The sequence below is a fragment of the Pristiophorus japonicus genome, chromosome 1 (assembly GCF_044704955.1).
Source record: "Pristiophorus japonicus isolate sPriJap1 chromosome 1, sPriJap1.hap1, whole genome shotgun sequence".
Lineage (NCBI taxonomy): Eukaryota > Metazoa > Chordata > Chondrichthyes > Pristiophoridae > Pristiophorus > Pristiophorus japonicus.
Window position 1 is genome coordinate 97,873,506 of NC_091977.1, and position 576,716 is coordinate 98,450,221.

At 45.8% G+C, this 576,716-nt stretch overlaps 2 protein-coding genes, 1 long non-coding RNA gene and 1 pseudogene across 3 annotated transcripts; 1 reads left to right on the forward strand and 3 right to left on the reverse strand.

The window, feature by feature from the left end:
• Positions 1-64,233: 64,233 nt before the first annotated feature.
• shc3 (SHC (Src homology 2 domain containing) transforming protein 3) lies at positions 64,234-432,190 on the forward strand. The gene is made up of 12 exons (XM_070860095.1): positions 64,234-64,776; positions 239,567-239,637; positions 252,696-252,759; positions 253,904-254,023; positions 287,678-287,731; positions 299,851-299,902; positions 311,609-311,735; positions 372,858-373,041; positions 384,484-384,580; positions 392,746-392,946; positions 418,728-419,023; positions 431,966-432,190. The coding sequence occupies exons 1-12, from the start codon at positions 64,234-64,236 to the stop codon at positions 432,092-432,094; spliced, it is 1,938 nt and encodes a 645-aa protein (XP_070716196.1). The 3' UTR covers positions 432,095-432,190.
• Positions 179,542-179,779, reverse strand: LOC139279353 (U2 spliceosomal RNA; annotated as a pseudogene).
• On the reverse strand, positions 404,782-412,316 carry LOC139228801 (uncharacterized). Its single transcript, XR_011587628.1, has 4 exons — positions 412,253-412,316; positions 410,096-410,348; positions 406,260-406,299; positions 404,782-405,984 (listed from the first exon to the last, which is right to left on the reverse strand). It is a non-coding gene; the product is annotated as an uncharacterized lncRNA (long non-coding RNA).
• A 32,979-nt stretch (positions 432,191-465,169) lies between the features above and the next one.
• Positions 465,170-472,233, reverse strand: LOC139264784 (sphingosine 1-phosphate receptor 3). The gene is made up of 2 exons (XM_070881920.1): positions 471,612-472,233; positions 465,170-470,425 (listed from the first exon to the last, which is right to left on the reverse strand). Exon 2 carries the CDS (start codon positions 470,271-470,273, stop codon positions 469,128-469,130), a length of 1,146 nt encoding a protein of 381 aa, XP_070738021.1. The 5' UTR covers positions 470,274-470,425; positions 471,612-472,233; the 3' UTR covers positions 465,170-469,127.
• Between the last annotated feature and the right edge of the window lie 104,483 nt (positions 472,234-576,716).

A 576,716-nucleotide genomic window follows, 5' to 3' on the forward strand; every position in this document is an offset into this window, starting at 1 on the left:
GACAGTATTAATTGTCATTTAGAAAGGCACAGATTAATCAAGGACAGTCAGCATGAATTTGTTAAGGGACAGTCATGTCTGACTAACTTGATTGAATTTTTTGAGGAGGTAACAAGAAGGGTAGATGAGGGTAGTGTGTTTGATGTAGTCTACATTGCTTTTAGCAAGGCTTTTGACAAAGTCCCACATGACAGTCTGGTCAGAAAAGTAAAAGCCCATGAGTTCCAAGGGAAATCGGAAAGCTGGATCTGAAAATTGGCTCTGTCGACAGGTGTTTGTGTGACTGGAAGGCTATTTCCAGTGGGCTCAATACTATGTCCCTCGCTTTTTGTGGTAATTATCAATGATTTAGACTTCAATGTAGCATGATTAAGAAGTGTGCAGATGATGTAGAAATTGGCCATATGGTTGACAGTGAGGAAAAAAGCTGTAGACTTCAGGAAGATATCAATGGACTGGTCAGGTGGGTAGAAAAGTGGCAAATAGAATTTAATCCAGAGAAGTGTGAGATAACGCTTTTGATGAGGGTTAACACAGCAAAGGAATACATAATAAATGGTAGGATACTGAGTAATGTAGAGGAACTGAGGGACCTTGGAGTGCAAGTCCACAGATCCCTGAAATTGCAGGACAGGTAGATAAGATCATAGATAAGGTAGTTAAGAAGGCATAGGGGGTACTTTCTTTTATTAGCTGAGGCTTAGAATACAAGAGCAGGCAGGTTATGCTTCAACTGTATAAAACACTAGTTAGGCCACAACTAGAGTACTGTGGTCACCACATTACAGGGAAGATGTGATTGCACTAGAGAGGGTACAGAGGAGATTTATGAGGACCTTGCCAGGACTGGGTAATTTTAGCTATGAGGAAAGACTGGATACGCTGAGGTTGTTTTCTTTGGAACTGGAGACTGAGAGGAGACTTGATTGAGGGGCCTAGGTAGACTGGATCGGAAGGACCCATTTTCCTTAGCAGAGAAGTCAATAACTAGTGGGCATAGATTTAAAGTAATTGGTAGAAGGATTACAGGGAAGTTGAGGTGAATGTTTTTCACTCAGAGGGTGGTGGGGTGTGGAACTCACTGCTTGGAAGGGTGGTAGAGGCAGAAACCCTCATCACATTTAAAATATACTTGGATATGCACTTGAAATGCTGTAACCTACAAGGCTATGGACCATGAGCTGAAAAGTGTGATTATCTGGATAGCTCTTTTTTGGCCAGCATAGACGCAATGGGCCGAAAAGCCTCATTCTGTGCCATAAAATGTCTATAAACAACATTTTTAAAAAACCTGGCTTGCTTTCAAAAGAGCCGGTGCAGACTCGATGGGCCAAATGGCCTCCTTCTTTACTGTACGATTCTAGGATTCTAGGCCATTATTATTATTAAAGTTTAAAGTATTATTATTAATATTATTAAAGTATTATTATAATAATAATAACTTTTATTTATATAACGCCTTTAATGTAGTAAGACATCCCAACACAACAGTGTTACAGACAAACAGTTAAATTTGACACCGAGCCACAGAAGAAATTAAGGCAGATGATCAAAAGCTTGTTTAAAGAGGTAGGTTTTAACGAGCATCTTAAAGGAAGAAAGAGAGGTAGAGAGGCATAGAGGTTCAGGGAGGGAGTTCCAGAGCTTAGGGTCCAGGCAGCTGAAGGCACGTCCACCGATGGTTGAGCAGTTATAATGAGGGATGTTAATTATTCATCATTCAGCCCAACCAGTCCATGCTGGCATTTATGATCCATTCAAGCCTCCTTGCATCCTTCCTCATCTAACTCTATCAGCATAATCCTCTATTCCCTTCTCTCTTATATGCTTATCTAGCTTCCCCTTAAATGCTTTCGCGTCAACTACTCCCTGTGGTAGCAAATTCCATATTATCACCACTCTCTGGGTAAAGAAGTTCCTTCTGAATTCCCTACTTGAATTCATGGTGACTATCTTATATTGATGGCCTCTAGTTTTGCTCTTTCCCACAAGTGGAAACACTCTCTCTCTGTCTACTCTATCAAACCTTTCATTATTTTAAAAGGCCTCTATTAGGTCATCCCTCAGCGGTCTCTTTCCAAAAGAAAAAAAGGACCCGACCTGTTCATCCTTTCCGAATAGCAGAATTGTGAGGTTGAAGCTATAATCCTTGTGAATCTTTATTGCACCTTCCCTCTATATCAGCTCTGATTCTTCTAAACTCCAGAGAGTATAGTCTCAATCTACTCAATCTTTCCTCATAGGATAACCCTCTCATCCCAGGGATCAATCTAGTGAACCTTCATTGCACCACCTTCAAGCAAATACATGTATATCTTTTCTTAAAAAAGAAGAGCAAACCTGTGCACACTATTCCATGTGCGGTCTCATCAGAGCCTTGTACAATTGTAGCAAGACTTTCTTACTCTTGTACTCCAACCCTCTAGCAATAAAGGCCAATATGCTATTTGCCTTCCTAATTGCTTGCATTACCTGCATGCTAATCCTCGGAGCGGAGCAGGTCGGGAGCAGCAAGACCCATAAAAGGGGCCCAGCAGGTGAGAGAAGCGGCGGAGTTCGGAGCGGAGCAGGTCGGGAGCAGCGAGGCCCATAAAAGGGGCCCAGCTGGCGGGAAAAACTAGCTGGTGCAGGGGCAGAAGGTAAACAAAGAAGTAAAAATAAATCAAAGTGTGACGTCACAGCCAAACGGGTAAGTGATTGGTTGGTGGATTGGTGAGTATTTAATCTTTTTCTTTTTATTTCCTTATCAGTAGGTAAGCTTTGGCATTATTGCCAAATTAAGTTAATTTAAGGGTTAATTCATGGCAGGAGAGCCCAGCTGCAGCTCCTGACAGACCGCATTGCGGCACTGGAGCTGCGCATGGATTCACCCTGGAGCATCCGCGATGCTGAGGATGTCGTGAATAGCACGTTTAGTGAGTTGGTCACACCGCAGGTAAAGGTTACCCAGGCAGATAGGGAATGGGTGGCCACCAGGCAGAGCAGTGGAAGGAAGGTAGTGCAGGGGTCCCCTGCAGTCATCTCCCTCCAAAACAGATATACCGTTTTGGGTATTGTTGGAGGAGTTGACTCATCAGGGGAAGGCAGCAGCAGCCAAGTTCATGGCACCATGAGTGGTTCTGCTGCACAGGAGGGCAGGAAAAAGAGTGGGAGAGCTATAGTGGTAGGGGATTCTATTGTAAGGGGAATAGATAGGTGTTACTACGGCCGCAATCGAGACTCCAGGATGGTATGTTGCCTCCCTAGTGCAAGTGTCAATGATGTCTCGGAACGGCTGCAGGGCATTCTGGAGGGGAAGGGTGAATAGCCAGTTGTTGTGGTGCACATAGGTACCAACGATATGTAAAACACGGGATGAAGTCCTATAAGCTAAATTTAGGGAGCTAGGAGTTAAATTAAAAAGTAAGACCTCAAAGGTAGTAATCTCAGGAGTGCTACCAATGCCACATGCGAGTCAGAGTAGAACTAGCATGATAGCTAAGATGAATACGTGGCTTAAGGAATGGTGCAAGAGGGAGTGATTCAAATTCCTGGGACATTGGAACCGGTTCTGGGGGAGGTGGGACCAGTACAAACTGAACCGTCTGCACCTAGGCAGGTCCTGAACCATGTTCTAGGGGGAGTGTTTGCTAGTGCTGTTGGAGAGGGTTTAAACTAATATGGCAGAGGGATGGGAATCTATGCAGGGAGACTGAGGGAAGTAAAATGGGGGCAGAAGCAAAATGTAGAAAGGAGATAAGGAAAAGTAGAGGGCAGAGAAATCAAAAGCAAAAATCAAAAAGGGCCACATTACAACATAATTCTAAAAGGACAAAGAGTGTTAAAAAAACAAGCTTGAAGGCTCTGTGTCTCAATGCGAGGCGCATTCATAATAAGGTGGATGAATTAACTGCGCAGATAGCTCTTAACGGATATGATATAATTGGGATTACGGAGACATGGCTCCAGGGTGACCAAGGCTGCGAACTCAACTTCCAGGGGTATTCAATATTCAGGAAGGATAGACAGAAAGGAAAAGGAAGTGGGGTAGCGTTGCTGGTTAAAGAGGAGATTAATGCAATAGTAAGGAAGGACATTAGCTTGGATGATGTGGAATCTATGGGTAGAGCTGCGGAACACCAACGGTCAGAAAACACTAGTGGGAGTTATGTGTACACCACCAAACAGTAGTATTGAGGTTGGGGACGGCATCAAACAGGAAATTAGGGATGCGTGCAATAAAAGTACCGCAGTTATCATGGGTGACTTTAATCTACAAATAGATTGGGCTAACCAAACTTGTAGCAATACGGTGGAGGAGGATTTCCTGGAGTGTATAAGGGATGGTTTTTTAGACCAATATGTCGAGGAACCAACTAGAGAGCTGGCCATCCTAGACTGGGTGTTGTGTAACGAGAGAGGATTAATTAGCAATCTTGTTGTGCGAGGCCCCTTGGGGAAGAGTGACCATAATGTGGTAGAATTCTTTATTAAGATGGAGAGTGGCACAGTTAATTCAGAGACTAGTGTCCTGAACTTAAAGAAAGGTAATTTAGTTGGTATGATACGTGAATTGGCTAGGATAGACTGGCGAATGATACTTAAAGGGTTGATCGTGGATAGGCAATGGCAGACATTTAAATATCACATGGATGAACTTCAACAATTGTACATCCCTGTTTGGTGTAAAAATAAAATGGGGAATGCGGCTCAACCGTGGCTAACAAGGGAAATGAGGGATAGTGTTAAATCCAAGGAAGAGGCATATAAATTGGCCAGAAAAAGCAGCAAACCTGAGGACTGGGAGAAATTTAGAATTCAGCAGAGGAGGACGAAAGGTTTAATTAAGAGGGGGAAAATAGAGTATGAGAGTAAGCTTGCAGGGAACATAAAAACTGACTGCAAAAGCTTCTAGAGATATGTGAAGAGAAAAAGATTAGTGAAGACAAATGTAGGACCCTTGCAGTCAGAATTAGGTGAATTTATAATGGGGAACAAAGAACTGGCAGACCAATTGAACAAATACTTTGGTTCTGTCTTCACTAAGGAAGACACAAATAACCTTCCAGAAATACTAGGGGACCCAAGGGTCTAGCGAGAAGGAGGAACTGAAACAAATCCTTATTAGTCAGGAAATTGTGTTAGAGAAATTGATGGGACTGAAGGCCGATAAATCCCCAGAGCCTGATAGTCTGCATCCCAGAGTACTTAAGGAAGTGGCCCTAGAAATAGTGGATGCATTGGTGGTCATTTTCCAACATTCTATGGACTCTGGTTCAGTTCCTATGGATTGGAGGGTAGTTAATGTAACCCCACTTTTTGAAAAAGGAGGGAGAGAGAAAACAGGGAATTATAGACCGGATAGCCTGACATCGGTGATGGGGAAAATGTTGGAATCAATTTTTAAAGATGTAATAGCAGCGCATTTGGAAAGCAGTGACAGGATCAGTCCAAGTCAGCATAGATTTATGAAAGGGAAATCATGCTTAACAAATCTTCTAGAATTTTTTGAGGATGTAACTAGTAGTAGACAAGGGAGAAGCAGTGGATCTGGTGTATTTGGACTTTCAAAAGGCTTTTGACAAGGTCCCACACAAGAGATTGGTGTGCAAAATTAAAGCACATGGTATTGGGGGTAATGTATTGACGTGGATAGAGAACTGATCGGCAGACTTGAAGTAAAGAGTTGGAATAAACGGGTCCTTTTCAGAATGGCAGGCAGTGACAAGTACCGCAAGGTTCAATGCTGGGAACCCAGCTATTTACAATACACATTAATGATTTAGACGAAGGAATTGAATGTAATAGCTCCAAGTTTGCAGATGACACTAAGCTGGGTGGCAGTGTGAGCTGTGAGGAGGATGATAAGAGGCTGCAGGGTGACTTGGACAAGTTAGGTGAGTGGGTAAATGTATGGCAGATGCAGCATAATGTAGGTAAATGTGAGTTTATCCACTTTGGTGGCAAAAGCAGGAAGGCAGAATATTACCTGAATGGTGACAGATTAGGAAAAGGGGAGGTGCAACGAGACCTGGGTGTCATGGTACATCAGTCATTGAAAGTTGGCATACAGGTACAGCAGGCGGTGAAGAAGGCAAATGGCATGTTGGCCTTCATAGCAAGAGGATTTGAGTATAGGAGCAGGAAGGTCTTACTGCAGTTGTGCAGGGCATTGGTGAGGCCACACCTTGATTATTCTGTGCAGTTTTGGTCTTCTAATCTGAGGAAGGACATCCTTGCTATTGAGCGAGTGCAGCGAAGGTTCACCAGACTGATTCCCGGGATGGCAGGACTGACATGTGAAAAAAGACTGAATCGCTAGGCTTATATTCACTGGAATTTAGAAGAATGAGAGGGGATCGCATAGAAGCATATAAAATTCTGATGGGATTGGACAGGTTAGATGCAGGAAGAATGTTCCCGATGTTGGGGATGTCCAGAACCAAGGGTCACAGTCTAAGGATAAGGGGTAAGCCATTTAGGACCGAGATGAGGAGAAACGTTTTCACTCAGAGAATTGTGAACCTGTGGAATTCTCTACCACAGAAAATTGTTGAGGCCAGTTTGTTAGATATATTCAAAAGGGAGTTGGATCTGGCCCTTACGGCTAAAAGAATCAAGGGGTATGGAGAGAAAGCAGGAATGGGGTACTGAAGTTGCAAAAATGATCAGCAATGATCATATTGAATGGTGGTGCAGGCTCGAAGGGCTAAATTGCTTACTTCTGCATCTATTTTCTATGTTTTATGTAATGGGATGAAATCAACACCCATTATATTGCTCAGCATTAATTTCTGCACGTAATTAACGCCGAGATTCAATAATACCGACTGCCCACTTTTTCTTGTCGTAAAGATCACATTTGCCGAAACTAATGCCCAGCATATTGCCCAGCGTCACTTTCACCACCTCGCACACATCTTGCCCACAATATCGCTCGCCCAAAACACCGCTCTGAAAAAGTAGAACTGTTTTGAACGAATCACATCGGTGTGGGTGCCATTTTTAAAATCGCAGGTTGCTTCATTCAAAAGGCTGCTTCAACTTCGGGGGAATTTGATTGACTCTGGAGTTCTTCTCAGGTGAAGTGACCATCTCAACAGACATATTTTCAGACGCTGGACTGTTGGGGTTTACTGTAGGTGTATTTTAGTGAGGAAATTATTGCTTCTGATCAATCGCTATTATACTTTCATTGCAATGGGGCCAGCCATTTCTCAGCCTGCATCGAATAATAAGCAGATGCTGCAGAGTGCAAATGGCTCAATCTTTGATGCCCAATTTAAGACATGCCAGAACGAGGAGGAGGTCCAGACTATATACACATTGCACTTACAGGGAGAAGAGGTCTTACCTCGATGAGTCCGAGCACACCTGCCTTTGGAGACTGTGCTTCCACAAGGTGGTGATCAATCAAATATGCGAGCTCATCAGGCCACATATGCAGCCTGCCATCAGGGCATCAGTGTCGCTCGAGGCCAAGGTCACCGCGGCATTGTCTTTCTATGCATCCGGTTCCTTTCGGGCCGCCACAGCTGCATTAGACAGGTCACGGAGGCCCTCTACGCGCGAAGGATGGATTTTATCAGCTACCCCATGACCACGGAGGCTCAGACTGACAGGACTGGAGCATTCTACCACATTGCTAAGTTCCCCAGGTTGCAGGGAGCAATACAGTGCACTCACATCGCCATGCGGGCACCTTCTCAGGACCCAGAGCTTTTTCATAACAGAAAAAGATTTCACTCCCTGAAGGTCCAACTAGACCACAACCAGATCATAATGGCAGTGAATGCCAAATGTCCAGCCAACTTCGATGAGGCTCAAATCCTGCGCGAGAGCGCTGTCTCTGACATGTTTAAGAGTCAGCCACAAAGACAATGCTGGATGCTTGGTGACAACCGATATGGCCTAGCCACCTGGCTGATGATTCCCCTGCATGACACCCACACCGAAGCCGAGAAGCGATACAACCAGAGCCACAGAGATACATGCAATGTGGTCCACAAAACAATAACTGTGCTTAAGCAGCACTTCAGATGTCTGGACCAATCAGGAGAGGAGCTACAATACAACCCTGAGCAAGTAACTAAATTTGTGGTCGTGTGCTCCATGCTGCACAATCTGACTATCAGGAGGGGCCAAGAATTGCCAGAAGGGACTGATGCTCCATCTCAGGAGAGAGAGGAAGAGGAGGATAAGGGACTGGACGCTGACCTAGAGCCAGACAATCAAGCTGGCTGTGCAACCATGTCCACGCCCCCCTCCAGACCGCAGGAAAGGGCCCATGGTGGCTACATAGCTGCAAGACTCTTACGTGAGGAGCTGATATCTGAACGATTTGCCTGAAAGAATGTTGCTGTGAGTGACAACACTGACACACTGCTGTATGTGTGTAGCTCAGACATCAATGGTGGCCATCACCTTGGTGCCAGTTAAAGTTTACGTTTTATTTAACCCTTTCATGTTAAGGAATTACCAGTCTGTAATGGTGCAGCTATCTGAGACAATGCGCAACAAGGTTATGTTCAATAAAAAATGTTTTATACCAACATTGGTCTGAAATCATAATTATCACGGGCAAAAACACCCCACCCTCGCGCACACCCCACTTTTTAGACCATTGGCATCAATCAAATGGCCAACATATCCAGCAACACAGAATACAAAGGTAAAGCAGGAGGATGTCCCCCTCTCCCCATACGTTACAACAAATTGTATACACCCAGATGGAGATATGACACAGCCATCACCTGCGGACATGCACCTCACTTTTCTTCCCCCCTCCCCTTCTTCTCCCCACCTCTACCCCTTCCCATCCTCGCTCCACGCCGCCTGGCCGAAGAGTTCCTCAGGCGGTGCCTCATTGGGGGGGATGAAGGCAGAGGCGGTGGTTGGACGGGTACGGGAGCGGGGGGGGCAGAGGGGTGCCGAGGTGGGAATATTCTCTGATCCAGAAGCAGGATCTTGGTCCTGCCTCTCATCTGTCACTGGTGGTGTGGAACCTAGGGGTGGAGTGCCGCGCTATGGGACCACTGAGAGGCCTGTGCCAGCAGCGTTCCTGGCAATCGCCTCCAGGGCCTCCGCTATCCATGGAACGTACTCAGTCATGGTGGCCAGCTGTTGGGATCTGCCCCTCAATGCATCAAGGATCTGGTCACCAATGTTGACAGTCCTCCTGGACAACTGTACCATCTCTCCGCTCTCATGTCGCGCTCGTCGACCAGACCTGCCGCATCCACGAAACCTCCACGGGGCACGGCGCTGTCCTGGGGACAAATGGGGTGTCCTGCGGTGAGATGCTTGGGGCCGGTACCTCCAGAGTAGAGGCGGGAATGACTGGAGGAGCACCAGATGGCCTTGGAGTGGAATGGCTTCTAGAGCGTGGCGATGAAGGTTCCTTGAAGTCTGCGCTCTCATCCGTAGAGAACAGACCCAGCGGATTGACGGGCGAGAAGCGGAGCTCCTCAGCCCCAGATGTAGGATCGTCCGGTGAGACCGGCCCTGTGCCCCCATCTTCTGGCCTCTATGGTCTTGCCTGTGGCCGTGCTGCTGGCTGAGCTGAAAACACAAATGTGGTTATTCGAGGAGAAGGGGATGCTAAGGTCACAAGGTGATTCCAGCGCTACCCACAGCATATGCACGACAAAAGCATCACCGCCATCAAGATCATTACAGACATCATATTTCATGACCATCAACACATTGTGCATTGCAATGATTTTCATTAGACCAGCATTATTTATAGGACAATTTTAGAAATTATCTATCATATATGATTTTCGGATATGAATAGATCTGGCATCTATTGACTTTACGTCACGCAATGATGTAAACTTTACTCACGTCGCATCACTTCAGGTCTGCAGATGCTTGCATGGCCGTCCGGGGGTGCTTCCCCACGAGTGTGAGCACCCGCTCCTCCATGTCAGTGATGTCGCTGGGGACTGGTGGCACCCCACCCATTCGCCTCTGAATGGACCTCATCGTCGATAGTTTCTTCTGTAAAAGGTGACAGGAAGACATGGCATGAGATCATTGCGTAATATCATTGCTAGGTGCTGTCACAGAGACTGATACAACACATAACCGACAGATGTAATCATGATTATTATGATAATTATCATGCTTTACCTAAAGACGTGTACCGTGACCACAGGCTTTGACTACAACAGTCCCGGTAAAAGTGCAAGACCTCATATCTGCTGATAGTCACTCATGACTCTTACAAATCAAATTATATAAATACATAAGTACATGTAAATAAATGTAATACTTACTCTTGCGGATCCCACAAGGTTGTTCCATCGTTTGCAGCATTGGTTGCCCTCACACACCTCGTTGGTCGCCGACGAGACCACCTCTGTTATCTCAGCCCATATCTTCTGTTAGGCCTTTGGGGTGGGCTTCCCATGCCCTCCCAGGGTCAAATCACCCCAGAATAACTCGACCTGCTGCAGGAGGGAGGCATTTTCCTCCTCTGAGAACCTCCTCGCTCTTTTGCGCCCTCCAGTGTGCTCCTCTCCCACCTCACTGCTCTCACCAGCGTCAGTCTTCACAGCATGCTGTGATGCCTCCTCCTCTCTCTCCATTATAGGCCAAATTTGGGCAAATATCTGGCTGGTAATTTTTTTTCTCTATTTGCTCTAAAGCTCTAAACTCTCCCTCCTTCCTCCCAAAGCAGTCACACCGCACCCACACACGCCTTCAATCCCTCTCAGCTCCCTCTCTATCTGTCTCCTCTTCTGCGCATGCAATGATGACCCTTGACCTCCTGAATCACGGGAATCGAGCATTGCCATGCCGTTGCTAAGGACGACGACACTTTATGCAGGTACAGCAAGTGATCAGGAAGGCCAATGGAAGCTTGGCCTTTATTGCAAAGGGGATAGAGTATAAAAGCAAGGAGGTCTTGCTGCAGTTATACAGGGTATTGGTGAGGCCACACCTGGAATACTGCATACAGTTTTGGTTTCCATATTTAAGAAAGGATATACTTGCTTTGGAGGTTGATTCCGGAGATGATCTTATTGAATGGCGGAGAAGGCTTGAGGGGCCGTATAGCCTACTCCTGTTCCTATTTCTTATGTTCTTATGAGGGGGTTGACTTATGAGGAAAGGTTGAGTAGGTTGGGCCTCTACTCATTGGAATTCAAAGAATGAGAGGTGATCTTATCAAAATGTATAAGATTATGAGGGGGCTTGACAAGATGGATGCAGAGAGGATGTTTCCACTGATAGGGGAGACTAGAACTAGGGGGCATAATCTTAGAATAAGGGGCCGCCCATTTAAAACTGAAATGAGGAGAAATTTCTCCTCTCAAAGGGTTGTAAATCTGTAGAATTCTCTGCCTCAGAGAGCTGTGGAGGCTGGGTCATTGAATAAATTTAAGACAGAGATAGACAGTTTCTTAACCGATAAGGGAATAAGGGGCTATGGGGAGTGGGCAGGGAAATGGACCTGATCGGATCAGCCATGATCATATTAAATGGCGGAGCAGGCTCGAGGGGCCATATGGCCTACTCCTGCTCCTATTTCTTATGTTCTTATGTTAAGGTCAGAGAGATTTAACGCTACCGCCCATTTCATATTGCTCGCGGTTACGCCCAATTTCAAAAATGGAGACTAGGGCTTTGAGAATGGGCGACAAGCCAGCGATCTGAAAACCCATTTTTACCACCCACGCCAGAAATACCATCCATTTTGGGTAAATCTGAACAAAAGTGTAAAATCTAGCCCAAGAAACTACCAACTGTAAAAACCCAACTGGTTCACTCATGTCCTTTGGTGAAGGACATCTGCTGTAATAATCTCCAGATTATTACCTGAGCCATGCGCAAAATGGCATAGGGACAAGCAGATCAGAGAGATAAATGTGTGGCACAAAGAGTAATGTAGGAGCAAGGGATTTCAATTCATGAGCCACTAGAACCAGTACTGGAGGGAGTTGTTCTGTTGGAATAGTCCCCACTTAAACCGGGCTGGGGCCAATGTCCTGGCAAATCGAATAACAAGAGTTTAATCTAAAAGGGGAGGAGGGTGAGTTGAAATTGAGAAATCTGAAGAGAAAAGTCACGGCAATGGAGCTGTGTAGGACAGTTTGAGGCGGTGATACCGCCTGGTCACTAACTTTAGTGCCAGGCGATGTTTACCGCCTCCAACCTGGTTATTGATATTTAGCACCCCAAGAGGGGAGGGGAGTGGAGTGCTAAGGGAAGCACTCCACGCTCCTCTTAGGGCACTAGCCCTGATTCTTCAGGTGCTATTGTGGGAGCGCTGCTGAAGTTCTGGCGCTAGGAAACCGGCATCCTCGCGCCTAGCGAAAGAAAATGCAAGGAAGATTAGTAAGAGTGTTGAACACCTAAGAGAAATACATTAGTCATCTAAATTCCATTTTAACCACTCACCCGTAGAAATATCTCCCTTACCGACTGGCGTCGACCTCTTTCCGCCCCATGTGGGAAATAGCCCCGCGGGAGCGGATCGGCTGCTGCTCGGTGCCCCTGACAGCTTTCCCCGGCAGGAAGCTCCTTGTGGCTGGGCAGAACATCTGACCTTAAAGGGGAGGGCACACTGCCATGGTCGCCATTTTATTTTAATTGCCGGCCGACTCCAAAGTCGAACCAACAATGGCAGCCACAGAGTCAGCCGGGCACCCTCCCTGGTTGCCCAGTGGGTGCCACTAAAGTGGCTGCAGACCTCGCAGTGACCCTTCCCTTTAACTGAAGGGGAGGGATGCGGACGTCACTAGCGCGGCGCTGATGACTCAGAGCGGCAGCCGAGCCGAGCCGACAGAGCAGCACTTCCGCCCGCATCCCGCTTCCGGAAAAAAACAAAGTCCTGAATTGTACTGGATTCTCCACCCCATGCATTAGGGCGGACAGAACATTTGGAGCAGAGAACAATTTCGGCCCTGTAGAGTATTTGGATTTCCAGAAGGCATTCGATAAGGTGCCACATAAAAGGCTACTGCACAGGATAAGAGCTCACAGGGTTGTGGGTAATATATTAGCATGGATACAGGATTGGCTAACTAAAAGAAAAGAAAATAGACAGTCGGGATAAATGGGTCATTTTCAGGTTGGCAAATTAACTAGTGGGGAGCCACAGGGATCAGTGCTGGGGCCTCAACTATTTATAATCTATATTAATGACTTGGATGAAGGGCCAAATTTGCTGATGATACAAAGATAGGAGGGAAAGCAAGTTGTGAAGAGGACACAAAGAATCTGCAAAGGGATATAGATAGGCTAAGTGAGTGGACAAAAATTTATCAGATGGAGTATAATGTGGGAAAGTGTGAGATTATCAACTTTGGTAGGAAAAATAAAAAAGCCAATTATTATTTAAATGGAGAGAGATTACAAAATGCTGCGGCACAGAGGGATCTGGGGGTCCTTGTACATGAATGCTAGCATGCAGGTATAGCAAGTAATTAGGAAGGCAAATGGAATGTTGGCCTTTATTGCAAGGAGGATGGAGTATAAAAGTAGGGAAGACCACACCTGGAGTACTGCGTACAGTTTTGGTCTCCTTATTTAAGGCATGATATATTTGCATTGGAGGCAGTTCAGAGAAGGTTCACGAAGTTGGTTCCTGAGACGAAGGGGTTGTCTTATGAAGAAAGGTTGAGCAAGTTGGGCTTATACTCATTGGAGTTTAGAAGAATGAGAGGTGATCTTATTGAAACATATAAGGTTATGAGGGGGCTTGACAGGGTAGATGCAGTGAGGATATTTCCCTTCGTGGGGGAATCTAGAACTAGGCGGCATAGTTTCAGAATAAGGGGTTGCCCATATAAAACGGAGATGAGGAGCTATTTCCTCTCTCAGACGGTCGTGAATAAGTGGAGCTGTGGAGGCTGGGTCATTGAATAAATTTAAGCTGGAGATAGACAGATTTTTGAATGATATGGGAGTCAAGAGTTCTGGGGAGCGGGCAGGGAATTGGAGTTAAGGCCAAGATCAGATCAGCCATGATCTTATTGAATGGTGGAGCAGGCTCGAGGGGCCAAATGGCCCAATCCTGCTCCTATTTCTTATGTTCTTATGTACCCTATGCTGCCCAGTTGTAAGGTGGTGCGGCCATGTGACCCGACCCCCCCGTCCCTAAATCTTCTGATAACGAATTCGTTAGGCAACGCTTTTTAGCAACCTTCCTGCATCATCCCCAATATAAGGCAAACCTTTCAGAGGAGTGAGCAACTGCCCATTGTCCCTTAAAATTATATTGGCATAAAGACCAGACAGCCGAGCATTTGGGGATCATTGAAAGAAAGACTTACATTTATATCGTGCTTTTCACAGCCGCAGGACATCCTAAAGCATTTACAACGAATTAAGTACTTTTTGAAGTGTGGTCACTGTTACTAGGGAATTATGACAGCCAATGTGCGCACAACATGCTCCCACAAACAGCAAGGTGAGAATCTGTTTTAATGATGTTGGTTGGCTGTTAAATATTAACCAGGATATCGCTCTGCTTCAAAATAGTGCCGGGGATCTTTGACGTCCACCTGAGAAAGCAAATGTGGCCTTGGTTTAACGTATCACCTGAAATATTGTACCTCTGACAGGGAAGCACTCCCTCAGTACTGCATGGGAATGTCAGCCTAGATTTTGTGCTCGTGTCTTCAGTGGGATTTGAGCACACAACCTTCTGACTCAGCGGCAAGAGTGAGATGTTGAGCCAGCGGTGACACCTAGACGTTGTGTACTGTTCGGAAGCTGCTACAGTTATAGTAAGTTATTGTATAAAATTTAAGGCAAGCACCCAAACTCACTAATACCAACTCTTGCAAATTAATCGCGAGACATGCGACATTTCATAAAAATTTACCCCAACTAGCGAAGGGTGGTAATAATGGGTAGGATTTTAATAAGGTGTTTTGTGAAGCATTTTCCAATGCAGTAATATAGATTTTGAAAAGAGCTGTGACTTGTCGGAGATTAAATAAAGCCACTAATGAGGTTTATGAACAAAAAAATACCAACTCATGATTTCTTAACGAATCCCATGATTATTAAGAATTTGTCTCATGATTTAGATGATGGTGGGTTTGGCATTGCAGTGGTTCACACATATCCCTGTAGTGCTACACAATGCTGATTTGATCCATTGCAGCTGGACATAGCACAAATTGAGTTCTACCATGTTTTAAATGAAAACTAAAATGTTATATTATATCTGAATATGCCATTTGAATAGTAGCTAGGTCTGAGATGTTTAAAATTGAAGCTGTTGTGTATCTGTAAAGCATGCACTCCTATATTCCACCACCAGGGAGCTCATCCCCTGAAGTCCCAAGGGATCCCAGGATCCCTTGGGAGCACTGTATATAAGCCGGCCCCTAAGGCCTGTTCCTCACTCTGGAGTGTCTTAATAAAGATTGAGGTCACTGTTACTTTAACCTCCCTGTGTGCAGTCTCATTTGTGTTAGGAACACAATAACTGGCGACGAGTATACGAATCCAACGCAAAGATGCAGCAAACTATGGGCATCCTGGAGAGGTTCTCGGAGGGTGCGGACTGGGAAGCCTATGTCAAACGGCTAGACCAGTACTTAGTAGCCAACAAGCTGGACGGAGAAAGAAGCGCTGCAAAAAGGAGAACAGTCCTCCTCACGGTCTGCGGGGCACCGACCTACAGCCTCATGAAGAATCTTCTGGCTCCGGTGAAATCCACAGATAAGTCGTATGAGGAGCTGTGTACACTGGTTCGGGAGCATCTTAACCCGAGGGAGAGTGTGTTGATGGCGAGATATCGGTTCTACATGTGCCAGCAATCTGAAGGTCAGGAAGTGGTGAGCTACGTTGCCGAGCTAAGGCGACTTGCAGGACAATATGAGTTTGATGGCTACCTGGAGCAGATGCTCAGAGACTTTTTTGTACTGGACATTGGCCACGAGACTATCCTACGAAAGCTTTTGACTGTAGAGACACCGACCCTCAGTAAGGCCATTGCGATAGCACAAGCGTTTATGTCCACCAATGATAACACCAAACAAATCTCTCAGCATACAAGTGCTAGCAATGTTCATAAAATAACTGGAACAGTGCTTGCGGGCAGAAATGTATAGGGCAGAAACCATGAGTCTGCAACTGCCAGCAGACCTTAGGTGACCCAGATGACTCAGAGTCCGCAACAAAGGATGAATGCAAGGCAATTCACACTTTGTTGGCGTTGTGGAGGCTTCCATTCAGCCTATTCATGCCGCTTCAAAGGGTATGTTTGCAAGAGTTGTGGAACAATGGGACACCTCCAATGAGCTTGCAGACGAGCTGCAAGCTCTGTAAAACCTGCTAACCACCATGTGGCAGAGGAAGATCGGTCCATGGTGGATCAAAGCAATTTCGAGTCTCAGAGAGAGGAGGCAGATGCTGAACTACACGGGGTGCACACATTTTCAATGAAATGTCTACCTATAATGCTAAATGTAAAATTGAATGACTTACCCGTAGCCATGGAACTGGACACTGGCGCTAGCCAATCCATCATGAGTAAAAAGATGTTTGAGAGACTGTGGGGCAACAAGGCACTCAGACCAGCCCTGAGCCCCATCCACACGAAAGTGAGAACGTACACGAAAGAGCTCATCACTGTCCTGGGAGCGCCATGGTCAAGGTCACCTATGAGGGCACGGTGCACGAACTGCCACTCCAGATTGGCCTGGGCGATGGCCCCACACTGCTTGGAAGGAGCTGGCTGGGCAAAATCCGCTGGAACTGGGATGACATCCGAGCGCTATCACATGTCGATGAGGCCTCATGTACCAAGGTTCTTAACAAATATCCTTCCCTTTTTGAGCCAGGCATTGGAAACTTTTCCGGGGCAAAGGTGCGGATCCACTTGGTCCCAGAGGCATAATCCATTCACCACAAGGCGCGAGCGGTACCTCACATGATGAGGGAGGGAGTGGAAATTGAGCTGGACAGGCTGCAACGCGTGGGCTTCTTCTCCCCAGCGAGTGGGCCAGCCCAATTGTTCCATTACTCAAAAGTGATGGCACGGTCAGGATTTGCGGCGATTATAAAGTAATCGTTTCTCGCTACAGGACCATTACCCGCTACTTAAGGCAGACGACCTATTTGCGACTCTGGCAGGAGGCAAGACATTCGCCAAGCTCGACCTGACTTCGGCCTACATGAAGCAAGAGCTGGAGGAGTCTTCGAAAGGCCTCACCTGCATCAACACGCACAAGGGACTGTTCATCTACAACAGATGCCCGTTTGGAATTCGGTCGGCTGCAGCGATCTTCCAGAGAAACATGGAGAGCCTACTCAAGTCGGTACCACTTGGTTTTTCAGGACGACATATTGGTCACGGGTTGGGACACCGTCGAGCACCTACAAAACCTGGAGGAGGTCCTCCAGCACTGGATCGTGTCGGGCTGCGGCTGAAGGGGTCGAAATGCATCTTCATGGTAACAGAAGTGGAGTTTTGGGGGGAGAAAGATCACGGCGGACGGCATGCGGCCCACAGAGGCCAAGACAGAGGCTATCAGGAATGCGCCCAGGCCACAGAACGTCACAGAGCTGCGGTCGCTCCTGGGACTCCTCAACTATTTTGGTAACTTCCTACCGGGCTTAAGCACCCTCTTAGAGTCCCTACATGTGTTATTGCGTAAAGGTGAGAATTGGGTATGGGGAAAAAACCAAGTAATTGCTTTTGAGAAAGCCAGAAACATTTTATGCTCCAACAAGCTGTTTGTATTGTATAACCTGTGTAAAAGACTTGTGCTAGCATGTGACATATCGTCGTATGGATTCGGGTGTGTATTACAACAAGCTAATGTTGCGAGGAAGTTGCAACCTGTTGCCTGTGCTTCCAGGAGCTTGTCTAAGACCGAGAGGGCTTACAGCATGATTGAGAAAGATGCATTAGCGTGTGTGTTTGGGATAAAGAAAATGCATCAGTACCTGTTTGGCCTCAAATTTGAGCTGGAAACCGATCACAAGCCCCTCATATCCCTGTTCGCTGAAAACAAGCAGATAAATACTAATGCCTCAGCCCGCATACAAAGGTGGACACTCGCGCTATCAGCATACAACTATACCATCCGCCACAGACCAGGCACCGAGAACTGTGCAGATGCTCTCAGTCAGCTACCATTGCCCACCATGGGGGTGGAAATGGCGCAGCCTGCAAACTTGTTGATGGTGGCGCAGCCCGCAGACTTGTTGATGGTCATGGAAGTGTTTGAAAATGATAAATCACCTGTCACGGCCCGCCAGATTAGGACTTAGACCAGCCAAGATCCTCTGCTGTCCCTAGTAAAAAACTGTGTACTGCATGGGAGCTGGGCCAGCATCCCCGTTGAAATGCAAGATCGAATCAAACCGTTCCAGTGGTGAAAGGACAAGCTGTCCATTCAGGCAGACTGCCTGTTGTGGGGTAACCACGTAGTGCTACCCAAAAAGGGCAGGGAGACATTCATCTCGGATCTCCACAACACACAGCCGGGTATAGTAATGATGAAAGCGAAAGCCAGATCCCACATGTGGTGGCCCGGTATCGACTCTGACTTAGAGTCCTGTGTATGGCAATGCCGTGTGTGCTTAGTTGAGCAACGTGCCCAGAAAGGCACCACTAAGTTTGTGGTCCTGGCTCTCCAGACCATGGTCAAGGATCCATGTCGACTATGCCGGCCTGTTTCTCGGTAAAATGTTCCTGGTGGTGGTGGATGCTTTTTCAAAATGGATTGAATGTGAAATAATGTTGGGAAGCACCGCCACCGCCACCATTGAAAGCCTGAGGGCCATGTTTGCGACCCATGGCCTGCCTGACATACTGGTCAGTGACAACGGGCCATTTTTCACCAGTGCCGAATTTAAAGAATTCATGACCCGCAATGGGATCAAACATGTCACCTCAGCCCCGTTTAAACCAGCCTCCAATGGGCAGGCAAAGCGGGCAGTACAAACAATCAAACAGAGCCTTAAACGAGTCACAGAAGGCTCACTCCAAACCCGCCTGTTCCAAGTACTGCTCAGCTACCACACGAGACTCCATTCACTCACAGGGGTGCCCCCGGCTGAGCTACTCATGAAAAGGACACAAAACTAGACTCTCGCTTGTCCACCCCAACCTGCATGATCAGGTAGAGAGCCGGCGGCAGCAATAAAATGTAAACGATGGTCGCGCCACTGTGTCACGGGAAATTGATCTGAATGACCCTGTGTATGTGCTAAATTATGGACGTGGTCCCAAGTGGATCGCGGACACAGTGATAGCTAAAGAAGGGAGTAGGGTGTTTGTAGTCAAATCAGACAATGGACAAGAAAGCACCTGGACCAAATGAGGCTGCGGTTCACAGACTGCCCTGAACAACCCACAGCAGGCACCACCTTTTTCGAGCCCACAACACGCATCCAAAGGATCAACGACAGCACCCCGGACCAGGAAATTGAACCCATCACGCCCAACAGCCCAGCAAGGCCAGGCTCACCCAGCAGCCCTGCAGGGCCAACAACACGCCAGCCAGCGAGGGCACAGCCAACACACCAGAACAGACATTTGTACCAAGGCGGTCCACCAGGGAAAGAAAGGCTCCCGACCGCCTCACCTTGTAAATAGTTTTCACTTTGACTTTGCGGGGGAGTGATGTTGTGAATCTGTAAAGCATATTCTGCCACCAGGGAGCACATCCCCTGAAGTCCCAAGGGATCCCAGCATCCCTTGGGAGCACTGTATATAAGCCGGCCCCTAAGGCCTGTTCCTCACTCTGGAGTGTCTTAATAAAGACTGAGGTCACTGTTACTTTAACCTCCCTGCATACAGTCTCATCTGTGTTAGGAACACAATAGAAGCCATGGCTCCTGTTTCTGTCCTTTGTCTTTACATTATGCCCTGGGGGTGAGTGAATACAAACCGTCTATCTGGTGTGTTCAACTTTGTTTATGTTTTTGTCTGTAGCTGTCCCTCATCTGTCTGCTACTTTAGACTTATGAAATGTTAATATGTATAAGTTGCCAGTGAGAACATACACATACTGGATGCTTTGGATCAATTGTTTTTAATGGCAAAAAACAAAACCTTGCAGAACTTGAAAGAAAGACTGGCATTATAAAGTGCCTTTCACGTCCCAAAAGGCTTTAATGAAGCCAATGAATTACTTTTTGAAGTGTAATCACTTTTTGAAGTGTAATCTCTGTTGTAATGTAGGAAATCACAGCAGACAATTGCAAACAGCAAGCTCCAACAAACAGCATTGAGATAAATGACCAGATGATGCATTTTTTTTGGTGATGTTGGTTAAGGCTTAAATATCAGCCAGAACACTGGGGAGAACTTCCCTGCTCTTCTTAAATATTGCCATGAGATCTTTTATGTTCAGCTGAGGGGGCAATCAGGGCCTCAGTTTAATGTCTGATCTGAAAGATGGCGTCTCCGACAGTGCAGCACTCCCTCAGAACTGCACTGGAGTGTCAGCCTAGATATTTGTGCTCAAGTCTCTAGAGCGGGACTTGAATCCATAAGAAATAGGAGCAGGAATAGACCATTTGGCCCCTTGAGCCTGATCCACCATTCAATAAGATCATGGCTGATCTAATCATAGACTCAGCTCCACTTTCCTGCCTGCTCCCCATAACCCTTTACTCCCTTATCGCTCAAAAACCTGTCTATCTCCGCCTTAAATATATTCAATGATCCAGCCTCCACTGCTCTCTGGGGCAGAGAATTCAATAGATTTACAACCCTCTGAGAGAAGAAATTTCTCTTCATCTCAGGTTTAAATGGGCGGCCCCTTATTCTAAGGCTATGTCCCCTAGTTTTAGTTTCCCCTATGAGTGGAAATATCCTCTCTGCATCCACCTTGTCGAGCCCCCTCATTATCTTATATATTTTAATCAGATCACCTCTCATTCTTCTGAACTCCAATGTGTATAGGCCCAACCGACTCAACCTATCTTCATAAGTCAACCCCCTTATCTCCGGAATCAACCTAGTGAACCTTCTCTGAACAGCCTCCAATGCAAGTATATTCTTCCTTAAATACGGAGACTCAAACTGTACGCAGTACTCCAGGTGTGGCGTTCCCAATACCCTGTACAGTTCTAGCCAGATTTCTCTGCTTTTATACTTTATCCCCCTTGCAATAAAGGCCAACATTCCATTTGCCTTCCTGATTAATTGCTGTACCTGCATACTAACTTTTTGTGTTTCATGCACAAGGACTGCCAGATCTCTCGGTACTGCAGCACTTTGCAATTTTTCTCCATTTAAATTATAATTTTCTTTTCTATTATTTCTGCCAAAATGGATAACCTCACATTTTCCCACATTATACTCGATCTGCCAATTTTTTTGGCCACTTATTTAGCCTGTCTATATCCCTTTGCAGATTTTTTGTGTCCTCCTCACAATTTGCTTTCCCACCCATCTTTGTGTCATCAACAAACTTGACTACATTACACTTGGTCCCTTAATTTAAATTATTAATATAGGTTGTAAATAGTTGAGGATCCAGCACCGATCCCTGTGGCACCCCACTAGTTGCTGTTTTGCCAACCAGAAAATTACCCATTTATCCTGACTCTCTGTTTTCTGTTAGTTAGCTAATCCTCTATCCATGCTAATATATTACCCCCAACCCAGTGAACTTTTATCTTGTGCAGTAACCTCTTATGTGGCACATTATTGAATACCTTCTGGAAATCCAAATACACCTCTTCCACTGGTTCCCCCTTATCCACCCTGCTCGTTACATCCTCAAAGAACTCCAGCAAATTTGTCAAACATGATTTCCCTTTTATAAAACCATGTTGACTCTGCTTGATTGAATCATGCTTTTCCAAATGTCCTGCTACTCCTTCCTTAATAATGGACTCTAGCATTTTCCCAACGACAGATGTTAGGCTAACTGGTCTATTGTTGTCTGCTTTTTGTCTGCCTCCTTTTTTAAATAGGGGCGTTACATTTGCAGTTTTCCAATCCGCTGGGACCGCCCCAGAATCAAGGGAATTTTAGTCGATTACAACTAATGCATCCATTATCTCTGCTGCCACTTCTCTTAAGACCCTTGGATGTAAACCATCAGGTCGAAGGGACTTGTCCGCGTTTAGTGCCATTATTTTACCTCGTACTACTTCATAAGTGATAGTGATAGTATTAAGTTCCTCCCTCCCTATAGCCCCTGGATTATCCACTATTGGGATGTTTTTAGTGTCTTCTACCATGAAAACTGATACAAAATATTTGTTCAACATCTCTGCCATTTCCCTGTTCTCCATGTGAGAACTGATCACACTTGATCAGCTCCGCTGGGCAGGCCACATAATTCGCATACCAGAGACGAAACTCCCAAAGCAAGCGCTCTATTCGGAACTCCTTCACGGCAAACGAGTCAAAGGTGGGCAGCGGAAACATTGCAAGGACACCCTAAAAGCCTCTCTGATAAAGTGCAACGTCCCCACTGACACCTGGGAGACCCTGGCCAAAGACTGCCTAAGTGGAGGAAGCGCATCCGGGAGGGTGCTGAGCACCTCGAGTCTTGTTGCTGAGAGCGTGCAGAAGTCAAGCGCAGGCAGTGGAAAGGGTGTGCAGCAAACCAGACTCCTCATCCAACCCTTCCATCAACGACTATCTGCCCCACCTTCGTATTGGACTGTACAGCCACCTAAGAACTCATGTTAAGAGTGGGAGCAAGTCTTCCTTGATTCCGAGAGACTGCCTATGATGATGATGATTATTATTAATTCCCCAGTCTCATCCTCCAGGGCACCAACATTTACCATTGCCATTTTTTTCCTTTTTATGTGTCTGTAGAAACTCTTACTATGTTTTTATATTTTGTGCTAGTTTACTTTCATAATCTATCTTCCCTCTTTTAATCATATTTTTAGTCGTTCTCTGCTGGCTTTTAAAAATTTCCCAATCCTCTGACCTCCCACTAGTCTTGGTCACATTGTATGCCTTTGCTTTCAATTTCCTTTGTTAGCCATGGTTGGTTATCTCTTCTCTTACAGTCTTTCCTTCTCATTGGGATATATTTATGTTGCGAGTTATGAAATATCTCCTTAAATGTCTGCCACTGTTCATCAACCGTCCCAATCTTTAATCTATTTTCCTAGTTTACTTTAGCCAACTCTGCCCTCATACCTTTGTACTCTCCTTTATTTAAGCTTAGGACACTGGTTTCAGAACCAACTTTCTCACCCTCCAACTAAATTTGAAATTCAACCATATTATGGTCACTCATTCCAAGAGGATCTTTTACTGCGAGATCATTTATTAATCCTGCCTCATTACACAGTACTACATCCAAGATAACCTGCTCCTTGGTTGATTCTGCAATGTACTGTTCAAGGAAACTATCCTGGATACACTCTATGAATTCCTCCTCAAGGCTACACTGGCCAATTTGCTTTATCCAATCATCATGAAGGTTAAAATCAGCCATGATTATTGCTTTTCCTTTTTTACAAGCCTCCATTATTTCTTGATTTATACTGTGTCCACCCATGTAGCTACTGTTAGGGGGTCTATAGACTATGCCCACCAGCGACTTTTTCCCTTTATTATTCATTATCTCCACCCAAACTAATTCAACCTCTTGATCCTCTGAGCCAATATCGTTTCTCACTTACGCACTTATCCCATCCTTTATTAACAGTGCTACCCCACCTCCTTTTCCTTTCTGTCCGCCCTTCCGAATTGTCAAATACCCCATAATATTTAGTTCCCAATCCTGGTAACCTTGCAACCATGTCTCTGTGATGGCTATCAGATCATACCTATTTATCTATTTGTGTCGTCAACTCATCTATTTTGTTACGAATGCTACGTGCATTTAGACAAAGAGCTTTTAAATTTGTTTTTTTTACCCTTTTTTCCTCCTTGTTTCCTCTGTCCTTCAAACTCACTTTCTACACTTTTGCTTTCTAATTCCAGCTTTACTCCCTTCCCTATTGAATCTATTCTCAGGTTCCCATCCTCCTGCTAAGCAAGTTTAAACCCTCCCCAATAGCACTAGCAACTGCACCCCCGCGAGGATATTGGTCCCGGCTCTGTTGAGGCGCAACCCGTCCGGCTTGTACAGGGCCTATCTCCCCCAGAAGCAGTTCCAATGCCTCAGGAAACTAAAGCCCTCCCTCCTGCACCATCTCTCCAGCCACGCATTCATCTGCTCTATCCTCCTATTTCTGTACTCACTAGCTCGTGGCACTGGAAATAATCTGGAGATTGCTACCTTTGACGTCCTGCTTTCTAATCTCTCTCCTAGCTCCCTAAACTCTGCCTGCAAACCTCATCCCTCTTTCTACCTATGTGATTGGTCCCTATATGGACCACGACCTCTGGCTGTTCACCCTCTCCCCCCAGAATACCATGCAGCCGCTCGGTGACATCCTTGACTCTGGCACCAGGGAGGCAACATACCATCCCGGAGTCAACGCTTGTCTGTTCCCCTGACTATTGAGTCCCCTACCTCTATGGGATAGATTTTCTATTATTTTTGCATGCATACCACCCACTTAATGTCCATTTTAATGCTGAAATGAGGCGTAATGCCCATATATCGCCCATTTAGCCACAAAATGGAAAGTAATGGCCATTTCTCGGTCATTTATCGCAAGCATTACTTTTGGCGTGTATGTAACGCCGATAAAAAATAATACCGCCTGCCCACTTTTTTTGGGCAGAAAGATCAGAATGGGCGACACCAACCCCCATAATATCACCCAGTGACACTTTCGGCACGTAATTAATGCCGAGATTTAATAATACAGCCCAGCCCCTGTTTTTTGTCTTAAAGATCACATTTGCTGAAACAACGCCCAGAAAATCGCCCATCCTTACTTTCGGCACCTCGCACACATCTCGCCGACAATATTGCTTGCCGAAAAAACCGTTGTGAAAAAGTTGAACTGACCAGAACTACTCACAACGGTATGGATGCCATTTTCTCCAGTCGCATCATTTAAAAGGCTGCTCTGCTTCAAGTTCGGGGGAGTTTGGATGTACTCTGGAGGTGTTTTGAGGTGATGTGAACATCTGAACAAACGTCTTATCATACTTTGGACGATTGGAATTTACTTTAGGTGTCTTAGTGGGGACATTCATTGTTTGTGATCAGTCGGTGTAATACTGATAGCTATTGGAATGGGGCCTGTCATTTCTCAGCCTCTCTTGATGACCACGCACATACTGCAGACTCAAGATGGCAGAAAGTACATTCGACAGCATCATGTGTCCAATGTAAGACTTGCCAGACAGATGAGGAGGACCAGACGTTACACCCCCCGCACTTAACTCAACTTGTCCAACACCACCTGGGTTCGGAGACTGCGCTTCCACAAAGAGGTTATCAGTGAGATATGCCAGCTCATCAGGGGAGATCTGCAGCCTACCAGCATGATCAGGACCGCACTGTCCGTCGGGTTCAAGGTCACCGTGGTACTTTCCTTCTACACATCGGGTTCCTTTCAGGCCTCAGCTTGCAACATTTGCGCTGTATCTCAGCATGCCACACATTGCTGTATTAGACAGGTCACTGAAGCCCTTTACGCATGCAGGATGGACATTATCAGCTTCGCTATGATCAGGGAGGCTCAGACTGAGAGGGCTATAGGATTCTATCGAACTGCTAACTTCCCCAAGGTGCTGGGAGCAATAGACTGTATGCACATTGTGATGCAGGCATCTTTTCAGGATGCAGAGGTTTTTAGGAACCGCAAGGGATTCCACTCCCTGAATGTGCAACTCATTGTCGACCACCAGCAAATTATTATGGCAAGGAATGCTAAATTTCCGGGCAGCATCCATGATGTTCACATCCTGCGTGAGAGCACTGTATCTGACTTGTTTAACAATCAGCCACAAGGTCAATGCTGGATGCAAGGTGACAAAAGATATGGCCTCGCCACCTGGCTGATGACCCCCCTGTGTGACATCCACACGACGTCGAGAAGCGATACGAGAGCCACGGAGCCACTCGCAATATCATGGAGAAAACCATTGGAGTGCTTAAGCAGCACTTTAGATGCCTGGATCACTCAGGAGGCGAGCTCCAATACCACCCTGAGCAGGTAGCTCAATTCGTGGTGTGTGCTCCATGCTGCTCAACTTGGCTATCAGGAGGGGACAAGAATTGCCAGAAGGGACTAACAGTCCACCTCAGGAGAGAGAGGAGGAGGAGGATGAGGAGGTGGACGCTGATCTCGGGCCACACAATGAGGCTGACACTGAAGCCATGCCCCCGCCCCCCTGTAGACCACAGGAAAGGGCCCGTAGTGGCATCATAGCTGCAAGATTCTTAGGTCAGGAGCTCATAAATAAGTGCTTTGCCTGAAAGAACCTTGGTGGTATTTACAAAGTTCACACACTGCTGGGTGTGCAGGTCATACATCAATAGTGTGCATCACCTTGGTGACAGTTAAAGTTTAAGTTGATTGAAGTTAAGTGTAATTACACCCTTTGATGTTAAGGAATCACCAGCGTGTAATGGTGCAGCTATCTGAGCCAATGTGCTACAAGGTTGTGTTAAATAAAAAATATTTAAACCGACCATTTGTCTGAGATCATATCTGTAAAAACCAACCCTAACCCTCTCCCCCGCGCCCCCCCCCCCCCCACCCCGCTTCTCATCCCCACCTCTAACCCTTCCCCTTCTGACTCCAAGCCGCCTGGCCGAGGAGTTCCTCAGGCGATGTTTCATTGCGCGGAGGGTGGGGTGGATGACGACTGAACCGCTGCTTGGACGGATACGGTAGAGGACAGTCCCGAGGTGGGAACGTGCCCTGAGCCAGAAGCAAGATCTTCCTCCTGGCTCTCATGTGTCATTGGCAGCACCTTGGGGTGCAGTGCTGTGCTCCGGGACCACCAGTGTTCCTGGCTAACAGCTGCAGGGCCTCCTCCATCCCTTCCATGTTATATATTATTTGTTGGACAAAATGTTGGTGCCAACTATGTTCTTGTTGCTTAATAGGCTTTTTGCTACTGGTGAATCTCCCTCGTGCCTCCCACAAAAGCCAAACAAGCACACATCACAACCGCACACGCTTTCAGTCCCTCTCTGCTCCAACTCTCTCTGTCTTCTCTTCTGCGCATGTAATGATGACCACCCTGACCTCCTGAATCGTGGGAAACGAGCGTTGCCATGCCGTTGCTCAGGACGCGACACTTTATGGCAGAAGGTCAGAAAGATTTAACGCTAACGCCCATTTCAGATCACTCGTGGTAATATCCAATTTTAAAAATGGAGACTAGGGGCTTTGAAAATGGGCGACAAGCCGGCGATCTGAAAACCCATTTTTACCGCCCACGCTGGAAATATCGCCCATTTTTGGGCGATCTGTACAAAATTGTAAATCTAGTCCATTGCCTCGCCACCTGGCTGATGACCCTCCTGCGTGACACCCACACTGAGGTCGAGAAACGATACAACGAGAGCCACAGATCCACTCGCAATATCATCGAGAAAACCATCGTAGTGCTTAAGCAGCGCTTTAGATGCCTGGACCATTCAGGAGGCGAACTCTAATACCACCCTGAGCAGATAACTCAATTCGTGGTGGTGTGCTGCATGCTGCACAACTTGGCGATCAGGAGGGGACAAGAATTGCAGAAGGGTCTGACAGTCCACCTCAGGAGAGAGAGGAAGAGGAGGACGAGGAGGTGGACGCTGACATCAGGCCAGACAATCAGCCTGAAGCCATGCCCCCGACCCCCTCTAGACTGCAGGAAAGGGCCCGCGGTGGTTACATAGCTGCAAAACTCTTACGTCAGGAGCTCATACATGAGCGCTTCGCCTGAAAGAATGTTGGTTGTATTTACAAATCTGCAATACTGCTGGGTGTGCAGGTCATACATCAATGGTGTGCATCACCTTTGTGGTAGTTAAAGTTTAAGTTGATTCAAGTTAAGTGTAATTATACCCTTTCATGTTAAGGATTCACCAGTGTGTAACGGTGCAGCTATCTGAGCCATTGCGCAACAGGGTTATGTTAAATAGAAAACATTTTATCTGACCATTTGTCCGGTCAAACAAGCAGACACCACACAAGCTTTCAGTCCCTCTCTGATCCCTCCATTACAGACCCAATCCACGTTCGAACCAGGGTCAAACAGAGCTGTGTCATCGCCCTAACCCTCTTCTCAATCTTTCTTGCTGCCATGCTCCACCTCACAGTCGACAAGCTCCCCGCTGGAGTGGAACTAAACTACAGAACCAGTGGGAAGCTGTTCAACCTTCGTTGTCTCCAGGCCAGGTCGAAGACCACCTCAACCTCTGTCATCGAGCTACAGTAAGTGGATGACGCCTGCGTCTGCGCACATACAGTGGCTGAACTCCAGGACATAGTCGACATATTTACTGAGGCATACGAAAGCAAGGGCCTTACGCTAAACATCCATAAGACAAAGGTCCTACACCAGCCTGCCCTCACCACACAGCACTGTCCTCCAGTCATCAAGATCCACGGCGCGGCCCTGGACAACGTGGACCACTTCCCTTATCTCGGGAGCCTCCTATCAACAAGAGCAGGCATTGACGACGAGATCCAACTCTGCCTCCAGTCGGCCGCCTGTGGAAAAGAGTGTTTGAAGATCAGGCCCTGAAAACTTCCACCAAGCTCATGGTCTACAGGGGTGTGATAATACCCGCCTTCCTGTACGGCTCAAAAACATGGACCATGAACAGTAGACATGTCAAGTCGCTGGAGAAATACCACCAACGATGTCGCCACAAGATCCGACAAATCCCCTGGGAGGATAGACACACCAACATTAACATCCTCAACCAGGCCAACATCCCCAGCATTGAAGCACTGACCACACTTGATCAGCTCCGCTGGACAGGTCACTTAGTTTGCATGCCGGACACGAGATTCCCAAAGAAAGCGCTCCACTCGGAACTCCTTCACAGCAAACGAGCCAAAGGTGGGCAGCGGAAACGTTACAAGGACACCCTAAAGCCTCCCTGATAAAGTGCAACATCCCCACTGATACCTGGGAGACCCTGGCCAAAGACCGCCCTAAGTGGAGGAAGCGCATCCGGGAGGGCGCTGAGCACCTCGAGTCTTGTCGCCGAGAGCATGCAGAATTCAAGCGCAGGCAGCGGAAAGAGCGTGTGGCAAACCAGTCCCACCCACCCCTTCCCTCAACGACTACCTGCCTCATCTGTGACAGAGACTGTGCTTCTCGTATTGGACTGTACAGCCACCTAAGAACTCATGTTAAGAGTGGAAGCAAGTCCGAGGGTCTGCCTATGTTGATGATGGACTCCCTCTCTCTCTGTCTCCTCTTCTGCGCATGTAATGATGACCCCTGACCTCCTGAAACGCGGGAAATGAGCGTTGCCATGCTGTTGCTAAGGACGGTGACACTTTACAGCAGAAGGTCAGAGAGATTTAACACTAACGCCCATTTCAGATTGCTCGCGGTAACGCCAATTTTTAAAATGGAGACTAGGTGCTTTGAAAATGGGCAACAAGCCGGCGAGCCCCATTTTTACCACTCACGCCGGAAATAATGCCCATTTTCGGGCGATATGCACAAAAGTGCAAAATCTAGCCCCATATCTTTTGTTGTATATAATCATGCACATTATGTATGATGATTATTTTGTTATAATTACTTCTTCATTCAGGATGGAGAAAAGTAATATAGATCTACCTAATGGACTAAACATAGAAACATAGAAAATAGGTGCAGGAGTAGGCCATTCAGCCCTTTGAGCCGCACCACCATTCAATAAGATCATGGCTGATCATTCACCTCAGTGCCCCTTTCCTGCTTTCTCTCCATACCCCTTGATCCCTTTAGCTGTAAGGGCCACATCTAACTCCCTCTTGAATATATCCAACGAACTGGCATCAACAACTCTCTGCGGTAGGGAATTCCACAGGTTAACAACTCTCTGAGTGAAGAAGTTTCTCCTCATCTCAGTCCTAAATGGCTTACCCCTTATCCTTAGACTTTGTCTCCTGGTTCTGGACTTCCCCAACATCGGGAACATTCGTCCTGCATCTAACCTGTCCAGTCCCGAGAGAATTTTATATGTTTCTATGAGATCCCCTCTCATCCTTCTAAACTCCAGTGAATAAAAGCCCAGTCGATCCAATCTCTCCTCATATGTCAGTCCAGCCATCCCGGGAATCAGTCTGGTGAACCTTCGCTGCACTCCCTCAATAGCAAGAACGTCCTTCCTCCGATTAGGAGACCAAAACTGAACACAATATTCCAGGTGAGGCCTCACCAAGGCCCTGTATAACTGCAGTAAAACCTCCCTGCTCCTATACTCAAAACCCCTAGCTATGAAGGCCAGCATATCATTTGCCTTCACCGCCTGCTGTACCTGCATGCCAACTTTCAATGACACCCAGGTCTCGTTGCACCTCCCCTTTTCCTAATCTGCCGTCATTCAGATAATATTCTGCCTTCTACTCTACTCTACCTACTACTCTACCTAGTGGACTACTGTGGTAATGCAACTGCTGCTGTAAATACAATAAAAGTCACATGATGAATTGAAGCCATCTTGTATAGTCTGTGTATTTGTGAAGTTGTAGAGAAGATAGTACTGTTATCACACAGAGTAAAGGATGTGTTGTCTGCTGGACTGCTTTCTTGCTCGTTTTCATTTTGTTGCTTTAAACGTCAGATTACACCCACGCTCAGTTGTCGTAATGGCAGGATCAGGTCTTTATTTAAAACTTGATACTGCACAAAAACCAGTATGAAAGTTACTGAAACATACACTTCACAAAACCAGTGTATGCTCTCTGAGAAACACACTCCAAATCTAGTGTTTCTGTTCAAACAGTCTTTTCTCACATCTCTTGTACAAAATCAGGTCTTTGACCTCTATATTTCATGCACACTATCAATGGTATATCAAAACTACATGCAAATAATTAACAAACAGACAATGTAGACAAACGACCAGCCAGCCATTGTTCTGAAATCAAGTCTTATTGCCGCAGTCTACTTTTGCCATGGATTACTGTAAACACACAGGTGATCAGATTGACACATTTGAATGGTTGAATGGCTCCACATCATCTATCATCTTGTTTTTGTGAGACATCCACTGCTTCAATACACTCCATGTTCTTCAGAAAGCTGCTTCAACTTTTAACCCAGCGTATGTCATCTCAGACAGTGCCGAAAGCGAGGCATTTCGGAAACACGGGCTTTCGCTCCCACACAGTCTCCACACAGAGTAAAGGATATGCTATCCCCACACAGAGCACAGGATGTGCTGTTTCCATGCTGAGCACTGCCAATCATGATTGGGAGCAGGAACCCTATTTTATTTTTTATTTTCTAACCAAGGAAAGCTGATGGAAATTGCAAGTCCTGTACCAATGGTCCAGCTGAGATCAGTGCTGATTTAAACGTGGTTCCAGTACGGATCAGGTTTTCACTGGATAAATTCAATAAGCCATTGGGGTGCATCCTTAGGGGTTCAAAATGGCCCTTTTTACGTCGCCCGTTACCACCACCCCTTGTTGAATATTGCCCTGCGCTCCGCAAGGCTACTGCGAGCGGTGTCAGCGGGATCCTCGTGGGTCACGAACCAGGCCGACATCGGCTTGTGGGGTGGAGGTTATAGGTGAGATTGGGAACGCCCCGCCATCTTACCTTTTTGGCTGACTCACTGGTCGGCCCGACGACTTCTTCTGTTGCGTGGACCGAACCGCCATCGTTGAGCCCGGCATTCCATCCATGCCGCCCTGGTGGCCCAGTGGAGGCTATCAGAGGCCTACCATTAAGCAAAGGGGAGGGGTGTTGATCCGCATAGCATCCACATAGTGCTGCCAATCGTGCCCCTGCATCGCCCTGGAATCAGCCACGTCAGGAAGTGGAGCGCGCGAGATTGTACTCCTCTTGCTGTGAAGGGCGGTAATCGTAATTTCGCGGCCGGGGCGGGACATCCGCCAAGCGCAGTAATTCCCGCCCCGAGCTGGTTACCGTCCCCAATCGGGGTGCTGGGGAATTTGTCCCCCTTAATCCTCCAGGAATTCAGAGTGATATATTTGTGCACTATAATTATAACCCTGTCAAAACAATTCAGACGTAAGTTATGAGACAGTAACTAGCCATAAAAAACAGTTAAAAATGGAAACAAGAAATAATTTGTTTTTACATAGAATCATATGAGGCCTCTTACCGCCGGAAAGCAGTGGCCAGGCCGTAGAGTCGACCGGTCGCCGACTTCCGGTCCAATGGCCACCACCAGCTAAATTTAACTCAGGAATTTTTCTGGCGGTCCCCACTTTGCCCCACTACTGCTGACTGGTCCTAAGTGCGTCATTAAAGGGTGCACTGCTGATCTCCCACACCTCCATCGCCCCTCCAGCCAAATTCACCTGCAAAAATCTACAATCCACCGAGCGGTGCCCCTGACAGCTTTTTCTGTCGGTGCATCTTGTTTTCTGTGTGTCGGATTTGGCTGCGCGGCGGCCATTGAAGGCGAGGGCCCACTCCTGCGGCCATTTTATTTATGCCCCCGGGTTCAGCCGGGCCGCCTCTTGGGACCCAGACCGCTGGCCCAGCCGAAACTCTCCCTGATGGCCCAGTGAACCAAACCTAAAGAATCGCTGTTTCTCTCCCCTTTAACTGAAGGGAGACAGTGGCGGAGACTCCATCCTACCTCCACTTCCGTCCCTCTAGAGTACTTACCACTCCACCTCTGCCCCATTATGACCGACTTCCGGTCCACTTAAAATAAAAATGACAAAGAGCTGAATTTACTGAAAGAGGTAACCTCATCCGACGCGGCGGTAAAAACACTTCAGGAGCAGAAGGTGCGACCCATTTTGGGCGGGGGTGAATTTCGGCCCCCACATCTTTCAGTAAGCAGTTCATCCAAAACTCTGCTGTCCATATCTTAACTCATCACCCCATGCATGCTGACCTACATTGATTCCCAGTCTCACAATGCCTTGTATTTAAAACTCTCATCCTCTTGTTTAAATCCCTTCATGGTCTTGCCTATTCCTAGCTCTGTAATTTCATTGGATGTCAGATTTCCGAAAGGCATTCGCTAAGGTGCCACAAAAAGGCTCTCCTCAACCGTCTTCTCCCCGTGGCCGAGGAGCTCCTCCCAGAATCACAATGCGGATTTTATCCCCTACGGGGCACAATGGACATGATCTTTGCAGCATGACAGCTGCAGGAAAAATGCAGGGAGCAGCGCCAGCCTTTATACATGGCCTTTTTCGATGTTACAAAGGCCTTTGACACTGTCAACCGTGAGGGTTTATGGAGTGTCCTCCTCCCTTTTGGATGCCCTCAAAAGTTTGTCAACATCCTTCGCCTGCTCCATGACGACATGCAGGCCGTAATCCTTACCAATGGATCCATTACAGACCCAATCCATGTCCAGACCAGGGTTAAACAGGGCTGGGTCATCACTCCAACCCTCTTCTCAATCTTCCTCGCTGCCATGCTCCACCTCACAGTCAACAAAATCACTGCTGGAGTGGAACTAAACTACAGAACGAGTGGGAAGCTGTTTAACCTATGCCGCCTCCAGGCCAGGTCCAAGATCACCCCAACCTCTGTCGTTGAGCTACCGTACGGGAACGACGCCTGCGTCTGCACACATTCTGAGGCTGAACTCCAGGATATAGTCGATGTATTTACTGAGGCATATGAAAGCATGGGCCTTACGCTTAACATCCGTAAGACAAAGGTCCTCCACCAGCCTGTCCTCGCCGAACAGCACTGCCCGCAGTCATCAAGATTCACGGCATGGCCCTCGACAACGTGGACCATTTCCCCTACCTCGGGAGCCTCTTGTCAACAAAGGCAGACATTGATGCGGAGATTCAACACCGCCTCCAGTGCGCCAGTGCAGCCTTCAGCCGCCTGAGGAAAAGAGTGTTTAAAGACCAGGCCCTCAAATCTACCACCAAGCTCATGGTCTACAGGGCTGTAGTAATACCCGCCCTCCTGTATGGATCAGAGGCATGGACAATGAACAGAAGACACCTCAAGTCGCTGGAGCTATATCACCAACAATGTCTCCGCAAGATCCTGCAAATCCCCTGGGAGGACAGGTGCACCAGCATTAGTGTCCTCGTCAAGGCTAACATCCCCAGCATTGAAGCACTGACCACACTCGATCAGCTTCGCTGGGCAGGCCACATGCCAGACACGAGACTCCCCAAGCAAGTGCTTTATGCGGAGCTCCTTCACGGCAAATGAACCAAAGGTGGGCAGCGGAAACGTTACAAGGACAACCTCAAAGCCTCCCTAGTAAAGTGCGACATCGCCACTGACACCTAGGAGTCCCTGGCCAAAGACCGCCCTAGGTGAAGAAAGTGCATCCGGGAGGGCGTTGAGCTCTTCGAATCTCAACGCTGAGAGCGTGAAAAGGTCAAGAGCAGGCAGCGGAAGAAGCGTGTGGCAAACCTGTCCCACCCAACCCTTCCCTCGGCGAATGTCTTCCTTGATTCCGAGGGACTGTCAGCAATGTCCACATCCTGGAGAAAGAGTAAAAAAAGAAATAGGATTGTGTGATTGGTCTTTCTGATTTGTAGTTCATTTTACAGATGATGCTGAGTGAAAATTGGGGATACGTCTCAAGAGGAATTAAAACCATTAGTAATGACAAGTTGGCTATGAAGTTATAATTACTCATGGGACAAATCTAATAGTTTCCTTTCTCCAAAATATATATTTATTTATATTATAGATCATATAGACAATAAATTAGATTTCATCTAAAAAAAAATAAAGAGAAGGAAGATAGAAGGCAAAGCTTCAGGGCTGGAATCTGCTGGCAGCTCCTCACCCTCAGGTGCTGTCGACCTGACTACAATGGCACGGGGGGATTCCGCGCCATGTCCCGATCCTGTCGATTGCCGCATGACATCGATGGAGTCGGTGGTCTGCTCCATCGTGGTAATCATACGTGACATACCCTCCGACTGCCGTTCTGATAGAGCCGCGATGTTTGCAGCTATCGTAGCCAGGCCTTGAGCAGCTCTCGACCTATGTCGACGCTGGTCTGTGACAGATGCACCATGTCCTGGTACACACCTATCTGCCGTGGAGCAACTGACCTTTTCTGCACCAACCTCCGTCGCTGCGGCAAAGGCGTTGCAACACTGGGGGTGCGTTGCTGCGCACCACTTGGTCCCGCAGAATCAGAGGAGCCATGGGGGAATCTCCTGAATACAGACTCGGTGGTGGAGGATATTCCAGCTGGCCCACATGGAACTGGTGTATCCTCCTCCGTCTCCACCCCCACCTCCACCTCCACTGGCTCCAGGATCAGTGGCTCTCCCTCTCCCTCTTTCTCTTCATCTTCATCATCTCTGCCAGTGGTGAAGTCGGAAGAGGGCTGGGTGACGCCAGAAGTGGAGGCAGTGGGTCTCTCTGTGGAGGTGTGGTCTGAATCGTCCAAGTCTGGAAGTACAAAACAACATTTAAAATTGCTTGGCAACAGGAGAAGGGTCAGGGTTACATGAGTACATAGTACAGTGACTTAGTGCAGTCTTACTTAAATGTCCACCACTGCTGCATTACTGCATTACATAGTGCAGACAGACAATACATATATTCTCCATTGTCTAGTTTGACTACAAACATCCTACTCCCTTCTTTAGCTATCACCATGCCCGCGATCCACTTGGGACCATATCCATAGTTTAGCACAGGGTCATTCAGATCAACTTCCCGTGACACAGTGGCACGACCATCGTTTACATTTTGTTGCTGCTGCCTGCTCTCTACCTGATCATGCAGGTTGGGGTGAACCAGCGAGAGTCTGGTTTTTAAGTGTCCTTTTCATGAGTAGCTCAGCCGGGGGCACCCCTGTGAGTGAGTGGGGTCTCGTGCGGTAGCTGAGCAGTACTCGCGACAGGCAGGTTTGGAGTGAGCCTTCTGTGACTCGTTTAAGGCTCAGTTTGATGGTTTGTACTGCCCGCTCTGCCTGCCCATTGGAGGCAGGTTTAAACGGGGCTGAGGTGACACGTTTGATTCCATTGCGGGTCATGAATTCTTTAAATTCGGCACAGGTGAAACATGGCCATTTGTCACTGACCAGTATGTCAGGCAGGCCATGGGTGGCAAACATGGCCCTCAGGCTTTCAATGGTGGCGGTGGCAGTGCTTCCCGACATTATTTCACATTCAATCTGTCATGTATGTAACCACAATGTAACACCACTGTATTACTGTATATACTCAACCTAGATGCACGCCTTGACCACAAGGGGTGAACTTGTGGGAGACACTCCTTACCTGATCACACAGGTATAAAAAGGGAGGTCCCACGCAGGGTCATCGTCTTTGGAGTTCTGTGAATAAAGAGTTAAGGTCACAGAGTGACCTTGTTCCCAGAATGTGCCTCGTGTGGTTTCATACTGTAGAGTAAGGACTTTACATTGGCGACGAGAAACGGCAATTCACGACCCACGAGAATGGCCATCAGTAGCAGAGAGGAACGGAGACATTAGGATAGGTGGCTAAAAGCTTGGTCAAAGTGGTGAGTTGAAGGACAGTCCTAAAGGAGAAGATCGAGTTCAACATAGTGTTTGAAAGGGAGAAATGCGAAACAGCTACTAAGATTCTAGATTTAGGTAAGGTCGACTTCATCGTGATGAGACAGAGACTATCCACAGTAAACTGGACAAATCTGTTAATGGGTAAAACAACAGAAGATCAGTGGGAGGTGTTCTAAAAATAATTAATTGTGATACAGAACCAGTTTGTGCCCACGAAGGGCAAGAGCTCTACTTGCCATAAAAAAACAGCTATGGACGACTAAAATGGTAAGAGACAACACAAAGCTAAAAGAAAAAGCATACAAAAATGCAAAAAGAGCACAGAGCCTGACGAATGGGAAAGATATAAAGAACAGCAAACGGTGTCAAACCAAATAGTAAGAGCTACAGAAAGGGAGTATGAAAAGAAACTAACAAGGGATATCAAAATCAACACAAATATTTTAAATAATTATATTTGGAAAAAGAGATCAGGAGAAATTTTGGCTCCTTGAAAACCGATATTGGTGATATTGTCAATAATAATAAGGAAATGGCAAGTGTGTTGAATAATTACTTTGTGTCATTATTTACAGTCGAAGAAGTGGACCTGAGTCCATGATCAGATCAGCCATGATCTTATTGAATGGCGGAGCAGACTCGAGGAGCCGTATGGCCTACTCCTGTTCCTATTTCTTATGTTTTTATGTCCTTAAGAAGCGGATAGCATGCCAGAAATCCCAAGGAAATGAATACAGATAGAACATCCAAAATCCTGAGTTCTAAAAACTGGAATTGTCCGAAAACCGGACATTGTGTACATTGCAAGAGTCGTCCAGAATCCAGAAATATTTCCCGAAAACCGGACTTTTAAGCTGCACATACCTTTTTCAGACATGGATCCCAAAAAATACGCAAAACAGCGCAGTCTGGCTCGGCCTCGAGGTTGCCGGGTTTGGACCATCAGATCTAATGCTCTGAAATCCTAAAATACGTGAAAGTCAGCCCAAGGGTTTCCGGATTTGGGATGTTGGATTGTCTCTTAAATCCGAAAATATGCAAAAGTCGGCCATGAGGTTTGAGTTTGAGGGATTCCTAGAACAAATGCTCAGAGACTTTTTTGTACTGGACATCGGACATGAGACGATCCTTTGCAAACTGTTGACTGTAGAAAATCCGAACCTGAGTAAAGCCATAATGATAGCCCAAGCATTTACGTCCACCAGCGACAACACCAGGCAGATTTTGCAGAACAATGAAGTTTCGGCCAGTATTGTGCATAAAGTAACGTCAGTTTTGAGCAGAAATATACATGGCAGAACGTACACGCCGACTGCTGTGGTCCGACCTCAATTGAGCCAGAGTCCGCCATCATCTGTTAATGCGAGGCAGTTAACACCCTGTTGGCGCTGCGGAGGTGATCATCGGCCCCATCAATGCCACTTTAAGCACTATGCATGCAATGGTTGCAGAACAATGGGACACCTCCAACGAATGTGCAGGCGAGCTGCAAACCCTGCAAACCCTGCAAACCACCATGTTGCAGAGGAAGATCAATCCACAGTGGATCAGACTGAGTTGGACACTCATACGGAGGAGGCATAAGTGTACGGGGTACACACGTTCATGACGAAATGCCCATCAATAATGTTGAAAGTTGAACTAAACGGCATTCCCGTATCTATGGAGCTGGACACAGGGGCAAATCAGTCCATAATGAGTAAAAAGGCCTTCAACAGGCTGTGGGGAAAGAAAGCACACAGGCCCAAGCTCAGCCTCATTCACACTAAACTAAGGACTTACACCAAGGAACTAATCCCTGTAATTGGCAGTGCAGAAATCAAAGTCTCCAATGATGGAGCAGTACATGAACTCCCGCTGTGGATTGTGCCAAGGGATGGCCCCACGTTGTTTGGCAGAAGCTGGCTGGGGAAAATCCACTGGAACTGGGATGACATCCGAGTGCTTTCATCCGTCGATGACGCCTTATGTACCCAGGTTCTAAGCAAGGTCCCATCGTTATTCAAGCCAGGCATTGGAAGCTCCTCGGGGGCGAAAGTGCAGATCCATTTGGTTCCCGGTACGTGAACCATCCACCACAAGGCTCGGGCGGTACCGTACATGATGCATGTGTAATGTATGTAAACATAATGTAACACCACTGTATTACTGTATACACTCAACCTAGATGCACACCTTGACCACAAGGGGTGAACTTGTGGGAGACACTCCTTACCTGATCACACAGGTATAACAAGGGAGGTCCCACGCAGGATCAGCGTCTTTGGAATCCTGTGAATAAAGAGTTGACCTTGTCCCCAGAATATGCCTCGTGTGGTTTCATAGAGTAAGGACTTTACATTGGCGATGAGAAACAGGAATTCACGACCGACGAGAATGGCCACCAGTAGCACAGAGGAACGGTACTGTGTTGGGGAAGACTGGGACGATTTTGTCGAGAGGCTTCAGCAAAGCTTCGTTACAAAAGAATGGCTGGGGGATGCAGCGGCCGACAAGTGAAGGGCTCATCTTTTGACCAGCTGCGGACCAAAGACTTACGCGCTCATGAAGGACTTACTAGCACCCGAAAAGCCGGCGGACAAAACCTTTGAAGAACTTAGCAAATTGATCGGGGAGCACCTCAAACCGGCGAGTAGCATACACATGGCCCGATACAGATTCTACACCCACCGACGTCGTGAAGGACAGAGCATACCGGACTTCGTAGCGGACCTCCGGCATTGGCCAGCCTCTGTAAGTTCACGGACGCCTGCAGGGGGGAGATGCTAAGGGACTTCTTTATCGAGGGCATCGGTCATGCGGGAATTTTCCGCAAATTAATTGAGACCAAGGATTTGACCTTGGAAGCGGCGGCGTTGATGGCTCAAACTTTCATGGCGGGGGAGGAAGAAATGAAAATAATATACGCGCGCAATTCTGCCTCTAACATGGCGATGGATCAGGGAGTCAACATCATCAATGCGACTCAGAACCCCGCAGGCAGGCAGGGGCAGTCCGACACTCCCCAGGCAGCAATAGACCCCAGAGTAGGACTTCAACAGAGACAATGGCAGGCTGAATGGACATTCACGCCATCACAGTGGACAGTGTGGCCCGGGATGGGGCCATTGACACCCACCAATAGGGTACTTAAGAGCAGTAAAAGGGACAGTCAGCGCGGAATGCCTGGCCATAGTCCCTTTGTTCCCAACAATGGAAACTTTAACTTATGCTGGAGGTGTGGGGGAAAACACTCAGCCAGATCTTGCAGATTTCAACAGTTTGTCTGCAGGAACTGCAATCTCAGTGGCCACTTAGCTCGAATGTGCAGGAAGTCTGCAACCGGACTAATATATGAGGTGGATGGACCAGAAGAGGGTTCTTTGAGGCAGGATAACTTTTGGGGCAAATCAATGGACGCCGAGGTTCAGCAGGTCCATGTGGCGAATATTCACAGTTCATACACCAAAACGCCACCAATGATGATGAGAGTTTTATTAAACGGTATCCCAGTACGCATGGAGCTGGACGCTGGGGCCAGCCAGTCACTCATGGGCATTCAACAATTTGAGAAGCTATGGCCACTTAAAGCCAGTAGACCCAAATTAGCATGTATTGAGACACAATTACGGACTTACACTAAAGAAATCATTCCGGTGCTCAGCACTGCAATGTTCGCTGTCACACACAATGGGGTAGTGAATCGGCTGCCGCTCTGAATTGTCCCGGGCAATGGTCCCGCACTGTTGGGAGGAGCCGAGATGAACTGGAAATGGGGGGATGTTCACGCAATGTCATCTGTGGAGCGAAGTTCGTGCTCACAAGTCCTACAACAATTCGATTCACTATTCCAACCTGGTGTCGGGGCTTTCAAAGGCACTAACGTAGTGATACACATCATCCCGGACGCCAGGCCAGTGCACCACAAAGCTAGAGCGGTGCCGTATGTGATGCGGGAAAAGATTGAGAGCGAATTGGACCGGCTGTTGAGAGAGGGCATCATCTCGCCTGTTGAATTCAGCGACTGGGCGAGCCCCATCGTTCCCGTCCTAAAAGAGGATGGCTCTGTCAGGATCTGTGGCGACTACAAGGCCACCATCAATCACCATCAATCGGGTGTCCCTACAAGATCAATACCCGCTCCCGAGAGCGGAGGACCTCTTCGCCATGCTGGCAGGCGGCAAGCTGGTCACCAAGTTGGACCTTACTTCAGCCGATATGACCCAGGAACTGGCCGACGAATCTAACCTACTGACTACCATCACCACGCACAAGGGACTGTTCGTTTATAACAGGTACCCGTTTGGCATTCGATCAATGGCCGCGGTTTTTCAAAGAAACATGGAAAGCCTGCTTAAATCCATTCCTAGAACGATCGTATTCCAGGACGACATCCTCATCACGGGTCGAGACACCGAGGAACACCTCCACAACCTGGAGGAGGTGCTACGCCGACTGGACCGGGTAGGCCTGCGACTCAAGAAGTCTAAATGTGTATTCTTTGCTCCTGAGGTTGAGTTTCTGGGCAGGAGGGTTGCTGCAGATGGGATTCGGCCCACCGAATCCAAAACAGGTGATTCGACGAGCACCCAGGCCCTGCAACACATCGGAGTTGCGTTCATTCCTGGGACTGTTGAACTATTTTGGGAACTTTCTGCCGAACTTGAGCACGTTGTTGGAGCCGCTACACGTGATCCTGTGTAAGGGTTGCGATTGGTTTTGGGGGAACTGTCAGGAACGGACTTTTGATCGGGCGCGAAACCTACTTTGTTCAAACAAGTTGTTGACCCTGTACGATACCTGTAAATAATTGATTCTGGCATGTGATGCATCGTCCTATGGGGTTGGGTGCATGTTGCAGCAGGGCAATGCTGAGGGTCAACTACAACCTGTGGCTTATGCCTCCAGGTCGCTCTCTCAAGCAGAACGGGGATATGGGATGGTCGAGAAGGAAGCGCTTGCATGTGTCTATGGTGTAAAAAAAATGCATCAGTACCTCTTTGGTAGGAAGTTTGAATTAGAGACGGACCACAAGCCATTAGCATCCCTGTTGTCAGACAGCAAAGCTATCAATGCCAACGCATCAGCTCGCATACAGCAATGGGCTCTCACGCTGGCTGCTTATGACTACTCCATCCGGCACCGGCCCAGCACTGAAAATTGCGCTGACGCGCTCAGCAGGCTTCCACTGACCACCACTGAGGGGGCAGCGGAGCAAAGCACCGAGATGGTCATGGTGGTCGATGCCTTTGACAGCGCAGGCTCCCCCATCACAGCCCGCCAGATCAAAATTTGGACAGAGATTCCCTTCTATCCCTGATTAAGAAATGTGTCCTGACTGGGGATTGGGCGCCCGCACATGGAGCATGCCCTGAGGAGGTCAGACTGTTCCACAGACAGATGGATGCTCTCCATCCAAGCCGACTGCCTACTATGGGGCAGCCGGGTAGTTATGCCCCAGAAGGGAAGGGAGGCATTCATCAGGGAACTCCACAGTGAGCACCCAGGCATTGTGCTGATGAAGGCCATTTCCCAGTCACACGTTTGGTGGCCTGGAATTGATCCAGACCTGGAACACTGTGTTTGCAGGTGCACGACGTGTGCCCAGCTGGGTAATGCCCCCAGGGAGGCCCCGCTCAGCCCGTGGCCCTGGCCCACCAGGCCATGGTCACGCATTCATGTTGACTACGCAAGCCCGCTCATGGGTAAGATGTTCCTTATTGTGGTAGACGCGTACTCAAAATGGATCGAGTGCATCATTCTGAATTCATGCACGTCATCCACCACCATGGAAAGCCTACGTGCGATCTTTGCAACCCATGGCTTGCCGGACATCCTGGTTAGTGATAATGGCCCATGTTTCACAAACTACGAATTCCGAGAGTTTATGTCGGGCAATGGCATCAACCATGTCAGGACTGCACCGTTCAAGCCGGCTTCCAATGGCCAGGCGGAATGTGCGGTCCAAATCATTAAGCAAGGTATGCTCAGGATTCAAGGACCCTCCCTACAATGCCGCCTATCGCGTCTCTTGTTGGCCTATAGATCCCGACCGCACTTGCTCACGGGGGTCCCGCCCGCAGAGCTACTAATGAAACGGACACTCAAAACTCGGTTGTCCCTCATTCACTCAGTCCTGACCGACAAAGTTGAGGGCAAGCGCAAGTGACAAAACGAGTACCATGACCGTAATTCGAGGGAGAGATGTATAGAAATAAATGATCCTGTATTCGTCCTCAATCACGCCATGGGGCCCAAATGGCTTGAGGGCACTGTAATTGACAAAGAGGGGAATAGGGTCATCGTGGTAAAACTCAACAATTGTCAGATATGCCGTAAGCATCTGGACCAGGTAAAAAAAAGGTTCAGCATTGACACGGAGGAACCTGAAGAAGACCATGAGATGGATTTCACAACACCGCCAGTGAATGAGCAATAAGAGCAATCAGAAGAATACACAATCCCTGCGGTCAGCCCGGACAGACCGGAATCACCACAGGTGACAGACACTCACGTCAGTGTCCAACAACCAGAGCCCCAACTGCGGCGCTCCACGAGGGAGCGTAGACCACCTGAAAGACTAAATCTATGATCCCAATAAGACTTTGGGGGGGGGGTGCGGGGGGAAGTGGTGTCATGTATGTAACCACAATGTAACCTCACTGTATTACTGTATACACTCAACCTAGATGCACACCTTGACCACAAGGGGTGAACTTGTGGGAGACACTCCTTACATGGTCACACAGGTATAAAAAGGGAGGTCCCACACAGGGTCAGCGTCTTTGGAGTCCTGTGAATAAAGAGTTGAGGTCACAGAGTGACCTTGTCCCCAGAATGTGCCTCGTGTGGTTTCATGCTGTAAAGTAAGGACTTTACAGCGTGAAAAAGTGGAAATTGAGCTGGACACGCTGCAACGTGAAGGCATCATCACGCCGGTGGAATTCAATGACTGGGCTAGTCTGATTGTCCCGGTACTCAAGGAGGATGGTACGGTTAGAATTTGCGGGGATTACAAAGTGACGATTAACCGTTTTTCGTTGCAGGACCAGTACCCGTTACCCAAGGCAGATGACCTATTTGTGACCCTGGCTTGAGGGAAGGTATTCACTAAGCTGGACCTGACCTCGGCCTACATGACGCAGGAGCTGGAGGAGTCTTTGAAAGGCCTCACCTGCATCAACATGCACAAAGGTCTGTTTATCTACATCTCCTGATAATTTAAATATAGAAGTGTCACCCTCGAGACCCAACTGCTGCAGGCTAAATTCACAGCAATATTTATTTACACCTGAGCCAAATCTTCTGGCATACAATCAAAATTGAGTTAAATAGTGAGACAACTGGTTCCCATTCGGGATTTGGTCGACCGCGGCGATCTGCGAGTGGAACATGGAGAGCTTGCTAAAGTCGGTTCCGTGCACAGTGGTCTTCCAGGACAACATATTGGTTACTGGTCGGGACACCACAGAGCACTTGAAGAATCTGGAGGAGGTTCTTAGTCGGTTGGATCGCGTGGGGCTCAGGTTGAAACGCTCGAAGTTTGTTTTCCTGGCACAGGACGTCGAATTCTGAGGAAGGAGAATCGCAGCAGACGGCATCAGACCCACCGAAGCCAAGACGGAGGCCATCAAGAATGTGTCGCGACCACAGAACGGAGCTGCGGTCGTTCCTGGGACTCCTTAACTATTTCAGTAATTTCCTACCTGGGTTAAGCACCCTGCTAGAACCCTTACATGCGTAAGGGAGACGACTAGGTATGGGGGAATTCACAAGAGGCTGCCTTTAAGAGAGCCAGAAATTTATTGTGTTCTAACAAACTGCTTGTACTGTATAATCCAGGTAAACCATTAGTGTTAGTTTGCGATGCGTTGTCATACGGGGTCGGGTATGTGTTACAACAGGCTAATGATTCGGGAATTTTGCAACCGGTTGCGTATGCATCCAGGAGTTTGTCCAAGGCTGAAAGGGCCTACAGCATGGTTGAAAAAGAGGCTCTGTCATGCATTTACGAGGTAAAAAAATGTACCAGTACTTATTTGGCCTCAAGTTCGAGCTTGAAACTGACCACAAGCCGCTCATATCACTATTCTTGGAGAGCAAAGGGATTAATACCATTGTCTCTGCCCGCATCCAAAGATGGGCGCTCATGCTGTCGGCATACAACTATGTAATCCGCCTCAGACCGGGCACAGAGAACTGCGCAGATGCTCTCAGTTGGCTACCATTGCCCACCACTGGGGTGTAAATGGCACAACCTGCAGTCTTGCTCATGGTTCCCCGTTACGGCCCGCCAGATCAGGACCTGGACCAGCCAGGATTCTTTACAGTCCTTGGTTAAAAAAAACTGTGTCCTCCATGGGAGCTGGTCCAGTGTCCCAGTGGAGATGCAGGAAGCGATTAAGCCGTTCCACAGATGCAAAGACGAGTTGTCCCTGCAGGTGGATTGACTTTTGTGGGGCAATCACGTGGTCTTGCCCAAGAAAGGTAGAGACACATTTATTTGCGAACTGCACAACACCCACCTAGGCATCGTAATGATGAAAGCCATAGCCAGATCCCACGTGTGGTGGCCTGGCATCGACTCAGATTTAGAGTCATGCATGCGCCAGTGCAACACTTGCTCTCAGTTGAGCAATGCACCCAGAGAGGTACCGCTAAGTTTGTGGTCGTGGCCATCCAAACCGTGGTCGAGTATCCATGTAGACTATGCAGGCCCATTCCTAGACAAAATGTTTTTGGTTGTCCTGGACGCTTACTCAAAATGGATTGAATGTGCAATAATATCTGTAAGCACATCCACGGCCACCATTGAAAGCCTACGAGCCATGTTTGCCATGCACGGCTTGCCTGATGTCCTAGTCAGTGACAATGGGCTGTGCTTCACCAGTGCTGAATTCAAGGAATTCATGACCCGCAACGGGATCAAACATGCTACATCTGCCCCGTTCAAGCCCGCATCCAACGGCCAGGAAGAACGGGCAGTTCAGACCATCAAGCAAAGCTTGAAACGTGTGTCGAAAGGCTCCCTGCATACCTGGTTGTCCTGAGTGCTGCTCAGCTACTGCACCAGACCCCACTCACTCATCGGGTTTCCCCCAGCTGAGCTGCTCATGAAAAGGGCACTTAAAACAAGGCTCTCTCTTGTCCACCCTGATCTCCATGATCACGTGGAGGGCAAGCGGCATCAACAAAGTGTGTACCATGACCGCGCAAATTTGTCACGTGACATTGAAATCAATGATCCTGTGTTTGTGCTCAATTATGGACATGGTCCCAAATGGCTCGCTGATACGGTCACAGCCAAAGAGGGGAGTAGGGTGTTTCAGGTCAAACTGACCAATGGACAAATGCACAGAAAAAATTTGGACCAAATCAAATTGCGGTCATAGTTGACCACAAAACTGAACTCATCATCCCCAGCAGCCCAGCAAGGCTGGCTACCCAACAGCCCAGTGAAGAACTGACCAACCCATCCACATCAGCATTTGTACCGAGACGATCGACAAGGGAGCGCAAAGCCCCAGTTCGTCTCACCTTGTAAATAAGTGTACTGTTGACTTCATGGGGGAGTGATGTTATGTATTTAACCCTTTGTAACTTGCTTTACACCTGACCACCAGAGGGCCCACCTGTTGGAGTCCCAAGGGATCCCAGCATTAAGCAGGCCACCCACGAGATAACTGCACTCTGGAACCTTAATAAAGGAGCGAAGGTCACACTTGCTCATTACACACACTACTCAGTCTCACCATTTATTATGAGTATAACGGCTAGTTTTGGTAAATATGCTCTTTACAACAAAGAAAAGTGGGCGGGCAGTATTATTGCATCTCGGCATTAAATCAGTGCGGAAATTAATGCTGGCCGATATTATGGGCCCATTCTGATAATTTCGGCCATTCTGATAATTCCGCCCCAAAAAAGTGGGCGGGTGGTATTATTTTTACCCGGCGTTAAGCACATGGGGAAAGTAATGCTCGGCGATAGGTTTCCGAAAAATGCCCATCAGTTTCCATTTTGTGGTTAAATGGGCGCGATCTGGCCATCATACATCATTTCAGTGGTAAAATGAGCATTAAGTGGGCATTAAGCATGCAAAAAAAGTGGAGGTTCTAGCCCATGGAGTTAGGTCCCAGATCAGCCATGATCTCACTGAATGGCGGAACAGGCTCAAGGGGCTAAATGGCTTATTCCTGTTCCTATGTACCTAAGAGAGAGCTGGAGAGGCACAGGAGTTTAGGCAGATAATTCCAGTGCTTGAGGCATAGATGGTTGAAGACACAGGGGGCGAAATTGCCCCATGCCCCGATTGGGTCGATAACCTTCTGGGGCCGGGACTTTTAGTGCTCGGCATGGAAGTCCCACACTTGACGCTGAATTGGGTCTACTGCCCCTCAAAGGAAGCGGAACGCAATCTCCGATGCTTCCCTTTCTGTAGGGGCAGATCCCGGGGCAGTAATGCGGCGCTTAGTCAAGTGCTACGCGAATGCTCCACATAGTGCTGACACACTACAATGCCCCTCCCCTTCAATTAAGAGGAGGGCCACTGTGCACTTTGCAGACCATTTGGTGGCTGCCACTGGACCACCAGGGCAGTGAGAGACCGTCCCAGGAGCCCGACACCCAAGATGGCATGCCGGGTTAGCCGACAAAGAAAGATAGTGGCCCTGGGCGCTGGTGCCCTCCCCTTTAAGGGGCGCCCTGAAAGCGGATCTCCTTCAGCTTCATGACCCACGAAGCTGACATTGACATCTGCTTGCGCTAGCCTCGGGACCCGCTGGGCAATTTTCCCCATGGGGCGGTTGCGCGGTAGCCCGTGATGCTACCCACGGGGCACGGCCTCCGAAATCTCCTGGGCAATTTCCCGGAAGGTGGTGGCTCCCCTCTTCCCCGGGCGAAAACTGCCTTGCCCTCCGAAGATGCAAACGGAGTTTTACAAAAGGGCAATTTCAGCCCCAAAGCCTCCGATGATGGTGCAAAGGGAGGTGCATAGAACAGGATACCATAGGAATGGAAAATTCTGAGGATGTTGTAGTGCTGAGGAAGTTACAGAGGTAGAATGGGGAAAGAACAAGAAGGAATTTGAACACACGGATGAGAATTGGAGGTGTTGTGGGACTGGGAGCCAATGTAAGTCAGCAAAGACAGGAATTATTGGTGAAGGGACTTGCTGTAGGCAGGTTACGAATTTTGGATGAGTTGGAGCTTACAGAAGATGGAGGATGGGAGGGTGGCCAGGAGAGAATTGGAATAATCGAGTCTGGAGGTGATAAAGGCATAGAAACATAGAAACATAGAAATTTTCAGCGCAGAAGGAAGCCATCTCGGCCCATCATGTCCACGCCAGCCAACAAAGAGCCCAAGGGACCAAAGGCCCTTGGTCAGCAGCCCTGAAGGTTACATATAAACCTATGAACAATGACGGAAAGGCAAAGAGCACCCAGCCCAACAAGTCCGCCTCACACAACTGTGACACCCCTTATACTGAAATATTCCACACTCCGGAGCCATGTGATGTCCTGGGAGAGGCAAAAACCAGATAAAAACCCAGACCAATTTAGGGAGAAAAAATCTGGGAAAATTCCTCTCTGACCCAGCCAGGCAATCGAAACTAGTCCAGGTGATCACCCTGGTTGTATTCAATTCTCTGCAGTACTTACTATTATATCTGCACCAGCCAACAAAAGGTCATCCAACCCTTACGGCTAAAGGGATCAAGGGGTATGGACAGAAAGCAGGAAAAGGATACTGAGGGAATGATCAGCCATGATCTTATTGAATGGTGGTGCAGGCTCGAAGGGCCGAATGGCCTACTCCTGTACCTATTTTCTATGTTTCTATGTTTCTATGTTGAATCCCAATTACCAGCTCTAGGTTCGCAACCTTGCAGGTTACGGCACTTTAAGTGTATTGTGTTCCTAACAGATGAGGCTGCACACAGGGAGGCTAAAGTAACAGTGACCTCAGTCTTTAATAAGACACTCCAGAGTGAGGAACAGGCCTTAGGGGCCGGCTTATATACAGTGCTCCCAAGGGATGCTGGGATCCCTTGGGACTTCAGGGGATGAGCTCCCTGGTGGCGGAACATGGGAGTGCATGCTTTACAGATACACAACATCACTCCCCCCGCAAAGTCAAAGTGAAAACTATTTACAAGGTGAGGCGGTCTGGAGCCTTTCTTTCCCTGGTGGACCGCCTCGGTACAAATATCCATTCTGGTGTGTTGGCTGTGCCCTCGCTGGGCTGGTATGTTGTTGGCCCCGCAGGGTTGCTAGGTGAGCCTGGCCTTGCTGGGCTGTTGGGCGTGATGGGTTCGATTTCCTGACCTGGCATGGTGTCGTTGATCCTTTGGGTGTGTGTTGTGGGCTCGAAAAAGGTGGTGTCTGCTGTGGGTTGTTCAGGGCAGTCTGTGAACCGCAGCCTTGTTTGGTCCAGGTGCTTTCTGCAAATTTGTCCATTGTTTAGTTTGACTACAAACACCCTATTCCCTTCTTTAGCTATCACCGTTCCTGTGATCCACTTGAGACCATGTCCATAGTTTAGCACATACACAGGGTCATTCAGATCAATTTCCCGTGACACAGTGGCGCGACCAGCGTTTACATTTTGTTGCTGCCGCCTGCTCTCTACCTGATCATGCAGGTTGGGGTGAACCAGCGAGGGTCTGGTTTTAAGTGTCCTTTTCATGAGTAGCTCAGCCGGAGCAGCCCTGTGAGCGAGTGGGGTCTCGTGTGGTAGCTGAGCAGTATGAGTTTGGAGTGAGCCTTCTGTGACTCGTTTAAGGCTCTGTTTGATTGTTTGTACTGCCCGCTCTGACTGCCCATAGGAGGCTGGTTTAAACAGGGCCGAGGTGACATGTTTGATCCCATTGCGGGTCATGAATTCTTTAAGTTCGGCACTGGTGAAACATGGCCCGTTGTCACTGACCAGTATGTCAGGCAGGCCATGGCTGACAAACATGTCCCTCAGGCTTTCAATGGTGGCGGTGGCGGTGCTTCCCGACATTATTTCACATTCAATCCATTTTGAAAAAGCATCCACCACCACCAGGAACATTTTACCGAGAAACGGGCCCGCATAGTCGACATGGATCCTCAACCATGGTCTGGAGGGCCAGGACCACAAACTGAGTGGTGCCTCTCTGGGCGCGTTGCTCAACTGAGCACATACACTGCATTGCCGTACGCAGGACTCGAAATCAGAGTCGATATCGGGCCACCACACGTGAGATCTGGCTATCACTTTCATCATTACTATACCCAGGTGTGCGCTGTGGAGATCCGAGATGAACGTCTCCCTGCCCTTTTTTGGTAGCACTACGCGGTTACCCCACAACGGGCAGTCTGCCTGAACGGACAGCTTGTCCTTTTGCCGCTGGAACGGCTTGATTGGCTCTTGCATTTCAACGGGGATGCTGGCCCAGCTCCCATGCAGTACACAGTTTTTTACTAGGGATAGCAGAGGATCTTGGCTGGTCCAAGTCCGAATCTGACGGGCCGCGACAGGTGATTTATAATTTTCAAATGCTTCCATGACCATCAACAAGTCTGTGGGCTGTGCCACCATCAACAAGTTTGCAGGCTGCGCCATTTCCACCCTCGTGGTGGGCAATGGTTGCCGACTGAGAGCATCCGCACAGTTCTCGGTGCCTGGCCTGTTGATAATGGAGAAAAGTAGCTAGCAATTATCTTTGCTCTCCAGGATGATTCTGAAGTAGTAGGCAGTTTTAACAGAGAACAGTGAGGCCTGATAGCACTTGATGTAATTCATCCAGATCTAGTGATGGATGGCTAAACCAGTTTTATTCAGTTAGTCTCAAGTCTGTAGCCCTTGGACTTGAGGACAGCACAGTGTGACATGCCTGATCTGCATTTTGGGCCTGCCCCACTAAGAATTATTCAATGGCCCGGCCCCTGCAGACGCCAAAGAAAAGTAAGTAATCATTTTTTTTTTAAACTTCCTGTGGAGTCAGGAGGAGCAGGTGTGTGATCCTGACTCCACAGGCATCACGATCTCCCCCCGCCAACCCCCACCCCGGAACTCGCTTCCAATCTTTTTGGAACTTTCTGAAGGCCACTTCCAGTGAAGCAGGCGGTTCTAAATTGACTTCGCTCATTGGATGAGTTACCTGTAAAGGCATGACCAGTGCCAACAACTCACCCCGAGTGTGTAGATGAGGCTCGAGGATTAATTTGTACTAATCCTTGGCCCTTCATTTTTGGGGGCGCGCTGCTCATTCTCTGCCACACCTTGGCTTAAAAACAGGCCCAGACTAATTTCTACTGAATGTAATATCTCCAAGTTTGCAGATGACACTAAGCTGGGTGGCAGTGTGAGTTGGGAGGAGGATGCCAAGAGGCTGCAGGGTGACTTGGACAGATTAGATGAATGGGCAAATGCATGGCAGATGCAGTATAATGTGGACAAATGTAAGGTTATCCACTTTGGTGGCAAAAACGCGAAGGCGGAATATTATCTGAATGGCGACAGATTAATAAAAGGGGAGGTGCAACGAGACCTGGGTGTCATGGTGCATCAGTCACTGGAGGTAGGCATGCAGGTACAACAGGCAGTAAAGAAAACAAATGGCATGCTGGCCTTCATAGCGAGAGGATTTGAGTATAGGAGCAGGGAGGTTTTCTGCAGTTGTACAGGGCCTTGGTGAGACCATACCTTGAGTATTGTGTGCAGTTTTGGTCTCTTAATCTGAGGATGGACATGCTTGCTATTGAGGGAGTGCAGCGAAGGTTCACCAGACTAATACCCGGGATGGCAGGACTGACATATGAAAAAAGATTGGATCGTCTAGGCTTATACTCACTGGAATTTAGAAGAATGAGAGGGGATCTCATAGAAACATATAAAATTCTGATGGAACTGGACAGGTTAGATGCAGGTAGAATGTTCCTGATGTTGGGGAAGTCCAGAACCAGGGGTCACAGTCTAAGGATAAGGGGTAAAACATATAGGACCGAGATGAGAAGAAACTTTTTCAGCCGGAGAGTTGTGAACCTGTGGAATTCTTTACCACAGAAAGTTGTTGAGTCCAGTTCATTGGGTATATTCAAGAGGGAGTTAGATGTGGCCCGTACGGCTAAGGGGATCAAGGGGTATGGAGAGAAGGCGGGAGTGGGGTACTGAAGTTGCATGATCAGCCATGATCATATTGAATGGTGGTGCAGGCTCGAAGGGCCGAATGGCCTACTCCTGCACCTATTTTCTATGTTTCTATGTTTCTACCCAGGATGTTGTTTGATTGGTGCACTGTGCATCCATCAGAACTGTTATGTTCAGAATAACTCTACAAGACTGTATGCTGTAAACTCAAACTGTTGTGACCTTGGTCTCTTTAATGTAACTCCAGAGTAAGGAAGCAGCATGGTAGACTGCCTTTTATACCTGCTTGCCCGGGGTGTGTAGATGACCCTTGGGTCTCCCACAGGTGCGCCCCCTAGTGGCAAGTCTTACACATTAGTAAAGTTTAATACATAACATAATTTCCCCCCAAAGTCTTAGATACAAATTATTTACAAGTTGAGGCGATTCGGGGCTCTAAGTTCCCGGGTTGATCGCCTGAGTTGAAGTCCTGGCATGGGTGAGTTGGCCGGATCATTGCTGCACTGCAGCGCGGCTGGTCTGATCAGAGTGTCGGGCATGGTGGGTTCATCCTCGCGGTTAACTGCGAGGTCGGTTGCTGGTTGGGTGTGTGTTGGTGGATCAATGATGGTAATGTCCTGTTCAAACTGTTCTTGGTTGTCAGTGAATCGCAATTTGGTCCGATCCAAGTGCTTTTTGCATGTTTGTCCATTCAAAAGTTTGACAACAAACACTCTATTCCCCTCCTTGGCTAAAACAGTGCCAGCAACCCAGACTGTAATTAACAACAAACACAGGGTCGTTCACCTCAATGTCACGTGATACAGCCACGCGATTGTGGTACACATTATGCCAGTGACGCCTGGTTTCTATATGATCATTGAGATCTGGGTGGACTAAGGAGAGCCTGGTTTTGAGTGCTCTCTTCATTAGCAATTCTGCAGGGGGAACACCAGTAAGCGAGCGGAGTCGCGTTCGGTAGCTGAGCAGAACCCGGGATAACCGGGTCTGCAGGGAACCATCCGTCACATGTTTCAAGCTCTGCTTGATAGTTTGGACTGCCCGTCCCGCTTCACCATTGGATGTGGGCTTAAATGGAGCAGACCTGACATGCTTGATGCCATTGCGGGTCATGAACTCGTTGAATTCTGAGCTGGTGAAACATGATCCATTGTCACGAACAAGGAAGTCGGGCAAACCATGGGTGGCAAACATGGCCCAGAGGCTTTCAATGGTGGCAGTGGACGTACATGATGACATTATTATACATTCAATCCATTTAGAGTAAGCGTCCACTGCTACTAGGAACATCTTTCCTAGAAAAGGGCCAGCGAAATCTACGTGGACCCTTGACCACAGTTTGGAGGGCCATGACCACAAACTCAGTGGGGGCTCCCTTGGTGCATTGCTCAACTCTGAGCAAGTGTTATATTGGTGTATGCATGACTCCAATTCCGAGTCAATGCCGGGCCACCAAACGTGCGACCTGGCGATAGCCGTCATCATGATTATGCCTGGGTGGGTACTGTGGAGATCGCGTATAAACGATTCCTTGCCTTTTTTTGGCAAAACTAAGCGATTCCCCCATAGGAGACAATCTGAATGGATGGACATTTCAATCTTGCATCAGTGGAACGGCTTAATTTCATCTTGCATTTCCCGGGAACAGCCGACCAGCTCCCATTAAGGACACAGCTTTTTACTAGTGATAGCACACAGTCCAGGCTAGTCCGTGACAGGTGACCCCTCCCTCTCAAAAACATCCATTACAAGAAGCCAGTCTGTGGGTTGTGCCATTTCCACCCTGGTGGTGGGCAATGGTAGCCGACTGAGGGCATCAGCACAATTCTCAGTGCCTGGTCTGTGGCAGATTACATAGTCATACGCAGATACCGTTAGTGCCCATCTTTGGATGCGGGACGAAGCATTGGTCTTTCTGAGAACAGCGAAATGAACAGTTTGTGGACGGTTTCGAGCTCGAACCGGAGTCCAAATAGGTATTGGTGCATTTTCCTAACCCCGTATACGCATGCTAATTCTTCTTTCTCAACCATATTGTAAGCTCTTTCAGCCTTAGATAAGCTTCTGGACGCATATGCAACCGGTTGCAGTTTGCCTGGCTTGCTGTAACACACAACCGACCCTGTACGAAGATGCATCACAAGCTAGTACTAAACGTTTACATGGGTCATACAATACAAGTAACTTGTTGGAACAAAGCAGGTTTCTGGCTTTATTAAAGGCTGTTTCTTGAGATTTACCCCAAACCCAGTCGTCACCCTTGTGTAGCAATAAATGCAATGGTTCCAGCAAAGTGCTCAAGCCCGGTAGAAAGTTACCAAAATAGTTGAGAAGTCCCAGGAACAAACGCAGCTCCATCACATTCTGTGGTCTGGGTGCATTCTTGATGGCCTCGGTCTTGGAGTCCGTGGGTCTGATGCTGTACGCCGCAATCTTTCTCCCCAGAAATTCAACCTCTGGCACCAGGAAAACACACTTGGAGCGTTTCAGCCTGAGTTCCACTCTGTCTAGTCGATTTAGAACCTCTTCCAGGTTGTGCAAGTGTTCGGTGGTGTTGCAACCCGTGATCAGGATGTCATCTTGAAACACCACGGTGTGCAGAACCAATTTCAACAGATTCTCTATGTTCCTCTGGAAGATGGCCGCAACCGAGCGAATTCCAAAAGGGCATCTGTGGTATTATGAACAGTCCTTTGTGCGTGTTGATGCACGTCAATTTTTTCGAAGGTTCACCCAGCTCCTGTGTCATGTTAGCAGATGTTAGATCCAGCTTGCTGAATGCCTTCCCCCCTGCTAGCATTGCGAACAGGTCATCCGCTTTGGGTAGTGGGTACTGGTCCTGTAACGAGACTCGATTGATCGTTACTTTGTAGTCCCTGCAGCTTCTGACCGTCCCATCGCTTTTCAACACTGGAACAATTGGACTGGCCCACTCGTTGAACTCGAGTCACGATATGATCCCCTTTCGTTGAAGTCTGTCCAGCTCGATCTCGACTTTCTCTCGCATCATGTATGGAATCACTCGGGCCTTGTGATGAACGGGTCGTGCATCAGGGACTAGATGGATCTGCACTCTGGTGCCTGAGAAGTTGCCGATGCCTGGCTCGAATAATGACAGGAATTTGTTTAGCACTTGGGCGTCATCCACCGAAGACAGTGCTTTGATGTTGTCCCAGTTCCATTGGATCTTTCCTAGCCAGCTTCTGCCGAATAGTGTTGGGCCATCACCTGGTACAATCCATAGTGGTAAATCATGCACAGTTCCATCGTACGATACCTTAACTGCCAATGACTGTTATGAGCGCTTTGGTGTAAATGCGCAGCTTGGTGTGAATTGGGCTTAGTTTTGACTTTTGTGCCTTGATGCCCCACAGTTTCTCAAAAGCCTTCTGGCTCATAATGGAATGCCGTTTAATTTAATTTTTAACATTATCGGAGGGCTTTTGGTGGTGAAGGTATGTACCCCATAAACTTCCTCTTCAGCCTCGGATTGAGTTGCCTCTCTTACTCGTTCACCGTGATCCACACCGGATTGGTCATCTTCTGCCGACTCTGCCACTTGATGAGTCGCAACACGCCTGCACATTCGCTGGAGGTGCCCCATTGTTCCACAGCCCTTGCACACATAGTGCTTGAATCGACATTGATGGGCTCGATGATTACCCCCGCAGCGCCAACATGGTGTTAATAGATTCGCATTCACGCCCCACAGCGGACTCGGAGTCATCCTAGGTCAGGCCTCGGCAGGCATGTAGGCCCTGCCATGTACAGTTCTGCCTGCTGAAGGCGTTATTTTATGCACAGTACTTGCTGGTGAGCTTCGATGCTGCAAAGATACCTGTTTAGTGTTATCGTTTGTGGACATGAAAGCCTGGGCTATCGTGATGGCCTTGCTCAGATCTAGGGATTCGGCAGACAGCAGTTTGCGAAGAATGACCTCGTGGTTGATTCCAAGCATGAAAAAGTTCCGCAACATTTCCCCCAAAAATCCAGCAAATATGCACGGTCTCACAAAGCGTCTTAGGTTGGCGACATAGCTCGCCACGTCCTGGCCCTCCGAGCGATGGTGCGTATAAAAGCCATACCTAGCCATTAAGATGCTCTCCTTTGGCTTGGAGGTGTTCCCGAACCAGCGTGCACAGCTCTGCATATGTCTTCTCCATTGGTTTCATCGGTGCTAGCAGATTTTTGATGAGGCCATATATTGTGGACCTGCAAATGGTGAGGGAATCGCCCTGCGCTTGACCGCGGTCTCTTCCGTATCCAGCTCGTTGGTCATGAAGTACTGGTCAAGACGCTCAACAAAAGTTTCCCAATCATCACCCTCAACAAATCTCTCAAGAATACCAATGGCAGCCATAACCGCGTGAAAGTTCGTGATCTGTTACTCGTCGCCAATTGTTTTGTTCAGAATAACTCCACAAGACTGTGTGCTGTAAGCTCAAGTTATTGTGACCTTGGTCTCTTTAATGTAGCTCCAGAGTGAGGAAGCAGCATGGTAGACTGCCTTTTATACCTGCTTGCCCGGGGTATGCAGGTGACCCTTGGGTCTCCCATATGTATGCCCCCTGGTGGCAAGTCTTACACATTAGTAAAGTTTACATACATAACAAGAGCATTCCTCTGGTTCTTCCACAACTCACCTCCCAGTGCTCTCAGACTCAAACACAACTCTCCCAATGCTCCGACTCTTTAGTACTGCTATATGCTTCCTACCTACCTGCAACCTGGAATATCTTCCTTACCATCTTCCTGTGTATCCTGGACTTTAACAACAGGTAAGAGGTAAAACTGAGAACATAGCAAGACAAAATATATGAAGGCCCGGATTTTGCGGTCAGCGGCTAACGAACGGTGCCAGCCGCACATTGCACTTACACTTGCCCTCAGTCTTTCTATAGGCTTTTGCACTGGAACTTGCGGTGATTAGAAATCCATTTTGGCACAACACCTCGACAGGGGATCTGGGACTTGTGAACAGAACAAGCAACTGTAAATCTCCTTAACCAATTAGATTGAAGAATCCTTACGGAGGCACGCAGTCTGAACCAGCAAGTGTAAGTTAGAATAGTTAACTCAATACCAAATTATGTACAGAAAGCAAAATAAAGAGAGGGAAAGAAAGGTAGGCTTAAGATAGACAGGTAAAAATGACAAATAAACAGTTAAAAAAATGTCATTTTTTAATTTTATTAAATCTCCAACAATAATTCAAATCTGAAGGAATGAAACTCCACATTTCTAAAAGTTCATTTTTAGTGCCAGAGGGGTTGTTTGGCAGTAATTAAGACTTATCATGGCATGAAGAATTGACTTATACTAGAATGGACAAGCCTTAACATTATCTGGCATGTTTAGTGGGTATCAATCACACAAGTACTGCAACTTTACGCCGTTGCACGCATTTCAATACTGAGTCTCTTGGTGAGATACTGTTCCAGCAAAGCTTCTGGAGGAGCAGGCCAATTCGAACAGCAACTTCCTGATTTTTGCATTTAACTGCGCATTTGTGGCCATCGGAGGTTGCTGTCCGATTTATTCTTTAATAATGGTAAGCGCTGATAGCCTCACCATTATTTTTACCGCAAAATCCGTGCCAAAAATCAAAATCACTGATATATCATTTCCACAAAAATATAGACATAACTTTGCAACTTAAATCGAAAAATGGTTCCAACAAGTTCAAAATAATAACATGAAATAAAAATACAATTTGACTTATTCAATCACTGTAAATCAATGGCCCCAATAATATTACATAGAATTACAGAGAATATACATCATCATCATAGGCAGTCCCTCGGAATCGAGGAAGACTTGCTTCCACTCCTGAAGTGAGTTCTTTGGTGGCTGAACAGTCCAATATGTGAGCCACAGACTCTGTCACAGGTGGGACAGATAGTCGTTGAGGGAAGGGGTGGGTGGGACTGGTTTGCCGCATACTCTTTCCGCTGCCTGCACTTGATTTCCGTATGCTCTCAGTGTTGAGACTCGAGGTGCTCAGCGTCCTCTCAGATGCACTTCCTCTATTTAGGCGGTCTTGGACCAGGGACTCCCAGGTGTCAGTGGGGATGTCACACTTTATCAGGGAGGCTTTGAGGGTGTCCTTGTAGCATTTCCGCTGCCCACCTTTGGCTTGTTTGCCTTGAAGGAGCTCCAAGTAGAGCACTTGCTTGGGAGTCTCGTGTCTGACATGCAAACTATGTGACCTGCCCAGCGGAGCTGATTGAGTGTGGCCAGTGTTTCAATGCTGGGGATGTTAGCCTGGACGAGGACACTGATATTGGTGCGCCTGTCCTCCCAGGGGATTTGCAAGATCTTGCGGAGACAACGTTGGCGATATTTCTCCAGCAACTTGAGGTGTCTGCTGTACATGGTCCATGTCTCTGAGTCATACAGGAGGGCAGGTATTACTACAGCTCTGTAGACCATGAGCTTGGTGGCAGTTTTGAGGGCCTGGTCTTCAAGCACTCTTTTCCTCAGACCAGAAACATTTACATGGTATAAAAGAGCATATCCTTTGACTCACCATGATCAATGCCATAGATGACAGAGGGAAACAAAAAGGAGGCAAAAGCAAAAGACAGAAAGGAGATGAGGAAAAGTGGAGGGCAGAGAAACCCAAGGCAAAGAACAAAAAGGGCCACTGTACAGCAAAATTCTAAAAGGACAAAGGGTGTTAAAAAAACAAGCCTGAAGGCTTTGTGTCTTAATGCAAGGAGTATCCGTAATAAGGTGGATGAATTAACTGTGCAAATAGATGTTAACAAATATGATGTGATTGGGATTACGGAGACGTGGCTCCAGGATGATCAGGGCTGGGAACTCAACATCCAGGGGTATTCAACATTCAGGAAAGATAGAATAAAAGGAAAAGGAGGTGGGGTAGCATTGCTGGTTAAGGAGCAAATTAAGGCAATAGTTCGGAAGGACATTAGCTTGGATGATGTGGAATCTATATGGGTAGAGCTGCAGAATACCAAAGGGCAAAAAACGTTAGTGGGAGTTGTGTACAGACCTCCAAACAGTAGTAGTGATGTTGGGGAGGGCATCAAACATGAAATTAGGGGTGCGTGCAATAAAGGTGCAGCAGTTATAATGGGTGACTTTAATATGCACATAGATTGGGTTAACCAAACTGGAAGCAATACGGTGGAGGAGGATTTCCTGGAGTGCATAAGGGATGGTTTTTTAGACCAATATGTCGAGGAACCAACTAGAGGGGAGGCCATCTTAGACTGGGTGTTGTGTAATGAGAGAGGATTAATTAGCAATCTCGTTGTGCGAGGCCCCTTGGGGAAGAGTGACCATAATATGGTGGAATTCTGCATTAGGATGGAGAATGAAACAGTTAATTCAGAGACCATGGTCCAGAACTTAAAGAAGGGTAACTTTGAAGGTATGAGGCGTGAATTAGCTAGGATAGATTGGCAAATGATACTGAAGGGGTTGACTGTGGATGGGCAATGGCAGACATTTAGAGACCGCATGGATGAACTACAACAATTGTACATTCCTGTCTGGCGTAAAAATAAAAAAGGGAAGGTGGCTCAACCGTGGCTATCAAGGGAAATCAGGGATAGCATTAAAGCCAAGGAAGTGGCATACAAATTGGCCAGAAATAGCAGCGAACCCGGAGACTGGGAGAAATTTAGAACTCAGCAGAGGAGGACAAAGGGTTTGATTAGGGCAGGGAAAATGGAGTACGAGAAGAAGCTTGCAGGGTTAGTAAAGACAAACGTAGGTCCCCTGCAGTCAGAATCAGGGGAAGTCATAACGGGGAACAAAGAAATGGCGGACCAATTGAACAAGTACTTTGGTTCGGTATTCACTGAGGAGGACACAAACAACCTTCCGGATATAAAAGGGGTCGGAGGGTCTAGTAAGGAGGAGGAACTGAGGGAAATCCTTATTAGTCGGGAAATTGTGTTGGGGAAATTGATGGGATTGAAGGCCGATAAATCCCCAGGGCCTGATGGACTGCATCCCAGAGTACTTAAGGAGGTGGCCTTGGAAATAGTGGATGCATTGACAGTCATTTTACAACATTCCATTGACTCTGGATCAGTTCCTATGGAGTGGAGGGTAACCAATGTAACCCCACTTTTTAAAAAAGGAGGGAGAGAGAAAACAGGGAATTATAGACTGGTCAGCCTGACATCGGTAGTGGGTAAAATGATGGAATCAATTATTAAGGATGTCATAGCAGTGCATTTGGAAAGAGGTAATATGATAGGTCCAAGTCAGCATGGATTTGTGAAAGGAAAATCATGCTTGACAAATCTTCTGGAATTTTTTGAGGATGTTTCCAGTAGAGTGGACAAGGGAGAACCAGTTGATGTGGTATATTTGGACTTTCAGAAGGCTTTCGACAAGATCCCACACAAGAGATTAATGTGCAAAGTTAAAGCAGATGGGATTGGGGGTAGTGTGCTGACATGGATTGAGAACTGGTTGTCAGACAGGAAGCAAAGAGTAGGAGTAAATGGGGACTTTTCAGAATGGCAGGCAGTGACTAGTGGGGTACCGCAAGGTTCTGTGCTGGGGCCCCAGCTGTTTACACTGTACATTAATGATTTAGACGAGGGGATTAAATGTAGTATCTCCAAATTTGCGGATGACACTAAGTTGGGTGGCAGTGTGAGCTGTGAGGAGGATGCTATGAGGCTGCAGAGCGACTTGGATAGGTTCGGTGAGTGGGCAAATGCATGGCAGATGAAGTATAATGTGAATAAATGTGAGGTTATCCACTTTGGTGGTAAAAACAGAGAGACAGACTATTATCTGAATGGTGACAGATTAGGAAAAGGGGAGGTGCAAAGAGACCTGGGTGTCATGGTACATCAGTCATTGAATGTTGGCATGCAGGTACAGCAGGCGGTTAAGAAAGAAAATGGCATGTTGGCCTTCATAGCGAGGGGATTTGAGTACAGGGGCAGGGAGGTGTTGCTACAATTGTACAGGGCCTTGGTGAGGCCACACCTGGAATATTGTGTACAGTTTTGGTCTCCTAACCTGAGGAAGGACATTCTTGCTATTGAGGGAGTGCAGCGAAGGTTCACCAGACTGATTCCCGGGATGGCGGGACTGACCTATCAAGAAAGACTGGATCAACTGGGCTTGTATTCACTGGAGTTCAGAAGAATGAGAGGGAACCTCATAGAAACGTTTAAAATTCTGACGGGGTTAGACAGGTTAGATGCAGGAAGAATGTTCCCAATGTTGGGGAAGTCCAGAACCAGGGGACACAGTCTAAGGATAAGGGGGAAGCCATTTAGGACCGAGATGAGGAGGAATTTCTTCACCCAGAGAGTGGTGAACCTGTGGAATTCTCTACCACAGAAAGTTGTTGAGGCCAATTCACTAAATATATTAAAAAAGGAGTTCGATGAAGTCCTTACTACTAGGGGAATCAAGGGGTATGGTGAGAAAGCAGGAATGGAGTACTGAAGTTGCATGTTCAGCCATGAACTCATTGAATGGCGGTGCAGGCTAGAAGGGCCGAATGGCCTACTCCTGCACCTATTTTCTATGTTTCTAAGTTTCTATGATCTGCTTGCATTTGTAAATATTTGAAATACAGTTTAGTCACAGATATAAATTATAAAACTAAATAATATTTGGAGCTTTAACATGTCAAGTTGTTTCATTTAGATTTCTTGCTCATAATTTTCAATGTGATGGACGACGAGCTTTTTAGAAGAGAGCAGAAAGGAAAACTCGTCCTCTGATTCTGTAGCTAGTCATAGATTAAAAGAAAAATCGATAAACCATTTGGCCACGCAAGCTATATTAAAAGTTAATGTTACAGCAATTGTCTACAGAATTTGGATCAAAGTGATAAAGCTTGGACTGGATTAAAAGAAAAGTGTTTTATCTAAGTTTTATGAATGAAGTCTTGTATTTTACTTTACGAAAATTATTGCTTTAATGGTGATGAGGGCAATTTTCTGTGCTGCATTCATGCCTGTATGCTGCAGTCCACATTGTGGTGTAAGTCACGCAGCAGTGAATGAGTGAGATTGCAGGATTCTCTTTGTTTGCTGGTTGGATGAAAATGAATGCCCTTAACACCTACATGCAACCAATCTGTGCTGCTTCCTGTGCACTTACTTTCCCCGCAGCTTTAATTATTTATCTTTGGAGATCATTTATGCAGCAACAGGAATTTGTGATAGTCCTGATTAACCCTTGGAGCACTAAATTATCTTGGTACTTTGCAGCATGTAGGCCAATTTTTTATGAATTAGTATGACTAACTGTACATGGAATTTCTAAAGGTGAGTATTATTGAAGAGCATCCAAAAATGGAGCACATACAAATATTTTCTCCTTGATAATATTAGCTGAATAAATTGGAACTCAGAATTTCGATATGCTTCTGAGCGCAATGCATTAGTTTTACCATAAACAATAAAGGATTAATTTGATAACAAAACAAAGAGGTAATGTACCGTAGCTCATTTAACCAGCAGATGCTGCATTCGGAAACATGCTTTCAGTCAGACTGTAGAAATATGTGGTTGATTGTTTCAATAACATACATACTTTTGGGTATCAAATTTTTACATTTTCTTCCATTAGCAATTGCCTTTATTAACAATTTATTTAATTAATTTAAAGCTTTTAAAATAGTCAATGTTTAAATGGTTCTGCATGTTGTAAAATTTTAAAAAGTAATTTTCCATATTTGTCACTTTATATTCTAGGTATCTCATACACTGGTATTTTTAGACGTTTTTTTAATACAAATGTAAATATTTTATTTGTCATTTTTAAATAGTGGCTAAAAAAGTCCTACATAGGGCTTTCTTTTGTATAAATAACGTATTCTAAATAAATGAATATGCTGTTCTTTTTACATCTAACCACACAATTTATAAATGATATAAATGTTACAGAGTTGAAACCCTTTTGTGGGTTTGACATTGCATCTCACACACATATACTGAGAAATACAAACACTTCCCCTTTCCCCATAATAATCTGTCATACAATCTGATATTTTGAATAAAATAATTAACATTCAAATCACAGAAAAATCGAACAGAATGGTACGTATCCACTTTGCTGATGTGAATGGACCAGTTGGATGCATCTTCAAGGGGTGTCAGATAAACATATATGTGAAGGAAACTACTCAAATTGAATTAGCATCAGAATTCAACTACAACTATTAATTTCTTATAATATATGTTTTTGCTAGAAATCTAAGCCTTTGCTATTGAACTGTAGTAATTAGCTTATCTGATACATATGAAAGAAACATACCTGTAAGGAAAATGGAAGAATCCACTATTCAGAAATTCTATCCTGAATGAGTCATCCAGGTTCTTTCTTATTGGATAAAGCCATTAGCACCCAAGGGATCGTTTGGCAGATGCAGCAAGGCCCTATTTCATTCACAGAATTATTGGTATGCGCCCTTACCATTTCATTCAAATAAATATAAATGATTTGAAACACCATTTTCCTATAGGATAAAAATTGCTTATTTTTTTATATGTACTGGCGTGAGTCTATTTTATATTAAAACCTAATTCTTTTCTGAATGGAATGTTTGGGAGCTGAGTTAAAATGCTGAGAAATTAATGCAGTGCAGATTATGAATGAGATTTACATTGTGTCTCTTATTATTGGTGTTTTTCTGCAGGAGAGGAGGAACTTGTCCCTAAAATGGTGGGTAAAGAAAGAAAAGCTTTATTCAGTGCAGCTTTATGAATATGACACCAGAGGTGTCATTTTAATAAAGTAAACCATATTACCTGAAAATACTGAAGCTGCTGCCACTGTGTCTCGGTAGTGCAGTATTTCAAGAATTTTAATTTCTAAAAGCAAAATTAAATGAAGAAAGAGTGAAAATGCACAAAAGATGTATTTTATGTTAGCTTACTATGCTCAGTTTGAAATTTGAAATAGATGAAGTGGGATCTTTCTAATTTGAAACAGATGCTTTTGAATTTATGCTTTTTATAACACACATTTACATCATTACAGAAAGTTAAGCTGTTTCTCTCAGTTACAGTATTATTCGAATCCAGGATTATTAGTTTGTCCATTGCGGCTAAGATTAGATGCTTTTCTTTGGTTTAATGTGTTGTTTAATCCACATAGGCATATGCAGGGATTTTCAAAAGAGTATATTACAGCACTGAAAGACTGTACGGCTTGCTGAGTTCGAATGATAAGATGGTCTAATACAGTAAACAGATATAAGTAGAAATAATTTTGCTGAAGATGAAATTCCTGGTGATTAGAGCTGTTTACTTTCTGGAAAAGAAAAATTCCACGGCTATGAGTGAAAATGCCCTTCTATCAAAATGGGAAGGGGAAATTTGAAAATTGATTGGTTCTAGTGTGCTGTAAGTGGGTGGGTGGTTTTGCAACAGGAAGTGATTTGCAGTGTTCAGTGAGCCTTTTGTTGAAAAGGGTCTTCTCATTTGTGTGAGTCATACTTTTGCTGCGAGCAGCTTGGCAGCTCTAAGCAGGACGGTGATCTCTGTCTTAGCAAAGTACTACTACGCCAGGCCCTTACCTCTGCTCTTAGAAGACGCATTTATTTATGTGGGTATTCATTTGCCTGGGTTTATCAGGTTGCTTTTGGTACTATGAGAGATCTGCTATGGTAGAACAAACGCATTCTAAGTTTGCGTCAGATCTGGATGTACATATGTAGACAAGCAGATAGAAGGGCATGCTTCACCGTACGAAGTATAACCGTTTCAGGAATGATTCAGTGACATCATTCGATGAGCTTATACACAACTTATCAATGAACGGCAAGGGCTCGACTGTTACAACGACGACAACATCGGCTGCACCTTCGTATCCAGCCTCATCGGAGGTGCAACGCAAGGACCAGGAAGATGGGCCCACGACACTCTGCACCTTCATCCAAAAGATGTCCCATTTGAAATTTGCTAGCACAGGCAGCCTGTTGGGCATCAAAAATCTGTCCTCTGCAGTGAAAGACCTTGCAGCTTCTAAACTGCAAGGCAGTTCGAGCACTCCTAGCTCAGTTACAGCAGCAGTAGACACATGTAACCCTGTCTCTACCAATCTGTGTTCCCAGCAAGACGTGAACAAGATGAACACAGACAAGAGGGCCAAGGTAGAAGACATTCACCTGGGTGGAGAGGACTGGAATCACAGTGGCAGCTTTGTCAATAAACCCTCACGAGGGTGGCTACACTCTAATGAGAAAATGCTGGGACCTGGTGTGACGTACGTTGTAAAGGTTGGTTGCTTTTATTCTTAAAAAGTCTTATCTAAAAACACATACATCATCCATAAATATTACAAAGCAGTCCATTAACTCAGCCCTTCAACATGTCTGCTCTAATCTACTCCTCATAAGAAATACATCTTAAATTATACATCATATTCAATTGAACCAACCTCAATAAACATACATGCCTAATTGTGTTAAAAATTCTCTTTACACACTTCCTAGTTTGCCGTACATATGACATAGATTCATGCAGGTTATAATTCATTTCCTTGAAAAAGGTGGTTATATATAATATTTAATTTTTCCATGTAATGTTCTTTCGATATAACTTGTAATGATGACTGATGTAAAATATCTTTGGAGTTTTTTTCAAATTCTTACAAAATGCTACAGCACTTAAGAATTTTTTTTGTCCGTTCTGAGTATTAGCTCAGAAGCCATTATTTCCTACAGACTTGTGCTTAGCTTAGTACTAGCAAAAAAACTGTAAACTGCATTTAATTCAGTTTGTATTAATGTAATATTTTGTGTAATTGAACAATTTTGCTTTCTGCACATCATTACATGAATTAGCTGTCCACATTATAGGAAGAATTGAAATATTAACAGCAAACTAATCTAAGAAAGGTTAAACTATGAATCTGATTCAATGCTCTACTACTACTACGACGAAAGGGTTACTGACAGTGTAATTGGGTGTAAAAGGGATTATTGCATTTGCAAAATGTTTTATATACAGTGGAATCCTATAATATGTGACAAACAAAATATTGCTTATAACTAGAATTGGATATAACAGGAATTGCTGTACCAGTGCTGACTGTGTGTCAGAAACATACCGGGACATGGGGTAAATTAGTTTATATTAGAAACTCGTAGGAACCTGCTCATATAAGGTGGTAGATTTTCATGTATGGCAACACTTTGAAGGAACATGAAAATTGGTATATATAAAGGGCTTTCAAAATGAATTAGAGTGATATAAATCAATACCTATTTAAAAGGAATTATGTGTACTATTGCTAAGCAGTTTGTTTGCACCTGGTCCAGAAAATGCTCGTGACAGTTAAAAACAGTGTATATTTTTAGGACTAACCCTACAAACTTATGTTCTAGATCCTCGGGAGTATTCAATTAAAATATAAACTAAATTAGAAGGAAAATTATTTTTAACAGAACTTAACGTGATGGTGCTGACGTATCATTATGCAACCAACTTGTTTAAGAAAAGATTATCTGGATAAAAGATACTCATCTCCAAATGGACAAGAGCATTACAAACTATCAATGTGCTTACAATTTTCCTCTTTTATGAACAATAACATTTGAAAATACCCCATTATTCTCATCTATAAACTTGGAGAAAGGCCCTTCCATTAACTGATGGAGATCTGGATCATTCTTTTCTCGTGCTGTATTCAAAATGGTGGTTACAAAATTAGATAACGCTGAAAGATGCATTTGTACGCAATTAAATGTGTTGTTTGTGTTGCTGAGCAGAATGTGAAAGTCTTTTTAAAAAAACTATAATTCTGGTTAAAGCATGGCCAATTCCAGGACTATCTTTGCACTTTAAAATTTAGAAAATAGGTTCAATGTGTGAAATATCTGAAACTCCAGTACCTCTGAAAGAATGTTATACTGAGGATCATACTGTGGCTTTAACTACATTTTAGTGAGATCACAGTAAAGGATTTAAGAACGTAAAATACTCTGACAATTATATTATTGTGAATTAAATATTTATGCAGTTGTCTTTGTTGTAAAACCTTTTAACTATTGAAATGCTCTTGCTAGGAATAATTCCCCCTAAATTTTTCCATTTAAATTTGAACCATGAAAAAGTGAAGGAGTTAGTGACACAAGTGTCATCATTAAAAATTATCGGCTCTCAGGCTGCTGTTCATGTGAAAGATACAATGAATGTACATACAATGCACGCACAGAGATGAAACATTACTGCTATTCTTAATGGCTGTGTATCGAACAAATCTGTTTCTTGCTTGCAGCATTTTTTAATTAGTGCCTCATGTTCACTCTTCACTTCACACACCAATGAAATATTCAATCTTTATTGACACATATGAGTAAAAGCCTTTCCACCATTTTCTTGTAATGTTTGATCTTATCATATCAAGCTTTGTATTCTTAGATTACAATGGATTTGCTATGTAGATAGGTAATAAATTTGAAAAATAGAGACCCATGTGCCTTTTTTGGAAAAGTGTTTAAAAAATATGCTTTTCCATACCATTCTGTTTTCAGAATTCTGCCCTCTGGTTTTATATGAATCACACACCAGGTTGTTACTGAGGAATATTTCAGGTGCAGAAGCCTGATTTCATATTTGTTTTAACTGCGTACCAATCCCACAAGATTTCTCATGCCATTTTACTTAAGCCAGTGGCATGGACAAACTTGCACAAGATATTTTTAATGAAGAAATGTGGGTCAGCAGGCAGACCTGGGTCATTAAGATTCCTCTCCACATTCCTGTCGACCCCTCCCCAAAGGTTGGCACGTTGCAGTATACACAGCTCAGGTTATGCTTCTAAAATCCTCACAGTAAAAAGGACACACTCATTTGCCATTCATCATATTTTTCCATAATTAACATAAAAAGCAGACAGACACTTACATATTATTAAAAATCACCTCAAAGGAAATACCAGTTTGGAGAAATTTCACAAAGAAAGAGGAATGAAAGTGCAATTCTGTTGTTGCAAGGCCAGCATGTTTAGTTTAAAATTTATAAACCTTATAGAGTTGCTGCAGAAACAAGTGAGATTTATAAATGATTACAAAATTAGCTATGATATTTATTTAATAAATTCTCATGTTTTAAAGATAAATTATTGACATCCCAGAGTTTCGGTTTGTCTCCTGAAAGATGGACAATGAATAAAACAATTAGAGGTAGCTTTATTAGAATGAACAGGGGGAGTTCATGGCAGCTACTGTTGAAGTGTGAACTGTAAGTTTAAAGCTTCAAATAAATCAATAATAACATTGTTTATAGCAATACTCAATTTATTAATGGTTATGGGATAGAGTTTTAGTCAAGAGAGATGGACAAAGCCAACTGGGCTGATCTGTATTGTACAATCTCTTCGATGTGTCAACACTGCATCTTCATTGGTGACAAATACTAGCAGCTTTAATCTTATATCTGATCTAATGGTTTTATGTTTGCAATAGTTTACAATGATTCTCTCGCTCATTTTACAAATTGTGTTGTCCTAAACAATAGTTTGTGCAAATGGTAAAAAAAAAATCATGCAGCAATTATATTTTAACTCTAAGTCAATAAAATGTGAGTCTTTAATTACTTTTTCAGTCACAGAACTCTGATGATCATATTTTATAATTATGGCACTTTAAACTTCTCTGTTATACATTCCTTAAACCAATAGTACCATGCTCCTCACTAGTATTATCTACCACATATTAATAAGTAGTTTTACTGCTACAAAGGTCAGATTCTATAGTTCCAACTGTCTTATCAACTTACTCTGAAGAGCTCCAGGTAAGTCAGCTAGTTTATTTAATTAACCAAATTCTAAATATATAAGTAAATGAAAATTCATCTGATTTATAACCAATATGCTAAAAAAATAACTTACCATTTATAATTATGCAAAATAAACCAGTCAAACTGATTAAAGCTTGAAAAAAATTTCAATAAAATGTTCCCCTCTTCTCACAGCACCAGTTTAGTACTTTGGATGTTTTCCCAACTAAATGAAGTATGTATTTGCCCGGAGTCAGATTTGGGTTTACTGTTACTTTACTAATCATGTCCTAGTGTGGATGTACTGTACTACTTTGTAGTTGCTTTGCTTTGTCTGATCTGCTCAAGTATGTCAACATATTGTTCCAATCTGATCATGTGTTAATAGCTAATTAATGATGTATGATTCTTATAATAATGGCTGTTGGAAGTAATAGGCAGTTTTAAACAAAAAGATTCTGTTGTTCTGTGCACCTGAGCGCCCTGACAGTTCATTGCATTGGGGTGCACATCTCCTTCTCATGAGTTATATGCATCTTGATTTCCTGGTAACCTAGTTTATGTGTGTTCATTACCAGCCTTGCTCTGGTAGGATGAATATGTTCCAGCTCTGTGGTGGCCTAATGTGCACTGTCTTCTAATTTCCCTGGTGGTCTACTGGATACGTCTCACTCTCCTTGCTGTTCTAATGGGATGTGCAGTTTTGATTTCCCTGTTGATCTGAAGGGCATGTGTGTGTTCAGTGTTTTGCAGATGTCACATCTATGTTGGCCGAGTAGGTTAGGTGCAATCAATCTCTCTGGTAGTCTATCATGTGTGTGCTTGATTTTCTTTGCTGATACCTGGGTACTTTTGGAACTTTTACGAATGTAGGAATTACTAGACTAAAAAAGATCAAGGTCCATCTTGTTTGCCTTTTATATCATTCTGTTAGTTGCATGATACAATGATAATGGAGTTGTTGACTAATAGTAGCAATCAATCTCTATCAATTAGTCTACAACACATCCAGACATGAAGGGCAAAATCGGAAGGCCTCCTCGTCGGACATGGTGGCCATTAACCGGTCCAGGCAGCGGGCGGTTGAGGAGGTCGTTCAACCCGACTGCCTGCCTCTCTTCCATGGTTACATTTGAGCCAGGGTGTCCTTGGAGATGAAGCACGTGGTGTGCACCAGTACGCTCGTGGCCTTCCACGAGAGGTGGGCACCAGAGAGACTGGAGTGCATCATCACCCCCGGCAACCAAATTTTAATTTGATCCTTTAATATCTAAAATTTTTTTTTTAATTTGTCGGTTTTAGTGCCCCTTTAATAAGGAGGCACTGGATTATTGTTTCAACTTAAAATAGTTGAGGGCCAGAATTTTAATTTGAAGGAGGGTAGGAAGCAGGTGGGGCTGGATGCGGATGGGAAACCCAGGTGAACAGGTTTCCACAGACCCTGTCGAATTTAACGGCAGAGCCTGATTAGCATTTGGAATCACTGTTCCCTGCCTGCTTGCAGCCAGTCAGATGGAGAGATCGCAGAGAGGAGATAGGGAAGAATGGTGGTGATGAGTGGGGGGGGGGGGGGGTTGGGAATCCAGTGGCCAGAGGGGAATCGGGGCCAGAGGGAAGAGGCCAGAAGGGTTCGGGGTCGGAGAACGGAGGCCGGGGGTGATCGAGGCCAAAGGGCAAGGGGGAAGACTGGAAGGGGATCGAGGGCTGGGGTGGAGAATCGGGTGCCGGGGCCGAAGAGTGAAGGCCAGAGGGGGGGGGGATCAGAGATCAGAGGCCTCATGGGGAGGGGGTTTCAAGTGGAGGTCAGGAGGAGATCGGAAGTTTGGGGTGTCTGATCGTGGGGGCTTCCCAAGCCAGGAACGCTGGATCCAGCAGGTAAGTGGAAAGGCACATACCTCCTGGATCCAGCAGTCCGCAACTTCCAAGGCCTGGGAAACCTGCCCGCCCACAGTTAAATTTTAAATGGTGGATCACCATGAGTCACAGAGCCTCATAATAATATTTAAATGGACAACCCGCCACCTAGCAGCGTCTTGGCTGCCCGACCTCTGTCCTGCTTTGGATATAGCCGGAAGTGGGCGGATTCAGTTTTTTAACTCTAACTCCCCACTCGACCCCAACCCACCAGTTTTTTGGTGTTAAATTTCATAAGAACATAAGAACATAAGAAATAGGAACAGGAGTAGGCTATTTGGCCCCTCGAGCCTGCTCCGCCATTTAATATGATCATGGCTGATCCGATCATGAACTCAGGTCCACTTCCCTGCCTGCTCCCCATAACCCCTTATTCCCTTATCCTTTAAGAAACTGTCTATCTCTGTCTTCAATGTATTCAATGACTCATTTCCCACAGTTCTCTGAGGCAGCGAATTCCACAGATTCACAACCCTCTGAGAGAAGAAATTCCTCCTCATCTCAGTTTTAAATGGGCAGCCTCTTATTCTAAGATTATACCCACTAGTTCTAGCCTCCCCTATCAGTGAAAACATCCTCTCTGCATCCACCATGTCAAGCCCCCTCATAATCTTATATGTTTCGATAAGATCACCTCTCCTTCTTCTGAATTCCAATGAGTAGAGGCCCAACCTACTCAACCTTTCCTCATAAGTCAACTCCCTTATCTCCAGAATCAACCTAGTGAACTTTCGCTGAACTGCCTCCAAAGCATGTATATCCTTTCTTAAATATGGAAACCAAAACTGTACACAGTATTCCAGGTGTAGCCTCACCAATATGCTGTATAACTGTAGCAAGACTTCCCTTTGCAATAAAGGCCAATATTTCATTGGCCTTCCTGATCACTTGCTGTACCTGCATACTAATCTTTTGTGTTTCATGCACCAGGATCCCCAGGCCCTGCTGTACTGCAGCACTTTGCAATTTTTCTCCATTCAAATAATAACTTGCTCTTCAATTTTTTCTGCCAAAGATGCTTAACCTCACACTTTCCAACATCATACTCCATCTGCCAAATTTCTGTCCACTCACTTAGCCTGTCTATGTCCTTTTGTAGGTTTTTTGTGTCCTCCTCACATATTGCTTTCCCTCCCATCTTTGTATCATCAGCAAACTTGGCTACGCTACATTCGGTCCCTTCATCCAAGTAGTTAATATAGATTGTAAATAGTTGGGGTCCCTGTGGCACCCCACAAGTTACTGATTGCCAACCCAAGAATGAACCATTTATCCCAACTCTCTGTTTTCTGTTAGTTAGCCAGTCCTCTATCCATGCTAATATATTACCTCCAATCTTGTGAACTTTTATCTTGTGCAGTAACCTTTTATGTGGCACCTTGTCAAATGCCTTCTGGAAGTCCAAATACACCACATCCACTGGTTCCCCTTTATCCACTCTGTTCGTTACATCCTCAAAGAATTCCAGCAAATTTGTCAAACATGACTTCCCCTTCATAAATCCATGCTGACTCTGCCTGACTGAATTATGCTTTTCCAAATGTCCTGCTACTGCTTCTTTAATAATGGACTCCAACATTTTCCCAACCACAGTTGTTAGGCTAACTGGTCGATAGTTTCCTGCTTTTTGCCTGCCTCCTTTTTAAAATAGGGGCGTTGCATTTGCAGTTTTCCAATCTGCGGGGACCTCCCCAGAATCTAGGGAATTTTGGTAAATTGCAACCAATGCACCTACTATCCCTGCCACTAATTCTCTTAAGACACTAGGATGCAAGCCTCTACCGTAAAGACTGATATAAAATATAAAATACTCTTACAAAAATTCCCCCCGAGGTGAGGAAAACCCCGGTGGTGGAAAGCTTACTGACCCCTAGGTTCAAACCTACCTGTTCCTCCCAGATATGCTGCACTTACCACATGTCAGGGTTCAAACTACTCATCTACTATATCCCAAAGTATTCTTTTTTGAAAGAAATCTAACTTATTTGCATTTGAATGAATCTATTAACCGTAGTAGTTTGCTCGAATGTGCAGATTACATCTACTTACCTCATGTTTCAATTCAAAATTTCACTGGCATTGGGGGTTGGAGTTTGAATCTTAAGTTTTCCTACAAAAAAAATTAATAATCCCAACTTCCATCTTAAGTGTGGTTGTGGTGTAGGTGATTAAGATTGATTAATCTTTTGAGAACTAAATATGCTTTGAAGCCACATAATGGCATTTAGCTAAGAGAGACGCACATAGACTTCTCTCTCACTTTGATGAATAAGGGTTAATAAGGGACAGCCAGCACAAATTTGTTAAAGATAAATCATATTCGTCTAACCTGATTAAGTTCCTTGAATGTGTAACAGAGAGTTGATGAAGGTAATACAATAGATGTATATATGCACTTTCAAAAAGTACCACGTAACAGACTTATTCAGAAAATAGAAGCACATGGTATTAAAGAGACAATGGTAACTTGGGTATGAAATTGGCTAAAGGATAGGATGCAGAGAGTAGTGATGAATGGATGTTTTTCTGATTGGTGTTCCCCAGGGGTTGGTATTAGGACCACTGCTCTTTTTGATATATATTAATGACCTAGACTTGGGTATACAGGGCATAATTTAAAAGTTTGTAGATGATATGAAACTTTGAAATATTATAAACAATAAGGAGGATAGTAACAGAGTTCAGGAGGACATAGACAGACTGGTAAAATTGGTAGACACGTGGCAGATAAAATTTAACAAAGAGAAGTCTGAAAAAATACATTTTGCTTGGAAGAATGAGGAGAAGCAATATGAACTAAATAGTACAATTTTAAAGGGGGTGCAGAGACTTGGGGGGTGTATGTACACAAATCATTGAAGGTGGCAGGATAAGAAGAGGAGACTGTTAAAAAGCATATGGGATCCTTAGATTTATTAATAGAAGCATAGGAGGTGAGATTGGATAAAACTCAAAAATGGGCATGGCTAGCATGCTTAAAGTGGTGCCTGCTCATTATAATGATTGGAGTGCTGTGTTCAATGCTAAATTCACTGCTGCTTGACTTAGCAATTATCGAGTTCAGTCTATTGTCTAATAAAAATTTGCCAAGGCTCTCTGTACTTCTTAAAGGGGAAGTGCTTTGTTGCAGAAGCACCTCATTGTCACTCTGAAGCCATGGCTCAACAGGGAAGAGAGAGGGCAAAAAGGTTCTCAGATGCAGCACTGGAGGCCTTGGTCCTGGGGGTGCATAGAAGCTGTCAGGTTCTCTATCTGCAGGCGGGCAGGAGGCCCTCCAGGCAGCATGACAGAAGGCAGTGGGAGGAAATAGCACAATCCGTCAGTGCCACATGTGTTGCCCTGAGGACCTGGATCCAGTGCCACAAGAAGTTTCATGTCCTAACATGAGTCTTCAAGGTGAGTGAATGCATCTTCAAATGCTATATCCAACCAACTGCACCATTAGCATCAAACACTTCTTAATGCACCATGCCCCCATCACTCACCTACCAACAATTCCAAGCAAATACGACTCATACCTCACAATCATAGCTTTGCTTCACCATTGCTGCAAGACTCACACTCAAATCTCACATCTTGCACACATGGCCTGCTATTTAACCATGGCAGGCACATCACCCAAACACATTGCTCCACGCTCACTTCCCTTTCTCTTGCAGGCAAAGGCGGCACACAACCATCGTGAGCAACAGCAGACGGGCTGAGGGGAATCCCGACTTCAAAACTTTACTGAGCTGGAGAAGACAGGGTGGGAGGTCATTGGAGGGACCATCACTGAGGTTGTGGCGAGGGGTGAGATTGAAAGTATTGCTGATGACGGTATGCTCATACCTAATCCTTCTTCTCACATCCCATTTCCCCTTCATCCCACAATTGCTTCTCACCTACAAGATGCTGATGGTGTAGGCATGCACATCTTGTTTTAGCCCCCTCTCCTCACCACAACTCAATCCTTATGCCTTTTTCCTTTCAGATATTCAAGAACTGCCACCAGCCCAGTCTGTCTGTGACTTTGTGGAGGACGAGAGTGAAGGAGAAGAAGAGGCACCATCACTCGATCTGACACACACAGGCACCAGCTCAGAAAATAACACCTTACATACTTGAGAGGATAGTATAGAGGTAGGATCTGCAAGTGGTTAGTCACCGGGCATGAATGGGCTGAAACCATGCCAGCGGGAAATGGTAGCTCGGGTGCGAGTTTCCTGGAGGGTGAGCTTGCGTACAAGTTCTGCTGCACAGGACTCAGTTGATGACTTTGATGGGATGGCCTTCAGAAGACGGATGATGGGCAAACACACAGAAATGCTTGGTGCAATGGCAAGCCTGCCAGAGAGTCTCTTGTCAGTGGCAAGGAGCATGGGGGAGTCCAGCACCAACATTGCATGGGCCTTTGAGCAGAACACACAATCCATTCTCAGTCTGCTGCCACCCATGCTCAGGTGATGCAGTCTACAGCCGAGCCTTCTAGGCCCAGAGCTGTTCGAGGTCGTCATGCAAGACAATAAGCAGTCTCTCCCACTGAAAGTCAGTAGCCCTTCGCCAGCCATGCTGAAAACACTGTGATAGCACTACGTAGGAGCACTAGAATAGGCAAAGAAACACGAAAGACAGGCACTAAGAGAATGCACAAAGATGATTAATTGTATTTTTGCTTTGATTAATCTCTAAATTATATTTGGTATGTTGGGTTTGTGGTGGTTCTCATTCAGCTTTGTGTCCAAGGGGACGCTGTGATCTTCCATGATAAAGGGATGGTAAGGTGAAGAAGTGGTAAGCAATGGGGATTTGGGATTTCATTCAGAGGAATTGGATTCTAATGAGGTGCTCATGAAGCCCTTTGGAACTGGGATCTGCTGCCTGCCTCATCCCTTTCTCCTCTACATCCTCTTCCTCCTCCTCCTCCTGAGGTGATCACAGAACCCATGGTGGCAAAGGCTGCGCCCTCGTGATGGCCAAATTGTGGAGGATGCAGCAGACCAGCGTGTACTGAAGGGCTCCTCCCGAGCGGCCAAGGCAGTGGAACTGTTTCAAAACCCTGATGGTCTGATTGATGATGTTCCTCATGGCAGCATGGCTCTCATTATATGAGTGCCAACCACGAGTGGTGAGGTTGCAGAGAGGGGGTCACCAGCCAGGTGTAATGTAGATGGCCCTTGTCTCCAGGCAGCCACCCTTGCGGTTGATGAAGTGGCTGGATGATTGCTGGCACACAGGACTGCCAAAGGATGAAGGCATCAAGACTGCTGCCAGGCTATCGGGCATTCACCATCATGATGTGCTGGGCGGCTCGCACACGAACTGCACATTATGTGAGTGGTAGCCTTTGCGGTACATGTCAGGATTGATATGCGGTGCCCGCAAAGCCATGTGTGTGCAGTTGATAACAGCCTGCACCATGGGGGGGGAGACCGATATCCTGGCAAAGTAACAGGCGTGCTGCTCCTGCTTCTCTCTGCTCAGAGGAAAGACAATGAAGTCCCTTCTCCTAGAGTACAGAGCCTCTGTGACCTCCCAGTTGTAGCGATGGATGCCGATCTGCGAGATGTTTGCTGTGACTCCTGCTCCAGACTGGAAGGATCTGGTGGCAAAAATATTGAGGTCCATAATGACCTTGAGGGCCACAGGGGGAGCTGACATTGCCCTGGTCTGAGGCTGCAGTTCTGGTTGCAGGAGATGGCAGAGTTCTGTGACCATCATGACACAAAGCTTGGAAGTATAGTGAACAGTGAGGAGGATAGTGATAGACTTCAAGAAGACAGACAGGCTGGTTAAATGGGCAGACACGTGACAGATGAAATTTAACGCAGAAAGATGCATTGTGATAAAAAAGCTCATGGGGTCCTGGGTTTCATGAATAGAGGTAAGGAGTACAAAGGCATGGAAATTATGATGAACCTGTATAAAACATTGGTTCGGCTTCAACTGGAGTATTGTTTCCAATTCTGGGCACCATACTTTACGAAGGATGTGAAGACCTTAGAGAAGGTGCAGAAAAGATTTACGAGAATAATTCCAGGGATGAGGGACATCAGTTATGTGGATAGACTAGAGAAGCTGGGGTTGGTCTCCTTAGAGCAGAGGTTGAAAGGACATTTGATAGAGGTGTTCAAAATCATGAGGGGCCGTGTTAGAGCAGATGGAGAGAAACTGTTACCATTGGTGGAAGGGTCGAGAACCAGAGGACACAGATTTTAGATGATTGGCAAAAGAACCAAAGGCGACATGAGGGAAAACTTTTTTATGCAGCAAATGGTTAGGATGTGGAATGCACTGCCTGAGATGGTGGTGGAGACGGCTCAATCGTGGTTTTCAAAAGGGAATTGGATAAGTACCTGAAAGAAAAAAATTTGCAGGGCTGTGAGGAAAGGGTGGGGGAGTGGGACTAGCTGAAGTGCTCTTACAGAGAGCTGGCACGGGCTCAATGGGCTGAATGGCTTTCTGTGCTGTACCCATTCTATGATTCTATGATCTGCTTGGTGAAGCAGAGTCTCCTAATACACTGCTCCTGGTTTAAGTGTAAGTGGTGAAGTGCTCTCGGAAGACTCTAAGGTAAGGCCTCCTGCTGAGAGTCCTTCTATCTCTCCTCTTCCTCTCTCTGCGAGCAGCTTGATCTCTTCTTCACTGCCTCTGCTCCATCTCCCTGTCATACTTGAGCATGTGAGTGACTGCAAGTAGAGCCCCCCATGACTGGGAGTAAGTGGTCTGAGCAGAAGCTTTTAAATGAGAAGCAAAGTGTTCTCCACTTGTAGCAGAACTCCCTGTCACCTCAGCAACTTTAATTAAGTATAGAAAGCTCCAAACAGTTGCACAAAATTACACAGAGCCAGTAGAAATCAAAAAGGAAGTCAGCTGCAAGTTGTTGATGATCCCTTTAAATATCGCTGATGTGGTGTCCTTCCTGATGCTGAATGCATGTTCAGCTGTTCGTGATTTGGAGAGGGTGTTGAATGGAGCGGTGACATTGAAAATAGCAGGTCGTGCGCAATGTTCCCCGCGTACCTCTCTGTCAGTTCCACACAGCCCGGGACTGGCTTTCTTAATGTAAAGTTTTGCACATGCGTGAAACTGTGAGTGGGCCTCATAGCCCCTTAAAGGGGTTGCGCATTCAAAAAAAAGAGGGATTATTGGTCATACATCAAATCAGCATTGCACACTGATTGACATCATGATCGGCCTAATTACCATTTCCCGAACAAGCGTAGGCAATGGCCACGTGCCGTCTGCCCAAAATGGCGGCCACGGCAGAGCCTGCCAGAAGTTGGCGGAAGCAAGGCGGCTGCCATTTTATCTCCGAAATCGGCCTAATCAGCCAGTACTTATGTGCTGAATTTCATGGTATAGACTACAAAAGCAAGGAAGTTATGCTAGGCCTTAAGAAAACACTGGTTAGGCCTCAGCTGGAGTATTGCGTTCCATTCTGTGCACTGCTCTTTAGGAAGAATGTCAAGGCCTTGGAAAGGGTGCAAAAGCGATTTACTAGAATAGTACCAAGGATGAGGGACTTTAGTTATGTGGAGTGACTGGAAAAACTGGGGTTGTTCTCCTTAGAGTAGAGAAGGCTAAGAAGAGATTTGATAGAGGCGTTAAAAATCATGAACGGTTTTGATAAAGTAAATAATGAGAAACTTTCCAGTGGCAGAAGGGTCAGTAACCAGAGGACACAGGTTTAAAGTGAGTGGCAAAAGAACCAGAGATGACATGAGGAAATATTTTTATACGCAGCAAGTTGTTATGATCTGGAATGTACTGCCTCAAAGGGTGGTGGAAGCAGATTCAATAGTAACATTCAAAAGAGAAGTGGATAAAAACCATTGGCTATAGGGCAAGAGCAGGGGACCGGGATTAACATGAAGCTCTACCAAAAAGCTGGTATTGTTATGTATGTAAACCTGTATATACTTTGTGTAGCCATCAGAGGGCTCATCCTCTGGAGTCCCAGGAATCCCACAATCCCTTGGGAGCACAGGTACTTTAGGAGGCCTCACAGGCTCGAGAGGCACTCTAGAGACGTGCAATAAAAGACTAAGGTCACACTTTATTTTGAGCTCACAGTATCCAGTCAGATTCTTTATTCATACATAACAACGAGATACAGATGACAAACCCAATGATGCAGAGAACAGTGGGCAACCTGGAGAAATTCTTGGAGGGAGATGATTGGGAAACCTTCATGGAGCGACTTGCCCAATACTTCGTGGCCAACAAGCTGGAAGGAGAAGCGAACGCTGCCAAACGAAGGGCGATTCTCCTCACCGTCTGTGGGCACCAATGTATGGACTCATGAAAAATCTGTTTGCTCCAGCGAAACCCACAGAGAAATCATACAATGATTTGTGCATACTGGTCCGGGAGCATCTGAACCTGAAAGAAAGCGTTCTGATGTCGAGGTAGCGGTTCTATACCTACAAAAGGTCTGAAGGCCAGGAAGTGGCGAGTTATGTCGCCGAGCTAAGACGCCTTGCAGGACATTGCGAATTTGAAGGACATTTGGCGCATATTGGGGCACAGCGTCGGCGGCAGTCGGGAGCAGCGTCGAGGAGGTTCGATGGTGAGGCCTATAAAAGGCACAGCAGGGAGGCCGGGGCCCAGCGTCAGCGGCAGTCGGGAGCAGCGTCGAGGAGGTCCGTTGGTGAGGCCTATAAAAGGCGTACTTGTGCAGCTACAGGGAGAAGGCAAAAAAGAAGTAGAAAGAAACAGAAAGGTGACGTCACAGCCAAGGGGGTAAGTGATTGGCTAGTGATTGGTGAGTAGTTTTTCTTTTTTCTCTTCGATAACAATGAGTAAACTTTAGCATTGTTGTTGCCAATTTAAGTTATCTAAAGGTTAAGTCATGGCAGGAGCGCTCGGTCACGTGATATGCTCCTCCTGTACCATGTAGGAACTCAGGGACACTTCCGGTGTCCCTGACAACTACGTGTGCGGAAAGTATGTCCACCTCCAGCTCCTGACAGTCCGCGTTGCGGAATTGGAGCTGAGGGTAGATTCACTCTGGAGCATCCACGATGCTGAGAATGACATGAGTAGCACGTGTAGCGAGCTGGTCTTACCACAAGTGAAGGGTCCACAGCCAGCTAGGGAATGGAAGACCAGCAGGAAGAGCAAGGAAGGTAGTGCAGGGGTCCCCTGCGGTCATCCCCCTGCAAAACAGATACACCGTTTTGAGTACTGTTGAGGTGGATGACTCATCAGGGGAGGGCAGCAGCAGCCAAGTTCATGGCACCGTGGCTGGCTCTGCTGCACAGGAGGGCAGGAAAAAGAGTGGGAGAGCGATAGTGATAGGGGATTCAATTGTAAGGGGAATAGATAGGTGTTTCTGCGGGCACAACCGAGACTCCAGGATGGTATGTTGCCTCCCTGGTGCAAGGGTCAAGGATGACTCGGAGCAGGTGCAGGACATTCTAAAAAGGGAGGGAGAACAGCCAATTGTCGTGGTGCACATTGGTACCAACGATATAGGTAAAAAAAAGGATGAGGTCATACGAGACGAATTTAAGGAGCTAGGAGCTAAATTAAAAAGTAGGACCTCAAAAGTAATAATCTTGAGATTTCTACCAGTGCCACGTGCTAGTCATAGTAGGAATCGCAGGATAGCGCAGATGAATACGTGGCTTGAGCAGTGGTGCAGCAGGGAGGGATTCAAATTTCTGGGACATTGGAACAGGTTCTGGGGGAGGTGGGACCAGTACAAACCGGACGGTCTGCACCTGGGCAGGACCAGAACCAATGTCCTAGGGGAATGTTTGCTAGTGCTGTTGGGGAGGAGTTAAACTAATATGGCAGGGGGATGGGAACCAATGCAGGGAGACAGAGGGAAACAAAAAGGAGACAAAAGCAAAAGATAGAAAGGAATTGAGTAAAAGTGGAGGGCAGAGAAACCCAAGGCAAAAAACAAAAAGGGCCACTGAATATAAAGGGGCTGCAGGAGGGGTCAAAACTAGAAATCATGGTTTAAAAACTAGGATTAAAACACTCTACCTCAACGCACGCAGCATTCGAAATAAAGTAAATGAGTTGACGGCACAAATCATTACAAATGGGTATGATTTGGTGGCCATTATAGAAACATGGTTGCAGGGTGGCTAAGACTGGGAATTAAACATACAGGGGTATCTGACGATTTGGAAAGATAGACAAGAAGGGAAAGGAGGTGGGGTAGCTCTGTTAATAAAGGATGATATCAGGGCAGTTGTGAGAGACGATATTGGCTCTAATGAACAAAATGTTGAATCATTGTGGGTGGAGATTAGAGATAGTAAGGGGAAAAAGTCACTGGTGGGTGTGGTTTATAGGCCCCCAAATAATAACTTCACGGTGGGGCGGGCAATAATCAAGGGAATAATGGAGGCATGTGAAAAAGGAACGGCAGTAGTCATGGGGGATTTTAACCTACATATCGATTGGTCAACTCAAATCGCACGGGGTAGCCTGGAGGAGGAATTCATAAAATACATACGGGATTGTTTCTTAGAACAGTATGTAACAGAACCTACAAGGGAGCAAGCTATCTTAGATCTGGTCCTATGTAATGAGACAGGAAAAATAAACGATCTCCGAGTAAAAGATCCTCTCGGAATGAGTGATCACAGTATGGTTGAATTTGTAATACAGATTGAGGGTGAGGAAGTTGTGTCAGAAACGAGCGTACTATGCTTAAACAAAGGGGACTACAGTGGGATGAGGGCAGAGTTGGCTAAAGTAGACTGGAAACACAGACTAAACAGTGGCACAATTGAGGAACAGTGGAGGACTTTTAAGGAGCTCTTTCATAGTGCGCAACAAAAATATATTCCAGTGAAAAAGAAGGATGGTAAGAGAAGGGATAACCAGCCGTGGATAACCAAGGAAATAAAGGAGAGTATCAAATCAAAGACCAATGCCTATAAGGTGGCCAAGGTTAGTGGGAAACTCGCAGATTGGGAAAATTTTAAACAACAGCAAAGAATGACTAAAAAAGCAATAAAGAAAGGAAAGATCAGTTACGAAGGTAAACTTGCGCAAAACATAAAAACAGATAATAAAAGCTTTTACAGATATATAAAACGGAAAAGAATGACTAAAGTAAATGTTGGTCCCTTAGAAGATGAGAAGGGGGATTTAATAATGGGAAATGTGGAAATGGCTGAGACCTTAAACAATTATTGTGCTTCGGTCTTCACAGTGGAAGACACAAAATACATGCCAAAAATTGCTGGTCACAGGAATGTGGGAAGGGAGGACCTTGAGACAATCACTATCACAAGAGGGGTAGTGCTGGACAGGCTAATGGGACTCAAGGTAGACAATCCTCTGGTCCTGATGAATGCATCCCAGAGTATTAAAAGAGATGGCAGAAGTTACAGCAGATGCATTCGTTATAATCTACCAACATTCTCTGGACTCTGGGAAGGTACCAGCGGATTGGAAAGCAGCTAATGTAACGCCTCTGTTTAAAAAAGGGGACAGACAAAAGGCAGGTAACTATAGGCCGGTTAGTTTAACATCTGTAGTGGGGAAAATGCTTGAAGCGATCATTAAGGAAGAAATAGCGGGACATCTAGATAGGAAGAGTGCAATCAAGCAGACGCAGCATGGATTCATGAAGGGGAAATCATGTTTAACTAATTTACTGGAATTCTTTGAGGATATAATGAGCATGGTGGATAGAGGTGTACGGATGGATGTGGTGTATTTAGATTTCCAAAGGGCATTCGATAAGGTGCCATACAAAAGGTTACTGCAGAAGATAGAGGTACGCGGAGTCAGAGGAAATGTATTAGCATGGATAGAGAATTGGCTGGCAAACAGAAAGCAGAGAGTCGGGATAAATGGGTCCTTTTCGGGTTGGAAATCGGTGGTTAGTGGTGTGCCACAGGGATCGGTGCTGGGGCCACAACTGTTTACAATATACATAGATGACCTGGAAGAGGGGACAGAGTGTAGTGTAACAGAATTTGCAGATGACACAAAGATTAGTGGGAAAGCAGGTTGTGTCGAGGACACAGAAAGGCTGCAAAGAGATTTGGATAGGTTAAGCGAAGGGGCTAAGGTTTGGCAGATGGAATACAATGTCGGAAAGTGTGAGGTCATCCACCTTGGGAAAAAAAACAGTAAAAGGGAATATTATTTGAATGGGGAGAAATTACAACATGCTGCGGTGCAGAGGGACCTGGGGGTCCTTGCGCATGAATCCCAAAAAGTTAGTTTGCAGGTGCAGCAGGTAATCAGGAAGGCGAATGCAATGTTGGCCTTCATTGCGAGAGGGATGGAGTACAAAAGCAGGGAGGTCCTGATGCAACTGTATAGGGTATTGGTAAGGCCGCACCTGGAGTACTGCATGCAGTTTTGGTCACCTTACTTAAGGAAGGATATACTGGCTTTGGAGGGGGTACAGAGACGATTCACTAGGCTGATTCCGGAGATGAGGGGGTTACCTTATGATGATAGATTGAGTAGACTGGGTCTTTACTCGTTGGCGTTCAGAAGGATGAGGGGTGATCTTATAGAAACATTTAAAATAATGAAAGGGATAGACAAGATAGAGGCAGAGAGGTTGTTTCCACTGGTCAGGGAGACTAGAACTAGGGGGCACAGCCTCAAAATACGGGGGAGCCAATTTAAAACCGAGTTGAGAAGGAATTTCTTCTCCCAGAGGGTTGTGAATCTGTGGAATTCTCTGCCCAAGGAAGCAGTTGAAGCTAGCTCATTGAATGTATTCAAGTCACAGAGAGATAGATTTTTAACCAATAAGGGAATTAGGGGTTACGGGGAGCGGGCGGGTAAGTGGAGCTGAGTCCACGGCCAGATCAGCCATGATCTTATTGATTGGCGGAGCAGGCTCGAGGGGCTAGATGGCCTACTCCTGTTCCTAATTCTTATGTTCTTATGTTCTTATGCATATGCTCAGAGACTTTTTCGTACTTGGCATTGGCCAATAAGTGATACTTCGCAAACTTTTGACTGTAGAGACCCCAACCTTGAGTAAAGCCATAGCGATAGCCCAGGCGTTCATTGCAACCAGTGACAATACTAAGCAAATCTCTCAGCACACGAGTGCTGCTACAAGTACTGTGAACAAAGTGATGTTGTTTTCAAATCGTAACGTACAGGGCAGGCCCCACATGCCTGCAGCTGCACGTCCGCAGATGTCTCAGAGTCCACCATTAAGGGTGATGAATGCAAGGTCATTAACACCTTGTTGGCACTGCGGGGGTGATAATCATTTCCACTCATGCCGCTTCAAAGGGAACGCTTGCAAGGGCTGTGGTACAATGGGACACCTCCAACGTATGTGCAGGCGAGCTGCTAAGCCTGTTAATCCTGCAAACCACCATGTTGCAGAGGAAGACAGATCCATGGCGGATCATGACGAACCAGAGCCTCAGACCGAGGAGGCAGAGGTATATGCGGTGCACACATTTACCACAAAGTGTCCCCCGATAATGCTGAAGGTTGAATTAAATGGACTCCTGGTTTCAATGGAGCTGGACACGGGTGTGAGCCAGTCCATTATGAGCAAAAAGACTTTCAATAAATTGTGGTGCAACAAGGCCTAAAGGCCAGTCTTGACTCCCATTCGCACGAAATTGAGAACTTACACAAATGAACTGATTCCCATAATCGGCAGTGCTACTGTAAAGGTCCCCTATGATGGAGCGGTGCACAAGCTACCACTCTGGGTGGTACCGGGCCCCACACTGCTCGGCAGGAGCTGTCTGGGGAAGATACGCTGGAACTGGGACGATGTCCGAGCGCTCTCGTCTGATGATGACACTTCGTGTACCCAGGTCTTAAACAAGTTCCCTTCGCTGTTCAAATCAGGCACCGGGAAGTTCCAAGGAGCAAAAGTGCAGATCCACCTAATTCTGGGGCACGACCCATCCATCACAAGGCGAGAGCAGTACCATACATGATGAGAGAAAGGGTAGAGATCGAGTTAGACCGGCTGCAACGAGAGAGCATAATTTTGACGATCGAATTCAACGAGTGGGCCAGTCTGATTGTTGCAGTCCTCAAGGGAAACGTTACCGTCAGAATCTGTGGTGATTACAAAGTAACTATCAATCATTTCTACCTGCAGGATCAATACCCACTCACAAATGCTGATGACCTTTTTGCTACCCTGGCAGGAGGAAAGACGTTCACGAAGCTGGACTTGACCTCGGCCTACATGACGCAGGAGCTGGAGGAATTATCGAAGGGCCTCACCTGCATCAACACGCACAAAGGTCTCTTCATTTTCAACAGATGCCCATTTGGAATTCGATCAGCCGCGGCGTTATTCCAGAGAAACATGGAAGGCTTACTGAAGTCGGTCCCGCACACGGTGGTCTTCCAGGACGACATCTTGGTTACAGGTCGAGACACAGTCGAACATCTGCAGAACCTGGAGAAGGTTCTTAGTCGACTCAACCGTGTGGGGCTCAGGTTAAAACGCTTGAAGTGCGTTTTCCTGGCGCCTGAAGTGGAGTTCCTGGGGAGAAGAATCGCGGCGGATGGCATCAGGCCCACCAATTCGAAGATGGAGGCAATCGAGAACGCACCAAGGCCACAGAATGTGACGGAGCTGCGATCATTTCTCGGACTCCTGAACTACTTTGGTAACTTCCTACCGGGTCTCAGCACACTGTTAGAACCACTGCACTGTAGAACCACTTACTGTGTAAAGGAGATGAATGGGTTTGGGGCAAAAGCCAAGAAAATGCCTTTTTAAAAGCTAGAAAATTGTTATGCTTGTGTTGTATGATCCATGTAAGCGTTTGGTACTAGCATGTGATGTGTCGTCATATAGCGTCAGGTGTGTATTGCAACAAGCTAATGAATCTGGGAAATTGCAACCAGTTGCTTATGCATCCAGAAGTCTGTCTAAGGCTGAGAGAGCCTACAGCGTGATTGAAAAAGAAGTGTTAGCGTGTGTGTATGGGGTAAAGAAAATGCATCAATATCTGTTTGGGCTCAAATTTGAATTGGAAACTAACCATAAGCCACTGATATCCCTTTTTTCCGAAAGTTAAGGGTATAAATACGAAAGCATTGGTCCACATCCAGAGATGGGCGCTCACGTTGTCTGCATACAACTACGCCATCCGCCACAGACCAGGCACAGAAAACTGTGCCGATGCTCTCAGTAGGCTGCCACTGCTAACCACGGGGGTGGAAGTGGCACAGCCCGCAGATTTAGTCATGATTATGGAAGCATTCGAGAGTGAGCAATCACCCGTCACAGCCCGACAGATTAGAACCTGGACGAGGCAGGACCCCTTACTGTCCCAAGTAAAAGATTGTGTGCTTCACGGGAACTGGTCCAGTGACCCAGTTGAAATGCAGGAAGAGATAAAACTGTACCAGCGGCGCAAAGATGAAATGTCTGTACAGGCAGACTGCCTTCTATGGGGTAATCGGGTAGTGGCCCCCAAGAAGGGCAGGGACACTTTCATCAGTGACCTCCACAGTACTCAGCCAGGCATCGTAATGATAAAAGCGATAGCCAGATCCCACGTGTGGTGGCCCAGTTTCGATGCGGACTTAGAGTCCTGCGTGCACAAATGTAACACATGCTCGCAGTTAAGCAATGCACCCAGGGAGGCGCCACTAAGTTTATGGTCTTGGCCCTCCAAACAGTGGTCCAGGGGTCCATGTCGACTATGCAGGCCCATTTTTGGGTAAACATAGAAACATAGAAACATAGAAAATAGGTGTAGGAGTAGGCCATTCGGGCCTTCGAGCCTGTACCGCCATTCAATGAATTCATGGCTGAACATGTAACTTCAGTACCCCATTCCTGCTTTCTCGCCATACCCCTTGATCCCCCTAGTAGTAAGGACTGCATCGAACTCCTTTTTGAATATATTTAGTGAATTGGCCTCAACAACTTACTGTGGTAGAGAATTCCACAGGTTCACCACTCTCTGGGTGAAGAAGTTTCTCCTCATCTCGGTCCTAAATGGCTTACTCCTTATTCTTAGACTGTGACCCCTGGTTCTGGACTTCCCCAACATTGGGAACATTCTTCCTGCATCTAACTTGTCTAAACCTGTCAGAATTTTAAACGTTTCTATGAGATCCCCTCTCATTCTTCTGAACTCCAGTGAATACAAGCCCAGTTGATCCAGTCTTTCTTGATATGTCAGTCCCGCCATCCCGGGAATCAGTCTGGTGAACCTTCGCTGCACTCCCTCAATAGCAAGAATGTCCTTCCTTAAGTTAGGAGACCAAAACTGTACACAATACTCCAGGTGTGGCCTCACCAAGGCCCTGTACAACCGTAGTAACACCTCCCTGCCCCTGTACTCAAATCCCCTTGCTATGAAGGCCAACATGCAATTTGCTTTCTTAACTGCCTGCTGTACCTGCATGCCAACCTTCAATGACTGATGTACCATGACACCCAGGTCTCTTTGCACCTCCCCTTTTCCTAATCTGTCACCATTCAGATAATAGTCTGTCTCTCTGTTTTTACCACCAAAGTGGATAACCTCACATTTAACCACATTATACTTCATCTGCCATGCATTTGCCCACTCACCTAACCTATCCAAGTCACTCTGCAGCCTCATAGCATCCTCCTCGCAGCTCACACTGCCACCCAATTAGTGTCATCCGCAAATTTGGAGATACTACATTTAATCCCCTCGTCTAAATCATTAATGTACAATGTAAACAACTGGGGCCCCAGCACAGAACGTTGCGGTACCCTCACTGCCTCCCATTTACTCCTACTCTTTGCTTCCTGTCTGTCAACCAGTTCTCAATCCACATCAGCACACTACCCCCAATCCCATGCGCTTTAACTTTGCACATTAATCTCTTGTGTGGGACCTTGTCGAAAGCATTCTGAAAGTCCAAATACACCACATCAACTGGTTCTCCCTTGTCCACTCTACTGGAAACATGCTCAAAAAATTCCAGAAGATTTGTCAAGCATGATTTCCCTTTCACAAATCCATGCTGACTTGGACCTATCATGTCACCTCTTTCCAAATGCGCTGCTATGACATCCTTAATAATTGATTCTATAATTTTACCCACTACCGATGTCAGGCTGACCGGTCTATAATTCCCTGTTTTCTCTCCCTCCTTTTTTAAAAAGTGGGGTCACATTGGCTACCTTCCACTCCATAGGAACTGATCCAGAGTCTATGGAATGTTGGAAAATAACTGTCAATGCATCCGCTATTTCCAAGGCCACCTCCTTAAGTACTCTGGGATGCAGTCCATCAGGCCCTGGGGATTTATCGGCCTTCAATCCCATCAATTTCCCCAACACAATTTCCCGACTAATAAGGATTTCCCTCAGTTCCTCCTCCTTACTAGACCCTCTGACCCCTTTTATATCCGGAAGGTTGTTTGTGTCCTCCTTCGTGAATACCGAACCAAAGTACTTGTTCAATTGGTCTGTCATTTCTTTGTTCCCCGTTATGACTTCCCCTGATTCTGACTGCAGGGGACCTACGTTTGTCTTTACTAACCTTTTTCTCTTTACATATCTATAGAAGCTTTTGCAGTCCATCTTAATGTTCCCTGCAAGCTTCCTCTCGTACTCTATTTTCCCTGCCCTAATCAAACCTTTTGTCCTCCTCTGCTGAGTTCTAAATTTCTCCCAGTCCCCGGGTTCGCTGCTATATCTGGCCAATTTGTATGCCACTTCCTTGGCTTTAATACTATCCCTGATTTCCCTTGATAGCCGTGGTTGAGCCACCTTCCCTTTTTTATTTTTATGCCAGACAGGGATGTACAGTTGTTGTAGTTCATCCATGCAGTCTCTAAATATCTGCCATTGCCCATCCACTGTCAACCCCTTAAGTATCATTCGCCAATCTATCCTAGCCAATTCACGCCTCATACCTTCAAAGTTAGCCTTTAAGTTCTGGACCATGGTCTCTGAATTAACTGTTTCATTCTCCATCCTAATGTAGAATTCCACCATATTATGGTCACTCTTCCCCAAGGGGCTTTGCACAACGAGATTGCTAATTAATCCTTTCTCATTACACAACACCCAGTCTAAGATGGACTCCCCCCTAATTGGTTCCTCGACATATTGGTCTAGAAAACCATCCCTTATGCACTCCAGGAAATCCTCCTCCACAGTATTGCTTCCAGTTTGGTTAGCCCAATCGATATGCATATTAAAGTCACCCATGATAACTGCTGCACCTTTATTGCATGCACCCCTAATTTCCTGTTTGCTGCCCTCCCCAACATCATTACTACTGTTAGGAGGTCTGTACACAACTCCCACTAACGTTTTTTGCCCATTGGTGTTCTGCAGCTCTACCCATATAGATTCCACATCATCCAAGCTAATGTCCTTCCTAACTATTGCATTAATCTCCTCTTTAACCAGCAATGCTACCCCACCTCCTTTTCCTTTTATTATATCATTCCTGAATGTTGAATACCCTTGGATGTTGAGTTCCCAGCCCTGACCATCCCGGAGCCACGTCTCTGTAATCCCAAACACATCATATCTGTTAACATCTATTTGCACAGTTAATTCATCCACCTTATTACGGATACTCCTTGCATTAAGACACAAAGCCTTCAGGCTTGTTTTTTTAATACTCTTTGTCCTTTTAGAATTATGATGTAGTGTGGCCCTTTTTGTTTCTTGCCTTTGTTTACTCGGCCTTCCACCATTGCTTTTTACCTTTCTACCATCTGTTCCTTGTGGTTGTAGATGCGTACTCCAAATGAATTGAATCTGAAATAATGTCGGCAAGCATGTCTGCTGCCACCACTGAAAGCCTGCGGGCAATGTTTGACAAGCACGGACTGCCTGATGTCCTTGTGAGTGACAACGGGCCATGTTTCACCAGTGCCGAGTTCAAAGAGTTCATGAACTGCAATGGGATTGCGCATGTTACATCTGCCCTGTTCAAACCAGCATCCAATGATCAGGCAGAGAGATCAGTGCAAACTATCAAGCAGGGCTTGAAGAGGGTAACTGAAGGCTCACTGCAGACTTGCCTATCCTGAGTGCTGCTTAGCTACCGCACGAGACCCCACTCGCTCACTGGGATCCCACCTGCTGAACTGCTCATGAAAAGGGCACTTAAGACAAGGTTCTCGTTTGTTCACCCTGATCGACATGAACAGGTAGAGAGCAGGCGGCTTCAACAAAGTACATATCATAATAGCGCAAACGTGTCACGCAAAATTGAAATCTGTGATCCTGTATTTATATTGAACTATGGACAAGGTCCCAAGTGGCTTCCCGGCACGATTGTGGCCAAAGAGGGGAGCAGGGTGTTTCGGGGTCAAACTTTCAAATGGACTCATTCACTGGAAACACTTGGACCAAATCAAGCTCAGATTCACGGACTATCCTGAGCAACCCACCTTGGACCCTAACTTCTTTGATTCCCCCAACATACACACTAGTGTCAACCGACACCATGGTTGGCCACATACGAGAACCCATCACCCACAGCAGCCCCGCAGGACTCACCACACCAGGCAGCCCAGCAAGGCCAGCTGCACAGCAGCCCAGCGAGGGCCCAACAAATGATTCACCAAAACCAGCATTTGCACCGAGACGATCAACCAGGGAAAGAAAGGCCCCAGAACGACTCACATTGTAAATAGTTACAGTGTTGACTTTGCGGGGGGGAGTGTTGTTATATAAGTAAACCTGTATATACTTCGTTAGCCACGAGAATGCTCATCCACTGGAGTCCCGAGGGATCGCACAATCTCTTGGGAGCACAGGTACTTAAGGAGGCCTCACAGGCTGTAGAGGCACTCTGGAGACCTGCAATAAAAGTCTAAGGTCACACTTTACTTTGAGCTCACAGAATCCAGTCAGACTCTTTATTCATACATAACAGGCATGATGGGCCAAATGGCCTCCTTCTGTGCTGTATCATTCTATGATTCTATTCTATGGAGTGAGGTATGTAGTGGGATCCCCAGGGACAGTATTAGGACCATTGCTTTTCTTGTTATATAAAAGGGGCCAAAATCGCCCCTCTCAGAAAGGCCAGCTAATGGGGCGCCAAAGGGTTATCGCCCGGGCACGGTGGCCAGAGAGCCCCTCCCCCGCACCTGGAATTCCGGGGATCTGTCGGCGAAAAGTGGTTTGCGCCATGCCCCGCGATTATCGCCCTGGTGCGGCACAAGCACGGTGATGATATCATCGCTATGGGTTCTGACCCCTTATCGCCCCGTGCCGACCCCTTTGCGCCCTTCAGGGGAAATTGCCCCATGGGATGTGAGGTCGGCGCAGGGCGATGCCACTGAGAGCTTGTCGAGGCGAGAAACTGTCGTGGCTGGGGTGCCTCGGCCGCCCTTAAAGGAGAGGTGGTGCCAGGGTGGCTGCCATTTTTTTTGTGTTGGCAGACTTTTCAGTCAGCCTGACAATGACGGCTGCTGATTAAGCGGGCTGCTAACATGCAGCCCCACACCCCCTCTCCCGGCTGAAACCCTCCCTGGTGACCCAGTGCGCAACTCTGAAGTGGCTGCCGCCGTCCCAGCGGCCTTCCCCTTTAAGAGAAAGTGAGGGATGCTGCGATGTAGCGCTGTTGACGTCAGTGATGTGCTGACATCATCAGTGATGCGCAGATGTCATCAGCGCGGCGCTGATCTGAGCATCGCGGCGTGAACACCACACGACCGCCCGGGTAACTGCCCCACTGTTTTTTTTAACTCTAAGTGCCAAATTGCCGGCAATTTAGCACTAAATTTCTGGCTAATTTGAAGTGCCCTCCTCAGTACCTCACTGACGGCAATTTCTCCTCCAAATAAACTAGACCTGGGTTTAGGGAATACAATTTTGAAGTGTGTGGGTGACACAAAACTTGACAATGTAGTAAATAGTGAGCAGGATAGTAGCAGGCTTCAGGAGGACATAGACAGACTGGTGAAATGGGCAGACACATGGCTAATGCAAGTTAATGCGAATGTGATAAATGTGAAGTGATGCACTTTGGGAGGAACAACATGGAGAGGCTAATTTGAGAAGGTGCAAGAGCAGAGGGACCTTGGGGTGCGAATTCAAGAATCTTTGAAGGTTGATAAAGCAGTTAAGTAAGCGCATGGGATACTTGGCTTTGTAACTAGGGACATTGAATACAAAAACAATAAAGCCATACTAAACCTTAACAAATCACTGGTTAAGTCTCAGCTGGAGTAATGTGTACAATGCTGGACACCACACTTTAGGAAGGATACCAAGGCCTTGGAAAGGGTACAGAGGAGCTTTACCAGGATGATACCAGGGATGGGGGACTTCAGTTATGTGGAGAGATTGGAGAAGCTGGTATTGTTCTCCTTAGAGTAGGGAAGGTTAAGGGGAGAACTAATAGAGGTATTCAAAATTATGAAGGGACTTAATAGGGCAAGTAGGGAGAAACTGTTTCCGCTTGCAAGTGGGTCAGTAACCAGAGATCACAGATTTAAAATAATTGACAAAAGAACTGGAGGGAAAATGAGGTGAAATGTTTTCACACAGTGGGTTGTTAAAATCTGGAACACACTATCTGAAAGGGTAGTGAAAGCAGATTTCATCGGAACTTTCAAAAGGAAATTGGACAAGTACTTGAAGTGGACTAATTTGCAGAGTTATGAGGAAAAAGGTGATGTGTGGGACTAAATTGGACAGCTCTTTCAAAGAGCCGGCACAAGCACGATGGGCCAAATGTCCCCTTTCCGTGTTGTAAGATTCTATGGGCTGGATTTTGTGGGGTGTCAGCGGGCGTGATCGGTGGCGGGTCAGGTGGTAAAGTGTTTTTTTTCTCCAGCAGGTCGGGACCCCACTGTCAACCTGCCACCACGCAACTTTCCTCGATATTGAGTCTGTCAGCACTAAGCAGACCCGACACTCAGCAGCGGGTTCACAGCGGGGGACCCAATTCAGGTAATTAATGGGTTGTTCAGAGCCACTTAAGAATGAATTTGAGCTCACTTCTGCATTTGACAGCTCACCCATGGGATCCATGCTGGTCTGTCAAGCTGAAGCGTGAGTTCAGTGGCCATTGAATCAGCTGTTGAATTGAAATGCACAGTTAAAGCTCCCACCTTACAGAGATATCTTCCCTCAGCCACAAACTCTTCCTCATTGTATTTCCGCAACAGATTCACCATGCTGCAAGTCTTTACACAAGTCTCCATTCAGTCTGACCTCATTATCTCTCTCACCATTGACAGATCGCTTCTGTCATCTCTACTTCACTTGTCATCTACTCTATCAGCATGGCTGCCCTTTATACTCTCTCACCTTGGTCCTCAGAATCCCATCACGATCAGCCCCAACTCCAGCAGCACTAGGCACACCAGCAGCACCAACAAGAACACCACCGACTTCTCCACAATACCCTGATGCTGTATAGGACAGAGGGGATCAGCACCCAAGCACAGGAATGGTCTCACCATGGCCAGATTTACTTCACTTGATGCTTTCCACCCTGGCTGCCACATGATGCGCCAGATTGGCATCACCCCACCCCAACACCATAAAGCATCCCTACAATGCTCAAGCCATTCCTTTCATACTCATGACCATTGCCATGTTTCCAGTAGAGTGGACAAGGGAGAACCAGTTGATGTGGTGTATTTGGACTTTCAGAAGGCTTTCGACAAGGTCCCACACAAGAGATTAATGTGCAAAGTTAAAGCACATGGGATTGGGGGTAGTGTGCTGACGTGGATTGAGAACTGGTTGACAGACAGGAAGCAAAGAGTAGGAGTAAATGGGTACTTTTCAGAATGGCAGGCAGTGACTAGTGGGGGACTGCAAGGTTCTGTGCTGGGGCCCCAGTTGTTTACATTGTACATTAATGATTTAGATGAGGGGATTAAATGTAATATCTCCAAATTTGCGGATGACACTAAGTTGGGTGGCAGTGTGAGCTGCGAGGAGGATGCTATGAGGCTGCAGAGTGACTTGGATAGGTTAGGTGAGTGGGCAAATGCATGGCAGATGAGGTATAATGTGGATAAATGTGAGGTTATCCACTTTGGTGGTAAAAACAGAGAGACAGACTATTATCTGAATGGTGACAGATTAGGAAAAGGGGAGGTGCAACGAGACCTGGGTGTCATGGTACATCAGTCATTGAAGGTTGGCATGCAGGTACAGCAGGCGGTTAAGAAAGCAAATCAAGTTAGGAGACCAAAACTGTACACAATACTTCAGGTGTGGCCTCACCAAGGCCCTGTACAACTGTAGTAACATCTCCCTGCCTCTGAACTCAAATCCCCTCGCTATGAAGGCCAAATGCCATTTGCTTTATTAACCGCCTGCTGTACCTGCATGCCAACATTCAATGACTGATGTACCATGACACTCAGGTCTCGTTGCACCTCCCCTTTTCCTAATCTGTCATCATTCAGATAATAGTCTGTCTCTCTGTTTTTACCACCAAAGTGGATAACTTCACATTTATCCACATTATACTTCATCTGCCATGCATTTGCCCACACACCTAACCTATCCAAGTCACTCTGCAGCTTCATAGCATCCTCCTCGCAGCTCACATTGCCACCCAACTTAGTGTCATCCGCAAATTTGGAGACACTACATTTAATCCCCTCGTCTAAATCATTAATGTACAATGTAAACAGCTGGGGCCCCAGCACAGAACCTTGCGGTACCCCACTAGTCACTGCCTGCCATTCTGAAAAGTACCCATTTACTCCTACTCTTTGCTTCCTGTCTGACAACCAGTTCTCAATCCACGTCAGCACACTACCCCCAATCCCATGTGCTTTAACTTTGCACATTAATCTCTTGTGTGGGACCTTGTTGAAAGTCTTCTGAAAGTCCAAATACACCACATCAACTGGTTCTCCCTTGTCCACTCTACTGGAAACATCCTCAAAAAATTCCAGAAGATTTGTCAAGCATGATTTCCCTTTCACAAGTCCATGCTGACTTGGACCTATCATATCACCTCTTTCCAAATGCGCTGCTATGACATCCTTAATAATTGATTCCATAATTTTACCCATACTGATGTTAGGCTGACCGGTCTATAATTCCGTTTTCTCTCTCCTCCTTTTTTAAAAAGTGGGATTGCATTGGCTACCCTCCACTCGATAGGAACTGATCCAGAGTCAATGGAATGTTGGAAAATGACTGTCAATGCATCCGCTATTTCCAAGGCCACCTCCTTAAGTACTCTGTGATGCAGACCATCAGGCCCTGGGGATTTATCAGCCTTCAATCCCATCAATTTCCCTAAGACAATTTCCCGACTAATAAAGATTTCCCTCAGTTCCTCTTTCTTACTAGTCCTTCTGACCCCTTTTATGTCCGGAAGGTTGTTTGTGTCCTCCTTATTGAATACCGAACCAAGGTAGTTGTTCAATTGGTCTGCCATTTCTTTGTTCCCCGTTATGACTTCCCCTGATTCTGACTGCAGGGGAGCCAAGTTTGTCTTTACTAACCTTTTTCTCTTTACATATCTATAGAAGCTTTTGCAGTCCATCTTAATGTTCCCTGCAAGCTTCCTCTCGTACTCTATTTTCCCTGCCCTAATCAAACCCTTTGTCCTCCTCTGCTGAGTTCTAAATTTCTCCCAGTCCCCGGGTTCGCTGCTATTTCTGGCCAATTTGTATGCCACTTCATTGGCTTTAATACTATCCCTGATTTCCCTTGATAGCCACGGTTGAGCCACCTTCCCTTTTTTATTTTTACACCAGACAGTGATGTACAATTGTTGTAGTTCATCCATGCAGTCTCTAAATGTCTGCCATTGCCCATCCAGTGTCAACCCCTTAAGTATCATTCGCCAATCTATCCTAGCCAATTCACGCCTCATACCTTCAAAGTTACCCTTCTTTATGTTCTGGACCATGGTCTCTGAATTAACTGTTTCATTCTCCATCCTAATGTAGAATTCCACCATATTATGGTCACTCTTCCCCAAGGGACCTCGCACAACGAGATTGCTAATTAATCCTCTCTCATTATACAACACCCAGTCTAAGATGGACTCCCCCCTAGTTGGTTCCTCGACATATAGGTCTAGAAAACCATCCTTTATGCACTCCAGGAAATCCTCCTCCACCGTATTGCTTCCAGTTTGGTTAGCCCAATCTATATGCATATTATAGTCACCAATGATAACTGTTGCACCTTTATTGCATGCACCCCTAATTTTCTGTTTGATGCCCTCCCCAACATCACTACTACTGTTTGGAGGTCTGTACACAACTCCCACTAACGTTTTTTGCCCTTTGGTATTCTGCAGCTCTACCCATATAGATTCCATATCATCCAAGCTAATGTCCTTAATAACTATTGCATAAATCTCCTCTTTAACCAGCAATGCTACCCCACCTCCTTTTCCTTTTATTCTATCCTTCCTGAATGTTGAATACCCTTGGATGTTGAATTCCCAGCCCTGATCATCCTGGAGCCACGTCTCTGTAATCCCAATCACATCATATCTGTTAACATCTATTTGGACAGTTAATTCATCCACCTTATTATGGATACTCCTTGCATTAAGACACAAAGCCTTCAGGCTTGTTTTTTTAATACTCTTTGTCTTTTTAGAATTATGAAGTAGTGTGGTCCTTTTTGTTTCTTGCCTTTGTTTACTCGGCCTTCCAATATTGCTTTCTACCTTTCTACCATCTGTTTCTGACTCCATATTACTTCACCCTGTCTCGCTGCATAGGTTCTCCTCCCCCTGCCATATTAGTTTAAACACTCCAGAACTGCATTAACAAATGTTACCCCTAGGACATCAGTTCCAGTCCTGCCCAAGTGAAGACCGTTCCTTTTGTACAGGTCCCACTTCCCCCAGAACTGGTTCCAATGTCCCAGGAATTTGAATCCCTCCCTCTTGCACCACTGCTCAAGCCACATATTTATTCTAACTATCCTGCTCCCTCTACTCTGATTAGCACGTGGCATTGGTAGCAATCCAGAGATTACTACCTTTGAGGTCCTACTTTTTAATTTAACTTCTAGCTCCCTAAATTCAGCTTGTAGAACCTCTTCCCGCTTCTTACCTATATCGTTGGTACCTACATGTACCATGACAACTGGCTGTTCACCCTCCCTCTCCAGTATGCTCTGCAGCCTAAAGTGGAACCAGTGGATGTTGTGTATTTGGATTTCCAGAAGGCATTTGACAAGGTGTCACATAAAAGGTTACTGCACAAGATAAAAGTTCACAGGATTGGGGGTGATATATTAGCATGGATAGAGGATTGGCCAACTAACAGAAAACAGAGTCGGGATAAATGGTTCATTCTCGGGTTGGCAATCAGTAACTAGTGGGGTGCCGCAGGGATTAGTGCTGGGACCCCAACTATTTACAATCTATATTAACAACTCGGATGAACGGACCGAGTGTAGCGTAGCCACGTTTGCTGATGATACAAAGATGGGAGGAAAAGCAAGTGTGAGGAGGACATTAAAAAATCTGCAAAAGGACATAGACAGGCTAAGTGAGTGGGCAAAAATTTGGCAGATGGAGTATAATGTTGGAAACTGCGAGGTCATGCACTTCGGCAGAAAAAAAATCAAAGAGCAAGTTATTTAAATGGAGAAAAATTGAAAAGTGCTGCAGGACATCAGGACCTGGGGGTCCTGGTGCATGAAACAGAAAAGGTTAGTATGCAGGTACAGCAAGTGATCAGGAAGGCCAATGGAATCTTGGCCTTTATTGCAAAGGGGATGGAGTATAAAAGCAGGGAAGTGTTGCTACGGTTATACAGGGTATTGGTGAGCCCACACCTGGAATACTGCATGCAATTTTGGTTTCCATATTTAAGAAAGGATATACTTCTTTTGGAGGCAGTTCAGAGAAAGTTCACTAGGCTGATTCCGGAGATGAGGAGGTTGACTTATGAGGAAAGATTTAGTAGGTTGGGCCTCTACTCATTGGAATTCAGAAGAATGAGAAGTGATCTTATCAAAACATATAAGATTATGAGGGGCTTGACAAGGTGGATGCAGAGAGGATATTTCCACTGATAGGGGAGACTAGAACTAGGAGGCATAATCTTAGAATAAGGGACTGCCCATTTAAAAGAGAGATGAGGAGAAATTTCTTCTCTCAGAGGGTTGTAAATCTGTGGAATTTGCTGCCTCAGAGAGCTGTGGAAGCTGGGTCATTGAATAAATTGAAGACAGAAATAGACAGTTTCTTAAAGGATAAGCAGATAAGGGGTTATGGGGAGCGGGCAGGGAAGTGGAGCTGAGTCCATGATCAGAGCAGTCATGATCTTATTGAATGGCGGAGCAGGCTCGAGGGGCCGTATAGCCTACTCTTGTTCCTATTTCTTGTGTTCTTATGTTCTTATGCACTGAGCCATGCAGCGTAGGAGAGGCTCTTCCCTTAATTAAAGGGAAGGGCCCAAGCTGCAAACTTTGCAGTAATGAAAGGGTCCTACCAGGACTACCGGGGAGCGAGGCTTCTGTGCCAACAGCATGGACCCCTTGTTCAAAGCTCCAACAGGGGTACGCAGGACAAAATCGGCATAATTTATTTTTTAAAGGCCCAAACCTCCCCTTTAACTTGCACCCTGCAAGCGGCCGCCCGCCCGGTTTATATCCCCTGGAGCTGTCGCTGTCATCGCCCGGTGCTGCTTCAGGGGCCGATACCCAATTTAGGGTCTGGGGCGCTGCGCACAGTGATGATGTCATCATCACCGGTGCAGCGGAGCGGAGTGCTATGGGTCACCGCTACCGCTAAACTCCCACGGAATTTAGCTGGAGATGTTAGCGGCACCGCACCTGTGTGAAAAGTCCCAGGCGCAAACGACCTGAATTTCTAGGCCCTCGTCTAAGTCTCTCCTCATAGGACAATCCCCTCATCCCAGGAATCACTTTACGTAACCTTTGTTAAACTTCCTCTAAGGCAACTATATCCTTCCTTAGGTAAGGAGGCCAATGCTACTAACAGTACTCTAGCTGTGATCTCACCAAGGCCCTAGTAAGGCTTCTCTACTCTTACTAAACATTGATGATGAGATCCAACACCACCTCCAGTTCGCCAGTGCAGCCTTCGGCCGCCTGAGGAAAAGAGTGTTTGAAGATCAGTCCCTCAAAACTGTCACCAAGCTCATGGTCTACAGGGCCGTAGTAATACCCGCCCTCCTGTATGGCTCAGAGATGTGGACCATGTACAGTAGACACCTCAAGTCACTGGAGAAATACCACCAGCAATGTCTCCGCAAGATCCTGCAAATCCCCTGGGAGGACAGACGCACAAACATTAGCATCCTCGTCCAAACCAACATCCCCAGCATTGAAGCACTGACCACACTTGATCAGCTCCGCTGGGCAGACCACATAGTTCGTATGCCAGACACGAGACTCCTAAAGCAAGCGCTCTACTCGGAACTCGTCCATGGCAAACGAGCCAAAGGCGGGTAGAGGAAACGTTACAAGGACACCCACAAAGTCTCCCTGATAAAGTGCGACATCCCTACTGACACCTGGGAGTCCTTGACCATAGACTGCCCTAAGTAGAGGAAGTGCATTCAAGAGGACGCTGAGCTCCTTGAGTATCGTCGCTGAGAGCATGCAGAAATCAAGTGCAGGCAGCGGAAGGAGCATGTGGCAAACCAGGCTCCCTGCCCACTCTTTCCCTCAACGACTATCTGTCCCACCTGTGACAGAAACTGTGGTTCTCGTATTGGACTGTACAGCCACCTAAGAACTCATGCTAAGAGTGGAAGCAAGTCTTCCTCGATCCCGAGGGACTGCCTATGATGATGATGATAAGTAAGGCTTCTCTACTCTTATACTCCAATCCCTTTGTAATAAATGCTAACATAGCATTTGCTTTTCTAATTGCTTGCTGCACCTGTATGTTAACTTTCTGTGATTTGTGTACAAGGACACCCAGGTCCCGCTGAATAACAATATTTCCCAGTCTCTCACCATTTAAAAAATATTCTGCTTTTCTATTTTTCCTACCAAAGTGAATAACTTCACACTTAGAAACATAAGGGGTGAAATTGCCCTGCGTCCCGATTGGGGGTGGTAACCTGCTCAGGGCGGAACTTCCTGTACCCCGGCTGCTGAATTGGGCTTACTGCCCCTCAAAGGAAGTGGAGCGCAATCTCATGTGCTCCACTTCCTGGAGGGGTAGTTCCAGCGGCGCTAATAGGGCGCAATTGGGAGCGCTATATGGATGCTCCATGCGCTTCAATGCCCTTCCCCTTCCCCTAAAGGGAGGCTGCTGCATACTCTACAAGACCTCTGATAGCCTCTACTGGACCACCAGGGCAGCGTGCTACCAGGGCTGCAGCCCAGCACCCAAAATGGAGTGCTGGGCTGCACGATGGCATGCTGGACCACACAAAAAAAATGGTATGGGAGCCGACTGGAGATTCGGCGAAACATCAAAGATGGCGGTGCAGGTGCTGGCGACCTCCCCTTTAACTTCCGCCCCATGAGCGGATGTCGGCCAGCTTCGAAGCCATGAAGCTGGCGCTGACACCCGCTTGCGCCAATCTCGCGGGCCGTAGGGCAATTTCCCCGGAAAGGGGTCGGTGCGCTGCGCTGAGACGTCGCCACACACCGTAGTGACATCATCGCCAGTTACGCGGTGGCCTGGGGCACTCTGTGTGGGCCGCGGCACTGTCATGACAGCACCTTCGCAAACTCCCAGGCAATTTCCTGGGAGCCGGAAGCGCCCCCACTCCGGGCAAAAAGTGTCTTGCCTCCCAGAGGCACTAACAGGCCTCTCAAAAAGGGGCAATTTCACCCTCTTAGGAACAGAAGTAGACCATTGAGCCCCTCGAGCCTGTTCCACCATTCAATGAGATCAAGGCTGATCTGTGACCTAATTCCATATACCTGCCTTTGCTCCATATCGCTTAATACCTTTGGCGAACAAATTATGTTCTATGTTCTATGTTCACACACGACTGTGTTTCATGTTCAACACAAAATGATGGGCCAAGTGACCTCCTTCTGTACTGTAAATGTTCATGGTTCCATGGAAAGCATTTCACAAAGGTCTTAATGAATTCTGAAATTGGGTTGTGAGCCTTATTGTTGGGTGTGTTTATATGTGTTATGGGAAGGGGCATTGGGATAAATATGGTAGCAGGGTTTCCTGACTTTTAAAGCACCTGAATAGCAACAGCAATAAAACAAGTGAAGATATCTGTTCACTAATAGTCTTGATTAGCTGATTGTTGCTGAACAATAAATAAAAATCAAATTTGACTGCGGTCAAACTTTATGGGCTATAAATTCATGTACTTACCACCACTCCATAGTACCATGAAATGGCGAAAAAATTAGCGGCTGCTGCTCTTTCACCAGCTGGTGGCGGGTCCCATGGTGGTTGCCATTTTCCTCCTTCTCTTTTTGCTGCCGGTAACTGGCAGCTCCCAGGAAATAAATGGAGGTGTGGTGAAGTCAATCGGCATGCAACGTCGACTTAACGTCACCGCTCCGAACTTCGACCCAAGCGCTGAATTGTATCCTGGCACACCCTGGTTGCACGCCACAAACCTGGTGTGTAAGCAAGCTGACAGTGGTGATGTCAGCACTTTTTAAAGGGACACACACATCTTTCAGGTAAGTTTGGATTTAAGCTTTTGGACTAGGTTCTTTTTGATTTTATTGAAGTAATGGCTTGCTGCAATCGACGTAAAAAAAAATTAAGTGTGTAGAGAATGCTTCTGTATGCTTGAAAACCTTGGATGGTAAAGGAAGGCCTCTGAGAAGACAGAAAATGCTGCAACTACTCAGCAGGTCAGGCAATGTCTGTGGAGAGAGAATCAGAGTTAACGTCTAAGGTCGAGAAGCTGCCTGACCAGCTGAGTATTTCCAGCATTTTATACTGTCATTTCAGCTTTACAGAATCCGCTTGCAGAGGGAAGAGGAAGACGCAGAAGAGGAAAAAGCCTAAGAGGAGGAAGCAGAAGGAAGTATGCAACCCAGACGGCCCCTCACTGGCATATCTTGCACACTTGCCACTTTAGCAACATCCGTCTTCCATATAATGGCACGACTTCCTTCATATTGCACCCAGTCCATTAAAGTTTCTGCATTCGGCTTATATTTTAGGCACAATCTCAGGATTTCTCATGCAACGTCATAAGAACATCTATGCCGGGCTTTCACTTAGAAGTGTATTGTTAATAAGATGACTGCCAAGAACGCTACACAGATCCTTTGGACGTGACCTTCGGTTTCTATCATGTATGTAGACCATGTATACTAACTGTATAGTCATAAAAGGTGTGCCACCAGAGGGCACTGCGGTGGGAGACCTGAGGGTCACATGCATAGATGTGCATGGCCAGTATAAAAGGCTGCCCACCATGCTTGTGCCTCACTCTGGAGTTACAATAAATGGGACTTAGGTCACAACAGCTCAAGTGCAATACTAGACCTCGTGGAGTCATTCATAAGAGTATTAAAGACATAACAGTTTCCTTCCGATGTTACCGCCAGAAGGAACGCGTTGCATGGGAGCTTCTGTGCTGCACTTATTTATATCAGCAGGCAGAACCAAAATACCGGTGCTGCCTGTGCTCGTTTTGCGGGTGGCCTATGCTGCACCGCCCGTTTTTAGGCTTAATCGAATTTCTAGGCCCTGATTTTTCTCTCCCACCCTTCTTAAATAATGGAGGATATTGGCAATTTATGCAAATTATGCCCATGAACGCCCACCCCATCATAAAATGGCTGGAGCTACAAAATGTGGTGGAATCCTGGCACACATGGTTCCACCCCATTTTCCAGTCTCCTTACTGGTTTTCCGCCCTAGCTACATATTGGCCCAGACTCGAAGTGTGCGCCTTTAGATCTTATTTATTGCTTGGGTTTAGCTTTTATGGCATGGATTTTGAGAACTTTTTCCAAGTGCACAAAGGTCAGCAAAAGTGAGTGAGAGCCGTATCGCCAGGTCTCTATCCCTCTTTCCCTCGTATTTTCCTGGGGTGTGTAGAGAGGTGGATGGCAGATCTTTGCTTGTGTCTGCAACAGGCACAGACCATTTAGAGCCATACTAAAGAGGTGGGACTGGCATTCTTGGCATTTTGCCACAATGCCAGAATTTTCCCAGTCCCGAGCACGGGTTTGGGAGCGGGTCAGCAGTAAAAATCGCCAAAATTGCCGGCGCTTCAGGAACCCGCCGTCCTTCTGCCGACTTCCGCATTTAACTCGGGTGCTTTTCCCAGAGCGCTACAGACCCGCTCGGCAGAGGCGTACGACCTTATTGAAGTACTTAATGTTTGCTGAGAGACCTTTAAGAGGCTTTTTAACAGCAGGTTTTGGGTTGAACTTCTTGGGCACAGGATTCACACACCTCGGGAACTTCGCCTGAGAAGGGGAGCTGGAAGCTCAGTGGCCATTGTGCAAATCCATTAATTGATAGCTGGGAAAAACACATAAATACTCCCTGTTTACTTGGCTAATGGAAAGCCTCTTACTGACTCCATTTTGTGCAGAGATTTAGCTATCAGGAGTTTGCAGCTAATTTCTGCCACCTCTGAAGCCACTCACACCATGTTTCTAGTCACTGTCACTACATTGAAGTGACCTCTGATCTCCACTTTACCTGCCATCTATTGTGTTATGTATGTAAACCTGTAAATACCATGTCTAAGCACCAGAGAGTTTATCCCACAATCCCTTGGGAGCACCTGTATATAAGGAGGCCTCACAGGCTGGAGAGGCACTCTGAGATCTGTAATAAAGGACTACGGTCACACCTTACTTTGAGCTCGCAGTATCTAGTCTGACTCTTTATTCAAGACATAACAACTGGCGACGAGATACAGATGACGAACCCCACCGCAACAATGCAGAGAACCGTGGACATCCTGGAGAAATGTTTGGAGGGAGATGATTGCGAAATCTTCGTGGAGCGACTCGACCAATACTTCGTAGCCAACGAGCTGGAAGGAGGAGCGAATGCTATTAAATGAAGGGCGATCCTCCTCACCGTTTGCGGGGCACCAACGTATGGCCTCATGAAAAACCAGCTCGCTCCAGCGAAACCCACAGAAAAGTCATATGATGAGTTGTGCACACTGGTCCAGGAGCATCTAAACCCGAAGGAAAGCATTCTGATGGCGAGGTATCGGTTCTACACGTACACGAGATCTGAAGACCAGGAAGTAAGTCCAAGCTAAGGTGCCTTGCAGGACATTGCGAATTTGAAGGACACTTAGAGCACATGCTCAGGGACTTCTTTGTACTTCGCATTGGCCATGAAGTAATAATTCGCAAACTTTTGACTGTAGAGACCCCAACCTTGAGTAGTGGGGAAAATGTTGGAATCAATTATTAAAGATGAAATCGCAGCACATTTGGAAAGCAATGACGGGATCAGTCCAAGTCAGCATGGATTTATGCAAGGGAAATCCTGCTTGACAAATCTAGAATTTTTTGAGGATGTAACTGGTAGAGTGGACAAGGGAGAACCAGTGGATGTGGTGTATTTTGACTTTCAAAAGGCTTTTGACAAGGTCCCACACAAGAGATTGGTGTGCAAAATTAAAGCACATGGTACTGGGGGTAGTGTACAGATGTGGATAGAGAACTGGTTGGCAGACAGGAAGCAGAGAGTCGGGATAAACGGGTCCTTTTCAGAATGGCAGGCAGTGACCAGTGGGGTGCCGCAGGGCTCAGTGCTGGGACCCCAGCTATTTGTAATATACATTAATGATTTGGATGAGGGAATTGAGTGTAATTTCTCCAAGTTTGCAGATGACACTAAGCTGGGTGGCGGTGTGAGCTGTGAGGAGGACGCTAAAATACTGCAGGGTGACTTGGACAGGTTAGGTGAGTGGGCAAACGCAGTATAATGTGGATAAATGTGAGGTTATCCACTTTGGTGGCAAAAACATGAAGGCAGAATATTATCTGAATGGCGGCAGAATAGGAAAAGGAGAGGTGCAACGAAACCTGGGTGTCATGGTACATCAGTCATTGAAAGTTGGCATGCAGGTACAGCAGGTGGTGAAGAAGGCAAATAAATGGTATGTGGGCCTTCATAGCTAGGGGATTTCAGTATAGGAGCAGCGAGGTCTTACTGCAGTTGTACAAGTCCTTGGTGAGGCCTCACCTGGAATATTGTGTTCAGTTTTGGTCTCCTAATCTGAGGAGGTACGTTCTTGCTATTGAGGGAGTGCAACGAAGGTTCACCAGACTGATTCCCGGGATGCCAGGACTAATATATGAGAAGAGATTGGATCGACTGGGCCTGTATTCACTGGAGTTTAGAAGGATGTGAGGGGATCTCATAGAAACATAACATTCTGATGGGACTGGACAGGTTAGATGCAGGAAGAATGTTCCCGATGTTGGGGAAGTCCAGAACAGGGGACATAATCTAAGGATAAGGAGTAAGCCATTTAGGACTGAGATGAGGAGGAACTTCTTCACTCAGAGAGTTGTTAACCTGTGGAATTCCCTACCTCAGAAAGTTGTTGATGCCAGTTCATTGGATATATTCAAGAGGGAGTTAGATATGGCCCTTATGGCTAAAGCGATCAAGGGGTATGGAGAGAAAGCAGGAAAGGGGTACTGAGGTGAATGATCAGCCATGATCTTATTGAATGGTTGTGCAGGCTCGAAGGGCCGAATGGCCTACTCCTGCACCTATTTTCTATGTTTCTATGTTTCTATGTAAAGCCATAGCGATAGCCCAGACATTTATCTCCACCAGTGACAATACCAAACAAATTTCTCAGCACACTAGTGCTGCTGCAAGTATTGTGAACAAAGTAATGTTGTTTTCGAATCGAAATGTACAGGGCAGGATTTACACGCCTGCAGCTGCACGTCCGCAGATGACTCAGAGTCCACCATCAAGGGTGGTGAATACAAGGCCATTAACACCTGTTGGCGCTGCGGAGGTGATCATCGTTTCCATTCATGCCGCTTCAAAGGATATGTTTGCAAGGGCTGTGGAACAATGGGACACCTCTAACGTATGTGCAGGCGAGCTGCAAACCCTGCTAATCCTGAAAACCACCATGTTGCAGAGGAGGACAGATCCACGGTGGACCATGACGAACCAAAGCCGCAGACCGAGGAGGCAGAGGTATATGGGGTGCACACATTTACCACAAAGTGTCCCCCAATAATGCTGAAGGTTGAAGTAAATGGACTCCCGGTATCCATGAAGCTGGACACAGGCGCAAGCCAAACCATAATGAGCAAAAAGACTTTCGATAAATTGTGGTGCAGCAACGCCTCAAAGCCAGTCCTGACTCCCATTCGTACTAAACTGAGAACGTACACAAAGGAACTGATTCCCATAATCGGCAGTGCTATCATAAAGGTCTCCTACGATGGAGCGGTGCATGAGTTACCACTCTGGGTGGTACCGGGCGGTGGCCCCACGCTGTTCGGCAGGAGCTGGCTGGGAAATATACGCTGGAACTGGGACAACGTCCGAGCGCTTTCGTCTGTCGACAACACCTCATGTGTCCAGGTCCTAAACAAGTTCCCCTCGCTGTTCGAACCAGGCATCGGGAAGTTCCAAGGAGCAAAAGTGCAGATCCTTTTGATTCCGGGGGCGCGACCCATCCATCACAAGGCGAGAGCAGTACCTTAAATGATGAGAGAAAGGGTAGAGATCGAGCTGGACAGGCTGCAACGAGAGGGTATCATTTCTCCAATCGAATTCAATGAGTGGGCCAATCCGATTGTCCCAGTCCTCAAGGGAGACAGCACTGTAAGTATCTGTGGTAATTACAAAGTAACTATCAATCGTTTCTCACTGCAGGATCAATACTTGCTACCAAAGGCAGACGACCTATTTGCGATGCTGGCAGGAGGGAAAACGTTCATGAGGCTGGACTTGACCTCGGCTTACATGATATAGGAGCTGGAGGAATCATCGAAAGGCCTCACCTGCATTAACACACACAAAGGTCTCTTCATTTACAACAGATGCCCGTTTGGGATTCGATCGGCCACGGCGATATTCCAGAGGAACATGGAAAGCTTGCTGAAGTCGGTCCCACGCACCGTGGTCTTCCAGGATGACATCTTGGTTACAGGTTGGGACACCGTCGAGCACCTGCAGAACCTGGAAGAGGTTCTTAGTTGGCTCAATCGTGTGGGGCTCAGGCTAAAACATGCGAAGTGCCTTTTCCTGGCGCCTGAAGTGGAGTTCCTGGGAGAAGAATCGCGGCGGACGGCATCAGGCCCACCAACTCGAAGACGGAGGCAATCAAGAATGCACCGAGATCACAGAACGTGACGGAGCTGCGGTTGTTTCTAGGACTCCTGAACTATTTTGGTAACTTCTTACTGAGCACATTGTTAGAACCCCTGCACTCTTTACTACATAAGGGAGATGAATGGGTGTGGGGTAAAAGCCAAGAAAATGCCTTTGAGAAAGCTAGAAAGCTGTTATGTTCAAACAAATTGCTTGTGTTGTACGATCTATGTAAATGTTTGGTACTAGCATGTAATGCGTCATCGTATGGGGTCGGGTGTGTATTGCAACAAGCTAATGAATTTGGGAATTTGCAACTGGTTGCTCATACATCCAGAAGTCTGTCTAAGGCTGAGAGGGCCTACAGTATGATCGAAAAAGAAGCGTTAGCGTGTGTTTACGGGGTAAAGAAATGCATCAATATCTGTTCGGGCTCAAATTTGAATTGAAAACCAACCATAAGCCACTTATATCCCTCTTTTCTGAAAGCAAGGGGATAAATACGAATGCATCGGCTCGCATCCAGAGATAGGTGCTCACGTTGTCTGCATACAACTATGCCATCTGCCACAGGCCAGGCACAGAAAACTGTGCCGATGCTCTCAGTAGGCTACCATTGCCCACCACAGGGGTGGAGATGGCATAGCCCGCAGATTTAGTTATGGTAATGGAAGCATTCGAGAGTGAGCAATCACCTGTTACTGCCTGACAGATTAGAACCTGGATGAGCCAGGACTCCTTACTGTCCTTAGTAAAAAACTGTGTGCTTCACCGGAGTTGGTCCAGTGTCCCGTTAGAGATGCAGGAAGAAATAAAGCCATACCAGTGGCGCAGAGCTGAAATGTCTATACAGGCAGACTGCCTCCTCTGGGGTAATCGGGTAGTAGTGCCAAAAAAGGGCATGGACACTTTCATTAGTGACCTCCACAGCACCCACCCAGGCATCGTAATGATGAAAGCGATAGCCAGATCCCACGAGTGGTGGCCCGGTATCGATGCAGACTTAGAGTCCTGCGTGCACAAATGTAACACATGTTCACAGTTAAGCAATGCACCCAAGGACGCGCCACTAAGTTTATGATCCTGGCCCTCCAAACCGTGGTCCAGGGTCCATGTCGACTATGCAGGCCCATTCTTGGGAAAAATGTTCTTAGTGGTTGTAGATGCGTACTTCAAACGGATCGAATGTGTGATACTGTCGGCAAGCACGTCCACTGTCACCATTGAAAGCCTATGGGCCATGTTTGCCACGCACGGTCTGCCTGATGTCCTTGTGAGTGACAATGGGCCGTGCTTTACCAGTGCCGAGTTCAAGGAGTTCATGACCTGCAATGGGATCAAACATGCCACATCTGCCCCGTTTAAATCAGCGTCCAATGGTCAGAACGAGCAGTTCAAACAATCAAGCAGAGCTTGAAAAGGGTAACTGAAGGCTCATTGCAAACTCGCCTATCCCGAGTCCTGCTTAGTTATTGCATAAGACCCCACTCGCTCACTGGGGTCCCTCCCGCTGAATTGCTCATGAAAAGGGCACTTAAGTCAAGGCTCTCGTTAGTCCACCCTGATCTACACGAACAGGTAAAGAGCAGGCGGCTTCAACAGAATACATATCATGATCACGCAAATGTGTCACGCGAAATCAAGTCAGAAACATAAACATAGAAACATAGAAAATAGGTGCAGGAGTAGGCCATTCTGCCCTTTGAGCCTGCACCACCATTCAATATGATCATGGCTGATCATGAAACTTCAGTACCCCATTCCTGCTTTCTCCCCATACCCCTTGACCCCTTTAGCCATCAGGGGCACATCTAACTCCCTTTTGAATATATCTAATGAACTGACCTCAACAACTTTCTGTGGTAGAGAATTTCAGATGTTAACAACTCTCTGAGTGAAGAAGTTTCTCCTCATCTCGGTCCTAAACAGCTTATCCCTTATCCTTAGACTGCGATCCCTGGTTCTGGACTTCCCCAACATCGGGAACATTCTTCCTGCATCTAACCTGTCCAGTCCCTTCAGAATTTTATATGTTTCTCTGAGATCCCCTCTCATTCTTCTAAACTCCAGTGAATACAGGCCCAGTCGATCCAATCTCTCCTCAGACGTCAGTCCCGCCATCCTGGGAATCAGTCTGGTGAACCTTCGCTGCACTCCCTCAGTAGCAAGAACGTCCTTCCTCAGATTAGGTGACCAAAACTGAACACAATATTCCAGGTGAGGCCTCACCAAGACCCTGTACAACTGCATTAAGATCTCCCTGCTCCTATACTCAAATCCCCTAGCTATGAAGGCCAACATGCCATTTGCCTTCTTCACCGCCTGCTGTACCTGCATGCCAACTTTCAATGACTGATGTACCATGACACCCAGGTCTCGTTGCATCTCCCCTTTTCCTAATCTGTCACCATTCAGATAATATTCTGCCTTCATGTTTTTGGCACCAAAGTGGATAACCTCACATTTATCTACATTATACTGCATCTGCCATGCATTTGCCCACTCACCTAACCTGTCCAAGTCAACCTGCAGCCTCTGAGCATCCTCCTCACAGCTCGCACTGCCACCCAGCTTAGTGTCATCTGCAAACTTGGAGATATTACACTCAATTCCTTCATCTAAATCATTGATGTGTGTTGTAAATAGCTGGAGTCCCAGCACTGAGCCCTGTGACACCACACTAGTCACTGCCTGCCATTCTGAGAAGGACCCATTCATCCCTACTCTCTGCTTCCTGTCTGCCAACCAGTTCTCTATCCACGCCGATACATTACCCCCAATATCACGTGCTTTAATTTTGCACACCAATCTCTTGTGTGGGACCTTGTCAAAAACCTTTTGAAAGTCCAAATACACCACATCCACTGGTTCTCCCTTGCCCACACTACTTGTTATATCCTCAAAAAATTCTAGAAGATTTGTCAAGCATGATTTCCCTTTCATAAATCCATGCTGACTTGGACCGATCCTGTCCAGACGCGCTGCTATTTCATCTTTAATAATTGATTCCAACATTTTCCCCACTACTGATGTCAGGCTAACCGGTCTATAATTCCCCGTTTTCTCTCTCCCTCCTTTTTTAAAAAGTGGTGTTACATTAGCTACCGTCCAGTCCATAGGAACTGATCCAGAGTCGATAGACTGTTGGAAAATGATCACCAATGCATCCACTATTTCTAGGGCCACTTCTTTAAGTACTCTGGGATGCAGACTCTCAGCCCCTGGGGATTTATTGGCCTTCAATCCCATCAGTTTCCTTAACACAATTTCCTGACTAATAAGGATTTCCCTCAGTTGCTCCTTCTCGCTAGACCCTCGGTCCCCTAGTATTTCCGGAAAGTTATATGTGTCTTCCTTCGTGAAGACAGAACTAAAGTATTTGTTCAATTGGTCTGCCATTTCTTTGTTCCCCATTATAACTTCACCTGATTCTGACTGCAAGGGACCTACGGTTGTCTTCATTAATCTTTATCTATTCACATATCTATAGAAGCTTTTGCAGTCAATTTTTATGTTCCTAGCAAGTTTCCTCTCATACTCTATTTTCCCCCTCCTAATTAAACCCTTAGTCCTCCTCTGCTGAATTCTAAATTTCTCCCAGTCCTCAGGTTTTCTGCTTTTTCTGTGCAATTTATAGGCCTCTTCCTTGGATTTAACACTATCCCTAATTTCCCTTGAGCCACCTTCCCCGTTTTGTTTTTACTCCAGACAGGGATGTACAATTGTTGAAGTTCATGCATGTGATCTTTAAATGTTTGCCATTGCCTATCCACCGTCAACCCTTTAAGTATCATTCGCCAGTCTATTCTAGCCAATTCACGTCTCATACCATCGAAGTTATCTTTCCTTAAGTTCAGGACCCTAGACTCTGAATTAACTGTGTCACTCTCCACCTTAATAAAGAATTCTACCATATTATGGTCACTGTTCCCCAAGGGGCCTCACACAATGAGATTGCTAATTAGTCCTTTCTCATTATACATCACCTAGTCTAGGATGGCCAGCCCTCTAGTTGGTTCCGCGACATATTAGTCGAGAAAACCATCCCTAATACACTCCAGGAAATCCTCCTCCACTGTATTGCTACCAGTTTGGTTAGCGCAATCTATATGTAGATTAAAGCCATGATAACTGCTGTACCTTTATTGCACGCATCCCTAATTTCTTGTTTGATGCTGTCCCCAACCTCACTACTATTGTTTAGTGGTCTGTACACAACTCCCACTAGCATTTTCTGCCCTTTGGTATTCCGCAGCTCTATCCATACAGAATCCACATCAGCCAAGCTAATGCCCTTCCTTACTATTGCATTAATTTCCTCTTTAACCAGCAATGCTACCCCACTTCCTTTTCCTTTCTGTCCATCCTTCCTGAATGTTGAATCCCCTGAATGTTGAGTTCCCAGCCTTGGTCACCCTGGAGCCATGTCTCTGTAATCCCAATTACATCATATTCATTAATAGCTGCCTGCGCACTTAATTTGTCCACATTATTACGAATACTCCTCGTATTGAGGCACAGAGCCTTCAAGCTTGTCTTTTTAGCACACTTTGTCCATTTAGAATTTTGCTGTAATGTGGCCCTTTTTGATTTTTGCTTTGGGTTTCTCTGCCATCCACTTTTACTTTTCTCCTTTCTATCTTTTGCTTCTGCCCCATTTTACATCCCTCTGTCTCCCGGCATAGGTTCCCATCCCCCTGCCATATTAGTTTGACCCCTCCCCAACAGCACTAGCAAATACTCCCCCTAGGACATTGGTTCTGGTCCTGCCCAGGTGGAGACCATCCGGTTTGTACTGGTCCCACCTCCCCCAGAACCAGTTCCAATGTCCCAGGTGTTTGAATCCCTCCCTCCTGCACCACTCCTCAAGCCACATATTCATCTTAGCTATCCTGCCATTCCTACTCTGACTAGCATATGGCACTGGTAGCAATCCTGAGATTACTACCTTTGAGGTCCTACTTTTTAATTTAACTCCTCGCTCCCTAAACTCAGCTTGTAGGACCTCATCCCGTTCTTTACCGATATCGTTGGTACCTATATGTACCATGGCAGCTGGCTGTTCACCCTCCCCTTCCAGAATGCGCTGCAGCCTCTCAGAGACATCTTTGACCCTTGTACCAGGGAGGCAACATACCATCTTGGAGTCTTGTTTGCAGCCGCAAAAATGCCTATCTATTCCCCTTACAATAGAATCCCCTATCACTATAACTCTCCCGCTCTTTTTCCTGCCCTCCTGTGCAGCAGAGCCACCCCAGATGCCATGGACTTGGCTGCTGCTGCCTTCCCCTGATGAGTCATCTCCTCCAACAATACCCAAGGTGGTGGATCTGTTTTGGAGGGAGATGCCCGCAGCGGGCCCCTGCACTACCTTCCTTCCACTGCTCTTCCTGATGGTCACCTATCTGCCTGAGTAACCTTTACCTGCGGTGTGACCAACTCACTAAATGTGCTATTCACGACATCCTCAGCATCGCGGATGCTCCAGAGTGAATCCATGCACAGCTCCATTGCCGCAATGCCGTCTGTTAGAAGCTGCAACTGGATGAACTTCCCACACATGTAGTCATCAGGGACACTGTGAGTGTCCCTGGCTTCCCACCTAGCACAGGAGGAGCATGACAGGTGTCTGGGCTCTCCTACCATGACTTAACCCTTAAATTATTTAATTTGGCAACAATGGCAATGTTTCTTACTGCTAAGAAAAAGAAAAAAGATAATGAAAAACAAAACTACTCATCACTCAACCAGCTAATCACTTACCCTCTTGGCTGTGACGTCACCCTTCGATTGCTTTTTACTTCTTTCTTACTTCTGTCCCTGTTGCAGCTAGCTGCTCACTCCACCACCGACTGCCGCCGAACCCGGACTCCCGCTGGGCCTTTATAGGCCTCTCCTCGCTCCTCCTCCAGCTGCTCACTCCACCACTGACTGCCCCTGTATTTGTGTTGAACTATGGACAAGGTCCCAAGTGGCTTCCTGGCACTGTTTTGGCCAAAGAGGGGAGTAGGGTGTTTGTGGTCAAACTCTCAAATGGATTCACCTGCTGGAAACACTTGGACCAAACCAAACTCAGATTTATGGACTATCCAGAACAACCCACAACAGACTCTACCTTTTTCGACCCTCCAACACACACACATGGCAACCGAAGCAGAACCCTTCACCCACAGCAGCCCAGCAGGGCTCACCACGGCCAGCAACCCAGCAAGGCCAGCTGCGCAGCAGCCCAGCGAGGGCCCAACAAACAACTCACCAAAACCAGCATTTGCACCGAGACGATCAACCAGGGAAAGGATGGCCCCAGATCGACTCACATTGTAAATAGTTACACTATTGACTTTGGGGGGGAGGGGGTGGGGGGAGTGTTGTGAGATCCCTTGGGAGCACCTGTATATAAGGAGGCCTCACAGGCTGGAGAGGCACTCTGAGATCTGTAATAAAGGACTACGGTCACACCTTACTTTGAGCTTGCAGTATCTAGTCTGACTCTTTATTCAAGACACAACATATTGCATCAGCATGGGTGCCGCTTATACTGTCTCACCTTGGACCTCAGAATCAGACCAAGATGAGCCCCAGTACCAACAACACCAGCCACACCAGCAGCAGCAGCCATAACACCAACAGCAGGAGCAGCAGCCACAACTGGAGCCTTCTCCTCAACGACATGATATCCCCAACACAGGGTATACAAGCAGAGGATGAGCTTCCTGGACATGACTGAGCAACAGTGCTTCAAGAGGCTCATGCTATCATGCCAGGTCATCGCAGATATTTCTAGCTTGCTGGAACAAGACCTACTGTCCAGAGGACCTGATGGATATGCCTTACCAGTGGGATCTGCAAAGACATTTGCAGGATCTTGCAGTCAGCTGCACACAGGTGACCGATGCCATGTTTCACAAGTCAGCCAATTATGTCAACTTTGCCACTGAAGAAGCCAGTGTTACTGATTGGGCGCTTGGCTTTGCAGCTCTAGCTGGCTTCCCACAGATGCAGGGCATCATCGACTGCACACATGTGGCCATCAAGGCACCCCCACATTACCCACAAGTGTTTGTGAGCCACAAAGGTTTGCACTCCCTCAATCCATAAAATGATCATCATGCATGCGTGCACCCAATTCCCTGGCAGCTGTCATGACTTTTTCATGCTGCGCCAGTCCACCGTCCTCAGCTCTTCGCACCTCGAAACACACTTACCGGCTAGCTGCTTGGAGACAAGACCTATCTACTGAAAACTTGGCTCATGATACCCTTGAGTAGGCCAAGTACTGAGGCTGAGGAACATTATAATGATAGCCACATGGCCTCCAGATGTGTCATTGAGCAAGCAATAGGCATGCTGAAGATATGCTTCAGATGCCTTGATTGATCTGGGGGAACCCTTCAGTATGCACGATAGACCCTCCCACCAGTGCTACTTAAAGGGACACTTGCAACTTTGAGGTAAGTTGCTTTTTACTTCTGTACATAAGAAGATAAGAACATAACAAATAGGAGCAGGGGTAGGCCATAACGCCCCTTGAGCCTGCTCTACCATTCAATAAGATCATGGCTGATCTGATCTTGGCCTCAACTCCACTTTCCTGCCTGTTCCCCATAACCCTTGACTCCCCTATAGTTCAAGAATCTGTCTATCTCAACCTTAAATATATTCAATGACTCAGCTTCCACAGCTCTCTGGGGCAAAGAATTCTGAAGATTTACGACCCCCTGAGAGAAGAAATTCCACCTCATCTCTGTCTTATATCGGCATCCACTTATTCTGAAACTATGCCCTTAGTTCTAGATTTCCCCATGCAGGGAAACAGCCTCTCAGCGTCTACCTTGTTAAGCCCCCTCAGAGTCTTATATGAACCTAAGAAATAGGAGCAGAAGTAGGCCATTTGGCCCCTCGAGCCTGCTCCACTATTCAATAAGATCATGGATGATCTGATCATGGTCTCAGCTCCATTTCCCTGCCTGCTCCCCATAACCCTTTACTCCCTTATCGCTCAAAATTCTGTCTATCTCCGCCTTAAATATATTTAATAACCCAGCTTCCACAGCTCTCCAGGGCAGAGAATTCCAGATTTACAACCCTCTGAGAGAAGAAATTTCTCCTCATCTCAGTTTTAAATGGGCGGCCCTTTATTCTAAGACAATGACCCCTAGTTTAGTTCCCCCTATGGTTGGAAATATCCTCTCTGCATCCACCTTGTCGAGCCCCCTCATTATCTTCTTATATGTTTCAATAAGATCACCTCTTATTTTTCTGAACTCCAATGTGTATAGGCCCAACCTACTCAACCTATCCTCATAAGTCAATCCCCTCATCTCCAGAATCAAGCTCGTGAACCTTCTCTGAATAGCCTCCAATGCAAGTATATCCTTCTTTAAATACGGAGACCAAAACTGTACTCAGCACTCCAGGTGTGGCCTCACCAATATCCTGTACAATTGTAGCGGGAATTCTCTGCTTTTATACTCTATTCCCCTTGCAATAAAGGCCAACATTCCATTTGCCTTCCTGATTACTTGCTGTACCTGCATGCTAATTTTTTGTGTTTCATGCACTAGGACTCCCAGGTCTCTCTGTACTGCAGCACTTTGCAAGTTTTCTCCATTCAAATTATAATTTGCTTTTCTATTATTTCTGCCAAAGTGGATAACCTCATATTTTCCCACATTATACTCCATCTGCCAAATTTTTGCCTACTCACTTAGCCTGTCTATATCCCTTTGCAGATTTTTTGTGTCCTCCTCACAATTTGTTTTCCCATCTTTGTATCATCAACAAGCTTGGCTACATTACATTCGATCCCTTCATCCAAGTCATTAATATAGATTGTAAATAGTTGAGGACCCAGCACCGATCTCTGCCGCACCTCACTAGTCACTGTTTGCCAACCAGAAAATGACCCATTTATCCTGATTCTCTGTTTTCTGTTAGTTAGCCAATCCTCTATCTATGCTAATATATTACCTCCAACTCCATCAGCTTTTATCTTGTACAGTAACCTCTTACGTGGCACCTTATCGAATGCCTTCTGAAAATCCAGATACATTACATCCACTGGTTCCCCCTTATCAACCCTGCTCATTACATCCTCAAAGAACTCCAGCAAATTTGTCAAATATGATTTCCCTTTCATAAAACCATGCTGACTCTGCTTGATTGAATCATGCTTTTCCAAATGTCCCGCTACTGCTTCCTTAATAATGGACTCCAGTATTTTCCCAACGACAGATGTTAAAATAACTGGTCTATAGTTTCCCGCTTTTTGTCTGCCTTCTTTTTTAAATAGGGGCGTTACATTTACGGTTTTCCAATCAGCTGGGACCAGCCCAGAATCCAGGGAATTTTGGTAGATTACAAGCAATGCATCCACTATCTCTGCAGCCACTTCTCTTAAGATCCTATGATGTAAGCCATCAGGTCCAAGGGACTTGTCTGCCTTCAGTCCCATTATTTTACCGAGTACTACTTCATTAGTGATAGTGATAGTATTAATTTCCTCCCTCCCTATAACCCCTGGATTATCCACTATTGGGATGTTTTTAGTGTCTTCTACCGTGAAGACCAATACAAAATATTTGTTCAACATCTTTGCCATTTCCCTGTTCTCCATGTGATCAGGGCACCGCCGGGAAACCTCGGAAGGGCAATTGGGCTATCAGCGGCCATTCCACGAAAAGTCGACAGCCACTCCACTCCGCAGCATGGCCGCCGATTTGCGGTGATAACAGGCCTTAAGGAGAGGGGCAACTTCAGCCCCTTGCTTTCCCACCTATTTTTGTATTGTCAGAAAATTTAACTACACTACACTCGGTCCCTTCATCCAAGTCGTTAATATGGATGGCAAATAGTTGAGGCCCCAGCACTGATCCTTGTGGCACTCTACTAGTTTCAGTTTGCCAACCTGAAAATGACCCATTTATCCTGACTCTCTGTTTTCCGTTAATTAGCCAATCCTCTATCCATGCTAATATAATACCCCCAACACCATAGATGAGTTCTTATCTTGTGCAGTCACCTTTTATGTGGCACCTTATTGAATGCCTTTTGGAAATCTAATTACACTACATCTACTGGTTCCCCTTTATCCACCCTGCTCAATACATCTTCAAATAACTCGAATAAATTTGTCAAACACGATTTCCTTTCATAAAACCATTTTGGCTCTGCTTGGTTATATTATGATTTTATAAATGCCCTGCTATTACTTCCTTAATAATCGATTCCAGCATTTTCCCAATGACAGATGTTAGGCTAACTGGCCTATAGTTTCCTGCTTTCTATCCCGCTCCTTTCTTGAATACGGGCATTACATTTGTGGTTTTCCAATCTGCTGGGACCTTTCCAGAATCTAGGGAATTTTGGAAGATTGATGCATCTACTATCTCTGCAGCCACTTCTTTTAAGGTCCTAAGATGCAGGCCATCAGGTTCAGGGGACTTGTCAGCCTTTAGCCCATTAGTTTGCCTGGTACTTTTTCTCTAGTAATAATGATTGTTTTAATTTCCTCCCTCCCTTTTGCCCCCTGATTTTCTACTATTATTGGGATGCTTTTAATGTCTTCTACCGTGAAGGCAGATACAAAATATTTGATCAAAATCTCTGCCATTTCTTTGTTTCCCATTATTAATTTCCCAGTTTCATCCTCTAGGGAACCTACATTTATTTTAGCTACTCTCTTCCTTTTTAGAAACTCTTACTGTCTGTTTTTATATTTCTTGCTAGTTTACTCTCATAATCTATTTTTTCCCCCTGTATTATTTTTTTAGTCATCCTTTGTTGGTTCTAAAATTTTCCCAATCTTGTAGCCTACCACTAATCGTCACAACATTGTATGCCTTTTCTTTCAATTTGATACCATCCTTAATTTCCTCAGTTAGCCATGGATGGTTCATCCTTCTTGTAGAGTCTTTCTTTTTCACTGGAATATATCTTTGCTGAGAATTATGAAATATCTCCTTAAATGTCTGCCACTGCTTATCTACCATCTGACCTTTTAATCCATTTTCCCAGTCCACTTCATGCCTTTGTAATTGCCTTTATTTAGGTTTAAGACACTCGTTTCAGATCCAAGTTTCTCACCCTCAAACTGAATGTGAAGTTCTATCGTGTTATGATCACTCTTCCCTGGAGGATGCTTTACTATGAGATCATTAATTAATCCTGTCTCATTACACATTACCAGATCTAATATAGCCTATTCCCTGGTTGGTTCCACAATGTATTGTTCTGAGAAACTGTCCCAGATACACTCTATGAATATCCTCAAGGCTATCTTTGCCAATTTGATTTGTCCAATCTATATGAAGATTAAAGTCACACACGATTATTGTAGTACCTCTCTTACGAGCCCTCATCTCAGTGTAGCTACTGTTAGGGGGCTTATAGACTACTCCACCAGTGACTTATTTCCCTTGCTCTTTCTTATCTCCGCCCAAACTGATTCGACATCTTGACCTTCTGAGCCAAGATCATTTCTCACTACTGTTCTGATCTCATTCTTTATTAACAGAGCTACGCCAGGTCCCTGTACAGTTTACTTAAGTAGTGACTTCATATAAGACATTTAAAAAAATGTTAAAGTGTGCAGGGAGTGCTGCTAGATGTTTGCAAGAATGTGGCACTTAAAGGAATGTCTCTGAGAGCACCACTTGCTCCCCATCCTGGGGGCTCTAGTTGCAGTCCCCCTTGGGTTGCAGCATGACTTTGAGATGAAGCAGAGGCAGCAAAGGGGACCAGCTGCTGAGGGAGGAGGAGGAGGATGCGAAGGAAGAAACAGAAGCAGAAGAAGCAGAAGAGGAAGAAGTATAAGAGGAGGAAGGGGAAGAGGAGGAGGAGGAAATGAAGAGAGGAGGCAACGCTGACAGGCCCTTTCTGGCCGGGATATCCGGGATCAAATGATCCGCCTGCGGTATAGAAACATAGAAACATAGAAAATAGGTGCAGGAGTAGGCCATTCGGCCCTTTGAGCCTGCACCACCAATCAATATGATCATGGCTGATCATGCAACCTCAGTACCCCACCCCTGCCTTCTCTCCATACCCCCTGATCTTTTTTGCCGTAAGGGCCACATCTAACTTCCTTTTGAATATATCCTACGAACTAGACTCAACAACTTTCTGTTGTAGATAATTCTATAGGTTCACAATTCTCTGGGTGAAACAATTTCTCCTCATCTTGGTTCTATATGGCTTACCCCTTATCCTGAGTCTGTGATCTCTGGTTCTGGACTTCCCCCAACATCGGGAACATTCTTCCTGCATCCAACCTGTCCCGTCCAGTCAGAATTTTATATACTTCTATGAGATCCCCTCAATTCCAGTGAATATAAGCCGAGTCGATCCAGTCTTTCTTCATATGTAAGTCCTGCCATCCCGGGAATCAGTCTGGTGAACCTTTGCTGCTCTCCCTCAATAGCAAGAATGTCCTTCCTCAGATTAGGAGACCAAAACTGCACACAATTCTCAAGGTGTGGTCTCACCAAGGCCCTGTACAACTGCAGCAAGTCTTCCCTGCTCCTGTACTCAAATCCTCTCGCTATGAAGGCCAACATGCCAGTTGCTTTCTTAACTGCCTGCTGTGGTGTGGACGATGTATAGAAGGCACCTCAAGTCGCTGGAGATGTATCACCAACGATGTCTCCGCAAGATCCTGCAAATCCCCTGGGAGGGCAGGCGCACCAACATCAGTGTCCTCGTCCAGGCTAACATCCCCAGCATTGAAGCACTGATCATACTCGATCAGCTTCGCTGAGCAGGCCACATAGTTCGCATTCCAGACACGAGACTCCCTAAGCAAATGCTCTATGCGGAGCTCTTTCATGGCAAACGAGTCAAAGGTGGGCAGCGGAAACGTTACAAGACACCTTCAAAGCCTCCCTGGTAAAGTGCGACATCACCACTGACACCTGGGAGACCCTGGCTGAAGACTGCCCTAGGTGGTGAAAGTGCATCCAGGAGGGCGTTGAGCTCTTCGAGTCTCAACGCACAGAGCATGAAGAGGTCAAGCGCAGGCAATGGAAGGAGCACATGGCAAACCAGTCCCACCCACAAATTCCCTCGACGAATGTCTGTCCCACCTGCAACAGGGTCTGTGGCTCTCGTATTGGACTGTTCAGCCAACAAAGAATTCACTTTAGGAGTGGAAGCAAGTCTTTCTCAATTCCGAGGAACTGCCTATGATGATGATGTACCTGCATGCCAACTTTCAATGACTGATGTACCATGACACCCAGGTCTCGTTGCACCTCCCCTTTTACTAATCTGTCACCATTCAGATAATATTCTGCCTTCCTGTTTTTGCCAACAAAGTGGATAACCTCACATTTATCCACATTGTACTGCATCTGCCATGCATTTGTCCACTCACCTAACCTGACCAAGTCAACCTGCAGCCTCTTAGCATCTTCCTCAGAACTCACACTGCCACTCAGCTTAGTGTCATCTGCAAACTTGATATAACATTCAATTCATTCATCTAAATCATTAATATATATTGTAAATAGCTGGGGTCCCAGCACTGAACTTTGCGGTACCCCACTAGTCACAGCCTGCCATTCAGAAAAGGACCCATTTATTCCCACACTTTGCTTCCTGTCTGCCAACCAGTTCTCTATCCACATCAATACATTACCCCCAATCCCATGTGCCTTAATTTTGCACACTAATCTCTTGTGTGGGACCTTGTCAAAAGCCTTTTGAAAGTCCAAATACACCACATCCACTGGTTCTCCCTTATCCACTCTTCTAGTTACACCCTCAACAAATTCCAGAAGATTTGTCAAGCATGATTTCCCTTTCATAAATCCATGCTGACTTGGACCGATCCTGTCACCGCTTTCCAAATGCGCTGCTATTACATCTTTATTGATTCCAGCATTTTCCCCACTACCGATGTCAGGCTAACTGGTCTACAATTCCCTGTTTTCTCTCTCCCTCCTTTTTTAAAAAGAGAGGTTACATTAGCTACCCTCCAATCCATAGGAACTGATCCAGAGTCCATGGAATGTTGGAAAATGACCACCAATGCATCTACTATTTCTAGGGTCACTTCCTTAAGTACTCTGGGATGCAGACTATCAGGCTCTGGGGATTTATCGGCCTTCAATCCCATCAATTTCCCTAACACCATTTCCTGACTAATAAGGATTTCCCTCAGTTCCCTCAGTTCCTCCTTCTCGCTAGACCTCGGTCCCCTCGTATTTTTGGGAGGTTATTTCTGTCTTTCTTAGTGAAGACAGAACCAAAGTATTTGTTCAATTGGTCTGCCATTTCCTTGTTCCCCATTATGAATTCACCTGACTCTGACTGCAAGGGACCGTCACTAATCTTTTCCTCTTCACATATCTATAGACGCTTTTGCAGTCAGTTTTTATGTTCCCTGCAAGCTTACTCTCATATTCTATTTTCCCCCTCCTAATTAAACCCTTAGTCCTCCTCTGCTGAATCCTAACTTTCTCCCAGTCCTCAGGTTTGCTGCTTTTTCTGGCCAATTTATATGCCTCTTCCTTGGATTTAACACTATCCCTAATTTCCCTTGATAGCCTCGGTTGAGCCACCTTCCCCATTTTATTTTTACGCCAGACAGTGAACACAACCTCAATTCCCCTTTCAACCTTTGTCCCACACCTTAACTTCCCTCTGTTAATGACCATCACTTGGCCATAATGCTGAAATAAAAGCCACCACAAAGCAATTTTTCCAATCCAACTTTATCTAATATTACATCAAAATATCACCCTTGTGCATTCCCTTAGTGACGGTATTGCATGTTCCTTTGCCTATCTTAGTGTTGCTACACAGTGCTAACCCAGTGGCTGCAGCATAGCTGGTGGAAGGCTGCTGACTTTCAGTGGGGGTACTGCAGATGGCCTTGCAGGACGACCTCAAGGAGCTGATGGCTGGGACTGTGAAATTGACAGACAATGTTTCTACTTATTTGCTCTCCTCTCCCTCTCCTTGTTGACCCACTGGCTGGTCAGGATGCATTTCCTGGGTGTCTGAAATGAGAAAGGTACAAGGGTAGGGTTGTGGTGAGGGGAGGAGGGGGTAAGCAAGAGGTGCATGCTTACACCAATGTGCATATTGTAAATCAGAAGATATTGTGTGATGATGGGGAAATGGGATGTGAGAAGGAGGATAACGTATGAGGAGACTGACATTTTGTATTCTTTCAGTCCTTCCACTGGCCAAGGGCTCAGATATGCTCCTGCCATGAATGGCCAGCATTGTTTCCTCCAAAGAGATGAGTCCTCTGCCATTTAAGGTCTGCTGGTGCCAGTTATACACCACCATTTCCTGCAAGAGAAAGGGAAGTGTGTCAGTGAGTGTGGTGAAATGTGTATAGGTGAGGTAGCTGTCATGGTTGATTAACTGATAGTGTGGTTAAACTGTGAGATGTGGGTGTGATTCCCCTAGTAGTAAGGACTTCATCTAACTCCTTTTTGAATATATTTAGTGAATTGGCCTCAACAACTTTCTGTGGTAGAGAATTCCACAGGTTCACCACTCTCTGGGTGAAGAAGTTTCTCCTCATCTCAGTCCTAAATGGCTTCCCCCTTATCCTTAGACTGTGTCCCCTGGTTCTGGACTTCCCCAACATTGGGAACATTCTTCCTGCATCTAACCTGTTTAACCCCGTCAGAATTTTAAACGTTTCTATGAGGTCCCCTCTCATTCTTCTGAACTCCAGTGAATACAAGCCCAGTTGATCCAGTCTTTCTTGATAGGTCAGTCCCGCCATCCCGGGAATCAGTCTGGTGAACCTTCGCTGCACTCCCTCAATAGCAAGAATGTCCTTCCTCAGGTTAGGAGACCAAAACTGTACACAATACTCCAGGTGTGGCCTCACCAAGGCCCTGTACAATTGTAGCAACACCTCCCTGCCCCTGTACTCAAATCCCCTCGCTATGAAGGCCAACATGCCATTTGCTTTCTTAACCGCCTGCTGTACCTGCATGCCAACCTTCAATGACTGATGTACCATGACACCCAGGTCTCTTTGCATCTCCCCTTTTCCTAATCTGTCACCATTCAGACACATTTCTTAATCAGAGATAGGAGGGGATCTCTGTTTGTCCAGGTTTTGATCTGGTGTGCTGTGATGGGGGAGCCTGCGCTGTCAAAGGCATCGACAGCCATGACCATCTCGGCGCTTTGCTCCGCTGTCCCCTCAGTGGTGGCCAGTGGAAGCCTGCAGAGCGCATCAGTGCAATTTTCAGTGCCTGGCCGGTGCCGTATGGTGTAGTCATTCGCAGCCAGTGTGGGAGTCCATCGCTGTATGCGAGTTGACGCATTGGCATTGACAGCTTTGCTGTCTGACAATAGGGATGTTAACGGCTTGTGGTCCGTTTCTAACTCGAACCTTCTGCCAAAAAGGTACTGGTGCATCTTTTTCACCCCATAGACACATGCGAGTACTATCTTTTCAACCATCCCATACCCACTTTCTGCTTGGGAGAGTGACCTGGAGGCATAAGCCACAGGTTGGAGTTGGCCCTCATCATTACTCTGCTGCAACACACACCCAACCCCATAGGATGATGCATCGCATGTCAAAACCAATTTCTTACAGGGATCGTACAGGGTCAATAACTTATTAGAACAAAGCAGGTTCTGCGCCCGATTGCAAGTCCATTCCTGACAGTCCCCCCAAAACCAATCGCAACCCTTACGCAGGAACACGTGTAGCGGCTCCAGCAATGTACTTAAGTTCGGTAGAAAGTTCCCGAAATAGTTCAATAGTCCCAGAAATGAACGCAACTCTGAAGTGTTGCCGGGCCTGGGCGCGTGACGGATCGCCTCCATTTTGGATTCGGTGGGCCGGATCCCGTCTGCGGCAACCCTCCTGCCCAAAAACTCAACCTCTGGGGCTAAAAACACACACTTGGACTTCTTTAGTTGCAGGCCTACCCGGTCCAGTCAGTGTAGCACCTCCTCCATGTTGTGGAGGTGTTCCTCGGTGTCTCGACCCGTGATAAGGATGTCGTCCTGAAATACGATTGTTCCGGGGATGGATTTGAGCAGGCTTTCTATGTTCCTCTGAAAGATAGCGGCTGCTGAACGAATGCCAAACGGACACCTGTTGTAGACAAACAGCCCCTTGTGCGTGGTGATGGTGGTTAGTAGCTTGGATTCTTCGGCCAGTTCCTGGGTCAGGTAGACCGAATTGAGGTCCAACTTGGTGAACAGCTTGCCACCTGCCAACGTGGCAAAAAGATCCTCCGCTCTCGGAAGCGGGTATTGGTCCTGAAGGGACACTCGGTTGATGATAGCTTGTCGTCGCCACAGATCCTGACCAAGCCATCCGCTTTTAGAACAGAGACAATGGGGTTTGCCCAGTCGCTGAATTCAATGGGTGAAATTATGCCCTCTCTCAGCAACCTGTCCAACTCACTCTCAATTTTCTCCCGCATCACATACGGCACAGCTCTGGCTTTGTGGTGCACTGGTGTGGCGTCCGGGGTGATGCGTATCCTTACTTTAGAAACATAGAAACATAGAAAATAGGTGCAGGAGTAGGTTATTTGACCCTTCGAGCCTGCACCACCATTCAATGAGTTCATGGCTGAACATGCAACTTCAGTACCCCATTCCTGCTTTCTCGCCATACCCCTTGATCCCCCTAGTAGTAAGGATTATATCTAACTCCTTTTTGAATATATTTAGTGAATTGGCCTCAACAAAATTCTGTGGTAGAGAATTCCACAGGTTCACCACTCTCTGGGTGAAGAAGTTTCTCCTCATCTCGGTCCTAAATGGCTTACCCCTTATCCTTAGACTGCGACCCCTGGTTCTGGACTTCCCCAACATTGGGAACATTCTTCCTGCATCTAACCTGTCTAAACCCGTCAGAATTTTAAACGTTTCTATGCGATCCCCTCTCATTCTTCTGCACTCCAGTGAATACAAGCCCAGTTGATCCAATCTTTCTTGATATGTCAGTCCCGCCATCCCGGGAATCAGTCTGGTGAACCTTCGCTGCACTCCCTCAATAACAAGAATGTCCTTCCTCAAGTTAGGAGACCAAAACTGTACACAATACTCCAGGTGTGGCCTCACCAAGGCCCTGTACAACTGTAGCAACACCTCCCTGCCCCTGTACTCAAATCCCCTCGCTATGAAGGCCAACATGCCATTTGCTTTCTTAACCGCCTGCTGTACCTGCATGCCAACCTTCAATGACTGAAGTACCATGACACCCAGGTCTCGTTGCACCTCCCCTTTTCCTAATCTGTCACCATTCAGATAATAGTCTGTCTCTCTGTTTTTAAGCACAAAGTGGATAACCTCACATTTATCCACATTATACTTCATCTGCCATGCATTTGCCCACTCACTGAACCTATCCAAGTCACTCTGCATCCTCCTCGCAGCTCACACTGCCACCCAACTTAGTGTCATCTGCAAATTTGGAGATACTACATTTAATCCTCTCATCTAAATCATTAATGTACAATGTAAACAGCTGGGGCCCCAGCACAGAACCTTGCGGTACCCCACTAGTCACTGCCTGCCATTCTGAAAAGTACCCATTTACTCCTACTCTTTGCTTCCTGTCTGCCAACCAGTTCTCAATCCACGTCAGCACACTACCCCCAATCCCATGTGCTTTAACTTTGCACATTAATCTCTTGTGTGGGACCTTGTCGAAAGCCTTCTGAAAGTCCAAATACACCACATCAACTGGTTCTCCCTTGTCCACTCGACTGGAAACATCCTAAAAAAATTCCAGAAGATTTGTCAAGCATGATTTCCCTTTCACAAATCCATGCTGACTTGGACCTATCATGTCACCTCTTTCCAAATGCGCTGCTATGACATCCTTAATAATTGATTCCATCATTTTACCCACTACCGATGTCAGTCTGACCGGTCTATAATTCCGTTTTCTCTCTCCCTCCTTTTTTAAAACGTGGGGTTACATTGGCTACCCTCCACTCGATCGGAACTGATCCAGAGTCTATGGAATGTTGGAAAATGACTGTCAATGCATCCGCTATTTCCAAGGCCACCTCCTTAAGTACTCTGGGATGCAGACGATCAGGCCCTGGGGGTTTATCGGCCTTCAATTCCATCAATTTCCCCAACACAATTTCCCAACTAATAAGGATTTCCCTCAGTTCCTCCTTCTTACTCGACCCTCTGACCCCTTTTATAATGCGAAAGGTTGTTTGTGTCCTCCTTCGTGAATACCGAACCAAAGTACTTGTTCAATTGCTCTGCCATTTCTTTGTACCCCGTTATGACATCCCCTGATTCTGACTGCAGGGGACCTATGTTTGTCTTTACTAACCTTTTTCTCTTTACATATCTATAGAATCTTTTGCAGTCCGTCTTAATGTTCCCTGCAAGCTTCCTCTCGTACTCTATTTTCCCTGCCCTAATTAAACCCTTTGTCCTCCTCTGCTGAGTTCTAAATTTCTCCCAGTCCCTGGGTTCACTGCTATTTCTGGCCAATTTGTATGCCACTTCCTTGGCTTTAATACTATCCCTGATTTCCCTTGATAGCCGTGGTTACGCCAGACAGGGATGTACAATTGTTGTAGTTCATCCATGCAGTCGCTAAATGTCTGCCATTGCCCATCTTTAAGTTCTGGACCATGGTCTCTGAATTAACTGTTTCATTCTCCATCCAAATGTAGAATTCCACCATATTATGGTCACTCTTCCCCAAGGGGCCTCGCACAATGAGATTGCGAATTAATCCTCTTTCATTACACAACACCCAGTCTAAGATGGACTCCCCCCTAGTTGGTTCCTCGACATATTGGTCTAGAAAACCATCCCTTATGCACTCCAGGAAATCCTCCTCCACCGTATTGCTTCCAGTTTGGTTAGCCCAATCTACATGCATATTAAAGTCACCCATGATAACTGCTGCACCTTTATTGCATGCACCCCTAATTTCCTGTTTGATGCCCTCCCAACATCACTACTACTGTTTGGAGGTCTGTACACAACTCCCACTAACGTTTTTTGCTCTTTGATGTTCTGCAGCTCTATCCATATCTATTCCACATCATCTAAGCTAATGTCCTTCCTAACTATTGCATTAATCTCCTCTTTAACCAGCAATGCTACCCCACCTCCTTTTCCTTTTATTCTATCCTTCCTGAATGTTGAGTACCCTTGGATGTTGAGTTCCCAGCCCTGATCATCCTGGAGCCACGTTTCTGTAATTTGGTGCCTTTGAAAGTCCCGACACCAGGTTGAAGCAATGACTCAAACTTTAGTAGGACTTGTGAGCATTAACTTCGCTCCACAGATAAAATGGCGTGCACATTCCCCCATTTCCAGTTCATCTCGGCTAGCCAGCTCCTCCCCAAAAGCGCGGGACCATTTCCCGGGACAATCCAGAGTGGCAGCCGGTTCTGAGATCCATTATGTGTGACCACCAACATTGCACTGCCTAGCACTGGGATGATCTCTTTGGTGTACATCCGTAATTGCGTGTCAATGCGTTCTAGTTTGGGTCTGCTAGCTCTGAGTGGCCACAGTTTCTCGAATTGTTGGACACTCATAAGTGACTGACTGGCTCCTGTTTCTAGCTCCATGCATACTGGGATGCCGTTTAACAGTACTCTCATCATCATAGGTGGCGTTTTTGTGTATGAGCTGTGGATGTTTGCCACCTGGACCAGCTGAACTTCAGCGTCCATTGCTGTGTCCCAGGCATACCCCTGCCTTGCAGACCCCGCTTGTGGTTCATCCACTTTGTAAACCAGCCTCGCTGCGGGCTTCCTGCACATCCTGGCTAAATGTCCACTCAAGTTATAATTTCTGCAGATGAATTGTTGAAACCGGCAGGTCTTCGCAGCATGTTTCCCCCACACCTCCAGCATGAGCTGAGATTGTTGTGAACAAAAGAGATGTTACCAGGCATTCCTCTCTGATTGTCTCTTTGATTACTCTTGAGCACTCTGGTTGTGGGTGTCAATGGTCCCAACCCGGGGCGTATTGTCCCTTGTGATGGTGTAAATGTCCGTTCAACCTGCCATTTTCTCTGTTGCGGACACACCCTAGAGTCTGTTACTGCCTGGTTAGTGTCGAATTGCCCTTGCCTGCCTGCGGGGTTCTGAGTCACGTTTACCATGTTAACTCGCTACTCCATCGCCACGTTGGGAGCAGAGTTGCGCGCGTATATGATCCTGGTTTCCTCCTCCCCCGTCATGAAGGTTTGAGCCATCAATGCTGCTGCTTCCAAGGTCAAGTCCTTGGTCTCAATTAGCTTCCTAAAAGTCCGCATGACCAATGTCCTCAATGAAAAAATCCCGTAACATCTCCCCCCTGCAGGTGTCTGTGAACTTACAAAGGCTAGCCAAGCGCTGAAGTTCCGCAACGAATTCCGGTATGCTCTGCCCTACCCGGCGTCGGTGCATATAGAACCTGTGTCGGGCCATGTGTATACTACTCGCTGGTTTGAGGTGCTCACCGATCAGTTTGCTGAGCTCCTCGAAGGTCTTGTCCACCGGCTTCTCGGGTGCGAGCAGGTCTTTTATCAGCGTGTACGTCTTAGGTTCATCCCCTGTGGTCAAGGTGTGCATTTCTCAGGTGTATACAGTGTACAGTGTTGTTACATAAAGGTTACAGTTATGTGAGGTTACAAACATGACAATAAGGACTAGGGATCTTCAGCAATGGAGGAGAAGAGGGGACGTGAGTTCAAATCCCACCATGGCAGCTGGTGAATTTAAATTCAATTAAATAAAACTCTGAAATAAAAAGCTAGTATCAGTAATGGTGACCATGAAACTGCCAAATTGTCGTAAAAACACATCTGGTACACTAATGTCCTTTAGGGAAGGACATCTGTTGTCCTTACCCAGTCTATCCTATATGTGACTCCCGGCCCACAGCAATGTCATTGGCTCTTAGCTGCCCTCTGAAACGGCCTAGCAAGCCACTTAGTTGCATTCAAGAAGCCAGCTCCCCACCACCTTCTCGAGGGCAGACTGGCCTTGCCTGTGACAACCACATCCTGTGAATAAATTTTAAAAGATCACAAGAACATAAGAACATAAGAATTAGGAACAGGAGTAGGCCATCTAGCCCCTCGAGTCTGCTCCGCCATTCAACAAGACCATGGCTGATCTGGCCGTGGACTCAGCTCCACTTACCCGCCCGCTCCCCATAACCCTTAATTCCCTTATTGGTTAAAAATCTATCTATCTGTGACTTGAATACATTCAATGAGCTAGCCTCAACTGCTTCCTTGGGCAGAGAATTCTACAGATTCACAACCCTCTGGGAGAAGAAATTCCTTCTCAACTCGGTTTTAAATTTGCTCCCCCGTATTTTGAGGCTGTGCCCCCTAGTTCTAGTCTCCCCTACCAGTGGAAACAACCTCTCTGCCTCTATCTTGTCTATCCCTTTCATTATTTTAAATGTTTCTATAAGATCACCCATCATCCTTCTGAACTCCAACGAGTAAAGACCCAGTCTACTCAATAAAACAGTGGCAGGAAAGGCCACCTTCATCTCAGGGCAACTCAATAATTTCGTGGGGAGTTTGTGAGCCAACCCAGGGCTACCCAGCTCGAGGAAAGGTACCAGTCGTGTTCTCTTGTGGCCTACTTATCTGATAGAGAGTTTTGCAGAACTGGCAAGGGGGAGAGGGTCTCTTGATTGGCTTCCCAGCTGGGAAATGTGAAAGAATTTTGCATTTTAATTGGCAGAAATTTGTCCTGTTTAAATATTGAACTTCTGGGTTGTAGTACATGTTTTTAACTTTACATAAGTAATATATCCAAGGTCATCTTCATCGGCAGTCCCTCGGAATCGAGGAAGACTTGCTTCCACTCTTAGCATGAGTTCTTAGGTGGCTTACATTCCAATACGAGAACCACAGTCTCTGTCACAGGTGGGACAGATAGTCGTTGAGGGAAAGGATGGGCAGGGAGCCTGGTTTGCCGCATGCTCTTTCCGCTGCCTGCGCTTGATTTCTGCATGCTTTTGGCGACGATACTCGAGGAGCTCAGCGCCCTCCCGAATGCTCTTCCTCCACTTAGGGCGGTCTATGGCCAGGAACCTCCAGGTGTCAGTGGGGATGTCGCACTTTATCAGAGAGGCTTTGAGGGAGTCCTCGTAATGTTTCCTCTGCCCGCCTTTGGCTCATTTGCCGTGGACAAGTTCCGAGTTGAGCGCTTGCTTTGGAAGTCTCGTTTCTGGCATGCGAACTATGTGGCCTGCCCAGCGGAACTGATCAAGTGTGGTCAATGCTTCAATGCTGGGGATGTTGGCCTGGACGAGGACACAAACGTTTGTAAATCTGTCCTCCCAGGGGATTTGCAGGATCTTGCGGAGACATCACTGGTGGTATTTCTCCAGCGACTTGAGGTGTCTGCTGTACATGGCCCACGTCTCTGAGCCACACAGGGGGCGGGTATTACTACGGCCCTGTCGACCATGAGCTTGGTGACAATTTTGAGGGACTGATCTTCAAACACTCTTTTCCTCAGGCGGCCAAAGGCTGCACTGGCGCACTGGAGGCGGATTTGGATCTCGTCGCCAATGCCTGCTCTTGTTGATAGAAGGCTCCCGAGATAGGGAAAGTGTTGCACGTTGTCCAGGGCCACGCCGTAGATCTTGATGTCTGGGGAGCAGTGCTATGTGGCGAGAACAGGCTGGTGGAGGACCTTTGTCTTACTAATATTTAACGTAAGGCCCATGCTTTCATACACCTCGGTAAATACGTCGACTATGTCCTGGAGTTCAGCCTCTGTGTGTGCACAGACGCAGGCGTCGTCCGTGTACTGTAGCTCGATGACAGAGGTTAGAGTGGTCTTGGACCTGGCCTGGAGATGGCGAAGGTTGAACAGCTTCCTACTGGTTCTGTAGTTTAGCTCCACTCCAGCAGGGAGCTTATCAACTGTGAGGTGGAGCATGGCAGCGAGGAAGATTGAGAAAAGGGTCCGGACGTGAATTGAGTCTGTGATGGATCCGTTGGTAAGGATCACGGTCTGTATGTCGTTGTGGAGCAGGCGGAGGATGATGACGTACTTTTGGGGGCATCCGAAATGGAGGAGGACCCTTCATACACCCTCACGGTGGACAGTGTCAAAGGCCTTTGTAAGGTCGAAGAAGGCCATGTATAAGGGCTGGCGCTGTTCCCTGAATTTTTCCTGCAGCTGTCGCGCTGCAAAAATCATGTCCGTTATGCCTCGGAGGGGACGAAATCCGCACTGCGACTCCGGGAGGAGCTCCTCGGCCACAGAGAGAAGACGGTTGAGGAGGACTCTAGCGATGACTTTCACAGTGGTTGATAGCAGGGAGATTCCTCTGTAGTTGCCACAGTCGGACTTGTCCCCTTTTTTTACAAGGTGGTCATGATCACTGCATCTCTATGATCTCCTGGCATGCTCTCTTCCCTCCAGATGAGAGAGATGAGGTCTTGTATTCGCGCCAATAGTGCCTCTCCGCCATACTTCAGTGCCTCAGCAGGGATTCCATCCGCTCCCGTAGCCTTGTTGTTTTTTAGCTGTCTTATGGCCTTTTCTACCTCGTGCAGCGTTGGGGTCTCACTGAGGTGGTGGCGGGTAGCATGCTGCGGAATGGAGTCAAGAACACTTGAGTCAAAGGCAGAGTCTCGATTGAGGAGATCTTCGAAGTGTTCCTTCCAGCGGGCCCTGACTGCCTCGGTGTCCTTGATGAGTGTTTCCCCGTTCTTGGCCAGGAGTGGGGTGGGGCCTTGGGAGTTTGCTCCGTATGTGGCCTTGACTGCGGTGAAGAATCCTCGCACATCATGGCTGTCGGCCAGCTGCTGTATCTCCTGTGCTTTCTCCATCCACCACCTGTTGTTTAGGTCCCAGGTTTTTTGTTAGACCTTAGCCTTTAGCCGTCTGTAATGCTGCTTTGCTGCTCCCGAGTTGGGTTGCTGTTTAAGGCTCAGAAATGCCCTGCGATTGCAATCTATTCGTTCTTGAATCTCCTGATCATTCTCATTAAACCAGTCCTGGTGTTTCCTGGTTGAGTGACCGAGCGTCTCTTTGCAGACACTGGTTATGGAGGTCTGGAGAGCAGACCAAGCGCTGTGGGCATTCTGCATCTCTGGGTCATCAAGGCACGCCAGGTTAGCTGTGAGGTGTCGACTGTAAAGAGCTCTCTCAGATGGGTCCTTAAGTGCCCAGGCATTGACTTTTTTGCGACACTGCTTCTGCTGCTCCCTTCGCGTTGGGGCTATGTTGATGTCAATGATGGATCGGATTAAGCGGTGGTCCGTCCAGCAGTCGTCAGCTCCTGTCATGGCACGGGTGATACGCACATCCTTGCGATCCCTGGCTCAGATGATGACATAGTCGAGCAGGTGCCAGTGTTTGGAGCGAGGGTGTTGCCACGATGCCTTGTATTTGTCCCTCTGGCGGAACAAGGTGTTGGTGATGACAAGTTCATGCTCTAGACATTTTGTCAGGAGTAGAGTATCGCTGGAGTTGGCTTTCCCTATCCCCTCTCTGTCAATCACGCCTCCCCAGAGGTCTGTGTCCCTGCCGACCCTGGCGTTGAAGTCGCCGAGGAGGATCAGTTTGTCGCCCGCGGGAACGCAGGTCAGGGATTTTTCGAGGTTGGAGTAAAAACCCTCTTTGGCCTCATCTGTTGCATCAAGTGTTGAGGCGTAAGCACTGATGACTGTGGCGCACTGGTTCCGGGATAGGGTGAGTCGAAGCAACATGAGGCGATCGTTAATCCCGCAGGGGGAGTCTTTGAGGTGGTTCACCAGCTTGTTTTTGATGGTGAAGCTGACTCCGTGGAGGTGGCATTCTGCCTCTGGTTTCCCTTTCCAGAAGAAGGTGTAACCTCCACCTTGTTCCCCTGCCCGCCTGGTCTCGCTTAGGGCTGCGATATCGATATCAAAGCGTCTAAGTTCCCGGGCAACTATGGTGGTGCGGCGTTCCGGTCTTTTGCTGTTGGGGTTGTACATGAGGGTCCTGACGTTCCAGGTCCCGAACTTCATGTTAGAGGAGTGGAAGATGCCTGTGCGTGATTTGTTTTAATGTAGGGTGATCGTTGCACACCGGCTATCAAACGGGCTTAGCTGAGTGAGGTCTTGGTCCAGTGGCAAGGGGTATAGGCAGTAGCAATAACATTAAAAATTTTAGTTTTTACTAGGCATTTGGATTCACATCGTTTCGAACAAGAAATGTTTGGTTATTGTTGTGTATGGAGAAAGAGTCAGACTGAACACTGTGAGCTCAAAGTAACGTGTGACCTTAGTCTTTTATTTCAGGTCTCCAGAGTGCCTCTCCAACCTGTGAAGCCTCCTTAAATACCTGTGCTCCAGAGGGATTATGGGATCCCTTGGGACTCTAGGGGATGAGCTCTCTGGTGGCTGTACAGAGTAAATGCAAGTATACATATATAACAACACCCCACCCGCCCCAAAGTCAATAGTGTAACTATTTACAACGTGAGTCGATCTGGGGCCCTTCTTGCCCTGGTTGATCGTCTCGGTGTGAAAGCTGGTGTTGTTGAATCATTTGTTGGGCCCTGCTGGGCTGCTGTGGATGATGGGTTCTGCTTGTGGTCAACCGTGGTGGCGGTTGCTACTGGTGTGTATATTGTTGGATCAAAAATGGTAGGGTCCAAGGGTGGGTTGCTCAGGATAGTCCGTGAATCTGAGTTTGATTTGGTCCAAGTGTTTCTGGTGAATGAGTCCATTTCAAAGTTTGACCCGAAACACCCTGCTCCCCTCTTTGGCCACGATAGTGCCAGGAAGCCACTTGGGACCTTGTCCATAATTCAAAACAAATACAGGATCATTGATTTCAATCTCGTGTGACACATTTGCGCTATCATGGTATGCACTTTGTTGAAGCCGCCTGCTCTCTGCCTGTTCATGTAGATCAGGGTGAACTAACGAGAGCCTTGACTTGAGTGCTTTTTTCATGACCAGTTCAGCAGGTGGGATCCCAGTGAGTGAGTGGAGTCTCATGCGGTAGCTAAGCAGGACTCGGGATAGGCGAGTCTGCAGTGAGCCTTCAGTTACCCTCTTCAAGCCTTGCTTGATGGTTTGCACTGCTCTCTCTGCCTGATCGTTGGATGCTGGTTTAAACGGGGCAGATGTGACATGTTTGATCCCGTTACGGGTCATGAATTCTTTGAACTCAGCACTGGTAAAACATGGCCCATTGTCGCTCACCAGGTCATTGGGTAAGCCGTGAGTGGCAAACATTGTCCGCAGGCTTTCAGACGTGGCAGCGAACGTGCTAGCCAACATTATCTCACATTCAATCCACTTGGAGTACGCGTCTACAACCACAAGGAACATTTTAACCAGGAACGGGCCTGCATAGTCGCCGTGTATGCTAGACCACGGTTTGGAGGGCAAACACCATAAACGTAGCGGCACCTCCCTGGGTACATTGCTTAACTGTGAGCATGTATTACATCTGTGAATGCAGGACTCTAAGTCCGCATCGATACCGGGCCACCACACATGGGATCTGGCTATCGCTTTCATCATTACGATGCCTAGGTGGGTACTGTGGAGGTCATTGATGAAGGTGTCTCTGCCCTTCTTGGGGACCACTACTCGATTGCCCCATAGAAGGCAGTCTACCTGTATAGACATTTCATTTTGGCGCCGCTGGAACGGCTTTATCTCTTCCTGCATTTCCACTGGGACACTGGACCAGCTCCCGTGAAGCACACAGCTTTTGACTAGAGATAATAAGGAGTCGTGGCTTGTCCAGGTTTTGATCTGTCGGGTAGTGACGGGTGATTTCTCACTCTCAAATGCTTCCATAACCATGGCTAGATCTGCGGGCTGCGCCATTTCCACCCCCGTGGTGGGCAATGGCAGCCTAATGAGAGCATCGGCGCAGTTTTCTGTGCCTGGCCTGTGGCGGATGGCATAGTTGTATGCGGACAACGTGAGAGCCCATCTCTGGATGCGGGCCGATGCATTGGTATTTACCCTTTACTTTCGGAAAACAGGGATATAAGTGGCTTATGGTCAGTTTTCAATTCAAATTTTAGCCCAAACAGGTATTGATGCATTTTCTTTACCCCATAGACACACGCTAATTCAATCATGCTGTAGGCTCTCTCAGCCTTAGACAGACTCCTAGATGCATAAGCAACTGGTTGCAGTTTCCCGAAATCATTAGCTTATTGCAATACACACCCGACGCCATATGACGACGCATCACATGCTAGTAACAAACGCTTACATGGATCATACAACACAAGCAATTTGTTTGAGCATAACAATTTTTTCGCTTTTACAAAGGCATTTTCTTGGCTTTTGCCGAAACCCATTCGCCCCCTTTTCATAGTAAGACATGTAGTGGTTCTAGCAGTGTGCTGAGACCCGGTGAGAAGTTACCAAAGTAGTTCAAGAGTCCCAGAAACGACCGCAGCTCCGTTACGTTCTGTGGCCTCAGTGCTTTCTCGATTGCCTCCGTCTTCACGTTGGTGGGCCTGATGCCGTCCGCCGCAATCCTCCTTCCCAAGAACTCCACTTCAGGCACCAGGAAAATGCACTTCGAGCTTTTTAACCTGAGCCCCACGCGGTTGAGTCGACTAAGAACCTCCTCCAGGTTCTGCAGGTGCTCGACTGTGTTCCAACCTGTGAGCAAGATGTTGTCCTGGAAGACCACAGTGTGCGGGATCGACTTCAGTAAACTTTCCATGTTTCTCTGGAATATCACCGCCACTCATCGGATTCCAAATGGGTACCTGTTATAAACAAAAAGACCTTTGTGTGTGTTGATGCAGTTGAGAGCCTTTGATGATTCCTCCAGTTCCTGCGTCATATAGGCGGAAGTCAGATCCAGCGTCGTGAACGTCTTTCCTCCCGCCAGCGTTGCAAAGAGGTTGTTGGCTTTTGGTAGTGGGTATTGGTCCTGCAGGGAGAAACAATTGATAGTTACGTTGTAATCGCCACAGATTCTGACGGTGCTGTCTCCCTTGAGGACTGGGACAGTAGGACTGGCCCACTCGCTGAACTCGATCGGTGAAATGATGCCCCCTCATTCCAGCCGGTCTAGCTTGATCTCTACCCTTTCTCTCATCATGTACAGTACTGCTCTTGCCTTGTGATGGATGGGTCACGCCCCCAGAATTAGGTGGATCTGCACTTTTGCTCCTTGAAATTTCCCGATGCCTGGTTCGAACAGCGAAGGAAATTTGTTTAAGACCTGGGCACACAAAGTGTTGTCAGCCGACGATAGCACTCGGACATTGTCCCAGTTCCAGCGTATCTTTCCCAGCCAGCTCCTGCCGAGCAGCGTGGGACCATCGCCTGGTACCACCCAGAGTGGTAGCTTGTGCACCGCTCCATCATAGGAGACCTTTACAGTAGCATTGTTGATTACAGGAATCAGTTCTTTCGTGTAAGTTCTTAGTTTAGTACGAATTGGAGTCAAGACTGGCCTTGAGGCCTTGTTGCACCACAATCTTTCGAAAGTCTTTTTGTCCATGATGGACTGGCTCGCGCCCGTGTCCAGCTCCACTGACACAGGAGTCCATTTACTTCAACATTCATCATTATCGGGGGACAATTTGCGGTGAATGTGTGCACCCCATGTATCTCTGCCTCCTCGGTCTGAGGCTCTGGTTCATCGTGATTCTCCATGGATCTGTCCTCCTCTACAACATGGTCGTTTGCGGGTTCAACAGGATTAGTAGATCGCCTGCACATGCGTTGTAAGTGTCCCATTGTTCCACAGCCCTTGCAAACGTACTCTTTGAAGCGGCATGAATGGAAACGATGATCACTCCCGCAGCGCCAACAAGGTGTTAATGGCCTTGCATTCATCACCCTTGATGGTGGACTCTGAGACATCTGCGGACGTGCAGCTGCAGGTATGTGTGACCTGCCCTGTACGTTGCGATTCGAAAACAACATCACTTTGTTCACAGTACTTGTAGCAGCACTTGTGTGCAGAGAGATTTGCTTCGTATTGTCACTGGTGGCAATGAATGCCTCGGCTATTGCTATGGCCTTACTCAAGGTTGGGGTCTCTACAGTGAAAAGTTTGCGAAGTATGGTTTCGTGGCCAATACCAAGTACGAAAAAGTCTCTGAGCATGTGCTCCAAATGTCCTTCAAATTCGCAATGTCCTGCAAGACGTCTTAGCTGGGCGACATAACTCGCCACTTCCTGGCCTTCAGACCTTTTGTAGGTGTAGAACCGGTACCTCGCCATCAGAACGCTTTCCTTCGGGTTCAAATGTTCTCGGACCAGTGAACACAAATCATCGTACGATTTCTCTGTGGGTTTCACTTTTGTGAGCAGATTCTTCATGAGGCCATACGTTGGTGCCCCACAGACGGTGAGGAGGCTCACCCTTCATTTGGCAGCGTTCTCTTCCCCACCTAGCTCGTTGGCCATGAAGTATTGGTCGAGTCGGTCCACGAAAGTTTCCCTATCATTTCCCTCCAAGAATTTCTCCAGGATGTCCACTGTTCTCTTCATCTTTGGCTTTGCTATCTGTATCTCGTCGCCAGTTGTTATATATGGAGAAAGAGTCAGACTGAACACTGTGAGCTCAAAGTAAAGTGTGACCTTAGTCTTTTATTGCAGGTCTCCAGAGTGCCTCTCCAACCTGTGAGGCCTCCTTAAATACCTGTGCTCCCAAGGGATTATGGGATATGGTGGCTGTACAGAGTAAATACAAATTTACATATATAACACTAACCACTGTCCAGTGTCATTCAACAGCATTCCGAATCCCCCACTATCAACATCCTGGGAGTCGCAATTGACCAGAAACTTAACTGGACCAGCTACATAAATACTGTGGCTACAAGGGCAGGTCAGAGGCTGGGTATTCTGCAGCGAGTGTTTCACCTCCTGACTCCCCAAAGCCTTTCCACCATCTACAAGGCACAAGTCAGGAGTGTGATGGAATACTCTCCAGTTGCCTGGATGAGTGCAGCTCTAACAACACTCAAGAAGCTCAACACTATGCAGGACAAAGCAGCCCAGTCAATTGGCACCCCATCCACCACCCCATTCACTCCCCCCTTCATCGACATACCGTGGCTGAAGTGTGTACCTTCTACAAGATGCATTGCAGTAACTCACCAAGACTTCTCGGCAGCACTTCCCAAATGCGCGACCTCTACCACCTAGAAGGATAAGGGCAGCAGACGCATGGGAATACCACCTCCACGTTCCCCTCCAAATCAGACACCATCCTGACTTGGAAGTATATTGCCGTTCCTTCAATGTCGTTAGGTCAAAATCCTGAAACTCCTTCCCTAACAGCACTGTGGGAGTACCTTTACCACATGGACTGCAGCAGTTGAAGAAGATGGCTCACCATTATTTTCTCCAGGGCATTTAGGGATGGGCAATAAATGCTGGCCTCGCCAGCGATCCCCACATCCCATGAACGAATAAAGAAAATCATTGGTCCCACCCTAGTTTAAGTGAAGCCCATCCCAATGGAATGGCTCCCTCTTTCCCCAGTACTGGTGCCAGTGCCCCATGAGTTGAAACCCCTTCCTCCCACACCACTCTTTGAGCCACGTATTTAACTCTCTGATCTGCTTGTCCCTATGCCAATTTGCACGTGGCTCAGGTAACAATATTATCAGGGGGAATATTACATTTGTGGTTCTGCATTTTAATTTGGACCCTAGCTTCTCAAACTCTCTCAGCTGAACATCATTCCTAGTTCTACCTATGTCGTTTGTTCCTATTGGACCCCTCTCACTCCAAATCCTTCTCCAGCCGCGAAGAGATATCTTTAACCCTGGCAACAGGCAGGCAACACAGCCTTCGGAACTCCCGGTTGTGGTTGCAGAGAACAGTATCTATCTCCCTGACTATACTATCCCCTAACACTACAATATTTCTTTCCATTCACTCAACTTAAATGGCCTTGTGTACCACGGTGCCATGGTCAGTTTACTTATCCATCCTGCAGACTTTGTCCTTATCCACACAGGCAGCAAGAACCTCATACTTGTCGGATAAGGACAAAGGCCAAGGCTCCTCCAGCACTGCATCTGGGATCACCTTACCTGTAGCTGCACCATCCTGTCCCTGACAACTAACCAGACCTGTACCACTAACTAATCTAAGGAATGTGACTGCTTCCGAGATTAAAGTGTCCAGGTAACTCTCCCCCTCCCTGATGCGTTGCAATGTCTGCACCTCGGACTCCAGCTCAACAACTCTGAGCTGAACTTCCTTGAGAGGCAGACACTTACTTCAGACGTGTTCATTCAGGATCGTGATGCTCTCCACAAATTCCCACCTGCTGCAGTTGTGGCACACCACAAGCGTATATAACTTCCCTATATAACTTTATTATATTTATTTAATTAATTGAAATTTATGAATTTAATTAACTTAGCTTATAGTTTAGGGCTAGAAATCTGTATCGCCTCAGTTGGAGCGTTAACTTTTGAAAAGTTGTACGTTTAGTGCTTGGCGCTAATCAATCTCCGCGCCTGCGAAATTGAATCTCTGCGCTGAAAGGATGCAGGGGAGTGCTAAATCAGGCGCTAATGGCATAGATGAGTGGCTTTGGCTCCTAACGATCACAAAAATGAGGTCTGTAATCAGGAATGAACATTGGTGATTGCACCTTCCAGACATTAAAGAGGAGGGTCACTGGATTCTGCACAACAGCCCCCAATGATTCGGGGAGTGTACAACAGTGATATGTTGTGGGATTAACTGAGGAAGTAAAGGATGGGATCAAATTGAAAACAAAGGCATACAATGTTGTGAAGAACAGTGGATGGCCAGAGGATTGGGAAATGTTTAGAAACCAGCAAAGGATGACTAAAAAAATGATAAAGAGAGAAAAGATAGCTTATGAGAGTAAACTAACAAGAAATATAAAAACAGACAGGAAGAGTTTCTACAGGTATATAAAAAGGAAGCGAGTAGCTAAAGTAAACGTTGGTCCCTTAGAGGATGAGACTCGGGAATTAATAATGGGAAACAGGAAAATGGCGGAGACTTTGAACAAATATTTTGTATTCATAGTAGAAGACGCTAAAAGCATCCCAATAATTGATAATCAAGGGGCTATTGGTGGGCGGGGGAGAACGTAAAACAATCGCTGTCACTCGAGAAAAAGTACTAGGCAAATTAATGTGACTAAAGGTGGACAAGTCCCCTGGACCTAATGGCCTGCATCCTAGGGTCTTAAAAGAAGTGACTGCAGAGATAGTGGATGCATTGAATGTAATCTACCAAAATTCCCTGGATCCTGGAGAGGTCCCAGCGGACTGGAAAACCACAAATATAACACCCCTATTTAAGAAAGGAGGGAGACAGAAAGCAGAAAACTATAGATTAGTTAGCCCAACATCTGTCATTGGGAAAATGCTGGAGTCCATTATTAAGGACGTGGTGGTAGGACATTTCGAAAATCAGAATGCAGTCAAGCAGAGTTAGCATGGTTTTATTGGCCCAACATTGCCCAAGATGTTTTTTTGGCATACTGACCTGAAGCGCGGCGACTTTGCGCGCTGGAAAGGGTGCCAGAAAAAAGGGGTCCCATCCTGGTCGCTCTTCGGAGTCCCCGGAGTCGTGGTGTGGTGTGCAGACTGAAGGGGGGGGAGGCCGGAGCAACAGGCCAGCGCAGAAAGCACTGCTGGCACCTGTGCGCATGCTCCTGTCCTCCCAGTGCACCCTGTGGTCTGTGAGCAGGACCCGATGCTCGCAGCCCCTATCCCTTGCTGAAGGGACGTCCGATCTCGCCGCATCCTATCCCCGGCCGAGTGGCCTCCCACACCGGCCGGCCGGTTCGCTGAGTTCCTGGGAGAGGTAGGACTTCGGTTCTATTTTTTATTTAGTGGCTGTGCTTGAGACTTTTGATTGGGGGAGGGGGAGAAGGAGAGTTTTGGGGGGAGGAAAGAAAGAGTGTATGGGGTGGGGGGGGGGGAGAGAGAGTGTATTGCGGGGAGGAAGAGGAGAGTTCTGGGGGGGGGAGGAGGAGAGTTTTGGGGGGGGAGAGAAAGAGTGTATTGGGGGGGAGAGAGAACGAGTGTATTGGGGGGGAGAGAGAACGAGTGTATTGGGGGGAGAGAAAGAGTGTATGGGGGGGGAGAGAGAACGAGTGTATTGGGGGGGGAGAGAAAGAGTGTATGGGGGGAGAGAAAGAGTGTATGGGGGGGGGAAGGAGGATAGTTTTGGGGGGAGAGGAGGAGAGTTTCTGGGGGAGGAGTAAGAGTGGTTTAGGAGGGGGGGAGAGAAAGAGTGTTTTGTATGCCAACATCTTTCTCTCTCTCTCTCTGACTACCACTCCCCCCCGCCCTGTGACATTGCAGCCAGCAGCTCGTATTTCTCCGGTAGGATTTACTTCATTTTTATTAGTATTTTAATTGTTTGAGCTTTTCCTTGCAACGTTTGGTGCTTAGTTGTTGAGATCCTCTCCAGTTCCCTTCCCTCCCCTATCCCTGCCCTAATGTCTGCCGAATGTGCGCTGCTTTTTCTTCACTGCTCGCAAGGTTTTTCAGAGCTGGCCACATCCACTGACCTAAGTCGATTTGGAGTAAGTTTTTGCTGGCCAAAGTGGCATAAATGGCCAAAACTGGCGTAAGTGACTGGGAACGCCCCCTTTTGAAAAAAAAATTAGCCTAAGAAAAATCATACCTAATTGACTTACTCTGGAGCAAATTTGGGGGGAGGGGGGGAAATGGCATTTTTTAACTTACACCAGAAAAAACAACTTACTCCAAAAAATATTGATGCAAGTCATGGCCAAAATTGGGTCCATATGAAAGGGAAATCATGCTTGAGGATGTAATGAGCAGGGTGGATAAAAGGGAACCAGAAGATGTTGTGTTTTTGGATTTCCAGAAAACATTTGAGAAGGTACAACATAAAAGGTTACTGCACAAGATAAGGAGCCCATGGGGTTGGGGGTAATATATTAGCGTGGATAGAGGATTGACGAACTAACAGAAAACAGAGACTCGGGATAAATGGTTCATTTTCAGGTTGGCAAACAGTAACTAGTGGGGTGCCACAGGGATCAGTGCTGGGGCCTCAACTATTTACAATTTATATTAATGACTTGGATGAAGGGACTGAGTGTAATGTAGCCAAGTTTGCTGATGATACAAATATGAGTGGGAAAGCAAATTGTGAGGAGGACACAAAGAATCTGCAAAGGGATATAGACAAGCTAAGTGAGTGGGCAAACATTTGGCAGATGGAGTAAATGTGGGAAAATGTGAGGTTATCCACTTTGGTAGGAAAATAAAAAAGCAAATTATTATTTAAATGGGGAGAGATTACAAAATATTGTGTTACAGAGGGATCTGGGGATCCTTGTGCATGAAACACAAAAAGTTAGCATGCAGGTACAGCAAGTAATCAGGAAGGCAAATCAAATATTGGCCTTGATTGCAAGGGGGATGGAGTATAAAAGTAGGGAAATCCTGCTACAACTGTATGGTAAGACCACACCTGGAGTACTGCGTACAGTTTTGATCTCCTTATTTAAGGAGGGATATACTTGCGTTGGAGGCAGTTCAGAGAAGGTTCACGAGGTTGATTCCTGAAATGAAGGGGTTGTCATATGAAAAAAGGTTGAGCAGTTTGGGCCTATACTCATTGGAATTTAGAAGACTGAGAGGTGATCTTATTGAAACGTATAAAATTCTGAGGTGGCTTGACAGGGTAGATGCAGAGAGGATGTTTCCCCTAGAGGGGGAATCTAGAACTAGAGGGCATAGTTTCAGAATAAGGGGTCGCCTATTTAAAATAGAAATGAGGAGGAATTTCTTCTCTCAGAGGGTTGTGAATATTTGGAATTCTCTGCTCCAGAGAGCTGTGAAGGCTGGGTCATTGAATATATTTAAGGTAGAGGTAGATAGATTTTTGAATGATAAAGGAGTCAAGGGAAATGGGAAGCTGGCGGGTGTTGTGTATCTGAAAAGCATGCACTCCCATGTTTCGCCACCAGGGAGCTCATCCCCTGAAGTCCCAAGGGATCCCAACATCCCTTGGGAGCACTGTATATAAGCCAGCCCCTAAGACCTGTTCCTCACTCTGGAGTGTCTTATTAAAGACTGAGGTCACTGTTACTTTAACCTCCCTGTGTGCAGCCTCATCTGTGTTAGGAACACAATAACTGGCGACGAGAATACGAATCCAACACAAAGATGCAGCAAACTGTGGGCATCCTGGAGAAGTTCTCAGAGGATGAGGACTGGGAAGCCTATGTCGAACGGCTCGACCAGTACTTTGTAGCCAACGAGCTGGACGGAGAAGGAAGCACTGCAAAAAGGAGAGCGGTTCTCCTCACGGTCTGCGGGGCACTGACCTACAGCCTCATGAAGAATCTTCTGGTTCCGGTGAAACCCACAGATAAGTCATATGAGGAGCTGTGTACACTGGTTCGGGAGCATCTTAACCCGAGGGAGAGCGTGCTGATGGCGAGGTATCGTTTCTACACGTGCCAGCGATCTGAAGGTCAGGAAGTGGCGAGCTACGTCGCCGAGCTAAGGTGACTTGCAGGACAATGTGAGTTTGATGGCTACCTGGAGCAAATGCTCAGAGACTTTTTTGTACTGGGCATTGGCCATGAGACCATCCTACGAAAACTTTTGATTGTAGAGACACCGACCCTCAGTAAGGCCATTGCGATAGCACAGGCGTTTATGTCCACCAGTGATAACACCAAACAAATCTCTCAGCACACAAGTGCGAGCAATGTTCATAAATTAACTGGAATTGTGTTTGCGAGCAGAAATGTACAGGGCAAAACCCACGAGTCAGCAACTGCCAGCAGGCCTCAGGTGACCCAGATGACTCAGAGTCCCCAACAAAGGATAATTGCAAGGCAATTCATACCTTGTTGCATTGTGGAGGCTTCCATTCAGCCTATTCATGCTGCTTCAAAGGGTATGTTTGCAAGAGCTGTGGAACAATGGGGCACCTCCAACGAGCTTACAAATGAGCTGCAAGCTCTGCAAAACTTGCTAACCACCACGTGGCAGAGAAAGATCGGTCCATGGTGGATCAAAGCAATTTCAAGCCTCAGAGAGAGGAGGCAGATGCTGAAGTACACGGGGTGCACACATTTTCGATGAAATATCCACCTATAATGCTAAACGTAAAATTGAATGGCTTACCCGTAGCCATGGAACTGGACACTGGCGCTAGCCAATCCATCATGAGTAAAAAGATGTTTGAGAGACTGTGGTGCAACAACGCATTCAGACCAGCCCTGAGCCCCATCCACACGAAACTGAGAACGTACACCAAAGAGCTCATCACTGTCCTGGGCAGCGCCACAGTCAAGGTCACCTACGAGGGCATGGTGCACGAACTGCCACTCTGGATTGTCCCGGGCGATGGCCTCACACTGCTTGGAATGAGCTGGCTGGGCAAAATCCGCTGGAACTGGAATGACATCCGAGCGCTATCACATGTCGATGAGGCCTCATGTACCCAGGTTCTTAACAAATATCCTTCCCATTTTGAGCCAGGCATTGGAACTTTTCTGGGGCGAAGGTGTGGATCCACATAGTCCCAGAGGCACGACCCATTCACTACAAGGCGTGAGCGGTACCTCACATGATGAGGGAGAGAGTGGAAATTGAGCTGGACAGGCTGTAATGCGAGGGCATCATCTCCCCAGTGGAATTCAGCGAGTGGGCCAGCCCGATTGTTCCAGTACTCAAAAGTGATGGCACGGTCAGGATTTGCGGCGATTATAAAGTAACTATTAATCGTTTCTCGCTACAGGACCAATATCCACTACCTAAGGCAGACAACCTATTTGCGATGCTGGCAGGAGGCAAGACATTTACCAAGCTCGACCTGACTTCGGCCTACATGTCGCAAGAGCTGGAGGAGTCTTTGAAGGGCCTCACCTGCATCAACATGCACAAGGGACTGTTCACCTACAACAGATGCCCGTTTGGAATTTGGTCGGCTGCAGCGATCTTCCAGAGAAACACGGAGAGACGACTCAAGTCGGTACCACACACGGTGATTGGTCATGGGTCGGACCACCGTCGAGCACCTACAAAACCTGGAGGAGGTCCTCCAGCGACTGGATCGCATAGGGCTGCGGCTGTAGAGGTTGAAATGTGTCTTCATGGCAACAGAAGTGGAGTTTTTGGGGAGAAAGATCGCGACGGACAGCATTCGGCCCACAGACACCAAGACAGAGGCTATCAGGAACGCGCCCAGACCACAGAATGTCACGGAGCTGCGGTCGTTCCTGAGACTCCTCAACTATTTTGGTATCTTCCTACCGGGGTTAAGCACCCTTTTAGAGCCCCTACATGTGTTATTGCGCAAAGGTAAGAACTGGATATGGGGAAAGAAACCATGTAATTGCTTTTGAGAAAGCCAGAAACATTTTATGCTCCAACAAGCTGCTTGTCTTGTATAACCCATGTAAAAAACTTGTGCTAGCATATGAAGCGTCATCGTACGGAGTCGGGTGTGTATTACAACAAGCTAATGTTACGGGGAAGTTGCAACCTGTCGCCGATGCTTCCAGGAGCTTGTCTAAGGCCGAGAGAGCCTACAGCATGATTGAGAAAGAGGCATTAGCGTGAGTGTTACACAGAAACATAGAAAATAGGTGCAGGAGTAGGCCATTCAGCCCTTAGAGTCATTCAATAAGATCATGGCTTATCTCGGGGTAAAGAAAATGCATCAGTACCTGTTTGGCCTCAAATTTGAGCTGGAAACCGATCACAAGCCCCTCACATCCCTGTTCGCTGAAAACAAAGGGATAAATACTAATGCCTCAGCCCGCATACAAAGGTGGGCACTCGCGCTATCAGCGTATAACTATGCCATCTGCCACAGACCAGGCGCCAAGAACTGTGCGGATACTCTCAGTCGGCTACCATTGCCCACCACGGGGGTGGAAATGGTGCAGCCCGCAAACTTGTTGATGATCATGGAAGCGTTTGAAAATGATAAATCACCTGTCACGGCCTGCCAGATTATGACTTGGACCAGCCAAGATCCTCTGCTGTCCCTAGTAAAAAACTGTTTACTGCATGGGAGCTGGGCCAGCATCCCCGTTGAAATGCAAGAGCCAATCAAGCCATTCCAGCAGCGAAAGGACGAGTTGTCCATTCAGGCAGACTGCCTGTTGTGGGGTAACTGCGTAGTGCTACCCAAAAAGGGCAGGGAGACGATCATCTTGGATCTCCACAGCACACACTCGGGTATAGTAATGATAAAAGCGATAGCCAGATCCCACGTGTGGTGGCCCGGTATCGACTCTGACTTAGAATCCTGTGTACGGCAAAGCAGCGTATGAGCATAGTTGAGCAGAGAGGCACCACTAAGTTTGTGGTCCTGGCCCTCCAGACATGGTCGAGGATCCATGTCGATTATGCGGGCCCGTTTCTCGGTAAAATTTTCCTGGTGGTGGTGGATGCTTTTTCAAAATGGATTGAATGTGAAATAATGTCGGGAAGCCCCACCACTGCCACCATTGAAAGCCTGAGGGCCATGTCTGCCACCCACGGCCTGCCTGACATACTGGTCAGTGACAACGGGCCATTTTTCACCAGTGCCGAATTTAAAGAATTCATGACCCACAATGGGATCAAACATGTCACCTCGACCCCGTTAAAACCAGTCTCCAATGGGCAGGCAGAGTGGGCAGTACAAACCATCAAACAGAGCCTTAAACGAGTCACAGAAGGCTCACTGCAAACCCGCCTGTCCCGAGTACTGCTCAACTACCGCACGAGACCCCACTCGCTCACAGGGTGCCCGCGGCTGAGCTACTCATGAAAAGGACACTTAAAACTAGACTCTCACTGTTTCACCCCAACCTGCATGATCAGGTAGAGAGCAGGTGGCAGCAACAAAATGTAAACGATGGTCATGGGAAATTGATCTGAATGACCCTGTGTATGTGCTAAACTATGGGCATGGTCCCAAGTGGATCGCGGGCATGGTGATAGCTAAAGAAGAGAGTAGGGTGTATGTAGTCAAACTAGACAATGAACAAATTTGCAGAAAGCACCTGGACCAAACGAGGCTGCGGTTCACAGACTGCCCTGAACAACCCACAACAGACACCACCTTTTTCGAGTCCACAACACACACCCAAAGGATCAACGACACCACGCCAGACCAGGAAATCGAACCCATCACGCCCAACAGCCCAGCAAGGCCAGGCTCACCTAGCAGCCCTGCAGGGCCAACAACACGCCAGCCCAGCGAGGGCACAGCCAACACACCAGAATAGACATTTGTACCGAGGCGGTCCACCAGGGAAAGAAAGGCTCCCGACCGCCTCACCTTGTAAATAGTTTTCACTTTGACTTTTCGGGGGGGAGTGATGTTGTGTATCTGTAAAGCATGCACTCCCATCTTCCGCCACCAGGGAGCTCATGCCCTGAAATCCCAAGGGATCCCAGCATCCCTTGGGAGCACTGCATATAAGCCGGCCCCTAAGGCCTGTTCCTCACTCTAGAGTGTCTTATTAAAGACTGAGGTCACTGTTACCTTAACCTCCCTGTGGGCAGCCTCATCTGTGTTAGGAACACAATAGCGGGGAAGTGGAGTTGAGGCCAAGTCTGATAGCCATGATCTTATTGAATGGCGGAGCAGGTTTGATGGGCCAAATGGCCTACTCCCGCTTCTATTTCTTATGTTCTTATGTTCTTATTAAATGCAAAGGCCTTTGACAGCCTGCAAAACTCCAGGGACTAAGCAGCATTTATCTGACTGAAGACACATCATGCGCTCTCTGACACACATAAATGACCTTTTGAACGGAAATAGTGGGGAGCATCCCTTTAACTAGTGCCCCGCCAGCCAGCTTATTCATGCCTCTGCTCCCTATCAGCACGAGGTGGTAAGGCAGGTGGCACAACTGAAGTTTGCAGATCAGGCACCCAGTGAGCGTTGCACACTCGCTGACATCACCATCTGCATGGCGAAAGGTGCCGAGGCACTAACTATTATCGTCGGCGCTACTTAAGAACATAAGAAATAGGAGCAGGATTAGGCCATTTGGCCCCTCGAGCCTGCTCCACCATTCAATAAGATCATGGCTGATCTGATCATGGGCTCAGCTCCACATCCCTACCTGCTCCCCTTAAACCTTCACTCCCTTATCGCTCAAAAATCTGTTCTATCTCCGCCTTAAATATATTCAATGACCCAGCCTCCACAGCTCTCTGGGGCAGAGAATTCCATAGATTCACACTATGACGAAAGGGTGAGGAAATAGGATTAGAATAGATTTTTTGGGCTAGACTTTCCATTATTATCGCTGTCGCCCTAAAATGGGCGATATTTCCGATATTGGTGGTTGTTTTATTTTTCAGGATCGGCGGAATATCGCCCATTTTAAAAACCGCTAGTTTTGCCTCTTTAATTTGGGCAATAGCCTTAGCGATGTGAAATGGGCGATAGTGATATATTCAGTGCAAGGCCGGTATCCATAGCAACGGCTGTTCTGCGCATGCATGTTTTTTTTTATCAGTCAATTAACTTTTTTTGCGATTCGGGAGGACAGGGGTCATCAGGGAGGGAGAGACAGAAGGAAGGTTGTGTCGAGGCAATGGAGATGGAACATGAGGAGTCGGTAGAGAGTGTTGCGGAGGTTGCAGGGAGAAGGAGGGTGAAAACCTTTTCTGATGAAACCAACGAAGCTCTGGTGCACGAGGTAGAGACTCGGTGGAGCCAATTAACCCAGCTTGGGCATGGGTAACCTCCCCACCGGATATACCAGCGAATATGGGTGGACATCACCGAAGTTGTAACTTCGGCATCCCATGATGTGAGGGAGCCAAACTAGTGCCGCAAGCACTGGAACAGTCTGGTGACATCTGCAAGAGTAAGTATTAAATTATTAAATTTATAGTTGTAATAATGCACTGACTCATTAATTGGAATGTAAATCTGCCAGATTGTAATTAAGCTGGGTAATCTTGAGTAGCATCCCTGTTAAGATTTGGATTGGGATCGGAACCTGTGCCCCCAGGACTCTAACCCTGGGAGGGCAGGGCCCAGGACTCTAACCCTGGGAGAGCAGGTGTCCCAGGAACCATTCCATGCAAATGTGCATTCGTAATCTTGCTGAGATGCCTTAAACTGAATCGACAGTATTATTATTTAAATGCTTTGATCGAAAATTGGGGCCAAAGGAATGGCTTGAAACAGACAGACCACAAACACTCGGCATGTCGACCACTTTAGCTTCGAAGGAGAATTATTAAATTATATCACTGCTTGTGTGCTGTGAGCAACTCTTTAACTTGGGCACCATCTCCTTTTTGGTTAGGTTGGTGGATGGGGCATGACTGAGTGCTGAGGGGGCTGCTCAGCTTTGTCCAGACTGTGTGCATCTCTCCGGCTGTTGTTAGTCACACAGTGACCTAGCCTGGACTGGGGGAGAGCTGTCCTGGCTCACTGTCTGACCTGGGACACTTTGGGACATTAGCTGCGGTGACACGGAAGTCTCCGAGCACAGCCCAGGGACACGGTGCCCCCTCCCATTACGGTCCTGACATTGCCGAGCTCACCAGTGGTCCTGATTCCCCCCTAGGGGACCTCCATCTATTCCAATAACCCGGCTCCCTCCCCTCAGGCAGCGAATGGCACGGCCCGTGGATGGGGCCTTTCCTGGGGATTGTACGCGAGAGGGTTGGTGTCACACATTAGTTCCTAACCACGATCTTATTAAATTTCTTCTCTGAACGTAGATGTTATAATTGCATACGAACCATATTAGCATATATCATCATCATAGGCAGTCCCTTGGAATCGAGGAAGACTTGCTTCCACTCTTAAAATGAGTCCTTTGGTGGCTGAACAGTCCAATATGAGAGCCATAGTCCCTGTCACAGGTGGGACAGATAGTCATTGAGGGAAAGGGTGGGTGGGACAGGTTTACCGCATGCTCTTTCCGCTGCCTGCGCTTGATTTCTGCATGCTCTCAACGATGAGACTCGAGGTGCTCAGCGTCCTCCTGGATGCACTTCCTCCACTTAGGGCGATCTTTGGCCTAAGGTGTCAGTGGGGATGTTTCACTTTATCAGGAAGGCTTTGAGGATTTTCCTGTAACATTTAACATTTCCTCTGCCCACCTTTGGCTCGTTTGCCATGAAGGAGTTCCGAGTAGAGCGCTTGCTTTGATAGTCTCGTGTCTGGCATGCGAATGATGTGGCCTGCCCAGCAGAGCTGATCAAGTTAACGATGAATAGCATGTGCGATGACTAATTGTGGATTAAAATATCAATGTTTCCCTAATAGTACCTAGGCAATTAGCTTATGCCATGCTCTTGTCACGTTTGCAGAAGAAGATATCTAATAATTGGGCGGAGCAAAGGCGGACCGGAGGAGGGCCTGCAGATCTTTTTCACTTAACCGACCTGGAGGAGTGTGCCTCAGCCCTTGTAGGTCGCATAATCGTTCTGCCATCCATGGTGGTGCAGATCCTGTTGTTGCACAACGTGAGTAATGTGTAAACCAGTGGTAATTTATTGTAATTTAATGCCATTTGATTATAATATATAAATTATGTCATGTTATGCATGCAGCTTCTGTACTCTTCTGTTAATTATATGTAACATCTCTCGTTCACATTTATTGCAGGAGTGTTGCTCCTCGTACATATGCCTGCGCAGCACAAGCATTCTCATGTCTCCCCTTCTCTTCTACTAACCTCAGTTATGTTTTCCAGCTCCCCAGGCTCCCCAGGCACAATGGGAGGCCCCTGGAGCATCACCCCAATTGCTGCAGGTTGTGCTGACCATGGGGGAAGAAGAAGATACAACCGAGGAGGATGATGAGTCTCAAGGGTCGTTTGCAGTACCTGCAGCCATGTCATCCTCAACGGATGAAGTAGCAGGGTCAAGCGTCTTGCAGCAGGGCACTCCGAGTCGTCCAGTGCCCACGTCGACCGCGCGGAGGTTGGGTTGGCGAGGTAAGCACGTGCAGCGACGGGCAGATGTGAACAAGGACATGGTGTCACTGTCGAGGGTGATTGTTGACATTGGTCAAGAGCTCCTCCAAGCACTTGGTGGGTTGACCGGCAACATTGCCACACTATCTACTAGAATCTCGGAGGACATGGGGCAGATGGTTGCGGCAATGCGGCGAACGACCGACTCTGTCGATGCCTTGCGGCAGGCGATGGTTTCGGGATACAACACTGCACCCCAAGGTCTCATCATCATCATCATCATCATCATAGGCAGTCGCTCGGAATCGAGGAAGACTTGCTTCCACTCCTGAAGTGAGTTCTTTGGTGGCTGAACAGTCCAATACGAGAGCCACAGACTCTGTCACAGGTAGGACAGATAGTCGTTGAGGGAAGGGGTGGGTGGGACTGGTTTGTCGCACGCTCTTTCCGCTGCCTGCGCTTGACTTCTGCATGCTCTCGCCGTTGAGACTCGAGGTGCTCAGCGCCCTCCCAGATGCACTTTCTCCACTTAGGGCGGTCTTTGGCCAGGGACTCCCAGGTGTCAGTGGGGATGTCACACTTTATCAGGGAGGCTTTGAGGATATCCTTGTAACGTTTCCGTTTCCCAACCTTTGGCTCATTTGCCATGAAGGAGCTCCACGTAGTGCACTTGTTTTGGGAGTCTCGTGTCTGGCATGCGAACTATGTGGCCTGCCCAGCGAAGCTGATCGAGTGTGGTCAGTGCTTCAATGCTGGGGATGTTAGCCTGGACGAGGACACTGATGTTGGTGTGCCTGTCCTCCCAGTAGGATCTTGCGGAGATATCGTTGGTGATATTTCTCCAGCGACTTGAGGTGTCTACCGTACATGGTTCATGTCTCTGAGCCATACAGGAGGGCGGGTATTACTACAGCAAAGGTGCCATACCACCAACAACGTCGACAGAGGCGAGTCAGGAGAAATGTCTTCTCCTCGGACCCCTGAATTAAATCTGCTAAAATCACCCCCACCCCCGCACCCCCCCTTCACCCCCCTACAGCAGCAACCTTTGAGGTGCTCTACTGCAAGACGACTTGGCCCCGTTACTAGGGGGCGTAAGTGGGAGAGGGGGGCTATGATGAGGGAGGGGTAAAGGTAGAGGAGGGAAGCATGGCCGCAGGTAGGGAGGGGGGGGGCCTAATCTATTTTAATTAAAATTGTTGCCTGTTCTTGTTATTAAAAATTTGTTGAATGTTGGGGGTGGTGGGAGGGTGTTTTTGTAGTGGTATCGTTATTTAAAATTTATTGTCGGGTGAAAAATTTTGTTGACTGTTGGGAGTGGGTGGGGGGGGACGGGGGGGTGGAGGTGGGTGTTATAGTTTGTTTATAAATTTTTTTACATCAATTGTTAAATTATTAACATTTTTAATTGAACTTTACAATTCTTGTGCAGTATCTTCTAATAACGTATGATTAAACATCAATATAAGGGTTGCAAACCAGGCCAGGCCAGGCCAGACAAGGAAGAAACGTAACGCAACTTCAACTGTCACCAAAGCATTCATTTATGAGCTGCTGACGCAACAGTCTTGCAGCTGCGTAACTACCACGGGGCTTTTCCAGTGATGTGGGGTGGAGGGGGGGTGCGGTGGGGGCATGGATTCATCGCCACATTGATTGTCGTCCCTGAGGTCCTCATCCTCCTCCTCCTCCTCTTCCGCTTCCGCCTCCCCTCTCTCCTGAGGTGGACTGGCAGTCCCATCTGGCAATTGTTGTCCTCTCCTGATAGCTAGGTTATGCAACATGCACCACAATGAACTCAGTGACCTGCTCAGGGTGGTATTGTAGGTTGCCTCCTGAGTGGTCCAGGCATCTGAAGCGCTGCTTCAGAACTCCAATTGTCTTTTCAACGATATTGCATGTGGCTATATGGCTTTCTTTGAAGCGCTTCTCAGCTTCTGTCTGGGGCTTATGCAGGGGGAACATGAGCCAGTTGGCAAGGCCATATATTTTATCCCCAAGCATCCAACCGTGGCCTTGTGGCTGACTCTTAAACAGGTCAGAGACATTGCTCTCACACAAGATGTGCGCATCATGGATGCTCCCTGGAAAATTTGAATTTACTGCCATGATTATTTGCTTGTGGTCGACAACGAGCTGCACATTCAGGGAGAGGAATCTCTTTCAGTTCCGAAACACCTCTGCTTCCTGTAAAGGTACTCGCAGAGCAATGTGCATATAGTCTATTGCTCTTTGCACCTTGGGGAAGTTTAGTATTCTTGAGAACTCCAAAGCCCTCTCACTCTGTGCCTCCCTGGTCATAGGGAATTTTATGAAATCCATCCTGTGTGTGTAAAGGGCTTCAGTTACTTATCAAATGCAGCAATGTGTGGCGTGCTGAGAGATGCAGCAAATATCGCCAGCTAAAGCCTGAAAGAAGCCCGATGCATAGAAGGAAAGTGTCGCAGTAACCTTAACGGGCAGTGCAGTTCTGATGGTGCTGGTGGATTGCAGATCTCCCTTAATGAGCTGGCATATCTCACTGACGACCTCCTTTTGGAAACGCAGCCTTCTAACGCACGTGTTCTCAGAAAAGTCCGATTATGATCGCTTATCCCTGTAAATGTGTTGGGTGTAAGATCTCCTTCTCCTCAGCAGTATGCCACCTTTTTGATTGGGAATGCTCTTCAATGAACCTTCTCCCATCTCTGTTCTGCAGCATGTGAGCACTCATCACTACTGGTTGAGAAATTACAGGCCTCATCGCTATAAATGCCTTAATCTGTCTTCAAATGTTCTTAAATTGTCCTCAACAAATACAATATAAACTCGAAATTGACCACAATGTGATTAGATGATTGACAAGATTCTAATATGCCCTTAAAATCACTCAAGAATTACTTCAATGCTCCCATCCACTTCAAGCAGCCTTTTATTAAACTTTCTCCGATTTACAAAATGACGTCCATACTGCCGGATTAAGGTCAGGTGAATGCAGCTTTTCTTCAGCGTCTTTTTGGGCATGCAGTCATTTGGGCGCAATATGGGCGAAACGCCGAAAGTAGTGCTCGGCGATAATTTGGGCGCTATTTCAGCGCTAGTTTCCATTATAAACAGTATTCTGGGCCTTGCATGAGTGATGACATCAGATTTTATTTTTTAAAATAGGCAGGGCGATTCAGCTCATTCCTGTATGCCGAGAGTTGTGCCGGCGATAAATGGGCGATAATCGGGCGCTAGTTTCCATTTATCATCAAATATGGGTGATAACCAGCATCTCAGCACTTATATGGGTGCTAAATGGGTGCTAAGTGGGCGAATATGTGCCGAAAGTCTAGCCCATGCAGTTGGAGTGCTGAAACTGACACAGGCACAATAGCGAATGGCCTCTTCCATTGATTCCACAAGGGGGTTATATACCCTTTATAGAACATATTCGCTACAGATATGAATTTTGGTTGAACTGAGTCAGGTTTGTTCCTTGGTCGGTCTTCCAGATGTAATGATATACACGGTTGGTGGAAACTCAGTTCATTCAGTGTTTGGACTTCTTGCTAGAACTAAAACCTATGGAGACTTTCCCTATTTAATCAGTCCAAAAACAGTTCGAAGACAGACCTATCAATCATCCATGATCAATGACACAATGGTACGAATTATTACATAGAATGCTATTGAGCAGGTGCTCTTGCAAAATTTGCTTTCAGAGGATTTGTTAATACCTAAATCATGTACAATTTAATTAGCACCCAAAAGATAGCTTCCATATCCTGACTGATTTCAAGCTAGCTTGGTCCTGTAGATAATTCATCTCCAGGTATCTATTTCAAAATTGGGTAAAAAAAGATAGCTTCCATTTTAACTCCAGCTATTTCAGAATGATATGAAATAAAATATTGAAATCTTGCTATTTTGTCACAATAGCAAAAGGCTATTAAAAGAAGCAAGGGAGGAAATTGCGGTGGCTCTGACCATCATTTTCCAATCCTCCCTGGCTACAGGAGTTGTGTCAGAGGATTGGAGAACTGCTAACGTTGTACCATTGTTTAAAAAGGGAGGAAGGGATAAACTGAGCAATTACATGCCAGTTAGTTTAACCTTGGTGGTGGGCAAATTACTGGAATCAATTCTGAGGGACAGTATAAATCTTCATTTAGAAAGACAGATTTATCAAGGACAGTCAGCATGGATTTGATAAGGGAAGGTCGTGTCTGACTAACTTGATTGAGTTCTTTGAGGGGGTAACAAGGAGGGTCATTGAGGGCGATGCCTTTCAATTAGTTTACATGGATTTTAGAAAGGCTTTTGTCAAGGTCCCACATGCTATCTGATCAAAAGAGTAAAAGCCCATCAGAGTGGCAAATTGGATCCAAAATTGGCTCAGTGGCAGGAAGCAAAGGGTAATGGTTGAGGGGAGTTTTTGCAACTGGAAGGCTGTTTTCAGTGGAGTTCCACAGGGCTCAGTACTTGTTCCCTTACTTATTAATGATTTAGACATAAATGTAGGGGGCATGATAAAGAAATTTGTAGATGATACGAAAATTGGCCATGTGTTTGACAGTGGGGAGGAACTGCAGGAAGATAACAAAGAACTGGTCAGTTGGGCAGAAAAGTGGCAAATGGAATTCAATCTGGAAAAGTGTGAGGTAATGCATTTGGGGACGGGCAACAGAGCAAGGGAATACACAATAAATGAGAGGATACTGAGGGGTGTGGAGGAACAGAGGGGCCTTGGAATGTATGTGCACAGATCCTTAAAGATACAGGACAGGTCGATAAGGTAATTAAAAAGGCATACGGAATGCTTTCCTTTATTAGCCAAGGCATGGAATACAAGATCAGCGAAGTTATACTAGAACTGCATACAACATTGGTTAAGCCACAGCTTGAGTACTGTGTGCAGTTCTGGTCACCACATTACAGTAAGGATGTGATTGCTCTAGAACTTTAGCTATGAGGAAAGATTCGATAGGCTGGGGTTATTTTCCTTGGAAGAGAGGAGGCTGAGGGGAGATTTAATTGAGGTGTATAAAATTATGGAATCTATTTCCCTTAGCAGAGGGGTCAGTAACCAGGGGGCATAGATTTAAAGTAGTTGGTAGAAGGATTAGAGGGGAGATGAGGAAAAACGTCTTCACCCAGGCGGTGATGGGGGTCTGGAACTCACAAGAACACAAGAGCGCAAGAAATAGGAGCAGGGGTAGGCCACTTGACCCCTCGAGCCTGCTCACCATTCAATAAGATCCTGGCTGATCTGATCATGGACTCAGCTCCACTTCCCTGCCCGCTCCCCCATAACCCTTTACTCCCTTATCGCTCAAAAATCTGTCTATCTCCGGCTTAAATATATTCAATGACCCAGCCTCCACAGCCCTCTGGGGCAGAGAATTCCATAGATTTACAAACCTCTGAGAGAAGAAATTCCTCCTCATCTCAGTTTTAAATGGGTGGCCCCTTATTCTCAAACTATGCCCCCAGTTTTAGTTTCCCCTATGCGTGAAAATATGCTCTCTGCATCCAACTTGTCGAGCCCTCTCATTACCTTATATGTTTCGATAAGATCACCTCTTATTCTTCTGAACACCAATGAGTATAGTCCCAATCTACTCAATCTAAGTCAACCCCCTCATCTCCGGAATCAACCTAGTGAACTTTCTCCGAACAGCCTTCAATGCAAGTATATCCTTCCTTAAACACGGAGAACAAAACTGTATGCAGTACTCCAGGTGTGGCCTCATCAATACCCTGTACAGTTGTAGCAAGACTTCTCTGCTTTTATACTCCATCCCCCTTGCAATAAAGGCCAACATTTCATTTGCCTTCCTGATTACTTGCTGTACCTGCATACTAGCTTCGTGCAAAAGGTCTCTGGGTCCCTCTGTGCTGCAGCACTTTGCAATTTTTCTCCATTTAAATTATAATTTGCTTTTTTAATTTTTCTGCCAAATTGGATAACTTCACATTTTCCTACATTATACTCCATCTGCCAAATTTTTGCCCATTCACTTAGCCTGTCTATATCCCTTTGTAGATTTTTTTTGTGTCTTCCTCACAATTTGCTTTCCCTCCCATCTTTTTGTCATCAGCAAAATTGGTTATATTACACTCGGTCCCTTCATCTAAGTCATTAATATAGATTGTAAATAGTTGAGGCCCCAGCACTGATCCCTGTGTTACTGTTTGCCAACCAGAAAATGACCCATTTATCCTGATTCTCTGTTTTCTGTTAGTTCGCCAATCCTCTATACATGCTAATATATTACTCCCAACCTCATGAACATTTATCTTGTGCAGTAACCTTTTATGTGGCACCTTATTGAATGCCTTCTGGAAATCAAAATACACCACATCCACTGGTTCCCCCTTATCCATCCTGCTCATACATCCTCAAAGAACTCCAGCAAATTTGTGAAACATGATTTCCCTTTCATGAAACCATGCTGACTCTGCTTGATTGAATTATGCTTTTCCAAATGTCCTGCTACTGCTTCCTTAATAATGGACACCAGCATTTTCCCAGTGACAGATGTTAGGCTAACTGGTCTATAAGTTTCCTGCTTTTTGTCTGCCTCCTTTTTTAAATAGGGGCGTTACATTTGCGGTTTTCCAATCCGCTGGGACCTCCCCAGAATCCAGGGAATTTTGATAGATTACAACCAATGCATCCACTATCTCTGTAGCAACTTCTTTTAGGACCCTCGGATACAAGCCATCAGGTCCAAGGGGCTTGTCCGCCTTTAGTCCCATTATTTTACTGAGTACTACTTGTTTAGTGATAGCGATTGTATTAGAAACATAGAAACATAGAAAATACTTGCAGGAGTAGGCCATTCGGCCCTTCGAGCCTGCACCGCCATTCAATGAGTTCAAGGCTGAACATGCAACTTCAGTACCTCATTCCTGCTTTCTCGCCATACCCCTTGATTACCCTAGTAGTAAGGACGACATCTAACTCCTTTTTGAATATATTTAGTGAATTGGCCTCAACAACTTTCTGTGGTAGAGAATTCTACAGGTTCACCACTCTCTGGGTGAAGAAGTTTCTCCTCATCTCGGTCCTAAATGGCTTACTCCTTATCCTTAGACTCTGACCCCTGGTTCTGGATTTCTATGAGATCCCCTCTCATTCTTCTGAACTCCAGTGAATACAAGCCCAGTTGATCCAATCTTTCTTGATATGTCAGTCCCACCATCCCGGGAATCAGTCTGGTGAATCTTCGCTGCACTCCCTCAATAAGAAGAATGTCCTTCCTCAAATTAGGAGACCAAAACTGTACACAATACTCCAGGTGTGGCCTCACCTAGGCCCTGTACAACTGTAGTAACACCTCCCTGCCCCTGTACTCAAATCCCCTCGCTATGAAGGCCAACATGCCATTTGCTTTCTTAACTGCCTGCTGTACCTGCATGCCAACCTTCAATGACTGATGTACCATGACACCCAGGTCTCGTTGCACCTCCCCTTTTCCTAATCTGTCACCATTCAGATAATAGTCTGTCTCTCTGTTTTTACCACCAAAGTGGATAACCTCACATTTATCCACATTATACTTCATCTGCCATGTATTTGCCCATTCATCTAACCTATCCAAGTCACTCTGCAGCCTCATAGCATCCTCCTTGCAGCTCACATTGCCACCCAACTTAGTGTCATCCACAAATTTGGAGATACTACATTTAATCCCCTCGTCTAAATCATTAATGTACAATGTAAACAGCTGGGGCCCCAGCACAGAATCTTGCGGTACCCCACTAGTCACTGCCTGCCATTCTGAAAAGTACCCATTTACTTCTACTCTTTGCTTCCTGTCTGCCAACCAGTTCTCAATCCACGTCAGCACACTACCCCCAATCCCATGTGCTTTAACTTTGCACATTAATCTCTTGTGTGGACCTTGTCGAAAGCCTTCTGAAAGTCCAAATACACCACATCAACTGGTTCTCCCTTGTCCACTCTACTGGAAACATCCTCAAAAAATTCTAGAAGATTTGTCAAGCATGATTTCCCTTTCACAAATCCATGCTGACTTAGACTTCCCTCCCTATAGCCCCTTGATTATCCACCATTGGGATGTTTTTCGGTCCGCGAAGACCGATACAAAATATTTGTTCAAAGTCTCTGCCATTTCCCTGTTCCCCATTATTAATTCCCCAGTCTCATCCTCTAGGGGACCAACATTTATTTGATCCACTCTTTTTCTGTTTATGTACCTAAAGAAACTTTTACTATCTGTTTTTATATTTCTTGCTAGTTTACTTTCATAATCTATCTTCCATCTCTTTATTAATTTTTTTTGTCATTCTTTGCTGGCTTTTAAAAGTTTCCCAATCCTCTGGCATTCCACTAGTCTTGGCCACATTGTATGCTCTTATTTTCAATTTGAGACCATCCCTTATTTCCTCAGTTAGCCACGGATGGTTATACCTTCTCTTACAGCCTTTCCTGCTCATTGGAATATATATTTGTTGAGAGTTATGAAATATCTCCTGAAATATCTGCCAATGCTCAACAACCGTCCCACTCTTTAATCTATTATACCAGTCCACTTTAGCCAACTCTGCCTTCATACCTTTGTAGTCTCCTTTATTTAAGCTTATGACATTGGTTAGAGATCCAACTTTCTCACCCTCCAACTGAATTTGAGATTCAACCATGTTATGTTCACTCATTCCTAGAGGATCCTTTACTAGGAGATTGTTTAGTAATCTTGTCTCATTATACAGTACCAGATCTAAGATAGCCTGCTCCCTGGTTGGTTCCGCAATGTACTGTTCAAGGAAACTATCCCGGATACACTCTATGAACTCTTCCTCAAGGCTACCCTGGCCAATTTGCTTTGTTCAATCAATATGAAGGTTACAATCACCCATGATTATTGCTGTTTCTTTTTTGCAAGTCTCCATTATTTCTTGATTTATACTCTGCCCAACAGTGTAGCTACTGTTAGGGGACCTATATACTATGCCCATCAGTGACTTTTTCCCCTTATTATTCCTTACCTCCATCCAAACTGATTCAACATCTTGATCTTCTGAGCCAATATCGTTTCTCACGAACTAACAGAACTACCCCACCTACTTTTCCTTTCTGTCTGTCCTTCTGAATTGTCAAATACCCCATAATATTTAGTTCCCAGCCTTGATCACCTTGCAACCACGTCTCTGTGATGGCTATCAGATCATACCCATTTGTATCTATTTTTGCCGTCAACTCATCTATTTTGTTACGAATGCTGCGTGCAGATAAACTCACTGCCTGAAAGGGTGGTAGAGGCAGAAGCCCTCATCACATTTAAAAAGTACTTGGATGTGCACTTAAAAAGCCATAATCTACTGGGCTACGGACCTAGTGCTGGAATGTAGGATTAGTCTGGGTAGCTCTTTTTCGACTGGCATGAACATGATGGGCCGAATAGCTTCTTTCTGTGTCCTAATTTTTCTATGATTCTATGGCCTAGATTTTTGCCGACTTTGCGACCGGGTTTTTGCCGCGATTTGATCCTCCTCGGCGAAAACCCGGTCGGTGGGATTGTCGGTGACCTCTTTGCGGCGGCGCGTGAAACACCGTGCCGCGGATTGCGTTACCATCGTACTTTCAGCTCTCTTGGGACCTGTACGCCACGTCCAAAATTCCCACAGGGTCAAACTTGTTGGTGCAGCCCTGCCCAGCAGCGATAAGTATGAAAACCTGCAAAAAGGTAAGTTAAAGTTTTTATTTTTTAATTATTTCTCAGCGATTTAGTAGGTAAGGGCTTTTTTTTTGTTTTATGAATATTTCTTTCCCCCCTCCCAAGGCCTCTCTTGCAGCACTTCCGGCCCTGGACTAAAGTTGCCAAAATGCACGGTTTGCACCGCGAATCCTTGTGTAACGCCGACTTTACCGATGCGTAAAGGCCGAAAATTAGGCCTAAAAATGGTAGCACAGCAAAAATGGTCATTTTGGCGTAAAACTACTGTTTTAAAACTGAAAATCTAGCCCTATGATTCTATGAATAGACATTTGGGAAGTTATTTAAACAGAATGTATTCTCCCTAGACTTCTTTTTCAGTTTTAAATTTAAGATAGAAATAACTATATAGCATCTTTCACATTCTTGTGACGTCCCAAGTGCCAGTGAATTACTTTTGAAGTTACAGTTGTCATGTAGGCAAATGCAGCAACTAATTTGTGCATAGCAAGGTTCCAGAGACAACTATAAGATAAATCTATCCTACTGGAGGTTTTGATTGGGAGACAAATGTTGACCAGGACACCAGGATATACAAGATTATGTATTCTTCACATAGTATCATAGGGTGTTTTAGATTCACTTAAACAGGCAGATAGGGTCTTGATTTAACATCATATTCAAAAGACAGCACCTCATACAATACACATTCCTACAGTACAGTACTGAGTGACGGCATGGATTTTGTGCTCAAATACAGTGGGACTAATTGGATTACTCTTCAAAAGAGTTGTTACATATTCAATCGGCCGAACGGACTCTTTCTGTGCTGTTCCATGATTCTATGAAATACATAGGGTGGGGTTTGAACCTACAACCTTCTGAGGCAGGCATGCTACCACTGAGTCAAGCTGACATTTAGGCAATAAGCTCAAGGCACATCTTGCTATTGTACAGTTATTCAGCATGATACACAGTGACAGACATGACAGTGTATCTATTGCACCTGTATGTTTATCACATGTTGCTGGGGAAATGGAGTTAAGCAGTGGGGAGCAACAGCTTATTATCATATCGGTATGATTCTAAAATGACGAAGTTGCAGAGTTAATATCATGTATTAAGGATGTTGTTATGATTGGGTATTCTCAGCAAGGAACAGCAATCCGTGATATTTAGTGTGAGATAGAAAAATTATGGGCTGTGGACCAGCAATTTTCTGACCATAGATTCATAGAATGATTCAGCATAGAAGGAGGCCATTTGGCCCATCGTGCCTGTGCCGAACACCATTTCTCACTGGGACTTCCCGATTGTGGAATCAGCCTTATTGTGTATTGTAAAGTGTACTTTTACATGTTAAGAAGTATGAAAAAGTCTGTAATAATAAAAGGCAGTTCATCCTATGAAGGACACTCCTTCCACTGAAAATTTAAATTTGCCCCATTAATGATACTACCCAAACCAATCAATTTTGTATGCTAGGTAACAAGTAACAGGTAAACCTCCAGGAAAATAATGCTCTGTGAAATTTCTCCTGAGCCCTGAAGATAATTAACCAAAGCTCTGGGATGAACGTTGCTAGTGGGTGAAATGATTCGACATTGGTAAAATACCTTTTTAAAGCACGGCTTGGCAAGCCAGGAATCAAAGGAATAACATCTCATTAATTTGCTCTTCTTCAAATGCAACAGATAGAAATTTCTAGCAACGATTACTAAGTTTGAGATTCTATCTGCAAGCCTGTGTTCTGCAGCTTCCAGTCGATTAAATTTAGTCTGGTGCAGAAAGTTGCAGTAATTTCACGCCTGTTACTTCACAGCATGACTACTTCTGCGTGGGTGTATGGTGTTGCCAGACATTACATCAATGCTGATGCTTCTTTAAAATGGCTTATGGAAGAGCCTTTTCGAGCCATACAAGACATTATGGGAATAATTTTTGTTCATTTCTAAAATAAGTGATACTGTAAATTCATAAACCCACTGACTAAACCCAACTGGGTGCTTTAGGATAGCTAGCACTGCAATTAACTACAACAGCATCAACTGTAGGTGCATCAAATTGTATAAAATAAATTTCCTGACAAAGATTGCCATTCTTGTTGAACAATATTGTAAGTGGACAAAAAACTTAGATATCGGAGAGTAGTTAAAACTGTTTGCTACACCTATGTGCACTCTATAACCTGTATTACAAAGCTGATATTTGCCATATTATTATTTCACTGACTTCCAAATACAAGGTTCAGATATTTTATGTTTTTCAGTGGAACTCAGTAGCACCGGACCAAAAGGGCCTTCAGAACACATGTTAAGATTGAATAATTTTAACTTTTAACACTACTGCTTCCTGAGTTCTACATTAGTAAACTTAGTGGGGTTTCTCCTGATCGTCCAGCATAACATCAGCAGAAAATCAGGAAAAACAGTGTAAACAACCATTTATGTAATTTCTTCAAGCATTCTGACAACCTTCTGCCAAAGTTATAGCGGGAAATTGGGGAACCGCCAGGGATATTCTACCCCATAGTATCTGTAGCAGTCTCTCCCCATACAACTGTAGCTCAATGAATGGGGGAACAAAAGACTGTTATTTTCCTTTAGGAGCCTAGGTTTCAATCCAGCCCAGACTGATGGAATAAAGTCTTCTTAATCTGTCGGCTGTATGAGTCCGAAATGAAATGAGGTCATGTATCCGCGCCAACAGTGCTTCTCCGCCATACTTTAGTGCCTCAGCAAGGATTCCATCTGCTCCCGTAGCTTTGTTGTTCTTGAGCTGTCTTCTGGCGTTTCCTACCTCGTGCAGTGTTGGGGTTTCACTGAGGTAGTGGCGGGTCGCATGCTGTGGGATGGAGTAGAGAACACTCGAGTCAAAGGCAGTCTCGATTGAGGAGAACTTCGAAGTGCTCCTTCCAGCGGGCCCTGACTGCCTCAGTGTCCTTGATGAGTGTTTCCCCGTTCTTGGCCAGCAGTGGGGTGGGGCCTTGGGAGTTTGGACAGTAGGTGGCCTTGACTCCGATGAAGAATCCTCACACATCATGGCTGTTGTATCTCCTGTGCTTTCTCCATCCACCACCTGTTCTTTAGGTCCCAGATTTTTTTATTGGACCTCAGCCTTGAGCCGCTTGTAATGTTGCTTTGCTGCTCCCAAGTTGGGTTGTTGCTTAAGGCTCAGAAATGCTCTGCGCTTGCGATCTATTAGTTCTTGGATCTCCTGATCATTCTCATCAAACCAGTCCTGGTGTTTTCTGGTTGAGTGACCAAGTGTCTCTTCACAGGCACTGGTTATGGAGGCCTGGAGGGAAGACCAAGAGCTGTGGGCATTCTGCATCTCAGAGACACGAGACTCCAAAAGCAAGCGCTCTACTCAGAACTCCTTCATGGCAAACGAGCCAAGAGTGGACAAAGGAAAGGTTACAAAGACATCCTCAAATCCTCCCTGATAAAGTGTGGCATCCCCACCAACACTTGGGAGTCCCTGGCCAAAGACCGCCCTGAGTGGAGGAAGTGCATCCGGGAGGGTGCTGAGCGCCTCGAGTCTCATCGCCGAGTACATGCAGAAAACAAACGCAGGCAGCGGAAGGAACATGCAGCAAACCAGTTCCACCTTCCCTTACCCTCAATGACTGTCTGTCCCACCTGTGGCAGGGTCTGTGGCTCTCGTATTGGACTGTTCAGCCACCTAAGGACTCATTCTAAGAGTGGAAGTAAGTCTTCCTCGATTCTGAGGGACTGCCTATGATGATGATGAAATGAAATGAGTTTCCATAGTTTCAATTAATTCCATTGGACATATTATGTCTGTAATGTACTTATGAATAACTACACGAGGCAATGTGTTGTACTCAAACTGTAGTGATCTTGATTCTTTATTCCAAACTCCAGAGTGAGGCAGCCACATGGTGGCTCCCCTTTTATACAGTCCCTGCCACCAGGGCAGGAAAGCCCGGTCTCCACCAGATGCACCCTCTAGTGGTGCCAGCATGTATATACACAGTGTAAGCCTTATTGATAGTACATCAAGGTAAACAAGTCTCCATCTTATGCTACTATACAGTGACTACACAAAGAATATATCTATAGTCTGCATATATAACATCACTCTCCCCCAAGTCCTTTGTGCCAATTACCTTTGCACCATGTGCTCTGGCTTAGCTCTCCCCAGACTTGTGCCAATAGCCCTTGCACCTTGGCTGTGCTTTGGCTTGGCTCTCTCCCTGTTAACTCACAAGTCCTTTTGCCACAACATCGGATAGTGGTTACCAGTTTGGATGGTTCGATGATGCAGTGGAAGTTTTGTGGGTTCTGGATGTGATCCATGTGTGTGTCCATGGCTCCATATATCAATTTCTCACCCCCCACCCCCCTGCCCCCCATAGCGAGATTATGCAGCCGGCCCGTTACATTAACATACAGAATCCGACACAGTGCAAGTACAAAGAAAGGAAGAAAAAAAAATTTTTTTTTACAGTTTGTATCGTGACACTTTGGTTCAGTGACTTACATTCATTACGTTTTACGGTTGTGCGCCAGGATTGGGTAGATTGCATAATTAGTTCTATCATGGTCAGTACTGAGGTAGCAGTACAGGTATGCGAGGACGCTAGTTCCAGAGCAACCGGATGGGGTCCTTGTCGTCTAATGGCAGCGCTGCACCCCCTGCTAGTGGTGTGGGCTTGGTTCACTCACCTTGCCAGAATTCAAGGCCTTTGCCGTTGCCTAGTGGAGGGCAGAGCCACAGATGTGTGCAGCCTCCCTGTCCTTCTCTGAGGGCTGCAGAATCTTCTGCCTGCTCTCTAATGGTGTTGGGAACCTGGCTGTTCCAGGTCCCATTTGGGGAACTTGTTGGTTCTGACCTTTTGCTCCCGGACATGGCCGAGGTAGCGACTGGGTCTGGGGGCTGCACCGTCTCCACCCGGGTAGTGAGCAACAGCGGCCGACTGCGCGTATTGGTGCCGTTTTCGTTTCCAGGTCCGTGGCGAATAGTGCCATTGGGTGCCTGCAGCGTGGGATAGACCTGGGGCAGGGTATCAGGATCAGTGCCTTCATCCTCCCGAGGTCATTGGCTTGCTACTTTTGGGGACACCCTATTCCCGACATCTCGCAACATTTTGCTCTTTACATTCTTAAGCGGTTCTTTACATTGATTGCCATATATACGATGTCTCTTTAAGTTCAGTTGGTTGCAGGTCTCTTTTAAGAGAACCCTGCCACGCCACGCTGCCTCTCGCTGTAGCAGGGATGCCATCTTGCCTCTGTCCTCGAGGTCGACTGCCTTGATCCTTTTCTCCCGCGATTCTGCCTCAAAAGCTGGAAGAGTGCCTGTGAATTCGATCTTTCTCCCCAGGAGTCCTGCTACTGGAGCCAGGACGGTACTTTTAGGTTGTTCCGGTCAGATCATTGCTACGCAGTCATGATGGACGATCTGTGCTTCAGGTGCTGCGCTGGTCTGTTCTTTGGTGCCTGGCCCAAGTGAAGGTGAGGTTTTGCTCTGCCTCTGAGCACGGGGGGTCATCGATTGCTGGAGTGAAGAGGTCTTCCTATTTCCACTGGATCTTTCCTATCCACCTTCTTCTGAATAGCGTTGGAACATCACCTGCAACAATCCACAGAGGTAACGTGCACCACATCGTTATGGATTACACTTACATCCGCACTACCAATGACTGGGATCAGCTCCTTGGTGTAGGTGCACAACTTTTCCTGTACTGGAACCAACTCGGGTCGTTTTTCATTCCATAGCCTCTCAAAGGCATCCTGGTTCATCACTAACAGGCTCGCTCCCGTATCCACTTCCATGAAGACTGGAACGCCATTTATCTCTGTGTCGTATGGAGAAACAGTCAGACTGAACATTGTGAGCTCAAAATAAAGTGTGACCTTAGCCTTTTATTGCTGGTCTCCAGAGTACCTCTCCAACTTGTAAAGCCTCCTTAAATGCTCCCAAGAGATTATGGGATCCCTTGGGATTCCAGGGGATGAGCCCTCTGGTGGCTGTACAGAATAAATACAAGTTTACATATATAACAACACTTCCCCCCCAAAGTCAATAGTGTAACTATTTACAATGTGAGTCGATCTGGGGCCCTTCTTGCCCTGGTTGATCGTCTTGGTGTGAAAGCTGGTGTTGTTGAATCATTTGTTGGGCCCTCGCTGGGCAGCTGTGCAGCTGGCCTTGCTGGGCTGCCTGGTGTGTTGGGTCCTGCTGGGCTGCTGTGGATGATGGGTTCTGCTTCGTGGTCAACCGTGGTGCCGGTTGCCACTGGTGCGTATTTTGGGGATCAAAAAAGGTAGGGTCCAAGGTGGGTTCCTTAGGATGGTCCGTGAATCTGAATTTGATTTGGTCCAAGTGTTTCCGGTAAATGAAAGTGTGACCCGAAACACCCTGCTCCCCTCTTTGGCCACAACAGTACCGGGAAACCATTTGGGACCTTTTCCACAATTTAATACAAATATAGGATCATTGATTTCAATCTCGCGTGACACATTTGCGTTATCATGGTATGCACTTTGTTGAAGCCGCCTGCTCTCTACCTGTTCATGTAGATCAGGATGAACTAACGCGAGCCTTGTCTTCAGTGCTCTTTTCATGAGCAGTTCAGCAGGTGGGATCCCAGTGAGTGAGTGGGGTCTCGTGCGGTAGCCAAGCAGGACTCAGGATAGGCGAGTCTGCAGTGAGCCTTCAGTTACCCTCTTCAAGCCTTGCTTGATAGTTTGCACTGCTCTCTCTGCCTGACCATTGGACACTGGTTTAAACGGGGCAGATGTGACATGTTTGATCCCGTTACGGGTCATGAATTCTTTGAACTCCGCACTGGTAAAATATGGCCCGTTGTCGCTCACCAGGACATTGGGTAGGCCGTGTGTGGCAAACATGGCCCGCAGGCTTTCAGTAGTGGCAGTGGACGTGCTAGCCGACATTATCTCACATTCAATCCACTTTGGAGTACGCGTCTACAACCACAAGGAACATTTTACCCAAGAATGGGCCTGCATAGTCGACGTGTACCCTAGACCACAGTTTGGAGGGCCAAGACCATAAACTTAGCGGCGCCTCCCTGGGTGCATTGCTAAACTGCGAACATGTATTACATCTGTGAACGCAGGACTCTAAGTCCGCATCGATACCGGGCCACCACACATGGGATCTGGCTATCGCTTTCATCATTACGATGCCTAGGTGGGTACTGTGGAGGTCATTGATGAAGGTGTCTCTGCCCTTCTTGGGGACCACTACTCGATTGCCCCACAGAAGGCAGTCTGTCTGTATAGACATTTCATCTTTGCGCCACTGTAACGGCTTTATCTCTTCCTGCATTTCCACTGGGATACTGGACCAGCTCCCGTGAAGCATACAGCTTTTGACTAGAGATAAAAAGGGGTCCTGGCTTGTCCAGGTTTTGATCTGCTAGGCAGTGACGGGTGATTGTACTCACTTTCAAATGCTTCCATAACCATGGCTAGATCTACGGGCTGCGCCATTTCCACCCCCATGGTGGGCAATGACAGCCTACTGAGAGCATCGGCGCAGTTTGCTGTGCCTGGCCTGTGGCGGATGGCGTAGTTGTATGCGGACAACGTGAGCGCCCATCTCTGGATGCGGGCCGATGCATTGGTATTTATCCCTTTACTCTCAGAGAACAGGGATATAAGTGGCTTATGGTCAGTTTCCAATTCGAAATTTTAGCCCAAATAGGTATTGATGCATTTTCTTTACCCCATAGACACACGCTAACGCTTCTTTCTCAATCATGATGTAGGTTCTCTCAGCCTTAGACAGACTCCTAGATGCATAAGCAAACGGTTGCAGTTTCCCAAAATCATTGCAATACACACCCGCTGCCATATGACGACGCATCATATGCTAGTACCAAACGTTTTCATGGATCATAGAACACAAGCAATTTGTTTGAGCATAACAATTTTCTCGCTATTACAAAGGCATTTTCTTGGCTTTTGCCCCAAAACCATTCGTCCCCTTTTTGTAGTAAGACATGTAGTGGTTCTAGCAGTATGCTGAGATCCGATAAGAAGTTACCAAAGTAGTTCAGGAGTCCCAGAAACGACCGCAGCTCCGTCACGTTCTGTGGCCTTGGTGCGTTCTCGATTGCCTCCGTCTTCACATTGATGGGCCTGATGCCAACTGCCGCAACCCTCCTTCCCAGGAACTCCACTTCAGGCACCAAGAAAACGCACTTCAAGCATTTTAACCTGAGCCCCATGCGGTTGAGTCGACTAAGAACCTCCTCCAGGTTCTGCAGATGCTCGACTGTGTTCCGACATGTGACCAAGATGTCGCCCTAGAAGACCACGGTGTGCGGGACCAACTTCAATAAACTTTCCATGTTTCTCTGGAATATCGCTCCTGCCGATCGGATTCCAAACGGGCATCTGTTATAAACAAAAAGTCCTTTGTACATGATGGTGCAGGTGAGGGCCTTCGATAATTCCTCCACTTCCTGCATCATGTAGGCTGAAGACAGATCCAGCTTCGTGAATGTCTTTCCTCCTGCCAGCGTTGCAAAGAGGTCGTCGGCCTTTGGTAGTGGGTATTGGTCCTGCAAGGAGAAACGATTGATCGTTATTTTGTAATCACCACAGATTCTGATGGTGCCGTTTCCCTTGAGGATTGTCCCACTTGTTGAACTCGATCGGGGAAATTATGCCCTCTCTTTGCAGCTGGTCTAGCTCGATCTCTACCCTTTCTCTCATCATGTACGGTACTGCTCTCACCTTGTGATGGATAGGTTGCGTTCCCAGAATTAGGTGGATCTGCACTTTTGCTCCTTGGAATTTCTCGATGCCTGGTTCGAACAGTAAAGGAAATTTGTTTAAGACCTGGACACACGAAGTGTTATCAGCGGGCGATAGCACTCGGATGTCGTCCCAATTCCAGCGTATCTTTCCCAGCCAGCTCCTGCCGAGCAGCGTGGGAACATCGCCTAGTACCACCCAGAGTGGTAGCTTGTGCACCACTCCATCGTAGGAGACCTTTACGGTAGCACTGCCGATTACAGGAATTAGTTCTTTCGTGTAAGTTCTTAGTTTCGTGCGAACTGGAGTTAAGACTGGCCTTGAGGCCTTGTTGCACCATAATCTTTCGAAAGTCTTTTTGCCCATGATGGACTAGCTCACGCCCGTGCCCAACTCCATTGACATCGGGAGGCCATTTAGTTCAACATTCAGCACTATCGGCAGACAATTCGTGGTAAATGTGTGCACCCCATTTACCTCTGCCTCCTCGATCTGAGGCTCTGGTTCATCGTGATCCTCTGTGGATCTGTCCTCCTCTGCAACATGGTGGTTTGTATGTTTAACAGGCTTTGCAGCTCGCCTGCACACTCATTGGAGGTGTCCCATTGTTCCACAGCCCTTGCAAACATACTCTTTGAATCGGCATGAATGGAAACAATGATCACCCCCGCAGCGCCAACAAGGTGTTAATGGCCTTACATTCATTACCCTTGATGGTGGACTCTGAGACATCTGAGGACGTGTAGCTGCAGGCATGTGTGACCTGCCCTGTATGTTATGATTCGAAAACAACATCACTTTGTTCACAGTGCTTGTAGCAGCACTTGTGTGCTGAGAGATTTGCTTCGTATTGTTACTGGTGGCAATGAACGCCTGGCTATCGCTATGGCCTTACTCAAGGTTGGGGTCCCTACAGTCAAAAGTTTGCAAAGTATGGTTTCATGGCCAATGCCAAGTACGAAAAAGTCTGAGCATGTGCTCCAAATGCCCTTCAAATTCGCAATGTCCTGCAAGGCGTCTTAGCTCGGCGACATAATTCGCCACTTCCTGGCCTTCAGACCTTTTGTAAGTGTAGAACTGGTACCTCGCCATCAGAACGCTTTCCTTCGTGGTTAAATGCTTTCGGACCAGTGTGCACAAATCATCGTATGATTTCTCCGTGGGTTTCACTGGAGTGAACAGATTCTTCATGAGGCCATACGTTGGTGCCCCACAGACGGTGATGAGGATCGCCCTTCTTTTGGTTGCGCTCTCTTTCCCATCTAACTCGTTGGCCACGAAATATTGGTCAAGTTGCTCCTCAAAGCTTTCCCAATCATCTCCCTCTGAGAATTTCTCCAGGATGCCCACTGTTCTCTGCATCTTTGGGTTCACTATCTGTATCTCGTCGCCTGTTGCGGTGTATGGAGAAAAAGTCAGACTGAACACTGTGAGCTCAAAGTAAAGTGTGACCTTAGTCTTTTATTGAAGGTCTCCAGAGTGCCTCTCCAACCTGTGAAGTCTCCTTAAATACCTGTGCTCCCAAGGGATTATGGGATCCCTTGGGACTCCAGTGGATGAGCCCTCTGTTGGCTGTACAGAGTAAATCCAAGTTTACATATATAACAATCTCAACTTCCATCTTCACTGGAAGACAATTGATGGTGCAGGTATACACTCCATACGCTTCTTCTTGGGGCTGAGCTGCCTCTCTGGCCAAATCGTCATACTCCCTGCTGGATTCAAAATCATCTACCAACTCCTCTGCTGGACTGTGAGTCGTATTTCTTTTACACATACGCTGGAGGTGGCCTTTCATGTTACAGGCTTTGCATACGTACTCAGCAAACCGACATTGGTGAGCCCTATGGTTTCCTCCGCAACGCCAGCATGTTGCTACTCAATCAGCATCCCTCGATGGACTCTGAGTTCTGGAACCCTGAGGTCTGTGCTCTCTGCCCTGGGCAGAGCCACGTTCTACAGTCTTGCCTGTGAAAGGCATCATTCTGTGTACAGTACTTGCCGGGTTTGAGTCCACAGCATGAATAATTTGCTTGGTGCTGCAGGTTGAGGTTATGAACGTCTGATTGATGCTGATGGCCTTCTGCAGGTTCACTGTGGTGTTGGCAGATAATAGCTTGTGAAGGAGGCCCTTGTGGCCAATCCCTATAATGAAGATGTCCCGCAATGCTTCGTTGAGGTGCATGCCAAAATCACATAGTGCCGCAAGTCTCCTGAGGTCGGCAGCATATTTTGCAATCTCCTGGCCCTCAGGTCTGCGGTCAGCCAATCTGTGCCTGGCTGTGAGGATGCTCTCTTTTGGTTTAAGTTGGTTGCGAATTAAATCAGTCAGCTCACCGTATGTCTTATCCTTGGCCTTCGTGGGTGCCAGCCTGTCCCTGACAAGGCGGTAGACCTCGGGCCCACAACTGGTCAGCAGTATAGCCTTAATCTGGCCAAATCCGATCATGATAATAGCTTTTTCTATAGAATCAACAAACTATTAGCATCAGAATTAATTGAAAGAGTTCATCCCAAGCAGGGGTGACAGGTGGGTGGAATTCTCTACTCCTATTGGGAGTGTATTTATCTTGTGGAAGTTCCTTGCAAATGTTCGGTTTGGGGCCCCTACATGGAGAAATTCGAGCCTGTCAACATTATCACTGGATCCACCTGAGGCCCCTGATTGGCTTGGAGTCCCATGCAATTGCATGGATTTCACAGTCCGAATGCTACCCCTAAGCCCTTGTACTTTGTAGTGCTGAAAAAAACAGGGTACTTCATCCAATATTGAATGTTAGGGCACTGAATCAATCCTTAAACTAATAAGATTCAAGGTGGTACCTAAAATTATTAATGCGGTATGTCCAGGGGACTGATGGGTGCTGTAGACCTAAGGATGCATCATTCCATATTGCTATTTAGCCTGTCACTGCAAGTTCTTCTGATTTAATTTCAAAGGACTAAGCTACCAGTATAAAATACTTTGGTCTCTACTTGCCTCCAGTGGGTTTTCGCATCATAGGATGAGACACCGCCATGTCTTTCTGTTAATTGATGACTGGCTCTTCAGGATTCCCTGGCAGGCAACAGCACATTTCTCAGTTTCACATCCAATTATGAAATTCAGGTACACACCACCCATGATTTTTTGACCAGCAAATGGTAAAAGGAAGGGAATGGGGGATAAGCATTAATCCAGAATCAGAGGAACAGAGAGTGTGGGCTGGGACTATGGCGAGTGGCTATTTTCTAAAATGAGCTGGAGGGAAACATAGAGGAATTTGAAAATGAGGATGAAAATCTTGAAATTATTTCTATAGGTCACATGGAGCAAGTGGAGTTGGGGGTGATAAATGTGTGGAACTTTGTGTAGGAAAGGCTTAACATTTCTGGATTAGCTGGAGCTTGTGATGGATGCAAACAGGGAAGCTAGCAAGGTGTATCCAGCTGTAGCTACCAGTTGTGGAAGGCTTCAAGCATATAGGGCTAGATTTTACACTTTTGTGCATATCGCCCAAAAATGGGCATTATATCCGGTGTGGGCGGTAAAAATGAGTTTTCAGATCGCCGCCTTCTCGCCCATTCTCAAAGCACCTAGTCTCCATTTTGAAATTGGGAGTTACCACGAGCGATATGAAATGGGCGGTAGCGTTAAATCTCGCTGACCTTCTGCCGTAAAGTGTCGCCGTCCTTAGCAATGGCATGGCAATGCTCGATTCCCGCGATTCAGGAGGTCAAGGGTCATCATGACATGCGCAGAAGAGGAGACAGAGAGAGAGGGAGCTGAGAGGGACTGAAAGCATGTGCGGGTGTGGTGTTGCTTTTTTGGCTGTTGTGGGAGGCATGACTGAGATTCACCAGCAGCAAAAAGCCTACTAATCACCAAGAACATAGTTGGCATGGAGTTTTTGTCCAACAAATAAGATATAACATGGAAGGGATGGTGGAGGCCCTGGAGCTGGTAGCCAGGAACACTGGTGGCAGTGGGCTCCCAGTGGGCGCCCGGAGAGCGGCACTGCACCCCAAGGTGCTGCACCCCCATTGCCAGCCACATATGAGAGCCAGGAGCAACATTTGCTTCTGGCTTGTAGCATGTTCCCACCTCGGGACTGTCTTCTCCTGTATCCGTCCAAGTAATGGTTCGGCCGTCACCCCCCGCAACCCCCCCCGCCCCCCCCAATGAAGCATCGCCTGAGGAGCTCCTCGGCCAAGTGGCTTGGAGTCAGAAGGGGACGGGGTAGAGGGGTGAGTAGAAGTGGGGGCAGGGTGGTGGGGGGGTGGGGACGAAGGATTGTTTTTTACAGAAATACTGATGGTTTCAGACAACTTTGGTTTAAATGTTTTTTATTTAACAAAACCTTGTTGTGCATTGGCTCAAATAGCTGCACCGTTACACACTGATGATTCCTTAACATCAAATTACACTTAACTTCAATCAACATAAACTTTAACTGTCACCAAGGTGATGCCCACCATTGATGTATGACCTGCACACCCAGCAGTGTATCAGCCTTGTAAATAACACCAATGTTCTTTCAGGCAAAGCGCTCATTGATGAGCTCTTGACGTAAGGCTCCTGCAGCTATCATGCCACCACGGGCCCTTTCATGCGGTCTAGAGGGGGGTGGGGGAATGGCTTCAGCGTCAGCCTGATTGTGTGGGCCGATGTCAGTGTCCGCCTCCTCGTCCTCTTCCTCTCTCTGGTGAGGTGGACTGTCGGACTCATCAGGCAATTCTTGTCCCCTCCTGATAGCCAAGTTGTACAGCATGGAGCACACCACCACGAATTGAACTACCTGCTCAGGGTGGTATTGGAGCTTGCCTCCTGAGTGGTCCAGGCATCTAAAGCGCTGCTTAAGCACTCCAATGCTTTTCTCCCTGATATTGCGAGTAGCTCTGTGGCTCTCATTGTATCGTCTCTCGGCTTCGGTGTGGGTGTCATGCAGTGGGGTGTCATCAGCCAGGTGGCGAGGCCATATCCTTTGTCACCAAGCATCCAGCATTGACCTTGTGGCTGATTGTTAAACAAGTCAGACACAGTGCTCTCACGCAAGATGTGAGCATCATGGATGCTGCCGGAAATTGAACTGCCATTATAATTTGCTGGTGGTCGACAACGAGTTGGACATTCAGGGAGTGGAATCCCTTGCAGTTCCTGAAAACCTCTGCATCCTGAAAAGGTGCCCGCATCGCGATGTGCATACAGTCTATTGCTCCCTACACCTTGGGGAAGTTTGCAATTCTGGAGAATCCTAGAGCCCTCTCACTCTGTGCCCCCCTGGTCATAGGGAAGCTGATCAAGTGTCTTCTGTATGTGTACAGGACTTCACTGACCTGTCTAATGCAGCAATGTGTGGCATGCTGAGACAGACCGCAAAAGTCGCCAGCTGAGGCCTGAAAAGAACCCAATGCGTAGAATGACAGTGCCGCGATGACTTTGATCTTGACAGACAATGCAGTACTGATGGTGCTGGTAGGCTGCAGATCTCCCCTTATGAGCTGGCATACCTCAGTGATAACCTCTTTGTGGAAGTGCAGCCTCCGAAGGCAAGTGGTGTCGGGCAAGTCGAGGTAAGACCGCTTGTCCCTGTACTTGCGGGGAGTGTAACGTCTGGTCCTCCTCATCAGTCTTACATTGTGCACATAATTCTGTGGAGTGTACATTCACCCATCTTGAACTGCAGGTTGTAATTGGTCATCAAAAGAGGGTGAGAAAGGAAAGGCCCCATTGCAATAGCTCTCTGTTTTTCACCGATTGGTCACAAACAATGAATGTCCCAATGAAGACAGCTATTAAATTCCAATCAGTCACAGTATGGTCAAGATGTTTGTACAGATATTCACATCAACTCCAATGATGTCCAGAGTACATCCGATCTCCCCCAAGGTTGAAGCACAGCAGCCTTTTAAAAAATGCGACATGTGATGTAGAACATGCCGTCCATAACGCTGTGATTAGTTCTGGTTAGTTCCACTTTTTCTGGGCGTTTTTTTGGGCGAGCAATATTGTGGGCGATATGTGTGCGAGGTGATGAAAGTGATGCTGGGCGATCTCATGGCCGCTAGTTTTGGCAAATATGATCTTTACAACAAAAAAAAGGTGGGCGGTCGGTATTATTGAATCTCGGCGTTAATTCCGTGTGGAAAGTAACGCTGGGCGATTTTATGGGCATTGATTTCGTCCATTCCGATGATTCCGCTCTAAAAAAGTGGGCAGGCGGTATTATTTTTTCTCTGCATTACTCACATTTGGAAAGTAACGCTCTGCAATAGGTTTCTGAAAAATGCCCGTCAGTTTCCATTTTATGGCTAAATGGGCGATATATGGGCATTATATGTCAATTCAGCGGTAACATGGACATTAAGTAGGCGTTAAGCATGCAAAAAAAGTGGAAAATCTAGCCCATAGTGTGGTTTCTTTCCAAGGCCTCGAAAGAGGAGAAAGCAGTTGAAATGATCCTCCTGGTAGGTCCCACACATCTGGACCTATAGATGGCAATTTTAGCTAGCCCTAAGAGCAGACCCACCAGGAGGCTGAATTGGGAACGGTCTGTGTAATTGGGGTTTTCAATTTCCCAAGTAGTCTCTCTCCGGTCCAATGGTAATCCATCTGGTATTGCGGGCAGGACAGCTGAAAGATTTGTAGATAATATTAAAGATTGTTTCCTTGCAGAACATGTTAGCGAGGAAACTAGGGATAATTGGATACTGGACCTAGTTTTTAATAATGCCTCTGATGTGGTATTAGATCTCTCTTGGGATTATTAGATTTAACTTGATCACCCAATCCAAAGTTGCTGAAAATTTGTTATTAGTGTTATGTATATATGTAAACCTTACCAAAATGTAAGACTTGCCACTAGGGGGCACACCTATGGGAGATCTAAGGGTCACCTGTGCACCCTGGGGCAAGGAGGTATAAAAAATTATTCACCATGCTGCTTCCCCACTTGGGAGTCTGAATAAAGAGACCAAGGTCACAACAGTTTGAGCTTGCAATACAGTCTTGTGGATTTATTCTGAACATAACAAATTGGCGATGAGTAACGGATCACAAATTTTCACGTGGATATGGCTGCCATTGGTATTCTTGAGAGATTTGTTGAGGGTGATGATTGGGAAGCCTTCATTGAGCGCCTCGACCAGTACTTTGTGGCCAACGAATTGGACAAGGCTGAGACGGCGACCAAACGCAGGGCGATTCTCCTCACCGTATGTGGGTCTTCGATATATGGCCTCCTCAAAAATTTGCTGGCACCGATCAAACTAACGGACAAGTCTTACACAGAGCTGTGTATGCTGGTTAGGGAACACCTCAAGCCAAAGAAGAGCATCCTGATGGCCAGGTATCGCTCTTACACGCACCATCGCTCCAAGGGCCAGAACGTGGCAAGCTTTGTCGCCGACCTAAGACACCTTGCGGGACAGTGTGAATTTGCAGGATCCTTGGGGGAAATGTTGTGGAACTTTTAAGTGCTTGGAATTGGCCACGAGGCCATTCTTCGCAAACTGCTGTCTGCCGAATCCCGAGATCTGAGCAAGGCCATCACATGATAGCTCACGAGCGATAACACGAAACAGATATCTTCACAGAATCGAAGCTCACCGGCAAGTACTGTGCATAAAATAATGTTTTCAGCAGGCAGAATGGCACAGGGCAGGGCCCACATGACTGCAGAGGCCAGACCTAGGCCTAGAGTGACTCAGAGTCTGCCGTGGGCGTGAATGTGTATCCATTAGCACCATGTTGGCGCTGCGGGGCAGCCATAGAGCTCATCAATGTCGAATCAAGCCCAATGTGTGCAAGGGCTGTGGAACAATGGGGCACCTCCAGCGAATGTGCAAACGATCTCTGACTCACTACGTGGCAGAGTCAGGAGAGGGCGACCGATCCAGTGAGAATCATGATGAACGAGCAGGAGAGGCAACTGAACCTGAGGATGAAGAGGAAGTATATGGGATACACACCTTCACCACCAAAAGCCCTCTGATAATGATAAAAGTTGAACTTACCGGCACTCCAGTCTCCATGGAACTAGACACGGGGGCGAGCCAATCAGTTATGAGCCGGAAGACATTCGAGAGGCTGTGGGGCGATGAAGTATAGCGACCCAAGCTGATCCTGATTCAGGCAAAGCTGCGCACCTACACCAAGGAACTGATACCAGTTATTGGCATTGCGGACATAAGAGTATCCCATGAGGGAGCAGTGCATGATTTACCACTGTGGATTGTTTCAGGTGATGGGCCAATGCTGCTTGGTAGGAGGTGGATGGGGAAGATTCGATGGAACTGGGAAAACCTCTGCATACCTTCTCCAGCGAATGACGTCTCCCCTTCTCAAAGGCTGAGCAAAGCTCACCTTCAGCTGAACCAGACATCGAAGTGCAGATCTATTTACAGAACCCTGAGGCACAGGCCGCTCATCACGACCACGAGGAGGTGAAGGTCAACCGAGCAGCGGAGAGGCACGTTACCCACCACCCGAAGCCGACGACCTATTCACGACGATGGAAGAGGCTCCAGGTCGACCATGCGGAGTGGGACTCTGGCCGAAACGATTTGAATGCGTCTTCCCGATGCCCAAAGCAAAATCCCTGAGGAGGAAGATCGCGGCAGTCAGCATCACGGACACAGACGAGAGGGTGTCCAGACCACGGGGCAAGAGTGCGTCCAGACCACGGGACGAGAGTGCATCCAGACCACGGGACGAGAGTGCATCCAGACCACGGGACGAAGGTGCGCCCAGATCACGGGATGAAGGTCCAGAACACGGGAGATCGCCGCAACGGAATGGAGGAATGTGTTGCCCAGCAAGGAAGGTGACTTGGTTTGGGGCAAAGATTAAGGGGCGGCCACTGAGAAGGCCAGGAACCCACCACGTTCCAATAAGCTGTTTGCACTATGTAACCCATGTGAGCAGTCTTTCGCGGCCAATGATGTACCATGATATGGGGTCGGGAGAACCTTGCAACAAGCCAATGTAGTGGGCGAACATCAACCGGTCGTATATGTATCTGACAAAGTTCTTGTAACAAGTGATGTGTTATCACACGGGGTCGGGTGTGTTGTACAGCAAGCCGAAGTAGCGGGTGAACCCTAACCAGTTGTAAATGTATCTAACAAAGTATTCGTAGCAAGTGATGTGTTACCGCACAGGGTCGGGAGTGTTGTGCAGCAAGCAAAAGTAGCGGGCGAGCCCCAAACGATTGAACATGTATCCAATAAGTTAACCAAGGCAGCAGCCTGTATTCATGGGACTAAAGAGACATACCAAAGAGTGCTCAGTCAGACAAGCTGCCCATCCCACAAGTTTGGGAGAGCAGAGGCACCACTATCGATGCATTGTTTCGAGAATGTCTAACACTGTCTATGCACTGTAACATGATCCGTCATGGGCCAGGCACTGAGAACTAATGCCCTCAGTTGGCTACTGTTGCCCACCACCGGGGTGGAATCGGCACAGCCTGCAGACCCACTCGCAGTCGTGGAAGTGCTAGAAAGCGAGGGGTCAACCGTAACGGCCCCCCAGTTTAGGACCTGGACCAGCCAGGATCCCATGTCACCGCCTGCCAAAGGTAAACTGCTAGACGGGATATTGCAACCTATACGTCGCAAAGACGATAGGCCCATCCCAACGTTGCAAAGTAAGGCAGGGTGGCTACATACAGTCGGTGGTCCGGGGCCCCCATACTACGGCCCAGGATCCACGGGGACCACCAGGCCTCCCGCCACAACCGAAAGTCTCAAGGCCATTGCGGCCATCCTGGGCTTGCTAGACCTCAAGGTCAGCGACAATAGCTCGGAACAGGCAGCCCAAATTACTAAACCAAGCACCATGTGTGCCACGGTAGACTCCCTACAGACTCGGCTATCCTGGGTGCTACGCAGTCACCAGACAGAATCACTCAGAACCGAGCCTTCCGTAGGCCATCAGCAGAGAACGCACCATGATCGCACGGCCTCCCCCCCCCCCAACGTGACATCAGAATAAGTGATGTAGACCGTGTTCAGGGCCCCAGTTGGGCCGCTAGCACCGCATTAGCCAAGGGAGGGAATGGAGTGTATGTGATGAAAATGGAGCGATTGATTGTAAAGCCGTGTACTGGGCTAACACGTAAAGCATTTGGACAAGACCAAACTGCGAACTACAAATAATCAGGAACCACTGTGAAAGGACCTGGCCCCCAGCGATTGATTTTGCCATCAATCACGAGGATGAATCCACCACGCCAGGACTACAACCCAGGCAATCGATCCGGGGACACAGGGTGCCAGATCGCCTCAATTTACAAATAACTTGCACATAAGACTTTGGTGGGAAGTGATGTTATGTATATATGTAAACCTTACCAAAATGTAAGACTTGCCACTAGGGGGCAGACCTGTGGGAGATGTAAGAGTCACCTGTGCACCCTGGGGCAAGCAGGTATAAAAGGTGATCCACCATGCTGCTTCTCCACTCTGGAGTCTGAATAAAGAGACCAAGGTCACAACGGTTTGAGCTTGCAATACAGTCCTGTGGATTTATTCTGAACATAACAAATAGTACCTGATTTTAAGAGGGCTAAATTTGCAAAGATGACAGATGACTTGAGCAAGATTGATTGGGAGGTCCTACTAGGTAAGGATAATAGCAACACTGATGAAAAATGGAACGCCTTCAAAACCACCCTTATGCAAAATGAAGCCCTGTTTGTCCCTCGAGCCCTCTTGAGCATCCCTGATTATAATTGCTATTGTAATGGCCATGCCTTCTGTTACCTGGGCCCTAAGCCCTGAAATTCCCCCCCTAAACTCCTCCACCTCTCTACCTCTCTTTCCTCCTTCAAGAAGCTCATTAAAACCTACCTCTTTGACCAGCTTTTGGTCCCCTGCCCTACTTTCTGCTTATGTGGCTCAGTCAAATGTTTCATTTCATATTTTTTTTTCTTCTTTTTTTTTTTATTCGTAGCCAATCTTTCCAATTCTTTGTCAAATCACAAACGCCAGAGGTCACCTTGCACACATCAAGGATCACTCTGCGCCAATGCTCTTAGCCAAAAGGCCGAGAGCCACTGCACCGTTCCTGGAAGTACTGCAATACCAGGTTCGTGCCATGGAAGTGGATGGGTCAGGCCCCCCACACACCTCCGTGGAGGTGGATGGGTCAATCCACCCCACCCACCTCCTATTTCCAAAAAGCATAAGAGAACCACCTTCCTGATCCAGGGAGAACCACTTTGGGGTCATGGTTACTCCCCTGTCAGGTCAGTTACGCATGATCTTAGCCAAAAGGCCGAGAAGCGATCATAATACTCCTGTTAAGTGCCTTGGGACGTTTCACTATGTTAAAGTTGCTGTATAAATACAAGTTTTTGTTGTCGTAGTAGTGGATTTAAAAGAGGGGCACATATTAAAAGAAAGCATATTTGACTGACAGATCATGTCCAAAGACAAATTCAACTTAAACAAAGATACTTTTATGAACTTAAATAACATCTCAACTTTAGTAATCTGACTGATACTTTGGTAGTCTGTGTCAGTTTCAGTCCTTGCGTTCTACAGTATGAATGATTCTAGAATTTTATTTGACATTCAGACACAATGGCCGGAATATTGCCTACCTTGATGGGTCCGATGTGGGTGATGCACGTGGCAGGTTGCGATTCCGCTGCTGGCTCCATCTCGCTGTTGAAGATGAACTTACCTTAATGGGGCATATTAAGCCCGCCCAGCATGTTACTCAGCCCAATTAGATGGAGGAGGTCTGATGATGTTATTCATGACACGTTTTCAGCTGGGGTCCTTAAAGAAACCCTGGCCACAAAAGATTTTAAGTTTAATCTATAATAGTGGGTGTTGAATCTTTACTCTGCAATAATATAATAACATTTAAATATGAGTGACAAAGAAATATTTAAAGAATATTATCATCAAGTAATATGACATCATATACAGGTTCTTGACCCACTGTCAAAAATAATAACTTTCCCACCTGACATAGAAACATCGAAACATAGAAAATAGATGCAGGAGTAGGCCATTCGGCCCTTCAAGCCTGCACCACCATTCAATAAGATCATGGCTGATCATTCACCTCAGTACCCCTTTCCCGCTTTCTCTCCATACCGCTTGATCCCTTTAGCCATAAGGGCCATATCTAACTCCCTCTTGAATATATCCAATGAACTGGCATCAACAACTCTCTGCAGTAGGGAATTCCACAGGTTAACAGCTCTGAGTGAAGAAGTTTCTCCTCATCTCAGTCCTAAATGGCTTACCCCTTATCCTGAGATTATGGTCCCCGTTTCTGGACTTCCCCAACATCGGAAACATACTTCCTGCATCTAACCTGTCCAGTCCCGTCAGAATTTTATATGTTTCTATGAGATCCCCTCTCATCCTTCTAGACTCCAGTGAATACAGGCCCAGTCGATCCAATCTCTCCTCATATGTCAGTTCTGCCGTCCCGGGAATCAGTCTAGTGAACCTTCACTGCACTCCCTCAATAGCAAGAACGTCCTTCCTCAGATTAGGAGACCAAAACTGAACACAATATTCCAGGTGAGGCCTCACCAAGGCCCTGTATAACTGCAGTAAGACCTCCCTGCCCCTATACTCAAATCCCCTAGCTATGAAGGCCAACATACCATTTGCCTTCTTCACTGCCTGCTGTACCTACATGGCAACTTTCAATGACTGATGTACCATGGTACCCAGGTCTCGTTGCACCTCCCCTTTTTCTAATCTGCTGCCATTCAGATAATATTCTGCCTTCGTGTTTTTGCCACCAAAGTGCATAACCTCACATTTATCCACATTATACTGCATCTGCCATGCGTTTGTCCACTCGCCTAACCTGTCCAAGTCACCCTGCAGTCTTTTAGCGTCCTTCTCACAGCTCACACCGCCACCCAGTTTAGTGTCATCTGCAAACTTGGAGATATTACACTCAATTCCCTCATCCAAATCATTAATGTATGTTGTAAAGAGCTGGGGTCCCAGCACTGAGCCCTGCAGCTCCCCACTAGTCACTGCCTGTCATTTTGAAAAGGACCCGTGTATCCCGACTTTCTGCTTCCTGTCTGCCAACCAGTTCTCTATCCGAGTCAGTACATTACCCCCAATACCATGTGCTTTAATTTTGCACACCAATCTCTTGTGTGGGACCTTGTCAAAAGCCTTTTGAAAGTCCAAATACTCCACATCCACTGGTTCTCCCTTGTCCACTCTACCAGTTACATCCTCAAAAAATTCTAGAAGATTTGTCAAGAAGGATTTCCCTTTCATAAATCCATGCTGACTTGGACCGATCCTGACAGTGCTTTCCAGATGTGCTGCTATTTCATCTTTAATAATTGATTTGAACATTTTTCCCATTACCGATGTCAGGCTAACCAGTCTATAATTACCCGTTTTCTTTCTCCCTCCTTTCTTGAAAAGTGGTGTTACATTAGCTACCCTCCAGTCCATAGGAACTGATCCAGAGTCGATAGACTGTTGGAAAATGACCACCAATGCATCCACTATTTCTAGGGCTACTTCCTTAAGTACTCTGGGATGCAGACCATCAAGCCCTGGGGATTTATCGGCCTTCAATCCCATAAATCTCCCTAACACAATTTCCTGGCTAATAAGTATTTCCTTCATAAGTATTCAAATAAGTATCCTCCTTCTCGCTAGACCCTCAGTCCGCTAGTATTTCCAGAAGGTTATTTGTGTCTTCCTTCGTGAAGACACAACCAAAGTACTTGTTTAACTGGTCTGCCATTTCTTTGTTCCCCATTATAAATTCACCTGAATCTGACTGCAAGGGACCTACGTTTGTTTTCATTAATCCTTTTCTCTTCAGATATCTATAGAAGCTTTTGCAGTCAGTTTTTATGTTCCCGACAAGCTTCTTCTCGTACTCTATTTTCCCCCTCCTAATTAAACCCTTTGTCCTCCTCTGCTGTATTGTAAAATTCTCCCAGTCCTCAGGTTTGCTGCTTTTTCTGGCCAATTTATATGCCTCTTCCTTGGATTTAACACTCTGCTTAATTTCCCTTGTTAGCCATGGTTGAGCCACCTTCCCCATTTTATTTTTACTCCAGACAGGGAATGTATAATTGTTGAAGTTCATCCATGTGATCTTTAAATGTTTGCCATTGACTATCCACCGTCAACCCTTTAAGTATATTTCACCAGTCTATTCTAGCCAATTCACGTCTCATACCATCGAAGTTACCTTTCCTTAAGTTCAGGACCCTAGTCTCTGAATTAACTGTGTCACTCTCCATCTTAATAAAAAATTCTGCCTATTATGGTCACTCTTCCCCAAGGGGCGTCGCACAACAAGATTGCTAATTAGCCATTTCTCATTACACATCACCCAGTCTAGGATGGCCAGCCCTCCAGTTGGTTCCTCGACATATTGGTCCAGAAAACCATCCCTAATACACTCCAGGAAATCCTCCTCCACTGCATTGCTACCAGTTTGGTTAGCCCAATCAATATATAGATTAAAGTCGCCCATGATAACTGCTGTAACTTTATTGCACACATCCCTAATTTCTTGTTTGATGCTGTCCCCAACCTCACTACTACTGTTTGGTGGTCTGTACACAACTCCCACTAGCGTTTTCTGCCCTTTGGTATTCCGTAGCTCCCACCCATACTGATTTCACATCATCCAAGCTAGTCCTTCCTTACTATTGCATTAATTTCCTCTTTAGCCAGCAATGCCACCCCACCTCCTTTTCCTTTCTATCTATCCTTCCTAAATGTTGAATACCCCTGGATATTGAGTTCCCAGCCTTGGTCACCCTGGAGCCATGTCTCTGTGATGCCAATTACATCATATCTATTGACTGCTATCTGCGCAGTTAATTCGTCCACCATTCGACCCACTGTCAATCGCGTCTACTTCCATCCCGGAAAATTCAGCCCAATCCTTTTACCAGAAAGTAAGTAGTAGCTTCTCATACAACTTTATTCTAGTGAGTACAACTCGGGAACAAAGAAATGATCAAATCAATTTTCCTGGGAGAAAAGAAGGCTCCTCTCCTCTGCTGTCTTGTTCAAACACCAAATGTGATTTTGAAAAATCATTATGAACTTCGGTTTTATATGTTTTCTTTGGAAAGTTTGCTGCTGCATGTTTCATAAGAACATAAGAATTAAGAACAGGAGTAGGCCATCTAGTCCCTCGAGCCTGCTCCGCCATTCAAAAAGATCATGGCTGATCTGGCCGTGGACTCAGCTCCACTTACCCGCCCGCTCCCTGTAACCCTTAATTCCCTTATTGGTTAAAAATCTATCTATCTGTGATTTGAATACATTCAATGAGCTAGCCTCAACTGCTTCCTTGGGCAGAGAATTCCACAGATTCACAACCCTCTGGGAGAAGAAATTCCTTCTTAACTCGGTTTTAAATTGGCTCCCCCATATTTTGAGGCTGTGCCCCCTAGTTCTAGTCTCCCCGACCAGTGGAAACAACCTCTCTGCCTCTATCTTGTCTATCCCTTTCATTATTTTAAATGTTTCTATAAGATCACCCCTCATCCTTCTGAACTCCAATGAGTAAAGACCCAGTCTACTCAAGGTAACCCCCTCATCTCCAGAATCAGCCAAGTGAATCATCTCTGTACCCCCTCCAAGGCTAGTATATCCTTCCTTAAGTAAGGTGACCAAAACTGCATGCAGTACTCCAGTGCGGCCTCACCAATACCCTATACAGTTGCAGCAGGACATTCCATGCTTTTGTACTCCATCCCTCTCGCAATGAAGGCCAACATTGCATTCGCCTTCCTGATTACCTGCTGCACCTGCAAACTAACTTTTTGGGATTCATGCACAAGGACCCCCAGGTCCCTCTGCACCACAGCATGTTGTAATTTCTCCCCATTCAAATAATATTCCCTTTTACTGTTTTTTTTTCCAAGGTGGATGAACTCACATTTTCCAACATTGTATTCCATCTGCCAAACCTTAGCCAATTCGCTTAACCTATCTAAATCTCTTTGCAGCCTCTCTGTGTTCCCTACACAACCCACTTTCCCACTAATCTTTGTGTCATCTGCAAATTTTGTTACACTACACTCTGTCCCCTCTTCCAGGTTATCTATGTATATTGTAAACAGTTGTGGTCCCAGCACCGATCCCTGTGGCACACCACTAACCACCGATTTCCAACCCGAAAAGGACCCATTTATCCCGACTCTCTGCTTTCTGTTAGCCAGCCAATTCTCGATCCATGCTAAGACATTTCCTCTGACTCCGCGTACCTTTACCTTCTGCAGTAACCTTTTGTGTGGCACCTTATCGAATGCCTTTTGGAAATCTAAATACACCACATCCATCGGTACACCTCTATCCACCATGCTCGTTATATCCTCAAAGAATTCCAGTAAATTAGTTAAACATGATTTCCCCTTCATGAATCCATGCTGCGTCTGCTTGATTGCACTATTCCTATCTAGATGTCCCGCTATTTCTTCCTTAATGATAGCTTCAAGCATTTTCCCCACTACAGATGTTAAACTAGCCGGCCTGTAGTTACCTGCCTTTTGTCTGCCCCCTTTTTTAAACAGAGGCGTTACATTAGCTGCTTTCCAATCTGCTGGTACCTCCCCAGAGTCCAGAGAATTTTGGTAGATTATAACGAATGCATCTGCTATAACTTCCGCCATCTCTTTTAATACCCTGGGATGCATTTCATCTGGACATGGGGACTTGTCTACCTTGAGTCCCATTAGTCTGTCCAGCACTACCCCCGTAGTGATAGTGATTGTTTCAAGGTCCTCCCTTCCCACATTCCCGTGACCAGCAATTTTTGTCATGGTTTTTGTGTCTTCCACTGTGAAGACCGAAGCAAAATAATTGTTTCAGGCTCAGCCATTTTCACATTTCCCCCTTCTCATCTTCTAAGGGACCAACATTTACTTTAGCCACTCTCTTCCATTTTATATATCGGTAAAAGCTTTTACTATCTGTTGTTATGTTTTGCACAAGTTTACTTTCGTAATCTATCTTTCCTTTCTTTATTGCTTTCTTAGTCATTCTTTGCTGTCATTTAAAATTTTCCCAATTTTCTAGTTTCCCACTAACCTTGGCCACCTTATACACATTGGTTTTTAATTTGATACTCTCCTTTATTTCCTTGATTATCCACGGCTGGTTCTCCCTTCTCTTACCGCCCTTCTTTTTCACTGGAATATATTTTTGTTGAGCACTATGAAAGAGCTCCTTAAAAGTCCTCCATTGTTCCTCAATTGTGCCACCGTTTAGTCTGTGTTCCCAGTCTACTTTAGCTAACTCTGCCCTCATCCCACTGTAGTCCTCTTTGTTTAAGCATAGTACGCTCGTTTGAGACACTACTTCCTCACCCTCAATCTGTATTACAAATTCAACCATACTGTGATCACTCATTCCGAGATCGTTTATTATTCCTGTCTCATTACACAGGACCAGATCTAAGATAGCTTGCTCCCTTGTAGGTTCTGTAACATACTGTTCTAAGAAACAATCCTGTATGCATTCTATGAATTCCTCCTCAAGGCTACCCCGTGCGATTTGATTTGACCAATCGATATGTAGGTTAAAATCCTCCATGATTACTGTCGTTCCTTTTTCACATGCCTCCATTATTCCCTTGATTATTGCCCGCCCCACCGTGAAGTTATTATTTGGGGGCCTATAAACTACGCCCACCAGTGACATTTTCCCTTTACTATCTCTAATCTCCACCCACAATGATTCAACATTTTGTTCATTAGAGCCAATATCGTCTCTCACAACTGCCCTGAAATCATCCTTTATTAACAGAGCTACCCCACCTCATTTCCCTTCTTGTCTATCTTTCTGAATTGTCAGATGCCACTGTATGTTTAATTCCCAGTCTTGACCTCCCTGCAACCACGTTTCTGTAATGGCCACCAAATCATACCCATTTGTAATGATTTGTGCCGTCAACTCATTTACTTTATTTCGAATGCTGCTTGCGTTTAGGTAGAGTGTTTTAATACTAGTTTTTAAACCATGATTTTTAATTTTGACCCCTCCTGCAGCCCCTTTATATTCATACATATTGTCCCTTCCTATCACCTTGTGATTTACACTTACCCCAGTGCTACTCTGCTCTGTTGCATCCTGCCTTTTGCATTCTTTCTTGGGGTCCTATTCATCTGCGCTTTCACCCACTCTAACTAGCTCAGAGCCCTCTCCTGGGTTTCGAATATTCCTTGCATTGAGGCACCGAGCTTTCAGGCTTGCCTTTTTATTACACTTTGACCCTTTAGAATTTTGTTGTACATTGGTCCTTTTTGTTTTTTGCCTTGGGTTTCTCTGCCCTCCACTTTTACTCATCTCCTTTCTGTCTTTTGCTTCTGTCTCCATTTTGTTTCCCTCTGTCTCTCTGCATTGGTTCCCATCCCCCTGCCATATTAGTTTAACTCCTCCCCAACAGCACGAGCAAACACTCCCCCTAGGACATCGGTTCCGGTCCTGCCCAGGTGCAGACCGTCTGGTTTGTACTGGTCCCACCTCCCCCAGAACCGGTTCCAATGCCCCAGAAATTTGAATCCCTCCGTGCTGCACCACTGCTCAAGCCACGTATTCATCTGCGCTATCCTGCGCTTCCTACTCTGACTAGCACATGGCACTGGTAACAATCCCGAGATTACTACTTTTAAGGTCCTACTTTTTAATTTAGCTCCTAGCTCCTTAAATTCGTCTCGTAGGACCTCATCCCCTTTTTTAACCTATGTCGTTGGTACCAATGTGCACCACGACAACTGGCTGTTCGCCCTCCCTTTTCTGAATGTCCTGCACCTGCTCCAAACATCCTTGACCCTTGCACCAGGGAGGCAACATATCTTCCTGGAGTCTCGGTTGCGGCCGCAGAAACGCCTATCTATTCCCCTTACAATTGAATCCCTTATCACTATCGCTCTCCCACTCTTTTTCCTGCCCTCCTCTCACTTTCTCACCTTTCAGCACACAGCTGTCTTATCTTTGACCTCGTTTATCTCTTATTGTTAGCAGGCAGTGTCCTTCAAAAGTACCTGGTCTTTCTCAAGGCAGTTTAGAGCAATAACATGATCCCGTAGTCCTTTGCTCCATTGGTGTTTCGATACAGTGCATCTATTTCTCAGTAGGGTATTAATCCCAAATTAATCTGCCTGTACTTTTGTTTTGAAAGAATTGGCTGCATCTGAGTTATCCTTCATTTTCACCATTCATGCACGTTTACCAAGTATTCACCATGCTAATCCAGGCCGCACCTTGACAGTTCCTATTCCATAGGCCTTATTTGGTCCTTTTTAAGAGGAGGCATCAAAATAACTTATTAAAAAGTTCAAAATCCTTCAGCAGATTCCCCAATAATATACCAGGGAATAGTTTGTGCAACATTGCTAATTATTTCAGGAAATCTGTAGTAATACAGTAGCCATATTTGCTCCTTTAGAAACAAGAATGATACAGTAGAGTTCAATGTTTACATTTTATGTTAAGTAGCCACTCACCATACAAACACTGCTAAAGCTAAAGACCTTTCCCTCCAATAACTGACCCTAGACATAGACTACTGACTGCAGCAATGGCAATCGATTCAGAGTTAGCTTCTGGGAAAGGCTGCATTCATCAATGAAGATAACATGGCTTGGACTGTCATGTCCTGTGTTTTTAATCCATTTCACTGTAGCAGCTGTGAAATAACATCCAGATCTATTTGGATTTGGAGGTTAATATGCTGTTCTTGACAAGCTTTCATCACAGGATAGAAGCACAAATGATAACTTTGAGGTTTTCATCCAATATTTCTTCTCCTCTTATTTTCTATGCTTGTTATTCCTTTCTAGATTTGTACCCAGATCCCAGAGATAAAATACCAGTTGTAACCCACTGTACCACGAGGTTCCCCACTGTTGTTATAGGATGACCTTCCCACTGTTCCTAAAGGCATTTTTCTTCCTTTCTCATTGGCTGAATTGTATATATTCATAACTTATTAACAATCTTATATCTGCTAGCACTTTCTGTCTGCACAACTTGATTTGATGTTGCCATGTTTTTGTTACACTTTTTGTGTCAACTTTTTCCCATTCTAAATTCTTATATCCACATTTATAATGCCTATGCAATATCATCGCTCTGATTGTGTAATCTACCCACCAGCGTTCCCAAAAATTGCTCAAAATGCTTTCTGATTTAAAAACAAATCTGCCACGTTTTCAGTAACTGAAATGTATAATGTCCAAAATAAGAGTTTAAAGAAAATTTAATTATCAAAAATTACATAATTCACCATATAATTAAATTTATCCAATTATTTGTCTTTAGTGTCTTTTAATTAATACATCAGCCTCTCCCAAAAGACTGGGCTTGGAATAATATTTTTGCCTCGAGTTATACCTCTGTGAGCTGAATTAAGATTGTGCAGTCTGGGCATGTGCAGTATACCTAATTTGCCAGGATGTATTCACACAGTTTAGACAGTAATAGTGATAGAATAATTTTCTTTAGTTTCAAGCTTTCTGCTTGGTAGCTTTATTTTTCAATAACTTTAAAAAACAAGAGTCTAACTTACAGCTGAATAATGAGAAGAATTATTTCATAATAATTACGTAGTTGTTGTAGCTTTTGTTTTGTGACTTCAGGAAGTGCATTAAGTGGAGAGGAAGAGAGAGAAAGATGGAAACTCTTTTGTCCTTTAATGTTAGTTCAATTTTCAAATAAAAACACCAGTTGAATTTTGAAGCCAACTAATTATTTCACCTGTATTTTGTTGGCTGTTAGAAAAACATCACTGCTAATCACTTACACCTGCTCAAAATGTAGTCCAAATATATTTTTGATCTAACAATTTTTACTGAGTAACTAAAATTTCTAATGTGCAAAATAAGCACTTAGGCAAAATTAAAAAATAAATCAAATAACATGAAGGCCTCAGCCTCTCGCAAAAGCCTGGATTTTCACTTAATGACTGGGCAAGCCAGCATTACAGGCTCTTCTCGTTTGCATGCCTGCCCCAAGTTGCCAGGAAATGTGATCTTTGCTGGGTGCTGGCCATTTGCAAACATACTTATTTAAGGGGTATGAGAGAGACTGGTGTAAAAGACAAAGGTGGGGAGAGAAAAATAGTTATATATATGGAGAGAGAATCTTTTTTCATCTATTCTTACTACAATTTCACCCCAAAAAACAAGCTTTCAATTTTGATCTCACATGTTGTGTTGATAGTTAGAAAAGGTCAATGTTAATTGCTGACTCCAGTGAGTCAGAGTTCTAATTCTAACATCTATGAGACAGAGAAAGAGAAAGAAAAAAGTAAAGCACAATAGAGAGAAAGGCAGACAGGCAGTTTATTTCTTCATTCTAATTTGATTTTTTCATTTTAAAATACAAGTTGAATTTCAAAAGTAAACAAAGCCTCTTTCAGAGAAACAGATAGGAATGAGGAGTAGGAAGGGAAGGGGAGTAGGGAACCTAGTTGAGGGTAAGAGGATCTCTTGTTGCTCTTGGGGGAGAGTCAGTGGGAGTGGGTATTAGGTTAAGGGTGTAATAAATAACAATAGAGGAAAGGGGAGGGTAGGATACAGGAGTTGAGGGTGTAAATCAAAGGAAAATAAATAGTGGTAATGATGGGAGTGTTTGATGGTAAGAAGTGGAACAGGTAGTGGGAAGGTTAGCGGACACAATGGGAGCAAAGAGGAGGGGGCACTAATAAGTGATTGGGAGAAATAATGGGGAAGGAATTATTGAAGACTGCATTTTCCTCACAATCGTTGCTCCAAAATGGAGACTGGAAAATAACAGAGAGAGAAGCAGAAGAGGGCAGAAAGAAAGACTTGCATTTATATAGTGCCTTTCACAACCACTGAATGCCCCAAAGCAGTTTACAGCCAATTAAGTACTTTTTGAAGTGTACTCACTGTTGTAATGTAGGAAACGTGGCAGTCAATTTACGCACAGCAAGCTCCCACAAACAACAATGTGATAACGACCAGAAAATCTGACTTTGTGATTTTGGTTGAGGGATAAATATTGGCCAGGACTCCAGGGATAACTCCCCAGTTCCTCTTCGAAATAGTGTAATGGAATCTTTTATATCCACCTGAGTATAATGTCTCATTTGAAAGACGACACTCTCCGATAATGCAGCACTCCCTCAGTACTGCCTAGATTTTTGTGCTCAAGTGACTGGAGTGGGACTTGAAGCCACAAACCTTCTAACTCAGATGTGAGTGTGCTGCCAACTGAGCCACAGCTGACACCTAAAGAAAGAAATAAAAAGAGTTAAGGGGGGAGAAGCAGAAGAGACAGTAAGAAATAGCAACACAAATTCATCAAAGACAGGTATTCTCCGATTGACCAATATTATAAAAAATATTTTAAATTCTTATTATGTTTGACCACATCAAAACAGTGATTGCACTTCCAAAAGAACTTTCGGACATCCTAAGAACATGGTGAGGATTTATACAAATTTAAGTTATTTTGTTCTTCTTTCTTACGTTGTTATTGTCAATTATATGTTGTTGGCCTGCTCTGTTTGATGAACCCCCAGGGCAAGGCTGGCATGATAACTAATTTTGGCACTAGTTCTACTTTTGGCAAGTGGGTTGTTGACCTAAAAACAACATCGATAGATTAGACTGTCATTTCAATAATAGGAATATGTCAATGTTTAAAGTCCTGAACCTTGCTTGGTTCTAAACACCTGCCTTTGGAGATCATTTCCAGGCAACCAGAAGACAAATTTATTCATGTAATCCCAGTTTAGGAATCACAATTAGTCCATGGAATAAAGAAAAGTTACATTTCAAAAATCAGGAAAGTAACAACTAAAATAATAGTTAAAATAGAAAAGTGAGACTATGGAAGGATAAAGGCAACTAAGGAGAAAAGAGATGAGATGAAGAACAGTTTTACAAATGTTATGTATGTTTTTTAAAATGGATTATTTAGTCATGGAACATTAATAATTCAACAATAGTTATTTCTGATATCTGAGTATATCTGAGTATAATTTGAGAATTATTTTGAGCATCACAGTGTGTGAGTGAAGTCTTTTCAAAAACTCGCCTACCCATTAAGTAGAAAGTTCCCTGGAATGTTCAGCAGACTAAGAGTTAAATCCAAATCATGCTTCTCACAGTACTTATTTAAAACTCAAGATAGTTTCCTGGAGCAATATGTTCTAGAACCAATAAGGGGATAGGCCATACTAGATTTAGTAATAAGTAATGAGCCAGACTTAGTAAACAATCCAATAGTAAGAGAACATTTATCTAACAGTGATCATAATATGTTCAAATTCAATGTTAGGTTTGAAAAGGAGGAACTCAACGCAGATTCTATTTTGGTACGGCTAACTTTAATAACAGGATGAGACAAAGACTGACAACAACAAACCGGTCAAAGCTGTTAACGGGTAAATCTACAGATGAACAGTGGGAGGTGTTCAAAATATAATTTAGCTTAATACAGCACCAGTATATACCTCTAAGGGGCAAGAGCATTACTTGCCAAATAAGGGAGAACCAGTAGATGTGTTGCATTTGGATTTCCAGAAAGCATTCGATAATGTGTCACATAAAAGGTTACTACACAAGATAAAAGTTCACGGAGTTGGGGGTAATATATTAGCATGGATAACAGATTGGCTAACTAACAGAAAACAGAGAGTCGGGATAAATGGGTCATTTTCCGGTTGGGCAAACGGTAACTAGTGAGGTGCCACAGTGATTGGTGCTGGGTCCTCAACTATTTACAATCTATATTAATGACTTAGATGAAGGGACCGAGTGTAATGTAGCCAAGTTTGCTAATGATACAAAGATGGGTGGGAAAACAAGTTGTGAGGAGGACACAAAACATCTGCAAAGGGATATGGACAAACTAATGAGTGGGCAAACATTTGGCAGATGAGGTATAATGTGGGAAAATGTGAGGTTATTCACTTTGGCAGGAAAAATAAAAAAGCTAATTATCATTTAAATGGAGAGAAAATACAAAATGCTGCAGTACAGAGGGACCTGGGGGTCCTTGTGCATGAAACACAAAAAGTTAGTATGCAGGTACAGCAAGTAATCAGGAAGGCAAATGGAATTGTGACCTTTATTGCACGGGGCTTGGAGTATAAAAGCAGTGAAGTCCTGGGTAGTGGTGAGGCAACACTTAGAATACTGCGTACAGTTTTGATCTCATTATTTAAGGAGGAATATACTTGCATTGGAGGCTGTTCAGAGAAGGTCCACGAGGTTGATTCCTGCGATGAAGGGGTTGACTTATGAAGAAAGGTTGAGTAGGTCGGGCTTATACTCATTGGAATTTAGAAGAATGAGAGGTGATTTTATTGAAACATATAAGATAATGAGCGGGCTCGACAAAGTAGATGCAGAGAGGATATTTCCCCTCGTGGGGAAATCTAGAACAAGGAGGCATAGTTTCAGAATAAGGGATCACCCATTTAGAACTGAGATGAGGAAGAATTTATTTTCTCAGAGGGTCGTAAATCTGTGGAATTCTCTGCCCCAGAGATCTGTGGAGGCTAGGTCATTGAATATATTTAAGGTGGAGTTAGACAGATTTTTGAGCAATAAGGGAGTGAAGGGTTATGGGGAGCGAGCAGGGAAGTGGAGCTGAGTCCATGATCATATCAGCCATGATCTTATTAAATGGCGGAGCAGGTTCGAGGGGCCAAAAGGCCTACTCCTATTTCTTATGTTCTTTTGTAAAACAGCCATGATTGATAAAAATGGTGAGAGATAATGTAAAACTAAAGGAAAGAGCATACAAGATTCAGGGGACAAAGAGAGATATAAAGAACAGCAAAGGAAAATAAAAATGATAGTAAGAGCTGCAATATGGAAATACGAAAATAAACTTGTGAGGGATATCAAGATTAACACAAAGTTTTTACAATTATAATAAAAGAAAAAGGCTGGTCAAGGGTAATATCCCAAATGAAAATAAGAAAATGGCAGAATTGTTGAATAATTACTTTGGGCTGGATTTTGTCAGTGCTCAGAGGGCGGGTTTGGAGACGGATCCGCAGTCAAAATCTAAAAGATTGACAGCGGATGGTTTCCCACTCTTTACCCGCCTCCGTGTAAGTTTCCCAAGTGCCGGGTCTGCCTGCGCTTTGCAGACCCAGCATTAAGCGGCGGGTGAGCCAATTGAGAAATTTAAGGGGGTCTTTAAAGGTAGTTGAACATTGTACCACCTAATAACCATTTTTCCAACTTTTTCATGAGGTTCCCGTCGCTCGAGGTAAGTATGTTGGGTTTTCAGTGACTCTCCATTGCTTTGAATTGGTGACAGCTGTAAAAGTGGTATAAAAGCTACCATTTCACAGCTGTTCACTTTCCAATGTTAGAAGCTGGAGTCTTCAGGATTTGGAATACACCTTTGAGCTTTATGCAGTTTGGAAGTGTTTGGAGTATACTCTCTATCCACTGTCATCTCCTTGGAACAACCTATCTCACCATTGACTGATCGGTTCTGTCATCTCAACTTCTGCTCCCATCTATTCCATTAGCACGGTGCCCTTGAAAAAATCTCATCTTGGTCCTCAAAATCCCAAGCTGTGTTGATCTCCTGCAGAGGGAAGAGGACCTCCCTGAGTGTTGTGACTTCCTCCATAAGCATATAGAGGGAGTCATGGGAGAGCCTGGGTGCAGCCCTGCATCTCTGTGCAGTGCTTGTCGGTATTTGTAGCATGTCAAGTTGTAGAACACTGACAGCACAAATGTCAAAAGAAAGTTGACCATGGTCCCTTTAAGGAAACTGGCTGATGACATGTCATCAAATGATGTCACCAGATGCGCTTACTCCAATTGGCCAGCAAACGCGCCGGTCAGGCTTAATAAGCTCAATCTTGGGAAATTCATTTCAGAGGCTGGAATGGAGACAGCAGCAGGGTCCTGCCATGAACCCGCCAAGGTTAGTAAAATCGCGGCCAGTGGCATTAAAGGCTGACAAATCCCCAGGACATGATGGTTTCTTCCAGGGTTTTAAAGGAAGTAGGTGAAGAAATTTCAGATGCTGTAGCCATAATCTTCCAAAGCTGTCTCAATGCAGGAATTGTCCCTTTATATTGGAAAATTGCAAATGTAACTCCATTATTTAAGAAAGGTGAGAGAGAGAGAAACCAGGAAATTATAGACCTGTCAGTCTAGCATGTGCTGTGGAAAAGTTATTGGAATCTACAATTAAGGACAGGATGACTGGCACTTAAGAAATTTGAGCTAATTACAACATAGAATTATGTAATCATGACCATTTTCAAGAAAGTTGACAATTCTGACCGCAGTAACTACAGAGGAACTTCCCTACTGTCGACCACTGAGAAAGTCATTGCAAAAATCCTCCTGAATCGCCTTCTTCCTGTGGCTGAAGAATTCCTCCCAGAGTCGCAATGCGGATTCCTCCCATTAAGGGGCACAATGGACATGATCTTCACCGTGCAGCAGATACAAGAGAAATGCAGCGAACAGCACCAACCTATGTACATAGCCTTCTTTGACCTCACAAAAGCCTTTGACACTGTCAACTATGATGGATTATGGAGCGTCCTCCTCAGATTCGGCTGCCCTCAAAAATTTGTCACAATTCTCTGCCTGTTCCACGATGACATGCAAGCTGTGATTCTGACCAACGGACCCACCACAGACCAATTCCACATTTGGACTGGGGTCAAGCAAGGCTGTGTCATCGCACCAATGCTCTTCTCAATCTTCCTTGCTGCAATGCTCAAGCTCCCCGCTGGACTGGAGCTAAATTACAGGACAAACTGGAATCTGTTCAACCTCTGCAACCTCCAGGCCAGATCCAAGGTCGTCCCATCCTCCATCATTGACCTACATTATGCAGATGACACCTGCGTCTGCGCACACTTGGAGGCCGAACTCCAAGCCATCGTCAACACCTTCACCGAGGCATACGAGAGCATAGGCTTTACACTAAACATCCGTAAGACAAAGGTCCTCTACCAACCTGACCTGCCACATAGCACTGCCCATCGGTTATCAAAATCCATGACAAGGCCTTGGACAACGTGGACCATTTTCCATACCTCGGGAGCCTACTGTCAACAAGGGCAGACATTGACGACGAGCTTCAACACCGCCTTCAGTGTGACAGTAGAGCCTTTGGTCGCCTGAAGAAGAGAGTCTTTGAAGACCAGGACCTCAAACCCGGCACCATGCTCATGGTCTACAGACAGTGGTGATACCTGCCCTCCTATATGGCTCAGAGACATGGACCATGTACAGCAGGCACCTCAAAGCACTAGAGAAGTAACACCAACACTACCTCTGCAAGATCCTGCAAATCCATTGGCAGGATAGGTGCAACAAAGTCAGTGTCCTCGCTCAGGGCAATATCCCCAGCATCGAAGCACTGACCACGCTCAATCAGCTCTGCTGGATGGGCCATGTCGCCTGCATGCCTGACACAAGACTCTCAAAACAAGAGTTCTACTCTGAGCTCTGACACGGCAAGCGAACCCCAGGTGGGCAGAGGAAATGCTTCAAGGACACCCTCAAAGCCTCCTTGAAGAACTGTAACATCCCTACTGACACCTGGGAATCCCTGCCCCAAGACCGCCCAAAGTGGAGGGAAAGCATCCGGGAAGGCGCTAAACACCTGGAGTCTCTTCGCTGAGCGCAAGCTGAAGGCAAGCGTCGACAGCAAAAGGAGCGCACGGCAACCCAGACCCCCCCACCCACTCTTTCCTTCAACCACCATTTGCCCCACCTGTGACAGACTGTAGGTTCTGCATTGGACTGAACACCTGAGAACTCATTTTTAGTGTGGAAGCAAGCCATCCTCGACTCTGAGGGGCTACCTATGATGATGATGATGATGATAAAAGGTAGGTCATGTCTAACAAACCTAATTGACATTTTTGAGGAAGTAACTAAAGTAATAGATAGGAATGTCTATGGATATAGTTTATATGGACTTCTAGAGGGCATTCAATAAGCTTCCACATAAGCGACTGTTAGCTAAAATTAAAGCTCATGGAATTTAAGGCAAATTATTGATCTGGATATTGGTTAGGTGTAAGAAGACAGATAGTGGGCAGAATGGGTATGTACTCGAATTGGAAGGAAATTACAAGTGGTATTCCACAAGAGTCTGTGCTTGGGCCTCAACTATTCTCTTTATTTATTACTGAGTTAGATAACACAATAGAGAGCTATAGTTCCAAGTTTGCTGATGACACAAAGATTGATGGCATAGTAAGTAGTGTAGATGGCAGCATAAAATTAGAGACATTGCTAGATTAAGTAAGTGGGTAAAACTGGCAGATGGATTTCAATGCAGGTAAGTGTGAGGTCATCCATTTTGGACCAACAAGGATAGATCCGAGTATTTTTAATAGTGAAAAGCTAGGAGGTCCAAAGAGATTTAGGGGTCCATGTCCACAGATCACTAAAATGCAGTAGTCAGGTACAAAAAATGCAAATGGAATGTTAGCTTTTATAATAAGGGGGCTAGAATATAAAAGAGAGGAACTTTGCTACAGCTATACGAAGGCCTGGTTAGATCACATGGGAGTACTGTGTACAGTTTTGGACACCCCATCTTAGAAAGGACATATTGACCTTGGAAGGAGTGTAGCGCAGATTCACCAAGAACATTACCAAAGCACCAAGGGTTAGATTACGAGGAGAGATTATATAAACTAGGCTTGTATTCCCTAGAATATAGGAGGTTAAGGGCGATTTGATTTAGGCTTTTAGGATTTTGAAATGAATTGATAGGGTAGATAGAGAGAAACACTTTTCCCTGATGGGGCGTCTAGAACAAAGGGTTATAACCTTAAAATCAGAATCAGACCATTCAAGAGAGAAGTTAGGAAATATTTCTTCACGCAAAGGGTGGTAGAAGTTTTGAACTCTCTCTCAAAAAGCAGTAAATGCTAGTTCAATTAATTATTTTAATCTGAGATCGATAGATTTTTGCTAGCCAAGGATATTAAAGGATATGAAGCCAAGATGAATGGATAGAATTAGGATACAGATCAGCCACAATCTGATTGAATGGCAGAACAAGCTAGAGGAGCTGAATGGCCTACTGCTGTTCCTATGTTCAACTTACAACATCATCCAGTTGAACAGATGATATATAAACAAGTTAAGCCACATCATTTTTAACAAAAGATTCAAAATGTACATTAAAGTTTTGTAACATTTCAGCAGTAGCTTTTGTAAAGGAATCCTTCCCTTTCAGAAATTCAAAATGTATGTTTTATATTTGTATACACAGCTTTATATTTGACATTTATGGGTTATGCTTGAACTGTATAAAACACTGGTTAGGCCACTGCTGGAGTACTGCATGCAGTTCTGGTCACCGCATTACAGAAAGGATGTGATTGCACTGGAGAGGGTACAGAGGAGATTTATGAGGATGTTGCCGGGAGTGGAGAATCTTGGCTATGAGAACAGATTGGATAGGCTGGGTTTGTTTTCTTTGGAATGGAGGAGGCTGAGGGGAGACCTCATTGAGGTGTATAAAATTATGAGGGGCCCAGATATAGTGGATAGAAAGGGCCTATTTCCCTTAAGAGGAGTCAACAACCAGGGGGCATAAATTTAAAGTGATTGGTAGAAGGTTGAGGAGATTTGAGGGGAAATTTCTTCACGCAGTGGGTTGTGGGAGTCTGGAACTCATTGCCTGAAAAGGTGGTAGAAGCAGAAACCCTCACCACATTTAAAAAGTACTTGGATGTGCACTTGAAGTGCCATAACCTGCAGAGTTACGGACCTAGAGCTGGAAAGTGGGATTAGGCTGATTAGTCTCTTGTTGGCCGGTGCGGACACGATGGGCTGAAATGGTCTCCTTCCGTGCTGTAAACTTCTGTGATTCTATGATTCAATGTCTCTCGCTAATCAGGTTTCTGCTCCAGCCACAGCACTGAAAAGGCCCTAATCAACAAACAACATCATCTGTGACTGACACCATGGTGCATTATCCCGCCTTGTCCTTCTCTACAGCCTTTTACATGGTCGACTACACCATCCTCCTCTAATACCACTCTTCAGCTGTACAACTCAGTGAAACTATCCTCACTTGGTTCCAATCATAGTTAGAGGATCTCCAGCAATGGAATATCTTTGCACCATTACCTCTGAGGTCCCGCAAGGATCTATCCATGGGATGATGGCATGAGATTAGCTTCCATAAATACACTGATAACACCCAGATCTACCTCTCCACCACTCCTCTCAACCTATCCATTGCCTCTGTATTGTCATACTGCTTGCTCAACATCCAGTCTTGGATGAGCCATAGATTCCTCGAGTTCAGCTTTCGGATGACCAAAAACAATGGCTAGAATTTTCTGAGGTAAGAGCGGGTGGGTTGGAGGTGTGAGGGGATGTGAAAGTTGAGAAAACTCCAACCTGCCCACTTTCACCTTTTACTCAGGCGGGGGGTGGGGGCGGCAGCCAACCTGCTGCCAAGAGGCGGGTTGGCAATTTAAATATTATACTGAGGCCTGAAGCCTCTGCTTTAATCTGCTTTGCAACTTTTACTGCAGGTGGCCGGGAATCCCGCCTCAGCCTCGGGGAGCAAAGCTTATGGGCCGGGCCCGCAAGGTCCCCCACCATCAGCCTGGCCCTCCCCGGGGTCGGGGATTGGGCCCCCGTCCCTCCCCCCCCCCCCCCCCCCCTCCCCGGGACTGGAACACCACACCCTGGGATCGCGACTCGATCCCGGGGTCAGGATCGGACCCCCCGGTATCGCGACTCCGATTGGAACCCCTCCGGGGGATCGGACCCCACCCCAGCTTGGACACCCACCCCTCCCCGCAATATCTTGTGCCCAGCACTTACCTGGTCCGATGGCATCCTTCTCCAACTTCCCTGCAGGACTGGAAGTCAGACTGTCAATCACGCTGAGTTCAGGGCGGGGAACCCGTCCCTGACGTCTCACAGTAGAGTTAGCATGCCGGGGAAAGCAACCTTCCAGGATTCCCGTCGTCTCCCACGTCCCCCTGCACCGTGCGGGTGAGACCCAGTAAAATCCAACCTATGTCTTTGGCCTCTGCCATAAACTCTGTATCCTTGTCACCAATTGCCTGTCCATGGAAACTGTCCCAGAATGAAGCAGACTTCGCGCAACCTTGATCATATCGGACCCTGAGCTGAGCTTCTGACCCCATGATCTTCATCACAAAGACCGTCTACTTGCATATCCATAACGTTGCCGATCTCTGTCCCTGTCTTCACCCATCGGCTGCTTAAACCCTCATCCATGACTTTGCCACCTCCAGATTCAACTATTCCAATAGTCCCTTTGATAGCTTCCTGGCTCCATAAACTTCAGCTCGCCCAAAACTCTGCGGCGCGTATCTTATCCCACACTAAGTCCCACTCAGCTATCACCTCCCAGGTCCCACCCATATGGTGCAGGGGAACCCAGAAGGCTGGGTTTCCCTGCACACTGTAGTTCTAACTCCACAGTGTGCGTGCGACATCAGAAGTGGATACCCCACCCGGAAGTCAGCTTGATTGAAAAGGCTGGTTTACATTCGTGCGGGGAACTCTGAGAAGGAGGCTGCAGCAACAGGCAAATGTTGGGCCCAGGATAAGGGGGTGGGGGAGGGGTTTGATCCCCTGAAGGGGGGGGGGGTCCTGTTCCCCGGGGGGTCCAATTCCCTAGAGGGAAGGGGTCCAATCGGAGTTGTGATCCCAAGGGGTCCAATCCCCGACCCCGGGGCTGAGTTGCGAGGGTGGGGGGGAAGTTCCAAGCCTGGCCGTGAGGGAGTCCGATGTCTGGGAGGAGGGGTGGGGAGGATCTCCAACCATGGGGAAGGCCAGACTGATGGGGCAGCTTGGGGGGCCAGGAGGAAACACTTCTGCTCCTCTCGGACCACAAACATTGCTCCCCCAGGCTGAGGCCACCTTATTGCAGCTACCGGCAATCCTGAGCCCCGAGATCCCTGGCCGCCTCCAGTAAAACACTTCAGGCCTCATTATAATATTTAAATTGCCAACCCGTCTCTTTGTCAGCGGGTTGCCGGCCCACCCTCCAGTCCCGCCTGAGTAAAAGGTGAAAGTGGGCTGGTTGGGGTCGGTGTTCACGTTTTTTCAATGTTCGCTTATATCCACGCCTCCAACCAACCTGCTCTTACATCAGAAAATTCCAGCCTCTATCTTTGCTGACCTACATTCCTTCATAGCATTGCCTCTCTCTGTCTCTAACATCCTCCAGCCCTACATCCCTTCTGAAACCTTCTGTTCCACTGATTCTGGCCTCTCGTGCATTTCCCAATGCCTTGCTCTGACCATTGGCAGCAGTACCTTCAGCCATCTAGGCTTTCAGTTCTGCAATTCCCTCCTCTAACCTCTCTATCTCTCGCTCTCCTCCTTTTAAGACACTCCTTAAAACCCACCTCTTTTAGTCACCCCTCCCAAATTTCCTTCTTTGGCACAGCATCCATTTTTGTCTGATTACACCTGTGTGTAGCATCTTGGGATGGTTTTCTACATTAAAGGTGCCATATAAATGCAAGTTGTTGTTGTTAATACACTTTAGCAATGCAGAAAGCATAATAAACAAGTCTAAAGTTAAATTCCCACTATTCTCTGGTGAATCATTCATGAGTCACTCAATAATTCTACAATTTAGTAATCTCTTGTTTCTGCATTTCAAAAAAACATATTGTAGATTTCACAGTAGACAGCTCTTTATATAACTTCTGTAGTTCCAGACGATACCTACACATGAGTTATATAACCCTCCTCTGCTCTTGGAATATATCCAGAACTGCAGACTGTGAAGTTGCAAATGGAATATTAAATAAAAACAGAAAAAATTGGGAGTGCCCAGCAGGTCAGTCAGCATCTGAAAGAGAAAGAGAAATTAACATTTCAGGTGCAAACTTTCATCTGTTTCCAATGCAGATTGACCTGCTGTGCATTTCCAACATTTTAGGTGTTTATGTCAGATTTCCAGTATTTACAGTTTCTTTATTTTATTTCCATAATTGCAGTAGTGTTGGGTAAATCACTGGCTAATTCCGGGAATGCCTTTTGTTTACCTACTGTGAAGAACATTTTTACAGAGAAGGTGTTCTGTAGATTCCCTGTTGATTGAGTCATAATCAATGTGGCCCTAAACTTTCATAGATCGTGATCTCGGTGCCTGTACTAGGATCGTGACAGTGGATGCCCACCAGTGCTGATTCATCTGGAGTTTGCAGAGTCAGTGGGAAGTTTCTGCTCCCCACTCTCCTATGTCAAGGGGTTGTGTCTGTCAGTCCCCACACTACCTTCTGCCATTCTGTCTTTCTATATCCTAAGCAGAACTCTTGCCAGTTGATAGCTGCCATGGGTCTCATTGAGGCCTTTTGAAAATCTCAAATCATCTCCAAACTAAGGTAATTGATCCAAGTCTTGAGACAAAATGGCTCCTTTTGGCTGAAGAATGCTACAGCATATTTTTATCATCGGCCTGAAAGGATCTCAGTGTGTCTCAGGTGGAGCGGCTGTGGGCCTCTGTATTTTACAAGGGCTGATTGGAGCAAGTACCATTGAAGCACCCTTGTAGGCAATGGCAGCCTACCCCAAGCGTGCAAATGTGCCCTTCACTGGAATTTGGGATGGGGTCTATGGCCAAACATATGAGCAAAGGATAGTTCTCTCTGCTACTCTTCCACTGGCAGAGCACACCAGCAGAATTTCTGGGCTTGTATTTAAAAAAAATCTTTGCATTGATGGATGAATTTTGATTAATCTCATTTGTTGAAAGTAGACTACTATTCCAGGTTGTTAGTGAATAGAGTTAGGTGTCAAGATTGCCATTCAGTTAAAATGTTATCTTGTGCTATTCACCAATATCTTGGAGTATACTGTGGGTAAGTGTGAAATTATCTACTTCGGTAGGATGAATGGAAAAGTAGAATATTTTTTTAAAGGTGAGAGACTAGTAAATGTTGCTATTCAGAGGAATTTGGGTGTCCCTGTGCATGAATCACAGAAATTTAACATTCAGGTACAGCAAGCAATTAGGAAGGCAAATGGTATTGTAGCCTTTATTGCAAGGGGTTGCACTATAAAGTAAGGAATTCTTTCTGCATTTATATAGAGCTTTGGTGAGACCACACCTGAAGTACTGTGTACAGTTTTGGTCTCCTTACCTAGGGAAGGATATACTTACCTTAGAGGGGGTGCAACAAAAGTTCACTAGATTGACTCATGGGATGAGAGGGCTCTCCTATGAGGAGAGATTGAGTAGATTGGGCCTATATTCTCTGGAGTTTAGAAAAATGAGAGATGATCTCAATGAAACATATACAATTCTTAAAGGGCTTGACAAGGTAGATGCCGAAAGGTTGTTTTCCCTGGCTGTAGAGTCTAGAACGCTGGGTCAGAGGGGGAGAAGTTGGGCTCCTTTGCGCCTCGTATTAGCGCCTCCGGGGGGGTGATAACGGGTATGGGTATGCGACCGGACAGAACGAGATCAGCAACTCCCGCTAAGTTCGGCGGGAGTTTTGCAGCGGTGTTAAGACGTTGCTCCCCGATCTCCTGCGTCCGGAGATCATGATGTAATTGCCATGCATAGCACCCAGGTAGCAGCTTGGATGCTAAATTGCCTCTAGCCCCCTTCTTGTGCACCTGCTATTAACAACGACAGGTAGAGGAGGCAGCTTTCAGTCAGATATCCGCTGGAGGAGTGCTATTTAAAGGCGCCAACATTGGGTTTTGTTTTAGTTGGCCAATAATGCTGTCTTGTTACTTTCACATAGGCAAACCGGCCTTTTGAACGATTTGAATGTTTTTGAGGTTTAACGAGTGTTCTGGCTCAAAGATTTTTCAGTTTCATTGAGGGGAGATTTGAAACTGCAATATTTGGATCCTACCATGGGGGCTATACTGACAATGGACCTTGCCTCCAGCATCAATGGTGGAGGCAACTGAGGCACAGAAAAAGAGTGCAAAATGTGGCCAGAGGTAGGAGTTCTAATGGGGCTCTCAACAGGAAACCTTACCCACCCAGGGTATTCCGGCAGCAGTTCTCCTACACCAATTTCACAGAGGAACAGTGTGTTTGAAGGCTCCGCTTCAGCAAGGACCTAGGCACAGAGCTCTGCCACCTCATGCAGCCACACCTCAAGCCTCACCAGGGTGACCACGGCTCTCAGTGGCAGTCAAGCTCAGCATTATGCTCAATTTCTGCACCAGCGGATCCTTCCAGTGTGCAACAGGAGACATCTCCAACATCTCCTAGTTTGTCGTCCATTGCTCTATCTGCCAGGTCACAGATGCTCTGTACAGAAGAAGGGACTACATTTCATTCCCCATGACCAGAGAGAAGCAGCAGTAGTGTGCATGTGGCTTTGCTAGGATAGCGGGCATCCCCATGGTGCAGGGCGCCATTGACTGCACCCACGTTGCTTTGCAGGCACTGCACTACAATCCTGAGGTATTATGTAATTGCAAAGGCTACCTCTCTCTGTGCAGTTGGTGTGCGACCAAACATGGCAAATCCTCCTGCTCCCTTGACCCTATTCCCATTAAACTGCTGATCACCCAACTTCCTTTTTTGGCTACCATATTAGCCGACATTGTTGACGGTTCTCCCTCCTCAGCTACTGTCCCCCTTTCCTTCAAATCTGCTGTCATCATCCCTCTCCTCAAAAAAACAATCCTTGTCCCACTTTGCTTGCTAGCTAACGTCCCATCTCCAACCTCTCTTTCCTGTCCAAAGTCCTTGAACGTGTTGTTGACTCCCAAATCTGTGCCCATCTTTCCCGGAACACCATGTTTGAATCCCTTCAATCTGGTTTCTGCTCCTGTCACAGTATCGTCGTCTGCTGCATGCTGCACAACTTGGCCATCATGCAGGCACAGCCATTGCCACCAGCCATACCACCACCACTGCAGGAGGAGGAGGAGGAGGAACAGGAGCATGAACAACAGCAACGGAGAAGGCAGCCACTCAATCGGACTTGTGGAAGGGCTGTCCGTGACCACCTCATCAGTTCCATTCTTCTTTATCTAATCATAGCCAGAAAATCTCAGTTTCAATTAATTCCAGGCTACTTCCCAGTTGCTCAGCAAGTCCCCATCATTGCATCAATTTGGCATTGCATACCACACCCCAAATCTGCAACATTCCAGTAATAAATTTCTCAAAAAACTTTAACCATATATATACAACAACAATATTGACTAATTACCCTTGTGCAAACCCTTACCACCCCTCTTTACAGTGCCTTTTACTGATCATCTGCTCTTACTTAGTGTCTCCCCAGTGGCTGCAGCAGGGCTGATGAAAGGCTTCTGAGAGTTGGTACCAGAGACTACAGATGGCCTTGCAGGACGCCCTCGACCAGCTCAGGGGTTGGAAGGCCCGGCTGTAGACTGCACCAGTTCAGGCTGGCTGGCGGCAAACTGGGCCAGCTGGATGACACGCAGCAACAAGTGCATCATCACAGGCAGTCCCACGGAATCGCGGAAGACTTGCGTCCACTCTTAGAATGAGTCCTTAGGTGGCTGAACAGTCCAATACGAGAGCCACAGTCCCTGCCACAGGTGGGACAGACAGTCGTTGAAGGTAAGGGAGGGTGGGACAGGTTTGCCGCACATTCCTTCCGCTGCCTGCGCTTGTTTTCTGCATGCACTCGGCGATGAGACTCGAGGCGTTCTGCGCCCTCCTGGATGCACTTCCTCCACTCGGGGCGGTCTTTGGCCAGGGACACCCAAGTGTCGGTGAGGATGCCGCACTTTATCAGGGAAGCTTTGCGGGTGTCGTAACGTTTCCTCTGTCCACTCTTGGCTCGTTTGCCATGAAAGAGTTCCGAGTAGAGCGCTTGCTTTGGGAGTCTCGCGTCTGGCATGCGGACAATGTGGCCTGCCCAGCGGAGCTGATCAAGTGTGGTCAGTGCCTCAATGCTGGGGATATTGGCCTGGTTGAGGATGCTAATGTTGGTGCGTCTGTCCTCCCAGGGGATTTGTAGGATCTTGCGAAGGCATCGTTGATGGTATTTCTCCAGCGACTTGAGGTGTCTACTGGTCCATGCCTCTGAGCCATACAGGAAGGCGGATATTACTACAGCCCTGTATACCATGAACTTGGTGGTAGATTTGAGGGCCTGGTCTTTGAACACTCTTTTCCTCAGGCGGTGAAAGACTGCGCTGGCGCACTGGAGGTGGTGTTGAATCTCCATCAATGTCTGCTTTTGTTAAGAAGTTTCTGAGGTATGGGAAATGGTCCACATTGTCCAGGGCCACGCCATGGATCTTGATGACTGGGGTGCTGTGCGGTGAGGACAGGCTGGTGGAGGACCTTTGTCTTACGGATGTTTAGCATAAGGCCCATGCTTTCGTATGCCTCAGTAAATACGTCGACTATATTCTGGAGTTCAGCCTCAGAATGTGCGCAGACGCTGGCATCGTCCACTTACTGCAGCTCAATGACAGAGGTTGGGGTGGTCTTGGACCTGGCCTGGAGGTGGTGAAGGTTAAACAGCTTCCCACTGTAGTTTAGTTCCACTCCAGCGAGGAGCTTGTTGACTGTGAGGTGGAGCATGGCAGCGAGGAAGATTGAGAAGAAGGTTGGAGCGATGATGCAGCCCTGTTTGACCCCGGTCCGGACGTGGATTGAGTCTGTAATGGATCCATTGGTAAGGATCACAGCCTGCATGTCATCGTGGAGCAGGCGAAGGATGTTGACGAAGTTTTTGGGACATCTGAAACGGAGGAGGACGCTCCATAGACCCTCGCGGTTGACAGTGGCAAAGACCTTTGTAAGGTCGAAGAAGGTCATGTCATGTATAAGGGTTGGCGCTGCTCCCTGCATTTTTCCTGCAGCTGTCGCACTGCAAAGCTCATGTCCGTTGTGCCCTGTAGGGGACAAAATCCGCACTGACTCCGGGAGGAGCTCCTCGGCCGCAGGGAGAAGAGAGTTGAGGAGGATTCTAGCGACAACTTTCCCAGTGGCTGATAGCAGAGAGATTCCTCTGTAGTTGCCGCAGTCGGACTTGCCCCCTTTTTTAAATGACAGAATGGCAGTGGTGGGATCAGGAATGCTGAGAGGACAGCATGTTCCTGCTCCACTGACCCACTGCCACTCTCCCAGGACAGTATCTCTGAATCCCTACCAATTTGTTGGAGCACGGATTGGTGGCCTGCTGCGACAGTGAGATCCCCGGTGGTCTGAGGTGGTCCCAGCGACGATGGCAGCAGCCAGAGCTTGCGTGGCATCAGCTGAGACTGCATGAGATCAGTCTGAAATTCGATTCCAGCAACCATTGTCTGCATTACAGCACTAAGACATTGCATTACTTCCACCTGTGCTGCAATGGAAGCTGTCACATCGCCACACATGTCATGAGGTCTGGATTCACACGATCTCTCTGGGAGTCCACCATCCTTCGCAGAGTGGAAATGATGGGCGCCATGGTGTGCACAGAGGTCTGAGCAATGCTTTGCTCCTCCTCCTCTTCTCCTTCCTCACTCTCAAACAGGCTGATCATATGGTTGCTGATTATCTGAAAGCATAAAGGCGCAAGACTCGCGTGAAGATGAGGGCACGGGTAAAGGCTTGTGGTGTGAGGGGGAAGTGAGATTGAAGATACTGTTGTTGTCCCAATGGGGTCGACGTTGCTGAAGGCCATGGTGCCCACCACCTGCTGCTCAATGAGTCACAGCACTCGTTCCTCACGGTCTGAAAGCTGCTGGAGACACGCAGCCCCCTGCCTATTCTCTGCTGTTCCATCCTATTGTGGGCCGCCTTGGCCTGCAAAAGAAACGAATGTGTGTGAGTCAAAGTCCAGCTATGTATCTGGGAGATATGCCTGCTATCGTTCAATAGCTGTGATTGTAGGCAAGGCATGAGATGTGGATGTTAGTTTGAGTAGGTGCAGATGTTTGGTTGGGGAGTGGTGCTTTGTGCAGTGTGCACAGACTGAAGTTCAAATGCTGGTATGTGGCACCTGTTGAAGCATGTACTCACCTTGACCACCTGACTAAAGTCGTTGAATTTCTTCTGGCACTGTGTCAGGCTGCGTTCCACTATATTACTGGCCGAGTCGCCTGGGCCACTTCCCTCCGCATTTCCCTGAAGACCTGGGGCAATGACCTTCCAGTGGCTGAAGAAAACACTGCCCTCCTTCGCACCACTCCAGCCACCATTGCCTCCAATGCCACGTCTGTGAAAGGACGAGCTCTCTCCCTGGGAGCTAGATCAGCCATTGCCATCAGTTGCTTGCAGGTTGCCTTCAGAGCCAGCAATGCTGAAAATGAGGATCTGCACAATGATATAACCTCTCAGAGCTGGAAGAAGCCAGTGTGAAGGATCATTGCTGAATGCATTGCAACTGAAATTGATTATCACTCTGCTGGTAGCTCCCCTGTAGCACTGTACTGATCTAGCACTCACCCAGGGCAGCACCTCAGCATCCCTACCAATTTTCTGGAGCATAGATTGGTGGCCTGCTGCAACACAGTGAGATCCCCGGTGAACTGGACATGAGCGCTAGTCCTTCCTGGGGTGCTAACACCCAATTTAATAGAAGGTCCGAATCATTAGCGCCTGCCGCTAAAATTCAAAAATTTAGAAAGTTAATGCCCCAAATGGGATGCAACCGATTTTCTTCCCCAAAGTTTCAGGAAAAGTAGTCAGCCATTTAGGACTGAGATGAAGAGAAATTTCTTCACTTAAAGGGTTGTGAATCTTGGGAATTCTCTACCCCAGAGGGTTGTGGATCCTCAGTAATTGAGTAAATTCACGACTGAGATTGATAGATTTTTGGGCATTAAGGGAATCAAGGGATATGGGGATAGTGCGGGAAAGTGGAGTTGATGATAAAGTTCAACCATGATTTTATTAAATGGCGGAGCAGACTCGAGGGGCAATATAGCCTACTACAACTCCTATTTCTTATGTCCTTCTGTCCTTTTGAAGTGTATAAAAAGTAGCCAAGAAGCTGAGTTTGATATCCAGTCCAGTAAAAAGAGGGCATTCTTCCTTGTCTTTTTAAAATCTGATTAATTGAAGTCACTCTAGTTATCTATCAGCAGTGGAGATAGTCATCATTCATACAAGAATTTCAAGCCTGCGTCAGCCCCCTCCAGATCATCATCCTGAATAGACCTCAGTTATTAACTGCAAACCAGCGTGACTGCATACCACGTGGGCAAAGCCAGAGACACTTTCAGTCTGTGGGGGGGAAATTAAAATGAATGTACATTAACTGTGTGAGTACCATAGGCCCTTTGCAGTGCTAATCTCAGCATAAATACCAACTGATAAATTTTTTAATGTTTGTATTATATCTTGTAAGTGTGTATAATAAACCAATTGCACCCCTGCCATTCACTAAAGTAAAAAGCATGTATCATGACCTCCTGAATGAAAAGGTTATCTTCCTGTTTTGTTTTGAAAATCGAACCAATTTTTCATGTAAAATTGTTATTGGCACTGCATGGTATCCAGATCTGAGTGGAGAGAATTCCATCACACTCCTAACTTGTGCCTTGTAGATGGTAGAAAGGCTTGGGGGAGTCAGGAGGTGAGACACTCACCACAGAATACCCAGCCTCTGATCTGCGCTTGTTACCACAGTATTTATATGGTTGGTCCAGTTAAGTTTCTGGTCAATAGTGACTGAGGATGTTGATGGTAGGGGATTCGACGATGGTAATGCTGTTGAATGTCAAGAGGCAGCGGTTAGACTCTCGTTTGTTGGAGATAGTCATTGCGTGGCACTTGTGTGACTTGAATGTTACTTGCCACTTATCAGCCCAAGCCTGAATGTCATCTAGGTCATGCTGCATGTGGGCATGGACTGCTTCATTATCTGAGGAGTTGCGAATGGCACTGAACACTGTGCAGTCATCAGCGAACATCCCCACTTCTGACCTTATGATGGAAGGAAGGTCATTGATGAAGCAGCTGAAGATGGTTGGGCCTAGGACACTGCCCTGAGGAAATACTGCACGAACTCCTGGAGTTGGGATGATTGACTTCCAACCATCACAACCATCTTCTTTTGTGTTAGGTATGACTCCAGTCAGTGGAGAGTTTTTCCCCTGATTCCCATTGACTTCACTTACTAGGGCTCCTTGATGCCACACTCGGTCAAATGCTGCCTTGATGTCAAGGGCAGTCACTCTCACTGCACCTTTGGAATTTAGCTCTATTGTCCATGTTTGGACCAAGGCCCTAATGAGGTCTGGAGCAGAGTGGTCCTGGTGAAACCCAGACTGGGCATCGGTAAGCAGGTTATTGGTGATAAGTGCCACTTGATAGCACTGTCGATGACGCCTTCCATCACTTTTCTGATGACTGATCGGGTGGTAAATTTGCCGGATTGGATTTATCCTGCTTTTTGTGGACAGGACATACCTGGGCAGTTCCCACCTTGTTGGATAGATGCCAGTGTTGTAACTGTGCTGGAACAGCTTGGTTAGATGGTTGGTTAGTTCTGGAGCACAAGTTTTCAGCACGACAGCCTTTGCTGTATCCAGTGCGATCCTCAAAGTACCTCCTTTGGGTAAGGTGACTACAATACTCCAGGGCTGCAAAATTAGGTCCAGTAATGGCCGTTCTGTGGGCATTACAGGTGCCAATTCGGTTCTACAATGGCGTTCGTGGCACATGTACAACTCTGATGCAGGCAGTGCCAGACACCATCTTGGGTAGAGCGTTAGAATGGGCGCAGGGAGCATGCGCCAGAAGTACGCAGCATTGGCAGATTGTGACATCACTCAGCATGTAACACTCCAGCTAAAGCCCTCACTTAAACACGCACAGCTGAACATGTGATCAGCAGCAGGAAGGACCCCCCAGCAGCGCTACTTAAAGGGATCATTAACTCCTTATAGGTTAGTTGCTTATTAATTTCTGCTGGCTGCTGCGTTCGGTGGTTGTTCAATCATTTCACATTGCTAAAGTCTGCAGCAAGTGAGTGGTGTGGCAGGTGCTGAACGCCGTTTTCCTGACTTCAAGGATTCTGTAAGGACCACTTGCTCCAAAACATGGGTGCAGTAGTCAGCATTGCACTTGGCCTACAGCATGACAGGGAGAATGAGCAGAGGCGACACAGAGCAGGACAATTTGCAGGGAGAGGGAGGAATGGGAGACCGCTCAGAGTGATTAAGGAGCAATTCTACCTGAACCTCAGCGAGAAACAGTGTGTCAGATGTTTGCACTTCACCAAGGACATTCTCATTGAAATCTGCCACCTGCCTGCAGCCTAAGAGCAGGCCGAGGACCGTATTGCCAATGGCTGTGAAGGTCACGGTGGCCATGAACTTTTATGTGTTGGGCTCCTTCCAGGCTGCAGCAGGAGATATTTGCAACATCTCCCAGTTGCATAAGGGAGGTAACTGAGGCTCCGTATTTTAGGAGAGCTGACTACATTTCCTTCTCTCTGGCCAGAGAGCAGCAGACGGAGTGAGCATGTGCCTTCACGAGGATTGTGGGCTTCCCCATGGTGCAGGGTGCTGTTGGTAAACTCTGAGATCTACTGCAACCGAAAGGGATTCCATATTTAGGGGCCGAAATTTCCCACCGCCAGAAACAAAGCGCACCTACCATTTTCGATGTCCTCTGGCTGCCCCAATGCATGGGGTGGCTCAACCGTTGAAATTTGGCGATTTTATTCGAAGTAGCCTCATCATGGGAGTGGAAGGGGGGGTGGGGCAGAGTAGCCGAGGCTGTCAGTCATCAGCGCCGCGCTGATGGCGTTATCGCGCTGGCATGTCACAACGTCTCTCTCCTTCAGTTAAATGGGAGAGCCTTTGTGAACTCTGCAGCCACTTTAGTGGCAAACACTGGGCCACCAGGGAGGGTTTTGGCTAGATCAGCAGCTTGGTACCCAAGAGGGGGTGCCAGGCTGCCTTTTGGCAACCCAGCTGATCCTGCGGTCATAATTGTCGGCCCAACCTGGCAGTCGGCCGACAAAATTAATTAACATGGCGGCCGGGGCAGTGGCACGCTCCCCTTTAAGGGTGGCCGAGCCGCCATGGTAGAGTGTACCAACAGCAAAAACTGTCAGGGGCACTGACCTGTGGCAGGGGCACTCCCAGAAGGCAATTTTCAAAAGGGGCAATTTTACATGAGGCAATTTCGTGAGGGGGTCCCCCCCCAATCGGTAAGGGGTCGGCGCTTGCACGCCATGGCGAGAACACATGCGGAGCAGTCCCGGGCACCGCTCCAAAACTCGAAGGGCAATTTCTAAAATGGCGGCCCTTCGCGGAAATTCGGCGGCCATTCCAGCGGTCAGAGGTTTTATCGGAAGATGAAATTTCAGCCCCTCAATGTCTAGCTGATGTGTGACCATACTCAGTGAATTATGCAAGTGAATGCCTGATAGCCTGGCAGCAGTCATGATGCCTTCATTCTGCAGCAGTTCTCTGTGCCATCTGCATTTAGAATCATAGAAACATAAAATCATAGAAATTTACAACACGGAAGGAAGCCATTTCAGCCTATTGTGACCGCGTCGGCTGACCAAGAGCTATCCAACCTAATCCCACTTTCCAGCTCTTGGTCCAGGTAGATAAGGTGGTTAAGAGGTATATGGAATACGTGCTTTTATTAGTCGAGGCGTGGAATACAAAAGCAAGGAGGTTAAGCTTTGATACGTCCTTACTACACAGTATAAATGCACACGAGGCCCATGCTTGAGAGAAAGTCAGTCTGTGACCTGTCCTTTATTCCTTAGCACTCAAGTGATGAAGGTGGGTGGAGCTTCCCCTTTTATACCTGAAGGTCCAGGTTAGGAGTGTCTCCCACCTAGTGGTCAGTGTTGTCACGGTGTACAACTTAGGTCAGTTTATACATGGGTTACAATGCTGGTTGAATACATGACATCACCTCCCCCCCCAAAGTCTTATTGGGATCACAGGTTGAGTCTCTCTGGTGGTTTACGCTCCCTTGTAGAGCGCCTGAGTTGGGGCTCCGGTTGTTGGGCGCTGGCCTGAGTGTCTGCTGTTTGCAGTGCCTCAGGCCTGTCCGCACTGCCTACAGTGACTGGGCTCTCCTCCCTTTGGTTCCGGTGTTCGGTCACCTGTGGTAGAGTGAACTCTATATCGTGTTCTTCCTCTGCTTCTTCTATGGGGTTGCTGAATCTCCTTTCTGTTTTGATCCACATGTTTGCGGCAGATTTGTCCATTGGTAAGTTTAACTACCAGAATCCTATTTCCCTCTTTGGCAACCACAGTGCCTGCGAGCCATTTGGGCCCTGCAGCGTAGTTGAGGACAAAAACAGGATCATTTACATCAATACATCGTGCCCTCGCATTCCTGTCATGGTAGTGATATTGTGACTGGCGCCTGCTCTCGACAATTTCTTTCATGGTGGGGTGCATAAGGGATAATCGGGTTTTGAGCGTCCTTTTCATTAGTAGCTCTGTGGGTGGAACCCCTGTGAGCGCGTGTGGTCGGGATCTATAGGCCAACAGGAGGCGTGATAAGCGGGTTTGTAGGGAACCCCCTTGGAATCTGAGCATCCCCTGTTTGATTATCTGCACTGCTCGTTCTGCCTGGCCATTTGAGGCCGGCTTGAACGGTGCCGTTCTAACATGGTTAATTCCATTGCCTGCCATGAAGTCCTGGAATTCAGTGCTTGTGAAGCACGGGCCATTGTCGCTGACCAAGATGTCCGGTAGACCGTGGGTGGCGAACATTGCCCGTAGACTTTCTACCGTGGCAGAGGATGTGCTTGAATTTAAAATGTCACACTCGATCCATTTGGAGTAGGCGTCCACTACAACCAAAAACATTTTCCCCATGAAAGGACCTGCGTAGTCCACATGGATGCGTGACCAAGGCTTGGCGGGCCATGGCCAGGGGCTAAGGGGGGCTTCCTTGGGCGCATGGCCCAGCTGGGTACACGTGTTGCACCTGCGAACACAAAGTTCCAGATCTGCGTCTATCCCTGGCCACCAAACGTGTGACCTGGCATTTGCCTTCATCATGACAATGCCCGGGTGCCCATTGTGGAGTTCTCTGATGAACACCTCTCTGCCCATCTGGGGCATGACTACGCGGTTTCCCCACAGTAGGCAATCGGCCTGAAACGAGAGTTCATCCTTGCGCCTGTGAAATGGTTTAAATTTCTCAGGGAATGCCCTGTACGTGGCTGCCCAGTCCCCATTCAGGACACATTTCTTGACTAGAGACAATAGCAGGTCTCTATTTGTCCAGACTTTAATCTGATGGGCTGTCACGGGTGAGCCTTCGCTTCCGAAAGCTTCAACAGCTATGACCATCTCAGCACCATGCTCGGTAGCCCCCTCAGTGGTGGCTAGTGGGAGCCTGCTGAGTGCATCGGCGCAGCTTTCGGTGCCCGGTCTGTGCCGAATTGTGTAGTCATAGGCGGCTAACGTGAGTGCCCACCTCTGTATGCGGACCGATGCGTTTGCATTTATGGCCTTGTTGTCGGCCAAAAGGGACGTTAGGGGTTTGTGATCTGTCTCCAGCTCAAATTTTCTGCCAAACGGGTACTGTGGTGCATTTTCTTTACCGCATATACACATGCAAGCGCCTCCTTTTCTACCATCCCGTAAACCCTTTCTGCCTGGGACAGACTTCTGGAGACATAAGCTACCGGCTGTAACTGACCCTTGGCATTGACATGCTGCAACACACCCGACACCATAGGACGACGCATCACACGTTAACACAAGTTTCTTACATGGGTCATATAGCGTTAACAGATTGTTGGAACATAACAAATTGTGTGCTCTATTAAAAGCCCTTTCCTGGCTGTCCCCCCAGACCCATTCGCGACCTTTGCGTAGGAGCAGGTGTAGCGGCTCTAGCAGCGTGCTCAATTTGGGAAGAAAGTTACCAAAATAGTTCAGGAGCCCCAGGAACGAACGCAGCTCTGTCGTGTTACGGGGTCTGGGTGCTCTCTGGATCGCTTCCATCTTGGATGCAGTAGGGTTGATCCCGTCTGCTGCTACCCTCATCCCCAGGAATTCTACGTCTGGAGCTAGGAAGACGCACTTCACCTTTTTCAGTCGCAGACCTACCCGGTCCAGTTTGCGTAGCACCCCCTCCAGGTTGTGGAGGTGTTCTTCAGTATCGTAACCCGTAATGAGGATGTCGTCCTGAAAAAGCACCGTCCCTGGAATCGACTTGAGGAGGCTTTCCATATTTCGTTGGAAGATCGCGGCGGCCGAGCGAATCCCGAACGGACATCTGTTGTACTCAAACAACCCCTTGTGTGTCGTGATGGTGGTCAGCTTCTTCGACTCACTCGCCAGCTCCTGGGTCATGTAAGCTGAGGTCAGGTCCAATTTTGAAAAAAGTTTGCCACCGGATAGCGTCGAAAAGAGGTCCTCCGCTCTCGGTAGCAGGTACTGGTCTTGGAGTGACGCCCGATTGATGGTGGCCTTGTAATCGCCACATATCCTGACCGACCCATCCGCCTTGAGCACCGGCACAATCGGGCTCGCCCAGTCACTGAATTCGACTGGCAAGATGATGCCTTCCCTCAACAGCCGGTCCAATTTGCCTTCTATCTTTTCCCGCATCACGTACGGCACCGCTCTGGCCTTGTGGTGTACTGGTCTGGCGTCCGGGTTTATGTGAATCACTACCTTGGCCCCCATGAAAGTGCCAATGCCGGGTTGAAATAATGAGTCAAATTTGTCCAGGACCTGTGAGCATGATACTCGCTCCACAGGAAATTGCATTGACATCGCCCCATTTCCAGTTCATGACAGCAAGCCAACTCCTCCCCAGTAGTGCGGGACTGTCCCCTGGGACAATCCAGAGTGGCAACCTGTTCTCCGAATCTTTGTGGGTCACGACTACCGTGGCGCTGCCTAACACCGGAATGATCTGCTTTGTGTAAGTCCGTAGCTGTGCGTCAATTGGCGATAATTTTGGCCTCCTGGCCTTGGATGCCCACAACTTTTCGAACTGTTTGATACCCATCAGGGACTGGCTGGCACCCGCGTCTAACTCCATTGATACTGGGATGCCCTTGAGGAGCACTTTCATCATTATCGGTGGCGTCCTGGTGTATGAACTGTATACATGCTCCATATGAACTCGCTGAACTTCAGCTTCCAGCGATTTCCCCCAGTGTCCATTTCTGCAATTTCTGCAGGTATTTTGCTCATCTCTGCAAACTCCAGCTGAATGTATGCCTCCACGCCTCCAGCATGAGTTGCGGTTTGAAACAAAAGGTCCCTTGCCAGTCGATCGTCCCTGACTGCCCCTGTTATTGTCCTTGAGTGCACCATTAACAGGTGTTGATGGCCCCATTACTGGCCGCATTGTCCCGTGCAATGGCGTGAATCGCTGTTCAGCTTGCCATTGTCTCTGTCGAACTCCCCCTCTGGGTTCGACTACATGTTGGGGCATGCCTGACTGCCCTTGTCTGCCTGGAGAACTGTGTTGCTTTAACAATGTTGAATCTCTGTCCCAACCATTCCTTAACACAGTACCTCTCGTCTGTTCTGCTGGTGGCCATGCTCACGTGGTTTAAATCCCAGTTTCTTGTCGCCATTGATACGTCCTTACTACACAGTATAAATGCACACGTGGCCCATGCTTGAGAGAAGGTCAGTCTGTGACCTGTCCTTTATTTCTTAGCACTCAAGTGATGAAGGTGGGTGGAGCTTCCCCTTTTATACCTGAAGGTCCAGGTTAGGAGTGTCTCCCACCTAGTGGTCAGTGTTCTCATGGTGTATAACTTAGGTCAGTTTATACATGGGTTACAATGCTGGTTGAATACATGACAAGCTTGAGTTGAATAAAACACTGATTAGGCCGCAGCTGGAATACTGTGTAGTTCTGGTCACCACATTACAGGAAAGATGTGATTGCACTGGAAAGGGTGCAGAGGACCCTTTAAGTGCACATCCAAGTATATTTTAAATGTGGTGACGGTTTCTGCCTCTACCATCCTTTCAGGCAGAGAGTTCCAGACCCCATTGCCCTCTGGGTGAAGAGATTTCCACTCATATCTCCTCTAACCCTCCCCCCATTACTTTAAATCTATGCCCCCTGGTTGATGAACCCTCTGCCAAGGGAAACAAGTCCTTCCTATCCACTCTGTTCAGGCCCCTCATAATTTTATACACCTCAATCAGGTCTCCCCTTTGCCTCCTCTGTTGCAAAGAAAACAGACCCAGCCTATCCAATCTTTCCTCATAGCCAAAATTCTCCAGTCTAGGCAACATTCTTGTAAATCTCCTCTGCACCCTTTCCAGACTTGAACAGGGCCATCACGATCGCTCACTCATGCATGACGACGGATAGAAGTCTAAAGCAGATATCAGTGAAAAATCAAAACTTGGCAAGTACTGTAAATATGATTGATTCGGCGTTTGGCAGAGCAGCACATGGCAGGGCCTACCCGACTGCATATGCGAAACCTGTGGCTGCCCAAAGTCCGCCAGCGGGAATGCTTTCGATTTCTCTGTTGGTATTGTGGGGAAAATCACCGGCACCAGCAGTGCCGATTTAAGCAATATAGTTGCAAAGGCTGTCTGAGTGGGGCATCTCCAGCGCAAGTGTCTGCAGATGAGCAAGCGTGCTGCGACACACCACGTGGAGGATGGTGGTCAGGCTAGCGCGGATCTAGATACTCAATCCGAGATACCAGAGGAGGAAGTGTATGGACTGTACTCGTTCCTAACTAAGAGCAAACCGATAATGATCAACGTGAAATTTAATGGGGTGCCGGTATCGATGGAACTGGACACTGGGGCGAGTCAATCGATAATGAGCCAGAGGGCATTCGACAAGCTGTGGGATACTAAGGCTGTGAGGCCCAGGCTGAGTCCAGTCAATGCCAAGTTGCGCACGCACACCAAAGAACTCATAACGGTGATTGGCAGTGCCACAATTAAAGTGTTGTATGACGGTGCGGTTCACGAGTTACCACTATGGATTGTCCCAGGCAATGAATGGCCCAACGCTGTTTGGCAGGAACTGGCTTGAAAAAATCAGATGCGATTGGAATGACATCAAGGCATTGTTGTTGGAGAAAGATACATGTGCCCAAGTACTGAGCAAGTTCGCCTCGCTGTTCGAATCAGGCATCGGCAACTTCATGGGAGCCAAGGTGCAGATCCACGTGGACTCGCATGCAAGACCCGTTCATCATAAAGCTCGGGCAGTTCCGTATCTGATGGAGAAGGTCGAAATCAAACTGGACAGACTCCAGCGTGAAGGGATCATATCACCGGTTGAATTTGTTCCTGTGCTGAAAAGTGATGGCACAGTCAAAATCTGTGGCGATTACAAGGCTACGATTAACAGGGTTTCGAAACAAGATCAGTACCCGTTATCGAAGGCTGATGACTTGTTTGCGATGCTAGCCGGGGGAAAGTCGTTCACCAAACTGGACTTGACATCGGCCTACATGACACAGGAGCTGGTCGAGACGTCGAAGAGACTTACGTGCATTAACACGCATAAAGGACTGTTTATTTATCACAGGTGTCCTTTTGGAATTCGCTCAGCTGCAGCAATATTTCAGAGGAACACGGAGAATCTACTGAATTCCGTTCCCAGAACCGTCATGTTCCAAGATGACATCCTGATCAGATGTCCCTCGGAGTTATGAACTGTGAACAACCTGGAAGAGGTTCTACATCGTTTGGACAAAGTGGGACCCAGACTGAAATGCTCAAAGTGCATCTTCATGGCACCAGAGGCCGAATTCCTGGGGAGGAAAATTGCTGCTGATGGCATCAGGCCCACGGACGCGACACCAAGGCTATCAAGAATGCACTCAAGCCATAGTATGTGACGGAGTTGCATTTGTTCCTGGGTCTACTCAACTACTTCGGTAACTTTCTACCTGAATTGAGCACCTTATTGGAACCACTGCACATACTGCAAAGAAAAGACAACAACTGGGTGTGGGGTGCGTCTCAAGACAGAGCTTTTGAGAAAGTCACTAATCTGCTTTGCTCTAACAAGCTGCTGGTACATTATGACCCATGTAAACATTTAGTATTGGCCTGTTGTTTCGTCATACGGAATTGGTTGCGTACTCCAACAACTAATGAGTCGGGTAAACGTCAACCAGTCGCGTATGCTTCAAAAAGTTTGTCGAAAGCGGAAAGAACCTACAGCATGGTAGAGAAAGAAGCACTAGCCTGTATTTATGGGGTTAAAAAGATGCATCAGTACTGTTATACATGTGAACTTGTATTTACTCTGTACAGCCACCAGAGGGCTCAACCCCTGGAGTCCCAAGGGATCCCATAATCCCTTGGGAGCACAGGTATTTAAGGAGGCTTCACAGGTTGGAGAGGCACTCTGGAAACCTGCAATAAAAGACTAAAGTCACACTTTACTTTGAGCTCAGTGTTCAGTCTGACTCTTTCTCCATACACAAGTACCTGTTTGGTCTTCGGTTTGAACTGGAGACAGATCACAAGCCGCTCATTTCACTGTTCTCCAAAAACAAAGGAATCAATACCAATACTTCATCCCGCATCCAGAGGTGGACGCTGACATTATCCGCTTATGATTGTCATTCACCATAGGCCTGGCACCGAGAATTGTGCCGATGATTTGAGCCATCTGCCGTTGTGTACACCGGAGGTGGAAACGCCACAACCGGCTTTTGAGAGTGAAGGAACCCCTGTCACGGCTCAACAAGTTAAGACCTGGACCAGCCAGGATCCGATTTTATCGGTGAAGAGTTGCATAAAAATAAAACAGGGAAGGCAGCTCAACCGTGGCTAACAAGGGAAATTAAGGATAGTGTTAAATCCAAGGAAGAGGCATATAAATTGGCCAGAAAAAGCAGCAAACCTGAGGACTGGGAGAAATTTAGAATCCAGCAGAGGAGGACAATGGGTTTAATTAAGAGGGGGAAAATAGAGTACAAGAAGAAGCTTGCCGGGAACATAAAAAGTGACTGAAAAAGCTTCTATATATATATGTGAAGAGAAAAAGATTAGTGAAGACAAACATAGGTCCCTTGCAGTCAGATTCAGGTGAATTTGTAATGGGGAACAAAGAAATGGCAGACCAAATGAACAAATACTTTGGTTCTGTCTTCACGAAGGAAGACACAAATAACCTTCCGAAAGTACTAGGGGACCGAGGGTCTAGTGAGAAGGAGGAACTGAAGGATATCCTTATTAGGCGGGAAATTGTGTTTGGGAAATTGATGGGATTGAAGGCCGATAAATCCCCGGGGCCTGATAGTCTGCATCCCAGAGTACTTAAGGAAGTGACCCTAGAAATAGTGGATACATTGGTGATCATTTTCCAACAGTCTATCGACTTGGGATCAGTTCCTATGGATTGGAGGGTAGCTAATGTAACACCACTTTTAAAAAGGGAGGGAGAGAGAAAGTGGGTAATTATAGACCGGTGAGTCTGATATCAGTGGTGGGGAAAATGTTGGAATCAATTATTAAAGATGAAATGTTGGAATCAATTATTAAAGATAAAGCAGCGCATTTGGAAAACAGTGACCGGATCGGTCCAAGTCAGCATGGATTTATGAAGGGGAAATCATGCTTGACAAATCTTCTGGAATTTTTTGAGAATGTAACTAGTAGAGTAGACAAGGGAGAACCAGTGGATGTGGTGTATTTGGACTTTCAAAAGGCTTTTGACAAGGTCCCACACGAGATTGGTGCGCAAAATCAAAGCACATGGTATTGGGAGTAATATACTGACGTGGATAGAGAACTGGTTGGCAGACAGGAAGGAGAGAGTTGGGATAAATGGGTCCTTTTCAGAATGGCAGGCAGTGACTAGTGGAGTGCCGCAGGGCTCAGTGCTGGGACCCCAGGTCTTTACAATATACATCAATGATTTGGATGAAGGAATTGAGTGTAATATCTCCAAGTTTGCAGATGACACTAAACTGGGTGGCAGTGTGAGCTGTGAGGGGGATGCTAAGAGGCTGCAGGGTGACTTAGACAGGTTAGGTGACTGGGCAAATGCATGGCAGATGCCATATAATGTGGATAAATGTGAGGTTATCCACTTTGTGGGCAAAAACGCGAAAGCAGAATATTATCTGAACGGTGGCAGATTTGGAAAAGGGGCGATGCAACGAGACCTGGGTGTCACGGTTCATCAGTCATTGAAAGTTGGCATACAGGTGCAGCAGGCAGTAAATAAGGCAAATGGTATGTTGGCCTTCATAGCTAGGGAATTGAGTATAGGAGCAAGGAGGACTTACTGCAGTTGTACAGGGCCTTGGTGAGGCCTCACCTGGAATATTGTATTCAATTTTGGTCTCCTAATCTGAGGAAGGACGTTCTTGCCATTGAGGGAATGCAGCGAAGGTTCACCTGTCTGATTCCCCGGATGGCCGGACTGACGTATGAGGAGAGACTGGATCAACTGGTCCTTTATACACTGGAGTTCAGAAGGATGAGAGGGGATCTCAGAGAAACATACAAGATTCTGATGGGATGGGACAGGTTAGATGCGGGTAGATTATTCCAGATGTTGGGGAAGTCCAGAACCAGGGGACACAGTCTTAGGATAAGGGGTAGGCCATTTAGGACTGAGATGAGGAGAAACTTCTTCACTCAGAGTTGTTAACCTGTGGAATTCCCTGCCGCAGAGAGTTGTTGATGCCAGTTCTTTGGATATATTCAAGAGGGAGTTAGATATGGCCCTTACGGCTAAAGGGATCAAGGGGTATGGAGAGAAAGCAGGAAAGGGGTCCTGAGGGAAAGATCAACCATGAAGCAGGCTCGAAGGGCCGAATGGCCTACTCCTACACCTATTTTCTATGTTTCTATGTTTCTATGTTTCAAAGGTGATTGGTCTGCCATACCCAAGCAAATGTGCGAGGAGACCAAACCTTACATTCGTCGCAAAGACGAACTATCTATTCAGTCGGATTATGTACTGTGGGGCAATCGTGTTGTTATACCCAAGAAAGGCAGAGAGAAATTTGTACGTGAGCTACATAGCACACATCCCAGCATTTTAATGATGAAAGCCATCGCCAAGTCTCATGTATGGTGGCCGGGAATTGACTCTGAGCTGGAATCATGTGTGCATCAGTGCAACACTTGCATGCAGCTCAGCAAAGCACAAGCAGAATCGCCGCTGAGTCTGTGGTCGTCGCCGCCCAAACCATGGTCTAGGATCCACATAGACTTTGTGGGTCCCTTCCTACGGAAGATGTTTTTAGTTGTGGTGAATGCATATTCGAAGTGGATAGAGTATATAATGTTATCCAGCACATCCACAGCTACCATTAAGAATCTCAGTGTGATGTTCACGCCAAATGGTCTGCCTGACATCGTTGTTAGTGACAACGGATCGCGCTTCACCAGTCAGGAATTTCAAGATTTAATGAAACTCAATGGTATCAAACATGTAAGGTCAGCACCGTTCAAACCTGCATCCAATGGGCAAGCAGAACATGCTGTCCAAATCGTAAAGCAGAGTATGAAACGAGTAACCCAAGGGTCACTGCAGACCCGCCTGTCATGCATACTGCTTAGTTAGAGGACAAGACCGCACACGCTTACCAGGGGTCTCGTCTGCTGAACTAATGATAAAGACAGATCTTAAGACCAAGCTATCTCTTGTACACCCTGACTTGAATAATCACGTTGAATATCGAAGACAAAGTCAGCAAGGGTATCACGATCGCGCAGCTGTGTCACGTGATATTTCTGTAAATGATCCTGTATATGTTCTGAATTGTGGTCAGGGTCCCAAGTGGATCACTGGTACTGTCATGGCCAAGGAGGGCAACAGAGTATTTATTGTCAAGCTCCAAAATGGGCAAACATACAGGAAACATATGGATCAGACAAAGCTGCGGCACACAGATGAACCGCAACAGTCGGAGGAAGAGACAATTGATGACCAACCAACCTACCCCCAGTCAGTGGTCATCAGTGAATTGGGACTTTCAATCACTGACATGTTCAATGAAAATGGACTTTCAATCTTGACATGGCATTGCCATTCCCACCAGGTCAGCCACCCAGCCACCAGTCACAACAGACCCTGAATACTCAACCAAGGCTGCAGTTGAACTGAGACGGTCAACCCGGGAACGTAAAACTCCAGACCGTCTCAATTTGTAAAAGACTATGTTAATATCTCAGAGGGGGGTATTGTCATGTGTGTACTTTTGGGATCACTAGCCACTAGATGGTGTCGCTGTTGGAGGCCATTGGGCTGCACACACGTGTGTGCAGCCAAGTATAAAAGGCCAGCCATTTTGTATATTAGTCACTTTAGGCCCAGTAAAGCAGAACCAAGGTCATACCTCTTGGAGTTAAACAGTACTCAGTCTAACAGTTATTGCATATACAACAGTTTCTTTAATCAATACTGCAACTCCCCCTCCTTTTTTACTCCCCCCCTCTCTATCCTATCTGAAAACCCTGTAACCAGGAATGTTGAGCTGCCATACCTGCTCTTCTTTCAGCCATGTCTCAGTAATAGCTATAATATCGTACTCCCAATTTCAATCTGTGCTCTCAGCTCATCAGCCTTATTTCCTATACTCCTTACATTGAAGTATATACCATTTAGTATTGCCAAACTCCCCTGTTGTCTATTTTCCAGCCCTTGTTTCCCCTGTCTTCCAAATTCACTTTCTACTTCTACTTCTCTGCTGCCCAATTTCAGCTTTGCTTCTCTCCCCACTGAATCTATTCTTCAGTTTCCATCCCCCTGCCAAGCTCGTTTAAATCCTTCCCAACACCCATTAGCAAAACCTCCCGCAAGGATACTGGTCCCAGCTCTGTTGAGGTGCATCCCGTCTGGGTTGTACATGTTCCACCTCCCCCAGAAACCCAATGCCTCAGGAATCTAAAGCCCTCCCGCCTGCACCATCTCTCCAGCCATGCATTTGAGCCACTACGACAAACCAGAAGGTCGCTACTGGACGACAAGCGCTTTCCGTTAACAACATGGCTCATGACTCCCATGCATAAACCAAGCACAATTAAGCAGCATTCATACAACGAAAGCCATACTGCCAATCAAGATGTCAGGTATAGCTCAGTAGGTAGCACTCTCGCCTGAATCAAAAGGTTCTGGATTCAATTCTACTCCAGAAACTTGAACACAAAACCTAGGCTGACACTCCAGTGTAATACTGAGGGAATGCTGCACTGTGGGAGGTGCCACCTTTAGGTATACATAAAAAATAGGAAAAGGAGTAGGCCATACGGCCCCTCAAGCCTGCTCCGCCATTCAATAAGATCATGGCTGATCTGATCATGGACTCAGCTCCACTTTCCCCCCCGCTCCCCATAACCCCTTAACCCCTTATCGTTTAAGAAACTGTCTATTTCTGTCTCAAATTTATTCAATGTCCCAGCTTTCACAGCTCTCTGAGGTAGCGAATTTCACAGATTTACAACCCTCAGAGAAGAAATTTCTCCATCTCTTTTAAATGGCAGCCTCTTATTCTAAGATCTTGCCCGCTAGTTCTAGTCTCCCCCATCAGTGGAAACATCCTCTCTGCATCCAACTTGTCAAGCCCCCTCATAATCTTATACGTTTCGATAAGATCACCTCTCATTCTTCTGAATTCCAATGAGTAGAGGCCCAACCTACTCAACCTTTCCTCATAAGTCAACCCCCTCATCCCTGAAATCAACCTAGTGAACCTTCTCTGAACTGCCTCCAACGCAAGTATATCCTTTCGTAAATATGGAAACCAAAACTGCACGCAGTATTCCAGGTGTGACCTCACCAATACTTTATATAGCTGTAGTAAGACTTCCCTGCTTTTATACTCCACCCCCTTTGCAATAAAGGCCAAGATATCATTGGCCTTCCTGATCACTTGCTGTACCTGCATACTATTCTTTTTGTTTCATGCACAAGTACCCCCAGGTCCCGCTGTACTGCGGCACTTTGCAATCTTTCTCCATTTAAGTAATAACTTGCTCTTTGATTTTTTTTCTGCCAAAGTGCATGACCTTACACTTTCCAACATTGCTCCATCTGCCAAATTTTTGCCCACTCACCTTAGCCTGTCTATGTCCTTTTGCAGATTTTTTGTGTCTTCCTCACATATTGCTTTTCCTCCCATCTTTGTATCGTCAGCAAACTTGGCTACGTTACACTCAGTCCCTTCTTTCATGTTGTTAATATAGATTGTAAATAGTTGGGGTCCCAGCACTGATCCTTGCGGCACCCCACTAGCTACTGGTTGCCAACCAGAGAATGAACCATTTATCCCGACTCTCTGTTTTCTGTTAGTTAGCCAATCCTCTATCCATGCTAATATATTACCCCAAACTCCGTGAACTTTTATCTTGAGCAGTAACCTTTTATGTGGCACCTTGTCAAATGCTTTCTGGAAGTCCAAATACACCACATCCACTGGTTCCCCTTTATCCACCCTGTTCGTTAAATCCTCAAAGAACTCCAGAAAATTTGTCAAACATGACTTCCCCTTCATAAATCCATGCGATACGGTAGCATTGTGGTTATGTTACTGGACTAGTAATGCAGAGGGCTGGATTAATGATCTGGAGCTCCACCACAGCAACTAGGGAATTTAAATTCAGCTAATTAAATAAATCTGGAATATAAAGCTGGTGTCAGTAATGGTGACCATGAAACTACCGGATTGTCATTAAAAACCCATCTGGTTCACTAATGTCTTTTAGGGAAGTAAATCTAACGTCCTTACATGGTTTGGCCTATAGTGACTCCAGACCCACAGCAATGTGGTTGACTCTTAACTGCCCTCTGAAATAGCCTAGCCACTTAGTTGTACCAAACTGCTGCAAAGAAGTGTACATCTGTCCCTAACAGCACTGTGGGAGTACCTTCAGCACATGGACTGCAGTGGTTCAAGAAGGTGGCTTGCCACCACCTTCTCAAGGACAATTAGGGCCTTGCCATCATCGTCCACATCCCGAGAATGCTTCCGCTGCCCTGCAGTACTCCGCATACTGGGTGTCGAGATTCATGGTGGTCTCCTACATGCTGTACAACCTCGCCATCATGAGGGCACAGCCCTTTCCACCAGTTATGTGACGACCAGCTCAGGAGGAAGAGGAAGGGAGGAGACAACCCAGACAGCCCCTTTCTTGCTGGGCTGTCTGTAACTGATGCATCTGGCTGCGATACCAGTAAATGCAACCCCAATTCCACATTCACCAACAGTCCCTTACCTGCCCTCTGGTACTGACCATCACAGCTGTGATATATTCTTTACGACCTCACAAACACACAGACTTCACAAGATCGCTTCAACACAGGAACTTGTCAGGTGCCCTGTCACCTGATGCTTTTATTCTTGTAAACAGCATTGGCTGCATTACCATAGTAGTCCACTAGGTGGAGCAGTAGTTCGCTAGGTGGAACTATATTACACTTCTCCCTCCTTAATGAAGAAGTATTTATAACAAACAATCATACATAACTTGCACGGTTATACATAACAAAATATATAGACTTATTTTGTCATATTTACAAATCAAACTTAACCATAGGTTTTATGTTTCGAAGAGGATACCTTCGCTTTCGAACAAAACTTTCCGAACATGGTGTCAAATTTAGACTGATCCTGAGGAGAATTTGTCTCCAAGGGATGCCCTTGATCTACATGTGAAATCTCTTCAACTTCAGACTGTTTGTCTGCCTGACTCTGACTCAGATTTAAATTCTGACTTTCTGTTTTGAGTACATCTGATGTAGGATATGCTATTGATACTGTACTCATAATAAGACTATCTGATTTATCAGAAATAATCGAATCTTTCCAAATTTCAACTCCTTCCACATCTGTATGATCAATGTGAACAAACCTAACCTGTCCATGATCAAACATCTTGACCACATATATTCACTACTCTTCCTGATAATCACTTTAACCATTTATGGTAATGATCGCCGAGAACATGCAGAAATCAAGCGCAGGCAGCGGAAAGAGCATGCAGCAAACCAGTCCCACCCACCCTTTCCCTCAACGACTATCTGTCCCATCTGTGACAGGGACTGTGGTTCTCGTATTGGACTGTTCAGCGACCAAAGGACTCATTTTTAAAGTGGAAGCAAGTCTTCCTCGATTCGAAGGGACTGCCTATGATGATGATGATGATTATGGTGATGGTTCTTCACTCTCCCCTTCTGATTTAATTTCACGCTACTCTCTCTTACTCTACCTCTATCATGATTCTCTTTCTGTCTTAATTGTTTCTTTTCTACTGTCTGTGCTAAGTTTGGCTTTAACAACGAGAACCTGGTTCATGGCTGTCGTTTAAGAAACAACTCTGTTGGTATTCGACCAGTAGTTGTAAGAGGAGTTGTAAGAGGTGTACAGAAAATTAGCCAATTTGTGGTCTAACGACAACTGTCATTTCTTTGGATTTGGATGTAAACCATCTTTGTCTATTCTGTGCCCTAAGTACTCTACTGAGCTTTGCAATAACTCACACTTGTGAGCAGTCATACTCTGTGCTTCTCTAGCCATTTGAGCACTTCATTCAATAAGTTATTATGGATGTGCCTGTTTGGTGCTGAAATTAGTATGTCATCTAAATAACATACTATCCTTTCAATACCTTGCAAAATCTGGTTCATCACCCCTTGGAATATGGCGGGGGCGGAAGACACTCCAAACAGTAGCCTATTAAATTGATATAGGCCTCGATGAGTAATTATAGTCGAGCATGCCTTGGACTCCTCATCTAGCTCCAGTTGTAAGTAGGCATTTGTAAGATCCAACTTTAAGAAGATCTGACCACCTGTCAGCGTTGTGACCAAATCTTCTACATTTGGCAATGTATTGGGGACATTACCCACTAGAACCTTGTTTGTGCTTACTTTATATTCACCACGCAACCTTACCTTAGATACAACAACAATGGGTGTAGCCCAATTACATAGATCTATCTTCGAGATAATGTTTTCAGTCTCTAGTCATTTGAATTCTTGCTCAACTTTTTCCTTGAGTGCGTATGGTACGGGATGTGGCTTGCAGTAAACTAGTCTAACGTCCTTCTGTACTCTGACACTCTCCTTGAAGCCTTGGTTCGGACTGCCTGTTTCACAGAACACCTTCAGATACTTCTTGATGACATCATCCTTTGATGCAAATCTCGTTTCAACACACAAAATCTCACTCCAATCCAGCTTCAGTGATCCCAACCAATTTCTACCTAGTAAGGCAGGCTTGGCTCCTGCCACTGCTAAGAGAGGCAAGCTCTGAAATTGATCCTTGTATTTCACTGGTACGGTGATACGATCTACCACTGGAATGTTCTCTCCCGAGTAGCCTCGCAGCTCTATCTTGGCTTTCTCCAATGGGAAATCCCACAATTTGTCAAGGTATAGCGATTCTGGTACTATGCTCACGGATGCACCAATGTCGTAGTTCCTGCAACATCTACTTGGATGATGATCCTTTTTAACACGCTGTTAGATACCTTTGTGCTCCTGTGTATCTCTTTGTCCTGTTGCTTTTCTTCCATGCTATGTAGTCTCTGGGAATGTCTCCTTATAGCCTTGAAGGTCGGTTTACTCTTCAGTCGGCATGCCTTTGCAAGATGTCCAGTTCTCCTGTAGAAGAAACATAGAAACATAGAAACATAGAAAATAGGTGCAGGAGTAGGCCATTCGGCCCTTCTAGCCTGCACCGCCTTTCAATGAGTTCATGGCTGAACATTCAACTTCAGTACCCCATTCCTGCTTTCTCGCCATACCCCTTGATCCCCCTAGCAGTAAGGACCTCATCTAACTCCTTTTTGAATATATTTAGTGAATTGGCCTCAACAACTTTCTGTGGTAGAGAATTCCACAGGTTCACCACTCTCTGGGTGAAGAAGTTCCTCCGCATCTCGGTCCTAAATGGCTTACCCCTTATCCTTAGACTGTGACCCCTGGTTCTGGACTTCCCCAACATTGGGAACATTCTTCCTGCATCTAACCTGTCTAACCCCGTCAGAATTTTATATGTTTCTATGAGGTCCCCTCTCATTCTTCTGAACTCCAGTGAATACAAGCCCAGTTGATCCAGTCTTTCTTGATAGGTCAGTCCCGCCATCCCGGGAATCAGTCTGGTGAACCTTCGCTGCACTCCCTCAATAGCAAGAATGTCCTTCCTCAGGTTAGGAGACCAAAACTGTACACAATACTCCAGGTGTGGCCTCACCAATGCCCTGTACAACTGTAGCAACACTTCCCTGCCCCTGTACTCAAATCCCCTTGCTATGAAGGCCAACATGCCATTTGCTTTCTTAACCGCCTGCTGCACCTGCATGCCAACCTTCAATGACTGATGTACCATGACACCCAGGTCTCTTTGCACCTCCCCTTTTCCTAATCTGTCACCATTCAGATAATAGTCTGTCTCTCTGTTTTTACCACCAAAGTGGATAACCTCACATTTATCCACATTATACTTCATCTGCCATGCATTTGCCCACTCACCTAACCTATCCAAGTCGCTCTGCAGCCTCACAGCATCCTCCTCGCAGCTCACACTGCCACCCAACTTAGTGTCATCCGCAAATTTGGAGATACTACATTTAATCCCCTCATCTAAATCATTAATGTACAGTGTAAACAGCTGGGGCCCCAGCACAGAACCTTGCGGTACCCCACTAGTCACTGCCTGCCATTCTGAAAAGTACCCATTTACTCCTACTCTTTGCTTCCTGTCTGACAACCAGTTCTCAATCCATGTCAGTACACTACCCCCAATCCCATGTGCTCTAACTTTGCACATCAATCTCTTGTGTGGGACCTCGTCGAACGCCTTCTGAAAGTCCAAATATACCACATCAACTGGTTCTCCCTTATCCACTCTACTGGAAACATCCTCAAAAAATTCCAGAAGATTTGTCAAGCATGATTTCCCTTTCACAAATCCATGCTGACTTGGACCTATCATGTCACCTCTTTCCAAATGCACTGCTATGACATCCTTAATAATTGATTCCATCATTTTACCCACTACCGATGTCAGGCTGACCGGTCTATAATTCCCTGTTTTCTCTCTCCCTCCTTTTTTAAAAAGTGGGGTTACATTGGCTACCCTCCACTCCATAGGAACTGATCCAGAGTCAATGGAATGTTGGAAAATGACTGTCAACGCATCCACTATTTCCAAGGCCACCTCCTTAAGTACTCTGGGATGCAGTCCATCAGGCCCTGGGGATTTATCGGCCTTCAATCCCATCAATTTCCCCAACACAATTTCCCGGCTAATAAGGATTTCCCTCAGTTCCTCCTCCTTACTAGACCCCCCGACCCCTTTTATAACCGGAAGGTTGTTCGTGTCCTCCTTCGTGAATACCGAACCAAAGTACTTGTTCAATTGGTCCGCCATTTCTTTGTTCCCCGTTATGACTTCCCCTGATTCTGACTGCAGGGGACCTACATTTGTCTTTACTAACCTTTTTCTCTTTACATATCTATAGAAACTTTTGCAATCCGTCTTAATGTTCCCTGCAAGCTTCTTCTCATACTCCATTTTCCCTGCCCTAATCAAACCCTTTGTCCTCCTCTGCTGAGTTCTAAATTTCTCCCAGTCCCCAGGTTCGCTGCTATTTCTGGCCAATTTGTATGCCACTTCCTTGGCTTTAATACTATCCCTGATTTCCCTTGATAGCCACGGTTGAGCCACCTTCCCTTTTTTATTTCTATGCCAGACAGGAATGTACAATTGTTGTAGTTCATCCATGCGGTCTCTAAATGTCTGCCATTGCCCATCCACAGTCAACCCCTTAAGTATCATTCGCCAATCCAATTCAAGCCTCATACCTTCAAAGTTAGCCTTCTTTAAGTTCTGGACCATGGTCTCTGAATTAACTGTTTCATTCTCCATCCTAATGCAGAATTCCACCATATTATGGTCACTCTTCCCCAAGGGGCCTCGCACAACGAGATTGCTAATTAATCCTTTCTCATTACATAACACCCAGTCTAAGATGGCCTCCCCCCTAGTTGGTTCCTCGACATATTGGTCTAAAAAACCATCCCTTATGCACTCCAGAAAATCCTCCTCCACCGTATTGCTTCCAGTTTGGTTAGCCCAATCTATGTGCATATTAAAGTCACCCATTATAACTGCTGCACCTTTATTGCACGCACCCCTAATTTCCTGTTTGATGCCCTCCCCAACATCACTACTACTGTTTGGAGGTCTGTACACAACTCCCACTAACGTTTTTTGCCCTTTGGTGTTCTGCAGCTCTACCCATATAGATTCCACATCATCCAAGCTAATGTCCTTCCTAACTATTGCCTTAATCTCCTCCTTAACCAGCAATGCTACCCCACCTCCTTTTCCTTTTATTCTATCCTTCCTGAATGTTGAATACCCCTGGATGTTGAGTTCCCAGCCCTGCTCATCCTGGAGCCACGTCTCCGTAATCCCAATCACATCATATTTGTTAACATCTATTTGCACAGTTAATTCATCCACCTTATTGCGGATACTCCTTGCATTAAGACACAAAGCCTTTAGGCTTGTTTTTTTAACACCCTCTGTCCTTTTAGAATTTTGCTGTACAATGGCCCTTTTTGTTCTTTGCCTTGGGTTTCTCTGCCCTCCACTTTTCCTCATCTCCTTTCTGTCTTTTGTTTTTGCCTCCTTTTTGTTTCCCTCTATCTCCCTGCATTGGTTCCCATCCCCCTGCCATATTAGTTTAACTCCTCCCCAACAGCACTAGCAAACACTCCCCCGAGGACATTGGTTCCGATTCTGCCCAGGTGCAGACCGTCCGGATTGTACTGGTCCCACCTCCCCCAGAACCGGTTCCAATGCCCCAGGAATTTGAATCCCTCCCTGCTGCACCATTGCTCAAGCTCAAGCGGCCTATAAAAGGCTCAGCAGTCCGGGGAGCGTCGAGAGAGGCGGGAGTCCAGAGAGGCAGCGGCCTATAAAAGGCTCAGCAGTCCGGGGAGCGTCGAGAGAGGCGGGAGTCCAGAGAGGCAGCGGCCTATAAAAGGCTCAGCAGTCCGGGGAGCGTCGAGAGAGGCGGGAGTCCAGAGAGGCAGCGGCCGATAAAAGGCTCAGCAGTCCGGGGAGCGTCGAGAGAGGCGGGAGTCCAGAGAGGCAGCGGCCTATAAAAGGCTCAGCAGTCCGGGGAGCGTCGAGAGAGGTGGGAGTCCAGAGAGGCAGCGGCCTATAAAAGGCTCAGCAGTCCGGGGAGCGTCGAGAGAGGCGGGAGTCCAGAGAGGCGTACCGGTGCAGCTCCAGCTGGGAGAGAAGGCAAAAAAGAAGTAGAAGGAAATCAAAAGGTGACGTCACAGCCAACGTGGTAAGTGATTGGCTGCTGATTGGTGAGTAGTTTTTCTTTTTCTTTATTAGTCAGTAACTTTTAACATTGTTGTCGTCAATTTAAGTGTATCTAAGGGTTAAGTCATGGCAGGACAGCTCGGTCACGTGATATGCTCCTCCTGTACCATGTGGGAACACAGGGACAACACCAGTGTCCCTGACGACTACATGTGCGGGAAGTGTGTCCACCTCCGGCTACTGACGGTCCGCGTTGCGGAGTTGGAGCTGAAGGTGGATTCACTCTGGAGCATCCACGATGCTGAGAATGACGTGAGTATCACGTGTAGCGAGTTGGTCTTACTGCAGGAGAAGGGTCCACAGCCAGCGAGGGAATGGAAGACCAGCAGGAAGAGTAGTGCAAGGAAGGTAGTGCAGGGGTCCCCTGTGGTCATCCCCCTGCAAAACAGATAAACCGCTTTGAGTACTGTTGAGGGGGATGACTCAGTCTGCTTTCACATATGGACAACTTTGAGCAATGTGTTGTCCCAGGCACCGATAGCATGACTTCAATGCTCTGTTACCTTGGTTAGTTGCTGAGGCCTTGGGGCCCAACTGCCTTTTTCTTTTAGCCTGCAGGCGATCCACCTTGGTTTTCTGATGACTGGAAATGGTACGAAATTGTCGGGAATATTGGTCGGCCATATCCATTGACATAGCTGTCTGACAAGCTAAATCAAAAGTCAAGTTAGGAGTTGCCAACAACTTTCTTCCGATCGCTTCATTATTCATCCCACAAAGAAAGCGGTCATGCAATGCTCAGTCTTGAAAGTATCTGAAATGACAGTGAATTGATAGCTTTTTTAAAGCTACAATGTACTCACTGATATTTTCATCAGGTCATTGATTTTGTTTTCCAAAATGATAACTTTCAGCAATTTCCAGGGGCTCAGGACTGTAATGCTGTTCTAACTTGCTTGGAATCTCTGTGTGATGTGCCTTTGGCTTGACAGAAACAAGCACATTTTTCAGGGTTTCATATAACTCGGGGCCTGCATCAGTGAGCAAAATAGCCCGTTTTCTTTCTAACACCACTCTGTTATAGTCTTCATCATTGGGGACTTCGATGATACTATTCATGGTGAAAAACATTTCGAACCACTCCACATACGCTCCAAAAATTTCACGGTCGTGATGGTATTCACCCAAGTGCCCTATTATTCCCATGGGCACGGCCATCTGGACTCTGACAGTTCAGCCAAGTGTGCTTGTAACTTACCTTGAATTTTTAGCTGTTCTGCAAACAAAGGACTTCTCTAGTCTCTCTGTTGTTTGGCTGGAATCATCCACCAACACAAATTTCAGCAAGGGTATCCAGGAATCCTATCCTCATCGCCAATGTGGTATATCCTTTACGACCTCACAAACACACACAGACTTCACAAGATGGCTTCAACACAGGAACTTTTATTCTTGTAAACAGCAATGGCTGCATTACCACAGTAGTCCACCAGGTAGAGCAGTAGTCCACTAGGTGGAACTATATTACAACAGTGTCCACTTGCCACAATGCTAAACTAAAAGCCAACACAAAATAGACATTCCAAATCAAATTTATAAATCAAACCATGCCATATTACATACAAACACCAACTAATCACCTTTGTGCATTCCCTTAGTGCCTGTCTTCTATGTGCCTTTGCCTGTCCTAGTGCTGCTACGCAGTTCTAGCTGCAGCATGGCTGGTGCAAGGCTGCTGACTTTCAGTGGGTGAGACTGCAGATGGCCTTGGAGGATGACCTTGAGCAGCTCTGAGCCTAGAAGACCCGGCTTCAGAATGCGCCATCTTGGCATGGGCGGCAGCAGTCTATGTTGGCTGGCTGACAGACAACAACAAGGGCACTAGCGGAGTGGCAGTGGTGGGAGGATAAACACTATATCTTGAGAGAGAACAGCAGGTTCATGCTCCATGGAGCCACTGCCCCTCCACTGGGGCGGAGCCACAGCTATCCTAGTAATCTGTTGGCAGACAGATTGCTGAACTGCTGTAATACTCTGCAAGCCACTTTGAACACTGGGAAGCACAGCCACAATGGCAAAAGTCTGAGCTTGTGTGGCAACAGTCTGAGCTTACATGACAACAAGCTGAGCTTGCATAACCAAAGTCTGAGCTTTCACTACAGCACAAGCAGAAGCCACCTAATGCCTGGGTGCTGCAGTTGGATGGCTTCTGCTTGTGCTGCAATGGAAGCTGAGACATCGACCATCAGACTCTACATACTGGTTCGGTCCACAAGTGTGCTAATAGAGCTGGCCATCACTTCCATGCTGGAAAGGATGGGCCCCAAGTTCTGTGCAAAGCACTGTGCCAAGTTGGTACCAGACTCCTCCATGCTCCTTTAAATTGCACACAGGCTTTCTGGCAACAAGCATTTTATTGTGCATAAACGTCAGCCTTCTTCTGTAGGCCGCCTCATCAAAGTCCTTATCTGAGTCCTCTGCAGCAGAACTCATGTGTGATCTTGTCCTCCGGGGAGCTGGCGCCTGTGCTACCCTTGCTCCCTGCCCCAGCTGCAGGCCACTCATGCCCGGTGTCTCATGTATAGATCATGAACCTAAGCTATTCTCTAACATAAGTAGAGTGTCAGCAGCTGAGCTGATGGCTTTGAGTGTGGAATCGAGTGATGGTGTTGTGTCTTCAGCATCACTGCCTTCTTCCTCTTCCAGTTCTTGCTCCTCCACCACTGCCTGGCCAGGTTGTAGTTCTGGGGTATCTGAAAGGAGAAAGACACAAGGGTACAGTTGTGGTGAGGGGATGGGGGAAAGCAAGAGGTGCATGCCTACATCATCTTCAGCTTGTAAATCAGGAGAGATTGTGTGATGAGGAGGAAGTGGTTTGTGAGAAAGAGGATTAGTATGAGGTCATCATCATTTTCGATTCTTTCAGCACCATCGTTGGCCATGGGCTCAGAGTTGGCTGCTCCAATTATGTCTAGCACCGTTTTCTCCATGGGGTTTAGGTCTTGCAGGTGTGCCTGTCCCCCTTTGGGTAGTCCCTGCTGCCTCCATTTATGCACCACCTTGTCCGGCAATAGAGAATGAAGTGTATTAGTGAGTGTGGTGCTTGGGTGATTTGCCTGTCATGGTTCAATAATGTGTGCAAGGTGTGAGCTGTGGATTTGAGGCTTCTAGCAGCTCTAAGTGTGTGAGGGTGAGGTGAAGCTATGAATGTTAGATATGAGTCCTGTTTGATTGATAGAGATTGTTAGTAGGTGAGTGATTGTAGGTATATGTGGTGCATTGAGCAGTGTGTGAGGCTAGTGGTGCAGATGGTGGGATATGGCATTTGAAGATACATTCACTGACCTTGACTAATCATGTTCGATCATTGACTTTTTGCAACACTGCATCCAGGTCCCCGGGGCTTTACTTCTGGCATTGATCGCCATGGCAACCTTCTCCCAATGCCTTCACAATGTTTGTCTGGAGGGCCTCCTGGCCCCCTGTGGATAGAGGACCTCTCTCCTCCTGTCCTCCTCCTCCTCCATCAAGGCCTTCAATGCAGCATCTGAGAACCTCTTAGTATGCTCTCTCCCCTGTTTCAGTATAATTCAGTGTTGTTCCAGGATGGACTCTCTTCCCCAGCCACTTCCAGTACCTGCTCCAGCCAGAATGCGCCTTCCTTTTAAGAGGTGCAGGCTGGCCTTGAGTAGTGCAGGCTAGTTTTAACTGGTGCTAGCTGTCACAAAATTGGCCCCCTGCTCAAGCATGTAGCCACTCAACAGTGTGTTTAACACTGAGCTGTACGCTAAAATTATTTAAATTAGCAGGCAGCACAAAGTTTACATGCTTGCATCAGACTCAACAGGTGCAGGCTAATCGCGATACCCACGCCCATTTTTGGATTCTATCAAATTTAGCCCCCCCAGGTCTTTGGTATAAATCCAGAGCTGTGTCATTGATCTTTATGTAGAAATGCCCTTTCACAGTTTCAATCTTATTTACGAGCAATTACTGGACCCTATGAAGGATAGCAAAGTGAAGATAATGGACTTAAACTACTGCAATTACCTACACTGGGTCTGTAAAGACATTGGTACATCTCTGAATTAAGCCTAGCAATGCACCTATAATTTTAGATTTATCTAAAATGAATGAATGATAATCCTGTGCTGAATCCTGCGAAGACTAAAGGCTAGAAATTTGGGTCATTTGCGCCTCCTGTTCGCGGTACCAGGGAAGGGGGAGAGGGGCAACGGGGCGCAAACGACTTTTCACCCAGCAGGGCGCCGCTAACAACTCCCGCTAAATTTTGCGTGAGTTTAGCGGCGGTGGTAACCCATAGCACCCTGCTCCGCTACGCCGCCGATGACAACTTCATCACCATGCGCAGCGCCCATTATCGCCCGGAACAATGCCAGTGACAGCTTCAGGGGACGTGAACCGGGCTGCAGGCCCCTCGCGTGGCGATACTCAAAGGGGAGGTGGTAGTCAATTTTTTAAAAATTGGGTCAATTTTTTCGAGCGCCCCGTTGGCGCTTTCAATACGGTGTCTGTGCCATGATCGGTCAGCCCGGCACTCTGCTTGAGTGCCAAGCAGTTGGCAAGGCACCCCCACTCCCCAGTAGTCCCAGGAGGATCATTTTTCCAGTGCAGAGTTTGCAGCTTGGACCCTTCCCTTTAATGAAGGGAAGAGCCCTCCTACCTGGCAGTGCGACACGGCCCAGTGCCTTGCGCTGAGCCCCGCTCTCTACGCATCCACCCCGCTAGCGCCTCCAAAAGGAAGTGGAGCGTGTTATTTTGAGCTCCAGTTCCTTCTGGGGGCGGTAACCCGAAGTTTGTGAATGGGGTGGGTCTTCCGTGCCCGATGCAAAAGGCCCCGTCTCCCGGATATTATCGCCCCCAAACGGGGAGCAAAGGAATTTCGCCCCCTAAGATGACTGTCCTTCCAGCCAATGCTTGTTTTTCCTTACATTGAAATGGTATAAGGATAAATCTAATAAATTTGCACTCCCAGTCCAGCGTGTTGCCTGCTCAGCTGTATATCAGGAATTTGGTTGCAGAGGTCAGCAGGTCTTGTATGATTTTCATTCCATCAATTTTAATTTGTCAAAGCATCCCATTTAGCTCAACCTTTCATGTCAGATCTGCTGGCACATGCTACCAAGACAAACCATTAACAATATCCTAAATAGCGTCTGATTTGGATTTCTCTGAATACAAGCTGAGCATTAGTGATTCAACTACCGACTTGTACTTTTGACACTTCTGTCTCCAATAAATGTTGATGCTAGTGGTCACGTTCTCTCTCTTTCAAGATATTTTTCTCTCAATAATGGATAACAGTTCCTCTGGCTGTTATGTGCAGTAATATTGTAAATGTATTGGTGAAAGTTTCCTCTATTCACTATCTGTCGCGAAATAGTACACATGTTTGAAACATGTTTAGTAGTTCAGTATCAATATTTACCTTTTTAATCAAGTTTCAATCATTTTGTCCACCATTTTAAATATTTTACTGCTGACAAAATCTAGTTTATAGACATGTAGCACATGTGATTATTGTATTATCGAAAGCTCACTAAAACGCTTAGCCTAGAAAAATCACAGGGGTGTGATCTTGACTGTTATGATGGCATCACGACCACCACGGAACTCTGCCAATGGCCCGGCTGAAGTTCACGGGATCGAGGAGAGGGGCCTCGATGAGTTTGCCTTCAGTGTTTGGGGGCACATTAGTGCTTCCCCCCGCCCCCAGCTGAAAACCCTGGAAACATCAGTGGTAGCCTGCTAGTTTGCGGGGGAGGGAGGTGGGGACTGTTCCAAGCCAGGTCCCCCCTTAGAAAAGGAATCTGGGTACCCCCATGGCCCCTTTACAGAGATGGACGGCTTCAAACCACCATAAAATAGTTTTTAGCCCGTTAATTTTGGGGGGGTTCAGGTCCTCACCCAGGCTTGGTCCTCCTGGTGGGCCCCATTTCCTCTGAGATTGGGAAAGTACACCTGCTGAGACCTTCCTGGAAATGTTAGTGTAAAGCTGGGACGTAGCATATCTGGATCCCGGTTCAGGACTAATGATATTCATGAGGATCAAACACTTATTTCTAGCACGTACCTAGAATGTCTATATGCCAAAGTTAGGAGAGCTAGCCCAGTGATTAGTTAAGCAAAGGTCTGACATAGTTATACTGACAGAATCATATCCATCAGCTAATGTTCTAGACTCGTCCACCACCATCTACCGATTGGCAGGAGAAACCCACCAAAGGTAGGGGAACATTGGTATACAATCGGGGGGGGGGGCGGCGGGAGGGAGTGCCCTGGAAGTCCTCAACATTGACTCTGGATCCCATGATCCCATGAAACCTCATGGCTTCAGCTGAAGCATGGGTAAGGAAACCTCCTGCTGATTACCACCTATCACTCTCCCTCAGCTGATGAATCAGTGCTTGTCCATATTGAACACCATTTGGAGGAAGCAGTTAGCAGAGCTGGGGGACTTCAATGTCTATCACCAAAAATGGCTTGGGAGTACCACCACTGACCGAGCTGGCCGAGTCCTGAAAAACATAGCTGCCAGACTGTGCTTGCGGCAGGTGGTGAGAAAACCAACACGTGAATAATCTACTTGACCTCATTCTCATGAATCTACCTGTCACAGACTCCATTTCCCACCACACGAGAATACATTTTACTCTTGGGCCTTTTATTATGTGACATTCATTAAAGCTGTCAATAGATCTTCATCTTAGGCGGTCCCTCGTATCGAGGATGACTTGCTTCCACACCAAAAAGTTCACAGGTGTTACAATGAGGGACCTGATATTCCAGGTCCCGAACTATATATTGAAGGGTGGAAGATGCCTGTGCATGGATTTTTTTAATGTGTGGTGGCCATTGCACACCAGCCATCACACGGGCTTGACAGAGCTAGGTCCTGGTCTAGTGGCAAGGATTAACCAAGACGACTGGAAACCAGCTCTGCTGCACGGACTGAGTACGCACACATATCGCAGTGTGGGCTGGCCCGTGCTGCCCCAGGGCTCTCGCCTCTCCTGGGTCCCGAACTCACGCCTCTCCTGAGCCTCGATCACGTCGCTCTACAATTTCTCGCCATTCCTTCGCCCCGACCTCGCCGCTTCTCTGCTTCTTACCGCCTCACCTGCTGTACCTGCCCATGCTCCAATCAGCGACCTGGATTATGGTGACGTCCAATCCAGTTGCCCTCCTCCAAGTCGTCGCCCTCCTGAATCGGCTCGCGCTGTATCTTGCAGTGGCATGCCTCCGCCCTGCTCCTGGGCCCCCGCACCTCCGCTCCTTTTATGGCTCCGACCTGCAGAATAAGGGGTTAGAAGGAAATGAAGCCACCAGCCGCAGGTGTGAATAGATGATTGTTAGTTAACTACTGAATATTTTTTTGAGTCACACCTAACACAGGGCGCTATCTACAATAACAAGTTGCATTTATATAGCGCCTTTAACGTAGTAAAATATCTAGGTATTGCAATGGCACAGATGGTGCAGTATCCATTCTGTAATACAGGACTATTAGTTCACCTTGTCTTTAAACATTTTGAATGCTGATGATGTGAAAGTGTGTGTCGTGGTTTACAGTGTTTGGAACAATACATTTAATAAATCCTTAAAACTTACCACTTTGACCAACCTTTTGGCCACCTGTTCTAATATCATCTTATGTGGCTCGGTGTCAAATTTTGCCTGATAACACTCCTGTGAAACGCCTTGGGAATTTTACTACATTAAAGGTGCTATATAAATACAAGTTATTATTAATGTGGTTTCAACTATTGGAAGAAATTAATTATTTAAGACAAAACAAGTTAACATTTGAATGACTTATGGAAATAAGTTATTAATATTCCAGACTAAGCTGGAGGTTATGGAAAATAGACAAATATTTATTGAAAACCATGATATTCAGACATTATTATAATTTTTTTACAGTATCTGGGCTGTATAGAAGTGTTACGATCAATGCGTTCCCTTGATTTTAACACAAGGACACAGATTACAAGGTAAGATGCCATTTTCAAATTTATTACACTCCGTTATTTCAAGTGTAATTTTAAAAATCTTGACTCTGGTCATATTAATAACTTTATGTGATTATTGTACAACTAAGCAAAGTCATGTCGGTACCTAGATGGACTGTGTAAATACTAAGTGAAAGCTTCCTCGAGGTGTCAAGCTGTAGGTCAATCTTTTAGACATCTCAATGACCTTGCACATTACTTCCACAGAGAACCTCCGATGCATTTACAATACGCTGCTAAAAATGAAACATGATCAAGTGCTTTAAAAAGAGGTTGCTCACTCGCAGTAATTTACTATTTAGACTGTGGTCTTGTCACTGACAAAATTACATTTATGGGAGAGGGTGGCTTCTTGTCAGTCGAAGAGAGGAAAGCGAAACTGCATTACAGGAAACTCGAGATTCATTTCTTTTGGTTGCCCGCTGAAAATTTAAAAGAATATTTGTCTGAAATACTTGACGGTATTTGGATAATATAAATATTTGTCACAACATTAAAACAATAAGGAAATGAAGGAATACTGGATTACACCGCTACATTTCTGCACTGGACTACTGTGGAGTAGGGAAAAATGGTAAAAAGACAAAATTAAAAGCTCTTTATCTGAATGCACGCAGCATTCATAACAAAATAGATGAGTTGACGGCACAAATAGAAATAAATGGGTATGATCTGATACCCATTACAGAGACGTGATTGCAAGGTAATCGAGACTGGTAACTGAATATTCAGAGGTATTTGCCATTTCGGAAGGATAGTCAGAAAGGAAAAGGAAGTAGGGTAGCTTTGTTAATAAAGGATGAGATCAGTGGAATAGTGAGAAATGATATTGGCTCAGAAAATCAAGATGTAGAATCAGTTTGGGTGGAGATAAGAAATAATAAGGGAAAGAAGTCACTGGTGGGAGTACTCTACAGGCCCCCTAACAGTAGCCACATTGTTGGACAGAGTATAAATCAAGAAATAATAGAGGCTTGTAAGAAAGGTACGGCAATAATCATGGGTGATTTTAATCTTCATATTGATTGGATAAATCAAATTGGCAAAGGTAGCCTTGAGGAAGAATTCATTGAGTGTATGTGGGATGGTTTGTTAGAACAATACATTGTGGAACCAACCAGGGAGCAGGCTTTTTAAAATCTGGTAATGAGATGGTATTAATTAATGATCTCATAGTAAAGAATTCTCTTAGGAAGAGTGATCATAGCATGGTAGAATTTCAAATTCCGTTTGAGGGTGAGAAAGCAAGTTCTCAAACTAATGCCCTGAACTTAAATAAAGGCAATTACAAAGGTATGAAGGCAAAGTTGGCTAAAGTGGACCGGGAAAATTATTTAAAGGGTAAGACGGTAGATAACCAGTGGCAAATATTTAAGTAGATATTTTTGTATAACTCTCAGCAAAGATATATTCCAGTGAGAAAGAAAAACTCTAAGAGAAGGATGACCCATCCATGGATAACTAAGGAAGTAAAGGATGTTATCAAATTGAAAACAAAGGCATACAATGTTGTGAAGAATAGTGGAAGGCCAGACAATTGGGTAATATTTAGAAACCAGCAAAGGACAACTAAAAAAAATGATAGAGAGAGAAGATAGTTTATGAGAGTAAACTAGCAAGAAATATAAAAACAGACAGTCAGAGCTTCTACAGGTATATAAAAAGGAAGAGAGGATGAAACTGGGGAATTAATAATGTGAAACAAGGAAATGGCAGTGATTTTGAATAAATATTTTGTATTGGTCTTCAAGGTAGAAGACACTACAAGCATCCCAAAAATTGATAATCAATTTAAAACAATCACTGTCATTAGAGAAAAAGTAATAGGTAAACTAATGGAACTAAAGATGGACAAGTCCCTTGGACCTGATGACCTGCATCTTAGGATCCTAAAAGAAGTGGCTGCAGAGATAGTGGATGCATTGATTGTAATCTACGAAAATTCCCTGGATTCTGGAGAGGTCCCAGTGGATTGGAATACTGCAAATGTAATGCCCGATTTAAGAAAGGAGGGAGACAGAAAGCAGGAAGCTATAGACCAGTTATCTTAACATTTGTCATTGGGAAAATGCTGGAGTCCATTATTAAGGAAGTAGTAGCAAGATATTTAGAAAAGCATTATGCAATCAAGCAGAATTAGCATGGTTTTATGAAAGGGAAATCATGTTTGACAAATTTGCTGGAGTTCTTTGAGGATGTAACGAGCAGGATAAAGGGGAACCAGTTGATGTCATGCATTTGGATTCCCAGAAGGCATTTGATAAGGTGCCACATAAAAGGTTACTGCACAAGATAAGAGCTCATGGGGTTGGTGGTAATATATTAGCATGGATAGAGGATTGGCTAACTAACAGAAAACACAGAGTCGGGATAAATGGGTCATTTTCAGGTTAGCAAACTGTAACTAGTGGGGTGCTTCAGGGATCATTGCTGGGGCCTCAACTATTTATAATCTAAGGGACCAAGTGTAATGTACACTCAGTGATTTCAACCTCTATCTCAATTCACCATGCTCACTCTCCTCTGAGTTCATTAGCTTCCTATCCTCCCTTAATCTCTCCCTCCATGTAAACGCCCCAACCCATATTTACGGCCAGCCCCTCGACCTTGTCAACTCTCGTGGCCTCGCCACTCCCATCGTGACAATCACAGATAAGGCCATCTCTGATCACTTCCTCATATCACTCTCCACCCACATCCCCTTTCCACCCTCCGCGCACCCCCCCCCCACCCCCAACCCTACCTCCTTCTGAGTCCGCCCCTGGAAAAAACTTTCTCCCGATTCTCCTACAATTGCACTTTTCAACTCCCAACTGTCCAGCCTTTGGTCCTCCTTTCACCATGACATCTCTGCAGCTACCAATCTGCTCAATCATACCCTCACCACCACCTTTTATGCCCTAGTCCCTGTTAAAACAATTACTCTCTCTTACCCTGGACGTTCCCCCTGGTACAGCCTGATCTTCGCTCCATTAAGTCCAAGGGATGTAAACTTGAATGGATCTGGTGGACAACTGGTTTAGCCATTCTCTACCAGATCTGGCTGAACCACTATCAGGTCCTGCTCTCATCTGCCAAAGTTGGTTACTAGTCCAGAATCATCTAGAATGTAAAGATAAATCCCAGCTTCTATTCTCCACTGCTAACCGTCTTTTCAAATCCCTCTCCCCAGTCTCCAACCTCGCCTCCAACAACAAGTGTGAGGCGCTCATAGACTTCTTTGTCTCTAAGATTGAGACCATCCGTTCGGTTGTCATTGCCTCTTCTCTTGCGTCCCCTAGCCCACCGGGCCAAACTTCCTCTTAGGAAGCTCCCTGCCCTAGCCCTGGCCTCACATCTTTCACCAGTTTCTCTCCAATCTCTAATCGGGACCTTTCTGAGCTCATCCTGTCCATGAGTCCCACTTCCTGCTCCCTTGACCCTATTCCCACAAAACTGCTGACCACCCAGCTTCCTTTTCTATCTTCCATGTTAGCTGACATTGTTAACGGTTTGCTCTCCTCAGGTACTGTCCCCCTCTCCCTCAAATCTGCCGTCATCACCCCTCTCCTCAAAAAAACAACCCTCGATCCATCCGCCCTTGCAAACTACCGCTCCATCTCCAACCTCCCTTTCCTCTCCAAAGTCCTTTAACATGTTGTCGCCTCCCAAACCCGTGCCCATCTTTCCCGGAACTCCATGTTTGAATCCCTCCAATCCGGTTTCCGCACCTGCCACAGTACCAAAACGGCTCTCGTCAAAGGCACAAATGACATCCTTTGTGACTGTAACAAAGGCAAACTATCCCTCCTCGTCCTTCTTGACTTGTCAGCAGCCTTTGACATCGTTTATCACTCTATCCTTTTCCAATGCCTCTCCACTGTCATCCAGCTGGGTGGCACTGCACTTGCCAAGTTCCATTCTTATCTATCTAATCATAACCAGAGAATCACCTGCAACAGCTTCGCTTCCCAGCCCCTCATCGTTACCTCTGGTGTCCCCCAAGGATCTATCCTTGGCCCCCTCCTATTTCTCATCTACATATTGCCCCTTGGCGACATCATCTGGAAACACAGCATAAGTTTCGACAGATATGCTGATGACACCCAGCTCTACCTCACTACGACTTCTCTCGACCCTCCACGGCCTCTAAATTGACAGACTGCTTGCCCGACATCCAGTTCTGCATGAGCAGAATATTCTCGAATTGAATATTGGGAAGACCAAAGCCATTGTTTTCGGTCCCCGCCACAAACTTTGTTGCCTAGACACTGACTCCATCCCTCTCCCCAACTTCTGTCCGAGGCTAAACCAGACTGTTCGCAAACTTGATGTCATATTTGACCCTGAAATGAGCTTTCAACCACATATCCGCAGTATAACTAAGACCGTCTATTTCTACCTCCATAACATCGCCTGTCTCTGCCCTTGCTTCAGCTCATCTGCTGCTGAAGCCCTCATCCATGCCTTTGTTACTTCTAGACTTGACTATTCCAACGCACTCCTGGCTGACATCCCACATTCTACCCTACATAAACTAGAGGTGATCCAAAACATAAGAACATAAGTACATAAGAATTAGGAACAGGATTAGGCCATCTAGCCCCTTGAGCCTGCTCCGCCATTCAACAAGATCATGGCTGATCTGGCCGTGGACTCAGCTCCACTTACCCGCCCGCTCCCCGTAACCCTTAATTCCCTTATTGGTTAAAAATCTATCTATCTGTGATTTGAATACATTCAATGAGCTAGCCTCAACTGCTTCCTTGGGCAGAGAATTCTACAGATTCACAACCCTCTGGGAGAAGAAATTCCTTCTCAACTCGGTTTTAAATTGGCTCCCCCGTATTTTGAGGCTGTGCTCCCTAGTTCTCGTCTCCCCAACCAGTGGAAACAACCTCTCTGCCTCTATCTTGTCTATCCCTTTCATTATTTTAAATGTTTCTATAAGATCACCCCTCATCCTTCTGAACTCCAACGAGTAAAGACCCAGTCTACTCAATCTATCATCATAAGGTAACCCCCTCATCTCCGGAATCAGCCTAGTGAATCATCTCTGTACCCCCTCCAAAGCTAGTATATCCTTCCTTAAGTAAGGTGATCAAAACTGCACGCAGTACTCCAGGTGCGGCCTCACCAATACCCTATACAGTTGCAACAGGACCTCCCTGCTTTTGTACTCCATCCCTCTCGCAATGAAGGCCAACATTCCATTTGCCTTCCTGATTACCTGCTGCACCTGCAAACTAACTTTTTGGGATTCATGCACAAGGACCCCCAGGTCCCTCTGCACCGCAGCATGTTGTCATTTCTCCCCATTCAAATAATATTCCCTTTTACTGTTTTTTTTTTTCCCAAGGTGGATGACCTCACATTTTCCAACATTATATTCCATCTGCCAAACCTTAGCCCATTTGCTTAACCTATCTAAATCTCTTTGCAGCCTCTCTGTGTTCTCTACACAACCCGCTTTCCCACTAATCTTTGTCATCTGCAAATTTTGTTGCACTACACTCTGTCCCCTCTTCCAGGTCATCTATGTATATTGTAAACAGTTGTGGTCCCAGCACTGATCCCTGTGGCACACCACTAACCACCGATTTCCAACCCGAAAAGGACCCATTTATCCCGACTCTCTGCTTTCTGTTAACTAGTCAATTCTCTATCCATGCTAATACATTTCCTCTGACTCCGCGTACCTTTATCTTCTGCAGTAACCTTTTGTGTGGCACCTTATTGAATGCCTTTTGGAAATCTAAATACACCACATCCATCGGTACACCTCTATCCACCATGCTCGTTATATCCTCAAAGAATTCCAGTAAATTAGTTAAACATGATTTCCCCTTCATGAATCCATGTTGCGTCTGCTTGATTGCACTATGTCCTAACTCGCACCAAGTCCCGCTCAACCATTCATCATCATCATCATCATTATCATCATTACCCCTGTGCTCACTGACTACATTGGCTTCCGGTTAAGCAACGCCTCGTTTTCAAAATTATCATCCTTATTTTCAATTCCCTCCATGGCCTCGCCCATCCCTATCTCCGTAATCTCCTCCAGCCCCAGAATCCACCAAGATGTCTGCGCTCCTCTAATTCTGCCCGCCTGAGCATCCCTGATTATAATCGCTCAATCATTGGTGGCCGTGCCTTCTTTTGCCTGGGCCCTAAGCTCTGGAACTCCCTGCCTAAACCTCTCCGCCTCTCTGCATCTCAACATTGGGTTGGGTTCCTGTTTCAGAATTTTAGTTTTTTAACCTCCTATCCAAACCAAACCCCCCTATTTTGGGGGAATAAATTACCCCCTAAATTTCTCTAGGCATGCTTATTATCAGTTTTTGCAAACATAAATACAGGTTTATCAAACCCAAAATAGTCTAAACAGGCCAATACCTGTGCATTTTGTAAATTAATACAAAATGGCATATTGATAGAATTAGAGAGCATAGTATTTGGCTCATCAAGTTTGAACAGGTGTTTTTCTCCACATAAGCCATCTAACTTAATCCCCCTTTCCTGCTCTCTTCACATAATCTTTTTCAGCTTCACAATCCCACAAGCTGTCTGTGCTCCTCAAATTCTGGCCTCTTGAACATCTCTCATTATAACTGCTTAACCATCGGTGGACGTGCCTTCAGCTGCCTTGGCCCTAAGCTCTGGAACTCCCTCCATTAACCTCTACGCCTCTCTACCTCTCTTTCCTCCTTTAAGATGCTCGTTAAAACCTACCTCTTTAAACAAGCTTTTGATCATTTGCCTTCATTTCTTCTGTGGCTCGGTGTCAAATTTATCTGTTTGTCTGTAACACTGTTGTGAAGCGCCTTCGGATGTTTTACTACGTTAAAGATGCTATATAAATAAAAGTTATTATTTTTATTATTTATCTTTTTCAAGCAACTAATTTCCTTTTAAAAGAACTTATGAATCCTGTTTCAGTAGCAGTTTGTGGTAGTTAATTCCCAATTCTAAACATCCTCTGACCTTCCTCTGTGGAAAGATTTTTATAATGTGCCCTTTAGTTCTTTTTAAGATTATATTAAACGTGCTCTCTCATTATCATCTCACAGACAGTAATTGAAATAATCTATCACTATTTACTTTATCATAATCCTTCATAATCTTCAATGTGTCTACTAGGTCATCCTTCAATATTCTCAGCTCCAATGAAAAAAGTCCTAATTTGTCAAATCTTTGTTCATAAGTGTAATCATTCATTATTGGTAATATTCAAGCATATCCAAGCTGAACCATTCCTATTGATATTATATCCTTTCTATAATGGGATGCCCAAAGCAGTATGCAACATATCAACTGCAGCCTAACTTAAGTCTTGTACAAGTGAAACATTACCAACTTACGTTTATATTTTTTGTCTCTAGATATAAAAACACGAATTCAGTTTGCCTATTTTTAGGCCTTATTTGTATAACCACCTTTTCTGCTCCATTTCAGATCTTACTATTTAAGGTATTTTTAAAACATACTACTTTACATTTTCTACCTTGAACTATATTTGCCACCTATCTATCCATCCTACTAGCTTATTCCTGTCCTTCTGAAGTCTTTCACAACCCTCGTGCCATATTTCCCCCAATTTGGTGTCATCAACAAATTTCAATTTTGTTCCTTCAATTTTTAATTCCAGATTATTTATGCATATAGTAAATAAAAGCACCTATCCCTGTAGACTCATCACATCTTACCAATCATCCACGTGGTTCAAGTCACTTTAGGTTCAGAATTCAGCTTGTCAATATTGATACAATGTTTCAAGGACCACATTACAGCAAAAGTCTAAAGGGACAAAGTGTGTTAAAAAGACAAGCCTGAAGGCTCTGTACCTCAATGCGAGGAGTAGTCGTAATAAGGTGGATGAATTAACTGCTCAGGCAGTTATTAATGAATATGATATAATTGGGATTACAGAGACATGGCTCCAGGGTGACCAAGGCTGGGAACTCAACATCCAGGGATATTCAACATTCAGGAAGGATAGACAGAACAGAAAGGGAGGTGGGGTAGTGTTGCTGGTTAAAGAAGAAATTAACGCAATAGTAAGGAAGGACATTAGCTTGGATGATGTGGAATCTGTATGGGTGTAGCTGCGGAATACCAAAGGGCAGAAATCACTAGTGGGAGTTGTATACAGACCACCAAATAGTAGTAGTGAGGTTGGGTGACAGCATCAAACAAGAAATTAGGGATGCGTGCAATAAAAGTACAGCAGTTATCATGGGCGACTTTAATCTACATATAGATTGGGCTAAACAAACTGGTAGCAGTACAGTGGATGGATGGTGTTCTAGACCAATATTTCGAGGAACCAACTAGAGGACTGGCCATCCAAGTCTGGGTGATGTGTAACGAGAAAGAACTAATTAGCAATCTTGTTGTGCGAGCCCCTTGTGGAAGAGTGACCATAATATGGTAGAATTCTTTATTAAGGTAGAGAGTGACACAGTTAATTCAGAGACTAGGGTCCTGAACTTAAGGAAAGGTAACTTCGATGATATGAGACGTGAATTGGCTAGAATAGACTGGTGAAAGATACTTAAAGGGTTGACTGTGGATAGGCAATGGCAAACATTTAAAGATCACATGGATGAACTTCAACAATTGTATATCCCTGGCTGGAGTAAAACTAAAATGGGGAAGGTGGCTCAACTGTTGGTAACAAGGGAAATTAGGGATAGTGTTAAATCCAAGGAAGAGGCATATAAATTGGCCAGAAAAAGCAGCAAACCTGAGGACTGGGAGAAATTTAGAATTCAGCAGAGGAGGACAAAGGGTTTAATTAGGAGGGAGAAAATAAAGTATGATAGGAAGCTTGCAGGGAACATAAAAACTGACTGCAAAAGCTTCTATAGATATGTGAAGAGGAAAAGATTAGTGAAGACAAACATGGGTCTCTTGCAGTCAGTATCAGGTGAATTTATAATGGGGAACAAAGAAATGGCAGAACAATTGAACAAATACTTTGGTTCTGTCTTCACTAAGGAAGGCATAAGTAATGTTCCGGAAATACTAGGGGACCGAGGGTCTAGCGAGAAGGAGGAACTGAAGGAAATCCTTATTAGGCGGGAAATTGTGTTCGGGAAATTGATTGAATTGAAGGCCGATAAATCCCCAGGGCCTGATAGCCTGCATCCCAGAGTATTTAAGGAAGTGACCCTAGAAATAGTGGATGCATTGGTGATCATTTTCCAACAGTCTATCAACTCTGGATCAGTTCCTATGGATTGGAGGGTAGGTAATGTAACACCACTTTTTAAAAAGGAGGGAGAGAGAAAACGGGAAATTATAGACTGGTTAGACTGACATCAGTAGTGGGGAAAATGTTGGAATCATGTATGAAAGATGAAATAGCAGCGCATTTGGAAAGCAGTGACAGGATCGGTCCAAGTCAGCATGGATTTATGAAAGGGAAATCATGCTTGACAAATCTGCGAGTTTTTTTGAGGATGTAACCAGTAGAGTGGACAAGGGAAAAGCAGTGGATGTGGTGTATTTGGACTTTCAAAAGGCTTTTGACAAAGTCCCACACAAGAGATTGGTGTGCAAAATTAAAGCACATGGTATTGGGGGTAATACATTGATGTGGATAGAGAACTGGTTGGCAGACAGGAAGCAGAGAGTCGGGATAAACGGGTCCTTTTCAAAATGGCAGGCAGTGACTAGTGGGGTGCCACAGGGCTCAGTACTGGGACCCCAGCTATTTACAATATACATCAAAGATTTAGATGAAGGAATTGAAAGTAATATCTCCAAGTTTGCAGATGACACTAAGCTGGGTGTGGTGTGAGCTGTGAGGAGGATGTTAAGAGGCTGCAGGGTGACTTGGACAGGTTAAGCGAGTGGGCAAATGCATGGTAGGTGCAGTATAATGTGGATAAATGTGAGGTTATCCACTTTAGTGGCAAAAACATGAAGGCAGAATATTATCTGAATGGCAGCAGATTAGGAAAAGGGGAGGTGCAACAAGATCTGGGTGTCATGGTACATCAGTCATTGAAGGTTGGCATGCAGGTGCAGCAGGCGGTGAAGAAGGCAAATGCCATGTTGGTCTTCATAGCTAGGGGATTTGAGTATCGGAGATCTTGTTGCAGCTGTACAGGGCCTTGGTGAGGCCTCACCTGGAATATTGTGTTCAGTTTTGGTCTCCTAATCTGAGGAAGTACGTTCTTGCTATTGAGGGAGTGCAGCGAAGGTTCACCAGACTGATGCCTGGGATGGCAGGATTGACATATGAGGAGAGACTGGATCAACTGGACCTGTATTCACTGGAGTTTAGAAGAATGAGAGGGGATCTCATAGAAACATATAAAATTCTGACGGGACTGGACAGGTTAGGTGCAGGAAGACTGTTCCCGACGTTGGGGGAGTCCAGTACCTGGGGTCACAGTCTAAGGATAAGGGGTAAGCCATTTAGGACTGAGATGAGGAGAAACTTCTTCACTCAGAGTTGTTGATGCCAGTTCATTAGATATATTCAAGAGGGAGTTGGATATGGCCCTTACGGCTAAAGGGTTCAAGGGGTATGGAGAGAAGGCAGGAAAGGGGTACTGGGGTGAATGATCAGCCATGATCTTATTGCATGGTGGTGCAGGCTTGAAGGGCTGAATGGCCTACTCCTGCACCTATTTTCTATGTTTCTATGTTTCATAACATATAAGTGTAACATCAGAAGTTAGGAGCTGAGTTTCAGAATACTATCTGAAAATGTTGTATTGGCTTATGTAATGTACTTCCCAAATAATATGATATTTGGAGATATGCATGTTATTTTGCAGCATAAAGAAATCAATGCTCATCTTTCATTGCTGTGCCTTTCCCTTCTTCTTTGTGATTATATATTTGCTAAGACTTGCTTTTACGACCACATATTTTTTCTCAGCATCTATCTGCATCTGCACTTCCATATGATTCTGGATCAAATTTCACCCATTCTGTTTTGGATCCACCCCGATCACTGATAGCTCTGTGATATTCAATGCTCCACTAACCTCAGTTTCCGTTGCTTCATAAAATCCACTATCTCCATCATTCACTGCCGCATACATGTTCCCAATTTCTCTCTTCAGCAAAGCGACTCACTTTATTCCTGAGCTATCCTGGTCCTCAGTTCCACATCATCCGTTGAGTCATCCGACGCTTTATCAAAACATGTTTTTTTCCTTTCATGTACCAAGGACCATAAACTTCAACAGTCTTGGATCCCTCTTCTTCTTCACTTTCTTCGGACTTCATCTCTTTTTCCAATTTCTCCACTTACTGTATTTTCCCTAAACCCTCTGATCTTCTCCTCTTTGACCCGCAACGATTTGTCCTCAGGAAGTATCTTAACTTCATCCCCTGACACGTCCACTTCAACAAATTACAAGCTTGACATCATGATCAGCTCTTGTTCTGCTACCTTCACCTCCGTGCCTACCTTTTTGATCAGGAAGCTTCCCCTGGCACCCCCCACCCTACATCTTTCCCTTTCTCCTGCCTTCAGCCTGTGATCCCTTCGACTTCCTACCCTCCCTTAAGAGTTTAACAAAGGGGCCACATCCAAAATGTTAACTCATCTGTTCTCTCCACAGATGCTGCCTAACATGCGGAGTGTTTCTAGCATTTTCTGTTTTTGTCTTAACTACTTTATAAAAAAAAACTTTTACAAAATATGCACGAATACAAAATCTGTGTCTAACAGAAAATACAAAAACAAATCACACGAACAAGGCATTAATCTGAGGAATGTACTCATTGCAGTCGTCTCCTCAAAGAACCAGGTATACTTAGGAGACCAAGTATACAAATGGATATTTGAAACTTCTACTCGTAGGGCCAGAAAGTTCCTTGGAGCTGCTCCCTCTGCGCCATTGTAACTTCCCGAGTGCGACAGAAAGCCCATTTATATGCATAATTAGGGTTTCTGCCGCTCTTTGGGAAAAGTTACAATGGCAAACCAGGAGCAACTCCGAGGAAATACCTGCCTGTTTGGTAAAGTGTTTCTTGATCATTTTGGTCAGTTCCATCATTGTCTAGCATGGACTTTGCCCCACTTTGGCTTGATTCAATCATCATCATAGGCAGTCCCTCGAAATCGAGGAAGACTTGCTTCCACTCTAAAAGTGCATTCTCAGGTGACTGTACAGTCCAATATGGGAATTACAGTGTCTGTCACAGTTGAAGAAAAGGGTAGACGTGAGTCTGGTTTGCTGCACGCTCCTTCCGCTGTTTGGCTTGGTTTCTGCATGCTCTCGGCGATGAGACTCGAGGTGCTCAGTGCCCTCCCGGATGCTCTTCCTCCCTGAGATAAAAGAGAGGCATAGAAAAAAGGGAGCAGTGGAGAGAAAGAGAAAGGCGGCCACTAGTTTCCATCCAAGCATCAAAAGAGACAATTATATTACTACCACCCCATTTAGTGCTGTTCGAAGAGAGTTTATTATAGTCCTGAACTACTTGGTGTACAGGGTGTGTGGCTTAAAATGCAACCTACATTCACCTCACCAAATATGAAATTCTCCCTATATTGTTGTGAATTGTTCCATGCTGTTTATTGATCTCATAAACCCAAGTTATATCAATTGTTATACAGGAATGCAATTAGTAATAGGGTCAGAAATCCATTCAATGTTTTTTCATGTGCAGATTTTTGACAAGTTGGCAGCAGGCTTGTGAAATCTATGTATGTAATCAGATTTGGAATCTTATTTTTGCCACTCCCAAAGACAGAACTTCTAAACAAAAGGCCTTTGGGCTGCCAAGGAAGCTGTATTGTAATGATGTCCATTTTCTAGAGATGTGGAGATCCTGCGAAAAAACCCCACAAAAGGCAAGATAACAACAGGAAGCCTGTGTAATCCCATTGTCCTAATTATATTCATAAGCACAATATCTTCCTTGTTGCATAGTCTTTTGGCATAGTTCTGTGGTATAATGAAATGTAAATGTAATATTCTCATAAAGTAGCTTGGTTAATATATTTATGTCATCTGCGGCATAGTGTTAGCATGTGGGTTTATTTTGTCCAGAGAAGCTTTCCTTACGATAATACCTTTCTTTTTCAGAGAAGCTATCAGTAGAGTGTGTGAAGCTGTACCAGGCACGAACGGGGTTTTTCGGAAGAGAAAGGTATCCTAACAATTTTTTCTTTTTATATGTGCGCTGCTCACAACATAAACTGATTTTGCCGTCTTCTGGACATGTGTTAATGTCCAAAAATCAGTCTCAGCAGGGTTAATTCCATGATCCTGCACTCCCACCAGGCAAGTTGCGCTCATAGATAACGTAGGTCAAAGATTGTAGTCCTCATTTTCTGACTCACGATTCCTGCTAGGAGCATGGGATCATGGAATTAGCTCTATAATAATTGTTGATTATTGCACAAATTGTTGAAGTTGGAAATCTGTCTTTACCCTTTTAACAAAACGCTTTGAAATGATGCATTAAGAATGTTTTTACTTTGTTTCAGTTAATGGTGCACTGCTTGTTCCTAATGAGTCTTCCCTACCTCCCTCCTCCTCCCACATGCATCACGGCAGCTATTGCATAACAAAGCAGAAATGATTTACAATTCCCTTCACTCTTTTGCTGGAATGATTTTGGTGCTCTGTAAGAAGGAGCTTCATTAAATAAAGAATCAATCAGTCTGAAGCAACACTTGTCAGATTTTGATACATCCCCTCCACCGTACTGTTGCTGCAGTGTGTACTATCTACGGGATGCATCGCAGCAACTCAGCAAGGCTTCTTAAGCAGCACTTCCAAACCCATGGCCTCCAACTATAAGGACAAGAGCAGCAAACACATGGGAACATCATCACCTCTAAATTCACTCTCCAAGTCACGCATTATCCAGACTTAGAGATATATATCGCCGTTCCTTCGTCATAATAAATCCTGGTACTCCCAACCGAACAGCATTGTGAGAGTGCTTTTATCACATGAACTGCAGCGGTTCAAGAAGAAAGCTCACCACCACCTTCTCAAGTGCAACTAGAAATTTGCAAAAATTGCCAGCGATGCCCACATCCCGAGAATGAACTAAAAAAAATACTGTTCATTTTGTTCGTTTTATTTAGTAATTATCAAAACAAAAGTGAAAATTTAGTTGATCAACATATCTGGAAAGCAGAATTACAATTTAATGCTTAAATCTAAAGAACTCGCTGCAATTTGGGATACTTTATGATGTACATAGGTCACAGTTATCTTTGTTAGTGTCTTTCTGTATCTCATGGTTTGGGTAATGGTTTTAATGTGATTTGCCTCAACAGCCACCAAGTAAAGTGTTGTCTAGTGTACTTGGTAAGAGCAACCTGCAGTTTGCCGGAATGAACATCACTCTGAATATTTCAACTAGCAGCCTCAATCTAATGACGCCTGACACTAAGCAGGTAGGCAGCTTGTTACAGATATGAGGTAGTTTGTGAATAAGGTGAAGCACCACGATGATATCTAGCTACATGTGATATCTTCACAGAGCACAGCACACACAGCTTCCTAACATGGCAGGCAGCTCTTTCGGAAGTCTCCGGAAATCTGCCTAGTTCTGTTTATTATTAACCCTGCACTTGCAGTATACAATACGTCCACATCCACAGTGTGGAGCTACAAACATTACAAGCTTACAGTCATTACACTTCTCCCTCCTTAATGAAGAAGCCATCATAACAAACATCATACATAACTTTCATGTTTATACATAACACAGGATATAATCTTTTTTTTTTTCCCATATTTACAAATTTAATTTTACCACTTATTTTCTGTTTTGAAGCGGATACCTTTGCTCTTGAACAGAACCTTCCAAACATGGTGTCGATTTCACACACATTCGAGGCTCATCCTGAGGAATGTTTTCCTCCATGGAATTTCTTTGATTTTCATTTGAACTCACTCTAACTTCAGGCTCTTTGTTTTCCTGACTCGAACTCAGACTTTCATTGTGATTCTCTCCTGGATTTGTTTCCAGTACATTGGATTTAGGATTTGCTACTGGTATATCAAAACTATCTGATGAGTCAGAAATGATTGAATCATTCCCACCTTCAAGTCCTTCCATGTCTGTAGGTAAAATATGATATATATGAACAAACCTAACCTGTCCATTATCAAACATCATTACCAAATATATGCAAAGACCACATATCTTCACCACTCTTCCTGGTAGCCACTTTACCCATTTATGGTATTGGTTCTTCACTCTCACCTTTTGGTTTAATTTCACACTTCTCTCTTTTACTCTACTTTTATCATGATTCTCTTTCTGTCTTAATTGTGTCTCTTCTACAGACTGTGCCAAATTTGGCTTTAACGAGAATCTGGTTCGTGGCTGTCGTTTGAGAAACAACTCTGCTGGTGTTCTACCAGTAGTTGTATGAGGAGTATTTCGATATGTAATCAAAAAATTAGCCAATTTGTGATCCAATGACAACTGTCGTTTCCTTGGATTTGGATCTAACATTTGTTTTATGAGGGCACGTTTTACAATTTGTACAGTGCGCTCTGCTGCACCATTCGAAGCAGGATGGTATGGTGGAACCTTGGTATGTTTCACACCATTTTTGTTCGTGAATTGTGCAAATTCTTCTGAACGAAATTGTGGTCCATTATCCAAAACAATTTCTTCAGGGAGGCCAAATGAAGAAAATAATTTTTGTAAAATGTCCAATGTTTTACTACTTGTTATTTTCCACATTGGAAACACCTCAACCCACTTCGAATGGCTATCAATCACAATGAACAATTGTTGTCCTGCTAACTCAGCAAAATCAATATGTAGCCTTTGCCACACCCTGGGATGGCTGTAATGGTACTGGTGGTGGTTGCTTGCTTACCGACTGACATGTCGTACACTGACTCACGATGTACTCTATATCTTTATCAAGACCTGGCCACCATAAATAACTGCATGCAAAACTCTTGATCAAGCACATTCCCAGGTGCTGGTCATGGAAGTCTCCTAATAATTTGGACCTGAATTTATTTGGTATAACCACTCTTGCACCCCATATAATACAATCTTTATCGACTGATAATTCATTCCTACGAATGAAGAATGGATGTGTATCTTTGTCAGTTACCTGGTTTGGCCATCTATTTGCAATATACTCATACACCTTTGACATCACTGGGTCACGTTTGGTTGCTCTACCAATCTCTTCAGCTGTGACTGGCAGTTCATCAATGTATGAAAAATAAAACACTTCTTCCCTATTGGGTGTAACTTGTGATGGGGAAGGCAATCTAGACATTGCATCAGCATTACTGTGATCAGCTGATCGTCTGTATTCAATATCATATGTATATGCTGACAAAATCAAAGCCCATCTCTGCATTCGGGCTGCAGCTAATGTTGGAACTGGGGACTTTGGATGGAGGATTGCTGTTAGGGGCTTATGGTCCATAACGATGGTAAACTTATGACCATACAAGTATTTGTGAAACTTCTTGACCCCAAAAATTAATGGCAAAGCTTCCTTTCAATTGCGCATAATTACTCTCACTAGAACGGAGAGTGTGTGAAGCAAAAGCAATTGGTCTCTCCTCCCCACTACTTAATACATGAGAGATTACTGCCCCAACTCCATACGGAGAAGCATCACATGCTAGCTTAATCTCCTTAGAAATGTCATAGTGAACTAACATGGTGCTCTCGACAAATTTGCTTTTACACTCCTTGAATGCTGTATCGCATTCTTTTGACCACTTCCAATGGACCTGTTTTTTCAAAAGTTCATTTAGTGGATGTAATACTGTCACCAAATTTGGTAGCAACTTCCCATAATAGTTCAAAAGACCCAAGAATGAACGAAGTTCAGTGACATTCCTGGGAGTGGGTGAATTTCTGATCGCATCCAATTTTTCCATGGTTGGATGTAAACCATCATTGTCTACTCTGTACCCTAAGTACTCCACTGAGTTTTTAAATAACTCACACTTACGAGCAGACACTCGTACTCTGTGCTTCTCTAGCCATTTGAGGACTTCATTCAATATTTTATTATGAATTTGCCTATTTGGTGCTGAAATTAGTATGTCACCAAATAACATACTACCCCTTCAATACCTTGCAAAATCTGGTTCATCACCCCTTGGAATATGGCAGGGGTGGAAGACACTCCAAACGGTAGCCTATTAAATTGATATAGGCCTAGATGAGTATTTATAGTCAAACATGACTTGGACTCCTCATCTAGTTCAAGCTGTAAGTAGGCATTCATAAGATCCAGTTTTAAGATGATCTGACCACCTGTCAGTGTTGTGAACAAATCTTCTGTATTCAGCAATGTATTGGGGACATTACACTCTAGAACCTGGTTTACGGTTACTTTATAATCACCACACAATCTTACCTTACCATCGGACTTAGGTACAACAACAATGGTGTAGCCCAATTACATCGATCTATCTTACAAATAATGTTCTCAGTCTCTAGTCTTTTGAGTTCTTGCTCAACTTTCTCCTTGAGTGCATATGGTATGGAACATGACTTGTAGTAAACCGATCTAGCATCCTTCTGTACCCTGACACTCGTCTTGAAGCCTTAGATCGGAATGCCCGTTTCACAGAACACCTTCGGATACTTCTTGATAACCTCATCCGTTGATGAAAATCTCGCTTCCACACAGAAAATCTTACTCCAATCCAGATTCAGTGAGCTCAACTAATTTCTTCCTAGTAAAGCAGGCTTGTCTCCTTTCACTACTATTGGAGGCAAGTTCTGAAATTGATCTTTATATTTCACCGGTACGGTGATACGGCCTACTACAGGAATTTTCTCTCCCGAGTAGCCTCGCAGCTCTATCTTGGATTTCTCCAGTTGAAAATCACGCAATTTGTCGCGATATAGTGCCTCCGGTTCTACATTCACGGATGCACCCGTGTCAATTTCCATTGGTATCTTGAATCCCGCAACATCTATGTGGATTTTGATGCTTTCCGAATCGCTGTCCGTTAACCTCGTGCTCCTGATGACGTACAACTCTAACATCTCCTCGTCTTGTTGTTGTTCTTCCATGCTATGTAGTCTCTTGGGATTTCTAATCATAGCTTTGAACGCTGGACTCATAGCTTTGAAAGCTGATTTACCCTTCAGTTGGCATGCCTTCACAAGATGCCCAGTCTTTCTGCAGAAGAAACACTCTGCCTTTATGTATGGACAACTTTGAGCAATGTGTTGTCCCAGGCACCTATAGCACGACTTCGACGCTCTGGTATAATTTCCAGTTTCTGAGACTTTGGGCCCCCACCGTCTTTTACTTTGAACCTACAGGTGATTTACCTCGGTTGACTGATGACCGTAATCATTATTTAATTCTCGGGAATATTATTCGGCCATGCCCATCGACCTCACTGTTTGACAAGCAATTTCAAAAGTCAGGTCATCCGTCGCCAATAACTTCCTGCTGATCGCATCATTTTTCACCCCACAAACAAAATGATCCTGTAATGCTCGGTTTTGAAAGTTTCCAAAATTACAGTGCATCGATAGCATTTCTAATGCTATGATGTAATCACTGATACTTCCATCAGCCTTTTGATTCCGAATCCCGAAATGATAGCTTTCAGCAATTTCTAAGTTTTGGGTTATAGTGCTGCTCCAGCTTCGTTAAAATCTCTTTAAGCGTTGTGTCCCTTGGCTCGTCAGGCACAAGCAGATTTACAAGAGTGTCATATAATGCCGGACCTGCCTCTGATAAGAAGATCGCTTTCTTACGTTCCAACACAGCCCGGTTCTGGACTGCATTGTCTGGAACTTTGATTATGTTATTTGCAATGAAATACAATTCTAGCCAATCCACATATGCTTTAAAATGTTCCCGGTCATGTCTATATTCTCCCAAATATCCCAATACACCCGCCATTTTAATCTCTAGCTGTTCACCCCATGTGCTGTATTTTACCTCTGATTTTGTAGCTTTTTTCCAAAGACAGAAATTTCCAAAGTCTCTCTGTCGGCTGGCTGAATCCTTCTCCAATAAAATTTAAGCTTTAAATCATCCAAATAATCCCATCCTCGTCGGCAAATGTGATATCTTCACAGAGCACAGCACACACGGCTTCCTAACATGGCAGGCAGCTCTCTCGGAAGTCTCCGGAAATCTGCCTAGTTCTGTTTATTATTAACCCTGCACTTGCAGTACACAATATGTCCACATCCACAGTGTGGAGCTACAAACATTACAAGCGTACAGACATTACACTACATAATAGCCCAAACCACATCTCAAATATAATATGTATGCAGTGTCAGTTACATTAAAAGCTGCGAAATAATTTAAGATGTGTGGGAAAATGCATGGCTGGGATGAGTACTAGATTTGAAATGGAGTAAATTTGGATTTGTCTCTGGACATTGTGGAAAATTCACATTTTGGCTCAATTTGTATTTGGGAATTCGGCTCTCATTTTTCAGGATATAATACTGTGCAATCAGTGTCAGAAAGTAATTTTATTTGTCAAATCCCTGGTGGTGTAGCTGGTAAGCAGGTAAGCAGTCTTGAGATAGGGATGTGTCTGTCTGACCTCATAATCTACTGAGGAATTGTTTTAGGATGGATATCTGTCTGGTCTGTAGTAGTCAGTTGGAAGGAGGGTTTGCAGCCCTGGGATGTGAATATTTCTGTCTAATTAGTTTAGTGGTAGGAGGAACAAATCAGAAAATGCTGGAAACACTCAGCAGCTCAAGCAGTAAACTGACAATTTGGTGTTTCCCATGTGGACTCTTCATCAAAACTCAGTTTGTATTGAATATGTATCATCTGATTTTTAATCATCTAATGCGGGGGATCTGTTGCTTATTACTCTGTTCTATAATATAATTGAATCTGCTCTTTTCATGGGATTTACGTGACTTGTGTCATGGTACTATCTGTCTGCCCATATGAAGTTCACCATGCTCAGCACTATTTGCGAGTCTGTAAGAAACAATAATGCAAAAGTGCTTCACTAGACTTTACCTAATATTCTTTAGGGTTTTCTGTCGCTAGATACTGAATTCCTTATGCAAATGAGCATGCTGGGAACTGTTCTGCATTTATATCTGTAAGAATTTATGTAACGCCTGAATAAATGAAAAATGTTTTGGTATAAAATAATCAAATTTCTTGAGTGTCTTTTCATCTGATAATGGATTCCTTCCGAAAATGAATACTTGAAAACACCCATGGCCCTGTTAGCTTGCTTAGAAGCATGGATATATTACTGCAATAACAACACATTTCTGATTTTTATAGAACTTGAGTGACAATTTCATTTCATCATCTTCTGAGTTCCTTTTAAAAAGGACATCCAAAGGACCGGCTGTAGATTGTATTACACACTTGTAAACTTGCTGAGATTTATTTACTATGTTGTGGAATGATACATTTTGTGGACATTTAGCTGCCTCTGAGGAGAAATTCAACCTGGATTTTCCACTGAATCAGTCACTACAACACAATCATTTTTGATGGCAGTAAAGCTGTCCTGGCATTGCAAAAATAAGATATTCAAGTAGAATTGAACTGTAACCATTGACAATTACCACCACAAAATCATAGAATGATACAGCACAGAAGGAGGCATTCATCCTATCGTGCCTGTGCCGGCTCTTTGAAAGAGCTATCTAATTAGTCCCACTTGACTGCCCTTTCCCCATAGCCCTGAAAATGTTTCCCTTAGAATCATAGAATCATAGAATGGTAACATTGGAAGAAGACCATTCCGCCCATCGACCCCATGCCGGCTCTCTGCAAGAGCACCTCTGCTAGTTCCACTCCCTCACCTTTTACCCGTAGCCCTGCAAATTTTTTTCTTTCAGGCACTTATCCAACAGTCTTTTGAAAGCAGTGAATGAGTCTGCCTCCACCACCATTTCAGGCAGTGCGTTCCAGATCCTAACCACTCGCTGCGTAAATGTATTTTTTCTTATGTCACCTTTGGTTCTTTTGCCAATCACCTTAAATCTGTGTCCTCTGGTTCTCGACCCTCCTGCCAGTGGGAACAGTTTCTCTCTATCTACTCTGTCCAGACCCCTCATGATTTTGAACACCTCTATCAAATCTCCTCTCAATCTTCTCTGCTCTAACCCCAGCTTCTCCAGACTATCCGCGCAACTGAAGTCCCTCATCCTTGGAAACATTCTCGTAAATCTTTTCTGCACCCTCTCTAAGGCCTTCACATCCTTCATAGAGTGGGACACAATACTCCAGTTGAAACTGAATCAGTGTTTTATACAGGTTCATCATAATCTCCATGCTTTAGTACTCTATACCTCTTCATGAAGCCCAGGATCTCGTGAACTTTTTTTATCGCACTTTTCTGCATTAAATTTTATCTGCCATTTCACCAGCCTGTATATAGAAAGATAGAAACATAGAAAATAGGTGCAGGAGTAGGTCATTCGGCCTTTCAAGCCTGCACCACCATTCAATAGGATCGTGGCTGATCATCACCTCAGTACTCTTTTCCTGCTTTCTCTCCATAACCCTTGATCCCTTTAGTCGTAAGGGCCATATCTAACTCCCTTTTGAATATATCCAATGAACTTGCATCAACAACTCTTCGCGGTAGAGAATTCCACAGGTTAACAACTCTCTGAGTGAAGAAGTTTCTCCTCATCTCGGTCCTAAATGGCTTACCCCTTATCCTTAGACTGTGTCCCCTGATTCTGGACTTCCCCAACATCGGGAACATTCTTCCTGCATCTAACCTGTCTAGTCCCGTCAGTATTTTATATGTTTCTATGAGATCCCCTCTCATTCTTCTAAACTCCAGTGAATACAGGCCTAGTCAATCCAGTCTCTCCTCATATCAGTCCTGCCATCCCGAGAATCAGTCTGGTGAACCTTCGCTGCATTCCCTCAATAGCAAGAACATCCTTCCTCAGATTAGGAGACCAAAACTGAACACAATATTCCAGGTGAGGTCTCACCAAGGCCCTGTACAACTGCAGTAAGAACCCCTGCTCCTATACTCAAATCCCCTAGCTATGAAGGCCAACATGCCATTTGCCTTCTTCACCGCCTGCTGTACCTGCATGCCAATTTTCAATGACTGATGTACCATGACACCCAGGTCTCGTTGCACCTCCACTTTTCCTAATCTTCTGCTATTCAGATAATATTCTGCCTTCATGTTTTTGCCATCAAAGTGAATAACCTCACATTTATCCACATTATACTGCATCTGCCATGTATTTGCCCACTCACCTAACCTGTCCAAGTCACTCAGCAGCCTCTTAGCATCCTTCTCGCAGCTCACACCGCCACCCAGCTTAGTGTCATCTGCAAACTTGGAGATATTACACTCAATTCCTTCATCTAAATCATTGATGTATATTGTAAAGAGCTGCGGTCCCAGCATTGAGCCCTGTGGCACCCTACTAGTCACTGCCTGCCATTCTGAAAAATGTTCTTGAAGTCTATCACTCTTCTCCTCACTTTACTATACTTCCAAGTTTTATGTCATTTTGAAATTATGCCCTGTACACCCACATCGAAGTCACTAAAATATATCAAGAAAAGCAGTGGTCCTAGAACTGACCCCTGGGGAACACCACTGTATGGGCCCGAACTTGGTCAAAACTAAGACCCGCCCAAGTGCCACCCAAAGGACCGCCGCGGTCCGCTGAGAGACCGGGCGGTACTTTGTCAGGAAGATCCCTCAAAAAGAGATTGCAGTACCAACCGGTGTCAAAACGACGGCTTATGTCGTCAATCTGGGCAGCAGCGGGCGGGAGCTCTCAATCTCGACGGAAAATGCAATCCTCGCCAAAGTGCTGCCAAGGATTGAGTCAGGCCCAAAGAGGGGGGAACACTGAAAAATAAAAATCTTCACAAAAAAAAACCCCGGAACACATTTAGGGACCCCATACATGTAAAACGCTGAAAGAAAAAAATTAAAAGCTATTCACTAACCCTTTTTTTGCAGGTCTTCATACTTACCATCGGGGTTAGACCTGCCACTACGCAGCGGTACTTCCCCCTTCTGCTGCCGACTCCCGCCCGCAACAACATGGCAGCTCGGCGGGTGGGAGGTCACTTACGTGATTTGGCTGCCAGCGGCCGTTAGCAGGCGGTTCCCAGTTGTACTCCCCTCCTGCCGGCATCAGACCAAGAGGAATCTGTCACCGAGGGGAGAGTGTCGAAAAAGCTCGGCGGCAGATTGTGGCAATGAGTGGTAAGGCCACCAATTTCAGGGCCTATATCTTCCTCCAGTCTGAAAGACAAACGTTCACCACTACTTTCTGTTTACTATCACTTAGCCAATTCCGTATCCATGCTGCCACCGTCCCTTTTATTCCATGGGCTTCAACTTTTCTGGCAAACCTATTAAGCGGCACTTTGTCGAATGCCTTTTGTCCATCACAGACCCAATCCACGTCTGGACCGGGGTCAAGCAGGGCTGTGTCATCGTGCCAACCCTCTTCTCAATCTTCTTCGCTGAAATGCTCCACCTCACACTCAACAAGCTCCCCACTGGAGTGGAAATAAACTACAGAACCAGTGGGAACTTGTTCAACCTTCGTCGTCTCCAGGCCAGATCCAAGACCGTCCCATCCTCTGTCGTCGAGCTACAGTACGCGGACGAGACTTGCGTCTGCGCATATTCAGAGACTAAACTCCAAGTCATAGTCAACATCTTCACTGAGGCGTACGAAAGCATGGGCCTTACACTAAACATCCGTAAGACAAAGGTCCTCCACCAACCTGACCCCGCCACACAGCACTGCCCCCCAATCATCAAGATCCACAGTGCGGCCCTGGACAACGTGGACCACTTTCCATACCTCGGGAGCCTATTATCAGCAAGGGCAGACATTGATGACGAGGTTTAACACCACCTCCAGTGCACCAGCGCAGCCTTTGGCCGCCTGAGGAAGAGAGTGTTCGAAGATCAGGCCCTTAAATCTGGCACCAAATCTGGCCCAAGACTTCCTTGTGAGGCCCAAAGAAGCTTTCCTGCCCAGGGCTGTAATGATACCCGCCCTCCTGTATGACTCAGAGACGTGGACCATATACAGTCGACACCTCAAATCGTTGGAGAAATACCACCAACGATGTCTCTGCAAGATCCTGCAAATCTCCTGGGAGGATAGATGCACCAACGTTTGCATCCTCGATCAGGCCAACATCCCCAGCATCGAAGCAGTGGCCACACTCAACCAGCTCTGTTGGGCGTGCCACATTGTTCGCATGCCTGACACAAGACTCCCAAAGCAACTGTTCTACTCAGAACTCCTACATGGCAAGCGAGCCCCAGGTGGGCAGAGGAATCGTTTCAAGGACACCCTCAAAGCCTCCTTGATAAAATGCAACACCCCACCGACACCTGGGAGTCCCTGGCCAAAGACCACCCTAAGTGGAGGAAGAGCATTCAGGAGGGCGCTGAGCTCCTCGAGTCTCGACGCCGAGAGCATGCAGAAAGCAAGCGCAGGCAGCGGAAGGAGCGTGCGACAATCCAGACTCCCCACCCAACCTTTGCTTCAACGACTGTCTGTCCCACCTGTGACAGAGACTGTAATTCCCGTATTGGACTGTTCAGTCACCTAAGAACTCACTTTGAGTGGAAGCAAGTCTTCCTCGATTTTGAGGGACTGCCTATGATGATGATGATTTGGAAATCCATGTATACCATGTCAATCACATTGCCGTCATCAACCCTCTCTGTTACCTCATCAAAAAACTCGATCAAGTTGGTTAAACATGATTTCCCTTTAACAAAAGGCTTTCCATAATTAATCAACACCTGTCCAAGTGACTGTTAATTTTGTCCCTGATTATTGTTTCTAAAAGCTTCCCTACTACCGAGCCTGAAGTTGCTGGGTTTATCTTTACACCTATTTTCGAACAAGGTTGTAATATTTGCAGTTCTCCAGTTCTCTGGCACCAACCCCATTTTTAAGGCGTATATATCCAATTACCCATTGAAAGTTATTATTGAATCTTCTTCCACCACTCGTTCAGGCAGTACATTCCAGATAATAACTCGATGCAACAAAAAAAAATTATCCTCATCTTATCTTTTGTATTTTTGCCAATTATCAAATTATTAAAGTACTTGGAAGGGAGCATTAGCTTCAAGCTCATGAACAGGAGGTTGGTGGGGGGGTTGTTGGGGGGACTCGTGATTTGAATGGGGGGAGGCTGGAGATCTACGTTGGGGAGGGGGGTGTGGAGCAGAAGGCATAAATCGGGCCTGGTATGGGGTGGGGAGAGGCTCCAGGCAGTGTTGGTGAAGGAATGTCTTGCTGTGATTGGGGCGAGTGGGTAGCCTGGTTCCAGGGAGGCCCAAGACTTCCTTGTGAGGCCCAAAGAAGCTTTCCTGCCCATCCTGGCCTACAAGAAAACCTGAAAAATAATTTTAAACTTACCTGTTGGGACTGTTCAGCCCCCTGGCTGACACAACCCCCCACACCCTCACTCTGCTCAGGCCTCGGGTTGATATATATATGCATATCCCAATCTGCATGGTTGATGTAATGTAAATACTTGTAAGGATCCATCTCCTACCCACTGCATGGGGATGTCATTTCCACCCTCAACAGAGGCAACTGAAGGCCGCCTTGAGAGTTACATCAGGGCCTCAATGGGTAACACTGTGGTTGGATGTGCCATTCCATTCCTGAGAACAACCTTGTGGTCCACAAACAGTGATATCTAAAGTCCCTAATTTACATAGATTTATTGCAATCTGACTACCTTAAGTTATTTGCATATGTACATTTAATATTGAGGTTATGCTGATTTATTTAGTAAACTAACATTGTTACTGTATTCAGCTATTTTTGTTCATATTCATGTGCTTTAAGTTTAAAAACTTCATTTTATTTTCAGTACGTTTACTTAGTAATTCTATGTTGCTGTTTGAAATAAATAATTTCTTACTCCTGTGTCTTTTTTTCAGCCATAATGATTTTTCATTCACATTCAATATAAAGGTTGTATGTAGGCTCACCTTGGCACTGAATACTGTGGCAGCTATTGAAGAGCGTCAGAGAATGATTTGTCGCTGTAGCCCTCTTTTTATAAGTTATATTAAGGAATCACAAATTTTCAGAAACACATTTTGCAAAGTGCTTTTTCAATGTAATGTTGGGGGCATAGCTCTATGGATATTGGCAATCTTCTGGTACCTCAGGTGTGAACCTAGGCAGTAAGGTTTGGCAAGCTATTTGACCATAGCGGCATTATTTATGTAAACTAAAACAAAAAGAGTGAAGAATCTAACCCCTGATGGCTGCCAACTACCGATGGGGCCTGGAAGTTGAAGTTTGTTCACTGTTGTTATGTAGACAAATGCAGCAGCCAATTTACACACAGCAAGGTCCCACAAACAGCAAATGAGAAAAATAACCAGTTAATCTGTTTTGATGGTACTGGTTGAAAAAGAATATTGGCCAGGACTCCAGGAGAACTCCCTGTTCTTCTTCAAAATATGCTATGGGAGTGTATTAGGGATGGTTTTCTAGCCCAATATGTCGAGGAACCAACTAGAGGGCTGGCCATCCTAGACTGGGTGATGTGTAACGAGAAAGGACGAATTAGCAATCTTGTTGTGCGAGGCCCCTTGGGGAAGAGTGACCATAATAGGATAGAGTTCTTTATTAAGATGGATGAGTGACAGTTAATTCAAAGACTACGGTCCTGAACTTAAGGAAAGGTAACTTTGATGGTATGAAATGTGAATTGGCTAGAATAGACTGGCGAATGATACTTAAAGGGTTGATGGTGGATAGGCAATGGCAAACATTTAAAGATCACATGGATGAACTTCAACAATTGTACATCGCTGGCTGGAGTAAAAATAAAACGGGGAAGGTGGCTCAACCGTGGCTAACAAGGGAAATTAAGGATAGTGTTAGATCCAAGGAAGAGGCATATAAATTGGCCAGAAAATGCAGCAAACTTGAGGACTGAGAGAAATTTAGAATTCAGCAGAGGAGGACAAAGGATCTAATTAGGAGGGGGAAAATAGAGTACGGGAGGAAGCTTGCTGGGAACATAAAAACTGACTGCAAAAGCTCCTATAGATATGTGAAGAGAAAAAGATTAGTGAAGACAAACGTAGGTCCCTTGCAGTCAGTTTCAGGTGAATTTATAATGGGGAACAAAGAAATGGCAGACCAGTTGAACAAATACTTTGGTTCTGTCTTCACGAAGGAAGACACAAATAACCTTCCGGAAATACTAGGGGACCGAGGGTCTAGTGAGAAGGAGGAACTGAAGGAAATCCTTATTAGGTGTGAAATTGTGTTAGGGAAATTGATGGGATTGAAGGCCGATAAATCCCTGGGGCCTGATGGTCTGCATCCCAAAGTACTTAAGGAAGTAGCCCTAGAAATAGTGGATGCATTGGTGATCATTTTCCAACAGTCTACCGACTCTGGATCAGTTGCTATGGACTGGAGGGTAGATAATGTAACACCACTTTTTAAAAAAGGAGGGAGAGAGAAAACGGGTTATTATAGACCGGTTAGACTGACATCAGTAGTGGGGAAAATGTTGGAATCAATTATTAATGATGAAATAGCAGCGCATTTGGAAAGCAGTCACAGAATCGGTCCAAGTCAGCATGGATTTATGAAGGGGAAGTTATGATTGACGAATCTTCTGGAATTTTTTGAGGATGTAACTCGTAGAGTGGACACGGGAGGACCAATGGATATAGTATATTTGGACTTTCAAAAGACTTTTGACAAGGTCCCACACAAGAGATTGGTGTGCAAAATCAAAGCACATGGTATTGGGGGTAATGTACTGACATGGATAGAGAACTGGTTGGCAGGCAGGAAGCAGAGATTCGGGATAAACGGGTCCTTTTCAGAATGGCAGGCAGTGACTAGTGGGGTGCCGCATGGCTCAGTGCTGGGACCCCAGCTTTTACAATATACATTAATGATTTAGATGAAGGAATTGAGTGTAATATCTCCAAGTTTGTGGATGACACTAAGCTGGGTGGTAGTGTGAGCTGTGAGGAGGATGCTAAGAGGTTGCAGGGTAACCTAGACAGGTTAGGTGAGTGGGCAAATGCATGGTAGATGCAGAATAATGTGGATAAATGTGAGGTTATCCACTTTGGTGGCAAAAGCACGAAGGCAGAATATTATCTGAATGGCGGCAGATTAGGAAAAGGGGAGGTGCAACGAGACCTGGGTGTCATGGTACATCCGTCATTGAAAGTTGGCATGCAGGTTAAGCAGGTAGTTAAGAAGGCAAATGGTATGTTGGCCTTCATAGCTCGGTGATTTCAGTCCAGGAGCAGGGAGGTCTTACTGCAGTTGTACAGGGCCTTGGTGAGGCCTCACCTGGAATATTGTGTTCAGTTTTGGTCTCCTAATCTGAGGAAGGATGTTCTTGCTATTGAGGGAGTGCAGCGAATGTTCACCAGACTGATTCTCAGGATGGCAGGACTGACATATGAGGAGAGACTGGATCAACTGGGCCTGTATTCACTGGAGTTTAGAAGGATGTGAGGGGATCTCATAGAAACATATAAAATTCTGACGGGACTGGATAGGTTAGATGCAGGAAAAATGTTCCCGATGTTGGGGAAGTCCAGAACCAGGGGACACAGTTTAAAGATAAGGGCTAAGCCATTTAGGACTGACATGAGGAGAAACTTCTTCACTCAGAGAGTTGTTAACCTGTGGATTTCTCTACCGCAGAGAGTTGTTGATGCCAGTTCATTTGGGTATATTCAAGAGGGAATTAGATATGGGCATTACGTCGAAAGAGATCAAGGGGTATGGAGAGAAAACAGGAAAGGGGCACTGAGGTAAATGATCAACCATGATCTTATTGAATTGTGGTGCAGGCTCGAAGGGCCGAATGGCCCACTCCTGCACCTATTTTCTATGTTTCTATGTTTCTATTTATATCTACCTGAACAGGCAGACAATGCCTTGAATTAACATAGAAACATAGAAAATAGGTGCAGGAGTAGGCCATTCGGCCCTTCTAGCCTGCACCGCCATTCAATGAGTTCATGGCTGAACATTCAACTTCAGTACCCCATTCCTGCTTTCTCGCCATACTCCTTGATCCCCCTAGTAGTAAGGACCTCATCTAACTCCTTTTTGAATATATTTAGTGAATTGGCCTCAACAACTTTCTGTGGTAGAGAATTCCACAGGTTCACCACTCTCTGGGTGAAGAAGTTCCTCCGCATCTCGGTCCTAAATGGCTTACCCCTTATCCTTAGACTGTGACCTCTAGTTCTGGACTTCCCCAACATTGGGAACATTCTTCCTGCATCTAACCTGTCTAACCCCGTCAGAATTTTAAATGTTTCTATGAGGTCCCCTCACATTCTTCTGAACTCCGGATCTGAAAGATAGCACTTCTGATAATGAAGTACTGCCTTAGCATTGCACTAACCTGTCGCAATTACGTGCTCATGTCCCTAACTGAGCTTTGGAATTGGAATCCCAAGCACTGCTTTTGCCGACTCAAGAGAAATGGTCCTTGTATGTGCGATTCCTTTTGCCTCTGTATTGCTGGTCAGCCCCTATTCAGAACACAACTCTCTCTTACTGGTTGTGAGCAAGGCGGCATTGGACCAACAAAAATCGTCTGGAAACTCTGTGAGTCCTGAGAGTAACAGGAACTTGGGAGGGAGGGAAAGAGAGTAACACAACTGAGGGAGGGAGAGAGAGTAACACAACTGGCGAAGGGAGGGAGAGAGAGCAACACAACTGGTGAAGGGAGGAAGAGAGACAGTAACACAAACTGGGAGATGGAAAGAGGATGGAAAGAGAAACAAACTGGGGGAGGGAGAAACACAAACAGGACGGAGGGAATGTCGATGTTGGCCTGTGATGTGCGCTGTTGTATAATGTGTTTTATTGTACAAGTCAGGCAACTTTGGTGCTGCTCCCTGAGAACAGGGTCTGAGCTCCCTGAAGCTGACTGAATTAGGTTTGGTTTTGGTTTTATTTATTATTTTTATAACTTACTGGGCCGACTTTGGTGGACATACCGCCCACTACCGCCCGTGGAATGGCTGCATACCGCCGAGAATTGGAAGTTTTGTGGAAAAACAAGCTGCATACCACTGACATACCGCCCGGCGCAACTTTGATAGGTGACATACCGCAGGGCAATATGCATACCATCCGCCCACACAGAGCACCTTACAGATCGCCCAAAAGTCCAACATTGGTAACATACCGCTGACATACTACCAGAGTTGCACATCGTCTGAAAAAAGGTGGTTTTATGCTGATTGTATGTCGGCGGTATGTAAACTACAATGTTCCTCCACCCCCCCAGCAATCTATTCCTCCCTCCAGCAATCTATTTCTCTCCCCCGCCTCCCCCCCCCAGAGATATAGTCCTACCTCCAGCGATCGAATCCTCCCCTCCAAATTTGAATCCCACCCAGAGAGATCTAATCCCACCTCCCCCAGCGATCTAATCCCCCCCCCCCAGAGATCTAAACCCACCCAGAGAGATCAAATCCCCCCTCAGAGATCTAATCCCTCCGCTCAGAGATCTAATCCCCCCAGAGATCTAATTCCACCCCCAGGGATCAAGTCCTCCCCACTGCAGATATCTAATCCACCACCTCGAGAAATCTATTCCGCCTTCCCCCCTCCCCCCCACCAAGGAAAACGCGATAATAAATAAATAAATAACAATAATACATTTTATTCACACAACAGCCTAAATATTATAACTAAATCAAAAACACTGCACAAAACAATTAAAAATCTAAATTTACCTGGAGACACTTACCTGCGATCCAACATTGAAAGTCTCTGGCCTTTGGACTGCTCTTCTCCGGGGAGGGGGAGGGGGGGAGGTCGATGGAAGAGCGCGCGTGCGCAGAACTCTGGACCCGAAGAGTCATAAGAACATAAGAACATAAGAATTAGGAACAGGAGTAGGCCATCTAGCCCCTCGAGCCTGCTCCGCCATTCAATAAGATCATGGCTGATCTGGTCGTGGACTCAGTTCCACTTACCCGCCCTCTCCCCGTAACCCTTAATTCCCTTATTAGTTAAAAATCTATTTATCTTTGACTTGAAAACATTCAATGAGCTAGCCTCAACTGCTTCCTTGGGCAGAGAATTCCACAGATTCACAACCCTCTGGGAGAAGAAATTCCTTCTCAACTCGGTTTTAAATTGGCTCCCCCGTATTTTGAGGCTGTGCCCCCTAGTTCTAGTCTCCCCGACCAGTGGAAACAACCTCTCTGCCTCTATCTTGTCTATCCCTTTCATGATTTTAAATGTTTCTATAAGATCACCCCTCATCCTTCTGAACTCCAACGTGTAAAGACCCAGTCTACTCAATCTATCATCATAAGGTAACCCCCTCATTTCTGGAATCAGCCTAGTGAATCGTTTCTGTATCCCGTCCAAAGCCAGTATATCCTTCCTTAAGTAAGGTGACCAAAACTGCACGCAGTACTCCAGGTGCGGCCTTACCAATACCTTATACAGTTGCAGCAAGACCTCCCTGCTTTTGTACTCCATCCCTCTCGCAATGAAGGCCAACATTCCATTCACCTTCCTGATTACCTGCTGCACCTGCAAACTAACTTTTTGGGATTCATGCACAATGAGTCCCGAGTCTCAGACAACTTACCCTGCACTGCTGGAGCAGACCGTCCGTCGCACTCCGCTGACGCACCGCTCAGGACTGCCCGGACCAATGTTGCCCGCACTCCACCCCAGCGGTACCGGGCAGTGAAGATTGACCGATCACCGCAAGACCGTCGAGAATTGGGCGGTCTACCAAAGTTGGGCCCAATGTGTATTGTAAAAAGTCCTAAAATTGTATGAAACAATTAGTTTTAAGTTAGGTACATCAATGATGTTTTTTGTTGAATCAGTGGAATTTATTTGCTGTTTCTCATGGAGGTCGATATTGCAGAAACATCCCAGAAGTAGTTTTTATTTAAAAGATTTAATCTTTCTATTCTTTTGTGTTCTTTCTTTGATTTATAAATTATGTTATTCATCTCACTACAAAACAAAAAGTCAAATATTTGATTTGGCGCTTGGGATACTAAGGCGGTCAACTAAGGTAAATGCAATAACATTTGCAAACTATGGGTAAATGTCATGTGATTAAGCATCACGAGCGGTATCATGCAATCGAATGCAGCAATATTTAAAACCAGAGTTGGCAACCCTAAACTGCCGAAGCTGGAAACTTGAACAAATGCATTTTAGAAATTTAAGTACACCACGTCATCTGGTACAAAAGTAAAATACTACGGATGCTGGAATCAGAAATAAAAACAGAAAATGCTGGAAATCTCAGTGGGTCAGGCAAAATCTGTGGAGAGAAATAGAGTTAACGTTTTGGGTCAATGACCCTTCGTCAGAACTAGAGAATGTTCAAAATGAACAAATTCTTAAGGAGCACTGAAAGGGGAGGGGAGGAAAGAACAAAAGGGAAGGTTTGTGATAGGGTGGAAGACAGGAGAGATTTGAGAGACAGAAGGGATGATGGGCCAACTGGAGATGGTAATGGCAGAAGTTAGAAAAAGATTAGTTTAGATCGGGTGTGAATGGCGGAATAATTATCAGCTGCTATGGGAAACAGAGAGAGAAAAACTACATAAGAGAAAAATGTGGGCAGAGGTTAAGGTCTGAAATTGTTGAACTCGATGTTGAGTCCAGAAGGCTGTAAAGTGAGTCCCCCCCATCTTTCAGTGCCTCGCCTCCCCCGTCCCCCACTCCCCTGGTCCCTCAAGGAAACCTTCGGCCTACCCGGGTCCCAATCTCCAGCCTCCACATACCTCAGGCCTTTTGAAAGTGAGTCTCCCCCACAACCCTCCCCATTGCCAATCTCCCCCCTCCCCATTACCGATCTCCCCCTCTGACCTCCCCCCTCCCCATTGCTGACCTCCCCCTCTGACCTCCTCCCTCCCCATTGCTGACCTCCCCCTCTGACCTCCCCCCCTCCCCATTGCTGACCTCCCCCTCCCCATTGCTGACCTCCCCCTCCCCATTGCTGACCTCCCTCTCTCCCCATTGCTGACCTCCCCCCTCCCCATTGCTGACCGCCTCCTCTCCCCATTGCCGATCTCCCCCCCTCCCCATTGCCGATCTCCCCCCCTCCCCATTGCTGATCTCCCCCTCCCCATTGCCGATCTCCCCCTCCCCATTGCCGACCTCCCCCTCCCCATTGCCGACCTCCCCCTCCCCATTGCCAATCTCCCCCCTCCCCATTGCCGATCTCCCTCTCCCCATTGCTGACCTCCCCCCTCCCCATTGCCAATCTCCCCCCTCCCCATTGCCGATCTCCCCCTCCCCATTGCCGATCTCCCCCCTCCCCATTGCTGACCTCCCCCTCCCCACTCCCCCTCCCCATTGCCGATCTCCCCCCTCCCCATTGCTGACCTCCCCCTCCCCATTGCCAATCTCCCCCCTCCCCATTGTCGATCGCCCCCTCCCCATTGCCGATCTCCCCCCTCCCCATTGCTGACCTCCCCCTCCCCATTGCTGACTCCTCTCTCCCCATTGCTGACCTCCCCCTCCCATTGGCGATCTCACCCCAGTGCTCTGGATTTTTCGATCTACCTCTCACCCTCCCAATTGGCGACCTCCACCAGCCCCTCCTGATTGCCGATCATCCCCAAAGGTCCCCTGCTGCCTTTTGGGTTGGCTGCCAGGCAGGGGATGGAGCTACAAGATGCAAATGAGGCCCTACCATTCAGATGGACAGGACTCTGCACACCCTGTCTGGCTGGATTCTTTGGCCATTCTCGGCCCTCACCCTCCCCAGTTCCCAGTAAATATTGGGGCCATTTTCTGCACAGTAGCAGAAGAGAGTAAATAAAGACCACATGAAAGATATTCTTGTGAATGTTGCTGTGAGGTTACATTGTCTAGGAAATGCTGAATCACAAACCAATGTTATTGTATCTATCCATGGAAAGTTCGATCTTCTTGTAGATGAGTCTCATGATCAACAAATTGTTAATTCGTCAGCACCGCCAGCCTAATGACATGTGGAAGTAAGCAACATTAGTATAGTGAAGTCTCTGTTCTCTGGGAAAAAAATGCCGAATTCTTGGCAGTCAAAAAAAGAAAAGTAAGACTTACATTTATACGAGACCCATTTCCTGCTCCCTTGACCCTAATCCCACTAAACTGCTGACCACCCAACTTACTTTTCTATCTCCCATGTTAGCTGACATTGTTAACAGTTCTCTCTCCACATGTACTGTCCCCCTCTCCTTCAAATTTGCCGTCAGCATCTCATTCCTCAAAAAAACAACCTTGATCCCACTGTGCTTGCAAGCTACCGCCCCATCTCCAAGCTTCCTTTCCTCCCCAAAGTAATTGAACGTGTTGTCGCCTCCCAAATCTGTGCCCACCTTTCCCGAAACTTCATATTTGAATCTGTTCAATCTGGTTTCCGCGCCTGCCACAGTACTGAAACGGCTCTCATCAAAGTCACAAATGACATCCTTTGTGACTGTGACAAAGGTAAACTCTTCCTCCTCATCCTTCTCAATCTATTTGCAGCCTTTGACACGGTTGGCCACTCCATCCTCCTCCAACGCCTCTCCACAACAGTCCAACTGGCTGGGACTGCACTTGCCTGGTTCCATTCTTATCTATCTAATCGTAGTCAGAAAATCACCTGCAATGGCTTCTCTTCCCACTCCTGCATCATTACCTCTGGTGTCCCCAAGGATTTGTCCTTGGACTCCTGCTATTTCTCATCTATATGCTGCTCCTTGGCGACACCATCCGAAAACATGGCATCAGTTTCCACGTGTACGCTAATGATACCCAGTTCTACATCACCACCACTTCTCTCGACCCCCCTATGGGGGCCAAAATTACCCCTCTCCTTAAGGCTTGTTACCACCACAAATCGGCGACCACGCTACGGAGTGGAGTGGCTGCTGACTTTTTATGGAATGGCCGCTGATAATCCAGTTGCCCTCCCGAGGTTTCCCGGCGGTGGCCCCCCACCGCTCCGATGCTGCTTATCCAGTGCGTCATCACAGTGTGCACCACCGCTCTAACCCCCAACGGTGACATTCCCCTTTGAAAATCTTCTGCCCGCCCGGCGGTGCCAAAACCTGTTTTTTCCCCGGTGGTCCAGTGAGGCTGTGGCCTTCTGCAACGGCAGTGTGGCTTTCCTTAAAGGGGAGGATGCATTGCCACTGCCGCCATGTTTTTCTTTGTACAAAAATGTCCCCAGGTTCAGCCGGGCCGCCAACAGGCAACCTGGCACCCCCTCTTGGGTGCCAGGTGGCTGGCCCGGCTGAAACCCTCCCTGGTGGCCAGAGGGCCGAAGTTTTAAAATCGCGATTAAGTGAAGGGAAGAGCTGTGGTGATGCAATGCCATGATTCTGCCCCTCAGGTGTTGTCACCGTTCCCATTAGGAGCGATTTCTGGATCCAAGGGAAAAAAACAACAAAGCGTGGAATGTCGCTCAAGAAGCGACCTGAACCACAGCTGCGGTAAAAAACATTCAAATGCCATGCGTGTGCCCCGTTTCGGGCAGGGGGGGCAATTTTTACCCCATGGTCTCTAAATTGTCAGACTGCTTGTCCAATATCCAGTGCTGGATGAGCAGAAATTTTCTCCAATTAAATATTGGGCAAACCGAAGCCATTGTCTTTGGTCCCCGCCACAAACTGCGTTCCCTAGCCACCGACTCCATCCCTCTCCCTACCATCTGTCTGAGGCTGAACCAGACTGTTCACAACCCAGGTGTCATATTTGACCCTGAAATGAGTTTCCGGCCACATATCTGTGGCACAAAACCACCTATTTCCACCTCTATAACATTGCCTGCCTCCGCCCCTGCCTCAGCTGATCTGCTGCTGAAACCCTCATTCATGCCTTTGTCATCTCTAGACTTGACTACTCCAATGCACTCCTGGCTGGCTTCCCACATTCTAACCTACGTAAACTTGAGGTCATCCAAAACTCAGCAGCCCATGTCCTAACTTGCACCAAGTCCCGCTCACCCATCACCCCTGTGCTCGCCAACCTTCATTGACTCCCGATTAATCAATGCCTCGATTTCAAAATTCTCATCCTTGTTTACAAATCTCTCCATGGCCTTGCCCCTCCCTATCTCTGTAATCTCCTTCAGCCTCACAATCCTCCGAGATGTTTGCGCTCCTCAAATTCTGCCCTCTTTGATTAAAACTGCTCAAACATTGGTGGGTGTGCCTTCAGCTGCCTAGGCCACAAGCTCTGGAACTCCCTCCCTAAACCTCTCCGTCTCTCTACATCTCTTTCCTCCTTTAAGACGCTCTTTAAAACCTACCTCTTTAACCAAGCTTTTGGTCATCTGCTGTAATTTCTTCTTATGCTGTTCGGTGTCAAATTTATTTGTTTTGTCTTAAAACATTTCTGTGACTCGCCTTGGGACGTTTTACTATGTTAAAGGCGCTATATAAATACAAGTTATTTCACGACCACTGGACGTCTCAAAGCACTTTACAGTCAATGAAGAACTTTTGGAGTGTAGTCATTGTTGTAATGTGGGAAATGCAGCCGCAAATTTGCACACAGCCAGTCCCACAAACAGCAATGTGATAATGACCAGATAAATTGTTTTTTGTTACATTGATTGAGGGATAAATATTGGCCAGGACACCGAGGATAACTCCCCTGCTCTTCAAAATAGTGTCATGGGATCTTTTACATCCACCTAAGAGGGCAGATGGGGCCTCGGTTTATCATCTCATCCGGCACCTCCGACACTGCACTGGATTTATGTGGTCATGTCCCTGGAGTGGGATTTGAACCCACAACCTTCTGACTCAGTGGCCAGTGTGCGACCTACTGAGGCACAGCTGACACAAAGGCTGTGCATGTTCTCGTGAATTAAATGTGATGAAATAAATCATGTTAAACCATTCTTTTTCACTTTCATTCAACTTACATTGCTCTAAAACCCATGACACTAATTGCAGCAGACTAATTGACTTCAATTTTTCTGCCCTGTAATTGCCTATGGGTCCAAGAATCAATGCTTGATTTCCTGCTAGGAAGGATCTTTCTCAAGATTAATATTTCCCTTTATTTCTAGGCTATTGCATTGGATTAAAATTATTTGATTTGAATGAGTTCAAAAAGAAAATGGTATTTTACAATATTTCAGATCCACTGGTACTGATTTTCAGGTTCTTATAAATATTGGGTGGGAGGCAGGGTTAGCCGGTTTTGCACCTGTCTGACTAGAGAGGACAGCTCCCATCAAAACTTCTGCAGTTAGCCTAATTTCTGTAATGTCAGTAAGCTCTCAGTGTGAAGAATGCTGGGGTGGAGTAGAAAAGATTTGGTGCTGTTGCAGGATTTAAAGGCTTGCAGTCGCAGCTTAAAAGCAAGGGCCTAGAAATTCGAATGCAACCAGAAATGAGCATGCAGGAAATAGTTCCCCACTCATGCTCCTCTCAGCTGGATATTCAGGTAAGTATATTTTAAACAATTACCTTGTTGGTTGAGGCCTGCAATGGTTCCTTTAAGGACCTTATGTTAGGCTGCAAGTAGACCTGGTTTTCCTGAACATGGTTGGCCTGGCACTGGCTGTGTTTCGGGCAACCCAACAAAGTGGGCCTCAAACAGGCATTAGACTATTTACTTGAATACGCAAAGGTCCAAATGCCTGTTTCAGACATAAGTCCTGGATGCCTATTTTTTTGTTGTTGCCTATACCAATATAGTGGGTAGTGCACTTCCAGCTTGCAATGGGCATGTGCTTCCTGCTCACCATATTGTAGGCTTAGGAAACCATTTAGCACCTGATAAATGGATGCTGCATTGCCAAATTTTGAGGTCAAGGTGTGTTTTTGGTGCCAACATTTAAAGTGGCCGATTTCCTGTGGAGTTATACCAGATTTCCAATTTTATTTCCTAGGATGTGCACATCAGAAGCACATGACTATTTTTGGTGGTAATGACTTAATGATGCCATCCACCCCAACTTCTGGCATTTTGGCCTCACTTGCACTCAGTAGTAATGATAAAAAGGGTGTCCAGGTTTGCTAGATATTGGGGGGAGGGATGGTGGCAGTGGGGGAAGGCAGGGTATTTGTGTGTTCCTGTGTCTGGGTATTTTGGATCACCTGGGCCCATAAAGCAAATTTGGGCAGGGCGGATACATGCCTGTAAGGAGGCAAGCCTAATTTTGAGGACATTTAAATGAATAGACAGAAAGAATAGGAGGGCCCCTTTACAGATGTGTGATCTTTCTTGCCTGGTTTTAATCTTTGAACTGCACTCAATAAATCAACTACACCCAGGTGCAGGAAAATCTGTCCAATGGTATCATAGAATATTACAATACAGGAACAAGCCATTTAGCAGATCAAGTCTATGCCAGTGTTTTACTCCACTTAAGTCACCTAGTCGCACTCTCCTGCACTCTCCTTATCCTTTAATATCCAAGCAACTGTCTAATTCCCTTTTCTAATTCTAATTCACCGCTTTTGCCACCGGAAGATTTCTGGGGGCCACAGGTGACATTACTAGCATCAGCCTGTTGGCAGTTCAGAGATGCATCCTCTGGGTCACTGACGATCTGTTTGCCAGGGAAAATTACTACATTGTTTTCCAGAGAGCAGCAAGCTCATTTGCTCAGTTTTTACCATCTCACTGGTTTGCCCAGGTTGCATGGTGTAATTGATGATACCCATGTGTTCTACCAGCTCTAACAGATCGAGGTGCCTTTACATGAATTGTAAAGAGCACTGTTAGATGTGCAGACAGAGTGTGATCACTGGCACAAAGTAATGCAGTGAATGGCAGATTCCCAGACAGCTGACATAATGCTTTTATCCTTCGCTAATCCATTTCACCATTGCGTGAAAAAGCAGAAAGATCCATAGGTAGATCTGCATGGACAGCCTGGCACTGCCTACTTTTATGCCCCTGTGTAATTAAGCTGGAAAGAATTATAGCAGTAGAAGTGAAGCCATCTGGAGCCATCCACATTCTGTTCCAACCTTCCCTTCGTCTGGCCTCACCGAATGTAAACCTGAGGTTGTGAGACCCATTACAGGATTGGCAGGGTGCATGGTGGTCACTATTTTTCATTTGCTTGAGCTACCTCTTTTATGGCCATGTTCATAGAACCTGCCAAAATGTAGCCAAGGCCAGTATTACAGTAGCCTGAGCTTTCATGAGAGAACTCAAGGATGGCAACAAGGCCTTATCTATGAGGGGTTGTGCTGCAAATGGCGCTGGAGCTGCCATTCACTCCAAGGAAGCTTTGAAAACCTGCATCCCCATCTCACACAGCTGGAATGTTGAGTCCTTCACACTGTCGCCATAATGCAGATGCTTATAGGCACATCACCCAATGACTGCAACAATCTAACATGTTGTGCAAATACTCTTCTGATAAATGCAGGACCACAGAGATATGGTTCCAGTGTCTGTCCAGCAACTGGAGGTGACACTCCTCTTTTGCCAAAGGGCCTCCTCTTCTTCCTTCTGCTCTTTTACTGTTCTCCAGTGCTTAATGAAACCAACTCAGTTCCACCGTCATACTCTATGTATATTCCTCCGAGTGAATTCAACTGAGCTGCTGTATGCCAAGTCCTAGGTACGTGATGAGCTGCTGCTTGCAGGTTCTGTGGAGGGTCTGGCCTTTGATTGTCCTGTGAAGACACAAAGAGGGACAAATATGAAGGACATTAATACATTAATGTATTTATGGGCTTCATCATCACTTGCATCAGCACAAAGAAGTCCTGAAAGTTAGCATCTTCTAGGTCCAGATTTTGCATTAATAATAACAGTGAGGCTGTTAGTGCTCACCGTTATTATGGAATAAATTGGACAGCAACTTCTGGAGACCACACATGTGCAGATAAACGCGGCAATCTGGAAGATGTGGCCCAAGTTATACTGCTCCTCCAAAGGTTGCACTGTAACAGGGCCTTGCAGATAGACTCGGCATTGAAGTTGGGGGTACTTACTGCATGTCTTAGTGAGGATTCTCCAATCTGATTAGTTGAAGAGCCTCGCTGTTTCTTGCCCTACTCATACACACCACAGAGCCCCTGTTGAGGGCACCGCACTGGATCAGATGGCCGATGAGAGTAAGTCTCCGTTCAAAAGTCCATGAAAACTTTGTGGGCAGCTGTCAGCGTACTGAACGACGAACACCGTTCCTTCGCCACTGATCGTAAAAGCCGGGCCATAGAGGGAAGGAAAGAAAGAGAACAACAAACCTTCGCTGAAGACATGCCCACCTGTTTCATTGTCTCCTACCATCATTTCCAAGTTACATTGCTGGAACTCTATTGCCCTTTCCTCAACTGCTGAGACTTCTTAAATTGGCCTACCTACTTGCCACCTTCTCCTGGAGAGACATAGGGGCCCAATTTTGGCCATGACTTGCATCAATTTTTTTGGAGTAAGTTTTTTTTTCTGGCATAAGTTAAAAAATGCCATTTTCCCCCAAAATTTGCTCCAAAGTAAATCAGTTAGTTACGATTTTTTTTAAGTTCAATTTTTTTTTCAAAAGAGGGCGTTCCCAGACACTTATGCTAGTTTTGGCCATTTATGCCACTTTGGCCAGCTAAAACTTACTCCAAATCAACTTCGGTCAGCGTATGTGGCCAGCTCTGAAAAACATTGCGGGCAGTTAAGAATTCAGCGCAGGTTTGTACATTTAAATCACCAAGACTTACAAAGCACTAAACAAAACACAAAAATAAGCATTCAATAACAAATAAAAAATACAAGGACGCTGAGAGGACCTGCACCAAGACTTACAAAGCACTAAACAAACCACAAAAAGTAATAAGCAATCAATCAATAACAAATAAAAAATAGAAGTCCTACCCTTATGCCAGAATCAAAGTTTTTTTTTAAGTTCCACCCCCCCCCCCACATCAAAACACTCTTTTCCCCCCCCTCCCAAACCTCTCCTCCTCCCCACCACCACCCCCCGCCCCGCCCCGCAAACAAAATTCTCCTTACTAAACAAAGCACAACCATCAATAAATAAAAAATAAAACTGAAGTCCTACCTCAGCCCGGGAAGTCAGCGGGCCAGCCAGCCGGTGCGGGAGGCCACTCGGCTGGGGATAGGTTGCGGTGAACATCGGTGCATCCCTTCGGCCGGGGATAGGGGCTGCGAGCATCGGGTCCTGCTCACAGCCCGCAGGACATGCTGGGAGGGCGAGGAGCATGCGTGCAGACCTCACTGCACATGTGCGCAGCTGCCGACAGTGCTTTCTGCGCTGGGCTGTTGCTCCGCCCCCCACATCACTATCTACACCACGCTGGGACACCGGAGACTCGGCAGAGTGGACAGGATGGGGCCACATTTTTTCGCCGCCATTTCCAGCGCGCGAAGTTGATGCATTTAAGGTAAGTACGCCAAAAAAAGGGATTGGGGAAAATTGGGCCCATAACACTGCTACAATGTACTGCACCATTAGGACCTACAAAATTAAGTTTTATCATAGAATTGATACAGCACAGAAGGCGGTTATTCAGCCGATCGTGTATATGCTGGCTCCTTGAAAGAGCTATCCAGTTAGTCCCACTCCCCTACTCTTTCCCCATAGTCCTGTAAATTTTCCCATTTCCATTATATATCCAATTCCCTTTTGAAAGTTACGATTGAATCTGCTCCTTATGAGATGCTATCTTATCTAGTTCATTAACATAGAAACATAGAAACATAGAAAATAGGTGCAGGAGTAGGCCATTCAGCCCTTCTAGCCTGCACCGCCATTCAATGAGTTCATGGCTGAACATGCAACTTCAGTACCCCCTTCCTGCTTTCTCGCCATACCCCTTGATCCCCCGAGTAGTAAGGACTTCATCTAACTCCCTTTTGAATATATTTAGTGAATTGGCCTCAACTACTTTCTGTGGTAGAGAATTCCACAGATTCACCACTCTCTGGGTGAAGAAGTTTCTCCTCATCTCGGTCCTAAATAGCTTACCCCTTATCCTTAGACTGTGACCCCTGGTTCTGGACTTCCCCAACATTGGGAACATTCTTCCTGCATCGAACCTGTCTAAACCCATCAGAATTTTAAACGTTTCTAGGAGGTCCCCTCTCATTCTTCTGAACTCCAGTGAATACAAGCCCAGTTGATCCAGTCTTTCTTGATAGGTCAGTCCCACCATCCCGGGAATCAGTCTGGTGAATCTTCGCTGCACTCCCTCAATAGCAAGAATGTCCTTCCTCAAGTTAGGAGACCAAAACTGTACACAATACTCCAGGTGTGGCCTCACCAAGGCCCTGTACAACTGTAGCAACACCTCCCTGCCCCTGTACTCAAATCCCCTCGCTATGAAGGCCAACATGCCATTTGCTTTCTTAACCACCTGCTGTACCTGCATGCCAACCTTCAATGACTGATGTACCATGACACCCAGGTCTCGTTGCACCTCCCCTTTTCCTAATCTGTCACCATTCAGATAATAGTCTGTCTCTCTGTTTTTACCACCAAAGTGGATAACCTCACATTTATCCACATTATACTTCATCTGCCATGCATTTGCCCACTCACCTAACCTATCCAAGTCACTCTGCAGCCTCATAGCATCCTCCTCGCAGCTCACACTGCCACCCAACTTAGTGTCATCCGCAAATTTGGAGATACATTTAATCCCCTCGTCGAAATCATTAATGTACAATGTAAACAGCTGGGGCCCCAGCACAGAACCTTGCGGTACCCCACTAGTCACTGCCTGCCATTCTGAAAAGTACCCATTTACTCCTACTCTTTGCTTCCTGTCTGCCAACCAGTTCTCAATCCACGTCAGCACACTACCCCCAATCCCATGTGCTTCAACTTTGCACATTAATCTCTTGTGTGGGACCTTGTCGAAAGCCTTCTGAAAGTCCAAATATACCACATCAACTGGTTCTCCCTTGTCCACTTTACTGGAAACATTCTCAAAAAATTCCAGAAGATTTGTCAAGCATGATTTCTCTTTCACAAATCCATGCTGACTTGGACCTATCATGTCACCATTTTCCAAATGCACTGCTATGACATCCTTAATAATTGATTCCATCATTTTACCCACTATTGAGGTCAGGCTGACCGATCTATAATTCCCTGTTTTCTCTCCCCCTCCTTTTTTAAAAAGTGGGGTTACATTGGCTACCCTCCACTCGATAGGAACTGATCCAGAGTCAATGGAATGTTGGAAAATGACTGTCAATGCATCCGCTATTTCCAAGGCCACCTCCTTAAGTACTCTGGGATGCAGTCCATCAGGCCCTGGGGATTTATCGGCCTTCAATCCCATCAATTTGCCCAACACAATTTCCCGACTAATAAAGATTTCCCTCAGTTCCTCCTCCTTACTAGACGCTCTGACCCCTTTTATATCCGGAAGGTTGTTGGTGTCCTCCTTAGTGAATACCGAACGAAAGTACTTGTTCAATTGGTCTGCCATTTCTTTGTTCCCCGTTATCACTGCCCCTGATTCTGACTGCAGGGGACCTACGTTTGTCTTTACTAACCTTTTTCTCTTTACATACCTATAGAAACTTTTGCAATCCGCTTTAATGTTCCCTGCAAGCTTCTTCTCGTACTCCATTTTCCCTGCCCTAATCAAACCCTTTGTCCTCCTCTGCTGAGTTCTAAATTTCTCCCAGTCCCCGGGTTCGCTGCTATTTCTGGCCAATTTGTATGCCACTTCCTTGGCTTTAATACTATCCCTGATTTCCCTTGATAGCCACGGTTGAGCCACCTTCCCTTTTTTATTTTTACGCCAGACAGGAATGTACAATTGTTGTAGTTCATCCATGCGGTCTCTAAATGTCTGCCATTGCCCATCCACAGTCAACCCCTTAAGTATCATTCGCCAATCTATCCTAGCCAATTCACGCCTCATACCTTCAAAGTTACCCTTCTTTAAGTTCTGGACCATGGTCTCTGAATTAACTGTTTCATTCTCCATCCTAATGCAGAATTCCACCATATTATGGTCACTCTTCCCCAAGGGGCCTCGCACAATGAGATTGCTAATTAATCCTCTCTCATTACACAACACCCAGTCTAAGATGACCTCCCCCCTAGTTGGTTCCTCGACATATTGGTCTAGAAAACCATCCCTTATGCACTCCAGGAAATCCTCCTCCACCGTATTGCTTCCAGTTTGGCTCGCCCAATCTATGTGCATATTAAAGTCACCCATTATAACTGCTGCACCTTTATTGCATGCACCCCTAATTTCCTGTTTGATACCCTCCCCAACATCACTACTACTGTTTGGAGGTCTGTACACAACTCCCACTAACGTTTTTTGCCCTTTGGTGTTCTGCAGCTCTACCCATATAGATTCCACATCATCCAAGCTAATGTCCTTCCTAACTATTGCATTAATCTCCTCTTTAACCAGAAATGCTACCCCATCTCCTTTTCCTTTTATTCTATCCTTCCTGAATGTTGAATACCCCTGGATGTTGAGTTCCCAGCCCTGATCATCCTGGAGCCACGTCTCCGTAATCCCAATCACATCATATTTGTTAACATCTATTTGCACAGTTAATTCATCCACCTTATTGCGGATACTCCTTGCATTAAGACACAAAGCCTTCAGGCTTGTTTTTTTAACACCCTTTGTCCTTTTAGAATTTTGCTGTACAGTGGCGCTTTTTGTTCTTTGCCTTGGGTTTCTCTGCTCTCCACTTTTCCTCATCTCCTTTCTGTCTTTTGTTTTTGCCTCCATTTTGTCTCCCTCTGTCTCCCTGCATTGGTTCCCATTCCCCTGCCATATTAGTTTAACTCCTCCCCAACAGCACTAGGACATTGGTTCCGGTCCTGCCCAGGTGCAGACCGTCCGGTTTGTACTGGTCCCACCTCCCCCAGAACCGGTTCCAATGCCCCAGGAATTTGAATCCCTCCCTGCTGCACCACTGCTCAAGCCACGTATTCATCTGTGCTATCCTGCGATTCCTACTCTGACCTGCACGTGGCACTGGTAGCAATCCCGAGATTACTACTTTTGAGGTCCTACTTTTTAATTTAGCTCCTAGCTCCTTAAATTCGTTTCGTAGGACCTCATCCCTTTTTTTACCTATGTCGTTGGTACCAATGTGCACCACGACAACTGGCTGTTCTCCCTCCCTTTTCAGAATGTCCTGCACCCGCTCCGAGACATCCTTGACCCTTGCACCAGGGAGGCAACATACCATCCTGGAGTCTCGGTTGCGGCCGCAGAAACGCCTATCTATTCCCCTCACCATTGAATCCCCTATCACTATCGCTCTCCCACTCTTTTTCCTGCCCTTCTGTGCAACAGAGCCAGCCACAGTGCCATGAACTTGGCTGCTACTGCCCTCCCCTGATGAGTCATCCCCCCCAACAGCACTCAAAGCGGTGTATCTGTTTTGCAGGGGGATGACCACAGGGGACCCCTGCACTACCTTCCTTGCACTACTCTTCCTGCTGGTCTTCCATTTCCTATCTGGCTGTGGACCCTTCTCCTGCGGTAAATGCCTTGGGACTTTTCTTCTACATTAAAGCTGCTATATAAATGCAAGTTGTTGTTGTACTTCATTGCATAGAGTGATAGAAAACTCTAAGTAGCTGCCTCAGGGATCACAAACAGTGTGAAGTTTACATAAATGTTCACACTTGCTCCCATGTCTTTGGCATACTGCTGTTGTTGATGGCCTCAGTCATTTCTTGCCATGCCCTATGTGCCTCTGCCTTCATGGCCTTCCTTCCATGGCAGGGAAGCAGGGCATCCCTCCTCTGTTCTACTTAACATTTCTCTTGTCATCAAAGCGGGGTGCTCGTATGCAACCATATTGATGGATTGCAGAGTATTTTTTTAATGCTGTCACAAAATCTTGTTCCTTTGCAGTGCCACTTAAAAAATTATGTTCAGACAACAATCAATTCTCAAAGACATTCCAGGATATTTGCAAGATGAGGGTTGCTATGATGCTCACCCAGGCTGAGGCTTCCCTTTTGCCTTTACTGACTCTCCCAAGCCCACAACATGCATCAGCCCTTTTAAGCAACTACAGACCTTTAAGACTGCAGCAGCACTTCAGTTTCCTGTGCCTTCATTGCTGCATCCAATAGAACATAAGAACATAAGAAATAGGAGCAGGAGTAGGCCACCTAGCCCCTCGAGCTTGCTCCGCCATTTAATAAGATCATGGCTGATCTAATCATGGACTCAGCTCCACTTCCCTGCTCGTTCCCCATAACCCTTTATTCCCTTATCGCTCAAAAATCTGTCTAACTCTGCCTTAAATGTATTCAATGACCCAGCCTCCACAGCTCTCTGGCGCAGAGAATTCCATAGATTTACAACCCTCTGAGAGAAGAAATTTCTCATCATCTCCGTTTTAAATGGGCGGCCCCTTATTCTGAGACTATGTCCCTTAGTTATGTTTCCCCTATGAGTGGAAATATCCTCTCTGCAACCACCTTGTTGAGCCCCTTCATTATCTTATATATTTCGATAAGATCACCTCGCATTCTTCTAAACTCCAACTCCAATGTGTATAGGCCCAACCTACTCAACCTATCTTCATAGTCAACCCCCTCATCTCCGGAATCAACCTAGTGAACTCTCTCTGAACAGCCTCCAATGCAAGTATATCCTTCCTTAAATACGGAGACCAAAACTGCATGCAGTACTCTAGGTGTGGCCTCATCAATACCCTGTACAGTTGTAGCAGGACTTCTCTGCTTTTATACTCTATCCCCCTTTGCAATAAAGGCCAACATTCCATTTGCCTTCCTGATTATTTGCTGTACCTGCATGCTAACTTTTTGTGTTTCATGCACAAGGACTCCCAGGTCCCGCTGTACTGCAGCACTTTGCAATTTTTCTCCATTTAAATTATAATTTGCTTTTCTATTTTTTTTGCCAAAGTGGATAACCTCACATTTTCCCACATTATACCCCATCTGCCAATTTTTTGCCCACTCACTTAGCCTGTCTATATCTCTTTGCTGATTTTTTGTGTCCTCCTCACAATTTGCTTTCCCACCCATCTTTGTATCATCAACAAACTTAGCTACATGACACTCGGTCCCTTCATCTAAGTCATTAATATAGATTGTAAATAGTTGAGGATCCAGCACTGATCCCTGCGGCACCCCACTGGTTACCGATTGCCAACGCGAGAATGAACCATTTATCCCGACTCTCTGTTTTCTGTTAGTTAGCCGATCCTCTATCCATGCTAATATATTACTCCCAACCCTGTGAACTTTTATCTTGTGCAGTAACCTTTTATGTGGCACCTTATCAAATGCCTTCTGGAAATCCAAATACACCACATCTACTGGTTCCCCCTTATCCACCTTGCTTGTTACATTCTCAAAATACTCCAACAAATTTGTTAACACCTACCTCAGTAACACCAATGACATGTAAATTAGTCCTGAGAGGAAATCGGGGCAAAGCGAAGTGATGTCAGGTGTTACACTATTCAAGAGCACAGCTCATGTGTAGAGCTTATTTCCGTGGGCCCCAGAAAAATTGACCCTAATATGTTATACAAGGAAGTTTGTTGCAAAGAGGATATGCAGCAGCAAAGGACGTTATAGAAAATGCACCGGTTTCTTTATTAGTGTACAATGAGGGAATCATGTACAATGTTTGCTATATCGGGGACGAATGCTTAAGTGTATTTCTATTTTTTTTGCCAATTAATACTTTGTCGCCGGATTAGTGTAGAACATAGCTGGCACGGTGCTTTGCTGTAAATGCATAAGAAAGGAAAAGAGAGAAAACAGCAACATTCCAATCACCTGCAGAGAACTTAGAGTAATGAAGAGTTTTGTTGAGATGGTACTAATGCAACAATAACAATACTAATAATCAACACTGCACACAATTGCTTTTTGCCAGCTCCTTGAGAGCAGCTTCCTATTCAAGATTACTATTTCTTCTAATAACAACAGCAATGCTAGGAAGTGATGGGAGAGATACGTTCAGTATGATTGATGATATTACTTGGTCGTATTACTATCTCTTTGTGTGTGCGTCCATCTGCTCCTGATTCACAAACTTTACCATTTTGACGTTATTTATCTTATCCTAGTTTATAAGGTCTCTCGAGGGAGAAGCCCTCTGATTAATGGTTTATGTTTTTGGTTCTGATCCAACAGATTATAGCAAATCATCATATGCAGTCCATTTCCTTCGCATCTGGTGGCGATCCGGTAAGGCATTACTTGATTTCAGTGACAGCCTAAACCAGGATTTATATCTTATCATGTTAAGAAGAAGTGATAAGCATGACAGCCCTTATTTCTTATTCAATAAGCTTTCAATGTTTTTTTTGGCATAGGACTCCTTCTTCGTAAGCACCTGACTGGCAGAAGTAAATCTTTCCCATTTGAAATGATTGAAACACACTATGTCACGCAGCTATCGTAGCTTTATGCCAAATTAATTTAGATAAATGCTTCAATAAGAATGTTTATTCTTTTAAAAGAGCAGGCAAAAAATAATAATAATCACCTCTTACCATATCAACTAGATTATGATAGCTGAAGTTAGTGGTTTTTGCTTTAGTATTGTTTCCACAGTTGATTAAAAGTGTCTGACTGGCTCAGGTTTAGTTTAGGATTAACAAGAAAAACAGATATAACTGGTACTGATTGCTAAATGTCAGTGGTACATTTTAAAAGTACTATGGCAGAATATTAATAAAATCAAACAGAGACAACTATTGGCAGTAATTGAGTACTGTGCTAACTTTGTTTTAAATTCAATAATGTGCTGATCAGAGTTTGATTTTTAAATGCTTTGCATGGCACAAGCTTCCTTTACGGGTGAGTATTCCATATTTTGGGGGGTAGGAGTGGGGGGGGGGGAGGGGGAGGTTGGCAATTGTTTTTTAAGGCTGTACAATATAGGTGTTTGCAAAGCTGTAGTCAAAAATCTGATGTAAATGCAATACAGTGACATACAAGTCCCCCCACCACCATCCTCAGACCTGCAGGGGACTCACACATACAATATTGCTATAGAATATATATGCAAGTTAATCTGCACAGTAACTGTCGGTTTCAGAGATGCCATCAAATAAAACAGCCCATCAACACTGACAAGAAAAATTAATGCATCTCCCCCGCTCCATTAAATTGCCAGTAAAAATAACACATACTTTGCCATTAAATTGACAGTTAGGCAATCTCCCTACAATCAGGAATTGAATGCCATCCCCAACTAGATAATCGGGAATTGGCTCTTTTGCCCACACGAGGGGCCCACGTTTCCCCAGGAGTTGCTCCGTTTTTTTTGGAGCAACTTGATTTTTCTGAAGTATCTTTTTAGTTGCAATTCTGGCCATTTAATTTGTGCCAGTGTAAGTGAGTTAGTTAGGTTTTTTTTTAGTTCAGTTTTTTTTCAAAAGCAGGCGTTCCCAGCCACTTATGCCTGTTTTAAGTGTTTGGCCAGCAAATAGTTGCTCCAGACTAACTTAGGCCAGCGTATGTTGCCACTTCTGTCGGCACAGAAAAACCTTACCTAGAGTTAAGGAATCGACGCAAGTAACTACATTTAAAGCACCACCAAGCACCAAACAAAGCACAAAAAGTTATAAGCATTCAATAAAAAATAAAGAACTGAAGTAAATAACTAAATTAACAAATAAAGAACTGAAGTAAATCCTACCTTCAACTAAACTCGGCAGCGGCTGACCATGCAGGAGTCCCTTTGGCCTGGGATAGGGGAGGGAGAACGCGACTGCCGCCCCACCGACTTTCAACCCTTTGCGGGTGAGAATTTTTTCCCTTTTTGCCCATTTTTCGGGTTTTTGGTTGGGCTTTAAAAACGGCAGCCTGAAACCTGGCAGAGGCATGGGGCTTCGGCTCCCTCGCGTGAGGGACCGCAGATAACTCCATTTAGCCCCGAAAGGAATTGGGAGATCGGCCGAGATCCTGGGGTCGTAGGTCGTAGGCAGAAAGGTATTTTGTCGGCGCCGGCAGGCATCTCCAGCACAACAACACATACACCACTGTCCTCAAGACCAACTCGGGTGGGCTAATACAGGCGGACGGACGGTGGGTGGGTGCATGAATTCGCTGGAGCCTGGGCTCGGCTCATACCATTCTGGAGTCCTGATTCAGAGAGAGAGAGAGAGAGCGCCAGAGGGACAGGCGACATCGGAGCGAGAGAGAGCGAGACGTACGGGGATTGACTTGGGCACACGCTCAGCGGTCGGCAAGTGTGCTAGAGCCACGTGTGGAAGGACACCGAGGTCCAACGCAACACACGGTACTGCAGAGAATCTTTGGCAAATCGCCACCCAACTAAACGAATGCAAAGCCAGCCCAGCATGGCAAGCGATGTCACTATACGACAAGCTATCCTCAGTCCAGACCACTAGACTGCAGCCAAAGATGACCAACCTCTCCCCCTCTCTCTTGCCCCAATCAAAACTCATCCGCATCAACCTGTTTCTTGTAGCCCTGAGCAGCCGGCCTGTGTGGCAGGCCATTCGGCCTGGGATAGGGGAGGGACGCGTTCTGCAGGCATCATCATTGCAGTCATGGGAATGAGCTACTGCGCATGCACGACCGCTCTACTGCGCATGCGCGCAGCTGCCGGCACTGTTTTCAGCGCAGGGCTGTAGCTCCACCCCCCACTCCATGAAGAGCGCAGCGCCAGGACCTGGGACACACAGCAGGGCGGCCAGAATCGTGAGTAAGTTTCTCGGTGCCGTTTCCAGCGCACAAAGTCGCTGCATCTCGGGAGAGTGCTCCGAAAAAAGGAGTTGGGGAAATTTGGGCCCCGAACCAGGAATTTAATCTTCCCCCACAACATTAACAGTAGGAATTGGATGTTTTCCCCATTAGGTTGTGAGGAATTGGCTGTCTCTCATCTAGATTGCGAGGAATTAGATCCTCCCACCTTGGCTAGACCAACAGGACTGATTTTTTTAAGACAAAAAACTCCCAGCTACTTGTCAGTTACTCACCATGTCACCATTAAGTTGGATTAGTGAGACACAGAGAAATGTATGGTGAGCAGTGGGAGAAAATGTTCCTGAGCATACATTTGATGGTGATGGGACATGGAAAACAGCATTGTCTAGATGCAGACAGATGTTTTGCCCTTATGTGCATGAGCTCTGCAACTTTTTTTGCTATCAGAACTTAATTCAAATTTGAAATTCTCTGAAGTGGGTAACTTGGGTCTCTGAAAAATACAACTCAGATGCAGCTTCAATGACTTCTGACAGATGTTCTGCAGTAGGCTCATGAAAGTTTGATAAACTCATAAATAAGTCATGAAGCTTTACTTAGACCATGCAAAGATCAAATAAATCTCAGTGCATTACCAAATTTGCCACCTGCCATTGTAATTGAATGATATACTACCTTCCATAGCTATTCCATTCAGCAGGGCATAGCTCTGGTATACCACCAAAATCGGCTTAGATGCAAGGACAGTACCATTTGAAATGTGATCATACTATGTACAGAACTGGATAACATTTGTTTATCTAATGACAATATGAATTTCCTAAAATACCAGCAGTTTAAATACTCACACCCATATAAACATAAAGAAGTATCTTGTCATTGGGAACAGTAAGTGAATATATATATATGAGACATCTTGTTAGCACTGAAGGGAATAGAAACGCAATGACGAGATTTACATGCAATGAGATATTTTTTCAATGATTGGGGAGAATTGTGAAAAACAAATCTATGTAGAACTGGACGCAGTATAAATTAAAGAGATAAATTGGACATTACATTTAATTACAAAGATTATTCTGATGGTAAAAATAAATTGATATATGTCAAAAAAGCTTGCTTTTTTACTCATAGCAATTTTTACATTACTTTATCTTGGGTTGGAGAGGACAGACAACAGTTAAGTTGTTTACATCATTAGAGTTATCAATCCCATGATTTTGTTTTTCATGGCTCAATTATGTGCCCACAAATTTGACATGCCACTTACTAATGTAACACTGACACAATCTTCAAACTGTTAGAATGTAGAAAACAAAATGCATGGGAGTGAAATTGCCCCTCGCCCCGATTGGAGGTGGTAACCTTCCGGGGCCAGGACTGTTATCCTCCGGCCCAGAAATACTGCCCTTGCAGTGGAGTTGGGCACATGCACCCCTCAAAGGAAGCAGAATGCTGTCACCGGTGCTTGGTTCCCTTGGAGGAGCGGGAGCGCAGCGTTACATGGAGCATCTGTGTAGTGCTGATGAGCTGCAATGCAACCTCACCTTCATTTAAAGGGGAGGGCCACTGCGCACTCTGCAGGCCCTTTAATGGCCAGCCACTGGGCCACCAGGGATGCAATCATAAGAACATAAGAACATAAGAATTAGGAACAGGAGTAGGCCATCAAGCCCCTTGAGCCTGCTCCGCCATTCAACAAGATCATGGCTGATCTGGCCGTGGACTCAGCTCCACTTATCCGCCCGCTCCCCATAACCCCTAATTCCCTTATTGGTTAAAAATCTATCTATCTGTGACTTGAATACATTCAATGAGCTAGCATCAACTGCTTCCTTGGGCAGAGAATTCCACAGATACACAACCCTCTGGGAGAAGAAATTCCTTCTCAACTCGGTTTTAAATTGGCTCCCCCGTATTTTGAGGCTGTGCCCCCTAGTTCTAGTCTCCCCGACCAGTGGAAACAACCTCTCTGCCTCTATCTTGTCTATCCTTTTCATTATTTTAAATGTTTCTATAAGATCACCCCTCATCCTTCTGAACTCCAACGAGTAAAGACCCAGTCTACTCAATCTATCATCATAAGGTAACCCCCTCATCTCCGGAATCAGCCTAGTGAATTGTCTCTGTACCCCCGCCAAAGCTAGTATATCGTTCCTTAAGTAAGGTGACCAAAACTGCACGCAGCACTCCAGGTGCGACCTCACCAATACCCTATACAGTTGCAGAAGAATCTCCCTGCTTTTGTACTCCATCCCTCTCGCAATGAAGGCCAACATTCCATTCGCCTTCCTGATTACCTGCTGCACCTGCAAACTAACTTTTTGGGATTCATGCTCAAGGACCCCCAGGTCCCTCTGCACCTCAGCATGTTGTAATTTCTCCCCATTCAAATAATATTCACATTTACTGTTTTTTTCCCCAAGGTGGATGAACTCACACTTTCCGACATTGTATTCCATCTGCCAAACCTTAGCCCATTCGCTTAACCTATCTAAAGCTCTTTGCAGCCTCTCTGCGTCCTCTACACAACCCGCTTTTCCACTAATCTTTGTGTCATCTGCAAATTTTGTTACACTACACTCTGTCCCCTCTTCCAGGTCATCTATGTATATTGTAAACAGTTGTGGTCCCAGCACCAATCCCTGTGGCACACCACTAACCACCGATTTCCAACCCGAAAAGGACCCATTTATCCCGACTCTCTGCTTTCTGTTCGCCAGCTAATTCTCTATCCATGCTAATACATTTCCTCTGACTCCACGTACCTTTATCTTCTGTAGTAACCTTTTGTGTGGCACCTTATCGAATGCCTTTTGAAAATCTAAATACACCACATCCATCGGTACACCTCGATCTACCATGCTCGTTATATCCTCAAAGAATTCCAGTAAATTAGTTGAACATGATTTCCCCTTCATGAATCCATGCTGCGTCTGCTTGATTGCACTATTCCTATCTAGATGTCCCGCTATTTCTTCCTTGATGATAGCTTCAAGCATTTTCCCCACGACAGATGTTAAACTAACTGGCCTATAGTTACCTGCCTTTTGTCTGCCCCCTTTTTTAAACAGAAACGTTACATTAGCTGCTTTCCAATCCGTTGGTACCTCCCCAGAGTCCAGAGAATTTTGGTAGATTATAACGAATGCATCTGCTATAACTTCCGCCATCTCTTTTAATACCCTGGGATGCATTTCATCAGGACCAGGGGACTTGTCTACCTTGAGTCCCATTAGCCTATCCAGCACTACCCCCTAGTGATAGTGATTGTCTCAAGGTCCTCCCTTCCCACATTCCCGTGACCAGCAATTTTTGTCATGGTTTTTGTGTCTTCCACTGTGAAGACCGAAGCAAAATAATTGTTTAAGGTCTCAGCCATTTCCACATTTCCCATTATTAAATCCCCCTTCTCATCTTCTAAGGGACCAACATTTACTTTAGTCGCTCTTTTCCGTTTTATATATCTGTAAAAGCTTTTACTATCCGTTTTTATGTTTTGCGCAAGTTTACCTTCGTAATCTATCTTTCCTTTCTTTATTGCTTTCTTAGTCATTCTTTGCTGTCGTTTAAAATTTTCCCAATCTTCTATTTTCCCACTAACCTTGGCCACCTTATACGCATTGGTTTTTAATTTGATACTCTCCTTTATTTCCTTGGTTATCCACGGCTGGTTATCCCTTCTCTTACCGCCCTTCTTTTTCACTGGAATATATTTTTGTTCAGCACTATGAGAGAGCTCCTTAAAAGTCCTCCACTGTTCCTCAATTGTGCCACTGTTTAGTCTGTGTTTCCAGTCTACTTTAGCCAACTCTGCCCTCATCCCACTGTAGTCCCCTTTGTTTAAGCATAGTACGCACGTTTGAGACATTACTTCCTCACCTTCAATCAGTATTACAAATTCAACCATACTGTGATCACTCATTCCAAGAGGATCTTTTACTAGGAGATCGTTTATTATTCCTGTCTCATTACATAGGACCAGATCTAAGATAGCTTGCTCCCTTGTAGGTTCTGTAACATACTGTTCTAAGAAACAATCCCGTATGCATTCTATAAATTCCTCCTCCAGGCTACCCCGTGCGATTTGATTTGACCAATCGATATGTCGGTTAAAAACCCCCATGTTTACTGCCGTTCCTTTTTCATATGCCTCCATTATTCCCTTGATTATTGCCCGCCCCACCGTGGTTATTATTTGGGGGCCTATAAACTACGCCCACCAGTGACTTTTTCCCCTTACTATCTCTAATCTCCACCCACAATGATTCAACATTTTGTTCATTAGAGCCAATATTGTCTCTCACAACTGCCCTGATATCATCCTTTATTAACAGAGCTAACCCACCTCCTTTCCCTTCTTGTCTATCTTTACGAATCGTCAGATACCCCTGTATGTTTAATTCCCAGGCCAGTGGTCCGGCACCCAAAACGGCCTGCCGGGCTGCATGATGGCGGCCCGGTCAATGCGAGGGACGCCATTGTTGGGCTGTGCAAGAGTCGGCCATTAAAATAAATAAGAACATAGAAATAGGAGCAAGAGTAGGTCATATGGCCCCTCGAGCCTGCTCCGCCATTTAATACAATTATGGCTGATCTGATCATGGAATCAGTTCTACTTCCCTGCCCGCTCCCCATAACCCCTTAATCCCTTATCGGTTAAGAAACTGTCTATCTCTGACTTAAATTTATTCAATGTCCCAGCTTCCATAGCTCTCTGAAACAGCGAATTCCACAGATTTACAACCTCTGAGAGAAGAAATTCCTCCTCATATCAGTTTTAAATGGGTGGCCCCTTATTCTAAGATTATGCCCCCTAGTTCTAGTCTCCCCTTCAGTGGAAACATCCTCTCTGCATCCACCTTGTCAAGCCCCCTCATAATCTTATATGTTTCGATAAGGTCACCTCTCATTCTTCTGAATTCCAATGAGTAGAGACCCAACCTCCTCAACATTTCCTCATAAGTCAACCCCCTCATAAGTCAACCCCCTCATCTCCGGAATCAACCTAGTAAATCTTCTCTGAACTGCCTCCAAAGCAAGTGTATCCTTTCATAAATATGGAAACTAAAACTGGATGCAGTATTCCAGGTGTGGCCTCACCAATACCCTGTATATCTGTAGCAAGACTTCGCTGCTTTTATACTCCATCCCCTTTGCAATAAAGGCCAAGATTCCATTGGTCTTCCTGATCACTTGCAGTACCTGCATACTATCCTTTTGTGTTTCATGCACAAGTACCCCCAGGTCCCACTGTACTGCAGCACTTTGCAATCTTTCTCCATTTAAATAATAACTTGTTCTTTGATTTTTTTTCTGCCAAAGTGCATGACCTCACACTTTCCAATATTATACTCCATCTGCCAAATGTTTGCCCACTCACTTAACCTGTCTATGTCCTTTTGCAGATTTTTTGTGTCCTCCTCACACATTGCTTTTCCTCCCATCTTTGTATCATCAGCAAACTTGGCTGCATTACACTCGGTCCTTTCTTCCAAGTCGTTAATGTAGATTGCAAATAGTTGGGGTCCCAGCACTGATCCTTGCGGCACCCCACTAGTTACTGATTGCCAACCAAAGAATGAACCATTTATCCGACTCTCTGCTTTCTGTTAGTTAGCCAATCCTCTATATATACTAATATATTACCCCCAACCCTGTAAACTTTTATCTTGTGCAGTAATCTTTTATGTGGCACCTTGTCAAATGCCTTCTGGAAGTCCAAATACACCATATCAACTGGTTCCCCTTAATCCACTCTGTTCATTACATCCTCAAAGAATTCCAGCAAATTTGTCAAACATGACTTCCCCTTCATAAATCCATGCTGACTCTGCCTGACTGAATTATGCTTTTCCAAATGTCCTGCTACTGCTTCTTTAATAATGGACTCCAACATTTTCCCAACCACAGATGTTAGGCTAACTGGTCTATAGTTTCCTGCTTTTTGTTTGCCTCCTTTTCTAAATAGGGGTGTTGCATTTGCAGTTTTCCAATCTGCTGGGGCCTCCCCAGAATCCAGTAAATTTTGGTAAATTACAACTAATGCATTACTATCCCTGCCGCTACTTCTCTTAAGACCCTCGGATGCAAACCATCAGGTCCAGAGGATTTATCTGCCTTTAATCCCATTATCTTACTGAGTACCACCTCCTTAGTGATTGTGATTGTGTTAAGTTCCTCCCTCCCTCTCGCCCCTTGACGATCCACTGTTGGGATATTGTTTGTGTCCTCTACAGTAAAGACTGATACAAAATATTTGTTCAGAGTTTCTGCCACCTCCATGTTCCCCATTACTAATTCCCCGGTCTCATCCTCTAAGGGACCAACATTTACTTTAGACACTCTTTACCTTTTTATATACCAATAGAAACTCTTGCTATCTGTTTTTATATTTTGTGCTAGTTTACTTTCATTGTCTATCTTTCCTTTCTTAATCATTTTTTTACTCATTCTTTGTTGGCTTTTAAAAGCTTCCCAATCTTCTGTCCTCCCACTAGTTTTGGCCACTTTGTATGCCCTTGTTTTTAATTGGATACCATATTTTATTTCTTTAGTTAGCCATGGATGGCTATCTTTTCTTTTACATCTTTTCTCCTCACTGGAATATATTTTTCTTGAGAGTTGTGAAATATCTCCTTTAATGTATGCCATTGTTCATCAATCGTCCTACACTCGGAAATAAAAACAGAAAATGCTGGAAATACTCAGCAGGTTAGACAGCATCTGTAGAGAGCAACACCTTCCCTTTTACCTCCTGCCTTCCCACTGTATGGGGCCCCAAATACTCCTTCCAGGTGAAACAGCGATTTACTTCTACTTCTGTCAATTTAGTATACTGTATTCACTGCTCACAATGCGGTGTCCTCTACAATGGGGAGATCAAACGCAGATTGGGTGATCGCTTTGTGGAACACCTCCATTCAGTCTACCAGCGTGACCCTGAGCTTCCGGTCACCTGTCATTTTACTCCCACTCTGACCTCTCTGTCCTCGGCCTCCTACACTGTTCTAATAAAGCTCAATGGAAAGTCGATGAACAGCACCTCATCTTTCTATTAGGCACTTCTCAGCAATTAGGCAATTTCAGATCATAATCACTGCTGCCATATTTTCAGCTAGCAGCTGTTGGTAATGATTCTGCTATTGTCATTTATACCTCCTCTAGACCCATCTTTTGTTTCTTTACTTGTCTCTCCTGCCATCCACCCGTCACAGACCTTCCCTTTTGCTCTTTCTTCCCCTCCCCCCTTCCCCTGCTTCTGTACTTGCTTAAAACCTGTTACATCTCCAACTGTTTCCAGTTCTTATGAAAGGTCATCAATCTGAAATGTTAACTTTGTTTCTTTCTCTACAGATGCTGTCTGACCTGTTGAATATTTCCAGCATTCTCTGTTTTATACTGTACAACATTACTTGATGTATATAATTAAGCATTTTTTCTTCTGTATTCATCCAATAATGTGTTCAGTCTTCACAGGAATGTATCCTTGTATCCTATTAATTGATGGATATAAAGTGATTCACAAATTTAGAAAGGTTTGATCACAGTGATACTCGTCCTGGTTTTTTTGCAGTTATTGGAATGCTGGTTTTGCTGAATGTGCACCAGTTCCAAGAATACTATTTTATCTCTGCTTCAGGTAGTCTTGGTAAGAAGCTACTACTATGAAAGAAGAAAGACTTGGATTTATATAGCGCCTTTCACAACCACCGGACGTCTCAAAGCGCTTTACAGCCAATTAAATACTTTTGAAGTATAGTCACTGTTGTAATGTGGGTAACGCAGCAGCCAATTTGCGCAAAGCAAGCTCCAACAAACAGCAATGTGATTATGACCAGATAATCTGTTTTTGTTATGTTGATTGAGGGATAAATATTGGCCAGGACACCGGGGATAACTCCCCTGCTCTTCTTTGAAATAGTGCCATGGGATCTTTTACGTTCACTTGAGAGAGCAGACTGGGCCTCGTTTTAATGTCCGACAGTGCAGCACTCCCTCAGCACTGCACTGGAGTGTCAGCCTAGATTTTTGTGCTCAAGTCCCTGGAGTGGGACTTGAATCCACAACCTTCTGATTATGGTTCAGAAGGGAAGGGGTGTGCTCCCCCAAGGACTCAGCTGGTTAAGGCAGTGAGTAGCAGAAGCATACAGACAAGGAAGGAGGAAAATACAAAAGAAAAGTGGGTGCCAATGTACACTGGGGCAGGCTGACTGTGTGAGTGATCTGCAGGTTATTTAGCTCTCACATTAGCTTAATTCTCTCAGCAGAGATAAGGCTAGCTGGAAACTGTCGCTTTCTGCTCTGAAACTGCCTTCTATTTAAAAAAAATGATGGCCCTGAAATCCCAGTTTCTTCTTCCCGGAGGCGTTTGACTAAAAATCGAAAGCTCACCAGAGATTCCGGACTCGAGGTCTCCTCTTTTTGTGCAACAGAGCACGTTCACGTTGGGACATTCGTAGGAGTCATGTGTGCCTGGACACCCAATCACAGTAAAGTATCTTCTCATTCATAGTCATAGGAGTTTCGTAAGTCCGAAACTCCTATTACTTTGAATGAGAAACTGCCCCAAGCACCGAAACACTTCATAAAAAATGTCAAAAAAACACCTTACATAAATACATTATAGAAATTACATTTGATAGAAATGTTTTTGAAACAAAAAAATATTTGCCGATTTAAAAAAAGTTTTAATTGTGGTTTAAAATAAAATTACCCGAGTGGGCAGGATTTTTAACATAAATATGTATTTTTAAATTGTATTTTTATATGTTTTTGATATGTTTTAAAACTCATGCTGCTAAAAGTAGGCCATGTGCCTGCTTTTACCAGGCGCAATAGTTTTAATGACATTCGCAGGGCAAGAGATGGGCAAATCTCTGCAATGGGAATGTTATTCTCCCCGAGATGCGTGCGATCTGTCAAGCGATCTTGACAGATTGGAAAAGCTAGTTTTCGGTGCATGCGCATAGTGTGCTGAAAACCGGCTTTTACGATGCCTTCCCAGGTCCTTACACACTGTGTGCGGACCACGGGGAGACCAGAATTTCAGGGACGATGTTTTAATATTTTTCCGCAGTTCATTTACAATTTACTCCTCTTCATTAGATCCACTTGCATCATCTATTATTACCTGGATCACAGAACAGGCAGACTTTCTATGTCAATGTCTTTACATACCCAGCTCCTGAAGATACATGATGGTGGCTTAGGTGACACATACTCCAATTTGCCTTCCTTCCTTATGACAAGATTTTCAATCGGGCGGTTTTTAAAACGAGTGACTGATCTACAATGCCAGTTTTACGCTCAGATGGCAAGATGAAAATCTGTCTGATGTCGCAGCTCCTCCTGTTATGGTCCAGCATGACATCATTCATATTGAAACTAAACATATATAAGAAAAGTTTCACCAATATTTTATTCTGATCATTAACCTTTGTGACAGGAATTGACTTTGTTAACATTGAGTATATGTAGAAAATAGTGAGGAAAAAATAAAAGTTTAATATTTTGCAAATTTTGTTCTCTTATATAAATAGTTCTCTGCAGAGAATGAAATGAAGTACATTGTTTTAAATTTTCAGTAATTCTATTGAGCTATTTTTCTTCTTTATACATAACAGGACACCACAGACTATGTTGCATATGTGGCAAAGGACCCAGTGAATCGTCGAGGTAATGAATGATTTTATGTGTTTTTAGATTATCTGTCACTCCTTAAAATTATATTTTTATAGAATTACACTAAAATAAACATGATAAAAGATTTCCTCAGTATACAATTCACAACAAATTTGTAAAACCATTTATGAAGAATAGATTTAAAGGTTTAGCTATACAAGGCATACTTTCATACTTCTACAAAGAGGAAATCTTTGCCCCATGAATATGGACACAATTGAGTGCATTAATATCTCATGAGTAGAGTATGTAATATGGTATCTGCACCAAATTGCACTTAAAAATAACACAGGGAAGTATGCTGATTGTGGGCTGATTTTCAGGAAAGTTGCAACTTTATGAGTGGATTTGCAACGTTGCTTTTTTACCTATGTGTACCTCTTGCTGAAGAATTGTGACTGGAATCTATTTTCTGTTAGTAACATTAAGAAAACTCTAGCTCGGGCTAAATTTTCGCTGACTTTGCGACCAGGTTTTCGCCACGATTTGACCTTCCACGGCGAAAACCCAGTCGGCGGGATCTTCGGGCCCCTTTTTGCGGCGGCACTTCCACGTACCGCCAGGGACAGGTGCGCCGACATGAAATGACTTACAACACTACGGATTGCGTTACCGTCATACTCGGCACTCTCCGCCATGCCCAGAATACCGACAGGTCAAATCTGTCGGTGCAGCCCTGCCAGCAGCGGTAAGTATGAAGACCTGCAAAAAAGGTAAATTAATGTTTTTATTGTTTAATTCTTTTTCAGCGATTTAGTAGGTAAGGGTTTTGTGAATGTTTTTTGCAATCCCCCCCCCCCCCCCCCCACCCAAGGCCTCTCTCGAAGCGCTACCGGGCCCGGACTAAAGTTGCCGAAACTCGTGGTTTACGCCACAAATCCTCACGCAACGCTGACTTTACCGATGGCGCAGACGTAAAGGCCGAAATTTAGGCCTAAAAACGGAAGCACAGCGAAAACGGTAATATTGGCATAAAACTGACAACCGAAAATCTAGCCCAACAAGTAAAAATATATCACCATTCTTTTTCCTGCAAACACGGATGTATTTTATTACAGATCAGCCATGTCTGATCCTGACTTTCTCCTAAGCACTGAGACAGATTTAACTGTTTTGACATCTTTTGAAACTTCTGATATCTAGGGTGGTAACTAAGAAACAGTATGAGGGCCCATATATCTGCAAGTACACATACACATCATAACAAAATGCTTATCTCACACTAGGAAACTACAGCCTAGAAATAACTGTTTGAGATAATAGAGAATGAACGCTTAATCCATCCATATGTCATTCCTTTGTACAGTATTTTAGTAGAGGTGTTAACCCTTTAAAATAAACAGGTTAATGCCTGCATAAAAATAGTGGGCAGTGGAATAATATACGTGTATATTAAGGGTTTGTGCTAATATTGTTAGCAGTAATTTCTAGGCTTATATCCATTACAATATATAACAAAATGGATAAGCTCTACACTGACAATGTGCATGCACTATATACTGAGATTGGACATTCTTATACAACTATTACTTACTTAAATTAATCCTCTCCAGCTCACAGATGTTCCATAGGATAGTAATGAAGTCATAACATCCATTTCTATCCTGAGCTTTTCCTAGCATTTTACTTGTATTGACATTATGCCCATGAAATTTGGCCATGCGGGCGCTAACCAGCCTACTCAGGTCCCCAGTGTGGCAGGCAGAAAGCGTGCGCACATTTCTGGCCAGAAGTGCACTGCCCACCATGTTGGTGAAAGTGAGGTGCGCTGGTGTCATAACGCATGTTGGGATTATTTAAACGTAAGAATGATTTATTTAAATTAGGTCCTGCTCTTGCAGTATCTGTTTTCAATTTTCAAATGCCCCAGCACATTAGTAGATGCCTGGAGGGCCTCCTGCTCCCTGGGGAAAGAGGTTCTCCCGCCTGTTGTCGACTGCTTGCACCAGGGTCTCCAAGGCAGCAATAGAGAACCTCAGTGCTCTCTCAGCACTTGCTTCAGCCATATCTCTCCTCCCAAAAATCTTTCCCTGATGTTTTCACCCAGAGTGCACCACCCCTTTAAGAAGTGCTGGCTCCTTTCAAGTGGCATCATAGATGCCCGATATGGATCCCTCCTACAGGTGTGCGGCCAATGAGTAGCTCAAGTAGTGTTATTAATATCATCAGGTGCCTGAGTCAGTTGTAACAAGCACATGCAGTGCTTGATTCCAGGCACGATCAGCTTTCTAGGCCAAAGATTGTTTATGTCTCAGAATTATTCTGTATCATGTATCTCTCAAATACAATATATATTAGTAAAGAGATGTTCTTCTGATTTCTATAATGCCTTATTGGGTAAATACTCCATGTGGGAAAGCACTAATCCATAAAACTTAAAAACAGGAGTAGGCCATTCAGACCCTTGAGTCTGTTACACCATTCAATTAGATCATAGCTGATCTGTACTTAAACTCCATTTATCCACTTTTAATCCATAATCACCTAACAAAAATCTGTCTATTGCAGTCTGGAAGTTAGAAGGCATTGCAAAATTTCAATTGACATAGCATCCACAGCCTTTTGAAATTGCACTACCCTTTATGTGAAAAAGTGCTTTCTGATTTCATTCCTGAATGGCCATCTCAATTGCTAAGATTGTGCCCCCTTGTTCTGGATTCTCCTACCGGTGGATGCAGAGAGGATGTTTCCACTGATAGGGGAGACTAGAACTAGAGGGCATAATCTTAGAATAAGGGACCTTCCATTTAAAACTGAGATGAGGAGAAATTTCTTCTCTCAGAGGGTTGTAAATCTATGGAATTCACTGTCTCAGAGAGCTGTGGAAGCTGGGACATTGAATAAATTTAAGACAGAAATAGACAGTTTCTTAAATAAAAAGGGAATAAGGGGTTATGGGGAGCGGGCGGGGAAGTAGAGCTGAGTCCATGATCGGATCAGCCATGATCATATTAAATATGATCGAGGGGCCATATGGCGTACTCCTGCTCCTATTTCTTATGTTCTTATGTTAATAGCTTCACTGTATATACGCGATCAAATCTTTTTATCATTTCAAACACCTCAATTAGATCACCCCTCAATCTTCTAAACTCAAGGGAATACAACCCAAGTTTATGCAACCTGTCCTGATAATTTTACCCTTTTATCCTGGTATCTAACATTCTGCACTTCATCTCCTCCAAGGTCAATATATCATTCCTGAGGTCCAGTGCCCAGAACTGAACACAATACTTCAAATAGAATCTGAGCAAATCTCTGTAAAAATGAAACATCACTTCCTTCCTTTTGTATTCTAACCCTCCTGAGATAAAGGCTAACATTCCATTAGCCCAAACACAAAAGCAAAATACCGTGGATGTTGGAATCTGAAATAAAAACAGAAAATGCTGGAAATCTCAGCGGGTCAGGCAGCATCTATTGAGAGAAGCAGAGTTAACGTTGCAGGTCTGCCTCTCCCGCCTGCCCACTCCAGGCCTGAGTTTACCCTGTTGGAAAGCAATGCAAAGGGGCAGAAACAAGATCTTGGCTCCTTTTTCTCTCTGCAACACCTGGAAAATGAATGTTTCCCTTGTGCTACAGAGAGGAATTTCAGGGCCATAACGGGAACAGTAACCTGTTCTTTTCCCATTATGCTTGAACTCTAGACATTATTTAGAGTTAATAACATAAGAATGTGGAAGCATAGTTAAACATAGAATCATAGAATGGTTACAGCACAGAAGGAGGCCATTTGACCTGCCGAGCCTGTGCCGGCTCTCTGCAAGAGCACTTCAGCTAATCCCACACCCCTGCCCTTTCCCCACGCCCTGAAAATGTTTTCCTTCAGGTACTTATCCAATTCGCTTTTGAAAGCCACAATTGTATCTGCCTCCACCACCCTTTCAGGCAGTGAATTCCAGATCATTACCACTCGCTGCATAAAAAACGTTTTCCTCCTTGGGTTCTTCTGTCAATCACCTTAAATCTGCATCCTCTGGTTCTCCACCCTTTTGCCAATGGGAACAGTTTCCCTCTATTTACTCTGTCTAGGCTCTTCATGATTTTGAGCAACCTCTATCAAATCTCCACTCAACCTTCTCTGCTCTAAGGAGAGCAACCTTAGCTTCTCCAGTCTATTCACGTAACTGAAGCCCCTTATCCCTGGAACCATTCTTGTAAATCTTTTCTGCACCCTATCTAAGGTCTTCACATCCTTCCTAAAGTGCGGTGCCTGGAATTGAACACAATACTCCAATTGAGGCCAAACCAGTGTTTTATACAGGTTCACCACAACTTCCTTGATTTTGTATACTATGTCTCTTGCAGGGAACATTAAGGTGGATTGCAAAAGTTTCTATAGGTATGTAAAGAGAAAAAGGTTAGTAAAGACAAACGTAGGTCCCCTGCAGTCAGAATCAGGGGAAGTCATAACGGGGAACAAAGAAATGGCAGACCAATTGAACAAGTACTTTGGTTCGGTATTCACCAAGGAGGACACAAACAACCTTCCGGATATAAAAGGGGTCAGAGGGTCTAGTAAGGAGGGGGAACTGAGGGAAATCTTTATTAGTCGGGAAATTGTGTTGGGGAAATTGATGGGATTGAAGGCCGATAAATCCCCAGGGCCTGATGGACTGCATCCCAGAGTACTTAAGGAGGTGGCCTTGGAAATAGCGGATGCATTGACAGTCATTTTCCAACATTCCATTGACTCTGGATCAGTTCCTATCGAGTGGAGGGTAGCCAATGTAACCCCACTTTTTAAAAAAGGAGGGAGAGAGAAAACAGGGAATTATAGACCGGTCAGCCTGACCTCAGTAGTGGGTAAAATGATGGAATCAATTATTAAGGATGTCATAGCAGCGCATTTGGAAAATGGTGACATGATAGGTCCAAGTCAGCATGGATTTGTGAAAGGGAAATCAAGCTTGATAAATCTTCTGGAATTTTTTGAGGATGTTTCCAGTAAAGTGGACAGAGGAGAACCAGTTGATGTGGTATATTTGGACTTTCAGAAGGCTTTCGACAAGGTTCCACACAAGAGATTAATGTGCAAAGTTAAAGCACATGGGATTGGGGATAGTGTGCTGACGTGGATTGAGAACTGGTTGTCAGACAGGAATCAAAGAGTAGGAGTAAACGGGTACTTTTCAGAATGGCAGGCAGTGACTAGTGGGGTGCCGCAAGGTTCTGTGCTGGGGCCCCAGCTGTTTACATTGTACATTAATGATTTAGACGAGGGGATTAAATGCAGTATCTCCAAATTTGCGGATGACACTAAGTTGGGTGGCAGTGTGAGCTGCGAGGAGGATGCTATTAGGCTGCAGAGTGACTTGGATAGGTTAGGTGAGTGGGCAAACGCATGGCAGATGAAGTATAATGTGGATAAATGTGAGGTTATCCACTTTGGTGGTAAAAACAGAGAGACAGACTATTATCTGAATGGTGACAGATTAGGAAAAGGGGAGGTGCAACGAGACCTGGGTGTCATGGTACATCAGTCATTGAAGGTTGGCATGCAGGTACAGCAGGCGGTTAAGAAAGCAAATGGCATGTTGGTCTTCATAGCGAGGGGATTTGAGTACAGGGGCAGGGAGGTGTTGCTACAGTTGTACAGGGCCTTGGTGAGGCCACACCTGGAGTATTGTGTACAGTTTTTGTCTCCTAACTTGAGGAAGGACATTCTTGCTATTGAGGGAGTGCAGCGAAGATTCACCAGACTGATTCCCGGGATGGTGGGACTGACCTATCAAGAAAGACTGGATCAACTGGGCTTGTATTCACTGGAGTTCAGAAGAATGAGAGGGGACCTCATGGAAACGTTTAAAATTCTGACCGGTTTAGACAGGTTAGATGCAGGAAGAATGTTCCCAATGTTGGGGAAGTCCAGAACCAGGGGTCACAGTCTGAGGATAAGGGGTAAGCCATTTAGGACCGAGATGAGGAGAAACTTCTTCACCCAGAGAGTGGTGAACCTGTGGAATTCTCTACCACAGAAAGTAGTTGAGGCCAATTCACTAAATATATTCAAAAGGGAGTTAGATGAAGTCCTTACTACTCGGGGGATCAAGGGTTATGGCGAGAAAGCAGGAAGGAGGTACTGAAGTTTCATGTTCAGCCATGAACTCATTGAATGGCGGTGCAGGCTAGAAGGGCTGAATGGCCTGCTCCTGCACCTATTTTCTATGTTTCTATGTTTCTATGTTATAAAGCCCAGGATCCCACCTGCTTTTTTAACTGCTTTCTCAACCTGCCCTGCCACCATCCACGATTTGTGCACCTATAGCCTCAGGTCTCTCTGTTCCTGCACCCCCTTTAGAGTTGTACCCTTTAGTTTATATTGTCTCTTCTTGTTGTTCCTACCATATTTATCACTTTGCACTTTTATTTGTTAAATTTCATCTGCTTCATGTCCGCCCATTCCACCAGCCTGTCTATGTCCTCTTGAAGTCTATCACCATCCTCCTCACTGTTCACTATACTTCCAAGTTTTGTGTCACCTGGAAATTTTGAAATTGTGCCCTGTACAGCCAAGTCTAATACATTAATATATATCAAGAAAAGCAGTGGTCTGAGTACCGATCCCTGGGAAACACCACTGTATACCTTCCTCCAGTCCAAAAAAACAATCGTTCACCACTACTACTCAATGTTTCCTATCACGTAGGCAATTTTGTATCCATGCTGCCACTGTCCCTTTTATTCCACGGGCTTCAACTTTGTTGGCAAGCCAATTATGTGGCATTTATTAAATGCCTTTTGAAAGTCCAAACACCACATCAACTGCATTGCCCTCATCAACTCTCTCTGTTACCTCATCAAAAAACTCGGTCAAGTTGGTTAAACACGATTTGCCTTTAACAAATCTGTGCTGGCTTTCCTTAATTAATTCACACTTGTCCAAGTGACTGTTAATTTTGTCCCTGATTATTGTTTCTAAAAGCTTCCCCACTACCGAGGTTAAACTGGCCAGCCTACAGTTGCTGGGTTTATTTTTACACCCATTTTTGAACAATAGTGTAACATTTGCAATTCTCCAGTCCTCTGGCACCAACCCTGTTTTTAAGGAGGATTGGAAGATTATGGCCAGTACCTCCGCGATTTCTTCCTTCACTTCCCTCAGCATCCGAGGATGCATCCCATTCTGTCCTGGTGACTTATCTACTCTAAGTATAGCCAGCCTTTCTAGTACCTCATCTTTAGCAATTCTTATCCCATCCAGTATCTCCTCTACCTCCTCCTTTACTATGTCTATGGCAGCATCTTCTTCCTTGGTGAAGACAGATGCAAAGTACTCATTTAGTACCTCAGCCTCCATGTGTAGCTCTCCTTTTTGGTCCCTTATCAGCCCCAGCCCTCCTCTTATGGCCCATTTACTATTTATATGCCTATAGAAGACTTTTGGATTCCCTTTTATGTGAGCTGCCATTCTATTCTCATACCCTCTCTATGCCCCTCTTATTACTACCCCTCTGAACTTTCTATATTCAGTCTGGTTCTCATCTGTATTCACAACCTGACATCTGTCATACATGCTCTTTTTCTGCTTCATTGTACTCTCTAACTCTTTTGTCATCCAGGGAGCTCTGGCTTTGGTTGCCCTACCTTTTCCTCTTGTGGGAATGTACCTCAACTGTATCCAAACCATCTCCTATTTAAAGGCAGACCATTGTTCTATTACAGTTTTGCCTGTCAATCTTCAATTCCAATATACCTGGGCCAGATCCGTTCTCAACCCACTGAAATTGTTCCTCCTCCAATTAATTATTTTTACTCTAGATTGCTCCTTGTCTTTTTCCATAACTAATTTATACATTATGATACTATGATCACCTAAAAGTTCCCCCACTGACATTTGCTCCACTTGACTCCCCTCATTCCCCAGAACCAGATCCAGCAATGCCTTCTTCTTCATTGGGCCAGAAATGTACTGAACAAAGTTCCCCTGAACACAGTTCAAAAATTCATCACCCTCTCTGCACTGTACACTATTACTATCCCAGTCTATATTAGGATAGTTGAAATCCCCCATTATCACTACTCTTTGGTTCTTGCACCTTTCAGTAATCTCCCTGCAAATTTGCGCCTCTATATCCTTCCCACTAGTTGGTGGTCTTTAGAATACACTTATTAGTTTAATAGCACCTCTATTAATTCTTAACTTTAACCAAATAGATTCTGTTCTTGACCCCACCAGTACATCCTCTCTCTCCAACACTATAATATTCTCCTTAATCAATGCTGCCACCGCACTTCCTTTCTTTCCTTCCCTATCTATCCTGAACATCTTGCAGGATTGGGTGGGGGGGGACCCAGGAAATGGAGGGAAGCCCAGAGGCTCAGATTTCCAGGCACACTGTGGAGTTTTAACATGAGTAGGAGACTGCAGGACCAGATAGGATTGGGCCCAGGATGGTGGGGGGGTTTCAAGCCATGGGTGGGTTCACGCCCACAGGGGGGGCTGGCCCCTCCCATCCCCAGGGGATGGAGTCCAATCCCCCGGGGGTAGGGTTTGATCCATGAGGGAGTGCGTCCGATCCCCCAGGGATGGTGGGGGGTGGTCCTATTCCAACCCTGATCTAAGTCATGATCCCCAGGGAGTGGGGGGGGGTTCAATCCCTGGAGTGTCTGAATCTTGAACCTGGGGGGTGCAGGATGCGGGTGGGGAAATTTAGGGGGCCGGATGGAAGCACTCCTCCCAGCCCACAAGGCTGTGGCCGCCTCGTGGCAACTGACGGGAAGCTCAAGGCTCAGGATCTCCGACCGCCTACAGTAAAAGCTGCAAAAGTAGAGGCTTCAGGCCTCATTATAATATTTAAAATACCAAGCGCGTTGGCTGCCCACCCCCCGTCCCGCCTGAGTAAAAGGTGAAAGTGGGCGGGTAGGGGTCAGATTTTAGATTTTTACAACTTTCACTTTCCACCTGCCGTCTCCAACCCACCCATTGTTTCCTGTGAAAATTCCAGTCCTTATGTCCAAGATTATTTAGTACCCAAAAGTGCCCTTTTTTTAAAAATCACTTTTATTATTCTATAATTGCTTTATTAATGCAGCAAGTATATTTGTATGTTAACCAGAGCATCTCTACAATTGGGCATCTCCTCCCACTCCCACAGCATCACCTCAGGAGTTTCCAAAGATTCATCCTAGACTCTCTCCTCTTCCTGATCTACATGCTGCCCTTTGGCAATAGTATCTACAGACATGGGGTCAGCTTACACATGGATCCTGATGTCACCCAGTTCTACCACTCCATTACTTCTCTCAACTCCTCCACTACCTCTATACTGTCAAACTGCTTGACTGACATCCAGGGGGCGATTTTAACCCTACGGAACCTGGTTGTGGGCAGTTAAAATTGTCCAGGTTACTTACCCTGGAGGTGGCTGGAATTGACTGTTCCAGATTTTCAACTGCCCTACTGATGATGTCATTCTGATGTTGTCATTGGGAACTGACTGCAATTTTAACTCGGCAGCCATAGTGGGAAACTGCACTGAGATGAAATTTTTCTTCTTTTTTTGTGTGGCCAGGAGGAGCAGGAAAGCTTAGGCATCACTTTTCCCACTCTTTCCCAATTGTAAGACCCCCGCAAGATGGTCCTGAGAAATGATCCTGCTTCCTACCTATTGTTGACAGGTGGCCATCAGGCCACACGAAATTCCACCGCTTCCCACCAACTTCCTGCCCGGATTGGGTAGCCGGCGGTATTTAAATGAGGCACGGGAGTTAAAATAGCTCATTTCTGGAACAGTGGGTGAGTTTCTAACTCACACTACTACCCACATGCCCAAAAGCCACTTGGTTGGGGCCCCAGTCTTGGATGAGCTGTAACTTTCTCCACCTAAACATTGGGAATACAGTAGCCATCGTCTTCAGCCCCTGCTGCAAACTGCGTACTCTTGCCACTGACTATATCTCCTCTCCAGCCACTGTTTCAGGCTGAACCAAACTATTCACAACCTATTTGACCCTGAGCTGTACTTCCAACCTCACATTCTCAAAAGACCGCTTACTTCCTCTCTCACATCATCCACCTTCTACCTGCCCATCTGCCGCCAAAACTCTCGTTCACATTTTTATCACCTCCCGTCTCGACTATTCCGGTGTTCTCCTGGTTGGCCTCTTGTCTTCTGCCCTCTGTGTGTTCCCAGCACAGATTAATGCTGTCAGTGGTCAGGAGCTCACCATGTTAACTGTTAAGGGAATAAGGGGTTATGAGGAGCTGGCAGGGAAGTGGACCTGGGTCCATGATCAGATCAGCTATGGTCGTATTAAATGGCGGAGTAGGCTTGAGGGGCCGTATGGCCTACTCCTGCTCCTATTTCTTATGTTCTTATGTTGCCCATAGGAGGTGCATAGCCAAAGGGCATGGGATTCATGTCACCAAAAAACTACACCAACATGAACACTCGTCGATAGTCAACCAAAAGTTCTACGAAAGTGGCCATTCTAAAAATGTGAAGGGCATTACATTCATAAAAACATTTTGGTAAACCCTTTTTTAAATTTGTTGACAAATGCACAAAGTGATGGCATAAATCATATTGAAATACATCAACCCGCAGATTGACTTTTCTGGTTCTTTCCCACTTTACAACCCTGAACTAAAAAAAGTTTTTTGTGAAGACAGTGCTTCTTTAAGATCTTATACTTCCGTTAGCCAAAAACAGACTTCCAGTCCATTTTGGGGAGGAATTCAAGCGAGGGGCAGCGGAGGGACCGAAAGCTGGCCGGAAAAAGACTTCATCAGCTTTCTGTCCCATTGATCCAGCTGTGGCAAGTTGCAATAAAGAGGATGCAGGCACTTCAACTATCTGCTTCCATGTGTCCCAACTGTGGTTTTTGTCGCATGACTGAAAACATTCTGGGCTCCCCCAGAAATGTTGTCAGACACGCAGCCATAAGGAAAAAGCAGGCATAGGAATCATTCTGGCCATAAGCGGGCTCCACCATGAACAAATGCTTCAATTTGGGGGTCTACCAGCGTAGGAGCTTCGCCAAAGAGTTTGGCAAAACTTTATTAATAACAGCATTCTCTGTTATTCTGCTACTAGTACATGCATCTGATTCTATTACAGCAATGATGCCAACCCACCATGTTTGGTACAGGACCATGGTGGCCACCGAAGCGACAGGTGGAATTTCTATCCTAGTTCTTTGTGTCATGGGATCATTGGAAGTATGGGTGTTCAGAAATAATCAATTTAGTGCAAAAGTAGAATAATAATGTAGGGAACTCAACGTTGCATTAATAAAAGGCCTCTGTGTCTTACAAAGCCTGGTCTGAAACTTAGTTCTTAGATTTTTAAGTAGCTTACCCCTGTTATACTATTCTCTTGCGAATACTATGCTAAAGTTTGTCAAATTCCAGTTACAAAAGTAAAAAGTGTAGTCTAACTACTGCATTCACAGAGCAAAACCAAACCATTACAGTCTGTTAATTTGACCATGTACTTGTGTGGAGCCAATTGCACTATAATTGCAGTCTGGTCCATATTGTGGCTTATATGCCCCATAATGAATTGTGCAATGCCAACATTGCATTGTTGTGCAATGAATCACGATGACTCTGAATTCATGACTGGGGAACATTACCTACAGCAGTGCACAAGTGTAACAGAGTAATGAGTCTTATATTTTATTTGACAGCTAAAGTTGGTTCAACAAAATTCACATAAGCTGAAAAATGACAGCTGTTATTTAATGTTTTTAAAGCATGCCATATATTGGAATGCTGTGACGGGTTGGCTCAAGATGTTATCAGTACCATAGGCCAAGCTTTTGAACTTCGATTCAAGCAATATCTACAGTGTCCTACTAAGATATCTAGTATTCATAACAGGTGAGTACTGATAGCATTGCCAATTATTTTATTATCCATTCATGCAAGATATTTTAAAAGCAATTGTATTTTTATCATCATTAAGAAGTGTCTAGGTTGTAAAACTGAAGCAATGATTGATATTGCACATGGTAGGCCATACGACTGAACTGGTTACTGAAGAGCAACAAAAGCAAGCTGGCAGTACAAACATTAAAGTTGAATCCAGATGACTCTAGCCCTTATTTTTTAATGTACCAAAAGTACTTATTTGAAAAAATGATGCTATTCAAAGTGAGCAATGTTAGTACTGGGAACTCTTTCCATTTCAGGCACCTAAGCGATAAATTTCAACTTAGATGGAGTTGTAAAACTGGCAGTATTGGATCAAACGGGGTCTACAATAAGAAGCCAATTCAATACCAGCAGTTTTTCACCCCTGTCAAAGTTGAAAATTACCCCTCTGTTGTCAGCACCGAACACACCCAGGTCAGGCATAGTACAGCCAGATGCAGAGTAAAGTTTTCTCTACTCTTTCCTAACAACACTCCTCAGCTCCAACCCCAGAAGAGTATGCTGCACAGTACCAGTGTGACAGTTTTCCATTTCCCACACCAACCATCCTGTAGCCTCTCTGAGTGACAATTGGTGCAAATTTGGTGCTATTGGCACAGGGGAACCAGAATTGCCCCTCTCAGAAAGGCCCATTAGCAGCATTTTCAAGCTGTGGGTGGGTCCACGCCCGCAAGAGGGGTGATGGCCCCTCCCATCCCCAGGAGAGGGAACCCGATCCCCCCGGGGGGAGGGTCTGATCCCCGAGGGAGTGGGTCCGATCCTCCAGGGAGGTTGGTCCTATCATATATAGGATGCACTAATGGGGCACTAAAGGGTTTTCGCCTAGGCGAGGCGATCAGAACACACCACGAAATTGCCTCCGGGGCTCCACCGGTAAAAAGTATTTGCGCCGTGCCCTGTGATTAGCGCACCGGCACCATGCGCGGTGACAATTTATCAACTCACGATGATCCCTTTACGCCCCTTGGGCAAAATGCTCTGTGGGACACAAGATCGGCGTGGGGCAATGCCACCGGCAGCTTCTCAAGGCGAGAAGCTGTGGTGGCTGTAGTGCCCCGGCCACCCTTAAAGGGAAGGTGGTAGCGCGGCAGCCAACACCTTTTTTCTTATGGCCGACTTTTCAGTCGGACCGACAATGGCTGCCGCTCTTGGGTGCCAGGCCGCTGGTCCAGCCAACACCCTCCCTGGTGGCCCAGTGGGCACTACTAAAGAGGCTGCAGAGTTCACTGTGGCCCTCCCATTTAAAAGAAGGGGAGGGACGTTGCGACACGTCAGCGTGACGCGGCACGTCTGCGTCGTGCCCCGTGAGCGCCGGGCAAATGCTCTGTTACCGCCCCAAACATTTTTGTGCCTCTAAGAGGCCAATTCCACACCGGCGCAAAAAAAAATCACATATAGCGAATTGATCGCCCCAAATCCAGCGGGGTTTAAGATTGAATGGTACGAGATTTCCCAAACACACTTTACAGCTAGTAGGCAAATTAAATGTTTTAACCCATTAATCAGGGCTGGATTGCATCTGAGGTACCAGAGGTGAAATAGCAGTGTCAAGCCCGCTGCACCAGTGCACTCGAGTTCCTCGATTCCTTCTGTGGCCCTATGGTTGCAATGTGATGTTCATTTAAAGAGATGCATTGCTCCAAGACTGCACTCATGACTAAAAGTACTATTAGTTCTCATTTTCATATGAGAAGTCGCTATACATAATACTTATGAATGTGTAAGGTATATTTAATCAACAATAGTGCTCTAGATTTTATATTAATTTCAGATTTCAACTGCTCAGCAATGGTTAATAAAGGCTGCTTTGTGTCTGATTGAAGGTCGAAAGACAAGACTGAGTGTGCTAAACATATTGAAAAATGTGCTAATGTATAAGAAATGTTAAAGGCCAAATCTTGGGAACTCATTATTTCCCAGACAATCCCATTCCACTCATCGGTAAGTACATTCCAAGAAAATAAATAACAATATTATATTACTTGTTAATCCCCCTTGTTTCACTAAACTGTAGAGAAAGAAATTTTATGGGTTTATTGCTTATGTACCAAGGAACTGCTTGATAATCATTTCAGATATTTACAAGCACAAATTTCCTTATGATGATGGAAATGGATTTGCTAACAGAGATATGTAGAAAATCAACCACCAGCCAAACAGGGAATTTTCTCTGAGTGGTGGCAAAACATAAATTTGAATATGCAAATATTTTCCTTTCTGTCATTAGCCTGATCACCTGAGGTGGTAAATGTGACAATTTTTGTTGCTTTGATTGTCAGAAAAGAAAAGAAAGACCTGGATTTATATAGCGCCTTTCATGACCACCGGACGTCTCAAACCATTTTACAGCCAATGAAGTACATTGCAGGGTAACCCCAGTCACCCTGTAGTTTGTTTGTTTTCACTATAATGCTGGCCAAAGACTGCCCTAGTGGAGGAAGTGCATCCGGGAGAGCACTGAGCACTGAGCACTTCGAGTCTCATCGCCGAGAGCATGCAGAAATCAAACACAGGTAGCGGAAAGAGCATGCAGCAAACCCGTCCCATCCCACCCCTTCCCTCAACGGCTATTTGTCCCACCTATGACAGGGACTGTGATCTTGTATTTGACTGTTCAGCCACCTAGAACTCATTTTAAAAGTGGAAGCAAGTCTTCCTCGATTCCGAGGGACTGTCTATGATGATGATGATGAAATACATATTAAATTTATAGCAATAAAGCTACTCAAACATCAGGCAAAGCTTTATTACTGTAACATTAAATGTAATCTACCAAAGCATAATTTTACATGAAGCTAGAAACAGTAACTGTGCTCACCAATTCTCTTTTTTCTCATTCTCTGTTCTTTTTAAATTGTATTTTAACTTTAATTTTACTCCTTTCTATCTATTCTAATCATACACATGAACATATAAAAAATGACGGTCAGGAAAAGACCAGCTGGTCCATCAAGCCTGTTCCATATTGTTATGGTGCAACTGAGCATCGTGACCCTCATCCACCAGCCACAGAATCTCCTGGGAACATAAGAACAAAAGAACATAAGAATTAGGAACAGGAGTAGGCCATCTAGCCCATCGAGCCTGCCCCGCCATTCAATAAGATCATGGCTGATCTGGTCGTGGACTCAGCTCCACTTACCCGCCCTCTCCCCGTAACCCTTAATTCCCTTATTGGTTAAAAATCTATCTATCTTTGACTTGAAAACATTCAATGAGCTAGCCTCAACTGCTTCCTTGGGCAGAGAATTCCACAGATTCACAACCCTCTGGGAGAAGAAATTTTTTCTCAACTCGGTTTTAAATTGGCTCCTCCGTATTTTGAGGCTGTGCCCCCTAGTTCTAGTCTCCCCCACCAATGGAAACAACCTCTCTGCCTCTATCTTGTCTATCCCTTTCATGATTTTAAATGTTTCTATAAGATCACCCCTCATCCTTCTGAACTCCAAGGAGTAAAGACCCAGTCTACTCAATCTATCATCATAAGATAACCCCCTCATTTCTGGAATCAGCCTAGTGAATCGTCTCTGTACCCCTTCCAAAGCTAGTATATCCTTCCTTAAGTAAGGTGACCAAAACTGCACGCAGTACTCCAGGTGCGGCCTTACCAATACCTTATACAGTTGCAGCAAGACCTCCCTGCTTTTGTACTCCATCCCTTTCGCAATGAAGGCCAATATTCCATTGGCCTTCCTGATTACCTGCTGCACCTGCAAACTAACCTTTTGGGATTCATGCACAAGGACCCCCAGGTCCCTTTGCACCACAGCATGTTGTAATTTCTCCCCATTCAAATAATATTCCCTTTTACTGTTTTTTTCCCCAAGGTGGATGACCTCACACTTTCCGACATTGTATTCCATCTACCAAACCTTAGCCCATTCGCTTAACCTATCCAAATCTCCTTGCAGTCTCTCTGAGTCCTCTACACAACCCGCTTTCCCACTAATCTTAGTGTCATCTGCAAATTTTGTTGCACTACACTCTGTTCCCTCTTCTAGGTCATCTATGTATATTGTAAACACTTGTGGTCCCAGCACCGATCCCTGTGGCACACCACTAACCACTGATTTCCAACCGGAAAAGGACCCATTTATCCCGACTCTCTGCTTTCTGTTCGCCAGCCAATTCTCTATCCATGCTAATACATTTCCTCTGACTCCGCGTACCTTTATCTTCTGTAGTAACCTTTTGTGAGGCACCTTATCGAATGCCTTTTGGAAATCTAAATACACCACACCCATCGGTACACATCTGTCCACCATGCTCGTTATATCCTCAAAGAATTCCAGTAAGTTAGTTAAACATGATTTCCCTTTCATGAATCCATGCTGCGTCTGCTTGATTGCACAATTCCTATCCAGATGTCCCGCTATTTCTTCCTTAATGATAGTTTCAAGCATTTTCCCCACTACAGATGTTAAACTAACCGGCCTATAGTTACCTGCCTTTTGCCTGCCCCCTTTTGTAAACAGAGGCGTTACATTAGCTGCTCTCCAATCCGCTGGTACCTCCCCAGAGTCCAGAGAATTTTGGTAGATTATAACGAATGCATCTGCTATAACTTCAGCCATCTCTTTTAATACCCTGGGATGTATTTCATCAGGACCAGGGGACTTGTCTACCTTCAGTCCCATTAGCCTGTCCAGCACTACCCTCCTAGTGATAGTGATTGTCTCAAGGTCCTCCCTTCCCACATTCCTGTGGCCTGCAAATTTTGGCATTGTTTTTGTGTCTTCCACTGTGAAGACAGAAGCAAAATCATTGTTTAAGGTCTCAGCCATTTCCACATTTCCCATTATTAAATCTCCCTTCTCATCTTCTAAGGGACCAACATTTACTTTCGTCACTCTCTTCCGTTTTATATATCGGTAAAAGCTTTTACTATCTGTTTTTATGTTTTGCGCCAGTTTACTTTCGTAATCTATCTTTCCTTTCTTTATTGCTTTCTTAGGCATTCTTTGCTGTCGTTTAAAATTTTCCCAATCTTCTATTTTCCCACTAACCTTGGCCACCTTATACGCATTGGTTTTTAATTTGACACTCTCCTTTATTTCCTTGGTTATCCACGGCTGGTTATCACTCCTCTTGCCGCCCTTCTTTTTCACTGGAATATATTTTTTTGCCGCACTATGAAAGAGCTCCTTAAAAGTCGTCCACTGTTCCTCAATTGTGCCACCGTTTAGTCCTTGTTTCCAGTCTACTTTAGCCAACTCTGCCCTCATCCCACTGTAGTCCCCTTTGTTTAAGCATAGTACCCTCATTTCTGATACAACTTCCTCATCCTCAATCTGTATTACAAATTCAACCATATTGTGATCACTCATTCCGAGAGGATCTTTTACGAGGCGATCGTTTATTTTTCCTGTCTCATTACACAGGACCAGATCCAAGATGGCTTGCTCCCTTGTAGGCTCTGTTACATACTGTTCTAAGAAACAGTCCCGTATGCATTCTATGAATTCCTCCTCCAGGCTACCCCCTGCGATTTGATTTGACCAGTCGATATGTAGGTTAAAATCCCCCATGACTACTGTCGTTCCTTTTTCACATGCCTCCATTATTCGCTTGATTATTGCCCGCCCCACCGTGAAGTTATTATTTGGGGGCCTATAAACTACGCCGACCAGTGACTTTTTCCCCTTACTATCTCTAATCTCCACCCACAATGATTCAACATTTTGTTCATTGAAGCCAATATCATCCCTCACAACTGCCCTGATATCATCCTTTATTAACAGAGCTACCCCATCTCCTTTCCCTTCTTGCCTATCTTTCTGAATCGTCAGATACCCCTGTATGTTTAATTCCCAGTCTTGGCCACCTTGCAACCATGTTTCTGTAATGGCCACCAAATCATACCCATTTGTAATGATTTGTGCCGTCAACTCATTTACTTTATTTCGAATGCTGCGTGCATTTAGGTAGAGTGTTTTCATCCTCGTTTTTAAACCATGATTTTTAGTTTTTACCCCTCCTGCAGCCCTTTTATATTCAGTAGCCCTTTTTGTTTCTTGCCTTTGGTTTCTCTGCCCTCCAATTTTACTCATCTCTTTTCTGTTTTTTGTTTTTGTCTCCTTTTTGTTTCCCTCTGTCTCCCTGTATTGGTTCCCATCCCCCTGCCATATTAGTTTAACTCCTCACCAACAGCACTAGCAAACACTCCCCCTAGGACATTGGTTCCGTTCCTGCCCAAGTGCAGACCGTCCAGTTTGTACTGATCCCACCTCCCCCAGAACCTGTTCCAATGCCCCACGAATTTGAATCCCTCCCTGCTGCACCACTGCTTAAGCCACGTATTCATCTGTGCTATCCTGCGATTCCTACTCTGACTAGCACGTGGCACTGGTAGCAATCCCGAGATTATTACTTTTGAGGTCCTACTTTTTAATTTAACTCCTAGCTCCTTAAATTCGTCTCGTAGGATCTCATCCCTTTTTTTACCTATGTCGTTGGTACCAGTGTGCACCACGACAACTGGCTGTTCTCCCTCTCTTTTTAGAATGTCCTGCACTCGCTCGGAGACATCCTTGACCCTTGCACCAGGGAGGCAACATACCATCCTGGAGTCTCGATTGCAGCCGCGGAAATGCCTATCTATTCCCCTTATGATTGAATCCCCTATCACTATCGCTCTCCCACTCTTTTTTATGCTCTTTTTTATGCCCTCCTGTACAACAGAGCCAGCCACGGTGCCATGAACTTGGCTGCTGCTGCTCTCCCCTGATGAGTCATCTCCCTCAACAGCACTCAAAGCAGTGTATCTGTTTTGCAGAGGGATGACCAGGTGGGACCCTTGCACTACTTTCTTTGTACTACTCTTCCTGCTGGTCTTCCATTCCCTAGCTGGCTGTGGATCCTTCTCATGCGGTACGACCACCTCACTAAACGTGCCACTTATGTCATTCTCAGCATCGTGGATGCTCCAGAGTGAATCCACCCTCAGTTCCAGGGAGAGGTAACAAAACAAAACCTAGGCCAATTCAGGAGAAGAAAGATCTGGAAAATGTCTCCCTGTCCCCTGAAGATGATCAAAATGAATGCCAGGAAACCACAGTGACTATGAGACACATCATCCAATACTCCACCTACCATACTGAGATATCAGCCATGGCCAGAAACTCATCCACATCCTTTTTGAATGGACACAACGAGTCCACATTCACTGTACGAGCTGGCAACTTATCCTTAAGGTCGATGACCCTCTGTGAAAATTAAAACATCCTGACAAGTGGAAAGTTGGATCCAAAATTGCTTAGTGACAGGAAGCAAAGGGTAATTGTTGATTGGTGTTTTTGTGACTGGAAGGCTGCTTCCTGTGAGGTTCCGCAGAGCTCAGTACTAGGTCCTTTATTTTTTGCAGTATATGTCAATGATTTAGACTTCAATGTAGGGGGCATGATTAAGAAGTTTGTACATGATACAAAAATTGGTCGTGTGGTTCTTTTGCCAATCACCTTAAGTCTGTGTCCTCTGGTTCTCGACCCTTCTGCCAATGGGAACAATTTCTCTCTGACTACTCTGTCTAGATCCATCATGATTTTGAACACCACTATCAGATCTCCTCTCAACCTTCTGTGCTCCAAGGAGAACAACACCAGCTTCTCTCGTCTATCCACATGACTAAAATTCCTCATCCCTGGAAACATTGTCGTAAATCTTTTCTGTACCCTCTCTTAGGCTTTCACATCCTTCCTAAAGTGTGGTGCCCAGAATTGGACACAATACTCCAACTGAGGCCGAACCAGTGTTTTATAATGGTTCATCATAACGTCCTTGCTTTTGTACTCTTATGTCTCTATTAATGAAACCCAGGATCCTGTATGCTTTTTTAACTGCTTTCTCAACCTGCCCTGCCACTTTCAATGATTTGTGCACATATACCTCTGTTCATGCACCCGTTAGAATTGCACCATCTAGTTTATATTGCCTCTCCTCATTCTTCCCACCAAAATGTATCACTTTACACTTTTCGGCATTAAATTTCAATTGCCACCTGTCCGCCCATTTCACCAGCCTGTCTATGTCCCCTTGAAGTCTATCCCTATCCGACCCACTGTTCACTATGCTTCCAAGTTTTGTGTCACCTGGAAATTTTGAAATTGCACTCTGCACAACCAAGTCCAAGTCATCAATATATATCAAGAAAAGCAGTGGTCTGAGTACCGACCGCTGGGGAACACCACAGTATATCTTCCACCAGTTCGAAAAACTACCGTTTACCACTACTCTCTGTTTCCTGTCACTTAGCCAATTTCGTATCCATGCTGCCACTGTCCCTTTTATTCCATGGGCTTCAACTTTGCTGGCAAACCTAATATGTGGCACTTTATCAAACGCCTTTTGGAAATCCATGTACACACATCAACTGCATTACCCACATCAACCCTCTGTTACCTCATCAAAAAACTCGATCAAGTTGGTTAAACACAATTTGCATCTAACAAATCTGTGCTGGTTTTCCTTAATTAATCCACACTTGTCAAAATGACTGTTAATTTTGTCCCAGATTATCATTTCTAAAAGCTTCCCCACCACCGAGGTTAAACTGACTGCTCTGTATTTGCTGGGTTTATCCTTACACCCATTTTTGAATAAGGGTTTAACATTTGTAATTCTCCAGTCCCCTGGCACCATTCCAGTATGTAAGGAGGATTGGAAGATTATGGCCAGTACCTCCACGATTTCCAGCTTAACTTCCCTCAGCATCCTAGGATGCATCCCATCCGGTCCTGGTGACGTATCTAGTTTAGGTACAGCCAGCCTTTCGAGTACCTCATCTTTATCAATAGTTAGCCCAACCAGTATCTCCATCTCCTCTTTCACCATGACTTTGGTAACATTGTCTTCCTTGGTGAAGAGAGATGCAAAGTATTCATTTAGTACCTCAGCCATGCCACTGCCTCCATGCACAGCTCTCCTTTTTGGTCCCTAATTGGCTCCATCCCTCCTCTTACGACCTGTTTACTATTTGTATGCCTATAGAAGACTTTTTCAATTCTCTTTTATGTTAGCTGCCTATCTATTCTCGTACTCTTTCTTTGCCCCCTCTTATTTTCTTTGTCACTACCCTTCTGAACTTCCTATATTCAGCCTGATTCTCACTTGTGTTCTCAACCTGACAACTGTCAGACCCGTTCTTTTTCTGCTTCATCTTACTCACTATCTTTTTCATCATCCAGTGAGCTCTGACTTTGGTTGCCCTACCTTTCCCTCTCATGGGAATGCACCTTGACTGTAACTGAACCATTTCCTATTTAAAGGCAGCCCATTGTTATATTACAGTTTTGCCTGCCAATCTTTGATTCCAATTTACCCGGGCCAGATCTGTTCTCAACCCACTGAAATTGGCCTTCCTCCAATTAATTTTTTTTACTCGAGATTGCTCCTTGGCTTTTTCCATAGCTAATCTAAACCTTATGGCCGAGATTTTGCCTACCGAGGCGGGAGCGAGGCAGGCGATGTCCGTTGTGCATTCCCAGTCCACTGCCGGTTCCATCAAGTGATTTTACAGTGATTGGGCTTGTTAAGCCCACCCAGCGAGGTTCCCAGCCAATTGAAAGGAAACAAATCTGATTATGTCATTTTATGACGTCTCATCAGCTGGTTTCCTTAAAGGGACCATGTTCACGTTAATTTTGGCAGTTGTGCTGTCAGTGTTCTGCAGCATTGAGGTGCGTCAAACACTGACAAACACTGCACAAGGGTGCACGGCTACAGAGGCCTGGACTAATGATCCAGAGACATGAGTTCAAATCCCACCTTGGCAGCTGGAGAATTTAAATTCAATTAAGTAAATAAATCTGGAATAAAAAGCTAGTATCAGGTGTTGTTAAAACCCATCTGGTTCACTAATGTTCCCTTTAGGAAGGAAATCTGCCATCCTTACCCGGTCTAGCCTATATGTGACTCCAGACCCACAATGTGGTTGACTCTTAACTGCCCTCTGAAATGGCCGAGCAAGCCACTCAGTTGTACACAACCGCTATGAAATACAATAAGAAAAATAAAACCGGCGGACCACCGGGCATCGACCTCGGCACCGGCTACGAACACAACAACAGCACACCCAGCCCAGCCGACCCTACAAAGTCCTTCTCACCAACATTTGGGACTTGTGCCAGCATTGGGAGAGTTGTCCGACAGACTAGTGAAGCAACAGCCTGACATAGTTATACTCACAGAATCATACCTTTCAGCCGTTGTCCCAGATTCCTCCATCACCATCCATGGGTGTGTCCTGTCCCATCGGCAGGACAGAACGACCAGGGGTGGCAGCACAGTGGTATACAGTCGGGGGGAAGTGGCCTTGGGAGTCTTCAACATTGACTCCCTACCCCATGAAATCTCATAGCTTCAGGTAACCATGGGCAAGGAATCCTCCTGCTGGTTACCATCTACCACCCACCCTCACCTGATGAATCAGTACTCCTCCATGTTGAACACCACTTGAAAGAAGCACTGAGAGCAGCAAGGGCACAGAATTTACTCTGGGTGGGGATCTTCAATGTCCATCATTAAGAGTGGCTTGGTAACACCAGAACTGACTGAACTGGCCGAGTTCTGAAGGACATAACTGCCAGACTGGGCCTGCAGCAGGTGGTGAGAGAACCAATATGTCCTCACTAATCTACCTGTCGCAGATACATCTGTCCATGACAGCATTGGTAGCAGCAAACATCATCATCATAGGCAGTCCTTCGGAATCAAGGAAGACTTGCTTCCACTCCTGAAGTGAGTTCTTTGGTGGCTGAACAGTCCAATACGAGAGCCACAGACACTGTCACAGGTGGGACAGATAGTCGTTGAGAGAAGAGGTGGGTGGGACTGGTTTGCCGTACGCTTTTTCCACTGCCAGTGCTTGATTTCTGCACGCTCTTGGCGATGAGCTTTGAAGTGCTCAATGCCCTCCCAGATGCACTTTCTCCACTTAGAGCAGTCTTTGGCCAGGGACTCCCAGGTGTCAGTGGTGATGTCGCACTTTTTCCGGGAGGCTTTGAGGGTGTCCTTGTAACGTTTCCGCTGCCCACCTTTGGCTCGTTTGGTCTGAAGGAGCTCCGCATAGAGCACTTGCTTTGGGAGTCTCGTGTCTGGCATGCGAACTATGTGGCCTGTCCACTGAAGCAGATTGAGTGTGGTCAGTGCTTCAATGCTGGGGATGTTAGCCTGGACGAGGACACTGATGTTGGTGCGCCTGTCCTCCCAGGAGATTTGTAGGATCTTGCGGGGACATCGTTGGTGATATATCTCCAGCAACTTGAGGTGTCTTTTGTACATTATCCATGCCTCTGAACCATACAGGAGGGTAGGTATTACTACAGCCTGTAGACCATGAGCTTGGTGGTAGATTTGAGGGCCTGCTCTTCGAACACTCTTTTCCTCAGGTGGCCGAAGGCTGCACTGGCTCATTGGAGGCGGTGTTGAATCTCTTCATCAATGTCTGCTTTTGTTGATAAGAGGCCCCCGAGGTATGGGAAATGATCCATGTTGTCGAGGGCCGCGCCGTGGATCTTGATGTCTGGGGAGCAGTGCTGTGTGGCGAGGAGAGCCTGATGGAGGACCTTTCTCTTATGGATGTTTAGCATAAGGCCCATGCTTTCATATGCCTCAGTAAATACGTCGACTATATCCTGGAGTTCAGCCTCAGAATGTGCGCAGACGCAGGCGTCGTCCACGTACTGTAGCTCAATGACAGAGGTTGGGGTGGTCTTGGACCTGGCCTGGAGGCGGCGGAGGTTGAACAGGTTCCCACTGGTTCTGTAGGTTAGTTCCACTCCAGCGGGGAGCTTGTTGACTGTGAGGTAGAGCATGGCAGCGAGGAAGATTGAGAAGAGGATTGGAGTGATGACTTAGCCCTGTTTGACCCTGGTCCGGACGTGGATTGGGTCTGTAATGGATCCGTTGGTAAGGATTACGGCCTGCATGTCGTCATGGAGCAGGCGAAGGATGTTGACAAACCTTTGGGGGCATCTGAAACGGAGGAGGACGCTCCATAGATCCTCGTGGTTGACAGTGCCAAAGGCCTTTGTAAGGTCGAAAAAGGCCATGTACAAGGGCTGGCGCTGCACCCTGCATTTTTCCTGCAACTGTCGCGCTGCAAAGATCATGTCCGTTGTGTCCCATAGGGGACGAAATCCGCACTGTGACTCCGGGAGGAGCTCCTCGGCCACAGGGAGAAGACGTTGAGGAGAAATCTAGCGACAACTTTCCCAATGGCTGTTAGCAGGGAGATTCCCCTGTAATTGCCGCAGTCGGACTTGTCCCCTTTTTAAAGATGGTCACGATCGTAGCATCTCTGACATCTCCCGGCATGCTCTCCTCCATCTGAGAGAGATGAGGTCATGTATCCGTGCCAACAGTGCCACTCCGCCATACTTTAGCACCTCAGCAGGGATTCCTTCTGCTCCTGTAGCCTTGTTCTTGAGCTGTTTTATGGCTTTTCCTACACTTGCAATGTTGGGGTTTCACTGAGGTGGCATGCTGCGGGATGGAGTCGAGAACACTTGAGTCAAAGGCAGAATCTCGATTGAGGAGATCTTCGAAGTGCTCCTTCCAACAGGCCCTGACAGCCTCGGTGTCCTTGATGAGTGTTTCCCCGTTCTTGGCCAGCAGTGGGGTGGGGCCTTGGGAGTTTGGACCGTAGGTGGCCTTGACCGCGATGAAGAATCCTTGCATATCATGGCAGTCGGCCAGTTGTTGTATCTCCTGTGCTTTCTCCATCCACCACCTGTTCTTTAGGTTCTGGGTTTTTTGTTGGACCTGAGCCATGAGCCGCCTGTAATGTTGCTTTGCTGCTCCCGAGTTGGGTTGTTGCTTGAGGCTCAGAAATGCTCTGCGCTTACGATCTATTAATTCTTGGGTCTCCTGATCATTTTCATCAAACCAGTCCTGATGTTTTCTGGTTGAGTGACCAAGTGTTTCTTCACAGGCACTGATTATGGAGGCCTCGAGGGCAGACCAAACGCTGTGGGCATTCAGCATCTCAGGGTCATCAAGGCACGCCAGGTTAGCTGTGAGGCGCTGGCTGTATAGGACTCTTTTAGCTGGGTCTTTAAGTGCCCCAGCATGAATTTTTTGCGGCACTGCTTCTGCGGTCTCCTCTGCTTTGGGGCTATGTTAATGTCTGTTATGTATCTGTAAAGCATGCACTCCCATGTTCCGCCACCAGGGAGCGCATCCCCTGAAGTCCCAATGGATCCCAGCATCCCTTGGGACCACTGTATATAAGCCGGCCCCTAAGGCCTGTTCCTCACTCTGGAGTGTCTTAATAAAGACTGAGGTCACTGTTACTTTAACCGCCCTGTGTGCAGTCTCATCTGTGTTAGGAAAACAATAACTGGCGACGAGTATACGACTCCAACGCAAAGATGCAGCAAACTGTGGGCATCCTGTGAAGTTCTCGGAGGGTGAGGACTGGGAAGCCTATGTTGAATGGCTACACCAGTACTTTGTAGCCAATGAGCTGGACGGAGAAGGAAGCGCTGCAAAAAGGAGAGCGGTCCTCCTCACAGTCTGCGGGGCACCGACCTACGGCCTCATGAAGAATCTTTTGGCTCCGGTGAAATCCACAGATAAGTCGTATGAGGAGCTGTGTACACTGGTTCGGGAGCATCTTAACCCGAGGGAGAGCGTGCTGATGGCGAGGTATCGGTTCTACACGTGCCAGCGATCTGAAGGTCAGGAAGTGGCGAGCTACGTCGCCGAGCTAAGGCGACTTGCAGGACAATGTGAGTTTGATGACTACCTGGAGCAGATACTCAGAGATTTTTTTGTACTGGGCATTGGCCACGAGACCATCATATGAAAACTTTTGACTGTAGAGACACCGACCCTCAGTAAGGTCATTGCGATAGCACAGGCGTTTATGTCCACCAGTGATAATACCAAACAAATCTCTCAGCACCCAAGTGTTAGCAATGTTCATAAATTAACTGGAACTGTGTTTGCGAGCAGAAATGTACAGGGCAGAAACCACGAGTCAGCAACTGCCAGCAGGCCTCAGGTGACTCAGATGACTCAGAGTCCACAACGAAGGATGAATGCAAGGCAATTCACACCTTGTTGGCATTGTGGAGGCTCCCATTCAGCCTGTACATGCCGCTTCAAAGGATATGATTGCAAGAGCTGTGGAACAATGGGGCACCTCTAACAAGCTTGCAGATGAGCTGTAAGCTCTGCAAAACCTGCTAATCACCAGGTGGCAGAGGAAGATCAGTCCATGGTGAATCAAAGCAATTTTGAGCCTCAGAGAGAGGAGGCAGATGCTGAAGTACATGGGGTGCACACATTTTCGATGAAATGTCCATCTATAATGTTAAATGTAAAACTGAATGGCTTACCCATAGCCATGGAACTGGATACTGGCACTAGCCAATCCATCATGAGTAAAAAGATGTTTGAAAGACTGGTGCAACAAGGCACTCAGACCAGCCCTGAGCCCCATCCATACGAAACTGAGAACGTACATCAAAGAGCTCATCACTGTCCTGGACAGTGCCATGGTAAAGGTCACCTACGAGGGCACGGTGCACTAACTGTCACTCTGGATTGTCCCAGTCGATGGCCCCACACTGCTTGGAAAGAGCTGGCTGGGCAAAATCCGCTGGAACAATCGGGCTGGCCCATTCGCTGAATTCCACTGGGGAGATGATGTCCTCGCATTACAGCCTGTCCAGCTCGATTTCCACTCAGGCTCTTAACAAATTTCCTTCACTTTTTGAGCCAGGCATTGGAAACTTTTCCAGGACAAAGGTGCGGATCCACTTGGTCCCAGAGGCACGACTCATTCACCACAAGGCGCGAGCAGTACCTCACATGATGAGGGAGAGAGTGGAAATCAAGCTGGAGGAGGTCCTCCAGCGACTGGATCACGTAGGGCTGCGGCTGAAGAGGTCGAAATGCGTCTTCATGGCAACAGAAGTAGAGTTTTTGGGGAGAAAGATCGCGGCAGATGGCATTCGGCCCACAGATGCCAAGACAGAGGCTATCAGGAACGTGCCCAGGCCATAGAACGGAGCTGCGGTCGTTCCTGGGACTCCTCAACTATTTTGGTAACTTCCTACCAGGGTTAAACACCCTCTTAGAGCCCCTACATGTGTTATTGCGCAAAGGTGAGAACTGGGTATGGGGAAAAAAACAAGTAATTGCTTTTGAGAAAGCCAGAAACATTTTATGCTCCAACAAGCTGCTTGTATTGCATAACCCGTGTAAAAGACTTGCGCTAGCATGTGATGCATCGTTGTACGGAGTCGGGTGTGTATTACAACAAGCTAACGTTGCGGGGAAGTTGCAACCTGTCATCTATGCCTCAGGAGCTTGGCTAAGGCCGAGAGGGCCTACAGCATGATTGAGAAAGAGGCATTAGTGTGTGTGTTCGGGGTAAAGAAAATGCATCTGTACCTGTTTGGCCTCAAATTTGAGCTGGAAACCGATCACAAGCCCCTCATATCCCTGTTCGCTGAAAACAAGGAGATAAATACTAAGGCCTCAGCCCGCATACAAAGGTGGGCACTCGCGCTATCAGTGTATAACTATACCATCCACCACAGGCCAGGCACCGAGAAATGTGCGGATGCTCTCAGTCGGCTACCATTGCCCACCATGGGGGTAGAAATGGCGCAGCCTACAAACTTGTTGATGGTGGCGCAGCCCGCAGATTTGTTGATGGTCATGGAAGCATTTGAAAGTGATAAATCACCTGTCACGGTCCGCCAGATTAGGACTTGGACCAGCCAAGATCCTCTGCTGTCCCTAATAAAAAACTGTGTACTGCATGGGAGCTGGGCCAGCATCCCCGTTGAAATGCAAGAGCTAATCAAGCCGTTCCAGTGGCGAAAGGATGAACTGTCCATTCAGGCAAACTGCCTGTTGTGGGGTAACTGCGTCGTGCTACCCAAAAAGGGCAGGGAGACGTTCATCTCGGATCTCCACAGCACACACCCGGGTATAGTAATGATGAAAGCGATAGCCAGATCCCACGTGTGGTGGCCCGGTATCGACTCTGACTTAGAGTCCTGTATACGGTAATGCAGCGTGTGTGCTCAGTTGAGCAACATGCCCAGAGAGGCACCACTAAGTTTGTGGTCCTGGCCCTCCAGACCATGGTCGAGGATCCATGTCGACTATGCGGGCCCGTTTCTCAGTAAAATGTTCGTGGTGGTGGTGGATGCTTTTTCAAAATGGATTGAATGTGAAATAATGTCGGGAAGCACCGCCACCGCCACCATTGAAAACCTGAGGGTCACGTTTGCTACCCACAGCCTGCCTGGCATACTGGTCAGTGACAGCGGGCCATGTTTCACCAGTGCCGAGCTTAAAGAATTCATGACCCGCAATGGGATCAAACATGTCACCTCGGCCCCGTTTAAACCAGCCTCCAATGGGCAGGCAGAGCGGGCAGTACAAACCATCAAACAGAGCCTTAAACGAGTCACAGAAGGCTCACTCCAAACCCGCCTGTCCAGAGTACTGCTCAGCTACCGCACGAGACCCCACTCGCTCACAGGGGTGCCCCCGGCTGAGCTACTCATGAAAAGGACACTTAAAACCAGACTCTCGCTGGTTCACCCCAAACTGCATGATCAGGTAGAGAGCAGGCCGCAGCAACAAAATATAAACGATGGTCGTGCCACTGTGTCACGGGAAATTGATCTGAACGACCCTGTGTATGTGCTAAACTATGGACATGGTCCCAAGTGGATCGCGGGCAGGATGATAGCTTAAGAAGGGAGTAGGGTGTTTGTAATCAAACTAGACAATGGACAAATTTTCAGAAAGCACCTGGACCAAACGAGGCTGCGGTTCACAGACTGCCCTGAACAACCCACAGCAGACACCACCTTTTTCGAGCCCACAACACACACCCAAAGGATCAACGACACCACCCCGGACCAGGAAATCAAACCCATCACACCCAACAGCCCAGCAACGCCAGGCTCACCAAGCAGCCCTGCAGGGCCAATAACACGCCAGCCCAGCGAGGGCACAGCCAACACACCAGAACAGACATTTGTACCGAGGCGGTCCACCAGGGAAAGAGCGGCTCCGACCGCCTCACCTTGTAAATAGTTTTCACTTTGACTTTGGGGTCGAGTGATGTTGTGTATCTGTAAAGCATGCACTCCCATGTTCCGCCACCAGGGAGTGCATCCCCTGAAGTTCCAAGGGATCCCAGAATCCCTTGGGAGCACTGTATATAAGCCGGCCCCTAAGGCCTGTTCCTCACTCTTAATGTCTTAATGAAGACTGAGGTCACTGTTACTTTAACCTCCCTGTGTGCAGCCTCATCTGTGTTAGGAACACAATAATGTCGATGATGGATTGGATTAGGCGGCAGTCCGTCCAGCAGTTGTCAGCTCCTGTCATGGTGTGGGTGATGCGCACATCCTTGCGATCCCTGGCTCGGACAATGACATAGTCGAACAGGTGCCTGTGTTTGGAGCGACGATGCCTTGTATTTGTCTCTCTGGCGGAACAAGTTGTTGGTGATGAGGAGTTCATGTTCTAGACATTTTGTCAGGAGTAGTGTACTGCTGGAGTTGGCTTTCCCTCCCCCCCTCTGCCAATCACGCCTCCCCAGAGGGCTGTGTCTTTGCCGATCCTGGCATTGAAGTCACCTCGGAAGATCAATTTGTCACCCGCGGGGACGCGAAACAGGGATATTTCGAGATTGGAATAAAAACCATCTTTGGTCTCATCTGTTGCATCTATGTTGGGGCGTACGCACTAATGACTGTGGTCCGGGATAGGGTGAGTCGAAGAGTTATGAGGCATTCATTAACCCCGCAGGGGGAATCTTTGAGGTGGTCGACCAGCTCATTTTTGATGGCGAAGCTGACTCCGTGAAGGCGCCGTTCTTCCTCTGGTTTTCCTTTGCAGAAAAAGGTGTAACCTCCACCATGTTCCTTGAGCTGGCCTTCCCCTGCCCGCTGGGTCTCGCTTCGGGCGATGATGTCAATATCAAAGCTTTTAAGTTCCCGGGCAACTATGGCGGTGTGGTGTTCTGGCCTGTCGCTGTTGGAGTTGTCCATGAGGGTCCTGATGTTACAGGTCCTGAATTTTATGTTAATGAAGTGGAAGATGCCTGTGCATGAGTTCTTTTAACGTGGGGTGGTCGTTGCACACCGGCAACCACACGGGCTTAGCTGAGCAAGGTCTTGGTCCAGTGGCAAGGGGGTCCAAGACGACCGGAGACCAGGCAGTGCTGTATGAGCCTAATTGCCTACAGCGAGATGTTGGCCGCAAGCTCAGCGCCGGGTAGCGCCCTTGATGGTAGGTGGCCCGAGGCTTGGTTGGGGGCAGGCATTAGGAAATTCAGTTGTCCACTGGAGTTCCCAGGGGCCGGAGCTTAACCGGGGCCGAAGGGACTCCGAGGGTCAGCGTTTAACCGGCCGAAGGGACTACGGGGCCAGCGTTTCACTGGCCGAAGGAACTCCGGGGCCGGTGACTAACCGGCCAAAGGGACTCCGAGGCCAGCGTTTAACTGGCCGAAGGGATTCCGTGGCCGGCATTTAACTGGCCGAAGGGACTACGGGTCCAGTGTTTAACCGGCCAAAGGGACTCCGGGGCCGCCCCAGGACAACACAGGAAACTACCCGAATCTACTGCTCAACACACCCAGCTTACGCTCGGGCTCCCGGTGGCGTCCATGCGTCTGGGCCCCCGGCGGTATCCAGGCCTCTCCCCGGTGGCGTCCAGGCCACCTCCCGGCGGCGTCCGGGTGCTCAGGCCCTCTTCGGGGATGACTGGGCCTCTACTTCCCAGTGGTGCTCCGGGTGTGGTCTGGCTGGAGCTTTGTGCAGTTGCAGAGGGCTGGCAGCGCCCATGGAGCAGTGCCAAGGGAGTAACCTACTACTGACTTACATCTTAAACTTTGAATCAACTTTGAATCAATTTTTCAACTTTTAATCAACTTCAGAAACTTTTTAAACAATTTGGGAAAACTTTTAAACTTTTAAATAACCTGGAGAAATGTTTTTTAAAACCTCTGGAGAAACTTTTAAATAACTTTGGTAAACTTTTTTTTAAACTTTGGAAGAAACTTTTAAAACATCCCTCGGAACTCCAGCAGCAACCACCGCCCAGTCTTTGTGGAAACAAAGTCCCGTCTTCACACTGAGGACACCATCCATTATGTTGCGTGGCACTACCATCATGCTAAATGGGATAGATTCAGAACAGATCTAGCAGCTCAAAACTGGGCAGCCATGAGGCATTGTGAGCTATCAGCAGTAGAGATTTGTATTCCAGCGCAATCTATAATCTCGTGGCCCAGCATATCCCTCACTCTACCATTACCATCGAGCCAGGGGTCCAACCCTGGTTTAATGAAGATTGTAGAAGAGCATGCAAGGAGTAACAGCATGCATACCTAAAAATGAGGTGCCAACCTGGGGAAGCTGCAACACAGAACTACATGCATGATAAAAAGCGGAAGCAACATGCTATAGCCAAATATACGCGATCCCACAACCAACGGATCAGATTAAAGCTCTGTTGTCCTGCCACAACAGTCGTGAATGGTGGTGGACCATTAAACTAACGGGAGGTGGCGGCTTCATGAATATCCCCATCCTCAATGATGGAGGAGTCTAGCACATCAGTGCAAAAGACAAAGCTTAAGTATTTACAACCATCTTCTGCCAGTGGATGATCCATATCAGCCTTCTCCTGAGGTCCCACCATCACAGAAGCCAGTCGTCAGCCAATTCAATTCACTCCACGTGATATCAAGAAATGGCTAAGCACACTAGTCACAGCAAAGGCTATGGGCCCTGACAACTTCCCGGCTGTTGTGCTGAAGACTTGTGTTCCAGAACTAGCCACACCTGTAGCCAAGCTGTTCCAGTGCAGCTACAACACTGGCATCTGCCTAACAATGTGGAACACTGCCCAGGTATGTCCTGTCCACAAAAAGCAGGACAAATCCAATCTGGCAAATTACCATCCCATCAGTCTACTCTCAATTATCAGCAAAGTGATGGAAGGTGTTGTCAACAAGTGCTATCAAGCGGCATTTACTCACCAATAACCTGCTCACCAATGCCCAGTTTGGGTTCCGTCAGGACTACTCGACTGCAGACCTCATTACAGCCTTGGTAAAAACATAGACAAAACAGCTGAATTCCAGAGGTGAGGTGAGAGTAACTGCCCTTGATATCAAGGCAGCATTTGACCAATTGTGGCATCGAGGAGCCCGAGTAAAAGTGAAGTTAATGGGAATCAGGGGGAAAACTCTCCACTGGCTGGAGTCTTACCTTGGATGATGGTTGTGGTGGTTGGAGGTCAATCATCACAGCCCCAGGACATCGCTGCAGGTGGTCCTCAGGGCAATGTCCTAGGCCCAACCATCTTCAGCTGCTTCATCAATGAACTTTCATACAAACATAGAAACATAGAAAATAGGTGCAGGAGCAGGCAATTCGGCCCTTCAAGCCTGCACTGCCATTCAATGAGTTCATGGCTGAACATGCAACTTCAGTACCCCATTCCTGCTTTCTCGCCATACCCCTTGATCCCGCTAGTAGTAAGGACTACATCTAACTCCTTTTTGAATATATTTAGTGAATTGGCCTCAACAACTTTCTGTGGTAGAGAATTCCACAGGTTCACCACTCTCTGGGTGAAGAAGTTTCTCCTCATCTCGGTCCTAAATGGCTTACCCCTTATCCTTAGACTGTGACCCCTGGTTCTGGACTTCCCCAACATGGGGAACGTTCTTCCTGCATCTAACCTGTCTAAACCCGTCAGAATTTTAAACGTTTCTATGAGGTCCCCTCTCATTCTTCTGAACTCCAGTGAATACAAGCCCAGTTGATCCAGTCTTTCTTGATAGGTCAGTCCCGCCATCCCGGGAATCAGTCTGGTGAACCTTCGCTGCACTCCCTCAATAGCAAGAATGTCCTTCCTCAGGTTAGGAGACCAAAACTGTACACAATACTCCAGGTGTGGCCTCACCAAGGCCCTGTACAACTGTAGCAACACCTCCCTGCCCCTGTACTCAAATCCCCTCGCTATGAAGGCCAACATGCCATTTGCTTTCTTAACCGCCTGCTGTACCTGCATGTCAACCTTCAATGACTGATGTACCATGACACCCAGGTCTCTTTGCACCTCCCCTTTTCCTAATCTGTCACCATTCAGATAATAGTCTGTCTCTCTGCTTTTACCACCAAAGTGGATAACCTCACATTTATCCACATTATACTTCATCTGCCATGCATTTGCCCACTCACCTAACCTATCCAAGTCGCTCTGCAGCCTCATAGCATCCTCCTCGCAGCTCACACTGCCACCCAACTTAGTGTCATCCGCAAATTTGGAGATACTACACTTAATCCCCTTGTCTAAATCATTAATGTACAGTGTAAACAGCTGGGGCCCCAGCACAGAACCTTGCGGTACCCCACTAGTCACTGCCTGCCATTCTGAAAAGTACCCATTTACTCCTACTCTTTGCTTCCTGTGTGACAACCAGTTCTTAATCCACGTCAGCACACTACCCCCAATCCCATGTGCTTTAACTTTGCACATTAATCTCTTGTGTGGGACCTTGTCGAAAGCCTTCTGAAAGTCCAAATGCACCACATCAACTGGTTCCCTCTTGTCCACTCGACTGGAAACATCCTCAAAAAATTCCAGAAGATTTGTCAAGCATGATTTCCCTTTCACAAATCCATGCTGACTTGGACCTATCATGTCAACTCTTTCCAAATGCGCTGCTATGACATCCTTAATAACTGATTCCATCATTTTACCTAGTACCGATGTCAGGCTGACCGGTCTATAATTCCCTGTTTTCTCTCTCCCTCCTTTTTTAAAAAGTGGGGTTACATTGGCTACCCTCCACTCCATAGGAACTGATCCAGAGTCTATGGAATGTTGGAAAATGACTGTCAATGCATCCGCTATTTCCAAGGCCACCTCCTTAAGTACTCTGGGATGCAGTCCATCAGGCCCTGGGGATTTATCGGCCTTCAATCCCATCAATTTCCCCAACACAATTTCCCGACTAATAAGGATTTCACTCAGTTCCTCCTTCTTACTAGACCCTCTGACCCCTTTTATATCCAAAAGGTTGTTTGTGTCCTCCTTTGTGAATACCGAACCAAAGTACTTGTTCAATTGCTCTGCTACTTCTTTGTTCCCCGTTATGACTTCCCCTGATTCTGACTGAGGGGACATATGTTTGTCTTTACTAATCTTTTTCTCTTTACATATCTATGGAAGCTTTTGCAGTCCGTCTTAATGTTCCCTGCAAGCTTCCTCTCGTACTCTATTTTCCCTGCCCTAATCAAATCCTTTGTCCTCCTCTGCTGAGTTCTAAATTTCTCCCAGTCCCCGGGTTCGCTGTTATTTCTGGCCAATTTGTATGCCACTTCCTTGGCTTTAATACTATCCCTGATTTCCCTTGATAGCCACGGTTGAGCCACCTTCCCTTTTTTATTTTGATGCCAGACAGGGATGTACAATTGTTGTAGTTCATCCATGCAGTCTCTAAATGTCTGCCATTGCCCATCCACTGTCAACCCCTTAAGTATCATTCGCCAATCTATCCTAGCCAATTCACGCCTCATACCTTCAAAGTTACCCTTCTTTAAGTTCTGGACCATGGTCTCTGAATGAACTGTTTCATTCTCTATCCTAATGCAGAATTCCACCATATTATGGTCACTCTTCCCCAAGGGGCCTCGCACAACGAGATTGCTAATTAATCCTCTCTCATTACACAACACCCAGTCTAAGATGGCCTCCCCCCTAGTTGGTTCCTCGACATATTGGTCTAGAAAACCATCCCTTATGCACTCCAGGAAATCCTCCTCCACCGTATTGCTTCCAGTTTGGTTCGCCCAATTTATATGCTTATTAAAGTCACTCATGATAATTGCTGCACCTTTATTGCATGCACCCCTAATTTCCTGTTTGATGCCCTCCCCAACATCACTGCTACTGTTTGGAGGTCTGTACACAACTCCCACTAACGTTTTTTGCCCTTTGGTGTTCTGCAGCTCTACCCATATAGATTCCACATCATCCAAGCTAATTTCCTTCCTAACTCTTGCATTAATCTCCTCTTTAACCAGCAATGCTACCCCACCTCCTTTTCCTTTTATTCTATCCTGCATAAGGTCAGAAGTGGGGATGTTTGCTGATGACTGCACAGTGTTCAGTGCCATTTGCAACTCCTCAGATATTGGAACAGTCTATGCCCACATTGAGTAAGATCTGGACAACATTCAGGCTTGGGCTGGTAAGTGGCAATTAACATTCACTCCACACAAGTGCCAGGCAATGACTATCTCCAACAAGCGAGAGTCTAACCACCGCTCCTTGACATTCAACGGCATTACCATCACCGAATCCCCCACCTTCAATATTCTGAGGGTCACCATTGACCAGAAACTTAACTGGACCAGCCGCATAAGTACTGTGGCAACAAGAGCAGGTCAGAGGCTGGGTATTCTGCGGCGAGTGTCTCTCCTCCCAACTCCCCAAAGCCTTTCCACTATCTACGAGGCACAAGTCAGGAGTGTGATGGAATGCTCTCCACTTGCCTGGATGAGTGCAGCTCCAACAACACTCAAGCAGTTCGACACCATCTAGGACAAAACAGCCCACTTGATTGGCACCCCATCCACCACCTTAAACATTTATTCCCTCCATCACCGACGTAACTCCCTCCCTAACAGCACTGTGGGAGTTCCTTCACCACATGGACTGCAGCGGTTCAAGAAGGCGGCTCACCACCATCTTCTCAAGGGCAATTAGGCTGCAGTGTGTACCATCTACAAAATGCACTGCAGCAACTCGCTAATGCTTCTTCAGCAGCAGCACCTCCCAAACATTGTGACCTCTACCACCAAGAAGGACAAGGACAGGAGGCACATGGGAACACCACCACCTCCATGTTCCCCTCCAAGTCACACACCATTCTGACTTGGAAGTATATTGCTGTTCCTTTTTCGTTGCTGGGTCAAAATGCTGGAACTCCCTCCCTAACAGCACTGTGGGAGTTCCTTCACCACATGGACTGCAGCGGTTCAAGAAGGCGGCTCACCACCATCTTCTCAAGGGCAATTAGGAATGGACAATAAATTTTGGCTTTGCCATGGCTGCAGTGTGTACCATCGCATGAACGAATTTAAAAAAAACAACTAACAACACAGAAGGGTAGGCATTTGGGTGTTTTCGGCAATGTCATTGTAAAGTTTCTGTTAATGTGTTATTAAACATTGAAATCTTTATTTTCAACATTTTGCATTGTTAGACAGATTTGTGTGCATCTTTGGAAGTGAGTTGCAGTGAATGGTGAGACTTATGTCTCCTCCGCAATGCTGGGTGTGACAGAAATGGCTTGGACATTGTAGGGATGCTTTATGATGTTGGTGTGGAGTGGTGCCAATCTGGCACATCATGTGGCAGCCAGGGTGTACAGCATCAAGTGAAGTAAATGTAACCATAGTGAGGCCAAACCTGGTGTCCCGGGCAGCAAGGTGCTGATGCTCTGTGTCCTGTGCAGCATCAGTTGATTGCGGAGAAGGTTGGTGATGTCGTTGGTGCTGCTAGTGTGCCTGGCAATGCTGAGGACCAATGTGAGATTTTTTTCAAAGGCACCGATGCTGATGCAATAGATGTCAGGTGAGGTTGAAATGACAGAAGCGATCTGTCAATGGTGAAAGAGATTGTTCCAATGAGGTGACACTGGATAGAGAGTTTATCCAAACACTTGCTAGCTGCATAAACATAGAAACATAGAAACATAGAAAATAGGTGCAGGAGTAGGCCATTCAGCCCTTCGAGCTTGCACCGCCATTCAATAAGATCATGGCTGATCATTCACCTCAGTACCCCTTTCCTGCTTTCTCTCCATACCCCTTGATCACTTTAGCTGTAAGGGCCATATCTAACTCTCTCTTGAATATATCCAACGAACTGGCATCAACAACTCTCTGCGGTCGGGAATTCCACAGGTTAACAACTCTCTCAGTGAAGAAGTTTCTCCTCATCTCAGTCCTAAATGGCTTACCCCTTATCCTTAGACTGTGTCCCCTGGTTCTGGACTTCCCCAACATCGGGAACATTCTTCCTACATCTAACCTGTCCAGTCCCGTCAGAATTTTATATGTTTCTATGAGATCCCCTCTCATCCTTCTAAACTCCAGTGAATACAGGCCCAGTCGATCCAGTCTCTCCTCATATGTCAGTCCTGTCATCCCAGGAATCAGTCTGGTGAACCTTTGCTGCACTCCCTCAATAGTAAGAACGTCCTTCCTCAGATTAGGAGAACAAAACTGAACACAATATTCCAGGAGAGGTCTCACCAAGGCCCTGTACAACTGCAGTAAGACCTCGCTGCTCCTATACTCAAACCCCTAGCTATGAAGGCCAACATATCATTTGCCTTCTTCACCGCCTGCTGTACCTGTATGCCAACTTTCAATGACTGATGTACCATGACACCCAGGTCTCGTTGCACCTCCCCTTTTCCTAATCTGCCACCATTCAGATAATATTCTGCCTTCGTGTTTTTGCCACCAAAGTGGATAACCTCACATTTATCCACATTATACTGCATCTGCCATGCATTTGCCCACTCACCTAACTTGTTCAAGTCACCCTGCAGCCTCTTAGCATCCTCCTCACAGCTCACACCGCCACCCAGCTTAGTGCCATCTGTAAACTTGGAGATATTACACTCAATTCCTTCTAAATCATGAATGTATATTGTAAATAGCTGGGGGCCCAGCACTGAGCCCTGCGGCACCCCACTAGTCACTGCCTGCCATTCTGTAAAGAACCCGTTTATCCCGACTCTCTGCTTCCTGTCTGTCAACCAGTTCGCTATCCACGTCAGTAGATTACCCCCAATACCATGTGCTTTAATTTTGAACACCAATCTCTTGTGTGGGACCTTGTCAAAAGCCTTTTGAAAGTACAAATACACCACATCCACTGGTTCTCCCTTGTCCACTCTACTAGTTACATCCTCAAAGAATTCGGAGAAGATTTGTCAAGCATGATTTCCCCTTCATAATCCATGCTGACTTGGACCAATCCTGTCACTGCTTTCCAAATGCGCTGCTATTTCATCCTTAATAATTGATTCCAACATTTTCCCCACTACTGATGTCAGACTAACTGGTCTATAATTCCCCGTTTTCTCTCTCCCTCCTTTTTAAAAAAGTGGTGTTACAGGTCAGTCTATCTTCCAGATGCAGTAAGCAGCAGCTTCTAACCTTGGAAAGTGAACACCTATTAAATGGGAGCTTTTGTAGACCATTTGCAGCTGTCAAGTTAGTAAATCATTCCATGGTGACACAACACCCAACCTCCTTACTAGACATGATCCCCGAGCAGCGGGGAAGCCATTGGCAAGCTCTAAACATGTAAAGGTGAGCTCAAAATGGTGTTTAATTGTCGTAACAAACTCTTTATAATCTAAATTGCCTCCCCTGCCGCTTGGTGTCAGATCTGTTCAACACTAGCGTGGAGGTGAGTTGATAGTGGGCTCCCGACTTGCTGTCAATTGTTTCAATTTTGCCAGCTGACCCGCCTCCAATCCCATCCTCTCAGCGGCGGTATAATTCCGGCCTTTGATAGTAAAAGAAAATAAGAGGGACAAGGAGGGGGCATGAGATTAGAACGGCAGCCAACATAAAAGGTAATCCAAAAGTCTTCTATAGGCATATAAATAATAAAGAGTAGTAAGAGGAGGGGTTGGGCCAATTAGGGTCCAAAAAGGAGACCTATGCATGGAGGCAGAGGGTATGGCTGAGGTACTAAATAAGTACCAAAGAAGAGGATGCTGCCATAGACATAGTGAAGAAGGAGGTAGTGGAGACACTTGATTGTATAAAAATTGATAAAGGAGAGGTATTACAAAGGCTGGGTGTATTTAAAGTATATAAATCACCAGAACTTGATGGGATGCATCCTAGGATGCTGAGGGAATTGAGGGAAGAAATCGCAGAGGTACTGACAATAATATTCCAATTCTCCATAGATACGGGGGTGATGCCAGAGGACTGGAGAATTGTAAATGTTATACCTTTGTTCAAAAAAGGGTGTAAGAGTAAACCCAGCAACTATAAGCCAGTCAGTTTAACCTCGGTAGTGGGAAAGCTTTTCGAAACAGTGATCAGGGACAAAATTAACAATCACTTGGATAGGTGTGGATTAATTAAGGAAAGCTAGCACGGATTTGTTAAAGGCAAATTGTGTTTAACCAACTTGATCAAGTTTTTTGATGAGGTAACATGAGAGGATTAATGATATGGTTGACATGCTGTACATGGATTTCCAAAAGGCGTTCGACAAAGTTCCACATAGTAGGTTTGTCAGCAAAGTTGAAACCCATGGAATAAAAGGGACAGTGGCAGCCTGGATACAAAATTGTCTAAGTGACAGGAAACAGAGTAGAGGTTAATGGTTGTTTTTCGGACTGGAGGATGGTATACAGTGGTGTTTCTCAGGAGTTAGTTCTAGGCTTTTCTTGATATATATTAATGACTTGGACATGGGTGTACAGGACTACATTTCAAAATTTCCAGATGACACAAAACTTGGAAGTATAGTGAACAGTGAGGAGGAGAGTGATAGATGTCAGGAAGACATAGACAGGCTGGTGAAATGGGCAAACAGGTGGCAGATGAAATTTAACGCAGAAAAGCATGCAGTAATACATTTTGGTAGAAAGAATGAGGAGAGGCAATATAAATTAAATGGTACAATCCTAAAGGAGGTGAACGAACAGAGAGACCTGGAGTATGTGTGCACAAATCATTGAAAGAGGCAGGGCATGTTGAGAAAGCAGTTAAAAAGGCTTACGGGATCCTGAGCTTCATAAATAGAGGTATAGAGTACAAAAGTATGGAAATTATGGTGAACCTGTATAAAACACTGGTTTGACCTCGACTGGCATATTGTGTCCAATTCTGGGCATTACAGTTTAGGAAGGATGTGAAGGCCTTAGAGAAGTTGCAGAAAAGTTTCACGAGAATGATTCCAGGGATGAGGGACCTCAGTTACATGGATAGACTGGAGAAGCTGGGGTTGTTCTCCTTGGAGCAGAAAAGATTGAGAGGAGATTTGATCGATGTGTTCAAAATCATGAGGGGTCTGGACAGAGTAGATAGAGAGAAATTGTTCCCATTGCAGAAGGGTCAAAAACCAGAGGACACAGACTTAAGGTGATTGGCAAAAGAACCAAAGACGAGCGGTTGGGTTCTGGAACTGCCTGAAAGGATGGTGGAGGCAGACTCAATCTTATCTTTCAAAAGGGAGTTGTATAAGTATCTGAAGGAAAAAAAAATTGCAGGGCTACAGGGACAGAGCAGGGGAATGTGACGAGCTGAGAGTCAGCACAGGCTCGACGGTCCGAATGGTATTCTTCCGTGCTGTAACCATTCTATGATTCTATGATTCTATGTATGATCACAGTTCCCTAAATGTTCCCCTACTGAAACTTACTTCACGTGACCCACCACATTCCCCAGAACAAGATTTAGCAATGCCTCCTTGATCGTTGGGCCGGAAACGTACTGATCAAGAAAGTTTTCCTGAAGACACATCCAAAATTCTGACGTCCCCCATTATCACTACTGAATAGTTCTAGCAACTCTCTGTAAATTCCCTGAAAATCTGCTCCCCTATATCCTTCCCACTAATTGGCAGCCTATAGAATACATCTAGTAGTGTAATTGCACCTCTGAATTTTTTTAACTTTAACCAAATAGATTCTGTCCTTGACCCCTCCAGGACATCCTCTCTCTCCAGCGCTGTAATATTTTCCTTAACCAATACTGCCATCCCACCTCCTTTCTTTTCTTCCCTATCTCTCCTGAACAGCTTATATCCAGGAATATTTGATACCCAATCCTGCCCTTTTTTGAGCCAAGTCTCCGTTATCGCCACGGCATCATATTCCAATTTGGCTATTTTCGCCTGCAGCTCGCCAACCCTATTTACCACGCTTTGTGCATTTACACACATGCATGGTAAACCTCTCTTAAACCTTCTTGTATTCTCTCTTGGCCTGACTGTGCCTAATATCTTACTATTTCTTACCCTAGTGCTATTCGTCTCTCCCAAACCTTTGTGCACTTTTTTCTGCCTTCTCATGCTACATCCTGGTGCCCATCCCCCAGCCATATTAGTTTAAACCCTCCCCATGGTGGAAAGCATCATGAAGACTTGCACTCAGGACTCTTCACTCACTATTGTAAGTGTCATTAGAGCACATCTCATCACTGTTGTCTTCTCTTCTGTATAATACAACAACAACAACTTGTATTTATATAGCGCCTTTAACATAGTGAAACATCCCAATGCGCTTCACAGGAGTATTATGAGATAAAACAATTTGGCACTGAGTCACATAAACAGGTGACCAAAAGCTTGGTCAAAGTGGTAGGTTTTAAGGAGCATCCTGAAGGAGGAAAGAGAGGTAGAGAGGTGAAGAAGTTTAGGGAGGGAGTTCCAGAGCTTAGGGTCTAGGCAACAGAAGGCACAGCCACCAATGGTTGAGTGATTATAATCAGGGATGCTCATGAGGGCAGAATTAGAGGAGCACAGACACCTCGGGTGATTGTGGGTTTGGAGGAGATTACAGAGATAGGGAGGGGTGAGGCCATGGAGGGATTTGAAAATAAGGATGAGTATTTTGAAGTCCAGGCGTTGCTTAACTGGAAGCCAATGTCAGTCAGCGAGCACAGGGATGATGGGTGAGCGGGACTTGGTGTGAGTTAGGACATGATCAGCCAAGTTTTGGATTACCTCTAGTTTATGTAGGGTAGACTGTGGGAGGCCAGCCAGGAGTGTGTTGGAATAGTCAAGTCTAGAGGTAACAAAGGCATGGATGAGGGTTTCAGCAGCAGATGAGCTGAGGCAAGGGCGGAGACAGGTGATATTATGGAGGTGGAGCTAGGTGGTCTTAGTTATGCTGCAGATATGTTGTCGAAAGCTTATTTCAGGGTCAAATGTGACACCAAGGTTGTGAACAGCCTGGTTCAGTCTCAAACAGAAATTGGGAAGAGGAATGGAGTCAGTGGCTAGGGAACGCAGATTGTGGCGGGGACCGAAAACAATGGCTTCGTTCTTTCCAATATTCAATTACAGAAAATTTTTGCTCATCCAGAACTGGATGTCGGACTAGCGGTCTTACAATTTAGTAACAGTGAAGTGGTCGAGAAAAGTGGTATTGAGGTAGAGCTGGGTGTCATCATACGCAGCCTTCGGTCGCCTGAGGAAGAGAGTGTTTGAAGACCAGGATCTCAAATCTGGCACCAAGCTTATGGTCTACAGGGCATGTTGACACCCACCCTCCTATATGGCTCAGAGACGTGGACCATATACAGTAGACACCTCAAAGCGCTAGAGAAATACCACCAACACTGCCTCCGCAAGATCCTGCAAATCCCCTGGGAGGATAGACGAACCAACGTCAGTGTTCTTGATCAGGCTAACATCCCCAGCATTGAAGCACTGACCACACTCGATCAGCTCCGTTGGGCGGGCCACATTGTTCGTATGCCCGACACAAGACTCCCAAGGCAAGCGCTCTACTCGGAACTCCTACATGGCAAGTGAGCCCCAGGTGGGCAGAGGAAACATTTCAAGGACACCCTCAAAGCCTCCTTGATAAAGTGCAACATCCCCATTGGCACCTGGGATTCCCTGGCCCAAGACCACCCTAAGTGGAGGAAGAGCATCTGGGAGGGAGCTGAGCACCTCGAGTCTCGTCGTCGAGAGCATGCAGAAAGCAAACACAGACAACGGAAAGAGCATGTGGAAAACCAAACTACCCACCACCCTTTCCTTCAACCACTGACTGTCCCACCTGTGACAGAGACTGTAATTCCCATATTGGACTGTCACCTGAGAACTCACTTTTAGTGTGGAAGCAAATCTTCCTCGATTTCAAGGGACTGCCTATGAGGATGATGGGTGTCATCAGCGTACATGTCTACATTAATACAGTCTACATTTGACGCCACTCCCATATCTCCTACTCCCCCACTTTCCAATGAATGGACATTCCCTCAATCCACTACCCATCCTATGACATGAAAACACATTAGCACTCTTTGTTCCACCATGATTGTGCTAGTGAACATCACCTGACTGAATAAGTCAACACTAAATAAGTACACCCTTTCCTGTATGACTCTAGTCTATATAAATAACAAAGTGTGATGTCAGTGCACATTCTATTTGAATACAATGAAGTCCGAAGTGTACACAAGTCAACCTACTCTTTCCTATCATTGTGCTTCCACTGAGTGCCTACACATGCCTTTCTATCAGCTATTTTAGTAATTTTACGAGGTGCAATCTATGTGCCAGTTTTGCAAGAGGTCGTTGGCTTCAATGATTGATGCCTTGTCGTTTCTTAGCTGGGGATCTGCTGCAGACACTCCATTGGTCTGTGCAACAAAGACAAAGCTTCCATGCTGTTGCTGCAATAGACAGCAGTAGATTTCAGAGTCATACCTATCAGTTGCTGGAGATTGACTGTAAAACCTGTACAAAAGTGTGATATTTCTCAAAGATCCTTGTTTTCAAGTGAGTACCCATGAGTTGAGTCCCAGAACTCCAAAGCCATTGGCAGCCTTCTCCTTAGCCTCCACATGGAAGGTGGCACAACCTTACCCACTTTCCACTCTTCTGGTTCCCTCTTGTTCTATAGGGGTACCAGGAGCAAATATAGAAACATGGAAAATAGGTGCAGGAGTAGGCCATTCGGCCCTTCGAGCCTGCACCACCATTCAATATGATCATGGCTGATCATGCAACTTCAGTACCCCATTCCTGCTTTCTCTCCATATCCCTCGATCCCTTTAGCCGTAAGGGCCACATCTAACTCCCTTTTGAATATATCTAACGAACTGGCCTCAACAACTTTCTGTGGTAGAGAATTCCACAGGTTCACAATTCTCTGAGTGAAGAGGTTTCTCCTCATCTCGGTCCTAAATGGCTTATCCTCTATCCTTAGACTGTGACCCCTGGTACTGGACTTCCCCAACATCGGGAACATTCTTCCTGCATCTAACCTGTCCAATCCCGTCAGAATTTTATATGTTTCTATTAGATCCCCTCTCATTCTTCTAAATTCCAGTGAATATAAGCTGAGTCGATCCAGTCTTTCTTCATATGTCAGTCCTGCCATCCCGGGGATCAGTCTGGTGAACCTTTGCTGCACTCCCTCAATAGCAGGAATGTCCTTCCTCAGATTAGGAGACCAAAATTGTACACAATATTCAAGATGTGGCCTCACCAAGGCTCTGTACAACTGCAGTAAGACCTCCCTGTTCCTATACTCAAATCCTCTCGTTATGAAGACTAACATGCCATTTGCCTTCTTCACCGCCTGCTGTACCTGCATGCCAACTTTCAATGACTGATGTACCTTGACACCCAAGTCTTGTTGCATCTCCCATTTTCCTAATCTGTCACCATTCAGATAATATTCTGCCTTCCTGTTTTTGCCACCAAAGTAGATAACCTCACATTTGTCTACATTATACTGCATCTGCCATGCATTTGCCCACTCACCTAACCTGTCCAAGTCATGCTGCAGCCTCTTAGCATCCTCCTCACAGCTCACACTGCCACCCAGCTTAGTGTCATCTGCAAACTTGGAGATATTACATTCAATTCCTTTGTCTAAATCATTAATGTATATTGTAAATAGCTGGGGTCTTTGCACTGAACCTTGCACTGCCTGCCATTCTGAAAAGGACCCGTTTATTCCTACTCTTTGCTTCCTGTCTGCCAATCAGTTCTCTATACACGTCAAAACATTACCCCCAATTCTATGTGCTTTAATTTTGCACATTAATCTCTTGTGTGGGACCTTGTCAAAAGCCTTTTGAAAATCCAAATACACCACATCCACTGGTTCTTCCTTGTCCACTCTACTAGTTACATCCTCAAAAAATTCTAGAAGATTTGTCAAGCATGATTTCCCTTTCATAAATCCATGCTGACTTGGACCGATCCTGTTACTGCTTTCTAAATGCGCTGCTATTACATCTTTAATAATTGATTCCAACATTTTCCCCATTACCGATGTCAGGCTAACCAGTCTATAATTCCCTGTTTTCGCTCTCCCTCCTTTTTTAAAAAGTGGTGTTACATTAGCTACCCTCCAATCCATAGGAACTCATCGAGAGTCTATAGAATATTGGAAAATGGCCACCAATGCATCCACTATTTCCAGGGCCATTTCCTTAAGTACTCTCGGATGCAGACTATCAGGCCCTGGGGATTTATCGGCCTTCAATCCCCTCAATTTCCCTAACACAATTTCCTGACTAATAAGGATTTCCTTCAGTTCCTCCTTCTCGCTAGACCCCCGGTCCTCTAGTATTTCTGGAAGGTTATTTGTGTCTTCCTTAGTGAAGACAGAATGAAAGTATTTGTTCAATTGGTCTGCCATCTCTTTGTTCCCCCTTATAAATTCACCTAATTCTGACTGCAAGGGACCTACATTTGTCTTCACTAATCTTTTTCTCTTTACATATCTATAGAAGCTTTTGCAGTCAATTTTTATGTTCCCTGCAAGCTTACTCTCATACTCTATTTCCCCCTCCTAATTAAACCCTTTGTCCACCTCTGCTGAATTCTAAATTTCTCCCAGTCCTCAGGTTTGCTGCTTTTTCTGACCAATTTATATGCCTCTTCCTTGGATTTAACACTATCCCTAATTTCCCTTGTTAGCCATGGTCAGCAAGGATGTGTATGATGGGTGAGTAGGGTTTTGGATGAGCTGAAGTTATTGGAGGATGGGAGGCAGGTCAGAAGAACATTGGAATGGTCAAGTCTGGACGTGTAAAAGGCATTAATGAGGTAGGGGCCGAGGCAGATGAAGTTATTGAAGTGGAAGTGGGTGGTCTTCATGATGGATAGAATATCGGGTCGTAAGCACAGCTCAGGGTTGAAAAGGAAAACAAGGTGATGAACAGTATAGTTCATCCTGAAATAGTGGCCCGGGAGGCAGGTGGAATTGATGGAAATGATATGGAATTTGTGGTGGGAGCCGAAGATGATGGCTTTGATTCTTCCCATTGTTTAGATGGAGCAAGTACAGCTCATCCAAGACTGAGAAAAGCCATTTATGCCATTTCCATGGGTATATGCCAGTCTCCTTCTGAAGTTATGGCAGTAGACCAGGAGAATCCCCACAAAATTTAAAATTATATTTAAAATTGTAATAAAGTGTTTATATTCTATTTTAAAATGACCTTTTTTTGTTATTTCTGCGCATTAATTCAATGATGTTTTGAGCACCATTTGACCTCAATATTATGAAGTATCTGGTGGATTGATCTGAATTCCTGGCAATGGATCAGAATTTCAATTTAATAAACATATTTTAGATTGAAACAACAGCTCGCATTTATATAGCTTCTTTAACAGAATAAGTCCCAAGGCATAAATAGACAAAAATTGATATTGAGTCAAACATTGTTATATTAGGAAGGGTGACTAAAGGTTTGGTCAAAGATGCATGTTTTAAGGAAGGCTTTACAGAAGGAGAGGGAGGCGGAGAGGTTCAGAGAGCGATTTTCAGAGTTTAGGGCATGGCCGCCAATGGTGGGGTAAAGGGACTGGGGGATGTACATGAGGCCAGAGTTGGACAAACGCAGAGATCTTTGAGGGTTGTAGGGCTGGAGAATGTTACAGAGTTATGGAGAGGCAAGACCACGAATGGATTTGAGTATGAGGATGAGAATTTTAAATTGGAGGCGTTGGTGGACCGGGAGCCAATGTTGGTTAGTGCGCAGGATGGGTGAGCGGGACTTGATGCGAGTTAGGATATGGGCAGCAGAGTTTTGGATGAACCGAGGTTTACAGGGTGGAGGATGGGAGGCTGGCCAAGAGAGCATTGCAACAGTTGAGTCTGGAGGCGACAAAAGCACGAACGTCGGTTTTGACAGCAGATGAGCTGAAGTAGAGGTGGTGATGGTGAGGTGGAAGTAGACCTTTGTGAAACTGCACTTCATTTTTACATTGGCATTACATTTAGAACAAAAACATTGCCAGAGTGATTGTATTAGATCATCCAACCTAAATGATGGTTTGATTTACCAAGCACCATAAATTACGTGTTGGGATCATGATCTGTCTTTTTTTTAAATAAAAATCACTGAGGTTTGTAGTGATTCAAACCTTTAAACGGCAGTAGCAATTCTGAGGTGATGAGTAAGTTTTATCTCACTTATAAGAACATTGTGTGGGCTTGTAAAGTCAGTGCCCACATCGGTTATTTAAAAATATCAATTGCAAAATATCATGATTCATTTGCTCAATCAATTAGCGTGACAGCAATAGAAATTATTGGATTGCACTCTTCAGTCATGCTGCTTAAAATGGAGATAATAATGGATTCATAGAAACATAGAAACATAGAAAATAGGTGCAGGAGTAGGCCATTCGGCCCTTCTAGCCTGCACCGCCATTCTGTCATAGTTTATCTTTCAAATATTGTCTCTCTGCCACTGCCCAGTGATTGGATTGCTGGGATGATAACTGGATAATAAGACAGTTTATATCTGCAGAATTATTGTTGGGGCTAGATATGTAGGGCTAGAAGGCATCCATGACCAACAGCAAGTTTGCGGGCTGCGGCATTTCCACTCCGGTTGTGGGCAATGGTAGCAGGCTAAGCACATCAGCACAGTTTTCAGTGCCTGGTCTGTGGCGGATGACATAATCATAAATGGATAATGTCAGTGCCCATCTTTGGATGCGGGACGAGGTATTGGTGTTTATACCTTTGCTCTCAGAAAACAATGAAATGAGCGGCTTGTGGTCTGTTTCAAGCTCAAACCGAAGCCCAAACAAGTATTGGTGCATTTTCCTAACCCCATATACTCATGCTAAAGCCTCTTTCTCTACCATACTATCGGCTGTTTCAGTCTTAGACAGACTTCTGGATGCGTATGCAACTGGTTAGAGTTTGCCTGATACATTGGCTTGCTGGAGTACACAACCGACCCCATATGATGAGGCGTTGCAGGCCAGCACTTATCGCTTATATGGGTCATAGTGTACCAGTAATTTATTGGAACATAGCAGGTTCCTGGCCTTCCCAAAGGCTCTGTCTTGAGATTTGCCCAAAACCCAGTCATTACCCTTTCTCAGCAACATGTGCAACGGCTCTAGCAATGTGCTCAAACTAGGTAGAAAGTTAGCAAAATAGTTGAGAAGACTCAGGAACGAACGCAGCTCCGTCACACTCTGGGGTCTGAGTGCATTCTTGATGGCCTCAGTCTTCAAATCCATAGGCCTGATGCTGTCTGCTGCAATCTTTCTCCCCAGGAATTTGACTTCTGATGCCATGAAAACGCACTTGGAGTGTTTTAGCTTGACGACGTCCAGACTCTGGACTCTGTCCAGATGATGTAGAACTTCTTCCAGGTTGTGCAGGTGTTCAGTGACGTCACGACCGGTGATCAGGATGTCATCTTGGAACACGACGTTTCTCGGGACGGACTTCAGTAAACTGTCCGTATTTCTCTGAAATATGGCTGCCGCCGAGCGAATTCCGAAAGGCCATCTGTGATATATGAACAGTCTTTTGTGCATGTTGATGCACGTCAGTTTTTTCAAAGATTCTACCAGCTCCTGTGTCATGTAAGCGGAGGTCAGGTTCAATTTGGTGAAAGACTTCACCCCGCTAGCATTGCAAACATGTCGTCAGCCTTGGGTAATGAGTATTGATCCTGTATCGAGACTCGGTTGATCATTGCCTTGTAGTCGCTGCAGATCCTGACTGTGCCATCACTTTTCAACACTGGGACAATTGGACTGGCCCATTCGCTGAACTCGACTGGTGATATGATTCCTTCCTGTTGAAGTCTGTCTAGTTCGATCTCGACCTTCTCCCTCATCATGTACAGAATCGCCCGAGCCTTATGATGGACGGGTCTTGCATCTGGGCCTAGGTAGATCTGCACCTTGGCTCCAGTGAAGTTGCCGATGCCTGGTTCGAATAACGAGGGAAACTTGCTCAGCACTTGAGCACACGAAGCGTCATCCACTGATGATAAAGCTTTAATATCATTCCAGTTTCATTTAATTTTCTCAAGCCAACTCCTGCCGAACAGCGTTGGGTCATTGCCTGGAACGATCCACAACGATAAATCATGCACAGCTCCATTGTACGATACCTTTACTGCCACGCTTCCAATGACTGGTATGAGCTCTTTGGTGTAGGTACGCAGCTTCGCATTGATTGGGCTCAGTTTGGGATCTTTTGCCTTAGTGTCCCACAGCTTTTCGAAAGCCCTCTGGCTCATTATTGACTGACTCGCACCCGTGTCCAATTCCATGGATACTGGAACCCCATTTAACTTCCAGCATTATCGGAGGACTTTTGGTAAAAGAATGTACCCCATACACTTCTTCGTCCTGTACCTCGCGTTGAGTTGCCTGTGACGCTTGATTCATGCTGGATCAATCATCATCAGCCACGTGGTGTGTCGCAGCTCGCTTGCTCGGTTGCAGACACATTTGCTGAAGGTGCCCAATTGTTGCACAGCCTTTGCACACGTATTGCTTAAATCGGCATTGATGGGCCCGATGATAGCCCCCTAAACGCCAACGCCAAGGTGAGATTTGATTCACCCCCGATGGCTGACTTTGAGCAGTTACAGGTCATACGAACGCGGACGAGTAGGCCTGCCATGTGCAGATCTGCCTGCCGACGATATTATTTTATGCACAGTACTTGCCGGTGAATTTTGATGCTGGGAAGATATCTGTTTTGAGTTTTCGTCCGTGGACATGCATGTCTGGGCGATCGTGATGGCCTTGCTCAGGTCTAGAGATTCAGCAGCCAGCAGCTTTCAAAGGATGACCTCGTGGCCAATGCCAAGCACGAAAAAGTCCCGCAGCATTTCCTCCAACACAACTCTGAAGTTGCACGGCCCATCGAGACGTCTCAGGTCGGCGACAAATTCCACCACATCCTGGCCCTCGGAGCGATTGTGCGTATAGAAATGATACCTCGCCATGATGATGCTTTCCTTCGGTTTAAAGTGGTTCCAAATCAGCGTACACAATTCATCATAAGTCTTATCCATTGGTCGAGTTGGTGAGAGTAGATTCTTGATAAGGCCATAAATATTTGAGCCACAAACGGTGAGGCGAACCGCCCTGCGCTTAATTGCATTATCGGTTCCTTACAATCCGTAGGTTATGAAGTACTGGTCGCGGCGATCAGTGAAATCCTCCCAGTCTTCCCCTTCCACTAATCTCTCCAAAATTCCAACAGACATGGTTGCGTGAAAGTTTGTATCCCATCCTCATCGTCAATTGTTAAGTATCGAATAACTCCACGAGGCTAAGTACGGTGAGCTAGTTCAGGCATGGCCTTACTCCAGTTTATTTATTCTCAAAGTGAGGATTCAACATGGCTGCCAACATTATATACACGGCTTGCATGTGTCTGCCAGTGACCATTAGGACTCCGACAGTCGCTCCCTCCGATGGCAAAACCCAGTTAACATACATAGCAGAAACATTCCAATCCAACTTTATACATCAATCCATTCATATTACATAACAAAGTCAACTAATCACACTTGTGCATTCCCTTAGTGTATGTCTTGCGTGTGCCTTTGCCGGTCCTAGTGGTCCTATGAAGTGCTAACCCAGCAGCTGCAGCATGGCTGGTGGAAGACTGCTAAGTTTCAGTGAGGGAGTCTGCAGATGGCCTTACAGGATGACCTTGACCAGCTCTGGGCCTAAAAGGCACAGTGTTAGATATCATCAGGGCCGGCGCAACCATTAGGCAAACTAGGCGCTCGCCTAGGACGCCAAAATTTGGGGGGGCGCCAAAAAATGACGTGGATCGGATCTTGCAGAACAGTTTACTTTGTAGCTTCACAGGTTGTTGCGCCGAACAAATTCGGGAACAATTCATCTGAAACTAAACGGTTGCTTCCAACACAAGTTTCACTTTTAAAATAACAATACAGAGCGTTGAGCTTTGAATGGTTGGCCGTTGTAATGAGATAGTTTATTTTAATTGAATGTCTTGGTCGGTGGAGACGGCACCATTTTAATCTACAGTGCGAGTCCTAAATGGTTCTAGCCCCTGAGAAGCTGTTTAAGCCTGGCTGAAGTTTCACGGGCTAATAGGATTGTGCAGCTGCTGACTCAGCAGAGAGAAGACTGACTATCTCACGTCCCTCCTCCTGCATCTCTTGATTTCCACGTAACTCACCCACGATGTCAGTTTCTTCTCCTGCAGATGACGCACAGAAGAAAAACCCCGCCCCGGAGTTGGTGCCTGCTGCTGCCTTTCAGGACCATCAACAGTTCAGAAACAACAAAAAAACAATTTGGCTTCTTCTCATATGATATTGTTATTGATTTTTATTATTATTACACTAATTACCTTTTCACAACGGCAGTCCCACATAACCGCCATATTGGGACCATGCTTTGATCGTGCATGAATCATTGTACCTTTAATGTACAATCAAATGCAAAAACATATCCCTATTTACACCAGATGCGTTTCTCCAAAATCTCGAGATATACCACTGTTTAATCCTGACAAGGGCATTATTAAATTGCCCAAGAATGTTACGCTTGAACCAAGATTACACTTGCATGGCAGATAACATGGATAACTTCCAAATCTTGACTGAATTATCCATTTTGTAACAGGATCTTAAGGAGATTTTTTTTCTCACACAAAATCTATCACACTTTTCAAATACTTGTTTTAGATTAAGTTGACTACAATCCCTTCCCTGTGCGTTTAAATGGAGCAAGCAACTTGGGACGAGGAACTCATTGAAACAAGGACAATGGATTGACAGTATTCTGAAGTCAGATTATGAGTAATTAAATACAATATCTTGGGGACCATTCCCGAATGTCTCCAGCCACCCTAAGGTGATTCTGTTCTTTTACTTACTGGGCTCTTCTATATGGTTTCTGAGCGCTAACTTTGCTGGGTTATTTAGGCAGGTGTTTATCTGCGATCCAAAGCTGGGTTGTTTCCATTCCCTGCAGTTACTCTAGTTAAAGGGTAATCGTTGATATTGCGTCGCTTCTGGGGCTCTGTTTCACTCCTGTACCATTTTGTATTTCCCTTTCTTTCAGTCGGAATGACATGACAGGGATTTTAAAAATCACATGTTTGGAGGAATCATGTGATAGATTGGTAAAGCTGCGGTGCATCACATCGGTACTCAAGTACATGAATTCCAAACAGTTTAATAGTGCGAGCCTTGTGAGGAAAGGGTGCCTAGTAATCAGGGTGCTCAGTGTAACAAGCCGCTTGTACTAGTTGTCTATGCTTTTATAGAGGAACTTTTGAGGAAAACACTTATAGCCCGAAACTCAAAAGCAAGCCATTAAAAGAGATACAACAGTGAACGCACATTAAAACATTTACACAAAAATAAAACGGAAAGAAAACATACTTATTGCAATCCATTATTAAAATGTCAAATGTCAAGTTACCCTGATTAATTTGGCTGTAAAGGTACCTAACCGAGGCGCCCTTGTGAGATTGGGAGAAGGGGTGGATGTTCAAGTTTGTGCACAACACGATTTGACATTTCTGTAAGAAAGTTCCCATTGATGGTCTTTCACTCAGCTTGTTCCCGCCCCTCTCTCCTTCAGATTCACCCGACTTAATCCCCCTTTAGCAGGTTATTTAATTCCCGCCTTTCGCGCATTATAGTACAAATATGGAGATGAGCTCAGCCAGTCGTCTAGAAGAGCCTCTCCAGCAATCACATCCAGCCCAACTATGTGGGCATCCCACCCAGATCCATCAGGGATCTGCCAAGCCCACTCGATCCATCCCCGGTCAGCATCCCTTCACTGTCACCAGCGGGCTTTGACGCAGACTCCACTGCTTTTGGCACCTGATCACATCCTTTGTGAACAAATCGCTCAGCGAAAAGGATTTTCCCCCCACCTTGAAGGTGCTGTTTTGATGGCCCTGCACACTGGGACCACTTGGTTTGGTCAGGTCTTGCGCAGAGTGAGGTTGCAGGGATTCTGGTCCCGGCGATCGAGCAGCTCACTTTGCCTGTCCGCCTCCGAGTAAGCCATCGACGAGGACCAGTACATCTCGGATAACTTGAGTTGAGGTGGAGAGGATTGGCGGGGCACCAGGTGAATAGTTTGCCTAGGGCGCCAATTATCCTTGCGCGGGCCCTGGATATCACCACCTCGATATGGACGCCTGCAGTCTGGGCTGGCTGGCTGACAGGCAACAGCAAGGGCACTGGAGGAGTGGCAGTGGTGGGAGGACGAACGCTGTCATCCCGAGAGAGGACATCCTGAGAGAGGAATGCAGATTCCTAGTAATCTGTTGGAGGACAGATTGCTGGACTGCTATGACACCCTGCAAGCCCCTTTACACATTGATAAACCCAGCCAGGATGGCAGCAGACTGAGCTTGCATGAGCAAATTGAGCCTGCATGAAAGAAGTCTGAGCTTCCACTGCAGCACTCAGATGTTGGGTGGCTTCTGCTTGTGCTGCAATGGAAGCTGAGACATCGGCCATCAGACGCTGCATCACAGTTGGGTCCACAAGTGCGCTGATGGAGTTGCCCATCACATCCATGCTGAAAATAATGCAAACCAAGCTCTGCGCAAAGCCCGATGCAAGGTTGGTGCCAGACACCTCCATGTTCCTTGACATTGCACTCAGGCTTTCTGACAGGCCTGCGAATACACCAAGCATATAATTGTGCATCCTCATCACCCTTCCTCTGTAGGCCGCCCCATCAAAGTATTCTTCTAAGTCCTCCGCAGCAGAACTCGTGTGCGATACTGCCCTCCAGGGAGCTGGCACTTGCGGTACCCTTTTCCCCTGCCCTGGCTGTAGGCCACTGGTGCCTCACCATGTGCAGATCCCGCATCTTACCTATCCTCTAAAGTATGCAGAGTGTCAGTTTCTGAGCTGGTAGCTGTGAGCGTGAAATTGAGTGATATAAGAACATAAGAACATAAGAATTAGGAACAGGAGTAGGCCATCTAGCCCCTCGAGCCTGCTCCGCCATTCAAAAAGATCATGGCTGATCTGGCCGTGGACTCAGCTCCACTTACCCGTCCGCTCCCTGTAACCCTTAATTCCCTTATTGGTTAAAAATCTATATATCTGTGATTTGAAAACATTCAATGAGCTAGCCTCAACTGCTTCCTTGGGCAGAGAATTCCACAGATTCACAACCCTCTGGGAGAAGAAATTCCCTCTCAACTCAGTTTTAAATTGGCTCCCCCATATTTTGAGGCTGTGCGCCCTAGTTCTAGTCTCCCCGACCAGTGGAAACAACCTCTCTGCCTCTATCTTGTATATCCCTTTCATTATTTTAAATGTTTCTATCCTTCTGAACTCCAACGAGTAAAGACCCAGTCTACTCAATCTATCATCATAAGGTAACCCTCTCATCTCCGGAATCAGCCTAGTGAATCGTCTCTGTACCCCCTCCAAAGCTAGTATATCCCTCCTTAAGTAATGTGACCAAAACTGCACCCAGTACTCCAGGTGCGGCCTCACCAATACCCTATACAGTTGCAGCAGGACCTCCCTGCTTTTGTACTCCATCCCTCTCGCAATGAAGGCCAACATTCCATTCGCCTTCCTGATTACCTGCTGCACCTGCAAACTAACTTTTTGGGATTCATGCACAAGGACCCCCAGGTCCCTCTGCACTGCAGCATGTTGTAATTTCTCCCCATTCAAATAATATTCCCTTTTACTGTTTTTTTCCCCAAGGTGGATGACCTCACACTTTCCGACATTGTATTCCATCTGCCAAACCTTAGCCCATTCGCTTAACCTATTTAAATCTCTTTGCAGCCTCTCTGTGTCCTCTACACAACCTGCTTTCCCACTAATCTTTGTGCCATCTGCAAATTTTGTTACAATACACTCTGTCCCCTCTTCCAGGTTATCTATGTATATTGTAAACAGTTGTGGTCCCAGCACTGATCCTTGTGGCACACCACTAACCACTGATTTCCAACCTGAAAAGGACCCATTTATCCCGACTCTCTGCTTTCTGTTAGCCAGCCAATTCTCTATCCATGCTAATACATTTCTTCTGACTCCGCGTACCTTTATCTTCTGCAGTAACCTTTTGTGTGACACCTTATCGAATGCCTTTTGGAAATCTAAATACACCACATCCATCGGTACACCTCTATCCACCATGCTCGTTATATCCTCAAAGAATTCCAGTAAATTAGTTAAACATGATTTCCCCTTCATGAATCCATGTTCCGTCTGCTTGATTGCATTATTCCTATCTAGATGTCCCGCTATTTCTTCCTTAATGATAGCTTCAAGCATTTTCCTCACTACAGATGTTAAACTAACTGGCCCATAGTTACCTGCCTTTTGTCTGCCCCCTTTTTTAAACAGAGGCGTTACATTAGCTGCTTTCCAATCCACTGGTACCTCCCCAGAGTCCAGAGAATTTTGGTAGATTGTAACGAATGCATCTGCTATAACTTCCGCCATCTCTTTTAATACCCTGGGATGCATTTCATCAGGACCTTGAGTCCCATTAGCCTGTCCAGCACTACCTCTCTAGTGATAGTGATTGTCTCGAGGTCCTCGCTTCCCACATTCCTGTGACCAGCAATTTTTGGCATGGTTTTTGTGTCTTCCACTGTGAAAACTGAAGCAAAATAATTGTTTAAGGTCTCAGCCATTTCCACATTTCCCATTATTAAATCCCCTTTCTCATCTTCTAAGGGACCAACATTTACTTTAGTCACTCTTTTCCATTTTATATATCTGTAAAAGCTTTTACTATCTGTTTTTATGTTTTACGCAAGTTTACTTTCGTAATCTATCTTTCCTTTCTTTATTGCTTTCTTAGTCAACTTAGTGATGGTGCTGTGTCTTCATCATCAGTACCTTGGTGCTCTTCAATTTCCTGCTCCTCCACCAGTGCCTGACCAGATGTCAGGTCTTGGCTATCTGAAAGGAGAAAGGCACAAGGGTAAGCTTGTGGTGATGGGAGGGGTAAGCAAGAAGTGCATGCTTGCATCACATGCAGCTTGTAAATCAGACGAGATTGTGGGATGAGGGGGAAGTGTGATGTGAGAAGGAGGATTACGTATCTTGTAGTGTTTCAACCCAGCCACTGGCCACAGACTCAGTGAAGGCCCTCCCAATAATGGCCAGCACCATCTCCTCCATCGGGGACAGGTTATGCAGGCGCATTTGTCTCCCGCTGCCTCCTGTTGTGAGAGACTTTGTCCTGCAAGAGAAAGGGAAGTGTGTGTGGTGCAATGTGTTTTGGTGATATGCCTGTTGAATAGCTGACATGGTTGAATAGCTGACAGTGTGTGCAAGCTGTGACATGTGGGTGTGAGACTTACTGCAGTGGTAAGTGTGTGAGGGTGAGGTGAAGCTATGAATGTGAGGTCTGAGTCGTGTTCGGTACAGATTGTTGGCAGGTGAGTGTTGGGGGTATGGTGCATTGAGCAGTGTGTGAGGCTAGTGGTGCAGGTGGTGGGATATGGCATCTGAAGATGAATTCACTGACCTTGACTACTCGTGTGAGGTCATTAAACTTGCAAGTCCTCAGGGCTACCTGCTGGCATTCACCATGATGGCTATCTGCTCCCAATGCCTTTTCCGCATCTACCTGCAAGGCCTCCTGGCCCCCTATCGAAACAGGACCTCTCTCCTCGTGTTCACCCCCTGCACCAAGACCTCCAGTGCTGCATTGGAGAACCTTGGACTATGCTCTCTCCCCTGTTGTGGCATCAGTGGTCCTTTTTACTTCTCTGACTCTGTTCCCCAGCCAGTTGAATGACCTGCTGCAGGCAAAATGCATCACCCTTTAAGAGGTGCAGACTGCCTTTAAGAAGTGCAGGCAAACTTTGGTTCTAGTCTAGCACGAACTTGTGCCTCCTACTAAGCGTTTAGCCACTCAGCAGTGCATTCAGCGGTGGGTTGAATGCTACAATCATGTTAATCAGCAGGCAGCACGAAGTTAGCATGCTACCTGCATTACTTTGAACAGGCGTGGGTTGATCCCGCTTTGCGATTCTCGCAATCGTTTTCGGGTGCAAACCAATATTAATCTGACAACTTTTCTGTTTAAAGAAGCACATCAGCACTACCTGTGCATGTGTATATTACTTTACTACATATTTCCATTTTGATATTTAGTTTAAATTTTTTTCAATGAACAGAAAATAGTGACAATATTAATGATTTCTTCATCTTCGGAGCAAATTCTGAGCCGTGGAATTATGGATCATGCAGGAATTTCCTATTAATTCAATTTCCTGCAGGATCCAGAATTGAACAAATTTTGACCCAATTTTGCTCCTGTTATATTATTGAAATAATTTATAATAACAGAGTGACTGCTACCAACAAACCAGAAGCTGTACCAAAGATGGGAAGTTGCAGAGAAGCGTTCTGCGCATAAAAGTGTCGTGGTTTAATTGTTAATGTATAATAATATTCCTCTTCAAATTCGACTGCCCCCAAAAGTTTGTCACCATCCTCTGCCTGCTTCACGATGGCATGCAAGCCATGATCCTGACCAACGGATCCACCACAGGCCCAATTCACGTACGGACCGGGGTCAAGCAGGGCTGTGTCATCGCACCAATGCTCTTCTTGATCTTCCTTGCTGCAATGCACCATCTCACGCTCAGTAAGCTCCCCGCTGGAGTGGAGATAATCTACAGAACGAATGGGAAACTGTTCAACCTCCATCGCCTCCAGTCCAGATCCATGGTCATCCCATCCTCTGTCATTGAATTGCATTATGCAGACGATGCTTGCGTCTGCGCACACTTGGAGGTTGAACTCCAAACCATCGTCAGCACCTTCACCGAAGCGTATGAGAGCATGGGCCTTAAACTAAACATCCGTAAAACAAAGGTCCTCTACTAACCTGACCTCGCCACACAATACTGCCCTCGCCACACAATACTGCCCCCGCCACACAATACTGCCCCCGCCACACAATACTGCCCCCGCCACACAGTACTGCCCCCGCCACACAGTGCTGCCCCCGCCACACAGTACTGCCCCCGCCACAGAGTACTGCCCCCACCGCACAATACTGCACCCGCCACACAATACTGCCCCCGCCACACAATACTGCCCCCGCCACACAGTACTGCCCCCGCCACACAGTACTGCCCCCGCCACACAGTACTGCCCCCGCCACAGAGTACTGCCCCCACCACACAATACTGCCCCCGCCACACAATACTGCCCCCGCCACACAATACTGCCCCGCCACAGAGTACTGCCCCCGCCACACAATACTGCCCCCGCCACAGAGTACTGCCCCCGCCACACAATACTGCCCCCGCCACAGAGTACTGCCCCCGCCACACAATACTGCCTCCGCCACACAGTACTGCCCCCGCCACACAGTACTGCCCCCGCCACCGAATACTGCCCCGCCACACAATACCGTCCCCGCCACACAATACTGCCCCCACCACACAATACTGCCCCCGCCACAGAGTACTGCCCCCACCACACAATACTGCCGCCGCCACACAGTACTGCCGCCGCCACACAGTACTGCCCCGCCACAGAGTACTGCCGCCGCCACACAATACTGCCCCCGCCACAGAGTACTGCCCCCACCACACAATACTGCCGCCGCCACACAGTACTGCCCCGCCACAGAGTACTGCCCCCGCCACACAATACTGCCCCGCCACACAATACTGCCCCCGCCACACAGTGCTGCCCCCACCACACAATACTGCCCCCGCCACAGAGTACTGCCCCCACCACACAATACTGCCCCCGCCACACAGTACTGCCCCCGCCACAGAATACTGCCCCACCACACAATACTGCCCCCGCCACACAATACTGCCCCCACCACACAATACTGCCCTCGCCACACAATACTGCCCCCGCCACACAATACTGTCCCCACCACACAATACTGCCCCCGCCACACAGTACTGCCCCCGCCACAGAGTACTGCCCCCACCACACAATACTGCCCCCGCCACACAATACTGCCCTCGCCACACAGTACCGCCCCCGCCACAGAGTACTGCCCCCGCCACACAATACTGCCCCGCCACACAGTACTGCCCCCGCCACACAATACTGCCCCCGCCACACAGTACTGCCCCCACCACACAATACTGCCCCCGCCACACAGTACTGCCCCCGCCACACAATACTGCCCCCGCCACACAATACTGCCCCCGCCACACAGTACTGCCCCCACCACACAATACTGCCCCCGCCACAGAGTACTGCCCCCGCCACACAATACTGCCCCCGCCACACAATACTGCCCCCGCCACAGAGTACTGCCCCTGCCACAGAGTACTGCCCCACCTCACAATACTGCCCCCGCCACACAATACTGCCCCCGCCACACAATACTGCCCCCGCCACAGAGTACTGCCCCCGCCACACAATACTGCCCCCACCACACAGTACTGCCCCCACCACACAATACTGCCCCCGCCACACAGTACTGCCCCGCCACAGAGTACTGCCCCCACCACACAATACTGCCCCGCCACACAATACTGCCCCCGCCACACAGTGCTGCCCCCACCACACAATACTACCCCCGCCACACAGTGCTGCCCCCACCACACAATACTGCCCCCGTCACACAATACTGACCCCGCCATACAGAGCTGCCCCCACCACACAGTACTGCCCCCAACACACAGTACTGCCCCCGCCACACAATACTGCCCCCACCACACAGTACTGCCCCCAATTATCAAAATCCATGACGAAGCCTTGGACAAGGTGGACCATTTTCCATACATCGGGAACCTACTGTCAACAAGGGCAGACGTCGATGACGAAGTCCAACACCACCTCCAGTGTGCCAGTGCAGCCTTTAGTCACCTGAAGACCAGGACCTCAAACCAAGCACCAAGCTCATGGTCTACAGAGCAGTGGTGATAACCGTCTTCCTATATGCTTCAGAGACATGAACCATGTGCAGCATGCACCTCAAAGCACTGGAGAAGTACCACCAATGTTGCCTCTGCAAGATCCTGCAAATCCGTTGGCAGGATAGGCACACCAATGTCAGTGTTCTCGCTCAGGCCAACATTCCCAGCATTGAGGCATTGACCACGCTTGATCAGCTCCGATGGACGGGCCACATTGTCCGCATGCCCGATACAAGACTCCCAAAACAAGCGCCCTACTCGGAGCTCCAACAAGGCAAGAGAGCCCCAGGTGGGCAGAGGAAACACTTCAAGGACACCCTCAAAACCTCCTTGAAAATATACGACATCCCTACTGACTCCTGGGAATCCCTGGCCCATGACCATTGAAAATGGAGGAGAAGCATCCAGGAAGGTGCCACACACCTTGAGTCTCTTCGCCGGGAGCAAGCGGAAGCCAAGCGTAAACAGTGGAAGGAGTGCACAACAACCCAAGCACCCCACCCACCCGTCCCTCCAACCACCACAACCATCTGACTCACCTGTGACAGAGACTGTAAGTCCGGCATTGGATTCATCAGTCACCTGAGAATTCAGTTTTAGTGCGGAAGCAAGTCATCCTCGACTCCGGGGGACTGCCTAAGAAAAAGAAGAAGAAGAAGAAGATAGTCATCGTTCATAAATCTGTGGAGCTCTGTGGGTTGGTTTAATAATAATGTATCATACCGCGGGTTGGTTTAAGTATTAATGTATAATAATTTTGTGGGTTGAGGGTTGCGGAAATTTCTTTGTTTGGAACGTGAAGGGAAACGAGAAGAAAATGTAATAAAAATCAATGTTTGCTGAGTTTTGCTGGCCCAGATTTTCTTTTCCTGACACGGCTCTGTTCACCAGAAATGTAATAAACTCATTAATAATTGCAAAGTGCCGCAGTACAGAGGGACCTGGGGCTACTTGTGCATGAAAAACAATAGGATAGTTTGCAGGTACTGCAAGTGATCAGGAAGGCCAATGGAATCTTGGCCTTTATTGCAAAGGAGATGGAGTATAAAAGCAGGGAAGTCTTGCTACAGCTATATAAGGTATTGATGAGGCCACACCTGGAATACTGCGTGCAATTTTGGTTTCCATATTTACGAAAGGATATACTTGCTTTGGAGGCAGTTCCGAGAAGGTTCACTAGGTTGATTCCGGCAATGAGGCAGTTGACTTATGAGGAAAGGTTGAGTAGGTTGGGCCTCTACTCATTGGAATTCAGAAGAATGAGAGGTGATCTTATCGAAACATATAAGATTATGAGGGGTCTTGACAAGGTGGACGCAGAGAGGATGTTCCCACTGATGGGGGAGACTAGAACTCGAGAGCATGATCTTAGATTAAGGGGCTGCCCATTTAAAACTGAAAAGATGAGGAGCAATTTCTTCTCTGAGGGTTGTAAATCTATGGAATTCACTGCCTCAGAGAGCTGTGGAAGCTGGGACATTGAATAAATTTAAGACAGAAATAGACAGTTTCTTCGATAAGGGGATAAGGGGTTATGGGGAGCGGACAGGGATGTGGAGCTGAGTCCATGATCAGATCAGCCATGAACATATTGTATGGCGGAGCAGGCTCGAGGGGCCGTATGGCCCACTCCTGTTCCTATTTCTTATGTTCTTATGTTCTTACATTCTTATAATCTTCACCCGTACCAGCAAACATTCACTATTCCCTTCGCACTTAGGATCATTTAGCGTTATTTTATAAAGTTTCATCCCTATTAAAAAGGAAACTGAACCTGACTGTGACAGCCTCTTCACGGAGCAACGAACAGTCGCTGCAAATGGCTTCACAGCATAGTTTCACCCAACTGTTTTGAGAACCACCAAAAAAACCGGTTTACTGGCAGCAGTTGTGTCCTTATAATAATACTGAATTAGGTGCAAGAAGAGAAAGATACATAGGGCCCAAAATTGGTGTACATACCGCCCCCTACCGTCTGTGTACCACTAGCGTAATGCCCAAAAAACACCTAAATACTGCCGATATACCGCCCTTCAGAAAATTCAGCAGTGGCATACCGCCAGGCGGTATGCGCATTGCCCACGCATGCAGATCACCGACATACCTCCCAAAAGTGCAAAATTCGTGACTTATCACCGATATACCATCGGAGCTGCATACTGTCCTGGAGAAGATGCTTTTAAGTCGATCTTAAGAGGGCAGTATGTACACAGAGCTGACAGGTTTGCTTAATCTTTATAGTTCTCCACAATTTAATGTATTTTTAAATGGATGATAGTAAGACAATAATATAAATGTTCTAATAAAGCCTTATTTACTTCTTTATTAATTAACTATAATAAAAATGTTAGCGTCTCTCACCCCCCAGTCGCTCATACACCCTAGCCTCTCTCACCCCCAGTCTCTTCCGCCCCCCCCACAGTGATGTCTCCCCCTCCCACAGCGATCTCTCCCCCTCCCACAGCGATCTCTTCCTCCCCCACAGCGATCTCTCTCCCCCCCACAGTGATCTCTCTCCCGCCCACAGTGATCTCTTCCCCCCCCACAGCGATCTCTCTCCCTCCCACAGCGACCACCCCCCCTCCCACAGCGATCTCTTCCCCCTCCCACAGCGATCTCTTCCCCCCTCCCACAGTGATGTCTTCCCCTCCCACACCGATCTCTCCCCCTCCCACAGCGATCTCTCTCCCCCCCCACAGCGATCTCTTCCCCCTCCCACAGCAATCTCTTCCCCCCTCCCACAGTGATGTCTCCCCCTCCCACAGCGATCTCTCCCCCCCCACAGTGATCTCTCCCCCTCCCACAGTGATCTCTCCCCCTCCCACTGCGATCTCTTCCCCCCTCCACAGTGACCTCTCCCCCTCCCACAGTGACCTCTCCCTCTCCCACAGCGATCTCTCTCCCCCCCCACAGCGACCTCTCCCACTCCCACAGCGATCTCTCTCCCCCCCACAGTGATCTCTCCCCCTCCCACAGCGACCTCTCCCTCTCCCACAGCGATCTCTCTCCCCCCCACAGTGATCTCTCCCCCTCCCACAGCGATCTCTCTCCCCCCCACAGTGATCTCTCCCCCTCCCACAGCGACCTCTCCCTCTCCCACAGCGACCTCTCCCCCTCCCACAGCGATCTCTCTCCCCCCCACAGTGATCTCTCCCCCTCCCACAGCGACCTCTCCCTCTCCCACAGCGACCTCTCCCCCTCCCACAGCGATCTCTCTCCCCCCCACAGTGATCTCTCCCCCTCCCACAGCGACCTCTCCCCCTCCCACAGCGATCTCTCTCCCCCCCCACAGTGATCTCTTCCCCCTCCCACAGCGATCTCTTCCCCCTCCCACAGCGATCTCTTCCCCCCTCCCACAGTGATGTCTCCCCCTCCCACAGCGATCTCTCCCCCACCCCACAGTGATCTCTCCCCCTCCCACAGCGATCTCTCCCCCTCCCACTGCGATCTCTTCCCCCTCCACAGTGACCTCTCCCCCTCCCACAGTGATCTCTCCCCCTCCCACAGCGATCTCTCTCCCTCCCACAGCGATCTCTCTCCCCCCCACAGCGATCTCTCTCCCCCCCACAGCGACCTCTCCCCCTCCCACAGCGATCTCTCTCCCCCCCACAGTGATCTCTCCCCCTCCCACAGCGACCTCTCCCTCTCCCACAGCGACCTCTCCCACTCCCACAGCGATCTCTCTCCCCCCCACAGTGATCTCTCCCCCTCCCACAGCGACCTCTCCCTCTCCCACAGCGATCTCTCTCCCCCCCACAGTGATCTCTCCCCTCCCACAGCGATCTCTCCCTCTCCCACAGCGACCTCTCCCACTCCCACAGCGATCTCTCTCCCCCCCACAGTGATCTCTCCCCCTCCCACAGCAACCTCTCCCTCTCCCACAGCGATCTCTCTCCCCCCCACAGCGACCTCTCCCACTCCCACAGCGATCTCTCTCCCCCCCACAGTGATCTCTCCCCCTCCCACAGCGACCTCTCCCTCTCCCACAGCGATCTCTCTCCCCCCCACAGTGATCTCTCCCCCTCCCACAGCGATCTCTCTCCCCCCCACAGTGATCTCTCCCCGCTCCCACAGCGACCTCTCCCTCTCCCACAGCGATCTCTCTCCCCCCCCACAGTGATCTCTCCCCCTCCCACAGTGATCTCTCCCCCTCCCACAGCGACCAGCCCCCCTCCCACAGCGATCTCTCCCCCTCCCACAGCAATTTCTCCTATCCCACAGTGATCTCTCCCACTGCCCCCCCCCCCCTCACAGCGATCTCCCCCCCTCCACACAACAATCTCAGGCTGCCCCACAGCGCTCTCAGGCCAGCAGTCTCTGGTCTCTGGTCGGTGCCTCTCAGGGTCACAGCAGCATGCGAGTGCACACAACTCGGGAGCCGAAGATTCCCGAGTCAAAAGGCTTCTCCGCTGCACACCGCCGGCTGCACTCCACTCCCGCCCGCTGCACTCCGCTTGGCTTACCAGCGAGAAAAATTCGATGAAATTCCCGCCCATGGTTCCCAGTGGTACCGAGTGGTAAAAAACGATGCTCTGCCCACGAACCGCCAAAAAACAGGCGAACCATGTGTTTGACCAATTTCGGCCCCATAGTATTATTAAGGTGCAATCTGCTACAGTTTGCATTACTGTCAGTTTAGCATGTTCCTGAAATATGGAAATAAAACATTTACAGCTCCTTTCATGCCCTTATGATGTCCACAAATGGTTAAGAGCCAATGACTTACTTTTGAAGTGGAGTCATTTTTCTTTTGCAGGCAAATGTGGCAGCCAATTCTGTGCACAGCAAGGTCCCACAAACAGCAAATGGATAATTGACCAGTCAATCTGTTTTGATGGTTTTAGTTGAAAGATGAATAGCCCATTGGAGGAACTCCTTGCTCTTCCTTAAAAAGAGCTATAGGATCCTTTATATCCACTTGAACAGGCAGATGGGTCTCAGTTTAACATCTCATTTGAAAGTTGGCAGCCCTGGTAATACTCCCACTACTTCTATGAAATTTCAGCCTAGAATTTATGCAGGATTCCTGAAGAGGGACTTGAACCTATGCTCTTCTGACTCAGAGCTTCGACAATTTTCCAACTTTGTGTCCCTCGAAATTGAGGAAGACTTGCTTCCACTCTCAAAGTGAGTTCTCAGGTGGCTGTACAGTCCAATTCAGGAATTACAGTCTCTGTCACAGGTGGGGCATACAGTGGTTGAAGGAAAGGGTGGGTGGGAAGCCTGGTTTGCTGCACACTCCTTCCACTGTCTGTGCTTGATTTCTGCATGTTCTCGGCGACGATACTCGAGGTGCTCAGCACCCTCCCAGATGCTCTTCCACCACTTTGGGCAGTCTTGGGCCAGGGATTCCCAGGTGCTAGTGGGGATGTTGCACTTTATCAAGGAGGTTTTAAGGGTTTCCTTGAAACGTTTCCTCTGCCCACCTGGGGCTCACTTGCCGTGTAGGAGTTCTGAGTAGAGCGCTTGCTTAGGGAGTCTCGTGTCAGGCATGCGGACAATGTGGCCCGCCCAGCAGAGCTGGTCGAGCGTGGTCAATGCTTTGATGCTGGGGATGTTGGCCTGAGCGAGAACACTGATGTCGGTGCGTCTATCCTCCCAGTGGATTTGCAGGATCTTGCGGAGGCACCGCTGGTGTACTTCTCCAGCGCTTTGAGATGTCGGCTGTATATGGTCCATGTCTCTGAGCCATATAGGGCGGGTATCACTACTGCCCTGTAGACCATAATCTAAACAGCAGAAACAGCACACAGAGCTAAGCGATCCCACAACCAATGGATCAGATCAAAGCTTTGCAGTCTTGCCACATTCAGTCGTGAATGGTGGTGGACAGTTAAACAACTAATGGGAGGAGGAGGCTCAATGAACAACCCCATCCTCAATGATAGCAAAGCCCAGCACATGAATGTAAAAGACAAGGCTGAAGCATTTGTAACCATCTTCAGTCAGAAGTGCCATGTGGATGATCCATCTCGGTCTCCTCCAGATGTCCCCCTGCCCTGCTGCATGGAGCAGTGGATTAGGAAAAGGCACTGTAAAGAGGGGAAGTAAGGGTTTGCACAAGGGTGATTAGTTAATATTGTTGTTGTATATATGTGGTTACTGAATTTGGATAAATTTATTATTGGAATGTTGCAGATTTGGTGCTGTGTCTGATTTCAGCATTGGGTGTGGTATGGAATGAGAAATTGATGGAATGATGGGGACATTGATAGCAACCAGGAAGTGGCCTTGAATTCATTGAATTCGAAGTCAAATGAGGCTATCACAGACAGCCCTTCAGAAGGCCGATTAAGTGGCTGCCTCCTCCGTCGCTGCTGTTCATGCTCCTGTTCCTCCTCCTCCCCCTCCTATTCCTCCTCCTCCTCATCCTCATCTTCCTCCATGTCTTCCTCATCTCCCTCTTCCCCTCCTGAGTTGGTGTGGCTATGCCAGGTAACACTGACTATGCCCTGATGATGGCCAAGTTGTGGAGCATGCAGCAGATGACCACGAAAAGGGACAGCCACTTAGCTGAGTACTGGAGGGCTCCTCCCAAGCCGTCAAGACAGTGGTCACTCCAATGGTCTGCTCAATGATGTTCCTGGTGGCAGCATGGCTCTCACTATATGAATGCTGGGCACGATTGTTGGGGTTGTAAAGGGGAGTCATGAGCTAGGATGAGAAAGGATAGCCCTTGTTTCCCAGCAGCTAGCTGCAAGCTTGATGTGGTGGCTGGAACAGAGCTCACACACCGGTCTCGTGCAAGATGAAGGCATCGTAGCTGCTGCCAGAATAGCGGGCGTTGATGGTGAGGAATCACTGTGTGTGGTTTCACACCAACTTCACATTGTGAGTGAGTGGTTATGGAATACTTCAGGATTGTCATGCACTGCCAACAAAGTGTCATGGGTACAGTCAATGGCGGCCTGCACTATAAGGAAGCCTGCAGTCCTGGTAAAGCCACATGCGTGCTCGAACTGCTTCTCTATGGAGATGGGGAAGGAAATGTAGTCTCTTCTCCTTCTGTATAGAGCAGCTGTGACGTTGCTGATGCAGCAATGCATGGCAAACTGTGATATGTTATACATGCCTCCTGTTGCACATTGGACGGATCCGCTGGCGTAGATATTGAGGGCGACGGTGACATTGACTGCTATTGAGAAAGCCATGCTCACTGCAGTCTGAGGCTGGATGTCTGGTTGCAGGAGGTTGCAGAACTGTGACCACATCCTTGGTGAAGCAAAGGCTTCTAAGACCTTGTTCCTCAGTGAAATTGATGTAGGAGAACTGCTGTCGGAATACCCTGGGAGGGTAAGGCCTCCTGTTGAGAGTCCTGTTGGCCTTCCTCCCTCTGGCCACATTTTGCAATCTTCCTCTCTGCCTCCGCTGCCTCCGACATTGATGCTGGAGGGCTCGGTCCAATGTCAGTACAGCCCCGATTAACATATGGAAATGTTGCACTTTTAAACCTCACCTAAATTAAAATAATTTTTCGATGCAGAAGACTCCTGAAAGTGAAAAACGCTGAAATCGCTCAAAACGCCTGTTTCCTATGTCAAACTGACAAAGCTGCATTCTTTGCCAACGACAAATAAATTGGATGTTGACGCCTTTAAATACCGCTCCTCCAGTGGCCATCCAGCTGCATACCGCCTCTCTACCTGCCGTTGTTAATGGCAGGCGCTGATGCAGGGGGCGAGAGGGAATTTCTGATCCGGGGCGGTAATGCGGCGCTGCGCAACGGATGATGTCACGACCACCGGGGCACTAAGGACTGAGGCAGTAAGTTTTAACGGCAGCGCGTAACCGGCAGGTAAGTTCGCGGATGTCGTTCAATTCACTGCGCCTAGTCACAAACCCGCTTAGCGCTAACGGGAGGGAGAATCTTCACCAACTCAGACGACTCTTCACTAACTCAGGAGAATCTTCATTAGCGCAGGAGAATCTTCACTAGCGCAGGAGAATTTTTAGAGGAGACCAATTTCTAGCCCTTAGGGGGAGAAATTTGGGGCTTTTGCGCCTCCCGTTAACACCCCATGGTGACGTCATCATTGTGCACAGTATCCCGGAGCGAAAATTTGATTACGACCCCTGAAGCTGGGGTGCAAAATTTAAAGGGGCCTGCTGCATGGTGGATTCCTTCCGTCCCACTCGCGCCCCACAGAGCAAGTGGAGCACGTTATTTTACTCTCCAATGGTTCGCGGGGCCGGTAACCTGAATTTAGGCGGGACTTCGGCGCCTGGCACAGGAAATCCCACCTCGCGGCTGATACCGGCACCAAACAAGGCGCTATGCAATTTTCCTCCCTTAGAATCTTACAGCACAGAAGGAGGCCATTCGGCCTATCGTGTCTGTGGTTGCTCTTTGAAAGAATATACTTCCAGAAGTATTGTAAGCAGGATGTGGAACCAAGTTCAGATGCTAGAATATTTTAAAAATGATAACTGTGGAAAGTTTAAATGTAATGGGAAGGACTATAGTATGTTGCTAACAATAGCAACTGCTGCTTCTCAGTTGTGTTATACTATACAAAGCATAAAAGTTAATGAGCAAGGTAATCATTGATCAAGGGTTAATGAATGCACCTCCAGCTGCTCACCTTCTTCATCTTTATCATCTTTGTCCTGCTCCAGTTGTGGTGCTTGACCAATGGAATGCCCCTCGTCACTATGTTGTGTACCATGCAGTTGGTGACATGATTTATCCAATACATTTGGGGAAATTATAAAATGGCTCCTGACTAATCAGCAAGTGCTGCTCCAAAAGCTCCTGAATTACGGTCTTTGTTCTATGTGTGCCTCATTGAACTACTTCTTTGGCTCAGTTCCTTGGTGGAGATATGAGCCATTGTAGCATAGTATGACCTTTATTTACCAGAAGTTGCCCTTCTATCTTGCTGCTTGCACTGAAAAGAAGAAAAAGTTAGGATTGCTGCAAATTGAAGCTGCTGTGTTAATTGTCAGGGAATCAAGCATTGATCTGCATCTTCTGCTGCCTGTGGTCACAAAGCATCTGCATCTTTAGGTAGCAGTTGATGTAAGCAGCTGGATTATAACTGGGGTTCAAATGGCTATGTGGCTGCAATCAATAACTCTTTGCACCCTCAGGAAGCCAGTCTTGTGGTAAAAAAAAGTTTTGCTTCAGAGGGATGTGGATATAAGTAGGAATGCGACAGGACAGAAAAAAATTAAAGGGGGAGGGAAATTTGATAGTACTAACAAAAATACAAACTGCTAAGGAAGATTAGAGGGCAAAGAAACAACAAAAAAGCATTAGATGTATTAAGTGAAAAAATATATATATGCCAGCTATAAACTGCTGTACTGACAACATTTATTGAGAGATTCTTACATAGGTTGTCTAACACAAAAACATTGAGATTTAATATGATATGCTGGAGGCCCAAGGCTCATCCACATTAGGCATCAGGCCTTATCAGCATATCTCTGGCGAGCTGCCGACTCCAAATAGTGTCCTGAGGCAGCTTGCCCAGTTGAAGAAGACCAATTTGGGCTGGCTGTTTCACCAGCAGCAGTCCCCTGGGAGGGCAGTAGAATGGGAGAGGGGCGAATGCGGGTTGTGGACCAGGAGGACCATTCATGCTCCCCACAATTGACAATAAAGGTAAGTTAAGAAACATATATGTAGTGGGGAAAAATTAATCAGAGGGAACTTAATTAAGTAAAGTTAAAATCATAAACAAGGCTGAAAGTAAAAACAGAAAAGACATGTGCTGAATACAGGGAAACTGTTGAACTGAGACTTAGCAAGGGTCGTGGCCAAGGTCAGAAGAACTCTCACGAAGATAAATCAGCTTATCGCAGAAAAACCGGACAATTGGGCTAGGATGGAGACCTTATAAACTCCAAGGCTAGGATAGGTGTCACATGGAGTGGAAGAAGATAACAGGAAACAAAGGAGAATTGAAAACACCCCAGCTGGTTGAGGGCAGATAGTCCAGGTGGGGGGGGGGGGAAGAGTTCACAGACATGAAAATTATGCGACACATAACTAATCATGGATTAGGGGGATGCAACAAAACTTTCTGTCATTATAATTGTATTAACCAATGTAATAGAAACATAGAAACATAGAAAATAGGTGCAGGAGTAGGCCATTCGGCCCTTCGAGCCTGCACCACCATTCAATAAGATCATGGCTGATCATTCCCTCAGTACCCCTTTCCTGCTTTCTCTTCATGCCCCTTGATCCCTTTAGCTGTAAGGGCCATATCTAACTCTCTCTTGAATATATCCAACGAACTGGCATCAACAACTCTCTGCGGTCGGGAATTCCACAGGTTAACAACTCTCTCAGTGAAGAAGTTCCTCCTCATCTCAGTCCTAAATGGCCTACCCCTTATCCTAAAACTATGTCCCCTGGTTCTGGACTTCCCCAACATCAGGAACATTCTTCCTGCATCTAACCTGTCCAGTCCCGTCAGAATTTTATATGTTTCTGAGATCCCCTCTCATCCTACTAAACTCCAGTGAATACAGGCCCAGTCGATCCAGTCGCTCCTCATATGTCAGTCCTGCCATCCCAGGAATCAGTCTGGTGAACCTTCGCTGCACTCCCTCAATAGCAAGAACATCCTTCCTCAGATTAGGAGACCAAAACTGAACACAATATTCCAGGTGAAGCCTCACCAAGGTCCTGTACAACTGCAGTAAGACCTCCCCTGCTCCTGTACCCAAATCCCCTCGCTATGAAGGCCAACATGCCATTTGCCTTCTTCACCGCCTGCTGTACCTGCATGCCAACTTTCAATGACTGATGTACCATGACACCCAGGTCTCGTTGCACCTCCACTTTTCCTAATCTGTCGCCATTCAGATAATATTCTGCCTTCGTGTTTTTGCCCCCAAAGTGGATAACCTCACATTTATCCACATTATACTGCATCTGCCATGCATTTGCCCACTCACCTAACCTGTCCAAGTCACCCTGCAGCCTCTTAGCATCCTCCTCACATCTCACACCGCCACCCAGTTTATTGTCATCTGCAAACTTGGAGATATTACACTCAATTCCTTCATTTAAATCATTAGTGTATATTGTAAATAGCTGGGGGCCCAGCACTGAGCCCTGCGGCACCCCACTAGTCACTGCCTGCCATTCTCAAAAGGACCCGTTTATCCCGACTCTCTGCTTCCTATCTGCCAACCAGTTCTCTATCCACATCAGTACATTACACCCAATACCATGTGCTTTGATTTTGCACACCAATCTCTTGTGTGGGACCTTGTCAAAAGCCTTTTGAAAGTCCAAAAACACCACATCCACTGGTTCACTCTTGTTGACTCTACTAGTTACATCCTCAAAAAATTCCAGATTTGTCAAGCATGATTTCCCCTTCATAAATCTATGCTGACTTGGACTGATCCTGTCACTGCTTTCCAAATGCGTTGCTATTTCATCTTTCATAATTGATTCCAACATTTTCCCCACTACTGATGTCAGGCTAACCGGTCTATAATTACCCGTTTTCTCTCTTCCCTCCTTTTTTTAAAAGTGGTGTTACATTAGCTACCCTCCAGTCCATAGGAACTGATCCAGAGTCGATAGACTGTTGGAAAATGATCACCAATGCATCCACTATTCCTAGGACCACTTCCTTAAGTACTCTGGAATGCAGACTATCATTCCCTGGGGATTTATCGGCCTTCAATCCCATCAATTCCCCTAACACAATTTCCCGCTTAATAAGGATTTCCTTCAGTTCCTCCTTCTCTTTAGACCCTCGGTCCCCTAGTACTTCCCGAAGGTTATTTGTGTCTTCCTTCGTGAAGACAGAACCAAAGTATTTGTTCAACTGGTTTTCCATTTCTTTGTTCCCCATTATAAATTCACCCGAATCTAACTGCAAGGGACTTACGTTTGTCTTCACTATTTTTTTTCTCTTCACATATCTATAGAAGCTTTTGCAGTCAGTTTTTATGTTCCCAGCAAGCTTCCGCCCATACTCTATTTTCCCCCTCCTAATTAATCCTTTTGTCCTCCTCTGCTGAATTCTAAATTTCTCCCAGTCCTCAGGTTTGCTGCTTCCTTGGATTTAACACTATCCTTAATGTCCCTTGTTAGCCATGGTTGAACCACCTTCCCCGCTTTATTTTTACTCCAGACAGGGATGTACAATTGTTGAAGTTCATCCATGTGATCTTTAAATGTTTGCCATTGCCTATCCATCATTAGCACTTTAAGTATCATTTGCCAGTCTATTCTAGCCAATTCACGCCTCATACCATCAAAGTTACCTTTCATTAAGTTCAGGACCCTAGTCTCTGAATTAACTGTGTCACTCATAGTACTCATAGTAGGTAGGCGAAAATTTGTGATGCGTCAGGGAAACAACAAATTGAAAACTTCCGGCGGAACTTCATGATGTTGTATGTATTTTGACTGTATAAAGACAGTGACCCGATGATTGTTGAGTGAGAGCAGTGGGGGTTGTATCCAGTTACGGGACTGGTGCGAGCCATTTCTCCCTTGATCGATCGAGTGAAATAAACAACTCTTTTCTCCACATACAGACTTGTGTTGAGTGATATATTTAAATACTCCACAACAATATACTTACCTTTTTGGTGCCGACCTGCAGCAATCTCTTTAAGGACTATTAGTTAGGTCACATTAGAAACCAAAAAAGCTGAGCAGGCCCAGCATCTCCGTGGGTACAAGTAAAAGTCAACCACAATCAAGAGCCCTAAAGTTGATTTTAGGTGGCTACTAGGCACACCTGAATATCGCCTGACTCAATATGGGGTCAGATGTATTTCAGACATCCTTGGAGTGCAAGACATAGCCCTGTAAAATTGGACCTATTTGCCCCATTTCTTACCCAAAAAGCAGTTGTTTCGAGGTCCAGTTTCTATTCCAATTAATGCAATATGCCCAGTTAATAAGTTAATTAACAAAAAGAATCATTGTCCGGGGAAGAAGTGACACACCAATTTCCAAAAGGCATTTGATATCAGGGCTCAGCATTCTGACATTTTTGATGTAACAGTATATAATAGTATGCACATTCAAAGAATATAATTTACAGAAAATATAGGGGAATGTATGCAGTATAAAACTTTAAATCATCTAATAAGGTATTTATGGATTGCATTTTGCCTATGCTCTATGAAGCTCACAACAGCCATTTTCCAATTTCAAACAGAATGCCAAATTTAGAAGAATCATCTTGGGCTGGAGAAGATGAAGAGGTAACAGAACATCCCTATTATAACAGTATTCCCGGGAAAATCCCTCCTCCTGGAGGGTTTATTGATGTCCGACTTAGAGAAGTTCATCAGCTCGGGTTGAGTCAGATTCTGCCTGCACATTCTCTTGATGCTAACCAGGTTGGTAAATTTTGTGCGAGTCGTATTTCTCAATGTATTCTTTTTAGCTTAAGTATTTTTAAAGTAATACTCAGTTGCTGAAATCAGATCCTAAGAAGAGGATTATTGGTCCTTGATTTTATGCTTAGTAACAATTTAATTGTGGGGTGATTGATCCAATTAACTACTGTACATTCAGCTCTAATATAGCATTTAAACAGTAAATAAGAAAACAAGTATTACACACCAGCTGAGAAAAGCTACACATGGAGCACCTTCATTTTCTAAGATTCTGGTTAAAGATAGACTCCTGAGTTCCAACAGTAGCTTAGTGGGTACATGCACTGCCCTGCATAGTACTAAACTACACAGGTTTGATCTCTGGACTGCAATGAGTTAGACCATCTCAACCAGGCTTGCAATAAGGTGCTAAAGGTTGGGGTAAGGTTCCATAGACTGCAACCACTCTCCCATATCTTGTTCGAGTGGTTTTTCTTCATATGTGAATCTAGACAGTGAGTGCCAGCTCATGAAGCAACAATGGGCATCACATCTGGTGTCCACAGAATCAAGGGTTACTGAACGACAATCAGGAGCAGGAACTGTTTTTTCTCCTCTGTAGCTTAAGTTCCATTATAGCATCCTACTGACTTTTTTTTAACATTTCATCAGAGGATTCACCTTAGCTTTAGATAATCTCTGAATTAAGAAAGATAATGGAATCTTTACTCAAAGAAGTAATAGAAATATTTAGACACTGAACAAAATAATAGAGTAGACAGCACAGATTTCAAAAGTGAAAGTCATGCTTTAAAGAAGTAACAGAAAGAGTAGACAAGGACAATGTAGTAGATATAATATGTTTGGATTTTCAAAAGGCCTTTGATAAGGTACTGAATGTTAGATTCATGACTAATGTCAGAGCATGTGGAGCCAGGAGACAAGTCGCAGAATGGATACCAAGCTGGCTACAAAACAGAAAACAAAGAGTAGGGGTTAAGGATAGTTACTCAGACTGGCAGAAGGTGGGAAGTGGTGTTCCACAAGGTTCGGTGCTGGGACCATTGTTTTTCATCCCTTGCGTACATGATTTGGACTTGGGAATCGGAAGTACAATTTCAAAATTTGCAGATGACACCAAATTGCCGGGTGTAGTTAACACTGAAGAGATGTACAACAAAATACAAGAAGACACTAATAAACCTGCAGAATGGGCGTGTAATTGGAAAATGAATTTCAATGTAGAGAAATGTGAGGTGGTGCATTTTGGTAGGAGGAATAAGGAGGCCACATACTTCTTAGAAAATAAGGGATCGAAATTCGGTTGATAACGCCACCCGTTAGCACTGGAGAGGGGCAGCTAACGAGCGGCAAAGGACTTACCGTCAGTGGGGAGAGGTTTCCTCACTCCGAAGACATTTAGTTGGGTGGTGGGGGCGGCACCAAGAGGTATCACTATGCGCTCTACCACACGGTAACGTCATCGAGCGTGCAATGCCCCCTTGGTGCCGCGGCTGCGAAATTAGGTAGGTACGGTGGCCTTACCGGTAGGCGTTCGTACAGCCTAGAAAAGCTGTTGGTACATCGGGGATCCAAGGGCTGTATCGTCCAGAGATCAAGGTAAGTCATTATCTTTAATTTCTTCAGCATTTATGTATTAATGGCACCAGTGGGGAAGTGTAGGTGTGAGTCAGAGAAGTTTTCGGAAACTTTTTTTTTCAGTTTTTCAATTCGCCTGTTGGCAGCCTACCGTCGAGAAATTCAGTAGGCCTCCTGAGCTCATGCCCGAGGATGAGTGTACACTGCCACTTTTAGCGCTGCTCTCTCATCTTTTGGCATAAAAACTGACTTTGAGGCGGTGATTGCCTCCTAGTGGTAAAATCACCCTTCAGGCGGTGTCACCGTCTCAAAAGCAGCAGTACCGAATTTCGACCCCTTCGAGTTTACATGGGGTACAGGAGCAAAGGGATCTAGGAGTACAGGTACGCAAATCACTAAAAACAACAACCCTGATTAATAAGGTCATAAAAAGCAAACAAAACACTGGGGTTCATTTCAAGAGGAATAGAATTGAAAAGCAGAGAAGTTATGTTAAACTTTTATAGAACCTTGGAGTACACCTAGGGCTAGAAATTGGCCAGGTTTGCGCTCCTTTTACCACCGGTTTTTCACGGTAAAAGTGTGTTTTTTGGTGCTAAAATATTTTTACGCATTTTGCAATATTGGCCGGCGGTTTACTGTCAAAAAATATCGTCCACCTTTTTTTTGGACCATTTTTGTGATGTCACTCGGCGTCAAATGCTCTGATACTGCCGTTTTTGCAAAATTGCCCAATACCGCCATTTATAAATACCGCGAAAAAAACGCCCAAAAATGCAAGTCTTATCAGGTCGGATTCACGACGAAACCAGTGCTAACCGCACCATCCTGAAAAACGGAGCTACAGTTCAGTGAATACAAGCATTTGGAGGGAAGGTTGCGTTGTACACTTTGAACGTTTTGCGAGATTATACTTTGTTTTTAAGGGTATTTGACATTAAAAAGAATGGGGCCGATGCTATCTCTGCTGTTATTGCTGGCTGTTTTTTCTATGGAACAGAGACCTGGAAGTAGGTTTATTCAACAGCATTATCAGCCTAATCAAAGAGCTCGCAAACTTATGGGGAGAAGGCCTTACCCCCCCCGCCATGAGTTTTCAGGGAACAGTGCTCATACCTGCACCTGTCTGAGGCACAGTGCATTAGAAAGCTGCACTTTCGAAAAGAGGTGGTCACAGAGATATGCCAGCTCATAAACACAGACATACAACCTACAAGCATGAGGAGGACTGCATTCTCCGCCGAGGTGAAGATGACTGCGGCACTTGCCTTCTATGCCTCTGGCTCCTTTCAGGCATCAGCAGTGGACATATGCTCCATCTCGCAGTGCGCTACACATCGCTGCACTCGCCAGGTGACCACTGCACTGTATGAACATAGGAAGAACTTCATAAACTTATCAATAACCAGGGTAGCACAGATTTAGGCTTTGCACTAATTGTTGGCTTCCCGAAGGTACAGACTGCCATTGACTGTATGCAAATCGCCCTGCGAGCACCTTTTGAGGATCCAGAGGTTTACCGAAACTGAAAGGGATTCCATTCGCTGAATGTACAGATCGTCTGCGACCATACTCAGCACATCATGGCAGTATATGCTCAGTTTCCAAGGAGCATCCATGATGCTTTCACCTTGCGTGAGAGCAGTGTCTCATACCTGCTCGAACGTCAACCGCAAGGCCAGAGCTGGATGCTGGGGGACAAAGGTTATGGGCTCGCCACCTGGCTCATGATCCACCTCCACAAACCTCAGACAGAAGCCGAGCATCACACAATAACAGCCATATAGCCACACGCAACATCGTCGAAAAGACAATTGGAGTGCTGAAGCAGCGCTTCCGATGCCTGGACCACTCTGGAGGCTCCCTGTAGTACTATCCTCAGCAGGTCGCTGAGTTCACAGAGGTATGCTGCATGCTGCACAACTTAGCCATCATGAGGGGACAGGATTTGCCACTGAGGACTGCAGGACCATCTCTGGATAGAGGAGGGGGTGAGGAGGACAAGGAGGATGAGGACAAGAAACCCATGCCACCACCATCCCCACCATGACAGGGGAGGAGGCCTCGTGGAGCTTAGAAACATAGAAAATAGGTGCAGGAGTAGGCCATTCGGCCCTTCTAGCCTGCACCGCCATTCAATGAGTTCATGGCTGAATATGCAACTTCAGTACCCCATTCTTGCTTTCTCGCCATACCCCTTGATCCCCCTAGTAGTAAGGACTTCATCTAACTCCTTTTTGAATATATATGGAGAGGGGCAGCTTTCCCCACTGTAAAAGCCTTATGTCAGCAGCTGATAATTAACGCGTTGCATGAAGGCTGAACGGCACGTTTCATCATTGACTGCCCATTCTATCCCACCATGTTGACTATTTTCCCTTGTTATTTTGCAAATGAGACACTGCACAAGTTTGGTTTAGGTGAAAAAATAAATTTAAATTTATTAAACATTTTTACAGTTGTAAATTAATGAAACTTTGTAAACATTAATTTAGTAACTTCAATAACATTTTTGAATGTTAAAATTTTTGAAATGTAAACTTTACTTAAATAACAGCAAAACAGCAACAACAACAACAACAAAACAACAACGCCTGCACCAAACATCCTTCAGCTGCAGCCACCTTTACACCCCCCCTAATTTGAACCCCCTGCCCCCGTCGATTGTTGCCCTTGCCCTTGCCCTTGCCCTTACCCCTACCACCACTTACGGTGGGTCCAAGATATTTTGCAGCAATGCGCACAGGGTGCTGGTGTTGTTGGGGGAGAGGTGTAGGAGACGCCATTGGACCCCCTGGAGAAGCTGGGGCTGTGGAAGGCCCACCTTCTGAGTGGTGAGCCTGTTGCTCAGCCTCACCACTCACTGGTGCTCTCAGTCTGGATGGCATGACACTGGGGACTGGTGTGCCATGAGTCGAGACCGTCAATTGCCGCTGGGCATTGACAGCCTCGGTGTTCTGCCTTGTTGTAACTACAAACTGCGAAAAACCCTCCCTTATGTCCACAGATAATGCTGCAATGATTGTGGAGATCCCACCCATGACCTACAGGAACTGTCGGCTGAGCTGGATGCTCTCTCCAGACAATCCCACCAAATCCATTTGCTTGTCTGCCTGTCTTTTGGCAAAGCGGCTTTGCTGACTCAGCCTCCGCACAGATGGCATACAGGCTTCTGCTCAGGGTGTGCTTTGCTGCAACCCACTGGGACCCGGGGCCTCGGATGCTGGATAACCACCGAATGTGTTGCCCTCATCCGACGAACTGCTGGATGCAACTGAAGTCCTTAGTACCTGCGTAGGCTCCCCCACACCTACCCACACTCCCCCCCCACCCCATCCATGACACTTTGTTCCTCCTCCTGCACCTCCTCCTGTGGAGGTACCTCAGCAGGGCTGAGGTCGGTGACCTCAACCATGGCATCCATTGAGCTAGGGGTTTCCTCTGCTGCATTTGATGACTCGGAATCCACATCAGCAAAATAGAAATTTTTAACAGAGGGCCCTTCTGCTCTTGTGGCACACACAGATAGCCAACAAAGCACTTATACTATACTGTGTGCATTTAGTACAGTGCTCTGTTTATGGCCCTGGTAGTTGCATGTGGTTCATCAGGTAAACATCGAAGTGCAGAAACATCTTTTAAGATGTCAAAAAGCAGTCTTTCTAATGTGTGACGATCATTCATGGCAAATAAGGTGCAACACTAAGCCCAGCGATAACAACATGTGTCACATTTACAATTTAAGTAATTGGAGTGCATAAATAAAAATATTACTTACTCTGATGACCCTGCAATGGTCATTCTGCCGCTTCTTGCATTGGACATCGTCCCTCTTGATAGAGTCCACTGAGGAAACCTGCTCAGCCACTCTTTATCACACACGTTTTATTGCAGATGCGTGTAGTTTTCTATGACCCTTTCTCGAGATCTCCCCCATCTGCTTTCTACAGCAGTGATGAGGGCCTCACTTGCATCTTGAGTGAATTTCCTGGTCCTCTTCCTTTGCTGAATCACCCTGCATTTTTAATTTTTGATGAACTTGATCACCCTGCCTTGTGGAGTCATTACTAAAGGTGCCTACATACACTACAACTGGCGACGGGAATACGAGGTCACGAACCACACGCTCAGCATGTCGAATCTCAGCATCTTTCAGCAATTTACCGATGGGGAAGATTGGAACACTTTTGTAGAAAGATTGGAACACTTAAGGAGACTGGCTGCACCGTGCTACTTTGGCGACCACCTAAATGAAGCACTAAGGGACTCTAAACCGGTGAGCGCAGTGCACCGCATGGATACTTCGAAAGGCAGAAATGCTGCCCCGAGTCCCGCAACCCTGAGTCCGCCACTTGGGGCAAACCGGCTAGCCCCGTGCTGGCGCTGTGGAGGAAACCACAGTGCCCACCAGTGCCGCTACAAAGACTATGCATGCAAAGAGAAAAGGCACCTTCAAAGGATGTGCAGAAAAGGCTTTATTCATCGCGTCTCTGATGAGTTGGCTGATCACCGGGGCTCCAACACAGAGGAAGGTGAAGTTGCTCAACCCCTGGAAGAAGAGTATGGAACTCATACCTGCTCCACCGAAAGTTCTCCGTAGACGATGAAAGTAGATGTCGACGGGGTCCCAGTTTCTATAGAGAGCGACACAGGGGCGAGCCAGTCTGCGATGAGCCAAGCGACCTTTGAAGAACTTTGGATGAATCCCGCCAATTGACCACAATGGCATCCTGTCCAAGCGAAGCTGCTCCCAGGCCTCGGGGCTCCGGCAATCGACCTCGAACATGGATCCATTGCTGCATCCTGAGGTTCCACTGTCCAGCTCGACTGCCCACAGCACCCCGGCGAAATCTCCAAGACCGAGGATCCAAACTCCACTTTCCGGGCCGGGGCAGCACTCCAAGATGTGAACAGCGTCGTAAGAAATGGATTCCCGATGTCCAGGGTCGAACCTGTGGAAGGAAAGAGCACCACAGCCCACCTGCAGGAAAGCCAGAAAATGGCTGCCGCAGCACAAGGAGAAAAACCTAAAATCAAAATGGCCACGGCCATATCACGAGGAGCATTGGAGGAGCATCACGTGACACCGAGCGGTCAATCGGATTTGAAGGCTTCCTTAAAGGAGACCGGTAATCAAAATAATTTAAAGGGGAAGTTCCAACTATTTGAGTACACGGACTTTAAAGCTAAAGATGCAATTAAAGGGTGCAAGTATGAAAATGTATGCAATATAACCATGAATTGTGATGCTGGTTTAACTAATGTGACTAATGACATGAATGCAGGTGTCAGTAAGGTTAAGAACAAGTTTATTATGCTTAACAATAATGATAGAGAATGTGATGTCCCTTGCAGGACACACACACAGCCAGTGGGAGCACACCCACTGCAGGGACAGTGGTCAAACATAAGAACATAAGAATTAGGAACAGGAGTAGGCCATCGAGCCCTTCGAGCCTGCTCCGCCATTCAACAAGATCATGGCTGATCTGGCCGTGGACTCAGCTCCACTTACCCGCCCACTCCCCGTAACCCTTAATTCCCTTATTGGTTAAAAATCTATCTATCTGTGACTTGAATACATTCAATGAGCTAGCCTCAACTGCTTCCTTGGGCAGAGAATTCCACAGGTTCACAATCCTCTGGAAGAAGAAATTCCTTCTCAACTCGGTTTTAAATTGGCTCCCCCGTATTTTGAGATTGTGCCCCCTAGTTCTAGTCTCCCCGACCAGTGGAAACAACCTCTCTGCCTCTATCTTGTCTATCCCTTTCATTATTTTAAATGTTTCTATAAGATCTCCCCTCATCCTTCTGAACACCAACGAGTAAAGACCCAGTCTACTCAATCTATCATCATAAGGTAACCCCCTCATCTCCGGAATCAGCCTCGTGAATCGTCTCTGTACACCCTCCAAAGCTAGTATATCCCTCCTTAAGTAAGGTGACCAAAACTGCACGCAGTACTCCAGGTGCGGCCTCACCAATACCCTGTACAGTTGCAGCAGGACCTCCCTGCTTTTGTACTCCATCCCTCTCGCAATGAAGGCCAACATTCCATTCGCTTTCCTGATTACCTGCTGCACCTGGAAACTAACTTTTTGGGATTCATGCACAAGGACCCCCAGGTCCCTCTGCACCGCAGCATGTTGTAATTTCTCCCCATTCAAATAATATTCCCTTTTACTGTTTTTTTTCCAAGGTGGATGACCTCACATTTTCCAACATTGTATTCCATATGCCAAACCTTAGCCCATTCGCTTAACCTATCCAAATCTCTTTGCAACCTCTCTGTGTCCTCTACACAATCCGCTTTCCCACTAATCTTTGTGTCATCTGCAAATTTTGTTACACTACACTCTGTCCCCTCTTCCAGGTCATCTATGTATATTGTAAACAGTTGTGGTCCCAGCACCGATCCCTGTGGCACACCACTAACCACCGATTTCCAACCCGAAAAGGACCCATTTATCCCGACTCTCTGCTTTCTGTTCGCCAGCCAATTCTCTATCCATGCTAATACATTTCCTCTGACTCCGCGTACCCTTATCTTCTGCAGTAACCTTTTTTGTGGCACCTTATCGAATGCCTTTTGAAAATCTAAATACACCACATCCATCGGTACACCTCTATCCACCATGCTCGTTATATCCTCAAAGAATTCCAGTAAATTAGTTAAACATGATTTCCCCTTCATGAATCCATATTGCGTCTGCTTGATTGCACTATTCCTATCTAGATGTCCCGCTATTTCTTCCTTAATGATAGCTTCAAGCATTTTCCCCACTACAGATGTTAAACTAACCGGCCTATAGTTACCTGCCTTTTGTCTGCCCCCTTTTTTAAACAGAGGCGTTACATTAGCTGCTTTCCAATCCACTGGTACCTCTCCAGAGTCCAGAGACTTTTGGTAGATTATAACGAATACATCTGCTATAACTTCCGCCATCTCTTTTAATACCCTAGGATGCATTTCATCAGGACCAGGGGACTTGTCTACCTTGAGTCCCATTAGCCTGTCTAGCACTACCCCCCCTAGTGATAGTGATTGTCTCAAGGTCCTCCCTTCCCACATTCCTGTGACCAGCAATTTTTGGCATGGTTTTTGTGTCTTCCACTGTGAAGACCGAAGCAAAATAATTGTTTAAGGTCTCAGCCATTTCTACATTTCCCATTATTAAATCCCCCTTCTCATCTTCTAAGGGACCAACATTTACTTTAGTCATTCTCTTCCATTTTATATATCTGTAAAAGCTTTTACTATCCGTTCAATGAGCAGCCCAGCCACCACCAATGGCAACCTGCACCAGACCAGCCCTACAACCGCTGGCCACCAGGGCCAACACCAGGACCATGAGGCCAATATCCTCCAGCTTCCCTGGCAAACCCTGGGATGACCTGACGCTCATCCCAGTTGGTGGACAAGGAGCCCACCCAGTCTTGTGGCCCTGTATACACACCACCCACTGCTGCCGTGGCTACCCCCCCTTAGTGATCCCACAACAGTGACACCCACTTGGTCTGTGTGTGAGAGAGGGGAAACGTACAAAGCCAGCCTCAAGCACAGGGGTCACACCTGGCAACCACACAACCCTCACCACAACCTCCCATAGCCCACCACTGATCACCTCCCAACCACCCCCCACCTCCCCGGGCATGACAATAAGGAAATGAAAAATGCTTAGGGGGAGTGTTGTTGTATATGCATGCCTGTTTATGGTGTGATGTCTGTAACACTGTTATGCCACACTAAATGTATCCTTATACTGTACACACCTTACCTGTACACCAGAGGGTGCTGCTGCTGGAGACCAAAGAGTTACCTGCATACTGCACACTGCAGGTAACCCAGTATAAAAAGGAACTCACAGCTTGTTGTCCTCACTCAGGTGCTGCAAATAAAGGACTACAGGTCTACACAGTTTAAGTATCATACCCTGCCACGTGGAGTCATTACTAAAGGTGCCTACATACACTACAGAACTGTGATGAACTGTGTGATGAACTCGACTGATGTTTAAATCCCCTCTCAAAAATCGCTGCTTCAACCCTAGTTATACTGCGCATGCACGGGTGCACCCTACACTTGACCTGTAAGGTACCAGAAAGGGGGGAATGTTTATGCGCAGAATGGCGTTTTTTTTACTGCCGAAAAATTGTGCTTCGCCACACATATGTTTTTAAAAACGGTGCACTTTTACCGTGATAGCGAACGACAAAAAGCTTTTGGCCAATTTTGCGCATTTATTTTTTGACGCTATTTCGGCGCTTAAAAAGACGTCTAATGCGATTCGCACCAAAAAAAATAGCGATAGCGGTATTTGTCCAATTTCTCGCCCCTAGTGAAAGGTTTTGGTCTCCATATTATAAAAAGTGATATAGAGGCACTGGAGAAGATGCAAAAAAGATTTACAAGGACGATATTTGAACTGAGAGGTAATACCTATCAGAAAAGATTGAACAGACGGGAGGGATCTCTTTTTATCGAGAAAAGGGAAGGCTCAGGAGTGACCTGATAGAGGTCTTTAAGGTTATGAAACAGTTCGATAGGGTTGACATAGAGACGATTTAGGGTTCCAAATACGGAAATCCCTAAAAGCTAGTGGACAGGTATAAAAAATAATTTAAAAGGCTAATGGAATGTTGGTTTTATCTCAAGGGGGAAGGAATACAAAAGGGTGGACATTATGTTACAGTTATACAAAGTTCTGGTTAGATCCCATTTAGAACACTGCATATAGTTCAGGGCACCGCACCTCTCCCAGGAGATCACATGGTTTAGGGTGGGGTGGAGTGTATATGTTGTGATACACAAGGTATCGGAATTGTGTGGGATAAGCTCGATGGGCCAGATGGTCATTATTCGTATGTTCATATGTTCGTATCTTAGGAAGGATATATTGGCCTTGGAGTGGGTGCATGCACAGATACACCAGATACCGAGGCTAAAACGGTTAAATTATAAGGACAGGTTGTGTAGACTAGGCTTGTATTCACTTGAGTATAAAAAGGATGATCTAATTGGGACTGGCAGAATGACATCATCTATCAAAAATCTGCCCGAGTAGCCTCCATTGACCCCAACACTAAGTATGCCTGCACGATACAGCCTTACTTGTGTGACAGAATTGATTTTGGTGGAATTTGGAGTGACTACTGCTTCAAATGTCTGTTTCCCAATAGAAGGCCAGTAGCTGATTGACTGAATTGAATGCGTAAGAAATTTTCACAATCATTGTAAATATCATCAGTGCCTTGTAAGGCTTGGAAGATTTATGAACAATGGATCCTTGCCAACTCTCAGAGGGTTGCAAATCTATGGAATTCTCTGCCCCAGAGAGCTGTGGAAGCTAGGTCATTGAATATATTTAAGGCGGAGAGGACAGATTTTTGAGCGATAAGGGAGTAAAGGGTTATGGGGAGTGGGCAGGGAAGTGGAGCTGAGTCCATGATCAGATCAGCCATGATCTTATTGAATGGCGGAGCAGGTTCACGGGGCCAAATGGCCTACTTCTGCTCCTATTTCTTATGTTTCTTATGTTTCTTAACTCAATGCTCAGTAATACTGTCAAATGATTGATATAGAGGGCAGAATCAGATGTAGCTTTATCAATTAGCATAAAATATTGATATAGAGACCATCCATCGCTGCATAATCCTTTTGTGTTTTTATTACCATTGATTGAAAAATAAATGAATACATAAATTTAAAAAACCCAGATCTGCATGATACTCAAGCTGGGAAAGAAAAAAACAACGGGTATCATTCCAAAGAAAGAAATGTTTGTATTCTTTTAATCTTTCTTGCTCTGTGTTATTTTAGGCTTGGAACCCTTAGTGTTGAACAATTTTACTTTGTTACTGTAGCCAGTGTTAGCCATAGGACAAGATCAAAGCTACTATCAAGGGCAGCACCCGGGTGAGGACAACAGTGAAGACTGGAGACATGCACTCGGCAGATACGGTAAATAAATAACCTTTTAAGAAATAGCTCTCATTGAGTCAGTAGATGCACACACAGCAAAAACTGAGCAAAGAAAAAGTCTTAATGCAGAGCATTGCTCCCTGGCAGGAAGCGACTGAGATTCTGGGGTATCCCCATGGATGATGTCATTAGAAGACATCTGTGTCACTTTTTCACTCGGTAAATGGATTACCTATAGCTTTCCATGGAAGAGTTCTAAACATTATTTGAAAATATATTACACAATGGTGCAAATTGTGTTAAAATGCATCAGTGCATCACTTAGAGTGACACAATCATGACAAACACCATGCCTGCCTTTTCCGTTTTTTCTCCCTCAACAAAAAAAATTTGTGAAACATATTTTTTTGAAGACAAAAGGTGAGATTTTACTCTTCAGCACTAATGGTGCACACCGAGAACACATGTAGAACCACAGAGAACAACACAATAGGAGGTCATTTGATCCAGCATGGCTGTGCTGGCTATTTGTCAGAACAATTCAAAACTAATCCCAAGACTCAGTTCCTCCTCTTACCCTTGTACTTTACTCTAATACAAATATTTATTAAATTTTCCCTTAAACTATGCAATGGGCTCTATCGCAACCACTCCCCGTGACAAAGCATTCCATGTTTAAATAACCCTCTGTATAAAGAACTTTCTCCTAACCTATCCTCTCATTCTCTCAGTGACAATTTAAAATGTATCATTGTCATTGATCTCTTAACTAGAATAATAGCTTTTTCTGATTCACTCCATTAAAAAGTTTTCATAATGCTAAAAACACCTAATAAATCTTTTCTTAGCCTTCTCTCTTCACATGGAAATAGTGCTGTATCTCAAATCTTATCTCAAGTCTTCCTCATAACTATAGTTTCCCATCCCTGGCATCATAATGGTAAATCTATGCTGTATATTCTCGATGGCTTTAATGCCCTTTCCATAATGAGGTGTTCGAAACTACAAACAGTACTCTAACCGTGGGCGAACCAATGTTTTGGCCAAATTTATAATGACTTCCTTACACTTGTACTCTCTCACCCTATTTAATATTATTAGGAGATTGTACGACAACAGCAATAATTTTCATTTGTATAGAACTTTTAACATAGAAACACGTCCCAAAGAAGAAGAATCAGACAAACACGTATGCTAAGCCAAGGAGGGAATTATTAGGAAGGATGACAAAAGCTTGGTAAAATGGGTTTTAAAGAGGGTTCTAAAAGAGGAGAGGGAGGTAGCGGGATGGTGTGGGGGCCAGGGGAGCATAGGGGCTAGATGACTAAAATGCACGTCTGTCAATGGCGGGTCAAATGCACAATGGATGTACAGAATCAGAGTTCTGGGGAGTTTGTAGCGCTGTAGGAGGTTATAGAGATAGGGAGGGGCAAGGCCGTGAAGTGATTTAAACATGAAGATAAGAATTATAAATTGTAGGTATTGGATAGATCAGCAAAAACAGGAATGATAGGTGAGCAGAACTTGCTGTGGAGTTTTAGATGAGCTGAAGTTTACAGGAGAACATTGGAATAGTTGAGTCTGGAGATTACAAATGCATGGATGAAAGTTTCACCAGCAGAAAGGCTAAAGCATGGGCAGGGGCAGAGGCAGATGATGTGATGGAGAAGATATGCGGCCGAAGTTCAGCTCAGAGTTCTAATGGATACTTAGGTTGTGAACAGTCTGGTTTAACCCGAGATACTCTCCGGGCGATGGAATCAGTTGCAAGGATCCTAAGTTTATGGTGACAGCCAAAGTCAATGGTTTTGGTCTTCCGAGTGTTTAACTAGAGAAAATTGAGGATCATCAAAGACTGGAAGTTGGACATGCAATCTGGCAATGTAAGGCAGTGGACATAAGAACATAAGAAATTGGACAAGGAGTAGGCCTTATGACCTATTGAGCCTGCTCTGCCATTCAATAAGATCATGGTTGAACTTTTACATCAACTTCACTTTCCCGCCCTATCCCTTTATCACTTGATTCCCTTAGTGCCCAAAAATCTAGCGATCTCTCTCTTAAATATGCTCAACGACTGAGGTAGAGAATTCCAAAGATTCACAACACTCTGAGTGAAGAAGTTTCTCCTCATCTCAGTCCTAAATGGCCGACTCCTTATTTTGAGACTATAACCCATGGTCCTAGAATCTCCATCTAGGGGAAACAGCTGCTCATGATCTACCCGGTCAAGCCTTCTAAGAATGTTATACGTTTAAATGAGATCACCTCTCATTCTTCTAAACTCCAGGGAATATAGGCCCATTCTACTTAATCTCTCCTTTTTGGACAGCCCTCTCATAAGAACATAAGATCATAAGAAATATGGAGCGGGAGTAGGCCATTCGGCTCCTCGGGCCTGCTCCGCCACTCAAAAAGATCATGACTGATCTTCTACCTCAACTCCACTTTCTTGTACTATCCCCATATCCCTTAATTCCCTTAATATCCAAAAATCTATCCATCTTTATCTTGAATATATCCAACAACTGACCCTCCACAGCCCTCTGGGGTAGAGAATTCCAAAGATTCACCACCCTCTGAGTGAATCAATTTTTCCTCATCTCAGTCATAAATGGCCGACCCCTTATTTTGAGACTGTGATCCATGGTTCTAGATTCTCCAGCCAGGGGAAACATCCTCCCTGCATCTACCCTTTCAAGCCCTATAAGAATTGTGTATTTTTTAATGAGATCACCTCTTATTCTTCTAAATGCTAGACAATATAGGCCTAGTCTAGACAATCTCTCTTCATATGACAATCCCCTATAAGAACATAAGAAATACGAGCAGGAATAGGCCATACGGCCCCTCGAGCCTGCTCCGCCATTTAATACAATCATGGCTGATCTGATCATGGACTCAGGTCCACTTCCCTGCCCACTCTCCATAATCCTTTATTCCCTTATCGTTTAAGAAACTGTCTATTTCTGTCTTAAATTTATTCAATGTCCCAGCTTCCACAGCTCTCTGAGGCAGCGAATTCCACAGATTTACAACACTTTGAGAGAAGAAATGTCTCTTCATATCAGTTTTAAATGGGCGGTCCCTTATTCTAAGATTATGCCCTCTCGTTCTAGTCTCCCTATTAGTGCAGTTTTGGTTTCCATATTTACGAAAGGATATACTTGCTTTGGAGGCAGTTCAGAGAAGGTTCACTAGGGGATGAGGGAATTAACTTATGAGGAAAGATTGAGTAGGTTGGGCCTCTACTCATTGGAATTCAGAAGAATGAGAGGTGATCTTATCGAAACGTATAAGATTATAAGGGGGCTTGACAAGATGGATGCAGAGAGGATGTTTCCACTGATGGAGGAGATTAGAACTAGAGGGCAAGATTTTAGAATAAGGGGCCACCCTTTAAAACAGAAATGAGGAAAAATGTCTTCTCTCTGAGGGTTGTAAATCTGTGGAATTCGCTGCCTCAGAGAGCTGTGGAAGCTGGGACATTGAATAAATTTAAGACAGAAATAGACAGTTCCTTAAACAATAAGGGGATAAGGGGTTATAGGGAGTGGGCGGGGAAGTGGAGCTGAGTCCATGATCAAATCAGCCATGATCTTATTGAATGGCGGAGCAGGCTCGAGGAGCCGTATGGCCTACTCCTGTTCCTATTTCTTATGTTCTTATGTTCCCACTTCCCCATAGTGTATTCCATCTGCCACTTTCTTGCCCAATCACTTAACTGGTCTATATCCCTCTGAAGCCTCTTTGCATCCTCCTCGCAGCTTATTTTCCCACCTAGCTTTATATTGTCAGCAAACTTGGATACATTAAACTCAGTCCATTCATCTTAAGTCATTAATATAGATTGGAAATAGCTAAGGCCCAAGCACTGATCCTTGTGGGACTCACTAGTTACACATGCCATCTCAAAAATAACCTGTTTATTCCTACTCTCTGTTTTCTGTCTGTTAACCAATCCTCAATCCATGCTAGTATGTGAGCCCTAATCTTGTATAACAATTTCTTGTGTGGCAAATATACAATAACCACTGGTTTCCCCTTACGTACCCTGCCAGTTACACTCTCAAAAAACCTCAATAGATTTGTCAATGCCGATCTCCCTTTCATAAAACAGTTTTGACTCTGCCTAATCATATTATGATCTTACAAGTGTCCTGTTACCATTAATATTAATTACTTTAAGTTTCTCATTCTCTTTAGAACCTTGGTTCCCCATTAGTTCTGGTATGTTCTTTGTATCTTCTACTGTGAAGATAGTTACAAAATGTTTGTTTAATGTCTCTGTCATTTCCTTATTCCCCATTATAATTTCTCTTGTCTCTGCCTCTAAGGGACCCATGTTTACTCTCACAAATCTCTTCCTTTTTACATACTTGTAAAAACTCTTACAATCTGTTTTTATATTTCTTGCTAGTTCACTCTCACATTCTATTTTCTCCCTCTTAATCAATTTCTTGGTCATCCTTTGCTGATTTTTTAAACCCTCCCAATCCTCAGGCTTACTTCTCTTTTTTAGCAATGTTGTAAGATTCTTCTTTTAATCTAATACTATCCTTAACTTCTCTAGTTAGCCATGGCTGTAACGCTTTTTCAGATGGCAGCTGTTGATGATTTTGCTATTCCTATTTACACCTCTTCTAGATCCAACCTTTGTTTAGTTACTTGTCCCATTACCACTTCTTTTTGCCTTGTACAATCATACCTTTTGTCATTTAATTTCTCCTGCCTTCCACCCGATTACAGACCTTCCCTTTTATTCTTTCCTCCCCTTCCCTCGTTCCCAGCCTCTGCACTTGCTTAAAAACTGTTATATCTCTAACTTTTTCCAGTTCTGATGAAAGGTCATCAGCCTGAAATGTTAACTCTGTTTTTCTTACCAATGATGTTACCTGATCTGCCTGAACAGCATTTTCTGTTTTTAATCCACCTTTCCAGTGGAGTTTTTATTCCTCAAGGGAATGTATATTCATTGAGAATTATGAATTATTTCTTTAACTGTTTTCCATTGCTTATCTACCATCATATCGCCTAATCTAATTTCCCAATCTAGCTCATCCAACTCACCCCTCATACCTCCCTACTTAGCTTTGTTTAAAGTTAAGATCCTAGTTTCATACTTAATCACTTCACTTCAAACTTAATATGAAATTCTATCATATTATGATCACTCTTCCCTAGAGGATCCTTTACTATAAGGTTATGAATGAACCCTGTCTCATTGCATAATACTAGATATAAAATAGCCTGTTCCCCAGTTGGTTCCTCCACATATTGTCCTAGAAAACTGTCTTGAATGCATTCCATGAACTCGTCCTCCAAGCTATTTTTAACAATTTGGTTTGTCCAGTCTATATGAAGAGTAAAGTCCCCATGATTAATGCATTACCCTTGTTACATGCTCCTCTAATTTCCTGATTTGTACTCTGTCAAGAAAGGTGGTGAAGAGGTAATGTTGGATATCGTCAGCATACATGTGGAAGCTGACTCCATGTCTACAAATGATGTCACTGAGGGATATGTAGATGAAAAGGCAATGGTGCGAGGGCAGAGAGAAGCCATTGCTGGAGATGCTCAATGATTGGATAAGTAAAAGTGGACCCAAGTGAGTGCAGTGCCATTAGGGTGAACAATGGAGGATAAGTGTTGAAGGAAGGTGTGTGGTCGACCATGGCAAAGGCTACAGAGAGCTTGAGGAAGATGAGGTGGGATAATGCACCATAGTCCCAGTCACACAGAATGCTATTCATGACTTTGGTTAGCACTTTTTCAGTGCTGTAAGATGGGGATGAATCTGTGGAGAGATTCAAACATAGAGTTGCAGGAAATATGGATTTGGGAACACCTCAACCTGCGATTTTCCATTTATTGAATTTAATGGAATGAAAGTTCTGGCTGAGGGTGCACAATTTCTTGAGATGTATTTTCACTGTCCACTGGAAAGCTCAATTGAAAAATCTCCTTTAAATGTGACGAGTTTTAGATCGAATTTTCAGAGAAACATAGAAAAAATTAGTGCGCAGCACCAATCGTTAAACACAAAAGAAGGGCTGGGAGGACTTCCTTGAATTTATTTCTGAAGAAAAAAATCCACAAAATATTAGAACTGCTCTGAATTTTTTAGTCTATTTTTGGCATGATAGAGACAGGTCTCCTCCTGTGCCACTCTAGTGCTATAGGTTATAGGGACATACATACTGGATTTCATTGTTTTGGACGAACATACAAAATTGATGGACAAGAAAAGACCAGCTGGTCCATCAAGCCTGCCCACTTCTCCAACCTGGGGAAACGGCTTTCAGCATAAATAACATACCTCTTAATGTGATCCGAATAGTTACAGTGTAATTCTCTATAATATTTCTGTAAAAATGTAAGAAGAACTCGGGTGAGAAAGGGCCATTCAATCCATTAAATTGTATGAGAGTGTAGAGAAACTGGGATTGTTCTCTTTAGAGCAGAGAAGTTTGGGGGAGATTTAATAGATCAGTTCAAAATCATGAATGGTTTTGATAGAGTAAATAAGGAGGAACTGTTTCCACTGGCATGTGGGTTGATAACTAGAGGATACAGATTTAAGATAATTTGCAAAAGAACCAGAGGTAAGATGAGGAGAAATTTCTTCACGCAGCAAGTTGTTATGATCTGGAATATATTACCTGAAAGGGTGGTGGAAGCAGATTCAATGGTAACTTTCAAAAGGAAATTGAATATAAACTTGAAAAGTAAAAATTTGCAGGGCTATGGGAAAGAACGGAGCAATGAGACTAATTGGTTAACTATTTCAAAGAGCCGGCACAGACACAATGAGGCGAGTGGCCTCCTTCTGTGCTTGAATTTTTCTATTTTTTACCCACTTATGTTTTCTGATTGTACTTTCCTGTGCTTTAAAGTAATAATCTGGATTTACTTTACCTATGTCATTTAAAATTTTAGCCAAAATCTTTCAAGTCTGGGTAGTAGGCAGGGTACCCAGTATGGGAAAGTTACCTCTTTATATACTTTTCAGAGATCCACTTTTAACTGCATTCTTTCTAGATTGTAAATTTCTTTAATCTTTCCTCATAGCTGATCTCCTTGATCCTTGTGATTTGTCATTTGGTACAAAATGTGCCCTTTCCAATGAAAGTATCTTTTGCGGTGTAGCGACCAAAACTGAGCAAAGTACGCTAAATGTGGTCTGACCATTGTAAAGCCTTATCATAACTTTTGTAGTCTTTTATTATCAATGTATATGTAATGTTTTATACTTATCAGTACAGAATGTCTCCAAACCTGGAAAAACTCACCATGATTGGAGGTCGTGAAGCAACCAGTCTACTCATTACTAGTACATCTTTAATGACTACCATAATCTGTTCATGGTATGCAAAGTTAGTTTCAAATAATTAACCTGTGTTCTTTCAATGCAAAATGATCTGAGCCACACCATCCTTACATTTCTCGTAGTCCCCTGAGCCGTAGCAAGGACAATAGAAACTGAGAAACAAAGCAACCTTTTCTTTCTTTACATGCTGCACAAATGTGTGAAAATAGAATACTGAGTGAATACTATCTCGAATGGAGTTGGAATGACAATGCATATAAAGAGAAAAAAATTATAAGAACTTAAAAATGATGACAAAAATGGTGGGGTAGAAATTTGGTGAAGTCCTTTGAGGTGGAGGAAATACAGTGATGTAGGACTTCTGTCCATCACTTTGCCCTGCTGCTTACCCCGTTCCAATTTGCGGAGACAGAGTCATTAGAATGTTCAGAGTGGACATCTGCACCTGTAGCAGCACAACTGAGACACTACAGAGGTGGAAGGTGGAACTCCAAGCTGCCACTCTGAGACAGGACACCCAAAGCCTAAACCGGGCTGAAGAAAATTGTCAACATAATTTTTAACATTCCCCTCAGGGAACAGATATCAAGCTAAGTGAAATTCCCAAGGTAGCCTCAGGGTGGCCCCAGAAGCTGTCAAAGTTTCTCTGTGAAGTTACAAGGACAGGTCTAATAAGCGCCCACCTCCTTTGGAATGTAATTTCTTAATGTAGGTTATATGGGCTGGAAATCCATTGGATTCAGATTCCTCTTCAAATTGTGGCTGCCCCTCAGAATTGTCTACAATCCAAATCCTCCAAATCGTGGAATTTCTACGCCTTTGTATTTAAATAGCTACTTAAGCCTCTCTTACATTCCTTACTTGAAATCTGCAGGGTCCTCTAGTGATTTATATGTTCAGCCTGAGGTGAGACTTCCATTGGCCAAAGGTGGAGAAGCTCCTACATATGTCAACACTGAACACCTAGATCTCCAGGCTCTCGTAACATTACAAATACACCCCAGCACCAGCACAGGAACCAATGAATCTGCAAACATCAATGAAGACAGTTCAAGAAAAGATGTCTTTGATATGAGTAAGTATAGATTTTATTCTCTTTTCCCCCAAAGTTTCAAGTATGTTCGTCAGAACCATTGGCATTCAGTTACTTTAAGGAGATTATAAACAAAAACTGTTTATTTTCCATGTAGTTAATTTGTCAGTCAACTATGGATGATCACTCAATAAATCTTTTGTGATTCTGTTATAATCATTATTCCTTCAATGTAAACTTTTGCCCAGATTTTGCTGGAGCGGGGCATCTCGTGGCATGCCCTGTTAGTTACACTTGTTCCTGCATGTGTTTTTTGCCCACAAACTTGCTGCAAGTGCAAGCTGATAATGACACAGCAAGGGCAACAGGGCATCTGGGACCTTGCCCAATAACAGAACAGTGTATCTTCTTAACCAATGAGATTAAAGGATTGAGGAATAAACAGGAAGGACTGAGAAGGAGGGGTGGATTAGAGTGGGCGAATTCAATGTCAAATCAGGTACAGAAAGAGAAATAAAGAGAGGGAATGAAAGATTTGATTAAGAGAGAGAGAGAAAAATAAATAAATGTAAAATTTGACATTTTAAAAAAATCTCCTAAAACAATTCATAACCTGAAGAAATGAGACTCCACACTTAGAATTGTTCATTTTCTGGGCAAGAGAGGTGGATTGGCAGTCATTCACAATTATCACATAATTAAAAGGGTACTTATAGTGCATGCTAATGCAGTGGTACAGAAGGATCTTGGGGTCCTTATACAGGAAACACACAACGTTAGCATGCAGATGCAGCAAGCAATTAGGAAGGCAAATGGAATGTTGGCCTTTATTGCAAGGGGGGTGGAGTATAAAAGTCGGGAAGTCCTGCATCAACTGTACAGTGCGTTGGTAAGACCACACCTAGAGTACTGTGTACTGTTTTGGTCTCCTTATTTAAGGAAGGATATATTTGCAATGGAGGCAGTTCAGAGAAGGTTAACGAGGTTGATTCCTGAGATGAAGGGGTTGTTATATAAGGAAAGGTTGAGCAGGTTAGGCCTATGCTCATTGGAGTTTAGAAGAATGAGAGGTGATCTTATTGAAACGTATAAGATTCTGAAGGGTCTTGACAGGGTAGATGCAGAGAGGATGTTTCCCTTAGTGATGGAATCTAAAATGAGGGGGCATAGTTTCAGAATAAGGGGTCGTCCATTTAAAACAGAAATGAGGAGGAATTTCTTCAGAGGGTCGTGAATCTTTGGAATTCTCTACCTCAGAGAGCTGTGGAGGCTGGATCATTGAATGTATTTAAGGTGGAGATAGACAGATTTATGAACGATAAGAAAGTCAAGGGGAGCAGGCAGGAAAGTGGAGTTGAGACCAAGATCAGATTAGCCATGAACTTATTGAATGACAGAGCTCGAGGGGCCAAATGGCCTACTCCTGCTCCTATTTCTTATGTTTTTATGAATGCAGAAATGAGAAGAACTGCATCTGCTGACATCACAGTTCATCTTAATGAGTACAAAAACATTATTCTACTGAATCCCCAGGATTTTAGATGTTCTAATTATCCCCTGTTATATTTCAGAAGGAAATGCATATCATTTCAAGTTTGTTATCCACCCACTTTGTATCACAGAGAATGGAGTAAATAGAAACCATGACCTGCAGGTGCATAATTATTATATCAAGGCGTTAACAAATCTTTCCTAATAGTTCAGAAAAACATTGAGCTATCATGCGCTTAGTAAATGCATTTTACTACACAGTGTTTTAATGGATGAAGGGGTGTTGTGTGGAGGCAGTGTGGGGCTGTGTGGATGGACCCCAAATGCTTTTGGTTCCCAAGATTCCAAGACTTCTTAATCTGGCTCTGGCAGGACCCTAGGTGTAGTCCTAGCAGCACACATGTCCAGTATTCACATGTTAATGAAGGACCTCCACCCTCTGACCCAGCAAACGTTGGGGGTGTGGGGAGGAAGGGAGGGTCAATGGCAGAGGTCCCAGGTGGACATAATCCCAGTACTTTTACCAGGATATCACCGCACCCCATATGGATTTTCAACCACTGTTATTTTCAAAAAGCATTCTATATGGAAATGATAGGGCTTTACTCTTACGTTTTTATAAGGACGTTCAGCTTTCATATACTGAAGTACAGCAATCAAACATGCAGTTTTTAAAAACGTTTTCATTATCCGAGGGTGTCCAATTTGATGGAATAGTTACGACTTTAGCTTTAGTGATAAATTGGCCTTGAAATTGGCAGTGTTAAGGCCCAATGATATTAAGCTGCACCATGTCAAAATTCGTGCTCAGTCCTCATTAACATGATTGTAGTCTTGATTTCAGTGCAAAAACTGTTGTTCATTGGCTTACTGCTCAACAGGTGGGCCAAGATCTGATCCAGTCTAATTCCCAGTCTTGTGTGGAACAGGCTTTATTCAGTACTTAAAGGGGAGGTGCATTGATGCTGCAGCACCTCATTGTCAAGTCACTCATAAATTCATCAAGAAGAACATGGCAGTGCAAACCCATGGCGAAGCGTCAGCACAGGGAGAGAACCTGCAGATTCTCCTATGCAACTCTTGGTCATGGCCTTGGAGAGGCTGTCCTCTTCACACACACTGGCAGGAAGCCCTCGTCACACACCTGTCGAAGGCTCTGGCAGGAGATAGTCGCCTATCTCGACTCCAGAGCTTTGGTCCAAACTTGGAAAAAAAGAGCTGAATTCCAGTGGTGATTTGAGAGTGACTGCCCTTGACATCAAGGCAGCATTTGACCAAGGGTGGCATCAAGGAGCCGTAATAAAATTGAAGTCAATGGGAATCAGGGTGAAAACTTTCCACTGGCTGAAGTCATACCTAGCACAAAAGAGGATGATTGTAGTTGTTGGAGGTCAATCATCTCAGCTCCAGGACATCGCTACAGGAGTTCCTCAGGGTAGTGTTTTCGGCCCAACCATCTTCAACTGCTTTATCAATAACCTTTCCTCCATCTTCAGGTCAGAAGTAGGGATGTTTGCTGATGATTGCAGTGTTCAGTTCCATTCACAACTCCTCAGAAAATGAAGGAATCCATGCCCGAATGCAGCAAGACCTGGATGACATTCAGGTTTGGGCTGATAAGTGGCAAGTAACATTCATACCACACAAGTGCCAGGCAATGACTATCTCCAACAAGCGAGAGCCTCACCACCGACCCTTGACATTCAACGGCATTACCGTTGCCGAATCCCCCACCATCAACATCTAGTCACCATTGACAAGAAACTTAATTGGACCAACCACATAAATCCTGTGGCAACAAGAGCAGGTCAGAGGTTGGGTATTCTGTGGCAAGTGTCTCACCTCATGACTCCCCATAGCCTTTCCACCATCTACAAGGCACAAATCAGGAGTGTGATGGAATACTCTCCACTTGCCTGGATGAGTGCAGCTCCAACAACATTCAAGAAGCTCGACACCATCCAGGACAAAGCAACCTGCTTGATTGGCACCCCATCCACCACCTTAAACATTCACTCCCTCCACCACTGGCGCACCGTGGTTGCAGTGTGTACCATCTACAAGATGCACTGCAGCAATTTGCCAAGGCTTCTTCGGCAGCATGTCCCAAACCTGTGATCTCTACCATCTGGAAGGACAAGGGCAGCAGGCGCATGGGAATGCCATCACCTGCAAGTTCCCCTCCAAGTTACACACCATCCTGATTTGGAAATATATCGTCTTTCCTTCAACGTTGCTGGGTCAAAATCCTGGAACAGAAGTGGAAGTACGTGGTCTTTGTGAAGGAAAGGATATGATACAAACTCATATCCTACCACTCTGTGTACAATACACTGGAGCACCAATGCGCTAAACAACCAAATCCTGGAACTCGCTCCCGAACAGCACAGTGCAAGCACTTCCCAGCCCCTGACCTCTACCATCTGGAAGGACAAGGGCAGTAGGCGCATGGGAACACCACCTCCTCCTCTTCCCACTCCTCCACCTCACCCTTGTCCTCCTCCAGGTCTCACTGCACCCTCATGATGGCCAAGTTGTGAAGCATGCAGCAGACCACCACAAAATGGGACACCCGCTCCGGCTCTTATTGAGCATTCAAGACAGCGGAACCATTGCTTCAGCAGCCCGATGATCTGCTTGATGATGTTCCTGGTGGAAGCATGGCTCTCATTATATGAGTGATGGGCAGGAGTGGTAGGGTTGCGGAGGGGAGTTATCAGCCAGGTGCAGAGCAGATAGCCCTTGTCTCTGAGCAGCCACCCTCCAGTTTGATGTGGTGGCTGGTGTTCTCCACTTGCACCAACACTCCGTTACCTTAGAACCTTGAAAGAAGTTAATAAAGCTGCTGGAGTTGCAGAAAGTTGCACAGAGCCAGTCAAACTGAACAAACATGCCAACTGCATTCGTAGTTGCTGATGATCCCTTTAAATACTGCTGCTGGAGTCTTCTTCCTGCTTGTCAACGTTTGCTCAGCATATGACACTTAAGCCATGCCGGTAAAATTGAGCGGTGCACTCTAAACTCGCAGATCGGGCATCAAGTAAGCATTGTACACTACTGATGTCATGATCTGCATCATCTACACATCCCTAGCAATCACTGACATTGGCAGCACTGCCAGCCTTCCATAAGTGGCAACCGCCACAGGACCTGCCAACAGCGGGAGGAAGAGTGACAGCCGTCATTTTTTCACCTGAATCTGGCGGTAACAGGTGGTGTTAAACCCCTAAATTTCTAGGCCAATGACTTTGTGATGACACTGGTCTTCATGAATTGTGAAATACTGAATTGGGCTAGAATCTTAAATGTCATAGAAGGAGATATCTGTGCTGCTACTGGTGTCTCAACTTTGGCTGGGTCAGTGCTGGAGCTCCCAGGAAATGCACCCGGCACTTATGGGGAGATGTGGTCACCGTGGAATTCCTATGTTATTTATCTTTGACCAAGTTTCCTTCCTTGTCATGATGTTTTTATGGTCTCAGCACTGCATGAACCATTAATTATCTGTATCTGTAACTATCCTTATAATGTTAAATGCTGTTCCTATCGTTCTTAAATGATAAGGGAATAAGGGGTTATGGGGAGCGAGCGGGGAAGTGGAGCTGAGTCCATGATTAGATCAGCCATGATCTTATTGACTGGCGGAGCAGACTCGAGGGGCCATATGACCTATTCCTGTTCCTATTTCTTATGTTCTTATGTTCTTGTTCTTATAAATAGATACTCCTCTAACTCTTTCTCATTAAACTCTTTGTTTGAGAGTATTCTACTACTTTACTGTGAGAAAAATCATTCTTCTAATCTCAAGTCTTGCTGATGAATTTTATATTCATAACAACTTGCATTTATATAGCGCCTGTAATGTCGGGAAACCTCCCAAGCAATTTTCACTCAATTTTTTATTGTATGCAGTCTCTTTAACCGGCTACCCGGCCCATTCAATTTTTAGCGCATGCACGTTTATTTCCATGTAAAAGCCGTTGAGCGGCCTGGGCAGGACCTCCAAACTGCTGCAATGCTGCGCAGCTTAGCGGAAATGTTACTTCTAAGGCGCTTCATGGGAGCATTATCAGATAGATATTGACACTGAGCTAAAGAAGGAGATATTAGGAGGGATGACTAAAAGGTTGGTCAAAGAGGTTTTAAGGAGGAGGGAGAGAAGGCGGAGAGGTTTAGGGAGGGAACTCCAGTGTTTAGGTCCTAGGCAGCTGCAGGCATTGGCATCAATGTGGGGCAAAAGAATGGAGGTGCATAAGAGCAGAGTTGGAGGACCGGAGAGATTTCAGATGGTTGTAGGGCTAGACGATATTAAAAATATTTAATATCGTCTAGCCCTACAGTCATCTGAAATTTGCACCCTCGGGTTCAAAGCCATGAAGGGATTTGAACACGAGGATGCAAATTTAAATTTGAGGCATTAGTGAACGGGAAACCAATGAGGTAAGCGAGCACAGGGGTTATAGGTGAGTGGGAATTGGGTAGGTTAGAATATGGCAACAGAATTTTGGATGAGCTCAAGTTTATGGAAGACTGTGGATGGGAGGCCGGCTAAGAGAGCACTGCAATAGTTGATTCAGGAGGTGACAAAATCATGAATGAGGGTTTCAGCAGCAGCTGGGTTGAGGCCGGGATGGAGATGGGCGATGTTACAGAGGTGGAAGTAGGCGGTCTTTATTATGAAGAGGACATGGGGTCGGGACTTGAACATGGGGTTAACTAGGACGCTGAGGCTGGGAACAGCATGGTTCAGCCTGAGACAATGGCCAGAGAGGACAATGGAATCAGTGGCTAGGGAAGAAGTTTGAAGGGGCCGAAGACAATGATATTGGTCTTTGCAATGTTTAATTGGAAGAGATTATACCTCACCCAGAACTGGATGTCAGGCAAGCAGGATGACAACACAGAAGTCATGGAGGGCTCTAGAAAGGCGGTAGTAAAATAGAGCTTGCAAGTGAAAACTGATGTCATGTTTTTGGGTGATGTCGTTGAGGGGCAGCATGAAGATGACAAATAGGAAGGGGCCAATGACAGATCCTTGTGGACTCTAGATGTAACTGTGTGGGGTGAAGCGAACAGCCACGATTCTATAAGTGTGCAGCAAAGCCAGGGCAGTTCCACTCGGCTGGACAACAGAGGAATTGGAAAGGAAAGGAAGGTTGGAGTTGGTGTAGTAGTTTGCCAGGACAGAGGGGTCAGGCTGTATTTTTTGAGGAGGGGTTAATGACAGCAGTTTTGAAAGGAACGAACCAGTACTCATGTCCTATTGCTCTGTGATAGTAATTCAAGATAAGTAACATGTTTCAATCCACACATCCATTCTTTTCAGTATTAAGAAGCTGAATCATGCCATGCTTCAATTCCTTTTTCTAATTGCAAAAGAATCAGTTTTATGAATCTCTGGGGGTGATATTGCGTATGGCTCCATTGCGAGGCGGGCCATTCTGCATCCAGCGCAGAAGTCCCGCCTCCGAAGCGAAATTGCAGTTAACACCCCTCAGAGAAAGTGGAGCAATGTCGAACACTATACTTCCTCTCAGGGCGGCTCAGGAGTGTTAAGCGCGCGCAACCCAAAATGCTACACGGCCTCTCTTCATAGCTCTGACACGATTCCAGGGCCCTCCCTTTCCGTTAAAGGAGAGGGCACACTGCAAGCTCTGTAGGGTTTACAGGGGCCTACACTCGGCCACTGGGGATGGGGGTACCGTGTCCGCAGCCCAGCTCCGAAACGGAGTGCTGGGCAGCACGATCGTGGCACAGACCCCGCGAAAATCCACACAGAGGCCGGACCGGTAAGTCGGAGGACAACGCAAAATGGTGCCGCACACCTCCCCTTTAACTTTCGCCCTGCGAGCAGAGTGCAGCCAGGTTCACAACCCGTGAGGCTGGCGCTGACAGCAAGGACGCTGCCCAATTTCCGTCACGGGGTGAGAACGAGCTGCCGCAGGACGAAAAAGGGTCGCTGTGAACCGCGATGGCGTCATCAACGGGGGTACAGCTATCCAGGGCACTACCAGCGGTGGGCATGGTGCTACTGGTTTTGCGCCTCCGCTAACTCCCACGCAATTTCGCGGGAGCTGGTAGTGCCCCCTCTCTGGGCGAGAAATGGCTCACGTCCTGTTAGCACCCTCCAGAGCCGCTAACGGCAGTCGCAACCCATGCAAATTTCTGCCCCTCTATTTATAACTTCGATAGCTAGTCCCTGATGGATTTTTTGTCACCCTTCTCTCAATGTTCTGCAATGCAATACTATCCTGGCCCCAAACCGGCAAAATTCCAAATATGGCCAGTCTAATGATTTACACAATGTTGGAATAGCTTATTTTGATTTAAAATCAAGTATCGTTGAAGTATCACAGTACAGTATCATTATTTATGATAAGAGCTTTACATTGACTGGGAACTTTCAATGAATGGTCAGTGATCATCATCCCCAAATGCTTTTGTATTTTACCTTTGCTAACGGATACCCCTTAACTGTGAGCATATGTTTCATGTTTTGCTTTCACATGTGTAAAACCTCATATTTGTTCAGATTTAAATTTCTTAGTCAGTATATTAGTTATTCATAACATTGGGCCTGCTGGTAGGATCCCTTAGTCAGCAGGTGTGAAATAACTAATGGATACTCTTTGGAACAGGATTTCTGCTTGTCCCTCCACGACCACCCCCAATCCTGACCCATTTTCCTGGATTGAGCTTCATCCTGCAACTATGGCAGATTCCCAACGGGATTCTTGCTGCTAAAAGAGAGCACTCCAGTGCAAGGATGGAACATCCCATAGGTGCTACAACAGGGATGCTGCTGCAGCTATAGCAGAAACAGTGAAGGAGGCCAAAGTACCCAGAAGATCAGATCAATGCTCCTACTGAAGGCATTGGCTGCAAATAGGGCATTCAGCAGGTAAATAATTTTTGCTAACTGGAGGAAGAGAAGTTCATTACAGGGCTCACTCGCTCAACAGAGAGTGGGGCGGTGGCAAAGCCTTTAGCCCTGCTGATTAGGTCCTACCAACGTCTTTCACAGGACAGCCTAGGGAAGTGACAGTAAGTGGAGGAGGACTAGAGAGAAATCCTCTGAGGGCCCAGACCATTTGTATGTAGAGGGTGGGAAAGGAACAATCAACAGTGGTCCTGGCAGGGGTGCAGAGAGAAGAAAAATCCCTATTGGAATGGTAAGGCAGACAAATTTTTCTTCATTTTCCACCATGATCCTTCCCAATCATGGGGGAGAACTTTCACCAATGTGTGGCTGCAATTCTTAAAGGCTGCATCTGATATTTAAAGACACTGCTTTTATGGCTGGGCACAAAATGGCTGTAGAAAAGCAGAGGTCATTTCTATTTTCTGAGGCATTTTTGGAGGTGCTGTAGCATAGAAGATCCAGGCTGTTTGACAGAAAGTGGTTCCCAGAGTCAATGCAGTTTCAAATATCCAGAGGACATGGGGATCACACGAAAATAGGTTAATAGCCTCAGGAGATCTGCCAAGCAAAGGCTAGCCAGAATGCACTACATCATGTCGATGGATAAAATATGCAGGACAGTAAGGCGGAGATTTTTTTTTGTGCTTTTTGTAAATAATTTCCTAGGTGGACCTCACAGAGGAAAATTGAGCTGGTATTATCACATGTCTGTAATGGAGCCCACCCAATTTTCTTCTTGTGCTCTGCCCAGGCAATTATTTGCACTGAAGCACACTAGAGGAACATGTCTATGTAACAGTTCCCTCACACCCTGACTGGGGTTGCATGGTAAGGCCCCAGAAACTACTCTTCCCAATCTTTACATCATGCCCATACTGCAGCAGGCTGCATTATATTGGTGTAAAAAACAGATAATACTCAGTTGGTCAGGCAGCATCTGAGGAGCGAGAAACAGAGTTAACAGGCTGGATTTTTGGCTCATTTGCACCTCGGTTAGTGCCCCGGCTGGGTGTTAAATGCTGTTTTTTGGCGTTATGCTGGGCGTCCAGGATTTAGCACCCAGCCGGAAGATTCGGCTATTAGTTTGCGCTAGCACAAAAACTTACCACCCCGGCCTCCGTTTTCAGCATGATTATGACGTCAATTGTCATGCAAGGCTGCGCTAGTGCCCCGGATGGAACTTTCAGCCTTAACGCTTGATTTAACGTCCGCCCAGGAAACGCCTGAAAAAATCAGGCGATCACAGGGTGCAGCAGGCGCTATTGGCGGCATATTTAAACGGAGACTGGAAGATCTTATTTCGCAGTTGTCAGTGACTGCTAAAGTTGAACGCAGAACGCTGCTTGAGGCTCCGAGTTGCAAACGACACTTTTGTGTGCCATGACACTTTGCTTACAAGGTCAGGGAGAGATTTCAATGGGGGCAATAGTAGTTCGTCAACGTATCATGCTGGTTGCTATTGGCAAGTGGCTTCAAGCTGGAAGAAGGGTTTTTGGCAATGTTGGGCCACAGATTCATAGAGGTCACAGGGAGGAGGCCTTACCCCCCATGGGTTTACAGAGAACATCGCTCATACCTCCAGCTCTCTGAGGCTCAGTGCGTTAGAAGGCTACGCTTCCGAAAATAAGTGCTGACAGATATATGCCAGCTCCTACAGGCAGACCTACAGCCTACCAGTGGCAACAGGACTGTGCTGTCCATCGAGGTCAAGGTGACTGTGGGGATGCCCTTCTATGCCTCCGGCTCCTTCCAGGCAGTAGCAGGGGACATGCACAACATTTCTCAGCATACTGCACATTGCTGCATTCGCCAGGTTACAAGGGCACTGTACGCATGCAGAATGAGCTACAAAAAGTTCCCAATGAGCAGGGACAGCCAGAATGCGAGGGCTTTAGGGTTTGGTAGAATTGTAGGCTTCCCCAAGGTTCAAGGAGCCATTGACTGCACACACGTCACCTTGTGAACACAATTACACAAGGCAGAGGTCTTCAGAAACTGAAAGGGATACCACTCCCTTAACGTACAGCTGTCTGTGACCACACACAGCACATCCTCACTATGAATGCCCGCTATCCAGGGAGCACACGTGATGCTTTCATCTTGCGTGAGACAAGGGCAGGGCTGGCTGATCAGGGACAAAGGTTATGGCTTGGCCACCTGGTTCCTGACCCCTCTCCAGTACCCTGCCACAGAAGCTGAACAGCGCTACAATGACAGCCATGCAGCCACCCGCAACGTCATCGAACAGGCGTGCTCAAGCAGTGCTTCTGATGCCTGGACTGCTCTGGAGGCAGCTTTCAATCCTCCCCTCAACAGGTCTCCAAATTCATTGGCCCACAAATCGCAGCCTCCCAGAGTCCGTACGGAGTATGTATGGACCCGGGAAGGCATCGCAAAAGCCGGTTTTCAGCGCACAATGTGCATGCGCTGAAAAATGGCTTTTCCAATCTGTCAAGCTCCAGCTTGACAGATCCTCTGCATCTCGGGAGCGAGGACATTTGCATGGGCAAGATTGCGGTATTTACCTGTATCTTGCCTCGAAAATGTCTTGAAAACTCTTGCGCCTGATAAAAGCAGGCACATAGTCTACTTTTATGGGCGTAAGAGTATTAAAACATACAAAAACATAATAAAATTAAATTTAAAAAATACATTTTATTGTTAAAAACCATCCCCACTACGGTAAGTTTATTTTAAACCATAATTAAAAAAACATTTTAAAAATCGGAAAAATATATTTTTTATAAAACATAAATAACTTTAATTTAATTTAAATATGTGGTGTATTTTTTATTTTTTATTAGTGTTTTGGGTGTTGGGGGGTTTTCTCATTCTTAATAATGGGAATTCCTAATGGGAACGCCTACTTATGGAATTCCCATTATTAAGAATGAGAAAATACTATACTTTGATTGGCTGTCCAGAGCCACGTGACTGCAGCGCGAGCTCTACGAACGTCTCGACGCGCACGCGCTCCAACGCGCAATAAGTGGAGACCTCAGGACCGGGATGTCTCGTGGGCACAGCAGGTTCAGGGTAAGTGCACATCTTTTTTCCCTATTTCAGTTGATCACCCGCGGGAAGCAGCCGACCGGGATTTCTAGGCCATTGTGGTGTGCTGCATGCTCCACAACTTAATCATCACGAGGTGCCAGGCATTGCCAGTGGGGATTGCAGGACCACCTCAGGAGGAGGAGGACGAGTAAGACGAGGCTGGTGAGGAACCCATTGCGGAGACACCACAATCACAGAGGTGGCAGTGTGGAGACACGGCCGCAGCAAGAGCCTTACGTAGCCAACTCATCTTTGCTTGAATGGGGAAGATGCGGTTGCAGGTTTGACTCGCGACTCTGTGCCACCATGACTGCTCATCTACACTGAATTCTGAAATGAGACACAAAGACACCAATGGCAAAGGTCCAAGAAACATTTTTATAAACATCAATAATGAACAATGCCCCCCCCCACAAATGATACACTGATTAAACCAAAACTAACTAAACACAAAACTGCTTCCTGCAGCAAGTCAATGCAAATTAACCCATTTCTTAACACACAAATATTTACAATGTGAACAATTCTACATAAATGTATGAGCTCAAACTTGCACTAGCCCTTAATGGCTCTTCGCCACACTTTTCCCCCTTCCCATCAGCCCCCTCCCATGCCTGCTACTCCTCCTCAATGTGGCCTCAGTGCCTACAGCAAAGCTGCTAGAGGACTGCTGTGTTGGGGAGCAGACAATGCAGATGGCGTCTGAGGATGCCCCGGACCAGCACTTGGCCTGGAAGGCCTGGCTACAGACTGCTGCATCTCATCATCAGCGGAAGCAGTCACTGGTGGCTGGGGTGTCAACTGTGTATGGTGCATGGTTGGTGAGTTAGTGCTGGGAGTCAGATTGCTGTCAGCCTGAGGAACGACAGCACCTTCCATTTCTTGGGAGCCACTAACTCTCCGGCAGGGCTGGGCTCCAGCATCCTGGGCACGATGTGTCTCCACAACTTGCTGGTCTGCTTCGGCACCGTCCCTTCCCAGTTGGACAGTGGGGAATGCAGAGTGGATGGCAGCAGTCATCGACCCCATCACATCAACAAGCTGAAGTGTATCTTGTGCCTGCGATGCGCCCGATGCTGCGACATGATCAAGGGCACATGCCCCACACTCTGGAATGCCACTGTCGCTGCTCGAGGCCACCAGCCTCAGTGTGTAGGCAATGATGGCCTCACTGGAGTCAACTCAATGAGTTGCATTGACAATCCGTGACGCCTCTGCAACAGTCGCAGTAAACTTGTCGATGCTCTCTGGGATCCATCCCAATGCATCCATAAGCTCACTGTGCATGCCTGTGTTTTCCCCTGGATATTTCCACCAAGTCCAATCCCATGTCTGCCCGTCGCTGAGCACACCGACTTTGCCGACTCACCCTCCAGAGAGCTGGTCTGCGAGATTGCCTTCTCGCACTGTGTTGCTGCACTTGAGTGGGGCAGGAGCCTCCAAAGACACAAAACCCTCAAAAATCTCTTCGTCGGCAAATGAGGAATGTTGAAAAGGGGCAACTGGTGAGCTCTGCGGCTCAGTGATGTTGGTTGTGTCCGCAGCCTCGTCATCACCACCATGGCCTGAGCTTGATGCGTCCCGGGAAGGCTGGGGCGATTGTAGCTGATCTTCTGCAAGCACAAAAACACATACGTGTGGTTAACAGCAGGGGAGGGGGCAGGGTGACATGAGGAAGGTGGCATTGCACATGTTCATTTGAAGGCCCGCCGCCATTTTGTTATACTTCTCAATGCAGTCTCTTCAGATGCCCTATCCATTTACATATCCTCACTACCCGAAGGGGGTTCAGCATCGGCCCCGGCAACTGCCCGAGCTGCTATTCCAATGAGGGCCGACACCCGTTCCTCAACATCATTCAGCTCCAGTATCTGAGGCGTCCACCTACCTGTGCACAGCTGCTCCCTCCTGTTGTGGGAGTGCTTCGACTGCAAAGAGAAAAATAGGTAAGGTTCAGAAAGGGTTTCTTTCCTGTTGTGATACATATGCCTACCATAGTACAATAGGTGACACTGTGTGAATGTTCTAATGGCTTCTGTTCAATCTGTCTGGATGTTGCATGAGCTTTGTGAGTGATTGTTAGGAGATTAGAGGGATGTAACATAGGGTTGTAGGTGATCGTTCTGAAAGCCATAGCAGCAGTGGGAGAGTATTGTGAGGAAGGATGTGAATTAGTGAGTTCATGTGCATCGATCGTTAGAAGGCAATGGGTGCAGAAATAAGCCTTCATCTTTCTTATGTATTGTGAAACCCACCCCACAGACAGCAAGACTTTAGAAAGATACCACATGCATGAAAGACTTCACATAGTGTGTGAGATTCATTTTAGAAGAAAAGGAGGCATACATAAATGTGAATGATAGTCATCCTGACCAATCTGGTAAGGTTGTTAAACTTTTTTCTACATTGTGTCCCAGTTCTGGGCACAGTGTCTGCGGCAGAGACCTCTTGTGCTATGTCCCTCGACAGCCTCTTAAATACAGGTGGGAGTGGTCTGGCTCCCCCAGCTAGATGGAGTGAGGACCACCTCCTCTCCACTGTGTGGACTAAGGCCTCACTCGCCTCATTACAGAAGTGCCTGGCACGCTGCCTTCCTTCCTGCTTCTCCATCTCTGCAGAAGTGTCTGAAGTGGGGCGGTTTATATGCACATGCGCGCAGGAAGCTCCCGCTCCTGCATTAGCGCTTGCGCCCGGAAAAAAAAAAATTCACTGCACATGGCAAAATGGCTGCCTCCTTTAACGAAGCAAGTTTTGGCTCGGGTGCACAAAATCCATTGTGCAATGCTTGACTTAACACCAACGCTCCTCCAACTTACGTTTACACCGAAACTTGCAGTCGAAGGCGCAAGCTATTTTCAGACGCTAATTTTAATACCCAACCCCGATTAACGCCCAAAATCCAAAAAGCCCAAAATCCAGCCCAACGTTTCAGGTTGGTGACCTTTTGTCAGAATTTGGAAGAAGTTAGAGATATAAAAGGTTTTAAGCGAGTGCAGAGACAGGGTAAAGCAGGGAGGAGAGGAAAGAACAAAAGGGAAGGTCTGTGATGTGGTGGAAATTAGGAGAGATTAAATGACAAAAGGAATGATGGTGCAAGGCAAAAGGAGATGGTAATGGGACAAGCAAAGAAATAAAGGATGGGTAGAGGAGGTGTAAATGGGAATATCAGAATCATCAACAACAGCTGCCGTCTGAAAAATTGGGGGCAGAGGTTATGATCTGAAATTTTTTAACTCAATGTTGAGTCCAGAAGGCTATAAAGTGCCCAATAGAATGATGGGGTGCTGTTCCTCAAGCTTACGTTGAGCTTCATTGGAACAGTGTAGGAAGCTGAGGACAGAGAGGTCAGACTGGGAGTGGGACGGAGAATTAAAGTGACAGGTGACTGGAAGCTCGGGGTCACACTTGCAGACTGAACAGAGGTGTTCCACAAAGCAGTCACCAAATTTGCATTTGGTTTCCCCAATGTACAGGACACTGCATCGTGAGTAGCGAATACAGTATACTAAATTGAAAGAAGTACAAGTAAATCGCTGTTTCACCTGAAAGGAGTATTTGGGACCCTGGACGGTGGGAGGGGAGGAGGTTAAAGGGCAGGTGTATCTCCTGTGCTTGCACGGGAAGGTGCCGTGTGAAGGAGAGTTGGAAGTTTTAGAGGAGTAGACCAGGGTATCACCGAGGGAGCTGTCCCTTCGGAATGCTGAAAGGGGAGGGGAGGGGAAGATATATTTGGTGGTGGGATCACGCTGGATATGGCGGAAATGGCGGAGGATAATTTGTTGAATGTGGAGCCTGGTGAAGTGCAAGGTGAGGACAAGAGGAATCTTATTATGGTTCTGGGAAGGGGTGAGAGCACAACTGCGGGAAATGGAACAGACACGGTTGAGGGCCCTGTCAACCACGGTAGAGGGGAATCCTCGGTTGAGGAAAAAGAAAGACATATCAGAAGCACCGGCATGGAAGGTGGCATCATCGAAACAGATGTGGCAGAGACAGAGAAACTGGGAGAATGGAATAGAGTCATTACAGGAAGCGAGGTGGGAGGAAGTGTAGTTAAGGTAGCTTTGGGAGTCAGTCGGCTTATGGTGGGAGACTATGAGGTTGGAGGCTGTGGAGGGAAGATTTCCAGAGGAGATGAGATCAGTGACAGACTTGGAAACGGTGTTTGATGGTCGGTGGCGGGGTCGTGGTCCAGGGGAAAAGTTGGAGGATGTGTCAGTGAAATGCCGACCAGCCTTTGCAAGGTAGAGGTAGGTTCTCCAAACAACAGCAGCACCACCCTTGTCAGCAGGTTTAATGACAATGTTGGGGTTGGATCTGAGAGAATGGAGTACAGCAAGTTCAGAGGGAGGTAGGTTGGAGTGAGTGAGGAAGCCGAGAAATTGAGACAGCTGATGTCCTGCCGGCAATTCCCAATGAAAAGGTCTAGCGAGGGTCAAAGGCCAGAGGGAAGGGTCCAGGTGGAACCAGAGTTTTGTTTCTTTGCATGTCCCATTACCATCTCCTTTGGCCTTGCATCAACATCCCTTTTGTCATTTAATCTTTCCTGCGTTCCACCCTATCACAGACCTTTCCTTTTGTTCTTTCCTTTGCTCCACCTTTCCTGCCTCTGTACTTGCTTAAAACACACAATATCTCTGTTATGTTTGCAATAAAGGTTCAAACTGAGTACTGTTTAATTAAGCAAGGTACAACTTGCTTCTGCTTTATTTGGCACAAAACTGCTGGCCTTTTATACCAGAGCAGCATCATGTGCGGCTGCTCAGTGGCCTCCAACAATGACACCATCTGCTGGCTACAAACAGCATGTACATACATGACAATCTCTAACTTTTTCCAGTTTTGACGAAAGGTCATTGACCTGAAATGTTTAACTCTATTTCTCTCTCCACAGATGCTGCCTGACCTGCTGAGTATTTCCAGCATTTTCTGTTTTTATTTCAGATTTCCAGCATCCGCAATATTTTGCTTTTGTATTACTGTTGTTGCTTGACCATTTGGAAAAGTGGCCCGTAAGTAATCTGCATGATGCATGTTCATTTACTCAAACGTAAGCTGCAATACAGAATGGCTGTTGCAGCAAACTACTGTGACACACTTGTAAACTGTGTTCGCAAGATCATAGGATACTTATGGCTGAGGAAGGCCATTTAGCCCATCTTAATTTATCCATGCAGAACAACCCTACATTCCCCACATTGCAGTGACTAATTGTTTCTTAAGTGATTCCAGAGTTTTCGCCACCAACACTATGTCCACAAGTCCATTCCAAGTATTGATCACTCTCTGTGTGAAGAAGAGTCTACTGATAGCAATCCTAAAGTTAACTTTTGCTTGTTTGATCTTGTGTCCCTTGTTCTTAACCATAGCTAAGTTCTGTCCTGAATCCTTACAGTTTTGAGCACTTTTTTATTTGTGAGATGTGAGTGATATCCAATTACTCATCCCTAGTTATCCTGAAAGCTTTAAGAATCAATTACCTGGTCACATGTAGGTCAGACTAGGTAGTGTAGGGTATGTGGGATTCCCTCCCACCCCGTCCAACAGTTTATAGAGTTCGGATTTGTGGAACAGACAATTCAAAACAAAGATTTTTAGAATAAGTTCTCTTCACTTAAAATCAACAAAAGATTACAAGAAAGCATCTAATAGTACCATTAGTAATAAGCATGCACAGATCTATTCCTATACTTAAAACTTAAGTGATCATAAGCAAAAACTCACACGAGCTAACACCAGCGAGTGGTCGATTCGGCGATGGCTAGACGTGGCTCTTTAACTTTGACCAGGTTGCCCTCGACTGCAGCAGTAAGCCAATGTCCTTTTGTAGCACTGTTCTATACCCCAAAAAAACCTGGGCCGTCCCTTTGTTGACATGTTTTATCCAATGTAGGATTTTTTCCTTCTTCTCTCAATCAATCATTCAGGGATTGCGAGGGGCCTTTCTCCAATCAAATTTATGGATATTCAGCTATTCCTAAGAGTTTGCAGAAGAGCAGTAAACCATATGGTCACATCACAAGTTGTTACCTTGTATTCTGTTTTTTTGCAGAATTCCCAGGGTATGTTTTCTCCCTTTAGCCCAAATGTCTCAGTTTATGACCCTGTATTCTCGCCATTGGAGACACTAAGGGACCAAAATTGCCTCCCTACATAAGCTCCATTACCACCTCTCAGAGGCAGGAATGGAGCGGAGAGGCCTTATCGACTGGGGGCAGATGGATGGGCCGACCCTTCCGAAATTGCTTCTGGGCCGGAAGCGACAGGAAAAGGTTACCGCACCGCTCATTTTCCCGCTGACCCCTCACCGACTGGCGGTGACTGCCTTTCCGACCCCCATGCGGAATGACCCTGCGGGAGCAGCGCCATTGCCAGTCGGTGCCACTGATAGATTTTCCCATCGTTAGGTGTTAAGTGAAAGGTGGAAATGAATTTAGGTGCAACAGTAAGTACTGTTAAAACTCTTGTAATATGCTTATCCTGAAACATTTTTGTTCTTTTTTCTCTTGGCTGCTGACAGCTGCTTCAACATCTACCATTGTGCCTTCTGCTGTGGGGCTCCCATTTTTGCCCTTTCCCCATTCTAAAGAGACCACAATGGGAATAGTTTCGTATCAACCTTTTTAGAGGAGTAAGAGTTACAGAGGTAGAACAAGCTGTTCATGGAGGTGTTTGGCCCTCATAAAGGGTATAAAGGCTCTTTTACATCTACTTTTTCTGTTTTGTCCAAGCTTGAACGTTCCATTTTTAGGGTGAAGTATTAAAGGGAAGAAACAGGAGGCAAACATATCGGGAGAGAAATTTGCCTAGTTTGCGTCTCCCGTTAGCGCCTACGGGAAGTGGTAATGGGGCACTAAGAGGTTACTAACCGGGCGGGGCAAAATGACTAATGCCCAAGAACTTCCCTAGCGGTTTTGCGCTGGCGCTAACACTTACCGCCTCACTCTTTTGCGCCCCGTAGTTCGTGACGTCATCCGGTGCAGAGTGCCCCATTACCGCCCCGGATGTAATATTTGCTTCCGCCCCCTGCAGCATCACTGGACATGAAGATTGATTCAAAGCAACATTGGCCCTTCTCTTTACGCGAGGGAAGGAGCCTCCAATGTCGGCAGCACTACATGGAACATAGCTCAGCGCTCTGCCAATACCGCCCCTCTCACTCACGTAAGCGCTCTAAGGGAAATGATAGCGCTTGATTTAGCACTCCACTTCCCTCTTGGAGTGCTAAAGCGGATGTTTCCAGGAGCTAAAACTCTTTTTCGCCTGGCGATACTTTTGCGCTCCCTGAAAAATTATCGTCCCAAACGGGTAACTGCGCAATTTCTAGCCCACTGTATGGTTTTGGATTATAATTATGTTTTTATCAGAGTTGATGTTCACGTAGACTTTCGCAAGGAATTTTCTGAGAGCTTCTCCGCTGTTTCTGGGTACCCTGAGAATTTCCCCAAAAAGTAGGGGGAAAGCAATAGATTATCCCACTCCCCCCGACAGGAATTTGGGACAAAGTTTAAACTGAGTGGAAACCTGAGAGGACGTGGGTTTCATCCCATTTTGTGCCACTCCTACAGGTGATCTGACTGTTTTACACCCTCACTACCCCCAGAATTTTAGGTCAAAAATATTTACACATTTCTGAGGATTCTAATGTGTACCACTTGAACTTTGCACTTCTCACTTATGATACCTAGATTGAGATATGGTTAGCAACTCACTTGTAGCCAGATGTGAGTATAATTATTTGCAAATCTCTAGACCTTTTAAAGTATTAAGGGCTAAAAATTCAATATCGCCAAAAACTGCAGGCACCGAAAATGTTGCCACTGGCTGGACCGGTGAATTGGCACTGGTGGTTAATTAACATTAGCCCAGCATTAAACTTACCATGCAATGCTGTTCTGGTAGCGTTCGCCCCGGCAGGAGGCCACAATACAGCATGGCTGAAGTATCATTGCAGCAAGAACAGCCTTCTCTTAAAGCAAGGCTGTGTTTTCTTCAGTATCTTAAAGGGGAACTGTCTTCTGAAAAGAAAAAAAGAATAATCATGTAAAAGTAGGCAGTTTTTAGCCCTTACAGCTCAACTGCCTTCTGAAAAAAAAGCTAACATTGAAAAGAATTCTCAAATGGGTGACTTCAGCTCTTAAAGCTGAATTGTCTCCTGAACCTAAAAAAAGGGAAAAGTGCTTCAACACTATCACAAATGGCTTAGCAAGCCAGGGAAGAGGCACCCAGGATCTTGCATGCAACATAGAAACATAGAAACATAGAAAATAGGTGCAGAAGTAGGCCATTCAGCCCTTCTAGCCTGCACTGCCATTCAATGAGTTCATAGCTGAACATGCAACTTCAGTACCCCATTCCTGCTTTCTCGCCATACCCCTTGATCCCCCTAGTAGTAAGGACGACATCTAACTCCTTTTTGAATATATTTAGTGAATTGGCCTCAACAACTTTCTGTGGTAGAGAATTCCACAGGTTCACCATTCTGTGGGTGAAGAAGTTTCTCCTCATCTCGGTCCTAAATGGCTTACCCCTTATCCTTAGATTGTGACCCCTGGTTCTGGACTTCCCCAACATTGGGAACATTCTTCCTGCATCTAACCTGTCTAAACCCATCAGAATTTTAAATGTTTCTATGCGATCCCCTCACATTCTTCTGAACTCCAGTGAATACAAGCCCAGTTGATCCAGTCTTTCTTGATATGTCAGTCCCGCCATTCCGGGAATCAGTCCGGTGAACCTTCGCTGCACTCCCTCAATAGCAAGAATGTCCTTCCTCAAGTTAGGAGACCAGAACTGTACACAATACTCCAGGTGTGGCCTCACCAAGGTCCTGTACAACTGTAGTAACACCTCCCTGCCCCTGTACTCAAATCCCCTCGCTATGAAGGCCAACATGCCATTTGCTTTCTTAACCACCTGTCGTACCTGCATTCCAACCTTCAATGACTGATGTACCATGACACCCAGGTCTCATTGCATCTCCCCTTTTCCAAATCTGTCACCATTCAGATAATAGTCTGTCTCTCTGTTTTTACCACCGAAGTGGATAACCTCACATTTATCCACATTATACTTCATCTACCATGCATTTGCCCACTCACCTAACCTATCCAAGTCACTCTGCAGCCTCATAGCATCCTCCTCGCAGCTCACACTGCCACCCAACTTAGTGTCATCCACAAATTTGGAGATAGTACATTTAATCCCCTCGTCCAAATCATTAATGTACAATGTAAACAGCTGGGACCCCAGCACAGAACCTTGCGGTACCCCCACTAGTCACTGCCTGCCATTCTGAAAAGTACCCATTTACTCCTACTCTTTGCTTCCTGTCTGCCAACCAGTTCTCAATCCACACCAGCACACTACCCCCAATCCCATGTGCTTTAACTTTGCACATTAATCTCTTGTATGGGACCTTGTCGAAAGCCTTCTGAAAGTCCAAATACACCACATCAACTGGTTCCCCCTTGTCCACTCTACTGGAAACATTCTCAAAAGATTCCAGAAGATTTGTCAAGCATGATTTCCCTTTCACAAATCCATGCTGACTTAGACCTATCATGTCACCTCTTTCCAAATGTGCTGCTATGGCATCCTTAATAATTGATTCCATCATTTTACCCACTACTGATGTCAGGCTGACCGGTCTATAATTCCCTGTTTTCTCTCTCCCTCCTTTTTTAAAAAGTGGGGTTACATTGGCTACCCTCCACTCCATAGGAACTGATCCAGAGTCTATGGAATGTTGGAAAATGACTGTCAATGCATCCGCTATTTCCAAGGCCACCTCCTTAAGTACTCTGGGATGCAGTCCATCAGGCCCTGGGGATTTATCGGCCTTCAATTCCATCAATTTCCCCAACACAATTTCCCGACTAATAAGGATTTCCCTCAGTTCCTCCTTCTTACTAGACCCTCTGACCCCTTTTATATCCGGAAGGTTATTTGTGTCTTCTTTAGTGAATACCGAACCAAAGTACTTGTTCAATTGGTCTGCCATTTCTTTGTTCCCAGTTATGACTTCCCCTGATTCTGACTGCAGGGGACCTACGTTTGTCTTTACTAACCTTTTTCTCTTTACATATCTATAGAAGCTTTTGCAGTCCGTCTTAATGTTCCCTGCGAGCTTCCTCTCATACTCTATTTTCCCTGCCCTAATCAAATCCTTTGTCCTCCTCTGCTGAGTTCTAAATTTCTCCCAGTTGCCGGGTTCACTGCTATTTCTGGCTAATTTGTATGCCACTTCCTTGGCTTTAATACTATCCCTGATTTCCCTTGATAGCCACGGTTGAGCCACCTTCCCTTTTTTATTTTTATGCCAGACAGGGGTGTACAATTGTTGTAGTTCATCCATGCAGTCTCTAAATGTCTGCCATTGCCCATCCACTGTCAACCCCTTAAGTATCATTTGCCAATCTATCCTAGCCAATTCATGCCTCATATCTTCAAAGTTACCCTTCTTTAAGTTCTGGACCATGGTCTCTGAATTAACTGTTTCATTCTCCATCCTAATGTAGAACTCCACCATATTATGGTCACTCTTCCCCAAGGGGCCTCGCACAACGAGATTGCTTATTAATCCTCTCTCATTACACAACACCCAGTCTAAGATGGCCTCCCCCCTAGTTGGTTCCTCGACATATTGGTCTAGAAAACCATCCCTTATGCACTCCAGGAAATCCTCCTCCACTGTATTGTTTCCAGTTTGGTTAGCCCAATCTATATGCATATTAAAGTCACCCATGATAACTGCTGCACCTTTATTGCATGCACCCCTAATTTCCTGTTTGATGCCCCCCCAACATCACTACCACTGTTTGGAGGTCTGTACACAACTCCCACTAGCGTTTTCTACCCCTTGGTATTCCGTAGCTCTTCCCATACCGATTCCACATCATCCAAGCTAATGTCTTTCCTTACAATTGCATTAATTTCCTCTTTAACTAGCAACGTCACCCCACCTCCTTTTCCTTTCTGTCTATCCTTCCTAAATGTTGAATACCCTTGGATGTTGAATTGCCAGCCTTGGTCACCCTGGAGCCATGTCTCCGTGATGCCAACCACATCGTATCCGTTAACTGCTATCTGCACAGTTAATTCGTCCACCTTATTCCGAATACTCCTCGCATTGAGGCACAGAGCCTTCAGGCTTGCCTTTTTAATGCACGTAGACCCTTTAGAATTTTGTTGCAAAGTGGCCCTTTTTGTTTTTTGCCTTGGGTTTCTCTGCCCTCCACTTTTACTCATCTCCTTTCTGTCTTTTGCTTCTGTCTCAATTTTGTTTCCCTCTGTCTCCTGCATTGGTTCCCTTCCATCCCCCTGCAATATTAGTTTAACTCCTCCCCATCAGCACTAGCAAACACTCCTCCCAGGACATTGGTTCCGGTCCTGCCTAGGTGAACACCGTCCGGTTTGTACTGGTCCCACCTCCCCCAGAACCAGTTCCAATGCCCCAGGAATTTGAATCCCTCCCTGCTGCACCACTGCTCAAGCCACATATTCATCTAAGCTATCCTGCGATTCCTACTCTGACTAGCACGTGGCACTGGTAGCAATCCCGAGATTACTACTTTTGAGGTCCTACTTTTTAATTTAGCTCCTAGCTCCTTAAATTCGTCTTGTAGGACCTCATCTCTTTTTTTACCTGTATCGTTGGTACCAATGTGCACCACGACAACTGGCTGTTCACCCTCCCTTTTCAGAATGTCCTGCACCTGCTCCAAGACATCCTTGACCCTTGCACCAGGGAGGCAACATACCATCCTGGAGTCTCGGTTGCGGCCGCAGAAACGTCTATCTATTCCCCTTACAATTGAATCCCCTATCACTATCGCTCTCCCACTCTTTTTCCTGCCCTCCTGTGCAGCAGAGCCAGCCACAGTGCCATGAACTTGGCTGCTGCTGCCCTCCCCTGATGAGTCATCCCCCTCAACAGTACTCAAAGCGGTGTATCTGTTTTGCAGGGGGATGACCGCAGGGGATCCCTGCACTACCTTCCTTGCACTGCTCTTCCTGTTGGTCTTCCATTCCCTATCTGGCTGTGGACCCTTTACTTGCGGTAAGACCAACTCACTCAATGTGCTATTCACGTCATTCTCAGCATCGTCGATCCAGCTTTGTGCAGGAGGTCAACACTGCAAGAGAGGTCCTCTACCCAAAGGGGCCAGTAGGCCCTCCAGAAAGAGCGATGTAGGATCAGATCACCAAGGTCGTCACTGCCAGCAGTGTCGCCCCTACAACCTGGCTCCAGTGCCCAAAGAAGCTTCAAGATCAGGGAATGCATCATTAAAAGTAGTCTCCTACCAAATGCACCACTACCTTGACACACATCTCAATGTACAACTCCCCACACAGCCCCCCACCCCCACCCAATCACTCACCTACCAACAATATGTATCAAACATGAGGCACACTTCCCATTCCTAGCTTCACCTCACACTCTTGGAGGAGATGGTGCTGGCCATTCTTGGCAGGGGTATGGCTGAGCCCTTGGCCAGCAGCGAAGCTGAAAGGATACAGGATGCCGGTATCCTCATACGTTATCCTCCTTTTGGCATACACCTCTTGCTTTCCCACCCTCCCTTCACCACAATTCCACCCTTATTGCTTCCTCATTTCACACACCCAAGAAATGCAGCCTGCCGAGCCAGTGGTTGACCAAGAAGAGGGAGAGGAGAGTGAAGGTGAAGACCGTCACTCGATTTGACACTCCCAGCCAGCAGCTTCTCAATGTCGACCAATTGGGCCATTTGCAGTGTCTCCCACTGAAAGTCAGGAACCTTCCACCAGCCATGCTGCCGCCACTGGGGTTGCACTGTGTGACATCGGTAGGATAGGCAAAGGCACACACAGACAGTCACTAAGGGTGATTAGTTGATTTCTTGATGTTGGCTTATTGTCGATAGATGTATAAAGCTGGATTGGAATGATTGTTTTGTGGTGGCTTGTATTTCAACATTGTGGCCAAGAGGACACTGTGATGGCCAGTAACAGAGGTGTGCGACAAATATTGAAAGGCGAATAGGGTTGTGGTCACTGGTACGTCAGGTCGATGATTCCATCCTGGATATCCCAGCCGGAAAGGGGCTGCCTGAGTTGTATCCTTTCTTTTGCTTCCTCCTCTTCAGCGTTTTCCTCTTCTGCATCTTCCTCTTCAGCTTCCTCCTCTTCTGCTTCTTCCTATTCTGCATCTTCATCTTCCCTCTGCGAGCAGATGCTTTAAATCTGAAATAAAAGCATAAAATGCTAGAAATATTCAGCAGGTCAAGCAGCTTCTCGACTTGCAACATGAATTCTGTTTCTCTCTCCAAGGAAACTGCCTGACCTGCTGATTATTTCCAGCATTTTCTGTCTTCTCAGAGGTTTTCTTTTACCATCCGAGGCCTTGCATGAATCCAGCAGCAGTCTAGAACTCTCTGCACACTTAAAAAACTTTTAACATGCACCAAGCCACTACTTCAATAAAATCAAAAAAATCCAGTCCAAAAGCTTAATGCAAACTTACCTGAAAGATGTGTGTTTCCCTTTAAGAAGTGCTTACAGCTCAGTCTGCTGAAAGCTCACTTTTCAGAGCAAGCATAAGACCCAGTGCTAAACTCTGTGCTAAGGTCCAAGTTCGCAGAGTGTGACGTTAAATAGGTGTTGCAAACCAACTGACGTCACTCTCTTCCCGTTTGCATCTCCAGGGTCAGGGTTGTTATCGGCAGCGCCATGGCTCTCACCAAAATGGCAGCCACCCTGTCCCAAGCCAGAGAAGGGCGTTAGAGTGGTGGCCGGCATTTTTCACTAGGATAATGGTGCAAATGGGTGGCGCTATGGTCAGCAATTTCTAGGCCTTAATTTATTATCCTCAATAGTGAGAATTTCACCTTAAGTGGGACAAGTACAATGGCTTCTCATTGTAATCATAGAATCATAGAATGGTTGCTGATACACCACAGTCTGTGGCATAACACATGCGGGGTTAGAATTCCTCTGGTCACTAAATGTAACAACATTGTGCCTACTTTTAAAAAAATCTTGTCTAGTTAATAGAAATACCAACCAAAGGAAATCTTCATGAATGCAGTTATAATGTTGTTATAGGTATCAACCAGAAGAATTTTTAAACATTGTTTGTGGATGACGCGGATTGGTTCCCTTGTTATCACATGTTTTTAGCTCCCAATACAGAAAAGGTCAAATCCATTCTATCTTTTGAGCTTACTTTCATAAGGTTTTTTTGTTTGAGTTTATCTCTAGACAACCACAGATAGGCTTGGAGAGCAAATATGAGGAAGTGCACACTGATGGAGGAAAACTGCCCAATGGATAACCTAATGTTATGTTTCTTTCTTGTTTCCACTGTAACCAGAACCCTTTGAAGATGCCTTGAAGCATCAAACAGGTGGGCAGTTTTCAAACAAAACTTTGTCTGTTCCGTGTGACAGCCCTCATTTATCTAGGACAACCACAGATACAGTGACAGAATGTATAAAGGAGGAACCATGGTATCACGGAGAAATGAGCAGAAAGGACGCAGAGCAACTCCTGACAAGTGATGGTGACTTCCTTGTCAGAAAAAGTACGACCAACCCTGGATCCTATGTATTAACAGGCATGCATAATGGCCAGGCTAAACATCTTCTCCTGGTAGACCCTGAAGGAATTGTAAGTAATCGAACTAAACACAGATAATGGTAACACTGCCGTCTTCTCAAATTCTGGGCTAAATAACTTCACCCCAGTTATATAGAATGTTCTTCTTGGGGAGCTGTATTATAAAACACACTGCAGAGATTTTGAAGGCTAGTTACTTTGTCTTAATGATAAGTGCCAATCCAAAACCAGCGAACTTGTCTTTAATGTTCCAATTGAGCTACCACATGATGGTGGTGAGGCAGTACATTGGAGGACATCATGCGGTAGAAATTGCCCCCCACCCGAAATGGGGTGCTCTCACCCCGTTTTGGTGGTTTTTACCTCAGCTGTGGTTCAGGTCACTTTTTGAGCGACATTCGGCTCTTTGTTTTTTTTATCTGGTAGTCGGTCTTAATGGGGGCGGTGACTATACCTCAGGGGCAAAGACGTTGTGGTGATAGCAACTGAGGGGTGGAAATTGGGTGCGGAGCAGAGTCACCGCCTCGATGACATCATCATGGCGCCACATCACCTTGGCTCTCCCCTTGACAAAGGGGAGAGCCTTCACAATTTCAAAACTTCGGCCCACTGGGCCACCAGGGAGGGTTTTGGCCAGGCCAGCCGCCTGACACCCAAGAGAGGGTACCAGGCTGCCTATTGGCAGCCCGGCAAAACCCGGGGACATAACTTTTGGGCCGACATAGCAGTCGGACGATAAAATAAAAGACATGGTGGACTGGCAATGCGCCCTCCCCTTTAAGGGAAGACGCACCACCGCTGTAAAAGGCCACAGCCTGACTGGATTACCGGGAAAAAGCTTGTTTTGGCACCGCTGAGTGGGCCGAAGATTTTCTGAGGGGAATGTCGCCATCGGGGGGTTAGATCGGCGGTGCGCACGGTGATGATGCGCTTAAGATGGATCGGCAGCAGCAGAGTGGTAAGAGGGGGATTGGGGCACTGCTGGGAAAACTCGGGAGGGTAATTGTGTTAGCAGCGGTCATTCCACCAAAAGTCGGCGGCCACTCCACTCCGCAGCGTGGCCGTCAATTTGCGGTGGTAACAGGCCTTAAGGAAAGGGGCGATTTTGGCCCCCATGTGTCACAGCCTTTGTGTTGGTGCATGAAAGGCGCAAGGTAGCTGATGTAGTACTAACAATGCAGCAAGGTGAATTGCAGAAAGGTGTACAATGTCACAGCATCATAGAGCTCAGGTATTATGAATGAGCAAATGTGTAATATAATTTGTCTGCATACCTTCAGAGAGGGACATTTGGGGCAGCAGCAGAGTAAGTGCAATGCTTGGTGTAATGTGATGTGATGCTCTTGATTGTCCAGCTTCGTCTATAGCGAAAATAAGGTATAATTGGGAGTGTCTGTCGAGACCTTCAGAACCACCCTCACCTAAAGTAGTAACATTTAAGCACATGAGGTTACTGTGCCACATAATAAATCACATAGCATTTATACAGTTTGATATTCCTATTAATATAACTTCCGATATTATAAGTTACATATATGTTGTAAGAAGAGCCATACATTTAGAAGATACTTACCTTGGTGATGCCTCCCACTTTGCATTCAAAACTTTCCGCAAAGATACCAGCTTCCCCTTTATGAAAAGTTTGCTCATACAGATATAATTTCCTGCAAATAAATAATTACTGTTTATAAAGATAAACATGGCAATGTCCAGCACATAAGCACTTTGAGTTGATGAGGAACTCCTCCAATCACTCATCTTGCTTGACTACATTACAACAGTGACTACACTTCAAATGTATTTCATTGGTTGCAAAGCACTTTGAGATGACCTGAGGTTGTGAAAGCATTGTATAAATGCAAACTCTTGCTTTTCTTCTGACAGTTGAATTAGAATCATAGAATTATAGAAACCTACAGCACAGAAGGAGACCCATTTGGCCCATCGTGCCTATGCTGGCTCTTTGAAAGAGCAGTAGTGCTCAGTCTCACACCCCCGCTTTTTGTCCGCTGTAAGTTCCACATCCTCAAGTCCCTGTCCAACTCCCTTTTAAAATGATTTATGGAATCAGCTTCCACCACCTTTTCAGGTCGAGCATTCCAGATCCCGACAACTCCCTGAGTGAAAAAAATTCTCCTCATCTTCCCTCACCACCCTAGTTCCTTTGTCAATGATTTTGTCTATGACCTCTAGTTATTGATCCATTCACTGGAGGGAATCATTTTTCTCTGTCTTCTCTACCAAAACCTCTCATCATCTTGTAAACCTCTTAACCTTCTCTGTTCAAGGAGAACAGTGCTAACTTTTCCAACTACTCCTCATAACTGAAACCCTTCATCCCTGATAAAACTCCTCTTTCCCCTTTCTAAGGCCTTCTTTTTTGTTTCCTACCTTGTGGTGTTAAAGCATTTCATTTTCTTCCTTCAGGTTGTATTTAACCACCATCACCTCACAGGCCTCCCACATGCCTTTTGCTTTGGAAGATTGAGTTCCCTTTCAAATATGGTGACATTCTGGAATACTTTTGAGCATACCTGATTTGGAGTCGATTAAGTACGAGCTTTAGTTTGATTCAACAATTTCTGTAAATACACGAGAAACAAATACACAAGAAATAAAAGAGAACTCCAAACCTCCACCCTCTATAAACCAACTCATCCAAACCTCCACTGCCCAGATCCCGACCCACACTAAGTCCCACTCATCCAACACCCTGTTCTCGTTGAACTACATTGGCTCCCTGACACCAACATATCAAATTTAAGATCCATGGGGAAGAAATTGCATAGCTCCCCGTTTGGGTAGCCCAAAAGTATCAGCGGGCGCTACACAAGTGAAGCCGACGTGAACTTCTGGTTGAGTGCTCCAGAAAGGAAGTGGAGCGCTAAATCACTCACTACCAATTCTCTTGGAGCGCTAAACCAGGCAAGAGGGGCAGTAGCAGCAGACCGCCGCACAATGTTCCGTGCAGCACTTCTGGGATCGGAGGTCCCTTCCCTCCCTTAATGGGAAGGGCCATTGCTGCAGACTCTGCATTAAATAGACTTCCATGGGCGCCGACAGCAGCCGTGATCCACGGCAATCAGCCCCAAGTGCTCTAACAGAGTGCAGGGCTGATCAACCACGGCACAACAAAATGGACAAAAAAATCACCTAAGGGTTGAAAACAAATGTTTTACTTACCCGAGCGACATCACCTTTAAATAACGCTCCCCAAGCACCCAACCAACCTCACAATGCCTCCTGCAGCTGCCGTCGACGCCCAGTGATGCTGCAGGGGACGGAACCGAAGTTCAGATCCGGGACACTACCGGCAGGCTGTGCAACCAGATGACGTCATGATCTCTGGGTCGTGGTCGTGGCGCTAGGGGTTACCGCTGCAGCAAACCTCCACGGCAGGTTTGCAGAGCCGGTACACCCTGTTATCGCCTCCCCCAGAGACGCTAACGGGAGGCGCAAAGGAGGCCAATTTCCAGCCTACCTTCTTCCATAAATCCCTCTATGGGTTGTCTCACCCTACTTGGGCAACCTCCTACAGAAGCCCTATGTTCCTTGCTGTGCCTACCAGTTCTTTGATTCTGGCCTTCTATGTATTCCACCTCTTATCAACTCACCATTGATTGCAGAGTCACATTGGGCTGGATTTTCGGTTCTGCTCACTTTGGGGCGGTAATGGCGGCGGGGCGGTTTGCGCCAAGGAACAGTTTGCGCCTCAGTCAGCAAAATTAATCAGCTGGGCCCTGAGTGTGGGGCGGAGCGCTAAGGGAGGCGTTACACACATCTCTTAGGGCGCTCGGCCAGCTGACCAAGCAAAAATCCCAAGCTAAACAGCCGGCCTCTGAGCCCTGTAAGAGAGGCCTGGGGGGCCCAAAAAACCCTGAAAAAAACCCACCAAAAGCATTCCCATAAATAACTCACACCACCACAACATAAATCGCAAAAAAACCTTAAAAAACCCAATCACACTTACGTGAGTTCGACATTACTGCAGCCACTACAGCTCGGTCCGCCCACTTTCACAGGTCCCAGTAGGGCGCTCTACGGAGCGCTAAGGGTCGGATGGCAGCCAAAAATCAAGCCGGTGTCATAATCAGCGGCGTAGATCACTGGCTTGCCTCTTCTGGTGGTAATGCTCTGCGCCCCATCGAAACTGCCACTGAAAGTCCTGGTGGGACGCTGGAAGCTGGCCGCCCACCCGGAAGTGCTTGCTGCACACTTGCAGACTGATCAGAGCTGTTCGGCAAAGCAGTCACCCAATATGCATTTGGTCTCCCAATGTACAGAAGACTGCATTGTGAGCAGCGAATATATTGTAGTAAATTGCAAGAAGTACAAGTAAATCGCTGTATCACCTGGAAAAAGTGTTTTGGGCCTGGACAGTGGGAAGGGAGGAGGTAAGAGGGGAGGTGTTGTATCTCCTGCGCTTGCACAGGAAGGTGCCGTGGGAAGTGAGGGGTTGTTGAGGGTGATTGAGGAGTGGACCAGGGTGTCACGGAGGGAGCGGTCCCTTTGGAATGCTGAAAGGGGAGGGGAGGGGAAGATGTGTTTGGTTGTGGGATCATGCTGGAGGTGGTGGATGTCATGTATGTAACCTTCATGTAACTGTAACCTTCATGTAACAACACTGCATACTATTTACACCTAAGAAATGCACACCTTGACCACAGGGGGTGAACTTGTGGGAGACACTCCTAGCCTGGTCTTTCAGGTATAAAATGGGAAGCTCCACCCACCTTCAGCACTTCTTGGTCCTGTGATTAAAGGTTAGGTCACAGAGTGACTTTGTCTGCAGTGTGAATTTATAGTAGTGTGTAAGGACACAACATTTTGGCGATGAGGATGGGATTCAACGACTCACGAGAATGGCCACCGGTAGCACAGAGGAATGGTATTGTGTTGGTGAGGACTGTGACAATTTCGTTGAGAGGCTCCAGCAGAGCTTTGTCACGAAGGACTGGCTAGGAGAGGCAGCGGCTGACAAGCAAAGGGCGCATCTACTGACCAGCTGTGGACCTAAGACGTACGCGCTGATGAAAGACCTGCTCGCACCCGAGAAGCTGGCGGACAAAATCATCGAGGAGCTCAGCAAACTGATCGGTGAGCACCTCAAACTGGCGAGCAGTATACACATGACCAGACACCGATTCTATACACACCGACGTGGGGAAGGACAGAGCATACCGGACTTTGTTGCGGACCTTCGGCGCTTGGCCAGCCTCTGTAAGTTCACAGACGCCTGCAGGGGGGAGATGTTACGGGATTTCTTCATTGAGGGCATTGGGCATGCCGGGATTTTCAGAAAGCTAATTGACCTTGACCTTGGAAGCGGTGGCGTTGATGGCTCAGACCTTCATGGTGGGGGAGGAGGAAACCAAGATAATATACGTGCGCAACTCTGCTACCAACATGACGATGAAGCAGGGAGTTAACATAGTAAACGCGACTCAGAACCCCGCAGGCAGGCAAGGGCAATTCGACACCACCCAGGCAGTAACAGACTCTAGAGTGGGTCCTCAACAGAGACAATGGCAGGTTGAACAGACATTTACGCCATCACAGTGGACAATGCGTCCCGGGATGGGACCATTGACACCCACTAACAGAGTGCTCAAGAGTAATCAAAGAGACAATCAGAGAGGAATGCCTGGTAACAGCCCTTTTGTTCACAACAATCTCAGCTCATGCTGGAGGTGCGGGGGCAGACATGCTGCAAAAACCTGCAGATTCCAACAATTCATCTGTAGAAATTGTAACTTCAGTGGACATTTAGCCAGAATGTGCAGGAAGCCCACAGCGAGGTTAATTTATGAGACAAATGAACCAGAAGAGGGGTCTGCAAGGCAGGGTGATGCTTGGGGCACAGCAATGGATGCTGAAGTTCAGCGGGTTCAGGTGACAAACATCCACAGCTCATATACCAAAACACCACCTATGATGATGAAAGTCCTATTAAACGGGATCCCGGTACGCATGGAGCTGGACACAGAGGCCAGCCAATCACTTATGAGTGTCCAACAATTCGAGAAACTATGGCCACTCAGAGCTAGCAGACCCAAACTAGAATGCATTGACATGCAATTACGGATGTACACCAAAGAGATCATCCTAGTGCTAGGCAGTGCAATGTTGGTGCTCACACATAATGGATCAGAGAACCGGCTGCCATTCTGGATTGTCCCGGGAAATGGTCCCACGCTTTTGGGGAGGAGCTGACTAGCCGAGATGAACTGGAAATGAGGGGATGTGCACGCCATTTCATCTGTGGAGCGAAGTTCATGCTCACAGGTCCTACAGAAATTTGAGTCACTATTTCAACCTGGTGTCTGGACTTTCAAAGGTACCAAAGTTGTGATACGCATCACCCCGGACGCCAGACCAGTGCACCATAAAGTCAGAGCTGTGCCGTATGTGATGCGGGAGAAAATTGAGAGTGAGTTGGACAGGTTGATAAGAGAGGCCATAATTTCGCCTGTTGAATTCAGCGACTGGGCAAGCCCCATCGTCCCTGTCCTAAAAACGGAATGCATTGATCAGAATCTGTGGCGACTACAAGGTCCACTATCAACTGAATGTCATTACAAGACCGAGAGCGGAGGATCTTTTTGCCATGCTGGCAGGCGGCAAGCTGTTCACCAAGTTGGACCTCACTTCAGCCTACATGACCCAGGAACTGGCCGAAGAATCCAAGCTACTAACCACCATCACTACGCACAAGGGGCTATTTGTTTACAACAGGTGTCCGTTTGGCATTCTTTCAGCAACCGCTATCTTTCAAAGGAACATGGAAAGCCTGCTCAAATCCATCCCTGGAACAATCGTATTTCAGGACGACATACTTATCACGGAACACCGAGGAACAGCTGCACAACCTGGAGGAGGTGCTACACCGACTGGACCGGGTAGGCCTGCGACTAAAGAAGTCCAAGTGTGTGTTTTTGGCCCCAGAGGTCGAGTATTTGAGCAGGAGGGTTGCTGCAGATGGGATCCGGCCTATCAAATCCAAAACAGAGGCGATTCGTCGTGCGCACAGGCCCGGCAACACATCGGAGTTGCGTTCATTTCTGGGACTCTTGAACTATTTCGGGAACTTTCTGCCAAACTTAAGCACATTGTTGGAGCCACTACACGTACTCCTGCGTAAGGGTTGCGATTGGTTTTGGGGGTAATGTCAGGAACGGGCTTTCAATCGGGCGCGGAACCTGCTTTGTTCTAATAAGCTATTGACCCTGTACAACCCCTGTAAGAAATTGGTTTTGACATGTGATGCATCATCCTATGGGGTTGGGTGCATGTTGCAGCAGAATAATGATGAGGGCCAACTCCAACCTGTGGCTTATGCCTCCAGGTCGCTCTCCCAAGCAGAAAGGGGATATGGGATGGTTGAAAAGGAAGCACTCGAATGTGTCTATGGGGTGAAAAAGATGCACCAGTACCTTTTTGGCAGAAGGTACGAGTTAGAAACGGAACACAAGCCGTTAACATCCCTGTTGTCAGACAGCAAAGCTGTCAATACCAATGCGCCAGCTTACATACAGCGATGGGCTCTCACGCTGGCTGCGTATGACTGCACCATACGGCACCAGCCAGGCACCAAAAATTGCGCTGACGCGCTCAGCTGGCTTCCACTGGCCACCACTGAGGGGGCAGCAGACCAAAGCGCTGAGATGGTCATGGCTGTCGATGCTTTTGACAGCGCAGGCTCCCCCATCACAGCCCACCAGATCAAAATCTGGACCAACAGAGATCCCCTCCTATCCTTGATTAAGAAATGTGTCCCGACTGGGGATTGGGCGCTCGCACATGGAGCATGCCCTGAGGAGGTCAGACCATTCCACAGACGGATGGATGAGCATTCCATCCAAGCCGACTGCCTTCTATGGGGTAGCCGGGTAGTCATGCCCAAGAATGAAGGGAAGCATTCATCAGGGAACTCCATAGCGAGCACCCAGGCATCATGCTAATGAAGGCCATTGCCCGGTCACATGTATGGTGGCCGGGAATTGACTCAGACCTGGAACATTGAGTTCGTAGGTGCACGACGTGTGCCCAGCTGGGCAATGCCCCCAGGGAGGCCCCACTCAGCCCGTGGCCGTGGCCCACCAGGCCATGGTCACATATTCACGTAGACTACGCGGGCCCGTTCATGGGAAAAATGTTCCTCATTGTTGTTGATGCGTACTCGAAATGGATCGAGTGCTTCATATTGAATTCGTGCACGACATCCACCACTGTGGAGAGTCTGCGTGCGGTCTTTGCGACCCACGGCTTGCCGGACATCCTGGTTAGCGACAACGGCCCATGTTTCACTAGCTATGAATTCCGGGAGTTCATGTCGGGTAATGGCATCAAACATGTCAGGCCAGCACCGTTCAAGCCGGCCTCCAATGGCCAGGTGGAACGTGCGGCCCAAATCATAAAACAAGGCATGCTCCAGATTCAAGGACCCTCCCTTCAATGCCACCTATCGCGCCTCCTGCTGGCCTATAGGTCCTGACCGCATTCGCTCATGGGAGTCCCGCCTGCAGAACTACTCATGAAACGTACACTTAAAACTCGGCTGTCCCTCATTCATCCAGTCCCGTCAGACATTGTTGAGGGCAACCGCCAGTCCCAAAATGAGTACCATGACCGTAACTCGAAAGGGAGATGTATAGAAATCGATGATCCTGTATTTGTTCTTAATCACGCTTTGGGGCCCAAGTGGCTTGAGGGTACTATAATTGGCAAAGAAGGGAATAGGGTCATAGTGGTTAGACTTAACAATGGACAGATATGCCGCAAGCACCTGGACCAAGTAAAAAAAAGGTTCAGCATGGACACTGAGGAACCTGAGGAAGATCATGAGATGCTGCCCACACCACCGCCAGTGAATGAGCAATAAGAACTTTCAGCAGCTTGCACAGTCCCTGCGGCCAGCCCGGATGAGCTGGAATCACCACAGAGGACAGAGACGCATGCCAAGGCTCAACAACCAGAGCCCCAACTGCGGCGCTCCACAAGAGAGCATCGACCGCTCGAAAGAATTAACCTTTGACCCCAGAAGACGTGGGGGCGGAGGTGATGTCATGTATGTAACCTTCATGTAACTGTAACCTTCATGTAACAACACTGCATACTATATACACCTAAGAAATGCACACCTTGACCACAGTGGGTGAACTTGTGGGAGACACTCCTAGCCTGGTCTTTCAGGTATAAAAGGGGAAGCTCAACCCACCTTCAGCACTTTTTGGTCACAGGTTTGATTAAAGGTTAGGTCACAGAGTGACTTTTTCTGCAGAATGTGTCTCGTGTGGATTTTTTAGTAGTGTGTAAGGACACAACAGTGGAAGTGGCAGAGGATGATCCGTTGAATGTGGAGGCTGGCGGAGTGAAAGGTGAGGACAAGGGGAACCCTATCATGGTTCTGGGAGGGAGAGGAAGGAATAAGTGCATAAGTATTAGAAGTATGGGAAATAGAACGGATACGGTCGAGGGCCATGTCAACCACTGTAGAGGGGAATCCTTGGTTGAGGAAAAAGGAAGACATATCGGAAACACTAGTGTGGAAGGTGACATTGTCAGAACACATACGTCGGAGACAGAGAAACTGGGAGAATGGAATAGAGTCCTTACAGGAAGCGGGATGGGAGGAAGTGTAATCCAGGTAGTTGTGGGAGTCCATGGTTGATAGCCTATCCCCAGAAATGGGGACAGAGAGGTCAAGGAAGTGAAGGGCAGAGTCGGAGAAAGACCATGTGAAGGTGAGGGAAGGGTGGAAATTGGAAGCAAAGTAAATGAAATTTTCTCATTCTGGGCTGTTTCCTGCTCTCGCCCTCTTCCATTCAGGCAGGAGTAGAAAACGGCACCGATACAGTCATCAGTGCACTGGAAAAAGAGGTGAGGGAGGGGACCTGAGTAGGACATAGAAACATAGAAACATAGAAAATAGGTGCAGGAGTAGGCCATTCGGCCCTTCTAGCCTGCACCGCCATTCAATGAGTTCATGGCTGAACATGCAACTTCAGTACCCCATTCCTGCTTTCTCGCCATACCCCTTGATCCCCCTAGTAGTAAGGACTTCATCTAACTCCTTTTTGAATATATTTAGTGAATTGGCCTCAACAACTTTCTGTGGTAGAGAATTCCACAGGTTCACCACTCTCTGGGTGAAGAAGCTTCTCCTCATCTCGGTCCTAAATGGCTTACCCCTTATCCTTATACTGTGACCCCTGGTTCTGGACTTCCCCAACATTGGGAACATTCTTCCTGCATCTAACCTGTCTAAACCCATCAGAATTTTAAATGTTTCTATGAGGTCCCCTCTCATTCTTCTGAACTCCAGTGAAACAAGCCCAGCTGATCCAGTCTTTCTTGATAGGTCAGTCCTGCCATCCCGGGAATCAGTCTGGTGAACCTTCGCTGCACTCCCTCAATAGCAAGAATGTCCTTCCTCAAGTTAGGAGACCAAAACTGTACACAATACTCCAGGTGTGGCCTCACCAAGGCCCTGTACAACTGTAGCAACACCTCCCTGCCCCTGTACTCAAATCCCCTCGCTATGAAGGCCAACATGCCATTTGCTTTCTTAACCGCCTGCTGCACCTGCATGCCAACCTTCAATGACTGATGTACCATGACACCCAGGTCTCGTTGCACCTCCCCTTTTCCTAATCTGTCACCATTCAGATAATAGTCTGTCTCTCTGTTTTTACCACCAAAGTGGATAACTTCACATTTATCCACATTATACTTCATCTGCCATGCATTTGCAGGACTGGAACAAAGAATGTTCCACATATTCCATGAAAAGGCAAGCATTGCTAGGATCCATGCGACGTCCTGTGGTCGTGAAAGGCGCTATATAACAACAACTTTAATTTGGAGGACATGAGTGGAATCAAAGGAGAAATTATTCAATGTGAAAACAAGTTCAGCCAGGGGAAGGAGGCTGGTGGTGGATGGGGACTGGTTGGGCCTCTGTTCAAGGTAGTAGAATTATCCATGTTTTTGTGTTCCCTCAAAAAGGTCAGAAGGGATGGTTCATATGGGGAATTGAACTATCACACTAGTGTAAGAGGAGACAGGGCTCTATTTTTGCCACCATTGGGTGTCTTTTTTTGGCATCTGCTGATTTTTTTGGAGCAGTCATGATTGTCAGCGCTGGTTTTTTGTACGCAAGATCTTTTGGCGCGGGCCCGGTTGAAAACTGATTTCCACGCCGTTTTTGGCTCTTTAATCGATTTTGGACGTTCCAGATTTTTTTCAGCATGGCGCACACTGGCCAAAAGCAACGCAAAAAAACCCATCTCTTAAGTTAAGGAATCGGTGCGGTACACAAGAGGACAGGAGCGAGACAATAAGAATACAAAATAAAATACTTTTTTTTTCACAGGGGACTCTTTTTGGAGCAAGGGAAAAAGATTTCCGGACTGAAGGGACTGCCCACTGCCCTTCCCACCTCCCCCTTCCCACCCCCTGCTGCAATCCTGGGCCATAGGACTTTCCCCCCCCCGGACCTGCTGCAGTCCCGGGCTGAATGTGCCCCCCCACACCACATTCCCCCTGCAAGTTGAAGTTTGGGAGCGGGAGGGCCATTCGGCCCGGGACTGCAGTGGGTCCAGCGGCGGGGAGCGATGGCAGTGGATCGAGCCGGGGGGGGTAGCGATGGCGGTGGATCGAGCCGGGGGGGGGGGGGGAGCGGTGGCGGTGGATCGAGCCAGGGGCGGAGCGGTGGCTGCAGGTCCAGCCGGGGGTGGGGAGCGGTGGCAGTGGGTCCAGCTGGGGGGGGAGTGGTGGCCGCAGGTCCAGCCGGGGGGGGGGGGGGGAGAGTGGTGGCCGCAGATCCAGCCGAGGGGGGGGAAGGCGGTGGCAGTGGGTCCAGCTGGGGGGGGAGCGGTGGCAGTGGGTCCAGCTGGGGGGGGGGAGCGGTGGCAGTGGGTCCAGCCGGGGGGGGAGCGGTGGCAGTGGGTCCAGCCGGGGGGGGAGCGGTGGCAGTGGGTCCAGCCGGAGGGGGAGCGTTGGCAATGGGTCCAGCCGGTGGGGGAGCGGTGGCAGTGGGTCCAGCCGGGGGGGGGAGCGGTGGCAGTGGGTCCAGCCGGGGGGGGAGCGGTGGCAGTGGGTCTAGCCGGGGGGGGAGCGGTGGCAGTGGGTCCAGCCGGGGGGGAGCAGTGGCAGTGGGTCCAGCCGGTGGGGGAGCGGTGGCAGTGGGTCCAGCCAGTGGGGAGAGATCCTTTGTGGCCCTTTGGGCAGCGGTGGTGTAGTAGTCCTTTTGGAGGAGCGGTCTTCAGCTTGCTTCAGCGTCTCTGGTTGCCCTGGCACTTTCAGCATTTTGTGCATGCTCAGAGAGTTTTTAGCGCAGACTTGAAGCTCTGCCCTCCAGACTAACTTCGGAGAGCACTGCACCAAATTCAAATATTTCTTTGGCAAAAGTCCCAATTTTTTTTTCTGACGGAAACATACACAAAATAAATCGTACGTTAGCATGTGCGGGCGACAAAATTCCACCAAGAAAATAGGGGCCATAGTCTTCTGAGATTGGAACTAAGGCACTTTGTTGGGACAGTATAACAGGAGTGCTGTTCTGAATGTGACTGTGCTATTCCTGGCCTGGAGGTAGCTGATGCTGACAATAGAGATAAGAAGTGGAAGCATATTCTATTCCCTACAATCTTTCGTGTCTCAATAAACACAAAATTTGCCCTTACTGCAATTTTAAAACTGTATTGTTCTAGCAAACTTCATTGTAGCTGCTCTAAAATACAAAAGAAAGCTGCAATTAAACTAGTATGCTTGTTCTGTGAACTGGATTATCCAGGTTGAATGCTTGTACAAATCATATAACTAAAATTTTGATTTGCCCAAAATGTTTAAACAGAATTAAAAACAAAAAATTCTAAAAACATTCCAATTCACTTAAAAAGCACCCTAGTCCTGTGTGGAAAATATCAAAATGCCTGTATGGTACTTTCTGACACTAAACTTTTCATATTCTTCATTTGTTTGTTTTTAAAGGTTCGAACTAAAGATCATATATTTGAAAGCATTAGCCATCTTATCTGCCATCACCGTGACAACAATTTGCCTATAGTCTCAGCTGGGAGCGAACTGTGCCTGAAGCAATCCGTTGAGAGAAAGCAATGATTTCCAGAGCCAGTCATGTGATTTTAATAACCTGGTGGAAATTCTTATTCCATGGTCTATTATTTAGTGGAAACAGGGAGAGGAGGTCTCTGGGTCTTGGGATAACAGTCTGATTTATGTGAATTGATGTTGTCTGGTTCAAAGGAAGTGGGGGTTTTACTTAAATACTTATGTAAAAGGTTGGGTTGGAAAAAAAGGTGTTGTGAAGATGTTTTATGCCCTGTGTTTCAACTTGAATCAATATATTTCTAAGAGATATTGAATCATTTACTATTGTATAGATGAAATGCTGATATCTAGCACACATGGTGCAAAAATTATATTTTAGGATTTTTTTCTTGATGTCTTCACATGGAACATTTTACTAAAGAAGCACAATATTTAAAATGTTTAAAGGAAGATGTTTAACAGAAATGACTTTAATTGCAGTTACTATTTTAAGGAACTACAGTCTTTTAGAAAAGAAAAGTCAAAATCTTCAAATAGGTATTTGGTGATAAAACTGAAATTGATGGTGTAGTTTATTTTGTCTTTGCAGATTGTAAATGAAATCCTACTTACAATGTGTTTACGTGAACGTGTTTTATGACTGTGCTGTTTTTATCCGAATAATTAAGAAGACATGAGAACCATAATGACAGAGTATCTGCCATTGATAAGTGGTTGTTACATGGATTTTCACTTTGAATGTTTTTCATTTACTTGCAGACCATTTTAACTCTTTTGAGTACTACGTGCTTTTGCACACAGACATATAACTGATATTGGTATGAAATCAACACAATGTACATTTTAAATACAGCTGATAAAAAAATATTCCATATTAAGCATTTTATTGATAAGGCAGTTTATCTGGCATATTGTGTGGTTGGATGCAGAAAACTTGCTTTTTACTCAGAGACTTAAACCAACCAGAATCTACCACAGTATAAATAAGTTATTTAAAAACAATTCTTGAATTTGTATAATTATTTTGTTCCGTGAACTGAATGAATAGCTATGTTACAATTTTTCTCATGATTGCAAATTGTAGGTAACAGAGCATTTTGATGTAATAAACATGCCAAACAATTTTCAAGATATTTGCTTAGCAGCAAGTCATACTAGCTTATTAAAAACTTACATAAAATACGCACAAAGCCTGCAATAGATTAGTTGTTTATTTAAATCAATTGGAAGGCTTAAAATTTCAGAAAAAAGTGCTTAAACTAGCAATTCTTGTTGGTTGGGATGGCTTTCCTCATGATATTACTGTACCAAATCCATGGCTACCAATCACTGTCACTTTGACAAGTCTAGTAGAAGTCAAGAAATCATTGACTAATTTTTACTAATTTCATGAAAAACTACCATCAAAGCTTAGCACAAACGTGAAATTAATGCACAGTATCTGGCAAAACATACTGTTGTCTTCATATTTAATTCTTAAAATGCTCGTGTTGTGCTAACTGCATAGTTCATCTTTACTCAGTGGGGTAAAGGTTAATGCAACAATTTTAAAACATACAAAACAGTTGCTGAAGATAAGAGAATTCATTTCACAAGTTCAGTCAGGCAACATTGAATTTCTAGCTGTGCTACGAAAAATGTGCCTTTTGATCAGATAGTAGTGCGTATCTCAGAGGCTGCTGTTTTGAATATAAATGAATTGCAACATTTTTTCATAAACTATGTTTACATTTGTATTTGTTGATTATTAAAAAAAACTGTATGACTGTTGGCAATAAAACAACAACTATGTGGCATGTTGTGTTTTTCTTTATAAAATGTTCATTAAAAATACTTTATATATAATGGAAATTTTTCAGAAACCATTGATATTTAGTAATGGTATCACACTAGTGAAATGGTCGAGGAGTTCTAATGATAAAAAGAAAACCAGGAATGGTGGAAAATTGCAAAAATTACTGAAAGTGCACAGCCAGTCTTTTGTTCTCTGTCGGTTAGAGACTTTGGCCTAGAAATTCAATATCGCTAAAAACCTGCCGGTGCCACCACAGGCCAGTGTTAATGGCTGTTGAAATTGATGGCGCTGTCAGGACCGCTTAACTGAGGCTGGTGTTTAATTAACATTAGCCCAGCACTAAACTTACTGTGCAAGGCCGTTCTGGTGGTGTTCATCCCAGCATGAGGCCCCAATGTAGCATGGCCGTAGAGTCATTGCAGCAAGAACAGCCTTCTCTTAAAGCAAGGCAGTCATTTCAGAAAGCAGTTCAGTCCCTTAAAGGGAAACTGCCTTCTGAAATGAAAAAAATTAAAAATCATGTAAAAAATGGTAGTTTTTGGCTTACAGCTCAACTGCCTTCTGAAAAAAAACATTAAAAAGAATTCCCAAATGGAAGTCTTTGGGGCCAAAACTACCTCTTTCGAAAAGGCCTCTGACCGCTGGAAGGCGGCAGCCACAGGATGGCGCGAAATGGCCGCTGACTCTCCGTGGAGGGGCTGGCATTTTAGAAATTGCCCTTCCTCAGGAGCGGAGTGGTGTACGAGACCGCTCCGCTCATTTTCACGCCACGGAGTGCATGCACTGGTCCCTTACGGGAATCACCTCGCGAAATTGCCCTTGCAAAATTGCCCCTTACCCGAAATTGCCCCGCCGGAGCACTGGCCGATGCCCCCAACAGCTTTTGCTGTCGGTGCACTTGGTGAAATGGAGGCACGACCGCCCGTAAATGGGAGGACGCACTGCCGCAGCTGCCATGTTATTTTTTTTGTCGGCCAACTGCCAGGTCGGCCTGACAATTATGCCCCTGGATTCGGCCGGGCCGCCAACAGGCAGTCTGGCATCCGCACTTGGATGCCAGACCGCTAGCCCAGCTGAAACCCTGTCTGGTGGCCCAGTGGGCACCACTGAAGTGGCTGCAGAGTTTGCAGCGGCCCTCCCTTTTAACTGAAGGGGAGAGATGTTGTGATGTGTCAGAGCAACACGGCACGTCCATGTCATGCTGACGTCATCAGCGCGGCGCTGTTGACTGATCCGAGTGGCAGACCCACTGCAAGGGAACTTTCACCCTCACCTGACCGGAACATCGCACCACAAAGAAAAAAAACCCAAAGTGCTGAATTTCACCGGTATCTCTGCCCCATAGTCCAGGGTGAGAAAAATATGTTAAAAAACAATAGGTGTACCCCATTTCGGATGGAGGGCAATTTTTACCCCTTCAGCTCTTAAAGCTGAATTGCATTCCGCACCGACTAAAATGCTAAAAGTGCTTCATCACTAACACAAACGGCTCAGCAAACCAGGGAAGGGGCACCCAGGGTCTTTCATGCAGCACTCCAGCTTTGTGCAGGAGGTCAACACTGTAAGAGAGGTCCTCTACCCACAGGGGCCAGGAAGCCCTCCAGAAAGAAGGATGTGGGACCAGATCACCGAGGACATCACTGCCAGCGGTGTCACCCCCACAACCTGGCTCCAGTGCCCAAAGAAGCTTCAGGGGGATGGAACCCGAGTGTAGATTCAGAATATTAGTAAGCAAGTTTGGAAGGCAGAGGAAACAAAGGCTACAAAATAGACAACAAAGTAGTTTAGCAATGCTAAATGGTATATACTTCAACGCAAGGAGTCTAGGGAATAAGACTGATGAGCTGAGGGCACAGATAGTCATGTGGGTGTATGATATTCTAGCTATTACTGAGACATGGCTGAAGGATGGGCAGGAATGGCAGCTCAATATTCCTGGTTACGGGGTTTTCAGACGAGATAGAGAGGGGGTTAAAAAAGATGGGGGGAGGCAGCAATATTGGTTAAAGGAACAATTACAGCTGTGAGACGGGATGATATGTTATAAGGATCATCTAATGAGGCTATATGGGTTGAACTAAATGACAAAAAAGCGGCAGTCACACTGCGAGGAGTGTATTATAGACCTCTAAACAGTCAGAGGGAGATAGAAGGACAAACTTGTAGACAAATTTCTGACAATTGCAAAAACAATAGAACAGTAATAGTAGGGGATTTCAATTACCATAATATTAACTGGGATACTATCCATGTAAAAGGTATAGAGGGCATAGAATTCCTAAATTGCATTCAGGAGAACATTTTTAGCCAATACGTTGCAAGCCCAACAAGAGGGGAGTGCAGGTCTGGGTTTAATTTTAGGGAATGAAGCTGGACAGGTGAAAAGAGTATCAGTGGGAGACCATTTTCATGGTAGTGATCATAATTCAGTTAGTTCTAGCATATTTATGAATAAGAACAAAGATAAAACTGGAGTTAAGGTTCTAAATTGGGGGAAGGCCAATTTTACTAGGTTGAGAAGTGATTTAGCAAAAGTGGACTGGAAACAGCTATTTGAAGGTAAACATCATCATCATAGGCAGTCCCTCAAAATCGAGGAAGACTCTAAAAGTGAGTTCTTAGGTAACTGAACAGTCCAATACGGGAATTACAGTCTCTATCACAGGTGGGACAATCAGTGGTTGAAGGAAAGGGTGGGTGGGACTGGTTTGCCGAATGCTCCTTCTGCTATATGCGCTTGTTTTTTGCATGCCCTCGGCATCGAGACTCGAGGTGTTCAGTGCCCTCCCGGATGCACTTCTTCCACTTAGAACGATCTTTGGCTAAGGACTCCCAGGTGTCGATGGGGATGTTGCATTTTATCAAGGAGGCTTTGAGGGTGTCCTTGAAACATTTCCTCTGCCCAGCTGGGACTTGCTTGCAGTGTAGGAGTTCCGAGTAGAGCGCTTGCTTTGGGAGTCTTGTGTCAGGCATGCGAACAATGTGGCCCGCCCAACGGAGCTGGTCGAGTGTGGTCAGTGCTTTGATGCTTGGGATGTTGGCCTGATGGAGAACGCTAATGTTGGTGCCTCTGTCCTCCCAGGGGATTTGCAGGATCTTGCGGAGACATCATTGGTGGTATTTCTCCAGCGACAGTATATGGTCCACGTCTCTGAGTCATACAGGAGGGCGGGTATCACTACAGCCCTGTGGACCATGAGTTTGGTGCTAGACTTGAGGGCCTGATCTTTGTCAAATCGTCATCAAATTAGTGTCATAGCAGTGGGAGGCATTCAAGAGGGAGATACAAGGGGTTCATGTACAACATGTTTCCACAAAAAAAGGGTAGAACTGCCAAATTTAGAGCCGCTTGGATGATAACGTGCATACAGGGTAAGATAAGGCAAAAAGCAAAGCATATATCAGACATCAAGATCTCAATACTGCAGAAAGCCTAGAACATAACATAAGAACATTAGAACATAAGAATTAGGAACAGGAGTAGGTCATGGCTGAACTGGCCGTGGACTCAGCTCCACTTACTCACCCGCTCCCCAGAACCCTTAATTCCCTTATTGGTTAAAAATCTATCTATCTGTGATTTGAATACATTCAATGAGCTAGCCTCAACTGCTTCCTTGGGCAGAGAATTCCACAGATTCCCAACCCTCTGGGAGAAGAAATTCCTTCTCAACTCGGTTTTAAATTGGCTCCCCCGTATTTTGAGGCTGTGCCCCCTAGTTCTAGTCTCCCCGACCAGTGGAAACAACCTCTCTGCCTCTATCTTATCTATCCCTTTCATGATTTTAAATGTTTCTATAAGATCACCCCTCATCCTTCTGAACTCCAACGAGTAAAGACCTAGTCTACTCAATCTATCATCATAAGGTAACCCCCTCAACTCCGGAATCAGCCAAGTGAATCGTCTCTGTACCCCCTCCAAAGCTAGTATATCCTTCCTTAAATAAGGTGACCAAAACTGCATGCAGTACTCCAGGTGCGGCCTCACCAATACCCTGTACAGTTGCAGCAGGACCTCCCTGCTTTTGTATTCCATCCCTCTCGCAATGAAGGCCAACATTCCATTCGCCTTCCTGATTACCTGCTGCACCTGCAAACTAACTTTTTGGGATTCATGCACAAGGAGCCCCAGGTCCCTCTGCACTGCAGCATGTTGTAATTTCTCCCCATTCAAATAATATTCCCATTTACTGTTTTTTTTTCCAAGGTAGATGACCTCACATTTTCCGACATTGTATTCCACCTGCCAAACCTTTGCCCATTCGCTTAACCTATCTAAATCTCTTTGCAGCCTCTCTGTGTCCTCTACACAACCCGCTTTCCCACTAATCTTTGTGTCATCTGCAAATTTTGTTACACTGCACTCTGTCCCCTCTTCCAGGTCATCTATGTATATTGTAAACAGTTGTGGTCCCAGCACCGATCCCTGTGGCACACCACTAACCACCGATTTCCAACCCGAAAAGGACCCATTTATCCTGACTCTCTGCTTTCTGTTAGCCAGCCAATTCTCGATCCATGCTAATACATTTCCTCTGACTCCGCGTACCTTTATCTTCTGCAGTAACCTTTTGTATGGCACCTTATCGAATGTCTTTTGGAAATCTAAATACAAAACATCCATCGGTACACCTCTATCCACCATGCTCGTTATATCCTCACAGAATTCCAGTAAATTAGTTAAACACGATTTCGCCTTCATGAATCCATGTTGCGTCTGCTTGATTGCATTATTCCTATCTAGATGTCCCACTATTTCTTCCTTAATGATAGCTTCAAGCATTTTCCCCACTACAGATGTTAAACTAACTGGCCCATAGTTACCTGCCTTTTGTCTGCCCCCTTTTTTAAACAGAGGCGTTACATTAGCTGCTTTCCAATCCGCTGGTACCTCCCCAGAGTCCAGAGAATTTTGGTAGATTATAACGAATGCATCTGCTATAACTTCCGCCATCTCTTTTAATACCCTGGGATGCATTTCATCAGGACCAGGGGACTTGTCTACCTTGAGTCCCATTAGCCTATCCAGCACTACCCCCTAGTGATAGTGATTGTCTCAAGGTCCTCCCTTCCCACATTCCCGTGACCAGCAATTTTTGTCATGGTTTTTGTGTCTTCCACTGTGAAGACCGAAGCAAAATAATTGTTTAAGGTCTCAGCCATTTCCACATTTCCCATTATTAAATCCCCCTTCTCATCTTCTAAGGGACCAACATTTACTTTAGTCACTCTCTTCCGTTTTATTTTTCAGGAAAAGCTTTTACTATCTGTTTTTATGTTTTTCGCAAGTTTACTTTCGAAATCTATCTTTCCTTTCTTTATTGCTTTCTTAGTCATTCTTTGCTGTTCTTTAAAATTTTTCCAATCTTCCAGTTTCCCACTAACCTTGGCCACCTTATACGCATTGGTTTTTAATTTGATACTCTCCTTTATTTCCTTGGTTATCCATGGCTGGTTATCCCTTCTCTTACCGCCCTTCTTTTTCACTGGAATATATTTTTGTTGAGCACTATGAAAGAGCTCCTTAAAAGTCCTCCACTGTTCCTCAATTGTGCCACCGTTTAGTCTGTGTTCCCAGTCTACTTTATCCAACTCTGCCCTCATTCCACTGTAGTCCCCTTTGTTTAAGCATAGTACGCTCATTTGAAACACTACTTCCTCACCCTCAATCAGTATTACAAATTCAACCATACTGTGATCACTCATTCCGAGAGGATCTTTTACTCGGAGATCGTTTATTTTTCCTGTCTCATTACACAGGACCAGGTCTAAGATAGCTTGCTCCCTTGTAGGTTCTGTAACATACTGTTCTAAGAAACAATCCCGTATGCATTCTATGAATTCCTCCTCCAGGCTACCCCGTGCGATTTGATTTAACCAATCGATATGTAGGTTAAAATCCCCTATAACTACTGCCGTTCCTTTTTCACATGCCTCCATTATTCCCTTGATTATTGTCCGCCCCACTGTGAAGTTATTATCTCGGGGCCTATAAACTACGCCCACCAGTGACTTTTTCCCCTTACTATCTCTAATCTCCACCCACAATGATTCAACATTTTGTTCATTAGAGCCAATATCATCTCTCACAACTGCCCTGATATCATCCTTTATTAACAGAGCTACCCCACCTCCTTTCTCTTCTTGTCTATCCTTCCGAATTGTCAGATACCCCTGTATGTTTAATTCCCAGTCTTGGCCACCCTGCAACCACGTTTCTGTAATGGCCACCAAATCATACCCATTTGTAATGATTTGTGCCGTCAACTCATTTACTTTATTTCGAATGCTGCGTGCGTTTTGGTAGAGTGTTTTAATACTAGTTTTTAAACCATGATTTTTAGTTTTGACCCCTCCTGCAGCCCCCTTATATTCATACATATTGTCCCTTCCTATCACCTTGTGGTTTACCCTTACCCCAGTGCTACTCTGCTCTGTTGCCTCCTGCCTTTTGCATTCTTTCTTGGGTCTTGTTCATCTGAGCTCTCACCCACTCTAACTAGCTCAGAGCCCTCTCCTGGGTTCCGAATACTCATCACATTGAGGCACAGAGCTTTCAGGCTTGCCTTTTTATTACACTATAGGAAGTGTAGGGGTGCAATAACAAAGGTAATTAGGAAAGCAAAAAGAGGGCATGAACAAGTACTGGCAAGTAGAATCAAAGAAAATCCAAAGATGTTTTATCATTACATAAAGAGTAAGAGGATAACTAAGGAAAGAGTAGGGCCTATTAGGGACCAAAATGGTGACCTATGTGTGGAGGCGAGAATGGGGGTAAGGTACTTAATGAATACTTTGTGGCTGTCTTCACAAAAGAGGGGGACAATGCTGACATTGAAGTTAAAGTGGAAGAGAGTGAAATATTGAATGGGATAAACATAGTAAGAGAGGAAGTATTAAGAGGTTTAGCATCTTGAAAGTGGATAAATCGCCAGGACCAGATGAAATATATCCTCGGCTATTAAAAGAAGCAAGGGCGGAAATTGCGGAGGCTCTAACCATCATTTTTCAATCCTTCCTGGCTACAGGAGTGGTGCCAGAGGATTGGAGAACTGCTAATGTTGTACCATTGTTTAAAAAGGGAGGAAGGGATAAATCAAGTAATTACAGGCCAGTTAGTTTAACCTTAGTGGTAGGCAAATTATTGGAATTAATTCTGAGGGAAAGTATAAACCTTCATTTAGAAAGACACAGATTAATCAAGGATGGTCAGCATGGATTTGTTAAGGGAAGGTCGTGTCTGACTAACTTGATATCATTTTTTGAGGAGGTAACAAAGAAGGTCGATGAGGCATTTGATGTAGTCTATGTGGATTTTAGCAATACTTTTGACAAGGTCCCACATGGCAGGCTGATCAAAAAAGTAAAAGCCCATGGGATCCAAGGGAGAGTGGCTAATTGAATCCAAAATTGCTCAGTGGCAGAAAGCAAAGGGTAATGGTTGACGGGTATTTTTGCAACTGGAAGGCTGTTTCCAGTGGGATTCCACAGGGCTCACTACACAGTCCCTTGCTTTTTATCATGTATATTAATGATTTAGACTTAAATGTAGGGGGCATGATGAAGAAGTTTGCAGATGATAGAATAATTGACCATGTGGTTGATAGTGAGGAGGAAAGCTTTAGACTGCAGAAAGATATCGATGGACTAATCAGTTGGGTAGAAAAGTGGAACATGGAATTCAATTCGGAGAAGTGTGAGATAATGCATTTGCAGAGGTAAAAGACAAGGGAATAAATGGGAGGATACTGAGAGCTGTGGAGGAACAGAGGGACCTTGTAGTGTATGTCCACAGATCCTTAAAGGTAGCAGGACAGATCGATAAAGTAGTTAAAAAGGCATACGGAATGCTTTCCTTTATTAGCCGAGGCATAAAATATAAGAGCAGGATAGTTATGCTAGAACTGTATACAACACTAATTAGGCCACAGCTTGAGTACTGTGTACAGTTCTGGTCAGCACATTACAGGAAAGATGTGATTGCACTAAAAAGGGTACAAAGGAGATTTACGAGGATGTTGCCAGGATTGGCAAATTTTAGCAATGAGTAAAGATTGGAAAGGCTGGGGTTGTTTTCTTTGGAACAGAGGAGACTGAGGGGAGATTTAATTGAGGTGTATAAAATTATGAGGGACCTAGATAGAATGGATAGGAAGGATCTATTTCCCTTAGCAGAGGGGTCAATAACCATAGGACATAGATTTAAAGTAGTTGGTAGAAGGATTAGAAGGGAGATGAGGAAACATTTCTTCATGCAGTGGGTGGTGTGAGTCTGGAACTCACTGCCTGAAAGGGTGATAGAGTCAGAAACCCTCATCACATTTAAAAATTACTTGGATGTGCACATAAAGAGCCATAACCAACAGGGCTACGGACCAAGAGCTGGAAAGTGAGATTAGGCTGGATAGGTCTTTTTTGACCGGCATGGACACGATGGGCTGAATAGCTTCCTTCTGTGCCGTACTTTTTCTATGATTCTATGATTTTTAACCTTAAGGAGAGTAGAGACAGATGCAGAGAAATGGGAAGTAATGCAATTTAAGACGAAAAACATTAAATTTCAGTGTGAACTCGATGGCAAATGTAGAAGTGTTGAACTACAGAGAGACTTAGGGATTTCAACAGTTGGGCGTAGAAATTCAGCCACGCATGCTCATTACAAGCCGGTAGTGCACTGCCCACCATATTGGTAAAGACCTAAATATTCAGCTTGCAGTGCGCAGGGCTGAAACAGGTGCGAGGACTTTCTGTAAATAAGGGGCCTAATGTTTGTTTGCGACCTCCATCACAAAATTGGTTTACCCTGAGGCAGTCGGAGCCAGTTACCGCCGATCACCACCATGACCCTCTCCGATCACCACCACTACTTCCTCCAATCGTCTCCGCTACCCCCTCTGATCATCTCCATTACCCCCTCCAATCATCTCCGCCACCCCCTCCGATCACCACCACTATCTCATCCGATCAGCTCCACTACCCTCTTTGATCATCACCATTACCCTCTCCGATCGTATCCGCTATCCCTCCGATCACCACCACTATCCCCTCTGATCTCCACCGCTATCCCCTCCGATCACCACCACTATCCCCTCTGATCTCCACCGCTATCCCCTCCGATCACCACCACTATCCCCTCTGATCTCCACCGCTATCCTCTCCGATCACCACCACTATCCCCTCTGATCTCCACCGCTATCCCCTCCGATCACCACCGCTATCCCCTCCGATCACCACCACTATCCCCTCCGATCACCACCACTATCCCCTCTGATCTCCACCGCTATCCTCTCCGATCACCACCACTATCCCCTCTGATCTCCACCGCTATCCTCTCCGATCACCATCACTATCCCCTCTGATCTCCACCGCTATCCTCTCCGATCACCACCACTATCCTCTCTGATCTCCACCGCTATCCTCTCCGATCACCACCACTATCCTCTCTGATCTCCACCGCTATCCCCTCCGATCACCACCGCTATCCCCTCCGATTGTCTCCGCTACCCTCTCTGATCACCATCACTACCACTCCCCACTGATCACCACTGCTACCCCAACGCTAAGGCCCTCCTCACCGCACTGATCACCACTGGTCTCAATGGCATGAATAGTGAAAGACTATTTCCTCTGGTTGAGGAGTCATGGCTGTGCAGCAATATGCCGGTCCTGCGCAGCCCAGGGCCGGCTTTTTCAATGTTAACTTTCGTGCATGGAGCCGCGTACCCAAACAAAATGAGGGAGAACATTGGCAACAAGGTATCATCAATTTAAAATTGGCACAGAGAGTGAGGAGAGATGTTAGGATAAGTATCATTAATGTAAAGAAACATCACAAGGTACTTCACCAATGAAGTAAGTAATGGAAATTGAAGTCACAAATAGAGGGACAATATTAAGTTGAAGTGACCTGATTTGTGGCCATGCTTTGGGGTAGAAAAAGTTAACAAGAATTATCTTATGATAATGGTCCTGAAGCACAATATTTAACTGTCAACACAGAGCATTCCCTCTAATTTAAAGCTCTCTAATGCACAGTGTCGTATGCGGGAAAGATGTTTCGCCTGGCTGGGAAGTCTAGAACAAGGGGTCACAGTCACAGGATATGGGGTTGGAAATTTAGGACCGAGATGAGGAGAAATGTTTTCACTCAGAGGGTGGTGAACCTGTGGAATTCTCTACCACAGAATGCTGAATATATTTAAGAAGGAGATAGATAGATTTCTAGACAGAAAAGGGGTATGGGGAAAAAGCAGGAATATGGTGTTGAGATAGAGAATCAGTCATGATTGTATTGAATAGCAGTGCAGGCTCGAAGGGGCGAATGGCCTGCTACTGCACCTATTTTCTATGTTTCTATGTTTCTATGTTGAGTTTCTGGGTCCGTGCCAATTAACCCTTTTATTCCTAAATTCCGAAAGATTCGACTTGACCCGTAATGGTGATAATAATTATATTTTATTCAGTGAAAGTGAGACTTGATACGTTATAGCATCATCATCATCATCATATGCAGTCCCTCGGAATTGAGGAAGACTTGCTTCCACTCCTGAAGTGAGTTATTTGGTGGCTGAACAGTCTAATACGAGAGCCACAGATCCTGTCACAGGTGGGACAGACATTCGCCGAGTGAAGGGTTGGGTGGGATTCGTTTGCCGCATGCTCCTTCCGCTGCCTGCGCCTGACCTTTTCACACTCTCGCCGTTGAGATTCGAAGAGCTCAATGCCCTCCCGGATGCACTTTCTCCACTTAGGGTGGTCTTTGGCCAGGGACTCCCAGGTGTCAGTGGTGATGTTGCACTTTACCAGGGAGGCTTTAAGGGTGTCCTTGTAACGTTTCCGCTGCCCACATTTGGCTCGTTTGCCGTGAAGGAGCTCTGCATAGAGCATTTGCTTAGGGAGTCTCGTGTCTGGCATGCCAACCATGTGGCCTGGCCAGCGAAGCTGATCGAGTGTCTGCGTAATAGTTGAACAAGGCACAGCAATGGTTTATATTGCCCATTGGGCCCTGGGTAGAAGATGCGATTTCCATGGGTCAACCCCCGTCGGACCTGGCCTCCAGGCTTGCTCTTGCGCCCAGTGTGACCCGTGTGGGTCCTCCGCCAACCCGAAACCCTCCTCGGCTCATCTGGTGGATGTTCTCAAGCTTCTTGCCAAATGCCTCTACAACCTAAGCGTTTGAGAGACCCCTTCTTATACTTCTTCTTCCCAGATAATCTAATCATTGACTTACACCTGAAACCCCCTCGTCCATTTACAGAGATGCCACATATCGAATGATTCCACCTGCCCCTGTCAGGTCCTCATCTCATGACACCCTGACATCATCTGTTTAAGATCCATATCTGGGGTAGTTATGGCAACACAACCGGAACGTGTCTTCAACTGTAGAGATATGAGGCTAGAAATTGTGTAGTTACCCGTTTGGGGCGTTAACTTTTCAGGGACTACAAAAGTATCGCCAGACGAAAAAGATATTTTGCTCCTGGGAACTTCCGCTTTCGCGCTCCAAGGGGGAAGAGGAACACTAAATCAAATGTTACCAGTTATTTTAGAGCGTTAAAATTAGTGAGAGGGGTGGTAATGGAAGAGAGCTGAACAATGTTCCATGCAGCACTGCTGTCTTTGGAGGTTCCTTCCCTCGCTTAAAGGGAAGGGCCAATGTTGGTTTGAATCAATCTTCATGCTGCCTCTGTGGGGCCATGGGATTTGTGCTATGTGCATAACAGCCCCAAGCACTCTAAGAGAGTGGAGGGCTGAGGAATCGCGCAGAAATCATTGATCAAAATCAATCAGAATGCACCAGACTGGTGCCAGTAATAAAGTTTGCTCTACCTGACCACCACTGCCTTTAAATATTGCTCTCCAAGCGGCCAACCGAGGTGACAATGCCTCCTGCAGCTGTCGTTGTTGACGCCAGGCGATGCTGCAGGGGGCGGGAGCGAATATCACATCCGGGGTGCTAACAGAGCGGATGACATCATGATCTATGGGGTGCAAGAGTGCGAAATGGTAAATTTAAGCATCAGCACAAAACCACTAGGAATGTTCATGGGTGTCAGTGATTTTGCCGCACCCGGTTGGTAGCCGCTTAGTGCCCCCCGCAGGTGTTAACGGGAGGCGCAAACCAGGCCAATTTCTCCCCATGGTATCATTGCTGTTGGCCTATGGTTTTAAATCACTGAAGATATCATAACATTTCACACAGTGGCAGCCACACATAACCTTGCTTCCCAGGCTGGCTTTCTGCTGTTAGTTTGGCCAAGCAAGGCCCAACACCATTTTAAAATCTAACCGCTTCTACTCAGGGCACACTACACTAGTTTTAAAAGCATCATTATTCAAGCATCATTGTACATTGCTTATCAGTTACATTATAAAAACAATACAAACTTAAGACTATAACTAAATAATACTTATTTTATTTAGTCCAGTTAGTTAGTAATGAAGATTTCACTCTTTCTTACAGCAGCCATTAACACATTTAATCTCTCACTTCTCACAAGTCGATCTGCGTCTGAAAAGTGGTTAATTAAAAAAAAACAGACTAGGCAGCAGCACTGAACAAACAACAAAACATCTTTATTCCACATGTTTCCCACTTCCTAGATCCTAGTTGTTTCCCACTAATATAACAAAAAGCTACTGTTCATACCCCACTAGATGTCACTATAAGCTACCAAATTTCTTGTCAATTTCTTACACACCAGTACATTACAGGAAGTAAACCTAACAACCAGACATCTGGCTCAGCCTGAGCTGGGTTTTGTTCAATATGTCTGGCTCATCTCCAGTAAAAAAACACTCTTTCCCCATAGCCATCTTTTGCTTTCCCGGGACAAGAGGTAGTGTGGGATCGTAAGTGCTTTTTGTGTGCCAGTGCAATGTACCATTAAAGCAGGCTCACAAAGTTTCCTGGTTTCATTGGTACCATTGGGAGGAAACGCAGTGTGGTAAATGAGAAAAGCATAACGTGTTTTTATATTCGTTCATGAGATGTGGTCATCGCTGGCAAGGCCAGCATTTATTGCCCATCCCTAATTGCCCTCGAGAAGGTGGTAGGAGCCATCTTCTTGAACTGCTGCAGTCCGTGTGGTGAAGGTACTCCCACACTACTGTTAAGGAGGGAGTTCTAGGATTTTGAAGAAGGAACGACAATATATTTCAAAGACAGGAAGGTGTGACTTGGAGGGTTGGTGAGTTGCTGCAGTGCACTTTGTACATGGTACACACTGTAACTACGTTCTGCCAGTGATGGAGGGAGTAAATGTTTAAGCTGGTGGATGGAATGCGAATCAAGTGGACTGCTTTGTCCTGGATGGTGCCGAGCTTCTTGAGTGTTGTCCAAGCAAGTGGAGAATATTCCATCACGCTCCTGACTTGTGCCTTGCAGATGGTGGAAAGGCTTTGGGGAGTTAGGCACTCACCACAGAATACCCAGCCTCTGATCTGCTCTTGTAGCCACAGTATTTATATGGCTACGCTTAGCATATGCCAGCAGCAAGATCAAGAGTGTGCTATTGGCAGATGCTTAGTCGCCTTTCCTTTCAGCCAGGAAATATGAGGACCGCTTTTAACTCAGCTTGCCCGGCGTAAACAGGTCAGCAGCAGAGGTAAAATCACTGGACCACTTACTGCCCTGTTAGAGCTCTGGCGCCATATTTACTGGGGTGTTTCACTAGGCAGCCCAGGTGCTCACCTGTATCAGGTGGGAGCCTCATTACTGTGTGCATATCTTGTTTCTATGATGTATGTAAGACCCTGATGCGATTTCGAGGGCCAATGGGCGGAGCAGGCATTGTTCATGCTCAGTTGTACTGGGAGGTGAAGCAGAAAAGGCCTGAACAGATAAGTATAGATTTATTTTTGTGGGGTCAGAAGGAGCAAGAGTGCTCTTCTGGGTTTCACTCGAATACTGTGGGCCACTGCCACCCTAGGCACCCCCCTCCCTCTACGCGATCGGTCCCCCACCCACACCCACCCTACCGGCCAGCCGGCTCACCCTCTAAGCCAGCCAATATTGCACCAGCTTGGAGCCGGGATGCTTGTCCAGGAAGAGCATGGTAAGGAGGCCTGGCCATTGAAGTGGACTAGGCCTCCCACTTTCCGCCCATTCCATGCCTGGAGCAGCCCATAGTGTGTACCCAGGCAAACCTAATGATGAGGGGAAAGTAAAACAAATGTTAAAATTAGAGAGGGGGAAAAAGAAAACAATCTTGTTAGTGCTTAAATTTGAATTAAGGTCTGAAACATACTGGATCACAACCTGTGCCCTGAGCTGATGTTCAGGGAATATGATGGATATTCTCCTCGCCGCTCCCCCCGCCCCATTGTATTTCTGACTCTATTGTTGAGCAAAGCTGTATATACAGAGCATTCAAGAACATGTGAAAGTAAAAGACTAGGGGCTGCGTTTTAACCTGGAGGAGCAGGTTTGGTTATGGGTGGGAGGTTAAAACTGGGGAAAATGTCTGTGCTTCAGGAAGCCGGCTCAAACCTGCCTACTTCTGCATTTTACTTCATCACCATCGGCTGTGTGCACACGACCCCCCTCAGTAGAGGCAGGGTGTCAAAAACATATGTTAATCCACTCAATTAGAATTATATTTATACAGACCTTTTAGTTCAATATCAGGTCCACGGGTTATCCGGGCTTCCTGAAACTCGCCAGTGAAAGCAAGGCGAGAACACAACGGCAAATGAGGGGGTCAACCAATTTCAGGGAAATATGGCAATCAAAACTCACAGTTGCTTTCTTACCTGCTAGAAGGGATGGGTGTTCACAGTCCCTTTGCAGAGAGGTTATTTTCTACTTTGGAAGTTTGTTCTATCACATCAGGATGGGTAGTGCTTTGGCTGCCTTAGATGGACCTCAGATGAGCAGCAACATGGCCAGCACCAGCAGCAGTCTGCTGGTCACAGACCTGTAGCTACATAGGAGAGGAGCAGCAGCGAGGGGAACAACAGAGAGGGGGGGGGGGGCAGAGAGGGGAGCGGCAGAAATGGGGGGACAGAGAGGGGAGCAGCAGCAAGGGGACCAGCAGAGAGGGGAACAGCAGGGAGGGGAGCAGCAGAGAGGGAACCAACAGGGGGGGAGGGCAGAGAGGGGAACAGCAGAGAGGGGGGGGGGGTGCAGAGAGGGGAGCAGCAGCAAGAGGAACAACAGAGGGGGTGCAGAGAGGGGAACAGCAGAGGGGGGGCAGAGAGGGGAGCAGCAGAGAGGGGGGGCAGAGAGGGGAACAGCAGAGGGGTGCATCTTGCAGGTGGCACTAGCTGCGAAACAACCAGAGGTTGAGTATCCTTGACATGTCTGATCAGCAGTATCTGAGGAGGCTCAGGTTGTTGTGTCAGGTGGTGGCAGATACCTACAGTCTCCTAGAAGAAGACCTGCTTCCTGCTGGACCTGGTGGCCATGCTTTACCAGTGTCTGTCAAAGTCATGACCACCCTCAACCTTTTTGCCTCTGGATCCTTCCAGGGCACTGCCGGAGATATATCCAGGATCTCCCAGTTGGTGGCCCACAAATGCATCATGATGGCTTGTTTCCCAGGGCTGGCAATTATGTGATATTTGCCTGCGATGATGCCAGTCAGAATGAGTGGGCACGCAGGATTATGGCTCTGGCCGGCTTCCCACAGGTGCAGGGTGCCATCGACTGCACACATGTGGCAATCCATGTATCCCCAGATCACCCAGGATTATTCATCGACTGCAAGGGCTTCCACTCCATCAATGTGCAGCTGGTATGTGTTGTGTATGGAGAAAGAGTCAGACTGAACACTGTGAGCGCTAAGTAAAGTGTGACCTTAGTCTTTTATTGCAGGTCTCCAGAGTGCCTCTCCAACCTGTGAAGCCTTCTTAAATACCTGTGCTCCCAAGGGATTCTGGGATTATGGGATCCTTGAGACTCCGGGGAATGAGCCCTCTGGTGGCTGTACAGAGTAAATACAAGTTTACATATATCACAACATTCCCCCCCCAAAGTCAATAGTGTAACTATTTACAATGTGAGTCGATCTGGGGCCCTTCTTGCCCTGGTTGATCGTCTCGGTGTGAAAATTAGTGTTGTTGAATCATTTGTTGGACCCTCGCTGGGCTGCTGTGCAGTTGGCCTTGCTGGGCTGTCTGGTGTGTTGGTTCCTGCAGGGCTGCTGTGGATGATGGGTTCTGCTTCGTGGTCAACCGTGGTGCCAGTTGCCATTGGTGTGTATGTTGGGGGATCAAAAAAGGTAGAGTCAAAGGTGGGTTACTCAGGGTAGTCCATGAATCTGAGTTTGATTTGGTCCAAGTGTTTCCGTGAATGAGTCCATTTGAAAGTTTGACCCGAAACACCCTGCTCCCATCTTTGGCCATGACAGTGCCGGGAAGCCACCTGGGACCTTGTCCATAATTTAGTGCAAATACAGGATCATTGACTTCAATCTCGCGTGACACATTTGCGATATATTGGTAAGCACTTTGTTGAAGCCGCCTACTCGCTATCTGTTCATGTAGATCAGGGTGAACTAACGCGAGCCTTGTCTTAAGTGCTCTTTTCATGAGCAGTTCAGCAGGTGGGATCCCAGTGAGTGAGTGGGGTCTCGTGTGGTAGCTAAGCAGGACTCGGGATAGGCGAGTCTGCAGTGAGCCTTCAGTTACCCTTGATGGTTTGCATTGCTCTCTCTGCCTGACCATTGGACGCTGGTTTAAACGGGGCAGATGTGACATGTTTGATCCCGTTACGGGTCATGAATTCTTTGAACTCAGCACTAGTAAAACATGGCTCGTTGTCGCTCACCAGAACATCGGGTAAGCCGTGTGTGGCAAACATGACCCGCAGGCTTTCAGTGGTGGCAGCAGACGTGCTAGCCAACATTATCTCACATTCAATCCACTTGGAGTACGCACCTACAACCACAAGGAACATTTTACCCAAGAACCGGCCTGCATAGTGGACATGTACCTTAGACCACGGTTTGGAGGGCCACGACCATAAATTTAGCGGCGCCTCCCTGGGTACATTGCTTAACTGTGAGCATGTATTACATCTGTGAACGCAGGACTCTAAGTCTGCATCGATACTGGGCCACCACACGTGGAATCTGGCTATCGCTTTCATCATTACGATGCCTGGGCGGGTACTGTGGAGGTCATTAATGAAGGTGTCTCTGCCCTTCTTGGGGACCACTACTCGATTGCCCCACAGAAGGCAGTCTGCCTGTATAGACATTTCATTTTTGCGTCGCTGGAACAGCTTTATCTCTTCCTGAATTTCCACTGGTACACTGGACCAGCTCCTGTGAAGCATACAGCTTTTGACTAGAGATAAAAAGGGGTCCTGGCTTGTCCAGGTTTTGATCTACCAGGCAGTGACGGGTGATTGCTTACTCTCAAATGCTTCCATAACCATGGCTAGATCTGCGGACTGCGCTATTTCCACCTTCGTGGTGGGCAATGGCAGCCTACTGAGAGCATCGGCGCAATTTTCTGTGCCTGGCCTGTGGCGGATAGCATAGTTCTATGTGGACAACGTGAGAGCCCATCTCTGGATGTGGGCCGATGCGTTGGTATTTATCCCTTTACTCTTAGAAAATAGGGATATAAGTGGCTTATGGTCAGTTTCCAATTCAAATTTTAGCCCAAACAGGTTTTGATGCATTGTCTTTACCCCATAGACACACGCTAACGCTTCTTTTTCAATCATGCTGTAGGCTCTCTTGGCCTTAAACAGATTCCTGGATTCATAAGCAACCGGTTGCAGTTTCCCAAAATTATTAGCTTGTTGCAATGCACATCCGACGCCATATGACGACGCATCACATGCTAGTACCAAACGCTTACATGGATCATAGAACACAAGCAATTTGTTTGAGCATAACAATTTTCTTGTTTTTACAAAGGCATTTTCTTGGCTTTTGCCGCAAACCCGTTCACCCCCTTTTTGTAGTAAGACATGTAGTGGTTCTAGCAGGGTGCTGACACCCAATAAGAAGTTACCAAAGTAGTTCAAGAGTCCCAGAAACGATCGCAGCTCTGTCACATTCTGTGACCTAGGTGCGTTCTTGATTGCCTCCATCTTCGCGTTGATGGGCCTGATGCCGTCCGCCGCAATCCTCCTTCCCAGAAACTCCACTTCAGGCGCCAGGAAAATGCACTTTGAGCATTTTAACCTGAGCTCCACATGGTTGAGTCGACTAAGAACCTCCTCCAGGTTCTGCAGATGCTCGACTGTGTTCCGACCTGTGACCAAGATGTCGTCCTGGAAGACCACGGTGTGCGGGACTGACTTCAGTAAACTTTCCATGTTTCTCTGGAATATTGCCGCCGCTGATCGGATTCCAAACGGGAATCTATTATAAACAAAAAGACCTTTGTGCGTGTTGATGCAGGTGAGGGCCTTCGATGATTCCTCCAGTTCCTGTGTCATGTAGGCTAAAGTCAGATCCAGCTTCGTGAATGTCTTTCCTCCTGCCAGCATTGCAAAGAGATCGTCGGCCTTTGGTAGTGGGTATTGGTCCTGCAGGGAAAAACGATTGATAGTTACTTTGTAATCGCCACAGATTTTGATGGTACCGTCGCCCTTGAGGACTGGGACAATAGGACTGGCCCACTCGCTGAACTCGATCAGTGAAATGATGCCCTCTCGTTGCAGCCGGTCTAACTCGATCTCTACTCTTTCTCTCATCATGTATGGTACTGCTCTCACCTTGTGATGGGTGGGTTGCACCCCCAGAATTGGGTGGATCTGCACTTTTGCAGAGCGGCATTGTGGTGAGGCCTACAAGGGGCCCAACAGGCTTTGGGAGCCAGCTGGGAGTCAGAGAAGCTGAGCAGCAGCGTTGTGAGGCCTAAAAGAGGCCCACCAGACATCAGGAGCCAGCAGGGAGTCAGAGAGGTGGAACGACAGTGTGGTGAGGCCTACAAGAGGCCCAACAGGCGTCAGGAGCCAGCGGGGAGTCAGAGATGCGGAGTGGCAGCGTGGTGAGGCCTACAAGAGGCCCAACAGGCGTCGGGAGCCAGCGGGGCATCAGAGAGGTGGAGCAGAAATGGGGTGAGGCCTACAAGAGGCCAGCTGGTGCAGCTGCAGCAGGGAGGCAAAAAAGAAGTGGGAAGTTCGAAAGGTGACGTCACAGCCACGGGTGTAAGTGATTGGCTGATGATTGGTGAGTAGTTTTACTTTTTCTTTTCTTTATCAGTAAGTAACCTTGAGCATTATTGTTGTGAAATTAAGTTAATCTGAGGTTTAAGTCATGGTAGGAGAGCTCGGAAACGTGTTATGCTCCTCCTGTGCTATGTGGGAAGTCAGGGACGCTTCCAGTCTCCCTGACGACTACATGTGCGGGAAGTGTATCCACCTGCAGCACCTGACAGACCGCGTTGCGGCACTGGAGTTGCAGGTGGATTTACTCTGGAGCATCCACAATGCTGAGAATGACGTGATTAGCACGTTTAGTGAGTTGGCCACACCGCAGGTAAAGGGTACACAGCCAGATAGGGGATGGGTGACCAACAGGAAGAGCAGTGGAAGGAAGATAGTGCAGGGGTCCCCTGCGGTCATCCCCCTGCAAAACAGATATACCGCTTTGGGTACTGTTGAGAGGGATGACTCATCAGGGGAGAGCAGCAGCAGCCAAGTTCATGACACAGTCGATGGCTCTGCTGCACAGGAGGTCAGGAAAAAGAGTGGGAGAGCTATAATGGTAGGGGATTCAATTGTAAGGGGAATAGATAGAAGTTTCTGCGGCCGCAACCGAGACTCCAGGATGGTATGTTGACTCCCTGGTGCAAGGGTCAAGGATGTCTCCGGGTGGGTGCAGGACATTTTGAAGAGGGTGGGTGAACAGCCAGTTGTCGTGGTGCATATAGGTACCAACGATATAGGTACAAAATGGGCTGAGGTCCTACAAGACGAATTTAGGGAGCTAGGAGCTAAATTAAAAAGTAGGACCTCAAAAGTAGTAATCTCAGGATTGCTACCAGTGCCACGTGCTAGTCAGAGTAGGAATCGCAGGATAGCTCAGATGAATACGTGGCTTGAGGAGTGGTGCAGAAGGGAGGGATTCAAATTCCTGGGACATTGGAACCGGTTCTGGGGGAGGTGGGACCAGTACAAACCGGACGTTCTGCACCTGGGCAGGACCGGAAATAATGTCCTAGGGGGAGTGTTTGCTCGTGCTGTTGGGGAGTTGTTAAACTAATATGGCAGGGGGATGGGAACCTATGCAGGGAGACAGAGGGAAGTAGAATGCGGACAGAAGTAAAAGATAGAAAGAAGAAAAATAAAAGTGGAGGGCAGAGAAACCCAAGGCAAAAAGCAAAAAGGGCCAAATCACAGCAAAATTCTAAAGGGGCAAAGTGTGTTAAAAAGACAAGCCTGAAGGCGCTGTGCCTCAATGTGAGGAATATTCGGAATAAGGTGTACAAATTAACTACTCAGGCAGCTATTAATGAATATGATATAATTGGGATTACAGAGACATGGCTCCAGGGTGACCAAGGCTGGGAACTCAACATCCAGGGGTATTCAATATTCAGGAAGGATAGACAGAAAGGAAAGGGAGGTGGGGTAGCGTTGCTGGTTAAAGAAGAAATTAACACAATAGTAAGGAAGGACATTAGCTTGAATGATGTGGAATTGGTATGGGTGGAGCTACGGAATATCAAAGGGTAGAAAACGCTCGTGGGAGTTGTTTACAGACCACCAAACAGTCGTTGGAGACAGCATCAAACAAGAAATCAGGGATGCGTGCAATAAAGATACAGCAGTTATCATGGGTGACTTTAATCTACATATTGATTGGGCTAACCAAACTGGTAGCAATGTGGTGGAGGAGGATTTCCTGGACTGCATAAGGGATGGTTTTCTCGACCAATATGTCGAGGAACCAACTAGAGAGCTGGCCATCCTAGACTGGGTGATGTGTAATGAGAAAGGATTAATTAGCAATATTGTTGTGCGAGGCCCCTTGGGGAAGAGTGACCATAATATAGTAGAATTCTTTATTAAGATGGAGAGTGACAAAATTAATTCAGAGACTCGGGTACTGAACTTAATTAAAGGTAACTTCGATTTAATGAGACGTAAATTGGCTACAATAGACTGGTGAGTGATACTTAAAGGGTTTGACGGTGGATCGGCAATGGCAAACATTTAAAGATCACATGGATGAACTTCAACAATTGTACATCCCTGTCTGGAGTAAAAATAAAACGGAGAAGGTGGCTCAACCGTGGCTAACAAGGGAAATTAAGCAGAGTGTTAAATCCAAGGAAGAGGCATATAAATTGGCCAGAAAAAGCAGCAAATATGAGGACTGGAGAATTTTGTAATACAGCAGAGGAGGACAAAGGGTTTAATTAGGAGGGGGAAAATAGAGTATGAGAGGAAGCTTGCTGGGAACATAAAAACTGACTGCAAAAGCTTCTATAGATATGTGAAAAGAAAATGATTAGTGAAAACAAAAGTAGTTCCCTTGCAGTCAGATTCAGGTGAATTTATAATGGGGAACAAAGAAATGGCGGACCAGTTAAACAAGTACTTTGGTTCTGTCTTCACGAAGGAAGACACAAATAACCTTCCGGAACTACTAGGTGACCGACGGTCTAGTGAGAAGGAGGAACTGAAGGAAATCCTTATTAGGTGGGAAATAGTGTTCGGGAAATTGATGGGTTTGAAGGCCGATAAATCCCCTGGGCCTGATAGTCTGCATCCCAGAGTACTTAAGGAAGTAGCCCTAGAAATAGTGGATGCATTGGTGATCATTTTCCAATAGTCTATCGACTCTGGATCGGTTCCTATAGACTGGAGGGTAGCTAATGTAACAGTACTTTTTAAGAAAGGAAGGAGAGAGAAAACAGGGAATTATAGACCAGTTAGCCTGACATCAGTAGTGGGGCAAATGTTGGAATCAATTATTAAAGATGAAATAGCAGCGCATTTGGAAAGCAGTGACGGGATCGGCACAAGTCAGCATGGATTTATGAAAGGGAAATCCTGCTTGACAAATCTTCTAGAATTTTTTGAGGATGTAACTGGTAGTGTAGAATTTAGCAATATTTCGCAAAGATTCCTTGTACCTTTCCCCTGCAGAGGAGAAGAATCCCTTTTTGGACTTTAAAAATAAGTTTAAAGGGCAGATGAGGCTTGCAGGGGATAAAAGGGGATGCATTAATGGAGACACCGCCCCCCCCACCCCCTCCCCACAGTGTTTGGACTCATAAGGAAGGGAATTTAATTTGGAACTCGATGAACATTTTGGTATCCGAGGAAAAACTCTGAGGAAGATACCGAAGAGCTTTACAAGTTTAAGATCTCTAAAGGAGCATGCTGGAAGAGACTGCCAGAACAGAGGGTGGGACTTCACTAAGGAATTGGGTATTAGAGCTAATTCAATTTGTCTGGGAGAATGAGTCAATCGATAACTAACAAGAACTGTGAGGCATAAAAATTCGCTCCCTAGGACATAAACGCATCAAGAGCTATCAGGCTAATCACCGGAGACCATTGTTGGCATGCATGTGCAAATAGACCTATAGAAATCACCGGCCCAGCCAAATGGCCCAAGAGTTTAAACACTGCTTCAACAATGCCAACCGGTGATTTTCCACATTACCACATCATAATCAAATTACTGCTGAACAAGCCTGCCAAATTCTGACAAAGAAAAGAGCTCAAAACTAATGAGCAGCTCCCTTGAAACAAAGAGCTGGGCCAGATTTGGTGGGAGATAAGGAAGCCTTTTTGGGGTATATCTATTCCCAGTTTTACAAGGGAAAATGCACAAGCAGCAGGAGGTGGGGAGTGAAGAAATGGAGTAGTGGAGAAAACTACAAGAAACCATCAAGGACCGACCGAGCACGCCGACAACAAGAGGCCCACGAAACGGAAGGTTGTCAGCAACCAAATTGACAACCTGGGCCACCACAACCAGCGAAACGACCAACCGAAACCAACTCAGCAGAAACCGAAGAATCGACATTTTATTTCCACTCTACAATCTACTTCTGAATGACCAACAGGTGAGAAATTACCTAAAAGGACTAACTAGAACTATTGCTAACCAAACATCTGTAGTGGGGAAAATGCTTGAAGCTATCATTAAGGAAGAAATAGCGGGACATCTAGATAGGAATAGTGCAATCAAGCAGATGCAACATGGATTCATGAAGGGGAAATCATGTTTAACTAATTTACTGGAATTCTTTGAGGATATAACGAGCATGGTGGATAGAGGTGTACCGATGGATGTGGTGTATTTAGATTTCCAAAAGCATTCGATAAGGTGCCATACAAAAGGTTACTGCAGAAGATAAAGGTACGCGGAGTCAGAGGAAATGTATTAGCATGGATCGAGAATTGGCTGGCTAACAGAAAGCAGAGAGTCGGGATAAATGGGTCCTTTTCGGGTTGGAAATCGGTGGTTAGTGATGTGCCACAGGGATCGTTGCTGGGACCACAACTGTTTACAATATACATAGATGACCTGGAAGAGGGGACAGAGTGTAGTGTAACAAAATTTGAAGATGACACAAAGATTAGTGGGAAAGCGGGTTGTGTAGAGGACACAGAGAGGCTGCAAAGCGATTTAGATAGGTTAAGCCAATGGGCTAAGGTTTGGCAGATGGAATACAATGTCGGAAAATGTGAGGTCATCCACCTTGGAAAAAAAAACAGTAAAATGGAATATTATTTGAATGGGGAGAAATTACAACATGCTGTAGTGCAGAGGGACCTGGGGGTCCTTGTGTATGAATCCCAAAAAGTTAGTTTGCAGGTGCAGCAGGTAATCAGGAAGCCGAATGGAATGTTGGCCTTCATTGCGAGAGGGATGGAGTACAAAAGCAGGGAGGTCCTGCTGCAACTGTATAGGGTATTGGTGAGGCCGCACCTGGAGTACTGCGTGCAGTTTTGGTCACCTTACTTAAGAAAGGATATACTAGCTTTGGAGGGCGTACAGAGACGATTCACTCAGCTGATTCCGGAGATGAGAGGGTTACCTTATGATGATAGATTGAGCAGACTGGGTCTTTACTCGTTGGAGTTCAGAAGGATGAGGGGTGATCTTATAGAAACATTTAAAATAATGAAAGGGATAGACAAGATAGAGGCAGAGAGGTTGTTTCCATTGGCCGGGGATTCTAGAACTAGGGGGCACAGCCTCAAAATACGGGGGAGCCAATTTAAAACTGAGTTGAGAAGGAATTTCTTCTCCCAGAGGGTTGTGAATCTATGGAATTCTCTGCCCAAGGAAGCAGTTGAGGCTAGCTCATTGAATGTATCAAATCACAGATAGATAGATTTTTAACCAATAAGGGAATTAAGGGTTATGGGGAGCGGGCGGGTAAGTGGAGCTGAGTCCACGGCCAGATCAGCCATGATCTTGTTGAATTCCCACGAGGGACGGTGGCCAGGGTGGCTGGGGTCTAACTCCACCCGATACTCCAGCCAGGACGGGTTCACCTACCGGGAGACTTCCATCCCAGGCCCCAGGGTACAGGTCGTTGCGGCGCGGATTAGTGTGACCAAGCGAAAACGGGTATGCCTTACCTGTAAAGGGCAGATTCCTCTGGATAGGTGGTGGTGGCTCAGAAAACTGAGCAGTGACATGGGAGACTTCACAGCCGTTTGGGAACGGCTGGGGAACGATACCTACCAGACTATCACGGGGACACAGAGGGGAGTGAGCTTGTGTTGGGAAAAGTGGTGGGAATCGGAACAAGGGATCTATGTCTGCATGTGGGGGTCAGAGAGGGTCTGTTCCACAGGCATGTCGATCGCCTTTGCCAGAAGATGGCAATATAACGGGGAAGGGATGGGATGGGACGCAAGTCTGCTTGCATGTGAGGTCCCATACGCCCCGGTCCCAGTTAACGCCACTGAATTGCTAGCACGCCCCAAAAAAACCCTGCCTACAATCCCGACTGGATATACAGTAACTGATAGGTGTCCTACCACCACCGAGGGACCAGGGAATGGGCTAGTCCTCATACCAACCGACAAGGTACTCTACCAGGGGGTACACTACGCCGTAGCTTCAGTCATCCTAAACCTAACTGAGATGCACTTACCTGGATGGTGCCCCAAGGAAACAGAACTACTTTACCAAGTATTGCTACGAGACATGTTTAAAAAATTTTACAAGTTAGACTTTAGTAACGTAGACAAAGCAGACTTTTATACATTCTACGCCAAAACCGACAAGGGTACTGGGAGACACAGGAGGGAAACTGGAATGACATTTTCACAGCATATAACACGGGATCCTCTGTGGTGAATAGTCCAGATGACATGGAATTGCAACTACAAGTAATACTCTAAAGAACCAGCTACTTAAAATCCTAAAAGAGGAAAACACAGTGGTGGGCTCGGAATTACATTAGGATCAGGCCATGATAGTTCATTTAAAAGAAATCATAGAAGAATTAGATAGACACGCTAAAACGGTAAATGCACTCATACGGGAGGACAGGAATGCTTCAGATCAGGCTGCACAGAACGAGGTGTGCATGCTGTACGGGGCATGGTTGCTGGGTGAGGGTCACAGCAACCTGGAGGATTTAAAACAAGGTTTCGTCCCCTCCTGGATCAGCAACAAGCACCTCGCAGCCCTCCACCCATTTAGTAATTCGCTGAGCCCGTGTCAACTCCGTCTAGCTTCAGAAGCCTACCCTGTCCCAGTGGACTGTGGGCGTTCCAATCACACTATCATGGGAATAGTAGCGAGGATGCCGCTCATGGGTGGGACAGTCTGACCTGCACCGGTATACAGGGTGGAGAATATTGGGGTCATTCAAGGAGGTGCACACGTCCATTACTCAGCAGGCCCACCTTATGTCATAAAGTGGGAGCACGCTATGACAGGTACTGACCTCTCTGGATGCCGGAGCCGAGGCACACACATAGTGCTGTGTCCCCAGCACTAGAATGCCTACTTGAGACCACAGTGTGGGTTTAAAGCTGCTGCTGCACAGCCTATCAACTGTACCATGGAGGTAATGGCACAGGACCATGTTCCCCCACAGGTAGTATACACAGGGGGTGGGACATATTGCGTCACCACCAGTGCACCCCAGTACCAATATGGACAACACATATGGTGTCCGATGAGTGAAAGCAGTTTTTGCTTTAAACCTGAGGCAGAAGTTCGAGTGGCCCAAGAACGGATTGTCCCCATTCCTGAACCCTCCACTATTCACTCACTGTAACAGAAAACTTTACCAACTTACAAAACTATGTCACACATTTCGGTTATGCAATTCCTCCTCTACCTGAACATCTTACCTCTTTATTGAAATCCGTGGAAGTATCGCAAAAACATTTCTACACACTAGAGCAAAAGACAACCGTAATAGAGAGCGAGATTTCAGACATCACAGTTCCACCCTGATGGGACATTCTCAACAATATAGAAGTCCCTCCTTGGATTAGGATAGTCTCCCAGCTTTTAGTGGTTTGCCAGCTTGGAATAATTCTGTATTTATGGTGTTCTAAGTGTAAGGGGAGAAAACAAAAGCGCCGATCGAGACATTACCGGGTGGTGGACAAACCTCAGGAGACCAATTGATGTTGTTTAATTTTAATCTATAATCTTCCTTCTGTAATGTGGCTTTACATTGCCTACATGCTGGTGAATATAATCTAATTGAAATGAAATGTAACTGTGCTGAAATGCAATTCTAGTGATTGAACCCTCTCCAAGCTGGGAGGGTGTAAATATAAAAAGTTTGTACCTATAAAGGGAAAAGTGTGTATCTATGGTGATGTTGCATAAGTGTAATGCATATTTTGGGTATTAGTTTAGTTAATTTACGGGGAAGGTTATCCCTTGGGAGTCAGGAATTTTGCTCGCCTGGAAGATGATACCATAAGTGGCATGATATCACAAGGGGGACTGTAGAATTTACCAATATTTCGCAAAGATTCCTTGTACCTTTCCCCTGCAGAGGAGAAGAATCCCTTTTTGAACTTGTAAAATAAGTTTAAAGGGCAGACGAGGTCTGCAGGAGATAAAAGGGGATGCATTCATGGAGAGCCGCCCCCCCAACCCCCCACCCCCCCAGTGTTTGGACTCATAGGAAAGGGAATTTAATTTGAAACTCGATGAACATTTTGGTATCCTAGGAAAAACTCTGAGGAAGATACCTAAGAGCTTTACAAGTTTAAGATCTCTAAAGGAGCATGTTGGAAGATACTGCCAGAACAGAAAGTGGGACTTCACTCAGGAATTGGGTATTGGAGCTAATTCAATTTGTCTGGAAAAATGAGTCAAGCGATAACTAACAAGAACTGTGAGGCATAAAATTTGCTCCCAAGGACATAAACGCATCAAGAGCGATCAGGCTAATCACCACAGGCTAATTATTGGCATGCATGTGCAAATAGTCCTATAAAAGTCATGGGCCCAGCCAAGTAGCCCAAGAGTTTAAACACTGCTTCAACAATGCCAACCGGTGATTTTCCACATTACCATATCATTATCAAATTACTGCTGAAAGAGCCCGCCAAATTCTGACAAAGAAAAGAGCTCAAAACTAATGAGCAGCTCCCTTGAAACAAAGAGCTGGGCCAGATTTGGTGGGAGATAAGGAAGCCTTTTTGAGGTATATCTATTCCCAGTTTTACAAGGGAAAATGCACAAGCAGCAGGAGGTGGGGAGTGAAGAAATGGAGTAGTGGAGAAAACTACAAGAAACCATCAAGGACCGACTGAGCATGCCGACACCAAGAGGCCCACGAAAGGGAAGGTTGTCAGCAACCAAATTTACAACCCGGGCCACCACAACCAGCGAAACGACCAACCGAAACCAACTCAGCAAAAACTGAAGAAGCGACATTTTATTTCCACTCTACAATCTACTTCTGAATGACCAACGGGTGAAAAATTACCTAAAAGGACTAATTATAACTATTCCTAACCAAAGAAAGTGGGTATTTACCCCATACATCCAAAACACGACTTACCGCATCAGCGGACTCACCCCAACTGAAGACTACGCAGCCCGAAGTCTTCTCCTCCGTCCGGGGTATGGCCCGCCTAGAAGGCAAAGTGCAGCAAACCCTGAAACCATGATTCACCGGCAATTGTCAAAAGGGATTGGTGAGCATAACCCCCTAAACCCCCAGAGTTATAATTTAGTTAGTTAGGGGAATTGGGAGGGGGAGGCTGGGATAACTTATGTAAATGTATCTGCATTCTCCTCTTTACCCCATTTAGAGTTTAAGCTGTATTCTTTTCCCCACAGGCTGTATTTTGACAATTTATTCAATGTGTTGTACCCCTCAGTGTGTATTGGTATCACTATTCTGTGTGTGTTATTAAAGGCGTGTCTTTTACTTCTTTTTAAACACAATAAAGCCATACCTGCTTCCTACCTTGAAACCGATTGTCTTTCTAAATCTGTCACAGTCCCTTCATAATTCCAGAGTCTAGAACCAAGGGTGTGGGAGCGTTTCGAAACTGCTCATATTAGGTCAGAAGGGAAAGCTGACCCCCTGAAAACCACCCCTTACAGTAGAGTGGACAGGGGAGAACCAGTGAATGTGGTGCTTTTGGACTTTCACAAGGCTTTTGACAAGGTCCCAAGAGATTGGTGTGCAAAATTAAAGCACATAGTATTGGGGGTAATGTACTGACGTGGATAGAGAACTGGTTGGCAGACAGGAAGCAGAGAGTCGGGATAAACGGGTCCTTTTCAGTAACTAGTGGGGTACCGCAGGGCCCAGCTATTTACAATATACATTAATGATCTGGATGAGGGAATTGAGTGTAATATCTCCAAGCTTGCAGATGACACTAAGCTGGGTGGCAGTGTGAGCTGTGAGGAGGACGGTAAAGGTTCCAGGGTGACTTGGACAGGTTAGGTGAGTGGGCAAACGCATGGCAGATGCAGTATAACGTGGATAAATGTGAGGTTATCCACTTTGGTGGCAAAAACACTAAGGCAGAATATTATCTGAATGCCGGCAGATTAGGGAAAGGGGAGGTGCAGCGAGACCTGGGTGTCATGGTACATCAGTCATTGAAAGTTGGCATGCAGGTTCAGGAGGTGGTGAAGAAGGCAAATGGCATGTTGGCCTTCATAGCTAGGGGATTTGAGTATAGGAGCAGGGAGGTCTTACTGCAGTTGTACAGGGCTTTAGTGAGGCCTCACCTGGAATATTGTGTTCAGTTTTGGTCTCCTAATCTGAGGAAGGACATTCTTGCTTTTGAGGGAGTGCAGCGAAGGTTCACCAGACTGATTCCCGGGTTGGCAGGACTGACATATGAGGAGAGACTGGATCGACTGGGCCTGTATTCACTGGAGTTTAGGAGGATGAGAGGGGATCTCATAGAAACATATAAAATTCTGATGGGACTGGACAAGTTAGATGCAGGAAGAATGTTCCCGATGTTGGGGAAGTCCAGAACCAGGAGACATAGTCTAAGGATAAGGGGTAAGCCATTTAGGACTGAGATGAAGAGAAACTTCTTCACTCAGAGAGTTGTTAACCTCTGGAATTCTCTATCACAGAAAGTTGTGGATGCCAGTTCATTGGATATATTTAAGGGGGAGTTAGATATAGCCCTTATGGCTAAAGGGATCAAGGGGTATGGAGAGAAAGCAGGAAAGGGGTACTGAGATGAATGATCAGCCATGATCTTATTGAATGGTGGTGCATGATCGAAGATATTGGTGAATACCTTGGATCCTGCAAGGAGAAACGATTGATAGTTACTTTGTAATTGCCACAGGTTCTGACGGTGCCGTCTCCCTTGAGGACTGGGACAATAGGACTGGTCCATCCGATTAACTCGATCGGTGAAATGATGCCCTCTCGTTGCAGCCGGTCTAGCTCAATCTCTACCATTTCTCTCATCATGTACTGTACTGCTCTCGCCTTATGATGGTTGGGCCGCACCCCCGGAATTAGATGGATCTGCACGTTTGCTCCTTGGAATTTCCCGATGCCTGGTTCAAACAGCGAAGGAAATTTGTTTAAGACCCGGGCACACAAAGTGTCGTCAGCGGGTGATAGCGCTCAGACATCGTCCCAGTTCTAGCGTATCTTTACCAGCCAGCTCCTGCTGAGCAGCGTGGGACCATCGGCAGGTACCACCCAGAGTGGTAGCTTGTGCACCGCTCCATCGTAGGAGACCTTTACGGTAGCACTGCCGATTACAGGAATCAGCTCTTTCGTGTAAGTTCTTAGTCTCATGTGAACTGGAGTTAAGACTGGCCTTAAAGTCTTGTTGCACCACAAACTTTCGAAAGTCTTTTTGTCCATCATGGACTGGCTCGCACCCGTTTCCAGTTCCATTGACACCAGGAGTCCATTTAGTTCAACATTCAGCATTATCGGGGGACAATTTGTGATGAATATGTGCATCCCATGTAATTTTGACTCCTCTATCTGAGGCTCTGGTTCGTAGTGATCCTCCGTGGATCTGTTCTCCTCTGCAACATGGTGATTTGCAGTTTAACAGGCTTAGCAGCTCGTCTGCACACTCATTGGAGGTGTCCCATTGTTCCACAGCCCTTGCAAACGTATCCTTTGAATCGGCATGAATGGAAACAATGATCACCCCCGCAGCGCCAACAGGGTGTTAATGGCCTTGCATTCATCACCCTTGATGGTGGACTTTGAGACATCTGCGGACGTGTAGCTGCAGGTATGTGTGACCTGCCCTGTATGTTACGATTCGAAAACAACATCAGTTTGTTCACAGAATCGACAAGACGAGAAAGTGGTGTAAAATAATAATAATTATATGACCTAACTAAAGAACAAAAAGTTAACAACATTGAATTTCCTCAGACACCCATGTGCATACTCCTGTGCAACTACGAAGCCTTCCTCTTCCTTTTTAGAGATAAACTATTTCCACTAGTCTAGGACTAGGGGGCATAGTCTCAAAAGTGGAGCCAGACCTTTCAGGAGTGAAATTAGGAGACACTTCCACACATAAAGGGTGGTAGAAGTTTAGAACTCTCTTCCACAAATGGCAATTGATGCTAGATCAATTGTTAATTTTAAATCTGAGATTGATAGATTTTTGTTAACCAAAGGTATTAAGGGATATGGGGCAAAGGCAGGTATATGGAGGTAGGTTGCAGATCAGCCATGTTTTGTGCCAGAGAAGATATAAGAACAGCCAAATAAAATATAGATTTTGTTTGTGTTATATGTATTAATGTCCCCTGGTTAACTATGTAACATTAAAGAATCATTGCATATAATTTGTAGTATCAGGCATTTTGTAAAGATTCCAGAAGTCCATTTTGTGATAAGTACAGTGCCTCCATTGAAAAAATAGCATGTTTATTAAAATAAAATACATATATATATACTGAAAAGTACCAAATTTGGCCTCATTGTGAATGATTTCCAATTAACAACACAAAATCCTACAGTAACATACCTTTATTTTTAAAGCCAGGGCACATGAATTGTACACTAGCATTTTTATACACAAGTACAAGCATGATTCATCTATGCCACTGTAAATTACATACTATTGTATAATCCTCTACTATTACTTTACACTGTACACAGCTACAAGTATTCCTTAAATAATAAAAAACATTTTTTTAAAAGAGAGTTGCAATAACATGTACGTAGCTATGGCCAATAGTACAAGTATATTACACACACAAAATAGAAGCTGATACTGGTACACTTACCATTTGGAAGCATTGTGTCAATTATATTGGAAAAATGATGTTATAATTGAGGGGGGTGGGGGAATAGTGCTAAGCAAAGTGCCCTAGGAATCGATTTTCGAATCCCTACACTTTCTAGCTTTTATCAACAAATGGATTCAGAAACTCAATAACAGGATCAGATTTGCAGATGATACTAAACTAGGAGAGGCAATTGAATCTGAAGAAGTAGTTCAGAAGCTGCAACGTGAGTTGAATAAAATAAATAAGTGGACCGATTAATCTTAATACAGATAAGTGTAAAGTACTGCACATAGGAAGAAAACGATTTACTCCATGAATGGTGTGAAAACTGCTAAGGATGAAGTTGAAAGAGATCTAGGGGTTTTAATAAACTTGAAATGTCCAGTCACTGCAGAGCAACAATTAACAAACAAATAGAATGCTGAACTAGATAACAAAAATGGTAGGGTGCAATTCAGAGAAAGTCATGCTCAAATGGATAAAGTTCGCTTGTCAGCCAACATATTGCCATCTCACTGAAACATCAGTGAGATATTCAACCCTGGAGAGCAGCTCAGAGAAGAGTGGTGAGACTGATACTTAGTATCAAAGGAATGATGTAGGAGGAAAGCTTGGAGAAGCTTGGGCTTATAAAGACATATCGGATACTAAATTGCATGGAAAATTATGTCTATTTCTTCAAACTAAATCATGAGAGTAGGACAAGAGGACATAAAAGGCAAATTGAGGACTGATCTCAGGAGGTTCTTCTTTGCATAAATAGTGATTAACGCATGGAATGGGCTTCCATGTGGAACAGTTGTGGCAAAAATCTCCAATTATTTAAGACCCAATTGGATTGCGTGATGTATGTATGTGGGGAGGGGTGTTGTAGACTCTTTCTAGAAGGATGAGCTAAGAAAGGCAGAATAATCTTCCACATCTATATTTATCTTGTGATCTTGTGAGAAGTCTACCTTGCTCACAATTGTTGTATGTTGGACATAGATTAATATTGATTTCATCAGCAATATAGTTTGACAAATAATATATTCTCTACTAAATGGGCATGCAACCTAGTCAGTTAACTGTGCACGCTTACAAGATTTAACACAATTTACAATTGATATGGCATCAGATGTGAGTGCAATATCAGCCTTTAATTGGTGTGTATGCAAGATGAGGAGTTTATCAGTTGCTTACAAATGATTTAGATGCACATGCTTATTTGAAAGATGAATCCACACCAAGTGTAGCCAAATATTGTCTAAGTAAGTGGCTTATTTTTGCAGATATAACATAATTGTAATCTTGATGGTGCATTTTTTCAACCAATTGTAAATAGGAGACAAATGGCAAACAGATGTCCAGGAGACAGTTCTTTAAGAAATGCCAAATAAACCAAGTCCGGCAGATAAGAATAAGCACAATCTAAGTTCAAGGTCTTCCATCAAATACTGATCTAAAAGATCAAAACCATCTCACTGGGGATCATGGTTTCTGTTATAGAACTGTCATCCTAAGGTGCATTAAATATCCCATTTATTTGTTTAAGTCAGGTAGTGGAAAAATTATAGTTGTATGACATTTATGAATTCCATCTTCTCAAAATAATTTTCTTCATCTAAATATATTTCTCTCATGTTAAATGTGTCAGACAATCCCGTCTCTTTAAAAATAACAATAATTATATAAGATTAATAATTTTGCAATCAGGGTATTACTAGGACTCCAGAGAAGGGACAGAAGAAGAGTGTGTTCAGGCTGTTATGCAATTCATAAATCTCTAGCCCTGCATTTTCAATTTAGCAATAGTGTAAAATGGGTGATAGGGAGTCGGCAGTCTTTTTTACATAGAATCATAGAAGCCTACAGCACAGGAGGAGGCCATTTCACCCACCTGGCTCTTTGAAAGAGCTATCAAATTAGTCACACTCCCCTGCTCTTTCCCCATAGCCCTGCAATTTTTTCCTTTACAGGTAGATATCCAATTCCCTTTTGAAAGTTACTATTGAATCTGCTTCCACCATCCTTTAAGGCAGTGCATTCCAGATCATAACAACTTGCTGCGCAAAATAATTATCCTTATCTCCCCCTGGTTCTTTACCTGAATCTGAGTCCACTGATTATCGATCCTCCAGCTAGTGGCAACAATTTCTCTCCATATACTCTATCAAAACCCTTTATAATTTTGAACTCTTCTATTAAATCTCCCCTTCACCTTCTCTGCTCGAAGGAGAACAATCCCAGCTTCTCTAGTCTTTTCACATAACTGAAGTCCCTCATCCCTGGTACCATTCTAGTAAATCTGCTCTGCACTCTCTTCAAAGTCGTCGATGGAAATACAAATTAGGAGAGATGTCACCTGTTTTACACTATCACACAAAGTCAAGATCTAACCCACTGTCTTTGTTGAAAAGTGAAGCGGTATATTTTCTGACGGTGGGCATCCCGTATGAATATTTGACACACTAAGTTCCTCTGTGTGTTTTTTAATGCAAGCATTAGTGAGTGCAAAGGCTCACGGAGAGATTTAGTAAGAGGATGTTTGTATTCATACAGGAACAGTGTACAGTCAGGAAATACAGAATTTAGAAGAATGAGAGGGGATCTCATAGAAACATATAAAATTCTGACAGGATTGGACAGGTTAGATGCAGGAAGAATGTTCCCGATGTTGGGAAAGTCCAGAACCAGGGATCACAGTCTAAGGATAAGGGGTAAGCCATTTAGGACCGAGATGAGGAGAAACTTCTTCACTCAGAGAATTGTGAACCTGTGGAATTCTCTACCACAGAAAGTTGTTGGGGCCAGTTCGTTAGATATATTCAAAAAGGAGTTAGATGTGGCCCTCACGGCTAAAGGGATCATGGGGTATGGAGAGAAAGCAGGAATGGGGTACTGAAATGCATGATCAGCCATGATCATATTGAATGGTGGTGCAGGCTCGAAGGACCTAATGGCCTACTCCTGCACCTATTTTCTATGTTTCTATGTTTCTATTCCTGAACAGCGGCACTGATACTTATATTCTGTAAAGGATAGTATCATCTAATCCTGCTATTTTATGGACAGAGGTTCTCTCTTACTGCTAATTGCAGTAGTGTACGGTTTCTCAGTGGAAGTGAAAACTGGAAGGGCAGATCATTGTCAGATAGATTAAAAGCTATTGGCAAAGGTTAGGTAGGATTGAGTTCAGCAGAATCCCTATGGATAATGAATATTGCTGCTCCTGAAATTATACCATGGGAATCTAGTGGACGAGTATCAACACATTTGCCTGAAATTTTTCGTTCAACTGTTTTAACAGTGGTTGTACCAATTTATTTTAAACTAAAATAGCAGAGAGAGGAATTTCCGATTAATGCTGTCTGCTAGTATGCCACAGATAATTTAAGGGCAACTGAAATGGTTATGATTTTATCGAATTTTATGGGAAAAGTAGGTAAAATCCTTTGTAAAAAAAATGGTGCATGAACATTTAACATGAAATTGTGCGTGATTTTAATGCTAAAGGCATCAAAAGTCTGTGAAGGCCATTACTTTTCAAGGTACTGGAGCCAAAAAAAAATCTGTTTTAGAGGGAGTTAAGAGTTTATAAAAAATAATATTTTAAGTTCATTAACGTGAGAAGGTAATACTGTTTATTAGGCAATCTAGCCTATAATGGTCAACATTCTCCATTGGGAGTTGATAAGTTCATTGACTTGATTACATTTGAAGGGGTAGTGATTTGCGGGAGCTCTCCTTCCTTAGGCTTTTGTGAATTACTGCCACTGGACTTGCTTTTGCTGTTATCTGCAGCTGATTGAATTGGCAGGGCCTTGGAGACTTTAGTACTGGCTAGACAGCCACAGAGGAGACGGAAGAAAGCCCGACGCATCTCTCTGCTAGCCAGTGTGTAGATAATGGGATTCATGCCAGAATTGAGGACTGCAACTGCAATGAACCAATCTTCTTGATACAGTATACTACACTTGTTTGGTTTACAGGCCACATCAAGGAGCAAGAGAATAAAAAGTGGGGACCAACATGCAATGAAAACCCCTACAACGATCACCACTGTCCTCAGTAGAGCCATGGATCGCTCAGAATTGTTTTTTGTGAATTTTCTGTTTGAAACTTTGCGGCCACTTGTCTTAACCAATATATAAATTCGAGCATAAAGTATTACGATGGCTAGCAAAATTGCGCTGAAGATGCTTATACAGAAGACAACATACGTTTTGGAGTAGAGAGGCAGAACTGTGGAACAGTCTGAGAAGTTGCAGATACAGTTCCAACCGAGGATAGGCAAGGCACCAAGTAAAATGGAAATCAGCCAACAAGTACCAATGAGGAGGAAAACTCTGTACTTTTTACTCGCGTCATAGGGTCTCATTTTTATCATGGTCATGTGTCTCTCGATTGCTATTGCTAGCAAACTAAAGGTGGAGGCTCCCAATGCAACAAACATGCTCCCTTCCCTAATGAACCATACAGTTGGGGTGAGGCTGAAAGTCTTATTTCCAGACATGAGGATATTCACTTTGTAAGCTATCCCTGCCAGCAGATCGGACAGGGCTAAATTACCAATGAAATAGTACATGCGATTATGAAATTTGTTGTTTTTCCAAATGGCTAAGAGAACCATGAGGTTTTCAAGCACTATGAAGCTGCAGATGATCAGAAAGGCCACAGTAGTTAGGTCCATGCCATCGGTGTTTTTTCCTTTTATGTTGAATTTCCCTGTGTAATTATAGTGACGCTCAATGAGCTCTGTTTTGACACACCCATTGCTGATGACCATTTCAGCTGGAAGAGCGATTAAAGACATGTTGATGTTGAAGCGTACTTGTAGTTTTAGATATTGCTCACTAGACGGAGCCTTTGCTCCATTATTAATACTGTCAGCCGGAAGGAAGCCTCTAAACCATTTTCTCACATGCTGTGAGCAAACATTGGGCAATCGACGTGAAATTTTAAAATCTGTAAAAATGAACATAACATTTTATCAACATGCTGTCAAGTTTCAGGAAATGGTATTTATATACAGAACTGATTCCTATCGATCTAAGCAAAAGCACCAAAGACTTCTCATCAATCTCCCTTTAAATAATACACAATATGCATTTAGAACATGCTGTAAGAGTATTGGAAACATTCTAAATGCCTAACGCATTTCAATATGACAGCTCAAAAACTGTCCATTTTCGGAAATGGTTGTCTGAATCTATACACAGAATATTCCCCATGGACTGGGAAAGTATGCAGAGAATGAATGATTACTGCATGAAATCTTGGAAATGAGGAGAGATTAGATCTTGGAATTACCATTCCTTTTACTTGGATTATAGTCACATAATTTACAACTAACTGATCACAGCTGTTGCTTAGAAAGACATAATTACAGCAATGAGCAGAAAGATTATCTTACAGTTTTCAGTACTAAGTAAAGATGCACTAATCTTGATACACTTTGTATACAGTTCAATCCTGGTAAATGCCTCAACAATTTATGAAAATATTATGATGAAAAAAGGATTTTGTTGGACTAGTTGATGCTTTAAATTGTAAATCATGGTGATTTGTTCAATTCAATCTAAATGAAATCAGCGGGAATTTTTTTTTACTAAATTCAAAAAAGAACTGATTTATAAAATGTGCTTCTCTCTTGTGGGGATGTTTGGCAGCCATTTCATTGAATTCTTATCATGCGCATTAAAAATAAAATAATTGCGGAATTTTTTATTTCAAGTATTGGGATTTATCATTCAAATGTTCCGGTTATTTTGAGAAGTCAATGGAATGAAAGAAAGTGAAAATCACACTTAATAAATAGTTTTCTGTCAGATTCCTGCCTTTTGTGCAGAACTTTTTGCTATCAAAAAATTAAAAGTCTATGGAAGAATTGTCATAAGGCATTAGGATACTAATTAAATCTATGCTTTCACAGATATTTTTAATACTGTAAAATCCCAATTTCAACTTTAAGTTCAGTAATTATTTAAATAGTACATTTCACACACATATGTAAATCAACTTTTAAGTTTTTTGTTAAACTTAAATTGAGTAGTATGACAGTAACTTAAAATAAACAATTAAAAATATTGAATGATAAAACAAGTCATAGCTAGAAAAAAGGGTAAATGAAAGTTGCAGAATGAAGACTCACCTTTCACATCATTTTCAGCTTTTGTAGCTAATATTTAGCAAGTCAGTGTTAAAGATTGGAAAGCTGCATATTTCTGAGTTTTTGTCGTGATCAGAATAGCTGTTAATGGTGGCGTTTTGAGTTAAAATTTCATTGTATCCCTGATTCAGTTTCCGTATTTTCTTCTTGTGTCAAATTTATACAATGCCTCCTCATTTTTCCCTTCAAATACAGTTCTTCGAAACTCCACATCAATTGTCCAAGACTTCCCTTAAAACATTGCCCAGACTGTATCAGTACATTCTCTCAATCTTTCTAACGACTCGTTTTGTTGCATCAAATTGATTTTTCTATACTTGAGGTGCCATATAGCTTTCTGAATCTCAATTGTATATTCCCCAGACTATTAAATTAAATGCCCTTGGATCATATTCTTTCCAGTTTCATTGTTAAATTATTTGTTTATATCACTTACTGCTCATTCTCCTAAGCAGCCTGTTGCAGTTTTGTCAGTCACTTTCTGATAGTGCTATAACTCAAAGTTTTTAGCCGTATTCTTCTTGGGCTAGTCCTTGCAAGAGTCCCTCTTGTCTCACTCCTATAGCTTTCTGCTGGTTTCTTAGTCACTCTCAGACTGACTGTATAGTATGAAGTTCCCCTGTGTTATATTCATGTCAGCCTAGTCTTTCTTGTTGGTCTGTCTCTGAGTTGACGACAGGTCCCGCCCTCAGAAGGCAGTTCTGTATGAGTGACGTGCTATTAAGGGAGGCTCAAGATTCTAGAGAGCTAAAAGAGAAACACTTGATCGAAACAGGAAAAGTCTGTGTGTGAGATACATTTAGAGAATAAAACAGCAAAGAGAAAGAAAGAATGAAAGATAATGAGACCAAATGGCCATTAAAGAGAAAAATACACTCACAGATAACCCAAAGAATAAAATTGATTCATTAAAAATGTGGTACTTTTTGCCACTGCAAAGAATTCAGTTATGATCCCTGGCATCAGCATATTCAGTTAAGCAATTTCTCATGTTAAGCATGAGGAAATCTTAAAGACAAAAAATGTGCTTACATTTAATTCAGATAATGATATCAGCTTGTTTGAAATGTTTTCATTCATAATGTATATCATAAATATTACCAATTTGTTAATTTGTTCAACATATTGATCGTTTGTACAAAAATTGATTTGTAACTTATTCATTTGAAATTTGACTGATTAAAAAAAAACAAGTTAATTGCATGTGAGAGATCCAAAGGGTAAGGCTGAGACCACGAGGGAATCAGCTGGAAATGATAGAAAAAGTAAGGATGCGCTTATTTGTACTGCAAAAATGGCCAACAGGCTCCACCCCTTATTTCTGATTGGTCCCCTTGGAGGATAAGCCATACTCTGAAGTTTCACAGGAACGTGCCACTGGATCTGCCCATCCCAAGGTCTCACTGATTTGCAAATTGTAACTCGATCCACTTTGACTTCCTGAAGCGACAGAGGTCAGAGCTCCCCAGATGATGGCAAGGGCCAGCCAAAGTCCCGTATCCCAGTCCAAATGCATGCCTTCCCCAGCCGAAGTGCCTTACCCCACCCAGTCCAAGTGCATGCCTCCCCCAGCCAAAGTGCCTTACCCCACTCCAAGTACTTCCCATCCCAAGCTGAAGTGCCTTACCCCAGTCCAAGTGTATGCCTCCCCCAGCCGAAGTGCCTTACCCAGGCACAAGTGCATTCTCCCCGCCCCCCCCCATAGATGGGGCATTGTGTACGGATTGTGAACAGGTTTATTGGGTATGAAGTGAACAGTGACAGTGTCGTGACTTCTGGATGTCATCCAATCCAACAATGTCCCTTGTAGGGGGTTGGAAGAACATGATCCGTCTTTCCTGAGTTTCCTCTCTCCCCTCCGATCCTCCCCACCCCCCCGCGTCTCTCTCTCCCCTTCAGCCACTCTCTCTCCCACTGGCCCGTCCCCAGCCTCTCTCTCTTTCTCTCTCCTCAGCCTCTCTCTCTTCCCCCCTCCCCAGCTTCAATTCCCCCCTCCCTCCCAAGCCTCTCTCTCTCCCCAGCTTCTCTCTCTCTTTCTCTCTCTCCCCAGTCTCTCTCTCTATCTGCCCCCACCCCCCAGCCTCTTTCTCTCTCCCCCCCCACCACCTCCCCAGCCTCTCTCTCTCACTCTCCCCCAGCCTCTCTCTCTCTACACGCCCCCCAGCCTCTCTCACTCTCTCCCCGACTCCACCCCACTCCCCTGGCTACCCGCCACCCGCCGCCGCTCGAAACTCGCGGCTCACGCGAGGCTCGGCGTCCGGTCGGGGGCTCGCCGCTTAGCTATCTGTCTGTCAAAAAAAGTACAAATAGTTAGTCCCATAATTAAATGTGTTACAGAGGATGAACTCAATTCCAATCGCCTATCACCCAGGGCTTCTTCTTGGAAAACAAAGGGGCTTCACTCAAGGAGTAACTCCATAAAATGACCAGACTTTTACCTTAATCCACAAGTGCTGAAGCTGATAAATTAGGTCCAGCTGAGTACACGGAAAGCCTAACATTCCCTGGCTAGGATGCCTTCAGAAATAGTAGGTGTCCTGCAGAGTAGGAGGAAGCAACTGATAACATAAAGTACAGCATTTCTTACAAGAATAAATCTTCCCTTCATTGTTTGGCATTATACAGATTGGGTGAATACTTCACACTGAAAATACACTCTTGTATACTGTCTTTACCCTTTCACCATTTGTCACAGATTGGAGAATCTCAAAAAAGCATATTCAATGAGGCTTGACTATCCCAAAAGGTCTTTGAAAATGCAGAACTCATTGAAATAGAACATTACATTTTTAAACAATTGTTATCGAATTGCCTCTTCAACTGTCAGAGGCACCACATATTTAAGATGATATCCATATGTTGTGTACTTAATCGATTTCCAGTACTGGCTCCACAACTATCTCATACCAGTAATCAAAACTTGATCATAATCCACTAATATAGCAGCAACACAAACACAGAAGTCTCAGAATACTGTTTTGTTCATTTGGTGAGCTGTTATGTTATAGTGCCTGTCTTATTACAGCTTTTGTAATACTCAGGATACAAATACTGAATAATCTGTGCACTAAACTGTAAAATATATCCCCTGTATATTTTTGCCTACTATAGAAAACATGCTTTCTTCCAGGTCTTCTTTTTGGGAACAAAATACCGACCCAGGGAAAACTACTGAGAGGAAGGGAACTACACTAGCCCGTCTCATGGTTGTGCCAGTCAAAATGAAGAACATTGCAACTCTGTTACTGGGAATGGTTGAAGCAATAATACAGCTGGTAGGGAAGTGGAAGGACAAGGGAATGGGAGAATGACCTGGACATCAAGTAGGGAGATTAAAGTCAAGACAAATACTACATGGAAATAGAGGAGGAATTTCAGATCCTCGACTCAGAAATATAGAGATGGCAAGGAATCTCAGAAATTTGGTGAGAATAAGGGAGTTAGGAAAAGTGGAGTTGAATGTTTAGATTCATTTTTGCAGAGACAGGTATCTTAGAGACCAGTTGAAACTGGGAGCATCTCAGTGACTCAGACAGTGGAAAGGCCTCAAAGACATTGAGAGATTGGAAGAGCTAGTAGTCATGGGTCGGAAGACTGGATATCACAGAAAGAGAAGAATTGCATAATCAAAACCTTCGAAGCATGGAGTAGTTTTGAAATGGGAAAATGGCCTCTTCTCACTTCTCAAAATTGTAAGACTAATCTTTTTCAACTTCACTAAATTAAATAGTATCTTACAAAGTATAATGCGCCATGACAAAAATTGCTTACTACCTTGTGATGGACTTCTCAAAAATTTCCATTTGTACTTTGAGAGATAGACAGCACACATGTCTGTGTTGACAGAGATCTGGCAAATGGAATGTAGATGAAGATAATTCTATCTGGATCAAGTAGACCAGCTTTTACTTTCCAGTTGTCTTTTTTTCAGAAATAAGAAGAAACTTACATTTATATAACACCTTCAACAACCTCAACATTTTACAGCCAATGAAGTACTTTTGGAGTGTAGTCATCATGGTAATGTAGAGAAACACAGCAGCCAATTTGTGCACAGCATGTTTCTATTAAAAGCAATGAGATAATAAGATGTTGATTGAGGGATAAATATTGGCCAGGACACCGGAGTGAGCTCCCCTGCTCTTGTTCAAATAGTGGCATGGATCTTTTACATCCACCTGAGAGTGAAAACAAGTCCTTGGTTTAACGCCACATCTGAAAGACGGCACTTCTGACAGTGCAGCACTCCCTCTGCACTGCATGCGCATGACAGCCTAGATTATGTGCTCAAGACCCCTGAGTGAGACTTGAACCCACAACCTTGACTCAGACACAACAGTGATACTCGTTTAAAATGAACAAAGCCAAGAAGAGATGCAAAATGGTCCCTGAGACACCTGAGCAAGGAATTAAACAGCAGGAGGAGCTAGACAGGCAGAATTGAAAATCCTGGTGTCAATATTCCATGTATTGGCCTTGCTGATCATGCGTTTTGTGAATTTCTCCTTTTAGCTTGAACTGCTGTATGATACCTTTAGCATCAACATTCTCCCAAGCTTGTCCATGTTTTTAATAATAGCTGCTTTTAAGAGTTGCATCACGCTCATAATAAAGGATGAAACTGAATACTGTGAACAATGAGTAAGTGTGACCTTAGCTCCTTTAATAAGACTCCAAAGTGCAGGTACCTCATGAGTAGCCTGCTTATATACAGTGCTCCCAAGGGATGCTGGGATCCCTTGGGACTTGAACAGGTAGGCCTTCTGGTGGTGGTGTTATACAGGTTGTAAAGGATTAAATATAACATCAATCCCTCCTAAAGTTAATAGTACACTTATTTACAGGGTGAGACAATCTGGGACTTTTCGCTCCCTTGTCGATCGTCTCGGTACAAATGCAGGCGTGGGTGAGTTGGTTGGTTCTTCATTGGGCTGCTGGGCAGCCGGCCTTGCCGAGCTGCTGAGGAGGATGAATTCGGCTTCGTGGTCAACCATGATGTCGGTTGCCACTTGTGTGTGTGTGTTGGAGGGTCAAAGTTGGCGGTGTCTTCTTTGGGTTGTTCGTAGCTGTTGGTGAACCGCAATTTGATTTGGTCCAAATGTTTTCTGCACGTTAATCCATTGGCCAATTTGACCTGAAACACCCTAGTCCCCTCTTTGGCTATGACCGTGCCAGCGAATCATTTGGGACCATGTCCATAATTGAGTACAAACACAGGGTCATCGACCTCAATATGCCGTGACAATTTTGCGCGGTCATGGTATATACCTTGTGCTGCTGCCTGCCCTCCACGTGATCATGGAGATCAGGGTGGACAAGAGAGAGCCTTGTTTTGAGCACCCTTTTCATGAGCAGCTCGGCTAGGGGTACGCTGGTGAGTGAGTGGGGTCTGGTGCAGTAGCTGAGCAGCACTTGGGACAGTCGGGTCTGCAGGGAGCCTGCCGACATGCGTTTCAAGCTTTGCTTGATGGTCTGAACTGCCCGTTCTGTCTGGCCATTGGATGCGGGCTAGAACGGGACAGATGTGACGTGCTTGATTTCATTGCGGGTCATGAATTCCTTGAATTCAGCACTGGTGAAACACTGCCCATTGTCGCTGACTAGGACATCAGGCAGGCTGTACATGGCAAACATGGCCCGTAGACTTTCGATGGTGGCCGTGGACGTGCTTACAGACATTATTGCACATTCATTCCATTTTGAATAAGTATCCACGACAACCAAGAACATTTTGCCTAGAAATGGGCTCGCATAGTCCACGTGGATCCTCGACCACTGTTTGGAGGGTCATGACCACAAACTTAGTGGTGCCTCTCTGGATGCATTGCACAGCTGAGAGCAAGTGTTGCACTGGTGCAGGCATGACTCAAAATCTGAGTCGATGTCGGGCCACCACACATGGGATCGGGCTATGGCTTTCATCATTACAAGGCCTGGGTGGGTGCTGTGTAGCTCACAAATAAACGTTTCTCTGCCTTTCTTGGGCATGACCACATGATTAGCCCACAACAGAGAGTCCGCCTGCAAGGACATTTTGTCTTTGCACCTGTGGAACGGCTTAATCGCCTCCTGCATCTCCACTGGGACGTTGGACCAGCTCCCATGGAGGACACAGTTTTTTACAAGTAAAGGATCCTGGCTGGTCCAAGTCCTGATCTGGCGGGCTGTAACAGGTGACTTTTCATTTTCAAATGCATCCACCACCAAGAGCAAGTCTGCAGGCTGTGCCATTTCCACCCCGGTGGTAGCCGACTGAGAGCATCAGCGCAGTTCTCTGTGCCCGGTCTGTGGCGGATTACATAGTTGTATGCCGACAGCGTGAGTTCCCATCTTTAGATTCGGGCAGAGGGATTGGTGTTAATCCCTTTGCTCTCAGAGAACAGCGATTTAAGCGGCTTGTGGTCAGTTTCAAACTCAAACTTGAGGCCAAACAAGTACTGGTGCATTTTTTTTACCCTGTAAACGCACGCCCAGAGCCTCTTTTTCAATCATGCTGTAGGCCCTGTTGGCCTTGGACAAACTTCTTGACGCATAAGTGACTGGTTTCAAAAACCCCGATTCGTTAGCCTGTTGTAACACAGCCCCGATCCCGTATGACGACGCATCGCAAGCTAGCACGAATCATTTACAAGGGTTGTACAGGACAAGCAGTTTGAACACAACAGATTTCTGGCTTTCTCAAAGGCAGCCTCTTGTGAATTCCCCCATACCCAGTCGTCTCCCTTGCACAGTAGCACATGTAGGGGTTCTAGCAGGGTGCTTAACCTGGGTAGGAAATTACCAAAATAGTTAAGGAGTCCCAGGAACGACCGCAGCTCCGTCACATTCTGTGGTCTCGGCACGTTCTTGATGGCCGCCGTTTTGGCGTCAGTGGGTCTGATGCCGTCTGCTGCGATTCTTCTTCCCAAGAACTCGACCTCTGGCACCAGGAAAGCACACTTCGAGCTCTTCAACCTGAGTCCCACGCGATCCAACCGACTAAGAACCTCTTCCAGATTCTTCAAGTGCTCAATGGTGGCCCGACCTGTAACCAGTATTTCGTCCTGGAAAACCACAGCGCGAGGAACCAACTGCGTCATGTAGGCCGAGGTCAGGTCCAACTTGGTGAATGCCTTCCCTTCAGCTAGGGTCGCAAATAGGCCATCTGCCTTGGGTAACGGGTACTGATCCTGTATCGAAAAACGGTTAATCGTTACTTTATAGTCCCTACAAATTCTGACCGTGCCGTCACCTTTAAGTACCGGGACAATCGGATTGGCCCACTCATTGAATTCCATGAGCGCAATGATGCCTTCTCTCTGCAGCCTGTCTTGATCAATTTCCACTTTCTCACGCATCATATATGGTACCACCCGTGCCTTATGCTGGATGGGTCGCATACCGGGAACCAAATGGATCTGCACTTTCGCCCCCAAGAAGCTTCCAAAGCTTGGCTCGAATAACGACGGAAATCTGCTCAGAATCTGGGCACATGAGGCATCGTCGATGGACGAAAGCACTCGGATATCGTCCCAGTTCCAGCGGATTCTTCCCAGCCAGCTTCTGCAAAACAGTGTGGGGCCATCCCCTGACATGATCCACAGCGGGGGTTCGTGAACTGCTCCATCACAGGAGACTTTGAATTCTGCACTGCCAATTATAGGCATCAGTTCCTTGCTGCAAATTCTTAGTTTGTTGTGAATGGGGCTGAGCTTGGGCCTGTGTGCCTTGTTGCACCACAGCCTGTCGAAGGCTTTTTTGCTCATTATGGACCCATGTCCAGTTCCATGGATACTGGAATTCCATTCAGTTCAACATTATTGGTGGACATTTCATGGTGAAGGTGTGTACCCCGTACACTTCTGCCTCCTCGGTACGAGTCTCCAATTCAGCCTGATCCACAGTGCATCGATCTTCCTCTGCAACGTGGTGGTTTGCAGTGTTTGCAGGGTTTGTAGCTCGCCTGCACATTTGCTGGAGGTGTCCCATTGTTGTGCAGCTGTTGAACACATAGTGTTTGAAGCGGCATTGATGGGCCCGATGATCACCTCCACAACACCAACAATGTGTTAACTGTCTCGCATTAACGATTGATGGCGAACTCTGGGTCATCTGAGGTCGTGCAGCAGCTGGCATGTACATTCTGCCATATATATTTCTGTTCGAAAACGACGTTACTTTGTGCACAGTACTGACCGAAACCTCTTTACTCTGCGAAATTTGTTTGGTGTTGTCGCTAGTGGACATAAATGCCTGGGCTGTCGTTATGGCTTTGCTTAGGTTCAGAATTTCAACAGTCAACACTTTGCGAAGGATTGTCTCATGGCCAATGCCCAGTACAAAAAAATTTCTCAGCATTTGTTCTAGGAATCCCTCAAATCCGTAATGTCCTGCGAGGCGCCTTAGTTCGGCGACATAGTTCGTCACTTCCTGGCCCTCCGACCGTTGAAACTCGTAGAACCGATACCTCGCCATCAAAATGTTTTCCTTAGGATTTAGGTGCTCCCGGACCAGCGTACACAATTCTTCATAGGATTTAGTTGTTGGTTTTACCGGAGCTAGAAGATTCTTCATGAGGCCACAGGTTGTTGCCCCACAGACAGTAAGGAGGATCACCCTTTGTTTGGCAGCATTCTCATCCCGTTCCAGCTCGTTGGTCACGAAGTATTGGTGGAGTCTCTCCACGAAGGCCTCCCAATCGTCCCCTTCTGAGAACTTTTCCAGGGTACCAACTGTTCTTTGCATTTTCGCACGGTTGTTCGTTACCTCGTCGCCAATTTATACGCTCATAATAAAGAATGAAACTGAGTACTGTGAACAATGAGTAAGTGTGACCTTAGCTCCTTTAATAGGACTCCAGAGTGCAGGTACCTCATGGGTGGCCTGTTTATATACAGTGCTCCCAAGGGATGCTGGGATCTCTTGAGACTCGAACAGGTAGGCCCTCTGGTGGTGGTGTGATACAGGTTGCAAAGGATTAAATACATAACAATTCTGATCCACAAATCGCAAAGTAGTCCCTCTGAATCAGACACCAAAGGGAGGCAAGCCACTATTATTATTTATTATTTATTATTTATTATTAGTTTATACTTTGAGGCAGATGCTAAGAAGACAAAAGGGGACAATTTCCTGGGATGTGCCTAGTTGTACTGGATCATCTGGGTGCAGTGAATATTATAAAATTGTCTGTAAAGGAACCTGCCTCATTTTCCTCCTATAGTTTAAATGGAAGGAAAATTGGGTGGTTTCCTTCACAGGCGTATGCTCCTACCCATTCAATTTTCCAATATTTGCTATGCATTCCATGTACCTGGGTGCAGAGCTGGGATTTTTTTCCCTGAAACTTTTCAGGAGAAATTCAGCTGCTTTGCGCCTCCCATTAGAGCCTGTGGCGGCGGTAATGGGGCGCTGAGGGGTTACCGACAGGCGCGGTGAATTCACCGACGTCCGCAAACTTCTCTGGCGGTTTTGTGCTAGCGCTAATACTTACCGCCTCGCTCTCGTGCACCCTGCAGATCATGACATCATCAGGTGCGCGGCACCCCATTTCGCCTTGGATGTGATATTCGGTCCCGCCCCCTTCAGCATCGCTGGGCGTCAACAACAACAGCTTGGAGAGTGATATTTAAAGGCAATGGTGGTCAGGTAGGGCAAACTTTTATTACTCGCACCAATTTGGTGCATGCTGAATGTTTTTTATTATGCATGTAAACATTGTAATTGTGTAAGACTTGCCACCAGAGGGCGCAACTGTTGGAGGCCCAAGGGTCACCTGCACACCTCGTGCAAGGGAGTATAAAAGGTTGTCTGCCATACTGCTTAGGCACTCTGAAGTTGTATTAAAGAGACTAAGGTCACATCAGTTTTAGCTCACAGTACTCAGTCTTGTGGAGTTTTTCCATACTTAACAATTGGCGACGAGTACCAGATTATGAATTTTCACGTGGTCATGACTGCCATTGGTATTTTAGAGAGATTTGTAGAGGCTGATGATTGGGAAGCCTTCGTTGGGCGTCTCGACCAGTACTTCGTGGCCAACGAGCTGGATTGGGACGATAAAGCGATCAAGCGCAGGGCGATTCTCCTCACTGTGTGTGGGTCCACAATATATGGCCTCATCAAGAATCTGCTGGCACCGGAGAAACCAGCAGAGAAGACATATACAGAGTTGTGTACGCTGGTTTGGAACCACCTCAAGCCGAAAGAGAGCATCTTAATGGCCAGGTATCGCTTCGACACGCACCACCGCTCCGAGGGCCAGGAAGTGGCGAGTTATGTCGCCAACCTGAGACGCCTTGCGGGAATTTGTGAATTTGCTAGATTTTTGGGGGAAATGCTGCGGGACTTTTTGTGCTTGTAATCGGCCACGAGGTCTTGATTCGCAAGCTGCTAGCCGCTGAATCCCTAGACCTGAGCAAGGCCATCACGATAGCCCAGGCATTCATATCCACGAGCGATACCAGACAGATATCTTCCCAGCATCGAAGCTCACCGGCAAGTACTGTGCATAAAATAACATCACTAGACAGAACTGCATATGGCAGGGTCAACACGTCTGCAGCTGCAAGACCTAGGATGACTCAGAGTCCGCCATCGGGCGTGAATGCAAATCCATTAGCACCATGTTGGCGCTGCGGGGGTAATCATTGAGCCCATCAATGTCGATTCAAGCACTACGTGTGTAAAGGCTGTGAAACAATGGGGCACCTCCAGCGGATGTGCAAGAATGCTGCGACTCACCACATGGCAGAGTCGGCAGAGGATGATCGATCCGGCATGGATCACGCAGAACAAACAAGAGAGGCAACTCAACCCGAGGAAGAAGTGTATGGGGTACACACCTTCACCACCAAGAGCCCTCCTATCAGGCTGAAAGTCAAATTGAGCGGCATTCCGGTATCAATGGAGTTGGACACGGGAGCGAGTCAGTCAATTATGAGCCAGAAGACTTTTGAAAAACTGTGGGGCAACAAGGCACAAAGGCCAAACTGAGCCCGATTCTGACAAAGCTGCACACCTACACCAAAGAGCTCATACTAGTCATTGGCAGTGCGGCAGTTAAGGTATCATATGATGGAGCTGTGCTTATTTATCACTGTGGAATGGCCCAACGCTATTCATCAGAAGCTGGCTGGGAAAGATTCAATGGAACTCATCATCATCATTATCATAGGCAGTCCCTCGGAATCGAGGAAGACTTGCTTCCACTCTTAGCATAAGTTCTTAGGTGGCTGTACAGTCCAATACGAGAACCACAGTCTCTGTTACAGGTGGGACAGACAGTGGTTGAGGGGAAGGGTGGGCAGGGAGCCTGGGACGACATCAAAGCACTATCTTCAGTGGATGATGCCTCGTGCGCCGAAGAGCTGAGCATGTTTCCATTGCTATTTGAACCAGGCATCAGCAACTTCACAGGCGCCAAGGTGCAGATCCACCTAATCCCCGATGCAAGGCCCATTCATCACAAGGCTCGAGCAGTTCCATATATGATGAGGGAGAAAGTCGAAATCGAACTGGACAGACTTCAACGAGAGGGAATCATATCGGCAGTCGAATTCAACAAGTGGGACAGTCTGATTGTTCTGGTGTTGAAAAGCGATGGCACGGTCAGAATCTGCAGAGACTACAAGGTAACAATCCCGAGTCTCGTTACAAGACCAGTACCCGCTACCGAAGGTGGATGACCTGTTCACAACATTAGCAGGAAGGAAGTCGTTCACCAAGTTGGACACCTAACTTCTGCCTACATGACATAGGAGCTGGCTGAATCTTCGAAAAGATTGACGTGCATCAACACGCACAAAGGACTGTTTATATACCACAGGTGCCCTTTTGGGATTAACTCAGCTGTTGCCATCTTCCAGAGGAACATGGAGAGTCTGCTGAAATCGGTTCCGCGCACCGTTGTGTTTCAAGACGACATCCTGATCACCGGTTGTGACACCACTGAACACCTGCACAATCTGGAAGAGGTTCTAAGTCGACTAGACAGAGTGGGACTCAGGCTGAAATGCTCCAAATGTGTTTTCCTGGCGCCAGAGGTCGAATTTTTGGGGAGAAAGATTGCGGCAGACAGCATCAGACCCACGGACTCAAAGGCAGAGGCCATCAAGAATGCACCCAGACCACAGAATATGACGGAGTTGCGTTCGTTCCTGGGACTCCTCAACTATTTTGGTAACTTTCTACCTGGGTTAAGCACTTTGCTGGAACCGTTGCACATGTTGCTACTTAAGGGTGATGATTGGATTTGGAGTAAATTTCAAGAGACAGCCTTTCAGAAGGCCAAAAACCTACTTTGTTCTAGTAAGTGACTTGTACTGTATGACCCGTATAAACGATTAGTGCTAGCTTGTGATGCATCTTCGTACAGGGTCGGCTGTGTGTTACAGCAAATCAATGTATCAGGTAAACTTCAACCAGTTGCATACATGTTTAGAAGTCTGTCTAAGGCTGAAAGAGCCTGCAGCATGGTCAAGAAAGAGGCGTTAGCATGTGTATATGGGGTTAAGAAAATGCACCAATACCTATTGGGACTTCGGTTTGAGCTTGAAACTGACCACAAGCCGCTCATTTCACTGTTTTCAGAAAGCCAAGGTATAAACACCAATGCTTCGTCCCGCATCCAAAGATGGGCACTAACATTGTCCGCCTATGACTATGTTATCCACCACAGACCAGGCACGGAGAACTGTGCTGATGCCCTCAGTCGGCTACCATTGCCCACTACCGGGATGGAAATGGCGCAGCCCGCAGACTTGCTTCTGGTCATGGATGCTTTTGAGAGCGAGGGATCACCCGTCACTGCTCGCCAAATCAGGATCTGGACCAGCCAGGATCCTGTGCTATCACTTGTAAAAAGTTGTGTCCTCAATGGGAGCTGGTCGGCCGTTCCCGGGGAAATGCAAGATGAAATTAAGCCGGTTCACCCGCACAAAGATGAAATATCCATCCAGTCGGATTTCTCTTATGGGGTAATCGCGTGGTTTTGCCAAAAAAATACAGGGAAACGTTTATACGCGACCTACACAATACCCACCCAGGCATTGTCATGATTAAGGCTATAGCCAGGTCGCATGTTTGGTGGCCCGGCATTGACTCGGACTTAGAGTCATGCGTACACCAGTGCAGCACATGTTCACAACTGAGCAATGCACCAAGGGAGGCTCCATTGAGTCTACGGTCATGGCCCTCCAAACCGTGGTCCAGGATCCAAGTAGATTTTGATGGCCCCTTTCTCGGAAAGATGTTTTTAGTTGTAGTGGATGCTTACTCTAAATGGATTGAATGCATAATCATGTCACCCAGCAAATCCACTGTGACCATTAAAAGCCTCCGGGCTATGTTCGCTACCCATGGCTTGCCCGACGTCCTTGTCAGTAACAATGGACCGTGTTTCACCAGCTCGGAATTCAATGAGTTTATGACCCGCAATGGCATCAAGCATGTCAGATCTGCCCCAATTAAGCCCGTGTCCAATGGTCAAGCAGAACGGGCAGTCCAAACTATCGCGTGACCCACTTATCTCGGGTTCTGCTCAGCTATCAAACGCGACCCCACTCGCTCACTGGGGTTCCCCCTGCAGAATTGTTAATGAAGAGAGCACTCAAAACCAGGCTCTCCCTAGTCCACCCGGATCTAAATGATCATGTGGAAACTCGGCACCACCGACAAAACATGTACCATGATCGTGCAGCTGTATCACGTGACATTGATGTTAATGACCCTGTGTTTGTCCTTAATTATGGTCACGTGTTAAATGGGTCACTGGCACTGGCTTGGCCAAGGAGGGGAATAGAGTGTTTATAGTCAAACTACTGAATGGACAAACATGCAGAAAGCATTTGGATCAGACCAAACTGCGGTTCACCGATAACCAGGAACAACCTGAAGAGGACATCACCATCATCGATCCACCAACACACACCCAACCAGCAATCGACTTCGCTGTCAATCAAGAGGATAAACCCACCATTCCCAACAGTCCTGTCTGACCAGCCGTGCCACAGTGCAGCAATGGTCCGACCAACTCACCCATGCCAGACTTTGAACTCAGACGATCAACCGGGGAGCGTAGGGCCTGGATCGTCTCAACTTGTAAATAATTTGTATCAAAGATTTTAGGGGGGGTGATGTTATGTATGTAAACATTGTAACTGTATAAGACTTGCCACCAGAGGGTGCAACTGTTGGAGGCCCAAGGGTCACCTGCACACCTCGTGCGAGGGAGTATAAAAGGCTGTCTGCTATGTGCTTTGGCACTCTGGAGTTGTATTAAAGAGACTAAGGTCACATCAGTTTTAGCTCACAGTACTCAGTCTTGTGGAGTTCTTGCATACTTAACATTTTTGACCCCTGATTTCTGCACGATTCCTCAGCCCTCCACTTTCTTAGAGTTCTTGGGGTTGTAATGCATGTCGTACAGGTCCCATGGCCCCACAGAGAGAGCATTAAGAATGATTTAACTCATCATTTGCCCTTCCCGTTAAGTGAGGGAAGGAGCCTCTAAAGGCAGCAGCCCTGCACTGAACATTGTTCCGCGCTCTGCTGCTATCACCCCTCTCTCATACTTTAGGGCTATAAGGGCAGTGGTAGCGCTTGATTTAGTGCTTCACTTCCCTCTTGGAGCGCTAAAGCTGAAGTTCCCGGGAGCAGCAAATCTTTTTTCGCCTGGCGATAATTTGAAACGGAGCTCTACGCAATTTTCAGCTCTCAGGGCTTTAGTTTGCTCTGAATGCTGGAGCTAATTGTGTATTAGGATCATAGAATCATAGAAATCTGCAAAAGGAGGCCATTCAGCCTATCGTGTCTGTGTCAGCTGAAAAGGAGCTGTCCAGTCTAATCTCTCATTCTTGCTCTTGGTCCGTAGCCCTGTAGGTTTCGGCACTTCAAGTGCATATCCAAGTAATTTTTAAATGTGATGTGGGTTTCTGCCTCTACCATCCTTTCAAACAGTGAGTTCCAAACCCCTACCACCCTCTGGGTGGAAGATGTTCTCCTTAACTCCCCCCTAATCCTTCTACCAATTACTTTAAATCTATGCCCTCTGGTTATTGACCCCTATGCTCCTTCCTATCCACTCTATCTAGGCTCCTCATTATTTTATACATTTCAATTAAGTCTCCCCTCAACCCCCTCTGCTCCAAATAAAACAACCCCAGCCTATCTAAACTTTCCTCATAGCTAAAATTCTCCAGTCCTGGCAACATCCTTGTAAATCTCCTTTGTACCCTCTTTAGTGCAATCACATCTTACCTGTAATGTGGTGACCAGAACTGTATGCAGTACTTCAGCTGTGGCCTAACTAGTGTTTTATACAGTTCAAACATAACCTCCCTGCTCTAGGTACAGCTCCAAATGTTGTATTCAGTTCTATGATATTCCACAAGTACAATGACTGCATACCCATCGCCATTCATGAAGCTATAGTTCCCACCCTTTTATCAACAGGAATTACTGCTCCTGAATATTCAGATTGTACACATTCACCAGCCACTCTGTGTTTTGTGCAGAGTGCTCACAATATGCACATGCTGAATGAATTAAACATTTCTAACTTTAAGAATAAAAATTTGCTTCCCCCCTTAGAGATATGGATTAATCGCCCCAAATATGGCTGATGACACATCTATGTCAGCCTTTTCACCGTGGCAATACTCTTGCCTGAGTTCAAGTCCCAGAGACTTGAGCACAAAATCTCAGCTGACACCGCAGTCCAAGTGCAATTCTTTCTGCTTTTTTCCATCTGCAGAACCCCTCGACCATGGATAAGATATGACCTCTGAGAATGCTCATGTGAAAAACTGAAATATAGTAACATTGACCTTCTTAAAACAACATTTCTGACGATTAGATTTTGCTGATGATGCCACTTGCACCTAGTGGTGCGCACTTGCTGTAAAGAAAGGAAAGAACTTGCATTTATACTGCACCTTTCATGACCTCAGGATGTCCTAAACTGTTTTACAGCCAATCGAGTACACACAATCAGTGCTCAAAGTAGCGCAAATGAAACAGGCACTGATCAGTCATCTTTTCCCTTGAGACTTGCCCAATGCCCTTTCTGAAAACAGAAGGATTAAATGCAGAATTTTGCAAATAGTTTCCCAGCTGTTTTTTAGGCATGTGACTAAATTCTTTTTTCTCCATACTATATATAGAACATATTTTGCATTAAATTTACATAAATACTAATGACTACAAGTTTTACACCATTGTGGATTTACTTTGATTAATGTAAGAGTCCCGGTGTACAGTATGTTTAACATGATCTGCAGCTATGCTGTCCCCTTGTGTTTTGTATATGTGCACCATTTTTATTCTTGTGCAAAGTTCCTAAGTGATGCCTGATTGGAAGGAGTAGGTGTGAAGGATCCCCTGAGGACTTCATTGCAGTTGTGCTGGTGCTTATAGCAGACCCAGACAGTCCTTCTTATGTGCCAGGAGTAACCTGTTCTGTTATGTATGTAAACATTGTAACTGTGTAGGACTTGCCACCAGAGGGCGCAACTGTTGGTGGCCCAAGGGTCACCTGCACACCTCATGCAAGGGAGTATAAAAGTTTGTCTGCCATGCTGCTTAGGCACTCTGGAATTGTATTAAAGAGACTAAGGTCACATCAGTTTTAGTTCACAGTACTCAGTCTTCTGGAGTTCTTCCATACTTAACATGTTCTATTCCAGCTTTGGGGAGCTTGCATCTTTTGTAATGGTTCTCATGTCATTTCCCTAGAGGCATAGCTAGGTAAGGAGCATGGTAGAGACTTCAGAGCCAATTGCATGGGTATCTAACCTCGGGTAGGATTTTTTGGCCCTGGAGGGAGTACAGCACAGATTGACCAGAATGATATCAAGGCTTAAAGAGTTCAATTATGAGGACAGGCTGCATAAATTTGGTTTGCATTCCCCTGAGATTAGAAGATCGGAGCAGGGGGGGGGTTTGTGGGTGTGTGTGATCTAATCAAGGTGTTTAAAATTAATAAGGGATTCAATAGGGTAGATACAGAGCAACTATTCCCTCTGGTGGGGGAATCCAAAGCAAGAGGCTGCTTCTGGGCCAGCTCGATCTTAAAATTAGAACTAGGCCATTTAGGAGTGAAATCGGGAAGCACTTTTCACACGAAGGGTAGTGGAAGTTTGAAACTCACTTCCCAAAAGGCTGTGGATGTTGGGTGAATTAAAATGCTCAAGTCTGATATCGATAGTTTTTTTATTAGGTAAGGGTATCAAAGGATATGGATCAAAGAGATGGAGTTCAGGTACATTCAATGAAGAACAGGTTTGAGAGGTAGAGTGGGCCTGTTCTCATGTTCCTATGTTGCATAAAATTAGAATTATAAATTGTATTCTTAAAATTGGTAGGACATTTGGTTGGTATTTGTGAATTTGGGAATCTGAAGAAGAAGGTAGTTTCATGACACCCATTTCAGTGTCGGAACCATTATTTTTCGGGACTAGCTATTTCTACTGCACTTTTTTGACTGACAGGTGACAAGCCCCGGCCCCCTCCCCCCACCCCCCCAGCCGACTCATTCCATCCACGTGGTGCCAGAAGCAACACCTGAGGCGCCAACTCTCTTCCCCACCCGGCCTGTGCCCAATGGCGGCAGGAGGGTGCTGATGATGGCGGGCTGCTGCTCCTCTACGAGCTGCGAGCCCTGAGCCTCCGAAAAGGCCGCAAGCCTCCAACCAGGCCCTGAGCCGCCTGTAAGCCGTGAGTCCCGAGTGACGGTGGGAGGAGAGCGGTGGCGGCGGGCGGCTGGGGGAGGGTGCGGGGGGGAGTTGGATGGCCATGAGGCCACAGATCAGGGGGCCTCTCTCTCTCTCTCCCCCCAGTCTCTCTTTCCCCCCAGCCTCTCTCTCCCCACAGTCTTTCTCTCTCCCGTCCCCCCAGCCTCTCTCTCCTTCCAGCCTCCCTCTCTCCTCTCCCCCCAGCCTCTCTCTCCCCCCAGCCGCCCTCTCCCCCCTCCCCCCAATCTCTCTCTCCCCCTCCCTCCAGTCACTCTCTCCCTCCAGCCGCGCTCTCCCCCGTCCCCCCAGCCTCTCTCTCCCCCCAGCCGCCCTCTTCCCCCTCCCCCCAATCTCTCTCTCCCCCTCCCTCCAGTCACTCTCTCCCTCCAGCCGCTCTCTCCCTCTAGCTGCGCTCTCCCCCATCCCCCCAGCCTCTCTATCCCCCTCCCCCCAGTCTCCCACTCCACCTCCTCACAGTCTCCCACTACCCCCAGCCTCTCTCCCCCAGCCTCTCTTTCCTCTCAGCCTCTCTTTCCCCCCAGCCTCTCTCTCCCCCCAGTCTCTCTCTCCCCCCAGCCTCTCTCTCCCCCCAGTCTCTCTCTCCCCCCAGCCTCTCTCTCCCCCCCAAATAGTTAGTCCCTTTAATTATTGTACTAGTGAATCATCTAATGGATAGAGTGGTTGTAGTTGAACAAGCAACAGAAAATGTACTAGTATTCTTTGATGGTAAGCTTCATAAATTTAAATGGTTAAAGTCCAACAGGGCTCTGAGGCTTTGGTATTGCCAAATTATGCCTAAATTCTTTAAGCCTTGGTCAATTGGATGTGCACTCATGGGGAAAAAGTGAGTATCCCATAACAGGAAATGAAAACTCTACTTCCCTGGATTTCTAAGTAGTTTTAGGCATGGAAACTCTTAAGTATGGTGATTCAGCTCACGTCAGACAACCAGGCTATCAAAAAAAGTTACACCCATAACCAATGTTCCCGCTAAGCTGCGCACCAGCTCGCTCACTGGCTTTTACATGGAAGAAACTGCGCAAGTGAAAATTTGAATGGGCCGCACAGCCAGTTAAAGGGACAGCGGATGGAAAAAAATAATAGAGGGACATTGACCATAAACTGAGTCACTGGAGAGGATCCATGGTTGGAGGGGATATCCAAATTAATAAGCCACAATCCCATGTGAGAGGGGCTTAAAATGAAAACTATTAAAAGATAAGAGGGTACATTTTTGTCCTCACTGCCTCAGCAGTAATCTATTGGAGCAGATTACCCACCTGTTGCAGAATCTGCCCAATGTCCAATCCATTGATTTCAATCGAACGGAAGTCAGTGGGTTCTATAATGGACATGTGATCCATTCTGCAGATTACCGGGCAGGCAGTGTGGATGAAAATGTAACCAGAGAGGCCTTTGTTTATCTGTGGGCATTATGTAGGCAGGATGAACACCTTATACCGAAAATACTGTAGAGCTTTGATCTGATCCATTGATTGTGGGATCGCTTAGTTGTCTATAGCATGCTGTTTCTGCTGCTTAGCCATGCATGTAGTCCTATGTTGCAGCTTTCCCAGGTTGGCATCTCATTTTTAGGTACGCCTGGTGCTGCTCCTGGCATGCTCTTCTGCACTCCTCATTGAAACAGGATTGATCCCGTGGCTTGATGGTAATGTTAGAGTGAGGGATATGCTGGGCATGAGGTTACAGATTGTGTTGGAAAACAACTCTGCTGCTGCTGATGGCCTCATGGATGCCAAGTTTTGAGCTTCTAGATCTGTCTTAGTCTATCCCACTAAGCACAATGGTAGTGCCACACAACATGATGGAGCATGCTCAGTGTGAAGATGGGGCTTCATCTCCACAAGGACTGTGTGGTGGTCCATGCTACCAATGCTGCCATGGACAGATGCATATGTGACAGATCGATTGGTGAGGATGAGGTCAAGTGTGTTTTATCCTCGTGTCATAGAAACATAGAAACATAGAAAGTAGGTGCAGGAGTAGGCCATTCAGCCCTTCTAGCCTGCACCGCCATTCAATGAGTTCATGGCTGAACATGCAAATTCAGTACCCCCTTCCTGCTTTCTCGCCATACCCCTTGATTCCCCTAGTAGTAAGGACTTCTGCGGCAGGCCAAGTCTGGCAGATACGTCCTTCAGAACCCAGCCAGCTTGGTCAGTAGTGGAGCTACTGAGCCACTCTTTGTGATGGACATTGAAGTCCCCCGCACAGGGTACATTCTGTGCCCTTGCTACTCTCAGTGCTTCTTCGAAGTGGTGTTCAACATCAGCTGAGGTAGGGCTGTGGGTGGTAAGCAGCAAGTGGTTTCCTTTCCCATGCTTGACCTGAAGCCATGAGACTTCATGGGGTCCCGGAGTCAATGCTGAGGACTCCCAGGACAACTTCCTCCTGAGAGTATACCACTGTGTGGCCATCTCTGCTGGGTCTGTCCTGCTGGTGGGACAGGACATATCCAGAGATGGTGATGGAGGAGTCTGGGACATTGGCTGAAAGGTATGATTCCATGAGAATGACTATGTCAGGCTGTTGCTTGACTAGTCTGTGGGACAGCTATTCAAATCTTGGTACAAGTTCCCAGCAGGGAATATAAAAACTGACTGCAAAATCTTCTACAGATACATGAAGAGAAAAAGATTAGTGAAGATAAATATGGGTCCCTTACAGTCAGAATCAGGTGATTTTATAATGGGGAACAAAGAAATGGCAGACCAATTGAACAAATACTTTGGTTCTGTCTTCAGTAAGAAAGACACAAATAACCTTCCGGAAATACTAGGGAACTGAGGGTCTCGTGAGAAGGAGGAACTAAAGGAATTCCTTGTTAGCCAGCATATTGTGCTCGGAAAATTGATGGGATTGAAGGCCGATAAATCTCCAAGGCCTGATAGTCTGTATCCCAGAGTACTTAAGGAAGTGACCCGAGAAATAGTGGATGCACTGGTGATCGTTTTCCAACAGTCTATAGACTCTGGATCAGTTCCTATGGACTGGAGGGTAGCTAATGTAACACCACTTTTTAAAAAAGGAGGGAGAGAGAAAACAGGGAATTATAGCCCGGTCAGCCTGACATTGGTGGTGGGGAAAATGTTGGAGTCAATTATTAAAGATGTAATAGCAGTGCATTTGGAAACCAGTGACAGGATCGGTCCAAGTCAGCATGGATTTATGCTTGACAAATCTTCGAGAATTTTTTGAGGATGTAACTAGTAGAGTGGACAAGGGAGAACCAGTGGATGTGGTGTATTTGGACTTTCAACAGGCTTTTGACAAGGTCCCACACAAGAGATTAATGTGCAAAATTAAAGCACATGGTATTGGGGGTAATGTATTGATGGGATAGAGAACTGGTTGGCAGACAGGAAGCAAAGAGTAGGTATAAACGGGTCCTTTTCAGAATGGCAGGCAGTGACTAGTGGGGTACCGCAAGGTTCAGTGCTGGGCCCCTAGCTATTTACAATATACATTAATGATTTGGACAAAGGAATTGAATGTAATATCTCCAAGTTTGCAGATGGCACTAAGCTGGGTGGTAGCTGTGAGGAGGATGCTAAAAGGCTCCAGGGTGACTTGGACAGGTTAGGTGAGTGGGCAAATGCATGGCAGATGCAGTATAATGTAGATAAATGTGAGGTTATCCACTTTGGTGATAAAAACAGGAAGGCAGGATATTATCTGAATGGTGACAGATTAGGAAAAGGGGAGGTGTAACAAGACCTGGGTGTCATGGTACATCAGTCATTGAAAGTTGGCATGCAGGTAAAGCAGGCCGTGAAGAAGGCAAATGGCATGTTGGCCTTCATAGCGAGAGGATTTGAGTACAGGAGCAGGGAGGTCTTACTGCAGTTGTACAGGGCCTTGGTATATTGTATGCAGTTTTGGTCTCCTAATCTGAGGAAGGACATTCTTGTTATTGAGGGAGCGCTATTGAAGGTTCACCAGACTGATTCCCGGGATAGCAGGACTGACATATGAAGAAAGACTGAATCGACTAGGCTTATATTCACTGGAATTTAGAAGAATGAGAGGGGATCTCATAGAAACATATAAAATTCTGACGAGATTGGACAGGTTAGATGCAGGAAGAATGTTCCCGATGTTGGGAAAGTCCAGAACAAGGGGTCACAGTCTAAGAATAAGGGGTAAGCCATTTAGGACTGAGATGAGGAGAAACTTCTTCCCTCAGAGAATTGTGAACCTGTGGAATTCTCTACCGCAGAAAGTTGTTGAGGCCAGTTCGTTAGATATATTCAAAAAGGTGTTAGATGTGGCCCTTACGGCTCAAGGAATCAAAGGGTATGGAGAAAAAGCAGGAATGGAGTACTGAAGTTGCATGATCAGCCATGATCATATTGAATGGTGGTGCAGGCTCGAACATAAACATAAGAACATTAGAACATAAGAATTAGGAACAGGAGTAGGCCATCTAGCCCCTCGAGCCTGCTCCGCCATTCAACAAGATCATGGGTGATCTGGCCGTGGACTCAGCTCCACTTACCCGCCCGCTCCACATAACCCTTAATTCCCTTATTGGTTAAAAATCTATCTATCTGTGATTTGAATACATTCAATGAGCTAGCCTCAACTGCTTTCTTGGGCAGAGAATTCCACAGATTCACAACCCTCTGGGAGAAGAAATTCCTTCTCAACTCGATTTTAAATTGGCTCCCCGGTATTTTGAGGCTGTGCCCCCTAGTTCTAGTCTCCCCGACCAGTGGAAACAACCTCTCTGCCTCTATCTTGTCTATCCCTTTCATGATTTTAAATGTTTCTATAAGATCACCCCTCATCCTTCTGAACTCTAAAGAGTAAAGACCCAGTCTACTCAATCTATCATCATAAGGTAACCCTCTCATCTCCGGAATCAGCCTAGTGAATCGTCTCTGTACCCCCTCCAAAGCTAGTATATCCTTCCTTAAGTAAGGTGACCAAAACTGCACTCAGTATTCCAGGTGCGGCCTCACCAATACCCTATACAGTTGCAGCAGGACCTCCCTGCTTTTGAACTCCATCCCTCTCGCAATGAAGGCCAACATTCCATTCGCCTTCCTGATTACCTGCTGCACCTGCAAACTAACTTTTTGGGATTCATGCACAATGACGCCCAGGTCCTTCTGCACCGCAGCATGTTGTAATTTCTCCCCATTCAAATAATATTCCCTTTTACTGTTTTTTTTCCCAAGGTAGATGACCTCACATTTTCCGACATTGTATTCCATCTGCCAAACCTTAGCCCATTCGCTTAACCTATCTAAATCTCTTTGCAGCCTCTCTGTGTCCTCTACACAACCCGCTTTCCCACTAATCCTTGTGCCATCTGCAAATTTTGTTACACTACACTCTGTCCCCTCTTCCAGGTCATCTATGTATATTGTAAACAGTTGTGGTCCCAGCACCGATCCCTGTGGCACACCACTAACCATCGATTTCCAACCCGAAAAGGACCCATTTATCCCGACTCTCTGCTTTCTGTTCGCCAGCCAATTCTCGATCCATGCTAATACATTTCCTCTGACTCCGCGTACCTTTATCTTCTGCAGTAACCTTTTGTGTGGCACCTTCTCGAATGCCTTTTGGAAATCTAAATACACCACATCCATCGGTATACCTCTATCCACCATGCTCGTTATATCCTCAAAGAATTCCAGTAAATTAGTTAAACATGATTTCCCCTTCATGAATCCATGTTGCGTCTGCTTGATTGCACTATTCCTATCTAGATGTCCCGCTATTTCTTCCTTAATGATAGCTTCAAGCATTTTCCCCACTACAGATGTTAAACTAACCGGCCTATAGTTACCTGTCTTTTATCTGCCCCCTTTTTTAAACAGAGGCATTACATTAGCTGCTTTCCAATTCGCTGGTACCTCACCAGAGTCCAGAGAATTTTGGTAGATTATAACGAATGCATCTGCTATAACTTCCGCCATCTCTTTTAATACCCTGGGATGCGTTTCCTCCGGACCAGGGGACTTGTCTACCTTGAGTCCCATTAGCCTGTCCAGCACTACCCCCCTAGTGATAGTGATTATCTCAAGGTCCTCCCTTCCCACATTCCCGTGACCAGCAATTTTTGGCATGGTTTTTGTGTCTTCCACTGTGAAGACCAAAGCAAAATAATTGTTTAAGGTCTCAGCCATTTCCACATTTCCCATTATTAAATCCCCCTTTTCATCTTCTAAGGGACCAACATTTACTTTCGTCACTCTTTTCCGTTTTATATATCGGTAAAAGCTTTTACTATCTGTTTTTATGTTTTGCGCAAGTTTACTTTCGTAATCTATTTTTCCTTTCTTTATTGCTTTCTTAGTCATTCTTTGCTGTCGTTTAAAATGTTCCCAATCTTCTAGTTTCCCACTAACCTTGGCCACCTTATACGCATTGGTTTTTAATTTGATACTCTCCTTTATTTCCTTGGTTATCCACAGCTGGTTATCCCTTCTCTTACCGCCCTTCTTTTTCACTGGAATATATTTTTGTTGAGCACGATGAAAGAGCTCCTTAAAAGTCCTCCACTGTTCCTCAATTGTGCCACCGTTTAGTCTGTGTTTCCAGTCTACTTTAGCCAACTCTGCCCTTATCCCACTGTAGTCCCCTTTGTATAAGCATAGTACGCTCGTTTGAGACACTACTTCCTCACCCTCAATCTTTATTACAAATTCAACCATACTGTGATCACTCATTCCGAGAGGATCTTTTACTAGGAGATCATTTATTATTCCTGTCTCATTACACAGGACCAGATCTAAGATAGCTTGCTCCCTTGTAGGTTCTGTAACATACTGTTCTAAGAAACAATCCCGTATGCATTCTATGAATTCCTCCTCAAGGCTTCCCCGTGCGATTTGATTTGACCAATCGATATGTAGGTTAAAATCCCCTATGATTACTGCCGTTCCTTTTTCACATGCCTCCATTATTCCCTTGATTATTGCCCGCCCCACCGTGAAGTTATTATTTGGGGGCCTATAAACTACCCCTACCATTGACTTTTTCCCCTTACTATCTCTAATCTCCACCCACAATGATTCAACATTTTGTTCATTAGAGCCAATATCGTCTCTCACAACTGCCCTGATATCATACTTTATGAACAGAGCTACCCCACCTCCTTTCCCTTCTTGTCTATCTTTCCAAATTGTCAGATACCCCTGTATGTTTAATTCCTAGTCTTGGCCACCCTGCAACCATGTTTCTATAATGGCCACCAAATCATACCCATTTGTAATGATTTGTGCCGTCAACTCATTTACTTTATTTCAAATGCTGCATGTGTTTAGGTAGAGTGTTTTAATACTAGTTTTTAAACCATGATTTTTAGTTTTGACCCCTCCTGCAGCCCCTTTATATTCATACATATTGTCCTTTCCTATCACCTTGTGGTTTACACTTACCCCAGTGCTACTCTGCTCTGTTGCCTCCTGCCTTTTGCATTCTTCCTTGGGGTCCTGTTCAACTGAGCTCTCACCCACTCTAACTAGCTCAGAGCCCTCTCCTGGGTTCCGAATACTCCTTGCATTGAGGCACCGAGCTTTCATGCTTGCCTTTTTATTACACTTTGACCCTTTAGAATTTTACTGTACAGTGGCCCTTTTTGTTTTTTGCCTTGGGTTTCTCTGCCCTCCACTTTTACTCATCTCCTTTCTGTCTTTTGCTTTTGTCTCCATTTTGTTTCCCTCTGTCTCCCTGCATTGGTTCCCATCCCCCTGCCATATTAGTTTAACTCCCCCCAACAGCACTAGCAAACACTCCGCCTAGGACATTGGTTCCGGTCCTGCCCAGGTGCAGACCATACGGTTTGTACTGGTCCCACCTCCCCCAAAACCGGTTCCACTGCCCCAGGAATTTGAATCCCTCCCTGCTGTACCACTGCTCAAGCCACGTATTCATCTGAGCTATCCTGCGATTCCTACTCTGACTAGCTCGTGGCACTGGTAGCAATCCCGAGATTACTACTTTTGAGGTCCTATGTTTTAATTTAGCTCCTAGCTCCTTAAATTCGTCTCATAGGACCTCATCCCTTTTTTTACCTATATCGCTGGTACCAATGTGCACCATGACAACTGGCTGTTCTCCCTCCCTTTTCAGAATGACCTGCACCCGCTCCGAGACATCCTTGACCCTTGCACCAGGGAGGCAACATACCATCCTGGAGTCTCGGTTGCGGCCGCAGAAAGGCCTATCTATTCCCCTTACCATTGAATCTCCTATCACTATTGCTCTCCCACTCTTTTTCCTGTCCTTCCTGTGCAGCAGAGCCAGCCACGGTGCCATGAACTTGGCTGCTGCTGCCCTCCCCTGCTGAGTCATCCCCCTCAACAGTACTCAAAGCGGTGTATCTGTTTTGCAGGGGGATGACCGCAGGGGACCCCTGCACTACCTTCCTTGCACTGCTCTTCCTGCTGGTCTTCCACTCCCGATCTGGCTGTGAACCCTTCACCTGCGGTAAGACCAACTCACTACACGTGCAACCCACATCATTCTCAGCATCGTGGATGCTCCAGAGTAAATCCACCCTCAGCTCCAATTCCGCAACACTGACCGTCAGGAGCTGGAGGTGGATACACTTCCCGCACACGTAGTCGTCAGGGACACTGGAAGTGTCCCTGAGTTCCCACATGGTACAGGAGGAGCATATCACGTGACTGAGCTCTCCTGCCATGACTTAACCCTTAGATACACTTAAATTGGCAACAACAATGCTAAAGTTTACTCACTGTTATAGAAGAGAAAAAAGAAAAACTACTCACCAATCACCAGCCAATCACTTACCCCGTTGGCTGTGACGTCACCTTTCTGTTTCTTTCTACTTCTTTTTTGCCTTCTCCCTGTAGCTACACAAGCACGCCTCTCCAACGGACTCACGCTGCTCCCAACTCAGCGACGCACCTCCCGACCTCGCAGCCTTTTATAAGCCTCACCAACGGACTCACACTGCTCCCGACTCAGCGACACACCTCCTGACCTCGCGGCCTTTTATAGGCCTCTCCAACGGACTCACGCTGCTCCTGAAGGGCCGAATGGCCTACTCCTGCACCTATTTTCTATGTTTCTACGTTTCTATTAAAAGTAGCACCTCAAGTTGATAAGGCCTGCAAAAAACGAATGGAATTTTAGGATTTACCACAAGAAGTGTAGGGGGACATTTTGGCCAAAGGGTAAAAGCTGCTAAATGGATGCTGCACTAATAAGATATGCCTGTTTGAACTTTTGGATTTAGCACTCAATTTTAGTCAATTGCAGATTACTATAATTTCAACTTGCCTGGAGGTGCTAAACCAGACACCTGCAGGTTCAGCACTCAAGCACCGATTAGATACAATTTTTGTGGTGCAGTATATGTGGGCTCCTCGCAACCACTTCCACTGCAGGTGTGGAGACAGCGGCACGTTGCAGGATGGCTCAGGGACCGAGGGAAGGTTCTCATACACTGTACAGGAGGTCCTGGTGGAGGAGGTCCAGAGGAGGTGGGATGTTGGTACCTGGAAGGGGGAAGCATGCCACCTCACCCTTCTCACCCTCCAGTTCCTGTCTGCTGCAGCAGCTGGTGCTGCTCTGCCTGGTCTCATGTCCTCCTCCCATTCTTCGTCCAGACCAAGGGGAATCTCTAGCAAGATGACCATGATCAAGCACTCCCTTTCTCCTGGTGAATCCTATAAGGTATCCAGTAAGGTGGAGTAGCACAGCACTTACTCTTTTTAGGTGAATTCCTCAGAGAATTTGTGGAATAAAGTTGGTGAATTCTTGACAAAGTGTATTGATGTTTTTCAGAGGTCCTCCTCACAGCTCCAACAGCAAACGAACATGAAATGGTGAGTAACCCTTTAAGTAGCTCTAGAAATTCTGAGCAAAAATCTGTTTACTTCCAAACAGCTGGTCGCTGTTAGGAGAGGGCACTAGGACAAGCACTATCCACCAAAATGTCGTGCAGCCTCTTTAATGAGAGCCAGCGCGCATTTTAAGTGGCAGTCAGCCCCTTAATGCTCCTCCAAGTAGTCGTCCCTAGAATAGGCTTCCAGTCTTGCACTAAAGGCGGGTTGAATCACCGTTTCTGTTGAAGACCCCACCTTGACCACCTCGGAGCTCTCTAGAGCTTGAACGTGCTGCCAAAAGTGGCCCACATAGAATATAAAAGCCAAGAAGTAATGTTTAGCCTATATAAAATCTAAATAAATTATCAGTTAGATTACTGTGTGCAATACTCCAAGCGATAGGAAGGATACTAAGACTTTACAGCGAATATAACACAGATTCATTAGAATGCTGCCTGGTATGCAAATCATCATCATCATAGGCAGTCCCTCGGAGTCAAGGAAAACTTGCTTCCACTCCTGAAGTGAGTTCTTTGGTGGCTGAACAGTCCAATATGAGAGCCACAGACTCTGTCACAGGTGGGACAGATAGTCATTGAGGTAAGGGGTGGGTGGGACTGCTTTGCCGCACGCTCTTTCCGCTGCCTGCACTTGATTTCTGCACGCTCTCGGCTTTGCTCAGCACCCTCCCAGATGCACTTTCTCCACTTAGAGTGGTCTTTGGCCAGGGACTCCCAGGTGTCAGTGGGGATGTCGTACTTTATCAGGGAGGCTTTGAGCGTGTCCTTGTAACGTTTCCGCTGCCCACCTTTGGCTCGTTTGCCGTGAAGGAGCTCCACGTAGAGCACTTGCTTTGGGAGTCTCGTGTCTGGCATGAGAACTATGTGGCCTGCCCAGCAGAGCTGGGGATGTTAGCCTGGACGAGGACGCTGATATTGGTGCACCTGACTCCCAGGGGATTTGTAGGATCTTGCGGAGACATGCAAATGCAAATACGAAGGAAGACTTGAAAAATGTGGTCTTTTTTCACTAGAATAACACAAATTAAGGAGCAATATTAGAGAAGTGTTCAAAATCATGAATGGATGGGACAGGGCAGATAGAAGCAGACTCTTTCCAATAGTTAAAGGGTCAAGAACAATATGCTTCAGATACAGGGTTAAATATAACAGATTTAGCAGAGTGAGAAACATTTTTACACTGAGACTTGTGAAGCTGTGGAATTAATTTCCAGGGTCGGTGGTTGAGACAGAAATTCTATCAACATTCAAAATCCGATTGGATTAAAGAAAAAATGATCAACCAATATGGGAATGGAGTGGGTAAATGTGATTAGGATTATTTATTTGCATGGCGGGTAAAGGCTAACATAGATTGCTTGGGCTAATGCCCTATTTCCATGTTGTAATTTCTATGCGATTTTAATCTTCATTTGATTGTTGTAGTTTGGAACAACTGAGTGGCTTGCTAGGCCATTTCAGAGGGCAGTTAAGAGTCAACCACATTGCTGTGAGTCTGGAGTCACATATAGACCAGACCAGGTAAGGACGGCAGAATTCCTTCCCTAATGGACATTAGTGAACCAGATGGCTTTTTACAACAATCCGATAGTTTCATGGTCACCATTACTGATACTGGCTTTTTATTCCAAATTTTATTTAATTAACTGAATTTAAATTCCCAGCTGCCTTGGTGGGATTTGAACTCACGTCTCTGGATTATTAGACTAGGTCTCTGAATTAATAGTCCAGTAACATAACCACTATGCTACATTTCCCATGAACACAGCCTGATTTCTACTGCACTGGAAAATGTTATGGGTTAGAATTTCCAAAAAATCCATCAGTGAGCTGGACTGCCGCCCAAAATACCGCTAAGATTTTAAAATTACCGCAGGCGAAAAATTCCACAAAAAAAGGAAAAAATCCTGCCCGGCGGAAAAAATGGACCTTACACCCCGATTCTCGGCGGAAAATGCGATCCTGGGCCGATTGGGCAGTTCTTAATCCGAGGCTGTGTGTTGGGCCTAGGAGGGGTAAAAACACAAAAAATATTTTTTCCAAAAAACATAAAATAAAAAATCAGAAAACATTCTCGGGACCCTTTTCAACTTATCACTATAAAATAATTTTAAAATAATTATTAAAAACCCTTTAACTTACCTTTTTTTGCAGAGCTACTTACCTACCGCCCAGCTCCGGCTGCTTTTCGTGGGAGTTTTTTTCAATCTTACCTACGGGTCACCACTACGCCCAAACTTGGGCGGTAGCGGTTTTTTCAGCAGTGCACGCCGGCGATTCACTCCCCAGCGGTATTTCGAATCCACCGGCAGAACTCATTGTGGAAATTTCCGCCGGGTGGTTTTCCACCCAAACCAACCAATACCACCGAGAAACCAGGCAGAGATGCAGTGGAAATTCTAGCCCTATAATTTAAAAAAATGTATTTCTCAAAATCAAGGTCCAGCATAAGATTGTCCCTCTGGACGAGGCAGTGGTGATTGTATACTTAAATTATTAAAATAAACAATTGCTATTCTGTGAAATTTGAGCTTGTTCTCTTCTTCATTTTGTGCCTCTAACTGCACCAGTACATTATGTCACACTCCTTCGCAGTCAGTCGTATACAAAAGTACCTTGCCTAGGTGGTAGAGTTGAATAATGCCAACTTTAGATAGGCTACATTTTGAACTGCATTTTGAAAATTGCAGCATTCTTCTTTAGGTAGTTCAGTGAAGGCATTTGTCACAACGTGAATGGGTAAGGGTCCACCACTCAGAATATCATCTCCATAATGATTGCCATGTTTCAAAGTAATGCAAATTTTGCGGTGACATTTATTAGCACATTATATTTCGTGGGGGTGTAAACTGGAATTTAGTCTGTGAAAAAGTAATTATCATAATTGGAGTATATCAGTATTAACCAGTTTTAAAGAATATTTATAATATTGTTAGAAGTGGTGGTTTTTACTCATTAACCTTCCCAGAGATCTAATTCCATCATCAGTCAGCAACGAATGGGCATTGTCTATTCAAACTGGATATTCTGTTGACCAACTGCCCTTGGGGAATGGTCAGTAGGTGAAAGTTAAATAGAAAAAGGATTTGTGTGAATTGCTCGGGAGCTTTGTTTGTCTTGGATTGAATACATCTTATTCCCAAGATAACTTCATCGCTCAAAAAAAATTGAATTTTATATATATTTTCAAACTACTTTCTTAGTAGCTGATAAATCCAAGAATATTCTCAGAGATTAAAACCAGTAGCATGAATCTTCTATTGCTTCTGGAAACAATTGAACTAATATTTATTTTCTCTAGAAGATTAAAGTTGTATTGCGATAATTAGAATTCATTTTCACACACAAATATGCAGAGTCCTTGTAATTGAATATTATTTTCCACCATTAGGGATTGTGAAACCACAAGCCATTTGTGATTTTTGACTAAGGGACAGGATGTGGAAAAGTGGGTTATTTTTAAATAGCTATCGACCCCATCCCACAGTTTGACTTTTTGTGTACTTGAGATTATTGCTGTTACAATGAACATTGTGAGGATTTATTCATAACATTGTAGAAGTTATAATATATGAGGGGGTTATTTGGACTGTTATGCCTGCATCTGTGCCAATGCTAGTTCGTCAACTGTAGCTATCTCCTCTAATCCCATTTCCTGCCCTTTCTACAAATACTTTTATATTCCTCCTTTTCAAATACTTATCCAATTTCCTTTTAAATTCTGTTATAGTCTCTGCCTCAGTAGTCATTTGTGGTAAAGTGTTCCATGTTGTAATAACTCTCTGTGTGAAAACATTTCTTATAACTTCACCATTTGTCTTCCTCCCCTGGGTATTTCTCAGAATTTTGAATACCTCTATTAAATCTCTTAAATTTCTTTGTTTTGATGAAAATCTAGGTAATCTCTTCTGTACCCTTTTCATGACATTGTCATCCTTTCTAAAGTAATGTGCCCAAAATGGGACAAAATATTTTTAACTGCAACCTAATCAGTGATCCGTATAAGTTTATCATTGCCTCTTCAGTTTAGAAACATACAAAGATAGAAACATAGAAATCTACATCACAGAAGGAGGACATTTCAGTCCATTGTGTCCGCGCCGGCCCTCGGTCAGCAGTCCTGAAGGTTATATGTAAACCTATGAACTGTCATGTATGTATGCCTGGGGTTAGTAGCCTCCAGGTGGAGCCACTGTCGGAGGTCATTGGGCTGTACGCACTTGTGTGCGGCCCAGGTATAAAAGGCAAGCCATCATGTAATGTAATCACTTTGGGTCCTAATAAAGTAGTGCCAGGTTTGTACCTGTGTTAGTTTACAGTATTCAGTCTATCGAGTTATTAAATACATAACATTTGGCGACGAGGTAACTTAAGAACCTTCGCATGCAAAAATGAGCACATTTGGAATTCTGGAGAGATTCATGGAGGGAGAGATTCTGTAGCTCGCCTGGACCAGTACTTCGTGGCCAACAAAATGGAGGAACCCACTGATGCAATTAGGCGCAGGGCGATCTTCCTCACGGTTTGCGGTCCAAAAATCTATGGATTCAAAGAATCTTTTCTCACCTGCAAGTCCAACAGACAAGTACTATGAGGAATTGTTTGCTCTGGTACGTGACCATCTCAAACCAGAAGAAGGCATCATCATCTCACGATATCGATTCTACACACACGTTCGTTCTGAGGGCCAGGATGTGTCGGAATTCGTTGCCAACCTAAGACGTCTAGCTGGACCGTGTAAGTTCAAAAACGCGTTGGGAGACATGCTGCGGGACTTCATTATGATCGACATCAATCACGAGGTGATCCTGCGTAAGCTACTGTCGCGGAGATGCTGGATTTGAGCAAGGCCATCACGATTGCCCAGGCATGCATGACAACGGGCAAAAACTTAAAGCAGATATCAAAAAATCAGAACTTGGCAAGATTGTATTATCGTTTGGCAGAGCTGCATATGGCAGAGCCTACTCGACTGTGTATGCAAAACCTGTGGCTGCCCAAAGTTCACCAAGGGGAATGAATCTGATTTCACTGTGTTGCCGTTGTGGGGGCAATCATTAGCCTCATCACGGGAGTGTTTGCTAGTACTGTTGGGGAGGGGTTAAAATAATATGGCAGGGGGACGGGAACCTATGCAGGGAGACAGAGGGAAATAAAATGGGGTCAGAAGCAAAAGATAGAAAGGAGAATAGTAAAAGTGGAGGACAGAGAAACCCAAGGCAAAAATCAAAAAGGGCCACATTATAGCAAAATTCTAAAGGGGCAAAGAGTGTTAAAAAGACAAGCCTGAAGGCTCTGTGCCTCAATGCGAGGAGTATTCGTAATAAGGCAGATTGAATTAACTGCGCAGATAGCTATTAACGACTATGATATAATTGGGATTACGGAGACATGGCTCCAGGGTGACCAAGGCTGTGAACTCAACATCCAGGGTTATTCAACATTCAGGGAGGATAGACAGAAAGGAAAAGGAGGTGGGGTAGCGTTGCTGGTTAAAGAGGAAATTAACGCAATAGTAAGAAAGGACATTAGCTTGGATGATGTGGAATCTGTATGGGTTGAACTGCGGAATACCAAAGGGCAGAAAACGCTAGTGGGAGTTGTGTACAGACCACCAAACAGTAGTAGTGAGGTTGGGCATGGCATCAAACAAGAAATTAGGGATGCGTGCAATAAAGATACAGCAGTTATCATGGGTGAATTTAATCTACATATAGATTGGGCTAACCAAGCTGGTAGCAATGCAGTGGAGGAGGATTTCCTGGAGTGTATTAGGAATGGCTTTCTGGACCAATATGTCGAGGAACCAACGAGAGAGCTGGCCATCCTCGACTGGGTGTTGTGTGATGAGAGAGGACTAATTCGCAATCTTGTTGTGCGAGCCCCCTGGGGAAGAGTGACCATAATATGGTAGAATTCTTTATTAAGATGGAGAGTGACAGTGTTGATTCAGAGACTAGGGTCCTGAAATTAAGGAAAGGTAATTTCAATGGTATGAGATGTGAATTGGCTAGGATAGACTGGTAAATGATACTTAAAGGGTTGATCGTGGATAGGCAATGGCAAACATTTATAGATTACATGGATGAACTTCAACAATTGCACATCCCTGTCTGGAGTAAAAATAAAACGGGGAAGGTAGCTCAACTGTGGCTAACAAGGGAAATTAGGGAAAGTGTTAAATCCAAGGAAGAGGCATATAAATTGGCCAGAAAAAGCAGCAAACCTGAGGACTGGGAGAAATTTAGAATTCAGCAGAGGAGGACAATTAGGAAGGGGAAAATAGAGTAGAGAGGAAGCTTGCAGGGAACATAAAAACTGACTACAAAAGCTTCTATAGAGATGTGAAGAGAAAAAGATTCGTGAAGACCAACGTAGGTCCTTTGCAGTCAGAATCAGATGAATTTATAATGGCGAACAAAGAAATGGCAGACCAATTGAACAAATACTTTGGATCTGTCATCACTAAGGAAGACACAAATAACCTTCCGGAAATACTAGGGGTTCGAGAGTCTAGCGAAAAGGAGGAACTGAAGGAAATCCTTATTAGTCAGGAAATTGTGTTAGGGAAATTGATGGGATTAAAGGCCAATAAATCCCTAGGGCCTGATAGTCTGCCTCTCAGAGTACTTAAGGAAGTGGCCCTAGAAATAGTGGGTGCATTGATGATCATTTTCCAACATTCTATTGACTCTGGATCAGTTCCTATGGACTGGAGGGTAGCTAATGTAACACCACTTTTTAAAAAAGGAGGGAGAGAGAAAACAGGGAATTATAGACTGGTTAGCCTGACATCGGTGGTCGGGAAAATGTTGGAATCAATTATTAAAGATGAAATAGCAGCGCATTTGGAAAGCAGTGACAGGATCGGTCCAAGTCAGCATGGATTTATGAAAGGGAAATCATGCTTGACAAATCTTCTAGAATTTTTTGAGGATGTAACTAGTAGAGTGGACAAGGGAGAACCAGTGGATGTGGTGTATTTGGACTTTCAAAAGGCTTTTGACAAGGTTCCACACAAGAGATTGGTGTGCAAAATTAAAGCACATGGTATTAAGGGTAATGTATTGACGTGGATAGAGAACTGGTTGGCAGACAGGAAGCAGAGAGTCAGAATAAACGGGTCCTTTTTAGAATGGCAGGCAGTGACCAGTGGGGTGCAACAGGGTTCAGTGCTGGGACCCCAGCTATTTACAATATACTTCAATGATTTAGATGAAGGATTTAAATTTAACATTTCCAAGTTTATAGATGTCACTTAGCAAGGTGGCGGCGTGAGTTGTGAGGAGGATGCTAAGAGGCTGCAGGGTGACTTCGACAGGTTAGGTGAGTGTGCAAATGCATGGCAGATGCAGTATAATGTGAATAAATGTGAGGTTATCCACTTTGGTGGCAAAAACAGGAAGACAGAATATTATCTGAATGGTGACAGATTAGGAAAAGGGGAGGGGCAATGGGACCTGAGTGTCATGGTATATCAGTCATTGAAGTTTGACATGCAGGTGCAGCAAGCGGTGAAGAAGGCAAATGGCTGGTTGGCCTTCATAGCGAGAGGATTTGAGTATAGGAGCAGCGAGGTTTTACTACAGTTGTGCAGAGCCTTGGGGAGGCCACACCTGGAATATTGTGTTCAGTTTTGGTTCCTAATCTGAGGAAGGACATTCTTGCTATTGAGGGAGACAACAAAGGTTCACTGGATTGATTCCCGGGATGGCAGGACTAACATATGAAGAGAGCTTGGATCAACTGGGCTTGTATGCACTGAAGTTTAGAAGAATGAGAAGGGATCTCATAGAAACATATAAAATTCTGATGGGATTGGCAGGTTAGATGCAGGAAGAATGTTCCCGATGTTGGGGAAGTCCAGAACCAGGGGTCACAGTCTAAGGATAAGGGGTAAGCCATTTAGGACTGAGATGAGGAGAAACATCTTCCCTCAGAGAGTGGTTATCCTGTGGAATTCTCTACCGCAGAAAGTTGTTGAGGTCAGTTCATTAGATATATTCAAAAGGGAGCTAGATATGGCCCTTACGGCCAAAGGGATCAAGGGGTAGGGAGAGAAAGCAGGAAAGGGGTACTGAATGATCAGCCACGATCTTATTGAATGGCGGTGCAGGCTCGGGGGACCGAATGGCCTGCTCCTGCACCTAATTTCTATCTTTCTATGTTTAAACAATACATTTTTAAAGGCTGTTCGAGATTGGGGCATCTCCAGCGCATGTGTCCGCAATTGAGCAAGCGTGCTGCGACACACCACGTGGAGGATGATGACCAGTATAGCACGGATCCGGATATGCAATCCGAGATACCAGAAGAGGAAGTATATGGACTGTATTCATTCCTAACAAAGAGCCAACCGATAATTATTAATGTGAAACTTAACGATGTACCGGTACCGATGGAATTGGACACGATTGCAAGTCAATCAATAATGTGCCAGAGGACATTCGACAAGCTGTGAGATACTAACGTTGCGAGGCCTAAGCTGAGTCTGGTCAATACCAAGTTGCGTACATACATTAAAGAACTCATAACGGTGATTGGCAGTGCAGTCGTCACGGTGTCGTATGATGGTGCGGTTCATGATTTACTGTTATGGATTGGTCCAGGCAATGGTCCAATGCTGTTCGGCAGGAATTGGCTAGAAAAAAATCAAATGGAATTGGAATGATAGCAAAGCGTTGTCGTCGGAGGATGATACTCCATGTGCTCAAGTGCTGAGCAAGTTCCCCTCGCTGTTTCAACCAGGCATCGGCAATTTCACGGGAGCCAAGGTGCAGATCCACGTGGACTCAGATGCAACACCCGTCCAGCATAAAGCTTGGGCGGTTCCGTACATGACGAGGGAGAAGGTTGAAATCGAACTGGACAGACTCCAGCATGAAGGGGTCATATCACCGGTCGAATTTAACGACTGGGCCAGCCCCATTGTTCTTGTGTTGAAGAGTGATTTGTGGAGACTACAAGGTTACGATCCACCGAGTTTTGAAACAGGATCAATACCCGTTACCGAAGGCTCATGACCTGTTTGCAATGCTAGCCGGGGGAGAAGTTGTTCGCTAAACTGGATCTGACGTCAGCTTACATGGTACAGGAGCTGGTCGAGACAAAAAAGAAACTTACGTGCATCAACACTCATAAAGGACTGTTTATCTACAAGAAGTGTCCTTTCGGAATTTGCTCGGCTGCAGCCATATTTCAGAGGAACATGGAGTCCATCCCTAGAACCGACGTGTTCAAGATGGCATCCTGATCACAAGTCATGACACCATTGAACATCTGAACAACCTGGAAGAGGTTCTACATCATCTGGACAAAGAGGGACTCAGATTGAAACGTTCGAAGTGCGTCTTCCTGGCACCGGAAGCCGAATTCCTGGGGAGGAAAACTGCCACTGACGGCATCAGACCTACTAACTCAAAAACCAAGGCCATCAAAAATGCACCCAAGCCTCAGAATGTGATGGAGCTGCATTCATTCCTTGGTCTACTCAACTACTTCGGTAATTTCCTACCTAGGTTGAGCACTTCATTAGAGCCACTGCACATGCTGCTCAGAAAAGGCGACAACTGGGTTTGGGGTTCATCTCAAGATAAAGCTTTTGAGAAAGCTACTAATCTGCTTTGCTCTAACAAGCTGCAGTTACATTACGATCCGTGTAAGCGTCTAGTATTGGCCTGTGATGCTTCATCATATGGAGTTGGTTGCGTGCTCCACCAAGCTAATGAGTCGGGTAAACTACAACCTGTTGCATATGCTTCTAAAAGTTTGTCAAAGGCAGAAAGAGCCTACAGCATGGTAGAAAAAGAAGCATTAGCCTGTGCATCAGTACCTGTTTGGTCTTCGGTTTGAACTGGAAACAGATCACAAGCCACTCATTTCATTTTTTTCGAAAAACAAAGGTATAAATACCAATGCATCGTTCCGCATCCAGAGGTGGGCGCTGACATTATCTGCCTATGATTATGTCATTCGCCATAGACCTGGCACTGAGAATTGTGCCGATGCACTGAGCCGTCTGTCATTGCCCACACCGGAGGTGGAGACGCCACAACCGGCAGACCTACTGTTAGTTATGGATGGTTTTGAAAGTGAAGGAGCCCCTGTAATGCCTTAATAAATTAAGACCTGGACCAGCCAGGACCCGAAACTATTGGTTGTGAAACGTTGAGTCCTTAGTGGTGATTGGTCTGCCATACCCAAGCAAATGGGTGGTGAGACCAAACCTTACAACCGTCGCAAAGACAAACTATCCATTCAGTCAGATTGTTTACTGTGCGGTAATCGTGTTGTTATGTCTAAGAAAGGCAGAGAGAAATTTGTACATGATCTACATAGCACTCATCCCGGTATTGTCATGATGAAAGCCATTGCCAGGTCTCATGTATGGTGGCCTGAAAGTGACTCTGATCTGGAATTATGTGTGCATCAGTGCAATACTTGCATGCAGCTAAGTAAAGCACCAGCGGAACCACCGCTGAGTCTGTGGTCATGGCCATCTAAACCATGGTCCAGGATCCACATCGACTTTGCAGGTCCCTTTCTGTGAAAAATGTTTTTAGTTGTGGTGGATACATATTCCAAGTGGATAGAGTGTATAATTATGTCATCCAGTACATCCACAGCTACCATTGAGAGCCGTCGTGTCATGTTTGCCACTCATGGTCTGCCCAACCTCGTTGTAAGCGACAACGGACCTTGCTTCACTAGTCTGGAGTTTCAAGAGTTCATGAAACTCAATGGTATCAAACATGTGAGGTCAGCACCATTCAAACCAGTATCTAATGGTCAAGCAGAGTGTGCTGTCCAAACCATCAAGCAGAGTATGAAATGTGTAACTTAAGGTTCATTGCAGACTCGCTTGTCATGTATATTGCTTAGTTACAGGACAAGACCCCGCATGCTTACCGGGGTCCCCCCTGCTGAACTATTGATGAAGAGAGGTCTCAAGACTAAGCTCTCTCTTGTCCACCCTGACCTGAATGATCATGTTGAATACAGACGTCAAAGTCAGCAAGGGTATCATGATCGCGCTGCTGTGTCACGCGACATTTCTGTTAATGATCCTGTGTATGTACTAAATTATGGTCAAGGTCCCAAGTGGATTGCCGGTACTGTTATGGCCAAGGAGGGTAACAGAGTGTTTATCATCAAGCTCAAGAATGGGCAAACATGCAAGAAACGTGTTGATCAGATAAAGCTGCAGCACACGGATGAACCGGAACAGTCTGAGGAAGACACAATTTGTGACCAACCAACCTACCCGCAGTCATCAGAGGACTCCGCTGTCATCAATGAATCTGGACTTTCAATCTCTGTCATGGTCATTGTCACTCCCATCAGATCGGCTATCCAGCCCCCAGTCATAACAGACTCAGAACGTTCGCCCGAGGCTGGAGTTCAACTGAGACGATCAACTCGGGAACGGAAAGCCCCGGATCATCTCAATTTGTAAAAAGACTGTTACTAATATCTTAAAGGGTGATATTGTCATGTATGTATGCTTGGGATTACTTGCCACCAGGTGGCGCCACTGTCGGAGGTCATTGGGATGTACGCACGTGTGTGCGGCCCAGGTATAAAAGGCAAGCCATCTTGTAATGTAATCACTTTGGGCCCTAATAAAGCAGAGCCAGGTTTGTACCTGTATTAGTTTACAGTATTCAGTCCATCGAGTTATTACATACATAACATGAACAATGAACAATGGCAGAAAGGTAAAGAGCACTTAGCCCAACCAGTCCACCCCACACAACTGCGACATTCCTTGCACCGAAACATTCTCCACTCCACCCCAACTGGAGCCATGTGAGTTTTGTACTCTATATCCTATTTACAAAATCTAGGATTCGAAAATTGATTTCTTACAACTTTTTCAGCTTGTCCTTCCAATGTTAAAGATTTATGTACCTGAATCCCTAAATATCTCTGCTTTTCTACTCATTTACTAAACACATGCTCTTGCTATTCTTTCTCCCCAAATGCCAAGAGCGCATCATGGCCAGTAACAGACTGAGATGGGAACAAAGTAAGAGTAAAGACTTCTAAATCAGGAATTTGGTGCATAGAGGGAGGAAGTGCTAAGTAGACTAGCTGATATTATACACAAGTAATATAGGCCTAGAAATTCCAGTGTGCCGAAAACCAGTTGGTGCCACGTGGGCCACAGTTAACGGCCGCCCAAATTAATAGCGCAGGCTGCTTGCTAATTTAAATTAGAGCAGCATTAAACTTACTGTGTAAGGCTGGTTTTCGGGTAGTAATCTTAGTAGCCTCAGTCACAGTGCGTATTCTGTCCACTACGGGGTACAATGGACATAATCTTTACGGCGCGACAACTGTAAGAGAAATGCAGGGAACAACATCAACCTTTGTATATGGTCTTCGTTGACTTTACAAAGGCCTTTGACACTGTTAACCACGAGGGACTATGGAGCGTCTTCCTCCATTTCAGCTGCCCCCAAATGTTTGTCTCCATCCTCCGCCTGCTCCACGATGAAATACAAGCTGTGATCCTGGCCAACGGATCCACCACAGACCCAGTCCGAACCACTGTCAAGCAGGGCTGCATCATTGCGTAAACCCTCTTCTCGATCTTCCTCGCTGCAATGCTCCACCTCACACTCAACAAGCTCCCCGCTGGAGTGGAACTAAACTATAGAATCAGTGGGAACCTGTTCAACCTTTGTCACCTCCAGGCTAGATGCAAGACTGTCCCATCCTCTGTCGTTGAACTACAATATACGGATGATGCTTGCGTCTGCGCACATTCAGAGGCTGAACTCCAAGTCGTCGTCAACATCTTCATCGAGGCATACGAAAGCATGGGCCTTACACTAAACATCCGTAAGGCAAAGGTCCGCCACCAACCTGACCCCGCCACACAGCACTGCCCCTTTGCCCTGGACAAAGTGGACCACTTTCCATACCTCAGGAACCTATTATCAGCAAGGGCAGACATCAACGACAGGGTTCAACACCGCTTCCAGTGCGCCAGCACAGCCTTCGGTCGCCTGAGGAAGAAAGTGTTCGAAGATCAGGCCCTCAAATCTGGCACCAAGCTTATGGTCTACAGGGCTGTAGTGTTACCTGCCCTCCTGTATGGCTCAGAGACATAGACCATATACCGTAGTCACCTCAAATCGCTGGTGAAATACAACCAACGATGCCTCCGCAAGATCCTGCAAATCCCCTGGGAAGTTAGACGCACCAACGTCAGTGTTTTCGATGAGGCCAACATCCCCACGGAGCACTGACCATATTCGACCAGCTCCGTTGGGTGGACCACATCGTCCGCATGCCGGACACAAGACTCCCAAAGCAAGTGCTCTACTCGGAACTCCGACACGGCAAGCGAGCCTCAGGTGGGCAGAGGAAACATTTTAAGGACACCCTCAAAACCTCCTTGATAAAGTGCAACATCCCCACCGACACCTGAGAGTCCCTGGCCAAAGACCGCCCTAAGTGGAGGAAGAGCATCCGGGAGGGCGCTGAGCACCTCGAGTCTCGTCGCTGAGAGCATGCAGAAAAAAAGCGCAGGCAGCGGAAGGAGCGTGCGGCAAACCAGACTACCCACCCACCCCTTCCTCCAACGACTGACTGTCCCACCTGCCACAGAGACTGTAATTCCCAATTTGGACTGTTCAGTAACCTGAGAACTCACTTTTGGAGTGGAAGCAAGTCTTCCTCGATTTCGAGGGACTGCTTATGATGATGGATGATGGTAGTCCCAGCAGTAGGCCCCAATGTTGTGTGTCCGTAATATCCCTGGAGCAAGAACAGTGTTATTTTAAGCAAGCCTGTCATTTTAGGAAGTAGTGCAGATCCCTGAAAGGGGAACTGTATTCTAAAATGAAAAAACAAAATAAAGAATCATTTAAAAATAGGCAGTTTTTAGCCCTTATAGCTCAACTGTCTTCTAAAAATTTTTAAAAAAATAATTCCAAAATGGCAGTCTTCAGCTCTTAAAGCTGAATTGCCTTCCGCACCTAAACAAAATGGGAAAAGTGCTTCAGCACAAACACAAGTGGCTTAACATGCCAGGGAAGGGGCATCCAGGGTCTAGCATGCAGCAATCCAGGTCAGCACTGCAAGAGAGGTCCTCTACCCACAGGGGCCAGGAGGCCCTCCAGAAAGAAGGATGTGGGATCAGTTAACTGAGGCCGCTACTGCCAGCAGTGTAGCCACCAAGACCTGGCTCCAGTGGCCAAAGAAGCTTCATGACTTCAGACCAGTGGTCAAGATCAGTGAATGCATCTTCAAAAGTTGTTTCCTACCAACTGAACCACTAGCCTCGCACACTGCTCATTGCATGATGACACCTCCCTACCCCTCACCCCATCATTCACCTACCAACAATCTCTACTGAGCACGAGGCTCTCCTCCCATTCCTAGCTTCTCCTCACCCCCTTGGAAGAGACGGTGCTGGCCATTCTTGGCAGGTGTATACTGAGCCCCTAGCCAGCGGCAGGGCTAAAAGATACACAATTCTTGTATCCTCATACATTATCCTCCTTCTCGCATGCACCTCTTACTTTCCCGCCCTCCCCTCACCACAACTCCAGCCTTGTGCCTTCCTCATTTCACACACCCATGAAATGCAGTCTGTCCAGCCAGTGTTTGTCAAGAAGAGGGAGAGCAAACTGAAGAGAAGAAGAAGAAGAAACACCGTCACTCGATTTCACATACACAGCGAACAGGTCCTCAAGGTTGTCCTGCAGGGCCATTTGCAGTGTAGTGCTCAGTAGAGATTGTTGGTAGGTGAATGATGGGGTGAGGGGTAGGGAGGTGTCATCATGCAATGAGCACTGCGCGACATCAGTAAAATAGGCAAAGGCACACACAAAACAGACACTAAGGGAGTGTATAAGGGGGATTAGATGTATAAAGTTGGATTGAAAAATTTGCTTTGCGGTGGCTTTTATTTCAGCATTGTGGCCAGGAGGACGTTGTGATGGTCAGTAAGGTAAGGTGTGTGAAAGGGGAATTGGGGTTGTATTCACTGGAAGTGCGGGCGGATGATTCTATCCCGGATATCCTGGCCAGAAAGGGACTGACTGGGTTACATCCTTCCTTCTGCTTCCTCTTCTCGGGGTGGTCTTCTTCTGCGTCTTGCTCTTCTGCACCTTCCTCTACCCTCTGCAAGCAGATGCTTGAAATGTGAAATAAAAGCAGAAAATGCTGGAAATACTCAGCAGGTTAGGCAGCATCTCGACCTGAGACATGGGGTCCAGAATTCAGCTCCTGAATAAGGCCCGTTACCGCCCGTTTGCGGCAGACATGCGGCGGAGTCGAGCGGCTGCCAATTTCTGGTCGAATTCAGCTAACTTCAGCAGGAGGGTTTTTCTGGCGGTCCCCATTTCTGCCCCGCCACTGCTGAGTGGCCATAAATGTGTCATCAGAGTGCACATTGCCGGCAGCCCCCACCTCCCGCGAAATTTAGCCATAAAAATCTTATTGCTGCCGAGCAGTGCCCCGAACGGTTTTTCTGTTGGTGCACCTATGATTCCTTCCGTTAGCCCTGGCTGCGTGGCAGCCATTAAAGGCAAGGGCCCAATGCCGCGACCGCCATTTTATTTTTTTGCCAGCCAACTTCCTTGTCGGCCAGACTAATGTGCCCCCTGGTTCGGCCAGGCTGCCTCTTGGGAGCCAGGCTGCTGGCACAGCCGAAACCTTCCCTGGTGGTCCAGTGTCCGATCATGACTGCTGGCCGACTCTCTCCCCTTTAACGGAGGCGAGATACATGGTGACACAGACATGCAATGATGTCACCGCCACTCCGCTGCTGAGTGACGGCGGCGGAGAATATATCCCGCCTCTACTTCCACCCCTCACCAGCACTTACCGCCGTACTTCCGCCTCTTTTATGACTGACTTCCTGGTCAATTAAAAAAAAAAGACAAAGAGCTGAATTTCGCAAAAGAGGCCCGAAATGGTGATAAAACTCTTAAAAAAACAGTTGGTGCGCCAGCTTTCTGGCGGGCCTGAATTTTGGCCCCATGTACTCTGTTTCTCTTTACATGTATGCTGCCTGACCTGCTGAGTATTTCCAGCATTTTGGGCTAAAAATTCGGTTGCTTAGCATCACCCGTTAGCATCGCCAGTGAACCCCTCAGGTGCTAACAGTTAGCACTGTGCACTCTAGCGCCACCCACTTGGTGACGTAGATGTGCATGCAACATCCCGTTAACACCGTGTCGCAAACTTCATTGGGTTCACCGACCTTAGTGCCTGCCGCTAATCATGACAAGGAAAGCAGGCATTCCCCCAACCTCCCAGGGCGATAAGGAGCTGGTTGATCAGGTGAATGTCCATAAGTTGTGATTTTTGCATTTCCATTTAGTTATTGTGCACTTATTTCACCTTGATTGGTGTGCAACAGTCTTCAAAGAAGCTCCGGTCCATTTTTTTCCAGTCTTCAAGTAGTCCATTGGACCTCCCGTTTAGGCACCTGGATGCCAATTTCCTAGCACCAAAACTTCAGTTGCGCTGCCATGCCACTGCCCCAGGAATCAGAGTTAGCACCCTAAGAGGACCCTTCACATTCCACTCCTCTTTCGGGGTGCTAAAACTGTATCTCGGTTGGAGGTGGTAAACATTGCCTGATGCTAAAGTTAGCAACCAGGCAGTGTCACCGCCTCAAACTGGGATATATTGAATTTCTAGCCCTTTCTGTCTTCTCAGAGGCCTTCCTTTATGATCTGAGGCCATGTAACCATCCAGTATCATTCCCTGCAATCCTTGCACATTTTAAACATTTTTAACATGTTTTGTACCAAGCCACTATTTCAATAATATATTAAAAAAATTCAGCCAACCGGTTAAATCCAATATTATCTGAAAGATGTGTTTGTCCCTTTTAAGAAGCACTGACAGCGTTTCTGTAGGTCTGTTGCACATTCGCTTTTCTGAGTGAGCTTAGGGCTCAGCGTTAAAGTCAGTGCAAAGATCGAAGTTTACAGAGCGTGAAGTCAATTCAGCATTGCATGAAGACTGACATCATACTCTGTTGTTTTGCATTTCTAGAGCATGCACTGCTAACGGCAACACTATGGCCCTCACCAAAATGGCGGCCACCGAGTCCCGTGCCAGAGGTGGGCTGAAGTGAGGAGACCGGCATATTATTCCCCAAGAATTGAGCCTTAACTAGAGCAGTAAGTATCCGAATTTCTAGGCCAATAACTTATAAGTAGAACAAACTAAGTAAACCTAAAAATGTCACCACATAAAGGGACTGTGTTGCATCATTTCTGCAACATATGAGAGTTATGAGCACGAGGTGGTGACTCATGCAAACACGTCCGTGGGAAATGTCATTGACTCACATTGCTCTAGCCCAAAATCTCAGAAGTTGAGAAGGAGATAGAGACAATCCGTCACATCAGGGAAAGAGAGAAGTTTTTTTTATTCATTCATGGGCTGTGGGTGTAGCTGGCAAGACCAGCATTTATTGCCCATCCCTAATTGCCCTTGAGAAGGTGGTGGTGAGCTGCCTTCTTGAACCAGTCCGTGTGGTGAAGGTTCTCTCACCGTGCTGTTATGGAGGGAATTCCAGGATTTTGACCCAGCAAGGATATATTTCCAAGTCAGGGGATAGTGTGTGACTTAGAAGGGAACTTGGAGGCGGTGGTGTTTCCAAGCGCCTGCTACCATTGTCCTTCTAGGTGGTAGAGGTTTTGGGGTGATGCCGAATAAGCCTTAGCGAGTTTCTCTTGTATGGTATACACTGGTGGAGGGAATGAATGTTTAAGGTGGTGGATTGGGTGCCAATCAAGCAGGCAGCTTTGTCTTGGAAGGAGTTGAGCTTCTTTAGTGTTGTTGGAGCTGCACTCATCCAGGCAAGTGGAGAGTATTCCATCAGACTCCTGACTTGTGCCTTATAGATAGTGAAACGGTTTTAGGGAGTCAGGAGGTGAGACACTTTCCACAGAAGACGCAACCTCTGACCTGCTCTTGTAGCCACAATATTTATGTGGCTGGTCCAGTTAAGTTTCTGTTCAATGGTAACTCCCAGATGTTGATGGTGGGGGATTCAATAATGATAATGCCATTAAATGTTAAGGGGAGGTGGTTAGACTCTCTCTTCTTGGAGATGGTCATTACCTGGCACTTGTGTGGCACGAATGTTACTTAAACAGATATACTGACAAAATGGTTAAATAGCTAAGGAAGGGGCTTGGGAAAATAAAGCTAATCAGGGTCAGCTCATAGCGAAGCAAGAGATAGATGTGGATAAAATCCACGAAGAAAATAATTTAGTTAAAGGGATATGGAGTAAATTCAAATGAAAGAGTTATAAACATGAAAAATATTAAAATATTGGTAGCTTTGGCAACAAAATGATGGGAAAAGTAATGTTATAAAAAAAGAAAATTAAGTGAGAGTGCAGGTATTGTAATGCGTACAGTTAGGAAATAAATGGGAAGCAATTATTTATTAGTAAGATCCACACTTAATAGCATGAGCAGAAACCTGCTTCCAAATTGGACAAGAAATGGAAAATAAAAATATCGATATAATATATTTAGGGGATAGAAAAGATAAAGAAGGAGGCAGAGTGACAATATTAATGAAGGAGGATATGAATGCTATAATGAGAGTTGATGTAGATAAGATAGGGGTACAGACAGAGTCAATATAGTTGGAGTTCAAAGATTTAAAAGTGGCTTGTTATCTACATAGAATTGTTTTGGGAAGGAAATGGAAGAAGAAATCTGCAGTCAGATTGGAGAGAAGTACAGGAATACAAAATTATTGTTCTGGGAGTTTTAATTATCCAAGATTGGGAAAGAGAGGTTGTAAATGGAGAAAAGGAAATGGAATTCCTAAAACGTGTACAGAACTTCTTCCTCAAGCAGTATGTTAGTAGGACTACAAGGGCAAAGGGCATTTCTAGATCTGCTTATGAGTAATTAAATAGATCAGATAGATTTCAATAGGGATGATGATACTTGACAAACCTCATGGAACTCTTTGGGGACATAATGGACAAGATAGATGGGGGGAATTCAGTGGATGTAAGCTTTTAACATGGCACCCCGAGGAGATTGCCAGAGAAGAGCAAAGGAAATGGATATAGAGGGAGGATTGCAAACTGGATTAAAAATTGTTTAGGAGGAAGAAAAAAAGAGAGTAGAAGTTAAGAGTAGTTTTTCAAAGTTGATACAAGTAGGTAGTGGAGTGCCAGAGGGTTCAGTTCAGGAGCCACTTCTGATCACTTTTGGATCAGTGATTTGATATAAGCTTAAGTGAATAGTGTTGAAATTTGCAGGTGATATCAAAATTGAAGGTATAGCTAATTTTGTAGAAGACTAAAGAAAGCTGTACAAGGATGTTGATTAAATGGGGACTTGATTAAAAAGTGGAAGAAGAAATGTGGAAGAAATAACAGTAGTTGTATTCTGTATGTAAGTAGGCTCCATGCTGGGAAAGAGCAAACGCGCAAGTTCATAGAACATTAAAGGCAGTACCTCAGGTTGATAAGGCCTGCAAAAAACTAATGGAATTTTAGGATTTACCACAAGACGTGTAGGGGGACATTTTGGCCAAAAGGCAAAAGCTGCTAAATGGATGCTGTGCTAAAAAGATACGCCTGTTTGAAATTTTGGATTTAGCACTCAATTTTGGTCTTAATTGCAGATTACTATAATTTCAACTTGCCTGGAGGTGCTAAACCAGACACCTGCAGGTTCAGCACTCAAGCACCGATTAGATACAATTTTTGTGGCGCAGTATATGTGGGCTCCATGCAACCACTTTCACTGCAGGTGTGGAGACAGCATAAATGTTGCAGGATGGCTCAGGGACCGAGGGACAGGTTCTTATATACTGTACAGGAGGTCCTGGTGGAGGAGGTCCAGAGGAGGTGGGATGTTGGTACCTGGAAGGGGGAAGCATGACACCTCACCCTCCTCACCCTCTAGTTCCTCTCTCCTGCAGCAGCTGGTGCTGCTCTGCCTGGTCTCATGTCCTCCTCCCATTCCTCGTCCAGACCAAGGGGAACCTCTAGCAAGATGACCATGACCAAGCACTCCCTTTCTCCTGGTGAATCCTATAAGGTATCCAGTAAGGTGGAGTAGCACAGCACTTACTCTTTTTAGGTGAAGTCCTCAGAGAATTTGTGGAGTAAAGTGTTGGCGAATTCTTGACAAAGTGTATTGATGTTTTTCAGAGGTCCTCCTCACAGCTCCAGTAGCAAGAGAACATGAAATGATGAGTAACCCTTTAAGTAGCTCTAGAAATTCTGAACAAAAATCTGTTTACTTCCAAACAGCTGGTCGCTGTTAGGAGAGGGCACTAGGACAAACACTATCCACCAAAATGTCGTGCAGCCTCTTTAATGAGAGCCAGTGTGCATTTTAAGTGGCAATCAGCCCCTTAACGGTCCTCCAAGTGGTCGTCCCTAGCGTAGGCTTCAATTCCTTTACCAAGATGGTGTCTTGCGCTAAAGGCGGGTTAAACCACTGTTTCTGTTGAAAACCCCACCTTGACCACCTCGGAGCTCTTTAGAGCTTGAACGTGCTGCCATAGAATATAAAAGCCAAGAGGTAATGGTAAACCTAAATAAAATCTAAATAAATTCTCAGTTAGATTAGTGTGTGCAATACTCCAAGCTATAGGAAGGATACTGAGACTTTAGAGAGAATATAACACAGATTCATTAAAATGCTGCCTGGTATGTAAATCATCATCATCATAGGCAGTCCCTCGGAGTTGAGGAAGACTTGCTTCCACTCCTGAAGTGAGTTCTTTAGTGGCTGAACATTCCAATACGAGAGCCACAGACTCTGTCACAGGTATGGGGTGTGTGGGACTGGTTTGCCACATGCTCTTTCCGCTGCCTGTGCTTGATTTCTGCATGCTCCCGGATGCACTTTCTCCACTTAGGGTGGTCTTTGGCCAGGGACTCCCAGATGTCAGTGAGGATGTCGCACTTTATCAGGGAGGCTTTGAGGGTGTCCTTGTAACGTTTCCGCTGCCCACCTTTGGCTCGTTTGCCGTGAAGGAGCTCCGTGTAGAGCACTTGCTTTGGGAGTCTCGTGTCTGGCATGTGAACTATGTGGTCTGCCCAGCGGAGCTGATCGAGTGTGGTCAGTGCTTCAATGCTGGGGATGTTAGACTGGACAAGGACGCTGATGTTGGTGTGCTTGTCCTCCCAGGGGATTTGTAGGATTTTGCGGAGACATGCAAATGCAAATACGAAGGAAGACTTGAAAAATGTGGTCTTTTTTCACTAGAATGACACAAATTAAGGGGCAATATTACAGAAGTGTACAAAATCATGAATGGATGGGACAGAGAAGATCGAAGCAGACTCTTTCCAATAGTAAAAGGGCAAGAACAATGTGCTTCAGATACAGGGTTAAATATATCAGATTTAGCAGAGTGAGAAACATTTTTACACTGAGACTTGTGAAGCTGTGGAATTAATTTCCAGGGTCGGTGGTTGAGACAGAAATTCTATCAACATTCAAAATCCGATTGGATTAAGGAAAAAATGATCAAGCGATATGGGAATGGGGTGGGTAAATGTGATTAGAATTATTTATTTGCATGGCGGGTAAAGGCTAACATAGATTGCTTGGACTAATGGCCAATTTCCATGTTATAATTTCTATGTGATTTTAATCTTCATATTGATTAAACAAATCAAATTGGCAAAGTTAGCCTGGACGAAGAGTTCATAGACTGTATGTGGGACGGTTTCTTGGAACAATATGTTGTGGAACCAACCAGGGAGCAGACTATTCTAGATCTGGTAATGTGTAACGAGTCTGGATTCATTAATGATTGAGTTGTAAAGGATCCTCTTGGGAAGAGTGATTATAGCATGGTAGAATTTCAAATTCAGTTTGAGGGTGAGAAAGCTAGGTCTCAATCTAGTGTCCTGAACTTTAAATAAAGGTAAATACAAAGGTATGAAGGCAGAGTTGGTTAAAGTGGAGTGGGAAAATATATTAAAGGGTAATACTGTAGAAAAGCAGTGGCAAACATTTAAGGATATATTTCATAACTCTCAGCAAAGATATATTCCAGTGAGAAAGAAAGACTCTAAGAGAAGGATGAACCATCCATGGCTAACTAAGGTAATTAAGAACATAAGAACATAAGAAACAAGAGCAGGAGTAGGCTATACGGCCCCTATTTCTTATGTTTTTAAGTTATTCCGCTCACCAACAAATACTGATTGATTGCATGAGTTTTAATGTAAATTTATCAAAAGATTGTTTTTCCTTATTCACCACCGAAAGTCGAACGTATTAAACCTCCCTGACTTCTTTTCCTACCGCCCGCTCCCCCCGTGCTCAACAACAGCTTTCATGGAAACACTGAATTATATATTCTAATTCCTCGCTGATTCATTCATCAATCAGTTGAACACCAGAATGATTTCAGAATAAGGGGTTGCTCATTTAAAATGGAGATGAGAAATTTCTTCTCCATGAGGATCATGGATCTGTGGAATTCTCTACCCCAGAGAGCTATGGAGGTTGGGTCATTGAATATATTTAAGGTGGAGATAGACAGATTTTTGAACGATAGGGGAATCAAGGGTTATGGGGAGCGGGCAGGAAACTGGAGTTGAGGCCAAGATCAGATCAGCCACGATCTTATTGAATGGCGGAGCAGACTCGAGGGGCCAAATGGCCTACTCCTGCTCCTACTCCTTATGTTCTTATGTATTTCTATGTAGCTCAACCTCTTTATCGCCCTGTTCCTTCACTCTGTTAAGATTTTTACCATTTAGTGCATACCGTACTTCCTTTCACTATTCTTTTTCCCAAAATGTATAACTTTACTACATCTGCAACCCATCTACTAACCCTGTGACCACTTGCAATCTTTTGCATTCTTCCTCACAATTTTCCATATTCTTTTAATTTGATATCAACAGTATCCTTCCTCTTGTCCAAATCTCATAATTGTTGTATTTAAAATAACAACATATAGGCTGTAAAATTACATTGTGGCCTATTAGCATGTCATTTTCCTGCAATTTTAATTGAATAATTTTACAAGAATTAATTTTTCTAAAATTCATTGTGGCTTCTCTTAAAATTTCATGTTTCTAGTTGATTTGCATTTAGAATACTGTAATTATTAATCTTTAAGTATTTTTGCAACAATTTATAATCCAATTATTGGCTATTTATGTAATAACTTATTATATTTGTTGATGTATTGGATATTTATGGATTAATTTATAATATTTATTATTTATTTATTAATATATAACCGCTTGCATGCTTTTGGTGCTGGCCTATCACTCTGCAGTCAGTCCAGCCTTCCCACTTCCTCCCACTTCAATCTTGATCTCCCTGCTTCCTCCATGTCCAAGCCCAGGCCTCAACTTCCTCACACGCTGTGAGGTACTAGGCTCCAGAGCTTCACTCCCTCTTACCCTCGACCCAGATCCAGAACTTCCTCAGTCCCGCTCAACCCTATACCTTCCCAAACTAGGTCCTGGCCACTTCCACTCCATCATGCAAAGGCACCAAGATGACATGTGGCCCAAATCCCTTGCATCCATCAGAATTTTAAAGCCTGAGTCAGCCTTCAAATATCCATGGTAGATGTGAAATAAAGAGACAGAAGAATTGTAAGAGGAATAGATGCGCTGTAAGAAAGAGAATGGCATACAGAGAGAAAGGGAGAGGGATGCAGAAAGCATGACAGATATTATGAGAGACTGCAAGATGCAGAGGAAAGGAGATAGAAACGTAATTAAAGACAGAGTGAGCTAAAGGGATGTGACCAAATACAGATAAAATAAGAAAAGGTCTGTATATATAAAGAAAGTCATCATATCATATGCAGTCCCTCGTAATCGAGGAAGACTTGCTTCCACTCTTAGCATGAGTTCTTTGGTGGCTGTACAGTCCAATACGAGAACCACAGTCTCTGTCACAGATGGGACAGATAGTCTTTGAGGGAAAAGGTGGACAGGGGGCCTGGTTTGCTACACGCTCCTTCTGCTGCCTGCGCTTGATTTCTGCATGCTCTCGGCGACGATACTTGAGGAGCTCAGCGCCCTCCCGAATGCACTTCCTCCACCTAGGGTGGTCTATGGCCAAGGACTCCCAGGTGTCAGTGGGGATGTTGCACTTTATCAGGGAGGCTTTGAGGGTGTCCTTGTCACGTTTCCTCTGCCCGCCTTTGGCTCGTTTGCCGTGGACGAGTTCCGAGTAGAGCGCTTGCTTTGGGAGTCTCGTGTCTGGCATGTGAACTATGTGGCCTGCCCAGCAGAGCTGATCAAGTGTGGTCGGTGCTTCAATGCTGGGGATGTTGGTCTGGATGAGGACGCTAATGTTTGTGCATCTGTCCTCCCAGGGGATTTGCAGGATCTTGCGGAGACATCACTGGTGGTATTTCTCCAGCGACTTGAAATGTCTACTGTACATGGTCCACATCTCTGAGCCATACAGGAGGGTGGGTATTACTATGGCCCTGTAGACCATGAGCTTGGTGACAGTTTTGAGGGACTGATCTTCAAACACTCTTTTCCTCAGGTGGCCGAAGGCTGCACTGGCGCACTGGAGATGGTGTTGGATCTCATCATCAATGCCTGCTCTGGTTGATACGAGGCTCCCGAGATAGGGGATGTAGTCCACGTTGTCCAGGGCCATGCCATGGATCTTGATGTTTGGGGGGCAGTGCTGTGCGGTGAGGATAGGCTGGTGGAGGACCTTTGTCTTACTAATGTTTAGCATAAGGTCCATGCTTTCATACGCCTCAGTAAATACATCGACTATGTCCTGGAGTTCAGCCTCTGTACGTGCACAGACATAGGTGTCGTCCGCGTACTGTAGCTCGATGACAGAGGTTGGAGTGGTCTTGGACCTGGCCTGGAGACAGCGAATGTTGAACAGCCTCCTACTGGTTCTGTAGTTTATTTCCACTCCAGCGGGGAGCTTATCAACTGTGAGGTGGAGCATGGCAGCGAGGAAGATTGAGAAGAGGGTTGGGGCGATGACACAGCCCTGCTTGACCCCGGTCCGGACATGAATTGGGTCTGTGATGAATCCGTTGGTAAGGATCACGGCTAAATGAAAGACATACAAAAAGATGAATTGGAAAGAATTAGAGAGTAAGAGATATAGAAAAACAATTGCAAGAGGAGAGAAAGAGATATGTTCAAATTCTATCTGTGAGTAATGCCAAGGGAAATTAACTAGTAATATGTAAAATCTAGTGATTTTTGAACATTTTAAAACAGTTTCCCTACCATTGCAATGCAAATTCTGAATGGGGACTTAAAAAGCACAGTGGCCTAGAATCTCTTTCATGATTTGTGATAATTTTGAATGCTGAAAGGTGTTACTCAATCTTGGAAATCTTTAAACTATGGGTTTGTTCCCCTTTGTGGTGCAACATTTCTCTATTTTAATCTGATTTTTAGCATGTCAGACTATATTCAAACCAGACAGTTCTGTGAAAGGGAAATTGTTAAAAGGCTGTTTGGAGGAACAACGGAAGACCTCGAGACAGCTGATGATGTGAACCATGATAATGAGAAGTTATTTCAGTGGTTCAAAACAAAGAGAGTCATCAGAGAAGAAGTGAGAACTATACATGATGCAAATAGAGCTGAAACAGATATTCAGCTCAAAATTGTTAATATTCTGAATAGTTATTTCCTCTAACTTTTCAGCAGATTTGAGCAACATGCCCTTATAAGTAGCAATAACCTAAGCAGAATGAATGACTTTGATGACTTGCTTGTGGAGTTATGTTAGAGTGTGGGGATGATGTACCGAGTGGGGTGTCAAGGGGATAGGTTTTGGGCCCATTACTGTTTCTAGTTTACAACTCTTTTAGAGAAGACAAAATAAAACATTTAAATCAAGTACCCCCCAATCTGGGGGGCCACTCCAAACATTTTCCAATGCCCTTTTTTGTTTTTTCTTTTTTTTTTTGTATTTTTGTAGGTTTTTTTAAGCATTAAAATCGTATATTTTACAAGTGCCCCCTATAAAAGGGGAGGGGGACACTAAAACCCGGCATGTTTCTAGTTTACATCACAGATTTAGAAACTCAATGCAAAAGTGGCCAAATTTGCGATGATATCAAATGAAGGTGTAGTGGATCGGGAGGATGCAGAGATCACTAAAATGAGTTGGACAAAATATGTAGATGAATGTAACAATGGCAGGTAGAATTTAATGTGGACAAATGTAAAGTACTGCATGTTGGAGAGGAAATGGGAAACACACAAGAATGGCATTGAAATAGCTAAGGATGAAGTTGAAAGAGATTTAGTAGTCTTACTAGCTTTGGCGCAGAGCAACAATCAACAAAACCAACATAGTGTTAAACTACACAGTTAAAACAGTAAAATACAAGTCAGAGAAGGTCATACTAATACTATATCGTGCTCTGGTCAGACTTCAACTTGAATACTGCATCCAGGTCTGCTCACTGAAACTCTTCAAAGAAGAACCACAGAACTGATTCCGAGAGGAGAATTTTAACCTGGAGGAGCATATGGGTTTGGTCGCAGGTGGGGGATAAAACCGCCAAAAGTGACTGCATGTCAGAAAGCCGGTTCCAATCCGCCGACTTCCACATTTAACTGGAGCATGTTAGGCTGCTTGCATGCAACTCCTCAGGAAAGGCAGGTTGCCTATTAACATATGCTAATCGCTCAATTAGAGTGATACTTAAACTGACTTTTAAATTTAATGGGGCATCCATGGGTTTCCCAGGATTTCTTAAACTCGCCAGTAAAGGCCAGGTAAGAGTACAGCGGCAATTGAGGGATTGAATCAAACTCACGGAAATACTGCAATCAATACTCAGTACTCACAGTTGCTTTCTTACCTGCTCGTGGGAAAGGTTTTGTTCACAATACTTTTGTGGAGAGTTTACTTTCTACACTTTGGAGTTTACTCAATCACATCTAGATGGGTGGCGCTTTGGCTACCTTAGATTGGACCTTGGACGAGGACTAATATAATCAGCACCAGCACCAGAAAACAGTTGTTCAGAGACCTGAAGCTGGGCAGCAGAGAGCGAAGCAGCAGAGAGGGGAGGTACAGAGAGGGGAGCTGCAGAGAGGAGTACAGATCTCAGGAGGCACTACCTGTGAAATAGGAGCTACAGACAGTGGCTGTCAAAGTCTCCAGTGACCTCAACTTTTTTGCCTTTGGATCCTTTAAGGGCTCTGCTGGGGACATATCCAATATGTCCTAGTCGGCAGCCCACAAATGCATAAGACAGATGACCGATGGCTTGTTTGCCAGGGATGGCAATTATGTGACATTCGCCTGTGATAGTGTCAGTCAGAATGAACAGGCACTTGGGTTTGCGGCTCTGCTTGGCTTCCCAGGGTTTGCAGGGCATCATCGATTGCACATACGTAGCAATCCAGGCAGCCCCAGATCAACCAGAAGTATCCGTTAACCGCAAGGGCATCCACTCCATCAATGTGCAGCTGGTGTGAAACCACAAAAAGATATTTCTGCAAGTGTGCGCAAGATTCCCGGGGAGCTACCATGATGCTTTTGTCCTGTGGCAGTCCAAGGTCTTTGGACCTGCAAGCAGACTTAAGGGGTGGCTGCTAGGAGACAAGGGATACCCACTTCAAAATTCACTGACCCGTCAGAAACCTTACCAATGAAGCCCAAGAGCGTTACAATGAATGCCATATGAACACCAGATGTGTGACTGAACAAGCCATCGGCATGCTAAAGATCAATTTCTGGTGCCTTGACAGATCAGGAGGCGCCCTTCAGTACACACCAGTAAGGGTTTCCAGAATGGTTATGAAGTGCTGCGCTCATAACAACATTGCGCAGCAAAGAGGTTTCGACCTGCAGGAAGAACAAGGCGAAGACCTCAGATCCTCTTCGGAGGAGGAAAATGAGGAGGAGGAAGGTGATGATGGCAATACACCACTAGCTGCTAATTAATAAGGGTGCCTTTATTAATGCATGATTCACTTAGGTTGCACCATTGAGCCCATGTTACAAGCACATGCAAGAACCACTTGTCCCGCCCCTACCCAATGCCACTGAGACAAAGCAATCCTGCAGACAACCAATCATCCATGGAACAACCCCCATTTGTCCCTATCAATTCATGTCTTTCCATTCATCATCAAACAATTTAAAAGGCAATCAAGAATGGACAAGATGGTAATAATATTTATGTACTTTAACTAAACAACAGAAACTTTAACAACATTACATTTTAACATACACCCATGTGCATACCCTTGTGCAACTACAAAGCTTTACTCTTCCTTTACCTGCTGGTCATGCTTGAGCAGGGGTAAAGGCAGGCTGCTCAGATCCCTACTCTAACAGTTAAGATATCTGTCATCCTATTTTAGGTGGCAGACATGTTGGCATCCAGAGTCTGCTTGGCCCTGGTCAAGACGAGCATGGACTCATTTGATTGTAGCGTTTGATCTACCACCGAGCTGGCCACTCTGTCTATGCAAGAAGACATCATTGCAATGTCCTGCAACATTAACCCACTCATGCTTGAGGCTTGAGACTCCTCTATTCTCTCTGTAGTCGTGGTGAGTGTACTTGGAAGGCTTATCAGTGCATTGTACATTCTCTGCTGCTGCTCCTTTTAATAGGCGACCCCTGGGTTACAGCATCTGTGTCCAGCTGAGCAGAGCTTGAAGAGGGCTGCACCCTCCGACACGGACTCTCCACTGCTGCCCCTGCCACCACCATCTGCTCTTGCTCACTTGTGAAGTGTGAGTTACCAGGTGAAAAGCCAACTATCCATCTAAGTGGCCCCACCGAAGTGTGAGTAACTGAGCTGGTGCACAGTCTGCATGAATCTGTGATAATGCACTCTCAGAAGAACTCAGCTCCTCTGAGGAATCGGCGGCTGCAACCTCCACTTACTCCTGCTGCTCAGAGACAAAAAACATGAATTAGCTAATGGCAAGATAAACATTTTGCAACTTAACATTATGAAGTTGATCATATTACACTCACTATTGAAATCAAGTCAACATGGCTGAGTGCCATATGACATGTGGGTCATTAATATTTGGTTGTGTCACCAGGTATCTGGAAGCTCATCATCTCCCCATCTCTGACGGCAAGCAATGCCTAAACTCCACTTATCTCCAGTGCCTCCTCTTCTGCACTTGTGATCTGGGAAATGTGTGGAGGACCACCTCCAGTTCTCTCTCTCTCTCTCCTTCACGTACTGTGCTCTCTTCTCCTGCAAGGATGGAAAGAACAGACTATGAGTGAGTGTAATGGCATGTGTTCACCCGATGGATGGAGTGCATTTGGTGATGGTGACTATGAGGGAGAGGCATGAAATTGCATAAGAATGAATGTGAGTGGCAAAGGATGATGGATAAATGGGGATGTAAGGAACTGCATAGAAGGAGAATGATGGGCGTGCATGCAAGTTAAGTGGGTGTGAGGAGTGATGTGATGGAGGAGGCTTGACAAGGCAGAGGGGGTAGGGTGATGTGCACAGCAGACGTAGGTGAATGTGCAACTGTACTCACCTTTCCTGATATAGTTAACTCATTAAATCACTTCCTGCACTGAATCCAGAAATATGGCATTACGCTGCTGCTGCTGACTTCCTGGGCCACCTCCAGTCACGTCTCCTTGGTTTCACCAGCAGGTTCCTTTCTCCCATTACTGGGGAAGAATATCCCTCTGCGGATCCTTACAGCCCCCAGCAGCACATCAAGGGAAGCGTCATTGAAACGCGGCACAGCCTTTGCCCATCACGAATCCGTCATTGAACTTACTCTTCCATTTTTACAAACCCCAACCCCTTTAAATTGCAGCTTCAGTTTGGTCCTTTAATCCTCATCACGCTCATTGGACGCCAAGCTCAGAAGTAAAATACTAATGAACTGGCTCAGTTAAAAAGCCACTGTCCGATGCGTTGAGCTTACCTCCTGGGTTTCCTGTGCGATATTGGACCCCCTGCTCCCACCATGTCTCCGAGTAAATATCGGGGCCCTAGTGTCAGAGATTGGAGTTATGAGACGGCACTGAAGACTTTGCAGCTTTGAAAGGAGCCTTCTGAGAGGCAATCTTATTGAGGTATGTGAGATAAACAGTTTGGAAAGGCTAATTCCAGAAAATTACTTCAAACTAAATTGTGAGAGTAGGAGAAGGTGACACAGATTCAAATTTGTAAAAGGCAAATTTAAGACTAATATCAGGATTTCTTCACATAATGAGTGACTCATACAGTGAATGAATTTCAGGATAGATTAGTGGAGGTGAAGACCCTGGATTGAAGAAAGAATTGGATGCCACAAAGGGTCAGTGTTGGTGGGCACCCACAGACGTAATCCCAGCACAACCATGGAATTTCTGGGTAATAGATTGCAAACTGTTATTGTTTTTCATCTGAGGTCGGCCACCTGTGGAAAAGAGTGTTTGAAGACCAGGCCCTCAAAACTGCCACCAAGCTCATGGTCTACAGGACTGTATGGCTCAGAGACATGGACTACGTACAGTAGACGCCTCAAGTTGCTGGAGAAATATCACCAACGATGTCTCCACAAGATCTTACAAATCCCCTGGGAGGACAGGTGCACCAACATCAGTGTCCTCATTCAGGTTAACATCCCCAGCATTGAAGCACTGACCACACTCGATCAGCTCCGCTGGGCAGGCCACATAGTTCGCATGCCAGACACGAGACTCCCAAAGCAAGTGCTCTACTCGGAGCTCCTTCACGGCAAACGAGCCAAAGGTGGGCAGCAGAAACGCTACAAGGACACCCTCAAAGCCTCCTTGATAAAGTGCAACATCCCCACTGACACCTGGGAGACCCTGGCCAAAGACCGCTCTAAGTGGAGGAAGTGCATCCGGGAGGGCGCTGAGCATCTTGAGTCTCAACGCCGAGAGCATGCAGAAATCAAATGCAAGCAGCGGAAATAGCGTGCGGCAAACCAGTCCCACCCACCCCTTCCCTCAATGACTATCTGTCCCACCTGTGACAGAGTCTGTGGCTCTCGTATTGGACTGTTCAGCCACCAAAGAACTCACTGCAGGAGTGGAAGCAAGTCTTCCTGGATTCCGAGGGACTGCCTATGACAATGATGGTGATGATATCGCACAGGAAACCCAGGAGGTACACATTGTATTATATTGCTATATGTGTTCAGTTATTCATTTTTTGTTCAATAAATTTACTTATTTAACTCTAGAACAAGATGTATTGTGAAGATGAAAGCAAATTCCTTTGCAGGCACAGGGTTGATCCAGTAGTTGAAATGTCAGCACCTGCCCCAGAGTCAGAAGGTTGTAGTTTCTGAGCTGCATTTCAACACTTGAGTATATAATCCAGGCTAAGACTTCAATGCAGTACCAAGGGGATCAAGCACTGCCAAAGGTGCACTCTTTTGGATGAGACTTTAAACCCAGGCCCCACCTGGCTGTTCAGATGGATGTAAAAGATCCAATAGCACTTTTGAAGAAGAGTAGGGGAGTTCTCCCAGTGTACTCAGCTGACACTACCAAAACAGATTAGTTGCTCTTCTGTACAGTCTAATGCATTAAAAGACATACGGCAACTTGCTGTGCAAGACCAGCTTGCCATCCCACCTGACATAGCAGAAATCTAAGTTACGATGAAGCAAATGCTGGGTGGAAAGGCAGATGGCATCCCTGCAGAGATCTATAAGCATGGGGGCCACAAGCTTAAGAAGAGGACTGAAACCGCACCTCAAGGTTTCAAAGATGTCAGCACTGTGCATCTCTACAAGCATAAAAGTGATTGCTTATGCTGCGATATTCACTGCAGAATTTCGCTCCTGTCGGTATTAGGAAAAATTTAAGCGCGCATCAAACTCTGCCGAATGAAGGAATAACGAGCCGAAAAAAATCTCCCAGAAAGCCAATACAGCTTTTGGAATGGTTGTGAAACATCCAACATGATTTTCTCAACCCGCCAAGGAAAGCTTAGAGAAGAGCATCAGAATCTTTATGTGTTTTTTGTTAACAAGACAACGACATTCGAGTCTGTGAATCGTGATGCACTGTGGAAATTCTTCTAAAGTTTGGATGCCTTGACAGATTTATGATCATCGTTTGGCAATTACATGTTGGTATGACGACCCGAGCAACAGATCAGGGACCTGTGTCATCACCACTTGCAGTTACTAACAGCATCAAGCAAGATTGTGTTCTTGCCCAAACCTGTTCAGCTACTGTTTACTATAGTACTGCTCAGGATATTCAAGATGCGTGACAGAAGAATCTATTTTTGATACTGGTCAGACATCTGGCACCTTCAACCTTCATTGGCTGCATGCTAAAATTAAAGTGTGCTCAAGACTCATGTCCTCAAGCGCCGCAGTGTAACTGGAATTGAGGCCTCACTCCAAAAGGTTCAGTTGCGTTAGTAAGGACAATTTGTTACAGAATTGTAAATTCTGCACAAATATTGCATTAGGTTCACTTAAATATTCTTGCATCAAATTTGGAGGCATAATGAGGCCTGCATAGGATATGGGTATAAGTATTTCACTAAATGCAAAAATAAAACTACTGAATCGCAGGTCAATAAAAAACTGGCACAAAGCCGGCTCCTCAATGCTGTGCTCCTCTGTGCTGGTTGCACGGCTGCTCTCCAAGAGGATAATGGAACCTCCCTGTAGACATTAAGGAATAAGAGAGAATGGGGAAAGGGATAACTGAATGAGCCTAACTTGTGTTTGCATTTGGGTTTGCTCACCTATTTACAGGCCCATCTGAAAATTGCATCAGGCTGTTTTGGTCATCTATATGGTGCCGAGGTTGGCCCTCTGATTTTCAACAGCCGGATGCCTGTTTTTCAAGTGAGAAACAGAAAGCCAATAGTTGAATATTGCCACCACTATGTTCAGTACATCTAAAAAGGACCAGAAATCGATGAGTTAATTAGGAAACCAAGCATGAAGCTGCAACCAGGAAAAGAATGAACACAGAATAAGGAATCCAAAAATGATCATCAAAAGATTGTACATGGAATGCTTACAAATTCCACCCTCTGGACTCCTGATCGTGTAATTTTGATTTAACCTGCCGCCGAATTGACACATTGTTAGATTCTAATTTTTAAAGGAATGTCTCTAAGTTATATACTCAAGCGATATGACAAAATTGCACTTGCTGATGTTGTTTTAACTACATGCCCATGTGTCATGTATGTACTTTTGGGATCACTAGCCACTAGATGCGTCACTGTTGGAGGCCATTGGGCTGCACGCACGTGTGTGCAGCCTAAGTATAAAAGGCCAGCCATTTTGTCATTAGTCACTTTGGGCCTTAAGAAAGCAGAGCCAAGGTTATAACTCTTGGAGTTAAACAGTACTCGGTCTAACAGTTATTGCATACACAACATTTGGTAACGAGGAAACAAGAACCTTTGCATGCAAAAATTGGATTGTTGGAGCGATTTGTGGAAGGAAAAGATTGGGCAGATTTTGTGAGCTGTTTGAGCCAGTTCTTTGTGGCCAACAAAATGGAGGAGGTCGGCGATGCAGATCGGCGCCGGGCGATGTCCCTCACGGTTTACAGTCCAAAAAATTATGGTTTGATAAAGAATCTACTTCTGCCAGTGAGTCCAACAGAGAAGACATATGAAGAATTGTGTACACTGGTACAGGACCACCTTAAGCCAGACGAGGCATCATCATCTCGAGATACAGATTTTACACGCACGATCGCTCAGAGGGCCAGAATGTGGCGGAATTCGTTGCCGACCTGAGACGTCTAGCGGGACCGTGTAAGTTCGGGGCTGTGTTGGCAGACATGCTGTGGGACTTCTTTGTAATTGGCATCAACCACGAGATGATCTTGTGTAAACTACTGGCAGTGGAGACGTTGGACTTGAACAGGGCCATCACGATCGCTCAGTCATGCATGACGACGGATAGAAGCCCAAAGCAGATATCAATGAAAAATCGAATCTCGGCAAGTACTGTAAAATTGATTTGCCGTTCAGCAGAGCGGCACATGGTAGGGCCTACCCGACTGCATACACAAAATCTGTGGCTGCCCAAAGTCCGCCAGCGGGAATGCATCCGATTTCTCCGTGTTGGCGTTGTGGAGGAAATCACCGGCACCAGCAGTGCCGATTTAAGCAATATAGTTGCAAAGGCTGTCTGAGAGTGGGGCATCTCCAGTGCAAGTGTCCGCAGATGAGCAAGCGTGCTGCAACACACCACGTGGAGGATGAGGGTCAGACTAGCGCAGATCCAGATACGCAATCCGAGATACCAGAGGAGGAAGTGTATGGACTGCACTCGTTCCTAACTAAGAGCAAACCAATAATGATCAACGTGAAATTTAATGGGGTGCCGGTATCGATGGAACTGGACATGGGGTGTGTCAATCGATAATGAGCCAGAGGGCATTCGACAAGCTGTGGGATACTAAGGCTGTGAGGCCCAGGCTGAGTCCAGATAATGCCAAGTTGCGCACGTACACCAAAGAACTCATAACGGTGATTGGCAGTGCCACAATTAAAGTGTCGTATGATGGTTCGGTTCATGAGTTACCGCTATGGATTGTCCCAGGCAATGGCCCAATGCTGTTCAGCAGGAACTGGCTTAAAAAAATCAGATGCGATTGGAATGACATCAAGGCATTGTCGTCGGAGAAAGATACATGCGCCCAAGTACTGAGCAAGTTCCCCTCGCTGTTCGAACCAGGCATCGGATACTTCACGGGAGCCAAAGTGCAGATCCATGTGGACTCGGATGCAAGACCTGTCCATCATAAAGTTCCAGCAGTTCCGTATATGATGAGGGAGAAGGTCGAAATCGAACTGGACAGACTCCAACGTGAAGGGATCATATCACCAGTTGAATTTAATGAATGGGACAGCCCCATTGTTCCTGTGCTGAAAAGTGATGGCGCAGTCAGAATCTGTGGAAACTACAAGGCTAAGATCAACAGGGTTTCAAAACAGGATCAGTAGCCATTACCAAAGGCTGATGACTTGTTGCGATGCTAGCCGGGGTGAAGTCGTTCACCCAACTGGACTTGACGTCAGCCTACATGACACAGGAGCTGGTCGAGACATCGAAGAGACTTACGTGCATTAACATGCATAATGGACTGTTTATTTATCACAGGTGCCCTTTTGGAATTCGCTCAGCTGCAACAATATTTCAGAGGAACATGGAAAGTCTACTGAAGTCCGTTCCCAGAACCGTCGTGTTCCAAGATGACATCCTAATCACAGGTCGTGACTCCGAGGAACATCTGAACAACCTGGACAAAGTCTGGACAAAGTGGGACTCAGACTGAAACGCTTGAAGTGCGTCTTCATGGCACCAGAGGTCGAATTCCTGGGGAAGAAAATTGCTGCTGACGGCATCAGGCCCACGGACGCGAAAACCAAGGCCATCAAGAATGCACCCAAGCCACAGAACGTGACGGAGCTGCGTTCATTCCTGGGTCTACTTTGGTAACTTCCTACCTAAATTGAGCACCTTATTAGAACCACTGCACATGCTGCTAAGAAAAGACGACAACTGGGTGTGGGGTGCGTCTCAAGACAGAGCTTTTGAGGAAGCCTCGAATCTGCTTTGCTCTAACAATCTGCTGGTACATTATGACCCATGTAAACATTTAGAATTGGCCTGTGATGCTTCGTCATATGGAATTGGTTGTGTATTCCAACAAGCTAATGAGTCGGGTAAACGTCAACCAGTCGCGTATGCTTCAAAAAGTTTATCTAAAGTGGAAAGAGCCGACAGCATGGTAGAGAAAGAAGCACTAGCCTGTGTATATGGGGTTAAAAAGATGCATCAGTACCTCTTCGGTCTTCGGTTTGAACTGGAGACAGATCACAAGTGAATCGGGACTTTCAATCACTGACATGTTCAATGAAAATGGACTTTCAATCCTTGACATGGCCATTGCCACTCCCACCAGGTCAGCCACCCAGCCACCAGTCACAACAGACTCTGAACACTCAACCAAGGCTGGAGTTGAATTGAGACGGTCAACCCAGGAGCGTATAACACCGGACCATCTCAATTTGTAAAATACTGTTAATATCTCAGAGAGGGGTATTGTCATGTATGTACTTTTGGGATCACTAGCCACTAGATGGCGTCAATGTTGGAGGCCACATGAGTTATTGTATTCCTACAGTCTTTATTAAGACACTGCAGAGTGAGGAACAGGCCTTAGGGGCTGGCTTATATAAAGTGCTCCCAAGGGATGCTGGGATCCCTTGGGACTTCAGGGAATGCGCTCCCTGGTGGCGGAACATGGGAGTGCATGCTTTACAGATATACAACAGTAAAGGCTTTGGGGAGTCAGGAGATGATTCACTCACCACAGAATACCCAGCCTCTGATTTGCTCTCACAGTATTTATATGGCTGGTCCAGTTAACATTCTGGTCAATGGAGATCCCTAGGCAATCTTCCCTCTAAGGTGCACATGTGCATGACCGTGCACTAATCTGCATGGTACTGCGTGGGCCGCTCACAAGCTTTTCCCTTGAAAATACCACACATGCACAGAAATTTAAAAGGACTGCGCATTAAAATAAACAGGCTGCTCACTACGAAGCACAACTTAGAGGGAACTTTTCCCCCAGGATGTTGATGTTGTGGGATTTGATGATGCTCATGCTGTTGAATGTCAAGGGGGTGTGGTTAGATGCACTCTTTTTGGAGATGGTCATTGCCTGACACTTGTGTGGCGCGAATGCTACGTGCCACTTTTAAGTCCAAGCCTGAATGTTGTCCAGGTCATTCTGGATGCTGGCATGGACTGCTTCATTATCTGAGGAATTGTGAATGGAACTGAACATTATGCAATTATCAATGAACATCCCCACTTCTGACCTTATAAGAACATAAGAAACAGGAGCAGGAGTAGGCCATATGGGCCCTCAAGCCTGCTCTGCCATTCAGTAAGGTCATAGCTGAACTTTGACCTCAACTTCACTTTCCTGCCTTATCTCCATATCTCTTGATTCCCTTAATGCCCAAAAATGTATTGATCTCAGTCTTGACTATATTCAACGACTGAACAGCCACAGCCCTCTGGGGTAGAGAATTTCTGAGTGAAGAAATTTCTCCTCATCTCAGTCCGAAATGGCTGACTATGACCCCTCGTTCTCGACTCTCCAGCCAGGGGTAACAGCCTCTCAACATCTACCGTGTCAAACTCTCTAAGCTTTTTATACATTTCGTACAGTTACACAGGGTATTGGTGAGGCCACACATGGAATGCTGCGTGCAGTTTTGGTTTCCATATTTACAAAAGGATATTATTGCTTTGGAGGCAGTTCAGAGAAGGTTCACTAGGTTGATTCCGGGGATGAGGGGGTTGACTTATGAGGAATGAGTAGGTTGGGCCTCTACTCATTGGAATTCAGAAGAATGAGAGGTGATCTTATCAAAACGTATAAGATTATAAGGGGGCTTGACAAGGTGGATGCAGAGAGAATATTTCCACTGATGGGAGAGACTAGAACTAGGGGGCATAATCTTAGAATAAAGGGCCACCCATTTAAAACTGAGATGAGGAGAAATTTATTTTCTCAGAGATCTGTAGATCTGTAAATCTGTGGAATTCGTAGCCTCAAAGAGCTGTGGAAGCTGGGACATTGAATAAATTTAAGACAGAGATAGACAGTTTCTTAACCGATAAGAGGTTATGGGGAGCGGGCAGGGAAGTGGACCTGAGTCCATGATCAGATCAGCCAAGATCGTATAAAATGGCAGAGCAGGCTCGAGGGGCTGTATGGCCTACTCCTGCTCCTATTTCCTATGTTCTTATTGAGATTTCCTCTATTTTGAAGCAGCTGAAGATGCTTGGGGCTAGTACACTGCCCTGAGGAACTCCTGCAGCGATGTCCTGGGGCTGAGATGATTGGCCTCCAACAACTACAACCGTCTTCCTTTGTGCTAAATATGACTCCAGCCCTTGGAGAGTTTTCCTCTTGATTCCCATTGACTTCAGTTTTACTAGTGCTCCTGATGCCACACTCGGTCAAATGCTGCCTTACTGTCAAGGGCACTCACTCTCATATGACCTCTGGAATTCAGCTCTTTTGTCCATATTTGGATCAATGTTGTAATGAGGTCTGGAACCAAGTGGTCCTAGCAGAACCAAAACTGATCATCTGTGAGTAGGTTATTGGTGAGTATTATGCAGTTTATGAAATATATTAGTGCCCTAAAGCATGTTCGCAAATTGTCTGAACTGTTCTATCACAATTTATAGTATCCACTGAGCCCGTCATTTGTGTTTACAGACTGTATAATAGGGTCCAAACAACCTCTGTGCTATGCAATTAGAGATGTATTTTACCATTATTTTCATACTTAAGCCTGAATAAGTGAGGGCACCGATCCATAAAAGAATTTAGAACAAAACAATTATTCTGCTTCAAGTAATTATCTATGCAGCTATCAAACCCGGTGAATCCTTCTACAAATAATACTTTTAAGAAAATCAATGAGCATATTTTATAAATGATGTAGTCTTGGCAGTTTATCATTGCTGAAAGCCTTTTTACTTGCTGATTGATTTTTCTGCTGTCATTTTTGGAAGTCAGATCACAAGAGATACATTGAGTACAAAAAAATCAAAATGAGAAAAACAATTGTAACAGCTAACATTAACCAAATGACAAACCTGCAAATGTAGACATGCATTATTAAAAAAAATTCTACCCTTTGCAAAAATAATTTTGCCAAAATAATTAATTTTTAAAAAATCTTTGGGAGATGGGGAAGAATTAAATTTTTCCGTGCTGGAATTACACCAGTTCCCTGGAGTACCTTGAACAGAATGCAGCAAAAAATTCTTTAGGATCTGCTCCACTTGCTCCCCACTGTCCTCCACCACTTCCCAGACAGACTTTCAGAAGCGACAGGGGAACACATAATACATCTGCCCAGACATGGATGCATGTACTGTAACACTTAGAAATGATGGGAATTATCATTCGGTATTTCCTTTGTCACTAGTGCCCTAGCCCTGTACATTTCTGGGATCCAGGGTTATTATGGTGGTTAAGGTTACCAACCATCCAGGATTTTTCTAGACACTCCAGGAATTGAAGATTAATCTCCAGAACATTACAGCAAACAACCATGGAGAACAATAAGAGCAACATTAAAAAAATGTGTTTTTCATCTTCTTTGAAAATTTTCATTTATTAGTTGTAAAAATATTGGAGATGGGGGAAAAAGCTGATTGACTGACAGTTAAAATTAATCTAATTAGATAACACAGAGTCTGTTCACTTTCCATTTGGCGTGCGAAGGCAGTGCGGCAGGAGGATGGACCAATGACAGGGTGTGTGGGTGGGACCGATCGCGATAGCAGGTCATGTGATGAAACCTCTAGGATTACACCCAGCCAGAGTTGGCAACTCTAATGCTGGTGGATGTTAAAATTAAAGAGCTATCTTAGCTTGTTATGATCAAATGCATGGGCTAAACTATTATTGAATTCTAAAAGGACAAAGGGTGTTAATAAAACAAGCCTGAAGGCTTTGTGTCTTAATGCAAGGAGTATCCGCAATAAGGTGGATGAATTAATTGTGCAAATAGATGTTAACAAATATGATGTGATTGGGATTACGGAGACGTGGCTCCAGGATGATCAGGGCTGGGAACTCAACATTCAGGGGTATTCAACATTCAGGAAGGATAGAATAAAAGGAAAAGGAGGTGGGGTAGCATTGCTGGTTAAAGAGGAGATTAATGCAATAGTTAGGAAAGACATTAGCTTGGATGATGTGGAATCTATATGGGTAGAGCTGCAGAACACCAAAGGGCAAAAAACGTTAGTAGGAGTTGTGTACAGACCTCCAAACAGTAATAGGGATGTTGGGGAGGGCATCAAACAGGAAATTAGGGGTGCATGCAATAAAGGTGTAGCAGTTATAATGGGTGACTTTAATATGCACATAGATTGGGCTAGCCAAACTGGAAGCAATACGGTGGAGGAGGATTTCCTGGAGTGCATAAGGGATGGTTTTCTAGACCAATATGTTGAGGAACCAACTAGGGGGGAGGCCATCTTGGACTGGGTGTTGTGTAATGAGAGAGGATTAATTAGCAATCTCATTGTGCGAGGCCCCTTGGGGAAGAGTGACCATAATATGGTGGAATTCTGCATTAGGATGGAGAATGAAACAGTAAATTCAGAGACCATGGTCCAGAACTTAAAGAAGGGTAACTTTGAAGGTATGAGGCGAGAATTGGCTAGGATAGATTGGCGAATGATACTTAGGGGGTTGACTGTGGATGGGCAATGGCAGACATTTAGAGACCGCATGGATGAAGTACAACAATTGTACATTCCTGTCTGGCGTAAAAATAAAAAGGGGAAGGTGGCTCAACCGTGGCTATCTAGGGAAATCAGGGATAGTATTAAAGCCAAGGAAGTGGCATACAAATTGGCCAGAAATAGCAGCGAACCTGGGGACTGGGAGAAATTTAGAACTCAGCAGAGGAGGACAAAGGGTTTGATTAGGACAGGGAAAATGGAGTACGAGAAGAAGCTTGCAGGGAACATTAAGGCGGATTGCAAAAGTTTCTATAGGTATGTAAAGAGAAAAAGGTTGGTGAAGACAAACGTAGGTCCCCTGCAGTCAGAATCAGGGGAAGTCATAACGGGGAACAAAGAAATGGCGGATCAATTGAACAAGTACTTTGGTTCGGTATTCACTAAGGAGGATACAAACAACCTTCCGGATATAAAAGGGGTCAGAGGGTCTAGTAAGGAAGAGGAACTGAGGGAAATCTTTATTAGTCGGGAAATTGTGTTGGGGAAATTGATGGGATTGAAGGCAGATAAATCCCCAGGGCCTGATGGCCTGCATCCTAGAGTACTTAAGGAGGTGGCCTTGGAAATAGCGGATGCATTGACAGTCATTTTCCAACATTCCATTGACTCTGGATCAGTTCCTATGGAGTGGAGGGTAGCCAATGTAACCCCACTTTTTAAAAAAGGAGGGAGAGAGAAAACAGGGAATTATAGACCGGTCAGCCTGACCTCAGTAGTGGGTAAAATGATGGAATCAATTATTAAGGATGTCATAGCAGTGCATCTGGAAAATGGTGACATGATAGGTCCAAGTCAGCATGGATTTGTGAAAGGGAAATCATGCTTGACAAATCTTCTGGAATTTTTTGAGGATGTTTCCAGTAAAGTGGACAAAGGAGAACCAGTTGATGTGGTATATTTGGACTTTCAGAAGGCTTTCGACAAGGTCCCACACAAGAGATTAATGTGCAAAGTTAAAGCACATGGGATTGGGGGTAGTGTGCTGACGTGGATTGAGAACTGGTTGTCAGACAGGAAGCAAAGAGTAGGAGTAAACGGGTACTTTTCAGAATGGCAGGCAGTGACTAGTGGAGTGCCGCAAGGTTCTGTGCTGGGGCCCCAGCTGTTTACATTGTACATTAATGATTTAGACGAGGGGATTAAATGCAGTATCTCCAAATTTGCGGATGATACTAAGTTGGGTGGCAGTGTGAGCTGCGAGGAGGATGCTGTGAGGCTGCAGAGTGACTTGGATAGGTTAGGTGAGTGGGCAAATGCATGGCAGATGAAGTATAATGTGGATAAATGTGAGGTTATCCACTTTGGTGGTAAAAACAGAGAGACAGACTATTATCTGAATGGTGACAGATTAGGAAAAGGGAAGGTGCAACGAGACCTGGGTGTCATGGTACATCAGTCATTGAAGGTTGGCATGCAGGTACAGCAGGCGGTTAAGAAAGCAAATGGCATGTTGGCCTTCATAGCGAGGGGATTTGAATACAGGGGCAGGGAGGTGTTGCTACAGTTGTACAGGGCCTTGGTGAGGCCACACCTGGAGTATTGTGTACAGTTTTGGTCTCCTAACTTGAGGAAGGACATTCTTGCTATTGAGGGAGTGCAGCGAAGGTTCACCAGACTGATTCCCGGGATGGCGGGACTGACCTATCAAGAAAGATTGGATCAATTGGGCTTGTATTCACTGGAGTTCAGAAGAATGAGAGGGGACCTCATAGAAACGTTTAAAATTCTGACGGGTTTAGACAGGTTAGATGCAGAAAGAATGTTCCCAATGTTGGGGAAGTCCAGAACCAGGGGTCACAGTCTGAGGATAAGGGGTAAGCCATTTAGGACCGAGATGAGGAGAAACTTCTTCACCCAGAGAGTGGTGAACCTGTGGAATTCTCTACCACAGAAAGTAGTTGAGGCCAATTCACTAAATATATTCAAAAGGGAGTTAGATGAAGTCCTTACTACTCGGGGGATCAAGGGTTATGGCGAGAAAGCAGGAAGGGGGTACTGAAGTTTCATGTTCAGCCATGAACTCATTGAATGGCGGTGCAGGCTAGAAGGGCTGAATGGCCTGCTCCTGCACCTATTTTCTATGTTTCTATGTTTCTATGAACAAAATGTGCAACTTTTTTGTTTTGGTGCAGCCCTGAGGCCACGAGCCATGTTATAAACTTCGAGGCTTGCCGTAGTCATTCTCCATCTACTTTCAGATAGGATCCCTGGCATAGGCAGAGGATCCCACCTAAAATATGCCAGGCCTGACCCTAGAGAATGGGCTGGGAACATAGGAAGATAGAGGCCAGGGGTAGCCCACTTGGGTGCGTACAGTTGCAGCCCTGATAAGATGAATTGGGATTCAATCAAAGCGGAAAATTCCAGCCAGGGTTTCGACTAACCCTTGATAAAGGTTTCGAAGGGAAATGAGCTTGTCAGTCTCTATCCCTATCCCATTGGGCAAATTGCACAACTCAAAACTGACTTATTTGCAGTTATGATTGGATCAAATTGCTGGGGTGGGGCCGTAGAGTTAGCACTCTGTGTTGCTTACGAATTGTAAGATGTACGATCTAAGATGTTTTACTCTTTCACTGGGTAAGAAAAAGAAACATCTTTGATCTTCAGCACTATCGTCTCTCACTATGATTATTGAGAATTCACATCCTCTCACTTTGTAATAAATACTTTATTTGGATAAATATATTTACACACAGTCATGTTTTATAACATTCTGAAGTAGTAACATTTAAATTCACCAAGCTGCTTTTAAAGAGTTGGCAGGTTAGAGTCCCAATTTAAAGGGACTGAAGAAAAGAATTATGAAAATTTTTTTTGATTTGTTTTTCACTTTTCAGCTAATGTTTGCAATATTCATTAATAAAAAATATTCATCTACTATTTTATGCATCTTTCCTGTGTTTTCTGGATCAGAGCATGAAGTAAATGGAATGGAGAAAGAGCTGAGTCATTGTCTGAAATTTTCCCTTTGAAAAGTCTGCAGATTTGCAAGCGAGTGGGCTGTTAAAAGCGCTGAAATTGACAGCGCATCGGGAACCTGCTGACTTCTGCCTTTTACTCCGGTCCGTTTCTCAGCGCAACAGAGATCCGCTTGGGGGAGGCGGGCGACCTCATTGAAGTATTTAAGAGGTCGTGAACAGACCATTAAGATGCTTTTTAACCTGAAGTTTCAGTTTTTACTGCTTGTGCATGGGATTCACGGGCTTCCTAAAACTCATCTATCGAAGCAAGGTGAGAAGTGACCGTCCATTGTGTGAGTTGAACAATTGACAGTTGAAATAATCACACAAATATTCAACCTCACACCGGCTTCCTTGCCTAAGGCTCTTACTGAAGTAAAAACGGAAAATGCTGGAAATCTCGGCGGGTCAGGCAGCATCAGTGGAGAGAAACAGAGTTAACGTTTCAGGTCGATGACCCTACGTCAGGGTGCCGCTTATGCTGCTTCACATTGGACCTGAGATTTTGACCAAGCTGAGCCCCAGCGGCAACAACATCAGCAATAGCAGCAGCAGCCTTCTCCTCACAGAGCTGCTGCTCCACAGAGGAGAAGGGATGAGTACAGGGGTGCACCACGCTGGAGGTGATACCCCCAACACCCCCAGGGTATATAGGCAGAGGATCAGTTTTCTGGACATGTCTGAACACCAGTGCTTCAGGAGGCTCAGGCTATCGCACCACATCGGGGCAGACATTTGTAACTTGCTGGAAGAAGACATGCTGCCAAATGGACCTGGTGGACACGCATGATCAGTGGCTGTCAAAGTCACCACCACCCCCAACTTCTTTGCCTCAGACTCCTTCCAGAGATCTGCAGTAGATATTTGCAGGATCTTGCAGTTGGCCGCCTACAGATGCATCATTCAGGTAACCGATGCCATGTTTCACAAGTCAGGCACTTGTGTGAACTTTGCCACTGATGAAGCCAGTGTGACTCTGGCTGGCTTCCCACAACTGCAGGACTGCACATATGTGCCCATCAAGGCACCCCAGATCACCCAGGAGGTTTTTTTTAAACATTCATAGGATGTGGGCATCGCTAGTGAGGCCAGCATTTATTGCCCATTCCTAATTGCCCTTGAGAAGGTGATAGTGAGCAGCCTTCTGGACAGTGGACGGTCAGGTGAGGGTGGGGGGGGTGGGGGGGGTGGGGGCGGGCACATGATGGACCTGTGGGAGAGTAAAGACATGAATTACAACTCTTATGATAAGAATGTTGTAAGTTACCATTATGCACATGATCATGTTTCACTGGCTACTAGCATCAAGTCAGCATGAGTGCCTATTGTATGCCATATGGCTGTATGATATTTAATTCTGTCACCAGGTTGCTGGGTGGTTTACATGCGACAGCGTGACGCCCCGACCTACGAGAAAGAACCAGCCGCTGGTCGGGGGTATAGAAGGAGGAGCATGCCACTTCAAGATACAGTGCGAACCGTTCCAAGAGGGCGACGACTTCAAGGAGGGCAACTGGGTGACATCACTAAAACCCAGGTTGCCGATTGGAGCATGGGCAGGAACTTTGGTGGGGCCACGGTACAGCAGAGGCGCGGTGAATGATTGGGGCAGAGGTATGGCAAAAGATCATGGCAGAGGTGCGGCGAGAGATCGTGGCGGAGGAACGGCAAATGACCGGAGCAGAGGAGCGGAGAGAGATCGGGGCCCAGGAGAGGCGTGAGTTCAGATCCCAGAAGAGGCGAGGGCCCAGGGGCAGCACAGGCCAGCCCACACTGCAATATGTGTGTGCACTAGATCCGTGCAGCAGAGCTTGGGTAATCCTTGCCACTGGACCAAGACCTAGCTCTGTCAGGCCTGTGTGGTGGCCGTTGCATACCAGCCATATCAACATTATTGGTGGACATTTCGTAGTGGATGTGTGTACCCCGTACACTTCTGCCTCCTCGGTACAAGTCTCCAATTCAGCTTGATCCACAGTGGGTCGATCTTTCTCTGCACCATGGTGATTTGCAGGGTTTGCAGCTCACCTGCACATTCACTGGAGGTGTTCCATTGTTCTGCAACCGTTGCAATCATAGTGCTTGAAGCAGCATTGATGGGGCCGATGATCACCTCCACAATGCCAACAAGGTGTTAACTGCCTCGCATTAACGATTGATGGCAGACTCTGAGTCATCTGAGATCGGGCAGCAGCAGCCGGCGTGTACGTTCTGCCATGTATATTTCTGCTCAAAACTGACGTTACTTTATGCACAGTACTGGCCGAAACTTCTTTACTCTGCGAAGTATGTTTGGTGTTGTCGCTGGTGGACATAAATGCTTGGGCTATCATTATGGCTTTACTTAGATGTGGAGTTTCTACAATCAACAGTTCGCGAAGGATTGTCTCATGGCCAATGCCCAGTACAAAAAATCTCTAAGCATTTGTTCTAGGAATCCCTCAAACTCACAATGTCCTGCGAGGCGCCTCAGTTCGGCGACATAGCTCGCCAGTTCCTGGCCCTCCGATCGTTGACACGTGCAGAACCGATATCTCACCATCAAAATGCTTTCCTTAGGATTTAGGTGCTCCCGGACCAGTGTACACAATTCTTCATAGGATTTCTCTGTTGGTTTTGCCGGAGCTAGGAGGTTCTTTATGAAGCCATAGGTTGTTGCCCCACAGACAGGAGGATCGCCCTTCATTTGGTGGGTTCTCATCCCCTTCCAGCTTGTTGGCCACGAAATATTGGTCGAGTCTCTCCACGAAGGCCTCCCAATCATCCCCTTCTGAGAACTTCTCCAGGATACCAACTGTTCTTTGCATTTTTGCGCGGTTCTTCGTTACCTCGTTGCCAATTGCTATGCTCATAATAAAAGATGAAACTGAGTGTTGTGTACAACAAGCAAGTGTGACCTTAGCTCCTTTAATAAGGTTCCAGAGTGCAGATAACTCGTGAGTGGCCTGCTTATATATCGTGCTCCCAAGGGATGCTGGGATCCCTTGGACCTCCAACAGGTAGACACTCTGGTGGTAATGTAATACAGGTTACAAGGGGTTAAATACATAACAATGGGGGTTCAGGTTCCTAGGCAATTTCAATCCTGCCCACCTCTCTTGTCATCACTCCCTTGGACTGCCTGATGAAAGATGGCAGTAAGCTTGGAGTAGCAGCAATAATGGCTCCAAGTGTTGTAACTCGATGGAAAGGGCCTAGTGGAGGCCTCATTTTCTTTTAGTTTTCCTGATGGCTTACCTGATGAAGATATAGTCGAGATCAATGCCTTAGGTGGAAGACTTTGTAGTCTTTGAGGTTCTGTAGCCCCCTTTAATCTTTATTTTGGCCTCTCCTGGTCCAGCAACAGCACAATCTAAATCTTCCTTTGGGCCACTGGTTGGCTCCTGCTTGCTGGTGGAAATAACATCATAATGATCCTCAAATTAGGAACCTGGGCTGAGGACATGGCTAGCTTGGAGCAGTGGGAAGAAGTCCTGCACTGTAACTATAGGTGGGGGAAAATGAAAATCCAGCCCTCAGTTTATGTATTGAAAATGTACATTACATCGGACACAAGCAACACTGTTTAGTAATATTTGTTTAAAAACCATTGCACTATTTGAATAGACCTTCCCACCAGAAGATATACTGCATGTTAAAACTGTAGATTGTACGATCATGTAACAGTTTTATTAAATTTGCCTTTCCTCAATTTAAACTGAGGCACTAACCTATTTATTTTAAATAAATTAATGTCGCCATTAAAATAGTGGAAAAAGAATTTGATATGTTTGAAATAACATTAACATCACTCTGGGTAGTTTGCAGACTCAAGTTCAACATAGTACCTTTTTATAAATCTGCTTCCATCCCTATGTATTCCCTTTTAAAGTTAAATAGTAATTTTAACAAAACAGTATATTAATAGACCTTAACCATTTAACTTTATTCTATTCAAAGATTTTGGTTCCTTGCATTATAATTCACAACTATTTAGATGCTTTGTGTGGGAAAGAGTTAATGGTCTATTGACACAATCTGAAGAATGATTACTTTTTAGTTAGTCAATAGTGCCAACACAAACACCCACTCAGAATGAGTGGCAGTTATTTTAATAAACTATCTCAAATGTCCCTACTGCACTAAGAATTTTGCCAAGCAAATAGCTGATTCTAAATGTCCCTGTGGCCAACTGCTAGCAGGGAAATGAGACACAAGAGTTCTCAACTGTTGATGTTAAGTCAAATTGCATATTTGAGTTTCAGAATCTGAATGATGTCCAGAAGGAAGTTGACAACAAGCCAACTATCGCTGATTGATTGATAAAAGAATGCCTTTGATGACCTTACAGATACAGCATTGTGTATATCTGTCTAATGTGACAACTGGTCTTTCCATCTTTGACACAAAACTGATTTCTCATATTCATTTCATTAAAACAATCCATTCATATCAAAATTGCTACAAGATATCCAACTGTTTTACCATTTTTAGGTGAGTTTTCATTTTATTTGTTCACTTGCAAAGCCAGCATTTATTACCCATCCCTAATTGCCCTTGAGAAGGTGATTCTTGAAGAAGGCAGTCTGTGTGGTAGCAACTCGGCCAGTTCAGAGGGCAGTTAAGAGTCAACCACGTTGCTGTGGGTCTGGAGTCACATGTAAGCCAGACCAGGCAAGGACGGCAGATTTCCTTCCCTAAAAGACATTAATGAATCAGATGGGTTTTTACGACAATCCGGCAGTTTCATGGTCACCCTTACTGACACTAGCTTTTTATTCCAGATTTAATTAATTAACTGAATTTAAATTCTCCAGCTGCCGTGATGGAATTTGAACTCACATTGCTGAATCATTAGTCCAGGCCTCTGGATTGCTAGTCCCATAACATAACCACTAAGTACCATACCCCTTAATTATTTTGAATAAAAAATAGTAAAAACAATCAATTTTAATATATTTCTGGAACTTAGTTCACATTACTTCCAGAATTACAACAGAGAAACTGATGGATGATTTGAAAGGGTAGGCTAGATGAATCAATGATCTTTGTCTGCACAAAACATTACTATGTTAGTATTATATGAACACATTAGGTATTCATATGCTAATACTTATATTTCTATGTTTATATTTTTCTGTCATTACTGACTTTCTTATTAGTTTTTAGCATTCCTATTATTCTTGTTACTGCTAATTTTGAATTTAGCAACCTAACATTTGCTGACACTTAAGGGTGAATTTTCCAAGACTCCACTCGACGAGTGGGTCTTCACATGAGTGGACGACTTGGCAGAAAATTGTGGGTATCAGGATATATTTGGAGGAAGAAAGGCAGTTCTTGAGGAGAGAAGAACGTCAGGTCTCACTATACCTCACGTAATATGGATATACCCGTTGTTACCACAGGATCTGCACTTACTAGCCAAGGTAGTTTTCTTGGCCCTGTCAGAGGAGGCATGTTTTACAGAAGAGGCTTTTCTTAATATTCATTCACAGGTTGTGGGCAGCGCAGACAAGGCCAGCATTTATTGCCCATCCCTAAATGCCCTTGAGAAAGTGGTGGTGAGCCGCCTTCCTGAACCACTGTAGTCCGTGGGGTGAAGGTACTCCCACAGTGCTGTTACGTAGGCAGTTCAAGGATTTTGACCCAGCGATGATGGAGGAACGGCAAGTCAGGATGGTGTGTGACTTGGAAAGGAACTTTGAGGTGGTGGTGTTCCTGTGCGCCTGCTGCACTTGTCCTTCTAGGTGGTCAAGGTCACGGGTTTGGTAGGTGCTGTCAAAGAGGCCTTGGCAAGTTGCTGCAGTGCATCTTGTTTTTGGTGCACACTGAAGACATGGTACACCAGAGGTGGAGGGAGTGAATGTTTAAGGTGGTGAATGGGGAGCCAATCAAGCAGGCTCCTTTGTCCTGGATGATGTTGAGCTTCTTGAGTGTTGTTGGAGCTGCACTCATCCAGGCAAGTGGAGAGTATTCCATCACAGTCCATAAGATCCTGCAAATCCCCTGGGAGGACAGATGCACCAACGTCAGGATTCTCGATCAGGCCAACATCCCCAGCATCGAAGCACTGACCACACTCGACCAGCTCTGTTGAGTGGGCCACATTGTTTGCATGCCCAACACAAGACTCCCAAAGCAAGCGCTCTACTCGGAACTCCTACACAGCAAACAAGCCTCAGGTGGGCAGAGGAAACATTTCAAGGTCACCCTCAAAGCCTTCTTGATTAAGTGCAACATCCCCACTGGCACCTGGGAGTCCAGAAAGATCGCTCTAAGTGGAGGAAGAGCAGCCTGGAGGGCGCTGAGCACCTCGTCGCCGAGAGCATGCAGAAAACAAGCACAGGCAAGGAGCGTGCGACAAACCAGACTCCCCACCCACGCTTTGCTCCAACTACTGTCTGTCCCACCTGTGACAGAGACTGTAGTTTCCATATTGGACTGTACAGTCACCTGAGAATTCACTTTTTGAGTGGAAGCAAGTCTTCCTTGATTTTGAGGGGCTGCCTATGATGATGATGGCACTCCTGATCTGTGCCTTGTAGATGGTGGAAAGGCTTTTGCGAGTCAGGAGATGAGGCACTTGTTGTGTATCTGTAAAGCATGCACTCCCATGTTCCGCCACCAGGGCGCGCATCCCTGAAGTCCCAAGGGATCCCAACATCCCTTGGGAGCACTGTATATAAGCCGGCCCCTAAGGCCTGTTCCTCACTCTGGAGTGTCTTATTAAAGACTGAGGTCACTGTTACTTTAACCTCCCTGTCTGCAGTCTCATCTGTGTTAGGAACACAATAACTGGCGACGAGTATACGAATCTAATGCAAAGATGCAGCAAACTGTGGCATCCTGGAGAAGTTCTCAGAGGGTGAGGACTGGGAAGCCTATGTCGAATGGCTAGACCAGTACTTTGTAGCCAACGAGCTGGACGGAGAAGGAAGCGCTGCAAAAAGGAGAGCTGTCCTCCTCACGGTCTGCGGGGCACTGACCTACAGCCTCATGAAGAATCTTCTGGTTCCGGTGAAACCCACAGATAAGTCGTATGAGGAGCTGTGTACACTGGTTCAGGAGCATCTTAACCCGAGGGAGAGCATGCTGATGGCGAGGTATCGGTTCTCCACGTGCCAGCAATCTGAAGGTCAGGAAGTGGCGAGCTATGTCGCCGAGCTAAGGCGACTTGCAGGACAATGTGAGTGTGATGTCTATCTGGAGCAAATGCTCAGAGACTTTTTTGTACTGGGCATTGGCCATGAGACCATCCTACGAAAACCTTTGACTGTAGAGATACCGACCCTCAGTAAGGCCATTGCGATAGCACAGGCGTTTATGTCCACCAGTGATAACACCAAACAAATCTCTCAGCACACAAGTGCTAGCAATGTTCATAAATTAACTGGAACTGTGTTTGCGAGCCGAAATGTACAGGGCAGAAACCACGAGTCTGCAACTGCCAGCAGGCCTCAGGTGACCCAGATGACTCAGAGTCCGCAACAAAGGATGAATGCAAGGCAATTCACACCTTGTTGGCATTGTGGAGGCTTCCATTCAGCCTATTCATGCCGCTTCAAAGGGTATGTTTGCAAGAGCTGTGGAACAATGGGGCACCTCCAATGAGCTTGCAGATGAGCTGCAAGCTCTGCAAAACCTGCTAACCACCACGTGGCAGAGGAAGATCGATCCATGGTGGATCAAAGCAATTTCGAGCCTCAGAGGAGGCAGTTGCTGAAGTACACGGGGTGCACACATTTTCGACGAAATGTCCACCTATAATGCTAAATGTAAAATTGAATGGCTTACCCATAGCCATAGAACTGGACACTGGCGCTGGCGAATCCATCATGAGTAAAAAGATGTTTAAGAGACTGTGGTGCAACAAGGCACTCAGACCAGCCCTGAGCCCCATCCACACGAAACTGAGAACGTACACCAAAGAGCTTATCACTGTCCTGGGCAGCACCATGGTCAAGGTCACCTACGACGGCACGGCACACGAACAGCCACTCTAGATTGTCCCGGGCGATGGCCCCACACTGCTTGGAAGGAGCTGGCTGGGCAAAATCCGCTGGAACTGGGATGACCTCTGAGCGCTATCACATGTCGATGAGGCCTCATGTACCCAGGTTCTTAACAAATTTCCTTCCCTTTTTGAGCCAGGCATTGGAAACTTTTCCGGGGTGAAGGTGCGGATCCACTTGGTCCCAGAGGCATGACCCATTCACCACAAGGCGCGAGCGGTACCTCACATGATGAGGGAGAGAGTGGAAATCGAGCTGGACAGGCTGCAACGTGAGGGCATCATCGCCCCAGTGGAATTCAGCGAGTGGGCCAGCCCGATTGTTCCAGTACTCAAATGTGATGGCACAGTCAGGATTTGCGGCGATTATAAAGTAACTATGAATCGTTTCTCGCTACAGGACCAATACCCGCTACCTAAGGCAGATGACCTATTTGCGACGCTGGCAGGAGGCAAGACGTTCACCAAGCTCGACCTGACTTCGGCCTACATGTCGCAGGAGCTGGAGGAGTCTTCGAGGGCATCACCTGCATCAACATGCACAAGGGACTGTTCATCTACATCAGATGCCTGTTTGGAATATGGTCGGCTGCAGCAATCTTCCAGAGAAACATGGAGAGTCTACTCAAGTCGGTACCATGTATGTTGATTTTTCAGAACAACATATTGGTCACGGGTCGGGACACCGTCGAGCACCTACAAAACCTGGAGGAGGTCCTCCAGCGACTGAATTGCGTAGGGCTGCGTCTTCATTGGAAACAGAATGGAGTTTTTGGGGAGAAAGTTCGCGGCGGATGGCATTCGGCCCACAGACGCCAAGACAGAGGCTATCAGGAATGCGCCCAGGCCATAGAACGTCATGAAGCTGCGGTCGTTCCTGGGAATTTTCAACTATTTTGGTAACTTCCTACCGGAGTTAAGCACCCTCTTAGAGCCCCTACATGTGTTAATTGCGTAAAGGTGAGAACTGGGTATGGGGAAAAAGCCAAGTAATTGCTTTTGAGAAAGCCAGAAACATTTTATGCTCCAACAAGCTGCTTGTATTGTATAACCCGTGTAAAAGATTTGTGCTAGCATGTGATGCGTTGTCGCACGGAGTCGGGTGTATATTACAACAAGCTAATGTTGCGGGGAAATTGCAACCTGTCGCTTATGCCTTCAGGAGCTTGTCTGAGGCCAAGAGAGCCTACAGCGTGTGTATTCGGGGTAAAGAAAATGCATCAGTACCTGTTTGGCCTCAAATTTGAGCTGGAAACCGATCACAAGCCCCTCATATCCCTGTTCGCTGAAAACAAGGGAATAAATACTAATGCCTCAGCCCGCATACAAAGGTGGGCACTCGTGCTTTCAGCATATAACCAAACCATCCGCCACAGGCCAGGCACCGAGAACTGTGCTGATGCTCTCAGTCGGCTACCATTGCCCACCACGGGGGTGGCAATGGCACAGCCTGCAAACTTGTTGATGGTGGCGCAACCCGCAGACGTGTTGATGGTCATGGAAGTGTTTGAAAATGATAAATCATCTGTCACGGCCCGCCAGATTAGAACTTGGATCAGCCAAGACCCTCTGCTGTCCCGAGTAAAAAACTGTGTACTACATGGAAGCTGGGCCAGCATCCCCGTTGAAATGCAAGAGCTAATCAGGCCGTTCCAGCGGCGAAAGGATGAGCGGTCCATTCAGGCAGACTGCCTGTTGTGGGGTAACTGCGTAGTGAAACCCAAACAGGGCAGGGAGACGTTCATCTCGGATCTCCACAGCACACACCCAGGTATAGTTATGATGAAAGCGATAGCCAGATCCCACGTGTGGTGGCCCGGTATCGACTCTGACTTCGAGTCCTGTGTACGGCAATGCAGCGTGTGTGCTCAGTTGAGCAACGCGCCCAGAGAGGCACCATTCAGTTTGTGGTCCTGGCCCTCCAGACCATGGTCGAGGATCCATGTCAACTATGCAGGCCCGTTTCTCGGTAAAATGTTCCTGGTGGTGGTGGATGCTTTTTCAAAATGGATTGAATGTGAAATAATGTCGGGAAGCACCGCCACCACCACCATTGAAAGCCTGAGGGCCATGTTTGCCGTCCACGGCCTGCCTGACATACTGGTCAGTGACCGGGCCATGTTTCACCAGTGCCGAATTTAAAGAATTCATGACCCGCAATAGGATCAAACATGTCACCTCGGCCCCATTTAAACCACCCTCCAAGGGGCAGGCAGAGCGGGCAGTACAAACAATCAAACAGAGCCTCAGACGAGTCACAGAAGGCTCACTCCAAACCCGCCTGTCCCGAGTACTGCTCAGCTACCGCATGAGACCCCACTCGCTCACAGGGGTGCCCCCGGCTGAACTACTCATTAAAAGGACACTTAAAAGCAGACTCTCGCTGTTTCACCCCAACCTGCATGATCAGGTGGAGAGCAGGCGGCAGCAACAAAATGTAAACGATGGTCGCGCCACGGAAATTGATCTGAATGACCCTGTGTATGTGCTAAGCTTTGGACATGGTCCCAAGTGGATCGCGGGCACGGTGATAGCTAAAGAAGGGAGTAGGGTGTTTGTAGTCAAACTAGACAATGGACAAATTTGCAGAAAGCACCTGGACCAAACGAGGCTGTGGTTCACAGACTGCCCTGAACAACCCACAGCAGACACCACCTTTTTCGAACCCATAACACACACCCAAAGGATCAACGATACCACGCCGGACCAAGAAATTGAACCCATCATGCCCAACAGCCCAACAAGGTCAGGCTCACCCAGCAGCCCAGCGAGGGCACAGCCAACACACCAGAACAGACATTTGTACCGAGGCGGTCCACCAGGGAAAGAAAGGCTCCCGACCGCCTCACCTTGTAAATAGTTTTCACTTTGACTTTTGGGTGGGGGGGGAGTGATGTTGTGTATCTGTAAAGCATGCACTCTCATGTTCCGCCACCAGGGAGCGCATCCTCTGTAGTCCCAAGGGGTCCCAGCATCCCTTGGGAGCACTGTATATAAGCCGGCCCCTAAGGCCGGTTCCTCACTCTGGAGTGTCTTAATAAAGACTGAGGTCACTGTTACTTTAACCTCCCTGTGTGCAGCCTCATCTGTGTTCAGAACACAATAATACTCATCGCAGAACACCGAGCCTCTGACCTGCTACCATATAGCTAAGCAATTTCCGATGGCTGACTTACAGACATGCTGTACCAAAAGGATTGCTCTTCTTCTGAGTATGAAGGTCACCTCTGCATTTAATGTTGACACCTTTGAATCATTAAAATGACCACCATTTTTATTCCATTCCTCCCTAATATCACTGTTAAAGGCTGATACGTATTTAAAGTCCAATTTGTGCTTTTAAATTTTGGCACATTTAATTATGCGGACGGACCCCTTGCAATATCTCTGCTCTGTGTTGGGAGCTCACCACTGTTGGAGAGGGGAATGCTGCCCTTGCTGCATTAGCTTAAATGGATCAGCAGCTTCGAGGGACTAGTCAACAACCACGTAACTAACAGTGCAGAATGAATTCGACCTCTGCTGCAAAGAATCTTAATGGGGAGGGGTGGGAAACAACTGAAATGATAAAAGTGTGGCTTCTTCCGTCACGGTCCCACTACTATCACTTCCTTTCTGACCTTCCCTTCCAGCGGCAGTGCAGAGGCAAGAACAGAAAAAAATCTGCCCTGTCTCTTCGCCATGATTTAAATGCCGCTCATTTGTCTTTGGAAGTAGAGAGAACAGAGGAAAGTTTCAGCAGTCAATTTTAGGGGTGGGGATTTGTTGAGATGCCGAGATCGGCCAGACGTATATGACCAAACGATATATAAGACCAAACGATAAATAAGGCCAGACGATGAGTAAAGCTGTGTACTTGAAAATACTCATTACTAAATAGGGATAACTAAACAAACAAGCAGAAACATCTCACGAACATCCAAAAAGACAGGCAGGAAAAGACCATCGAGGTCCATCGAGCCTGTTTCAAACAGCCTCATGACCTCCAGTGTTCTCTCCCACCTTACCTGTCTTTAATCCAAATCAGTTGGAAAATCTTGGGCGGTGGATGTCCGAATATCCAGCACGTACTGGATGGCTGACCGCACCTATAGAATCATATACCAGCTCGAGACCGCACCTTCTGGAGAGAAGGTGAGAACATTGAATGGGAGCGGAGGACATACGTTGGATGATTTAATCAACTATTTAGGTTGTAAAACTTTGATTTCCTCAAAAACCAGCTGTGGCTAAGATTTTGTGGTAATTTTGGTGTCAAAGGAAATGCACTTCTTCCTTGTGGAGAAATGTTATTTTTTTCCCACAAGTTGTTGGGGTGACTGAGACATTAATTACAATTAAAAAATTGTCGTTTATCATGAGAACAGTCTGAGTTTACTTTGAAGATCTGTTTATGTGTCCTTATTCTTGACCTTATCCATATTTATAAGGAAGATGGGAGAGTTATTCAGATTAGCTGAATCTGTATAAATTGTCCCATTTCTCTATATTAAAGTGCAGTGATCAAAAGCACCAGCCTTCAGGTGGGGTGTTAAATCAAAATCTAGTCTCTCATCCACTATTAATTTTCATGGGGTCTCCCAACCAACTATCATAACCATAAAGGGAAGATCTGCGTGAGGTTAGAATGGACAATTGGGAGACCATTTACTAAAATTCAAACCCATTAATGTTAAGAGCACTTAATAATCCTAGGGCATTGGCTGCTGGTAGCTTTCAGTCCTTTTTTTCCCCTCAAGGTCTCTATATAAATAAGATATATGCTGAATATTATCACATTGTTTGAATCTGCTTAAAATATTATCAGGAAAATAGTGTATTGGTTATATTACCAGACTCGTCCAAAGGCCATGAGTTCAAATTCTATCATAACAGTTTGAGAAATTTAATTCAGTTTAAAAAAAATGTGAATTGGAAGCTGGTATCATTAAAGTGATCATGAAGCTGTCAGATTGTTATAAAAAAAGCCAATTGATTCGTTAATGTCCTTTTGGGAAGGAAATCTGCCGTCCAATCTTGTCTGGCTCAACTTGGAAAGAAGACTGGGGAGGGGGGCTGCGGGGGAAGGCTGGGTGGAATCCAAGCGTCGAGCTCCTGTGTTTCTATCCGGCTGAGGGAGCGATCCTGCCGGCATGCACTCTGAACTGTGCATCAGAGATGGCACAACACAGCAGCAAACATAGGCATTTTGGCACAAGCTACAAATAAAGTGCCATAAATCTCTGTGCATCATGTCTCCATCGAGACAGAGCTTAGTGTTGCGCATGCGCGCAGACCAGGTTGTGATCCGTTCTACTAGGGCGTCACCCAGCAAAGGTGTGTGTGTGTGTTGCGCTTCAGTAAGTACTGTCTCACAATAACAAGAATAATGAAGTTAAGAATAAGAATTATGGGTGCACATTTTACTATCCCTCATGTAGTAAGGTTGGTTTACATGCGTGGCATTTGGAGGAGCCATTGTAGCATAAACCAGATCACCCAGGCATTAATGGGGAGGAGGCCATACCCGGATCAAATCTACAGGGACAGGCGCTCATACCTACACCTGAGTGAGGCAGACTGCATTCGCTGGCTGTGGTTTAGAAAGGAGGTCATCACTGAAATCTGCCAGCAAGTCAGGTCAGACATACAGCCAAGAAGTGGCAGGAGGACTGCCCTACCTGTGGAAGTGAAGGTCACTGCAGCACTTGTCGTCTATGCTTCTGGCTCATTTCAAGCAGCAACTGGGGACATGTGCGGCATCTCGCAGCACGCTGCACATTACTGCATTTGACAGGTGACTGCTGCACTTTATGTCAAAAGGGCCCAGTTCATCAATTTCTCTATGACCATGCAGGCAATGCAAGACAGGGCTGTGGGGTTCTGCAGAATTGCTGGCTTCCCAAAGGTACAGGGTGCAATCGACTGCACCCACATCGCCTTGAGAGCGGAACAGGAAAGGGTTCCATTCCCTAAATGTGCAGCTCATCTGTGACGATCTGCATTGGATCGTGGCGGTGGATGCCAAATACCCAGGCAGCATCCATGATGCTTTAATCCTACACGAGAGCATTATATCTACCATGTTTCAGGAGCTGCCAGAAGGGCAGAGCTGGTTGCTCGGGGACAAAGGGTACGTGCTTACCACCTAGCTTATGACCCCCTACGCAATCCCCGCACTGAGCCAGAGCGTTGGTACAACATGTCGCACATAACGACACGGAGCATCATAGAGCGAACAATTGGCATACTGACACAGCGTTTCCGATGCCTGGACTACTCTGAAGGCTACCTGCAATATGCCCCTCACAACGTCGGTCAATTCACTGTTGTGTGTTGCATGCTGCACAACTTGGCCATCATGAGGGGCCAGGTCCTGGACATTGAAGGTCCTCCTGAGGGCAGAAGGGTGGGGGGAGGAAGAGGAGGACAAGGAGGCTGACAACGAGGTCGAGGAGGAGGAAAAGGAGCAGCAGCAGTAGGAAGACAAGGAGGACCAGCAGTAGGAGGAGGACGACGATGAACCCATGCCACCACCCCAACCTGCAGGACGACGGCAGAGGATGCAGCCTCGTGCACCTATAGCTATAGCTAGAGACTTGCATGAGTGGCTAATCCATGATTGCTTTGATGCCTAAAGGCTAAACGGCCCGACAGTGTTGACTCTTTACATCTGTTGGTGTGAAAAAAACAATGTACATCATATGTACATAAGGTTGTGTTGGTTTATGTTGCTTTAATTCAAACGATACTGTGCAGGATTCTGCTTAAATTTAAAAAGTATATAGGTTTATTAAACATTTGTACAGTTTTACTTAACTTTAATAAAACATTTTGAATCAAACTTTAAACTTTTCAATGAAGAAAACAACAAGTAGCAGCAACAAACAAACAAACTCTTGCTGCAACCATCTCTCCTCCCCCTTATTCAAAGACTTTAGCGCTGTGCGCCCCTCTTGCCCCTGTTCCTGCCTCTACCCCTACCCGTGCCAGTTGTCTCAGACTTAAGAACATAAGAACATAAGAAATAGGAGCAGGTGTAGGTCACCTGGCCCCTCAATCCTGCTCAGCTATTTAAAAGATCATGGCTGATCTGATTATGGACTCAGCTCTACTTCCCTGCCCGCTCCCCATAACCCTTTATTTCCTTATCGCTCAAAGGTCTAGCTCCACCTTAAATATATTCAATATCCTTCTGCTTCCTCACCATGACCCCAAGGTTTTTTCTGCTTTCTGCGCAAAGGCGTATTTGTTGTTGGTGGGGTTGGACAGGGACAGGCCTAACAGAGAGCATTGTGGAAGGCCCAGGTTCATCATTAGACTCTTCTTCAGCCTGTGGATGAACCCCCGGCACATTATCTGACTTTGGTCTGGGGATTGGAAAGTGAGTGTCAGCAGTTGTTGCTGCTAATTGCTTTTGGGCAATGACAACCTGGGTGTGTCCACTTATTGCAGCAGCTATCTCCGACATTCCCTCCTTAATCTGTACCGACACTGCACCAGCTGCCTCCGACATTCCCTCCCTAATCTCCGAAATTCCCTCCCTAATTCCGACATTCCCTTCCTAATCTCCGACATCCCCTCCCTCATCTGTCCTTACACTGCTCCCATTCCTCCAGACAGTGTTGCTACTTCTACTGACAGTCCCACTAATTCTACCCTCACCCCACCCATGGTGTCCAGGAGCGATCTGGTTAGCTCAATGCTCTCCCTACTTATTCCCATGATTTGTCCTATGTCCTCTGCATCCTGCATTTCAGGTTGAACTCTCCTTCCCACCCTCCTCGGCCATCTCCCAGGTGTGTCTTGCTGCAACCCACTGGGACCCGCAGCCTCAGACTGTACACCATAAAATATTGCATCGGTTGTATCACTCAGAAAAGGGTTTTGGCATCCTCAGGGGGTTCACCTGCTCCAGTTGCAATGTGCCCTTCATTCTCCAGCTCATCCTCGTCCTGAAGTGGATGAAGAATATCTGGACTGACGGCTTCCTGATCTTCTGCTTCAGCTTCTGTCTCTTCCTGATGTGCAACATCTGCAAAACATAACAGAACAGATGTTTGTTTAGCAGCAGGAGAGGGAGCAGAGGGGGCAGGGTGACATGAGTACACTGCAGGGCTGATTGGTGGTTGATCTTCTCTTGCGAGATTGAATCATATCAGTGATCCTTAGTTCCACAGCTGTTAGTTCCAGCTTACTTGGTGTACCTCCTCTAGTTTTTGACCTTTCTCAGTTCATCAGTGACACCTTCTTCTGCAAAGATGAAAATAGAACTTTTTAAGAGAGGGTACTTCTGCTGTGGTGACCACACACACATACACATTAGTCACATTTACAAATATAATTGCAGTGCATAAATACTTGCAATAACTGCTTGGCCAAGGCCCTGCCACTTCTTTTTGACCTGCAAACCGCTTCTCGGGGTCATGGCCACTACATTGAACTCCTCTGCAACTTGTTCCTAACGTCTTACTAGTAGAGAGGGTTTCAGTTTATTTTGTCCAATTCTTCCTTTGTTCTCAAGCACATCCCATCGCCTCTCAATGATGTCTACCAGGGGCTCAATTTCTTCTGCTTGAAATCTCTTGGCCCTTCCCCCTTTCCCTTCCCTTTCTCCTTCTCCTTGTCCTTCTCCTTTTCCTTCTCCTTTCCCTTCCCCTTCCCTTCCCTTGGATCCATCTTTTGCAACTAAAATTTAAATGTCTAGATCCAGCTCCGATCCGAACGTGTTCTCACAAGTTGATCCAGACCAGGAAGTTCACTATGGATGCGTGAGCACACCCATCATGTGGAAAAAAGTTTTTTTTCCGGCGCATGCTCACTGGTTTTTCAGCGCACACTTGAAACTCCGCCCCCAGATTAACTTCGGGTACCGCAGCACCAAAATTTAATTTTACTTTGGCGAAAATTGTATTTTTTTTTCCCAGCACAAACGGGCACAAAATATTTTGGGCGTTAATCCTCCTGGGCGCCACAAATCGGCAAAGAGGAAAATAGAGCCCAATGGCCCTTAGGCTGAGTTCGTATTACTCTACATTGGCATTGCTGATCCATAACTAAATAAATTTAAATGCACTTATAAAACACCAGAGCTACTTCTGACTCAAATTAGCTGCAAGATTTAAAGCAGTGATTACAGAATTGGTTCCAATAACATATATTCTCTGGAGCCAAGCTGCTCCTTAGTTTTGGCACATGGTGATCTTTGTAACATAACTATCCCTTTCCTTAGCCAAATGAGTAACAAATGGAGTTTTGGGACAGATAATGCAAATAATCAATTCCTTTTAGCTTTGAGACATCAATCAAGTTCTGACTATCGATCCTGATTGTCAAAGGATGAACGATCCATAGGAAAACACTTTAGAGCCAAGCAATAAATGTGATTGTCTTCCAACCAATTTGCGAGCAAGAATGCTAGCTGCTTGGCTCCAGTCAAGGTCATGTTTTCTCCCAAGTAGCAGTGCCAATGACATAATGCTTCTCGGTGTGTTCATTTTTATGAATACGTCAATGTGAGCAAAATGGCTAACAAGGCTGGTGGAAAGCGGTAGCAGATTTTTCATTAATTTTTACTACTACTCTGACTCTTGCTCCCATGTTAACTTGTGCTTATGAAAATTAGCGGGGCGGGGGGGGGGATTTTCTGTTTGTTAAAGTCCAGTAAAGAAAATTGTAGCGCAATAGTATGCGGGAGGAAAGAAATGAAATCTTAAAGGTGGAAATTATGATTAGCACTGTTCTCATTCAAACATTTAATACGCTTCGATCGAGTTTGTCACTGTGCTATTTTATTGCAGGCATTGACCCGATTAAAATAACCATTAAAATAGCCAGAGAGCAATTTGGTATAAGCCTGTAAACTATTTGTACGAGAACAGTGCAGGTCATAGCCCCTTAATTATTAACCTGTGCAGAACGATGAGTTTGATTTATGAAGGATAGACAAGATTTTAATAGCTGTGTGGTTCTCACTGAAATTTAGGGAGCAAATGAATCCATTCTGCTGGTTGGCAAAGGGCTCATCCATAGAGCAGACTCAAAAAATAAGCCTTTTAATGTTTTAATGGAAAATTAGTAACTGTGATGTGCAACCAGCAATGAAAGATTAATAAACATAATGGGGTACAGTTTCTGCTTTGGGTGCAATTGGCAATCTGAGCGCAAAGTACGCTTGATATTGTGCTGGTTTTCCAAAGTCAAGTTATTGTTTATGCAAATGAGTTTGAGCGGAGACTTAATCACAAACGTAAAATCTTCCATGAACCAGCGGAATTTTGCAGCATTTTAGAACTTAATTTTTATTTTTTTTTTCCATTTGTATTAAAATATATTCATTGATGTATTTAAGAGTGGTGCCGTTTTATTAATACAGCTCAAAATGGGTTTATCACAAAAAATAAGCTTTTTAATAGGAGCATCTAGTCCACTACCTATGAGCAATCTGATTTTAAATCATTGAAAATGACTTAGAAAAACTCTACTGAACCATTTACTAGTTTCAATGGTATACACTAGTCAATTTATTAGTAAATTAAATATTTCTTAATATTTAAGAACTTTTAAAATATGCATACTAGGGCCTTTGTGCCTAAAAGAATTAACTTAATTTGAAGAGCCTCCTCAAACAAATGCAAACGAGCACAATTGGCGGAAATTGGTGGACTAGTGTATACCATTGAAACTAGTAAATGGTTCAGTAGTTTTTCTAAGTCATTTTCAATGATTTAAAATCAGATTGCTCATAGGTAGTGGACTAGATGCTCCTATTAAAAAGCTTATTTTTTGTGATAAACCCATTTTCAGCTGTATTAATAAAACGGCACCACTCTTAAATACATCAATGAATATATGTTAATACAAATAGAAAAAAATATAAAAATTAAGTTCTAAAATGCTGCAAAATTACGCTGGTTCATGGAAGATTTTACGTTTGTGATTAAGCCATCCTCATTATTTCGATCTGGATGAGTGGCTAGTTTTGCGGGCGTGGTTGGCTTCCAGTGCGATATTTTTTTAAACCAGATCGCGGAACCTCGATTTACACTCAATGTAACTTGCACTTAAAATCACTTGAACTTTTATGCTGTTTAGGCCAATATGAAATTCACTGTATGGTTGGAATCTTCCCAGCCCTGCGAATGCGGGTTTGGAGGTGGGCCCGCTCTGTGTGAGTTTCTCAATTGTCAGGTCGGTGTTCGGATATCCGACTCGACAGCACGCAGCGGGACAGGTAATTAACATCATTAGGCTTAAAAGCAGGCACTTACAATTTTACCAACATTTTATTGGCTTTGCTGTCCCTCGGTTTTCACGCCAGGTAAGTGGATTTGGGTTCTCAGTGACTCTCTGTTACTTTTGCTAGTTGACAGTTGAAGAAGAGATATAAAAGCTATAATTTCACAGCTGTTCACTTTCCAATATCAGAAGCTGAAGCCTTCAGGATTTGGAAAAGATTTGTGAGCTGTAAGCACTTTGGAAGTGTTTGCAATGAACTCTCCATTCACTGTCACCTCCTTGGAGCAATCTCTCTCACCATTGACAGGGCGCTTCTTTCATCTCAACCTCACCTGCCATCTATTTCAGCAGCACGGTGCCCTTGAAAATATCTCACCTTGGTCCTTAGAATCCCATCACGATCAGCACCAACACCAACATCACTAAACACACCAGCATCGCTACCAACAACACCAATCTTCTCCGCAATCACCTGATGTTGCACAGTATACACAGGACATCAGCACCCGACCATATTGCTGCCCAGGAGCCCAGTGATGGCCTTACCATGGACACTTTTACATCACTTCATGCTGTACACCCTGGCTGCTACATAATGCACCAGGTTGGCACCACCCACACAAGCTCTATAAATCATCCCTGCAATGTCCAACCCATTCCTTTCACACGCATCACCATTGTGGGGGGTACCGTTATGTCTCACCATTCACTACAACTCACTAAACCACTTCCAAAGGTGCCCACAAATCTGTCTAAGAACGCAAAGTTCTGAAATAAAGATTTCAATGTTTGACAATACATGAACATTAACTATACATGAACATTGGCTAAAGGCTAAAGGACCCAAGTGCCTACCCTTGTGTGTTGTTAGCTGGTATGATGTGGATAAATGTGAGGTTATCCACTTTGGTGGTAAAAACAGAGACACAGACTATTATCTGGTGACAGATTAGGAAAAGGGGAGGTGCAACGAGACCTGGGTGTCATGGTACATCAGTCATTGAAGGTTGGCATGCAGGTGCAGCAGGCGGTTAAGAAAGCAAATGGCATGTTGGCCTTCATAGTGAAGGGATTTGAGTACAGGGGCAGGGAGGTGTTACTACAGTTGTACAAGGCCTTGGTGAGGCCACACCTGGAGTATTGTGTACAGTTTTGGTCTCCTAACCTGAGGAAGGACATTCTTGCTATTGAGGGAGTGCAGCGAAGGTTCACCAGATTGATTCCCGGGATGGCGGGACTGACATATCAAGAAAGACTGGATCAACTGGGCTTGTATTCACTGGAGTTCAGAAGAATGAGAGGGGATCTCATAGAAATTTTTAAAATTCTGACAGGGTGAGACAGGGTAGATGCAGGAAGAATGTTCCCAATGTTGGGGAAGTCCAGAACCAGAGGTCACAGTCTAAGGATAAGGGGAAAGCCATTTAGGACCGAGATGAGGAGAAACTTCTTCACCCAGAGAGTGGTGAACCTGTGGAATTTTCTACCACAGAAAGTTGTTGAGGCCAATTCACTAAATATATTCAAAAAGGAGTTAGCTGTCGTCCTTACTACTAGGGGGATCAAGGGGTATGGCGAGAAAGCAGGAATGGGGTACTGAAGTTGCATGTTCAGCCATGAACTCATTGAATGGCGGTGCAGGCTCGAAGGGCCGAATGGCCTACTCCTGCACCTATTTTCTATGTTTCTATGTTTCTATGATTGGACAAGGATGAGGGTGAGTGTAAGGGGTGGCTAGTGAAATGAGGAACTGATATTTTGGATAGAGAGAGAGGGATGGGCGGAGGTGCAAAGTAAGTTGGTGTAAGGATGTGCAGGGGTAGAGTAGGGAAGACAGAGTGATGGGAATGTGATGAGTGGCACAGCAGGATGAGGTTGAGTGTGGCTTTGCAGTAACATTCCGAGATCTGCTGAGATCATTGAAGGGTTTGCTCCACTGCAGCCAGCTCCTCCTGACGATGTCCCTGCTTGTGCCCTCCTGTGCAGTGTGCAACTAGGTTCCATTGGTGTCCTGGAGAGGTCTCTTCCGCCCATTGGAAGGAGAGAGAACCTCCCTGCGTGCTATGACTTCCTCCATAAGCATCTAGAGGGAGTCATGGGAGAAACTGGGCGCAGCCGTGCACCTTTGTACAGTGCTTGCAGCTCTGCAATGCAGCAGGATACTGACAGAAGAACTGTCAAAACCACTGTGGGCATGGTCTCTTTATGGAAACCGGCTGATGATGCGTCATCAATTGACGTCATCTGACTGGCTTCCTCTTAATTGGCCGGGAAGCCCGCATGGCGGCTTAACAAGCCCAATTATGGGAAGATTACGGAGAGCGAGCAGGTTCGAGTCGGGAGTGGGCTTTCAACATGCCACCTACCCCGGCCGCATTGATCCCGCCGCGTGTGGAGAAATCGTGACCTATAGATCACAGCTCGTGTAAGATGCAGTAGGGTGACTATACCTTGTCCCAGTTGTGTGCTGCTGTGACATACAGACAGTGGCAGTCAGGACAGGATGGATGCTTAGGTGCTGATTTCACTAGCACATGTTCCTGGTATGGAGCCGTGCTCACTTGTGTGCGGATTGCCACATGTGTGCAGTCGATGATGCCCTGGATTTGTGGAAGGCCAGCCAGAAACGCAAACGTGAGCACCCGTTCATTCTGACTGACTTCATCACAGGTGAAGTTAACATAATTACCAGCCCAGGTAAACAATCCATCAGCGACCTGCCTGATGCATTCTGTGCAGCCAACTGGGAGATCTTGGCTATGTCTCCGGGAGCACCCTGGAAAGATTTGGAGGCAAAACAATTGAGGGAGGTGGCACTTTGACAGTCCACTGCTATTGGTCTAGCCAGGAGCAAGTCTTCTTTTAGGATGCTGCAGATGTCTGTGATCACCAACGTGACAATCCGAGTCTCTGGAAGCACTGCTCTTCCGAGATGCCAAGCAAGCAGAGCCTTTGCCTGTACACCCTGTTATGTGGGTAGTGCCTCCTGTGAGCTTGACCCCTCTGCTGCTCCCACTCTGCTCATCACCTGCAGGTCTCTCCACAGCAGGCTGTTGGTGCCACCCATCCTGATCTTGAGTCTCAATACCTCCAAATTAGTCTCTCACCACAAGTACTCTCAACAAATCCTTTCCCAATGGGAGGTAAGGAAGCAGCTGTGGGCACTGAGTATTTATTGCTGTTGTATGCCTGACTTTTAATTAACTCCATGAATTGCCTTTCAGGTTTTTCGGCTTGGTTTCAATGATGAGTTTCAGAATGCCCAGGAAACCCATGCATGTGCTGTTAAATTTAAATGCCGGTTAAAATATGATTGGAATACACTGATTTAAATATTCTAATTGTTAACCCGCCTCTCCGGAGGGGATTACACACACACAGCCGAACACACCCGAGTTAAACCTGGAAGTTGGCGGAGTGGAGTGCTGACATTTTTGCCAAATTTAACCACCCACCCGCCCGCACCTAACCCACAAACTCTTCAATGTTAAATTTCGACCCAATGGCTTAGTCCCCATACAAGATAATGAGAGTGAGCACTATATGTGCAGTATGTCCACTGTACTGGTTAATTGTCTTTCCCTGTGTAGTGAACCCTGCCCTTTTCAAATAGGTGATTCCCTTAGCCCAGAATCAGCATTCTATGCAGTTTAAAACAGTTTATCTATCTATTGCTGTGTGTGGGACCTTGCTGTTTCCTAGATTGTAACAATGACAACACTTCAAAAGAAATTAATTGGCTGTGAAGCATTTTGGGATACCCTGAGCTTGTGAAAGCCGTTATATGAATGCAAGTTTCTTTTTTCTGTAAGTTTCTCTTAGTCCACTATTTGTAATAGGGTGACTGCATCTGGATGCATCATCATAACTTTTTACCACAATCAAATTGGGATATTGTTATTCAATAATTTCAACATGGGAGCAATTTTGATCCCCCAGGAAAAACAGACAGGAAGTGGGTGAGGCAAGAGCTGCAGCCGCCAAAGGAGTCAACAAGGGACCTGTCCCAGTTTCTGGTTCACTCCGCATTAGCAAGGAGGAGGCAAGCTGCCAACGTGAAACTTGCTCCCCAATGGCAGCTTGCCAATTAGGAGGTGAGAGATCAGATGTTGCCACAGGGTCTCAAAGTCTTGCAGCAGTTTAAAATGGAAGCACTTATTTTGTTGACAATGTGGAGATGCAAGAAGTTATCTGTGGTCAACATGTGTTCCAGCAGAGCCCAACGTTTTCAAATTCAGCCATGGAGATGCTGGTAGGTTAAGTGAACAGCAGAAATGAGACCCTCTTCAAGATGGATGGTCGATGGGAACTGCAGCAAATTGGTGAACAGGCATAGCGAGAGGTGGCACAACACATTAATGCCTTCATCATTTTTACCAGGACCTGGCTGCTGTGCTGTAAGAAATTGAATGATCTCTGGGAGTCATCTTCTGTGTTCTATTTAAAGCAGGAATACAACCGCTAAAGGGCTTTAAACATGAGGACAAGAATCTTAAATCGGAGATGTTGGGGGACTGGGAGCCATTATGGGTCAGCAAAGGACAGTAGTGATGTGTGAGCAGATTTTGATGCAGGATAGGATATGACCTGCAGAGTTTTGGATGAGCTGAAGTTTTAGGAGAGTGGAGGATGGGATGCCGGCCAGAAAAGCATTGGAATAGTCATGTCAGCATACGAGAGCATAGGCCTTACACTAAACATCCGTAAGACAAAAGTCCTCTTCCAACCTGCCCCGCCACCCGATTATCAAAATCCACGATGAGGCCTTGGTGTTGACTATTTTCCATACCTCGGGAGCCTACTGTCAACAAGGGAAGACATCGATGACAAAGTCCAACACTGCCTTTAGTGTGCCAGCACAGCCTTCAGTCACCTGAGGAACAGAGTGTTTGAAGACCAGGACCTCAAACACGGCACGAAGCTCATGGTCTACAGAGCAGTAGTGATACCCGCCCTTCTATATGCTTTGGAAATATGGACTATGTACAGCAGGAACCTCAAAGCACTGGAAAAGTACCACCAACGCTGAATCCACAAGATCCTGCAAATCCATTGCAGGATAGGCGCACCAACGTCAGTGTTCTCGCTCAGGCCAACATCCTAGCATCGAAGCATTGACCACGCTCGATCAGCTCCAATGAACAGGCCACATCGTCCACATGCTCGATACGAGATTCCCAAAACAAGCGCTCTACTTGGAACTCCGGCACGGCAAGCGAGCCCCAGGTGGGCAAAGGAAATGCTTCAAGGACACCCTCAAAGCCTCCTTGAAAAAGTGCAACATCCCCATCGACACCTGAGAATCCCTGGCCCAAGACCGCTGAAAGTGGAGGAGAAGCATGCAGGAAGGTGCCGAACACCTCGAGTCTCTTCACCAGCAGCAAGCAGAGGCCAAGCGCAAACAGCGGAAGGTGCGCATGACAACCCAAGCACCCCACCCACCCGTTCCTTCACCAATGTCCCTTCAACCACCATCTGCCCCACCAGTGACAGAGACTGTAGGTCCCGCATTGGACTCATCAGTCACCTGAAAACTCATTTTTAGTGTGGAAGCAAGTCATCCTTGACTCCGAGGGACTGCCTAAGAAGGGAAAGAAGTCACATCTGTAGGTAACAAATGCATGGATGGAAGTTTCAGCAGTAGTTGGGTTGAGGCTGGGGTGGAAGCAGATAATTTTACAAAGGTGGGAGAAGGTGGTCTTTATGATGGAGAGGATATGTGGTCGGAAGCTCAGCTTAATGTCAAATAGGTTGCGAACTGTTATGTTCAACCTGAGACAGTGGCTGGAGAGAGGTGTGGAATCAATGGCAAGCATACAGAGCATGTGGGTGAGGGGGCTGAAGGTGATGTCTTTTGTCTTCCTAAAGTTTAACTGGAAAAAATTGTGGTTTATCCAAGAATTGATGTTAAACAAACAGTCTGACAACACAACGGATTTACAACATTGCAACAGGTGGTGAAGAATTTGAGCTGGGTTCTGTCCGAAATGACCCCATTTCTTCAAATGATATCACCAAGAGATGGCATGTAGATGAGGAAGAGGGGGAGGTCAAGGATAGAATCTTGAGGGATTTAGACTTACCAGTGCATGGGTAGGAAGAGAAGAAATTGCTGGAGATCTTCTTGGTATGATTGGATAGTGTCATGTATGTACTTTTGGGATCACTAGTCACTAGATGGCATCACTGTTGGAGGCCATTGGACTGCACGCACGTGTGTGCAACCCAAGTATAAAAGGCCAGCCATTTTGTATATTAGTCACTTTGGGCCTCAATAAAGCAGAGCCAAGGTTATACCTCTTGGAGTTAAACAGTACTCAGTCTAACAGTTATTGTAAACACAACATTTGGCGACGAGGCAACAAGAACCTTTGCATGCAAAAATGAGCACAATTAGATTGTTGGAGCGATTTGCAGAAGGAGAAGATTGGGCAGACTTGGTGAGCTGTTTAAGCCAGTTCTTCGTGGCACAAAATGGAGGAGGTCGGCGATGCAGATCGGCGCCAGGCGGTGTTCCTCACGGTTTGCGGTCGAAAAGTTTATGGTCTGATAAAGAATCTACTCCTACCTATGAGTCCAACAGAGAAGACGAATGAAGAATTGTGAACACTGGTACAGGACCACCTTAAGCCAGATGAAGGCATCATCATCTCGAGATACAGATTTTATACACATGATTGCTCAGAGGGCCAGAATGCGGCGGAATTCGTTGCCAACCTGAGACGTCTAGCGGGACCGTGTAAGTTCAGGGCTGTGTTGGCAGACATGCTGCGGGACTTCTGTGTAATCGGCATCAACCACGAGGTGATCCTATGTAAACTACTGGCGGTGAAGACGTTGGACTTGAACAGGGTCATCACGATCGCTCAGTCATGCATGACGACGGATAGAAGCCTAAAGCAGATATCAGTGAAAAATCGAAACTCGGCAAGTACTGTAAATATGATTGATTCAGCGTTCAGCAGAGCAGCACATGGCAGACCCTACCCGACTGCATACGCAAAATCTGTGGCTGCCCAAAGTCTGCCAGGAGGAATGCATCTGATTTCTCCGTGTTGGTATTGTGGGGGAAATCACTGGCACCAACAGTGTCGATTTAAGCAATATAGCTGCAAAGGCTGTCTGAGAGTGGGGCATCTCAAGCACAAGTGTCCGCAGATGAGCAAGTGTGCTACAACACACCACATGGAGGATGATGGTCAGACTAGCGTGGATCCGGACACGCAATCCGAGATACCAGTGGAGGAAGTGTATGGACTGTACTCATTCCTAACGAAGAGCAAACCGATAGTGATCATCGTGAAATTTAATGGGATGCCGGTATCGATGGAACTGGACACGGGGGCGAGTCAATCAATAATGAGCCAGAGGGCATTCGACAAGCTGTGGGATACTAAGGCTGTGAGGCCCAGGCTGAGTCCAGTCAATGCCAAGTTGCGCACTTACACCAAAGAACTCGTAACGGTGATTGGCAGTGCCACAATTAAAGTGTCGTATGACGGTGCGGTTCACGAGTTACCACTATGGATTGTCCCAGGCAATGGTCTAACGCTGTTCGGCAGGAACTGGCTTGAAAAAAATCAGATGCGATTGGAATGACATCAAGGCGTTGTCATTGGAGAAAGATACATGTGCCCAAGTACTGAGCAAGTTCCCCTCGCTGTTCGAACCAGGCATCGGCAACTTCACAAGAGCCAAGGTACAGATCCACGTGGACTCGGATGCAAGACCCGTCCATCATAAAGCTCAGGCAGTTTCGTATATGTTGAGGGAGAAGGTCGAAATCGAACTGGACAGACACCAGCATGAAGGGATCACATCACCGATTGAATTTAATGAATGGGACAGCCCCATTGTTCCTGTGCTGAAAAGTGATGGCACAGTCAGAATCTGTGGAGACTACAAGGCGACGATCAACAGGGTTTCAAAACAGGATCAGTACCTGTTACCGAAGGCTGATGACGTGTTTGCAACGCTAGCCAGGGGGAAGTCGCTCACCAAACTGGACTTGACGTCAGCCTACATGACACAGGAGCTGGTCGAGACATCGAAGAGACTTACATGCATTAACACGCATAAAGGACTATTTATTTATTAGAACCACTGCACATGCTGCTAAGAAAAGACGACAACTGGGTGTGGGGTGCGTCTCAAGACAGAGCTTTTGAGAAAGTCACTAATCTGCTTTGCTCTAACAAGCTGCTGGTACATTATGACCCATGTAAACATTTAGTATTGGCCTGTGATGCTTCGTCATACGGAATTGGTTGCATACTCCAACAACTAATGAGTCGGGTAAACTTCAACCAGTCGCGTATGCTTCAAAAAGTTTGTCGGAAGCGGAAAGAGCCTACAGCATGGTAGAGAAAGAAGCATGAGCCTGTGTTTATGGGGTTAAAAAGATGCATCTGTACTGTTATATATGTGAACTTGTATTTACTCTGTACAGCCACAAGAGGGCTCATCCCCTGGAGTCCCAAGGAATCCCATAATCCCTTGGGAGCACAGGTATTTAAGGAGGCTTCACAGGTTGGAGAGGCACTCTGGAGACTTGCAATAAAAGACTACGGTCACACTTTACTTTGAGCTCACAGTGTTCAGTCTGACTCTTTCTCCATACACAACAAGTACCTGTTTGGTCTTCGGTTTGAACTGGAGACAGGTCACAAGCCGCTCATTTTACTGTTCTCCGAAAACAAAGGGATCAATAGCAATACTTCATCCCGCATCCAGAGGTGGGCACTGACATTATCCGCTTATGATTATGTCATTCACCATAGGCCTAGCACCGAGAATTGTGCCAATGCTTTGAGCCATCTGCCGTTGCGCACATCGGCTTTTGAGAGTGAAGGTAACAAGGTAAGACCTGGACCAGCCAGGATCTGATTTTATCAGTGGTGAAGAGTTGCATGAAAATAAAACGGGGAAGGTGGCTCAACCGTGGCTAACAAGGGAAATTAAGGATAGTGTTAAATCCAAAGAAGAGGCATATAAATTGGTCAGAAAAAGCAGCAAACCTGAGGACTGGGAGAAATTTAGAATTCAGCAGAGGAGGACAAAGGGTTTAATTAGGAGGGGGAAAATAGAGTACGAGAAGAAGCTTGCCGGGAACATAAAAACTGACTGCAAAAGCTTCTATAGATATGTGAAGAGAAAAAGATTAGTGAAGACAAACGTAGGTCCCTTGCAGTCGGATTCAGGTGAATTTATAATGGGGACCAAAGAAACGGCAGACCATTTGAACAAATACTTTGGTTCTGTCTTCATCAAGGAAGACACAAGTAACCTTCTGAAAGTACTAGGGGACCGAGGGTCTAGTGAGAAGGAGGAACTGAAGGATATCCTTATTAGGCGGGAAATTGTGTTTGGGAAATTGATGGGATTGAAGGCCGATAAATCCTCAGGGTCTGATAGTTTGCATCCCAGAGTACTTAAGGAAGTGGCCCTAGAAATAGTGAATGCATTGATGATCATTTTTCAACAGTCTATCGACGCAGGATCAGTTCCTATGGACTGGAGGGTAGCTAATCTAAAACCACTTTTAAAAAGGGAACACGAGAGAAAGCAGGTAATTATATACCGGTTAGCCTGACATCAGTGGTGGGGAAAATGTTGGAATCAATTATTAAGGATGAAATAGCAACGCATTTGGAAAGCAGTGACAGGATCGGTCCAAGTCAGCATGGATTTATGAAGGGGAAATCATGCTTGACAAATTTTCTGGAATTTTTTGAGGATGTAACTAGAGTCGACAAGGGAGAACCAGTGGATGTGGTGTATTTGGACTTCAAAAGGCTTTTGGCAAGGTCCCACACAAGAGATTGGTGTGCAAAATTAAAGCACATGGTATTGGGGGTAATATACTGACGTGGATAGAGAACTGGTTGGCAGACAGGAAGCAGAGAGTCAGGATAAATGGGTCCTTTTCAGAATGGCAGGCAGTGATGAGTGGAGTGCCGCAGGGCTCAGTGCTGGGACCCCAGCTATTTACAATTTACATCAATGATTTGGATGAAGAAATTGAGTGTAATATCTCCAAGTTTGGAGATGACACTAAACTGGGTGGCGGTGTGAGCTGTGAGGGGGACGCTAAGAGGCTGCAGGGTGACGTAGACAGGTTAGGTGAGTGGGCAAACACATGGCAGATGCAGTATAATGTGGATAAATGTGAGGTTATCCACTTTGGGGGCAAAAACGCGAAGACAAAATATTATCTGAATGGTGGCAGATTAGGAAAAGGGGAGGTGCAATGAGACCTGGGTGCCATGGTTCATCAGTCATTGAAATTTGGCATACAGGTGCAGCAGGCGGTAAAGAAGGCAAATGGTATGTTGGCTTTCATAGCTAGGGGATTTGAGTATAGGAGCAGGGAGGTCTTACTGCAGTTGTACAGGGCCTTGGTGAGGCCTCACCTGGAATATTGTGTTCAGTTTTGGTCTCCTAATCTGAGGAAGGACGTTCTTGCTATTGAGGGAGTGCAGCGAAGGTTCACCAGACTGATTCCCGGGATGGCAGGACTGACATATGAGGAGAGCCTGGATCAACTGGGCCTTTATACATTGGTGTTTAGAAGTATGAGAGGGGATCTCATAGAAACATACAAGATTCTGACGGGATGGGACAAGTTAGATGCAGGTAGATTGTTCCCGATGTTGGGGAAGTCCAGAACCAGGGGACACAGTCTTAGGATAAGAGGTAGGCCATTTAGGACAGAGATGAGGAGAAACGTCTTCACTCAGAGAGTTGTTAACCTGTGGAATTCCCTGCCGCAGAGAGTTGTTGATGCCAGTTCATTGGATATATTCAAGCGGGAGTTAGATATGGCCCTTACGGCTAAAGGGATCAAGGGGTATGGAGAGAAAACAAGAAAGGGGTACCGAGGGAAAAATCAGCCATGATCTTATCGACTGGTGGTGCAGGCTCGAAGGGCCGAATGGCTTACTCCTGCAACTATTTTCTTTGTTTCTATGTTTCTATGTTTCAAAGGTGATTGGTCTGCCATACCCAAGCAAATGTGCGAGGAGATCAAACCTTACATAACAGACATCCGGCATTGTAATGATGAAAGCCATCGCCAGGTCTCATGTATGGTGGCTGGGAGTTGACTCTGAGCTGAAATCATGTGTGCATCAGTGCAACACTTACGTACAGCTCAGCAAAATCGCCGCTTAGTCTGTGGTCGTGGCCGTCGAAACCATGGTCCAGGATCCACATAGACTTTGCAGGAAGATGTTTTTAGTTGTGGTGGATGCATATTCGAAGTGGATAGAGTGTATAATCATGTCAACCAGTACATCCACAGTTACCATTGAGAATCTTAGTGTCATGTTCGCGACACATGGTCTGCCTGACATTGTTGATAGCGACAACGGATCGTGCTTTACCAGTCAGGAGTTTCAAGAGTTCATGAAACTCAATGTTATCAAACATGTGAGGTCAGTACCATTGAAACGTACATCCACTGGGCAAGCAGAACATGCTGTCCAAATCATAAAGCAGAGTATGAAGCAAGTAACCCAAGGGTCATTGCAGACCCGCCTGTCATGCATACTGCTTTGTTACAGGATAAGACCACACACGCTTACCGGGTTCTCACCTGCTGAACTAATGATGAAGAGAGGTCTTAAGACCAAGCTATCACTTGTACACCCTGACTTCAATAATCATGTTGAATATAGAAGACAAAGTCAGCAAGGGTATCACGATCGCGCAGTTGTGTCACGCGATATTTCTGTAAATGATGCTTTGTATGTTCTGAATTATGATCATGGTCCCAAATGGATCGCTGGTACTGTCATGGCCAAGGAGAGCAACAGAGTATTTATTGTTAAGCTCAAAAATGGGCAAACATGCAGGAAACATATGGATCAGACAAAGCTGCAGCACACAGACGAACCGGAACAGTCGGAGGAAGAGACAATCGCTGACCAACCAACCTACCCCCAGTCATCAGAGGACTCAGTGGTCATCAGTGAATCGGGACTTTCAATCACTGACATGTTCAATGAAAATGGACTTTCAATCCCTGACATGGCCATTGCCACTCCCACCAGGTTAGCCACCCAGCCACCAGACTCTGAACACTCACCCAAAGCTGGAGTTGAACTGAGACGGTCAACTCGGGAGCATAAAACACCGGACCGTCTCAATTTGTAAAAGATTGTGTTAATATCTCAGAGGGGGTTATTGTCATGTATGTACTTTTGGGATCACTAGCCACTAGATGGCGTCACTGTTGGAGGCCATTGAGCTGCATGCAATAGTGTGCAGCCCAAGTATAAAAGGCCAGCCATTTTGTATATTAGTGACTTTGGGCCTTAACAAAGCAGAGCCAAGGTTATATCTCTTGGAGTTAAACAGTACTCAGTCTAACAGTTATTGCATACACAACAGATAGGTAAAAGTGGAACCAAATGAGGGCAATCCCATTAAGATGAACAACAGAGGACAGACATTGGAGGAGCATGGTTTTCTCAACTGTGTCAAAGGTTGTAAAGAGGTTAAGGAGACAAGGAGGGATAATGTACCACAGTAACAGAAGATGTTATTTGTGACTTTTGTTAGATCCTTATCAGTGCCTTGGCCGGGGCAGAAACCTGATTGGCGACATTCAAATATGGATTCACAGGAAATATAGAAACATATTTACAGCGCCGGCCATTTCAGCCCATCGTGTCCATGCCGGCCGACAAAGAGCCACACGGCCCTTGGTCAGCAGCCCTAAAGGTTACATATAAACCTATGAACAATGACGGAAAGGCAAAGAGCACCCAGCCCAACCAGTCCGCCTCACACAACTGCGACACCCCTTATACTGAAACATTCTACACTCCACCCCAACCAGAGCCATGTGATCTCCTGGGAGAGGCAAAAAACAGATAAAAACCCAGGCCAATTTAGGGAGAAAAAATCTGGGAAAATTCCTCTCCGACCAATCCAGGCGATCAAAACTAGTCCAGGAGATCACGCTGGCCGTATTCTATTCCCTCAGTACTTACCATTATATCTGTGCGTCCAACAAAAGGTCATCCAGTCTAATCCCAATTATCAGCTCAAGGTCCGTAACCCTGCAGGTTACTGCACTTTAAGTGCCCATCCAACCATCTCTTAAAAGTGGTGAGGGTTTCTGCATCCACCACTCTTCCAGGCAACGAGTTCCAGATTCCCACAACCCTCTGCATAAAGAATCCCCCCCCTCTCAAATCCCCTCTAAACCTTCCACTAACCATCTTAAAACTATGCCCTCTCATTATAGACCCCTCCACCAATGGAAATAGGCCCTTGCTATCCACTATGTCCAGGCTCCTCAATATTTTGTACACCTCAATGAGGTCTCCTCTCAACCTCCTCTGTTCTAATGAGAACAAACCTAGCCTATCCAATCTGTCCTCATAACTAAGATTCTCCATTCCAGGCAGCATCCCAGTAAATCTCCTCTGCACCCTCTCTGGTGCAATCACGTCCTTCCTATAATACGGCGACCAGAACTGCACGCAGTACTCCAGCTGTGGCCTAACCAAAGTATTATACAATTTAAGCATAACCTCCCTGCTCTTATATTCTATGCCTCGGCCAATAAAGACAAGCATTCCATATGCCTTCTTAACCACCTTATCCACCTGGCCTGCTACTTTCAGGGATCTGTGGACAAGCACTCCAAGGTCCCTTTGTTCATCTACATTATTAAGTGGCCTACCGCTTAATGTGTATACCCATTCCTTCTTAGCCCTCCCAAAGTGCATCACCTCACACTTCTCTGAATTAAATTCCATTTGCCACTGCTCTGCCCACCTGACCAGTAGATTGATATCCTCCTGCAGCCCATGACTTTCCTCTTCATTATCAACCACACAGCCAATTTTAGTGTTGTCTGCAAACTTCTTAATCATACTCCCTATATTCAAATCTAAATCGTTGATATATACCACAAAAAGCAAGGGGCCCAGTACTGAGCCTTGCGGAACCCCACTGGAAACATCCTTCCAGTCACAAAAACATGCATCAATCATTACCCTTTGCTTCCTACCTCCAAGCCAATTTTGGATCCAACTTGCCACTTTGTCCTGTATCCCATGGGCTTTAATCTTCATGACCAGTCTACCATGTGGGACCTTAACAAAAGTCTTGCTAAAGTCCATATACACTGCATCGTACGCACTACCCTCATCGACCCTCTTGGTTACCTCTTCAAAAAATTCAATCAGGTTAGTCAACATGATCTTCCCTTAAAAAATCCGTGCTGACTGTCCCTAATTAATCCTTGCCTTTCCAAATGCAGATTTATCCTGTCTTTCAGGATTTTTTCCAATAATTTCCCCACCACTGAGGTTAGGCTGACAGACCTGTAATTACTCGGTCTATCCCTTTCTCCCTTCTTAAACAAGGGTACCATATTAGTAGTCCTCCAATCCTCCGGCACCATGCCCAGATCCAAAGAGGACTGGAAAATGATGGTCAAGGCCTCTGCTATTTCCTCTTTTACTTCGGTCAATAGCCTGGGATGCATTTCATCCAGGCCTGGGGACGTATCTACTTTCAAAGCTGCTAAACCCCTTAATATTTCCTCTCTCACTATGTTTATTTCATCCGGAATATCACACTCCTCCTTGATAGGAGTATCTGCATTGCTCCTTTCCTTTGTGAAAACAGATGCAAAGTATTTGTTAAGAACCCTCCCAACATCTTCCACCTCCACACAAAGATTATCCCCGTGGTCTCTAATAGGCTCTACCTTTTCTTTAGTTACCCTCTTACTCTTAATATAGGCATGGATTTGAGAGGAGACATATTTAAATACTTTGAAAAGGAGAGGGAGGTTGAAGATAGCATAGGAGACAAGGACAGTGGGGGTTGAGGGTATGTTTCTTGAGGAGAGGATGATAATCGTGGTTTTAAAAAGGAAGTTCTTGAGGATAGAGAACCCTTTTCAATGTCAGCTAGCATGGGGGCTAGGAAGGGAAGTTGAGTTGTCAGCAATTTAGTGGGATTGGGGTCCAGGAAGCAGGAGGTGCATCTCATGAATAAGATGAGCTTGGAGATAGCAGAAAGATGCAGCTCCGGAGCTGTGGCAGAGGGGAGAC

What these genes read in the sequence shown, in the direction of transcription:
- shc3 (XM_070860095.1), top strand. Translation starts at nt 64,234, where the DNA reads ATGCTTCACCGTACGAAGTATAACCGTTTCAGGAATGATTCAGTGACA. An exon ending in TGACGCCTGACACTAAGCAG is followed by an intron (nt 254,024 to 287,677) that starts GTAGGCAGCTTG and finishes CTGATCCAACAG; the next exon opens with ATTATAGCAAATCATCATAT. An exon ending in ACATGCACTCGGCAGATACG is followed by an intron (nt 384,581 to 392,745) that starts GTAAATAAATAA and finishes TGAAATCTGCAG; the next exon opens with GGTCCTCTAGTGATTTATAT.
- LOC139264784 (XM_070881920.1), bottom strand. Translation starts at nt 470,273, where the DNA reads ATGTCTTTAATCGCTCTTCCAGCTGAAATGGTCATCAGCAATGGGTGT.